We start from the raw sequence: 576,716 nt of genomic DNA, 5'->3' as shown, positions 1-576,716 counted from the left end.
GTGTCCTAGCCATTTGTACTTCCATAGTGTTATCTAAGGAGCTTCAAGCCCTTCCTCAAGTTTAACCATGCCTGCTTAGGAAGTTACATCCATGCTAACATTTGTCCTCTGCCTGCTTATGTAGGCTCAATAAATTAAAAGACATGGAGAGTTTTGGAGCGTTCGCAAGTAACAAGCTGTGAGTGAAGGAACAACAGCAAATGGAATCAACACATAAGGCTACTTTTTTCTTTAAGAAAACTCATTTAGGCCACATGAGCTAGTGAATGTGCTCACAAGCACTTCTGCAACTATGATGCCATGGAAAAATGCTGTTCCAAGAAAGCATCTGGCTAGATACAACAGACTCCGATTAAGCGATCCTACACTTTGTCAAACTGCAAAACATCTTTCAGAATGAAACAAAGAACATATTACAAAGCTGTCTTTCTCTAGTATGTCATCAAATCTACCCTGAAAGCGCAGTGAGGCAATGAACACAGTATCTGAATTTGTAACGGGATAGGTATCTGCCAAATGTATCGTCACCAGCCAACAATGCACTAGTCATATAGATTTATTTTTTTTTTCCATGCACCAGCCTTTATTAAAACTTTCTCAATTAATTCCGTGGTCTCCAGGACCTTCTGCCAAGGTCACCATTCATAGCTGAAAGGGCTGCTCACTGAGTAATGAACACTAACTTCTCTGGAGACTTTCTTGTAAGGCGTAATCAAACACAATCTTCTGTTAATTGCCTACACATACTTGGTACATTAACAAGAGGAGCTTTAAATACATGTGTGTATATATATATATATTTAACCAAACACAACTGCAGAAGGAAAAGCTAAGATATTAGCACCATACGAGGATCCTGTTGATGATTTTTCTATCAAAGCCAGATCTGATTACTGACATGGGGGAAATGTTTTATTTGGAATAAAGCCTTTGCTTCAGAAGACTGTGTCTCAAATGCAGTTCTGGATGGCTACTCCTGTACTAGTATAAAGTCTTGCCTGTGAGAAAAGGTCAACAATAGGCCCTTGCCTTAATTACTGCTTTAGATCTAGCTATCTGCTGAAAGTTCACTCCTAGACATCTGATTTTGAACCAGACTGGGTTGGTTACTCACAAAGGCTTTTCCTTTGATGTGCAGCTCTCTAGGGCACAGTCTGTCTTACCACACTCAAAAGAGTAAGAGGTCTAAGGAAGTGCTGCCAGGAGCAAGCAAGACTTCACCAGATCAAAGCAACCCACTCACATAACATCCCACTCACCCATAATGCCGGGTTATTCGAACTTGTGGAAATGGGGATCAGTTGGTTTGGCAATTATTAGGATAGCTCTCAGCCCTATCTCACTGTGGCTGAACAGAAGTTTATTGGTACTGCTGACCAGCCTGTCATCGAGCTAAGCTACAAGTGAGCTCTCCTGCCCAAAAACTTCCTCAGCTTGCCCTGTGATCCTAAGGAACTGATACCCTCTGCAGAAACACAGCTTATAGAAGTAGCTATCACTGAGAGCTCCAGGTGTTAGCAGAGCTCAGCAGGCACACAGGAGGGGTAAGGGGAACATCTGTCCTGGTCTCTTAAATGCCAGAGTTACATGAGGAAGTCTGCACAACTCTAAGCCTTCCTCTGCTGCTATCAGTCCTCTGCTCTTAAGGCCACACACAAAAGAAAAGCATCTGTAGACAGCATATTTTGCTATTCAATAGCCTCAGGTAAGGCTACAGGCCACTCTTCTTATACCAAGTAGACAAGACCAGGCATCTTTACATGTCTTAGAACCTTGCTTCTTATCAAGTGTGCAGCGGGACAACCTCTAGTCTCCAGGAGGAAAACCAGAGGGTGCAGTGATGGAGAACAAGCAGACTCTACCAAAGACTTGCACATTTCCCTCTTTTTTTACTTTTTCTCTTTTGAGAACTTTCCCCCTTGAGTCCTTTAGACTCTTGGACCGCCCAGAGAGTAATTTCAATGGATGCTAGAGCTTCGAAAGAAGACTGGATAGAGGTCCTGGAAAAGAATAAAAGAGGTCCCTAGGTCTCTTCCCCTTGCTTGGGTTTTATGGTCCTTCTGTAGGGTAAGTTAACAGGTTTTTCCAGGTATGCCACAATCCATATTACATTATTTTTCCATTGCTGGTTTCAAATTATACTGCTTCTCCCTCTAAGCTCATAAAGTTCTTTTTAAAAGCTCATAAAATTTCACCTGTGTACATTTATGGCTCTCAGGATATGAACTAAACTCAATTGATTTAGCTATATTTACCACTGCTGAACTTCACACTATATTTCACTGCACTGCCTTTTCAGGAGGAATAAGTCACTTCCTCCTCCTTTCCTCTTGCTGAATTCTTCTAGTGTAGCCACTGAATCCAGAAGACTAATCCAATTTTTCCCCCTTTTGTTTGTAGTCCACCAATATAATTCTGGCTTAAAATGTAAATAAATGTGTCTACACTGACAGATAAACAGCTAAGTTCCCTACCTCTCTCCAAGGCCCTAAGTCTGTGGTCATCCATACCACATATTCATAGACTCATAGAATAGTTTGGGTTGGAAGAGACCTTTTCAAGGTCCTTTAGTCCAACCCTCCTGTAACGAGCAGGAACATCTTCAACTAGATCAGATTGTTCAGAGCCTTGTCCAACAGCCCTGGATGTTTCCAGCAATGGGGCATCTGCCACCTTTCTTTGCAACCTTGTTCGCTCAAAGTACTTCCTCCCAGAAGGAAAAACAAGCACAGCCGATGGGACCATTTCCTGACATTTCCGAGGAGGCAGGCAGTGCAGGTGTGGAAGGCCTCAGTTTTGGTACCTCCTCCAAGACCCTCCACACTAACCTCTTCTGAATATTCACACATGACAACCCAGAGCATGCAACACATACCATCAGCACCACATAATGAAAGCACTGGCCTCTCTGGTTACAACACCCCCACAGACTTTTTTTTTCAAGCAGTGTTTGTTTTTTTTTTGGGGGGGGGGGGAAGGAAGAGAGGAAGAAAGAAAAAATGAAACACATAGAAAAGTATTAATGATGTGTCAAGGTCATAACTTGTGGCCCAAAAGAGACCTAAGCCAAGAGCTATGCAGCAGGGGTGCAGCCGAGTGCTCCAGAGGGACTCCACCTCCAGCAGGACTGACAACAGCGACTCCAAACCTAGGGAAGGTCTCTCTTGGTCTCTTCAAGGTTGGACAAAGAGGCCCACAGAGGACCAACAGCAACCATGCATCTAATACTGACAGAAATTAACACCTGTAAAGTAACATGGTAGCCAGGCATAAACCTACAACTAGAGGCAAAGTTTATCTATAAACATTCAGGTTGCCATGATTCCTTTTCCCATTTTAGACAAGATTGTAAAAACAGTTTTGCTCTCTAGCCCTTTATTTCCTTTATGGCTGGAACATGAAGTAAATCAACATTTCAGAAACTCCAAAATATTTTTATTTGGTTTTGATATTTGCTTATAAAACTGATTGGAGTTTGTCAGAGGGAGTGGAAGAGCTGCAGTATTTTCTGCTGCTTGAGGAAGGAATGAATTTGCAAGGGGTACAACAGGAATTGGCTCCAGCATTTGCAACTTTGTGGTTCATCCTCTTTTCTTGTTTTCATGGTAAATTGCTGCACTGGACTGGAAGAAAGCTTTAATTCCTCACAGATTTGTGACTGAAGCAAGGGTTCAGCCCTGGTAGCCCTAATACCCTGGCAGTGGTCATGTCTGCACAGTCCTGACCTCTACAGAAGGAGCACAACCCCTCTCCCACATGCACTTTGTACGGTGCACAGCTGCTGCAGGAGGAAGAGCAGTGGCAATGGCCATGCAGAGGCATCCTGCATGTTGGACAGGGACCGCCAGGCACCTGCTCCTGTGTGGGAGGCAGCAGGTCCTGATTGCCACGGAAAGTGGAAAGCTGATTTACTTCAGTTGTGTTATACAGAATAAAGTCTGATGCAGGGGAAAAAAAATCATGCCATTGTGGAAGTTACTGCTTTTTCTTCTCATAAGAGATAAAAAATTAAACACTTGTCCTGTCCAGAGAGATCTTAAACAAGGACTGGCCTGAAATAAAGAGCCCACCTATGAACACCTCTGAAGTTTAGGAGAGGACCTTCTCCCTTAAGATGGGCTATCTTAAAAACCTCCCTCTAATGGCCAAACTAAAGTCTTGGATCTCAAGCAGAAAATAATTTAAGAACATTCAGATGTAGATTTTTAATTTAACAGATTTTGGCTGTGGGAAATCACTGACGTGACACACCAGACCTCAGAACTCACTGTTTTTCTTCAGTATCGCATACACCGAGACACTGTGATATAGAGACTCTCACCCAGGATATTTTAAAGTGAGAAGAAATAAAATAAAACATGGAGATGTCATTTTGTTTGGTTTTATACAGCAGACACGGTGTGGTCAAAAAGCAGCACACCTCTCCTATTAGCAGTCTCACACTTCTGTTCATGCTCCCTGGAGGTACGTGGTTCACTGCTGTCTGCTCTGTCATTTTGCACTGTTGTTTTAAAGATCCTATAGTTTTTCTTAGGGAAGAGATTGCTTAGCTGTGATAAATGAACCAACAGCCTTTTCATAAGAGATCACACTGGCAGTTGTACCTGGGAGCACAAGGCCAGTCACACTCATCAGGTCACGGTGGAGTGCGGCCACCAGCAGTGTGGGCACAGGAAGGAAACATCCCCTACTGCTCTCCAAAGTCTTTCCCTGAGGTCATGGGGATGGAGGTGCCATCTGTACTGCAGCACTGAGATGGTGGGCGACAGTCTGGTCCAAGCTGGGGGCTGTGTACCTGCAGTGAAACAGTGGCTACTGCAAGTCTGCCTGCTCTTCACAACCTCCCCACGGGAGTATCTCACTGCCTCAGCTCTGCTCACTGAGCTACTTGTGGAGCACTGCCTAAGCCACTTGTCTCACAACACTTTCTGCTCACAAAAATACAAGTTTGTCTATTTACACTAATGTGGTTTCAAATCACTTTGCAGACAGCAATGTGCAGACACCACAAGTAGATCTAAAGGAATCAAACTATTTAGGATGAGGGGCAGCATCATCACTAGATGCAATAATTTCTTCAACAAGCAGAAGTGCAGCTTGAAACATGTAAGTGTGCACAGACCCAGCACCAATCCCCTCAGCCACTCCTCTCCACCATGAACTCCTTATACAGGCAACCTCCTCCTGCTTTGGGCAAACGTGAGTGTACTGAGTCACTGCTGCCACGGTGCTGTCACACGCACAGACCGCGCTCAGCCACATCGTCTGCTGCACGTGAGGACAACTTCAGCAGTGTGGGCAGCCATGTCTTACCAAGGCCACAAGATTAACTAGTGCTTGTCTATCAGAGCTACTTCCAGAGCCGGATGCGTTTTCCTAGAAGAACTATGGGTCCCATATTATACCTCTGTGCCACGGCGACAAGGTTTTATCTGCAGTCCTTGCCGACAGACACATGCTCTTTTGGTACACCAAGCCAGCTGGAGGGGAACCAAGCTGACTGTGGCTAAGTGGCTTTCAGTCTGAGCTGGCTCATATCCTCCCAGTGTGAGGCAAAGACAGTGCAAATGCATCTGCCTGCAAGCAACTGTGTAGGCAGAGAAGGCAAGAGACAGACGCCGAGTGGTGCAGGGGTGTTAGTCTGGTAGAAAGCCCCTAATGATCCCTGGGAAGAGAGTTTCTGTGGAAAGTTAGACTCTTCACCTTGTTCTCCCCATGGTCACAACCTGTGTCACGACAACCGCTAGCTGTTTTCAAGCTGGAGGCAGGTGAACAAATAAGCGTGTGTTCTTTGAAGCTTTGATAAGCAATGTTGCTTACATTAAAAAAAAAAAAAAAGAAATTTGTTGTTTGGTTTTGTTTGTTTTTTTCTCCATTTTTAAAACATCCCAAGTTAAAAATAAATAAATTTTCCTCTTTTCAGTGGAAACTTCCTTGACACATTTAGGTTAATAAATGCATTTTATAGATGACTTATCACTCACTCTCCCAATTCCTAATCACTTCCTTGTCTCACAGCCACCCTGACTGAAGACTGATGAGATGTTCTAATAGCAGTGCAGCTGCCTTGCTCCTGCCCTTGCCAGGCACAGCACTGGGTGCTGCAGTCACTGGGGAGGGGGCACTGTGTGCTCCCTCTGGGAGTCATCCACAGCTCAAAACCCAGCTGAAAGCAGCACTTGCTCCTGGCAACTGGACGGTGGACATTTTCACCCCAGTAATAGCCTCATGCTTTTAGAGCAGTGGAGGAAAGTCTACAGCAATGCTTTGCAAAGAGCAGTGGTTTTAGAGCAGCACCTCCTGCAGGGCGTGTCTCCGTGGGATGGGTGAAGAGCACCCCAGACCCATTGCTGGCCTTGGAGCTGGAAATCAACCAGCCCCATGGCTGTCTGGCTGTGTAGGGTGCAGGGGCAGCTTGGGAAGAGGAAAAAAAGGTCGTCCTCAGTTGCTCTGCCTTGGGTAAGGAGCACCCATGGCTGAAGTGCGTGTGGTCACAGAGCCTTTGTGGAGGGAGCACCAGAAAGCCATGACCCAACTTGCAGCCACGAGCTCGATGAGCAGCCAAAGCTGTGCTTGGTAAATACTCACACATCGTGGCTGCTGTGATGGATGATCCCTGTGAAGGCAGAGTGGGCTGTTGGTGCCTGGAAACTTCTGCAAGCACTCTGCTTGCTCCATCACCCTTCCTGTGGGTGCCTGTTAGGGCAACACAGTTCCTTGCCTGCCCTGCCTGGGGCCCTGGGCACAATTTCACACATGGTTCCCATCACATCATGCCCCTGTTATCAAAGGAAAGATGCCAGTATCACATGGAAAAATCTGGGTTCTGTGGAAATTGAGCTCTGTTTTGTTAGAGGCCATCCAGCAGTGCAACACCTGAGTGAGAAAGTGCAGGGAGGTGCAGCTGCTCGAGGGTAATGCCAGCTCTGAGCCACGCTTTTGTCACTCAAATATGCAAGCAAAGATGCAAAGCTGGACCAAGCTGCTGGCTCTGGTTATAACCTGAGATACCAGCATTTCCCAGGACAAAACAAGTCTGATTTCCACGAGCTTTTTTCTCAAGGTCTGTATGCAGAAACACTCTTTCACAGCAGCTTAAGAGTCAGAGCTGCTGGAGACAAATCTGCATCCTGCACATGTCTGATCCTTGCAGAATGTTTTTTCTTGCAGTGCTTATTACATCAGAGGCAAAGGCTTCTCATTTCAAGCAGCTCATTATTTAACCCAACCTCGTTAAATCTACTCTATCCTGGGAATGGCAGTCAGGGGATGCCCACTCCCAGAAGCAATGCTGATGACTATACTTGATTTCTTTTATTACACATTACACTTCCCCTTCCATGATTCCTTCCCAAACAGGTCACTGGGACTGCCCAAGAGCATACTGAGAGTAAGAAGAGGTCCCTCCTTCAGAGGCAGGGCCATCCTTCTGTAGACATTTGATAAGCAATGTTGTGAAAGGTAAACATTTGTTCAACTTTCCCATAAAAGAGGTTGACAGAATAAAGTAGAGACTATTCTTCAACCTTACTGCCAAAGAGAGCTGCCTAAAAGAGAATTCAGCATACCCAAACTCAAATATACACATAAAATTTAAACCCAAATCTGGATTATATTTTTTCTGAATGGTTTCTGTCTTTTTACTCAACTGAACCAAGCCCACCAGCCTCAAAACTCAGTTTCCAACCAATGCCTTGGACCCAGCTCCATGGAGGAGAGCAGCTCTCTGCTTAGGAGGAGGCACAGGACTGAGCAAAAGCCCAAGTGGAGACTGAGACTTCTGCAATGCGTGGCTACGCTTCAGTTCCTCTCCTGTACCAAAACATTTGGGCCTGTACCCCTTTCCATTTCAATTTTTCTATACCACTTCCCTTTCTCAAATGAGGACATCAAATACTCATGGGCTTCTCACTAAAAGCCGATATATATAAGTCTGGTGCTTTGGGCTGTCTCATTTTCAGCAGCCATAGTGAGGTTTCAAAGAGGGCTGAGTTGCCCTGATGCTGGGCCCGCTGATTCAAACCAGGCCATCTAATGTATTTGGAGCTGAGATTATGAAAAACCTCAAGCTCCTGGAAAAAAAAATAAATCATAAACATTCTCTGAAAATTGAGACAGGTTATACTACACATAAAAATATGACCCCAGATATTCAACCTGTTCCCACAGGTGAGAACAGAGTGGAAAACAAAGATCTACCCAACAACTTTCTGCAAGCAATTGTTGATTTTTTTTTTTTTTTAGGTTCACTTGGAGTGAAGAACAATGTTAAACGCTTACACCTCTACCACTTGCAGAAAAATATTTGCAGAAGTACCCAAATTGTTTATCTCAGTTCCCATCTCCTTTTCCCTCCCATTAAACAGTGAAGTTTTACCTGTCACACCTCAGAGACCGTGTGACAACGTGACAAACAGCAGAGCTGTGATGTGCTAAGACACCTATCACCAAGGAGCTGCACACGGACCTTTGCCCTCTTTGGTTTGGACAGCATTTACAACACTTTTGGTGAGTTCCATCTCCTAGTGAAACTTCAGTCTACTTCAATTGTCCTCCAGCAAGAACCCAGAGCACCACACCTAACAGGAAGCACAGTGCTAAGGTAGAAGGAAGCAGAACAGAAAAAGGTCGTGAAAATGGTACAGGCACTTTCAATGATACAGCTACAAACCAGAAATATGGCTCACTCTCTACTGCATTTTTTCCCGTATCACCTTTACTGGTAATTCCTAAATTATCATTAACTTTGCCATCTAAATGCAAATGCAACATTTTCCTTATTTTAGTCCATCTTCTGCCAGCCAGGAGCTGATGGCTGCAGGCTGGGGAAGAGGGCTGTGGGAGGGACTCCTGCAAGCAGCTGGTGGGAACAGTGGTCCACCTTGCTGCCGCCTGCTTCTCCAAGGTCATCCCATGCACCAGTGGAGCATCACCACGCTGCTGCTGTCCTGCTGCTCATATTTTGAGATCTGTTGCTATGGCACCAGGGGAAAAATCACTTCTTGACTCTGCCCTGCAAATCTCTCCCAGAAGAGATGGGCCTGGACCTGCAACCTTGTCTATTTTTAGCCACGTGCTGTATAGTGCAGAAGCTGATGACCATCTGCACATCTTCATTAGCCAGCCGTTTCCAGGTGCTCAGTGAAAGGAACAGATAGCCAGAGAGATGAGGAAGGCTGGGATCAAATGCTGAGCAAGGGAAGCTGCTTGCCATGCCTTTTGGTGGGGAACTCTGTCTCAGTTTCACCTGAAATCCATCATAACAGAACTTGATGGAAAGGGACCTTTGTTCCCTGCAAGCTGGAGGGACACAGACCCATCCTCCTTCCCTGAGGTGCCCACACCACCTGAGACACTCAGGCACCATGTCAGGATGCTAGCTTCTCCTCAGACAGGGACCACGAAGGATGTTCCCAGCCTCCCCAGTTTTCCCTCCCTACACTAACCCTAAGCTAGCAGCACACCCAGGGCACATCATGTTGAACCATCCAGCAATCAGGTGATAGCATAAACTCTACAGGTGTTCAAAGCTGCAGGGAAGGTCATAGGCTCCAAGTGCCACTAGAAAGATGTCATATGCCAAGTCCTGGGTGCTCCTGTCCAAACACAATGGGGTAAGTGGGCAGCCCACCAGAATGGATGCAGCCTGCATCCTAAATTCACTGGTTTAAATCAAGCTCAAGAACAGATTCTTTAGTGGCAGAGGCAGGCTCTGGGCTGGCAAGCCCATAAGACTTGTGGGTGCTCTGAATGAGAGGTGCAATGCAACGTGTCAGGAAACCACTGACCAAACTCCAGCTCCAGGCTCAGGTGTGCCCAGAGCAGAGGGTCTGAGGTCTCAGGTCTGGGGTTATTGCACAGATTTTGTCCCCATCACCTTGAAAAAGTGATCACATTGACTTTATATCCCCATCCGGCAAACAACTATCAGAGAGGAAAAAATGAGACAGCTGAGACAGCCTAATTCTTTCCAGTGCCTCCCAGCCATCGCCCAGCCGAAATACAGCGAAGTGGCACTTGGGCACAGACAGGTGTGCTGTTCCTGCTCATCCTGTTCCTGCCCTACTGGGGATGCCCAGCTTGCACAAAAACCAAAGCAGCAGCTGGGCACAGTGCTTGCAAAATTAAATATTGCTGTCTCGATCCGTTTGCAACATCTGACACTGAAACGGGTTTGAGAGGAACTCCTCACATGTGAGGGGTCCCGCCATCTCTGGTGTGTAAGGGTGCAGCTCCATAAAAACCCAAGGAGCTGAGTTGACTCACACCAGCTGCAGAACTGATTACTGAGAAGCATTGCTGCCTCACTCTACATTTTTCTTGTCTTGCATAATGTCAGGGGGCAAATCAAGGCCATGTGAGGCTCTGCACTAAATCACTCACTGAGATTTAGGAAACGTGTACAAATGCAGGCACGTGCAATTACATGAGGGACCAGCATCCCCTCTGAATGGAACCAAAGATGGCACAAAAAAAAAATGCACCATCAAGCCTGAAATGAGCTGTTACAGATCAACCTTCTGCTAAAAAGAGCAAAGATTTGTATCCTGGTGCCCAGACATCCATGCCACCTGCAATATGCTTTGGTTTGAGTTGGGTTTTTTGCAGCTTAATGAGTCCTGTGCTTCCTCCCTGTGCTAAGAAAGACCAAACTAGAGGTGACACTCTGCTGTGCAGAGTGACAGCCACGCTGGGAGGTGGGAAGAAACAGGTGGCTCAGTTTGAGCCAGGCAGGAATATCCCAGTTAGCATGGAAAGCAGGAGCTGTAGGCCCAGGCTGGGGTCAGCAAGAAAATTTCACATGAATAACCAGTCAGACCTTACTAATGGCACCGGTGGACTTCCAGATGCTGCAGAAGGATTACATCCAGAACAATGACACCCACAAGTGGACTGCCCATCCACAGCAAATTCCCAACATGCTGCACATGCCAGGGTCATAATGCATCATTTCCCCAGCCCTGACGACCCACAACTGAATCAGTGACATGGTGAGGAGAAATGTCATGGCCCAAGTACCCCAGTGTCTCCCTACATGCAGTATCCCAGCTCAGCATTCAACAGGAACATCCTCATCCAGCTTTCCTGTTCCTCTTGCTCAGAAAGGGAGCTGGAGAGGGGAAGCCTGATAACAAAGTAAGATCTAGGAGTCAGGTCCGGACAGTTGAAAAAAATTGGACCACAGCCTTCAACCTCACATGCTGGAATTGTTTGTTTATCTTCTTGCTTCCTCTATAAAACAACTCATCCCAGCTGGGTCATAAGGAAGGGAACAATAGCCATATATTTTTAGGATCTATCTGTGAATCACTGATGACCAGTTTTTCCATTTTGTCACACAGACCATTTTCTGTCAGAAAAAGACCCTGCAAAGCAGTACAAACCATGAGAGTGCAGGGAAGGGGTAGTCCTGGCAGACAGGGATTCCCTCCTGAGCACCTGACAGCCCCTGGTGGCATGGCATTTGTGCCACCTTCATGAAGTGAGGCACCAGAGGGACCTCCAAGTGACTTACAGCCATAGAAGTTACTTATAATCTGTCAAAAGGTTTGGGCGTAGGGGTGTCTAAGATCTACCTTTGACAAAAAAGATGGGGTTTTGTCCTTTTTTTCCCCCCTTTTTTTTTTATACATAGGATGACCCTCTAATATTTATTTACAAGTCAAGAATGTTTATTTTCTCTCCCTTATCGCAGCATCCTTGACCACACAACACAGAGACAGCTCCACATGAGAGTGCCACAGCCCCCAGGAGAGGCAAGTGCTGGGTGCCACAAGCAAGCGCCTGCTCATTAAGACACACAAGTTAACAATGCAAATCCACAGCCTAAATATAGCATGTGACAGAAAGTCCCAGTCCAAATACAGCAATACTGTACCTTGGGGGACTGACAGGGGCAGGAACAGCCCAGCCACAATATACAGGCATATGCTCGAAGGTACGGTGAGAGGAAACATAGCAGCTCTTGGCTCTGTTGGTCCCCTGGGAACCAGGGCTTGCATGCACCACCAGGTAACCCCAGTGCTACTAAGAAGCCTCTGGCAAGGCAGAAAGAAAGAAAAGATATCCCAAAAGCCAAACCTCCTTCTTCTCGTCCATCACCCTCAGCCAGTGGCAACATCAGGGAAAAAATTAGGGGTGTGTTTCAAAAGTCCTTTGTAAGTCAGGAGTTCAAGTTCTGCTGCCTGTGGAAGATTAAATACTGTATGGGAATAATTTCTCCTTAAGAAAGATATGAAAAAGGTTACTAGTTCACATATTCTTCTCTCCCCAGTCTGTTCCACTAAGCCTCCTCTGAAGCAGTAGCTCCCAGTAAGCTGCAGAGATAGCCCACAAAGCTCCTCTTTGGCAGCAGTTTCTTTTCTCATGTTCCTGGATGAGGTAGCGTAGGTGCAGAGAGGTGAAGAGATTTGTTTTTACTTGCATGGAGTATCAGAGGAAATTCTGCCTGCTGGCCCTGAATCATAATTCTATCAGCAATCATGAAGGCTTCTAATACGGCTTTCTCATTAGCTCTGGGGACTCTCCATCCTGTGGTTTTCCCAAGTCTACCTCACCCTCCCTCCTACTTCCTGACAAGGTCTTTAATAAAGGTGTTTTATCTTTTCCATGCTTCGGGGAAGGTCTCGGGTGCTCATCTTGCCCCAGCCCCCTCCCACTTTTCAAAGCACTGATTCATATGAAATACAGGCACATCCCATATTTCACATGAATCATTCCCTTTTCAGCTCATGTTCCCAACGATAATATTTTTGTGGAGCAGTTTTATTCTATTAGCCCACAAAAAGCTCCATTACTCAAGCCTTTCCCAGATTATCTAGCCTGTTTCTCTAAGGAAGTTTTTTCCACAGTGCTGCCTTATAATAAATCCCTTTCCTCTCTAAAATGCAGGGGTGGAAGGATGCAGGGGAAATGAGTCTACCAGCAAACAGATTGACTCGTGCAGCCATTTCCCAAAAGTTTACACTCAGTAATTAATACTTCTGAGGACATGCATGGATGAGAGGAAAGATAAAGCCTACAAAAGCATGTTTCTTTCTTCCTAGACACATGTGGGCGTGGTGCAGGGGAGAGCACTCATGTTCATGGTTCTGTATACATACAGATGGTATCTGCTGTGGCCCTGCCCAACCTCCCTGCTGCTCCCAAACTCGTCTGTTCCAGTGTGTGTACAGTCACAGTCAGAATTACACAGACTATCATCCCCTACAGGTTTCTGTCATAGCCCACAAGTTGGTGGGGGGGGGGGGGAACCAAGAAGAGTCACATCAGCTTGTATCTCCCAAAATAGTGGCATCCCGTTGCAGCAGCATAAGGAGTCAGAGGGAAAGGGCTGTCATCCTCCATAGCTTAGGAAACAAACAAACAAAAACCTACAAACAAAATATCCCTAGACACCACAAAATCAAACCTAACCCCTCCTCCCCCCACACCATGTTCAGAAATGTTTACTACTCTTAAATACTACTCTTAATTTTTCCATTCTGAACCTTGGCCAGGAGGTAAATTTCTTGTTTTGGAAAAACTGAACAAATTTCTGCAAGTGTAGGGGAAGTATTACACTTTCCCTCATTTCCAAAGCGCAAATTGTGAAAGAGCCACTCTTACACATCTTGAAACTTATTATGAGTTTAAAAGAAAATAAAGAAAGAAATAGCAAAAGGAAGATATACTGTTATGTCAGGAGTGAGTCCTTAAAGTTTAGGGACAACATCCTTTCATGGATCTAAAAGAGCAGCTCTGTAGAGCAGCAGGTATTGTTGCCATGGCTTGCAGGTCACCTCTCCCTGCTGCTGGCTGCAGAGGGACAGTTGCCTGTTCACCCAGAAGTCCTAGACACACATTAGACCTGTCCTTAGCCAATAAGAACAGAGAAGCAAATCCAAGCTCACATTACAACCCTATAGCAAAAGGGGTGAATGAGCTCCTAACGTGTTGGTGACTGGGTAAGGACGGACAATAGAGCTTGGTTTTACCCAGCCCATACTGCTTGCACTGGGTGCTGAGGTCTGGGATTTGAAAAGGACACTGAAACGGTGGGAATAGCCCAGAGAAAGCAAGGAAGAACCCTAAAGGGTGCAGGTGATCCCAGGAGGTGGTTTGATTATACCTCATCTGCTTTCGTGGAGACACCAACAGGACTCTGATCTAGCACAGAAATGTGGTAAACTAAACACAAGAATAACAGCCACACTTGGCTAAAGGGCAGAGGATGGGATTGATGTTCTTTGCTGCCTTTAATATGTCTGGAAGGACCCCTGAATTTACCTAGACAGTAGAAACCCACAGCTTTGGTGTTCAAGTTTGCTGGATTGTAGGCAGTCCAGCTATGTGGCCAAGGTGCACTCAGGAGATCAGATTCATCAAGAGTCTTTTGCAGAGTGAAGTCTGCTTCTCTCTAGCAGCACCAAAGTGGGAGGTACTCAGAGGCTGCTGAACTGGAACGTGTAAAAACCTCTCCCTAAGTACATCATAGTCTTTGGGGAAGATGAAGGGCAAAAGGAAAAAGAAAGAAGAAAACCCCAAAACCCTAAAAAAATAACCTCTCCTCCCTCACCTGTAAACTGACACTGCTGGATCCCATGTTTTAAGCATTTCCATGTTTTTTAGTATGTACTGCCTTGCCATTTGTAGCCTTCAGTGTCTACTGAAGAGAGACATCTCTGCCATGTGCAGGTGGTAGAGAGCCTGTGCCCACCTGGGAGAGGGCCTTTTGCTGGGCACCACTCAGCCTTTGACCTGCTGTAGCTGGAAAGGGTTCACAGGCTAAACATATTTTCTGAATCCCTGCAGAAATGTGGATCTCCGTACTCTTTGCATGTGCCTCCCCTCACCACTACAGCATCCTCCAGATCCACACCTCCTCTGAGCAAGTCACTCCCTCTCCTAGCTGGGCAATCCCTGGGATAAGGGACATGCCTGGGATAAGGATTTTGCCAGTGTCTCCCTCCTGCCTCCACTTTGCAGGGTGTCCCTGCACTGACAGCACTTCACCACCACTGCCAAGCCTCCTGACACACTAGCATTGAAAAGAGTCCAAGTAAAAGGTATCCCACAAAAACATCCTCTCCTGCTGAGATGGCCCAGCTTCTTCCATGGGAACTCTTGCCTTAGGAAACCTCCCTCCATGTTTTCAGTTGAGACTTGCCGGTGCCTCTTTTATACCTTTTTTTTTTTCCTTTTCCTCCCCCTCTCCAAACATTTGTTTTTATGAGCTTCTTGTTAAGATCATAAAATACTGGGTAGGAGGACTATAAATTCACAAGGAGGTATTCTTTGAAGGGAACTTTTTCCTTGCAATTAAAATAATAATAAAAAAAAAAAGGAGAGGGGAAAATAATCCTCATTCCTCCTTGTCTCGCAAACACCCTCCTATTTTGCAGCACAACACTTAAGTAAGGATTTGAACCCTTACATATCACCTTGCCTCTTAGATTTAACCAGAGCAGGCTTTTGCAGCCTGAGAATGACAGGTAGAGGTGACCTGCAGCCAGCCCCGGTGTCAGGTCTTGGGCCCAAGAAAAGCAATTTGTTTGGGAGTTTTGCAGAGATGAGAGTTGCCTGTTGATGTTGGGTCAAACTTCTTCCACAGTCACATTAGAAAGAACAGGGCAGTCAGCCAGAGCTGAGGATGCCTTCTTTCAGCTTTTCATCAGGAAGCCTAAAACACTTCACAGAGAGATCACCACCAGGTTGCCGGAGGATGCTCAAAAACCCAGCTCGTTGCCCCCCCCATACACAGTAATAACATGTCACATGTCCTCCCCAGAGACACACGTGTGACTTAACCCAGTGCTGCAACTACCCCACAGTCACTGCAGGACACCTGGGGTGCCCTACACCTTTCAGGAGCATCACTGTTTTTGCAGGTGGGGAAACTGAGGCACGGGAGCTATATCATGACTTACCTGATGGCCAAGAGGCCTGCACTGCTCCCCTCGCTGCTGTGCTCCACTCACACCAGCTCCCAGGCAACTCAAGGCTGCCACTTCCTCACTGGTGGGTTTGTGTGAATTGAATCCTGTCCTGCCCATGGCAGAGGAAGAGCCGAGGGGGCACAACTGACTCTCTGAGTAAAAAAACATTCTGCCAGAATTTGGGGCACTAATAGCTAAATCTTGCAGCCTTTATTCAATCAAGCCTCCAGCTGAGAGGCATTCCCATCGTGCAGCCTTAATTGGCTTATTTAAGATTTAACTAGGCCAGCTGCCCGGGCCAGCTGAGTCAGCGAGGGAGTGCAGGGGGCTTTCCCCCGTCACTGTTAAGGGAGTGAGTCCCCTCCACTCTCGGGGCCCTGTAAATCTTGATTTGGCTCCAGATTAACCCCAAACTCCATTGATTGCACGGGAGCCATAGCTGCTTCCATAAAATGCCTGGTGGCTGCTGTAGGCTTTGGCTTGCACAGGAGAGCAGGGCAAGAGGTGTCTGAGTGCCAGCCCCCTGCCCTTGGACATTTCTCCCAGCCTCCCCTTGTCCACAGATTAAAGAAGGGATTTGCAAGCAGCAGGGCAAGATTTCTACAAGGCAGATCCTCTGGTCCCCCCTTATCGCTGCTTCTTTTAAAAGCAACAATTGTGCACAAGGAGGAGGAGGAGGTCACATGAAGGATGCCTGAAATTCTTTCCAAACCACAGCCTTTTCTGACCCATCAGAAATTTCCCCACTTACTCTGGCCTGTGAACTCTGGAAAATGTAATTAAAAGAGAAAAAGCAGAGTCCTGAAACCTCTGATTTGGGCGGGCTCTGTGACATTCATTAATGAGGGCAGCCTTACACGATGCTGATTCAATAGGAGCGACTGTCTGCTTCCAGCATTGGTTCATCAAAAGTTCATCAGCCCTCCTTTCCAACAGAAACCTCCTTCTGCCTTCCCAGAAGTTAAGGGAGCATCCTTTTTAATGGTTTAATGTGACTGAAATTGCTATTTGCTGGATTGACCATGAAGATGAGCGGCCCCTTATATATACATACATACATATATATATGTACTTACATATACACTATAACTTCCCCCTTATATCATCTTCTTTCTATATCTGGGTGCAACATGCACCACCCAAAGCCTGGCTGCTTTGGCAAGGTGACAGCAGGCAACTGTTGCTCCCACCCCAGCAGAAGCCAGCCTTTCAGGAAGGGCACAGGACAAGCTGCCAGTGTCACCAGAGCCAAGCCAGCAATTTCTGGGCACGTTGTCTGTCTCCCCTCCACCCACGTGTCAGCATGCAGATCCTGACACCACCTCACTGATTTGTTACTTGATATTTGGTTCCCCCCACCCCTGCCCTGGACACACACAGCTGCAGACACATGGCCACCTCTGAACTGGTTGTTTTTAACTGTGGAGCTCATTTCCAGCAGTAGCAGTGGTGGGAGGCAGTGGCAAAAGGAGATGGAGGGGGATGAATGGCTCCTGCATGTTCAGAGATGGCCCTGGGCTGATGATGGGTCTGGGCAAGAGGAGATAGAGGAGGATAAATGGTTTTGGCATGTTTGGAGGTAGTCCCAAAATAATAATTAAGATATTACAAAATTAAATTAAGCCCTTGGGCTCAAACATAGGGGCCACACACCTGGGAATAAGTGAGTTTTATTGTAAGCAGGTGGACTTAACCAGCCCCCTTCCCCAGCAAATCTGTTCCTTATCTACTGGGTCCCTGTGACATCCCAGGCCTCTCCGTGGCATGAGAGGCTCCCAGTGCTGCCACAGGTCATGCTGTACAAAGCTCACCACTTGATCCCTGAGGTAACATTATCACTTTCTGTTTAATATCATTAAACAAAACTAAGTGGGGCCACCTGTGTAACCATAGAACCTCCCTTGGCCACATCTCCCAGGGTGTCTCCTTCCAGCCTGGACCCACCACCAGGGCAAGTCTCAGGAATGAATGCTCTGCTGCTCCAGGCTGTGGGTTACTCCAGCTACTGGCAAAGTGAGATGGAGTCCCATCTGCTTAGGATGCAAAGGGCGCTGACGATGCAGGGAGTAATGCATCTCTTCCTGAATCCATGGAGTGACATCCTGAGCTGCCTGCCACTGTGAAGATGGGTGGGACAGCTTTTCCAGAGCAGTCAGCTGGGCTTGATTTTTGGGGACAGAGTCCACATGGAAGAGCCAGTTGATTCCTCACCACGTGTCAACATGCAGGAGCGTGCCTGGCTGGCTGTGCCAGTGTGCTCCTGTGCACAGGGAGCTGCCTCTCACCACAGGGTTGGCATTTCCTGCTTGAGGAGCCCAAAATGTATTTCTTCAGATGAGAGGCATTTTATTGCTTTTCATAATAAAGATGACAAAGTACAGTATGGCTGGGATGAGACCCTATGTCTAAACCCTGATATTTGGGTTCCAAACCAGAGAAATGCTGAAGTCTGACAATTATAATCAACAACAATATTGCTTCCTTCAAGATTTAGTCCAGTGCAAGGCTAAAATCTTGTGGGAAGAATTTATTTTTAACTCTTCCACAATACAAAAATTACAGAGCTTTTTAAAACCACTCCCCCCCCCAAAAAAAAAACCCACCAAACTTGGACATTTCCATACTTTCCTGTATTTCAAAGCACAGAATTAAAACTGTTATGGATTTGAAAAATGGAAACTCACTCAACTTGGAGCCTGATGGCTGATTTCTACTCCAAGTTCTTGGAGCAGTTTTTAAAGGGGATTAAGCAACAACCTCTGTTTTACAGATGGGGAACCAAATCATATTTTGGATAAGCATCTAAAACTGTTCAAGCAAAGTCAGTAGCAACATTGGAAAAGCCATCCATGTCTCCTGATTTCTCCACTGGTTTGTCACCCAGGGGCTAAACAACCAAAATAGATCTCAAACCAGTCATGGGGGAACGCAGAAAACTCAGATGAGATACCAGTTAAAAAGCTACTGAATTGTACCTGCCTCAATGTGCAGTTAAAGTAATTAATTCCTTCCGTGGACAGAAAAAAATGGTTTTGAAGTCTGTGGCTTTGCAGGCAGATTCTTCCCCATGAGAAAAGGTGGCATGAAGGGCTTTTCCCCTGCCTGATAGGGTGGTCTGGGGAGCAGGAGGTGCCAGCCGTGCTATCCAGGGCTGTGTGGAGGAGGCTAAAACAGTATGCCAAGGGTAGGGCTGAAGTTGGGGGAACTTTTGTTCCTCATTTGCCTGGAGTTTTTTTGAGAGGTGTTGTGTTCAGACTCCAGTTGCAGCTTTTTAGCTGCAAGAAATTCTTTTCACCCCCAGCTCAACAGAGAGCACAGCACCTGTGGGGATGGGGAATTATAAAAACACAAGGAGAAAGATCACTGTGGCTATTTGGGACAGACATCCACCTGTAACCAGGGTTTTCAAACTCAGCTTGTGGCTTCCCCACCTCAAGGCATTTCTCTGCATAGCACAAGTGTCTTTAAAAAGAGTCCCCTGAATTGCAATGAACCTTAATGTGTATTTAAAAGTGATTTCTCGTTAGCCACTGGAGGGCTGTTGTGGCAGGAGTGGCTGGAAGGAAGGTTAAAGGCTCCTGGCTGTCATCTCCAGGAGCTCAGTTTTTTTCTTCTTCAGGTCCATTACTTGGAAAGTGACTTTCTAAAAATATTTCACTCTTTAAGTGTTTGGCCTTGGCTGACTGTCCAGTCCCCTAATTCGGGACAGGGGTAGTGTACTGTGGCTTCACAGGGCAGCAATGCCACAGGAAACATCACTCAACACTCATCCCGCAAGGGGTACAGTTTGTAGTTGGTAAGTAGTTGGGACTGTTAAAAACAAAGACCCCCCAACAATTCTACAGCACACGGTTATATTTTCATTTACACCAGCTTGGCTTTCTTTTTTTTTTTTTTTTCAAACACATCTCTGTCTACAGCCATAATTGGATTTGCTGGGCCTAGCAGCTGAGTGCCAACCATGTTTCCATGGAGAAAACAGTAGGTCCAGCTCATTCTCCTGTGTACTCTTATCTCCAGCTCCCTTGGAGGCACTGCCTTTGTCACTGCTCAAGAAGCACTCTTGCATAGAGGACAGGAGTCCCAGGGAAATAATCGGGAAGACAGAGAAATAGTCAGGAACATAGAGACAGGAACTGTGTGTTCACAGCATCCCAATGGCCTTGTAGGTGCATTTGAAGCATCTCCTTTGCCATGCCTCACCAGGAACAGACAGCACAGAGCTCCAATAAGGAGAGCATCCTACAGAGACCAAGTCTCCCCAGCTCTGCTTGAACCCCTCTTCAATACCAAAAGGTAGCCTATGCAATAGAAAATGCAAACCAGGTGTTTAAGGTCTTACAGGAGCTGATGTCAGGGAGTTTACACTCCTTTCTCCTTGGTCTGGATACCTAGCCTCTCCCTTCTGTAGGAATTAGTGGAAAATGCTTGCTGCAGCCTCCAAAAAAGTAACCACTTCAGGCCCTTCTTGGTGTGCAGCATGTACAGCATTGTAAGAGTGGAGCTGCTCTTCATCTTTGAGGTGGAGCTGCCAGAAAGCCATGGGCCAGGCCCACTCCCATCTTTCACACCTCATTGCTGATGAAACTGGGCTTTGAGAATCATGATGGGTCCAGGTGGCATCTCCAGCCTGGTTCTGCTCCACATCGCCTCAGAAAGCTGCCCTTCCCTGTCCTGTGCCACCCCGTGCTTCCAAGACCCCTTCCCTGACCTGTGCCACCTCATGCTTCCAAGACTGCATGGAGTGGGGCTGGCAAAAGCAACACAGTCTGTTTAGGGCTGCAGGTAGTTCCCAGCTAGGCAGTGGCTGCAGCCAGTGACCTCCCTCCATGTTAGACATCCCTCACACCCAGTTTCCTTAGGCTACCTTGGCAAAATTTCTTCAGGTGCACTGATCTTTAACCCATGGACAGCTTGGCTTCCTATCGAGAGCTGCTCATAACCCCATCGCTCCCCATGTTCAACAGAACCCAAGAAGCTCTTACAGCAAGCTTTAGTGACTGCAGTATGGCAGGAGGAAAAGGCACCTTCCTGCCCATGTGGCAGGGAGAGGATGGCACAGCAGTGGTCCCACAGTCTTGGGCATCCTGCACTCCCACAGCCTCTCCTTTTGCTGGCAGTCGCCTCCTCCCAAGCCACCTTTGCATCCTGGCTGTGCAGCCGCTGCCACCAGCACCAGGCAAAGGGTGTAATCAACAGTAAGCAGGCTGCATTTTAATTACCCTTTATATAATGCAAACGTGACTGCATTAATAATCCTTGCAAGCCATGCGACCGTCTTACACAACATTTAATTACTCAGGGAGCTCAGCATTTTCCATTGTCGTACAATTTGCTTTATCTTTTATTATCTCACCGAGCTGCCAGGCCCTGCAATACAAAGAGAAACACTTTCTGCAACTTCATCCGAGCCAGGCATCTCAAAGCTTTGTACCTGCTCCAAGACAATCATGTTTCCTTCCCTTTATTTTCTCAGAGCAGAAAGCCAGAACATCACCCAAACATATGTCATTATTAGTAAGTGCATATGCACAGGATGGCTTCCCCTCCAAAAATCCCCACCTTTGTGTTGAGAGGGTTATTCCCATGGAACTATCTGTATTAAAACAACAACAGATAAGACTAATGGGTGTTTGACACATTGCACAGGGCCAGACCCAGCAGAGTACTTAAGAATGTGAATAAAGCTCTTAAGCACATTTTCCCATTGACTGGAGCTTACCTTTTATTAAGCACTAAACATGAGCATATGGGTGTTCGCAGAAATGGGAATTAGGTTCTGACGTGACATCCTGGATCAACCAGATTTTTCCAGTGGCTTCAGCAGCAGCAGCAGGAAAAATAATTACTCATCAGCCTGTACCAGAAGTTGTCCTCCTTCATGGCAATTGGCATGCTAAAAAGCTTCTGTGGGACAAGAACCAGAGCTCCTGTGTCCTCTTGCACTTCATATCATCCACAGCACTCAGGTGCTCCACAAGTTTCTTTGTCCTCCAGGGGACAAAGTCCCTTGAGCATAAGACTTGCTCCATTTCATTCCCCTGTCCCAAACACAAAGTCACGATGAGTGACTTCATGTGATCCTTTGTGAGTTGAGTCAACACACCAAAGTTCCCTGGGGTCTGCTTTAAGCTTACAGATCTGCTGAGATATTGGACATAATAAAATAATAAAGAATATAAAGAATAATATAATAATAAAATAAGGAATAACACTTTTGCAAAGCATTCAAGTGGTCGTCTAAACCCAATAGATCATATTTATTTTGCAAAGTTTGTGTCAAGGAAAAAAACCCAGAAAAAATAATAAATAGATGTTCCTTTCTTGCAAGGGGGTTCCCTCAGTGCTGCCCAACCTATGGCTCAGCCTCCCACTGCTGTGCATGTGGACTGAGATCCATAGGGAGATCTCAAGCAGAGCTGCCTGGAAGAGTATCTAAACTCTCACACCCACCAATGAAGGGACTTCCTTGAACTTCTTCCCTCTTAGAAGTCTCCTGCGGCTGGTTTTCTGGTTTTTACATCTACCAATGCAATTAAGAAAAGGTCCCAGTTGGCAGAATGGTTATAGAACAATTAAAATACTACTTCTCTGGGCCTGATTCTGATACTGATTTGCACTGGCACCAGATTTCCTTAATATCACTGCTGATGTGTACCTGCAGAATTGCAACCAGAATCAAGGCTATAAATAAATAAATAATTATTCAGAGAAGCAAAATTCAGTATTTAAAGCATTTGTGGATGTTTCCCACCACCCCATTCCCAAAGCTTTTATGTACAATTAGCTCTTCTAAGGTCCCTACTGGGGATCATTTCATTAAATAATAGCTCAGTGTTGAGTTACAGAATTGAGTCTATAAAATATTATAAGGCATGTTAAATTATGCATGAAACTAAACTAGGCTGGATGGGGAATAGGGATTTCTGTTCTCTGAAAGGTCACACATCTCTCTTCAAGGGACATGATAACAAGCACAGATATGTAGGAGCTACTCCACTGGCTCAGGTCCTTTTCCTGCTCTACCTTGGTCTGGCAATCAGCACAGGCAGATGTTTTACTGCACAACCTCTCCTGAACAACCTTCCCAGGGAAGAACCTCTCTGAAGCCCCCACAAGTTAAGACTGCCAGAGGGTTTAAGAACATACAACTTTCTGAAAGGTCTCAAAAAAATAAGTGAAATATGCTTATTCCTGAAGATATCATTTGTTATTTGTGGACATTTTTCCCTGCTTGACCTCATTTTTGCTTTATGGCAGTGACTTCCATATCGATTGGGTAGAAAAAAAATTTTTTTCCTTAAATGAGTTATGAAATTATGCCTTTTCTGCTCCTTTTAGTGTTGCAGAGTTCAGTGTGATACAGGCAGGTGAGGAAAGCGGGGAAGGAGATACAGGGAAATTGCAGATGAACAGCAAGTGATGCTGTAGCACAAAGTATTAACCAGGTCCCAAAATATACATTCAGAAGATTTTGTAATGTGGAGCTAAAACACAGTATTTGTGTCCTGGTGCCCATTGTTGCAAAAAGACATGGTAAAAATTGAGAAGGGGGCAGAACCAGGCCACAAAAGCAGCTTCAGAGCTGGAGAAGATGCCAATAGGAAGGCATCCGGGGAGCCATCTGTCTTACTGAGACAGTGGATTCAATTACAGTGCACGAGCACATAACTCCAGGCACTAAAAGGCTCTGTCAGAAAAAGGGAGAACAAAAAGTAAAAGCTGTACATGGAAGCTGGACAAATTAAGTAAAAAATACATCAAGAGTGCAAGATTGAGAGTCAGAAACAAGCACCAAAAGAAACAGCAGAGTCTCCATCTTTAAAAGTGGTCAAAGCAAGCTTGGATATCTGCATGGAAGGCATGTTTTAACCAAAAAATAAGCTAACAGACTCAGAGTATGAGGGGTGAGTGTGGTTGCATGGCCTCAAACACAGGGAAGGTGGGATTGACCTTGCTCTATGACACCCTTTCACCTTGTGCTCTGTGGCAGTGTATGTGAGGCTGCAAGGGAGTTGGTTCATTACAAATCACTTCCCAAAAATGCTTCTTTTCCTAAAGACTACAGCACTGTAGAAGCCACCAAACTGCAGCTATCAAGAGGACTGATTTTCTGGATAATGGTGTTGAAAAGAAACAAAAACACCTCCAGAAATGCGTCATGGGATAAGAAGGTCATCCCTCCCACTCACAAAGAGACAAAGGCTGGGGACAGCAAAGTTAGATGGCTACATTTCATCCCTTCATACAGGAGAGGAAAGCAGAAGGTTTTCAAAAGGGTTCTTTGCTACAAAGTTTCAGCAGAGGCGGTGGTTAGTAAGAGATATGAAGGGCTAGGCTGGAGGGACTGCCCTGGTCAGTCACACCCATCCTGTGCCCTGGCACACTCACCTGCTCCCAAGGTACTGGGAATCTTCATTAACTTCATCCCAATCCCTTGCTTTAGGAAGGGATTGGCTAGACTGGTGCTCTGCAAACAACAGCATTGATTAACACCATTAATCACAAATTGTATTTAATACCTCTCTATGGTCAGAGCCCTGCTCATAGCTACATTTGCTGAAAAAAAACAGAGGGAGCCCTGTCCACCCTCCTGACAGAGGCTCACTCAGAATAAGTTTCCAGCATTGATGCCTCAGCAGCTCCCTTTGGTCCCAAGCCTCTAGAGTGGTCAGGGTTAGCTCTGTGCCACTGCTAGGATGGTGTGAGCACAGCCCTGAGCTGCTGGGCTCAAACTCTGCGGGAGCAGCACCCCACAGTCCTCATCTACAGCCCTTAGAAATCACACAGATGCATTTTCATTCATGGATGCAGAGAAGGAAACCCATCGAACAGCCCTCACCCCTTGCACGAGCAAGGAAGTCCAGATCTAGTGAGCTTTGCTTTCTCCTTGAATTAGTTTTAGGCATGAGAATGGTTTCCTGCTACCATCAGCTTTTCCTGATACAGTAGTTAATGTGCTTTCCTGCTGAAGGAATACCGATTGAGAGGTAAAGCCATTGCCTGGAGAGAGCTGGGCTTCCAAGGAAGTGCTAATTAGTCCTTATTTGAGAAACCTGGTTAAAGCAAGTGAGCAGGTGTTGCTAGAAACTGGAAATAATCTGTACAAACATGTCCTTTCCGATGTGACAGCAGAGCTAATTACACCTCCCTGGGTCACTGCGCCATTTTACCTAATATCTCTCTGTCAAAGCTGTATTACTGCCTGGACTGGCTGCCAGAATAAACACCTTAACACTTGGTGTCAGGGGTGAGTTAACCCCTTCTCCCATCACAGCTTGAGAGGAAGGACATTGCTACCAACCCCACTTGCTCCCAGGACAGGGAAAACCTCTCAGATCTCCTTTTGGGCAGGCAAGGCACTGTGCAGTGCTCCCTGCCTTGTGCCACGCTGTACCATTGCCAGCAAGCTTCAGTGTCAGCGTAGGAAGGACTTAGGGAGGGTTATGTGCTAGTCCCACTTCCATGGCGTGAGATCAAAGCTTTACAACCTCTTGGGAAACCGAAATGTTCCCTAGGGGAATGTGATGATTGACATGCCGAGAAGGGACGATGCCGTGGCAGCAACATAAGTAATCACGAAGCCCATTATTGTTTATGTAAGATGTTATGTGTACAGGCTGTCTCAGACACAATGGTCTCATTGCATCAACTTAATCTCAGGCTGGGGGGAGGTGTCCATGCACATCTGCAATGCTGGAATTGAGAAAAATGGGAAGCGATCACTCTGCACAAGCCAGCACAGGAGGAAAGCAGCCAGCTGTGGGTTGATTTCAACAAGAAGAATTTCCTAAGCACCCTCCCAAAACAGAGGTGTCTCTGCATTATTTAACAAGTATCACGCAATCTTAACTCCTTGTGTGCACCATATCCATAGGAAGAGACAGGGGCCCAGCACAGACTGCACGGACACAGAGACATCTGTGAGTCACTATGTAACCTGGGAGACCTTCATGGCCCCCTGGGCCTTGGTTTGCTGTTGCAAAGGGATGAATGGATGTGTTGGTAATGCCTGGGAAGTGAGAACTGTTGGAGGAAGGGAACACAAACACCATGACTACCTTTGTGAGGGAAAGCCTGTTTCTAGGGTGCCTGCTGAGGCAGTGAGGTGTGCTCTTCCTGCAGGCAGAGGATGTTGGTACCCCTGGCAGAGGCTCTGCTATGGCCACGTGCCTCCAGCCTTTTGTACTAGGACAAGGATGCACCTGCAGCCCAGGATTTGCTCTTGCCGTGGAGACACCCTGGCCCTTCCACCTGGTACGTATAGGATAATAAATGAGGACAGATGCAGTACTGATGTTGTGATAAATGAGATGAGTGCAGACAGAATATGCTCCTGCCAGGTGACTGTGGGACATTAGAGCCCAAAGGTGAAACACAAGCCCAGGTAGCCCTGGTACCCAACAGGTCCAAGGAACGGAGACAAATCGTCAATATGTTGCAGGATAATGTGAGTTTTGCCTCTTCCTTGCAGCTTCAGCTGCAGAGCTCTCAGTGAAACAGTGTACATGTTAGCCAGCCCAGGGAGCTTTCACAGAAGGTCCTTTTTCTATGGGCAGAAACTGTTCAGCATCCACTGCTGAGCCACCCTTTTAGCAGCAGCACTTTCTAAGCCATGGGCATGTATGGCCAGGTCTGCACCTGGTCTGAAGGAACGGGGAGCTGAGCCCAGAGACTGGGAGATGGCAGCACGGCCATCCTGGGGGATGGCAGCATGGCTGTGGGCCTGGCGGCGGGGTAGCCCAGCCAAAGCCAAGCAGAAGGGGTGTGCTCCTCAGCAGCGCAGCAGCTGCCCCTGCAGTTGTTCCCAGCACTCCTTGTCTCAGCAGCTGAGCACGGCCCGGGAGGCAGGGACAGACCCCCTTTTGTAAGCTGATTCCAGACATACTGCCCTGCACACACACCCTGCAAAGAGTGACCGTCAGGGCTTGGCTCATCAGAGCTGGGATCACACTGGGGATGAAGTGGCAAAAACATGATGGGAGCTGGTATTTAAGACACAGGAGTGAATTGTATTCCTATGGAAAAGTTTGTTTGGGTCCTATTTTCCTCCCCCGCCCTCCGTTAACTGCCTCAGAGGTCGAGGGGGAATGTGCATCATTGCCTGCAGAAGAAAACAGCCACAACCAATCAGGGTGGTGTCCTTCTCCACCCATGGGAGAGCCCACGTTCATGCTCAGTTTTTCGTAAAGCCACTGCTAACTCTTGACTCTGCATCCATTTGGAGCTATGAACTTGCTTATCGGAGGGACTGACATGGCCCTGAAATGATGACTTCTGATTACTTGGTCTTAACATGCATAAGGCAGAACAATGGTTATGTTCCTATTCCTGAGATGAGGAGAAGAGATACAGAAGAAGTAAAATATTTCCCCAGTGAAGTCTTTGACAGAGGAGGATCAGCTCCACTGCTGATGCATCATCTCCCTTTTTATCAGGGATGTCCTCATACTCAATTCCACAGAGGTGGGATGCAAGTGTCATCTTATTATGATAGCAGAAACATGCCTCCTTCTCTCAGATGGCTTGTTGTCCCCTGGAGATATGTCCTTCCCCAAGCTTTCTCTTCTTTCAGTCTCACTAGGTCTGGTTAGTTTGATCTTTTCTTGTGGAGCACATTTCCTAGTTCAGTGTTTGCCTTTCTCGTAGCACCGTTACGATGCTGAGTCATGTCAAATTAAAGTTCAAGTATTATGCAGGAGCCTTAAACATGTCCTCTCTGAGACATGGGAACTAGGTCCAGTCTGAAGAGGCCTGCAATTCAGGCCTCTTCCAGCCATGATGCTGCCTTTAAAAATAAATCCTGTTGGTTAAAATAAGAGTGCACCTTGGATACGCCTTCGGGCTTCTGAACCACCTAGGTCAAAGCTGGTAAGGCTGGATATGGGATCATTTTGTTTAAACGAAAGCTGAGATTCATCATTCAGCTGACATCTGGCAATGAGTTTTTAAGCAAGTACACACATTTCGTTGGGCTTCTAATAAGCCGCCTCCTCTGGCAGGGGTGCTTTAAAGTCCAGCACAAGGAGTAGTCAGCACATATGACTCACTCCAGCCCCAAAGCCCTACTTTATCCATAGGTGACGTACCAGCTCTTGCAGCGATGGAGAGATGCTGCTGCCCAGCATGACGCTCTGGGCGTCCTGCCTTTGTAACATGGGACGGGGATGGTGAATATAAAGCTGAATTAGCTCAGCTTAAGAGATGACAGGCGCAGTACGGACTCAGCAAAGCTTATGTGAAGAGTGGTTTTGTGCAAATCCATGGCTCTACCTGCTGTTGGTGTAGGTGTGCATGACACTGTGTGAATCTTCCTGCTTACCAGCTCCTCCTGCCCCTTAATCCTGCAGCATCTCCTGTTTGCTGTATGGCTGTGGGATTTGCTAGCCCCCAGAGAAGAGCTGAGGTCCAGACTGGACTGGATCTGGGATCAACAAAGGAGAAGATCAAGGAGCAAGTTCATTACCTCTTAAGGCTTCAGAGGCAGACAAAATAAAAGCACATCCTCCGTTATTCCAACAGCCTTCATCCGGCTAAGAAGTGTGTTTTTGTCCTGCAAACAAAACCTCTTTCCTCTGCCGTCTCTGATGCTGCTTCAGTTTGCAAAGAAAGGCTGCTAATGTGCTCAGTCGTTGACAGAGCAGACTAGAAGAATAGTTTATGGCACCTACTGTACTCTCAGCTCAGAGATGTAAAACAATATTCACTGTAGCTACTGTGCGGGGCTTGGCTAGTACAGCCATGTCCAGAAATATCCAGCAAGAAAAAAAATGAAGCTATTAAAACACTCACACACAAGCCAGGAAACATCTTATTATAGATCTTGGTTTGAAGAAGGGAAATTAAAAACCCATATCCACACTCAGCATATGCCCGGCTATATTTGTCTGATCCATTTATTATCTTAGCCAATGCAATTTCAGTGGTGCACTACTCCAGTCTTTCACGCTAAAAAAAACAACAACAGCCCAACACACAAGATGCCATCGCTGGTTTACAGCTGTGGCCTATCCCGTTTCTCTGAACATTTGCTGATTTGGCATCGGCACAACACGGAGGGAAGCGGAGGGTGGGGATTGAGATCTGACTGGAAGATGTGGATCACAGCAGAACAGGCCCTTCCTGTATTTATAGAAGCGCTCTGTCAGAAGCGCAGCAATTTGTTTGTGCGCTGATCTTTAAAATTGTGGCGGAGAAGGCATCACTTCAAATGGCATCCTTCACTAAAGATGTACCTCGTGCATGCATTTCGCAGGCCACAGAACAGAAAATACAAGCTCTGGCATGGACATGACATGCATACAGAGTTAAATATGCAATGGAAAACATTACAGCTCCGTTAGTTATTGCTCCCACAGTGCAAAGACTGAAAATCGATGCTGCAAGTACTTTATGAAGAAGTAGGAAGCTTGGCACTGGATTAAAGCAGTGTGCATGTTCATGGGTAAGCGTGGAAGAAACCCAACCATGTTGTAGGCTGAGGTTCTCCAAAGCCACCTGCGGGTGTAGCCATGCCAAAATCACTGCTGAGCCTTCTGCCTCCACTGGAGAAGTGCCATGGGGTGCTCACAGTGTTTCAGTGGAAGGGTGCTCTAGGCCATACCCCTAAGGCAGGTTTGCACCAGCTCCTCTTGCACAGAATGGACATCAAAATATGGCAACTTCAGTGTGAGCTGGAAGTGCTCTGTTGGCTGAATAGAGCCAAGATAGTTTGGGTAGTTACTTCTGTGTCCTTGATGCAGCAAACTTACATGGGGCTGTGCAACACTTGCTTTTATTAATAGCCTGGATGTCCTGAGCATTTTTCTTTTTCAGTTCTCACGAGTTATTTTCACTATGCAGCTTCCCATGATCACTCAATTTCGGGACCTGATTGCACCAACTCGTGAGACAAATCCCCACAGATGAAAAAAACCCAAACCAACCCACACCCAGAGAATCAACACTGTTTCTATAAAAAGTTAGGAACATGTGCATGGCATTGTGGGTACAAACAAGACTCGGCACGTATCCTCCTTTCCTCTCAGGAAAAGCTCCTTCGGTTATGTACAGCTTTATATAAAGAAGATGCTGGTTTCCATCACGTGCCGCTTATGATGGTACAGGTCCTTTGACTAGACTGCCTTGTGCAAGCACTCAAGGTATTACTCAACAAGGGTAAGGCAGTTATATTTCCATGCTAGTTCTCCTGTTTGTAATGAAGTGCTAGGGATCAAATCTGCCTGTGACTTGCTTTTGCATGAAAACCTAATCTTTCAGTACTTTGAACATCCTAGGAAAGACCATTGTGCAGGGACAGAAAGTTCTCTCAGACACAATGAGTGCTGGATGGGTGGGGAAAAGCCTTTGGGGCAAATGCTTCACTTAATTCCCACAGCCTGTCTAGGCAGAGATGTCAGGTTGCACAGCTACAGCAGTGATGTGAAACACCTCCAGCAACATCTTGGTCCTGTAAAAATCAATAGCAAAACCTTCTTGAATCCTGGACTGTAGCCAGGCCATGGATACAGTGAATTGTGCAGAAACCCCAACATTAGAGAAAAGCTACAGAATGTGGTGCTCTGTAGGAGTTCCCAAAAGCCTTTGGGGTTTGTTTCCTCCAGCAACGAGGTATCAAGGGAGCTTGCAGAATGGATTTAAGCAACTACAGTGGGACTTGGACAAATCAGGATCTCCATGAAGATCACAGACTACCAGGGGGTACAGGGACATGTGCTCTTGGGAAGTATTAACTCCTTAGCTCACTGTGTAGGTAGTACCACATAATTATGAACTACATGACTGCAGACTATTTCCCCCTCCCACATTCCGTTCCTGTTCTGGATCGTGATCACTCACTGAATGAGAATTTCGGATTTCATATTGCACCCCTTCATTTGCCTTTCTGTTGAACCATACTCAGGCTCTGCTCTGAAGACAGGTCTATTAATATTCTCAGGGGTTTTTGTTTGATCTTTGTCTGTGTATTAACAGGGTGAGTACCAACAGCACAGGAAGAAATTCTTCTTGCCTCCAACTCAGGTCTTTGGACACAGACCTGACAGCTGCCAAAATCTTACTCAGTCCCTGGCTTGGACTTGCTTAAAGCATATAAAATCTTCTGGGAATTTCTCTGCAGAATCCATATGAGCGTATGTAAATTACTCCTCTCCCCTCCAAGGTTTGAGGTGTAGGCATAACCTAGAGGTACTAGGCTGGCAAACAGACCAGGTCCCAACATATTTCATAATTCCCAGCAGTATGAGTAGTAGAGCTACTCTAGAGGAAGCTTGCCAGAATTTTAACTGGGGAAAAACACTGAATTTAGGTCCCTCTATTTTAGGAAATGTATGAACATCTCTAAATAAAAAAAAAAAAAAAAAAAATTAGCTGGAGTTAGAAACTGCCAAGGTGAGATATGTCAGGCTGGCTGAGGCCAAAGCAAATGGGAAGCACGTGATTGTACCTGGATATGTCATAGCTCAGCCTTGCTGTACCCCTTTGGTAAGGACCCTCTGACAGCACTTCCAAAGGAGCTATGGATCCTGTCATCACAGCACACCTGAGACACAGGGAAGGGCTCCCCTTGTTTTGGCATCAGAGCATTAAGTCTAAGTACACCTTAACAGTACTCAGTCTAACAGTACACCTGATCTGATGTATTGAGTAAAAGCAGTGTAGAAAGCAAATCTGTCTAGTGCCCAATCTGCTGCGCAGTGCTTTCTCCCCAACATGAATGCCCATCCTTATATGTGATGTGTGTATGTGCCTCTGTGGGAAAGACAGGAGTGACCTGACCTACAACAGCATCCAAAGCTGATGCTGTTGAAAAGACAGGGAACTGGAAGATATTCTCTTCACAGTCACTTACAATATGGATGTTTCAGCACCACCCTCCACATAGCTAAGACAAAAATAGCATTTCTATAAATGCACCACTGTATTCTGACGTCGAATAAGACTCCCAATAAAATCACTCCAAGGCATTCAGAAAACAATTTACTATTTCTCTCACTAAAGAAAGCTAGTCCCTAGTTTTTCCATGTCTCTTCTTGCTAGGGCCCTAAAGCCCCTGGAGGATAACTATTTAGATAAATTGCATAACAAATTATATTTCGGGGTTGTACATCTCCATTGCAGAGTCTGGAAGCAGCACAAGGCTGCCTGTTTACATGAGCTATTTTGAGACACGATGGACAGCCCTGGCTTTCTCAGAATCCATCAGCAGTCAATGTTTCTTCCTAAGCGTGCACACATACACCCACCACTGCACATCTCTCATTGACCTGATGGTTCCCACATATTCCCTCCAAACAGACATTTCCCTTCACACCAGAGGATAACCAAGAAGATTTTCCACTTGAGAAGGTCTGATAGCAAAAGGGAAGAATTCAATTCATCCCCCTGGTGGGCTTCCAGCTTTGATCTGCTGGATAACCACTGCATCTGGTGACCATCTGTGGTTAAAAATGGCTTCCCAGGAAAAAATGCTTGGGCTCAGCACAGGGAGGTCAGTTATTTTTAACTGAAACCCATTCCACCTTGGTGTCTCAGGAAAACAAGCACATTCAGCAGAACTGGTCCTTTAGAGTCAACGTGTGCTATCACAACGTAATGTTGCTTTTGGCAAACAAACCAGTATCACCTACTTGCCCAAGCTCATCCACTTACAGCATGGCTGCCAAGGGAAAACAGGATGAAGAAAGGATGACACATTACTAATCTCTAACCACGCACGTTCAAAGTGCAAATGGAAAGAATGAGCACCCTTGACACTACACTCCCCTGTTTATCACCGGAATAACTGAAGCCCTGGCTGTGACTGGGCAACTTTCCCTGTGGCATGAATATGCCTCTGTCCTAAGCAGAGGGTCAAGGAGTAAATTGTGACTCCAAAACTCTTCAGCTCCAGAGTTTCTAACTAGAAGCTCACTTCTGAGAAGTTAATCACAGCAGTGGCAGGGACACAGGGACACTGAAACTGGGCTGTGCCAGGCCAACAACTCCCACTGCAAGGCAACAGAGAGCAAGGGCTCGGTGTCTGGACTGCCAACTGTTCAAGAAGACCTAACAAAGTAAAACCATGAAAACCCTTCCCTCCTCCTTTCTTCATCCTCTCCAGTCATGGGCTAATGGGAAAGAACTGCCCCATCTGCATCTCTCTGCCCTGGTCAACACCCTGCCTCATCCTTGAGGCTGTGGAGCCAGAATGCTACTTCACATTTGCCATCACATGCCTTGTACAGAGCATCCTGTGTAAACACTCAGATCTTGACTTTGCATTGCTGAGATGTGCGTACGCGCTGAGTCACGGCTCCGATGTGACTGACAGCTCTCTGCTCCAGAAGCCTCCCGAGAGCTTAAGCAGGGGGAGTTTTGTAAGCAAGGGTGTTATGTAAGTGGATAGCTATTTTTGTTCAAAGTTTGGTTCTCTACTCTACAAGACTAAAAATACACATACACAAAGCCGAAGAACATGTTTCTAATGCTCATTAAACAGCCGTGCCCCTTCTCCCATGATCCTCTTCCCGGTGGTGGCATCTGCCAAAGGTTTTATGTGCACCGTGAGGAGCAAGGCTTCTCCCTTGTTGCCTTCCTCCTCCTGTGTCTTCATCATCCTCTGAGCCCACAGTCCAGCACTCAGGACTCCACAAGCACTTCCTGCAAAAAGACATGTGGCAGCAATGCTGGAGCAGAAAATAACATTACCTTAAGGCAGCCGCAGGTGACTGCTGCAGCTCTGAAACTGGCTGTGTTGGGCATCTGGGGCAGCCCTGGACTTTGCCAGCTGAAAGGTCCTTTTAGCAAAGCAATTGCATTGTGACTCCAGATTATGAGGAAGAAGGGTGTCCTGCCAGGCAGGTGAAGGCAGCACAAGAGGTTGTGAGCTACTGGGAGGGGAAAGGCAGCTACATGGCTCCCAGCTGCTTTAGTTTATCAGAAGTCAGCTTCAGAAGGGAACAAGTCCCCCACAGGCCCATACTCCAGTCTCAGAGCAGCACATAGAGATGACCTGGTAATGCAGCATCGTCACTCCTCTGCTCTGCCCAAAACTTTCTGAGTGACCTTTGGTCAGTGTTTTAGGCAAAAATCCAGAGAGGTCTACAGAGAGGCCTTTGGGAGATGGCCAAACAGCAAAAGTCAGCTTGCCTTGGTTCCTCCCTCTGTAAGATCAAGATGGCAGCATAGCTCAGTATCAGAATTACACTTATCTTGTTGGCTGGGAGGTGATCAAAGAGCTGGGAGCAGAAGCCAAAATGAATAAGATGTAGCTCAGACACAAGCTAAGCCTTTTATTCTGTCCCATGAAACTTTTTAAACTGAATAAATCAGACCTGTCATCATTTAGATGCTTTGAAAAAATCCCAGTGAACTTCTAGGAGATTGTCTACTGTTAGTAGAAGACTTCAGACAGTTAAATGATACTTGCTAATTCTGGTGCTATCCCTAGGCCCAGACATCTATCCCTGCTGGCAGGTCTAATGAGGACTTTGGTCTGCTCAAGAAACAGTTATCCATCATCAGATCTCCTTGCCCCTTATGTAAATGCTCTGCTTCATCTCAGAAGAACAGGAGGGGGAAAAAAGGCTATAAATAAAAAGTCAGCTGCTATTTTTGGAAAAGAATTTTCTTCCTGGTGTATGTGTCTGTGTGCGTGTATAAACAATTATCTTCTGCATTTCTGTCAGCTTATCTTATCTCTTAAACAAATACCAAAGGGCTTTTTTTTAATTTTTGTTTGTTTGGAGTTTTTTTAGTTTTATCTCCATTTTTATGGCTTGGTTGTCTTCATCAGAGGACTCCTTCAGGGGTCAGGTTCTCCAAGCACCACCACATGCCCCAGTGATGACCATTGGGGTAATTGAGTTGCAACTGATGCACAAGGCAAAGTCTGGCCCTTGGAGTGCCCTTGGCAAGGCTTGGACCTGCGCCTGTGAAGACATAATTGCCTACAGCTATCTACCTACATATTTATATCTGCTTATTGCAGGTATAATTTTACTCACCATCATGCTAAAGGGGTACACATGGGATTATTTTGGGCTGCAGGGAACTGCTCCCCACACCAGTCTTCCTGCTCATCAACATCCTCTGAAGCACATGCCTACCACTGCCTCTGAGAAGGCTCTTCCCAAAATGAATAGGTGGGAAAGGACATTGCTTAAGTGCCCCCAGAGCAATGTGGAATAACCTGCCCAAGACTTGCAGGAGCAGGCAATGCTAAAGGGATTTCAAAGAAAATGAAGTGGCTGCATTTAGAGACGGATGGATACTTTGGGGAGGGGAACAGGCAAGGTATATATAAAATGAAAAGCAACTTCAGGAGAAGAAACGAGTTGCTAATGGCAATGGAAAAGCTCTTCACAAGACACAGCAGCCTTGTGTATGCTCATAATAGGGTTAAATGAGTGGAACATCACATGCCTGGACCATTCATAGCTCTCCTTCCCACTAAAGCAACAAGCTCTGGAGGTTGATAACACAGGAATGTCAATGCAAAGCTAAAAAAAAAACCCTCCTGTGTGCTGCTTAAAATATTCCCAAGTACTTGGGGCTTGTTCTGAAAGCATCTGATTCAAAGCCTGGGGAGGGCTCTTCACTGGAGCTTGTGATAACGCTGCTCACCACACTGGAAGGAAGGCGGGCAGAGGCAAGGAGGCTTGAAACACTGTGCTGGCCTTTCTGCATATCAAATCATTTCACTAGAAACAAAGAGATAACCAAGACAGGACAGAAAAAACAGAATGACTCAAATGCTGGATTTGTCAAGACAATTGCAAGTGTGTTAGAGGAAAGGAAAAAAAAAGTGTCCTTGTCCCCAAACTCTCACTGCTGCCTGGCGTCAGAGACACAAGCTTGTATAGACCACAGGGTCAACAACAGATGTTACTTTCTATGAGGAATCATTGTAATTTTTAAACTATTTGGCTGAATTCCCATCCTGTTGAAGTCAGAGTTCTGTCTCTGCATTAAGAAGCGCCAGAAATTCAGTGACACGTCTGTGGTTATATGTGGCAGAGGGGACACTTCAGTGCAACCCAACCTCCCAATCAAACCTAGTACTTCATCAAAACCTGTCAGCTCATCCTTTTGCAGTGCAAGAACTCCGTATTTCCCTCATCCAATCACCCAAAGATCAATGACTTTTGCCAGCATGAAGAATATCTTCAACACTGGTCACCCAGAGGTCCAGACTCCCTTGTTCTCAGAGTTTCACAGAATCCTTCAAAGGCCCAGAAAACAACAGAGAACAGGAGTGAAAACAGTTTTCTTTTCTCCTTCCTTTAGTTTTATGCTTTGAACTATCATAGGAAGGTTTTCAGAGGGAGTTCTTTGATCTAGGAGCTGTGTGCCCTGATCTTGAGAGCGGCAAATGCCCATGCTACAAGTCAGACAGGGGCCACATGTGCTCTGCATCTCTGAAAAAAAATCAGGCCAACAAAATCTCAGTTTTATCAGGTATAAACTGTGATACTCAAAACCTCTTTCCCAGGAACCTGAATACAGTTCTTTGTCTGAATTCAGCTTTCCTTGATCAACACCACCTATTACACTGGGATGTGGAAAAAGAACCACAGCTTTTTGAACTATGTGGTGGCAGAATATGTTCCAGAGGGGCCACAGCCACTTGGCTCCTCTGGTTAATTCAGTATTGGCTGTGGCACAGGACAAAGAGGTTGCTCTGGGGCAAGCAGGCAAGACAAGAGCTGGTCTCAAAGCACTATGTGGCTCCTCTCACTCAGTCACCCTCTGGCAGAGCTTGGAGGCTGTCTTTGTCCTGCAGCTTCCAGCACACTGCTTTTGGCTGGGCTCCTTCACCACACCATGTAGAAAATTCGAGGCTGCTTCCAGCCAGAGCTGGCTCTGGAAATGAGTGTCTGTGCTCACTCTGCACTAGTGCACGCTGCAGGCACCGAGCTCCCCGCACACCAACTTGGTGGGAAAGTAGGTATCAGAAATCACACAAAAAACTTCTCCTCCCCCAGTTTCCAGGGCTGCATTGTGAGTGTACGTTCATACGGTGTGGCCAGACCCAGAACTGAGGTGTCTCAGCTCCTGCAGGGTTTAGGGCCAAAGGCTAGATTCAGCTCACACACTGAAGTCGGTGTGGTTTTGTGGGTGCAAGCTAGACTGGAACTTCAGCCTGGTGGTTTGATGAGGAAGGAATAACTTTGCTTTGATTTAAAAAAGGAAAGAGAAACAAAAAAAAAATTGTTCCATTCCCTTGCAAATCTCAAACTCTCTAGTAATCCCGATGCAATGAGTTGCTTTTCCCAGTTGACAGTGCACTGGAGATTGTTTCTACCAGTTAGCTGGCCTCCTTGGGACATGAGCACTTTCCTTCCTCTTGGGTGTTTTGGTTCATCCCCTTTTCCTATGGTTCCCTCTGCCTACAAACCCTACAAGAGTATTCCAGAAGGATGAAGTCAAAGCTTTAAACTTTGTGTGATATCACAGCAGCTTTCCTGTACTCACTCATCTTACAACCGTAGTTTGGATGTCTGCTCTTAGTTTTGTTTGGGTAGGGACTTTCTATCCCTGTTTATTCTCCTGAAGCATCTTCAGGCAGTCCCCAAGCATCTCACAGCCACCCACTCACCCCAACAGAACAAGCATATTGCATCCCAGTTTCAACAGTGTTTGTTGGATTTCCTCTGCTGTTAAAAACAAAACAAGTTCCATCTCACCCAAGCAGAATTACTACAACATGGAGAGGAAAACGAAGGGAGGCAGAGAAAACCTCCAAGTAGGAGGAAGGTTTCCAGCAAGAAAACATAGCAATGATCATGTAGAGCAGCATCCAGCCAAACACTGCCTACTCCTCTAGGCTGCCCCAGGACCCCTCTCTAGCTTCAGCCAGAGCCAACCCAAACTATCATGATGGTTTTACCCCACCATCATTTATCCAGACTCTGCCATCAGCTAAGATGACAGGTATCTCAACACCTTTATTTTCTCCTGTTCATTACCTGCGTCATTTCTTTTCAGTCACTGCCCACAGTCCTAGCTGGTTTTCAAGGGACTCCTGGGGAGGTAGGAGGGTCTGGCAGGTTGGGCAGACTCTACCCAATGCCTGGCTACTCACAGCACTGCCACCAGTGGTAGAAAATGTGAAACGTACTTTTGCCCTGATGCTTTCTCAGGCAGTGCAATCCCTTCTAATATTGGTTTTGTTGTTCTTTGTTCATACCTCTATAGGGATCTCACAACAGTGCCAGCATATCCATATGGAAATGTCACATTTTAGCCTGCCAATGACACCCACTTCATGCTGCTGAGTGGTCATTGACAAAAGACATTCTTACCACCCGTGGCCAGCAGCCAGTGTCACTCAGGAGCTACCCCATCACCAGCTGGGAGCATCCAGGTATTGAGACCACGAATCCATCAGCACCACCAATGAGACTGGGAATGCCAAGCCAAGGAATGACTGAACAACCATGTCCCACACACAGTGTGGAAATGATGCCACTAGCATTCCTGGAAGGGAACAACTCCAACCAGTTCTTTACCTGACTGACTCTACAGAGAGGGAGGAGGCTCGAATTCTCCCCAGTATCTTTTCAGGCAGCAACACCCTTACTAAAGTTGAATTTAAGGAGGCCAGTTAGACCATGGAGTCAGATGAGACCAAGTCTCCACCAGACATTTCCATACAGCAAAGTAGCCTTCCAATACTGTCATCGGATGTTTTGTGCCCAGGCCAGAAGGAAACCAGATGCCAATATCTTCAAATTCCACGATAAATTCCTTTCCTATCTGGCCTCCTCTTCTGAGGGCTTCAGAGAAGGACTGAAATAACTTGATGGTTTTCTGAGGTTTCTTGGTTACAGTTCTCCTGATAATGGTAATAGATCAGTGGCCTCATTCACACTGTCCAGGTGTATAAATATACCTTGAACAATTCTCCAGAGTAATTTCTTCAAGTAATTAATGTTGGTCTTTGTATCTTCTTCTGTTGCAGCTTCAGATGACATCTGATTTGGCAACTAAAAATTAGGAAGAATTAAAGAGGATTTCTAGTAACTGGGGTGCCACTTACACTAGGAACAAAACTGAGCTGGCTGACTGATAGGTGAATTATTGTAGAACTAATTTCAGTGTTCCATCTCTTTTCTGTGCTGTGATAGCAACCTTTCAGAAGGTGGAGTCAAGCTTCAACAGACAAAGTACATCTCCACTCAGAGAACCCTTCAAGGACAATGAAAGGCTTGATCCAAAAACATTCTTCATAAACTTTAAGAATAAGAGGAAAATAAGTTTTTCAAAGTTATTTTTTTTTGTAGCAAGGTGCAATACAGAAAAACAAGGGCATATTCCAGTGTCTCATTGGAGCCTCATTTCCTGTTACTCAGCTATTGTAAACTGTCTTAAGCACAAAGGGCTGAATATCCCCAAAAACTAAATGAAGAAAATAATTCTTCCATGATTCCATATTTATTCTATGTATTTTATATCTAGACCTACTCTCTTCTCAGACAGACCTGCACACAACAGCTTACCTTTCCACATCCACCTTGCAGCCTATCTAGTTACCATTTACCCCAACATATTTTACTTCCACCACGGCAGAAAACCAGACTGCAGAGAGGCATGATTTTCTCCAGATATGCTGACCTGACCAGGGTAGGGGTTGCAGGCAAATGTAACAGTCGAAATTGCTGTAGGCACCCCTGCAGTGCCAAGCCTGAGTACAACCCCAGCTTACCATCAGGGATTCCTAATCAGCCTGGTTCACAGCCAGAGGTGTCCTTTCACACTCCTCTTTGCAGATATTTCTGGGTAATGATTGTTGCCTATTGAGGGAGAGGTTTCCAATTAATTCCTTTAAGGCCACTCCCTTTCCTTACTTCCTCCCTGGTTTTCTTTCTTTCTTATTTCAGATCCCATCCCTGCTGCTGGGCCACAGTAAAAACCCTCAGGGGCCACAAAAGCATTAGGACATTTCCCCTTTCCAGCCACTCATGAACACTCAGAGTCAGAAAACACATGCTAGGCAGCCTGCAGCTCAGCAGAATCCGATCCATCTTCACACAGCGTCCCCAACCCCACAGCCATCCCCTGCCTGGAGAAGGCAGCCAGTTGAGCTGCCACTTCCCTCTCTCACAGTCCAAGTGACCTTAGTGTGAAGAAATGTTTTCCTGGTATTCAACCTACATTTCCCTTCGCCCAGTTTGTCCCATTGTTTCTGCTTAACCCTTTCCCAACAAGGCCGTCACCCTGAGAGGCTCTAGCTGTATTTAGCTGCCATACACAATTCTGATATGCTATAGAAGCAGGTAATTCAAGTTAGCAACTTACACGGCACCCCAACAGACAGGTGTGTGTTCCAACGCTTTCCAGATGTCCTTAATTTCATGTCCTGATTTACCCATTGACTTTCTGTTGGAAATCATCAACAGGAAATGTAACACCAGTGGAGCAAACCTATGGAGCAACCCCCTTGGGCACAAGGAATGAACTCAACTTCCACTCTGAGCCTTCTGCAGGAGCTGCTTTGTTTGTTTGCCCCATGCCTGCTCCTTCTCACATACAATATTTCCCATCACAGCATTGCTGGTGTACATGTAAGGAATCAAAACACCAGCACAGCTTCTGCTTCAGATACGGCAAGACCATAAGAACTGGGAAAGGGTCAGTGAGGAATAAGACTTGTCTTTGGAGCTTGCAGTTCCAACGTGGATCTCTGCATATCCTTCTTCCAGGAACAGAGGTATTACTGCTGCTGGTGTGGGGCAGTCCCTCTGAAGCCAGTTGGGACACCTAAGGCACAAAAAGCATGGTTGTAGCCCTTTCAAATCGGATGTTAAGATATAATTTTTCTGAAGGGTGTTAACAGGGAAGGTACTGGGATGTTAGAAAGTACCTGCATGCTGTGACTATGGGTGACTGACTACTGCTACCTGCAAAATCAAAACCTGTTATTAGGAAAATTCCTGGAAATCAGTTTGAGCTTTTTCATGTTTCCTGTGAATTCCCATTACTTCCTCCAAATATAAAACATTTCTTTAAAAATGCCTGAGATGTGGATTAACGGAGGAATATTGCAGCATATTGACTTCTGTGGGAACCACTTAACTACAGAGCATCATTTTGTAAAGGCCAGAACTCCTTCTGCCTTGTGATCTTTTTAAACCCTCTAATGCTTGTCATACTCTCCAGAGAGCACTTCATGTCCATACCCTTAACACGGGTATGTGAGACTTACTAGCTTTATACTGCCAGATCTCCCCCAGCCTTTCTTCCCAGTGATTTACCACCTTACCACACAATTTCTTCAGCAAAACATAGTCCAAATTGGGCCCTGTGCAAAATTTTCAACCTTATAGAAGCTGGTGGATTGATTAGCAGCTTTTCAGGGCTTGCAGATGCTCAAAGCACTCTTAAAGGGTTAATGCCAAGACTGTTTTCAGAGGCTGAAAGGAGGTCTGGGTATAACTTCCCTTTGTTTTCCTCCTCCTCCCTTCCCCACCTTTCCTCCTGCTGCTTCTTTTATGAGTATGTCTTTACTGTGCCTCAAAAAAAAATTGCCTCTCTGATGGCCTTGCTTTCCCCTGACTGGTTGGGGCCATCAGAGATCCAGTCAGAGGGTGGCTTTTGTAGTAAGGAAAGCTTCTTCCAGGCAGAGGAAGACACTGCCTGGGGCTTCTATATTCACAGCCTTTCTATTTCTGGCTCTCCCTTTTCACAGGGCTTTGTTTGCAAATCCCTGCTCTCCCCCCATGGGACATTAGTGAGCATACTTACCTCAGAAACAGAACAAACTGAAAAAAACCAAACCCAAAGACTGGCACAGCCCACCCCAGAGATGAGGGGCTTTGCATCTTACCTCTCTGCCTTTCCTACTTTCAGGAGACTAATTAATAGGAATGCCTTAACGGCTTAAATCCTGCTCTATGAATTTCAAATTGCCTCTTGAGGTAGAAAGTAAAAAGTAATCCTATTTTCAATATAGACAGGGGTAGACTGTGCAGATACTGAGCCCAAAGCAATTGGAGAAAGGTCACTGCAATAATGTGATGCATAGGCTCAGAAAGCCCCAAGGAGCTGTGGGAGCTGGCATCAGATGTTCAGGTAAACGAAAGGGCCCCAACCCTTCCCCTGATCCCTGACAGAAGGATTTCAGCCCAAGACATCAGCTCACAGCAGCCCTTCCCAACTCCAACATCAGAGATGTGACTGCCAACTGCACCCACACACTGGGTTGGGCGTCCCATCCCATCCCATCCCATCCCATCCCATCCCATCCCATCCCATCCCATCCCATCCCATCCCATCCCATCCCTTCCCTCCTGCCTTATGCTGTGCACCTGGGTATTGGCACTGCCAGCAGCAAACACACTCATGGAAGCCAGTGGTCAGCCATCTCCTTCCATCCTTCACCACTTCTGTGTGTTCCAGGCCCCTCATCCAGGTCTCACAGCATTGTCAGGGCGCCCTGCTTGGCCCGGCTGCAATCCTTTATCCCTTAACCCACACACCCCAATGGTGCTGTGAACCCCAGCTGCAGCCGTGCCTTGCATGGGTTTAATGCTTTGCTATCTTTTTATCTTCCCAATTCAGCAAGTTTCTGAATGTTATGTTTTCTCCATGCCTGTCTCACACCCAGTGCAAGCATTCTGAAGGCACTGCCCGTTTAATTTTACAGTATATTGTAGCATGGTAATCTATTCTACAAGGGGGGGAGTTTAGTTAGAACAGGATCACGCACCCAGTTTGACACAAGGTTTTGAGGCAATGTTAAAAGTTCCTTGTCACCACTTTGCCATGGTGCCTAAAACACATAGGAAGGGAAAAGCATTGCAGTCTCTCAGGATCTGCACAGGAAAATGTAGATCTGGATCCAACATGTCTTCTTCCTGAACCTCTTTCCTAAAAGTTTTCATCAGTCTTCCTGCAAAAGGTTTGTTTAGTCCAGTCCCATCAGAGAAGGACACAGTTAACTGCTCTCCCATCTTCTGAGGGCTACAAAGCTCCCTCCTGTAGATTTCCCATCAGTAGCCATTTTGAACATTTTTTTTCCTGATGTCTCTTGAAACAAGCCAGTGTTCAAGCATGACCTGTCTGACACCTATCCCGAGGTCAAGACTATTATTTCACTCCTTGCCCAGAGCTGCTGAGGCAGTCACAGTTTGCACCAACCTTTTAGCATTTTTGCCACCTCCAGCCGACTGCAGCCTTACCCAGGAAGGTTTGTGCCTTGTCACTGCTGATGCCTGCAAAGTCACCAAAAGCATATGCCACCTTCCCAGCCCTCCCCAGTGCTCTCCCAGATTTGCACTTTCTTTTTATAGCAAGTGCTTTTTATACTACTCCCTTCCTGAACTTGAAGCCAACTAACTGGTCCTTCAAGTAAAAAGTTCTCCATCTTGGGTGCAAATTTCTCCAGGGCCTGGCACAGCAACATTTTGATAAGTGTGTAGTGCTTTCCATCAACATGTGAAACCGTCCTTTTCCCAGGAAGTGACTGTCAGGTTGCAATCTTGGATGATTCTCCAGATTCCCAACTACTGCCGAGTGTGTTTGGTGTTGCCATGTGAATGCACACTCTCATTCACTTGCCAGCCAGTTACTGCTTTTTGATATCCAGCCCATCTCTTCAGTTCTTTTGACTTGAGCACACACATTTTCTCATCTGGCACCAAAGAGATAAGAAGATATTTGCATGCCAAAGTCACAAGTGTGCACCAGTATCAACTGTTTTAATTGGAGCCACGTGTCCTGATAATTTCCAATGGTGCAACAACAGTCTTACGAAAACCAGCTCTTGGTTCCCTAAACACTTGCTGCAGCAGGAACAGGGCTTGTCAGAGCAGAATCAAGTCCTTCTAATTTGACAGAAACCACTGAACATCTCTGCCAGAGCAACAATATTCCCCCACTGCTGGCCAGTGCCTGGATGAACACTGTGAACCCAGAGGTGAAGGACTTTCATAGCCCATTACCCAGCCTCCTGAGCCTTGCAGCTCCCAGCTGCCACACAGAACCTCAGTCACTGCTCTTTTTCTCCTTCAATCTCAGCTTGCAAACAGAGTGTGAAAACACATTTCCCTGTCTTCAAGTGCTTTTTTTCATTTCATTCTCAGCATATCTGCTTCTAGCCCATCACCTTGAGGTGCAGGGAAGAAGACACTTAGTATTTCTGGAGATGTCATGTTTAACATTGGGCATGATAAAAGCTGGAAATACACATTATCAGTAGCACTGGGGCATGAAGCTGAGAATAAGTAGTGTTATAACTTGGAAACTTCAGACACAGTCATGGAAGGTGGTGTGTTCTTTTATCTCAGCCTAACTCCCAGAGGGTTACTGTCATACGAACTGCTTGCTGAAAACCAGATACACCTTCAGTCTCACACAAGTAACAAGCTCAGCCCCTTCTCCTCCACTTAAAATAATGATCAGAGATGGTTATTGGAAACGTCAGGAAACCTTATTCCCATCTCAAAACTTTGCAAGCTTGCTGACCCTCCTGACAAATGCAAGGGAAGCCTGACAGACCATGAGTGCCAAGGCAGAAAATCATAGAATTGTGTAGGTTAGAAAAGACCTTTGAGATCATCCAGTCCAACCAGTAACCCAGCACTGCCAAGCTACCACTAAATCATGTCCCCATTTGCCACATCTACATGTCTTATAAATACCTCCAGGGATGATGACTCCAACACTTCCCTGGGCAGCCTGTTCCAGTGCATGGCAACCCTTTCGGTGGAGAAATTTTTCCTAATAGCCAAACTAGACCTCTCCTGGTGCAACTCGAGCCCATTTCCTCCTGTTCTGGGAGAAAGGACTGACCCACACCTCACTATAACCTTCTTTCAGGTAGTTGTAGAGAGCAATAAAGTCCCCCCTGAGCCTCCTTTTCTCCAGGCTGAACACCCCCAGCTCCCTCAGCTGCTCCTTATAAGACTTGTGTTCCAGACCTTCCCCAGCTCTATTGCCCATCTCTGGATACACTCCATCACCTCAATGCCTTTCTCGAGGTGAAGGGCCCAAAACTGAACACAGAATTTGAGGTGTGGCCTTACACCCTTCCCCTACCAGCAGTACAGTAGTATCTTATGGGTGTTTTCATCAATAGGTACCAGAGAGCTTTGCAGATGAAAGCAGCATGTTATCTTCACAACTGCACTTTTTGGAAAGCAGCCAGGAGGTGGCTAGGCTGAAGTTAAAGATTACCAATGGAAATGAGACAGAAGCACAGAGGACGGTCAGGGAAGTGAAGCAAAGTTATGTCTGCTGTAACCAACTCAGGTCAGGAAGTCCCCATTGCCAGCAAAAGCCCCTAGAAATGGATATTTAGAGGGCTGCCTGCAAGCATCCAAGAAGTTAGGCTGGGGATTACCAAACCTAATATTCTTCCTCCATGAGAATTTCCCCATTTTTACTTATATTTAGCTGCTCAGGGCTAACTCTAAGAAATACCAGATAAAACCATGTTAAACATGTCAATGGCATGAAGAGAGGAACATGTTTGCCTGTTCCCAGTTCTCTGAACTCTTCTCCTAACCTAGTAAAGCCTAAGGCAATATAGACACCGATGGAGAGACTCTAGTTTGGTAGAGCCAAGACCTGCCTTGCTGTCAGGGAGCCAGGTTGGCTACAACTCCATAGTCCATCCGCATGCCAAGAGCCCAGCTGTGCATCAGTCTTCAGGGAAACTTTGTGGTTTGATGGGTCCCTGAGCTAGGAAGTCAGCTTATGTCCTCCAGGAAAGCGTCATTGCATCCCTCTTCACCCAGAGGGGAAACTCATCCTCACACACTGGGACACCTTTCTTGCAATTATCTTTTGTGAGCATCTCTTTTGAGCTCCTTCTCAGTCTGGTTGACTTTCTAATAAAGTCAACACCAAAGATTTAGCTCTGGCCACAACATGTTTCCTGCCTTTATAGCAGAGGCCAGCGCTACAGGTAACACCTCACTTCTGGGATAAGGATACCTATTGCAGCTCAAAGACTGGGAGATGGTACCGATGGTTCCTGCTGCAAACAGCTCTGTCTAATGGGTAGAGACCCATTGTCCTCATTCATACAGAAAGCCACTCAAAGCCTGGAGGACAACAAGATTTTCCTGAAAAGGCTCTTGCTGTCCTCAATACCACATGTCATACATACCATGCTGCACCACCACATTTCTGCCCTGGCTCAGCACCACTGATCCTCACAGTATTGTCTCTGCACCACTGACCAGCATGTGCTCAGCACCAATTAATCTTCTGACATCCAAAATCCAGCACTGTCACATTACTCCTGGACTGGAAGATAATGAGCAGCAGGTTGCAGTAACTGAAGCTCCATTTAAATGCTGCATGCCCACTTGCAGGAACTGAAAACACACCAAGTATGAAGGACAAGCAAAGAGAGCAAGGGGATTACTTGGAGCACTCACAGCAGTTTAAAGGGAGCAGGCACGGAAGTTTTGCTTTGGTAGAGGTCCTGCAATCTGGATGACACATCTCCACATGGTGTGCATCCTCACTTGGATCAACACCCTTACAGGGTACTTCCTAATAGTCTATTGATTTCAACAGATGTCCCAGTAAATGTGTTACAGAGGGAACAACACCCCAGCAGCAATTGCAAGCTCATGTGTTAACACCTCACTGTTTGGTGCAAGAGAGAAAATGAGTTTTGAGAGGGTAAGCTATTGGCAGGTCAATGGGATGTTTGTAGTTCTGGCAACAAGCAGCCTACCTCAGAGCAGGGGTAACAGGAGCAGGGGCAGCACAGCCTCCCCTCTGTGATCTGTCCTTAAAACCAGGGTCACCTCCTGGTTCAGCTTCCCAAGGGTCCTGCCAGCCTTAAAGGAAACATCACTTGTCAGCCCCAACTCTCCCAGGGTAAGGCATGTCCGAAAATTCACCTGCCTGCCAGTCCCAGGTAAGAGACAACCATGGTCCAGTCAAAGCACCAGGCTTGGGAAACACAGTGAGGGGCAGAACGGCTCAGCCATGTGAGGAGGGGTCTGGCAGGCAGCATTCCTTGGGAGCACCTCTGCTGAGGAGCAGAGCAAGGACTGAATTACTATTCTGGGGCTGTTTGTGCTTCCTGTTTGGTGTGACAGCCTCAAAGGAGAGTTAGCATACAGGGTTCCAGACACGTCATCCCATTGTTCCTATGCAGTCAGGAGGCTGCTGGGGAGCGAGGAAGAGACAGCAAAGCATCCCAGCAGGATACCCCAGCCACAGCTCCCTGCCAGTGATGGCACTTTGAAGGGAGGCAAAGCAAACAGCATGGTGATGTTGGTGATTTTTCACCTCCTGCCACAGGAGCAGCACAGTGAGGGGCAGTCAGATGCTGGGAACACATCTTCTCCCTCCCTGGGGGGCCTTCTGACAGTGGAAAAGGCAAAAAGGACAGGGGAAGATTTTTTAAGGGACATCAGTAAATCTCTCTGATTATATTCTTCACCTGTGCTAGGAGAGACCTGCATCTCCTGGGGCTGCACAAGAATGAATGTGATAAAGATGATGAAGCACCAAGATGATAAAGTAATGGGGGTTGTTCAAATTCTCTCACAGGGAGAACTCTCTTTCAACTCAATCAGCAGTGGAAATTGTCTTGATGACCATGTTTTCCTAGGTTCTGAAGTCTCTCTCTGTTCTTGCGGGACTGTATTGACTTGATGCTGGTTGCATCTCAGTCACTGTTTTCTCACAGATTGGGACTCAGAATTTCCCATGAACAGCATGAAACAAACTATAAGTATTTTAGGCAAAATGCACACATACACAGCCTGGTCTGTGAGAAAAATCCAGCCTCCACATTTGGACGGTCAGCTTTAGAGGACCAAGAATTTCACCTGTGGTATTTGCTGACCTATTGAGCAGTCACGGATTGCTTCATTGAATGAGAACTTCTGCAGCTCTATAACTTTGGCATGGTTTTATACATGATGTTTTAATAATTTTTTGTTGTTGTTTCCTTTCCCCATTTCATTTCCTCTTTAAATTCCAAGACAACTGCCTGTGTGCAAGGATAGCAGCTGTTTTATTCCTGGAATTAGCTCTCGGTTACCGGACAGACAAACACTGGGCTTTCTGCAGGAAACTTGGCTTTCCTGATTTGTTGCTGTTTTCTTTAGGTTGAAGTTAGTACCTATTAGAGCCAAAACAGACTTTTGGGGTTTTGTCTATGGAAAGAAAGAGTTCACTCCTTGTCAGCAGCAATGTGGGACCTTTCAGAAACAGAAATATTTTCACTTCTTGGTTTCAGCAAGACATTTTGGCAACATTATGAATCCAAACCTTTGGCAGAATCATGCAGGCAGTGAGACAGAGACTTCATGGAAATATGAAGAGCAAAGGGGATCAGAGCTCAGTGCTGCACTGAGGGTGCAAGAGTCCTTTCTGCACAGCCAAGCTGTTGGCAGAGCTGCTGGCACAAAGGCACTGCAGGAAAGGGCTCAGACTGCAGTACCTGGTTTTCATGTCGAACACTTTCTCACATCACAATGGCTACATCTCCATAAGTGTCCTGCAGAACTGCAACACTTCATACTTCCACACACAAAAACTCCAAAATCCATTCTGGAAGTTTGGCATTTGTATTTTGAACCAACAGCAAAGCTATGGAGAGAGCGCTGTACATGCACCTCCTCTGTGATAGCTGAGAGCTTGCCAGGAAAAGATTAAAGCCACCAGGTTCCATGCATGAGGAAGCATCTTGGTTAGCCAGAGGGCTATTCCAGAGGGCTGGAGGAGATTGGCACTGTGCTTGCATTGCCATAGGCCTGTTGAAACCAGAACAAATGATGTGACAGAGCTCATTTTTTGCCTCCAGGAGCCCAGCTAAGTCCAAACACAATCAAAATAAGTGCTGAAACCTTTGGGTGCTGATCCAGTACTGAGTGAAGCTTCTAAAAACATTAAGTTTTCCCATCACTGACTATATTTACCTCCAGCCTTGCTCGGTGACCACTGTGAGGAATGAGAGGACAGACTTATAGTACTACTGAAAAGTGCTGTAAGGGCTTATGGCCTCTAACAAAAAAGCCCAGTGGCATTTTCTGGAGGGAAAGCTGCATCACTTGAAAGAGAAAAGATAGATAATCTTTTCACTTTCAGTTTGGGCATCCATCCCACCTCAGGTCTTTATAACAGCCCTCTCCACAAAGGTAGGTGATGTCCAGGTCAAGACAAACTCCTCTCCTGCCCTGCTGCTCAGCTGCCTTTCTCCTTCCCTTGCCTCCCCACCATGCCAGTGTACAGAATTTGGCTGGCTCTGGAGCCTACACTCCTTATGACTCACACCTGCCCTGCAAACACTTCTAGGGCTGACAAAGGCCTCAAGGGCTGGGAAACTGCAAGTTGCAAGCGAAATTAAGGAGAGAAGAAAGAAAAAGAGCAAGGGTGGAGCCTCAACATCTCCTCCTGTCCCATCCTGGAGCCACCAAAGGCTTTTCTAAGCTAAGACTGAAGGCTAGGACAAGTACAAGTGTCTGCAAATCAGGTGTCCAGATAAAAAGGGGGACAGGTTTGGTTTTGGCATTAAGTTTTTCCAAAACCACAAAAAACCCACTGCATAAGTATGGCGTTGATTATGCATCTTTGTGTTAGTTTTTCTGCTTGTTTTTGGTATGACCTGGGTTCTCTTTTCCTTCCATTTCTGAACCTACTTTACTATCTAAAGATTTTCTCGAGGGGTGTGCTGGTTTGAAAGTTAACCAGCAGAGGAAACCAAGCCAACTCAAAGAGAGATTACAAGTCAGAATAACAATTTAATAAAATAATACAATAAGTACGACCACACAGACAAGCAACAGGCAATAACCCACAAAACCCAAATGTACAACCCAGCACCCCGGGGCACAAACGAAGTGGTGCTACCTGGGCCCCCCCTTGAGTCCAAAACAAAGGGAGAGGGGAAAAACCTGCTGGTGGGAGAGCTGCTGCAGTCCAACCAAAAGTGGTAATTGTAGTCCGGCCAAGGGTGGTGAAGAGCTGTAGGTTGAGAGCGATGAGCTGCGGTCCTCCTCTGGATCCCACGAGTGGTCCCCAAAGGTTCCCAAACTCCAGGTTTATATACTCTCCAGTTCAGGTGGGAATGTTCAGTCCTCCCCTCAGAGCGGGGAATTCCATAAAAGGGTATGAGGGTGCTCATTCCATAAAAGGATATGAGGGTGCTCAGGAACATTCCCCTCCCCCACCCCCCCTCGCAGGCCTCTACTGACAACAGTTTCTGGGAAATGGCATGGAGGGCTATAGAATACACAGTTTGGGCTATACCCATTCAGTGATGAATCGGTCCCAGCTGTTCTAACCAGGACATTATCCACCCCTTATTCTATGCCGTCCATGTCATGCCCAAATTAAGCCCCTTAAAAACTATGTCTCCTTAAAACTATATACACTTACATATATATATATATATACAATGAAACATTACAGACCATTCTCACTCAAAATTAGGTCCCCTTGTGGTACACAACGTGTCTCCCCATCTTTTTGCATTACCCACCAGGTGGAACCAGGTCCTTGAGCAAAAACAATCCCTCGGATGGGTTTGCCTTTGCTTGAGGTGGGACTAATCCAAACAGTCTTCCCTAACATTCCTCTCATATGCACCACAGGGACTTTATCTCCATCTACAGTATGCAAAAGTTCTGATTGAGCAGGGCCAGCTCGATTGATGGAGCCTCGGGTGTTGACCAACCAGGTGGCCTTTGCTAAATGCAGCTCCCAGTGTTTGAAAGTCTTCCCACACAGTGCCTTCAGGGTGGTTTTCAGCAGTCCATTGCACCGCTCAACTTTTCCAGCCGCTGGTGCATGGTAGGGGATATGATACACCCACTCAATGCCGTGCTCTTTGGCCCAGGTGTCTACGAGGCCATTCTTGAAATGGGTCCCATTATCAGACTCAATTCTCTCCGGGGTGCCATGTCGCCACAGGACTTGTTTTTCAAGGCCCAGGATGGTATTCCGGGCAGTGGCATGAGGCACAGGGTATGTCTCCAGCCATCCAGTACTTCCTTCTACCATGGTCAGTACATAGTGCTTGCCTTGGCGGGTTTTGGGGAGCGTGATGTAGTCAACTTGCCAGGCTTCCCCATACCTGTACTTTGACCACCGTCCACCATACCATAGAGGCTTCACCCTCTTGGCCTGCTTGATGGCAGCACATGTCTCACAGTCATGGATGACCTGTGAGACAATGTCCTTGGTTAAGTCCACCCCTCGGTCACGAGCCCATCTGTATGTTGCATCTCTCCCCTGGTGACCGGAGGCATCATGGGCCCATCGAGCCAGAAATAATTCTCCTTTGTGCTGCCAATCCAGATCTACCTGAGAGACTTTAATCCTGGCAGCTCGGTCCGCCTGCTCATTGTTACGATGCTCCTCAGTAGCCCGTTTGTTGCCTACATGAGCGTCTACGTGACCGACCTTCACACTCAGCTTCTCTACCCGGCCAGCGATGTCCTGCCACATCTCTGCCGCCCAGATGGGTTTCCCTTGGCGCTGCCAGTTGGCCTTTTTCCATCGTTCCAGCCATCCCCACAGAGCATTGGCCACCATCCATGAGTCAGTGTAGAGATAGAGTCTTGGCCACTTCTCTCGTTCAGCTATATCCAAAGCCAACTGAACGGCTTTAAGCTCTGCAAACTGACTTGACCCACCTTGTCCTTCAGTCGCTTCTGCAACTCGCCGTGTGGGGCTCCATACGGCTGCCTTCCATTTTCGGTTTGTCCCTACCATGCGACAGGAGCCATCCGTGAAGAGCGCATATCGCCTTTCATCTGCTGGTAGCTTATCATATGGTGGGGCCTCCTCAGCCCGTGTCACCTGCTCTTCTTCTTCTTCAGAGGATAGTCCAAAACTCTCACCTTCGGGCCAATTGGTGATAATTTCCAGAATCCCAGGGCGATTAGGATTCCCTATCCGGGTTCGCTGCGTGATCAGAGCGATCCACTTACTCCATGTCGCATCGGTGGCGTGATGTGTAGAAGGAACTTTTCCCTTGAACATCCAGCCCAGCACTGGTAGTCGGGGTGCCAGGAGGAGCTGCACTTCGGTGCCGATCACTTCTGAGGCAGCTCGAACTCCTTCATAAGCAGCCAGGATCTCTTTCTCAGTTGGTGTATAGCTGGCTTCAGATCCTTTGTATCCCCGACTCCAGAATCCCAGCGGTCGTCCGCGGGTCTCCCCAGGCACCTTCTGCCAGAGGCTCCAGGAAGGGCCATTCTTCCCGGCTGCAGTGTAGAGCATGTTCTTCACATCCTGTCCTGTCCTTACTGGCCCAAGGGCTACCGCATGGGCAATCTCCTGTTTAATTTGTTCAAAGGCTTGTTGTTGTTCAGGGCCCCACTGGAAATCATTTTTCTTCCGTGTCACAAGGTAGAGAGGGCTTACAATCTGGCTATACTCGGGGATATGCATCCTCCAAAAGCCCACAGCGCCTAGGAAAGCCTGTGTTTCCTTCTTGCTGGTTGGTGGGGACATGGCTGCTATTTTGTTAATTACCTCCATTGGAATTAGGCGGCGTCCATCTTGCCACTTCACTCCTAGGAACTGAATTTCCTGAGCAGGTCCCTTGACCTTACTCTGTTTAATGGCAAAACCAGCTCTTAGGAGAATCTGGATTATCTTCTCTCCTTTCTCGAAGACTTCGCCCGCTGTGTTCCCCCATACAATGATGTCGTCAATGTACTGTAGATGTTCTGGAGCCTCGCCCTTTTCCAGTGCAGTCTGGATCAGTCCATGGCAAATGCTGGGACTGTGTTTCCACCCCTGAGGCAGTCGATTCCAAGTGTACTGCACACCTCTCCAAGTGAAAGCAAATTGTGGTCTGCACTCCGCTGCCAAAGGAATGGAGAAAAAGGCATTGGCAATGTCAATGGTGGCGTACCACTTGGCTGCCTTGGACTCCAGCTCGTACTGGAGCTCCAGCATGTCCGGCACAGCAGCACTCAGGGGTGGTGTGACTTCATTGAGTCCACGGTAATCCACTGTCAGCCTCCACTCTCCGCTGGACTTACGCACTGGCCATATAGGGCTATTAAAGGGTGAACGAGTCTTGCTGACCACCCCCTGGCTCTCCAAGTCACGGATCATCTTATGTATAGGGGTCACAGAGTCTCGGTCGGTGCGGTATTGCCGACGGTGCACTGTTGCTGTGGCTATCGGTACCAATTGTTCTTCAACCTTCAGCAGTCCCACAGCAGAGGGGTCCTCTGAGAGACCAGGCAAGGTGTTCAACTGTCTGATTTCCTCTGTCTCCACAGTAGCTATGCCAAAAGCCCAGCGAAGTCCTTTTGGGTCTTTGAAATACCCACTCCTCAGGTAATCTATGCCAAGGATGCACAGGGCCTCTGGGCCAGTCACGATGGGGTGTCTGTGCCATTCCTTTCCAGTCAGGCTCACTTCAGCTTCCAGTACAGTCAGCTGTTGGGATCCCCCTGTTACCCCAGAAATAGAGATGGATTCTGCCCCTACGTATCTTGATGGCATTAAAGTGCATTGTGCGCCGGTGTCCACTAAGGCTTTATATCTTTGTGGCTCTGGTGTGCCAGGCCACCGAATCCACACGGTCCAATAGACTCGATTGTCCCTCTCCTCTACCTGGCTAGAGGCAGGGCACCCCTAATCCCGGTCATGGTACTCGTTGTGCTCTTCTTGTGAGTATGACCTGGAGGTCCCTTCAAGAGGATCAGACGTGTCATCATTCCTGTACCGTCTGGAGTCTTGCCCACGAGAGACTGGAGCAACATTTACCCTTGAAGAGTTCCTTGTGGCACTTGTTCCTCTTTTCAGTTCACGTACCCGGGCTGCTAAGGAAGAGGTGGGTTTCCCATCCCACTTCCTCATATCTTCTCCGTGCTCACGGAGGTAAAACCATAGATTGCCACGTGGAGTGTGTTCTCTCTCCTTAGCTGGGGGACGCTGGCTCCTAATAGCAGAGACTCTTGTTTGTCCTGGCGCGATATGGAAGATCCCTTCCTTAATTTCTTCTCTTAGCTTCTGGTGTCCCTCTTCAATCTTCTCTTCCAGGCTTCGGACATGTTCGGCCAGTTTGGTTTCCACACATGAGACATGGGCTCGCAGTGGAGCGGTGACAGTGTCTTCATAAATCCTGAGTTTACTGACCAACGCGCCCACCTTGTCCTCTCCTTCCCTCCATTGCAGCGTTGCTAAGTAGCGGGAATACATTTCTGGCCCGAGTCGTGCAAACTTTAACCACATCTGGGATGTGCACTGTACAGCATCTGGACTTTTAGGGAATCTTTCATCCTCTGAAAAGATTATCTCCAGTACAGCTAATTCTCTTAAACACCGGATACCTTGTTCCATCGTGTTCCACTGTCCTTGCTGTACGTGGAGGTCCTCCTTACAAAGGTATCTCTCCCTCACACTGGACAACAGTCGCCGCCAGAGGCTGAGAGTTTCCTGCCTCCTTCCAATCCCCTGGTCAATGACGACATCTCGAGACAGGGATCCCAGCTGTCTGGCTTCACTCCCATCTAGGATTGTATCGTTAGCTGCGGCATCCCAGATTCGGAGCAGCCAGGTCAGAATGGACTCATTCGCCTGTCGTGTGAACTCTCTCCGGAGCTCACGTAGCTCACCCAGGGATAGGGACCGAGTGATTATTTCTGGCTCTGTCTCCTCCGGTGGATGTGAAGGTCCTGCCTCTTCATCATCATTTGCTATACGGACTGATTTAGTCTTTGATTTCCTTTTCTGGACAGGGGCGACTGCTATTGGTTTGGGTTGTTCTTCTGGCTCCTCGATGGTTTGTGTGGACACGGTGCCGGTTGATTCATTTCTTTCTCCCTCTGACTCAGCTGTGGTTTGGGTGGACGTGGTACCTGTGGATCTGCTCCTTCTCTCCTCCCCCTGACAGCGCTGCACCATGTCAAGTAGTGCCCGGTAGGCAGTGGCCAGGGCCCAGCAGGTTGCTGTGAGCTGACCATCTCTGGAGCTACCAGAGCATTTTCCCTTCACCAGTCTTATCATGCTAACAGGATCTTGCAGTTGTTCAGGGGTGAATTTCCAGATCATTGGAGGAGAAAACTTCTCCAAATACTGGCCGATGTCCTCCCACTTCCCGTGCCACTCAGCATTATCTGCTCCCAGGGTAGGTGTCCAAACAACCTCCCTAGAAGGCCTTGTTCTGACCCTAAACATGGTGTAGACAGTACAGAGCAGACAAAACAACACTAACAGTAACATTATGCTGTCCTTAACATCAAAAGGGAACTCAATATTTCCAAAAACTGTTGTAGCAGGTCTGAAGGGGAAGAAGGAGGTGAGAGGCTGGAAACAACCATTCCCCCCTGTTTCCCCAAAGGGCTGGGTGCGATTTTTAATGAGGCCCCAGAGGTAGCAACCCAAACCAGGACAGGCAAACAGGACTGAATACACATTTACAATGAAACTCATTGCTTCTGATGTTATGATGACATAAATATAGTAAACTAATAAAGCAATTTGGATCCCTCTCCCTGGTTTTAAAGAGAGCATCAAAACAGGTAAATAGTTCCCCATTTGTGGAAATATGAACATGCTCAGATACAACATCCACGTGAATGCATCAAACAACATGGTAATCAGGGAGTTTCTATATCCAAATAGACAAATGCTTAAAATGAAATTGTGATTCTGACTTCTCTCTCTCTGCCCCACGAGTGGGCGCCAAAAATTGTGCTGGTTTGAAAGTTAACCAGCAGAGGAAACCAAGCCAACTCAAAGAGAGATTACAAGTCAGAATAACAATTTAATAAAATAATACAATAAGTACGACCACACAGACAAGCAACAGGCAATAACCCACAAAACCCAAATGTACAACCCAGCACCCCGGGGCACAAACGAAGCGGTGCTACCTGGGCCCCCCCTTGAGTCCAAAACAAAGGGAGAGGGGAAAAACCTGCTGGTGGGAGAGCTGCTGCAGTCCAACCAAAAGTGGTAATTGTAGTCCGGCCAAGGGTGGTGAAGAGCTGTAGGTTGAGAGCGATGAGCTGCGGTCCTCCTCTGGATCCCACGAGTGGTCCCCAAAGGTTCCCAAACTCCAGGTTTATATACTCTCCAGTTCAGGTGGGAATGTTCAGTCCTCCCCTCAGAGCGGGGAATTCCATAAAAGGGTATGAGGGTGCTCATTCCATAAAAGGATATGAGGGTGCTCAGGAACATTCCCCTCCCCCACCCCCCCTCGCAGGCCTCTACTGACAACAGTTTCTGGGAAATGGCATGGAGGGCTATAGAATACACAGTTTGGGCTATACCCATTCAGTGATGAATCGGTCCCAGCTGTTCTAACCAGGACAAGGGGGGAAAGGGTGTGGGGGGGGAAGGGACTGGAAATGCTCTTTTTCATTTAAAAGGAAGCTGAGACTCCCTGACAATGCGACACTCCAGCAGCTGGGCTTTTAAGGACAGTCTGGAAATTACTAGACTCCTGATAAAATCATAGGAGTTGGCAAGGCTGTATTTCCCCTGCACAATTACAATTTCTTTGCCTGTGGGTATTGCTGTGTTGAAATGCCTCTAAAGTTCCTGCTATGTCATTGAATTTGCATGCATTTCTTTTCGGTTCTTCCCTCCTCCAGCCCCTGCTAGAGAGTAGACATTCCTGAAAATCAACTAACCACACTCCCATAACTTTACAGCCTGAAGACCTTGAAGCAAATGAGCCTTGAAGAGTAATTGTAGCATTACAGGCACCAAATGATGCTGAATTATGCAGCACTTAGTGGACGATCCTTAGTGGTTTGATTTGGGGAAAAACGTGTGATAACATGAGAAAAAAACTCCATTTCTGAAAACGATACAGCAATGCTAGTAAAACTCTCTCACTGTTTTGAACTCTATTAGCAAAATAACATGGGATTAAAGAGTTAAACAGTTTAAACAATTAAACTTCCACTGGGAAAGGATCTCTCCTGTACCCTGTCATCAAATCTAGACATCCCCCAAAGCATATCTGCGTTGCTGTATGAGGTGCTGAGAGTGACTACACACTAAATCTGAGTACTTCAGGTAACAAGCATCAGCCAGGATGTACCAGGTCTTGCAGGCAGATATGAACCAATGTTCCATTCTGGTGGCTCAGATGCTGTGGGATGCATGGACCTTAACCAAGATGCATCTTCCTAACAGGATAAATTAAATCCTATTGACTGTGAGAGGTAATTTTTTCTATTTACAAAACATCTCAATACTATTATCACTAACTAAGCCAAGGGAAAAGGAGCAGCAATAGAAATAATGAAGGAAACACAATGGACATGTGTTGTCTGGTGATGTATGTTCATTGCAGGGGGTTGGACTAGATGATCTTTAATGGTCCCTCCCAACCCAAACCATTCTACAATTTTATGTTTACTAATCATTGACCATCTCTGTGTGTTCACATGAAGGATATTTCTGTATGTTCTATGAATGACCTTGATTACTCTATTATTATTATTATTATTATTATTATTATTATTATTATTATTATTATTATTATTATTATTATTTCAGCTCTTCTCAGGTAGGAATCAAGATGAAATTAAGTGTTAATTAAGCAATTAATGTAGAAAATAAGGAGTTTGCTCAAGATCACATAGGAAATGGGTGAGAACTGAGGGACAGGAAGCAGACCTGCTCATGGCTTACTACGAACAGCTTAGCACGGCACAGGACCTGAAAAACACAAGGCTGCTGTAATGTTTGGAGGTCCTCTTCACCAAAACTTTGGTGTTTTTCATGAACAAGAGCTTGGTAACGAAGGTGGGAAGGGAATGGGGAAAGTCTGTTTAGGCCCTCCCCTCTACTTCATGGGGGCTTGTTAGCAGTGAGAGTGATGGACGGGGCAGTAGGAAGAGCAGAGGCTTTGATGGGTTGACCAAGAAATCTCCAACAGCAGCAGTACCTGAAGGGCCTGGCATTCCTGGCAGGTGAAGATAGGAAGCATGTGGCTCAGGTGTGCCAGCATGAGAAGCCATTTTGTGGCACCACGAGAACAAATAACCCTGTCAATCACAGATCATCAGTATAGACTCCATACTTCCTCAAACTGGGAAGTGCTTGCTCAGTTTCCCAGTGCTCACCTAGCACATTGTTCCATGTCCGCCAACTCCCTTCCTGAGCTTCCCACACAGGCTGGCTTGATTGGAAAATAGTGAGTGCCACAGCTTACCACTGCATGTGATGAAGTAAGAGCTTGAGGGAGGATGGGGAGGAGGGAGGGATAAGTAGGTGACAGTCTAATTAAGGAACGCATGATAATGCCTCACTCCAGCAGCCAGCCTGCAGGCATTTCCTGACCGAGGGATGCTGCCAGATTTGCCACCTCTGAGCTTGCCTTCATACGGTTTTAGACAGTGGCCACAGCTCCTCTGGGTTGATGGAGAGGTGTCCAAGTCCATTGTCCTGCTTGTGTACATGTGGGGAGGTAGAAGCAGAGGCTTTAGGTTACCTTTTGGCTTGCCACTGGTTATTGGGTGCTTAAGCACAGGTGTCTGCTGCTGTTGACACTGAGTGATAAGTGGAGACATTTTTTCCATTGGAAAGAATCTCAAGAATTTCCCTGTTCTCTTTTTATTCCTTTTTTTCCCTTCTGCATCATGGTAAGGAGGCTGTTACTGGGGGCAGGGGAAGCCAGGGTTCGGCTGGCACGAGGCAGAGGTGGGACGGCACTTATTTAAAAATTAGATCCCCCCTCCTCTCCCTTCTCCAAGTGCAGCCAGTCTGGCCCCAAGCTTAACATTCTTGTTCGAATTAAGTATTCCTCCCGTTCTGCACCCTCAGCTGCCTCTAATAGCTGGTCCTTAATGCTCTAGTTGCTGACTTGTAAACTGGTTCCCCAAAACAGCAGACAGCAGCCACCTCTGGGGACTAATTATCCCTCCAGTAGCAGGAGGAGCTGTGGCTCCTTCGGTATGGTCTGTGATGCTGAGGCAGAATCTCAGTTCAGCCCCCTTCTTGACCCCTTCAAAAAGAAGAGTAAACACTCAGAGATTGGGGTAGCAGCTGGGAGAAAAGTGTTTGGATGTAAAATATAAAAAAACCGCCTTTCCAAAAGGGAAAAAGCAGACATGAGCTGGGAGAGGGCCCCCCTTCTCCCCTCCCCTTGTCCATCTCATGACACTGACCTGCAACCATAAAGCACCTCAGGCTGCCATTATCAGAAAGCTCCTATTATATTTTTCATGCTTAACTGTGTCTCAGCTCTATGTTTCTGGTCATCTCTTGTGTCATTCAGCCTGGTTAGGGTTTGTCCCTGAAAGAAACCGAGCCTGATGCACCCTGGGGAGCAGGAGGAAGACTCAATGACCACACACACACGTGTTCACACACCCTCCCAGCCAGCACTGTGTACAACAGGGAAAACCTTGTCTCACAGTGAGCTGGCTGAACATCCACACGCACACATGTGCAGATACGTGTGCAAACACCAGAGGCTGAGATGCTCCAACACTCACGGGGCATGTCCCAGCACGTGCAATTGCTGCCTAACCCTGTCTTTTGCTCTCCTAGGACTTTGTTGAAAAGCAGACAAGTCACCTCCAGCCTTCCTGCTGGTACACATGCCAGAGGGCGTCTCTCCCTCTTGGGATAATGGTGACACTAATAATCAGGCACCATCCTCAGCATAGGATGGAAAATATAATAAATGCGCTAAAAAAACCACCCTGGTGCGGTGGAAAGCCAGGCCCAGGGAGACTAAACCAAGCACCTTGGGACACCAGCTTATCTAATGTGTTCAACGGGGCTTGGCCACAGCACAAGTAACTAATTGCCTGTATCTTCAGCTTCCTGCAGCAATTAGCTGGCTCTGGTCGTCAGCTTCCCCCTGCCCTGGGAGTGGGGAGGCACGGGGTCCCCACTGCAGTGTTTCCTGGGAACCCAGGCCAGCAGAAAGCCAGTCCATCCAACAGTTGTTATTTTCATGGGAGGTTACGCTATAAAAAAGACAAGCCCTCATTGCATTGGTGGTGTCTCTTGACACGTCTGCTCATGGGCTGGGGAACCGCTGGTGGCAGCGAAGCCAGATGGGTTGAGGTCCTTGCTGCAGATGCTTCCACCTCCTCTGGAGACGATAAAAACCTGGTGTCCAAGACTCATAAGTTGCCCTTTTTTCCCCTCATGGATACGTTCCCTGACCCCCAGTCCGCTGCGTGGTGCTGCACATCTACGCCCTCAGGGAGTCCAGGAGCTGCCCCACACATCTCTCCAATCTCGAGATAGGGGAGCAATGGAGGATGAGAAGGAAAAGGCAAACAGACTTGTTTTGAACAAAAGGATAAAGAGGCCAAACCGCATATGAAACATTACCACTTCAAAAGGGAAAAAAATAGATAACGACATTAGTCACCACCAGTTAACGACCTACAGCCTCCTCAGCCTGTGGGGGCTGAGAAGCCTTCCATCCTCCTCACCATCCTCCTTCCCGTCCTCCTGCCCCCGCTCCTGACTGTTTATGATATGGTTCATGACAAAACAACTTATTAAAGGAATTACGCAACTGAGCTCCTAACCCTTTCCATGCTGGATTTTTCCAAAGCCTTTACTTACCGGATAATTGTGCTGGAGACACCAACTACCTGTCACAAGCCCTGTTGTGTGGTTGGTTTTTTAATGAGGCCTTAGCTCCTTAATTGCTTGCATGCTTTGTTGGGAAATCATGGTCACATGGGTGCAAAGGTAATCCAGGAAAAGTAATATCAGTGTGCCCAATTATGGGGGCTGGCACTGCCTTTGGTGTGGAACTCTGCCCACAGCCCTGGGACCAGCATCCCAGGAGGACACTTGGTGAAGGGGTATCTTTACACCTCGCAGTACATACTAGTGTTGGCTCTCCAGCTCATGGTCCACGTGCCCGTAGGAAACTTGTCTCACAGCAGGGCCCGCATCCTTGTTGCCCTGGGATTACCCAGGAAGCCCACGTGATGGTCAAGGAAGTATGCTGTGCATAGATACCTTCTGCCTTCTGCAATGCCTTTGGGCACCTGAGGCACCTACCAAAGGTTGGCAGGTACACTCCTGGACCTACCAGAGCAGCATCCTATTGCCAAGGTGGATGTACCCCTAGCCTGCCCCACCCAGGACACCAGAGAGACCTCCCCAGGTCTGCTGCCCCTCACTGAAGGATCACCATCAGCAGGGACGAGCCATGCCCTGACCTGTGCAATCACCTCAGTTTGCACTGTGAAGTTTGGAACAGTGGTTGGTCTCCATGAGCCACTTTGGCTGCCAGCAAGGGGCTGGCACACACACACAGAGCCAACCTGTTATCTGCATTAGAGCAACTCCCACGGGATCAAGCACTGTGGCAGGATTTGAGCCAGGCACTGGGCAGACACAGGGTGAAAAGCACACTGTGTGTGAGTGTGTGCTTGCACAAAGTAACTGTATGGGTAAGGCATGCTCCTGCATGTGCAAGAGAATCATTACCTACTATTTCGGTATGCTGATTTCAGACTTTGCTCCAAATTTCTGTAAAACAAATAAAATCACCTACAAAAGAACCCAAAAAACAACACACACCCCTCCAAAAGAAACCAGCCCAACTCCCCCCCCCCCCCCCAAAAAAAAAAACAAACCAAAAAAAAACACCAGCAAAAAAACACCAACAAAAAAGACCCTCTAACTGCAGCCCACTGGGTCATCTCACCCAGCCTCAAATCTTCGGGTAAACAACATGCATAATGACAGACACGAGGCTGCTCCAAGCGTCTCCACACATTTGTAATATGTAACACAGCATATGAAAACTATATCTCTGTATAATTAAGAGTGCTCAGAGCAGTGACTCAGACATTCCAGTGCACTTTCTTCTTGTCGTCAGTGTGTGAAATATAACTTTACTCATTTTTTCCAATGACTTTGGACTTTAAAAACAGTAATTAGCTAAGTCAGCTTGTTATCAGCTCCCGTCAGTTACTCGATCTCCTGCCAGTCCTCCACTGTGCTTTGGTCACAGGCAAAGCTTTGGCAGTCATTTCCTAAGACTTGCTTTTGTCCAGAGGACCAAGGCAGCCAGGTGAGGAAAACAGGTGCTAAACCTGCAAGCCCTTCCACACATCTTTGTGTTAAGCATTTGATCATTGAAGTAGCTGTAGACTGGGTCTTTACCTTGTACATAGCAGAGAAGACTCAAAATAAAACTTTAGAGGCATCATTTTCTCACTTCTCATTCTAGTTACCTCTAGGCAGTGCTAACAGAGGAGGCTGAAAGACCAGCATCCCCTTCAGGTCTGTGGAAGACTCTAGTCCAGCCCACCTTCACAGGTGAGCCACCGCTGACAGTACACATGAAAATGTTCAAGAAATAAGTCCACAATATTTTAGTATGAAAAATTAGAGTGGAAATAACTTTTCCCGAATAATTGAGGTGATTCCTGGTGAGTAGATTGTGCTTGTCTGCCATGTGTTGCAGTGACTCTCCGATGCACGCAGAAATACAGGGTGCAAGACCCACGTACGACCAGAGGTTTTCGCTGTGGGAGCAAGGGAGGAAACAGGATCAGGCTGTACAGGGGGCTGGAGACAAAAACCAGGGAGTCTATTTAATCTTCTCAGTCTGTTTTCCTCAGCTGGGGCAGGATGAACCTCATCAAGTTCGAGGGTGGTCCCTGCCACCTCTCCCTCCACCACCATGGTCTTCATTGCAGTCTTACTGTGTTTTTCTCATTCTTTCCATTCCCCAGTGGGGTTTTTTTTCACCCTGTTGTGTCCCTTCATGTGACTGATGCCCTGCTTATTTGGTGTTATTTTTGTGGTGATTAAGAAATGTGAATTTTCCAGTGAATTCAGTCCACTGGGCGCACACAGAATGGCTGACCATGGGTGCATAGATCTCATTACACTACAGAAACAAGACATTGACATGTGAAGGGGCAAACACAACAAGGTGAAAGCACAAAAGAAACTAGGGGTGAGGTTTCTGTCAGCTCATCTGTCTTCAACTACTTGAAAGCTGGGCATGTCAACTCATAGAAACATAGAATGGTTTAAGTTGGAAAGGACATTAAAGATCATCTAGTTCCAACCCCCCTGCCATGGGCAAAGACACCTTCCATTAGACCAGATTGCTCAGAGCTCTACCCAAACTGGCTTTAAAACTTCTAGGGATAGGGCATTTGCAACTTCTCTGGGCAACTTGTGGCAGTGCCTCACCACTTTCACAGTAAATATTTCTTCCTAATATCTGATCTAAACCTACCCTCTTCCAGTTTGAATTCATTCTTCCTTGTTCTGTCACTGCACGCTCTTGTGAATGGTCTCTCTCCATCTTTCTTGTAGCCTTCCTTCAAGTACTGGAAGGATGCAATTAGGTCACCCCAAATCCTTCGCTTTTCCAGGCTCAACAATCTCAATTCTCGTAGCCTTTCCTTAGAGAAGAGGTGATCCACCCCTCTAATCAACTACATGGTTATCTCCATCCTCTTGCTAGCCAGAGGAGCTCCAAGAAGTCATTCTTTCCTGATAGGCTACTAAGATGATTCACCTTCTGGAGGAATTTACTTCCTTCCATGGAATATAGGAGGAGACCTAACCACTATCTCAGACTAAACACCCGAGTTTTAATTACAACAGAGGCAGCTCAGCATGACTAGCTCAGTGCCAGAGTGGGAGGTGGCATCACAAGGTCTGCAAATGGGAGCTTTTTGCTGGCTTCCTGGCTGAAACTCAGCCAAATGAACCATCTCTTCTGAGAGCTGTGGCTCTAGAGATTTCTTTTGATCAGGTTTACTCAAAACTGACTGCTATTGCATCACACCAGGAACCTTCCCTGCAGACAAACGGGTAAGGTTTGTTGGAAGAGGCAGATATGGAAAGTCACCCATGGCAGGTCCCTGTAAAGAACGAAATACTCACTTTAGTCAAATATTATACTTCATGCATTCTGTGGCCAATCATATTTTACAGAGGTCAGGAACAGTTACAGAGGTTCAGCTGCTCAGATCAAGCAAGGCAGAGGTAGGAGGAGGCCCTGGAGAAATCACTTGGGCTGCTACCAAGAAAAAGTAGAAAGGCTACTGGAGAGGAGCACGAGGACAGGATGTAGTCTGTGAAATATACTGCAGCAAGCACCTCTGAGCAGCTGAGAAAGGCTCTAGAATGGGCTAGGACAGCTCAAGTGTCCACCTGGGAGCACCAGTGAGGTGCACAGTAGTGTGCAGCACGGCTCTCTCCTGCCCCATACAAACACCCACAGGCTCTTCCCTCTACCACACATGGGCACCCACAGCAGATCCACATCCAAGCACTCTGGGTTTTGGCAAATCCCATTTCAACTCAGTTAAGCGACCCATGGATAGAGACAGGTCATGAGACTGCACACTACAAAGTCCCTTTGTCCTTGGGTGCAAGGGATAATACGCCAGCACAGATCAGCTGAGCCTGGCGGGGACTGAGGAGCCCCTGCAAAGCTGCCTCTCAGTCCCATTGTCAGAGCAAGTTTATGCACAAGACCCTGTTCTAAAGCTGTCTCTGTCTTCCCCTCTCGTGAAGGTATCCCAAATCCCATCAGCTGGAGCATTACTGGATTCAACCCACCAAATCAATGTTGTAATGTGCCAATTACTCAATAGGTAAAGCAAGCCATGAGCGCCAGAACAGGAGAAGGTAGGGAACTGAGAGGCAAATCCCACCTGCACACACACACACACACAAGCATGAACACAGAGCCCTCTCGGCACGCTGGAAAGGGCTTCCCCACCCGAGGGATCATGGCAGGGAGCTCCACCTCTGCAGCTTGCCAGACCACCCAATTTCAGCCATCTCACCTCCACCCTGTAGAGAGGAGGGTTGTTGTCACCCAGCCAGCAAAGAGATGCTGTTTTAACCAGGGGAAATGTGTTCTCAGCTCTCCTTGCAGCAGGGGCCAGTCCTCACCCGGCAGGCAGCATCCACAGCAGACCTGACAGCCGCAGTGCTGGCAACAACGGCAGCGGAAAAGAGTTGTCAAACACCGATCAGGAAAGCTTGTGCTTGACAAATATTTGTTGAGCTGATTGTAACCTGTCTGGCTCTTACTTCTGAATGCAGAGAACCCGCAGGGAAGAGTTCAAACCCCTTTTAATACAGCCACCTTTTTTCCAACCCTGGTGCAGCTGGAGAAAGCTGCAAACCTGAGCCATCTCCAACTACAGCTGAGCTGTCCCCAGCATGGAGAACAGCAGGAGCAGACTGTTATGTGGCAGTGACTGCTCTGGGATTTTTTTCCTCTGTTTTCCCTTGTATTCATCCTCACCTTTGGAGGCCAGAGTCAAAGGCACCAGCCAGTGTGACCCTGGAGGAGGTGAGGAGCTGCCCCGCTGTAGCTGGACGAGGCGTTGGCTGCTGCTCCACCCCTGCAGCTTACAGCAGAGCTGTAGGCTGCATGCATGTGGCTCCCTACATGTGTGGCAGGGGCACTGTGCACACCAGCATGGAACCACGAACACACCTGGGCCAGGAACTGTTTGGGAGAGAGGTGTTAGTGGCAGGACACACTCTGGGACAGATGGGGTAGGAAATACCTGGCTGAGGGCTGAATAAAGAAGGAAGCATTGAAAATGAAAGCAAAGCTGCTGTAACATTTTCATGCTTGGCTTCTGACATCCTCTCCCTCTCGTACACTTGACTTCCTTGCTTATTTTTATCAGATGAAGCTGATGGTCGCTGCTACGGTAACCCTGTGTGGTTACAGCTCTGGCAGGGAAGAAGTTCTCGGTGCATGCTTCCTTTGTGGCTTTCCTCCCTGCTCAGTCTTTCCACCCCTCAGGGCTCTCAAAATAGTGTGTTTCACTTTGTTATGCCTCAGCTGCCTGTTGTGATGGGCAGGGGCTCACCCCTCCAGGCTGTTTCCTTGGTCCCCCAGCCACTGCTGCCCTATCTTTGCTGCCGTTGGTAGGCAATGTACAGGTCTCTGACTCCAAGCACAGAGCTCAAATTTTTTGTTTTAATGTAGAAAAGGCACAAGACAACTCTCATGGAGTTATAACATGGTTTGGGAGAAAACGTTCTTCATTGACAGGAAAAAGCCCGATTTGAAACATCAACAATTACTTTTCTTGCCTTGAACCCACTCCTTCCCCTTTTAATCACTATAGGGAAGGTGGGACCAGGGGATAAAGGCTGGTGCTCTCTCCCACAATGTGGAGACCAATTTATCTCCCAGGCCTTCCCACTAGCCCCAGGAAGCAATGACCCACAACTTCTGGGATGTTCCAGAGCCTCATCAGTGTATTATCCATGCTCCAGCCCCACCAAAGTAGTTTCTGTTGATGCTGTTTCACTAGCAAGGGTTATGACTCGTTGTGCTTGAAGACATTTTCAGGCTCTGAAACTCTTCCCCAGCTGCTCTGTTTCCAGTTCTGGCAACCAAACTGCACCAGCCTGCTACCCCAGGCTTTCAGCTCATGCTGGGACCATCAGCACAGCATGACAAAGCCAAGCCCTGCTCATCCCTTCCTCGAAGTGAACTTGCACTGACCAAACGTTGGGCACTGATGAGGGCAATGGGCACCCCAGTGTATGTCCTGGTTGCACATCCACTCCTTCAGGCATGAAACCATGGAGCCTTAAAGGACCTTTGGCAGAGCAACTCCCCACTGTCACACCTTACAACCCCATCCCATCCTCCTCCCCTTCCTGCCCCAGGCCAGCAGCCACCCACAGTGTCCTTCCTTGCTTGGCAGCAGCCGCTTTTCTCTCCAGCCCTGCTCCTCACTGTGTCCACACACACACCACTACCACCAGTCCCAGACATTTCCTGGGTAAAGCAGGTTTCTGCACTCAGTTCCTCCGTAGGTGTTGGGCATGAAGCCTCTTCCCTCCCCCTGCTAAATAAACTGCTCATAAGCTTCCATTTTTGTTAGGACAGGTTTGAGCTTAGTTCAGCAAAGCTGGTCTCCATCCAGGCTTGCACAACCCTTTCTGCAGGTAGATGATCACTGTAGATGTAGAAAAGTGACACCTTTTTAACCCAAGTGGCTGAAAATCCGATGCCACTGTGCAACTGGCTCTCTGAGAGAGCCGTTGATGAGCCAAGGCTCAAGGGATGCCCCCACACTTTCGCATGCTGCCCTTCTGCTGCAGGGAGCCCCAGCATGTTCTACACCTGCCTGAGCATACCCAGGCGAAGAAACCTTAAACATGCCACAGTGCCACCCACTTGCCCCCACCTACCCTTTAATCCAGCTTTTCACCAGGGGACCCTGAAACACGCAGCAACAGCCTTGCAGCAGGACGTGTGGACACGCTCTCGAAATTGCTGCTGGAGGGAGAGAGGCATCGACATGGATCCACCAACCCTGGGGGCAGTGGGCAGGTGCATAATTAAACTGTGCTGTGCTTCTCCCGGGTCCAGACCCAGATCTTTGCCTTCATGTCCAAACATAAGTGAAAAGGCATCACTTGAACCATGAAGCACCCAGAGCTTTTCTTCTCAAGCAAGGATTTAGGGATAGTAATTCCTCTTGTTTACATGGAGATGCTTGGTGCCCAGGATTGCTTTTTGAGAGCTCAGAGCATGTGCATTATGTGTTGCTCTTTGCATCCCTTAGTTTGTTCCAGGTGAATAGATTTGAGAGATTTTGTTTTAGTTTTGATTGTGCTTCGAGGTATCTCAAAGCAGATCAACACCACAGGGATGAAACTCCATGTCCTCAGCTGCTGGGAACTTCCTACAGGGACTAAAATTGGAAGGAGACAGCTCACCTGGAAGACAATTCAGCTTCTCCCGTTGCTTGCAATGATAAAGAGTGTGCTTACACCAGAGCAGGACTTTGACCTGTACCAAGGGGAGCTGTATCCTAGGGGGGCTGCTCCCCACATGGAATGCTGATGGTGAATTATCTTTGCACTCCCACAGAGCAAAAATTTTTCATCTGCACCCAAACACAGGCAAAAATCAGATGCCAACAGTTCATCTGCACAGTGTGTTTCAAGTGACCGTGTGCTTTGATGAAGCCAAACAGAAGTGGGTACAGTGAACACTACAAGTGAAGTATTTGGGAGAGTGAATATAGGCTGAACTAAGCAGGACAGCAGTGCACAGCTTGCTGTGTCACAAGTTTCAACTACAGGGCAAAGCTTTGGGGAGGACAAACGCCTCAGGTTTAAACGAGAGCCAGAAGAAACATTGCTCCATGTGCAAAGAGAGGTCCTTATGCCACCCACCAATGTTTTGGGACAATTCAGGCTCACCCATTCAGCGGCAAGCTTCTTTTCATTTGATGATGAAAGTTGACCGCAACAGCTGGAGCCAAGGAGCAGGAAAGAGCCCCCTTCCCACCAGCACTGCTTCAGGCTGATACAAAGCAGACCCCCTGGCAGAGCAAGCCCAGATGAGAGGCCAAACCTTCTGGTCTGGCCCCAAAATAGCATGGTGCATCAGGAAACAAAGTGAGTGGCTCCTTTGTGACACAAGCCTGAAAAACCTGTTTGTGTGAAGCACCTGGAAGTAGCAGACAAGTTCAATACATTTGCAGTTTCCCTAACCAGTGCTGTATTTTAAACTGAAATGTTCTTGGGCAAGAGTGAACATCACGGATTTCAGACCAGGACTTCATCTTAGAAATGCTGCAGCAGCTTCTACAAGGCAAGTAACTCCATGCCCAAGGAAAAGAAGAAATCAAGGCACCTTAGCTAGACACTGACTGAAAAAAAGGAAAGGCAAGGCTCAATACTGCATTTGTTTCCATGGCGTAAATCATCCATGGGGGTTGAGCCCAATACAATTCATCTGTGAAGTATAGGGCTCACATTGACCATGCCCTCAGTTCAAGCATTAAATCTAATAGTCATTAGTGTATTTAAACCAGTTTCATGTAAACATAACACACTAGCCTCAAGCTGAGCTTGTTTGCATAGGTAAGATTAGAGTGTTACCTGCCAAATCACAGGAACTTCTATCCATGTATCTTAAATATATGGGTATTCCAGGGTGTTTGCTTCTTATCACATGGTTTTAGTGGAAAATTTAATCCCATTAAGTACACAATTTTAATTACTGAATCCTGGCGTGGTCAGATTTCTATACCCTGAGCACTGCCTTGGTGCCAAACAAGTTCAGAATCACATTCAAATGCCATTTCCTCCAGCAGCACCACAAACCATAGCACACAGCCATTAGTGTGCGACAAGATACAACCAAGTACTCAAGAAGAGTTGACCTCTAGACCTGCAATGGCCAAAGCAGACAGCCCTGGGCAGCTCAGCTGAGACCCCAACATCCCACAGCAAGGCAAGACTTACCTTTGTGCTTGTTGTTCAGGGCAGGGTAAGAGCATGCACAAGGAACATGACTAACAGCAGCTATGAATAGTTTCCACTCTCCATTACTTCATGCTCTGTAAGGTTAGGTAAGGGGGTAGATGTAGATTACAGATATAAATACAGATTTTTTTTTTTTTAAGGACCAAATAAGCTGGAGCAGCAGTTTGCTGCAGCCTTTCACACAGCAATAAGCAGTCACAGGAAGATGGAAGGCAAACATGCTGCCCCTCACTCTAAGTCGATCAGGTTTACAATGCCATAAGGCATGATCTGAGGGCAGCCACATGCATGAAACCAGCATCTCCAGGCTCACAGAAGAGCCTCAGCTGACAGACATGAGCCTCTTCAGATACTGGCATTAGCCTTGCAAGTCAACACACCTAAGCACATCTGAAACACAAGGACTGGCCATGACCTAGAATGTTAACCATCCCAACCCACTCTGGCAGTAAAAACAAAGCCAGTATGTTTGGAAAGCATTTTCAAACTTTATTTACAACTGTCACAGTGACAAAAATGTAGTTTGAAAAAAATGCTAGCTTCTCCCTGAGGCTCAAAAAAGAATTACAGAAATATAGAATGTATATCATACAACAGGAGGAGTTTTACTGGAGTGCTTTGTTCTTTAGATACGTTCAACAACAAATAGAAATATACACAATACTTCCAAAAAAAGGATGCAGACAGAAATATGCAAGTCTTTAGGGCAGACAGCAGGTCTGAAGTCCAAGGATTGCCATCTCACTGCTGCCCACATAGTAATAATATCTTTGATATACAGCTTTGACTTGGTGGTACAGATGGTAGAGACCAATAGAGAGTAACACTTAGAAATAAGACAACTGGCTGGTATGCAGGTGTACAAGCTCATTCCAGTAAGACAGCAAGACTAGAACAAGTGTTACAGATACAACAGCTGAATCCATCACTAGAGAAAATGGTATCACCACATCATGACCATTCAGTGATCAGCCATCCACCAAGATGGGCAGGGAGTGTGTATAACTGGGTCTGCGTGGCTGGACCAGAGACCAGCCACAGTGTAGGAACACTGAATTTCTCCTGCTTTGTGCTAACTCATCTCCAAACTCCGATCTGTCCAAAACAGTTACACAGAGCTGATAAATTATTGCCATTATGTTTAAACACAAGCAAGACAAGACTAAAACAATCCTGCCAATATGTTAAAAGCGGTTCCCAAACCCCACCAGCGTTTAACTACTCATGAGGTATTAAAAATACAAATACACACACGTCCAAATAGATTTTAAAAATGGAACGAGTTATAAGCAAAGGGGGGTGGCATTGGGATTATTATGGAAGTTTGGTTAAGGCCTTGACATTTTTTTCTCTTCCATGACCCCAGATTTGGTTTAGGTGGTAACTGTTCTTGTCCTATCCCAAGACCACTGGCTCCAGAGCTGGTCCCCAAAGATGCAAGATCATCCCTTTCCAGGAAAGCAGCAGGTTACCCTGTCTGGCAGCAGACTGGCCTTCTCCTCAAATGGAGGCAATGACTTCTCCTTGAGGCAGGATATGATGAAGAGGACACAACCACAGACTTCACAAGACAGTCTGCACTTCATTAAAAAACCATCAATGTTTCACCCTTGCTAAGAAGCAGAAACACATCTTGTCTCAGGACACCCAGACTAATCCTCTCCCAAGAGACCCCTCCTACAACCCCCACTGGTGATCCACACTAGATCTGGTGTTTTGTCTTTGGATGATCTCCGGGTCTGGCAGCCCCACAACACACCCCGCTACCAGCCTGTCCTGCACTGAGGAGGCCCTGCAGTGCAAAGTCAGAGGAGATCCCCCCAACCCCACCCCAACCCTCACAAGCCCATTGGCCAGCTAGTTAAGAGACATGAAACCCTACAACCTCAAGGACACCAAGGTAAGGAGGCATAAATCTCCACCTCCTTTGGGTGCCGTATGACATGAGACCAACCACAGCAGCCTCAGCAAACAGGAGAGAAAAATCTGAGGTGTTCAAACCTACATGAGCTCTTGCTGCAGACAGAAGCACCTTTAGCATCACCTCACACTAACCACCTGCAAGATAAACTAGGGCATCGCAGTAGAGATGACAAGCAGCAGCCTAACATTATCCTGCAAATACAGCTGTTCAGCATGTAAGAGTCTAAAGGCAAACAGGGGGAGTAAATAGCTTTGGGAAAAAAGTGGCTGGAAAACAGGCTCAACAGCGAGAGCAAGAAACCGAACTACTCTTATGGACGCTCATCTTACCCTAGGAGGTGCCAAACCGGGGAGAGCTACAGGCCCCTTGTCACTAGAGCATTTAGCCATGCTTCGCTATGGACACCCTTCCACCCCCAAAACACACAAAATGGAAGCTGTAAGAAAGGCAAATCTGAGATATTACGGCTCTGTTCTCATGCTTTTAGCCAGAGGCAGCTCCCAGCCAAACGCTGCCATCGCCAACTTTCCTCCCCCTCCCCGAGCTCCCCCCTCCAGCAGTCCTCGGGTGGTCACCCTCTGCCATGTGCTTGGAATTTCACTGCTGCCTCCGCCTCGGAAAAATACAGATAATGATCTTGAGAACAGCAAACATTTCTCTGTGTTACTTCCTTCCTTCCTCAGGAGGTCTGGTGACACCGAGGGCTTCAGTTCTCGATACAGAGAATACAAAAAAACTAAGATCTCGCAGGTGCAAAATTGAACTTGTCTTTTTAAAAAGACTTTCAAAAAAAGTGTGGCTCTTCCTTCAGAAGGGTGCAGTCCCTTGCCTTTCCTCAGATGCCATTTATTGCTCCTTGTTGTCCTTCTTTGCGTCTTCACAGTTTTCTTCCTCCTCTTCCTCGTCCTCCTCCTGCACGAGGAACTCTTCAGGCGGCCATCTCAGCTCACCGCTCTCCACATCGCCCTCCGTTGGCTCCACCACGATCGAGGGCAGACGGTCCTTCAGCTTACAGTAACGATCGAAGTCCGAGGGATCGGGGAAGATCTGAAAGAGCCAAGGAGCAGTCTGTGAGAGGGGCTGCATTCAAACAGTCTTAGCCAAAACCCAACTCAAGACACTCAGGTCCCCAGGGTAGACTAGTCTGGACACAGAGTCAACCATAGAGTGATGGGAATACTCTTGCACTTGTAAGTAACCTTTTCGAGTCGCCAGGTAATGGAAATGAGCACTGCCCAAGAGGCTTCCAAAGCACGCGCTTGCTTGGATAGTGCTCAGCAAATAGGTATCTGCCCTTTTGGATGTTTATCCAAACGCCCCACTCCCCCAGCCCTGCTTTTGCATTAATGCTCTCGAGTTTGCACACTGAGCTATCTTGATCAGAGAATCTGAGATCTCATTTCCTGCTGCTGGTCAAGCTGCACATGAGAACAGGCTTGTTCTCCAGGCTCTGCTGCTGGAAAGGAAGAGGCACACGGCAACCCACGGCCAGAGTGGTCCAGACCCTTGCAGCAAGGGTCTGTGTCTGGTATCGCTCCAGGGCCACAGTGCCAGCCTGAAACAGCAGCTCAGCTGCATTTTAGAGATAATTTTGGCAGCATTCTGCAGGCTACAGCTACCATACATCAGCAGTGAAACTCAGCAGGAAGACACACTCATTGTATGGAAGGGCTGGCTACTGGACCATATTTCTTCAGGAAAGAGGTACCTGTGACATAGCCAGCAGTTATGTATCGTATTTCTGATGCAAGGAATAGGAGGACTCCCTTCTCTCCAGCCTCTCAAGGTGCACAGACCACTACCTTATCCATCCCCTCCCATCCATAGCTTGCCATATGGATGCAAAAGCTCGTGCACTGCAGAAGCACCAAGGCCCATATTTGCTGGTAGTGCCACTGGGATGCACACTTTGATCCTACTAGGAATTGAGGTGAAATGTGGGTACAGGAAAGACTGCTGGTGAAGCGTTAGCAGAAGCTTTGCATGACTAGATTGCAATGTGAACAGAAAACGTGGTATTACTTATAGGTAACTTACTAGGGGAACAGCTACAAACTCCAGCTCTTCCAGAAGGGAACTGCTGGGTGACAAAAGCCACTTACCACATCAGATCTCCTCATAGGTAACCAGAGGATTAAACAATTACCACCTGTTATTTCAAACAATTTTATCAGAGTGCCCATTTCACATTACAGTTGCATTTAAACACCCCAAAGAAGATAATGACAAAATGCATTTTCCCCTTGAGGCTACAGACGGGGTGAGAACTCAGATGGCTGTACTTTTCTTTGAACACCGTCTGCATTCAAGAAAGTCACAAGAGCATCTTCGCAGGGAGCAACGCTGCCAGCCTCAGCCTCAGCTTGAGAGCGAGATCTGCTTTGATCTTTGTGGTTCCAGTTACAAAAGCAGGCTCCCCGTCCAGCAGCCCTGAGCATTAACCATGAAGCGTCATTCTCCTTGTGCCAATCACGTGGGTATCCACCACCTTGGGATGCCCTGGCCACAAAAAACTAAATAACATCCTATCAACTCGTTCTTTGACTTAGCAACTTCTAACTGCACCATTCTCTCCTTGGCAATATTCAGTCTTCTGCTATACAGCCTCATTTCTCCCTTGCACGCAAAGCTTTGTGGCAACCAGACTGCCAACCTGAGACAACCATAAGGCTGCTACTTAATGCAAAGTCAGGTGAGGTAACAGAAGGTAATGAACAAATCAGGGGCTGTTTGCACACATTCATCGGGTCCGGGGGACAGTGGTGCAAGAGTCCAGCTCCCACCTCAGCACCCACCACCCACATGCTCTTCAGGTGCACAAGAGCAGGTGAGGTCCTCGAACATGGTCACATCAGCCTGGGCACTGCAGTGTGAGCTACTTGCTATTAGTCACTCCTGGCACAAGTGAGACTAACTGTTCCTTGGAACTTTGTGGCTTCTGCTTAGGCAAACAAAGGCAGTTTCAGGCACACAGTGCATTACTGGAAGTACAGGCAGTGACTCCTAAGCATCAACTCATTATCTAAACTCAGGATAGGAAAAAAGTACCCTTGACATTACACGGTTTAGAAGGTTGCAATGGAAAAAAAAAGTGTGGTTCAGGAGGTTACATAAGCTGATAATATCATGAAAATAGCCTCCTATGTAAGAAAAATAGCAGTATAATAATTAAAGTAACCTTTGGCTGCTATTATTTTAAGCACATTAGGTCAAATTGGAGCAATTTCTTTGAAAATAGCCTGACAGATTTTTTTTCCAGAAACTAAGTAGTAGTCATTTCCTTACAAACAAATATCCGCAAAATGTGGTGTGCAGCTTTTTTAATAAAAAAACCTCCTAGCACAATCTTATCTCAAACAGCTGCAGGACAGGCCGAACCCAAGAAGGTCAGGATTTTTTCCACTAAGTCATGCTTTTTAATCGTTGAGGCAGCATGAAGGGAGATGTTGCAACTGCCCTTAGAAGGGGTGTGGACAGTCAATGGAAAAAGTACAGAAAGGCAGATTTCCTTCAATGTGACAGCCAGGGCAACAGCAGGCCAAGCACAGGGACCTGAGAAAAAAGGGCTGCAGATTAAGACTAATTGTACATCTGGGAAAGATAGGTGGAAAAGTTACTCCAACCGGCCTCCCCACTCACTCTTCATAAAAAAACATAGGGAAGCATCAGCTCTCTCCTGTCCCACTCCAGCAGTCTCATGCTACATTTGTTGGTTCCATATGCCTAATCTGGTCCCACTCCAGATTTAGACAATGGAAAGAAAAAAAACTCTCCAAATTTGCAGCAAGGTCCACGCTGGGAATACAGCAGCTCAGCTCTGACCTGGGAGCTCTGCACCCTCTGGCACAGGAGCCAGGACAGCAAAACCTGCCTTCAAGCCTTTCTAGTCACATTACTCAGCTCAGGTGCGTGGGAGGAAGACTCTGCACCTCCCCACCACCTAAAGAGCAAAACAGGCATGGGTTAGCTTCTCCCTCTCATTCATCACCTTGCACACAGCTGAGGCAGATGCCTTCCCTTGGCTGACCTGGTCACTTGGTGGGGGGGACAAGTGACAACCACCAACTGGTTGTGATGGCTGTCTAAAATCAAATTTAGCAGCAACTCAAAGGTATCTTCCTACCCTTCCCTTGCATGACACTGCATGAGGGGCTGCAACCACTTCTGCAGAGCCTCCCTCTGTAGCTGAGGCCCAACTCCTGGCCCATGGAGAGACCCATCCAACACCTCTAGAGCCCACAGAGGACATGTCTGTATCTTCTTACCCTACTCAACAAAGCTTCTCACTAACAGCAAGACTGGTTTTCACAGGCCCCTCCAGATTATGTTTGGGGAACTGCTCTCCTCAAGAACCAATCCAGATCACATACAAATTGACCAAACTCTTGCCTTGCAGCTAGAAAGGGCAGGAAAAAGCAGAACTTGAAACAAAACTTAAAATGATTTTAGGAAGATCATGTTTGCCTCTGTTTCAGATGATCTAGCTCTACTCTCCTTGAATGAAGTCTTGGCAACAAGAATGGAAAGTTTTCATTGCCCTGGGGAGGCTCAAACCCTTTCTCAGCATTCACAGGGATGGAGAAACACCAAAAGCAGGAGAGATGTCAGACAATTAAGAGGATTAGCTCAGCACTACCATAATCCAAGTGACACTTGTAAATTCAAAACAACTTCCACATGTGTACTCCATACCAACACCCATAGTTAAAATGCTTGTCTCCCCTCCCATGGGGCTGAAAACTATTTAAATTGTATTACAGGGAGACTAAGGCAATGAGATCTTTCCAAATTAAGTTACTGTTTTGGGGGAAAGCTTTGTTTCATTGCAGCAGAACTATACAAGACTGAGAAGTCTGTACTGGCAGACATACCACTTCAGGTACAGCATATACCCCGATGTACACATCACTCATCCTCCCAGTACTACAAAGCTGAATTTTGTGCCTCTTCAGCAGTGTCAAGCCAATATTCCAAATCCCAAACCATCATTTAAGCTTTTAAAACAAAACTTTACTGCCACTGAGAAGCATGACAAGCTCATTTCAGGAAATATTTAGGCCATCTTTCTGTGTCCTCTCTGGAGGACTTTTCCAGCTACAATACATACATTTACTCACACAGTAGTCATGACTCGAAACCGAGCTCCATCAAGTGTTCACACAGCAGCCCGTGACTCAGGTTGATGAACTATGATAATTCCTCAGCGACAGACATATTGCCCTATCTTGGGGGACGGTGTCAAGGAAACTTCATACATCTAATAATTTTCCAACAAAGTAACAAGGTATCAAAGGAGGGAGGAAAAAACACACACTGAGGTGTTCCGATTAGCTGCGGTCTTCAGGTTGGGTCTCAGTGGAACAGTTTTGTGCATAGCATAGCTGCAAACATGGTTAGTTTTGGATCTGTTTACCCCATATCCTGCTCCTGTCTTCATTCAAGGTCCCAGACCCTGGAATAAGACTGACTCAGCCTACCAGTCTTGTCTAGTAACCATGCTTGCTATGATCACCTTTTTGCAGCCCAGTCTCAAGACCTTCCCCAGCACCAAGCACCAGCTGTGATGCAGGACTTCCCCTGCACAAATCAAGGCTGCAGAGACATGAAGCACCTCACAAGAAAACAAGACAATTACAGAGGAAGTTCAATTTCCACTCAGCCATCAGCCCTAGGGTCAGCAATGCATTGGTCTCCCAGCTTAATTGGAGGGATCCAGCAGACAGCTCAAGCCCGTCAGCACTGACCACCACAGCTCCCTGGGAAAGTAAGTGCTTCCCCAGTGCTGGTGAAGAGGTGTTACACTCACCAAAAATGACTTCCATGACACCAAGCTTTTTCCATAGACCCTGGATGGAATGTTAAGCCTATTTACCCAGATTCAGCCACTCTGACGTGATTCACAGCTAGCTGTGGCTGTGATTAACCCAGACAGATCCCGGCATGATGCGATCATGACTTAAAGAGCTCAAGCTCCCCATGACAACCAAACCCCAGCTGATGGCATGCGGCAAGCTCAGCCTCCGCAGGCCAATTTCCTAAAAGGGAGCCTAAAGTCCCACAGGACCAGCGAGTCAGCCAGACAGACAGTCTGCAGTGAAGCAGCACACTCAACTCAGGACACTGAATTTGCTCAAAACACACACTTTGGGTATTAATGTATTTTCAGTTGTGCTCAGACCCCGCTCCACTTCCAAGAAGCAAGGCAGGATTCAGGTCAAGGCACTGTTTTGACAACAGCTCCACGAAATGATTAATTCAGCCTCAGTTTCAGTGGCATTGTTCGTGCTGCTGCGAGACGGCAGCAGAGGACAAGCTGGCAGAGTGCTGATGAGGCTCTTCAAAGAACGGGTATTTCTAGGGGCTGGAAAATAGCAAATGGTACATTAGCTCTGGCTAGCAGCAAAAAAGGCCTGGCTCGCTGGAGACTGCCAGGCAGGAAGTGCATGAAGCCCTCCATAGGCACATCTGTTTGTAGCAGGGGCATCTTGAGCCATCAGCTGCATTTCAACGAGTTTTTTGTTTAGTAAGTCCCTTGGGAATTATGGGACATCTATTAAAGATCCAGAAATAGCTCCTCACTGCAGGCACAAGACCCAGCATGACATCATCTCTTCAGTCACATCTTCTGTTTTGTCTATGCTGCCCTGTTCTGAGACTCATGCCCCAAATTCACCATTCACTTCTGCTCAGTCCCTTGCAATCTGTTGGCTCAACCATCTTCAGGGGGTTCAGAGAGCAGCTTTCTGTCACAAATACAGTTATGAGAGATGTCTTACAGAGAAAGATTTTGAAATTAGCACATAAGCTTACAAGCATTTTGTGTATTAACTGGAAAAAAGGCATTCCTACACTGAGAAAGCATGTTTTGCAAATGGAATTGTACAAGTTACTCAAGCCTGTGCAGGCAACTCAACACTGGTATTAGTTTTGCAGTCTGACTTTTCATACCATTGCTTAAAGAGCAGTAATGGCCAACCCAGCAAAGGCCAGAAAGCTTCACCAGTGAGGGGAGTGCACACCTTCAGCTGATGTCTAGGACTGACAGACAGTCCAGGGCATGAGCAGAGGCATGAGGGTGAAGCAAGCAGAAGGAAAAAAATCAACAACACAAGTTCACTTCATAACCAGCAAGACAGACAGGAGCCCTGAAGTTCAGTGAACCCCACAGGACAGAGGAATTGGATTGCTGAAGTTTATACTCAGGGTAGAGCTTGTTTACTCAGTTTACTTCCAAGTAAAGGCAAAAATACTATGAAACAGTACTCTTGGTAGGACAAGTCTGTCTGCAGCAGATATTGATGGGCTTTACAGTTCTAGCAAAGCTGCTGTACCACCTCCTCTGGTCCAGACAGTTTCATGTCTGCCTGTGGCAGAAGCAGCTCCCAGTCTCACAGCATCCTACAGACCAATTCCCAGGCAGTCCCTGCTCCACAGAGCCTGAAGGGGGCATTTTGAACCTCAGTTTGAGGTCATCTCTGTAGTAAAATAAATACAAGTTCTACTAAAGGAACAAGAGAAATTTTTGAAGCTAAAGCCTTGCCTCTCCCTAGTTCTGGTTACACTTTTCTATTTTCTGCCTCTTGTAGCCAGTCAAGGGCTGTTACACTGACACTGCAGATGAGTGGAGGAAGATGTTGCAGCTTAGAACAACAAGCCTCAGTGTAGGAGCAGTCATGCTCCATTAGCCCTGTCTGGTTTTAAGTTATTGCACTATAGTCCTCAGACTAGCATACAATTTTCCATGTACCAAACTCTCACCATCAGCAAGATGAAGCACAAAGCCTGAGGCAGAACAAAGAGTCCATGGTGCTATTGACATCAGATTTGCCCTTGCTGTTCTCACTTGAGTTTTCAACCCTTTAAGGATGCTTTCAACTTACCTTGACTTACACTGTGACATTCCCAGCCTAGCAGCCAGAGAAGGAAGGCTGGATCCTGCTCTCCAACCCTCTTTACACGAACCTGATTGGGAGGCAGACCTCATACACAGCCCACACACTCCTAGTGCCATAAAGATCTTCCATTTCAACACCTCAGCTCTTGGTGCCATCAGTGTGTTTCACAGCAAGGTGAAGTTCCCAGCTCTTGCTGGAATTTGATAAAAGTTATCTGTGACTAGACCACTAAAGAGAAGAGATCTAGGATGCAAGAACCCTGCATTGATATGAATAGTCAGCATTTATGACTCATCCACCTTCCAGTTCAGATGATCCACTCAAAACCAAACAGGCCTGTTCCCCAGTTGGCCCAAACAGACTTATCAAGGTCATTAGCACTTGGGGAAAAACCTTGCTGAAGCAATCATGAGAACAAGCAGGGCACCTAGATCTTGCCTCTCACTGGAAATTTGGATAGGTAAATAGAGGCCTTTGACATGACTGGGTTAAGCCTCTTCAAAAGGTGACCCATAAAGATGACCTAACATCCCACAGAGGTAAGTTTGGTTGCTTCAGGTTTACAACCTCTCTCATTCCTGTGCATTCCCACTGTAAAAGAGGAAAGAGGCTGCATGCTTCCCACTAACTCAAGCACTGAAGCACAGCACAGCTATAAACCAAACATCATGCACAATCCAGAGCCAGAATTCTGACTAAAAAAAGCAATGCATCCCCTTTTTCTTCATATATCTTTGCCTTCTGCTGGAGGCCTCAGCCATGGCCCAAAGTTCAGTTGATTTCATGCTTCAGTGAACTGCTGCTGCCTTGTAGCTCATTTTTCAGACATAAATATGCAAACATAGAGCAGCACACCTCATTTGGATGCACACTTAGAGCAACTGCCTCTGTGCAGGTTGTGTAACATCTGCAAAGGAGGAACCCTGCATCTGGATCTGCCGGTAAGAGTCACCCAATGCACAGACCAGGTGCAGGTCATCTGCAAGCATTCAGCATCTGTGTTAGATTTCATCAACAAGTCTCCTGGAAGTGTAGGAAACCACGGAACTAGTAGGCTAAGATGCATAACTTGCACTTTGATTAACTATAAGCTAGGAAATGAAAGGGATATTGAGGCTTGAGCTGGTTGAAGACCATCTCTTCACCCCAGCCATTGATCTAGAGGCTAACAGCTAACTACATTGTTCAGACCTTTCAGAATGAATGCAGCTCGTGCCCTCAGGTATTGATATCTCCAGTGACATTTCAAGGCTCGTTTAGGCTGTCTCTGGCCTTACTGTATCTTACAGAGGACTGTTAACCCTCTCAAATGGGCATGTCAGTCAGGAAAACCAAGAAACAGATCAAACAGATGTAGATGCCATATAAACAGCATCCTCCTGCTCTCAGCAGGTCAATTGTATGCTGTCTTACAAAGATCTCAAGAGTCCTCTCAGCCCAGTGAGTGGCATGAATCCTTCTTTAATCAATCTCCCTGTCTCCCAGAGACCCAGGAATGCTGAATGAGTGGGGGCTCAATCACTTCAAAAGCAACCAAGTCTTCTGCCAACCCGCTCTGATACCGAGTGATATTTTAGACAACCATCTCCTGCCAAGCAAACATTCCAGTCTGTTGACTAGTTCTCACTAGAGCAAGACCTACTATTAGGTCAGGCTATAGAAAGGTACATTAGACCAAATTTACAGTCCAGCCCAGGCAATTCCACACGGGATTAATGCCTCAGCAGTCAGCAAAGCACTTACCTGATACGACAGCCCATCCTTGCGGGGGCTTAGCCCGATCTCATCCATAGCTGGGGTGTTCATCATCACTTCAGTCATTTCAGCGGATCTCAGATAATCAGAGCTAGAAACAAAAGACAGCATTCCAGTGATCTGAGGGGCTCCGGGAGGACTGAGCAAGGTTCAAGCGGCATCGGGAAAGCGAAGCGAGCAGCAGAGGCTGTAGGCAGTCTATTTCTGGTCCCTTCCTTCCTGCCCCCCCTTGGAAGGCAGCGGAAAAAGCTCAGTACCTCGTAAGCCGGAGCTATATCCAATGCCCTGGGAGCACCTCCCTGACTCTCCCCACAGGAGCCCAGCTCAAGCACACCCGGGGAGGCTCCAGCGGCAGCGCTTCGCTTTTAACTCCGCTTCCTCCAGCTCTGCTCTCCGAGGGAGTGAAAGTAAAAAAACCGCAGTAAAGTGGAAGCGCTGGGGGTTTTGGTTTGGGGTTTTTTTTAATTAGTTTTTTTATATATAATTTTTTTTTTAATTGTTCGAGCCGGTGTGCTTTAGCTCCCGCTGACTTATTTTACAACCTCGGGGACTTCCACACCAGCGGAGAGAGCGGCGCCAATTCCAGCCCGGCTTTTACAGCCTTGATGGCGCTTCCAGTGCGAGAAAGTGAAGCGAACTCCCACAGTTCGCAGTTCCCCCTATTGCGGCTCATCCCGCTATCGGCCAGCTCGCACCGCCCGGCGTGTGCACCGCCGCCACCGGCCTTCTTCCCTCCGCTTTCCCTAAATCCCGCCCCAGGGCCCCACGTTGCATCGCCTCCTCCCGGGACAGGGGAGGCGGCCGAAGCCCCGGCAGACACGCAGCGGCTTCGCTTCAAGAGCCCCCCGGCCACAGCAGCAGAGCCGTCATCCCCCCGCCCGCCCCACGCGGGAGGTGCCCACTCACCAGGGCAGGGGGCACAGCACAGACATGAAGTCCCGGCGGAGGCAGCCCCGGGCGCGGGGTGGCGGGAGGGGCACCCAGGCACGGCACGGGCGCTGCAGGACAGTGCGGGATGAGGTGGGACGATGCGCGTCGCCGCCCGGCACTAACAGACCGCTGCCACAACTCCGCCGCCGCCGCTCTGAGCCCCACGCCCGCCGCCGCGACGCCTTAAATGGCCCCGGGGGGCGTGGCCCGGGCCCGGGCCCCGCCCACCCTCCTGACGTCAACTTTTTCATGAATGGCTTCGGCGCGCGCCGCCTGCGGGGGGAGGTGCGGGGGTGCGCGCGCCCTCCCGCGTCCCGCTGTCCCCGTGTCCTGGTGTCCCCGAGCCCCGAGTGGGTGACGGTGGAGACCCCGGCCCGGCCCGGTGAGGAGAGCAGAGGCGCGTTCCCGCTGTTTCAGCTCGGACCGAAGTGCGCTGCCGACCCCCCAGCACCGACACCACCCCGAGCATCACCCGCGCCGGGGCCAGGTCCTGGTCTAAGTCTCACCAAGGGGGTTCCAAATCCACCGCATTCATGGTGATGATGGCGAAGGGCCGGGGGCGCAGCCAGAGCTCTCCGGCACATGCCAGGGGAGCGGCAGCGGCCGCCCAGCCCCGGCCCTGCGCGCACCTTCCGTGCCCCACGCCTCCAGCTGGAGTAAAGGGAGCGAGCAGCTTCACGAGGCCGACCTATATTTAGGAAAACAGTGTGAATCAATGACTGCAAGGCACAGGAGGAGAGGGAGGCAAATCCGTTTGCTGCCAGGGAAGCGCAAAAGCACCGTGGGCAGCTGTAGGTGAAGCACATTTCCTGCCTTCCCCTCCCAACACAAAACTTCTGGAAGGCAAACCCCATCTTTGGGCCCCAGAACCCAAACCCAGCGTGTGCCCTGACTGTGTGCATCGATCTGCTGCTGGTGCTCATGCAGCCTCCTGAGAAACGGGCTGTACCCTGAGGCAGATACCTGCAGGACAGGGCACTTGGCCACAGGATGGGCCAGGCCCTGCAAGGCTGCTGAGAGATGCTCAGGGCTTTTGGGGACAGTTCTACCCTCTGTTTACTTTCCCACTGAGCAGTATCTTGCCACACACTGACAGGTGAAGTTTAGTGCAGGGACTATTTGCATTCCACCTGTTGCTCCATGCTGCTGCTCAGACTTTGCCAACAAAGTGGATAGCCAAGCACACAAACGCTTCTCTTGTTTCCTTCACATGCAGAACGTACAGCTGCTGCTGCGCTTCATACACGTGTCTGTACACAGACATACACACACTATTTGCCCCATTATTTAAGTGCTAAAAAGCACAAGTTCAGTGTTTCTGAAGGCAAAGCCCTGAGCTTCACTCAGCCACCCCCCAGACTGTGTATAGATGTGTACATACATACGTGCATGTGTTTCCTCAGACCGGATAATTTAATCTCCTTAAATTCATATTATATAATGTGAGTGTATGTGGGTGTTTCACATGAGGCTTCAGCCAAGCTGCTGCTTTGTGCCACATTAAAATGAATCACAAGGAGTTGATTGAGCCTCTGCAGATGAGTGGAAATTCAGGTGGGTGCAAGTGAGCTCCCTACAAAGGGTCACCAGCAACCTTCCACAAGGTTAAGGGGAGGGAGGCAGCAGGTTGGACTTGGTGCACGCAGTCCTTTTGCCTGCCTTGAGCCTCCTGATAATGGGGTTTGGAGCCAGAGAGGGGAGTAAGAAAATAGTCAAGTTTCCCAAGTTCTGGGGAAGCAGCTTCCCTGTGTTTTGCTGCCCTGTCCACAGGGACCCCGTCTCCCTGCCACATCCTCTGGGACACATAAACTCACATTTACTGTCTTTGCTGATTTCTGCACTAAGAGAACACAAAGACTTGACTTATAAAAGATGTTTTTGAAGCTGAACAGTCCAAGGCAGTGCCTGGTGGTACTGGGGCTGGGAGAAGGAGAGAGACAGGGCGCTGCTTCAGGCAGGTCTCTTAAAAATAGCTTTACAACCTGCCCCAAATGCCTTCAACTCCCACCATGTCCAGATGAAATGTGGGATGTGGATGGGGCCATAGCTCAATTCCCTTGGGTGTTTCATGAGAAGTAAGCCTGTGTGTCTCCCTCAGACATACACACACCTGCTGTGGATTTCCTGGTGTCGACTGTACAAAATAAAAGCCAATGAAAAACCCCCATGCCCCCAAGTCTCTCTTGCACCAGGCACACCAAGTTGTCTCTCCAAATGCCTTCCTACACTGAGCAGAGCCCGAGGTTCAAGGTTTTTCCCTCCTTGAAAAGCACATTCCTTTAAATACCTAATTTTTAGTACATCTGAATCCCTCAAGGAGACCAAGGAACGGGAGCAGGGCTCACTTTTCCATCCATCCATCCTCCATGGCTCCTGCAGCCACCACTGAGAAAAAGCAGCTCAGATCAACCCTTTGCCTGTGTCCTCTGGATGCCTGCCTTGCTATCCCAGCTGGCATGGGCAGATAGTTTCGAGTTTCTACCTAGATAACAGCCTTTTAGGGGGTGCTTGGGGGGATGACATCGAACAAAAATTCCTGGGTGTCTATGTGCTGAGTACACAGATTACTTCCCAGCAACTTGGTGAGAACATCGGCCCTGGCCCTGGCCAATTCCCATCGGGAGGCCTGGGGATCGGTGCTTTTATTGCTCACTTTGGCTCTAAGCCACTGGGAGATTTATTTGTGTGATTAACCATAAGCACGTTAATAGTCCTTTTGAAAGCAAAGGCACACCTCCTGTGATTTCCATCAACCGTGCTTGGCTGCTTCACTGGATCAGGGGTGGCTCAACCCCCCCCATCCCGACACGTGTAATGTTTAGTGGGTGAGGTGTGTACCAGGAACACTGCACCTTTGGCCATTCCTTGAGGCAAGTCTTGCTGGAGGTGTTCAGATATCCCAGGGATGGGAGGTGTTCTTCATGCAGGGGAGTTGTACTGTATACTGTGCCTCCTTCTGCTTTACTTGCCCCAGCCAAGTATGAAAAGCTGGGGCTACAGAGGCAGAGCAGGAGGGGCTGTTGTACCCACCTGCAGCTCCTACCTTGCTAAGAATGAGTTTTCCCTTGTAGATAAGCCTTTATATCAATGTATGGGCTTAAAGTGAGGCAGCCCCACTAACCTTTGAGCTGCTGAGCTGCCACCTTAGAAATCCACATGTCCAAGCAATCAGTTTTCATTACACCCCAGATCCTAAAATGCCAAATCCTCACTCCTCTCAGAGGGCAAGGCAAGAGGAGTTTCCTGCCATCTGTGACCCCACAACCATGGCACAGTACATGGGAGTAGAGAACAAAATGGGATCAGCTCAAAGTATTTTATTGCAAATGAGAATGAATCCCTGTGCTCTTTCTCTGCTTCCGTGATGGGAGCAAAATACAAGCACTTCAAGTTGGCATATTTTTTTTTCTTTTACTTTCAGTGAGTTCTAGTAAATGGAGCTCAGCCTGCCTTGATTTCCACTTCTTTTCTCATCTGAAGTGCTCGCCAGATCCCTGTTTCGGTGCTGTCTGTTTTTGCATTAAACACTTCAGACTAGCCAGTTACCTGCGGGCAGGAGCAGCAGCACTTGGGCTCTCAGCTGGGGTAAACTGCTTTCCAGGGCGCTGAGCTGATTGAAACCAGATGAGCCCTCATGCCTGTTTTATTGCCTTCAGTTAATTTTATAACTCTCTATAATATTTTGTTTTTCAGGACAGTATAAACTAACAGAGGACAAACAAGTGGTAACAGCCATTCACTCGCACGTTATGAATCAGCAGCAATCTAGCAGGAGCAGCATGATGGTGAAGGACAGAGCATCACTATCCCCACTGAAGACACTTGTGAATAAGCAGAGCCAAGGAGAAACAAAACTACTGGGCAGTCATTTCCCCTTGTTTTTCCCTAACCTGTAATGTAAGAGTTTTCATTGCATTTACCTCCAATATAAGTCACTACTCGTCTGGATTTAGATCCAGTGGCCACACGGGCTGACCACATGATAGCCAGCCATACTGGCATCCCAGCCCCTCTGCAGCTATGTGTGTTGCCACCTCCCTTATCCAAGGGGGTAAGTGAGGCTGCACGAGGCAAAGTGACCAGCAAAGGGTCACCCTTAGGGTCACCTCCATTTGGGAGCGGAGCTCGCTGGTTCTTGTCTCCTGGCCAGTGCTGTGAATCCTACGGGGAAAGTTTCCTGGTGAAAAAATAAACTCTTCCCACTTGGAATTTAGAAACAAAACCATGGAAACATTTCTCTCCATCATAACGTTTTGCAAAAAGTTATTTTAACAAATTTAAATTTGGGGCTTGACTTGACCGTCCAGTGCCCTTTGAAATAGTTGAATCCAGGCCATCGCCACAACCATATTAGAGCCAGGCCTCGAGCTCGGGCTCGCCTGACATCCCACCAGCACCTGAGACTTTAAAGCCCCCACTCCTCAGCTGAGAGGTGGTCAGCCTCTTCTGGGTACCTGCACACACTGGAGTGGCTGTGCAGCTTTCAGTAGCTTGGTTTCCTCTCCCATGTTTCACGGGCCCCTTGAAAATAGTTTGCATGCTCAGGGATGCTACAGACAAGTTGAAACCACTGCCATCTCCAGCCTGCCACCTTGGTGGCGCCGCCTGAGAATGTCCCATGTGCCTCTGCCCGGCAAAATCTTCCTAAAAGGCAGTGACTACAGCTCAAACAAACTCTGGGCTGTCCCTGTATGGCCCTACCTGTGCATGACCTGGCACAAACCCTCTCCTCTCCGTGCTTGTGGTGCATGATCTATTTATTTCCTTAGGAAAAAATAGGCTCTCACAGTGTCATTCTTTCCAGCCACTTTCCACATAGCATCACATTTCTCAGTGACTTTCAGATGGTGATTGAGAAGAAAAGACCAGTCAGTGTGCATGTGTTCATCTTGCTCTGTGTGCCTGGTTGTGAGGGGGATTGGGAATCAGAGAGAAAAAATGGGGTTTGTACCCTGTGTTGAAAAGCAAGAAGAATAGGTACAGCTGGCAGGGTAGAGGAGTTTGATCTTACAGACCTAGATGGGCTGTTAAGGGGCTAGGAATTGAATCTGCTTTTGCAAGGTTGCCTCTGGTTTTATTTTACACTGACCCCAGGAAGGAAGGGGCTGTGCTGGAGCCGAGTCTGCAGCCCTCTGGTGAAGCTGGCTTGGGGTGGCTCAGCAGGTTTCCATCCAGCTCTGCAGGCCCGATTCAGCAAAGCCCTTAAGCTTGTCCTGATAATTAAATTTGTGCTTAAGGACTTTTCTGAATAGGAGCCTTTCCTTTCATGGTGACAGGTGCTATAGGTAACAAACAGGAGAATGGAGGGGCCAGTGATAGAGAGGAGGAAAAGACGGAGGACATTTTACGTTTCTGTCTCAAGAAACCTAAAATATGATGACCCTCGTTTCTGCATTTTCTTCTCCGTTGCCAGACATAGCACACTCGTGAGCCCCATGTCCACCCTGGCCAGTGTTTCACCCAGTGCCTGGTCCTTGTTTCACCCAACCCTACCTGGGACATGTGCCCACATAGCCTGCAGGCTTTCCACGTATGTCTGTCACTCGGGGCTGTCTCCATGACTCTTCACTGGCCTACCCTCTCTTACCCACTGCTCCCACCAGAGGGGCAGAGTTTCAGAGCCATTTTGCAATAAGGTAAAGTCCACAAAGCAGCAGAGAATTGGCCTCAAAACCCCAGAGAAGGGGGTTTGATGGAATGCCCCTATGGCTTAGGTGTCTCACCAGCACCTCCTTCAGGTTCCTGCAAAAGGAGTTGTCCTCTCCATCAGTCTGCTGAATCCTGACAGCCCTCACAGGAGACCTACTCTGAAACAGCATGGATGAGCAGCAGAGCCCCATGTTCAGGGTAGGAGAATGTGTCCTTGCTGGACTGCTCTGGAGTTGTACCGATGACCCAGCATCCACAAGGAAGCCAGCAGGAGATGTGAGCTCTCAGTGTGGCTCCAGATCATGCCAATACAAAAGGACACATTAAGAACAAAGAGTGTCTGGGTTAATATTTATATTCTGTCAAAAGAACAGAAATGTCTTTTGGCTGAAGTCGGTGTAGGGAAGATATTTTCATTTAAAAAATTGAATCCTTTACTGAATCACTGCATTTCCCCTTTTCATTATGCTAGGGTTTTATTTATTAACAGGTTGTTTTGGTGGGTTTTTTTAAACAGGTATATTTTTTTTTTAAACATTGATATTTATTTCCCTTTTTTAATCTGTTCATCAGGTGAGTAGTTCCCTGAGAAGAGTTGACCCTAGAGGCAACACCAGCCCTTCCCAGTTTCTGGCACATCCCTTGCAAGCATCAAGGAGACAGTGGGAACCTGAGAAACACAGAGGAGAGTCTCCTGCCTAAGAGGGAATGAGGAAGCATGTAAATTCAAGCATGAAGAAGGCACCAAAACGCAGGAGCTGACTGGGGGAATGTATTGCTTTTGTAATATCTCATCTGCGCTGTTGTACTTCTTTGGCTCTGGTGTTGTAATTAAAGCTGTAACCACTGCTATCATAGCACAAAGCAGCTTTTACACCAGTAATACTATTTTTGCACAAAAAGAGGACTAACATTATCGATGTCAGGCACATCTGTCCAAACAGAACTGAGCCAATGCTCTAACTTTTTCTGCTCTAGTGCAGGTAAATCACTGTGTCCCCACCACAAAGCATGGGAGAGGCTGAACAGGTGGGTGCATGGCAGCCCCCAGGAGTTTCCCCAGCAGGGTTAGCTTTGTTAAGAAGTATTGAAAGGACCAAGGACAGAAAATCAATGCTGAAAGTTTAGTACTGAAGTTAGCAGGTTTGTTGCTCACCCAGCACTGAGCCCCAAGCTCCACTTCTTGTTGGAGAAAAGTCAGACTTAGGAAGAACTATGGCCACATAGCAGATGAGAGGCAGAGGGCAACTTGAACCAGGATGTGCTGGTTGATCTGGCTCCTCAAAGACATCCGGCTCCTCTGGGTTTGTGGTAGGTTCAGGCTCAGGGCACAAGAGAGAGAGGGATTCTGACCACACAGGTCTTGACAGTGCTTGTCTCCACACTCTCTCCTGCATGTGCACAGGTGTGCAAGAGCCAGCACAGTCCCATGTGGACATTCGCCTGTCCCATCCCCAACTAGACGAAAGTTTTTTCCTTGTACCTATTAAATAAAACCATGATGATCAGCATTGACCTTAACTCTGACCTAATAGGACCTACATCTGTCAAGGAGCAAGAAGTAATCCCATAGAATCCTCAGCTTCCTACTTAAGAGCAGAGGCTAGTTATCCTTTTGCCTTCTGCCCCAAGAGCTCGCTAAGATGAGGATCGATGCACTAATTGCTTCCTTGGGGACTCAAGGAATGAATACCTAAATTAGCTCAGCTCTGTAGTCCTGCACCTATTCAGCAGCAGCTTTTCCCTCCTTTTCCAAAGAGAGCAACCTGGCCCCAGCAGGGACTCATGTTCCCGCTCCCAGTGAGACATCTTGCTCCCTGCTTCATGACCCACTACCCAGAATAACCATGCAGCAGGATGGTTCCTCTTCCCCTCACCCACCACTACTGCCATGCCCAAAGCAGCAGGGAAAGGACCCTGGTCCCAGCTCATCACATCCCATAAAGTTACAGAAATGGAGGTGGGACACAGCCTTCACTACATAAGCCCTTCTCCCAGCAAGCCCCGCAGCAAGAGTCACTGCAGTTAATTTTGCATGACTCTGGGTTCTTCCCATGGTAGGAAGCAGCCCTATGACCACTGTCCTTTGGTAGCTTCATCATCTGGCCAACTCGAAGGGGAAGGGATGGACTTTATCTTAAATCTGTCGGTACTGTCGAAAAATTGTAGTCAGACAGCTCAGTCATGCCACTAAAGAAGAGATAAATTCTCTGCTCACCTACCTCTACCTCTATGGACTTCAGTGAAATTGTACCAGGGGAAAACCCACTCCCTTTGCCCCACCACTCCCAGTTGCTGAGGGTACCCAGTGTCCCCATTCCCACCCTGTGCCCATAAGTGGGAACGGCCCCCCCCCCCCACCTGCCACTGAAACCTGAGCACTGAAACTCCTGCAGAAAGCATATTAGGGGAAAATAGTCTCCAGAACTGCACTGAGGGCACGAGCTGATGCTCGTCCAGTTCTCCGAGTCATTCTGGACCGGCATCAAGAACGCTAGAGCTGCATCTGCAGCCCTGGGGATCAGGGAAAGCGGCTGGCTGCCGAGATCTGGGTACACGGCTCTCCGCCCCCTCCTCCTCCTCCTCCTCCTCCTCCTCCTCCTCCTCCGCGATGCCGCCTGCGCTCACGCCGTGTGCGGGACACGCTCTCTGCCGGGAGCGCACGGCCCTGCAGCATCCCCGCACCGCGGGCTCTGCGGGGAGCGGCCGCAGCCCGGCCCCGGTGGGTGCACGCCCCCGCCTGTGCTCGGTATGGGGCAGGCGGACGAATCACGCCGTATGCGGAGCTGCTCAGCATTTCGCAGCCGCGGAGCAAGCCTGCGTGCCGGATTTGTGGAGGGGACTCCCTTTTAGTAGGCAGAGGCACCAGAGGGTTTGTGGGTGGGAAGGTGTCTCCAAACACAGCCTCAGCCACCACCAGTTTAGTCTTGCAGTCGGGGTGTTTCTGCAATATGGAAAACTATCACCATGGCTCCCCCCTCTCCAAAAGAGCATTTGACAGCCAAGGAAGCAGTCGCTACTGATTCTGCAAGTGGCACTCATCCCACAAACAGCCTCTCAAAATGCTCTAGGGACCCTGCGCATGAGCATCGCCAACGCTTCCATGATGCAGCCATCCCTGCAGCCACCCTGGCCATGTCAGCCAGGCTCTGTAGCAGTTTGACAGACGTGGGGAAGGAAGAAGATGGCCTTCTCCACTTGAAATTAAAGGCTACAGGAGCAGGCAAGAGATCTAGCAGCCCCCTCTGCCAGGGCTGAACAAGGTGGCTAGAGCTGGCATCAGGTGGCCAATGTCCATGGAACTTCAGAGCATCTTGGTTTGTATGAAGGAGGAATCATCCTCACCTCACTGTGGACCACAGGGTCTCACCACCACAGGACACATGGAGGTCAACTCTGCTCGCAGATGGAGCCAGTAGATTCCCTGGAGTCTGTAGGACACAGTAAAAACCTGCAGCTCAGCTGCAGTGCTGGGGAGCAAGGGATGGGATAGAGGCCTGACCAGGGAAAGCAGTACCAGCTACTGCACCACACCAAAACCAGCACCTCACTTGAAACATGGTGTTCCCCAACTGGCCAAAACCATGCTGGGCTTGCAAGGTGGGTCTGGCTGGCTGCACACAGAGCTGCAGAGGAGTCAGGCCCCATGTTTGTGTCTGCAAGGAAGCTCATCTGCTTTATCAGTGCTGGTGTTGGCCCAGCCTCGCTAGTGCCTGGGTCTTGAGAGCTATCAGCCTCACCATCCTGAGCGTGTGCCTGATGCAGGTCCTTGCAGAGATAACCCGGCTCTGTGTCAGTGGGTGTTCCTGGAGCCAATGCTCCCAAGCCCCACAATATGCTTTGCTTCCTGGGGGCAGCCCTTGGACCAGCAGAGAGATCCATCCTTAGGGAGATGGGAAGGAGAATGGTACAGCAGTGGGGCTGGCCAAGTCTTGCTGTGAGCTGCTTCAATAGAAAATCAATCACTCATGCTCCACCTAAAGGTCTCTGATTTAATCCTGGGGGGACCAACAATGGGGGATCCAAGATAAACAACATCTGTGCATTCACAAATAGGAAATGGAGTTGCTTTCATGTCCTGAGCCTGTTGATTAACTGGGTTGTTGTTTGGCTTGGCGCTGGATGCTCAGTGACTCGGAAAGAAGGTAACTAAAAGGGATCGTTTGGTTACACTCCCTAAATTCGAGTATCTTTAAATAGTGTGTGGGTTTGCATTTTGCCTGCAGAAGACTGATGGGAAAAGGTAGCAGAAGAGTGCAGATGGCTATCAGAAAGGAACCTGTGTTTAGTCTGCTTGTGCCAGATGGGAATGGAAAGTTCGCTCCCCTGCCAAGTGTTTAAAAGAGGAAATAGGATGTGATATTCTGCCTCCCACTCCTTTCTCTCCCCTGAAACCAGCCCACTGCTCTACTTCCATTTGTTGTAAAAAGGGGAAAAAAAAAAGCAGAAAAGCAGCTTGGCCCATGTAAAGCCTTGGAGACAGTTAGAGACACACCTTGTTCCTTTTTAATGTGTTTATTATGTGGAGACGGATGGAACAGTATATTTTTATATGCAGCTGGGTCCAGCACTGCACAGCACCTGTCTTTCAGTCGCTCATATTCATCTGTGTCAGAGAAACAAGACTGCAAAGCCCCCAAACCACCCTCTGCTGTCATATCCTTACCTCTAGCAAGGAGGAGGTGAACCTCTACCACAGCTCAAGATTCATGTCAGACACCTTGGCTGACAAAGCTACCCGTGAGATGAACCAAAACTTCTTGCCTGAAAAACCCATGAGTTCCCCTGGTTAATAAATCCAGGTCTGCCCTGAAATGTGACTGCCAGGGAACTTGTGGAGGTGGGGGAGGCTGAAATCTTGTGGAGCTGGGGCTGGATTAAGGCATTGCTTTAGGGAGTCCCAGAGGTTGACCCAACATTGCCCTCTTGGCATGAGTGCTGTAGCAGCCTTGGTGATGTGGTGCATCAGTAGACCCTCAGGTTAATTGTGGAAGTATCTCACGGATGTGGATGATGTTGCTAACAGAATGACAAAGCAGCTTTGGACCAGGGCCTCTTGTCCAGCCCCTGCTTGGAGCCGAGCTGACCTGTAAAGTTGAGCAGGTAACTGAGAGCTGGTCCAGGTGAGGTATGAACAGAGATCATTTCCAGATCAGAGATCCCACCACCTCCCCAGGAACCAGATCCACAGCCTCACTATCCCCACTGTGAACATTTCTCTTTCTCTCTACCCAGAACTTCCCTCACTGCAACTTGCATCTGTTGCCTCCTGCTGTGTGTACCCAAGAAGAGTCTGGCCCCACCTTCTCCCCAATGCCCTGTATCTGCTGGATAACAGTAGCTAGATCCCTTGCTTTTTTTCTTCCTCTCCAGATGGGACCAACCCTCCTCCGAGTAACTTAAAACAGCCTCCTAATTTTTGCAATTTCCTAAATTGCAATAATATCCATCCAGCTGGTCTCAAGCACAGACATTTCAGCAGTGTCCTACAGCTGTAACTTCTGAAGGATTGCTTTGATCGCTTATTTCCCCAGATAATTGAAGAACATTTGTATGAATGTTTTCATAGAGGTGAATGGCCTCCTGTGCTCCAGCCCCTCTCTGTGTGCACCCAGAAACGAAGCTGTGACTGAGCAGAACAGCCCCGTGTGTTGCAGTGGAACCATCAGGAGAAAAGCAAGCATGACTTTTATCACATCATCCCATACAGTCTCCAGGCCACCCCACAAATACACCTGCCTTGTTCACAAAGCCGCGGGGCACTGGGTCTGGGCACCGTCCCCACCACTGGAAAAGCCCCTGAGGGGGAGAGGGAACAAAGTCCAGCGCCTGCTTGGCTGGAGAAGCTGTAGCCACTGGACACTGACCACAGGCATCTTCAGCCTGACAAGGACACAGGTCCTCAGAAGGGAGATAGGGCACCCTGCTGCAAGGTGGAGGGCTGAGCGTGGTGGCCTGCCCCTGCCTTGCGTGGGAAGCCTCCAGGCAGCTACTTCGCTCTAAAGAACCAGAGATTTAATGAGCAATTTCGGTAACACTCTCAGCTTTCCTGCAAAGCTCTTTGCTGTCTCCAACACTAATTACCAAATGTTTCCGAAGCCACTGTCTGTGTGAAACAAGGCCCTTTGTTGCTGCAACACTGTTGTGGGCAGCAGGGTGATACTCGAAGGGTGTCTGCTCTGCCAAGAGGGAGCGTGGACGCTATTCCTATCTTTTTCTTATGGAGAAAGAAAGAATAAGGCCTCTCTGTCACTCTCATGAGAGAGGTGCTGACACTTGCCTTGCCAGGCAACAGGGTGCCCTGCCTCCGCTCTGAGAGGGTACAAGGTTCCCCAGTGTGGGGTGCAAGGGAAGGTGGAAGAAATAGGCCTGCCCAGGACATGTGTGAGGACCTGCCTCTGAAAGGCAGGAAATCCAGATGGAAACTGGTGAGACCAGTTTAGTAGAGACAGGATCCCAGGAGAGGAAGGGAGAAGGAAAGACAGGGAGGGGGAGAAATAAATGCAAGCTGGCTGGGTGGCTGGGACCTGCCTGGCAAGAAATGAGAGCTGTGGAGTTAGGACATGGCTGGGTTCACATGGGGACAGCTGTGGGAGAGATGCTTGGTTAGTGCTGGCCTTTTCTGCAGAAGAGGCACCATGAGAAAGGCCACCCAAAGGTCAGCCCGACCCCTTACAAGTGTCTGCCCCCAGCAAAGGCACGGCACAGGCAGGCAGGAGGCAGGTTGTACCCACATCTGCCAAAGGGCCAGCCAGCTTCCCATCCCTTCTCCCTTTCCTTGCTTGTAAGAGTCAGGGAGAAGCACTTAAAGGCACCAGGGCAGTGTGAAGCCCTGCTGTGCAAGAGCTGGTTTTTCTCAGCAAGGCCTCCTAGATCATGGCCCTCTGGAAGCTGCTGGATGGTCACGACCTCCTGACAATGGGCAACCTGGCAGCGTCTCGTTCTCCAGCTGCACACAGCTCTCAGGTACAGAAAAGTAAAATCTTTTCAGTTGGTCTGGGCTCTTGGTTAAGGAGAGCTCACAAACAAGCAATTTGACAAGCTGTGTTGCAAACACAAAGCAGTGGCAGCCGAGCAATGTGCATCTGGGCAAGTGGGGGGCCGGGCGCATCCCTGCTGCAGGGCTGCAGCCAGCTCCACTTAGGCAGGGAGAGATTTAGCCCTAAGAGTCTTAGTGACGCATCTTGGGAGACTTAGGCTGAGCCTGGCTTGCAGAGACGTGACCCGTGCTGCATTTCCCGTGGTCACCTGCCAGTCTGCATTATGTGAGCTGTCACCCACTCCCAGACACCACACGTGAGCGCGGTGGCACAGGGGCTTGGAAGACAAGGAGGAGGGCAACCAGCCCAACTCCTTACCCTGCCCAGCCTTGCACCTGCACCAAGGCTGCTGAAACGGGACATAGGACCAGTCCCAAAGGACAAAATCCACTGCTTACAGCTGGTGGGGTACCAGCACCCAGTTTCCTGTTGCCTTAACTGGAAAGAGAGGATGCTCAGGGACCCTGCATCTCTCGGTCATCAACAGGAGAGTCCTTCCTGCTGCCTTGGGGGGGTCAGCATTTAGGATGAGGAAAAGCCAGGACTGTGGTTGCTGAATGCTGGCTCCTGTTTGACGAATACTTGCAAGAATTGTAGTATGAGTCACTGCAAACAAGTAGGAAAAACCAAGGCACAATTTAATGACATTGTTTATTATAATCCCATCCACGCACGTATTTTCATTGCTGGGGAAAATGAGAAAAGGAAAGTAAATGTCTTATTTAACTTGCAGAAAGTCAGCCCTAGGGCTGGCACCAGCACTGGGAGAAAGCAGCAACCTGGTGGTTTTCGCTACGAGGACTTGCACGTACAGAGTCCACCCACCCCTAGAGCTGACCTGACTTTCGTGATCACGTTCAGCTGAGTTGAAAGTTGACACAAGGCCAGCTGTAATCCCCAAGAAACCAGGCCGCTCTCAGGACTCAGGACAATCAGGTCCCATTAAAAAGCATCTGCCAGACTGATGTCCTGAGGGTTTCGTTACCTTGCTTAGCTAGAAGTCATCGGTGAGGACTGATCTGTGGCCTGCAGAAGGGGATCAAAAGCTGCCGTGTGGCAGTGTTGGCACAGGTCAGTTTCAGGTGCAGCAATGCTCGTTTTCTAAATTTCTTGCTTCCCAAATGCAATGGGACGGTGCCTTTGGCAGGTAGTGTACTCAGCTTCTCCCCTGAAAGACATGGAAATGAAGGAAAAGAAATCTGACAATCTTGGAAGTGACAGATGAAGTGCTTGAAGTACTCAGTGCATGACAGGGCACAGCTAATAAGCAGAAAAGAGGACACCATGGAAATGCCTGCTGTTGTTTGCTTCTTTCTTCAGCATCCATTTGTCTTTTGACTATTGCAAAGTCTCGGAGCCACAGTTAGGAATGAACTTGTTGCAGAGTTCCTAGATCTAATTGAGCTCTCTTGAAACGAAACCATTTATAACAACCTTTTGCAAGGATGAAACATGATGTACTCTGCTCTGGTACAGCCGAGAATATGCTGTCCTGGGGCCTGATGAGCCCTGCTTGCAGCACACGGTGACTAGGCAGCAACCCAGAGACCAGCTCCTTGCTCCAGCAGGTGAACTGTTAAGCAGCTCGAACCCAATCCCATTGAAATCAATAGGAATTTTAAGATCCCTTAAGCAGGAGTCCTGGGATGCAGAAGTTGGGTCTGGCTATGGGAAATACTATTAGTAGAGAGGAATCAGAGCAGGCTGTTAGGAAGAAAATGTTTTTCTTTCCAATATATGTGACTTTCCAAAAGTAGTGAGATCCCTGGCCCAGTCTCTAACTGGAACGCATCTAGTGGGACTTTTATTTTCTTTTTTTAATCAATGAGGCACATTATCTGCCCTGCCTCTTGGCAGGCAGGACAAAAATGCTCACATTACAGTGGTGGAAGCGTAGAAGTCCAGATCCAGACATTGGATCACGCTCTAGTCCTCTTGCTCGTCCCCTCTCCTGAACAGCTAGACCTGGGTGGCAGCTGAGGATTTCTTCATGTATTTTTGGAAGACAACTCTCCTAGCTGTTTAGAAATCATGCACTTGCCTTTCTTCCTGTCTGGGGCAAGAGCACATGATGCCAAAGTCACGAGGTGACCCTGTGTGACACTTGGGCATCTTTGGCTAATATAAGAATAGAGCTCGGGGGCATGGTAGGACCATTCCTTTACCCACTAAAAAAAGTTTGGTTAGGACTAAAAGAGAATGCTTGCAAGTCAGTAGACAGTCACAGCAGTGCTGCAGACACAGGGTTAAAACCAAGGACAAAGAAGTCCTGGCTGGCTTAAGTTTTCTTTCAGGGAAGTTTTTTCGTTTTGCTGAGAAAACCAAACTACCAGAAACGTTCACTTCAGACTGACCTAAAATGAATCCAGTTGACCTTTCTGATTTGATTAATAGGAGGAAGAATTTCTTATTTTTACAGTTTTACTAACAAGCCATCAAGGAAAAGCCTTGAACTGTGGGTGAGCCATGTCGGGAGCCTCCTGGAGAAGGGAAAAGTATCCCAGCCGGACCTGCAGTGGCTGCAGCAGCACGGGTTCAGTGGTGCCCCTCAAGATTCACTGAGGTGCTTGCTTATCCTGCCACCCAAGCCCTGCATGTTGCAGTTGGAAGGCACCCCTTCTGGCTTAGGGGTGCTGCCAAGAGTGGCTGCATTATCAAAAAAGTCCTCATTGCAGCAGGCTTTACAAGAAAGAGTCAGCCTGGGGCATTGGGAGTGGGGATGGAAAGAAGAAAGACTTGCAGCATTCTTTTATTAATAAAGTTATTTTAAAATGTTAAAAAGTTTCTAAAATAAAAAAGGCCACTGGGTAGGATTGGCCAAAACCAACATCATAATATAACAGGAACCCGTCTACCTTGTTTTATGGCCTCCTGCCCTCCACCCTGAGGAGACAAAGGCCAACAAACAGCCTCATGTCCAAAGAGGTCACGTTTTGCAGAGCAAAGGGATTTGGCAGAAAATGTGTTGCAGAGTAACTTTGTAGAACAGGAATTTTTTTATTTAGGGGATGGGGAGGAAAGGATGTTATAAAGTAATAACTTTCATTACTCTAATCTGTGTGCATCTAAATCCAAACCTGGCTTTACCCAAGGGCTGGAGGTGTCAGGCATTACCTGACACGAGCTGACGTTGCTGATGGTTGTACCTCTCCTCTGACACAGATATTTTTTATGTTTTAGCTGGACAAAGGAGCCCAGAGAGCTGGGGTGAGCGACCTGCTGGGGATGCTCTGGTCCTTCCCCGCGCAGGGAAGGGGCAGAGCCGGCGGCGGCGCTTGAGAGCCCGTGCCGCGGTGTTTGCTGACAGCAGAGGGGGGTATTGGGCCGCTTTTCCTCCGCATCCCGGGCGGAGCTCGGGCAGCCGCCGGCGGAGCCTGGACCCCGCATCGTCCCCCGGAGCTCCGCGGGGCTCCCGAGGCTCTGCTCCCCGGCCTCTTCCCGAACACACGGGATGGAGCGGAGACACTCCCCGGGCCCGTCAGTCCAGTCGGCTCGTATCGTGTGTCGGGAGGGATGCGGGGGTGAAACGGAGAGGTGGGCGCAGCAGCCCCGTGCCGGGAGGGAGGTCTGCAGAGTTTCCTTGCCCGCTCCTCGTCTCAAGGTTTCGGGTGGGAGAGGAAGGTCTCTCCTTGCCAGCTTCTGCGCCCCAGGGCTGCTCCCGTGCCATGTCAGAGTAAAGCCCCTCCGTGGGCAGCACACCTCACACCTGAAGGGTGTGCCCCGATGGGTCTTGGCGATGGGTGGAAGTTCACTTCCACTGCACAACTGGAAGTGCTGAGCTCTGTGGGGCCTTGGACTGAAGCCTCTGACACTCACTGGCCAGAGGTAAATCACAGAACCATAGAGTGGTTTGGGTTGGAAGGAATCTTAAAGATCTCCTAGTTCCAAATTCCTGCCATGGGCAGGGACACCTTCCACTAGACCATGGAACCTGGTCAAAGCCCCATCCAACCTGGCCTCGAACACTTCCAGCGATGGAGCATCCATAACTTATCTCGGTAACCTGTTCCAGTGCCTCACCACCCTCTGAGTAAAGAACTCCTTCCTAACACCTAATCTAAATCTCTCCTCTTTTAATTTAAAACTGTTTCCCCTTGTTCTGTTACTATCTGCCCATGTGAAAACTAGTTCTCCCTCTTTTATATAAGCCCCCTTTAATTACTGGAAGGTGCTCTAAGGTCTCCCCAGAGTCATCTCTTCCCCAGGTTGAACAACTCCAGCTCTCTCAGCCTGTCCTCGTAGAACAGGTGCTCCAGCCCTCTGATCACCTCTGTGGTGGCCCAGTTGTGTAGCTGGTCCCCATGAAATGGTGGATTTAATGGCAAAAGGAGACCCTGCAGGGTAAGAGTACACCTTTTATAATTTGGTTTGGCTCCTGGGGATGAAAGGTATTCTGTGAAGCTAAAATATTAAAGCTACCCTGGATTATTCATTAAGCATCAGTTATCATCATCACATTTACTGTCAGATGTTTCAACGTTGCTATTCTGCTTTAGGAAGGAACATATTTTTAGGCTGGTTTCCTAAGGAAAGGTGTTCTTGGGGTCAGTTGCACAGTCTGCTTCTCTGCCTGTCCTCACAGATTTGGTGAGGATATTTCAGCCAAAGTTTACAGCAGGCTGGAAGTCTCCAAAATATTACATTGTTGCAGATTAATTAGCAAAGGGGATGGTAGGGTTGTCCCCCAGACCCAGCTAGTGCTGTGGGTGCAGGAAAGGCAAGCTCCTGATGGGGTGGGCATGGATGGTCCTGGCTGCAGGAGAAGCTTCAGGCAGGGCAGCATTGCCACCAACACTGGGAAGCTCAGCCATAGGACACAACACCATGGGAGACTGGGCTTCCCTAACTCTGCTGCCCACTGAAATAATTTACATAAATACCTGTCAGGTATGAACTGGCTTCTTATTCCACGTTCTTTCTACTCCTTCTGCTTCCCCTTGTTTGTATTTTTATGGCATTACAAAGTTGGAACAAGCTTTGGTTTAACAATAAAGGCAGCCTCATCTGCAAAACAGGATGTTCCAAAATAAGATCTAATTTTCCTTTGTGAGAACCTAAGGCAAAAGTAAATTGATATCCACTTTAAAGGTAAACACAAACAAGGACTTATTATTTATCATTAAAACATCTTAAAAAGGCTCTAGAGCCCTAAAAGCAAAAGTTTGATGCTGTATAAAAGAATTATGTTTCTGAGATGTATCAGTTCAATAATTAAAACAGCATCTATGAAATATAAATGTAAGATATTAATAAATTAAATTAAATTAAAGCCACAGAAAGCCAATTATCTTGTAAAATATCTCTGATAGCTAAACTAATGAGATGTAGAAAGATTAATTTAGATCCCCATTTTAGGAGGTGATTATAAATTGCTGTAATGCCACATCCAGTTACTAGGTTGTTATTGAAACTTGTGAAATACATTTGGAAAGGTTTTTAAATATTCAGAATGAAGTAGAAATTAGAAAGGAGTTAGAAATAATTAAAAATTAGCTGTCTTGTCACATTGCAGCTTTAATCCTATTACCTCTTCTAGTTTACAAAGCTTCAGATGTCTTTCAAAGCATTGATCTGTGGGGACGGTGTGGTTTATGAGCAGGGATTTATGTGTTTTAATAACTGCAGGACTCCAAATATTTATCCTCAATTACCCTTATTTGAGGGATTCTTTCTATGTAGAATTATCACCCTTGCTGCCAGCTCTGCCTGATGGTTTTCTTTGGCCACAGGGTAGGTCAAGCCATCACCCATGGCCCCACAGAGCCCCCAAAGACCCACTGCTCTCCTTTCAGCTCCTGGTGAAAATGCTGAGGAGCATCAGTGGTGGTCTTTTTGGTCAGGGCAAAGCACAAGGCCTTCGCTCCTCAATTCCTATGGCTGTTGTAGCAAAGCACAGGGCTCTTGTGGAACACAGAAGGATGATGGTGCAAGGTATGCCTGGGGCCCACAAACTTTGGTCTTGCCATTGCCAGAGGTTGGCCACGAGGCTGGCCAAAAAACCAAAAGGCTGGGGTTTGGGAACCAAACCCCTGGGGTGCACAAGGTTGGCCAACCTTGTTTTGGTTGGGACTTGCCTCATTTTTTGCGAGATGTATCATTTTTGCGAGAGCTTTGTAGCTGTAACAGAAACTGTCGAACGACTCAGGGACCTCACCCATCTGCACTCAGGTTCTGCTTCACCTGGTCCACGGGGGGCTGAAGGACCTCCAGCAGCACAGCTTGGCTGTATGTTTGCAGTACAGGAGGAAAAACACAGGCAGGGGAGGGCGGTGGGGCCTTGAACCCCCTGGCACAGGGTGATATCGGCAGCCCCGGCGCTGTGAACTACTCCCCCAAGGGCGGCTGCTGCATCAACAGAGAAACACGGCCTTGGAGCTGGGAAACTCCACTCACGGGCAGCCAGGAGGGCGAGGAGCAGTTCTGGCAGCTCTGCCTGGAGGATCAGTGTGGATATAACCAGCTCTGGGGACTGAGGAGCACAGTGAGGGGAGCCTTAAAGACGGGGTACAGAGAGCCCCCAGGTGGGCTCTAGCAGAGGAAGAAGCAGAATCCCACCACCACCACCCTGGAGAGGCAGACAGAGGGGTTCCATCAGCAGTATCGGAGGGGTGAAGGACCGGGTCACAACGCCTGCAGCCATCCTCAGGCATCGAGGGGTGAGCATAAACCGGGGAAAGTTGTAGCAGCTAAGGGAGGGGTGGGCTTGATACTGATACGGGATTATTTTCCCCTTTTATCTTCTTTATCCTTAATAGTCTAGATAATATCATCCAGCATTGTAAGTGGATTGATTAGCACTCTTTGATCAGGCTGTTAAGACTCTGAAGTAGTCGAACAGCAGATTCTTCCATGTAAGGTGTGTTTCTCTGGCCCACATAAAGGCACAGGCTGTGGTGCACAGAACTAGTGGAGAAGGCAGCAGCCCTCCTGGGAGCCCTTATGGCATTTTTGTGAGCAGCACTTCTGGGACAGCCTTTTTTGGGTGCCATCCTGTGGCAGTCAGGGACAACCAGCAACAACACTACTCTGTGTTCACATACCCTCAAGTGTCTTGCTGAAAGCACAGCACCCAGTTTTGGGAGCAACACAGGTAGCCCTTTAAAGACTTGTTGAAAATACTGAAGTGGGAAATCCAGCAGGTTTGAAAGTCTTCTTCCTTTTGCCTAGGGAGAACAAATGCTCAAAGAATGCCTCTAAGCATCCATGGACAGAGGAATGAAAGCCCTCTGCCTTGCCTGGGAGAAGAGCTAAATTAGAAATCCCTGCTTGGGAGATTTCTTCATTGAGAAAACCTTCTGGAGGGAAGAATTACACTAGAAAAACAACAGAGGAGCAAGCCTAATTTTGGATGAGCCTCTGCTATCTTCTCTCAGCCTGCTTGAGTTGTAATTTGTAATCAGACCTTTCTGTAAAGTCAAAAATACCTTTAGAGGAGACAAAAAGATGTCAGAGCTGGCAAATTGGGTTGTTCAGTGGGGACCAAACCCCTGGGGTCCAAACTCTTGCAAAAGTATCCGGCAGGCTGACCTAGAGTTTGCCAAATTAAAAGAGATGGCCAAGACTAAGCTCTTCTCCCGAAAATCCTTAAAATGTGCGGGAGCGTGGGCTGTGTGGTTAGTTGCCAAAAGTTTAGCTGAAGAAAAACAGGCAGCCCAGGTAGAAATTCAGAAGCTAAGGGAGGAAAACAAGACACTGAAAGCAGAAGTAAAGGCTCAGAGACTTAAACTAGAGGAGGGTATAACTCGAGAAGGAGCTGTGGCTATGGAGCAAGTGCGAAGTGTTCTCCAGTATCAAGAGGTGTGTGAACAAAAAAAGGCCATTTTGAATGAAAATCAGGCATTGAAGGAAAAGCTAGCCATCAGTACAAAAGCTGTAGAGGAGGTACAAGGAACAATCCGATTGCTGGTGCAAAAAATACAGATCCTAAAAGAGAAGGGTACAGACCACCGGGCCTGCGAGGTCAAGATGGAAAAGTTAAAAGCAGCGTTAGAGGCAAAGCATGTCACAGTCATGGCCCTTAAAAAAACACCCTACCAAAGAGATGATGAGCTCTGGGATGGAAAAAGATGGGTTAATCCAGATGGCAGCCCCTCTGTAGAGGAGTGTAAGCCTGAGAGCCCACAGTCTCTAGTTTTTGAGATGCCAGAAAGGTTTAAAGCAAACCCTCTTTTGCTGAGCAGTGCTCCGGTGGCTGTGAAAAGGGAAAGGGGAAGCGAGGGAAATGTGCAGCCACGGGCAGAACAAGTTATTACAGAGGGAACAACCACCGCTGACCTGGCTCCTCGCCGGTTCAAACCCGGGAGCACCCAGGGAAGGAGACAGCAGTTGGCAAGGAGTGTCTGGGCAAGGGATGACAGAGGGATGTCTAGGGGAAGGGGCAGCAGAGGAAAGGAAAACTCCAGGGAGATGGGGGACCCAGAGGTGCTGCAGACCACCACCTCTGCTGATGCGACCTCCCAGATCCCCTTCTCGGGAAAAGGGAGGAAAGGAAGGTGGCAGGGCAGGAGACAGTGGCAGTGTGGTGCAGCTCCCCGATTTGTGGTACAAAATACCGTGGCCAGGAGGGAGTTAAGCACGATGCGAGTGGACATATGGAGGCAGCTTCGTAACCATGGGGAGGATATGGCCCGCTGGGATAACGCTCCCACCAGAGTTTTGTTGGATCGCCTGCTGGAGATCAGCGGGAGAAGAGAGGGAAGCGAGCCAGGAGCCCCGCCCTCCCCATCGTAGCCTAGGACAGACAGTCCCCCTCTTCCCCGGGCTCGTGGCCAGACCAACACCGGACCACTGGGGAAGGCTCCCATGCTGGGAGCAATGGGGGATCGGAAGCAGAGCCCTCGGGGTATCATCCCCATCACACACAAAGCTGGGGCACCAGCTGCAAGCTGCAGCTGATGCAAATTGAGAAGGCTCCTCTGATGGAGGAAACGCAGGGGGAGTGAAGCATTAAGGGGTTTTTGGTTTGCTTAGTTTTACAGAAGAAACACAGAGGGAGAAGTTGACTTTTCCAGCAAGAGCAGTCAGGGCTGCAGTGAGCAGAGGCTGCTTTAGTTCTGTCACAGCCATCCTGGCACCTGCTTCACTGCACAGAGTCCAGGCAGAGATACCAAATGCTGCTCAGGCCAAGTTAGCAGAAGCTGTTTTGGGAAAAAAAGAAGGCTTTAAGGACTGATAAAACACTGACATGAGTCCAGGCTGTGATACCACTTGGGCTGCAGCATTTGTGAGCAATGATGTCCAGCAGCAGGACTGAGAATGAACTCAAAGTATGAAGGGCTGTGCAAGGAAGGTTACAGGAGTCCCAAGCATGGTATAAACCCTGAGGGTGAAACAAGGAGAAAAGAATAATTTCTTCTTTCTGGGTCTTCTGTAGGCAATTCAGAAGGGTTTGGACTTACAAAAAGAAAAACTCCCCCCATTTCAAAAAATAATACCTGCCTGTTGTCAGAGGTAAAGAAATCAAGAGGTACAAGCAGAGCAAACTCAAGAGGTGCCAACACAAATGAAGCAGTTCATGTTTAGCATTAGTATTGTTAAATTCAGTAGTGTGTTTTCACATAGCATGTGGAAGTACATGCAGCAAAGTAATTTAGGAGTGGTATTAAAAAAAAAAAAGGAAAAAAGGATTGAAACAGAGGAATGCAAACTAAGCGCTACCAATACATAAAAGGTTAGAATCTGGAAAAATGGCAGATTTTGTATGTACCTATAAAGGTTTGAGGGGAGGGTAACTAATGATAAAATATTCTAATTGACTTGGGACAGAGTTCACTCTGCAAAGCAAAAAGTTAAGCCTCTGATGCGCAATTATAGTTAATATGTTAACACCACCTTTTTTTTTAGAGTGAAGACAAGATGAAATAAAGAAAAAGAATTTAAAAAGACATACATGGTATACACATTATTGTAATAGTTTTAAAATTAAAATATACAGTTCTTCTGTTACAGAAATGAGATGGAACCAACTGAAACAATTACAATGGAGAATTGGTGAGCAGCTGCTTAAGAACATAAGCTAGTAAATAGTATAAAAATATGTGAAGAGGTAGTTTATTAGATCCTTAATATCATCAAAAAGGTGTATGGGGGTAAAGGATCCACCTTGGTTAACTAAGATAACTATTCATAACAATCTCTGCTGTTTTGTCTTCCATAGGTAGAGCAGAAGAATAGGTAACAATTCCAAACTCTGGGTATTATTAATTGTATGTTGCTTAGTGCTTTCTTTCCTTAATTAGTGCTTGATTATCATATATGTGTGGAAAAATATCATCTCTTTTTTTTAGTACAGTTGCTGTTGCTGAAGTTCAAATAAGAGAAAAGAATTAACAAACTGTGGTGACAAGGAAAAAAATGGATCCAATTTAAAGGTGTCACCATCTCCAAATAAGAGAAACCCTGTTTCCTTTGATAATTATGGACATACTTCCTATTAGCAATAGTGATCTTAATTAGTAGAGCACAAGCATATGACACAATGTCTGTATACGTAGCACATAAACACATAGCATTGACTTCGTGTTAAAAACATAGTATTTTGACTACTATGAAAATAAAGATGAAGAAATTAAGTGTAGAAATTTCTAGTAGGTTAAGTTATATTTTAAAAATGTCTACTGTTAGTGTAGCTTTGCTAGGACAACTGCATGGCACGGTTTCGAGTTTAATTTCGGGCACCTACGTACAAATTAATCGATGGTTCTGGGATGGGTAGAAAACTAAAGGTCCTAAAGTGACGGGGATAACAAATCGCTGCACATGTGTGTGATACATAATCATGTGTTGGTCTGATGAAAAATTTTATTTTGCTGTGGACGAGATGATGAGGTGATTTTAGAAACTGACAGCAGGAGGGTTTCTGCGATGAGAGCTGTACAGCGGTAATGTCGAGCAGCCCAGCAGGTGGAGTGCTCCCAGATGCCTCTCTGGAAGGACACCAGCAAACAGGAGGCACTTACACGTGCAAATTGCATACAAAAAGACACCGGTTTTCAATCAGTTTAGAACAGAGCTTAGCCAGAGGTGAATATGAAATTTGTCCTTTGATTTCCAGTGGGTCTGTAATCACTTATATGGGATCCAGCTGTCTTTGTGTGTATATCCAGCATCCAAAAATCACCTCTGCATGTCTAAATTGTCTGATATTGCACAAGCATGTAATGTGACTTTAATTTAAATGCATGATTTTAATTACACAATGCTTTTAGAAGTGATGCTAAAATTACTATGAAGTTTTTAGCCGTGTACTGGACAAAGCCTAGTAACATTTGGGTTGTGTTTTGAGCAGTTGTTACAGATAATAGCATCCACCTGTAACTTTTGTAGTCTTGCAGGCAGCAAAACAAGCCACCAAAGCAAGGTTTGCAATATGTGGCAAGAGTGAGCAAGTTGCTCTTACTCCAACCACAATAAAAGATGCTGACCATCATATTTGGCATAAATCCCTCCTTGTTGGGACTACATCACCTGCTGAAATTTTTAACTAGGCTGCCGAGTCTAGAAGTGTAATCCTGGGAATTGCAAAAGTTTGCTTAATTGTGCAAATTATCCAGGCTGTAAAATAAAATATCCATAAATGGAGTAGCAGCTGTGCACCAAAGCCAAGAGCTACAGACCACCCTCAGACCCACACGAGGCAAGACCAGGTAGGAAAGAGCAAATGCCTCCAAGAAGATCGGTTGCTCGGTCCTGGTGAGGAGCCTTGAGCCATGGGAGGGTTTGCAATATCCTTGCTGGACTCATGTGTGACAGATCATTCCTGTGGACTGGCAGAAGGGGTCTGTATGCCTATAGCCTGTGAAATACACTCTGGCCACTGCCAGAAACAGGCCACAGGCTGTGTACTAATGCTGAAAAACCTGAGAGAGAGGTTTGTGAACCTTGCTTTGGTTGGGACATTCAGGGAACCCACAGCCCTGGCACTATGCCCCCACGGGCAGTCACTGCATCAACAGAAGAACACGACCTTGGGGCTGGGAAACATTGCTCGCAAGCAGCAGGGAAGGCAAGGAGCAGTTCTGCAAGGTGTGCACAGCTCTGCCTGGAGGGTCAGTCCAGATGCACCCACCTCTGGGGACTGAGGAGCACTGCGAGGGGAGCCTTAAAGATGGGGTGGAAGCAGCCCCAGGTGGACTCTAGCAGAAGAGAAGGCAGAATCCCACCATCCTGGAGAGGCAGGTGCCCCTGTCATCGTCACTGTGCTGCTGGAGCAAAGGACTTTTTGGGTTCATGACATCTGCAGCCCTCCCCCTTCTCCTGGGTGACAGACAGCACCTCTGAGTCTGGTGCCTGAACAGTGGAGGGGTGAGCATAGCCTGGGGAAAGCTGCAGCAGCTGAAGTGCTCTTTGTGTACTAGTTTTGACCCTGGTATAAGATTTTTCTTTTATTTTATTCCTTTTCTGTCTAATAGTTTAAATAATATCATTTATCATTGTTTGCACCATTGTAAGTAATGAGGACTCTCTGAGCACACTGGTAAACCTTTCAAGTAGACTAACAATAAATTAAGTGTCTTCTCATGCAAGCTGTGTTTCTCTAGCCAATATAAATGGCAAAAATAGTGGTGAAACAATCTTGGCTCCCATTAAAGTATTTTCTAAGATGGAATAATGATGCAGAGAAAGATGAGCATCCAAAGGTAACCTCAGAGAACTGGGTCTGGTCAAATGCCACTCTTCGTTGTCTTTCCAGGCTCCATCATCCAGTCCAGGCCTTCTCAGCCTTTCCCTGCAGTGCTGCCACTCCCACGATTAAATGATCTCTCTCCTCACAGTTCAGGTAATTCAGTGAAAAGCCAAATTTCCAAAGCGCAGCCTCACAGGTACTCAAAAACAATGATGTGCACAAGCCCCATCTCCAACAACAATGACCCATCTACAGAGCATCATATCTCAGGTGTATTTTAGGATGTACAAAACATTGTTGAAACACAGTGCAAGCTGCTGGCTCCTCCATCCCACTGGGGAATAACTGGAGTACAAATCTGGGTCAGGTCAGAAGAGCAGCCATTTATTCACGACAGCTACAGGAGAGAAACAGGTTCTGCTGCTGAGACCACTGTTTGCAGAGTGGATAGAAAGTTTATTTTCCCTTACAGATGCTATGCAAAAGACAGATAAGGGGTACGAGTTGTACACATCTGCTACATACACAGGGCTGGACTCTTTCTTCAGGCAGGAACTAGTTTATCATGAAGGTTACACAGTGATTACTGTTTCAGGACACAGAGTGAAGGTTCAGTTAGGAAGCCTACTTACACTCTAGGATTTCTGCTTCCACAGTCCTCCAAAAGTTGGTCATTGCAATGAACAGTGCAGGGAGACTGCCTGTTATGTGGGAACAGAGAGCTAGCTGCTGGCAGCATGATGGTGCAGGGGAGGTGGGCAGGGGGAGCTTCCACACTGGACTTATCTGTCAGGAAGATGGGTGATGCAGGCTTCACACTGAGGCACAGCTGCTGAATCACACATATCGTACTCATCTGAATAAATACTTTCTAACAAAATTCCTGACTTCCCACTGTAAGCCAGCTTAGTCCCTGCTGTTGTCACAAGCCCTCAGGAGAGTCACCCCGGGGCTGGAGCATTGCTTGGTGCAGCCAGTGCAGCACTGTGAACCACCCCCTCCCAGCCACACTCAGAGACTGTTCCTGGTTTTTTTGTCATTAAAGGGATTTGAAAAGATTTGCTTGACCTTGGCTATTGACAGTTACACACCTTCTCAAGCAGGGTCAACCACACAATTTTCATGAGTGAACTTTCATCATAGGTTAATGTCTCGGGGATGGATGGAGAGGTGACTCAGCAAAGGCCAGGTACTCCTTATGGAGACAGCAGACTACATTTTGGGGGAAGGGGAGGAGAAGGGGGTGGAGGAGATTTTAATGAAAGAAGTTACAAAAAGAAGAAGAAATTTCCTTTTCACAGGAGCATCTCCAAGCACTCCTGTACTAGGACAAGGCACCAAAACTGGCAAGGTCAGTATCTCCAAAAACAGCTAGTCTGAGAACAGCAAAACCTGATTTTCAGAGCTAGCAGGTACCCATACCTCTCACTTGTCTCTGTGACAGCAGACGATGCTCACTACAGCCCTGCAAACCTGTTCCCAGATTCTCCATGTCAAGCCCTGGGACAGCAGCACCTACTATGAGCAGTGTGTGGGCACCAGACATAACAAGCTCAGTAAGCACAGCACAGTCACAGCACTGGCATGTGTGTTTAGGAGCCACAGCCATTCCCCATCCTCCTTCAAGGTTCCACATAAACTTCTCCCCCTTCTTAAGTGTACTTTTCTTGTTAGTCCATCCCTCAGATTTCCTATCAACACTACAGAGCCTTTATTTCTCTTAAAGAGGCCTTAAGCTCCCCTTAATGCACACCCTAACTACAGCAGTCATCAATTTTTGTTGATGCTTTCTTTTATCACCGAAATTCCTCTGTGGCCTTGGGATTAGACTTTCTGGCATACCTTAAAAGCACCAGTTGTTTCACACACCCCTGCACACCTGCCCTTTAAAACATTAACTCTCCTCCAGTGTTCTTGATCATTATCTTACATGGCCTTTGACTAAAAAATCTGAAGTCATATTTTCTAGCCTAACAAATCAAAGTCAAAGTATCTGTTTAAAGAATGGTACAATTACAACATTTTCTGTTAGGTCTAAAATGTAAACCATTTCAGTACCTTCTGTCTAATTCCAGTGAAGCACAATATTGTCTGTTAGGTCTGACATATAAATAATTTCAGTACCTTCTGCCTAATTACAGTGAACTAGTGAAAGCACGTCTGAAAGAAAGTAAGGGGGAAAAAAGATTATTTACATGCAATGCTGTTTGTTTCCTTTCTTCTTTTATTTGGCAAAAATGATAGAGAAAAACATTTTGTGTAAGCCTCAGCCTTTGCCTTTGTCTTGTTTTTCTTCTCCTTTTGATGTCTGAACAAAAGGGAGCAAGAAAAGATTACTTTCATAGAAATAAATGCTGCAAGATTTAGAGAACAGCTCTACATCGATTGTTCCCCAGCAGCTCCTGAGCCCACTAAAGCACTCAGAGATAATCAAGTGAAAAACATTGTGGAAATGTGTTTCTTTATTAAAAATCCTTCATGCAGTTTACAGATCCAAGCAAGTGTGATGTGTCCATGGGTAGGCTGCCTTCATACAGGCAGACCCCAAACTGCCCTGTTTTGCTTGTTACATCACAAAGTCATGTCCAATATGTTCCCTACTACATCTCAAATCTCTCTCATAGAGAAGCAACTTTTTCCCCCTCCAGGACATGTGTTCGCATTTCTACAGGTAAAATATCATCTGGTTATCTTATTCTCTCATTTCCAGTCTCCAGATAGATGCATTCCTAGAACAAGGAGGAGTGCAGGGAGGATAGAAGTTAGCATAACACAGGATGAAGGCAAAATAAGAGCAGGTAACCATCTGGTTAAAATCCTCAGGTAAGACTCCTACAAATTCCCAGTCCCCACAGAAGTAAGCATTGGCATAACCTCACAGCTGCAGGTAATTCCTCTCAGGTACATTGTTATTATTAAGAATCTTAGCAACAAGAGTCTCAACAGTGGTTCCATTCACTGTATCATCATTCAACATATGCAGTAAACTCATCAGTCTGTCTGAAAAAGAATAACAACAATAAAAGCAGGGGAAACTTGAGGCATTTTGTAACTGTTGTTGCACTCTTTTGTTCCCCTCTCTCCCCCCCCCCTTATCTGATATTCCTCTTTTCCTCACCCTATTTTGGGATGTTTTTTGTGACTCCTTCAGTGTCCTTCAATTCTGTTAGGAAAGTCTACTTTTAGCCCTCACCACAGATGTTTCAAAGGCAGTAACTGACTCAAGTTAATCTTGTGATGGAAACTGTGTTGTAGCTTTATGTTGCCATGGCTTCTTTAGTTGACAAAATAATGCTTTTGACACATAACTTCTAGGGCTTTCTCAGCCCTGTTATTTCACACAGGATGGGGGTAACTTGAAGGACAAAAAGTGAAATGACCTGACAGGAAAAAGGGGTTGTAGGGGAAAGCTGGCAGCAGAAACAGGCATAGGTCTGAGGCCTCTTCCTTCCCAGGGCTGTGCCAGCTGCTGTCCTTCTGACTCCACTTGATGCAAGTAGGACTTTCAGTAACAAAATTTAGCCCAGTACTGGCAAATGCTGTTTCACTAAGTCTGTGAGGATGTCCTGGGTTCAATGAAGCTTGACTAATATGTTTTCTTGCAGTCCTCAGCAGAGTTTCTTGGTTGAGGTGATACTTAGAGCAGTTCTCTCTCCCCACAGTGCAGTGCTTACGGTCTGCAAAGATCACAGAATCATAAGATATACTGAGTTGGAAGTGACCCACAGGGATCATCGAGTCCAGCTCCTGACCCTGCACAGGACCACCTCTGTAATCACACCAGGGGCCTAAAAGCATTGTCCAAACACTTCTTGGGCATTGGCAGGCTTGGTGCTGGACATCAGAACCTGCCCACACATTTTGGGACAAGGACTTCAGTTCAGTGCTTCTGAATCTACAGTGGCCACCAGCTATTAATTTCTGCTTGTTCCTCCTCTCCTCCTTTGGGAAAGGAGAAGGGGGATCTGAAGAAGCACCAGTATTTAATACTGCAGTGCAGCCCTCCACAGAGAGGGTGGAAATGTCTAAATTGGTTCCTGTCATGTAGGCGTTATATTCACCCTCTGTGCAGGCTGTACATCCCAAATTCTCCATCCAGAAGCTGGCCTCTGATCTTTTTTTATTCTCCCCCATAAAATGTATTTAAAAAAAAAAAAAAAAAAGAGAGAGAGAGATGTCAGAAAAAGAAAAAAAAAATCAGTCAAAACATACCAGCTACTGCTTCCCTCTGCATTTGCATCTCAGCCTCATTATGTCACCTGAACAATAGGAATTCTCCTGATCTATTTTAAGGTGGCATCTGCCTTAGAAAACTCCAAATCTGACATTCTCAGTGCAGAACCGTGGGGAAATAAAGTTTCTTTAGATTTCCTGGAAATACTTCTTCAACCAACATGAGACTAACACCCTCTGCCCCAAAGTTCAATGTTACAATAAACAATGCTGAAGCATAGCTTTGGGAAGAATGTGACCCAAGTTTTATTTCAGAAGGAAACAAATATGAACTTGGGATCTGGTCTAAGAACTTGAAGTGACACAGATGTATTTTGCCCTGAAAATTATAGTCAGATATTATATATTCCTCAGATCAGTCACAAACAGAGATTCCCTCTCCAATCCCAAGAACCTTTAGTTCAGGATGAGCAGGAATTCTTTAATCACAAATTGCAACTGCAGCCTGCTTGGAAAGGTTGACTGAAGTTATTCTGTGTGGACAAATCAAAACATCTTTGTTAGCAGCTTTGACCAACCAGGAAAATAAAATGAGAATTTTCAGAGGAAATGCTTCAAGGACATATGTTTGTCTTGAGGCCCAGGTACACTCTTCAGAGAAAGGCTCTCCCCAGCAAGGGCATGAGGCTCAACCCTCTCAGATAAAAGCTAGACAGAGGAGATTTGTCAAAGGCTAAGAAAGCAGGCAGAACCACATCTCCAGGTTGCAGTGATTCAGTGAAAGTCCAGCCCACTCTTCTTTTGCTCCCAGATAATAAATAATTTGCCAGCTGCCAAATTCTGCTTCACGTTTCACTCCCCAAAATTCCTAGATATTGAAACTTCCACAGTCTCTCTTGTGCTGTCAGAAAATAGCTCTTCATTGAAATACAGAGTTGATAACGGCATGTGGTATATCCCCAGCCACTAACATTTCTCAAACACAAACACTGACTATTAGAATGGGCACATCTCACTGTAAAGCTGATGAGGGGGGAAGTGAGATGCAGATGTTCCCAGAAGGTGAGTTGGCACTGACCTGGATTCACACCATCCCATGAGGGTCAGCTCATGGATGCTGTTGAAAGGGAACACAACAGCATTTTCTTAAAAGAAGAATTTTTTGAAATAGAACTGATGTGTGGAACACTAGTGTTTTTCAGAGAAGCTGGATTTATTCACACACAAATGAAGTAACTCATGTAGCAGAGGTTTGACAGTGGCTGACATTCCTCCCTGAGATCTGGCCACATCAAGTATCACAGGAGCACAAAATACTCCTTTATAAAAAAAGTATCAAAAGCAGTATGCAAGGCAATCCACCATCTATGGATACACACTGCAGTGCCCAGCTGCAGCATTCTCTTTTGTTTTGTTTCTTAGGCTGAGAGAGGAAAATAATGGTATCTCTATGCAGGGGTCCCTGTCACTGCTTGCTTCCCCTCTGTGTAAATTAATTTTGTCACCTCTATCACACCCCACCAGCTGCAGCCAGGGCAGCCTGGGATTTTATTAAAGGTAAGCCATGAATGGTTAACAGATACAATCAAAGCATAGAGGCAGCAGCCTAGCCAGAAGTACTGCATTTGTTGAGGGAGCAATGGAAAGGATCCTTCATTAATCTTAAAGACTTCCAGGATCAGTTTCAATACAGAAAGGCAGAATGTCTGTTGAGGCCCCTTGTTTGAGTCTCTGGCACATTTTACACTAATCCTAGCTAGAAAAAAAAGGAGCCAGTAAGAGCTCTGAACACTACTTGATCTAATAAGAAACAATATATTTTTGGTGAAGTAGAAAGAGGATGCAGAGATCAGCCAAGGCCAAGAAAATAAAGTATATGATGGGGTTTTCGTGAAAGTCAAGAGTAGGTGGGAGAACAGTGAGCAAGAAGTCTTCAAGAAAAAGGGTGGTGGTTTGGAAAGATGTCACAATAAGAAGTGTTCAGTTCAGCTTGTCATGAACAGATGGAGACAAAAGACAGGAGCAAAGGTAGGGAAGAAATTAAGATGGCACACCACCAAATTTAAGGACTAAAAGGACTTAAAGTGAATCACTCTGAAAGGTGACTGAAAAATTACACCATTTCATTGCTTGCTGTCATTTTAATTCAGCACCAGTCTAAGCCTTGCCATGAAACACAACTGAGTTAATATTTGGAATAATACCATGAAGCACAACTGAGTTAATATTTGGAATAATATAACCTTACTGCTACCCTCAGGTTGTGCATCCTCAGCAAGCCTTCACCAACCAGCATTTCCTGCCACCACAGGCAGGATGGATAAAGATGTTAACCAATGCTGATGGATAAAGATGTTAACTCAGAGTCAGTGTAATCCCAGAATCTGTAAGACCTTAGAACTGTAGTGCAGATTCTGGGTTAATCATCTGAAGTCTCTGAGCATCCATACACAAATGTGAGTAGTTATTCTCAGCTTTTTCTTTTAAGGCAGCCTTGAAGTCTTCGGGTTAAAACCTTATATAAAAATGCTGGGCAATATAATTCTCTCTTGTCAAATATAAACATGTAGCACATGGTACCCAGTGTGGAAAACTGCAATGATTTGCTACAGTCATTCCAAAACTGATCACATCTGTCACTAAGCTGGATAGTAGGAAAGGACACTGCTTTCCATTTAATGCTACAGTATAAAGCCTAAGCTGTGAGTGGTTAGAGCATTTCATTTGAGTTGCCAGTTCTTGGACCTCAAACTAGGACCATATTTTGTACTGCCCACAAAAGGAAAAGAAGCATTTTAGTCTTTTTATAACAAGTACTTCAGTCTGATCTTCTACCTGATGCTGACAGGAAAATATATAAGCAACAGAAAAGTCACACAAAACTCTAAACAACATGTGCAGTTATAAAGAAGGTATTCTTTAGAGAAAAGGTTTTCACAAGGATGCTTCAGGAGACTGGGAATCTCAGCACATGTGCACAGTGTCAAGTAAAACAAAAACCTACCAGTTACTATGATTTCACTTCTATGCTATATAACTCCTCTCTATAGATACATACATATTCATATATACAGAACAATATGTATATTTTTTTTCTACCCATACCAAGCCTGTAGGGAATTAGTAGTGCCAATGAAGTCAGCTGACATCAAGAGAAAAAAACAACAGTGTAAAGGAGAGAAGAATCAGGTCCAGAGTCTTTCAAACACTGATTATTTGGCAGCTAATCAGGGCTTGAAAAGGTCACTGAACTAAGCCATTTCTAAGGCAATACTGTGAACACTTAATTTTACAGTGTTAAAAGACGGACAAAACCATGTGCCTCTGCTAGACTTTATACAACTACCCCTTCAAGACAAGAAAAACCAGATGTATGTATGCATCCTGAAGGGAGATATCAAAGTACAGCAAATGAAAGGCAAAAATGTGGTTTTCCATTCCCTTGTCCAAACTGATTCACTTGTTGGCAGCTGGGCTCTCTTTTCTGGTGAAGTGTCTGTAGAAAAAATTACTCCTAAATTAAGGCTGCTTGGCACTTGCCAACACACGGCTCTTTTCAGTTGGCTGTAATTTTGCTTACAAAGCATTAAAGAGTTGGCTCGAAGTTTTCCATGCTGGAGGTCTGCTTCAGGATAGGTTATTATGTTCTAATATAGTTCCTCTAGAAACAGGCACTTCTGAAAACAAGGCTTGGGGGATTTATATGATTCTGCCTGTTTAAAACAAAGTGACCAATTACTTTGTTTAAAAGTTGTGGCACAATACTTTGGAGCTGGGCCTTGAAATTTGGTAGGGTTGTCACACCAGTACATGACTTTTGCCCATCACTTGTGTGTCTGCAGAGGGATGTGTTAATGTTCCACCTCAGTTCCTGGTCCACACTGGGAGCCAGCCCCATGCAGAAGAGATGAGCAGAGCCTGTCTCTGCCGAGCATCAGTACCACCACAGCAGGAACTGAGAGCAGTAAGCTCACTTCATCTGTGTCTGTGTTCTTCATGCCTCCCTGGCAGCGCAGAGGGACAGGGATAAAAACCTGATTTCAGAGGTAGTGCCAGCGCAAGCAGGCCCTGTCTGCACTTTTCATCACCCCCAGCAATCTGCTGGCAAGGCTGCGTGTGCTGTTTGCGTGACAGCCCAGTGAATCAGACCGGCAACAGCCTCGCTGTGTCCCTGGTTCACCATCCGGCCACGCCACCAGCAGGGCTGTCACAGCCGGGGCGAGGAGGAGCCTGCAGCACAGAGCTGAGCCCCGCACCAGGGGACCGCAGCCTTTGATGCCGTGCTGGGAGGAACAAGGTCACCTGCTGAAAACCCAGAAGGGATGCGAGGAGCAGGGCAGGAAGGGGAGAGAGAGAAGCCATTGGTAGTGCGGGGAGATGACGAGCAGCAAAAGCAGAGACTTTGTGGGAGGAACAAAGCACAGTAGGGCTGCAGAGAACAGGGGAGTGAAAGAAAGGAGACAGCTAAAGGAGCCAGTGATGAGTATCACCTTCCCCAAGGCCTCTGGAGCCAATATCTAAGTATCAACACTGCCAGCAAACAACAGCAAAACCTCTGGCAGAGCATCCTCCTTTGCCTTTGCTTTCCCCTCACTTCCTGTGGCAAACATCCACCAACTTCTCGTTCAGTCTTTTGAGATAAAAATACCAAGGCTGCTGAAGTGAGTTTTATGGGTGAAATGGCTTTGTGTTTATTTTTAGTTTCCTACAAACACTGAATTTTTTGTCCTAAATTTGCACTGGACTTGAGTGTTAAAAGCTGTTGTTTTCTGTGCCTCAGGTTTGTTTTGACAGGCAGACAAAGCTTCCAGAAGTCCTGAGCCTACCTGCAGGGTGAGATAGAAAGTAAGCTATCTGCAGCTCCTCCTCCCTTTCCCAGAAATGTGGTACGTGAATTGTGGTGCAATTCTCTCCTTGACAGGGAACATGCATGGAGCAAGAACCTTCCCAAGCTCAGGAGGCTGGAAGTAAGAGAGTAGGTTAAGCAGTCTGGATAGGAAATACAACGTAATTTTCACCTTCCCATCTCTTCCTCCAATGTCCTACATGGAGCAGGAAAGTCATCAACTCCAGGTATCAGGAGGGGACAAATAACCCCAGCCAAAACCAAAAAACCCCAATCCCCTCAGCCCAACCAGAAGCAGCACACAAACTGAAAAAAAAAAAAAAAAGTTCCCTGTCCCATACTGAGACTTTACATGACATGAAAAGTTCTAAAGCCTTCATTTGACATCTGCTCAGCCTTCTTCACTGCAAAGCTTCCTCCAGCTGCTGGTTAAGTAGCAGTCAGCCCTTGAGTTTAAGTAGTAATGGCTACTGCACTAAATGGGCTTCCCAGTTCAAATCCCAGTCATGAAGAAGCCAGCAATTACAAATGCTTAATCTCAGTTTCTCTTACTGTTGCCACTTAAATGCACATCAGGAAGTTCATATCCAAATAACCTTTAGAAACAAAATTATTAAAAAGTCCAACAGTTCAGAGTTAGGAACGGTGGGATGGAAGCTGTAGCTACACTTTCAGTGCATACCTTATAGAAGGGTGATGATTGTGCCATCCTTGCTCTTGTGACCACAGGCCACTTTCACATCCCCAGGCAGTGTGCCTGCAGGGACAGGATAACCACGTGCTACCCAATCCACTGGAAATCTGGCATTTTCCAAGTGTTCTACTTCTGTGACCTAAATCATATCTCTAATGTACTTTTGGCTACAATAAGAAATCACACTGACAAACTCCATCCTAAGAATGCAGCCTCATTGAGTATATCACTAAGCTAATCCCTCCTCAGCAGGGAGACATGGAATAGGCAATACATCAATCCCTCTGAGCTGCAACGACTAATCCATTGTACTGGTATAGTGATACCAGAAGTGACCGTCTGATGTTGCCAAAAGCAGGCACTTCCCCAAATCCTTAAGCTGCACTAATTCTGTAGGGAAGGTGCAGCCATCACTAGAGATTCATGCAGTTATGGGGTTTTTTTGCATGCATTTCACCACATACCCCTGTGGGTGCTGACTGAGCTGAAGGAGGTTTTACTTTTCCCCTATCCCTAAAGCAGAAAGATTGCCCTAAGGAAGCCAAAGCAACTTCCTTTAGCTGACGGTAGGAGCATCTGCACCATGTTAACTAGACAACAGCTGCACGTGGATTTCTAGGCCAGACTAAAGACAATAAAAATAGGTAGGGTGGGGAGAAAGATCTGCTGGCCAAATACCTATAGCAGAATAGCCACAGAGGCTTTTTCTGCACTCTGTTCTCACCACCAAACTTAGAGCATCCCACCTTTTTGACACTGCACATGTGCAAAGATCTACCTCTGAAAAATAATAAATGTCCTCTTCTTCCGTCTGTACTCGCCATATAGTTGTGCTTGGAATATTAGTTCTCAATCTGTTCAAGAAGAGAGGATTGTTGTCCATAAGGACAGTTGAAAGCCACTGGGCAGTTTTTTGGCTAAGCACCCTTGTATGAGCCATTCTGCTTGTGTTCCCCCTCATAGAAAAGGGGTCCCCCTATTTCACTAACTACATCTGTTGCAACATCTGCCATTAGTCTGCAAACAACTACAGCATGCAGTCTGTTGTAATTCAATAAACTTACTGTTACAAACACCTGTAAATGTTTACAACTGTCAAATCCACTGCTTACAAAAGGACAAAGCAAAATTCCGTATCTAAACAGCCCCAAGTCCTAGAGGGAAACAGCACTGGATCTTGATGTCAGGCAAGCACACATCTCTCTCATGGGCAGAGCCAAAATGTAAGGTCTGAACACCCTTCTCTCTCCCACCTACCCCTTATTCTTAGGAAATGCAAATTATTGCCATAGTCTTTTGTTCTTTCTCCTGTTTTTACTTGTATAAGAAAAGCAAGTTTCTGATGGTATTAAATGCCTCAGATAATGAGAACAAAAACAGAGCCTACTTTGAAGGACAAATACTTTCCAGCTACCTTCATCCAAACACAACACAGAGTCTGTACCAAAGTTAGCTCTTGTTGTGCACTTCCCATTATCAGTGTTCTACAGCAAGGACATTCAATTAGGTTGCTCAAAAGAAACTGAAGTGCTTACATATAGTCTCTTCCTCTGTTTATCAGGGACCTCAGATCCTCTACAATGTCCAAGTGATTTCCACTTTCCCTGAACCCACACAAGGCATAAAGAAAAGGTGCAAACTTACCTCTAGAATTTCTCCCACCTCTGCTGCTTTGGAGTGACTTTGTCTGGTTTGGTTAAGACTTGAATTACACACACACACATATTTTCCTTCCTCATTTACCTGGATTTCTCCTCCACATCTTGAATTCCATTACAGAAAATTGACCATTTCTCAGACAAGCACCGAGCTTTACTTTTGTAGGAACAAGTCAAACAGGAACACAGTCACCTCTTCCAGCAGCACACAGAGCAGTCTGTGCCAAACTGTAGGTATTTCAGGTCCTTCAGAGAGAAATGCCATGTTTAAGAGGCACAGACTCAGTCACCTCCTTTCTAAAAGGAGGACCTGCGACACAAACTTAAGATCACACCTACAGTAGCATCAGATGGAAACAGGCACAGCACAGCAACAGAAGTGACCTGTGAACAGGGAGAAGGAGGTCTTCCTTCACATCACCTCTGCCCAGAGCAGGATGTTCAGTCAAGCATCATTCCCAAACAACCTCTGCCTAGACTCGAGCATGAGAGATGATAAAGTCACTAATACTCTGCCAGAAAGGCCCTTACCTAGTGAAAGGCTGGCATTAGACTACCAGCAGTTTCACTGGCATCACAGAAATCCATTCAGCTAAGAGCAACACTATCAGTAAACAAACAAAAGGCCAGGAGGGAAACGTGAGATTTCTCCCCTTATACTTTCCACAAATGTACCAGAAATCCTCATATCAGAGGAGGTGAAGGAAATAACTGTGAGACCAGGAATAGCTCCACACTGTAAAAACAAGGCTCAGCAGCAGCTCATCTTTGCCACGTAACACATAATGAGGCAGACAGGAGCCCATTTTCTTTGGCCATATTTCAGATTTCCTGCAAGAAGAAAAAGGCTTGCACAGGGACATACGTTATCAACTAGGTCCTACTTTTCCTCACAACTCAAAGCAATCTTTTGAAGTTATTGGGCAATTTTAACTCCAGTTAGTTCTTTAAAGGTCTGCATAAACAGGATTGGAGAGCGATTCTTATCAGTGCCCCAAGCAAACTAAAAAGACTGAAGCATTTCATCCCTGTCAGGCATGAGGGAGGCTGCAAAGCCCTCAAGATCCACAGGAAAGCAAACTTCACTGGATTTTCAAGAAATTTATTATTATTCTAAGTGAAGGCAGGCCGAAGAAGGAAACACAGCACACTATTTCTGGCTTTTGCAGAATGGTACTGCAGCATCACAGCTTATGTTTCCCTTCTAAAATGTGGTTTATCAACCAGCTAGCCTCTTCCCACATCAATGCCATAACTTTCCCAGTCACCTCTTCCTTATACCTGGAAATTGTGTCCTCAACTGCAGCTTCACCTGTTCATCCAGTGATGATCTGCTGACTGTATTTCCTATAGCTCTGACAGACATCTATTAGAGACTAACTTGCCCTGTAAGAATAAACCTGTGTGAGCTGACCACAGACAACCCCAGAGCCGCATGTAACACCACATTTTCCAAAAGAGCCATAAGACACAAATGTTGTTTCAAAAGTTCTTTTGAACGTCCCTGGAAAGTGTAAGTAAAATATTTTTTCACTCCACAAACACACCATCCAATGTTTTACTCTTCCCAAAGCTGTGCTTTGCTGAAGTGGCAGTGAGCTTTAATGAACTATTTCAGTTTTGGGTACACCTATAGGATGAGATCATGATGTGGGTGATGTAAACTCTAATCCAGCTAAAGACTTAAGCAAAAGCCATAGCACCACTGCTAACCCAAGTTGCAGCCTAAGAGCACAAATTCTGAGGTCTCTATGAACCACTGCACTCTGTTGTGCCCTGTACTGTCCTTGCTACCTTCTCTACCTTGGGCAGCACAGGCACACCATCCCATGCCAGGCACAAGATTGCTGCAGTGGCACATTTTGCTGTGCCAGCCCTTGTTTGAGAATCCCAAGCTACTGCACCACTACAAAACTGCAGTTAATGCCAAATAGTGATGTCTCCTCTGTTGCCAGATGTACTGTAACCAATTGCCTTGTTCCCCACAGATAAGTTATCTGTATTCACACACACAGGAGGAGCACTCAAAATATATGAGGCTAAATTCACCCAGAGACATTTAAGTGATACAGGAGGGAACAGCATTTAAGCTAAAACAGCAGTCCGAAGTCTAACTGTTTTAAAGGTTCCGTGGACTTGCTCATGGGCTTTTAATGAATTCACCTCAAATGTGTTTTTCAAATCAAAGACTATGTGAAAAGTAATCTTTAACATCTCACACTTTTACCAAAATGAAGGTATCTCAATATAAGTTAGAACAAGCTTCCCAGGCCCCATTACATCAATAGAATGATCCTCTCACCTTACTCTTCACCCGCACACTTAGAAGTTGATCAGCTGCTAGCAGGCTTCTGCCTAACATTTGAGCATAAAGGAAAAAGGTCACAGAACTCCAGATATACAATTCCCAATTCATCAATTCCCAAGTCATTTCAGAAGCCAAAATTTCAAGTTTCTTGCAGAAAGTGGATTTTTGCTTAGCTAGTCTTTTCTAAGACAGGGAAAGACATTTAGCAGCCAGAATTCCATTAAACGAGACATTTCCTGTTTTAATTTTCTCTTTAACAGCAGCAAAATGCTTTCAAGTGTCCAAGTGGCACAAAGCTCTACTTGGCACCTTCCAAAATAAACAGAACACTCTTTTGCCACCTATACAGAGAGAAATGCTCATCAACAGCTTGTCACTGTGCTGCGGAAACTCAACTCAGGGAAGGAAAGATGGGTTATGTCATTCGGCAGACAGACTATGAAAATAACTCTAAAAGAACAGCAAAGATCAGTTCAGGACAAAACATACTTTATTGTACTGTAATGTCAGAAGTACAAGAAAAGTACTGCGGAGAACCATGCTAATGGCGCTTTTAGGGTCTGTGAAGGACAGGAGTACAAGATAATGGGGTACTACTGTACTCAGTGCAAAAACTGATTCATTTGAGGCACAAGTACACTATTGTTTAAGCAGCTTGATTCAAGCACAGCTCTGGTATGTGATCTACTCTTTTCTTTCTATGTGACAATTCTATAATAAAGCTACTTTTACATGAAAGAGGCAGTAGATTCAAGTCAGGGGTGTCCAAATTGCCACTTGGCAACTAAAAAATTAAGAAAAATACTCTGCATAGTCACCCTCCCAGTTTTAGTTTCAGACATGGAGCAGTGGCTAGGGAAGAAAAGTTATTCTGAAATGTCAGAGCCCAGACCTGTTTGGTTGGGTGGGGCTCCCCCCCCTCCTTTTTCTACATCTGTGGGTAACTTATTTCACGTTGACCACAATTTATCCAACATGAAAAAAACCGACAACTAACTTGTATCTTGGATAAGAAATCATACATATCTAACATTCAAATAAATTTCAGCCCTTGAGATCTTAACTTATGGCTTAAGACACAAAGAAAGTGTTTGGGCACCCTTGAGTTAAGTTACTGAAGAGCATTTTTGCTAAAAAGGCAAGCAAGATCACTGTTTCAAACAGAGCTGACCTCTACAAGAACAAAGCAGGAATCCAAGTCACTAGTTACTACCAGGCTGACACCTACTGCTGCCCAGAAAGATAAAAATGTAACAACACAACGAAAAGGTTCAACAAAGTTGAAAGATAAAGGTTTCAACACCAGAAGCAGCATTTGAAAACAAGCTGTTTAAGTTAATCTTTTCAAGAGATGCGGACTGCATAACTCTAGGCATGAACAAACATGCTGGCAATCTTCTCCTTTTACACAGCAGCTGTGTTTAACATAGGAAGTTCTGGGTTTAAAGAAAGCTACTTGAAGAAGAATTAAGATTTGCAATTCCCTGTCTACTTAATAAGATTAGTAGAGAAAACGAAAAAAAAAAAAAATCACTACTGAAACAGTAGTTTCTCAGTGGATCCCTATCATTACAAACACAGCTGGATTCGTAAGCAACGCAAGACTAAACAGACAGCTATTATTTTATATTATTACTATGCTCATAAGTTACATCAGTTAAAGTTAAAAAAAGCCAAGCAGTTTTGCCCTATTTCAAGAATAGTTTCCAATCAACACCAGTTTACGTGGTGAATGGGACTTCACAAACAAACGAGGAATGGAGACATCTTTGGGTCAAGAATGACAAGAAATAATGGGCTCTGTGCTACCAATCAACCTCAACAAGAATATGGCACACGGGCCAGCCCAAGCCGTACCAACACTGAACCTTTAGCACTCAGCACAAATTCGGATCTCTTTACTTCAGCTAGCAAACCAGTTGAAAAGACTGGGTAAAAAACCCCAAAAAAACCTAACTAAAAACTTAAGCCAAAAATTGGAATATACTTTTTTAAAAAAATCTGAAGTTTTTAAAATAATTCGATGCTGACATCAGTTTGTGCAAACTAAAAAAAACAAACTCATTGAATTTCTCTCCAACAAAAGACAAATCCACCAAATATTTTCCTTTTAGCCCAGTGTATCTGTAGATACAATCTCAAATCTAACAGATGTAAATGAAAGAGAGAAAAAGTTACAGCATCTGCACAACATTCTTTCTACAAACAGCTGCTGGAGGGAAAGTAAAATATAAATGGAATAAAGAAAGGAAGGTTCCATCTGAAATACTCTCACAATCTTTTCCACTCTGTAGTCCATGAATCCGACTCTGATGCTAAGGTGACAGTGTATGTAAGCAGATTTTTTTGTTGATTTTATTATACTTGAGTTTCAATGGAAGAGAACCTGAGAAGAGACTCAGGTCTCTTCAGGAATTGTCAGATGGAACATGCTCCTCAAATCCTTCGCTCTCTCGGACTAATGCTCTTTCCAGGATGACACGGCCCTCCTTGTAGCGCTGGCTGTCTTCAGTGGCAAATTCATAGATCCAACCCAGTTTGCTGTTGCAGTTCTTGCAGCTCACGTCTCGAACCATGTGGCGGCCAGTGAGCATGACCCGATCCTGAACTTCACTGTACTGCAGATTTACCACCTGATACAAACACACAGGGGACAGGGAACAGAAAGGATTAGTCTGCCTAAGGCAAAGCTCGGTAAATGACAATCAACATTTTAAAAGCAGAGAGCCTGTGGCACTGCATGCGAACTGAAAACTGCAGTGATGTAAGTCAACAGCCCTTGAAAATGTCTTTCTTGAGAAGGTAACACTGTGAAGATATGCTTCACAGGGATGTATAACCCTCACTGTTTAACTGAGAGACGTGAAAGACATACAAAAAAGACATACAAAAGGGCAGAGGACTGTTCAAGTTTGCGTGAGAAACTCGTAGTGAATAGCTTGTAAACTAGTTTATATTAATCCAGTTGTAGCATATGTAACCCACTGCTAGCAGCTGATTATTCCCAGAACTCAGAACCAAATATTAAAAGAGGTACTTCTTTAAAAATCTTGGGGTGCTTTTGAAATAATTATCTAAGCAAAAGCAAGGCTCAGTGGCTGAAAACACAGGCATGAAACGGGCACCTTTTTTTTGTGCTATATCGGCAGTTTAAAACATTAGGCAGAAACACCAAAAAACCAGGATTTCTTGAAAAGCTGATGCCAGAACTATATCCAAACTTCTGATATGAGATACGATTCTAAAAGATGGGACTGCACTGCCTTCTCAGTTTTCCACCTGCCTGTGCTTCTTCTCTCTGCTTCAGATGTAAGGCTCTGATTGCAGAAATGCAAAAGTCAAACTTCTGTGATTAAACCCCAATATCTAACACCAGAAAAATTTGAACTCTTGGATGCAGTGCTTACTGGATGACAAAGAAAACAGATCCACAGCTCTTTTCTAGCTATGCAGCCTAACGCTTACGTGCAAGTGCTACTGACAGGATTCAGCACATCAGAAACCCCAGGGCCAAGCACAGTTAAGCAAAGACATTACTGACACCTCTCTCAACCCTGCCCATGGCTAAATGGCTTTCAAGAAAAAAACAAAACCAAAATACACCAATGATTATATGACCAGGAACTTTGCAAGAAAGCAAAGGACAATCACAATTTTTTCAGTGAGTCTGATGGACAAGTCTATATGGAAGGGCTAATAAATAAATATTACAATTTACTCAAAAGTTATGACTTGCGTATTTTAATGTGTTGAATCTGATCAATTAAAAGTGTATTAAACTAAAACACACTATTGCTGCCTGCAAAAGAGACTGTGGTTCACATTAGTTGTCAGAATACTGTTAGTTTAAATGCATTCTAGAAGTTAAATAGAATTTAGACAGTTTTTAGACTTTTTTTTTTAACTAAGTAAAAGTGCAAATGCCTTTGAAACTCTCTGATAGACACAAGATACTTTCAGAGTGGATTTGAGGTTCATATTAAAAAAGTCTCCAAAGTTAAAACTCCATACATTTTGGCATGATGCCTCTATATACACAGTCCTCTTTACAGTCTTTCAATATTGCAGATAAACTAATTTAGATAGTTTGTCATCAATAGTAAATGTCTACCTTGACTTCAAAGACAGCTGAACAGAACAAAATAAAAAATTTAAAAAATTAAAATAGTAATAACACGACAAGAAGCCAAGAAGTTTCTGGCTTCTCTGATGACATTGATATCCCACAAACTCATTTTTCAGAAGGGAATAGCAGCTCCTCCTCAGCTTCTTACCAACCTTGTTAAAAAGAAAGGCTCTTCCTGTGGCGCCGGTGAAACGAGTGGAGATGAGTTCGGAACGGTTGGTCAGAATCGTGTCGCAGTTTGCACAAGAGAACAGGCGAGTGCCACCAATATGATCCAGAAAAATTCTTCCCATTTTTAGAACTGATGTAAGTTTACACTCAAGACCTGAAAGCAAAAGGAAAGATCATGTACATGTAAAAAAAAGTATAGCAGGAAAAAAAAAAAATAACCCCCCCAACACCCTACATATGGCAGAATATTCTGCAAACCAATTCAGGTAATGATTGCAGGGGGTTCTTCTTTCACAGGTGAGTTACTAAACTCACAGCCAGCCTTCACCCTCTCTCAATTAAGACAAGTTCTTTCTCAAAGTGACCATCTTACAATAAGATGGCCCAGATACAAACTAATTACATTAATGGAGAAAAACATGAACCAGGAACGGAAACCTTTAAAATATAGTTCAGACATTTACAGACCCTCTACAGTTCTTCAGAAGCTTCTACTTCCTTTAGTATTGAAATTCCATTCCACTATATTCCCAACAACTTGCTCATCTTGGTGAGCACTGGGAAATGAAGCACTGAGAAGCACTGACATTGAGTCACCAATTATAGCTTAATTTTCCCATGTCACCCCCACGCCCTCCCCCCTTTTAAAAATATATATTTATTTTGTCACTTCCCCTAAGCTTTGCATAATTTATGACACACAATCACACAACACCACCACCCAGAATGCTGGTACAGCAGCCTGTCTGCTGCATTTTACTTGACACTGGTTTCATACGCATACCAACATAGGAAAGGCTTGGATGCTATTTCACATAATAAACAATCCACCCAGTCTTTACACCAGACAGCATCATATACAAATATTTAAAACTGTCTAATCTAAACACAAAATTCTGTGTCATCCAAGATACTTCCAAAGCTTCATCATTAAAATACCCAGGCAACTCCAATGAGCCAAAAAAAAAAAAAGAGCGCGCTTAGGAAGTTTAGAGCAGCAGATCTGCAGTACTTGACAATTCAGCCTCTTCACTGCTCGGGAAAATTAAAGTGCCTCACCAACTTTATACCAACTAACATAAACTACTCATAGTTAACTAGTGAGTAGGCACAGCACATATCAGCTGAAAACTTAAATCACGAAGGATGATGTAACATGACAAACGAATTAAATGACGATGTTATTTCCCTTTCAACTGCAGAAGTTTTATGACTAAACACCTATAGTTAAAGACGTTAAATGTAACTCCATTTATGCTTCAGATGTGGAATCAGAAAAGTGTATTGTCTCTGCTTTTGGCATGCACAGAAACGTAAAGTAAATCTGACACACTGCATTATTAAAGTTGTGTGGGCTTTACTTTTCAGAGCAGCAGATACTGTGCTGTTCATAGAGAAATTAATCAAATTTTGTGCTCATCAAGTTGAATATTCTAAGTCAAATGCCTTTAAGAAGTGCAAATACCTAAATTAAACTCACTTCAAGTCTTAAGGGATCAGTTTCTTAAAGCTTCCTCTGACACGCAAAAACCAAATGGACTAAAACATGCACCTAAACACACGAAATTTAACACACTGTTTTTACACATAAAAATCAGAAGTCACTGACATAATGATTTTTTTCCAATTGCTTTATTTCACCACTTTGTTTTCGTACAATGAGCAGCAGCAAAAAGGGTTCCTAAATTGAACAGAGTGATTTTAGCACAGGTTCCTTACAAGCATATTTTTCAAATCACTATTAATCTTCTGTATCCCATCTGAAGGATACATAAAAATTCAAAGCAATGGAATGATTCTTTCCTTTAAGGGTGAGATAATACCAATATCTCTTCTTCAAAAGATAAATAAAGCAGGTCTTGAGTCTGACAAAAATATTTCATAGACTTAGCTGACTGTTAGAGGTGTGACTCCCTGTGACTCGGCTCAAAATACAGAAAGCATTATACCTTTCTAATACTCCTTTATCTTTCCTAGCAAGCAAAGACAAAAGAAAAAATTAAAATGTGAATGGTGACAGAATGAAGGAAAATCAACAGACAATAAGTGTGAATAAACAAGTATCAGTCAAAGTCTCCAGCCAGAAGAAACCACAAATACAAGCAATAAAGGCAATTGTAACAGATATGCCCATAAGGCACTTGGCCTAGCTCCATGTGCCATCCTTACTAATTTTGGATAATGTCGTATTTGTGTTGATTGTATTGTGGATTAAAAACAATTAACTGATCATAAGTTACTGTAAATGTGGAATCAGCATCCAAAGGCATATTTCTTTCAGGGTAAACACAAAGCTTAGCCTGTCAGTATTTTTAGAAGCCAATGTAAAATAATTCCAAACCCATCCCTCTCATACCAAGAGCAACGCAAACACTAAGCTGGGTGACCAGAACTGATCCATTACACAGACTGCCCTTGCACAGCATGCCATTTTGAAAAATGCATCTAAACACTCAGAAATGCAAGTACATCACCTACCTAAAATCATACCTCATGTTACTGCACTCAGAAAAGCAGTAACCCAGAGGCACTAAAAATTAAATTTAAATACTTCAGAAGGGAGCACAAACGTAATTCTTGCAAGCAAGTTAGGAGTCAAAGCAACAAACAAATGTATTACCTCTGGATATGGCACTATGCATGGACTGAAGTGTTGAGTCCTGAAGATACTGAATATTTAAATAAAAGTAAAAATATAATCGAAGATTTAAGGCTGAAAAACCGGCCTAGTAACACGAGGCCTAAAATCTTCAATTATTTATGTTACCCCAAAGAGCTAAAAGTTACCTCGTCAAGTATCTAAATGAGAAATAAACTTGCAATAAGACATGGATCCCAACAGAAAGAAAAAGTTAGATGCATTTGATGGTAGCACAAGGCTGTGAGAATTCAGACTTGAAGTCACAGCAGAATCTAACAAACCAACTGGTACCAACATTCTTCAGAATGCAGTGCATAAGAAAATGTATATTCTTGAAAACAATATACATTTTAAAATTTAGAAAATTGCATTCTACAATCAGCATTATAACAGTCAAAACAATGTAGACTTTGCATATGTTTTCTTAAGAAACTGTTAAAATACTGTAATCTTACTAGAATGTCTAACTTTTAAAAAGTAACCTCTACACTTAACTACCACCTGGTAGACTTCAGTCAACACATATAGCACTCTACAACTATCTCAGTCCTTAGTTTTGATTGCCACAGGATTTCAATGAATCCATAAGGGTCCAGCTGGAGCGCTGTAAAACTAGTCACCTTAAGTCTTTATGGTACTGCTCACAGTAGTAAAAATGAGGAAAAAAATTACAAAATGACTGCTAGTCATTTGCAGCCTTCAAATGCCACACTTGATCACGAACTTTCTAAATAAGCTAGCAAGGAAACTTTGCCTTTTCCTCTCCTACAATATCAAAAAGTTAATTTCAACTTGGAATCATTTCATGCTCTCCCCTCCCGTTTCCACCCCCCCTGCCCCCAGCTAAAACCACAGCATTCACTTATCGGACGAAATCAGAAGGTACTTGCTGTGGATAAAGACTCTTCCCTCCTTATGTAAGGATCCTGAATCCTGTAGGGTATACTCACTGTGCACAGGAAAAAAACATAATAGCACAACAGAACAAGGGAAAGCAATTTTCCATTGCTCTCAGGCTCCTGTCCCTTACATACAGAAGTGGTGTGTATGAAGTCACCCAAGATAACTGTAATTTTTTTTCCTATAGTTTCACTACCCATGTAAAAGGTGCAGGCGTCTATTTATGTTCACACATACATAAATGATCTGAAAAAGCCACTTATAGGCAGTTTCTATAGGCAGTGGGAGGGCTCTCTTAAATGAAGAGAAGCCAAAGAAAGAATTGTGAAACATTAAAGCATTTCTAAAGCTTAAGATCCTCCAAATAGGGGGAGGAAAATGCATTAAGTGTATTTACCCATTCATCCACTCTCTACACTTAAAAACAGGGAAAATAACTTCCCTTGAATCAGAGAGCCAGTCAAGTCCTTTATTGCTATTTACAGCCCCGGAAAGTGACCCTACTGTATCACACCAATTCCATCATGCTACTAGCAGAATTTTCAGAAGCAGTGGACAGGAATCTTGGTTATTCACAAAACCAAATGTGGAGGAAAGAACAGATTTTTTTGGCCTATGATTTCGTTTTTAAAATCAGCTAAGCATTCTTCGTTGGGTGTGTATCAGTGATGAAGTTCTGCCTCCATGCAAATTACCAAACACAAGTCATAATATTAAACACAAATTGTAATAGTAAATTAATGGCTGCAATGTAAAAAAGGAAGACTTACTTTCACTAATGGGATATATATCTATCACTTCTCAAACGTCCACAGTTCCAAGACAAGCGTACTTTTATGAACTGAGAGATGATGACACTGTGTCAGTATTCAGCACCCAGACCACCACTATCAACCTGCATTCTTGAGAGGACCTTTAGGAGAACAATCAGTGATAGCTCACATTACCTATCTAGCCAAGCTTGTTGACAGTGCATTATACTGACAGTACATTATTCTGACAGTACAAGCCTTAACACTACTTGTTAATCATACTGTGAATCACTTCCTCCCTGCATGCCTCTCCCAGTGAGTGCATGGACAGACAGGGAACACAGGCACTGTGGCTGAGTGCTATAATATGTATTCCTAGAGCAGTAGCTCCCAAACTTCCACCTGTTTTTCAATGTTGATTTCGGCAACACTGAGCAACAGCTGTCAAAGAGCTGACATTCAACAGCTTAAATTTGGCTGCTGTCTGCACACAGACCTAAAACCACCTGAAGCACTACTTGGTTGGTATTTGTACTACCTAATCTACCTACCTCCATAAGCAATGATGAACCAAAAAGTAACATGAAGAATTATTTATTAACATTTTTAAAACTAACAGTCAGTGTTTTCTCGTCCCAGAATGCATCTCTTGAAGCCACAGGACCATCAACACTTGGGAGAGCCAGCAGGCACTTTCTATATACACACTGGAATGTGGATATTTCACAGGACGAGCATCAGTGTTGCTTCAGCACCATCTACTGCGTCTCAGATCTACAACAGAGAACAGCTTCTAGTTAAAGGACAAAAAACTATGACAGCCTGTCTTCCACCATTTCACCAACTAAAAACTTTTCCCTTTGTGATCAAATAAGCATTCTCTACCCCATGAAACAGGGTCGTGCACTTCCCTAGGCACAGTGAAACATTCTCAAGGTGTACTTACTCTGGAATCAGGCTTAAACTTCATCGTCGCATCTCAGGAACTGGGCTTAAGCTTCCTCTTCTCGTCTCGGAGATGGACAAAAGAGGAAAAAGAGTTCTTAGCAGAGCTACACAAGGCCACACGTTGAAGTATCACTGGGTAAGCAAAAAATAAAACTTGCTCCCTACCTTCCCAGGTTTCCGCTGCTCACAGGTGGGGGTGCATCTGAAAACACACACGCGGTCAGTCTCTTAGGAGGTCTGAGATCCAACTCTGCCACCAGCTTCTGAGGCTGTCAAAGTGAGCAGGGCCTGGCCTCTGCCTACATGCAGAATTGAAACCACCACATGTAGCCAAATTCGAAGAGAGAAAGTGAGCTGGAACAGTATGCTGTGCTCATTAGAACCATCCAGCTACTGTAGCAAACTGTAAAAGGAATGTAATACAGTCCAATGACTGAAGAGGCTTTGGCAAAGCAATGAACAAGCTGCCTTGCAGGATGAAACTGCATCTGTGCAAGTTGCAGTAGTGGCATTTTGTATTGCAAGTTGCAGTTGTGTAATTTTCTATTGCAAAGTGGCTTTTTTTCTGGGTAAGGTGAACGCTCTGTTGGGATACTGGCATTTAAATACATTAACATTATATTGGTGCATGCAAACACTAATAGAGGGCAGTTTGTTTCAATTTTACAAAGAGCAGAGCCACACAGATGGGTGCTTGTTTCTCATACAGACCCTGTATCTCAGCGTCTCCCACAGAGTAACTTACACCCTCACAAAACTCTTGCTAGATAACATAATAAAGTATTAGTTGACAAATGGCATCAGACTCAGATTAATTTTCTTTCCACTACACAGAGTCCAGATGCAGCAACTATTCCTGTTTCCATGTTTCTTTTCCCCCTTTCTTCTTCCCCTTCCCGTCTCCCTTTTCCTCTTCCAATTCTTCCACAGTTTTTAAGAAAGCTGTATTTCTTCATTTTGTAATAAATTTATTGTTATACTAATTAGGCAGCTGAGACAACTTCCTAATCCATTCTGCAACTTTCAGAAAAGCTGAACTAATTTCAATTTCCTGTTTTCACTGGTCTTAGCACTGAAATGATACAAAATTTCACCCAAAGATATTACTGGTTTCACGAGTCATTAAAAAAAAAACCCCAATAAACAACCTTTAAAGAAATAGTGTAAAGTCAACTATCATCCAGACTTTCAAACAAACTATGCACAAGTGGCAGAAAAGGTGCTAGTATGCTAAGTGCACCTCAATAAGAAATTTTTATATTAACAGAAAAAACTCCTAAACATAGGTAAAGCCTCCAAAACTAGAAAGAGCCTTGCTAACAAACAAACATCCACAATGCACAGGCATTTCACCTACCCATTTAACAAGGCATTTTTAAGTTAAATCTTGCTTAGGGGAATTAGCATTTCAGCAAGAGCTGGGCAACTCAAGATTTCAACACAGGTCAAATGACAAACACGAACCAGTGACCTAAGTTTGACAACACCACTTCAAGCTCGTGATGATTACCAGCAGAGGGAATGTTAAATACACATACATAAATACGTGTACACGTGTACAATTCTCAGTCTGAGACAAGTAACAAATCAGGCCTGTTCTTGTCATATTCTCTACTGGGCTTCGAGGTACAGTTTCTGTAGAACTCACACACTTCGCAGCCCCACCTGAAACTCACTCATCATCATTATTAAAATCTATATATAAACAACAAGGTCTGCACCTCTAAGTCAAACACTTCCACAACTACGGAAGTGAAAGTAACAGATGACAGAAGCCCCGGAATAGTATTTTTACAGACTAACATTAGAAAAAGAGAGCAGCACTTAAAAAACGAAAGTTTTGTTTGTCACAAACACGACTTGAACTCAGCTATCCAGAATGAGTCTATACATAAAAGCATTATATATATAGCAGCCATATATAGTCACGTGAGGGAATGTTTACAACTACGAGCAAGTTCCCTTCCTTTCTGCCATCAGTCACAAACATCAGTTATGTTAATGGTTAATCTACTGCCATTATTTGCTGACATCAACAGCTGCTCTGCGACACCTACCACTTTCGGAAGAGCCCTGCCCTGTGTTTCTCTCTCAGAAGACGTGTGTACTTGCTTCGTTGCTCCCTCAACCTAGCCCTGACACCAAGTTTATTGTTTAAAGAAACTAAAAGCAAATAATTCATTAAATTCTACGACTGTATCAGTCCAAAGGACGGCCTTTATTCTTAAATAAACATGCTGGATTAATCTAATCTGTATCTGCTTGCACAGTAGAGCTAAGGGCTGTGCACAGAGTAACAAATGAACTAGACAGACAACAGTCTTCGCCTTCCTTTTTGCTTGGACTTAGAACCTTTTTGAGAGGTTTTCCACGGCGGAAAAGCCCTTGTAGAATATTTCAGCTCCCTGGGAATCCATACTTTCACGGGGAAAAACCCAATCCAGCGCTGACAGGCGAAGCCGCCTCACTGCCAGGCGAGTCGCGAGCACCTCCATAAAGCAAACCACCACCACCACCGCTGGATTCCTGACAGCTTCCCGCGGGAATCCCCTGTCCGGCGGGGACACGGGGAGCGGCCGAGCCGGCAGCAGCTTCTCACGGGGAGGGGAGCGACGCGTGAGGCGGCGCCGCCACCCCCCGTGCGGCCGAGCGGGGCGGTTCAACCCCCGCGTAACCCTCCCCTACCCCCGGCCGGGGCCCGGGGCGGCGCTGTGCGGGGGGGGGGGGGGGTGTCGGTGCGGACCCCGATCCCGGTGCCGGTCTCGATCCCGGTGCGGGTCTCGATCCCGGTGCCGGTGCCGCGCACACACAAAGCCGCGCGGGGGCGGTCCCGGGCCCGGCCGTCACGGGGGCGCGCGCAGCCAACCGGGGCCGTCCCGGCCCGTCCCCCCCCCCGGCAGCGCAGGAGCCCTGACAACAAACAGCAGGAAACAGCTGACGGGGAGGCACCGCCGCCGCCTCCGCCGCGCCGAGGGGCCGTGCCCGGGCCCGCAGCCGCCCTCCCCCCCCCCGCACCGAGCCGCCCCACCGCCCCCTCTTCCCGCACCGGGCCCGGGCACGGTCCCTCGCCCACCCGCTCGGGGCTCCGCGCAAGAACTGGCCCGAAAAGTTGCCCGGCGCGGGGCCGGGGGAGGAAGTTGTGTCGGCGGCGGCGGGGAGGGGGTGTTCGGTGCCGGCCGCCGCCGGGAAGGCTGGGCGGCGCTGAGAGGCACTGACGGAGGAGGGGACGCGGTGGGGGAAGGCCGGTGCTTTGTGGCGGCGCCGGCGCGTAGCGGGGCCGGCAGGGCCGGCCGCTGCCCCTCTCCGCACCGCCGGACCGGACCACAGCGGCTCGCCCGGGGGCTCTGCCGCGGCCCGACAGACACAGCGCCGCGGCGCAGAGCGGCGACCGCCACCTCCCTCCCCAGCCGCCCCGGCCTCCCCGGGCGGCGCGGGGCGGGAGCGGCCTCCGCCGGGTTACCTGGCGCCGGAGAGCGGCGGCGGCGGCAGCAGCTCCGTGCCCGGTGTCTCCCCCGCCCTCCACGGCCCCGCCGCTCCGGATCGGCCGCGCGGCTCCGCCCCGCCGTGGCCCCGCCCCGCCGCTTGTCAATCAGCGCCGCCGAGGCCACGCCCCCGCGCCGTTGCCACGCCCCCGCGCCCGTCAATTAGCGCGGCGGAGGCTCCGCCCTCCCCGCCTCGCGCCCCGCCCCGGGTTCGCCTCAGGGCTGCGACCGGCGGGACGCGGCGGGTCGGGGGATCACGGAGTCGTGGAATCACAGAATCGTAGAATCACCAAGGTTGGAAGAGACCTGTTAAGATCATCCAGTCCAACCGTCCACCCAGCGCCGCCACTGTAAACCCCTGAACCACTAAACCACATCACACAGAGCCAGATCCAGACACCTCTTGAGCACCTCCAGGGATGGTGACTCCAACCACCCTGGGCAACCTATTCCAGTGCCTGACCACCCTGACAGTGGTTTTTTTTCCCTAAGAACTAATCTGAATCTCCCCTGCCTCAGCTTAAAGCCATTTCCTCTGGCCCTCTCACTGCAGGCACGGCAGAAGAGACCGGCCCCCACCTCACCACACCCTCCTTTCACGTGGTTGTAGAGAGCGATGAGGTCCCCCTTCAGCCTCCTCTTCTCCAGACTAAACAAACGCAGCTCCCTCAGCCATTCCTCATAAGACATGTTTTCTACACCCTTCACAAGCCTTGTTGCCCAGGGATTTGGCCTGCCCTGGCAATGAGCTTCCCCACGCTATGGGGCCCAGGAGGGGTTTGAGGTGGGGATGTCAGCCACATCCCCACCTCAGTGAAGCTGTGACTCATGCTGATTGCAGAGTTTCAGGATATTCAAGTTGAAGTCTTTTCTGGATGCCTCAAACACTGCCCACAGTGGAGATGAAAGATCAGAGAAGAATGAGGGAAAGGGTTTGTGGCCCTTTTTGGTCATTGATTGCTAGAGCTATCAGTTCCCTACCAGTTTTAATGGTTCAGTGCTTACACACAGATTGCCTCCTTGACAAACAAAGTGGTCTTGGCCAAAACAAAAGAAAAAAATCCTTTTCAGTTGTTAGTTATGAAAAAGAGGTGCGAAAAGCTGTTGTTTTCCTTCTATGAGGCAAGCCATGCTGTTTTAAGGATTTCTGTTCTAATACCATGTTAAAGAAAGTATTTTTCATGTAGGGCGATTCCTGGGTCCATCCATGTGGTATCACCAGAGGAGCTGCAGTAATGGCAGAAAGGAACAAGCTGGCAGGACTCTTCTGTCATTTCACACAGAGGCAAAGGGGCATTTCTGTGTATGTATAGCACGCAGGACATGCTTATATGCCCAGTTGCTGTTCTTCAGCTGGTGTCTTCTTGCATGGATTCTTTTACTGTTAGAAATAGCCAGGCAGAGGGGTACACAACTGCCTGCATGAGGATAGGCAGTCAGTGATGGGTCAACATCGACAAGTTAACAACTGCTGTTTGCTTTGAGCAGATCTCCAGAAAATCAGAACCCTTCAGTACTGTCAGCTGTGGATCCTGCGTAGAGCAGGAGCTCTGACGTTGCTCTCTGACCTGTCGTCAACCTCTCTTTAGATCATGCAAGGGGAGTGAAAGGCGTTTTAGCACTCTGCAATCACCACAGTTAATGGCACGGGGACAACAGATGTACTAAGGATATTAGAAGAAAGCCATAAAGACCATGCCTGGGGTCCCATTTACCACCAGCAAATGGAGGAAATAACTGGTCTAAGGTGCCCTGTTTGTTAATAGGTTGACCTCATCTGCTGCTGTGCCTCAGTGAGTAACTGTGAGCTGTGTTCCCACTGGATCTGCTCCGTCTCATCACAGGACCTATATGAAGGTTCACGACTTATTCATCTATGCAAAGCTTCTCTAGAGATCACCGTAAACAAAGCCAAAATAGAGCAAAAAGAGAGTCAAAGCATTGGTTCTTTAGTCAATGCTGGTGACTGGGTTTTATGTGAGGACTTGTGAGCTCACTGCTCAGCTCTGCTGCTGAGGCATCCGTACATCCCAGGGCAAGACAGTTCTTTCTGCCTCATTTTCCCTCTGTGAAATGGGAAGAGCGATGCTCCTCACCTTACTGGGAGATTGTGTGTATGCTTAAGTACTGTTCTCCAGTCTGGGCATATGGAGGGGATGTATGCCTGAACATTGCAATCGTCATAATAATATTACCATGAAAATAAAGCAAAGCCCAAACCTATGAATAGAATTAAATTCTCAGCAATAAGAAGGGTAGCTGTACCAATCAGAAAGAAACCAAATTGACCATGAGACAAGCAGAGAATGGATTAGCCTGTGCTTGACAGATGGTGCCAGGGACTGATGTTTTTATCTCCCTCACAGAGGAGCTTAGAGGAAGGGAGGCAGGGAAGGATGAGGTAGGGTATGTTTAATAGAACAAAGCATCAGGCTGTAGCAGCTCTGCTGAGAAACACCAAAAATACCAAAAGCAATTTCCAATTAGCTTGTATGGGGCATGCTACATGGTGAAAAACTACAGGGTGAAAAACAGGAACAGCAATATTGTACCACATAGCACTTTTAATTTTCAAAGCAGCCTGAAAACATTAATTAATCCTCCTCTGACATTGGGAAATGCAGTGCAGTCAGCAGTTTGTTCCTTTACTTCTCATGCCAGGTTTTGGGAAGACCCTGGGCCTTTTCCACAGCTGATTCATATCACAATAGCTCAGATTACTCTGGAGGAGCCAGTCCTCTGTGCAGCACTATTGAGCAGAAAAGGCTGTGTTAGATCTGGAACTTAATGAATCAGAGAAAGGGGACATGCCCAACAGCCTTAGTAAGACCCACCTTTAATATTTGTCCCATCTAAATCCACTTGTAATTGCTGTGAGCAACACTATAGCAAGCATTTCAGAGAAAATGGTGTGACTGAAGAATTAATCACAATCTCAGACAGAACTGTGCAGTGAAACTCAAGCATCAACATTTTGATCTAATTAAAACCTGTGACAAAACTTAGTGGAATTCAGAGGGAAAGGAGTACATCCCATTAAATTAGTGTCAGGGCTTGGGGGCTGCTTGTGCACCTTTTCTGTCTTTAAAAAGAAAATGTTACAGCTTAGTGCTTCATCTCCAGAACTAGTAATAATTTTTCAGTACACTTGTGGATTCCCGTGTGGTGAAGTTGAGCCTACCAAACCAGGCATGCCTGAGGTGGGACAGCGATGTAGTGGGATTTTCCATTGCTCTTTTGCCCTTGCACAAGATTTCTGGCAGCAGAGAGGAGGCAGCTGAAATACAGAGCCAGACTTACAGGCTGTGATCTCTCTGAGAGACAGCGTGACTCCTAGCTGCCCCCTCTGTGCCTTCTCAGCTTTGCCTTGCATCAAAGGCTGGGTTCATCCCATGAGTTGCTCTTTTTTGGCAGTGGCTACTGATAGCCTGTGTTTTACAGAGGAGATGGTACAGCATCATTCTCATACAGTAAGCCTACTGACACAAAAACAAAATGTAATTACCTTTCATTTGCCATCACAAGCTGACACCTATTGCTTTTGGCTCACCTGAAAGCCGACAGGGGCACAAGTGCCATTTACAGATACTTTGTCAGATGGCTGCATTTTTGTCAGGGGAAACTATTTGTACAGGTAATCTCAATATCAAAAAATGAAGATCAGCGATGAAGCAGTCCCTCCACACCCTCTCCGTACTGGCAGAGCTGGTCTCATTACTGTCACAATACCTAGTAGCTGTTGGCCAGATTTTAAAAGGTGTTTAAGTGTAAAACCCCAAAGCACTCAGGAGCCATATCAGAGAAAGTACTTAATGTCCAAAGAGGGACTTAGAATTTATGTGCCATTATTAAGACATCAGGAATGGAGCCAGTACGCAGGCCTGATGCCAGGGAATGCATAACGCTCTCCTGCAGAAACGAGGAGTCATCGTTGTGCACACAGCAGTTCAGGGAGGCTGGCAGACGGACATGGATCACCCTGAAGCCAGTCACTATTGCAGTGATCATGGCGGGGCTCACTGCCATTCCCTAGCAAGGAGAGCAAGGTTGCCAAGTAGGATGGGTGGTGATACAAACATATCACAGGTGGGGCGGTAATTTTGCAGGGTTTTTGCATTGCTAAGCCTTCTTTACTTGGTCTTCCATGGTGGAGAACAATTACTGAAATAAGGAGAACTTTCCGGTTGTAGACTACAAATCCTGTCTCACAAACCCTGTCCAGTGGCAGTGCTCTTCAAGATCACATGTGTTACCACTCTTTCATTTGGGGGAGGTTTTGCCAGGTGTCCAACTCTTGGATGACAGCCATCTGATTATGCCACTTCCTCCACACAAAGGCTTGGTCTGATGCACACATATGTGAGTGAAGATGCCACGGGGTGGTGCTCCATTGACCCAGTGATGCGGTGAGCCAGCTGCCAACTCCCCTGTATTTTACAGGAGGTGATTTCAAGTGAGCTTTTATCCCCAGCTGAGGAGGATAAAAGCTGGAACCATTCCCTTGCACACAAAAACATCACAACAGCTGTCTACCAGGAGATGAGATAAACATTTCAAGGGAGAGCAGCTACTCCAACACACGTGGACTTCATCAAACAGTCCAGGCTGTCGCTATTGTTTGTGAGCGCTGGATGAGAACAAAGACAGATTGGGCTAGAAAGGGCCCCAGGCAGAGACATTCAGAGCCCATACAGAACAGCACACTTTAATGGCTACACTGGATCACCGTTTTTTGTTGTAATCTGAGGAATCTACTAACCTGGGAATATATACAAATGTATAAACACCCGAGGCCAAGATGAATTCCCATCACTGTTTCTTTTTGGTTGCACTTAAGGAACTGGTCCATTACAATTGTCACTTCACAGACAGGAGACTGAGGAAAAATCTTTGTAGCATTTGTAACACTGTCAGTCTTTTCCATTTGCTGTTCCTAAGAGCTCTGGGTGGAGTTTCCTGGCAATAGTCAACATAGCCTTTCCTCGAAGGTCTTGAAGCTGATTCAGTATTGCTTTCAGTCTTTTAACAGTACCACCCCCTGCCCAGGAGGCACACTTGTTGTTGTCAAAGATGATCCTGTTTGAAGGAAAACAGCCAGCCCCACTCTAGACTCTCTTTTGTTCACAGATATCTACCCAAAGACATTTCTCAAAGATGCTAAATTCAGAGGGAGCAGAGAGCAAAAGGCAAGCAGAGCCTGGGGGAAGAAACAGGTGGCCCACATAAAAATGGGAGGCATGACATGGAAGTCTACCTGATAAATAGCTTCATCCATACCACTGAAAAGGCGGGGTAGAAACTTGTTTTGTGATCCTTTTGACACCTTAATAATCCTTGGTTGTTACCAAAACAGTGACAGTAGAGTGCCTGTAAGACCAGGAGGAGAGCTCAGCAGACGTGTGTCCATGTTTAACACCAGTCTCCAGGATGGAGACACCTTGAGAAGGCAGACTTCAAATCTGGTTTCTGTCCAGCGGCCATGACACGTGGGTGGCACCACATCCCATCACGCACAGTGTGTTTCAACAAGCAAAGCCTGTGAGAGAAGCCCACATCTGATGAAACAGAAAACACCCAGCTCCCCTTCTGCGAGTGCTGCAGAGGTCTGTGAGGGGGCTGTCAACTCAGAGACCAGCTGCACAGCTGAGTAAACAGTAATGTGCTTGCCTCTGGCACAGCCTAGGAGAGATGATGCATGGTTTATTCCAGGGTATATCTGAGACCACCACAGAAGTGAGAAAAGATTTCTTTCCTTCCCAGGCACAACAGTAACAAGAAGGTGGAAGCTATCTGCAGGTGTTACATCTGAACACACGGTATCATGCACACAAAAGATTTTCAAGTACTTTGCTAAGCTGAGTAAGCAATGCAATTTTGCTGCAGAGATAAAAATTAGGAATACAAGAGAGGCAAAGCAAATGATCCAAAGCCCCTTGTCCTGCCAGAAGGGGAATGGCAGGGTTAGGCCAGGAGCAGAAGGCAAAGAGTTTTCCATTTGTTTGCTTTCCAGGCTCCATTTTGGATGAGAGCCCAAAGAAAGGATGCTTAAGGGTTTTCATGTGGTCAGTTGCTTATATGGCAAGTAATGTAACATTCAGCATGCGTGACTGGTCTCACACAGGGCAGGCTCTGAGATACACTAGCAAGGGACTTGCTAGTAAAGGCAGCCTGAGTCACTCATAAGCCAGTGAAACAGGCGAGAACAAGGAGAGTAAGAATTACTAGAGGTTTAAACTCAGATGGGCTTACAAAACCCAGGTGGGCTCAGAGGTGCTCACAGCATGCATGTAAGAAAGCCACAATACGCCTGATTCAGTCTTCTTATTTCACTGGAACTACAAATGCAGATTGCTCACATTTAGCAGAGGTGAGCAAGCTTCCTAGATTTGCAGGACATCACAAGAGGGGGATATTGGCCATCACAGATGATTATGTATCAACAGCTGTAACACTGGCAGGCAACAGACCATCAACAGTACCTCTGCAGGGAGCTGAGCTGCAGCAATGATCACTTGATATGGGACCTGTATACCCATCAGAGCACAGGGTGAAGGGCCCAGCAGGCTAGGTCCTGGAAAAGGAAGGCTTTAAGGGAAGAGTTGGACACTCCATGTGTTTTAAGGGGGCACGAAGAAGGAACAAAGCAAACAAAACTAGTAACTTGCCAATAAATTCCAGTTTAAATGAGTATTCCATCATTACTGTTGTTGCATAATTATTAGTCAAGCTTCTAGACATCCACTAGTATGACAGATATTTATTATTATTACCCTGTTTAGACAGATTTCTAAAATCACTGTGTAGGTGCCTCACTCCCATTCATTTTAGAGACAGTTAGGCAATAGGGACTTAGCTCATAGTCCAGTCTCAGCATGGAATGTGGGAGGCTGGACGAAGTGATCATCCCTTTGTGAATCTCTAACCAGCAAAAAACAAATGTACTTTCACAAGTGCCCTGCTAAAATCTAGACCAATTTGAAGACTCGTTAGACTGAACTAAGCGACCAATCCAATGCTGCATCTTAGCCCTTGAAAGCCACGTTGTGAAAAACAGTCTCCAGAACATTTGTCAGGGCACAGCAATGTCCTGCTGTTCTCAAAGGGCAGGCAAGCCAGCAGCCAAAGGCAGTCCCAGCACAGGCAGTGCCCTCAGCGATGGTGCACAGTTCCACAGGACCTAAACACAGCAAGCAGGGACAGACAGATGCTGGGCTCAGGGTCCATCAACAGCCCCAGACACTGTAAGCAATGAGCCAGGTCCAGACTCCTCGCAGGAACAGAAGTAGACAGCGTCAGGACCAGAGACAAGCTGCAACATACCCCTGAGGGACCCATCCAGGAGGAAAACTATATCCAGCGGAGGTCCACAGTCCGTGCCAGAGGCAGGGCTGCAGACAGGCACACCTGCCACACAGCTCCTGCAGGAGCTGAACAAATAACCTCAGTCCCGAGCTTAACCAGAGCCCTGGACCCCACAGGCAAGGAGGAGAAGTCCCTGGTGAGGCCAGTCAGTGCAACTGAGGTCTTTTAGTGCCCTCAGGGCCACGACTATATTTTAGAGTTAAAATGGCACCACTAGCCAAGGATGTGGATGATAGGAATGATAGGACGATAGGTTAATTTGAACTTCTCAGAGTACAGCACTTATGTTAGCATTTCCTAATTCTTGTTTTTTAAAAACTCAGCTATTATAGTTTAGTATGACCTTTCTCCGTGAAAATGTACTCGGTCTGGTGGAATCTCAGGTTCAAATCTGATCAGTCAGCGAGAGAAACATGTCTGATCTCATTCCATTTCCTTTCAGATTTTTGCCCAAAAAATCAAGCGCACACTTGGCAACTTCTAATTCATTTTGGGGAGATCCAATTTTAGATAGCTGAGAAGAAACTAAGTCAAGAAGAAGCACATCACAAGGACTGGGATGCTTTTAAACTTGATACTCAATTGACCTGTGTTTTCTTCTTTTCCTGTCTCCCCAGAATCAATTCAGTAGTAATCTCACAGAGCTCTTCTCTACTTTTCCTCCCCTGACAGATAAGATCTGGTCGTCAAACCTGCTGGGGTTTGGGTTTTGTCTCTTTTGTTTTGTTTTGTTTTGTTTTTTTCTTACTACCTTAAGCTGAGAAGCGAAGTCAGAACTTCACAGCATGCAGACAGTGTAACTGCTTGTGGGTAAAAGGGTTTCTCCCAGGTTGTGTTAAGTTCTGAGCAAATGTGTTTCTGTTTGGAATACTTGTGGGTAGCTCCTAAAAGAACAGATTGATCCTTACCCCGAAATAGCAAGCAAACAAGATAAATCCAGTGACTCTTACACATGAAAAAATGGGAGCTGATGAAACACAAGGAACAGCTCAGAACTAGGGCCAAGAAAGTAAATGACAGAGACGGATTAAAAAATAAATAGGTTAAAATCAGTCTGAAACATCAGTATAAGATTTCTTTCCCTGGCAAATTGACTTCAGCACCTGATAAAGTAACTGAACAGAGAGTTTAACCATGTGTCAGGCAGGTGAGTTTTCTGTGGTTGTTACTTATCCTCTGTTTCTGAAAGCACCATTAGTGGCTATCGATGACATGTGAAGCATCACACTCCAGCCTACATCCCTAACTTCTAGGACAGTGATGCATACATGAGCCACGTGAAATTGCCACACAGCCGTCCACGGGCAGCCCACACTCTCGCCTCTGTGCTCGCTCACCGTCACTAATCGCTGTCATTAGCTGCTGAGAAATGAACACGATGGCTCTCGGGGCAGGGGGGTGGTGTTAGTGTGCTGTGACTCACTGCATACCCACCCCTTCATGGTGAGCAAACACGGGACGGAACAAGAGGTGGTTGTTAAATGATCAATTTAAGTTAATCAAGGCTTCATTATTCATGGGGTTTTATCCTAGGTAACCTGGGAGATTTTCTTTTGTGTGGCATAGCTCTGTCTGCATTGACTCATCACACTTGAGGGCAAATGATACTTAGCCCTGTCTTAGCTATTAAATTACTGCTCTGCAGCTTGTTTGTTTTATCTGTTCCTCAGTTCTTTGGCCCAAACCCACAGTCTGATCGTTCATTTGCATGTAGGCAGGAGCAAACTCCAGCTTGGAGTTAGCTGTTTAACACAGGAGTCCGGGTAATGCTGGGACAAAGCTGAGAAACATAAATTAAATTGGAACCCAGAGGTATTTATCTTGTCACCACTGTTTAAAGTAAGCAAACTGAGCAAACAGTGAGCTGAAATAACTGTATATAGAAACCATTTGAAAACAGCCTGAGGCACTTTGTTAAGGCAGGAGACCACCTTATGAATGAGACCTTTTATGCATATCCCACTGTAATATCATAACCCAATGGTTTTCTTAGCCTAAGCAAACCAGCTTTTGGGACTTTTCTTATAGGCTGTTCCTCCTTGCTGTGCACAGTGTGATTGATTCACCAGTGCTTTGCTTTTTGTGGAGTCATTTAAGCCTGGGCTAAGCTATGCCATTCCTTCTTTCTAGGAGAACACTGTAGAATTATAGATATTCAACATGGGACAGGGCAGTTCAGAAATCAATTTTTGACTTGTGACACCAGCTCTCAAACTGAGACCCACGGTATGGAGGAATTCTTTCCTCCTAGATGAGCAGGACTCTACAACTAACACTGGGGTTTTTTCCTCATTTGTAGAAACCAGCATATGTCAAGTGGAAAGGCAAATAAAGGAAATAATTTCCTGATGTTGCTCTCCTGGTAGTTTTACAGATAACTGTTGGAGCTGTAGCAAGAGTGAGCTGTGGCTGGGGAGGGAAAAGGAGGCCATCTGTGCAGTGCAATGGTGAACAGGAGAAGAGGTCTTCACACGGCACTCAAATGAGTCTATGACAAGAAAAAGGCTGGCAGAATACAAAGGCTTTGCTGTTGGTCCTACAAGAAAATCACCTTTGGTGTTCTATGTAATGGCAGAAACACCTCTCAACTGTTTTTTCCTATACAAACTCATATTTTAAAGCGGAAGGGAGGTGAAGGTATGTGTTACATCCTGGCAAAGAAGTCAGGAATAAACATCCCTTCAAAGTACAGAAGCAGCATACACAGAGATGTGATGAGTAGGTGCAGTTTATTTCTCCTGTCTCCTGTGCTTGCTGTGACTGCAGGCTCTTGGGACCTACACTGCATGCTGCCTTACACTTTGGCAGGCATCAAAGAAATCAATTCCAAGCTTCACTCACAAAAATTTTCAACATTTTAAGTCTTGACCCTGCCCTCTGGGGCCCTCACTGGGACACGGGAGCCGAAAGGGAAACATTTTGGATTGCAGTTGTGAATATACCTGAATATAGCCTTTAGAGCAGTTCAGATGCTTGAGAGAAAAGGGTTAATCTGTTCCCAGTTGGGAGTAGTCTGCAGCAGGGATTTGCAAGGCAGTAGGGGTTGTACCAGATGTGAGGGCAGTGATTAACTCACTGCCCAGACCACTGAGGAGCTGTGTGTAATTGGCACCTTATTTTAGCAGCTTGGGGTCTCTAATTAAGAGTTTAGATTAAATTCACTCTGATTTGAAAGAAAGAAGCTGAGAAAACAGGGATTGTCTGTTACCATAGTGGTCTGGGCTTTATCCTTTCTTGAAGTGGAGGGAAGAAAACCCTAAGAAAACCAGACATTTCTGTCACAGAGTTACCCTGATTTTGTTAGAGTCAAACAGAAGCTTTTCCTACCCCAAGACGGTGTGAATCCTGATAAGTACTAATTTTTAAAAGGAATGATTCATAGATATTTGTTTTTATTTAAAGATGAATTGTTTTCTGGGGGATTTAAATCCTCCTTGACAGTGTTTGTAAGTTGAAATGCCACAAAGCAGGGCTGTCACATAGCAATTGGAGGATAATACTGACAAGAAGAGAAAGAGAAACTGGCTGTTCTCATTGGGCTGTCTGGGTGGGAAGGAGCTGCAGACAGCGAGCAAACAGAGCCACGTGAAACGCTACTAGAAGCAACCTCAAGAGGTCACCTCTGTTGCTAGGCAGGATCCACTAACACAAGCAGGGAAAGGAAAATTAGCCTTGGAAAATAATTTCAGCTTTAATAATTCAGGCTGGCGCTGACACTGAGGCACGGATTTGATCTTTAGATGCAGATTTTTATAGTGGATGTATCCTTCCCCTTTATTTTTTTTCCCATCCCAGTTCACTTTGAGTGGGGAATGATTCTCAGCCCAAGCTCTCATGATTGATATTAGCTGGAGTCAGCATCTATGCTGGTGGCCCCCATTGTGATCCCACCAGTGGAACTAAACCACCTGGAAAATTTGAGCCAAAAGGCCTTGTGTGGACAGCACTCCAGGGAGACAGTGCTTTTTAATTAACTGGCAGAAAATGCTGGTGGGGAATGATTCCCAGTTCCACCTGAGGGGAGCAATCCCAACTGCATGTTGTAATTTCTGTTACCTGTACAGTGGAAAAACCTTGCAGCATTAGCCCTTTTTTCCTCTCAGAGGAGCTAAAAACATTCTCTTTGAAAAACAGACTGATATTGGTCTGAAATGGGAGAGGGAAGAAGCAAAGATATCTGGGACCTACGTGGAGGGCACGCTGACAAATTTGCGAAGTGTTTTCAATGACAGCAGTTCACAGGGAGTACTGGGTTCTGAAAAACATCATCATCTGTCCCAGAACTAATTATTTGAGTGGATTAGTCACTACTGGTTTGGCAGGGCTTTTACTGGCAAAAAAAAAAAAGGGTCTGTAAAGACAACATGGTGCTTGTCTTATAGGCAAGGGGTAAGAAGAATATTGAGTGGCATTTTGGGGGTCAAAAGGAGAGCTATATGTTCACATTAGCCTTGGACTGTTTGGTTTAGTTTTGCATTATTTTCTTCTGTACAATGAGAAGCTCCTGGGATCAAGTTAAAATGTGAAAACACAAACTTTCTTGGAAAAAAATGCAAAATATTTCCAGCTTCTTGGGTTATGGGGTCCTGATATCAAACCAAGATGGCTTGCATTGGACTAAGGAGGTGGATTCTACACTGCCAGCTCAAATCTTTGGGCTGTAGAGCAGGACTGGTGCCTGTCCACCGGGAAAACAGGAGGCTGCCGGCTTGAGCCAGCTCAAGAGCTGCACCAAGGCCCACTGAGCTGTCTCAACAGCCAGGCAGCTTGGGAAGTGGGGCTTGGTAACCTTGTCAGTCGCGCTGGTGAAAATCATCTCAACTCAGGACTCACTGCCCAGAGAGAAAATAAATGTCAGCTTGAAGAAACATCACCAGCAGCAATGCCTGAGGGAGAGGGCTTAAAGTCTGGGAGCACTGGATCATAAATCTTGGGAAACTCTGAAGAAGTCTTGTACTAAGATATGAATGTGGTGGCTCTCATTCACACTTCAGCAGATGTTTGTCCACATGCCATCAACTGCTGTTTGCAAAGGGATTAAAGGGTACAGGAGTCACTGAGGTATCTCTTACCTAGAGCTGGGTTTTAACCATTTCCAGTGTAATTGCAGTTTCCACCATACAGTAAACTGCTCTTGGTTACCTAGTTACCTTTTCATGCTTCCACTTTTCTGAAGGATGATCTGCAGATCCTCCAAATGCGATGAAATATACTGGCACATTTAATCAGCGTTGATTCCCTGAAGAAAGCACTGGGAAACAGGATTTAGAGACAAGAGCTAAGCATGCTGCATTTGCTGACCATATGCTGAGATATTTTCTTTCATACTAGGCTCCAACAGTAGCTTGTATTTGCAGGGGTAGAATTGGAAACAACACAAATTGGGAGTAAACAGCATTCAAAAATCATGTTGAGATCTAGCATCCTTTATTTCAGAGGAGGAAGCACAAGGAAGGAAAAAACAGAACACAAGATAAGTGCAGATCAGAGGCTGTGGGGTGAGCCACAGTTCTTGCTGGCATCCCAGCAAAGAGGAGTTAAAAGGCATGATTTGAAGGAGGATAATCTGCAGATGTTTATAGGGAAAATGAAATGATGGTGACTGTAAGAAGGAAACACTCCATGAAAGTGACTGGTTTCCAAATCCCACCATTAAGTGACTTCTGATGAATAAATAGGCCAGGGTTATGCCAGAGTTTGCATTGCTTCCACATGCACAGAAGAGAGAAAGAATGAACCAAGCTGCCTTATCCTTTCAGCTTCTCACAGGACTGTTCCTGTCCTGATGAGGATGAGCCACTTCCTGCTGTGCACCAGTTCCTCACCCGCTCTCAGCCCAACAAAACTTGTTCTGCCCAACACTAGAAGGCAGCTGTGATGGGGTCAGGGAGGACTATGGACACCCCAGACCAAGTACATGTATTAATCACTTCAGGGACCAGATAGCCAGGATACTGCTCACAGGGAACCAGAAAAGCAGTTATTTTGAAAGACCCTCTTAAAACCTGAATTCCTTGCTGTAAAACAAGTCGTGCAAAAATGTACAACTATTCAACCTAATTTATTTTTTTTTAAATGCAGGCCCATAAACTTGATCCAAAATGTGCTCCCTGCCCACTCTGGCTGATTCTCTCTTCCAGCATCTACTACTTGCAGATAGATCCCCCCGCTTTTACTCTCCTGCAGAGTTTGTAGAGTTCACTTCACTTTACAGGCTGCTGTGAACTGGGGACTTTCTCTATCCATAGCCCTTGTCTTACTGACCAACCTGCTCTGTTCTAGAAGCCAGATGCTGTTGGTGAATCTGCATGATTTAGGGACTGACAGGAGCCAACATGCAGAGGGAAGCCCAAGCTGCTTTGGGTCAATGAGATATTCCTTTAGGTTCTGGTCATTAAGATGTTTTGCAAGGATAATGTGATGAAAATTTACTGCATAATTAATTATTATATTACATACCTTATAAGTATTTATCAGTGAACAAATTCTGTTATGCTTGTTACATATCTGTAATGCTTGGCTACAACATAATCCACAGTTGTATTCCAGCTGAGTTATCAGTCTCTGTGATGGAGAAGCAGAGCAGCCACATCTTCAGGGCTGGAGTCAGAGCCAGTGAGGATGGTGAGGAAGGAGGAGACGAGAAGGTCCACCACACCACAAGATATGTCCTGGAGCAGAGTTCTGGACAATGCACCCAGAATTCATGAGGAGAGTAGTTCAATTGCCATAGCTAGGAGTGGCATATATGTCAATATTTCATAGGGCATCCATGGCTTTGAAGCCAGAAGAGACAAGAGGCTGTAGCAAGCAGTTGGTGTGCACATGTGAGTCTGTGTTTGCTATTCTAAACCAAGAAGGACAGTTTAGCCTGGTTTTCTAAGGAAACAAAGCTTTCGCTCTCACGCTGCTTGTCCATCTGTTTCCCCTTTGGTTGTTCCCCAGCAAATCTGGAACCCATTGGCCAGCCAAATTTGACAGTGGGACAGTGTGTACTTCCCTCTGCGGAGAGCCGGGTGCCTTGATGCAGGAGAAGGCAGGGATAACCCCATTCTTTAATCGAGAAAGGCCAGAGCCAGCTGGACCTGAGTGCTGCCTGGCCTGTCAGCCCACGCTTGGCTCTGGGTCCACCACAGCTTGTGCCCCACCACGGAGGCTGGGTAAGACCTCAGCTATCAGTGGGTACTAACTGTGCCTGGCAGGGAGAGTTTCCTTCCTAACCATTGCACTAATCAGCTTAACCCTGCAAGATGACATCTGATAAACTTGAGCTCTCTAAGAAAATATCTCACAGCTATTTTGTGTTCGGGTCATTCAAAGTATCCTGATATGAGATGATATGTTATTAAAATCCTGATTTTCTTAAGAATTTGTGTTTTGACCTGACAATATTTTTAAGAAACCCTTTGAGGGATGTCTTTTTTGCAGAGCAATCACAATTGTTATTATAAACACATGCCCCTATCATTCCCTCTGTCTGACCTCGCACCATCAGATAAGCAGGCTTAGCCTTCACATGTCCATAGGGATTACTTTATATCTGTCCATAGTGGTGACTGGGATAAAGTGATCTTTTCTGCAAATGCAGTTTAGCCTTTAGGAAATTACTGCTTACTCATGTGTTAACCTCATCTATGAGCAGGTGACCAAAGACAGGCAGCTTGCTCGTGCTGGGGAGCTATAAATAAAGAGGCACCTGCAGCTACAGTTGCCTGTGCTCTGCTGCAGGTAAATATTTGTCCACGTAAGCATCATGAGGGCAGCTTGCATTTGAATGGCCAACCACAAATCCCCACAGGAGGCTGCAATAAAAATGATTTGGTGGCATCAGCTGCCACAGGGTGTTAAGACCCCCAGGAAAAAAATAAAATAGTCCCATTCATTATCTCAGTGACATGTTGTTGACACAGAAAGTCAGTATTTGATACCAGAGACTCAGCTAATGAAGGGTCAAAAGGCAGCTCAGGTGATCACTGACCTCCACCTCCTAGGCTAAGGCAAGGAGCAAGTACTTCTGGGTCATCCTAAGCATATTTTATATATCTCAAATGGCAAAGATTCCACAGTCGCTCTAGTCAAGCCCAAAACTTGTAGTATATTTTCTTTCTAACAGGTATTCATTCCTGATTCCAGCTTTTTACAGATTTCTGACATGCTATTGAAAAGCTAAGGAGCAGAGAGCTACAGTGCAGGACAGACTCCTTGTAACACCCCTGGGTTTTTCTGTAGCCACAGCAGGTTGACCGATCTACCCTCTTCATCCTTACCAATCTCTTCTCCTTTCTGTTCCTGTATGTGGTAATGAAAACAAGTGCAGAGGGTGGGCATATAGTAGCAGTTGGATGTCTAATACCAGCTAATTCTCTTAAATCCTCCCCAAGCATGTGGGGGTTTTTGTTGGTTGGTTCGTTGGTTTGTGGTTTGTTTTTTTTTTTTTTTTTTGGGGGGGGGTTGCTTGTCAATTTGGTTTGGGGTTTTTTTGTTTTGGTTTGGTTTTTGTTTGGGGAATTTTTTTGCCACTGCTTGGGACAGGATAGTAGGCTGTACGTTTTGACATAGCACGGCAGTTCTTTTGTCCACTGAGTTTGTTTGTCTGACTTGGAATAAGGCAAAACCTCCATAGTTTGGGTAGAAGCATCAGATCCCATCTAAGAGGCTACTCAACAGAACAGTCTGCTGAGACATGAGTGGGGGTCACTTGGGTAAGATGCAGTGCTAAGGCAGAGGGCAGAGAGTAGAGTTAAAAGGGGTCACCATACCATCCCTGCACTATCATCACTCTCTGCCATTGCTTTGGAAACTCGTCTATCAGCAGCATCAAATTTCTTATCTTTGCCTTAGGGCTTTTTGTGGCTTCTTTTCATGCAATTCAAATGTCTCCATTTAGCAAAGGACAACAGTCTCGTTGACTAGGTGTTCTTTCCACTCTGAATCATGCAGCAAAGGAGCTCCCTGTTTAAACACCATGACATCACCTTCAAGGTCATCCTATAAATTCCTTCCTAAAATTCTTCTGTCACAAGCTCTATGGAAAATACTGTGAGAAGTAGACTGATGGCATGCACTAAACACACTGCCAAGCACGTAGCTCCACTCTGACCCACTCCTCTGACCATGGCTGACCTGTGAGCAGCATCTCTGTTTTGTCTTATATCTCACACTGGGCTGGGTTGCTGGCACATGGGCCACCTTTCTCTTTTATCTTTGTACAGTGGGCACCCCAGCACAAAACTGGAACTCTGAGCTACGACACAGATAATCAGCGAGCTGGTTACATCAAAATGGAGAATGGGTATCAGTCCTTTTTATGTCAGAACACTCCTGAAGCTTTGTTAATACAATTTCAGTATTATTCTTTATGAAAAAATCCCGCTTAACCAAGATGACCAGACTTTTCCCATCTCTAATTTTAATGTGGTTTTATAAAATGGATACGTTTGGCATGTCATCTGGAAACATTAACCAGGGAGGTTAAAGGGGTGAGGCTCTTGGGTTTAAAAGCATCCATTTAGTAGATAGATAAATGAATTGACTAAGTGCTAGCCCATTTGTCATAGGGCTATTATACCTGATTTTTTTTCTGGGCTGGTTATAAGCTATTGGTTAATGGAGTAGAATTAGATTTTTACAGAATTCTGTGCAGATAATTTTCTCAGAAAACATTTTGAAGAGCCTGCCTGTCCAGAATATGAGATGTGATGTTCCATTGCTGTCTGATTGATCGGTCCTCAAACAGCAGGACTGCAGCTGCAAGTGGTAGCCTGTGGCCCTCCATTAGAGTTTCTGTGCTAGCACAGGAGAGCTGTAATAAAGAGAAATGACATGATAATGTGGAAGTAGGTTCAAAGCCCTCAGAGCTGAGCATTATGGGACATTAAGGAAACATAACATTTGATCTAGAGCAGGGCTACTTGGCCTGGGGAACCTCAGGTCCAAAATTATCACGTCTTAAAATTCTGTGTGCAGACTGTTTAACTTAAGCTCATCCATTCTCATGAGATGAATCCAAATAAAGAATAATACCAAGGTAACTTGCTCACAACAGGACCTCAGAGCAATGTAGTGTGATCTCAGACTATATAAATGCTAGGTAATGTAAAACCTGGCTGGACAAAACACTGGCTATCAAATATAACAAATGTTATCCTGCACCAGTGGGGGCAGAAGCAACGGAAGATTTCCCATTTTCCCTGTATTTCCCATGAATGTTTTCCTCTGATAAACTCCCTGACTTTCCCACATTCTTACATCTCAGTCAGGCTGAGGAAGGTACATAGGGAAAGCTCTGGGACATTCCAGGGTTATGAAGTATTTAATCTCCAGGACACTATTATCTGAAGTTGGTTGAGACACTTCAGGCAGAAATAGGTCCCATCCCAACAGACAGTAAAGGAAACAGAGGATATCATCTAGTGGATAGCTGACAGGATTCCACAAAATCACCACCAAGGCATTACAGACAAGCTTCCTTTTAGCCCTACCAGTGAGACTGAAGGACGGATAAAACACAGAAATGCTCTACATAAGGCAAGGGGCAATTTCCTATACACTTATTTGTTCCAGCAAGAGGTCTAGAAGAGGGCAGTGATACTCTTTTTGTACATATCTCCTTTGATGATTGCTCTTTTTATCAAAGAAAAATCACCTCTTTCCACAGTATGTCTTTCACCTTACACATGTTCATTACTGAGCTCTTCATATAATGTTTTGCTCTTTCCCCCTCCCTTGTTACACTTTCCTGAGCAAACAGAGACTCATGATGCTCTCTGTGACTGGGAGGAACTCCGTCAGCACAACCCCAGATCTCACTTGCTGTTAAAATCCTTCTCAGGAAGCCCAAATGCTTAAACAGAAGTTGGCAGCATGTAGGCTGATATGTGCTGCTCTCATGGTGACTTTAAGCCCCCAGCCAGCCAGTGCTCAGGTTTTTCCTCTGCCTTGGAGACTCTTTGGGAGCATTATGGCCATTTTGCTGTGTCTCTGTGTCCAACCCAGCATGAGAGGACTCAGTACTCTGGTACCCCTGTGTTTTATGAACAAAATGTTAATATTGTAAATAGTGGGCTGTTTTAGAACCACAGCTTGACAAGTTCATTCATACAGAACTGAAAGAGGACTTCCAGTCGGGGTCCAAAATAGCCTGTGAATGCCTGACCAGGGCAGGCTGAGGTGACAGGCACCCAGCTTCCTAGTAGGTACTCATTTATTTCACACACAACTACTGTTGGAGGTCAGGGGCTATTTACTGGAACATGATGTGACTGCATCGCTTCTGTTACAATACAAAGAACAGTGTCATCCCAGTGACACTGAGAACAGGCCTTTTAATGAGGTGCATAAATAAGAGGCTGTCTCACTGGAGACCTGTAACGGTGTCAGTACAAATCAGGGGATAAGAACAAAGAGATGCCCCCAGCTATCATGTTAGATATATCGTCTCTCTCCAGATTTTGTCTCAGAAAGCCCCCGCCAACTTCTTTGGGGTCCTGCAAAATGCAAGTGTTCAGTTTTGGAGCAAATACTCATTGAATCAGGGAAATATTGGCTAAAAGTCCCCTCTGCAGGTCTCCTGGTATAGACAATGAAGAAATGAGGCTGCACACACCATGATTCAGTTTTTGGGATTCTCCACAGAGCTTTCTCTGCATTTCCCCTTTATTAGGGTTCTTTGGTAAACAGCACCTGGTGTTGTCATTCAGTTAACTAGAATTCCCAGGACTTTTTGCAAACTCGGCGTTTTGATTCACACACTCCTTCTCAGCTCCAAGGACGAAACACTCCCTTTTGATTCTAATTAACTGAATGCAGGTGCTGCTGGCTTAACTTGTTCCCACATCCTAGTGCAAATGTCTTCCCCAACCTGGGTCTCTGAAAGAGCAAACTGTGGCTACCACTTCTTGCCTGCTACTGCTGAAAAATATCTGCCTTCTCTGTTGGGTGGTTGTGGGCCACCTCACACTCACCTCTCAGACACCTCTTTCCAGCCTAAGCAAACGCAGCTCCTTCAGAGCTCAACTCCCTCCTGAGGGGGTACATCCTGCAGGCCCCTGAACACACAGGCAGCCCCACTGGGCCCTGCCAGTTTCCCCACATCCCCCTTGACCTGGGAAAAGGAGCAAAGGCCAGACTCAGCAACCCAGGCATGGTCTCACCATCACCAAGTGGCCCAGAACAAGCAGCTTCTCTCAGTGCTGCCTGCCTTCCTCCTACCCAGAAGTGTACAGGCTTTCTGAGGGAGGAGTTGCTGTCAAAGGCACTCATGGGTTCTTTACATCCATGAAGTTGTCCGGTTGCTTTTTGGTCCTCTGTAAAGGTTTGCATCTAAAATCTCCTCCAGCAAGGAGTTTTACAGATTTTTTGCACGGTGTGTGAAGAATCACTTCCTCCTGCTTGTGGAGAGCTTGCTAATTGCTAGTTTCATTTCTTGTTCTCATACAAGAGAGCACAATGAATCATGGTAAGTATTTATGGTCCCCCTGCCTTTCCTGATTTTATAGATCTCTATAGCAGTGATAACAAAGGAGAGGAAAAAAATATACAAGTAAGACAAATGCTATATTCTGCTTTTCTGTCCCTTGTTTCCTGCAGCATGTGATTCCTCATGCTTTGTTTGACTGTCACCTTTAGAGCGACTCTCCCATCTTCTGTTTCCTTCTCCTTCAGCTTTGTGGCACTCCACCAGGAAACAGCAACTAAACATAACTGAGGCTACAAACAACCATTTTCCTGCTCATTTACCTGTGTTATTCTGGCAATTGCTTAATGGTAAACATATGATTTACCAACACAGTCTAGACAACAATGTTGACAAGTTTAATTCCTTATCTTTGAAGGACAGGCTAATAAAATTTTCGTCTGCATTCCTCCAGGCCACAGAGTCAAGAACAGCCACAGGCAGAGGTGCTATCAAGACTCCCACCTGGATTATCATCTGAATTTCATCAGGGTTCTGAATAGCGCCGCTGATGAAGTTGACTGGCAAAAAAAGCAAGTTAATCTGTTAAAGAGCTGCAAAAAAAAGAGCTATAATTCTTTCTGAAAGGTTGTTTTGGCTTCTTACTCTGCTGTTCTGGTGTTTGTGTTTATGAGGACAGTCAGTACACATCCTCAAGCAACAGTTTTAATGTCTGCTGGACATATGCTGTTTACATGATTTAGAAGTCACTGATCTTGCAGGCAGTTTGACATTCAGCAAAGAACAAGGCTTGAAGGGAAGGAGATCTCCTGCAGGTTAGGAACAACCAGCTGAACCCTACAGAAACTAACCTCAGCCTCACGAAGAGCTTTGCTAGAGTAAGGGATTCAGGCAGGGGCTGAGTGAGGGGTAGACTTCTAAGCCACCTATCTGAATCTGACACAGGCCAAGAGACCTCCAAGTACTCAAAATCTGTTCATCCAAGACCTGCTAGAAAATAAGCTGGCCATATCCATGGAGTAGGAAAACTGATGTGGAGTATAGCTGGTGATATACTGCTGATTCCAAAACAAGGGTTTCCCACTCTTTACTCTGTTGTCTCAGTTATCCTGAGTCTATCAGTAATAGAGTGCAGTGTTTATCCTGTGAGCAAGAGATGATGATGAAGGAAGAACAAACAGCCTCAGTACGGGAACTGGAATTATCATGGGGGCTGACACTAACCCTTGCCAGGGACTTTCCTCATGTTTATTAGCCATCCAAAGCTGCCTATTTTGGGGCCATGAGGTTAAAGGCGGTCTCTATTTAATGCAGAGGCCTCTGCTGATAGGGAAGCAGCCTGGACTGTAAGGTTTATTATGCTGCTGAGACATCTCGTATGGAGGAAAGTCCCCAGGGCTGCACATGGAGATGGACACAACTCTGCAACAGGGAAGAGGCTGAAGGACACACGAGGCAGCAGCCAGAAATCCTTGGTATGATCCTTTGGACTGACTGAGTGTAGGTTGCTGTTGGGGTGATGTTTGACCTACGGTTTAGAATACCGACTCGCATGTGCAATAGCAATTCACAAGGGGAGCTGGATCTTGACTTCTCTCTAATGCCTTGGTGGCGTCTCGCCTCCTAAAATTATTGAATGGCACCACCTTGTGGGTATTTGGAGGCAATGAGACTTTTCCATCTTTATTCCATGTGCGGACTCTGCAGGGGTACATTTGAATAGCGAGGAATGCAAAAGGTGATTCATTTTCACGCTGCTTCTCAGAGACCAAGCAGTCACCAAGAATTGCTTTTCTGCTTGTTTTCTGTCAGCTGACAGAAACAGATTTTAGCCCTTAGCCATTGATTTTCAGAGCTTAACTGATTTTGCCTTTGCTAGAGGTCTCATTGGAAAACTATAAACAGATTAAATAATTAACACTTTTCAACTGTAGAGGAAATGCAAAGGAAAAACTCCGAAAAATCTGTATGCAATGTCTTCCCTCTTTCCAAGATGTGAAATCCATGTGTCAGTTAGTCCATGCACGACAAAATACACTAAACTCATGAAAGTAAGGTGTAATGGGAGTATTTACCATATGTACTACTGTGTTTGCCTTTAGGGATTACCCTGGCAGTGACAGCACATGTCCTTAAGTGCAGTTTCTGGGAAGCATCAGACATATGTTCATGAACAGAACAGCCTGCGTACAATGACTCCAAGACTTCCCAGAAAGCATTGGCTGCATGATATGTATTTCATACATTTAGGATGCATGTTATCATGGGTATGCAAGAACCCAGGATGCTAAATAGCAACTGATGAGTCAGTGTGACTGTACATGTATGGACTATTAGGTTTTTTGGTCAACTGGGATTATCATATACCTATAAATCCAAGCGGCTTCATGAAATCTACCCAGATAACATTTTGCAGAGGGAATAGGATGATGTCCTGAAAAAAAAGGACATATTTTAGCCCAGACTACATGAAGAAAATGGAACACAATCTTAAGATGCATACCAGGCAGGTGAGCAGAGAAATTCATACACTTCTATTGCCCATTGTGAGAAACTCAATAAAACCATAAATAGATGCAAATAGCTAAACTGACAAATTTCTCAAGCCTGCTTCTCAGACTCAGTTTCAGTTTTGGAAAGAGCATTTTCCTTTTACAGTGTTGTCCCCTCCAGGCTGTGTGCCCACCCAGGGTTTTTCCAGGCATAGTTACAAGGGCAGGTTGTGCTGGGTGCAAGGTTGTGCCATAGATGTGCTGAGAACCCATGGGCAGAACAACATTGTCAAAGCAACAACGAGGAGAGTGTCAGGAAGAAGGATGAGGAAACCTTGACAAGGGATTAGAGAGGTTTCTGAGAGCAGGCATCAGGGAAGGTACCAGGCTAGTCAAAGCAAGGCTCTGGGCTTTTGGTCATCCTCCCATCACTCACCTTCTGCCTGATGTCTGCTGGCTGGTTTTGCCCCTTGAGCCTGAGACACCTGCAAGCAGGGAGCACTTTGCTATGTGTTTCCAATAACCTCAGGCATCCACCAAGATAACACCATCTGCATGAGCACAGAATAAAAGATAGTCCTCTCCCCAGAGAGCCTGTGACACAACGATAGACCAAGATGTACCAAGAGGAAAGTGTGTGCTATGAGAACAGATGGGTGGTGTGAGAGGGAGTAATGCCAGTCCATCAGCAGCCTAACCTCTGTGGGTGCTTTTTTCCAGCCGTGACAGTGAAACACAGTTTAAAGCATAGATCTGGAAGAGGAAAATGATCCAGTCTTAGAGACAGTGATGGGGATTTCCTCTTCACCGTCCTGAACATGCCTGTGTGGGAGAAAAGATGAAGATATTTCCTTGGAAATTCAGAAAACTGATGACAGCAGTGGCCTCCTGGATCAATCAGAGACTGCCTTCAATATCCAGCTGTTGAACAGCAGCGGTGGGAAGGATGGGGATTTATAGGCTGAGGAGATGAGCAGTGAATGTTTGCAACGTGGATTAAAGGGAGTGAGGAAGTCCCTCTAGTGGGAGAATCCAAGAAAGGCAATTGCAGCCATCAGCTGGGAAAACGATCTCTGTGCAGCATCCAGGATAGTCACAAACATGAATTAAGATTGTCCCAGGAGATGCAGAGTGTGGCATGACTGACATTATGTAAGGAAAAAAAGCCCCAACCAAAACCAAAGAAAAAATCCAACCCTTTCTGCCAAGCTGATTGCAAGAAAATTTTTTCCTGACTTGGAAAATGCTCAGTGGAGCATGAGCATGTGAGCAGAACATGCCAGTCATGCACACAAAGACTTAAGGTTGGGTAGAAACAGCAGTGTATTTCACTGTTTTAGCCTAGACTCCAGAACTTGGTGTTCATTCCCCAGGTATTAGGGAAGGTCACAGAGACACTCAAAATATTGGTCCCACCTCTTGTGTGAGTCTGAGGTAGCTGGAAAGACTTGTATCATGTCAAAAAACATAATACCATGGGAAGGGAAGAAACATTGACTGCCTCCGTTATTCAGGGAAATCACTAACTCTGTGAAACTAACTAAAACTAACCTCAGTTTTCAGTTTGGAAAGCAGAGTGAATAGTAATTCTTCACTCTTTATAATAGTTGCATGACAAAAGTCATGAAGGTTTTAAATGCCAGCATACTTAAGACATGGAACCAGAGTAGAGTCCGGCCCTGATATACAGTTACACCAGGTTTTTTTACAGTTTGCAGATTCTGTTTTAGCACTGAGCTGCCAAATAGGACAGCAGACCAGCAGGGCTGTGCAGGGAGAGGACAGCTCCAACTGCAGAACAGGCTTGCTCATGCCAGTCCCCTTCTGCTGCAGGAGCCATGGCCGTCAGGAGGACAATGACTCTGCCTGACACGGAGGATGAGGAAGATAATGCATATTAGATACCTGTAATAGTTTAACACTTTCGATTTTATCATGCAGCAGCACATTCAATATTTCCACCTATTTATGTAGTGTTTCAGGGCTATATTTGACAGGCTTTAATGTAAACATGGCATTGCTGGCACACAGACAGCCTTTTTTTGGCATTGCTGTTACAGTGTTTTTACATAGAATAAGTTGATGTGTGACTCATATAAATTCAGATTTTTTTTGCTTTGAGCAGATGTGGCCCCTCAGTGTGAGCCTGAGAACAGCTGGGAGGTCCTGAGATTTATTTACAAACCTCCAAGACAGCAGTTTCAAATCTGGGTTAAAGTTAGATGCCTGTCTCCATGACAGATGGCCTCATTTTGAGAAGGAGTGAGTCTTGACAACTGGGGCTGGCTGGGAGAATGAATTCCTGTTGCACAAAGATGCTTCTATTTTCAGGGTATTTTCAGATCCCAGATCAAGATCCAAATCTCTGAATTCAAATATCATTTAGGCATGAACAACATTTCATCTTGCCAGCATCAAGGCTCTTGCTGATCTCCGGCTACTGCTGGTGTTTATCAAGGCTGGTAGAAGAACGATGAGATGTAGCTCTGTTGTCACCTGCCTGATGGAGCTGTGGGGTGTCAGGAGGGACAACTGTCTGGGAACCTTACTCAGGGGGTTGTGTGTTTTCCAAAGGCTCTTGTGCTCAGGGAACAAGCCAGTCTGCGAGCCCATGGGCTGCCCCTGGGACTTGGCATGGCAGGATTTTGGTAGGGGATCCCTGGCCTCCATAGCAGCCTTGAAAGTAAAAGGACCAAAGGGAGGCTGTTCTAGAAACTCTGATTGTTCTTTAGCCCTGCCAGGGTCAGACCTCACCAGAGGTTTTTCTGCAGCAATTCAGAGCAGAACTATTTCCATAAAAACCTTCCACTGAAGATTGCAGTAGCTTTGAACGAGCATTCACGGTCTTCAGTGCCCACAGCTGAGCTGGCCTTCAGGAGGTGAGGGGTGTGCACAGCACTGTGCCACCCACACATCCTCGAGCAACAGCTCTGAGATGAGGGAGGAATCCCCACTCACGCTGCACAGGGTGGCTACTGAAGCATGTGAAGCCACATAAGATGTCTAACATTAGTGCTAAGACAGGAGTTCCAAGTTATTTTCACTGGCCTCCAGCTGCTTTTGTGGAAAGGTAAGGAGCTTCAGTAGGTCTTTCTAGTGCTCTGTGTAGGTGTCTCATCCTTAGCTCATCTCAAATGTCACTAGATGTTGCATTTAAGGACAGCAGGTCCCTTTGAATAGTCTGTCATTGTCATCATCACTGCCAGGCAAAGCAAAAGGAGAGCACCTCAGCTACCTGGTGAGGTTTCACCACGGTCTGTGTTAGGGAGAGCAGCATCTCCCCAGTCTAACTCCTGGTGCCCCAGAGCCTGGATTTTTGATTCACTGACCACACCTTGGTGTAGAAATGCAAGAGACAAGGAGGAGGAGGGGAGAAACCACATTCATTGTGCAACACACAAGACAACTGCAGCATGTGCTGCTGAGCAAAGAGGAGCTTGCAGTCCCGGAACTTGAATATAGGCCATGGCCCTTCATTAACCTGCATTATTATTAGGGTGGCACCCAGAGGAATTTTTCTGCCAGTACATCTCTTCTTCTGCAAATTATCTCATATTCCATTAAGAAAAGAGGGCCACACTGATGTTTTGGGTTGATTTTAGAACTTTGCTCTTGAGATCTCAAACTAGTGTTTGGTGTTTGCAAAAGCAGTCTGGCCTGTGTCACCCTGAAAGGTGACTGTAAACATGAGCTTGTGCAGGCTCCATTTTAAGGAGGGAAAGAGCTTCTACTTCTTAAGTCTTTACCTAAAGAACACTAAACCAAAAGCACCCAAAAGACAACCAGCACCCAACTGACATGTATATTGAAAAATTAAGCCATCGTTCTAAATTCCAGCAAAGGTCTACCAATTGAGCTGATTTCTGCCTCTCACTGCAGTTACTTTGTAGTAAAATTTCTTTCCTTATTACAAGTTATCAACTTCATCAAAAGGAGACAGTTTGGCTCATGATGGGCAGAAGACTCTTTTTAAACAAAATATAGGAGTGATTAACTTAAATCCTGCAGTATGCTAAGGCAATTCAATATCCTTGGAACATTACTGATGAACATTTCATTCTGTTTAACAACGCACAAATAGAGTTTATTTTTCTGTCCTGAATCAACATGAGCCAGAGGCTTCAGTCAGAAAAAGGGTGACTTTGTGAAGATCTTTAAATTCTCCTTTAGTGTTCAATTCAACAGCTGTTGGCTGGGATGTCATTCAAGGCTGTTATGCAGCAACAACTGTTTCAGGGTTTCTGATATTTATAGTATTTGTATAGTCAGGCAGCTCAGAGGTGTCCAGGATTATATTTTCCTGAGTGCTGATGAAGGAGCACTGCAGCAGCCCTCCCACAGAAAGTTCACACTCCAAACATTGTACCTCAATGGACTTAATAGGAATCTACTGTGCTCAAAGCATTTGTGAGGCAACAAAATTCTTCTCCTTTAATCAGCCTTATGGAATTTCCTGTTTTCATTTTGCTAGTAATCCATCCGTTCTTGAGTGAACTCTCACTGGCCGACTTCACATATACATTAAGCCATAAAGATGGAGGAAACAGGTGACCAGCTGCTGGTTAGAAGGCTCTGAACTTATTATATGTAATAGTAGAAGCAATTTGTCACTGTCCAAGTCATCAAAAGTGCCACTATTCAAAGACAATTCTTTGAACAAAACGTTAGACACAATGAAGTCAAGAGGAAACTTACTAGGAGGAATACAATTTGCAGGTAGTTCTGAAGTGCTAATTGTTGATCAAACTGTGCACTTACCCAAGATTAAAACCCCACTATAGATAAACCCACTGGAAACATTGTGGTGAGGGGTTATCTTTGGCTCTGGATGAAGTATATTGTCTGTGAGACAACAAAATGAAGGCCCTGGCGCTCGTGATGACTGAATTAATTTTGAAGTCTCTCTCAGTCTCTGAGGCCTCGAAAGACATTGCAAAAACTTTCCTGACAAATAATTTTGTAATTATACTAAGCCTGAAGATTATTTTCAGTGATCTTCAGCAGTTAATTATGGGCTTACAACTTGCAGACTGTGGGGTTTAACAGAGCCACTCACAGCCTGGATTCTTCTTTTGTGGGGGATTCAATAAAAATAGTTTTAAAAATATGTTCATTCCTTTTCGGACCACGAGTTTTGTCAAAAGATGGAATTTTGCATAGCAGCTCAGCCTCGTGGCACTGGCAGTTCCCCCACAAAAATACTCAGATGTTAACTTCCTGACCAGCTCTTGTTTGCAAGCACCAAAATGATTAAGAAGGTTCAGACAAATTTGTCATCATTTTGTTAGGAATGGCACAGCTTTAGTTTTTTATGTACTTGCCCACCTACATGGTGGTAGAGCCTTGGATTTGCCATTTTGGTGTAGTGTCAGCTCCTGCATATGCACAGAACAAAGACCTTAATTTACAGAAAAAATAAAATCTTACTTTGGAAACTGCAAAGCATTTAGCCTCGCTGATACCGTGGAGCACTGAATTCCATGAGTTAATTATGGGTTGTGTAAAAAAGCACCGCTTTTCATCAGTGTTGGAAGACAAATGTATTCATGCCTTCCAGAATGCTTTCTCAGCAGTTGTCAGCCTTGACACTTACACAGAGGTATGGTGAAACAGGGCACTGATACCTGTAATCATCCCAAGGAAGGAAAATGTCCAACAATATAAAACTGTTTCACAGTCTCAGGCATTCCCTGGAAAAAGAGTATCTGGTTCAATGTATCTGTGGGCACAGACTGTCTGCAAGGGCTTTTTTGTTCTTTAAACAGAGCTCAGCTGACAGGTTAGTTTCTGGAAGAGGCATGATAATCTGTCTATTTATGCGCTGTCTTTGAGAGATGTTGCCTCAAATTAGGACAAGATTGGGAACTGAAACAAATGGGCTCACAGAAATGGAAGAAACCAGGATTCTTGGTGTGCAGGCTCTGTGCAATCTCAAAAGCATTTTCAAAGAATGGAATAAAATGAGCCTTGTTGTTTTTATAGCTGATTAAACTAAACTGACATCTCATCCTCCAGATATGAACATATTGCTTGATCTAACCTACATTTGAAGATATGTATGACATTCAGTGAGAGTTAGAAACATCATTATCCTTTCTTTGGAGTTATCCCAATGTTTTCTGAGTGCCTGCCTTTAGAAATGGAAAAGGAGCTGACAGACAAAAAGCATTTCATACTTGGTGGTTAGGATTCTGCCCTGACCATCGTGCCGCACCTGACGCACCTGACAGTTCTCAGGCTCTGGCAATCCCACCATCTGTTCACAAGCAGTTTCCCTGAAAACGGAGGGTTCAATAAGCTTAATAGCTTATTTTGGCCCTGGATCTCATATCCATGAGAGCCCTGTACAGAACACAGGAGTATACTAGTTGCACCTCATTGCTCAGTGTCTTCTCCAGCGCTCTGAGGAAGTTCACTCCTCAGTTCTGCCACCTCCCTTGGCTCCTGCTCCTGACCCATCTCCTGTCCCAGCTCACTCTTCACTCTAAAACCAGTCCAGCTTCAGACCTCAGCACCCATCCTTCTTGCTCAGGCTTGTTCAGACCCTTACAACTGCCTCCTGCAGCATTCCTCATGGAAGCAGGAGGAAAACTGCTTTGGGAGACACTAAATATTCCCTCATCCCTCATCTGAAGGTAAGGGAGGTTGTACCTCAGCGTCAGCGGCCAGAGCTGTTATTAGGCCATAGGTCTCTCTGCCCCTCAGGTCACACAGTGACAATCAGACAGTTTCAGCTTGCCCTTGCAGTTGGCCAGTGCCTGCAGTGAGAGTTAGAACTGGGGGTGCATATGCCAGCAGAGATGAGAATGGCTCTGAAAAAAAGCATTCAGCTTTCACCTAGGGTAGAGACAGGCACCTACCACGTGTTTTATAGCTTCTGTTCCTTGAAACAAGAAGATGGATTAAAGGAACAAATATTCATCATAACTTTAGAAATGCTGTTAAAAATTTTGGATAGTTGCTGTGAGGGGCCAGAGTTTAGAAGTTCACTAACCCCATGACACTTCATGCTTTGCTATCTGCATCTCTCTCAGACAGTCCTTCACAGACATGGAGGATGTAGCACAATGTGTTAGCACTAGGTGACCACAGTGTTACAATGCCGGAGATTTTGCTTAGGTATCCTGTAGGAGACAGAACAAAATTTTGCAGGTTGACCTAAGCAGTCGGTATAAATTAGCCTGTGAAACTGGAGATACAGGAGATTCTGTGTCAAGACCCATCTTCAGCCTTACACTTCCCTTCTTTCCCAGTTGTGGAGATGCTATCACATTTGCAGCAGGCTCTGCTTTGCCGTAAGCAAGGAAGCTCATCGTCTGGCATCGGTCTCACCGTGCTCGTATTGCACTGACCTGTGCTCTCGGTGGCCAACACACTGTCTTGCTGCTTCTAGAATGCTTGCTCCCTGTCAACACCCAGTTGTGCTGGAAACATTTCCTACATCAAGGACACTGTCTATACCCTGAGTTTACAAGTGGACAAAGGAACAGGTGGAGGCATGCTCAGACTCTTGATATGTGCATGTTCTGCGCACACTGTGACTCGCTGCAACAGAGCTTCAGACTAATCGCACTTGGTAAGCGAAGCGCTGGGTGAAACTGGGACACAACAAGCCAAGCCCTTTACAGGCTGGATAAACAAGAACCTGCAGGAAAACACCGTGTTGCCCCAGCTTCCCTAACTCTTGTAAGTGCTCCAGGTCTTGGTACAATGTACAGGTGAGCATCTGGATGTAGCACTGTGAGCAGGACACGTCTGCATTACAGCAGTGCTCAACTGGCAACATGGACATCTTCTGAAAGTCCTTCACTTGTCTCTAGATGACTCACTCTTACATATCTTTCAGATGACTGGTGCATTTCAGGTAGTTATCTTTCACTTCCAAACTTCTGCAGGTAAATAACCATTTGGGGATTGATTTGTTCTGCATGCAGCACATCAGCTGGTCCCATTACAAGTAATTAAAATGCTTTCCAAACTGGTAAATCTCTGCTTATTTTCATTTCTTCCCTCTAGCAATGTAGTCAGAGGTTGTCTCATTCACTGTTTGAATCCTGCAAGCAGAAGTGAAATATTCTGTGATTCAGGACAGGTCAGACTGCAGATTTTTCCACCATCCCAAAGCCTTGTTTAGCCAGCTGGATGAATTAGAGCTGGTAAGCATGTAGTAGGGCATAAAAGAAACCCTTCATGCTCTGTAAAACCAGCCTTGTGGAGCACAAGGGTGTTAATTTGTCACATGGCATGTCCACAGGCTGCACTGCAAAGCCTGGGCTGGATGTGGAAATCTGGACACAGCAAGCATTTGCTAGAGGCTCACCATGGCTGAAGGGTTATCATCCATCACCTACAGATCAGTTTTTCTTTCCCAAGGAAAGGAAGAAGACCAGCAGACAGGATCCTGAAAACCAGCCTGCCTCTAAATCAAGAGATCAGGTTTCTGTAATTCTCTTCCTTTGTGTTCAGGCACCTGATACCTGGCAATTGCTTTGCTTCTTTGTATGTCCTGGCTGGATCGTCCCGTGCTCCTTCTGTACAAAGGGCACAGAGGAATTGAAATCAGTTTTGCCTGCAAACGGATGCCAACAAAAAACATCGGAGAAAGGCAGAAAGGGAGCAAGAAACATCTCATTGGAGTTGTTGACAAATGTAGAATGCTGGAGATAGTCCCAATCTTCCCCAAAGCCTTTTGTTCTTCTCCTTCAGAAACAGCTTCTTCCTTTAAGTTTTTCCTGTGTATGCCCAGGCAAAAACATGGTGGAAGGAGCTGAGCTGAGCTCATATTGGCCCCTAAACTACTGGAGCCTATGGCATGCCTGGTGTTCCCTTAAAGGAGAGAGTTCCCATTAGGCAGTGAAATAACAAATGTGAAAGCCCCATTCCCAGACAAACAAGTGATTTATCCTCAGTCCCAGTAACTAAAATGTGCTGTTGTTTTTGTCTGTTTCCAGAAGGTATCTTCATTCACTCTTATCCCCAAGGTGTTCCTCATTGCTTCCTGGGTCTTTGTACAGAGTGGCAGGAGGAAGAAACGACAGGGAAAGGATGACACACCTTAGCCTAAGCATGCAGTACACAAAGCCCTTCTGCTTCGGTTTATTCCAGAAACAGGATCCATTGGAACCCTCTATCCCTGCAGCACAGTATGGCCATTGCTGGCAGCAGGCTGCAGGCTCTGTACTGGGTTTGCAAAAGCTCAGGACTGAGGCCTGGCCAACTTACTTTGCTGGGACTATTGTTGAACTTCTGCTGCTTCATTTCGATTTGGTTTAGCTGTAGGAGCACTTTTTTCCTTCTAACCAGGCAGCTGTGGCTGATTTGATTTACTTTGACCAACACTGTATGGTAGAACCATAGTTTTATACAGATGGCAGTAAAAAGTAACTCTTCTGTGCACCATGAGGTGTTCACAACTCCAGCTTAACAGAGTTAACAGAGTTAATCATGGGCCTGGTATGACTACAGAGGTCTTGAGAAGAGGAAGCACAGGATGCGGTGCAGACAAGTACAGGACCAGTGGGGTGGTAGGATATGGGGCACAGTTGGCTCTGGAGAGGTCACAGTTACAAACAACTCACCTACGGACAGAAATGCAGATACAGAGCTAGATAAAAATGGTTTTAGGAGTAGCAAAAAGGACAAAGAAATAGTATCTTACATGTATATAATCAACATCTGTAGTAAATTTGGGTGTAAAATGGAGTTTCAGTCCATTGAAGAAAAAACAAGACGTAAAGGCACGTTAACAATCATAAAATTGACTGCCAGGAGATTCTAGGTTGAGGAAAAAGAAACCATCAACTTCACATTCCTCCCACTGAACAACTCTGGATTTTGGTGATTCCCTGTAACACCACCACCAACCTCAGGATCCAGATGACCACAGGCAGGGGGAGTATAACATCAGGAATAGGGATAGAATATAAGAAGAGTATGCTTAAGAGTTTCAAATTATTTTATTACTACTACTACTACTGAAACTTTTTCTGCATAGGAGTATTATTTACTTTTCTGTAATAATTTGACCTGGGCTAATAATTATATTTTATTAAAGTTATAAGATTTCAGTTATACTAACACTCAATTCTTGTCTTTGTATATAAGGTAATTTTTCCTTTTGCCCCAAACCAATATTTTCAGCCTACCACTCAGTAAGAAGATTCCTGAATAGCTCACAAACATGCTATATTTCTCACAGGTTCAAAATAACCGTATCACTTTATGAGCTGAAATCACCATCAAAATGTGAAAAATGCATCTGCCCAGGAGAGGTCTAAAGAGCCTCTTGGCCTCAACTGAAAAGGTAAATGCTGTCTTGGGTAAAATCAGCTTTTGTTTTTCAGTTTTTACCTTCAAAACTCTTCCTGCTCTCTTGAATGCTCTCTCTATTAGTCAAAACTGATTCTATTAATCTTTTAGACTGCACTTTGTCCAAGAGGAAAGCCACAACAAAGGCCTTATGAATTAGGAAACAATATTTTTAGCCACAAATCAAAATTCAAAGAAATAAATAGAAACTTCCAAACTCCTAATCTTCTTCCAGTTCCTCAGTAAAAGTTTCCACATTAATGTCTTCCATTTCTAATGTATCTATGGTGTTTTACAGATGCATTATGCTTGTAATAAAATTCAGAAGCCATGTATTGCCATCAAGCAGGTCCCCTCCGCTCCAGCTTTTCTAAACTCCTGGAAAAACCAAAACAGGCCAAGGACAGGAGCCAGAACAGCAGGGAGATCTGTGCCATTTGAAACCATGCAGAGGTGAGCAAAACTTAAGAAGGACTCTGTAGTTTTGTACTGGGCTTCCTGGGAAGAATTACAGTGTAACCTGTAATTACAAGGACACCTGCAATTACAGATTTTTTCACACCCTGGACATCCTGGACCTGTGGTGTAGAGGTGATTACCATAAGCCCAGTGGCCATTCCTGATTCAGGGATTTTTAGCTTCACTGTTTGTTGGAGATACTTGCAGAACATTTTTCTCTTGAATTTTATGTGTCTCTGCACAAAGTTCAACTCCCTGCTCCTCACAGGACTACCTAAAACTAATCCATATGACTAAGAGCATCATCTAGATGAATCATCCAGATGCTCTTTAAGCTCTAACAGGATGGGTGAACAGTTCCCTGGGGATCCTTACCTTAATATCTGCAGCATGTGAGGGTTGCTTAATGACTATAACCCCTGTGCAAAGATACAGCAATTCCTGGTTCGGTGCCCATCCTGATCCATGAGCTGTTCTTTAAGACTGGGCTATGTAAAACGTGTGTTTTCCCATACCTGCAACATGGAAATAATGAAATCCATGTAATTCCTATGGTATAGTCATGATTTACTACTAGGAAAAGCCCTGTGAGAGCTTTAGATGAAAGACTGTAGCCACTTAAATACTAATTCACCTCTCTTCTGAGAACCTAAGTCCAAATTTCAAATGCTTTGGAAGACGTATGAGTTCTAGACCCAGCTTTGTGAGTGGCTTTGGGTTTCTTGCACAAGATCTGGTCCCAGTTCTGTGAGTGGCTTTGGTTTTCTATTTGGATGACCCAAACACCATTTGGAGATGTTCAGACCTGATACTTGAATTCTGTCTAGTTTGAATATACTGAATATATGTTTGTCTTCTTGCTACAAGAAGAATGAACTCTTGATTTGCTGCATTTTCTCTGTTTTTCTAAAAATGGTGAGATACTATCTTACTGCAGCAATCTGTTGATTTATAAGATGCATGGAAACCCTCCTTCCTTAAACACAGCTTGCCATAAAGGACGTTTGGTTTAGTTCATTTCTTTTCAGTTAATTTAATTTTGGTCAGGTCCTTCTGCCTCAGCCAACAGGGAATACCCCCTCAAACCTGTAGGCCTTGGTCCTCTGTGTCTTGCCAGGGTGTTGCACAAGTCTGGTTGCTTAATCCCAATTCCCCCCACTGCTGCTTGCTCTGACCCCAGTCCTAGAGCACTGACATCTGAGAAATGCTTAGATCAAAGCTCCTCACCCACCAGTGGGGTCTGGCCATTAACCTTTTGTTTATGCACTTGCTGGGCGGCACAGAGGCCCTTCAGGTATTTCCCTGCTGAACAAAGGCAGGCGTTTAAACCCAGCAATGTGCTTTATGACTCCAGGCATCGTTACTGCACACGCAGTTTGACTCTTCCCTCTGCAGAGATTAATGCCGGGACCTCAAACATCGCTAATGCCTTATAGACAATCCATTAACATCAGTGTCTCCTGAGTGGCCAGCCATACCATTATTCACAAAATAGGGATCCCTTCCTCATGCTACTGCTACCAACCCCTTGCTTTCCTGAGCATGTAATCATGCATGTTATCAGCCGTGGAGTATTTTACACTGCTACATATTTTTTACTATATAACGAGATGTGTGTGTGTGTGTGTGTGTGTGTGTGTGTGAGTGACATACATAAAAAAAAAGGAAAAAGGAATATTGCTATTCCACTTACTGCAGTGTATGAGCTGATCTGGTTAGACACGAAATGCAGACAGAAATCCGCCTCACCTCTCAAGCTAATTTTAGTCTCTCCCTCTGTTCTCGCTGGCTGTGTGTGCATAAAATCACTCTCAGTCTGACAGCGTCTCAGTAACCTGTGCCACGCACAGAGCGGGATGTACTTACTAACCATCTGCTTGCATGGCACGGGTTAACTGAGCCTGTGGGATTGTGCTTACCTAAACAAAACCACTGCAGTGAGGGGAAAAACAATGAATGGGTGGAGATGATCAGCCCATGCATTCCAGCTAGTGCAGTCCAGGCAGCAATGACAGCCTGAAGGTTGCAGCAGCATCGGGATCGGCATTCCAAGTGCACTGATCTTACAGTCTGGAGTGATTTTGTGTGGAGCTGCTCTTTATTTGCTGAGCCATGGCCAGTAACCAGGCCAGCCTGCAGGATGATCAGAGCAGGCACTGCAAGTTCTTATCCTATATGTTCTACCAGGCTGTGAGAGATCACAAGCCTGTGTGGATGCTGGAAGACATGAGAACTATGGAATATTTTTACTGGGAGGAAAATGCCAGCCTACGAACCTACTCACCTTCAGAAGCCCTTCTCTATGCAGTGGTGCATAATCACCTGCCTTATGCTCAGTATCTGCTGTCTCATTTTCCAGAGGAGGCTCTCAAGGTGCCTGGGGAACACTTCTGCTATTGCCCATCCTCTGCTCCTCATTTGGCCATGGCGGTCACATATGACAGGAGAGATATCTTGGGACTGATCATCAAAATTGCACACAAGCTCCCCAGCTTGAACTCCTACATCAATAGGGCTGGCTGCTTTCATCTGGAAGATGGGAAAACCCCCCTGCACCTTGCCTGTGAACTGCTGAGGTCAGAGACGGTCCTCATCCTCCTTGGGAATGGAGCCTCTCCCAGGATAGAGGACAGTAAAGGGCTTACCCCTCTGGACGTCATCCTGGAGCAGATGTGGGACTCCAAAGTCAATGTTGCATCAAAGAAGCTCTGCCTCGACTACCTCTTGCTCTTCATGCCCAACCCACAGTTTAAGATGCGGAAAGTTCTGCAGGAGCATCCAGACCACTGGACAGCTTTGCTGGGAGAAGACAAATTCAACAGCCTGGTGGGGAACACACCTGCTTCTTTATATCTGCAAGCTATGCAAACTATTCTCCAGACTCTTCCCCCTTCTCACTTCCCTAAAAGCATCCAGGAACTACCTATACCTCAGGCACTAAAGCCCTTACCATCCTATGGCAAAAAGCTACCGACAAAAAATGTGGTAAATGTTTTTCCTTGACTTTATTTGCTGGGTCTTGGATTTTCAAAGGCAACTTAGGGGAGCTGGTCATCCACCACCCTCTGCATTTTAGTGTGATTTTAGTACTTAACCTATTAGGCTATGCTGGAAAATCCAATATTTTGTGACAAGATTTTAAATGTCTTTTCTAACTGATTGCAGGCACGGCACTTTTAAAGGCAAAAGCCTTCCTTGTTCTCTGTTTCGTTGTGCATGTGAAGGGTTAACTGTAGTCGAGACTGTGTTATGTTTGGTTTCTTAGCTGTCATCTGGTATCAGTGTATCTGAATTCCCAATATGATAACTCTATCCTGTGTAATGTACCTGGGTAAAAAGGAACACACTGGGCATGTGAGATTTACCCACACACCCAATGGGATTTTCAAATGGTGTAACTATGGGACTGTGTTCTGCTAGAGCTGGGAGAAACATCATTCTCTACCAACAGGGTTCACACGTCAGGTTTCCTTTCTAACAATGATCTAGCATCATCTAGTAATAACCACAAAGTCCATGGCTGATGCTGCAGGGAAGCAGAGGCAATCCTGCAGGGTACCTGATTTTACCAAGATACTTTTACAGCAGGTCATGTGGAGGGCATGAGTTCAGAGAGGGGCAGTGAGTGTATATTCCTGGGGGATTGGGGTATAGAAACCCACAGAACAGCTGACAGAAAGCATCCTGTCTCACCTGGGAATGAGAGGGTTAAAGACAATCCCAGCCCTGATGCCTCTACAGACCTGTGCAGTGGGGAAGGAACCATTTTCCTTGTTGCCCAGTAAACAAATGGCAGTAAACAAACTGGAGCAGGGCCAGTGGAAGCCCTGTCCTTATAAGTGACACTGTTTCTCCCTGACTTGTGTTTTAGAACATATCTCTACAGGAGATGTAGCTCACTAACTTGGTGTCCCAGTGGGTCTCAGAGCCACCAGCACTTGTTAGGTATCCTAAACTGGGGTGTGATGTTCTGCTGTCAAAAGTTGTTCCTTGCTGTCAATTAGAGTATTTTTGCTACCCGGGTCCAGACAGAGGGCCTGACCCTGGAAATGACAAAAAGTTCCTACTGACTGGGCACTGCAGGCAGGGTGTGTTTGCAGAAAGTGGGTTTGGGGCTTCCCCGCTTTCTGGGTAGCTCTGAACCTCACTGCTCAGGCAGAGCCATCTCTGTTCAAGGCACTGGTCCTGCTCTCCTGGCTGTTCTCAGCACCAACAGAGCAGCAGTGGTAGAGCCCCCATTCCCTTTGGGGGACATCCCTTATTTTGGACCCCAGTGTTCTCCTCTCTTTGTAAACCCAACCCTCTGTTCTGCTGGAGTAGTGTAACTCAATTCCCAGATCCGCACTGAGCAGCAGTGAAGAACTCACTCCGCTCTTCAACTGAACTTGGAGCCAAAGTCTGTAAGGCACAAAACCCTTTTAGCAAGATTCTGGCTAAGAAAGGATGTTTAGTCACATCTCAATTGCTTTGTGCAAAAATGGCTCATGTCTCATCTGGCTAATTCCCTGCCTGTGCCATGGAGGCCGTACTGGACCCTTTTTTTCCATCAGTACAGGGAGCACTTCCACTCAGTTTCCCTCTGCATGGGGTACCTCCCGTATGCCAGGGTACTGGTGATGCCAGGCATGGCCAGGTGGAGATTTCCTGTGGGAATGCGCAACACGTCAATCACAGCAAACTGGAACATGCTTTCTGAGACCCTGGGGTGCTCCTCCCAGTCTTTCTTTCCCACATGCCATAGGAGGACCTCAGTGCCAGTGCCACCTGAGCTAGGCAGGTGAATATGCAGGATTGCTTGTGAGGCGGAGAAAATGTCAGCCCGGCCCTAAAAGTGGCAAGCAGGCCATGAAGGGGTTAACCCTTCTCCTGAAATCCCACATCTCTGGTTCTGCAGTGTCCTTCTGCCCCTGCCCCTGAGGACTTGCATGTCTTTCTCCATCTGTGTCTATTCCTCCTTGTTCAGTGGGAGAGGCTGTGAACGGGGAAATTCAGGGTCAATCTTGGGTGAGGGTTTTGCAGGGAGGCTGCTCCCTCAGCAGGCTTTGCTGCAGACAGAGACTGTCACAGCTTGGGACGCAAAGCAGGGCCCAAGGCAGATTTGCATCATAAGTGGTGGCTCAGCTGCTTCTGCCAAGCCCTGCAGGCTCCCAAGCCCTGGAACATACACCCCACCCCTCCCCACAAAAACCTGGAGCTCAAGACAGAGGACAGTGCAGGTGCTCATGACTGACCAGAGCAACTGTGCAGAGCACGGCCCCTGTGGTACCCCTGGAGTCCAGAGGAGTAGGATTGGGTTTGTTCCCAGTAGCACTGCGGTATCTCATCCGGATGTCGGTGGGCGAGAGGCAGAGGAGGCTGGTGATGGATATTATTAGAATAGTAATTAGGCCCCGGGAGCAGAGATCCCAGGAAAGGAGGGAATGGAAATCATCCACTGTTTTTGCGCTGGCTTGAAACCATGAGAGTTTTGTGCTATAAGGAATTGCAGAAAAGACAGGAAGGAGGGGAAGGTTGTTAGACTTACAAATCCAAGGGGACAGGTAGGGATTCTTGGCATTAATGGAGAGCACTTTCTAATAAGGCAGGAGGCTGTACTCAGAGAGCCAGAGCAAACCACTGGGAGCAACTGAGTCTAAAATGGTGCAGGGATTTCTTATTGGCCGTAATAATTGTGGATCATTGCAAAGGTCAGGGATCAGGCCCTTCAGGCTTATGGGTGGATTTGTAGCTGACAGCGGGATGCTTGTATGCATGCATTTGTCCATGTGGGAGGCTCCCCTCTATCCACTTACCCAGAGAGAGGATAGAAGATGGATTGTCTTGAGCAGTTTCTTTCTGGGACATATTTGTGACTGGTACCACGGCCTGGTCAACTGTTGGCCAACATGCAAAAATCCTGTTGTGTTCACCCCAATGTGTAACAGGCAGCTACCTACACAGAAAAGATCACTCCACAGCCCCCTCATTTCTCCTTCTCCTGACCGTTTCAACAAGAGATCAAGTACTAGCTGGCCCTCAGTCATGGAGCTACTATTGGACCTCCCATGTGCAGTCCCATTGGGCCAAAGTTTAGGGCCATAACTGTTGTGGTGGCAACTCTTTCCATTGCCTGTAGTGATATGACAGCAGAATGGGCCCTCCTTCTGATGGAATGGGACAATCTTCTCCCTAAACCCAGTTTGCTTATCTTGTGGTGACCCATCTGTTAAAGTTTGAGATCCTATCTGTTTTCTTGCTCAGTACAGTGACATTACATCAGATATGGCCAAATCTACCTCAGCCCTATCTGCATTGGGTTTTTTCTCCATTCTTTCCAAGCCAGGTCATTAGCAAAAGTAAACTCAAAATATTTTGCAGACTCCCTGCAACCTGACAGTCTTGAAAAATCCCTCTGCTTGCATGAGAAATATGTTGGTGACTTTGTAAATCAAAAAGGGTGCTAGGTGCTGTGTGGTGATGTTTACATTTTGCATATATGCATACTGAGTAAGTGTTGCTAAAATCTGTATTTCTGAACTTGGGGAAAAGAATAAAAACAACAGCGAAAAGGGGAGAGGGTAAAGTCTTTTCTAATTTTTGGATTACAGGTTGGCTCTGCAGGTTACATCTTTTTAATTTCAATTTTGAGGAGTAGCATTGTAAGGATCTGAGTTGTCTGGGTATGTGTGTGACTAAAGTTTTGGTGAGAGCCACTTCAGCGAGCACAGTGAGTGACTTGAGAGGGGGTGTGTGTGGCGAGGGAGGGGTTGTGTGGGGGTGTGTGAGTGAAAACGTGTGGGTGCATGTGCGCACACGGATGTCTGTGTCTGGCTGCCCTCTCCTGGTAAAACCCGTAACTGACTGACAGTACTTACTGCACTGCTCGTACCCAGCGATCGATGCCTTAAGGAAGCAGCCTTTGCACGAGTTCATTGTGTGTCCCAGGCTCTGTGCTGCTGACAGGTAAGGACATTTCTTCTTCTCTTGTAAAGAGGCAGCAGCTTTGCTCTTGAAATGGGTGTTTCACCCCTGAATACCAAGCACAAGTGCTTCTGCTTGCCAGCAACTCCAATCATCCAGCAAAGGGTTTGTGATGCTGGCCGCATTTTATTCTAGAATCCATTTTTTAAAAAATAAAATCTATTAAACATACATCTTTGTTTTCTTTTCTCTGGGCTGCCAGCAAAATTCAGCTGCCTATGACTTCCTAACCATATGCTTCTGTCTATTTTTGCAGCACCATTAGCAGGAAGAACAGGCCAGATTCTGACCTCTGACCTCTTTACACCTGAAGTAACACTTTTTAAGTCAATTGTATCACTCCTGATGTTTGTTGGTCTAACGGAAGACAGAAATCGTTTGTGTATTTATGTTCTTCAAGACTCCGTAACTCTGATTTCAGCATACAAATAAAAGTGATACTTAATCCCAAAAATAATTTTTTACATTTTTCGTACTTTGAATGTATATAGATATATATTTTCCATCTCTCTAACACTGATGGGCATTTCCCTGTTCCCAGTTCCCTTGGCTTTTTTGGAATCAGCATGGCAGTGACAGATGCTGTTGTTCACTGATTAATACTGAATGTTGCCATGCCCAGAAACAAATGAATGTTCACTGTATGCTGCAACTTTCTTATAAAGCCATACTTTTGTAATGTTTAGGGGAAAAAAATCTGCCCTATAATTGTGTTTGTACGTTACTTGCTGCATGATTAAAGATAAAAAGATTGTAATGTGCTGGAATAAAGCATATATACATAGCCTAATAATTAGGTATATTAGCTGTGAAAATCATTTAATCTGACTGTATTACTATAATAAACTTGCAATATAAAATTGATGTGTCTTTCCTTAGCCAGTTGGTCAAAACTACCCACTAGTATCTTTTGCTTTTGCTTTGGCTCATCTTGTTGTTTGATGATGATTTTTGACTGCTGAGCCATTACCTCCAAAAAATGTGACTTGAAGAAGAAAATATTTTCCTTCACAGGCTTGCAGTATCTTGCTGTGCTGTCAGAAGACAACCCCAAGTGATGAGGTGAACTCATACTGATGAGTCAGAAGAAGGGGCTCAACAGGGGTGAATGGTAATTGGGTTTGGAGATTTCCAGTTTCAGGTTTGAGTTCAGCTCACGTAGCTGTTTCCAGTGAACATAACAGTGCTGGTAGCCTCCTCTCCTTGTCTGGTTTGTATTCCATCAGCAAGATCCCTTCCTTTCTAGGGTTCTTCTCTGTACAGTAAGATGCCCCAGCAAGGCTTCCAGCACCAACTTCTCCTGTAAGCACAGCTGCTGCTGAAGGCCCTCAGGCAGACGTGCACTTCCCACCCTCTGTGCTCTCTGTGGGGTAATGATCTACCAGGTTCTGTGCACAAGCTCTGTCACAAACAGCTACCCAAAGCATTTCAGGTGATGAGTAGCTGGTTTGGATGATGATGATGATAATCACACGAGTAGACCTCCACCACCACCTGTACCTACACATCTCGGTGCGCCCTAGTACACACAAGCTATAACCCAAGGATAACTACTCTGAGCCTGTGCTTGCATTGTAAGTTATTGATTTCATGGAAGAAAGGGGAATTGTTTCTCTGGTATCTCTTAAAGAAGATTAAGACTATCTCCTTGCCTTCATAACGGGAGACTTAGCCCTGACTATTTCACCACAAGAATGTGGTCCCCAAAAATATAAGTTTTCTTGCTTATTTGCTTCCACCTTTCCTGCATTTGAGAATGAGAATCTGACTGAATTTCTCTCATGCCCTGGCAGCTCTGCTGAGGCTGACAACCAACGAGCTGCTCTGGCAGCTGAGGGAGTCCCGGGCTGACACATCCCTCAGAGCCAGTCTCATTTAGGTATTCGGTTTTTTACAACTGTAGTTAGTTGGAGCCCATGCGCCAGCAGGCAGCAAGACAGGTATTTAAATAGAGCGAGAAATTTAAAGGGTATATTCCCTTGTGTGGGGGGAAGCACTGTCACAAGCAGATGATGCATTGATCGAAATCCTGCCCACGCCTCAGTTACTCCAGTGCACCTCCCCGAGTGAGTCACCCCAAATGGAGCTGATAGGCTTGGCATGTCCCATACTATCCTGTGTCTGTCTGGCCAGCACAGCAGCAGTGCCTTCTGGGAGCATACACTGCGTCTTGCTGCACCAACTCACTCAGCTGATGATACAGATGACTGTGCACAGCCATCGGGCTCCAGCTCCCAAGATGCCTGCACTTGCCTCTAGCACTATGGAAGCTGCTCTGGAGCCAAGAAGCCAGATTTCTCTGGGGGTGACTCCTAAGGGATGCTTGATTTGGAAAATCAGTCATAATTTTCCAGTCCCAGTTCCAGCTCTAGTAAAGCGTGTTTCCATTTTGCTATGGATCTCCTGTGAAGGGGAATTTTATTGCTAGTGGGAAGGCTTTTGGCAAATTTAGTGAGTACATACAGAGAGAAGATAGCTGTGCTCTGTACACCAGCTATGCCCACCCACGCAGATTCCCATGAAGAGCTGTGAGGGGGAGGAATGATTATCACAGAGTTGTCAGACTCTCACAAGAAAACCTGGGAGAAAGGAAGAAAAGGACTGGAACAAGCAGTATGGCAAGATGCCTTGTGGGAAGCAGATCCTACAGTTGAACAGAAATAGGGAAAATAGTCTGGAGAATCCCAAACGACAGTATAAGCTATGAGAAGCACAGCAACGCAGAAACCACCCCCTGCCACTTTCTCCTAGAGATTAGGATCATAGAGAATGTCAGGAACCAGTCTCAAAACCGAGGCAATGTAATGCCCTCACTGTCCACATTCTGGAGATATTGTCACGAAGTCTTCAAGCTGGTGTAAGCAGGCACTGGCATAAGCAGTTCAGAGACACAAGTCCAGCCTGCTGCTGCCTCCCTGCTCCCTATTCTTGCGCTCAAGCCCCAGGAAAGCTGGCTCATGATGCTGTCACACCAGTGCTGGTGCCACCCCAGGGGACAGGGGGCGTGGTAATGGGAATGAGCAACCAGGTAGGTGGTATTGCTCCTTTCTAAGGTTGCTTTTAACTTCAGCAGTAGAACACCTTGTTCTTTGATGCAGAATTAAACAGGAGAGATCTCCACTAATGCTGAACAAAGCCCCTCTCTATCATGCTGTACGTTGTGTGCACATAAAAAATACCTTAGCTGTCTCCTGAGTTAGAGCAGACTTGGTATGTTTAAAACAGTGAAGGCTTCTGAAATGGGTGAAGAAGAGGCTGACAAGCATTAGAAAAGGAAATAGTCATTAAAGATGACTGGAAATTGATGTTTCTATGCCACCAAAAATGACAATATTGCAAAATACGCTTCGGTTCTGATTTGGAATGAAAATTCAAAATATCAAAATTTATACGAACACAGTTTTACAAGGAAGAAAACTGACCCAGATCTATCATGTGTATGTGGCATCCAACATAATTAGGTCCAGATAATGAAAGACGTACTTACAGGGTCTCTATCAATGAGGTAATGCCTGTCCCTCTGGAGCAACTCCCAGCACTGGGCTGTGGAGATGGTGAAGAGCCTTGAGGGGGAGCCACACAAGGAATGGCTGAGGTCATTTGGTCTGTTCAGCCTGGAGAATGGGAGACTGAGGGGAGACCACACTGTGGTCTATAGCTTCTTCATAAAGGGAAACAGAGAGGCAGGCACTGATCTCTTCTCTTTGGTGACCATTGACATGAGGGAATGACATGAAGCTGTGTCAGAGGAAGTTTACGCTGGATATTAGAAAAAGGTTCTTCACCCAGAGGGTGGTTGGGCACTGGAACAGGTTCTCCAGGGAAGTAGTCACAGCACCAAGTCTGCCGGAGTTCAAGAAGCATTTGGACTATCCTCTCTGGCACATGGTGTGACTCTTGAGGATGTCTTGTGCAGGGCCATGAGCTGGATCCTTGTGGGTCCCTTCCCACTCAGAATATTCTTTTGTTCCGTGGTTCTGTAAAACACGTTGTCTTGAGATCGCAAGGGAAATCCAGACAGTATTTTTTAAAAGTCGCTTCTGATTTTGAGGCTTTGACTGAAGCTGAAAATGAGCTACTACTACAGAACAAAAATCTCTGTTCTTCTGCCTGGAAGGTGTCAGGCAGTGACACTGTAAGCAGTCTCTTTTTCTGAGTTTACAGATCTTAGGGAGATGCTATTTTCAGCTGTGATACATATATTTTCAGACACTAAACTTCTCACCGATAGAGTTGACTGCTTGATCAAATGGGGGTTTTTATGGGACTCCTTCTGTGAGTAGAACTGAGCTTTGGTGATAGCTACAGCCTTTGGCTCACTTCTCTACCAGCATGGTGACAGACAGAGATAAAATTACATTCCATGCATAATTTGGAATTTAATGAAAGGAAAGCCAAGATGATAGGAAGAAAGAGCTCTGCCTAAATTAAGTTTGTGCTTAAAGGTGTCTTCCCTAAGCACTCAGAAATTAATGTTTACTTAGACAGGCTCACTCGGATCTGGTGAGCCTCAGGAAGGCGTAAGGTATGGTAAGTTACCCAAATTTGGAATCAGGGAGGCTGAGGATATCTTTCCCACAAAATTACCCAGCTCTCCCAAACTGCAGAATTAACAGATTCTAGAAGCAGATTGGTGCTTTGTGTTCTCTTGAAAACATGAACCAGGTTTCCAAAGGTCTCAATTCTACCCCAACACATATCATCATCATCCCCTCAAGTAAAAAACCCATCACTTAAATAACAAAGTCCAAACCTAGACCTGTCCATGGCCACTCTTATCCCCCTTTCGCAGATGTTTAGACCTGAGGAACCCCTTCCATCCTGGCCTGAGCTTTTGTCCCCACTGCCTTGGAGGGGATGAACACTCAAATTTAAAGCTCTGAAATTACTGCACGATACACAGCATGCAACATGAACGCACATGCAGGCACCATGGCTGATGTGAAAGAAGACCTCCTGCGTGAGTCTTACTTATTTTTAGAGTAAAAAGACTCTGCCTCAGCCATGCAGGACTCCATGACTAACATCCCTGGTGCCAGCCTGTCAGGATTTTCTAAGCCTCCCTGCTGGACCTGTCAGTGCAACTGCTCTAAGATTCAGGCAGGCAAGTCCTTGACTTTAAGACCAGGCCAGACTTTAAATAGGCAACTGCAGCTTTAGTTTGTAGTAGTTACTGCTTCTATTGTCCCTGTGGATCTTTATACCATCCTCAATAACATCTAGAAACTGCTGAACCTGGGAGAGCTGCTAATGAATATGCTCTGACCAGTTAAAAGAAAAAAAAAAAAGGAATTTATTTTAAAATGAAAACGCCGTGTTTAAGTTTTACATTTCAAATATTTTTAAGTGTTTTTTCTTCTTCTTTCATTCCTGCAGCGCTGCCTGAAAGGCCAGTCTTGCCTGGCTATTGTCTGCTTCCCTGCATGGCTCCCTGTGCTTTGGCAGTCGGTCCTCAAATCGCCACAGCTTAGAAGCGGATCCGTCTCCCAAAGAGAGACCTTTTCTTCCGCCTCCCCTCATCATCAGTCGCACATGAGCCCCGTGGGGCTTTTGAACTGGAATACCACCGCTTATTAGAAGCGAAAATAAAGATTGCAACTCATAAAACGAAGGACACTCAGCTGAGCGAGGCAGAACGTGAATAAAAAGCGATTACCAACAGCCCGCCCTTCGCCCAGGCATGGCCTGGCTTGTCGGCTGCCAGAGCTGCGGCACAGGGGGGAGTGAAAAACAGCTTCTCACACCTGTGCCGCTGCTACCGGCGATCATTTCCACGCACCGCCTTTGTCTTGTTTGGGGGTTGTTGGTTTGTTTGTTTTTGTTTTTTATTTTTATTTTTATTATTTACGACTCTGTTCACACTTCCCAGAGCGAAGGGCACCCCCCGGGCTACCCAGGGCCGGGCCGGGGCCGCGGGGCCGCCGCCGGCCGCGAGATGGCGCCGCCGCCCTTCGGCCGCCGTGAGGGCCCGAGGGCCGGGAGGGCGTCGCAAAACGTGGAACGTGTGAAAATTCTCCTAAGAAAGGTGTGTTCTCTGCACACTTTCAAGCCTAATGAACAAGAACAACAACAACAACGAAAGATATTTAACCTTTGAAACAGAGAGCTGCTGGGAAGTAAGCTCTGAGTGATGTCTGGGTGTTAGAAAGACAAATTACTTTTTGGTGGAATTGCCTTCTTAAGGTTTAGGGCCTCGACATGTTTCAGTGATCTCAGACGGAGGGGAGGTTAACTGAGCCTGGGGAGAAGGGTGTACCAGTGATAGTGGGCACGAAGAATGCAGAGTTTACAAGCCACCAGGTCATTTGGCAGAACTTCGCAGGCAAGGAAGAAAACTGATAAAGACAACTCAGCAACTGTGCTGAATCAGCTCCGACTGGGTAAAAGGTGATTCTGGCAGGGGGAGATCGCGACCACTGACTCATGGACCACCAACCCAAGAAAGCCACCAACCCAAAAGAAGAGGCAGACTGAGCATACGGACTAATTAGCATGAGAAGCAAGAGAACCATTAACCAGTAGAAGATAGAATGCTGATTAATAAAAGAACTATGTAACTTGTAGCCAATGAACATTAATGCCTTTGACTGCTAAAATGTATAAATAATAAAAAGTTTTAATAGTTGGCTTGCTTGATTTGTGGAATACCACTGAGCACTCAGGCTTGTGCAACTCTGAAATAATCAGTGTCTCTCTCGAATGTGTAATTACTGGCTTGTGGAACACTGGGTAAAAATTTTTCATGGATAACAAGGTGACCCTGGAGCTGTGAGGGGACCCCACCCCCGTGGGGAGACCCTGGGATGGTGAGGGAACCCACTGCCACCAGCTGCCCCTCACCGTGTCTGGCTGGTTATGACAGCACAGCCTTTGGATGCAGTGTCCAAACCAAACCCAAATAAGCAAACCCAGCTGCAGGAAGGTGGAGCAGGTGCCTTTACTGTCAGCCTCCAAAGGTTTGGGGGTCATTCAGTGACAGAAGGGCCTCACGTGCCCTGGAAGTTGACCCTGGAGCTGGGCTCTAAACAAAGAGTTACAGAAAGAAGCAAGTTGTTTTGCAGAGGGCTTGTAGGGTCACAGAGCAGAGATGAATCTCAGCCCTGCGGAGCAGGCAGACATTTCCTATCCTCTCTGCTGCCTCCAAGGAACAGGAGAAGCTGTGGTGGCTGAAGCTGTGTGGGGGTGGCTGAGAGGCTCCATATTTGTGTTCAGCAAAGTACGTAGAATCCAGGGATTTGATGCAGCCCTGCTGGTGCACTGCTCCTGCGCAAAAAAGCTCATTAAATGGAGGAGTTGGCAGTGGTGGAGCTGCAAGAGCCACCATTTCCCCCTTTCCCAGGAGGAGGCTGGCTGTGGCAGGAAGTAGAGGAAGGCATTTCCACCGCAGCTGGGCAAGGAGCCTGTGTGTGCAGTTATCATCTCCTGCAGAAAGCAGAGGATTGTTGAGAGGCTTGATACCTATCAGGAAACACGGGAAGGTACTGCCAAAGCTGTGTTTCTGGCACATTTGATTAAATCTCACATAGCTCCCTAGACATTCCTGGCAGGCCCAATAGCCTGAAGTCTCAGCTAAAAAAAAAAATCAATCTACCTTTCTGGAGTTATCTCCCTCTGATCTAGGGGTCTGTCCCTTTATTTTCACTCATCTCTGCCTGAAGGCTAATCAGCAGCGCTTGAAAACCAATAACAAATTGGTTAAAAATCAGCTTTATATGCAAAGCCTAAAATAAAACATCTGTATATATCCCAGAAGCCTTCACAACCTCCTGTTTTATTAGTATCTCCAAAATAACTTTTCTTTCCTGACTCTTAATTCCAGCCAGAAGCACTCGGATAATCCTCATAGGACTGTTATGTGTATTTCCAATTAAGCAATTTATAAGCACTGGCTGCGAAGAGCTTTTTGTTCTTAAGGAAATTATTTCTTCATTAAGAGTAAAACAAGTCTTTTTTTATCCCTGCTTTATATAAAAGCCCTTGTGCCCCCTTCACATATGGTTTAAGTACTGAACTATGTAGAAGGAGATTAATCATTTTGTATCCCAGCAAGCAGGCAAGACACAGCAGCTGGGTCAGCCGCACAGGGAATAGGCATTTCAGTGTTTGTTTTCAGAGAGAAGTAAAAGTCAGACAGACAGACACTTTCAAGCTACTTGCCTTTGCCAGAGGCAACCCACACAATCACGAGCCCTTCTGGAGTCTGAGTCATGAAGAACTGCCACAGACAAAATGAAGATAGTCAAGAGGGAAAAAAAAATCCCATTCATGCCCAGCTAATGAGGAGAAGTTCCAAATTGCCTCTTGTTTTCCAGGCTGTGTACCTTAATTAGATGAATCACAGAACACTGAGGGTGGAAAACACAGACCAGAAAGCTCATAAGAGTCCACTTCATTCTTTCACACTAGCAGCATTATCTACCTCCCCTCCAGGGAATAATGTCCCTCCATTTTCTCGGACAGCAAAATCTCCTGGCATGAGGCATGGACAAGTATGGAAAATGAAGAGCAGAACTGATGTGTGACTGACTTGAGCTAGTAGCACAAGCATTCTATTCCTGTTCTTCTCCCCAGATCCATCTATTTACACTCTCTGTAAGGGCGCTTACCAGCCTGTCTTCTGGTCAAGGTCAGACCTATGACCAAATAGTATGAGCAGCACTGAGCAGCAACATGGGGGACCAACTTCAAAATGAGGGCACACTTGCAAGCATTAGGAATTGACTCATCAGAAAACCGTCTGATGTGGTAACAGGAAGGCATTGTGAGCCTTGGGCGTTCCTGGGACTCTGGAAAGAAACTCCATGTTAGTGACATAAGTAAACTACCTTTCCTTCATCTTTCTCCAAGCCTGATTAGAAGGGGACAGCCTAACAACAGGATAGCTCCAGAATGTTTAAGATTTATATCTAGTATCTGCTTACAGTAACAAGTGTAGAGACACGGAGGAACTGACAATGAAATGCAATTAGTACAGTTAGAAAACAGCTAACCTATATAATGGGTAAGAGATCAATAATTGCAGCATGTAAGCCTATGCCAATGCTTAGCTTGCACAGGGTCACTGGAAAATGTGTCATGTATTCCAGCAGAACCAGCAGCCCCGTGTCTTTTTCTCAGGAATGGATGTGTAAAATGACTGATGAATGAAGCTAGAAGTGGTGAGTTCAACTGTACAGTTCAGTGTAAACATCATATAATTCAGTGAAGAAATGATGAGTTCAGAATGATTTTGAAAGCTTGAGGTTTCTTTCTCAGTCTCTGCATATGGCGCCATGCTCAGTAAAACCATTTATGATGTCCCTTTCTGTTACTAGGTGAGGGTTTTTTCAGAAGCACAAGGAAGAAATGCCTGGCTGTAGGTCCCTCAGCAAGCCCAGTGATACTGTGGTTTTTGGTTATTCTGGTAATATGATGTTGCTCTCTGTCTTACAGGGAAATAGGTTTTGATGAGGTATTTGAAGGACAATGGGGTAATATGTGACACTGTGCATTGGCTCCTGGGACAGAGACAGCTCTACTGGCAGATGGAGAGTCACTGGTCTGGTAGGTCAAAAAAAATAGTCACTTAGGGCAGCATGAGAGAAAGGAAGAGGACAGAGTGACAAACAAATCATACTTGGTGCTCAGAGTCAGCACTGCTGTCAAAATGGAGGGGAGAACAGCAAAGTAAATGTCAGAAACAGATAAGTAGGTTAATAAAGGGAAGCAGAAATGTGCAGGAAGGACCATTGGTGTTTAAGTATAGCCTAATGTACAAAAGAGTATAGAGAGCAACCTGTTTGGCTACTCACATGAAGTAAAAGGGATATGGCAGTTATAAAAACTAAGACAAGAGAACAAGAGGAGGCAGTCAAAGAGAAAGATCAGGATTTAATTTGCTTGGTGTTCAGTCAGCAAGAGACATGGGGGTGGAAATATTGCCAAAGCAAAGCTGAGTTGAGGGAAATAGATTAGAAGTGGTGAGTCAGATGTGTGATCTCATGATTGCACAGCTGATATCTGAAGCTGCAGGAAGTTTGAGGATCACAGGAACCTTCAAGGGGGCATTTCTTCCTGGGTTTTACAGCTCAGATCCCATCGAAACACACTGTTCAACAACACTTAGTCACCACAAACCTGCAAGAGCATGTCAGAGCCAGAGAAGTGAAAGGCACAGCAGTGGCCAGATATGGAACTGCAGGAATATTCCTTGGATAGGGGTAGGAGTTAGAGAGAAAATCCCTCCCAAATTTAGATCCTCACTGAAGACCTCACCCCTCAGGGAAATCTTTAGTGAGTAAAGGTTTAGGACATGTGTGTCAGTTGCTGTAAAGTCTCTTTTGTGGCCAATCCAGGCAGTACCAAACTGGATGATGCATAACAACACACAGACCATGGAGGCACAAGTCCTATTTCTGTCTGTGATTGTGTGCATTAAAACAATTATGTTTAAACATCTTATCTTTGTCTGCTTTCAATGATACCATTGCAGTCTCTTGTGGTATCCAAATGCATTTTTCTCCCCTCACTAGAGCTTTTGTGGAAAGGGAACCACTTTGTGATATCTCCTTGATTTTTACGTACCTACCTTAGTGACTGTGATAGCAACATTCTCCTCTATTGCTCTGGAAACTAGCTTTACATGCACTGTTTCATCTACTCCTTAATTCTTCCACTGGGGCACTAAATCTGGACTAAGCTGAAATACTAGGACAATAATTCTTAATCCACTGTGGAACATTAACTGAGTGTTAAGACAGCGATTTGCTGTATATTACGAACGTGGCTCCATTTCGTTTCCTCTCTGGAGATGCTGATTCACTGATGGAGTGATGTTCTTCCAGGCAAGAAAAGATTAAATAGAGACAACAGACTCAGAAGTAATAAATAAGGCTGTAGAACAAAACTGCCTGATATTATATTATTTTAGAAGCTGTATATAATCATGTCATCAGAGATGTGCTGTGATGCACACATGCAAGGGAGCAGAGTTAAGGTGGTGCCTCTAACACAGTGCTAGTTCATGAGGTTACAGAGTTTACAACTGTATATTTTACATTATATCAATCCAGCACTGGGAAGGAGGTTTGCATCCATTTAGCTACTGCAATGTTTCCTTTTGGTTTTCTCTTAATCCCATCACAGTCCAAGTGTTTCTCAAAGGAAGTGAGCACTACTTCCCCTGCTTCTCAGATATGAAACTGAAGAGCTGGAGAAACAGCACATCCTTTACTCTCTGAGATCAACAGAACATGCAGTAGAAAGGAACCAAGTTTCCAGGTCCCTGCTTCTGTACACAGTTATGTGGTCATACTCTCCTTACTAGTGCAATACTGCAGGGAGGCTGCATGGCTGAAATTCTGAAGACAAGTTTGGATTGTGCGTCTCTAATACAGACAGAGCACAGGCAGCCTGCCAGAATTGCCACATCACCCTGTCTGAAGGGACCATCTTCAAAAACAGACAGCAGAGATTGATCAAAGACAAGGTTGTTGCTCTTTTCATTTGATTCAGTGATTCTCTTGTCCCGAAAGGCACCTGGGCTGGTATTGCTGTCCTGGCTGCTCTTCATAGTGGTTCTTGAAGCTTACCAGACCACCCTTCTGCAAGGTTAGGACAGGCAGCACATTGGGATTATTGAGCATAGGCAGAAGGAAGGGGTTCACTGGACTCCATTCCTGTTTTTTCAGGGTAATGGCCAGATGGCAGACATTTCAGCAGTCTGTTGAGCAGAGCCAAAATGTATTTCAGGGCCAAAAATGTAAATTATTAAAATTAGGCATTGTTGAAGTTGTAATTCCCCTCCGAGTGGATGAAGGTGCAGAAAAGAACCTGAGATTGCTTGTTCCTTACAAGAAGCCTCATTGCTGTAGGACTTAACAAAGCAGCATGCTTCCTTTATCCTCATCAAACAAATGTCAGAAAGCTGATTGGTGACTGCACACAGATTATGAGAGGGTTTGGGTCTCAGAGTTTTCTGTATGTGCAGAACTCCCAAAAACCCTCTACCTGTACCTGGGAATCCATTTCACCTAATCCAGACTTGCTGAAGATGCCTGAAGAGAGGTCTTGATCTTTATTCCTAAACAAAATCAGGTGTGCAGAATCTTTTTGATGGTATGTTGTGTAGCTTTGAGAGTTTGAAACTCCAAGACATGCTCGAAAGTGACTCTGATCTCTCTTGGAGTTGAGGATGTTCTCTCAGACCTGTAGCATGTATCTCTAATGCCCAGCCCTTCTCTGTTGCTGTAGGAAGGTATGGGTGCCTGTGCTGGTGGCTTACAGTGCTCTGTTAGCTTTCACTTAGTGCTTTGGGGAACTTACAGCAGTCATAGATGACATTCTTAGTGCTTTGGGGAACTTACAGCAGTCATAGATAACATTCTTAGCACATTCCTTTCTTTTCTTTCCCCTGGCATAGCAATTACTATTCTACACAGTGCTGCCTCATGCTGTTCTTTACAATTTATTTTTAAGGTTTCCCCAAAAAACTTGCCTGGTAAGAATTTTTGTGTAATTGCTCCTCAAGATTTGCATTTCAACATTTTGAACACAATTATTAGCTCTTGGAGCTGGCTGCAGGCTCATGGCACCTCCCTGCAAGGTTAATCCACACAGCTCTTAATTGAATGATCTAAACACAGGAATATGCTTTTGCTTCTATTCTCAGAACATCATCGTTCTTTCCCAACCTTTTTTTTTTTTTTTATTTTTTCTTATTTGATTGTTTCTGCAATAGGCCTTAAAACTCTCCTTACTGAGGGGGCTGCAGTATCTGTCAGAAGAATCTTTTGGTGTATTTTTCTAAGCTTGTTGGATTGCCCAAATTTTGCAGCCTTTAGTTAGACTTGGCTGATTTGTGACTGATGGCACCAGGGAGGTAGTTCTCTTTTTCTGTAATAGTCCTCTGTAATAATATGCTTTAAATTGTTAAATTGTTAAAATTGTCATCAGTGATAGGTTTATTTATCTTCCTCCTTTCAGAAGCACCTATGTAGTTGCATTCAAAGGGAAAGCATGACAGACTTTTGCTTTCCAAAATCTAGCTTTAAAGTTTCCTTCTGGACTGGAACTCACTGATTTTAATTCATTTCTAGATGGCACTGATTTAACTGTTTTCTTTACTCTTCTCCCCAGATAAATGATTCTCTATCTATTTGCCAAGGTTCCTGTTATGTTCTACCTACACTTTCCCTTTGCTTTGGATCATTATAGAATTCTCCTGTTTCAAACTTCTTGCTCCCCTTATGATACTGACTCTCAATTTAAAAACATCTTCTGTCATTTTTACCTTTGCAGTTCTTACTTTGCCATGCTAGGTTTTTTTGATCTGTCATCACTAGCTCCAAAAGTTCTTTTTTTTTTTTTAAATCTGGCAGATAATATTCCCCAAGTGCAAGCTCTTGTGATCCTATCTGCTCCTATCTGCCAGCATCTGTAACCTTCTCCTTAGAAATAGTTCTTAGCACTTTGCCAAGGTGTCATGATAAGAACAAAGTGGGAAAAAGTGCTGTTTCTAATGACATTTATTGAATCCTCCAAGTAATGATCCTTGGCTTTGTCTCCTGACAAAATGTGCTTGATAGGCTGTCTTTTTGGTCTCCTGTTACAGGTATAAAAATTACCTTCCTCCTTATTCTTTTGATGTAATTTTAAACACTCTTGTTCCAAACAGGGAGTTTCACTGCCTTACTTGGCAAATTTAACAAGCTGAGCATCAGTGGCCTATTTCTTTGATGATAAATGGAAGGGGAAGTAAGTGTGGAGTAAGCTACAGGTGCACCATCTCCCTGGGTGATCACAGTCCTTCTTTGGAGTTACAAGCCTGTTTGAATCTCTCTCTATGAGTAAACAAACTGGCAAGGTAGCAAACAAACTACTAGTAAACAAGTTAGTAAACAAACTAGTAAACTCCTGTCAAGACACAGCTAAACTCACGCAGGCTCCAAAACAAGGTGTCTGCATCCAAACTGCCTATTGGGAACAATCTGTAGCTTTTGTCAACCCCTAAACCATGCACAGGCATTATCCCAAGGGGCATTACCTGTCCCTGACCAGACCTGTGCCAGGGCTGTGCTAGCAGTTTCACAGCATAGAGACTCCCTGTTCCACACCTGTGTCCAACCCCAGATTTTGTGTCCTTTGGGTAAGGTGTACACTGGGCTTTGTTCCTTATTTTTTGTCTGGTGTTGACTGTTGCAGTCAAGAGAGAGGTTCAAGATGCCTCTCCCGTGCTTCCTGCTCTGGGAATGAGGGTGATGGGAGTGTTTCCATTACTGCAATGAGATGTGATTAGGCTTTATGGTACTGTGATAGAAGGCTGACATTGCAGAGGTATCTAAAATGTTTTATAACACTATCTTTCTCTTTTCCTGCAGCTCATGTCAGCAAGACTTTGAAAATTTTATCTAAAATTGTTCAGTCAATAAAAATAAAAATGAGAGTATGGCAAATATGTTAGTTAAAAATCTTACAACACTTTGACTTAGAACTCTTACTTTTTCCAGGCTTTATAGGAAAAGGGATTTTCAGTATCAAGTAAGCCTCTTTTGCTGTTCCAGGAAAACATGTATTGGCCGAATCCTAAACTCTAACTAATTTTAATTTGGACACCCTCAGCAGAAGCTTGTTAGCTTGGCAGCTAAATTCTGGCTGGTGACATCTGCAGTGAGAATCCTCCAGCGTCTCCCTGCCAGCTCATCTGCCCGTGTGCAGCTTCATGCTGCAACCCAGAGCTGGCAGATTCTCCTGTGGAGAGCAGAGCACTGCAGGGTAGGAGTGAGGAGCAGGGCCAGCAGGCAGGTGAAGCAGATAAAACCATCAGAAGTTGGGGACTTTACTAGGACTTGATATTATAGGAAGAAAGAAACTGGGAGAAGAGAAAGGAGAAAGGAAAGAAGCAGGGAGAAGGCAGAACCAGCATTTATACAGCCCCTTATGTCTGTTCTTTCTCATCCAGCATTGAAACAATCCAAGGCTCATCTTGCATCTTTGTTTGTTGGCAAATTATCTGTGTTATCTGGTGATGAAGGATGTATCCTACATCCCTCGAATTTGTTGATTGAGTTTCTCCCCCGTGCAACTGATCCCTATGGGTGATAACAGGCATCTACTGCTACCAGTTACTTATCAGCACATGTGGTAAGGTCTGTACTGGGGACCTAATAGGTTTCAGTTCTCTTTGGAGGTCACTAGGGTTTCATATAATATAATTTATTTTTTACTAACATGGGAAGTGACTTGATAATTCCAGTAAATGACTAGGTACTTAAAGTAAACCCATCTGGAAATACAAATTTCTGTCCAGCTGAAAAGTTTAGCAATTGCCATTTCACTTGAGACAAAATAGAAAAAAAAAAGTTATGTCCTCAAAGGGTTAACAGACATGAAGAAAATGAGGTGATCAAAGATTTTATTGAAGGATGACTTTGATCTCATAGATGGTGTAAGGCAAGGACTTAATCCAAAATTAACATACTATGTGGATTAATTAAAGGAAACAAATGTGAGGAAGCTTGTTGTAATCTTGAACAGCTCATTTAGCTTATCTTTAATGCAAATTGTCAGTGCGATTCCTGTCATGAAAATAAATCTCATTAAAAATACATCACTTGTTCACACACATGTAAACCAAGGAAAGAGTGTGCTCCTACCAGATGAATTTGATGCTGCTCAGCTGTAGAGCAAAGATAATGTGCGTTTCAAAATTCAGTCGCTCTTGCTTTCTTCTGTGTTTACATTTTCTGAAAAATCTTTCTGTAGGGGTGATATCAGTGGGGAGGGGGGCTATCAGAGTCCTTAATGAATATGGAATAACAGGGGGCTGCAAATTGATGACTAAAGGGCTCCTAACTGGTGTCTAAAAGGCAGACTTGGAACAACAAGAGCTCAAAACTCACATGCCCTCTTTACCAGTGGACTCATATTGCCAAAGGTTATATGTCCTCAGGCTGACAATCTCCTTGAGATTTTCTATGACTTTCTATTGAATAGAAGTACATATAAAAGGAAACTGAAAGCAAATACTATTTGAAACTGTATAAAAATGTAAAAAACTATATTGTGCTTATAAATCATGACATCATATTATTATTATTCTCTTGGAGCAGTTTATGGAGCAGTAAAGCTAGAATTCTGTACAGAGATGGAAGTCAATATCTATCTCCATCCCTACACCAACATTAGTAAGAAATATAGCTAGACATTGCAAGCTAGGAAGGAAAGAAGAAGAATATTAACTAGAGGGTTTTTTCCATATTATAGTCCCATATTACAAAACAAACCAGTATGTAGTCCTTTTTTGTATACTTACAGAACTTTGTCCCCACAGAGCAATAAAGAGGCAGAGATTCCCGAATGTTTGGGAGGATGAAACGTGACAATTACGACATGAGAGATACCATGAGAGGCAGTGATCTCCCTCGCCTTTAAGGTGAGAAACTCTAATAAAACACACTTGTATGGGAAGCAGGCATAGAAAGAATTCTAATGTTTTCATTGTATTTTCAAATGTATGTGTGGAGCACATTGTAAGGTCACAGCAAAGCTCTTCTTTCATATTTATGGTCCCAAAGGCATTATCTATGTCTCCATTCATTCTGCATATACTTTCCAGGCCCAGGCTGAAGCTTGGTCACCTCAGTGAACCTTACATCAGGCCCCTGACCCGAAAGAGAGTAAGATATGAAGTAGGCTGTTTAGTATTCTGCTCGGTGTCTGGTACAGCCAGGAGGTGGCAGAGCAAGTCTAGTTTACCACGTTTGAATCACAGGCTCTGGGTATTTTCCAGTCTTGATGCTGTGCAAAGATGGTGAGTTCCTGCAGTTTTCCCATTTGCACCGTTTAGTGGCAACTCCCTGCACACCACTGACATTTTGCAAGGCTATTAAGAGGGTTCCAGCAAGCTTGCAGAGCTCTCTAGGAAATGATGGCTGGTATTTTTTCTTTTTTTTTTTTTTCTTTATTTTAATTATAATTTTGTACTGCTGACTCAACTCTGCTTTTTCTCTGGCAGTTTGACCAACACATCCTTTCAGCAGCAAGAATGAGTCTTCCTTATATGCATGTCCTTGCAAGCAAATGACACTGGCTTCTGTCCACAACAGCAAGTGAACAAAAGCACGTTGTTCCAGCAAGTGCTTCACAAGTAGTAATGTATCAATATATATAATTCTGCATAACTGTTAATACAGTTAATACATAATTATACATAATTATGCATTCTGCATAACTGTTAATACAGGTGCCCTCTCCTTTCTCTTCTTGTTTACTCCTTAGCATGGTAAGTGACCCAAGTGGAAGGCAGAGAGAAACCATGTGAGAGGGCAGAACAGATGAACAAATAGAGAGAAAAAGCAAATAGTGAATGACAAACTGGCCAATATTAGCTGGGGTACTTTTTGTATCAACTTTAGCTGCAGCCTATATCTTTTAAACTAAACAGCTCTGGATTGGGTCAGCACATGATGGTGGTTGCTGGGGTAAAAAACCAGATGTTGCACAGAAGTGTTGCCAATAATTTGGTAATCTAAACTGTATCTGCTTGTGAAATAATTAAATAAGCAATAGGCTTCAGTAAAATCTATTTATCAAGAGCTACTGCTGCTGGTTAGTAATAAAACCCCCAATGTTTATTAACAGAAAGAAACTCCAAAATCTATGTGTGTTTAGTGGGCTGCAGCAACCCCAGGGTAGATATTACTGCCTTCACAAAACAAGACATTTACTGTCTTCTGCCTCTCATACAGGTTTTTTGTATGTCTTTTTCCCTGGGGCAGCTGTAAAAGGGGAGGTAAAGAAGGCCAAGAGGAGAAGGTAGTAAGCATTGTCTTAAGGTTTGATCACCTTTAAGAAAAGACAGGACCACTTTGGACCTTGCCATTTTAAAGGGCTCAAAAACCTGATAGATGACAATGGAAATAGAAAGAAGAAGCTCCTTTAGTTAAGACTGCAAGAAAAAAAGATGATGCAGAGGTTTTTGAGCACAGGGTCAGATACAAAGTCAAGAGAAGCATGCACGAAGTAGACAGGCAGTGAGGAGAGGTGAAGCAGAGGATTCCTTGCACAGAAAGTACTGAAGTTATTATATTCCAAATTCTGCATTTATTGTCTGCTGGCTTCAGAGCAGCAGTGTACGGTAGAATCTGACCCAAAATGGATGTAGTTGTCAGAGTCAACAATAGGAAGCAGAGATAGAAAGAGATTTGATACCTTCTCTGCCATCCTGCCTCTGGTGATAGTGTTAGAACTCCTTCCTCTGAGGCATGGAAATTGTATTTCTTCCAATCCTTCTCCTAACAGCTCTGTTGTTTTTTAAATTTTAAGAAAGGACCAACTATATGGCTGGGGAGAAATCACAAGAAAACCTGAAACACTGCTATTCTCCAGGGTTTTTCTGCAACCTCATAACGTTTTAGCCAACTACAGATAAGATCTACACCCTGAACACTAATGCAGACAGTGTGCCCCAGACAGACAGATTCAGGTCAGAACTGCTTGGGTGAGAGAAAAGGTCACCTACTGTGGCCTGTGTGGGCTCTGACTGCTCTGCTAACACCAGATGTAGAGATGGCATCTGGAACATCAACTTATGGCCACAGGCAATTGAAATGAGAGCAATTAGCACAAAGAGCCAGACGGACTGTGGAGATCCTTGTAACTTCCAATTGCTCCTGGCCAGGCTGGAGTTAAACAGGCACCTACTACTGAAAGCCTGTGTATCTTGTGATTCCTTCTCTGGGTTTTGTAAACAGTTCTGTGCATGTTACTGCAAGTCCTTTCACATCAAACTGAGGGCTGCGGCTGCTAGCAGGTGGTGCATTGCTCTAAGCATCCAGGTCCAAATCTCTCATCTAAAACAATGGTGTTTGGATTGGAAATGCTATTTTGATCCCCCTCTTTTTTTAGTTGCCCCAGCCTTGAGGATGATGGCTTAGAATAGCTGGAATATTTAAAAACTCCGCCAAGTGCTGTGCTGACAAAACAGCGATTTGTATGTGCTCGGTACTTCTGGCTAATCTCAGCACAGAGTTCACATGCTGAATGAATCTTTTTTTCTTTCATCATTCAATGTATTAACTCGAGGTCGTGCTCCACTGACACTTGCAAACAGCACCCGTCTCTGTCAGTCACAGCCATGCACAGAAGGAGCCTGAAAGGAATTAACTCTGCCTAATAAACATACCCGGCTTGCACACAGCTCCTCAGGATGGGAGTGATAGCTTGAGGAACTGGTGTGAAACTGTGGGAGGAGGGAATAGGGGTTGGCCTACAGAAATGGAAATGCTCGTTGTTTGAAATGGTATCACAAATGCATAATGCCACAGATATTTCACTTATAGCTTGTTTTCAGTCATCTACGAAATCCAGTAGTCATGGCAAAACTAGATACATTTGTTGTGTATAGTTACAGTTTAAAAAGACCGATTGACACTTCGCAGCCCTGTGATCCAAAGCACAGTGCTCTGTATCACTTCAGGAGAAAGAAGTGCTGATGAGATTTAGTTTAAAGCTGTAAGAAAATGGAGAGAGAAGACCAATAATACCAGCAGTAACAAAACTTTATTTCTTAAAGGAAAATGAATTCAGCAGCAATAAATAAAGCTGCTGTTCACAAGAAGACACTCATATTGCTGATGTGCAACATCACATAAATGTGAGGTTAGGAGATGTGAGAATTATGGTCATCTGTGCAACTGATATCTAAGGGCAGATCAATCCTTTCTTCTCCTTTTTTTTTTCTCTTTCCCCTTTCATGCCAAAAGCTTCAGGAGACTTCTCCCTCTGGTGCAAAACTAATGATTTTGGGAGTGGGGGCAATTCCACATCTGATTAGTGGGAACATCTATAAATTAGCAACATCTAATTCCGCATTTATATTTTCATCCCAGAATCACCAAGTACTTCACTGAAAGTTTGATAAGGCTCGACTGTGTGTGTGCTGTAGGTAAATGGTTATTTGTATTTCGTGGTCCAGCAGATTGAGGCTGTGGGTGGAGCCGGGGAAGATCACCACAGGCAATATTCCAACCTAGAATAGGAACTTGGTACTTTATTCTTTTGTACTCTACTCCCTGAATAATACTCCCTCTCACTAATGAGAAAGTCTGTCCAAGGCAAAAAGGTTAGGAATATTGCATTCCAAACAAGACAATCTGGATGCTCTGATTCTTGTTTTGCCTCCCTTTATACCCAGAATAACCTACTTCAGAATAACCTATACTAGGCTGGTTGGCAAGAACTGACCAACTCTTCTGTGTTATTAACGTTACTTATTTGTCCAATGGATTATCAAGAACTGTCTTAGAAAAATATTTAAGCTGAGTCATATACCAATAAAACCAGACAAATTCACTCTGACAGCTACAATAGTGAATTTAACTTACTCTTACTGTGCCTAGGCAGAGCATGGCATATGGTTCTGTGGTGATTTCATTTCATTTCAGAGTTTCTTTTTGACATAAGATGAAGTCTAATAAGATCCCAAATGACATTACAGGAAGAGCAAAGGCAGCTCTTTTTACTACAAACAAGGAACTCTGTGCATCTTCCTGCCACATGTAAAGCTACCTACGATTGTCGCTAGAGAAGTGAACAGTTGTTCTAAACATCTAAATTCGATCTGTGTAAAGACCTTTGCATCTCTAATGTGCACACACAAGCAAGCAGTGGTTGAAGCAGAGGTTGTGTGTGGATTTCTTCCTGATTCTGTCTTGATCAAATGTTCAGAGTATGAAAAGCACAGGTGCTGCCTCATTCCCCTATACATTCATCAAGATACAGCCTATCTTTGAGGATAACTAAGAGATGTCAAAAGTGAAAAATTACATGTTAAACAGGAGATAGGATTGTTATACTGATTAAAATCAGAAGTTAAAAGATTATCTTTTTCTTTTGAGAAAGTATGCCATTTTTTAAAGCTATAGACAGAAAAAAGAATGGTCATTTTTGCGGGCTGGAATGCAAATTATTGAATGGCACAGTATTACAATGGATCCTGGAAAATGGAGTTGTTAGTTGTTTAGTATGAGCACAGTACTGACTCTCTGACCATGATTAAGTGGATGTTGCTCAGATGGTGTGTTGTTCACAGTAATCTGGGTCTTGCTCATGCTGACTCACGTTTCCTGCATTCTCATCAGGGATCTGTGTTTCTTACCACTCTGGCCTCTGAGTACTGAGCCTCCTGTATCTTGATGTGTGTGGGAGGCTTGGGATCAAACACCAGGGAGCAGGAGCAGCCACTGCCAGAGTTTCTTAATGTGAAGATGTCAGACAGTGCTCAGCTTTTGTGATCCAATCTGGATTTTTCCTCTTAAGGGGAGGGCAAGGGGAGGAAGCCAGAATGTGAATCAGAAAGGTACAAAACTGTAGTTAGACGAGAATAGGCCTTTCAGTTTATCTTGTTGCTTTGTTTAACAGCCCTGTGTCCTGTTTTATGTAATCACAGGGAAACATCCAGACTTTATGCATCAAGGATGACAGAAAGTGGACACCTGTGGAAGTGAAGTAAGCAGGTTTTCACACGATAACATGCTTAACTGATATTAAGGGGAATCTTAACATTAAGATAATTCTGCTGACATTCCCAGACCCATTTCTGGAGATGATATTCATAGAATCATTAAAGTTGAAAAGGACCTCCAAGATCATTGAGTCCAACCTTGGACCGATCACAGGGATGGTGACTCCACCACCTTCCTGGGCACACTATTGTGCTTATCACCCTTTCAGTGAAAAAGTTCTTCCTGATGTCCAGCCTGAACCTCCCCTGGTGCAGCTTGAGGTCATTTCCTCTTGTCCTGTTGCTGGTTGCCTGGTAGAAGAGGCCAACCCCCACCTGGCTACAACCTCCTTTCAGGTAGTTTTAGAGAGCAGTAAGGTCACCCCTGAGCCTTCTTTTCTCCAGGATAAACACCCCCAGCTCCCTCAGCCACTCCTCATATAACTTACTTTCCAGACCCTTCACCAGCTCCGTTACCCTTCTCTGAACTCACTCCAGCACCTCAATGTCTTTCTATGCCCAGAACTGGATGCAGCACTCGAGGTGTGGCCTCACCAGTGCCAAGAACAGGGGGACAATCACAACCCCAGTCCTGCTGGCCACACTGTTGCTGATATGAGCCAGGATACCACTGACCTTCTTGGCCACCTGGGCACACTGTTGGCTCATGTTCAGAAGCTGTGAACCAGCATCCCCAGGTCCTTTCCTGCTGGGCCACATTCCAGCCACTCTTCCCCCAGACTGTAGCACTGCACGAGGTTGTTGTGACTGAAGTATTGAAGTATGACAAGTGGAGCCAGACAAAGAGGGCTCAATTTTCAGGAGGTGAAGGAAAAAAATGTGACAGCAGAGCACAGTGGGTTAGGCAAGTCATTCAGTATGTAACAGCGACTACCAGGCATGTGGTGATGGTCTCCTCTACCACTCTGCATGCCTGTTGCTGCAGTTGAACAACACTGGCCCTGAGTTACAAATTTTCATAGGATGTGTAAAATCCGAACCCTGAGTCCTCCGGATTCATTATGTTCTGTGTTATAAGGGGCACGTCTGCACCTCATCAAAGTCCTCATAAATTTCTGGATAGGTTTGAAACAGATGACTAGATTATTGCTCTAATTTCTCCAAGTATACTATCAGTAGTTACCTACTTGTTCTTTTAATTAGGCCAAAATTTGCTAAAGCATATGAAAAATTGCTTATCCCCCTGAAAATAGAATTATATGCTGGGAGCTCACAGCTCAGTCTTCAACTCTCGAATAAATATTTTTGTTGTGTATTTCTATGTTCTGCATTAAAAGTGTGTCAGTGGGAACGTGTGCTGGTCATGAACACCGTACTTTCTGCCAGCACCTGCTTTTTGAGGAGGCTAAATGTGGAAACATATTTTAATGGCTAATAGCTGAGCTGTGCAGACAGTTTATTCTCTGTAGTGCAGCAGCAGCATGGGTAAAGCAGGAAAATTTGTATCTGACTCAGTTGACCCAGAGGGAAAACTGACCAAGAAGCTTTAGCTTTGAGCTTCAGTTGTGTGCTGCAGGGAGACTCATTTGTTTTAACTTTTGAAAAGTAAGTGTGACTCAATTTGGCCTTGAAAGATCCCATTGGGGTGAAAAGTAAAAGTGTTTATATTAGAAAATGTCGAAATAAAAGGTAGCAATTTGCCCCTCACTTTTTTCTTTTTTCCTTTTTGCCAGGGGTAAATTACTGTCCCAAATGCATTCAGATTTCACTGATGGCCTAGGTTATGTCACGGCATTGCGTTCTTCCGCAGATCAGCTCTTCATCCCAGGTTTGTGGCTTGGCTATTGATCATGGTACTAGAACAGTACACCACTGACTGGAAGGAGGGGAGCTGTGGAGATCCTGTACCAGCAGCAGTGTCCCTTCCTATGTGGCACTATGACCCTGCAGGCAAAGGAGAAAAAAGGCAAGCCCTGGTAGCAGTGGGATAAAACTGCTTAGAAACCCTCAGCTACAGGTTGCCTTGTTGTCCAGCTTTTTTTAACACAAGCAGATTTGTCTAATTAATTAGGGGAAAAAGGGTGAATTAGTTTGTTTTCAGTCCTCAGATGATAAAAATCGACCTGAGCTTCCAAATGTCTGTGCAACATCTCTCCTTTCTGCACATGACATGCAAAGAAATGCTGTATTCTCCCACTTTGAAACGCCTTGCAGAATTTCAGTTGTGTTTATCCTGACAGAGCCCATGTTCTTAGCATGCCTAGGTTTTTGCTGTCCTTAATTCTTTCAAGCCCAGCAAAAAGGCATTGCATATTTAAAGTTCCATCTCTCTTGAGAGCTGCCTCAGCTGGGAGGCTGCATGTGTTTGCCAGCAGGGCCATAGGCCGATCGAAGATCCACCGAGGCAGTCATCGATTTATCCAGCATCTCCCCTCCTCAGGAAGATCTCAGTGAAGAACCTTGCCTGTGAGGGACAAGGTTTGAATAAGCCTTGCTATAATGAGTGCAAGAGGAGGCCAAATTCTTTTCACCACACACGTACTTATTACATCTCTTCACTTTGCATTTTACTGAAGTTATCCTATCAAACACTGGCACAACCCAGAATATGATGGAGGGAAGCAGCTCCACTGGTAATAGGTTGATTTCCATCTGGAATCTTTCAGAGGTGGTCTCTTTTCCTCACTTCTTTTGAACTGATTGATGAAACAGACATACTGGACTGACCACTCGTGCCACAGATTTTTATTACACTTACTGATTTTAGAAGGAATTTGTTTGTAAACAAAGCTAAAGCAAGATTTTTGTAAATTGGAGGAGGTCCCATTTGCAAAATCAATGTTGTAAAGAATACAGGAAGAGCAATATCTTTATGTAAAATAATATCTGATGATTATTTTGGTGAATTATGGAGACATGAATCGATACTGGAGCCTGTGGTGAAACTCTGCTCTAGGCCAGATGTCACAGTTAGTATCACATGCCCAGCAGGGCCCTTGAGAGACTCTGTGGAGACTGATAACTCTTTCTCCACAGAGATGGTATGAGATAGCCTCATACTACCTCTCATAGCAAAATTCCTCCTAGAAGGGAGAAAGATAGTTCATTCTCAGTGATCTGGGGATTGTGAGCAAATTTTATTTGTGATAATCTGGACAAACTATACCTCGAACAGGTTGAAAACCACCATTTCACATATTGCTCAATTTATCACAACTGCAAGACTATAACAAAAACATTAGATCATGACCCACGTAGCTCTGTGTTCATTACCCACATAGCTATGGGGCAAATTCTTTCATATGTCAGATTTGACACCTTTCATTGTCAGACTGGGCTTTTTTTGCGAGGGAGGCCAGAGTTGCTTCAGTTCTGGTGTTGTGTGCCTGCTGAAAAAATGTATGTTGAATTCTGAAAGAAAAAAGGAAAAAAAAAAGAAAAGAAAAAAAGCCTGCGTACTTTAATGGCCCCATCACACTCCCAGAACAGCAACAAATATCACCAAACTACAGCATATTAGGACTGGGCTTCTTATCAGAAGGAAAATTGACCAATTAAGACCAAGAACACTTGTTTTGAAAGGGCCATGTCGTCCCACCAATCGAGAGCTGCCCATCTGAGCTCACTGCATGTGACAGTCCCTCTGTGACATTTGGGTACGGCTTTGGCAATAACCTCTAGAAAAAATTATAATGCATGGGCACCTCAGAGAACAGCACCATACAGAGGGCACTCTGGTGGAACAGAAACATTTGGGAAATGCTCCCATCACTACCCATGGTTTCGTGTCTCTGCAGAATCCTTTGTCTCTAGTACGTGAGCTGCAAACATACTCCAACATACATCAGCACCTTCCCATTCATTAAGGTATTTATGTAGAAGTAGGATCTGCACTTGAGTCTACCTTGAGGGTGTAATTGTGTGTTGCTAATGTAATGGCTAGAGCTGGTGATCCAAACGGCAGCATATGAAAGGTCAATGTGCGGAATGCAAGGTTGTGCAGAGCTATTGGAGGAAAAATGGAGTCTGATTTAACAGTGTAAAAAGGAAGAGGGAGGGCAAGGGCAGTGAATGAGAGAGTGACAAGATGACTTCTAAAAATGGGCCCTGCAGAGGGGAAAACAAAAGCATTAACTCCATCAATTATATCCAATGGATGTCTTGAAAGGAAAGATCATAGATAAAGGAAGACAGGGACAAAACCCAGAATCAGAGCTGACTATTTAAGTGATGTGCGTGCAGATTTCACAGGCACCGTTTCCACGTATCGTCATATACATTATGTGTAAATCCCCATGGATGCCCTCACAACATCACAGGCAATGGCATTCCTTAAAAGGCAAGTCATATACCCTAGTGAACGTCCAAGAGTGGTTTCTACTGAGAGTCTGCGTGGCACAAATGAAAGCAGGACTTAGCTCCTACCTTCATGTCCTGTTTGCCACCATGCTTTGCATTTTCTCATGTGCCATCAGGCGAATCCATGTGACTCTAAATTCTACTGACAATAAGAAAATGCCAGAATTCAGTGCAGCATTGTTACAGGGATTTATTTATTTCCCACATAAATTTAAAATAATATCATACTTAAAAAAAAAAATTAATCAGGCTAATTGTGTGGACCCATGAGAACCTAATGAGATTCAGCAGGTTCAAGTGCAAGGTGCTGCACCTGGGTCAGAGCAATCCAAGGCATGAGTACAGACTGGGAGAAGAACTCGAGAACAGACCTGCAGAGAAGGACTTGGGGGTTCTTGTAGATTGAAAGCTGGACATCAGCCAGCAGTGTGTGCTCACAACCAAAAAAACTAACACATCCTGGGTTGCATCAAAAGGACAGCTGACAGGTTAAGGGAGGTGATTCTACCTTTCTATTCTGCTCATGAGACACCCAGCCTGGAGCGCCGCGCACACAACAGATGTGAACCTGCTGGATTGGGTCCAGAGGAGGGCCAGGAAGATGATCAGAGGGCTGGAGCACCTCTCTTATGAAGACAGGCTGAGAGAGCTGGGGTTGTTCACCCCGGAGAAGAACAGTCTCCAGGGAGGCCTCATGGATCAAGATTGTCTGTATGGATCAGAGGAAGCATGAAAAGGATTTTTCAAAACAAACAAACTAAACAAAATCTGACTGGTCTCTTTATCTGGAAACCATTTTTTCTAAGGGAATCTCATCCAACAAAAGAGTAATCATAGCTGTGGCACTGAGAGCAAAACAACAAGCAATTTCCTGTACTTTTGTCTTTCCCATTTTCCACAAGTGCAAATAGCTTCAATTACTTCCTCAAAGTTTGATGAGTTCCACAGCGGGGCCAGTGATTAACTGCAAGGGAAATTTTTACTTCCCCCCTTGAACTTCTGCTTTTTTGGTAAACGTTCAGCCATTCCACAGCAGCATTGAATGTCAGTCCTAACTAATCACCTGCATGGAAAGACAAGTGGAATGGAAGAGGTGGTGGCAGGAACAGCTCGGCCAAAATGATATGGATGAAAGACTTTCCGTGTGGTCTCCAAGTGCTGTGCATTGTGAACAAGTTGAGTCATGCTGTGAACACCAGAGCATGAGTAAGAAAGCTCAGCCTCCTCCAAAGCTTGGTTTTACTGAGGAGCTGACATCAGCTCTTGTTGCCAGCCGAACTCCCCTGAGTCGCTCTCTGCACGACTTCCTCTGCACTAGTCCTCTCTGCCCAAAGAGGTAGTCTCATCCACCTACAGCCAGGGCCAACAGGAGCCATCATGACTCAACAGAGCAAGGAAAGAAGCCTGCAGTTCTGCCTCACCTTCTTATGCAGCATTGCCAGAATATATGAATAAATTACTTCATGAGCAGCGGGGGAAGAGGACCCAGTTTTCATGCTGAACTCCTACTGCTGATTGAGGGCCTATATTTGAGAGGCCCAGTGCTGACTGGCAAATAGGTTCAGGTAACTTGTGAATGACCATGATATAAAATACCTTCAGAGATGGAGTTTTCAAAGGAGGTAGATTCCTGATGAAGTACAGAGCTTATTGAGCAGTGGCTGCCCTGACATTCAGAGCAGGTTGCAGGTTGGCTGGAGGGAGGAGACAGACACTGATCCCAAAGTAGGCTTTTTTTTTGCTGCTCAAAATTCACCTGAACAAGGTGAATCTGCCATTCTGAAAAGCACTAAGAGCAGCCTACTTGTGGAAACCACATCTTCTAAGCACACCGGAGGAAGCAAGCTTTGGCTCATCTGCTAATGTTTCCATTAAGAAGGTGACTTTTTTTCATCAGAGAGTTAGCATTTCTTCAGACAGTGTAGGAAGAAGACCTCTCTAGTCTGTGCTGATTTACACTGCTCTCAACATGACATCTTTGTCATCAAACTCCACTGGGAAAGGATAACAAATGGAGTGTGTTCAGTCAGTAGTTGGGAATAACAGTGAGAAGAGACCGTAAGATTCACAAACCAAAAAGAGGGCAGTATTTCTTGAATAGCTTATTCACTTGGGTTTATTTGCTCAGTGAGCTGAGAGCAAATGTGAAGTGAGGGAAAGGTGACGAGGCCAAATAGACAGGGGTCTATTGAGTGCCAGGGGGCTGGCAACAGGGGCTGCTGGCACTCTTCCAGCTTGCTTGACAGATCTGGGGCTTTAACAAGGGGATCCTGGAGTGAAAATACCATTGTCACAGACCATGAAAACTTCATCCATACCACCAGCATATGGAAGAGTACCTCCTTGTACCAGCATACGAAAGAGTACCTCAACAGCTCACCTAGCCACTGACCTTTCTGCTGGCACTCTTGGGCAGCAATTGCTAGACTGGATGACAGGAGTTTGGGCAAGGCTCTCTTTTCCACTCTGTCCCCTTTTGCCAACCCCCTAAGTTAAAAAGTTTCTCTAAATGGGAAACTGAGGAGCACACAAAGACAGTGCTAACTCTAAACCTCTCCACCTCATTTTCCTCTGTAAGGGCTTACTTGAGAGCAACAAGGCTGGTGAAGGAACTTAAACACAAATCCTATGAGGAGAGGCTGAGGGATCTGGGGTTGTTTAGCCTGGAAAAGAAGAGGCTCAGGGGAGACCTCATCACTCTCTACAATTCCCTGAAAGGAGGTTGTAGCCAGGTGGGGGTTGGTCTCTTCTCCCAGGCAGCTATCGGTAAGACAAGAGGGCATGGTCTTAAGCTCTGCCAGGGGATGTTTAGGTTAGATATTAGGAAGAAATTCTTCACAGAAAGGGTAATCAGGCATTGGAATGGGCTGCCCAGGGAGGTGGTGGATTCTCCGTCCCTGGAGGTTTTTAAGATGAGACTGGATGTGGCACTTAGCGCCATGGTCTAGTAACCACAGTGGTGTTGGATCAAGGGTTGGACTTGATGATCTCAGAAGTCTTTTCCAACCCAGCTGATTCCATGATTCTATGATTCTAATGGGTGAAGAAAATTTTTTAAATACACTGGCAATTTTCCTTGACCTAATGACCCTCTGGGAACTGTCACAAGCCTTCAGCTGTATGGAATACAAGGGCAACAGAAAAATGGTACATGATCTCACCCACAGCTTTCCCCCTCTGACGCTTTCATTACTTCCATGGAACTCCTATGTGCCAAGACCTGGGCTAGAACATCCACCCTTTAGAAATGCATCGGCACATGATGCAGATTTCTTCAAAAGAGATTTTGTTGTCTGGCACAGAGAGAAAATTAGGTGAATATTCACCTGCCCTGGAACATTGCTTATTTAAATGCAGTTTCAACTGAATACAAAGTTCTTCACTTCTTGGCCAAATTATTCTGCAGAGTCACTTGCTTTGCAGCTGCTGCATCCTCCTGCTCCTACCTGGCAGCATTTCAGCAGTATTTGGAAGGGAAGCATCTGCCTGTCCTAGCATTACACCAAGCTTTGGGACTCTCCCAAGTGGCACTCATTATATCAGTGTACAGTGATATTATTAGCGTATTTTCATCCAGCAACAGTCAATGTCAGATTGCTTCACGATGTGTTCAACAGGCATCAATGTTTCAAAAAGCACCAGACAAATGTCTTTTTACTCGACCTCTTTAATGCAATGTCATAGATCATTTGCGTGTTTAACAGCTCTCAAAACCTCGATGCATGTGTGCTTACAAAATAGATATCTTCTCACTCCTTATTTTCCTCCTTCAAGTGCCATGAGAAATTATTTAAGGAAGTTTTAATGAAATGCATCTGTCACTTATGAAGATAAATAGCCATAGTATGGCTTTCCATTACTGGAAATGGCAGAATTAAATTAGAAAATTACAATCCTCAGCATCTTCCCTGACTTGTTTCTGCATAATGTGTTAGAAAATATGCCCACATAGGCAGAATGCTGCAATACCAATGGAGCATGTCATAAAACAAGACCTCTTTTTATGATTGTTTTGTTAGTTTGCATTGAAGAATTTTCTCCCATGGATGATTTTTGGTCCTGTTTCTGGGCAAGGAAGCCAAATCAGTAAAGGGAACCTAACTAGAGTGGCAAATATGTAAAACCCTCGCTCCCTTCCAAAATCTGAGTTCTAGACTTTGTTCTGTATTGGCTCCCACATCAAATGGGAAGACCATAGTAGAGCATATGATCCAGACTGTATAATTCCTCATATCCCATCTAGAGGGCATCTCCATTTCCATTACATGAAATAAAATCAGTGTAACCATTAAAATCCTTGGGGCCACACTTTGGACAATAGGAATAGATATTGTATTCTGATTCTTAATAGACAAAAAGATGGCTAATAAAAGAGACATTTAAATGAAGAGGAGGATGGTGGGAAATTGTTTTTTAGGATGAAGTGGCCATGTCTTAGTCCCTCACTAGCAAGTTGGTCTTTTTGTCCTCAGAAGTAGGTTGTTGGTAATTGTTTTTGTCTTTTTAAGTGAAGAGTTAGGCTTCTTAGAGTCTGGCCAGTTAGAGGAAGCTGGAATGTGATTTGCAGCCTTTAGCCCTGCCAGTCCTGGAAGCAAAGAGGTAGGAATTGAAATAAGCACATAATAGGAAACCTGTTGTGTTTCTCAGCTGTTCTCCCAGCTGTAATGGAGGATGCATGCAGAATATCTGTGTCCCTCAGCCCTCGCACCCACTCCACACCAGCAGCTTATGCTCCTGCTTCCCTGCTCCATCAACCTCTAACTCACTCACCACTCTTCCACTCATTCTCCTGGTGTTTCTCTCTGTTTTTATGGCAGGTGAATTTTGCATTTTTTGTGGCACCAGAGATGGCTTCAGCAGAGGCAGGAGTGCTTTATGTGTGCCCGCTACCCAAACTCAAGTTTCTTTCTAGTCACGTTCCTAATGAATCCTCATCCCTCGCTCCCTGAATAAATGCTGTAAGTACTGTGCTTTTATTCAGAGCTGGTCACCAGTGCTGTAATGCCCTCACCAGCTGGCATGTGGCTGTTACACTGCCATTCCTGCTGAGTCCAGCTCTGCCTGTGCATGTCAGGAGCGTTCAACCAGGAGTCCTGCAGAAACGAGGCATCAGGTCTTGTGGGTTGTCAAACACAGATGCAAAGGTGTGAGCAGAGAATGTTCTTGTAATTAATGAGTCATATCACATCACATCATAGAATGGCTTGGATATAACAGGTTAAAAAGGGAGAGAAGCAATTTCCCTATCTTCTCCTAAAAATTGTGCTTATTTACAAATGAAATTAACAGAATTTTTGTTGTTCCTGTTTATTCCAAGCTCCTAAATTCCTGAAACTTCCCTAAGATCCCTGTGAAGAAAGCCTGTTGTGTGTGTGTATGTGTGTGTGTCTGTGCACTAACTGAAGGTCCCAATATATTGAATACATTTTGGGGAATCCCAGGGCTCTCTGAGAACAGGAGGCAAACAGATAAAACATATTGGGCGCGAAGATGGGCTTGTTGAGAGATGAGAGCTTCTAAAGCCCCAGCTGCTTTCCTTTCAGCCTCATCTTAATTGAACTGCTCAGATAACAGCAAACTCTGCATGAAGTAAGTGCTGGTTATCCCAGCTTTGACCTTCAGTAATCCTCCAGGAGTGCGGATAGGGATGCACAACACTTCACTTTTTCCCTGACTTTACAAAGGAATACTCAGATTTGAATACCCAGGTGAACAGGAGCAGCATAGTTGATAAACACAAATAGCACCAAGGTCACAGGGAAACAACATAAGCAGTGGACAGTGTGGCAAGTGTCTGTTCTCCAGGAGGGATCAGTATTGGTTTCTTGCAGACCCTATAATGCTCCCAGTTAGTGGTGGGATTTTGTTTGAGCATTTACATGCCAAGATTAACATGTCTTGCTGACCCTGGCAGGGGGTGGCTTATCCCAGGAAGCTTTGAAATTTGATTACCTTTCAGTTACCTGGCACTGCTCTACGTGTTACTATTAATCACACAATGATCACACTCTTATAAAAATCCAGCCTTAGTATTTAACTCTATGGCTTTCTCTGTAGCATATTCATTTTATCCTGTGCAGAGAAGCCTTTTTTTTTTTTTGTCACTACATATAATGCCATTTAATTTCATTGAGTTTTGCTTATTCGCTGTCCTTCCATGCAATCAGACCAGAAGTGGGAAGAGCAACTTCTCTGGGAAGAGCAACTTCTCCTCTATGCCTCCTGCCATCTAGAACAGGCTTGTCTGTATTTCTCTGCTCCAGTGGCTTTCCATCTCATTTCAAATCTCAGCTGAAAACTCTTCCCTTCCCCTTACTTCTGTCTTCTTGCTTTTATTTATCTCTGAAGCTATATTACTGGTTTCTGTAAAGCATCTGAGAGATGGAGTTTGCATGACAGACAGAATTCAAAGACAGTCCTTTAACCTTTACTTACTAAGATATGTGTCTGTACTGGAGAAAATGGGCTGCTTCAGGATCATGTATATCTGCAGACCAAGTGGACTTTCTTCTTGGATACATAAAGGAAAGTGTAAAAAATTTATTTAGACAATTTCTAATTGCAAACGCTACATCAGCTCTCATGGGCTTCATGGGCTACAGGGATGCTGTAATAGAGTATGCTGCCTCAGCATGGACCAGAGACCTGGGAGCCAGCTGGCCCTCTATAATTAGCAGATCAAGAAGATAAATGACCAATGAGTGATCTGTGGGAAGCCACAGACAGGTTGTAGGATGGAAATGGTCTTTCATGTCAGATTATGGTGCAGGTCAGGTTAGAGGGAAGGAGAGGCTGGCAATAGTATCCAGAATGGGCAGAAGGGCTAGGATTTTTTTTCAGAGGGAAAGGCAGGACTGAGTTCTGCCTAAGCTTATTTTAAAACTCTGCCTTGTAAGAAGCTTCAGCCTGATGGTACTAGGTTGGAAAATGAGGCTGACAGCCTTATAAAAATGCTGGCAAGTAAGGAAAATAAAATGCCATGGAAAACTGACCCTAAGGATGTGGGCTTCCTTTGCACTTCATACATAACAGCTTGGAGAGCTGATCATGGAGAGGAAATGACTAGTGATGATGTAGAATGATTACTGCCTTGACAAAATATCTTTCCATGTCTCACCATACTGAAAATCTTCAGGATTTTGATTCAGTTTTGGATGCAAGGGACAGGAAACAGCACCACACATGTTGCTCTTTAGCCATAAGACAAAGAGGATGAATGCTGGGCAAGAGGCACTCTTATAGCAACAGCAAAATCACTTTATCGTCCTTTGTGTTTCAAAGTGTCAAGACCCAGCTTGGAGGTGACATGTCACCTTGTGTACTGTGCACTGTGGAATAGCTGCTTGGTCTTACTCCACCAGCTTTTGCCCAACAAAGAACACTTTTCGTACCCTATCAGGAGTTTCAGACTGTCATCAAAGCTTTTCAGCTGCAGCCATCATCTAGGACAGAAAGGAAGCAAGAAATTGACTTTGTCAATAAGATTTTGGATATAATAATATTTAGGATATGTTAGATTAAATTTTCAGGTGGTCTTAGTTGGTGCACAAGCCTATGCCCTTCAGTAAAAAGCCAAACTAGGAGTAAATTACCTACTCACATCAGATCTGGCAATCAGTAGAAACCCAGATATATGGACAATAACATCATCAAAGCCACCTGGAAGCTTTTAATATGTTGAGGAATGCCTGTGCATCTATCTCTGCTTCCTCCTGATACTTCAGGGCAGGGAAGCAAAATCGTGTATGAAGTGTAAAAAATTCTTTCTGTCCCGGGCAGGTAATCAGTAGAAGCTCCAGAGCATGGAATAAATTTTATGTAAACATATATTGTAGCAACACACTTTATTACAAACCCAAGGACTCATATCACAAATTTAAATTGAAGTTCTTTGCCCGTCACTACTCTATTTGAAAGGCTACTTCAGAATATCATTCTTCTGATGGTTGGAAACCTTCCCCAATTTCCAGTTTAAATTTATTCATGACCAATTTACATCCATTTGATCTTGTTCCAGCGTTATCCTTTAGGTTATATAATTCTCCTCCCTCCCCAATATTTACTCTTCGATATATCTATAAAGAGTAATTTTCTCCCATCTCCAGTCTTGTTTCACTAGGCCAAACAAAACAAGTTCTTTTTTTCTTTTTTTTTTGTGAGGTAGAATTTCTGTTCCTGAACTCATCTTAGAAACCCTTCTCTTCACCCCCTCTAATTTCTGTTTCTCTGTTTTGAACAGAGGTGGCCTAGAATCAGACTGGCTTTTCATCACTGTGTCTCACTGACAGCTCTCAGTCATCTGGCACTGGGATACAAACACAGCTTTTCCACAGGGGCAGCACGTTATTTCTGTGTGATTTGCTTGGATGCCAAAGGATATGTGTATAAGGAAGATGGAAGTTACAGTTTCTTCTATGGCAAATTTGTTATTTTAAGCAGAACAGTTCCCAACAGAAACATTCTAAGGAAAATTCTCAGGTGGAAATTTCCATTCTCCCTTCAGATGAATACAACATGCTTTTAAATTGGAGGCCTAACTCCTAAGAGGACCTAGTAAATAAACACAAAGAGACAAAGCTATTTTGGACCTTGCTTTGCTGAAATATGGGATTTTCTGACTTGTTTTGTTTTAATTAAAATAACTTTAGAGAAAGATGAAAAACAAAGACTTGCAAGTCTGAAGTCAATGGAAATAAAGCAGTCTCAGAAGTCCTTATCTCCAAGGGCCTTGTCTCGACTTCAGGAGGGGACTGAGCTTGCTCTGCACCTCACTGGATTAGGGTCTGAGGAAAGCAAGTGTAAAATGCAACAGAAGCTTAAATTACTTTTAAACAAGCAAATATGTAACAGAAGTGTGTGATCATTTATTGGGGATAGTAAGATAAATAACTATGTTGGGGAGCAGGTTTCCTTCTGGTTTTTTTTTTTTTTTTTGTTGTTGTTGTTGCTGTTGTTGTTTGGGCGTTTTTGGGTTTGTTTTTGTTTTGGCTTGGGTGGGTTTTTTTGTTAATATTATAAAGCAATAAGGAAAGGATGCACTGAAATGGTGAAATTCAACATCTAATTAAAATAGAGTTATTTCTTGTTTCATTTGGATTTTCTTGTTTTCTTGCTTGGATGTCTATCCAAGCGTTTAGTAGAGTTAAACCAAATACTGAAGGTGGTTAAGAAATGTTCAAGAAACTCCCAACACTTCTAATAAACTATGTGAGCATTGTGCATAGCCAAAGTCTGCACTGACTTGGGAAAATAAACTGCTTCACACTGGTTGTACTCAAGTTTGATGCACGTAACAATGACATAGAATTTCTCCCCTCTTTTATGCTAAATGTTTGGAAAAGAGAGAAGAGATCTCGTTCTTCATGAGGTTGTACACAGGTGCTGCCAGTTCAGGGTTGGATGCTTTTCTGTTTGAATATTGCACTTGTTGAAAAATGCAGATTTAGGTCAGTCAAAATCTGATTATGAACTGACTTTGATATGTAATTTGTTAGCAACAGACATTTCTGACCAAAGGCTAAAATTATTTGTTTGCTGTTTCCCAAAGGAGGATATTTCACTAAAACATTTACCCTTAAGTTTTGAAATAGAAGGACAAACAAAACCAACCTAAAAACAACCTGACATTTTATTTGGTTGAAAGTGATTGATGGGGGGAAATGGAGGAGGGGAATAAGGGAGTATTTCATACTGGAAAACTATTCTCCTTTGTTTGCCTGTTTGTTTCAGGTCTGAATAAATCAAACCACTTTTGGATGTTTTGGGTTGGCTCATGCCCTTCATCCTCAGAGCTGCCAGTCAGTCTCAGAGGACTTGCAAAACAGACTGTTAGTTGTCCCAAAAGCTGATATTTAAGGTTTTTTTAGAGAAGCCACAATTTTCTTTTTAATAGACCTCGATGCTTTTTTCTGACGTTAGTTTCATCGCCCTTTGAATCCAGTTAAGCCTTTTGGTGTACAGAAAACACTCTGGATCAATTGCTACCTGCATTCAAAAAGCCACAAATTCGTGAAGGCGAACCCAAAGCTCCACCCTCGCATGTTGCCTCAGTGGACTCCGTGTCGCTGAGAACCAAGCCCAGTGTCCCTCCCAATGTCAGCCTCACATGACCTCTCACATCTCTGCAAAGTATGATATAAATTATTACTTGCAATAGTCTCTCAGCTATATACCATGTATACAAGAGTGATCCCAGTTCATTTTCAAGACAGATAATTAACATTCAGTAAGATTAGATGACTGACCTATTCTTACTTAACAAATTTGTGAAGTGTAAATGATTAATTGGAAGCTCTTGTCTTCCTTTCACCTGGCCAGAATGTTTCTATCACAATGTAGGGAATAGACCATAAACAAATCTCTTCATCAGAAACCTGTAATCTTCTCCTGATGGCTTGCTTGGCAGGCTCTATGGGTACTCTGGGACATCTTCCAAGAAGGGCCAAAGAAATTAATTGTGTCCTAACGTGTTTTGAAATATAGGTCAGCGTTTCATGGGTTTGCTAAAGAAAAGACAACCTTAATCATCTAAGACAGCCAGTAAAATCTGGAAAACGTGGAGATTTTCAGGCTCTCCCATCGAGGATCTTCCAGGGCAAAATAATTCTGACTGCCCTGGAGGCAGCTTTAACCTAAAAAAAAAAAAAAAGTAGAGCAAGGAATGGAAAACAAGTGTCCTAAAGCCTGGGACCTCTTTTCTACTCTCAATCTATTTGTTCCTATCTGCCTTTCAATTCCGAGGGTATGCAGCCAGTTTTTAAAACTGTAAACTAAAGCAGAAATGTTAAGTGACTCAATCAGAGAAAAAGTAACATAGAGTTCAGAAACTCTACACTCCCAGCATTTGAATCACCAAATCACCCCCCTCTGGAATGATAAAGTCATCATGTGGGATGATGCAGCCAACTCCACTGGGAGGCTATTGATGTGGTTCTGATGAAGCTCTTTAGCCTGTTATGAGACTATCGATTCTTCTGGCCACAATCTGTTGATTGTGTCTTGCAGGGGAAGCAAAGCCACCCAGTCGGGGCACAATATTCCTCTGCTGAGTCCATACAGAGCTGGTTGGCAATATTCCAAAGATACTGTCTAGTACTGGCTTTCCCACCTAGACCAGTCATATGTATGAACATGAATTTATTTCTGCTTGGATTATTTGCAGAGCATTTCGTAGTGACTTTGCTTCTTAGAACACATTCTTCACCATATTGGGGAAACAACGAGTTAATTTTTAACCTTGCCCCACTGAGAGATTTAGCAAGTCTTTATCTCCTTGATGCAAATTCACAGTACCAGTGTCAGAAAAGATGATCATCAGCACTTATTTCCTGGATGACTTCAGAAATATCAAGACAAACTGCACTTATTTAAGGCTACATTTCTCAGTGCTCTCAGGCTTTCCTGCTGTCTTAACATCAGCAACCATTTACCACTCTATGAGCTTTCAGTGTTTTTCCTAACTTGGTGTAAGCAAATATTGATCGTGACTAAGATAGTAATTGAGTTCATTCATGATAATAGATGGTCCATTGGCTGCACCCATTAAAGCTTCTTTAAAAGCAAGAAACAACTCTAATTGCCTGGAGAGACATGAGATGATATTGCAGCAGATTGAAACCTATTAATAACAGTAAATTCAAGGTTTACCCTAGCTTGCTTATGCTTGTTAGTATTAAAGCTTTACATGGAATAGAAAGATGACTAAAAGGGTCATTTTGGACAGAATACTAGCCTGATTATGCAGCTGTTATAAAACACCCTCTTTAATCACTAAGAGTATCACCATACAAAGCTGCAGTACTTCCTTGAAAAGACTTGGTTCTCTATTAAATGTTTTTTTCTCCATTACCTGAAAGATCTATAAATTTAGCCTTTCTTTTATGCCCTATCATTTTGTTTGCTGTAGGAACAGAGGACCAGGGGGCATCACTGAATTCCTGTGAGTTACTGCAGGGGAAGTATGCACACAATTTATAAACTTCTAGCATCTGTGTCTATTTGAAAACCAAAAGCAATTACAAATATGTCTGCATATCTCCGTGAATGATTTGAGAGGCTTTTGTAAGCCAAGGCCTTCAAGATATTAACAAAAAGCTGCTTTAGGCCAATAATAATGCTTGCAGATGTATCTCAGGACCTCTCAAATTTCAGTAAACCTTGGTACACATGGTACGCAGGCAGTGAGTTTCATTTTTGTAGATATCCAAGCAGAAGAAACTTGCCAAGAAGAGAGGACTGGTAATCTAACAAGAAGGGCAGGGTTCCTTTATCATATATTATTCCAGAACCACATGGTCTTCCTTCAGTGCTCAGCATCACCAGTGCTTCAAGGACAAGAACTGCTGAGCTTCCTGAGCTTTGTCTTGGAGATCTGTGACCCTGAAAGCACAGCTCCGCTCTTATATATCCCAAAGCACCTGTGAAACAATACCAAATTAGGATGGTGGGGGTTCATAGCCATGCTGCACCGAGAGAAACAGTGAAACAGTTCTCTGGTTTCTTCAACCTACTATCTATACTGGGTATTATCTGAAACCAACTGCTTCATTAAAATTGGCAGGCTTGTGAAGAGGACTCCCGAGGACAGTTTTCATTACACTCTGCAATATACAGAACTTCAGGTTTTTTCTGAATTTACAATGAAATGAAATATTATATTTATTATGAGGTCATTCATAATTTTTTTTTTTATTTAAAAACCCCTCCTGTGTTTGGCAACATGTCTAAAGCTGACATCAGCAACATCTGGGAGCACAGAATAACACCTCACAGATGCTGAGCAACAATCTCACTGAAGCTAAGGGGAAAGACATTTGTTCCTTGCATACAAAAATTAGGCCCTCAGCCAACATTTTCCCATTTAAAGTTGGGCACTGCAGTCGCTGCTGAGTACCACAAACATATTCCAAATGTGCCTGCAACAGCATTACATTTTTCAGAAATGAAAGAAAATCTTCTGCAGTAAAGTATTATTGTCCTTTTTATCCGAACTGAAAAGTTTAGAGCAAAGGCAAATAGATTTGTCACACAGAAAGGCAAAATCCCTACAAATCTCTTCAAGAATTCTTAACACTACCACTCCCTGCTCCCTGCCAACAGCTGAGGGAGACCTTACAGCCACCCACTCTTGGGCAGTTATTGACTTTTGGGGAAGTATTAAGTTTGAAAATTAATGAGAAAAAGCAACCCCTAAAGTGCAGTGGGTTCATCTTAGTTTTTTAAGCACTAAGCTAATTCTGCTGTCAGCACTAAATACCAGCTTCTCAATGGACTGAGAAGTCCACTCCCTAAAGTTTCTTGCACATGCTTTTACTGTTCATTATTTCTCTTGCAATGCTCAACTCAGCATTAAATTAACATCACAGACAGAAGGTAAATAGCTGGGACTATTTTTTTTTTTTTTGCATTGGAATGGAAAAAATTATACTTCTGTGATAACACAACAAACATTAAAGAACATGATCAGTCCTGTAAACTTGCTGAATTTAAGGTCACAGTGCACCTGCCAGAAAAGGCAATTTTTACTCCATTTACAATCAGGTAAGATATGACCTGTGATCCTCAGCGAACTTGTTCCGTTTTCAGAGAATGCGATACAAAAGTGTTGTTGCCTATAAGGAATTCAGAAACTGCTTCAAACCCCACTGATGTGCCAAGCCACGAGCCTGGAAAGCAGACCTGAAATACTGTATTCACAGCAATTTTGAGGGGAGCATGTCTGCGTACTAAGAAGGTAATCTGGCTGATGCTCTGAAACAGCGCAACCACAAATGCCTGAGGTTTATGTGCAATGCATTCCAGTGTAGCATGGCTACAGAGTCAGAGGTTCAAAGTCCCAGACAGGTCATTCAAAACGACCAGCTTTTGTCAGTAGGAGCCTTGAAGGCCACAAAGCACAATGACTTGGATAAAAATTCAGAAGGATTTCAGGCATATGAACTCTGGACAGGAAAGAGGAAGGCAGTATGCCTCCCTGAAGAGGGGGACTAGCTAAGGGAAAAGGGATATAGCTACACGGGAGGAAGGTTCTGTGTTTCAGCAGAAAAGCCATGACTTCAAGAGGACTCCTGAGCACATTAAACACCTAAGAACCTAAGAGAGCAGTAAGGGAAGACAGAGAAATGTCCACAGTATTTTAGGATTTCCTTGCACTGCAAGTAAAAAGAGATAGTACTTCTAAATCTTTTCATAAGCATGTCTGTATGTTTTAGCCATGTGTTCAACTGAAACCCTGAAGAAGTGAATTATAAATCCAGAGCACCTACAGGGAAAATCCTTTAAGCTCTAAAGCGATTAATACTAGATCTGGAAACTCAGAGAAGCTGAGCTACAGGTTGCTCTTCTTCTGCAAGGTCCAGAGACAGGGAACCTATGTCCAAAACTTCAGTGGTTCTGCAGTCTATTCAGATAAACCTCTTTGGAAGAAGGCAAGTCCCAAATGGGAGCTGCCTAATGACTTCCTGGGCAGCAAGAGCTCTTGCCAGTGGGAAAGCAAATCACACCAACAGCTTTTCAGTGAGGCCTTGTTTCTGCGAACTGTGGTTCGTGTCAGTGCAGGACCAGGCTTCACACTGGGACATTACATGATGCTGAAACGCTTTTGATTTCACAATATAGCTCTTCTGAATTAATGTGATCAGCTGAGTCCTCTTGCAGAAACTGCTTCCCATTTACAGAGTTCCTCTACAGGGTCCTTTGGCATCTGTGAAACAGGAATGTTGTAACTAGCTTGACTGCTTTTTGAAATTTCAACCATCACTTTGAATGCCATAAAATTGGCCTTTTCCCTCTTGTGAGCACAATTCACTTGAGGGCACTGAAACAAGATGAGATCATATTTATTCCTGTATATTGCTCATTCAGGTGATCGGGGAAAAAAAATCACACTCCTTTGGTGATGTGTTTGATCCTATATGGTATGAAAATCACAACACACAGTGCACAAACATGCCACTTACCAGCTTCCACCCTGCTCTATTCTTACACACATGCTTTATAACCTCTCTTGTGCATACCAGCATCCAAAGGGACATAACCTCTGGTGCAGATTTAGAAGCAGACCCTTGCATTCATGCAAGGTGAGGCAAGCAGAATTACAGGAAAGGTAATGCTGCTTCACATAGTGCTAAAAGTGAGATCAGATATATCTTTTTTTTTAATGGCAGTGGCATTTTCCCCCTATTATAAACACAGTAATTCATCTTACTCCATTTTTGTCCCCAGATTTGTTTTATAGGATGGTTTTCCCCATTTTATAGCCTGACACTCAGCATTGATTTGTTTGTTTTTCTTAATGGGCAAAACAGTTGTACTGATGCACCCTGGTGCTGCGTGATATTAACAATCAGTGGTTCACGGCTGACACTTGAAAGTGCGAGCTTTAAGTGATGGATTAAGCTTGTCATTGAAAAGCTCCATTCTGCTTTTATCTGTGGCATGCTCTGTCCTTGATAAAGATTCTCACCAAATAAAAAAAAAATGCCTAGAGTATTCAATAACAAGAGAGGAGAGATGAATCTGGATGAAAGTGAGAAAATATTTCATACAGGTGGTGACTCATCTATTTTTATTTTCCATATATAATTCCAGGGATCCTTAGATAGCTGTGGCTAGGGGATACCCTATGAAAGAGAAGCAGCTTGGCTGGAATGAAGCACCAAATTTGCAATCAGGCTCTTAATTAGAACACAAACACTGTCAAATAGTAACATTATCACCTATAATTGGTCCAACAGAAAGAAACACTAATTGTGACATTAGAGGATAGAATGCTTTCAGGCAGGATCTCTGTTAAAATGCAAACACGCTAATTGACATGATGAGGAAGAGGAAAAAAACGAAGGTAATAAAAGAGGCTATTATGCTTTATCTTGGCAAATGGAAGGCTACTTCAGAAACACTCAATAGCTAAAGAAAGGGCAGGTAGCTTAAGCAAAGCAGTAAATGAAATAATGAGTATTGTTGATTCACTGCCTTTGTCTCAGGGAGTCAGAGTGATTACAAAGTGATGAGCAAGAGCCAGAATCTACTCTCTGCCTCATTAGTGTAAATTCAAAGTAGCTACATTGAAGTCAGTACAGTGGAGATTTACAGGCTTTCAGATCTGGCCCCTCAATTACAAGCTCTGGATCAAAGTCTTGCACTTTCTGGGACTCTGAGCAGCAAGGCAGTGAGTAAGGAAATCAGCCACGCTTTTCATAAATCAGGTGCTAATTGATCAGCAATTGTTCAGCCTAACCCTTGTGAGGGAACATCTACCAAAGGAAAGGTTGGGCCGTCAACTGGATCCCGTTGGTCTAACATGCCTATCAGGCACTTTAGCTCAGCAGGCTTAGGGAGCAAGATCACACTGCACGGAGGGACTGTGGCTGCTTCTCCATGAAGTCTGCTCTCTTTCTACACAGTCCCAAACAATGTGTGCATTTCCAATCCCATTGCCTGTTCCTTCAGTATTCTTCCTTCCAAGTTGGTATGACTAGAGACACAAAATTTTATCTAGGAATGGTCCCCATCCTCAGCTCTCTCTTTTATATTGTTGTGTACAGACACTTTGCCTTGAGGCCTTGCCACTCCTAGAGTGCAGATAACAGATGATTTGTATTGGGAACTCAGTGGGAGGGGGAAAACATAAATGGCATCTCTCCCTGTAAACCACTAGGAGTGCTGATACTCAGTAGTCACTATTTCTTCCCAAAGTCTAGCAGAAAAACACTGTTCTTAAACATGATCTCCTTGCATATAGCTTGGCTTTGTTCCTCAACAATATTTTTCTACTTTTGCTTTGTTGACATTCTTACACACTTGACCAAATTAGGATCTCCACATTTGACTGTGGTGAAGCCTTCCCAAAGCAGTGTTGCCTAAGGAGCTGACTCTGTTTACCTTCTCAGTTAACTACAAGCAGAAGTGTTAAAGCAAAGCAATTTCGCTTGCTCAATATATTATAAACCCATCCTCCTCACACAGTACCCCATTTCCAACACTCTTCTGATTGATTTTGAGGCCGCGTGATATTGCTCAGCTCTATTACCCCAGTAATATTTCCCAGGACGTTCTGGCAAAGGTTTGCTAGAATGCGGATGTGTGAAACTTACAGTGTCTTTTCCAACCTCTACACTGTTGCACTTAGAGCCCCAACAGGTGAAACACTTTTCCTGGCACAAATATTTTAATGTTTGAGGACTGTGAGTCTTTTGTCAGTAGAATTTGTCTTCCATGGGTGTCACACACTCAGCTCTCGCACCTTCCACTGAAGTCCCCTGTCTGGCTTGTTCTCTTTCACTTTTTTGCTGATGCAGAAATGTTGACCTGCCAATGCGACTTTTTTCCTTCACAGTAAAGGTTAGTACTGTATTTAATCCCCCCAACCTCTGCCTTTGAGACTCCCTTGGTTTTCCTCCGCTTTTCAAAATTAATTGCCAGCGACAGAATCAATTCATTAGCTAAATTAAAAACCTGGGAAGCATATTGTCCAGATCTGCTGATCCCAACCTATCACTCAGGTGAACAAAGTTTTTCCTTACCTGGCCTTCATTAGCAGCTGTATTGGCCAGGCTTCTATTCCTTCCCAATTGTCCATACCACTCTCCCTGTCAAAGACCGATTAAAAAAAGGAGATAAAATAGCAGACCAGCAACTCAACCACTGGAGATCCCTCATTGATTTCTTTGCCTCTCTTCAGGCATTAATGGGTCCATTTTCACTTTTTCTCTTCCGATGTATTAACAGCTGTTCCTGTTTCATTTAAAGCCTATTAATAAAGACACCTCTTCATTTCAGTTTTCAGCTCTAACCTTTTTGTGTTTTGTGGGAATGAAACCAGGTAATACGGTGGGAAAAGTACACATCTACCTGCTTTGATGCACTACCTAATTTCCTTGGGACTGTTAAATAACAGCCTGTTAGCTGCAACTAGTCTCAGAACCCTACATTTTGGCTTTTTTCCTCAAGCATATACAGACTGTTCCATTGAATGCAATGTGTGCTTTAGGAATGCAAGGCTGCATCACCACACAAATGCAGTCAAAGATCACCCTCTTTTTGTCTTGTCCCTAGGCATCTCAGGGCTTTTTCCATATTGTCCCCAAGGCCACTTGGGTCTCTGTATGTCACCTGCACTGGTGACACTGACCAGAAACAAATTCCCATACACCCAGGTGAGGCACAACCTAAACCCTTTTCATGATCAACAGTTTTTTAAATTTTTTTTTTCAAAATGTAGTAGAGAAGGCAGAGGCTAAAAAGATGAGTACCTGATTCCACTCTAGGTAACAGCACCCACAAATATGAAAGGGGAGTGTGGAGGAAGGCTGCAGTGTGCCACCACCAATTTTTTATCTCATCCTGAGGAGAGATCAGAGAGTAAATTCTCTAGTCATGCCAGCCTTACTTATCATTGGGGCCAACTTTAACTTCCCAGTTAAGAGAGAGGTCAGTGAGGTGCCCCTATAATTTCCAAGACAAAGAGTGTATTTGAGAAGACATGGTCTATCTTAGCAAGATGTTGAGCATAAAGGAATCAATTAAATGGTTCTGTAACATTATCTGTAGCAAATTATTCTGTACATGACTTGAAAATCTGAAGTGTGCCCTGGGTCTACCCAGTTACAGTCAATAGGAGACTTACTAATCACCAAAATGAGCCCAGCATTAGGCTTAAATTGATTGAATCCCAGAGGAAAATACTGAGAACTGAAAACTGTAAAAGTCCCCCAGCAGCGACGTCATTTGATGGAAATCTGATTGATCTGTGGAAGGAGGAAAAACACCCTTAATAAACTGTTTGTAGAGATTTTTAGAACATTTCATGTGCTCAGCATACCATATTCTGCAAAATTAGTCATTCTCACTAGCACGTGACACTGAGGCAGAGTTCCACAGGTTTACATGACTATCCACTGGAGTAAAAGAAGAAGCTGAATGAAAAGACTGGTGGCCTCGGATTTAATTCAGTTCATTTAGCACTTATTCCAGTAAGTAATCTGACCTCAAAGGAATAGAAGCAAACGGATTGATTTGAAATTTTTCTGTGTCAGATATTATGTTACAGAACACTCCTCTGTATTTCAGTTTGTTTCCAGTTGTCTTCCTCTTCTAAGAGAAGGAAGACCTCTGGAGGACCAGGCATAGCAAAACATCGTGACTGTTGCAGCAGGAAAGTTGAGATTAGAGGCCCTACCCATGGGTCGTTATACGTGTCCCTCCCTCCCTCCACCTCCTTCCTTACTTAAGCCAAGGAAATCAAGAAAAACTAGATGTCCTGGTTCTGGCCAGGACAGGTTTTTTTGGCAAGATTAATTGTTTGCAGGAGCTGTGAGAGGACTAGGGCATGGAGGTTATTCTCTACCACCTCACATCCTCACTGGAGGCAGGGGAAAGGGGCTCTCTTGCAGGCAGAAGGGGTTCCTTCCAGTCAAGAAAACGTGGTGGAGGGAGAGCTCTGGTATTGTCTATTATCAGGACTTTTTCCCTGTGGATCATTTCTTTTCTTCTACTGTCTGGCATTAGTATTGTTGCTGTTCCTGTTCCTTTTCTTCTCTCATTGCTGTTTCCAGTAATTGTTCTTCTCTAAGCCCATGATCTTTGCCTTTTGTGCCTCCAATTCTCCTCTCTGATCTGCTGCAGTGGGGAGGGGCAAGGGAAAAGGGGGGGAGTGAACAAGTGAGCTGCACGTGGTTTGGAGTTTCAGTGGGAACACTAAATTGGGGAGTACCATTCCTAAAGCACTCCTTTCAACAAGAAATTATTTGTTGTGCAGCTTGGTTCCCTGTGCTATGGGAGGTTTTCCTCCCTTTCAAACACTCCCTGGTGCCTTTTCCCCAGGAAACATCTTGCCTTGGAGAAACCTTCCTGTTCCGGGACAAGGGTTATTAAGAGAAATGAATGCACATGGCACAGTCTATTCCAGGATAGCCACAGCTGTTCAAAGCTTTCTGTGTCCTGGATGGGTGATTTCCAGGACCAACTCCTAGGCCCACTGGCACTGAGGTTCCTGACAGCTGTATTTCTGGGAGGTGATCCAGGCTGATTCCTGTGTGCCCCAACTCCCCCCCACAGGCCCAGCAACACAGACAGTCCCGCTGGGCTGTGTTTGAGCAGCTGCTCCCCTGGGCTGGGGACAAAGGCTGTGCCTGCATCCCTGCCCTTCTCTTCTCCCTTTAGGGGTCTGCTCAAGGATCACAAGCTGTTTGCCCTGGATGTGATCATGGGGACTGCAGACAGAGTCCTCTTGGTGCACACCAGCCAAGCTGTGGGAGTATCTCTGGCTTGCCGGCTGTGCCAGCTTTCAATCCCCAAGGTGCTGGAATTAAGGCAAGTCCTAGAGGACAAAGAGCTTTTGATGTTGTGTGTCTGCTTTAATTGCTGATCCTGAGCAACGCTGTGACTAAAGGAGAAGTGGTAAAGAGTTCAAAATCTGCCCATTTTAGGAAAAAGGCAGGAAACCAGAGACCTCCACAAAAGTCTCCTTTGGCTCTTTTACACTCCAGCAAGAAAGAGGGTGGGTCTTGTTGCTGATGCTCTCAAGGAAATTCAGTGCCTTGGGAAAAGGGCTGTGAAGCCCATCTTGGGCACTGTCTCACCCCCTGGGCCAGACTGGGATTAGAGAGTGTGGGAGGCCCTCTGGGGTTTCAGCTTTCCTCCAGTGCCAACTGTTGTGGCTGTGGCCTGGAGTGTCCTGCTGTGCCGACAGCACCCACCTGCTGGGGCTGTCCTTGGCAAGGGCTCCGGAGCTGAGCAAGGTCCTGGCAGAGAAGAGGGGAGAAGCTCTTCTCCAGCCATGGACCAGGGGCTCTCCACAGCATCTTTCCCAGCCCTAAGACAAGGGAAGGTGCCCGTTGGTCTGATGGATAAGGCCCCGCAGGGATCCTACCAGGCTCCTTTCACCTGCCCATCCTGCAGCTGCCACTCCAGGGGCTGGGGGTCTCCTGTCAGTCCCATGACACAGCTCTCTGGCCCAGGCAAGGTCTCGTGCCTCAGTGTGTGCTTGCAGGGCATGTTTCTTTCCAGCTGTCCAGGGCTAAACTTCAATCAAAGGCCCTGCTTCTTCCTTGGGCTTCTCCAGCCTTATGATCTCCACCACCAAATTCTACTTGTCCTGTGGTCTCTAGTGTCTCTCTCATGCCTCTTACTACAGTGATGTGGCACTAAAGAAACCACCCAAATTCAGATCTCTCCTAAAGAGGAAGGATGGAGGAAAAGAAAGGTCCTATTTGGAAAGAAATCTCTTTTTGGACTCCCAGAGCTACCAGAGCATGAACTGTCCTTGGCAACTTGTTCTAGACGAGCCTGCTCAAGAAAGGCAGTGTGAGAAGAGCACCTCCCCATAGGATTCATCCCCAAACAATATCTCTCCAGTCCATAACATCATATGTCAGACATAGTGAGAACAAACAAAAGCTAACTGTACTACAAGCACAACTTCAGGGGTAGGAGGGGAGTCAGGCCCACGAGTCCCAGGGCTTCAGCTGGCAAGAAGAAAGTGGCATCTGCAATGGCAGAGTCAGAGGGTGAGAAAATGAACCCACAAAGGCAGGAATTGGCGTGGCTTAGTTCCCCTGTCTTTGGGGAATGCAGCTGACAAGGAGCTGTTTGTGGCCCAGTAGAGAGAGCTCTTGCTGGCAATGGTGATGGGCTGGTTCTGGGGCCTTTACCCCACGGGGGATGGATGCCCTTAGAGCCCTGGGTGCGTGCAGAAGTGCCCAGTGCCCCTGTGGCACACAGTAGGGCTGGATGGAGAGCCCCTGGGGAGCTGCCATGGAGCTCTTGCCAAGCCCTGCTCAGCACCAGCCCTTGCCAGCCCTTGCCAGGAAGTTGGGCTGACTTAGGGCAGTGTTGAGAACTGGGAAAGATGGACAGCAGAGCCTGGGACACACTTGGGCTTCTTGAGCTGCTGGACCTTCTTACGCTTCTCTTGTTGCCTTCTTCCTGTCTTCCCCTTCTTCCTTTCCTCTTGGCCTTCCATCTCTCTGGCCAGGCCTCCTCTCTTCGTCTTTTCCATCTATTTTCCTTTTCCTAGGAGCAGCCTGCAAACCTTTACCCTGAAAATTAAATTAGATAGGCAAAGCCACAATCTCCAGGAGTCAGTTGTTGTTTGAGCCAATGCCAGCTCACTTTACCTTCTGGATGCTGAAAGGCTCGTCAGTGTTTCTGTGGGTACCAGGGATTCTGTTGCACTCTGGGGGATGTTTGGAGGCAAAGCTGGAGGTGCCTAAACCAGAAATCTGGGAGATAAGAGGTGGCAAGAGACAGCCTGGAGTAGGAAGTGACTGATTGCCAAACGGCCACCTGAGCTCCCCAGAGAAGATGCTGTTTTGCATCATCCCCATCTCACACAGTACACCTGCCCTAAAATAGACTGGAGGAAGCTGGAATGAAGTAGGATGTGAGCAAAAGCCCTCTCAAGTTGGCAGCTGCTCCCCTCTAGCTTGAATTTGTAGGTCTTTTATATTTTGATGAAGCACGTACCTAAGGTGTTGGAGAAACCACCTGTCCACTTTTCATTTGGAGATGTCATTGTGGGAGGAAGAAGGAAGCCCAAGGGCTCAAGGGATGGGCCGTGAGGAGGAGGCACAGAAGCTACTGGGCCTTATCAGAAACTTTCTGCCTCTCTGGGACACGATGTCCCAGTGTTTGTGCAGCTGACCTACCTCTGCCCCCTCAGCCTCCACCACTGGGTCTGCCCCATCTTCTGTGGACATGTCTGGCAGGGTGCAGGAGGCATCCAGGAAGGTCTTTGCCTGATGATCCTCGTCTGCTCCACCTGTGGGGCCACTTTGCTCCTCCAAACACACATCTGGAAAGCGAAAGACGTAAAGGAGAATCCAGCCAAGCCCTACACCAGTTGTCCTCTTGATGGTGAGATTTCTGGGATCCCAAGTGCCAGGCTGTGACAACCTCCCAGAGGTTCCTGCTCATACCTGTGCATCTGTCGGTGGGTGCTGGTGACTCCCCCAGGCCAGCCATCTCCTCCCCAAAGGTGGCATCAAAGTTGTCCATCATGAACTCCACCAGCACCTTCACCTGCACACATCCCAGCCGTGCTCTCAGCCCAGGGGCCTGAACGTGCATCAAGCAGCCTTTCCCATCCCTCCTGAGCCCCTGCACTGAAGGCAGTGGCTGTGGGGCAGCTATTCCAGGCATCTGCCCCACCAGCATTTGTTGGAGACAGGGGGCTGCCAGGGCCCTCTGGGCAGCCCAGCTGGCACGGGCTGGGGAGCTGCAGCGGCCACTCCAGACAACTGGTGTGCTCAGAGCCAGTGCAGCCGCTGGCAGGAGCAGCTCCTCCTGGGGTGGGCACAGCAAGTTTGGTCCCAGGCAGACGGCCAGGCTGCTGGAGGTCATTCTGCTGGTGGAGATGTGCTGCCCGATATGCTGGAGCAGGGACAGCGGCTGCTTGAGCAGGAGGACATTTGCTGCCGGCAACTTCTTGGCCACCCTGAGGCTCCTCAAGCACATGCTGCCCAGAGCCACCCAAAGCTGGCACGGGGCAGGGGCAGCCAGTAGCTCTGTTGTGCAGCTTTGCAGGTGGTCTCAGCCAGCGCTCAAGGCTCTGCACTTGAGGAGGGAAGCACATGTTTGCTTCCCAGCTTGTGATTTCACCCAAGGCCATGCCAGGGAAGGCTCTCTGTCCATTCTCCCGCAACCTGACTCCAACCCAGCAACAGCAAGTTGCCAGAAAAAACTGTGTTTTAAGGAGACTGTCACCTTTCAGGCAAGTCCCAGCCTTTTCCCAGTCCCTGCTCAGAAGGCAGGCTGCTGCCCATGCTTATCCTTTCAGCTGGCAGATCTTTTCCTCCCTGCTGGCCATCTGCATCGCTGCCATCCAGTCTTCATAGATCTCCATGATGAGGAGCTTGGAGGGGATGCTTTGGAGGAAGTCCTTCAATGCCAAGGGCTCCCGGTGAGCCTTTGAAGATTCCAGCCTAGCCAGGAGCTCTTGCAGCTGCAGGTCAGAAGCGCTCACCTTCAGGAGGATGGCCAGCAGCAGTGCAGGCTGGATTCCCAATGGTGACCTCTGCGCCGTGTTCCAGGGCCTCCTGCAGCTCCTGAAAGGCTCTCACCCTGGAACATCTCCTGAATATACTCTCTGTGGTTGGTCCTTGCTGGTGCAGGGCCATCAGCAGCTCCTGCAGGAGAGGGAGGAGGGCATGGACTTGTTTAAGGAGCTGCCTCCCAACAGCAGTGGCTGGGGCCAGAGCTCTGCCCCACACTGGTTCCCTTCTCCCGCCAAGTGTCTGGGCCTAGATGCCTGAGCCATGGAGGAAGAGTACAATCTCCCATGCCCAGAGTGCCTGGGGATACTGGCTCTTGAGCAGCTGGAGGGAGGGAGGGAAGGATGGGGACCCCTGTCCAGGCTGCCTTACCTGGATGCCAGGGGCTGCCCAAAGAGTGTCCTGCTGCAGCCAGAGCCCACCTGCCCTGGTGCCTGGGCAGCAGCAGAAGGGTTCCTCTGCAGAGCAAGGCACCAGGGCAGCCATCTCCTCCTCCTGCTGCTGCTGCTTTTGCTGGTCCCCCCTGCTGCAAAGGAAAAGAGAGCAAAAGCCCATCAGTGGAGACCCCAGGCCAGCGCTCCCACAGCCTGCCCTGCCCTGCTCCGTGCTGAGGGATGCAGCAGGACAGGCAAGGAGCCGGCAGCTGCAACTGTGGCTCCAGCTTGCAGCCTCCTGAGAGCCGGCGTGTCACCAGCACAGCCTGTCCCAAACCTTGCCCTGCCCTTCTCCAAGCTGTGGGCAGCAGCACAGGCTCTCTGTCCCTGCAGAGCTGTGTCCAGTGGCTGCTGCCCAGTGGGTGTCCTTGCTCGTCCAGGTGACGTCCTCCCTCCAGGTGCCACACCTGGATGGTGACACTCAGGGGACAAGTGAGCACAGTTCAGCCCGAGCACAGGGTTACCTTTCCTTCCCAAACTCACCTGGTGAGCGACCAGGTCTTCCTCCATTGCCAGACAGGGCCATGGCAGGCCCTTGCTTGGGATCAGCCTGCAAGAAGCAGGCCATGCCTGCAGAGCAGCCCTGCAGCACAAAGGGCCACCGGCAGCTGCCCCCCAGCCCCAGCAGCCTGAGCGTGGCACAGCTGGGACCCTCTGCCCTGCTGGCTCTCTACCCCGTGCACATCCTTATTCCCCAGGATGGGGAGTCCTCTGCCAGAAAGGACGTGGCAACATTCCTGGGGGCTCCCCAGTCCCTCTTCTTGCCAAGTGGCACCACACACCCTCCCTCCTGCACAAGTTCCCTCCACTAACTGCACATCTCTGGTACCCCAGAACAGCCAGAGGTGGGGGGAAAGGCAGATCCTCAACCAGCCTCTCCAGACTCCTGGCACTCAGTGTCCTCCCATGGGCAAAAGAGGAGTGGCAGAAGGTGAGCACTGATGCCTCTGCTGCTCAGCTCAGGGAGCAGTGCTCAGGGACAGAGCCCAGAGCAGAGAGACACTCACGGCACAGCAGTGGCTCAGCCACATCCCTGAATAGGAACGGGACCCGCAGAGGACAGCAGAGCAGGGACGGACATGCACTTTGATACCTGGGAATCTCTCCCAAAAGGGTCAGAAAGTCAGGGGGAAAACCCACCTCGTTTTTGGGATTACAGATACAGTGTTTCCCCTTGTTCTTCCTGCAAACTATTAAAAGGTGGTCAAACAGTCCCATTTTTTCATCTGGATGTCACAGCTCTTCAGAGTGCTGATGGGATGTGTCCATCAGATGGGGTTGTACTCTCACCTAGTTTGATAGAGAGCATGTAGCCTACTTTGTTAGATAGCAGATTCTCTGCATTCCTGTGCTGCCACCAGTAGCAGGAGGTTACGCCTAGATCTTGAGTCTTGCAAGCAAGACCCTTGCAAAGCAAGCGTGGCTGTTGATCAGAAGGTGATTCCATGATGCTCAAAAAAGAAAAAGGTACACTAGAAAGGCATGGAATCCTAGAACAGTTTAGGTTGGAAAGGGCCTTTAAAGTCCACCTAGTCCAGCCTCCTTCAATGAGCAGGGTTATCTTCAACTAGATCAAGTTACTGCAACCTGATTTTGCAGGGATGGGGCATCTGCCACCTCTCTGGCCAACCTGTTCCAGTGGTTCAGCATCTTCATTGTCCAAAATTTCTCCCTTCTATCTGGTATGGAACTTGTACTTTTTTCAGCTGAAAAACACTAAGCCTTGTCCTATTGCAAGAGGCCCTGCTAAAATGTCTGTCCATAACCTTCTTTTAAGACCCCTTGAAGTGTTGAAATGCCACAAGAAGGTCTCCCCAGAGCTTTCATTTCTCCAGGCTCAACAAGCCTGGGACCCTCTGCCCTTCCTCAGAGGAGAGGTGCTCCAGCACTCAGATCATTTCTTTGTTCTTCCTCTGGTACCAGTCCAGCAGGTCCCTGTCTTTCTTGTGCTGAGGGCTCCAGAGCCAGATGCAGAACTCCAGCTGGGGTCTCATCAGAGCAAAACAGGGGGGCAGAAGCACCTTCCTCAATCTACTTCTTTGGATGCAGCCCAGGAGATGGTTGGCGTTCTGGGCTGCGAGTGCACACTCACACACTCATGTCCAGCTTAAGCTGCAGTTGTTCCATCAGAGAAGTCCACTGGGTTGGTCAGGCAGGACTTGCCCTTGGTGCAGCCATGCTGGAGGTCGCCAATCACCTTCCTGTCCTCCAGGAGTCTTAGTAGAGCTTCAAGCAGGATCTGTTCCATGATCTTCCCAGGCACAGAGGTGAGGCTCACAGGTGGCAGTTCCCAGGGTCCTCCTTTCTATTCTTTCATAAAACTGGGCGCAAGGTTTCCCTTTTTCTAATCACCAGGGACTTCACCTGACTGCCATGAGTTTCCAAATATCGTGGAGAGTGGCTTGGCAACTCCATCAGCCAAGTCCCTCAGGGCTCTGCGATGCACCTCCTTATGTTCCATAGATTTAGGCCTGGTCAAGTTAAACAGATGGCATATTCTACTTTGTGTGCTGCAACGCATGTTTTAGGAATTCGGGAGATAAATCATCCACTCTGTGAAGGACCAGGCATAAGCATGATTTTACTCTGTACTCCATACTACAGTTTTTTGTGGGAGTGGAGGAGGTGTCTTGTGAGCCAGCACCTTTGAGTCTTGGTGTGTTGTGGCTTGTGAGCCGGCACCTTGGAGATGTTTCTTGTGAGGAGCTGAAAGCTTATGGAGGGGTCCTGTACAAAATGAAGGGCTTGTCAGTCACCACTTGTGGAAGTCTATTGTACAAATTTCAGGTCTTGTCAGCCACCACCTTTGGAGTCTCACTAGTGGGCTAGTTGCTGGAGTTACGGTGACTCCACAGTAAAGCCCAAGAGTTCCCTGCCCCGTGGCCTGGTGTCTTTGCTCAGCCTCAGGAGAATTTGAAACGAACCTCATAGCCCTAAGCAAGTGTCATGACAAGACTGAGACCCAAAGTCAGTAAAACTGAAAAGTGAAGGATTAGGGTTCATGTGCTGGGGAAGTGAATATAATGGACTGTGGAATAAGAAGAGCTGGGGGAAAACAAGGGCATGTCCAAAGCACATTATCTTCATTTGGGGAAATGCCGCTGTATTAAAAATGGGCTTTGAATTAGCTCACCTGTAAGAGGCAGAATACAGCACACAAGTGGTTTTTTTTTCCTATTAACTCTATTATTTAACTAATCCCTCGGTAATTGTCCTGAAGTTCCTTCCTCAGTGTTTCTGTACAGGAAAGATCATGGTTCCCTTTTCTAGCATCATGTCTGCAATTGCACTCTCTGGCATTACAATTATGGAGGCATTACACTGTGGTTCTGCTCCACAATATCTGTATATTAACATTAACTTGATATAAGCAGAAGAATAACCGCATGACAGAATAATTGCACTCTAATGATTATATAGTTAAAGTACCTGGATTACAAAAATATACATGCATTAAGTATCAAACTAAAGAGATAATAATAAGTCATTAATTCATACAGGCAACTTCCAGAAATATGAATGAGTTATGATTAGCTATCCTAAGGCACAGCACTAATGTAATTACAGTAATTATATTGTATTTATTATAGGTAAAAAAGGGGAAATTGTTGCATGAACCTTTCTAAGGCTGTTTTCATTCTGAAATGGAAGAATTTTGATCAGTTTTTCAGAATGACTTATGCTCTAAGATTTTTAGACTTCCCCTCCCTACTTCTCACCTTTTTCTTTCTTCGTTTTTTTTTCCCCTACAGAGGAAAGACGTTCAGGGTTGTTTTGTGGACGTCAGCCTTTAGACAGGTAAGGAAGGAAGCCAGGAAGGGAAAGAAGGGAAGAAAGGGAAGGCTGGTAAGGAAGGGAAGACAGAGGGAAGGAAAGGAAGAAAAGAGAACAGCTCTGTCCATCATTGCCTGCACAAAGAGAAGACGCGAGGGACGCGGGACCCCAGAGCCCCTTACCACACGGGGCTCGGCGCCCGGTGCCCGCCCCCAGCCCCTCTGGGCCATGTGGAGATGCGGCTCCAGCCCTGCCTTTCCCGGAGCGCCGGGCCTGCCCCTGCAAAGGGCCGCTCTCCTAGCTCCGTGTCAGGGGCCGTGCCTGCCCCATCCCCATCCCCGTCCCCGTCCCCGGGGACCGCTGTTCCCCCGCCCCGGGACGGCGCATCCCCCGCCCGCTCCCGGGGCGCCCGGAGGCCGCCGGGCCATTTTTTTCTCAATGAACGCTCCGCCCGCCCCGCCCCCGGACATTTGCATAACGAGGGCTGCCGGGCACGCCATTGGCTGCTGCCGGGCCCGCTCGGGCGTGACGTCAGCGCTCGCTGGGTAATGCCTGCGTTGTGGCGGGTAGTTGGAGCCGGCAAAGCCCGCGCAGCGGCGGCGGCTCCGGGCTCCCCGAGCGGACCTGCCCGGCAGCCCCGAGCTCCCCGGGCGGACCGGCCTCTACCGCGAACCTGCACCGGCATCGCGCTCCGCGGGCGCAGGACGGGGCGCTGCCGACCCTCCGCGGGTCATGGCCGGGCGCAGGCTGCCCGCCCGCCTCCTGGCCGCCGCCTGCCTCGCCCTGAGCTTGGCCCCGGGGGCGGCGGGGCCGCGGGAGAGCCCCGGCCTGTCGCGGTTGCAGAGGAGGAGCCTGGCGGTGGACTTCGTCGTGCCCTCGCTGTTTCGCACCTACGTGCGGGAGCTGGTGCTGGGCTCGCCGGGGCGCGGCGCGGCGCGGTGCCGCCTGCGCCTGGACTGCGCGCCCCTGCTCCGCGCCGCCCGCGGGGCGCTGCCGCGGGACGCGCCGCCCGGGCCCCCCGGCGGGCCCTCCGCGGCGGGCGGGCGGCGGCTGCGGCGCGCCAAGCAGCTGGTGCTGGAGGTGGGCGAGGGCAGCGTGCGGGACGGCTGCGCCGGAGAGCCGCCGCCACCGGGCTCCGGCGGGGCGCACCTGGAGTTCAACCTCACCGAGCTCTTCGCCTGGTGGCTCCGCGCCGGCGACGGGCGGCTGCGGGTGCGGCTGATGCCCGAGCGCCGCGGCGTCCTCCCGGGCAGCGAGCGCGGGCTGTCGGCGGCCATCCGCGCCGCCCGGCCCCGCATCCTGTTCCACGTCTCGACGGCAGGTGAGCCGTGCGTTGCATGCCGGGCAGCGCCCCCCGCCCAGCCTCCGCCACGTCCCGGCGGTGCGGTGTGTCCTCTCCGCCGGGACACGCGTCCAGCCGGTCCGCACCGTCCCGGTCACTGACAGCCCCGGAGGATGCGGGAAGCGCAGCTCCCCCGACCAGCCGCGGCTTCCCCGAACGGCTTGTCCTTAAAGGCTGCGCTTTACCGGTGCGAAACGTACCGAGAGGCTTCGGTGGGGCCAGGAGGACTATTTTGAAAGTGCTGAAACGTTGGCGTTTTGAAACGCCAAGAATCTGTATGGTAGCCGCAAGCAAGACCCAAAGGTTAAAGTGTTGTTAGCCGAAGGACATCAAGATCAGGTTCTTTGAAACTTAATCTTAAAAAAGGATGCTTCCTCAAAGTGCTGCAAGTATTTTCAAGGTTATGTGCAGGCAGACTAGGGAACAGCATAAACGCGTTCAAAGCTGGAGCTGACCCCCAGTTTTTTACATTAATGCTACTGGTATCAATATTATTGGCTATTGGTGTTATTGGTATTAACATTATTCCTCTTTCTTAAACAGAAAAGGTGATGGCTGATAGACAAACCTTCAAAAAGGTTTTCCTCTCAATTTTATGTATCTGCAACTGAGTTAATTTCTATCTCTTTTAAAACCACAGAGAATCCTTAGTGAACTGCACTGTATCAGCTACAGTGTGACAAGAAGTTGTACATCGGAGGAGGCTCATGTGGCATTGGTACTTCTGTGAAGAGAGAACCTGGCTTAGGATTTTGGTTCTGGTTGGCAGTGATTGCAGTCAGGGTATAGGGCAGCTCCTTTACCTCAAATCAGGGCTCTGCTTTGGGCCAGTGATCAAGAGAAATTTCCATTCTGTGTGTACATTGTACCTTTAACACAAGCTGTGATCCAGCCTCTCCTACTAAAAGAATATAATACCTAGAGGACCGCAGGGCTAAATAATTTGTCACAGTGAGTTAAGTTAGGTAGCTTTTATGAAGCTGTGTAGAAGTCAATGGTGTGTCCCTGAGTAGCCACCTACTTAATGGGTGACGGAGTATACTTCAGTAAATTCACAAGAGACAAGAGAAGTCAGTGCTGGGCTCTGAAGACAGAGTTGGAGCAACTGATTTTTTTAAGCTCATCTGAAAAGACGGGATAGCCACCTGAAGAACTACAAATGGAACCCATCTCATTCCTTGCTGCCTGAAACAAAAATCAAAGCAGACTGTCGGAGCAGGCTGGGTGTGAGTCACTCCTACAGCTGTGGCTGAAGTGAGGTACCCAGGTTTGCTCTTCCTGTGTGCGATCTGACAGGGATAACACAGAGGTGCTACTCTCTACCACAAGGTGGCTAGGTGAGGCCAACACACCCTACCTTTTAGCAGGTCTTGCCTTGCTCCATTGCCGTAAAATAAGAATAATTAAAAATTAAAGACATCAAAACCTACTGTCTCCTTTTTTTTTCTGTTTGGGGAATTTATTGTGATTAGCACTTGTTTCGATTTACGGATCTCCTTCTTCGGCCTTAGTTTTGAATGCCATCTTGACTCAGGTACTTGTAGCAATGAGGGAGCTGGAGGACATGCATTTGTCTTAAAGTATGAAGGTGTGTTTTTAACCTGAGTGAAGGGTATACATGTGAACTAACAGTTGCTCTGATATTGTGAATACAGTGCAGATGGAGCTTTAACCAAAGCTAGTAAAACTCACAGGCTTTTACTGTGTCTGTTGAGAAGAAATGCATGTTTTTCCAGATCAGTAGGAAGCTATGCTCCTGTAAAATCATGTTGGAGACAAAGCTCTGCTGTTCTTACTGCAATACAGTCATGCAAAATCAATCACAGGGGATGCAGGGAAAGGAGGAGCAGAGGGAAGGAATATGGACCTCATTTATCGATATCAAAGTGATAACTTCTCCTGGCAGCTGTTCCTAATCTGTAAAAATCCTGGTCTCTTCCTGAATTCAACACCAAGGTTGCTAACGTGCTTAAATTGCGTCGCTATAAAATTGCGACTCTGCTTTTTCAGCAGTAACACCTTAGTGTAGTCACACTGTTACGTGGCTTTGCGCTGCTTTTGTAACGTGGGTTTGTTTAACAACATTAGAAATCCATTCTTACTGCTTGGCTAAGGTGCTGCCTGTGTGAACACCATGTGTCACTGCTGGGCTTAAATTTGTGCTGTGTAGCTCTGCCAACAGCAGGATGTGCTGACACAGTGGTAACAGCATGAACAGCATCCACCAGCCCCTAAGTGCAGATTCCAGCAATTATTGACACCATTGCAGCTAATGTGTACAGGGCTTAACTAAAGCCCTTCCTAAGGCAACCTAGCCTTTCCTTCATTGGTTAAGCTAATTGGAAATGGATTTCAAACAACACAATCCTTCCATCAACAATGTAAAGCTGCTTCACTTATGTTGGCATACTTGGCTTTTTTTTTTTCCATCTCCTCTGCTGGAGGTGCCAACGATTGCAGTACTTCCCAGGAAAATGTATAATTACCTTGCTAAATTATTTTTACCAAATTATCCTCCACATGAGTGGCAAATGAATTATATTTTAGGATAAGAAAAAAATTGCAAGGGGATGAATTCCCATTGACCTTAGGGTTGACAACAGTGTCCTGTAAATAATGCTTTATTGCCTTTAACTGTTATACTCTCAGATGCTGCCTTAAAGGTAAATTTAACTGGAGTGAACCTTTTCCCTTTTTAGCAACATGTTTGCACAAAGCATAAAGCACTTTATCTCAGTCTGTTACTGAACAACTAGTAAAGAATCTACTTAGAGGCTGCTGCTGTTTTACAGACAAACCATAAAGTTCACAGGAATTTCTATAGGGCTTTCCTGCAAATACTCTTGATGCCAGATTTCTCTCACACTCATCCTTGTGCGAACATATCCTCCTGCAAGAAAATGCTTCCATTTAGACAAACTGTGGTCCTCAGCCCATCTACCATTTCTGTGTCAGCTTGGTCTTCTCAAAATTTGGTACGAGAGAGTTTTCCCCTCTTGGAAAGGCTTTTGGAATGAATATTGTCTTCTTATCTTTCCCCCAGTGCTTCTCTGGGACAAAAAAAAAAAAAAAAATTTCATTAATTTCTGTGAAAAACACACAACAAAAAATGCAGAGGAAGGGAGAGGTGAGCTTGGACAGGAACATAGTGTTGCAGATCTCTCATAGTTTAGGTGAAGCTCAACTAGTAGGTTGTTGTTGGATCTGTTCTCATTGGCTTTGGTTTTGACTGGAAATTCCACCCTACCTCCAAGGAAACTGTTCTCAAAAGAATTTAATCAAAACCAGTACATTGCCATGGGGAATTTAGCAGATAGTGTGAACATTACTGTCAGGGGATTCCAGACCAGATTTAATTCTGGTATTACAGGATTTGCTATATGGTGTTGAACTACAGTGGGTCTCTGTAGCAGGTACTCTGGACAGGTTATTGAGCTTCCTTGGGGGAAAAATCCTAACATTTGTACAGAATACCAGCAACTAAAGAAGTGACTGAGCACTAGCACTGACCACCCCTTGCACAAGTAATCCTCTGCTGCTGGGCTAAAATTACACAATCAGATAGGATACATGTCTTGTGCAGAAGTGTTGTGGGGGCCTTGTTGGTAAATCCATCCTGCAGATAATACAGTGTGGGTAGGCTGGGGTTTAGGTTAGTCCAGAGTGAGTGTTCTGCACTCACGTGGGCTCCACAGTGATCCAGAGCCCTTCCACCCAAATCCTGCATTGACGTTTGGGGATTTTTTCATGTTAATGCTAAAGGTAACCAGTTCACTCACTATAGGGCACCTGACCCACAGATGTTGCTTAATAGGTTTCTTGGGTTTCCTGTGAGTTTACCTAGGAAGTTTAATAAGCTGAAATGGCCATAAAATAACTTCCCGTGAGAACTAATTGCTACTTACATATGCAAAGGTGGGAAGCATATGTTAAGAAGGGGCATACAGGGATGAAAATGAGTCATTCCTCCCTCTAAAGGTCAATGTACTTTCATTCATGAAATAGATTTAACATTCCAATTATATTTTTTAAATAGCAATGCATAACTTTTCATCCTCTGGCTAGGCGAAATATTACTCCTGCACTGTAGCCTTCATCTAAAATTTTATTAACTTGCCACATGTATTCTCCCTGAAACTCTGCATTCACTATGTACCAATGCTATTATAATGCTGAGGCAATTAGGCTTTACATCTGTAGGGTACTGCTACTACGCACCTCAACTCATTTGCAGAAGGAACCCTTTGCCTAAAGATTAGAAAGAACTTCAGACTAGATAAAAATGTTTTGAAAGTAGACATTTTGTAAATGAAAATCAGAGCTCCAAGCTGAAATCTGACTGCGGTAAAGTCCACAGAATTATTTCTGCATATTTTAGAGGTACCAGCAGCATTTAATCAAGGCCTCTTAGTTACATTTTTCTTTTATTATTTTTCGGTTTTGTTTTTCTGCCTTCAAAGGACAGTGTTTGGAGTTGTGCCATACTGAGCAGAAAACTGGTAAAAGACATCAGTCACTTTGCATTTACTCTCTGTTTTCTTCTCATCCTCAACTGTATGCCACATCTGAGATCTGATCTTGCTCTTCTGATAAAGCAGAGGCAAAACTTGGTGGATAAGGCTGAGACGTTGCCATAGGGCTTCTAAAAGGTTTCAGGTGTAGTGCAAGTGGCTTTGCTCTTTTCTGCTGGGGTTTTGTTCTTTGCCTCAATCAACAGGCCAGCTTTTCCACTCCAAAGCTTCAGGAGAGCACGAGTTGCCCCTGAGTTTACTGTAGACATGGACTAGTGCAAATCAAGGTTTTCCTTTTCTACCCTTGGATTGTCAGGGGTGCCGGTGTGCTGCATGCTGATTACCAGTTGCTAAACTACAGTGAATCACGAGTGTGCTTAGGAGCACCTTTCCTCGTCCTTCCTGCTCTATTAGGTCTGTAGCACCTCTGTCTAGACCTCCAATCACTGGTGCTCTCCAGAAGTGTGGATTTAGTCAACCCACAGTGCCTATTCTTGAACTCTAAATGCCTCTTGTAGAGGAAACCAACTGCCTAGTGATGAGCTTGCCTGACTTCATGGGCAGCATGATGCTTGATCCTACTGTCCTACCTGTTCCTGTCCAAGTCACTTCACTACTCCATCAGCACTAAGAAAACTCAGGAAAACTCGTAGCCTATGACTCTCGACTCATGGTGTCTTGAACACTGTTTCTGTGCTGATCACAAAAATTTGGCTTGCAAAGCCACCAGGCTTTCACAATAAAGCCACCAGACTTTGTTAATTTTTTGCTAGTTATTTGGCAGATAACGTTAGAAATTATGCTCAATCTTTGAGTGGTTCACGGAAAGTGTGCTGTGATCACATGTATTTTGTTTTCCCAGAATTAGGCAGTGTTGCTGATCCTAGGTGGGTGTCGGGATTATGCACAATGTGTTTATGATTTCTAGGTCTGTTCTCTGCAAATTTTGTTTGCTTTTAGGCTCATTGTTCTTATGAATGTTCTTATTCATAAGCGTGTTCAGTAAAATAGCCATAAACAAACACCAAAAGGGACACAAGTAACAGTTTATTATGTTTGAATGAACATTTATGGCACCTTTTAAAAATGTTTTCTCTAAACTTGCTGTGCTTTATTTCCACATCCTTAAAAACAGGGAATAAATACCTACAGCAAAGAAGTGCACTGGGACACTTAAGTGCTTTATTATACAAAAGCAGAGACACTCTTCAAAAGCAAAGGCAGTTTTGTAGGGTCTGATTGAATTAGATCCTGAAGTAATCTGGTCATTTGGTTCACTGCACATTTCATGTGAACACTACATGATAGGAAATAAAATCTGTGTTTGTGACAATGTTTGTGAATTAGCCAAAAAAAGTAGAAAAGGTGAGGGGAGATTGGCAGTATTTAGCACTTACTCACAAAATTTCCAACTAAAGGAACCTCATCTTAGTAAAGAAGGTATCACCTTTTCAGTACATCAGTGCTAACTCATTTGAAGTGATGGTGTTTTGAGTCCAAGTTGCTTCCCAAATGACAGAAAATTCCACACTGTGCCTGGACATTTGCAACTGATTCTCACACCAGAGCATCCACTTGGACTACCCAGAACTAGAGTACTCAAACTAGGCAATCTACTTTTTTGGCACTAGTGATTTGCCTAACATCAAGCAGAGATTCAGGTTGCTTGCTTTCCAAATCTCTTTTTACCCACTGAGACACAGAATCTATTTCCTCAGAAGCCCTTCTGAGCTCAACAGGGCTGCTGAGACTGCAGTGCTGAGCTGACAAAGGTCCGTTATGAAATGTGCCACATTTGTCTTGCTTCTCTAATTCAGAAAGATTTGGTTGGAGAAAAATGTCATGGAAGCATAAATGCAGATTTGATAAGTCTGACCTTTCTTTTCTTGCGAACAATAAATGTCAGAAAGCTTAAAATGACAAGCTGGAATGGCTGGAGGTTATTTATGTGTTTAAATATTTAGGCAAGAAACACATTTTGAGACTAAAGTCCAATTTACATGAGTATTTTGATTTATGACTGAGGCGGCCGAGTAGCATCATGTTTGTCACTATCCTGCTTAGCATGGCTGCTCAGAAATTCCCTGTAACAGCACAGATAGGACTTAGATATCTCTACTTTAAGAAGCTATAAACTATGTCAGTTGTAGTGAGGGAGAATCACCTTCACTTGCTAGTTAAGTAGGATGTATAACATGGTTGAAGTGTTCTGAATGTATCCGATAGAAAGAGCTGGTGGCTGGCTCCAAACTGACTTCAGACAAGTTTCTAAAAACAAGCATTTCTTTTCCCAAAGGACTTCAGAAGGTCGCTGCAAGAATGGAGTTCTGCTTTGACTTCCAGCTTAATTATCTTGCAGTATTGAGTCTGTCGTCAGTAACTCTGGCACAGAGTGAGCAGGGAGGAGAAGAGAATCACAGGAGGAACGAGGGGCTCAGAAGAGGAGTTGTGTATACACAGCTCTGCCATTGACATGTCCTGTGAAACGAAATACTTCCCTTTGTGGCAGATACTTTCCTTTGCAAAGTAAGGGTAGTTTTAACTGCTTTTGAGCTCTGTTGGTAGAAGGTGCTTTTTTTTATGGATTACTAGTACTTTTGCTTTCTAAGAACTAGATGCAGTCTGAACTCTGAGATTTCTAAGGGAAAAGCTAAAACAGCTTACCATACTGTTTTATCCCCATCTCTGCAGTTAATAATCACATGACTGCTATTTCCTTCACTTCCAGTGATAGCAAACTTACAGTTTTGTATGATGCTACAACAGACTCAAGTTTCTCTTTTATTTTGAAAAATGATGAGCCCTGACTTCGACTATTTAAAACAGCACACATCTTGAAATCGAATTGTCAAATTTAGATTTGTAATTTGAATACTTTGTGCAGCTTTGACCAGAGTTACTTTGTAGTCCCACGAAACGGGAAGGTAGGACGGGCTGTGACCCCTTTGCCCATGACCAGCTGCCCATGGTGCTTTTTGGCAGCTGCAGGTGGGAACCATCTCCATTTGCAGTGAGGAGCTGCAGGTGTTGGCTGGTGAGTGCTGTCAAGCTAACTGAGCACTGCCTGTCCTGGGAATGGAAAACACACTGCAGTGGAGGAAGGTTTATCGTTTATGCTTTCCTACTTGAAGTATCAGAAATTTGCACAGAATGGGGGATTTGAGATTGTTTAAAAACTTCAGTGGCCTGCTTGTTTCTTCCTGGATTACACGTGGCAAAGTGGAGGTATTAGGCACGAACCTTGTAACTAGATGGTTCTAGAAGTGTGGGGCAGCCCTTTACAACTTGTCCCTAGCAACTCTTCAGTTCAGTTTGGGAATATCAAGAGTCTTTCAGTGGTAGTCCAGTGTTTACATCAAGGCAGAAGAACTACTTTTCCTGCTCAAACAAAGACGCATGCTGAATCCATTTCAGACTGGGATTTCCCTTGTAGTAATGTACTGCAGAAAGAAAGTGGTGCAGTTTCTTTCTGCAAGCTTCTCCCCATTTCCTTACTGATAAGCAACTCTTTCTGGTTTCATATCTTACAAAGCCTTGTGATTATTCAGAAAATCCAGGTACTGGATAGCCAGGAGACAGAGCAGCTATCTAAAAAAATACACTTTTATTCGAATAAAAGAGGGAGGTCACAGAACAAACCTCAGTAAGGTCTCTCAGCTCAATGGAAGTTGCAGCCTCTTTCATCCCATTTGCCCGTATCCCTGGTCCCTCCCCATTCCTCCATTGGCTGGGATACTCCAGGGTTACAAGCTTCCCGACACACCTGCTATATATCCCCCATTATGTGCTTGTTAGGTGGCTCTGAAAGTCAATGATGTTTTTCAAGAGGGAGGCCACAGCACACTTCAAAATGGGGGACATGGGCACATGATACATTCTCTGCTGCTGGTTGGTCTCCCCCGCCTCTGGGCAAACTGCACCTCTCTGTGACTGACAGCTGAACAACCCCTAACATGCAACTTCTTACTGCCAACTGTGGCTACACTACAAACTCTGCAAGAACACCTACTTATTCCCAATATGATGAAAGAAAACCATGACTCTATCTTCAAGTTGCGGGCTGGGAAGAGGGGGAGCAGAAGGCTCTCTGTAAGGCAAAGAGCAGAGAGCACCTGGTGGTGAGTGCAAGGGGGGGAAAAGCAGGGGCAGTGGGGAAGGTGGGAGTGCAGTGTGAGATGGCCCTATGGGGATTCTTGTGCTGTGTATTTCCTGATGCCTGCGAGGAAGAGGTAATACTGGTCTGAGCAGACATATTGGAGAGGGTGTTTCTCCATATGTCATACTCTTTTAAAAAAGTTTTCCTTCCAGCTCGGTTTTATCGGCTTGCATGGTTCCTCTGAATGCAGATGCTGTAGTGCTGGTGAAATGCAGCTAAATATCCGTGACTTCACCTATTAGAAATCTGTGGTGATCCTTCAGAGCTCTGCAAGTTGCAGCAAATCTCTAATCACAACTTGTGCATTGGCATTCACCTGCTGTTTCTACTGGCCCATTAAGTAATGGGCCATCTCAGATGCATCACAGCGTCTGGGCTTTTTATAGCCTCTTTCATGTTGGATTCTCAAAGTACTTTAAGCCTTATCATCCTGGTGACAATGCTAGGCATTATTATATCTATTTTACAGAGAGATCATAGAAGCCAGGGATGGAAAAAGCATTATTTGATTATGTTAGACTGCAAGTGCTGAATAGAATTTTCTCATGTAGAATATACTCCACAGTGATGTCTCTCTCTCTGCGCTTCAGCCAAAAGGCCAAGAAAGAACAAGAAATTAGAGTTGAGAGGCTTGATAACTTGCTGGAAATGCTGCAGCCGTTATTGGCAAAACTGCCTCCAAGTCTTCTCTGCTCCACACTGTGTTTGTGACACTCGTCTTTAAATAATCCTGGTTTTGTCACATTCCACAGTTTTTGCAATATTGTTTACTTCTTAGTTTTGGGAGCATCTGTGATCTGCCGAGCCTCATCTTCAGACATCACCCTGTGGCCTTTCCCTTTCTAGGGCAGTGTAGGTGAGCATTAGAGAGCGTGATGCAGTGGTTATTTCTGAGGGACATTTCATTATTGATGCTAATTAAACTTGAAACTAATGAGAAAGGATTACTTTTCAAGGCTGGAGAGGAGGCTGGAATAGTTATTATGGGTTAATTATTCTTCTAAAAGACATGTTTTAAGTAACAATTCATTTTGTTAACTTTTTTCTTACGTTGTACAAGAGCCTTGTTTGAAAAGGATTCAAAATATAATTGCTGCACTGACCTCATCCAGCTCTCAATCAGTAATCTCCTTCCATCAGCAAAAGGTTAATAAAATCTTTAAGGAAAGGAATTCTGTGCCTTATCTATGTGTAGACAATTTAGAATAGGTCTCCCTGCAAGTATTTCTTATTACCCTTCTGCATGATGTCTTTGGCATACTTTTTAGATTTGAAAAATGTTGCATTCCATAAAGCTTCCAAATTTAATGGTTGCTTTGCAAAACAGATGCATCACAGAGGCAGAGAATGAATCTAGTCAGAGCTGGCTGAGAGTTGGCACATAAGTCAGAACCTGTTTCTTTCTTTTGAAAACTAGACCCTGTGGTGAACTTAAAAAATCTTTCCTCACTTTACAGGACAGCCCATGTCATAATTAGTATTTGCTAAGTAACCAAGGAAGGGAGGAGATGAGACTTATTTCAAATAGGAGCCAAGGTTTCTTTTTGTCTGGAAAGAATTATGGTTTTTGGTGGAGAGGACACACGCTGGTCCACTTTGCTCCTTCCCACCTTATGTTGTCCATGTCTTTTTCTTGACTCTTTGTAGAGATGACTAATGGCTTCAAATTGTTGCAGTATTGTACTACGAAAATGGAAGGGAGAGCTGGGTTGATATTGTGAGTGCAGAAAGCTGAATAAAATCATAGAGTTGTGTAGGTTGGAAAAGACCTCTAAGATCATCAGTTCAAAGTGGTGGACTGCCAAGTCCACCACTAAACCATGTCCCTACATGTTCGTTTGAACACTTTCAGGGATGGTGACTCCACCACTTCCCTGGGTAGCCTATTCCAGTACTTTATAATCCTTTTGGTGAAAAAAATTTTACTAATATCATATCTAAACTTTCTTGGTGCTACTCGAGGCCATTTCCTCTTGTCCTCTCCTGTTACCTGGGAGAAGAGACTGAGCCCCACCTGGCTACAACCACCTGTCAGGTAGAGAGCGATAAAGTCCCACCTGAGCCTCCTTTGCTCCAGGCCAAACACCCCTGGCTCCCCCAGCTGCTTCTCATAAGACTTGTGCTCCAGATCCTTCCTCAGCTCCATTGCCCTTCTCTGGACACACTCTAGCACCTCAATGTCTTTCCTGTAGTGAGGGGCCCAGAATTAGACACAGCGTTCAAGGTGCAACCTCACGAGTGCTTAGTTCAGGGGGATGATCACTTCCCCAGTTGTGCTGGCCACGCTATTGCTGATACAGACCAGGATGCCACTGGCCTTCTTGGCCACCTGGGCACACTGCTGGCTCATGTTCAGCTGCTGTCAGACAGGTCCTTTTCCTCTGGGCACTTTTCCAGCCACTCTTCCCCAAGCCTGTAGTGCTGTGTGGAGTTGTTGTGACCCAAGTATTGTGAACCAGCACTTCACCTTGTTGAACCTCACACAACTGGCCTTAACCCATCAATCCAGCCTATCCAAATCCCTCTGTTTCTCTGGACAGGAAGGATATCAGTCTTTATTAGCTGTAGGACAGCTTATGTGCTCCATTAGCCATTTGTCTGATACCTTCTCTTCGGGCTCCTGCTTTGCATCTTGTATTAATGTGAGGGCTGTGAAAGCAAACGCCCATTTTTGAAGATGGTGCTGTGAGCAGCAAGGCCTCAAATGGAAGGTGGGAAGTTGCAGCTTAGGAGAGCCCTTGGTACTGGGGCAATTTACCTAGTGAGAGCACATTTCAATCTGTCTTGAAAGGGCAGCATTCACCAGTCCTGAGTTCAAGAACATCCTCCATCTGGGTGCAGGTATCAAGTTCAAAGATAAAATATCCTCTGAGTAATCACTCTTGCCACAGGACTCAGCCTGGCCAGTTTGTGGGATTTGGGGTAATATTTGAAGTGCTGAGTCCCTTTTGCGGTTAAGGTTTTAAATCACACAAAGATTGATCAAAAGCCCAATGTTTCCTTCTCTGCCTTGCCAGCCTACTGTCCTTTATCTCTTGGAACAAAGCAGCATTAACTTTTAAGATCTGATTCAATAACATTTTATGGATAATAATTATGACTGATACTAAGCCTTCAGCAACTAGCCTGTATGGAGATTTAATGTATCAAGGTTTATTACCAGTGTAACCTGTCTTTACGTTGGTTGTAAAGCAGGATCAACTGTACTGATAAGAGGAAAGAGAAATATCAATGAACTGTTTGCCTCTGCTTCTCTGCAGGGTGTTCATGTTCCTGCCACTTAATATTGGTAGCACGGTGGGAGTTTGCTGGTGAAGAGTTTTTGTTTACAGAGTCTGTTTGCGCAACTGCAGCGTGAATGAATGAATGAATGAATGAATGAGTGCATGAATGAGCTAGAGCAATCCTGTGCTGGAAAAGGAATCCATTAGTGGATAGACCCTGGAGACCAATTGATCATACTTTCCCTTTTAATACTAAATGTGTGAATGCAAAGTTTTCAGAGATGCTATTTAGAGCTGAGCTTTACAACCCTCTCTGAGACTTATCCCAGTAATGGAAGTTATTAAATATATGAAACTTCTTTAAACACCTCATATTAGTGATTTTTTTTCCCCAGAAGTTTTCCAGTTTCCCTGATCTCATCAGGACATAATTGTATGTACACATGTCATAACTGTCTATGGAGATGGTCCCTAAACCAAACTGAAGACCAGGCTGAGCAAAAGAAAGCTCTGGTTTCTAGGTCCTTAAGTGCTGTGCACAGTGGTCTAATATAAATTACAATATGAGAAAGGAAACTTGTCTTCATTTCCATAGAGGGTTTTCAAGGAAAATTCTCCTGGTGTATTGGTGCTGAAAAAGTCACCTGAAGAACCCAGGACTGGGTCCTTGCTCAGCTGAACTTTGTGATGTTCATGCGTCATTAACTGTAACTGTATTATATAGTTGCCTTTTTTGCCTTGCTTCTCCTCATAACTTTCTGTATAAGGAAATCCACATCCCTGGTACATTCAAATAAGATGCTGTCTGCTTGTGTCCTTTTTGCCTTTTTGATGGGAAAGCAGAAGGGAATTCTAAAGTGCTCTGGGAGCTACATGGAGGCCTTGCTTTGACATCTCTAAATATGTGAGTAATGGGGTGCTTAGAACTGATTTTACTTGTGACGGATGATCAACAATAAGGAATCACAAATTGTGGGCAGCAGAGCTTGGAGAGGAGAGCTGCTCCACAAGATTAATGGGAAGGGAGACCTTTAGTGTAATGAAAGACACAGTTCCAGCTTGAAAACAGACAATGACACACTAGATCGAGTCTTGAGGATTTGGACAGTCAGGTTCCCTCTCCAGGCAGCAGTGCTGTGCATTTGTAGAGCCCCTCCCTAGGTAGGGAACACTGAACAACTGCAAGACAAATGCACTGTAGTTCTCACTTCACCTGCAAGTGAGTACACTGGGACACTGAGGTATTGGCTTGCCAAAGGGCTATGTAAGCTGGGAATGGGGATGTTGAAGGAAAACTAGAAATTTCTATTTGTGCTAAGAGAAACAGAATGCAGTAGAATGTAGCTGGGTCTGATCACTGCAGGGTTTATTTTATAATCAAACATTTTCCTGTGGAGAAATTACCTCAGTCAAATCATGCAAGTGAAATATAATTGGGGAAAAAAAACCACCAAGAAACCCCAAACCACAACCTTGTGTCCACTTTTAATTAGATAGTAATTATCTTATTATCAGGAGAAATATCAAGTTTAAAAGAGAATAAATATCTCTACTGAAATAATAAAAAAACCTCAATAGGTGAAAGTGCAGCTTATCCTTCCCTTCTACTGTAAGTTGCAAGCTGGTATTAATCTGAATGTCATAACTACAAGACTATGAGCAGGATGCAGAATTAGCAAAATGTTAGTGGGGCCAGCTACAGGATCATTGTTATGATTGCAACTGTTATTCTCTGTCTCTGACAAGGATAATAGTGTGTGGAAATGAAGCCAGCAAACATGTAAAATTCATCTAAATATAGAGGACCAAACAGCAAATAATAACTGGACCAGTAATCAGATGCAGAAGGCCTTATCTGTAAGTACACTGGCTTGAAAGATGGCAGTGCTGGTAGATAAACATTAAGAGGACTATGAAGCTGAGGATAAATAGAGCAATATCCTCTAAACAGTAAAGAGCTGGAGCATAAGACCCTGGAAAGACATTCAGGACTTATTGCTTGAGAAAGATCCCTAAAGCTGTCAAGCAGATGTGCAGCTGGTAAGTAGATGACTCGCTGAGATGTTGACTGCAATGGTAGAAGAAATAAATCAGAGGGGATTGCATTAGTGTAACTGAAGGCAGTACATTACTTTGGTTTGAAGTATAGTGTCCTGTGGAGAAAGCAATGACTGTCATCCCATAAGAATGATCAAACTGAGTGGAGACAAGTCCCAGATCTAGGCTGTAGCAAAGGCAGGGGTTTCTCCTCTGAGCAGTCATAATTTTCAGGTTTTCATGAAGGCCTTGGACTAGAGTTTGATGAGAGGCCTAAGGGGCTAATCCTAAGCCTACTGAAGCCAATGGCATCTTCCCATTGTACATCTGCTCCACTCTCCCGCTCTCAGGTACAGCCAGGCTGGGCAAAAACTACCTTTCCTGCTCTTTGCTATCAGGCCATCTGCTGTGAGTGCACAGGGAGACACAGCACACCTCATTCTTTGTATCAGAAGATAAGAAATAGAACTTCTTTTCATCTTTTTTTTTTTTTTTTTTTTTTTACCAGACCTTAGTCTAGATGGTAAGCAAAAGAAGACATTGGTGCTAAGTTTAGTGACCAAACCAGTATTGTCTGTGCTGTCCATACCCAGGCCAAATGAGCACGAGATGTTACAAGCCCTTGTTCTTGAATTCTTACTGTTTTGTGGAAGGGGCTTTTGGTCCTAACTGTTGCACTGTAGCATGTGTGTTAGCCATTAAACATCTCTTGCTGTAGTGAACTCCTAGGCCTTTGGCATCCATACTATGTCTGGGTTTTGGGTTGAATGAGAACAAGGGAAACATCAGCCCAATAATGGGAATGAAGGAGCAAGAGCATCCTAGTGCAAGCAAAGGGGAAAACAAGAGCTCTCCAGAGTCCAGTAACAGGAGGAAAGAGCTTGTTAGAAAAGAAAAAGCCGACTAACTTGAGATGTTCATCTGAATGGAGAATACAACTTTTCATCAAGAAGGGACAGAAAATGCCTTGTTCCTACCTCTAAAATCAGTTCCAAAGTAGCTGTGATAGTCAAACCCATCTGCAAAGATAAAACCCATCTGCAAAGATCTGAAGTATGATCTTGTCTCTTAACATGATTTTTATCATAACTCTCATCCCTTTCCCCAGAAGCACCTGGGGATGGCAGACTGGGGTTCAGATTAAAATGCTCAAGGGAAGGAAAATAATAGGAACATCAGACTAGATTTTATTAAAGTCACATCAAGAGAATTATCAGAAGGAAGAGCAGGCAAAGTACCTAAATGAAAACTCTTATCCAAACTAGTTTACAGCTAACACAGAAATGCCTTTTAATCTCCTGTGTTAGTTCAAGCTAATAATTCAGAATTTTTTTTCCTAGTCTCTAAACTGGTGCATTTATTGTTCCTGTGGGGTAACATCCTGTGACACATCTGTTTTATTCATAGTTTTGATTTCATGGCAAGACCAAGGCTTATTTCTCATGGTGCACTGTGAGCCATCTTTGTATAAACTTAGATTCTGCCTCAGGACTTTTGTGCTCATGCTGTAAGAAGATAAAGTGAAAAAGGGCAATTTTTGAGCTGCTGCAGGCATGTCTCTAGGCCTTGAAATGAAAGCCTGGTTTTCAAGGTAGCTTTGAGAACATGTTTCTCCATCTAAAGCCTTATCACTGACCTTCCAACCCTGGTCACTTCTTCGCTAAAGCCCATCTCCAGAACCTCACGGGCACTTCCATTGTCCTGAAATGATCATTGTGTCTGTTGAGAACAGAGCCCTGCAAGGTCCAGAAGCAGTTCTGTCTGGGTAAAACACAGGCATCTGTAGCATCTATTGTTGGTACAGATTGCTGGGGTCACACACAGTGGTTTTCAGATGTTCCTTTCAATTGTATGCCCAAGGACACGGAGGGTGCTTGAGTTCTGGAGCTACAGTTTCGTGACGGCTCAAAAGTCACAGGTAAAAGCCTGCTGGATTAGAGATAAAGCTGGAGCTGGGCACAGGGCAAGCACAGGGGCAAGTTCAGCTCTAGTGACCCGAATCTCACCTGCCTTAAATGCAGAGACCAGCTGAGTTTTATTTTCCAGGAAAATCCATTGTTTGTTGTCCCTTGAAGATTCTCTGTTAAAGCCTTTTTTTTTTTCTCTCTGAGCAATATAGGTTCTGTGTTCTGTGTTACAATTCTGTATTACAGCAAGCAGGAATCCTTTCCCAAAACAGCCTATTTCTCCCAAGAAGCTGATTGTGTTGGAAGTTGTGCCTTGCTGTGACTGACGTCATTACTTGATCCTACACAGATCTTCCTTGATGTGACTTCCTCCACAGGGTCCTTCCCAAGTCCTATTTTTCATATTGCATTCTGAACCAGTAACTCTTCTCTCAAAGGCACTCCACAAAAGCAGTGTGCTGCAGCTCCTCCAAGTAGCACTAAATCTGTGACAAACCTAAGGGAGGTTCCACAGCAAGGTGATAAACTACTGACTTGTCAACTATTTTGCTGGTGAAATGGGAAATGAGGCAGGCAGCTTTACCCTTTAAAGTTGAGAGAGATAAGAGCAGTTTCAGTGTTTCATAGTCAGCCATCAGTGTTTCACAGTCATCCATAAAATAAAAAGTTACTTGTTTTTTAAACTGATGCCTCAGTAGTGAGGGACTTCATTTTTCAATAGTATTCATGCTTATTCAATAGCAGAAGATATTTACTAGTGAATTAAACAACTGAGATTTCACCTGTTAATCATATTCCTTGAAATACAGTTTTTAAAATGTTCATATTTGTAGCTCGTGAGGAGGTCAACACCAGTAAAACGACACCCAAGAAAATGACAAATTGCTAGAGTTGAGAGGTGCAGAAGGTGAAGTTTTGTAGCAGTTCCATAGTCTTTCATGATCCTGTTTTTTCAATAGAATAATAACATCAATAAACCTTGTGATGTTGCTGAAGGAAGTAGAGAATAGAAGTGAATTTGGCTTTCTCCTGAGGCGTTGTGCTAAATAGGTTGTGCTGTAATCTGAGTCACTGGGAAACATCTCTGATACAGCAGGGAAGATGAGAGACTCTGACCTCCTGTTGTTTGATGTTGGAACACTTCATGGAGTTCACTTTGTTATTTTCTTCTCTCTTTTTGGTGTCTCATATGATTTACCTGTTAGTGCTGATGAATGCATGCTGCTGCACCAGTGAAGGCCATTAGTGCATCTGCCAGGTTGGTGCTTGGCGGTGGGTGATGATGGGTGGCATTTCCAGCGGTACCACCGTAGGCCTGCACTCTGGAAAATGAGCTTCCCTAGGTCACTACAGCCCTTGTGCCCCCACTGGAACTGTGTGTCTGCAATAACATGTCAGCTGAGTGGTACCTGAAGGTCATGGCTTTCCTCTCCACCTGGATGAGACATGTGAAGTGCAAACACCTGTACCACTGCAGTTTGATTAGGAGCTGCAGAGCACTTCCCTGACACACCAAAAACTTAAAGAAGTTTTGTCTTCACAATTCCTAAACAGGTCCAGAAGCCCTTTCCACCCTTAACCAATCTGTGATTCTGTGACTGTAAACATCATCAAATAGGATTAGGCCTGGCTTTTTTAGGGCAGCTTGAACTGTGCTGTGTTACCCTGTGCTATGTGCTCTTAACTGTATTATTCTGTCTTTTTGTGAATGCCAGCAATCTAAGTATATTTGCTTGGAATATTGTGCTCAGATTTATGGTTTCCTGCATACGTGATTGCTCACCATGCACACCAGCAGAATAAAGCAGTGCCTCTCATTAGGGAACTGACAGATTTTTGACAAGATTGTCGAATCCCAAGTCATGCATGAGTTCCCTAACTGCTTTAGGGCACAGCTTGGGTGTCTGGTTGTTACATAGGACTTGTATTTGGCTCGCTCAACAGACAGCAGGTCATCCCATTGACACCTGCCCGCTCTGTTAATAGACCAGTGAGCCTACTGCTGTCTAATATTTGTATGATAATGCAACACAGTTGAGAATTGATTTATAACATGCAGGTCACTCAGTAGATGCAGCAGCCAGTGAGGGAGCACAAGGTGACAATGAAACAATTCAGATTAGCAAGTGGGGGCTTTGCAGCTGCTTGTGCTTTAATTGCATTTCTCCAGATGTTCCTGTGATGGGTGGGAGAAGCCAAGCAGTCTCAAGGCATAACTATATTTCACTGTTCAGCTTTCCAAACACTCTTCTGTGGTCTGTAGAGAAGAGAGGATTTAAGGACCCCAAGCCTTTTCATCTTCTGTGCTGTCAAATAAACTCTGTCATTCTGAAGTAATATTTCCTGGGCATTTTTTTTTCCCCCATAGATTTCTTTTCACATTAAGATCAGCAAAAGCTCTTTCTGGGAAGCCTGATTAAAAATGCAGTTCCTCCCAGGAAAGAAAAGAAAATAACATTTTCAGCATCAAAAGAGATCACAAAAATATCATGAAAAAATAAAAGGAATTTTGAAGATTATGTGTTGCAGGAAAGTAGGTAAAAGTGACCTAGGGCGTTCTGTTGTTTGTAGAATAGTTTGTGGTTTTTTGAATAGACATCTGCTAAGAGTATAGGTGATGAAGATTCTCAGAGACAAGAAATGTGCTATATTTGGATTAGCTTCAAGAAAGTTATGAAGATAGATAATTTCTTTGTGAAATTTACTCTTTTCTGTGTATTAAAAACAAACAAACAAAAACCACAAGAAAGCCCAAACAAAGTCCTACCAACAACAGGCCTATGAAACTGCTGTTTCTTCTCAGCTACATGCTCTTAGCATTGCTAGGAATGCAAACACAAATGGTTTCCAGCTCTGTTTGCAGACCTTTGCCTCAGGATCAGATTGGGGTGTTGGCAAGTGAGGCTGTGTAAGTGCAAAAGGTGCTTTCCTGTTTTGATCTTTTGAGCTGAGTTGTGTTCTCTGTGGTTGTGTAATTAACCATGTAACTGCCTGCATTCTACTTGGGCCTTAACTTTATTAAGAAAAGAGAGAAAATCTCAGGAAAAGAAGTAATTTTTGCTTTGGTCTTTTTGACATTGTACAAAGGGTGTAGAAGAGAGGATTCCAGTGGCTTCAGATGTTACCTTCTATATTACATATGTCCAAAATATTTTATATATATATGTTTCCAGTCCAGAACAAGTAAGATGGAGAGACACTATTTACAAGAGCATGTATAGAACAAGGAGGAATGGTTTAAGACTGAGAGAGAGTAAGTCTGGATTAGATATTAGGAAGAATTCCAGTGTTGAGGCGCTGGAGCAGGTTGCCTAGAGAAGTTAAGGGTGCCCCATCCCTGGAAGTGTTCACGGACTGGTTGGATAGAGTTCTGAGCAACCTGGTCTAGTGAAAGGTGTTCCTGCCAGTGGCAGGGGTTTTGGAACTAGATGATCTTCCAACCCAAACTATTCTGTTATTTGATGATCTTTAAAGAATAATAAAATCTAGCGAGATCGATACCATTTTGTTTTGACAGCTTGAATTCTTTGCAACACCGTTGCATTGAACACTTCTCCAATTCCAGTGTAACCTTCATCTGTAACCAACCCCTCTTCTGTTTCCTCCTCAAACATCCTTTCAGATACACATACATTTCAGAGGAAGAGAATAGGTTTAATGTTATTAGCAAAAAATAATGAGGCTTGCCCACGGCCCGTGTTTTATCAATAACTTTTATGAAGTGTATTTTGCATCTCGAGATGAGTCTCGCATTTCAGCTTGGAGCAATGCATTGCATACTTGGAAGACAATGGAGACAGTCTTTCCAGTGTCTTTCATCAATCATTTAAGATGAGTTGTGTAAAATCCAACTGACCCTTCTATAATAACTAGGGGCAAATAGCTTTGAATTGTCATTTTGATAAATTTTGGAGTATTGGCAGTGTTATGGGCTAAGGAGCCAGGCATCCAAGCCTTTCATCTGTCAGTGTCATTATGAAATATCTTAAAAGAACATGGGGAATGTGTCCTAGTGATTCAATAAATCTTATCTCCATGAATGAGTGGATTTTGCGTGGTTTTATAATCTACTGAACTCTAATAGCCTATATCCTTTGCTTCAAAAATAGCTGTTAGAACAAGGTGTTTGATGAGTCTGTGTACTGTTTTTCTGCAACCCCTTAGATTTGTTTATGTCAATGAATGACTTTCAGTGGTGAATGCCATAGCAATTACTGACCTATGTGGTACATGCATGGTTTTAACAATTTATTGTGCGATTAAAAACTAACCCTTTACTCTTCCCCATGTTTCTCTGTAAATACCAAAGGCAGGTACAACACTTTTCACAGCAACGTTGCAAGAAAAAATTCAAAACTAGGTGAAATGATTTTTTGACATGTGCCACAAAATGAAATGTTGGTTTTAGTATCCTATCTAATGTCAATGACATGGTTGGGGCCTGTAATGATAATTTAGTGCAATCTGAGGACCTCTTGTGTTTTATTGTATTCAACATTGACTATGTGTCAGTTTTAGCATAAATTAAAAGTTGAGTTCATAGCTTCACAACCACAGTTTAAATGAAACACAAATAATGATATTTGAAATTAAAATAAGCTTCCATGATAAGAAGGGACAAAAGTCGTGTTTTTTTCAGCTGTTACCATTTCTTTTCATTTTTGGGGAGAAAGGAGGAGAGGAGAGGAAGAGTGGAAAGAGGAGGAGAGAAGGTAGTGATGGTACCTGGCTGTTAGTGAGTATGAGGCTGTCACAAGCTGATTTCCCAAACATGGGGTATTTCTAGGAAAATAGCATGGATAATGATGCAAATTACAAAAAACAAGTCCACATATAGGAATTCCACGTGAAAAGACCCTGGCTTCTAGCGAAAGGATTTGTAGGGTATCCCTTTAGGAAATAGACAATTATTTGAATTATCTTAGGTGTACCTGACACTTCTAGATTATTAACCATTCTTCACATTTTCTTGTTGAGTCATCATGACCACTCTTCATACTGAGGCCAGGAGAGCAAAGTCCTTATGAGATATTTTGCCCCAGAGAAGTTGCAGGTGTCAGGCAGGACGCAATGAACAAGGCAGACATCCCCATAAAGAAACTGTGAGTAGATGTGGTAGCGCAGGAGTGAAGTGCTGGGCTACCAGGTGGGAATGAGAGTGTCTTCTCTCTGTTTTTGTTTTTTTTATTGTTCAGTGGAGATAGCAGAGCCAGGGATTATTAGAAAGCTTCATATTTACCGTGCTTGTATTTTATGGCTGTGGTATGTGTCCTTGTGCTGTGGATGGCAGAGTTTTCCAGGTGCTGCCTTGCATTCAGGAAAGATCCTGATTTTCCTGAGCATCTCTACGTAGCACTGCTGAAACTGAGTTATTATTTTCTACCAAAGATAAGGTTCTCCATGCTCTGAAAGCCTGGACAAATATAGCATTTCATCAATATGTATCTGAACAAAGCATCTGGGACAAAAATTAGAATCTTTTCCAGGAAGGAAAAAAAAAGAGTGCAGGAGTGCCATTTGAGAGCAGATTCAAGCTGAATTTTAATGTATAATTATTTATTTTATTTTATTTTATTAATGTAAACAAAACTGTGATTATTTTTTCACTAATTGAACTTGTTTTTAACCGCCAGCTTAGATTTTTGTGACTCTGTGTTTTCAAAAAATTAGGCAGCTTAGTTTGATAGTGAATGAGAAGTTCATAGAGTAACTTAGAAGAAAAGAGCAAATTGACCTGGTGTTTTGAACAAACTGGCAAAAAAGGCTCGACATGAGAGAAATATGAAGAGGCACCAGCAGTATTCTGACAGCGCTGATGAATGGCAGGTGGTCACAAGCCTGACTGCTTCTCTTTGGTTGCTGCTTGTGATTCTCAGGCAGGTGGGTGAGAATGTTAAAGGCCTGACACATGGAGTGACAGATACCCTTAGTGCTTGTGTGCGCAGTGCAATGGCTTAAAATAGAGCCAGCTGCATGCATAATTAAGGAGAAATAATTGCAAGGCACTTATGTAAATTATCTTGTGCTTCTTCTCCCCCCCTCTCCCTCCTATCCTCACTCAGTGTTTCCACCGGGAAGGTCCCATGGTCAAAGATTCACCCAATCAGTGAGAAAAAACTAAAATATTATGTTTGGAGCAAGAAAAAAAATAGTTGTTTTCTGTAAGAGAATAAGAACACCATATGAGAGAAGTTATGTGGCTCCAAAGTATATAGAGTCACTGTTGGCAATCTGGCAGCTCGTTATACAAACAAAATTAATTTTAGAAACCTGCGTGTGAATTTAGTGGTTCTGTCATTCTTTCTGTCTTGTAACTCAGATAAATATCTTATATTTCTGCTAGCTGAAATTCTGCCTACATAAGCTTTTTCATTCAGCCTGTTAGAATCATTCTGGCAATATATGACTGTGAATTTAACCTCGTTTTTGTTTGTACTAATTACAAGTTATATTGTATTTTTACTTTCTTTGGAAGAAACACAAAACCTCTATTCCATATGTAATGGTTTTATATATCTCCCGGATGACTGTTCTGGATGAATCTGGAGCATTGTTTCCAATAAAATATTCTTTCACTCTTCTTTGCTCATATTCCCCTTTCTTTGTCAATTGAATAAAACTCTGCATATAGCTCTAACAAATTACTGTATTTCCAGGTCACTGTTGACTGCGTGCATTCAGATTCAAAAACAGTAGTCCAGAAACTGGGGGATATATTTCATTTCCTAGGAAGTTTATCAAATGTTCGTATTGGCCATTCAGTCTTCTTGGTGTATGATCGATCACATAGCACAGAATATGATTTTCAAAAGCTCTGATGCACTCCAAGTTCCTAAATCCTGGGCTTGATTTGCGGAGCTGTAACACAAATGGTAGTCTGACCAGCTCCTGTCTCTGAGACCTTGTTCTTGCTTTTATAGGACTATTTTTAGGAGCGACAAGGAATTGAATCACCCTTAGCTCACACAGTCATTGAACTGTGCTGAGAGAGTGCAAGCTGTGGTGGTGATGGTCTTGGGGAGTGAACAATTGCCCGTTACACTTTTCACTCAGCCTGTGTTAAATATTGAATGTGCCATTTGGCCACCGTCAGAAATCGATTGGTTGTTAAGTATCCCTGATCTAGTCTGGACTTAAGCTCGTACCACGCAGTTTGTTTCCTGACCTTAAGTATTTTTCTGGAACACAAAAACTGTGCACACTGTGCTGCTGTCCAGCAAAAGAGAAACATGGCGACTGCACCATCTTCCTGCAGAAATTCATCCCCTAGGATGTAGTGCAAGAGGTCAAGAAACAGGGAAGGCAGCAAAGCAGAAAAAATGGCATAAAGCAGGAGATGCACATCTGCTCATCCTGTGCTACATTTTAGAATAAAAGCCCTGAAAAAAGTAAAACATCAAGTAATATATGAGGCATGACCATTGATTTCTATTTCATAGTCTCTACCTTTTTCATACTTTGGGACAGCTGAATTAAAAATATTTATGGTTGGCTGTACAGCCAATGCTGGAATAAGCCTTTCCCTGCTCCTTTTGTGTTGCAGTGTCCTAAAATGCAGAGCTTGTGGAACTTTGTAGTGTATTTCAGAAAGATATAAGATGTGGTGCAATCATGTGAAATTCCGAGGTGGGAAGAGTTCCTCTCATGCAGCAATTATCAAGTAAATCTATTCAGTGGTTCAACCTCACTTTAAAGTTGATTGTCTCTCCTTGGAGCTGTTGTTGGTCTTTACATGCAGCTGGTTTTGAATAGTGGGTCCATTTTCCCTTGAAAGCTGGCAGTATATTGAAATAATTGAGGCAGTGTATAAATGTCCAGTGCCATATCCATATTGTGGCTATGCAGTAGTTAGTCCTGAATTAATACAGAGCATGGAACCACTAATATCACATTTCAGTACATGATACGGTGTAAAATGTGTCACATACTAAAAGACATGGTGTAAAAGCTACTGAAAAGATTAATTTAGATGCAGTGTTTTGAAGAGGCATCTTATAGCGCTCTAATATTATTGGAGCCCAGATCACAGTGCCTATAGGAAATGTTGCCCAAAACTTTCCATTTATAATGTTCTTTGATTGCTTATAATTTTCAGCCTTAAAAGCTTAAGAAAAGAGAATTCTCCATGCTGATCATCTGCCAAAGACTCTTTTCGAGTAGTGTTTCAGCTAGGACATCTTATCCTCTCTCTCCCTCAAAAAAAAAAAAAGCATATTAAGGTATTTTATTATGGGAAAACTTGAATTCTAAAGAAATTGATAACCAACTGCCTGTACTCTTTCTAAGCTGGGAAAGATGGATCTTCTGTTGCAATGGAAGGACTGATGAGCAGTGTCAGCAATAGCAAAATCTCACTACTTACAAGATATAAATAAAACACTAGGAAAAGTTTTGCCTAGCTGTCCTTTGGACTTCCAAGAGGTTGTCAGCAATTTTAAATCAATGTATTGATTAAAAGGTACTGCATTTTCAACAAGTAAAATCTGAAAATCTCTCTATAAACTATATGCCAATTTTCCCCATCTCATGGCAATTGTTAAATCTTCAAGTGTAGTTGATCTGTATCTATCTTAGGAAAATATAATTGAGATGGAGCCAAAGAATTTGACAGCATCAATTTAATCAATCTCTAACGTTTGCCTTGTTTTGCGTGTGTGTGTGTTTTAAATGAATGAAGTGAAAGTGCAAAAACATCTCTTTTCAGGACATCTGCAGATAATAATGAGATTAAAATCAATCTGGTTTAGAAAAAGAAGTGGGGCTTTCATCTTACAGAATTCTCTGAGAATTGCAGCCTTGAACTGGAGTGACAGAAACAGTTTCTTCAGCATAGGTTTTTGGTGTGAATGCCTACATTCCAGTGTGTCCTTCATGTAACTCTTACACCAAGCAATGCTTTTCCCCCTGCATTTTTATTGAGTTAGATCTGACACTGCATTGCCAGAGTACAAGAATATGGACAGCTTCTGTTGTGTCTAAGAGCAGAGATCTAAAAGGTCACTGCAGCCACGGATGTTGCTTCTTCCTATTTCACATAATATTAATCTATTTTGGGAAGTCAAAGCTTCATGAATTGCTTTTCAGGATCTTTTAGGTTTTAGTTCTTAGTTCACCATTTGAAGTATGAATTCTACTGTAGTCTCCATTTTATACAGATAATCTATTAAACAGCTCTAATAAGTGAAACATCTGAAAGTTTATGTCCTCACAGTCCAATTGCCTGTTCATGTACTGAATTTGTCTTTAAGAAAATTGGTGCCCCAAGCTAGATACTAGTAAATTAACCCAGTTTCTAATCTTCCTACGTACTTTTAAATAATATATTAGTCCAGAAATTATTGGGGCCCAAGTATTAGGCGTTAATGTATAAATTCACTGTATAATTCATTCATCAGATGAATAATTTCTGAAGTATCAGCAGAAGTGAAGAAGGTCTTAAGGGATGTATGTTTATATGCATATGGACATTATTATGTATAAAATTATCATTCTAATATCCTATTGTGACTTGATACAAACACTGCTCAGAATGCAACTGAACGTTCGTCTCTGCTCTCTGCTGCCTTTTTTTTTTCTCTATTGAAGCACATACACATGGCCCAAAATAGGTTGAAGTGTCTAGAGATTGGGATAATCAGACATTTTAAGATAAACTTTTACAGATCTTCTTGAAGTCAAGGCTAAGTCTGTCTCCCAGTAGGAGACAGTTCCTTTTGGTTGTCCTTGTTTTATTTTATTTATTTATTTAGCCGGGCTTGCATAACTATGGCCATGTTTTGATTTTTTTTCTGAATTCTCTGAAATGTTCTTTATTCATGAACAAGGGATACATCTTTCTCATTTGGACATTCTGAAAGTTCTATGACCTTCCAAGTGAAGATGAATCTTCCTGAATAATTTATTTTTCTTTTTCTCCTTCTTTGGTGAAATAACCTCTTCCAAACTCCACCTTTATCTCTGGAAAAAGGTGAACAAATGCAACACCTAGAACAGGTAGACTTCCTTCTTTATTACTAAAACAGATTCTGAATGAGGCCCCTCATTCTACCTGGGAAAGAGACCTAATTGTACTGGTAAGTAGTTACATTCTTGAGTCATCTACTGAGATCTTGATGCTCTTGTGGCAACTTAGTGATCATTTTTGAAAGTCAGGCTAAGAAACAAATATCTGGTCAGGTGTTGTGTTACTGTCTTAAAGAAAGGCCTGTGAGTCTGCAGCTGCCCCATGGTATGCTCCTAAGTAAGCCATCAAAAGGTCTTGTGTCCCATCATCCCCGGTGGCTATAAAATTGTAATTTTTTTGAAGTGTTGTGACATTTTTGTCAAGTTAAACAGAGTTATGGAAAATATTGACTCTATACAGTACACAGTGGAAGGTATTAAGGATTTTATATGGCTAGCCAGAGGATGGCTGAGAAAATTCCCCCAGATGAAGGAAAATCACACAGCAATATCTGTGTAACATTTCAACGTGGATATAAATCCCCTAAGTAGCTGGACTGAAAACTAGCTTCTCCCACTCTCCTCTACAGATCCTGTATCCTTCTTCCTACTTTTACATCTACACTGTGGTCCCAGGCTAAACCAAAGGGACATGAAGAATTTGATTCTGTATGCATTTATTACAAAAATGACAAATGAAATTGTGTCATCACAAGGTGTAGGTGCAGCCCAGGGTACCTTTGCACACAAAGATAAGTAGCATATGCTGGTGCTTGAATGTGTGCTCCAGTGGGAGTATTTCAGACTCTGCTTTTTGCAAGCCCCTCAGAATGCATTCTTTCCTTCCAGTCTACTGTTTTAGGAAGCTGAACTGTCATGTGAGGAACTTAGGCTTTTTCTGAACAGCTAAATTTCTTTTGATTTGCACTATTTGCATATGATTCAGAATTTAGATTAGAAGCTTACCAGAAAAAAAGGATGTACTGAAGTTCTGTTTGATATATAGGGGGAACTGAACACATAATTTTCTTAAATGCTTTTACAACTTTATAACAAAAACTACTTATGAAAAGCAGTACATAAAATCCATGATTTGAGTAAGATGGGACTAAATGTTCAAATATCAGGAGCTCATTTGCCATGCTCAGAGTGACAAAGATTTTGGTAAAAGCAAATTATTAGGACTCCCAAAACCCTTAAAGGGGAAGAATTAAAAGTCTGGTCTGTGTCACAAAACCATGCCGGATAATAAACTGTGTAGAAATTATCTTCAATCAATTTTTAGTTCAAAAAGACTTGCTCTTTTCTGTTGAACCAATGCCAGGCCATGGGTAACAAATGGGATTTTAATACGTCATAATCTGTCAGACTGGTGACATCATACCTTTCAAATAAGCAGTGAGATCTTGGTTGTCTTCCACCTTTCTATTCTGAGCAGGAAATAGCCTTCTGAGGGGTACTTTCCTTAAATACATCCAAGCAGTAACCCTGGAGAATAGTATGGTCTTTCAGAAAATAGTCTTAAATGGCTTCTTCTAGTCTAAAGTATTTAACATCAACAGATGTTATAAAATTTACTACAAGTGGCCTAGAATGGGAATGGAACATGTAATTTTTTTCTCTCATTTCAGATTGTATAAAGTATGGCTGAAATCCAGCTCTTCCCCCGGTTAAATTGATGCATTCTCCTGAGATCTGAATACTTACTGGACTTTTTTATTTGTTCCTGTCCTATGTTTGCTCACTTTTGAGCCAGTCTGGAATGAATAGGGTTAAAGTATTGCAAGGAACAGTACCTGCTTTAATTCAAGGCTCTCAAAACATTTGAAAAATTAATGAATCCTCATTACAGTTCTATTAGGAAGATTATATAAATGTGTAGACTACAGCTAAGTGACTTGCCTAGAATTACTGAATGTGGCTTTGTAAAGACGATTTTCTTGTCACAACTCTTAATTGCACCACCATGTTGTTGTCTGATCTCATGGGATCTCTGGTTCTGCCAGAATTTGGCCAGGGAGGTGATGACAAAATTCACCAGTGAGGTTCTGCTGCACCTTGTGCTGAGGGATGACTGTGGAGGAGTCTGGCTGAGACTTTCTTGGAGCTGGCCTGAAGTGCCAAGCCAACTGCAGTTCAGAAAATAGCATTTTGATTATTTATTAAGAATTCAAAAGGCACAGAACACCTTGGATGTTAAGAAGGATATGTTGATGAAATTAGAACCAGTACTTTTACATCTGATTTTCTTTCTTTTGTTTTTATTTTTCATGAAATGGGGATTATACCTTGTTATCTCTTCAGAAAAATGCTTTTTCTCCCTTCGTGCACTCTTGTCTTGTCTGATTCTGAAATGCACTAACTAATTGCTTGGATCTCTTACACTAATTCTCCTGAAAGTTCAAGGATGTTGTGCTTAGATGTCTGCTAATTAATCAAAGGTTATGAGTTGGCTCTTAATCAAGGATTTCTTCTGAAATTCAGAGCCCCAAATACTTCAAATGTATAATGTTCATGGTTGAAATGGGAAGGTAATGACACTATTAGCACATTAAAATGGATCTCCATGGACCTCTCACTCTATGAGTGAAATCTAGTACAACAGTGTCCAAAATTGGTTATCAGTGTGTAAATCAAAGCTTTGCCACATGGCCCACACCTGGATACTGTATTGCTTTGTGGGAGTGTTCACACAGTCAAAGAGCGTGGCATCAGGAGATTAGTGGGGATGATTTTGGACATTGCTGCTCTGGCACACGGCTGTGGCAACCCAAACACTGGAGCAGACAGTGTTATGCATGTGTCAGACATACAATATGTCATGTGGAGCTTATGTTCTCTCCTGAACCAGAGTAAGCTACATCCACATGAGTATGTTTGTGCCAGCAAAGTGGCCGGTACTGGGAAAGCATTGGTTGTGCAGTGCTGATATACTCAGAGAATTAAAAACTCTTTATTGCAAATAATATCTCAGATGTCATAAATTAGACCCAGACCTGTATGCTGAAGACTGTAGCAGATCTTTAGGCAGGCATCACTAAGGAGCAGGGCAGGCACCAAGTAAGGCACATGCCCCGAGAACAGGGAGAGTGTGGGGTTGTGGAACAACAAACAACATTTAGTCCTCTGACAGATCAAGGCCTGGACCCACCTAAATAAATAGTTTGGAAGCAGTCTGGACATGAGACCTATATTTATTTCTATTGTCTATGTATTTCCCCCCCCCCCCCCATTATTTTAGGTACTGAGTTTAAATCACACCTTAGCTGAATATCCTGTTCCCTCAGTCCTAGTTGTTTTTTATTAAAATAAAAGCAATTATTTTCAGGTATTATTTATTGCTGCCTCCTCTGAGCACTATATTTTCCTAGTAGTCTAATGCTCGCTTTTTTTCCCCTTTCTTTTCTCTGATTTTAACATAGGAAATGAATGGGTAGAAATTTGCAAAGGAGCACAGAAGAAAAGTGAAGGGGGCAAATTGTGCCCTCTTCTTTCCCATGAGCTGCCCACTCACCTTGAACATAAGGTTTTCTTCAGCACTGTCTCCTCATTCCCCTGATGCCTCTCTTGACAGTTGAACTGTTCAGTCTGTTACTGAAGTCTGAGTCAGTGGAAACTGGCACAGAGGATGTTTTTCTATTTACATGCCTATTTTTGTCTAGGTGCAGATTATGAAGGGGCTTTTCTCAGTTATACTCACTAGTAGGTAAATTATTTAAATGAAGAAATACTATAAGAGGAGGCATCTAGTATTATCTTTAAGCAGAAGTTCAGCCCTCGAGATTGCCACCACTAAACCAATTCTGCTTTCTCCTGAGCAGAAATGCCCAGCAGGCAGAGTTTCAGAACATAGAGCACAGGTTAATCCATTTATGTGGCAGATTTCCTCCAGGGAATCAAAACCAAGATCAGGCTGGAGATCTATTTCCATAGGATGGTATTTCTAATCCAAAGGAAATTAGAACCAGGTTGGAGGAACTCTCCAGTGAATTGAGAGGCTTTACAGGAGTGGAGTAAACCTTTGTTTATACAGGTATCAGACAGCTACAAAGATTTATTTGGCAATTAGGCATTAGTCAGTCATGATCACTGTTTTCATCCCTACTTCATTATTCCTCAGAAAGGTAAAGTACTTGTTCTCTCCCCCTTTGAGGACTACGAAAAATGTTAGGCCAACCTTTAAAATTGCTTGGTCAGTGGTTCTCAATATCTCATATTTCATCCAGCTGCTGAGACTCTATAATTAGGATATTAAGACATGCTCTTGATTAGATAGATGCATCTAATTGTAATTCAGATCATACTTTCTAGAAATCTGAATGTACTCTAGTACCTGCTCTTCTTGTGTGCTCAAAGAGAATCAAAGTTCTCCATAACTAAGCCATAAAACCTCAGGTGTCAACCAACTACACGTCTGAATATATGGCTAAACAGTGGTACATTCTCTTAAAAGTTAATACTGGCTGAAACTGATCTCAACTTTGAACCATAACTGTCTTTTATCATATAGAGAACCAGCTTAATCATGGTATTGCTGCCTTTGTTTCATAAGAAAGCATTGCACTCTTGAAATTCTGAGTAGATTGCACACAAAAAATAAAAGCTCCTGAGAGTCTTACTGTGTTAAATCACAAATATCATTTATGTGAATGATACTGGTACTTTCTTCCAGCTGCAACTTTTAAGTTAATACATCCAGAATCTTCCCCGCTCTTGTGATCCATACAGCTAAAACTCGGTGTGTCCTGGGCTGTTGCAGCACCGGCAATCGTGAGCAAAGCTGTACCAACATCATGTCAGTGCTGGAGATGGTGCCTTGGCATCAGGCATCTGAATTGCATGCACTGATGCTGCCAGCAAGGCTGGTGTGCTGTCAGCGCTGCCTGGCCCTGCTCCAGCGAGGGTCTGGGTGCTGGGGCATCTGGTCTGTTGCCTTCTAGCTGAGGGTCGCCACCCATATATAAATATTCTGCAACTTCACAGAAAATAATAGCCCTTTGTCATTACAGCTGCACTTCTGCCAGCTCCTGCAATTTTACTGCAAGCCTTAAAGTATTTGATATCTTTTCTTGGTAAAAATAAAAGCAAACCCACAAAACAACCCTCCACTCGTCTAATCGACAGAACTGTTAAGTTTTTGTGAAAAGCTTCCTCTTCTTCATGTGGCAAGGGACAAGGGGGGCAGGTAAAATAGAGCAAACCCATCCTCCCATATTTGGGTTTAAAATCACAAGCTTTCAAAAATATATGTACTTGAATGCTTGCCTGTGAATATTTGGAGAAGTGGGCTCCCCCACGGGGTTGGCATCAACTCAGCTATGCTGTTCCATGGTGCATCTCAGCCAGGGACATCAACAATCCATGAGTTTGCCTGACCCAGGAGGTTTAGTGCACTGCAGGGGCTGGACTGCAGCAATGAGCAGCAGATTGACTTGATTCAGCTGTTGTGGCTGTGAGCTGCTGTAGCAGTGTTTCCAATTTGGAATCATACCTGGTTTAGCCAGATCTTTTAAAAACAATTTTCATTTCCAGTTTTACGTGAGAGAGTAGAGAATTTTCCCTATTTCCTAACTCTACCTTTCTTCAGCCAGCTCCTGTCAAAGGGCAGGGAAATAGTAGGAAGAGGAGTTGGCCCCTACTCAGAATATTTTGCTAAACATTTGAGGAAATAAATACCATTTGAAGAAAATACTTTATTTGTGTACGCACGTGTGTATTGTGTTCTCATGCTGCCTGAAAATGTTCCAGTATATCCTCTGTAACTTCCTCATATGTCATTAACAGGTTTCAGCATCTGCAACGAGCTGCATATAGTTTTATATTGCAGTTGCTCTATTTTTGTGCCAGTTGTGCTAGCAGCTTAGAGCTTAGCTAATGTACCATTGACAAATGGCCCTCTTTGAAAGGAGGCTGTATATGTTACATAAATTCATTTACATTGTATATATTCATTTAGAAATGAAACACACAAGAGAAAAATCAGTGCTTTTCAAATCAAATATGACAAATTCACCAGTGGAAGATATTTGATTTTCTAGCTTTTAAAAAGCAGACAAGATATTTACCATTCTGATGTATTTTGTTTTAAACTCAAAAAGACTAAAATAGAGCTGAATTTGTTTGATTGGGCAAACTGTTCTTGTGGACTTTTTTCTTTTTCTTTCCCTTTCTCTCTGATTTTCAGGATGAGTTTGAATTTACAAGGCTGTATTTTGAACACCTTGATTGAAATGGTGCAACTTTGATATCCTTTGGGCAGTTATAATGAGACAGAAAGGAAGGAAGCACCTGAATGGGGAATTACTCTCCACCCCAGAAATGTTAACTCTCATATATTATTATTAATTTATGTTGATACAATTTAAAATTTTCTGGGCTCGGATCCACAAAGGTTCCCAGGAACCTACATTCCATATAAATGCCACTGAGGCAATTCAGTTGAGGACTTAGAACCCAAAAACTGCTTTCTGGTACGTGAGGGACCATCTGTGCAGCACCATGCCACATCCTCTCAAGCTATTTGAGGCGTCTCCAGATGAGATAGTTCAGCACAAGTGGGTGCAGGGCAGGAGAGATGCTCACAGAGGTCCCAGCTGCAGAGGCTGGCACACATCCATGAGTTGTGGTCACAGCACTTCACGGGGTCTCTGGGGCTGTCAGAGCACCAGTCCATGTTGAAATTACTTCCTAGTGCATTGACTGGGAGTTTTATCTGATAATGCTCTAATGTCTGAGTGTAAACTGATAAAATAAACATTTGTTAATTCTTTTCATGAGGGTTTTCCCTGAACACAATATAAGATCCTGACTCTAGTGTTGTTCAGCACTGGGTAAAGGGAATAGTTCATTCTCATCCTTGCCATGGAGCAGTCACAGTCTAAATGATGTCTCACTGTTCTTCTTGGTTTCACCTCTGCTGGATAACTTGTTTGATGAAGAAAGAAATCTATTCTTTCTTGGAACTATTTACACATGCTGGATATATTAACTCAATAGTTGCAGCTGGAACAAAGTATCAGGACTTAGGTTTATAAAAATGGCCAGTGACTTGTGTATTTAATCAATTGGTTAGAGGGGTCACCCAGAGTGAAGAAATTCCAGGTTTAATTTCTTCCTCTGCCTGCAGGAGTTTGGATTTGCAGCTCCCTCATTGCAGAAGAGAACCTATACCATCAAGGAGTGCTGCATTCAGTGGGGGAGGCAGGACTGTTTGCATCCCTGTCAGATGCTGCTCCCTTCTGTGCAGAGGTCTTGAATATTGGTTTCAGTAAGAGCTGGAGCTCCAGTGCCCCACCTGCCAGGTGAGGTGCATCTCCAGAAGGTCACTGCATCATCTTCTCTCCATTGGACTAGCCACAAAGTTTCAAGTATTTGTACAAAAAGGGACGACTCCCTCAGGGGAAATGGAAGGTGACTCACCTCACTGTAACTCACTGTTTATAGGGCACTTTCCCGGGAAGGAGGTCTCAGGTGTATTGTAGTCTTGGATAAGATCAAAGATCCATAAAGATGGTACCCACAGTGACTTCCCCTCCCTGCCATACACGTAGTCTCTCAGTTCTTCAGCATAACTGAGAATTCAATTTCTTGCATAACATTAATCTGAACAGAGAAGAGATGAGCAAGTTAGGGTAGGGAGAAACAGAAAAAAGAAAAGAGAAGGCAGCAAATCTTTCTGGAGGGAGCAGTTCCGTGTTTTGTGTTGAGGGGGTTTTTAAGAGCAAACAGATGAGGTGATAATAGAACTTGTGTATTTAGACTGATTTTTAACTGTCTGTGATGTTAAATGAGCCAATACTATGCCTAGAAATGAGGGGGGAAGCACTGGTGGATATTTATAGGCGTTGGTTTTCTACAGCTCTTTTATTAAACTGAGTGAATGCTGCATAGAGTCTTGTCAAGCCTTTCATTTTCTCCTCTTTTGTGAAGCCTAGTGCCTTCAAACTCTTTCAGAGAAGAATCACTTTTGAGAAGCTCTGAAAGTAAACAAGTTTAAAAGGATCAATAATTTTGGCTGGTTGATACATGGAACTCGTCACTGGATCAAACAACCAGTGCTAATGCTGTGTATTGCTGGGAAGTGTCCAACTGGGTTAAAATGAGCAACTGGAGGCTGTGCTTATCTGTGAAGTGTGAAAACCTCAGACTGTTCTTGAGGTGATGGCCTGGCTCAGGGCAGGCAGCACAGGGCTGGGTACACAGCAGCAGACATGCTATGGGGTGGGCTTCAGAGGCTGTGTTTGAATCTGTTATTTGTAACAAGCACAGCATTAGGGGGTTTGCAGACTCATGCCTTCCAAACTGTTACTAAAGGATGCAAACACTGCTGTTCTAAAGAATTAAAACCTTTAAAGGTAATTTAAAAAATAATTTTAAAAAAGCAATTGAGGTCTCCTTGTGATTATTGTGGATGACTGCAGCATGGGATTAAACAGTCTTCTGTGTCCTTGTTAAAGTGCCATTTTGAGCATTGCTGCTCAACCCAGGGTTGCCTGCAGGGCATTTGCTAGTGCATAGGCAGCTCACCTAGCTCATCAGAGGGCTCTCATTCAAGCATTTCAGCAGCTGTGTGAGGGATGATCAAATGTAATGCAGAGCATGAATTTTTTAGCTTGGCTTTATCTAAGTTCTAAATCTTTAATGGACAACACATAGTAAGATGTTTAACTTTACACTTAATGAGGAAATGTCATAAAAATGCTGATGGAAATGAAGGTAAAGAATTTCTTGGTTATTATTCAGACTGGTATCAGGATTTAGCTTCACCATGTAGACAGAGTAGTTGCAGATGGTACTCAGTGGTGTGCAGTGCTGAGCAGATGAGATCATGCAGTCCCTTGTGTACATAACCCAAACCTATGACTAAGCTTGACTTCTTTACTCTGGCAAAACTCTAGCTAACTGTGAGAGTCAGCTGTGAGCTGGCAACTGAGGCTTGAGCTTTGCACACAGTGTAAATGGAGCATTTCTTCAGTAGAGAGAACCGGATAAGCAACGTACTGATGAAAACTTCATGGGATGAAGGTCTGCTGCTTCCGAGTTGTGGTTCAAGACTTCAAGCAGCTGTGTGAGGAGAACAGACACTGTCACGAAGCCTCCAGAGAGCACAAGTTTACCACTCTTCCGTAGAGCTCTGCTTATCCCATGTTCTCTTGTTTCAGCCCTCTGCGAGTCTGAAAGAGTCCCATTCCAGCTGTGTATCTGAGGAAGCTGGTCCTCAACATCAGAGTCCCTTCAGACAAAGCAAAACTTTATTCTACCTTTTTTATCTCTTTCTTTCTCTTTTTATTTTTTCCTTTTTACTCTACTCATGATAGTTTGCTGTGAAGCAATTCATGCTGCTAAGTCAAGGTACAATGAAACAGAGGTCTTCTCCAGATCCTCCTATGAACTTTGCTGCTTATAACACTTACATTTCACTAAGCACCAAGTGGTTCTGTAAATTGCCACGTAGATCAAGGTGTTTTTTACGTATCCTAATCTTTGTTTCGTGATCTATAACTTGAATGCTTTATTTGTAGGGACAAAATTATTCTGAAGAGACAATTTCTTGAAATAAAAGCATGTTCTTCAGCTTACTGATGCATCTGAGCACAGAAAGAAGTTAGAAAACAGATGCCAAGAGAGGAAGTGGTGGAGTGCAAATGGCACTAATTGAGGCAAAAATTACTGTTTTGATTAATCATAAGGTGGCTCAGAGATCATTGTTTGATTGGAGTAGGGTTTTCTCCTGAGATGTGGAACTTATTTTTTCTTGTTCTCTGCACACTCAGAACTTGTTGTTGCTGCTTAGAGCACAGAAAGGGGTTGCATAAACATTTTAATATTGCATGAGGCTTCTGTAAGCCTGAATGATCTTATGAATGCTAAAACTATGACATACAAGCACAAATGAAAGCAAGCAGCAAAGATTGTGTAGTCTTATCATCTGGATGAACTGATAAATAAGCCAACACACTTTGGTGTCTTGTCATATTTTGTTTTCCCTCATGCAGTAATTCAGCCGCAAGCCTAAAAATACTTTACCTCCCATTATTATTATTTTCAGGATTCCCTTAATATTTAACTTCACCTAGCAGAATAACAGTTACACAGCTACGTACTGTGACTTTAAAAAAACATCATGTATGAATGGGGTCTTTCATTTGGATAAATCTCATTGCACTTTCTGATCTTATTAACTGTACGAATAATACTGGAGACTTCTTCAGTTGTTCTTGCTGACACAAGATCTATGGCTGTAGTAAAATAGCTGAATAAGTGAGTAATACCAATTCAGAAATGAGATAAGATAAAGACTCTTAATGGTAACCAGCTAGGACAACAATGCACAAAGTAGTTGGTGACTCATATCATTTGCAGTCTTGTAACAACATCCTCCATGTAGTAGCTGTGCTACAAATCTGAGACTGAGGCAGAGGTTTGGTGGTGTAGCTCTACAATATTCATTGGTTTGGTGGAATAAGTGAGTGTAATCATCCCTGCTAGCTTCCAGGAATAGATAACATCATCCAAACATTGAATGATTATACCAGATCAAACCAGGAACCTGTGATTCTGCCGATGGCTGTAGATTTAAAAAAAAAAAAAATTAGAAAAAGAGTGTAAAAAGAGAACATCTATAAAGTGGTACAGTCTTGGTATTATTATGTCCCAATTTTCAGCAACATGTAACAAAGGAACTTCTTGAGATGGAAGTCCCATTAGCATCATCTTGTTTAATAGCTTTTAATGGACCTTTCTTCTAAGTTGTTTTTTCTCATTTTTTTTTTGAACCCTTTGTTCTTCTATAGAAGTTTGTGGACCTGAGTGTCACAATTTAATAAGTGCATCATCTGAGAAACACGTGTTGTTTAAAAGTTGTCAGATGACATTACTGTAAACTTCTAGGTCTTTACTAATGAAAAATAATTACCATTTTTTCTCTGCAAGTCATACTTTCATATTTGCTTCTTATAAACCACTTCAGTCACCTTTTTTCCAGGATGAAAAATTCTAGCCTATTTAAGTTCTCCACATCTGCCATTTGGCTCATCATTTTCGTTGGCTTTTGTTACTTGAAACTTTCCTAGTTCTTTCATGTCTGTGTTGAGAATGAGGGGAAGAAGTAGACATCTCAGAGCAGAAAATGGGACCAGTATTGTAACGTCATGACATTTCCTTCATTTTTTAAAAATATTTTCTGAAGTTGCCTTTTGGACTTCTATTGGGTGTTGAGTTGATATTTTCAGGGAACCATGAACATGAAGTTTAAAATCTCTGTTCAGAGAAGCACTGGCTAATTTAGTAATTGTTGGATAAATGTACTAGTGCTGTGGATCAAAATCTAATTAAATTTTGCAGGAAGAAGTACTAACTCTTAAGCTGTCCTACTCAGTCTAATAAAACCTAGCATTCGATGTTCTTTGTTGAAGAGGTTAATAGATACCCTCTGCTTCTTGTCGGTATTTCTCCTCATTCCTCAGTCTGTTTTTCATTGCAGCTGTGAGGGAATACAAGTAGGGACTGTCTGGTTGAGATCTTGTTTATTTCCTGCAATGATAACTGCTTGAGCAAGCACGAGTTGGTTGTGGGAGGATGGAAGGTACTAAAAAGAAATATGGATAATTAGGGAAGATTAGTGTGCTTCGATTATCTCAAAAGATTTACCTTTTTCATCTTGCTTTTCACAGAAATGAATGGGGCCTAGTCTAGATCCTTCAGTTATCTACCATTACCAAGCACATGTTAAAAAGGATGACCAGCTTCTGTCACTCTAAGTTATTAATATCATAGCATCTGGGTCCCTCACAATTTTTTCAGGTAACAACAATTTTTTTGCAGTAACCATGTAAAGGAGATAAGGAACTAATGGTTGGTATTCCCATCTTCAAAACCTAAAATAGTGATTAGGAAACTTCAGCCCATACCGTGAGGATGTCTAGACTCACAGAGTCCAGAGGCACATCAGATTCATAACAAGTCCTATAACAAGGCAGAGAATTAAACCTTTGTCCTCAAGGATAATATGATATTTCCCCTTTTCTCAGCAAACAGCATGTGCTTTCTGTGGCCAATTTTTAAACCACAGCACAAAAATCATGTTTGTCTGGCACTCCAGGGCTACTGCTATCCACAGATCTGTGCATCAGCTTTGTCAGAGAGACTCACATGTCCTTCTGGTGACAGCAGGAACTTAACCAGTGCTGTACCTCCCTCTGTGAATGGTTTTTCCCTGTGCCATCCTGTCCCTTGGACTGTGGCTCAGGTAGAGACAAGCAGTGTCTCTCCCTACTGCTCGGTGTTTTCTGATACATACTCTGAATTTGCCTTTTTGCAGCAACTTGCCTAGGAGATTTCCTTTGTTCATTAAATGCCTGAACAAATCTTGAGTGGCAACAATTTTCAGCTGCTGCTGAAAAGTGGCTCTCAGTGAAGATGGGACTTACCTTTACAGCAGCAGAAGTGCTCGGTTTCTGGTTTGCAGTTCTCTTACCAAGGAACTAATGAACTGCTAATAGCCATAGGCTTTTTGGCTGTGCAGACAATTTTCTTTAGCCTGTGCTTGCTAGGACATTAGTCTCTGTGCCATATAAAAATATTTTCTCCCAATTCATATCTGGCTAAAAAATAATAGTTGTTTGTTCATGCTTTGTGATGGTTTCAATACAGACTGTGCTGGTTTTGGCTGGGGTAGAGTTAATTTTCTTTACAGTGGCTAGGATGGGGCTGTGTTTTGGATTTGTGCTGAACACGGGGTTGATAATAGAGATGTTTTTGTTATTGCTGAGCAGTGCTGACACAGAGCCAAGGCCTTCTCTGCTTTTTGTATTGCCACTTTGGCAGGGAGACTGGGCATGCGTGGGAACTTGGGGGGAGACGCAGCTGGGACAGGTGACTCCAACTAACCAAAGGGATATTCTATACCATATGACATCATGCTCAGTAATATAAAGCTAGGGGTAAAAGGAAGAGGGGGTGGATGTTTGTAGTGATGACATTTGTCTTCCCAAGTAACCATTATGTGTGATGGGGCCCTGTTCTCCTGGGGATGGCTTAACACCTGCCTGCCCACGGGAAGCAGTGAACTAATTCCTTGTTTTGCTTTGCTTGTGTGTGTGTCTTTTGCTTTTCCTATTGAACTGTCTTCATCTCAACTCATGAGTTTTCTAGCTTTTACCCTTCCAGTTCTCTCCCCGATCCTGCTGGTGAGGGAGTGAGTAAGTGGCTGTGTGGGGCTTGGTTGCTGGCTGGGGTTAAATCACGACACATGTCCAGACTTACCCTCATGTAATGATAAGACTAGCATGTTTGACTGCATTTTACCCAGCTTCTCCTCCTTCCCTTTCACAACCTAGTAGAAAACTCAAAAGACACTGCCACTTGGTTCACGTGAGGCAAGAATGACAGCACTTGAACAGTACCATCTTCCTTTTGCTTAGTTTTCTCTTTGGTTGCTTGTGCTGTTCTGTGCAGGTCCAGGTGTATTTACAGCAATACCAGCTGCTTTATAAAAGAGTAAAAATAAGGAAAAGACATGCAGAGTGCCTGTTAGAGCTGAATAGTTTTCAGGTGTGTGCTACAAACATGGTGTTTCTCCAGAAGATGTATTTGAAAGGAAGCCTCTTAGTTGAAGTCCCTTGCATCAATGACTCTAGACACTATTGATTTTCATGGGAATTAGAGGGCTTCAGAAGCATCCAGGATCAGATTGGATTTGATAGGATTACAGTTAACCATTTCAGAGGCCAAAAGGAACATTGCTAACACAGGACTCTAACAATCCTCTTGTCTTTCATGACAAAGAAAAGATACTCTGTACAAGGAAAAGGAAATATTGACTGGTTTGCAGAACTACAACAAAACTAATGTAGGAGGAATTACATACACTGGGTCATCATGTTTGCTTCCCCATAGTCTCAGTTATAATCCCATTTAAGTTTTGAAAAAACCCTTTCAAAAGTAGCTGAGATTCCCTTCCTGCTTCCTATTACTACTGCAGAAAGGTTATTGCTGAACCTTGTTCCTCTGCTGTTCAGAAGCTTTGTTTTCATTTCCAGATGTCCTTTCTTAACATCGATTTGTATTTGTTTGCTCATATGCCAATAACACTGTTTGGCTTTAATGACTGTTTTTCCCTGCTATTTATCTCCAGACATATTAAAGACAGCACTCCTCTACCTTTTCACACTCTATTTCTATATAATATTTGGTCCCCTTCCATTTTTCTGTTCACACTAATAGCCATGCACGTGACCCAATTCAAACTCATCCTGCTGGAACGCACTGGAGCAGACCTGAACTCAGACTAATATCTCAGACGTGTCTTATACCTCATTTTGGCTGATAATTCCTGTTAATTACTAAATGTATGTAAATATGGGTACTTTCTCCATAGTCTGGTACTTCTATCCAGGCATCCAATTTTTCATTTAAGGTTTTATGTTCCTCCTCCTCTTCCCAGAAGGGTGAGCTACTGTCATTGTGAATAACACAGAAGTAGTCCATTTCTGTGTGCTGGTAACTTCCCCAACACTCCTTACAGCTTCATAATACACAGTTATTTCAGTTTACTCTGGAAGTCAGCTACAGAATTTGTATTCAGCAATATTTGTGGGAAGGTCTGAAGACCTCTTCTTATAAGTTCCCCTCCCATGACAGCTGCTTATCACTACTTTGCTTTTAGCTCCTCCCTTGTTTCTCTCTTAGCTTCCTCACTGACCTTCAGCTTTCCCAGTCTCATAGATTCCCTCCATGGCACTGTCTCAAATATTTTGTCTGTGCAGGTGGAATACAAGGCACCACTGTTGTTTAGAAAACCAATTACCTTAGCAAATATCTGTATTAGATCCGCCAACTTTTGCTAAACTCAAGACACCTTTCAATGCTTTTTCCATTTTCCCCCTCCTCCAAAATCTTTTACCCTTCAAAACCTGTTCACCCTTGAATTGTGGCAGAGTCAGGCTAATGGGTCTGTATGTCTGGATCACCCATCTCTTTACTTAAATAGGTGCTATGTCTCTGATCACACAGTTCCACCACTGACTTGATAGATTTATTTAAAAAAAAAAAAATCTTTGCTTCTGACTTGCAATTACATATGCCTTATGGCAGAAAACAAATAGGAACAGGCTGTAATGAATATAGAGGAGACTCTCAGCATAGAGATTGCTGGACAGAAACAAAATTCTGTGTTCTGTTTCCAGTTCTAGGCTGAAACAGCCTCTACAGTATGTAGTGGCATAATTTAGAGGTATCAGGAAATTGTTTTCTGTTTTTCACAGAAAATCTTAGTGAAAAAACCAGTTCACTTTCATTAGCAAAATAGTACTGAAAATTTTGACTCCATGAAAACCTTGTCTTTTCAGAGGAAAACCAGAATATTTTCATTGTTCTAACCAGAAGCTTGCAATAAATGATGGTATAGACTTAGAAAGGGCTGATGAAAAGGCTTAGGAAGGAATGATGGGAAGACTGCACCACAGTTTTATGCCTTGGTGCTTCTGATTTCATTTTAAAAGGTTTGTGGTTTTTCTTTGTTTATTCTGCCTAATTCACAAAGCAGGCAGTACCAATAATCTGGGGTTTTGAGAGAAGCTAGATTACACTGAAGAAACAAGGCAAAGCAGGAGAGAAAAATTTCATTCAAGATGATCCTAAATTGTATGAGACCTCTGCACTCTGTCACAAAGTCTGTAATTTGCAGGCTGATAGACATGTACCAGTTTGCTTAACCCCTCTGCCTGTAAACTGGGACAGCGGTAAAACCTACTTTTATCTAAAGTAATTTGAAATCGTTTAATGAAAAGTAGTAAATTTAAAAATACTTAAGTCATCAATTCAAGTTTGATGACTTTTCTCACTCCAGGGATTATGCATTTCCTATATCTAGCACTTGAAGGTGCAGTGAGAAGTGTGGGAAAATACATGGGCTCAGGGTGGGAGAGGGGCAGGAGTGTATCCCTGGCTATTTTCTGAGCTATTTTCTTGTTGTGACCTTAATCCTACAGCACTGGGTCTGTGCTTCTGTACATGACGTGTTATGGTACCTTCAAATCCTGGGCATGGAAGCTCTCTCAGAGCTCAGAAGATGTGTAAAAATGAAGTTTTCAGCATAGCATCCACATGCTGCATATAATATGCTGTTTTGTATTCTGTCTATTGCTGTTTGGTGTAAATTCATTGAGCTTTTATTCTCTAAGAAGGAAATCTTATCTTCTTTCTTTATGGAAGGCGTGAAGAAGATTCAGTGTTTGGGCCACCAGCAAATTCTCAAATTTTGAGGTTGGAAGTGTTTGATTTTTTTTTTTTTTTTGACTGTTTCCCCAGGTATTGTCTGCCTGTTAGTGACTGTTTAGCTCACACAGTACCCCAGTTTTGTTCCATGTGGACGGAAGACAGAAAGGATAAGGTGACAAGCAGCTGATCATTTCAGTGACTCCTGGTTGAAGTGGATTGACATTTGGGATAGCTTAACTGTTTAGGCAGTATTCCCTTCTTAATGTCCAGGTCACTGGGGATATAACTTTGGTCTTTAAAACGTAGCTCTTCTGACATTGCTTTCCAAATTCTACCTGAGGATTCTTTGTGTTTTGAGCAGATGAAGGATAAACACCAACATGTTCTTTTCTTTCATGAGGAGTACACGGATTGCCAGGACAATAGGACAAAAAAATGCCTCAGATAAGACTCGGATGATATTTTTATTCGCGCATGCATGCGTGTGCCTAAATACTGAGGCAGATGGGCACATCAGAGTCTTATTTCTTTAAGGACATTGCCAGGGAGCTACCTTCTGAATGATGACATTTATATATTTTAATACAATTCATTGTGTTCAGAGGAATGTCCAATACAGTAATTTGGTACTCTATATCAGTTCTCAGCGAGGGACTAATCCATCAAATTTGTTCAGCACACTACAAGTCAGAACAAGATTTTTTTTCTAACTGCCAGTGTGGCTAGCTCACACAGCTTTTAGAAAAATCAAGTTGTGGGTTTTTTCCGTCCTATATATCATCATCTCTGTCCACAGTAAAGAATTTAGAATCAGAGCTTGACTGACTGGCTGTTTTTCTCAGAGTCGCATGAGGCAAAGCAGCGTACAGCTTACTCATCCAAACCTATTCAGAGTTTGAAGGTACTCTGTGATACAAATTTACTGAGCAGATAAGAAAACTTGGAAGGCACAAATGGGGCAGATAAGGACGACTGCAAAATCCCATGGATCCTTTCAGAACTGGTTTGAGAGTTTTTGGTGTTTTGCTTTGTTGTCTTTTTCTGGCATTGGTGCAGTGCATTTTTGACAAGCCTCAGCAGTTTTAGAAAAGCATTCAGAAGTTTTTGATGCTCATCTGAACCAATTCCATCTAATCAGAACAAGAGCTGAATGTTACTATTCTCAGGAAGCAATTGTATTCATAGAATTTCATCTTTTCTGATGTCCTCAATTTGTCCTCTGACAGAAGCAACTTTTATTAATCTGTCCTTTCACTATTATTGATTGGCCTTTTATTATGCCGATGCATCCAGCTTATGTTTACACATAAGCTGTTCAGTGAATCCAGTTGACAGACATAATTTGAAACTCTCATAGATTGAATGAAAGCATTGTCATATTCCCATCACTTGCCATATTCTATCTTTCAGGGGTGATGGTACAGACTTGTGATTTCAAATGTTAGACTTGTTTGAGTTGTCAGAGTACTCCCCTCATATTACTGCTTTGAGAAGTGCCTGTGTTAGTACCTTGTACCTGACCCTTCAGGTGGGCTTTGCAGCATGTGGTGGTTGGATGCTGAGAGCTCCTTTGAAGCCAGCACAGCGTGTATGTGCATTAGCCTGCAGCTGTTCCCCCAACCGCAGATTCCACACACTGTGACTGCGACTTGACTAATGAATGCTGAAGGACTGAAATATTTACTCAAAGCTCATTAAGGTTGTTCGTTCATGCCAATCTGGGCTAAAATTGTCGAAGTAGCTGGCTTCTTCCTTTCAGCTTGTAGCTGGGGCAGATGTGTAAGACCAGCTTGCACAGAGGTACTTGTATAACGTGTGTGTAAATGGCAAAAGGCAACAAACAGCCAGACATTCCTTCAGCTCATTATTTTTATTTTGGATCAGCAGCATGAGGAAGCATGGAATTCAGCAGCGCTTCACTAGGAACAGACACTGCATATGGCCTTTCCTGCAGGTCCTCTTTTTCTTCATGTGAAATGTTATTGTGTGCTCTCAGAGCAGAATAGTGACTGCCTAACTAATACCCACAGTAGTAGTCCCTCAAATCACCAGACTTTAAATAAATGCACTCCCAAGCTAATGAATATAGCTTATCAATATCACTGAGAATGCAGTTCTGCTGTTTAAATAGTGCTGCAGTTTTCCCTGCACATTGCATTTCATTGATCTTTGTTGTAGCTTCTCCCCTCTTTACTAAGCTGTTGGCTGGCTCTGCCTTGCTTGAATTGGTTGCAGTTGGTTTGCTTTTCTCTGCATGGCTTTGCACCACTGCTGGAGGTGCCTGCTTGTCCCTCCAGAAGTTCATTTATACTTGTTTCCCTCCTGTGAAGGAGTACAGAGGGCAATGCCAGGCACTTGTTCATAAATGCCATGTGGAAATTGTAATCTGGAGGTGGTTTCATTGGACCTGCTACCAGCAAGCTCTGGCTGTCCCTCGGGGAGCTCTCTGATGACTGTGTTGCCTGGTGTAGATAACACAAGGTATCAAGTCCTGCTGCAGATCACATATGATTGGAAAGACCCCAGGATTTGTCCGTGGGCTTATGAAGGGAAAATGGCAGTTTAACAGAGAATCAAACAGATGTAGATTTGAAACTGATGAAGTGCCGTGACTGGGGAACCCACTGATACCATTTGTCCAAGCACAGTTTTGTTAGGTTAGAATTCACGATTTATATGGCTTTAACAAGTGCATCTGAGGTTTTCAAAAAAACAGTTTTATTATTTTTGAGTGAACATTTTCCCCTCTGGTTGTATATTCGCTTTACTGTTACAGTGTGAAGGTAAAGTTGTTTGATTTCACAGTGGGGTTATCATTTTCCTGTTGATCTCTAGTTTCTTGAGTACCTCCTCATAATATGAAATCCAGCTTTATCTCTGTGTGGTTCCATAACATTTCCCTTTAAGTCATCTCTTAGCTATTTTGAGGTGGGCTGGCAGAAGGACGCAGTGGTATGCAGAAGATACGAGCCCTCATTGCAAAACCTAATAGCTGAAAGAAGGTAAAGGTACAGCTCGGGCCCTGATGTGTTGGTTGTGTTTGGCTGTCAGATGTTTTCTTCTTGGGGACTTTGTGCTTACGAGGTTGCCTGCTGAAAGGTTACCTGCTGAAAGGTTACCTGCAGGGCCTGCTGGCAGCTCTGTCGAGGGTGATAAATTAATACATTGCACACTAATCTCAGAACAGCTACTTGCAAAGTAAAGCTCTAATCAACAAGGGAGAAGTTGGCTGAACTGTGCTGCTTAGTTAGTCGAGGAAGAAAATAAGACATGCAAGATATTTTCTCCTGTAGCCTCAGGAGTAAGTATCTTTGTTTTTGTGGACTAGCTTTATTAGCTTGGGGTGGTCCTGCAAGGAAGTGCTAAGTCCTGAAGTTGGCTCATTAATGCTGCTCCGAAGACTGCGTTTGAGGGAGGGAGGATGTAACATTCCTCTTGATAAAGTCCTGAGGTGAGGCACAAGCCCTGGAAGAACACAAAGCTGAGGAGATAGTTTGAGCCAAACTTTCTTTATTCTCGTTTTAGTTAGCTTAGTGTTTGTTGGGTTTTATTAATGAAATCAAATTTTGGGAAAGCTGAAGAGAGGACAGCGTGGAAGAAAGAAGGTATAAGAGGAGGTTAGAGTCATTATATGCAACAGATTTGGAAAATTTGGAAAGCCATGAGACTGCATCATATTTGGGCATTTCTAGGATGTGACAGTGGTTGTAAATAGCCTTACTGTGGCATCATCTGTTGGCCTTTATTATCCTTATTTGCTGATGGCATTCCTGTTAGTCCTTGAAACATGCTGGGCATTTCTCCATTTCCTTTTGGTTAGCTCCCCAACGTGCTTTGTTTAAACCCTAGTATTACAGCCAGAGCCAGGAGATATGCAGTTACTATTCTGCTTCAAAATACATTTTGAATAATGCTGCATATATTTTACAGATTTTATATCCATTTTGTAATATTCTAACTGCCTCCTTCGCTGATATAGAGCCTCTAGATTTGGTCCTATAGTAATGGGAAAAAATACTATATTACTTCCTGTCTCTACTCATTCTCCAATTCTCCTTTTCCATGAAATAGGATCTATTTTGTTCTTTCTATTTCTGTTCCAAACATACATTATGCATCCAGATCCCCATATACACTTGCTATTACTGCTTACTACTTAACTCGGGATTATTTGACTTTACTGAAGCTAGCTAGCTTAGCCCTCTTTCTGTCCCCCTTCTTTCCCCCTGCTTCCCCATCTCTCTCTCCCCATCTCTCTCTTCCTACCTCTTTTCTCACTTTCTATTCATAGAATAACAGAATCATAGAATGGTTTGGGTTGGAAGGGACCTTAAAGATTATCTACTTCCAACCCCCCTGCAATGGAGAGGGACATGTTCCACTATACCAGGTTGCTCAGGGTCCCATCCCATTCATCTGCCTTTCTTTGCCTATCTATTTTGTTTGCATGGAATGCTCTCAAGATAAAAATAATATATCTGTGAGAGAAGCATTCTTGCAGATTCACTAGAACAACATTGCAAAATATGTTTTACAAGTGTTTTGAAAATATGGTTTCTGGTTTTTAGACAGAAAAAAGTTGCTGAAAGCACTGTGCTATGTAAGTATAATTACTTTTAACCATCTATTTTGTGTATTACTTCATCATTTATTTCCCCATTGAAGTAAGACAAGTGAGTTTTGCTTTTCTTTTTTCCTGTCAGTCGTGGTTTGCATGCTGGCACCTTGGTTAGATGCTGAGTTTACAAGTACTGCAGAGAATATTTGATCGCTGCGTTCCTTGTTTTGGAAAGAAATTAAAGGTAAAATGCTAAAAAGGTGAAATTTCAGTGTCTGTTCTTCTGTGTAGCTCCTCCTCTGTCACTAGAAAAGGATTTTTTTTAACAGATATTGGATGGCTCATGTTTCCATTTCAAAGCAAGATATAGAAGAATCAATGTGGGAAATAATTTCTGGAGAGAGAGATCTGTATCATTCCTCCACCCTGAGGAGAGGAATGGATAGGACATTTCCCACATTTTTTTTCTTTTCTTTTTTTTTATGGGTGGTATTTTTGAGCTTTTTTGTTGTTATTGTTGAGTTTGTTGTTGTTGTTTTGGGGGGGGGGGTGTTTGTTTCTTTTGGGGTTTGGTGGGAGGGTTTGTTAGGTTTGGTTTTGGCTTTGGTTTTTTAATTTGTTGGGAAGCGGAAGGCAACAGAGACAGCATCCAGCCCCTTTGCCTGGCAAGAACCAAGGGCTTGTCTTGTTAGCACAGTGCTGGTCATCTAAAAGGAATTCATCTTGTCAACCTGTGCCTGGAGGTGGGCCTTAAAGAGGGATCAGAGGGATCTACTCACCTTGCAAATAGCTTTCTTTTTTTTTTTGGTATCGGTCTGGCTGCTCTTAGAGATGATACTCTTTAGGTTCTGCAGACACTGACTTTTATGTAGATGTAAATGGATGCTTTCCCAAACAGCTCTTTTAAATCAGTGGGCATTTTGCGAAGTCCCACCAGCATTGTTTCAACCACCCAGAAATTCGACAGTTGGGCTTTGAGATTTGGTTCTCCTGCAGCACTTCAGCTTACACCTCCCATGTCCCTTTTCCAGAAAGTCTCTCCTGCCCTTCTTAAGCCTGGAATTCTTCCCCTCTGTGTAACTGCAAAACCTACAAGCATCTTTTACAGGAGATCTGAGTGCCTGCAGATAGACATCTTGCATCTCAGACAAATACTGCCTGCAAGAGGTCTTTGATATGCTTTTTAAAGGCAATATCCCTTTCCTTCAAAAAGGCTAATCTGTCCCATTTGTGATGTACTTTCACTTCCGTATAACTTGCTGAAGCAATAATCAGCCTCCTTAAAATTCTACTCTCTGCTCGCTTGTAAACCACTTGAATATTTTACTCTATCCAGGATCCGAGTAGCTGCTCCTCTGCTTGCTTTCATTTTTCAAAGTAACTGAGAGGTTTTTGTGAACAATGAGCTCAGTGAAGTGATGAGCAAACAGAATTATTTAGCCAAAATTTTTATCTTTCTATGGATTGACAGCAGTACAGATTATCTTCTGAGCTATCTGACTGTAATTCAGAGAAATGCGTGACTTCTCTGGCTTTGCTATTGCATCTTGTGTGGGTGAGCCAGTCCTACTTCCCTGCATTTTACAGGTGTTGCTGGTACCCTCGTGTTGACTAACATTTTGTATTGCCAACATGGTGCTTTGGTTTGGGTGTTTCTGATGTCTTAAATAGTGGCTGGAACAAGAATTGCGCATTTCTGGTTCAGAACTTTGGGAATAACCCTGTGTGGACTAGTTTGTACCCATTTGAGAAGTACTTGTGTACATCTCTGACCTGCTGCTACAGATAAGAGGAGAATATAGGCCCAATCTGCTGGGTTGTTCTCTAAGAGATTTTCTTTTAATAGCCAGTCTAGGATGGCCAAGACTAAGACATGCTTACAGGATGTCATCCCATGAACTCTAAGGAGAATGCACTACCCTGACAAGGGTTTTCCATTTATTCTCTTGTCTGCTACTGCTCTGAGCCTTCTTATCAACTGGACCTTGTCTTTTTCTTCCACATGCAAATAGCGACAACGACTTGCTGCTTATCTCATGTTGAGATTCACTAATGCATGATGCTGTAGGAGCTAAATAGGAAAATAGAGAGGATTTACATGGAAGGAAAGGCTTGTATTGCTATTTCTTGCAAGTTTCCTTCTGTTGAAGTTTGGTGTTTATTTCTAGAGAGATCAATCTTGCTTTATTAATCTGAAACAGAAATTAAGATGCAATTTGTCAAACCTATCAAGAAAATTGCATAATGCAAGAGGAACTTTAGATTTACTCAATGGCATGCAGTGGGCCTGATTTTACTGTGCACCTGCACAGCACTGAGCACACCTAAGCACGGCACAAGAGTGGTTTTAACTTTGAGCAGTGACTGGTGCAACTGTTCCCTGACACTGATCAGCAGACAGAGACACTTGAAAAGGTTGTGAGCAGTGTTGTGGGTCTCCAAATCCAACTGGCTCCTCTGGGAAGCATTTTACTAGTGTTCTGATTCTGCCTCATCTTTCAATCTGGTCCAACAGAGTTTCCTCTGAGCTGCCATGTCTGAATTGCCATGTCTGATGGATTATGGAGGCTGTGATCCAATATCCTGGCTTTATTTGCAATTTGATAGCAGCACGATAAGTTCCTCCAAGTAACTGCATAGAGTGGATGAAAATAAAGCAATCCAAAATGCTGGATAAATATGAACAGTAGAATCCAAAACAGGAAAGTGCATAGAGGGAGATTAAGGAAGATGGATGGCTCACGCTTTTGCTCTGTGTGACTGCTGCAGGATTCCGCCACAGCTCAGTCATGCAAAGAGTCATCACCACTGCTTTCAGCAGCCTGTGTGTAGCTGCTACTCCACAGGTACCAGATACTGCCTTCTTGGTTGTGATAGAAAAATCCTGGTATGACTAAATTGCCCCAGACTGTGAGTCCTGTAAAACGTAATCAAGTAGTTCCATGGACCTTCATACACCTACCAGGTAAGGAGGGGCTATAATTTCATAAAAGTAGTTACATCTCCACAATCTCAGCCAAAATCACAGCCTTCTTGGACATTAGAACTACTTCCCTTCTACAATACCTTGTAATATTACTGTTAATAGATGATCTTACTTCTTGCTTTTTGGTACATCCTGACCAAACAGTAGAAAAACCGAACTGGCTACAGAGAAAGAAAATAAAGATTTATTACATAGTCTTTAGTGTTGTATCAATGTATGAGCAAAGTATATATCCTAATACTTCATTCTGAGGGCAGAGAAAGGATTCTGTATAGTTAAAATGAAAATGGCATTGAATTAACATGTTATTTTGTTAGAGGCCATTGTAAAAGCCAGTGCTTGCAGAGGGGAGACAAAACCAATTTATCCTTATTATAATTGCAAGGCTATGATCTTGTTTGCTCAGATGCTATGGTGATAGACTAAAAATTGGCTCTTGGTAAATACGGCATACTTTTTGCATAATATTGGTTAAGCCGTTCCAGGAATTTTTCACCTCCGGGTGAAATTGCCTGCTAAAGCAATGTTGAAATTGGCCTTGGTTGTGTGGAAGCTTTGCCTGATCATTGTGTAATAGATCATGGTAAATTTGTTTCATGATCCTATTGAGAAGGAACTGAGGAGACTGAGCATTCATCATTGCAAAAACGGCCAGTTTGTCTGAAGGTTCATTCACAAGTGCAAATCCGCCTTGTTAATTTTCTATTTCCTTTACCCCTATTGGTACTATTGCTCAAATTTTGTGCTAAGTGCAGATACACAATTTAGCAAGTGTAGAAAATGAAAGCCCTGAAACAATGAGGTGTCACTAAAAAGCCACTTCTGATCTTCTAAGAACCCTGAAGGCTTTACTCTGTGGTCGGTAGTGGCAAAGGCAGTTTGGCTTTCACCATATCCACTCATTCCTGCTTACACCCTTCTGGCTCCCACCACAGCTCTACCAGCACACTTATTTGAGGGACTTAACTGGAAGATAAAGCAATGAAGTGAGCAGGGCTTAAAAAAAAAAAAATCCTCAGACTACTTAAGACACTGCACTGTTCTCTGGGTATGATCCAGTGTAGGGCTCATCCCCATGCACCTATGCATCAGTACAGGGTGAGGAAGATGAACAGGGAAGATGGGGAAAACATAAATGGAAGGAATGAGGTGTCCTTGAAGTAAAAAAGGAGAAAATGGCATCTGGACTAAAGGCAGCATGGTGTTGCATGCTGACTTGCCTCCAGGGAGACTAGACCCTGTGAAAAAATCAGTAATCTGGCTTAAGCAAGGCCATTGCTGCAGGAGTGTGTGCGCTCTGCTTCATTTTGACTGAAGAGAATGGCTGCTTAGCCAAGGAATGGGATTTCAACTAGTAAAATTGTTGGGGGGGGGGATGTTTGTAAACAGTTTAATAAAAATGAAAAATGGAAAATGCAAACCTGTTGCATCTTTCTGTTTAAATTCACAAGATGTAGAAACCAAGGACCTTTGCTTTTCTCTAGTATTAGCTGAGGCATTCATCTAGTAGACCCATGTTCAGATCTCTGCTTGATTTGGGACAGTTTTGCCTCTGAGACACCCTTCCTGCCAGGCTGCAGGGCGTACTTCAGCATTCTCTCCCTCCCTCCCCCTAAAGCAGCTGAATTTAACATAAAATAATTGTGTATTGATTGAGATGAAAAGAAAATGTAAAGCTGCCCCAGTAGCTGTGACATGCCCCTGGGCCTTCCCATCTTTGAGCCAGGCCCCAGTTCATCTTCACACCACATCTGAGAGCCCTCACCAGCAGGCTATAAATCACACAGAGAGATCTTACTTACTGGGGTACTCTTTCTCATGGTAATTTCTCACTATTTGACCCCAAATAGATTTTTTTCCCCTTTGCCCACCTTTTTCCTTTTTTTTTTTCTTGCCAGACTAAGAAAATACAGATTGAACAGATTCAAATGACGTTGTTCTTGACTCAGTATAAGTTTTAGTCATAGATTCTATAATGTCACAAAGATGCTGTATTGATCCAGCATAGTTTAAGATGTGTTTGAGGTATTTTATTTTATCCAATATGATAAGTACGATAAAGCACTACATGATATTGGCCATATTGAGTAAATTAAGCGGTAACAAGTTATCATACAAAAGGAATGTTTTTACACAGGATTTCCCAGAAACTTCTTGTTACCTAACACTGTTGTATCAGAGATCTGGAGAAATTGTAAAACAATTGCAATTTTGCAAATGAGACAAACAGCAAGATAAGGTAAACAGTGAGCTTAATGCTCCTGATGCACGAACTAGATTCAAGCAGTAATCAGATGAGTTCTGCTAAGCAATGTGCATTGTAACACAGCCAGGCATAAACTCTGCTAAAGAAACGGGGCCGTGTCTCATTATCCCAGGTAGGATGAGGATGCTGTATTTCACAAAGCCATGGCATCGAAAAGGAAATTTCACCTTCGGTGTCCTATCCCTCAGAGCGTTTCTGCTTTTTCCTATTGGTGGGTGCTCAGCACAGCTAAGCCTCAGAGCATGTGTGAAGGCCTCAGTGTGAATCGAGTTGTCTCGCTTTTCAGTCCTTGACTTTGAACGTTGCGTTCGAGTTTCTGCTCCGGCGAGGTTGCTGTGATGAGCCAAATGGAAGCAAGGCATATTGCTGACACTGCATCTGTGAACTGTAGGAGCTGGGCAAAACATAGCGTGCGTATTTATTTTGCTCATTTAACATTCAACAAATAATTTAAATAAATTAAAATGCTAACGCCTTAATGGGAAATCAATGAATCACTTAATGACAACAGATTCCCTTGTACCTTTTGTGTCTGCATTAATGCTGCATTAGATCAAATTACTTTCATCATGATGGATACAGACTGAACTCGTTTAGCAACAGGACAACCAGCACTTTCTTACCATGAGAATCTCCCTGTTTCTGTTGGAGACCTTGGTTCAGGGAAACATGACAGTTCAAGCTAGCTATGAGCTTCTGTACTTCAAGCTTCTGCAGAAATACCTTTTACAGGGACAGCTAAGGTTGAGTATGTGCCCAGTGTGCAGTGGGCTACACGAAACCAAGAAAAACAAATTGCTGAAATCTCACACAAATTCTTCTTTCCTTAGTATTTTTGCAATCTGGAAAAAAGGCATGGATGATTTTTGGGTTGGCCTGTCATTTCTTCTCCCTTCCCCATTTTGCAATTCAATAATTGCAAAATTAGCAACTTCAGAATAAAAAAAACTTGACAGCTGATTTTACTTGGTTCTCCTTACAGAAAAATGAAATGGTTTATGTGCAAAACTGGACTGATCTTAATCAGGGATATTTAATCCCTGTTTTAAGATTCTGGGTCATGATTGATACCTATCCTAAAGAAACTAAGGTCCCCACAACTTTTGTTGCTTACAATAATCTTGAACAAAATTCCTGGGAATTTCCTCAATCAGAAAAAAGACAGTTCAGCTTAATTATATGTTTCCCAGCCTATCCAATTTTTCTGCTACAAAGATTATGCTACCATCATACATTTTATTAGGAGTGATCTTTTGTTTATAACGTACTGCGTGCCATGAACATGAGATACAGTTTCATCCAAGAGGCTTGAACCAGGGACAACAGGATCATTTCAAGCCAGGCATTTACATTAGCTACAGATATAATTCTGTCATGGAGAAGTAGCAGGTTCTTCAAGTTCCTCTGACCAGTTTCTAGAGAGGCATAATAAGGTTCACTAGATCCTATATCCTGCGTCTGAATTTGATATTTAGGGCATATCTACGCGGATGGGTTTAGGTGTCCACTTATCTGCCTGTATTTGGCATCATTCTAGTGCATCAGTGTGGGAAACCTGTTGTGCCCTGAGGACAAAGCACCCTCAGAAGCAGTAGACTGTTGCCTATTGTACTGCTGGATAAGACGTGCACGGGTATCGTGGAAGGGCTGATGCATTGTAAATCCACACGCTAGTTTATCTTCCCTTAATACGTCTGTCCAGCCAGAGCCTTAAATTTATTAAGTGAATTTTGGGCAAGAGCTGTTGCGGGACGTATGAGGACATTTGACTGTGTTAAAAAAATCCTGAATGACATACAGGGTGTAGTACCTAACCTAAATTTACAATGTGGGACTTCAATGTAGCTTTTTAATTGCATCTGAAAATCCTTACAGAGAGGTGAATTTCTGCGGCTGAGATGGGCTGATATTTACTGAACTTGCTTTCCATGTCTCTGGCACATTGCAAGCCATTTTAAAGACATCCTTTTTGCATTTCTGAGCACAGGAGCGAGTGCTGCAGCTTCATGCATTATTGAAAGGTCTGGTCTCAGCTCATACAATATAGCAGGGATCCAAATGACTCTCACACACGAGCTTTTTATGCACATATAGGAGGGTCAAAAATGAGGTTCCAGGGAGATAGAAGAGTGAAAGGACTAAAAGCAGATGCAGAACATAAATAAAAACTTGTGCTTATGCAAAAAATGACCAAATTTTTACTGGGGAGGCAACAGATGAAAATACTGGGCTTTAGAAGTTCAAGTGACCTCTAAAGCCATTTTTGTGATAATCCCAGCTGGCCAAGCTCTTTCTCTCTCTCAACTTCTTCTCTAGAAGTTATTTTGCTCTGTATATAACTTGAATATTCTTTGAAGCAGAACGTCAGTAACCCATTTCCTGGTTGAATGCTCTCACCTGAAGGTCATATTTAGTCATCCATTTCCTTCACCTGGACCTGTATCATAATGAAGAAAACCCTGGAAAGTTACTTAATTGCCAAAGGAAATGCTTTAGTGTGAGAGAATTGAAGTGCTTGGCCTCTTTAGGAAAAGATCAAGGCATCACTTTGGGAGACTTTATGTCCTGTTTTTCTCCTTCTGGCACTAGTTATGGATGTTAATCCATCAAAGAGAGGTCGGAAAAGGACCTGTGTGTGCAAAGTGACAAATCCCAACGTGGAACACGCATTTCGGTCAAGGGGAGAGGGGATACTGAAGTGTTTAAACGAAGTGTAACAGCAGGTCCTCCCCTTCAGGTCACAACTGGATGCATTTTCTGGAAATTCTGTTTTAAACAGAAGAGATGGGGCTTAATAAAGGGAGAACTGGGTGAAATGTAAGGGCATTACTATGGAAGAGCTCAGATTAGATCTAAAGCTATGTCACTGAATTCATGTGGGGGTTTGCTTCCAGGTGATGGCAGGAATTATTTCATGTTAGGCAAGTGTGTGCATTTGAGACTTTTGGAAGTCTTCTATTTCCCTGGGGAGGACAGCCTGAGGATTTTTGAAATTCTATTTTTATTTTTCTCTTCCCATTAAGAACAAACAAACAAGCAAACAAAACCACTTAAACCCAGGAGAACTAACTGTGGTCTGTCTCAGCAGTTAGGCCAAGTTCTTTCCCTCTCAAAAATCTTCTAAATACAAGTTCCTTCATGAGCTTCCCCCTTGTTGTGCATCAGCTTTAGCACCTGTACAGCCACATCCTTTACTGTTCACTCATTTGCTGGCATACAATATTCCCTGGGTTTGTGGTAGCACGAGTGTCATTGCAAATTCTCTTCATGTCTCTGTCTATTTGTCTTTGCATATGTTAATGCTAATTGGGCCTGGAAAAATACCATCTACACGCATTCTCTATACCTATAAAATATTCATACTAAGATTGGCAAGTCAGTGTAACTGGGACCTAAGTTAAGCCACTAATACGATTTTAAGTGTCTGGTAAATATACCAGTGGCTTTTGTTATCTGCTTTGTTTTTTCAAGTGTTAGTTCTACATATATATGAGATGGGTAAGCCAGACTTTTTGTTTAAGAGGTGCTAAATTATTTCTATAAATCTTACATTGTTGGCTGTTTAAATTATTATGAGCCAAGGTCCCTGGCACTAGAGGCTACACACTACAATGAAACGTGTTCATATTTTCTGCGTTTATGAATTTAAATTATGACAGGGCACTTTCTTTCTCTTCTGTCTCATGCTTTTTCTCCTCAGAGCACTCCACCGTGGGTATTCACAGATGGGCTAATAACAATCGCAATGGTTGCCTATTTGTCACCCTGTCTGGGTTGCCGGGGATTCTTTATTTGTGCTATTAAAAACACACAAATAAAAAACACCTTTTAAATGTCTGATGGTCCTCTTGAAGGCCTATTTAGTTTCCAGAGAGGAAATGGAAGATCAAGTTTTTAATCCTTAAAACGAATAAAGAATGGGACAGAGACTTTTTTCCTACTTAACTGTAGCTGATCCAGATCCGCTTTCTGCAGACCTGCCAACACACAATACTTAGGCAGTGTTTTTCCTTTCTTTATCCAAAGATAGCGTGTGAGGGAAATTCAGATCGTAGCCAAGCAATGAAGAACAATGTGCTCACCAGTTTGACAATAGCTTAATCTACACACCTGTGTGTTACAGAATCTTCTCGTTTTGAGCTTTTTTAAGGAAAAACTTTTTCCTACTTTGATCAACCAGCTTTTTGGTTTGCTTTTCTTTCTTGCACATTTCCAGCAATTCTTTTCCCACTTTTACCGTTGAAACAACCACTTTCAGGTCCTAATATAACACCTAGTTCCTGGTATAAGGAAACGTTGCACCCAGCCGTTGCAAGACAAGCTGTAATGTAGCATATGAAATCATGGGGAAAACCTGATTATGTAGCCCCAGGCAATCCTCCCATGCAGGACTTGCTTGGCAGCCTGTACTTCACATTCTAGTTTTCTGAAAAACATCCTGAGAGGTTTTCATGCAATAGAAGTTACAAAAACTTTGCTGTCATACCTCTGGTGCTGATACACCACGCTCATACCTGTATGCTGTGCTGAGGTATTAGCTTAGCAAGTGTCTTCAAAAGTACCTGTGTAGCAGTACCCAATCCCCTCCCTGCCAACACACATCTTCTGTGGCTTTGTTCAGAGCACAGAGAAAGTTTTTGGGCCAGGGAATATATTTCTCTTTGTGTGCAGACCACATACAGAAAAATGGAGCTGATCTTGGCTGGAGATGATAGGTCAGATTATGACAGAGACAGGGAATGCCTGTAGTGGCAACCAGTGTAATTCTCCTCCCCTGTGGCTGGACTTTCTAGAAAGCTTCAAAGTTTTTCCACAGCACTGTCTTGTAGGATTCTAGTAAATTATGCACACTTGCTGGAGTTGGCTATCTGATACTGTCCCTTCTGGTGCTCTCTGTTACAAAATTACTTCCTCTGGGAACTTCTTGTAATAGCCAAGATGAAGTGGAAGCTGGCTAATTGGTAGACGTAGGCTGCTGAAGCATTAAGTAAAGTAATCTTGCTTTATACTGTTTTTCTCAGACCTCGTTTTTATCTAAACTTGCTGCTATGTCTCCAGCTGGAAAACAGAGCTTGTCTTAAAGAAGATGCACTTTTCCCCCATTTTACAATCGATCACTCATTATAATAAATACGTGCAGCACACTTACAGAGTTCTGTCTCTGTTACAGTCTGCTGTTCACACTTATGCTAAAGTGGTCATTTCGCTTTGGGTTTGCTGCGCATGAGTAATAAAAGCCATTAATGTTTCCCAGGAGTAGATAATGGGCTCTTTCATAATTTGCATGTCCCCTATTGGCATTGACCGGCTTGTGGTCCAGGATGGGTACTTCTTCAGCTTCTGCAAGAGGCATAATATCATTTACTCTGAACACTGGACAATTTTGCAAATATAATGTCACCAAGGGGGCTGAGTTTCTTGGAGCTGAGATTCCATAGAACTGTAAAATCTGATCACCAGTTAGGGATCTCAGTCCTGACATGCAAAGAAAGTCAAAAGACAGGTCAGCACCCTCAGCCTTGCACATGAAAGAACAAGGTAAATGTGGACAATAGTCTTGCAGACTCAATCCTTTACTGTTTTCACACTGCTGAAAACCACCCCAGCTAACAAGCAGCTGTACTGGCCCTGCTGAGTTCTGCCTCCATACCAGGGACACCCTGGAGGCCTTGGCTTGTGCTGAAATGCTAGGCCCTTATGTACACCAGAGAGACCTAAAACTGAGGTGGCTGGCCCTTTGAGGATCAAAAAACTATGTGGGTTTTTTTTTATAGCCATTAGTCATAGTTGTTTTGTTGTACATGGTTAGTAAGTTCAGTAATAACAAACAAATGGCTGATGTGTCCTGTGCTGGTTGTTCTTGGTATATATTTACTTTTGGCATTCAGGATAATCATAAGCATATTTTAAATGTCAGAAGAAGAGGTACCATGAAACATCAAGGCAGTTCATCTCTAACTTAACTGTTTATTAATTTCAAATGCTTTCATCCTACTATAATTATCTTTTCTTCATTTCATCCTACTTTTCCCTCCATTAGGAACCGCCTTTTTTTATTTTTATATACTTGAAATTTCAGGTCTTGGCATTATTTGTGAGCTGCTCTGTGAGGGCACAGTACTGAGTGTGTGTGCATGAGTGTCTGTGTGCACATGTGAGCTGCTCTATCTCATGGAGACCCTCAAATGTGAATAGCTCACAGTTAGTCTTGTAGTACAGGTTGCAGCAGTTTCTGCGGGCTGATACGAGGCTACTTGTAAGGCTTCCCTAAACCTCAGTTGGGCTGAGGAATCACTGAAGAGCTATAAATCATGGTGCAGGACTTACCACCCCATTAAGTATCAGTGTAATGTGCTTTACTGCTTCTTAGCCTGCTGTTCTTCTCCAGCCTCCTTCTCCATGCTTTCTTGTCTGTCTTTTCAAGAAAACTGGGGGCTTATTCTTCCTTGCTTCTCTCCACCTCCCAGCTCTATTTTCTTCCACAAGAGGCCTGAACAAAGGCTACATTTTATATTTCTAGGGATTTTATATTTCTAGGGAGCCTTGTTTATGAAAGGCTGTGCTGTAAAGATGCATAGTCTCTGCTGAAGCAATGTGTGTGCTAGGGATAGGGTGAACAAGATTGGGAAAGCAAGATTGAGCACAGCTGAGATTTACTTTGCTAGCAATAAACTAATATTTCCATAGTTTTAGTCTTGTATAGTCTGTGATATAAGAAGTTATATCACCCTTTCGCCCTTCAGAGGTTTCACTGCAGAAGACTTTGCTGAAAAGAAACCCCTCACTGTTGTAGATTTAATGGTAAATAGCACTTTTGGCTTTCAATCAGCACTGGGGAAGGGTGGTGTAATAAAGTCTTCACAGCATTGCAATTGTAAATGACCAGGGCAGCAAACAATGGGAGAATCTCAGGCATCAGCAATGTTCCAGTATCCACAATATTTATCTGACCACATGCATGTCTCCTGGGGGAAAGCAGTAGTGCTGTCCTGGGGGGTCTCCATGGCTTACCCAGGCAGAGTGACGGAAGGGAGCTCATGTCCTTATGGCTGAATGGGGAGTGTGGGAGTCACAGTGCTATGTAGGGAAGGGCAGACTGTGCTTTGGAAGCCAGAGGAAGGGAAGTGTGGTCTCAACCATATTGCAAGCCTCTACCAGCAGCAGGTCCCATGGCCCCAGTGGGATCAGATTGATTGCAAGGAGAAGAATGAGAGAGAGAAAGAGAACGGCATCTTCCTGCAGCACACCGGAATCTGTGTCCTACAGACTAGGAGGAGTTGTGGTATTTAGTAGAGGCACAGTCCAGTACTGTGTGTGGTTCTGATGGTTTCACCAAGCATTGTTTCAACCCATTAGGTATTTTTCATTGTGGTTCTCATTGTGTGTTCAGAGATGTTCACAAGGAGAATAGTTTCCGTATGTATCATTGCTTTTTAGCTACACTTCAGTAGGACTGAGACAGAATTCCTCGACTTATTCTACAGCAGTGTGTTTGTGGCATAAGTAGGGAAGAAATGCCCAGGAGACACTATTATACTTACCTTCCAGATGATGGATAGGTTATTCCAGCCACAAGGCCCATTGAAGGGAGATCAGAAGATAATTGACTGTCAGGCTGTTGAGCAATGTTAAGGTCAATTGCTGCAGAGGTCGGTTTATTTGAACAGTGGATCCGTTTGCAAAGGGTTACAGAATGCTAATAATAATTTTTGTTTTAATGGAATTTCTCAACATTGTCAAGAGACAATTGACTTATTTTTAAATGTTGAGCTTAAGTATCTTTTTGAAATCTGAAGGCTCTTGGTCAAAGAACCCAGCTTCATATTTTTTATTGCAATGAATGTGAAAGATTTGAAAAAAATATTCTCTAGAAACACCAAAAGTCAATGCTTTGATTACATGCCAAAAATAATTTATTTTTACCTCCAGTCAGTTAGCTGAATTGCAAATGTGTGTGTGTATATTATGTGCATATATGTTTTTGTTTTTTTCAAATTTCTCAAGGCTTGAGAAAATAGCTTGTTGGGAGTATGTAGAAACATGACTGAGGGAAGTAGCACGACTGGGTTAATACTGGAGGGGGAAAAAAAATCTTGTATTGCTAGCAAGCAGGAAAGAAGTTAAACTACTCAAATTCCTGAGGCTTCTGTCCTTAATAGCCATCAAATCTGAGGCTCAGGACACTGCTGGTCAGGCTTGGGAACAGACTGGAGCAGGTGTGCCCAGAATAAAACCTTTTTTTTTTTCTGTAGGGCTCACTGTAGCTTAAAAAAAAAAAAAAAAAAAAGGAAAAAAAAAAAAGAAAGAAAAAAAAGGAAGAGAGAATTTCTGAAGTGATTTGTACCCATTTCATGTATGTATAATTAACAGGAAAGCTGTAAGACCACTGAGAACCAAACTGTTGGCTACTACATGTATTAGATCATGTACATATTACTTTTCTGTTTCCAAATAAAGTAAAAATCAGCAAGATTTCTACGTCGATTCATTGAGTTCACAGAGGGTGTTCTTTCTACCACTGAAATCACTAGAAAAAGCTCCAAGTCCTGCTTCCAGCAAAATGTTGGAAAGCACTGATTTTGACACCTACAATTACTGAGCCTCCCTACTTCTCTTGCTAATGGGAGCCTTTGAAAGAGGGAAGAAACCCCCTTCACACACACACACACAAATTAGTCTTGGTTTTTAAAATCTCTTTATTTTTTTTGTGTGTGTGTAATGACACGGTGAAGCAGCATTGGTGGGAGTTCCCATGTCTCTCAGCCCTCCTGTTCTGCGAGAACTCTTTCTTCTTTGTCAGTTGTTAATACATTTTGTCAGAGGGCTCACTTGACCTGACATGGTTTTCAGGGAGAGCTGTCACCAGGACACCCCTTGGCTGCAGGAGAGCATCATTAGCTCAGTTCTAAGGATACCAGTTTCTTTTGTTACTGTGGCAATAGCCTTGAGTAGTCTTCTGGGGCATCAGGGAGTGTTGAGCCTGCGTGCTACCATATCTACTGTAGCCAAAACTGGACCTGTATGAAAGGAAGATAGAGGCTGAAGTAAACTGAGGAAAATTGGCAGGTCAATTAGGAGAAGACCAAACCAGTTCTTGTTTCTTTGATGACCAGAGCTGGAAGTCCAGCAGAGCTTTGAACAACTCTCAGAGAAGTGACTGTGTGACTGTGTCTGGTGGTAGGAAGTACAAGGTTCCTTCAAGCAGGTTTGTGTGATGTTTTGCAGGCAGATGGGGGGCTATGTGCTGGTGTTCTTAACCTGCTGGTGGTTACAGGACCACAGGGAAGTTCATGTGGAACTGGTGTGCCCTGTTGAAAGGGGGAATATATTCACCTGGCTTGGCACTGGTGAATAAGGCTCTGTGTTATTACTTTCTCACCTGATATGAGTCATGCAAGGCAAGGCAAAGCAAGTTCACATCTGTCTGCAAAACACCAGAATGGATCTTTTCAGTTTAAGAGAGATATGAAAACCTCCCAGGCTCCTAGCCCTTTTCCACTGTAAGTGGAAAGAGGTGGTAAAACATGGGAAAATCCCTTTCTAATTAATCACTATACTGTGGGGAATTAGGAGACTGAATTAGTTCCCTCATATCCCTGAGCAAAGGGAACAATCTATAAACCTTTGATTTTTACATTTGTCTTCATTCTTTTCCTGTCCTACACACTTCAGGTGAAGCATTTGGTCCTACACACTGCAGTTTTATTGCTTTTCCTTCTTTATGGTATTTGTGCAAGCTAAAACAACTTCAGGAAGGCAAACAGAGCCTCCATATAACTGTTTTGCTTTCTGGTTCACATGTGTTAACATACCCCTGAATGTCTGTGTTGTGTGTCCCTTAAAGGAAAGCTTACTGCTTGGCTCCCAGTTCAAACAAGTGAGATGCTAAGAAATTTGGAGATTTCCAGAAGAGCTTTGCTGCAAAATGTAATTGCAAGACTGAAGCAAACATTCAAGTGCTACCCCTATGCCATATTTGTATGAGGAATCCTATATAACTGCTTGTGGAAATCTGGTGAACAGCTGGCTGTGACCCTTTTTGTATGAGTACCAACCAAATAATGTCAGTGAGGAGAGGAATATGCCAATGGATGTAAAGCAAACAAGGGCTAACTCCATGTTAGTCCCATGCTGAAACAAAAATACTGTACTGTTTGCTGCTTCAAGTGAATCTCTGTGGGATGTACAAAGCTAACTCTGTTTCGATTCCTCTGAAAATCCACACCTCAGCTGGAAGAAAATGTCGCGACGGGAAACTCCGGACACCTTAATGTAAGAATCCAGGGACTTCGTTTATTGAAAATTGACAGTAGCTTAATATACACTCTATAATAGGCTCATGAATATTACAAGATTAGGCTCCTTATTGGTACACAGTTAGGTGGTGATATCATCTCAATTGCCTTTCATTGTTTACACAGGTGGCTCGTTAAGGGTCTTTGTTTTGTTAATGCCAAGCTCCTGTTTTTCAGCCCAATTTAGAATGCCCAAGGACATTGCTGCTTTCTCATGGCCCTGCTATCTCAGAGTTCTCACGGGCCTAGCTGGACTGCGTTTTGTACTTTAGCAGCTCGTCCATGGCCCTAGCCATGTTCATATGTCCTCGCATTTCTAACCAATTTTCCACAAGAAAAAGCATGGCTTGTCCAGATCTATGCAAGATTCCTGGGTAACCTGGAGTCCATGCAATGTTTGTGTTTTCATGTGCAGTGAGAGGTGTTCTAGAAAAGGGGGGAGGAAGAAACACCAAGAATATGCTGTAATGCAAATAATGCTGTGAGTTTAGTTAGAAGCAGTATCAGCATATTGCTGTATGTTGCTATATCTGCTCCAGATCATCCATTTCTACTTAATACTCTTTGTCTTGTGTCTGTTAATAGAGTTATAAAATATTACTTATCTGGGGATAGTAAATAACTGGTTATTCTCTGTATTCTCAGATATTTTCAAATTTTTGGCTATATTCTAGGTTTCTAAATTAAGACGTTATGAGCATGTGCATACTACGTAGTGTAAGAAACATATAAAGTTTTAGCATATCCTCTTTAGTTTTTGTAAGCTTAAATGATGACAAAAATATATGCCAAAAGAGAAACCAGACTTAAATGGTTACATGATTTGTGGAAGGTCACCACAGTCAGAAGCAGAAGTGAAAGACAAAACCTGGAATACAGTAAGCACAGGAGTCTTGTTCCCAAGTGCTATTAAGGTTTGTCTAGGAAGGGATGTGTTTACCTTGCCTGTGTTCTAGGTACCCATTGCAAGAGACGGTAAATTTCTATCACATTTGTTATGGTTTGGGTAGGTTTTTTAATTAAATTTTTCAGATGTGGTTGCTAACTGTTGCTTTATTGTGTCTTTCAGTTTGGTAAACTTTTTGTTCATACCTATAGGATTAATAGTTATCTTGTGTACAGGGATGAGCAAGTGATTGTAGCAGTGGCTCCTTAGTTCCAAGGCAGTAAAACATTATGAAACTCATTTGCAGTACAAATATACAAGCCTGTTCATCACATTGCCCAGCACTAATGCATTTACATGGCTACAAATTCCATTACTTTATGCAACTGAAAGGACAGAGGACTTTGCCAGATAAGGGAGAAATCCCAGAGCGCTCTTATTAAGAACCTGATGTCAGTCCAGAACGGGATGGTATAGCTTGTTTTAAATATTCAACAAACAAGAGCTGAAAAAAAATCAAACTCAAGATGGTTTAAGTTCTTCTTGAGGGCATAGGCAGACTGCCATAAAAAGGTGGAGGAAGGAAGTCTGCTAAGCAGACTTCATCTCTGAAACAGGCATAGCTTCTTCAAAAAATAATGATATGGAACTCAGACTATTCTTCTACTCTCAGAAGAATAAGAAGTCTTATATACTGCAAGAGGTTGTTCTAGAGGTAGTTTTATTGAACATAAGCTTTCAAAATACTACCATAAACTGTTTTTTAAGGCAGTCAAGTGGAGCCTGGAATTTTCCACAGCAGTAGTCATTTTAAAACACTACTAAAATCAGAGGGCATAGATGGGCCAGTTGCACAGTGCTCTGGTGGCAGATACCTACCTGTGTTCAGCGTTTAGAGGAAAGGCTTTCCTAGAAGCCTTCTGTTCCAGAGGCTGATCAGATCTGAGTACATGAGGGTGTGACTTCTGTGGACAGGAGTGAGGGTGACTCCTGTGGATGTGAAGGAGGCAGCTGTTTCACCTACCTGGAAGACCTCAGGTAGGGTAATATTGAGTCTCAAGGCAACTAGATCTGAGCAGGATCAGTGAGTAAGAAGGGCTGGAATAGAGGTTAGGAGCTCTGCAAAGGCAGTTTTAGGGATCTTTGTGCAGACAGATTGCTATAAGCAAAGCTGATGCCTCCAACATGGTTACGGTGTGCAGCTCTCACTATGCCAGCTGGAGGTCTGAGTTCCCCAGCTCACCTTTTTCCAAGCTCTGTTGGGCACAAGCAGGGCCTGCAGAATATGCATGCAGGTAGAGTCTTTTGCAATTCCTCCAAATGTCTCATGAGCCAGAGATGGGATAACATAGAGGGGAAAGGAGAAAGAGGGAAACAAGTAATAAAGGTAGTTTAGAACCGAGAGAGATTTGTATAACCAAGAACAGGAGTCATGTTCTTTCTTTCTTATTTCTCAACTAGAACACAGTCACGACCCAACAGAGCCAAAGCTGTCAAAGCCCCTTTGAAAATGCCTCTGGGTGCCCACTGCATCACTAGGTAGTTAGTGACACCCGGTGACACTTTGGCACTTCTGCCTTGCTGCAGACATGGAGTTACTTTTGAAAATCCCTTCTTTGTGAAGATAAATACTAGGAGAGTGTTTTAAATTTGTGTCTTTATTTTTCTGGTTGGTAAAGAGAAGCCTTGAAAGAGATTTGAGAGCGAAATAGAATAATCAGGCAACTCATTGATCTAAAGTTAATCTGCTGCAACTGCCTCAGCAAATGCTAAAAATGGTCTCCTTTCCTCCTTTCTATAACTGAGGAAATGGCTTCTGCCAATATCCCTCTAACACCATCAGCCCTTGGCACTTTTGTCAAACACACTCCGTGTTTGAACAGATCAAATGAAACTCATTTGTTATTATTGTTTAAGATTAAGCTGTACTTATAGAATTACTGTGGAATTATTAGGCCATTCTCCTAGAACACGAAGAGAATGAAAAACAGAAATAAAAAAAAAGATGAAATTCTGTTTAGTTTTTGTTTTAAGGCTTAGTACTGAGCTTTGAGTTCTCAGTAGTGAATTATACAGCATTGTATTCTGCAAAGAAGCACCAAGAAGCTGTCTTAAAAACATTATAATTGTTATACAAAGGTTCTGTGTACAATACAAAGCATTCAAAATGCTTCCCAAATGCTTAGAAGGTGTGTTTCTGGTGCAGAATAAGAGCAAATCATGCCTTCTAGCTTTGATCTCTGACATGGAATCTGTAGAAACATGAGCAGGTCACTTAAATTGACTATCTACTGCTCCATCTGCAAAATGAAGCTATTGAGTGCCTCAAACTACCTAGGGAAGCCAGAAAATACATCTGTAGACAAAATGTTTGGTGCTGACCTGCTGGGATTCATGCAAGCTGAATTTTGCTGTTGTGTTTTCACTGATGGAAAGCATTTCTACCAAGCCATCAGAAGCCATAATTTTCTTAAATGAAAACTCATCAGTCCTCTAAGTCATCTTGAAAATGTGCTGTGGCTCACAACTTGTATTTTCAGAGAATCTTAGACCAATTTAGGTTGGAAGGGAACATGGGAGGTCTCTAGTCCAGCCTCCTGCTCAAACCATGGCCAACAATGAATTCAGATCAGGTTGCTCAGGGCTTTGCCCAGTCAGAGACTGAAAACATGCACATCCTCTCTTGACCCCTGTCCCACTGTGTCATTTTTAGAGGGTCTTCGCACCACCATCCCCTGCTATGTGCAGTCAGAGCCTCACCAGCTCTAATTTATGCCCATGTCTGTTGTTCTCCCACTACACATTTCTGCAACAAGCTTGGCTCCACCTTTCAGTTACTTTCCCCAAGGTACTGGGGGCTGTTGTTAGGTTCCCCGAAGCCATCCCTTCCCAGGGCTGAAGAAGCCCCAGTCCCTCAGCCTCTCCTTACAGGGCAAGTGCTTGCTGACCTCCCCTAAACTCCCTCCAGTCAACTGATGTTTTTCTTGTACCGTGTGTCCCAAACTGAATCCAGTGGCCAAACAACTGCTGAGTAAAGGAGACTAATCACTTCTCTCCACCTGCTGTCTGTGATCACCTTGATCCAGCCTGGGATGCTGTCTGTGGTCTCTGCAGCCCTGCTGGCCTGCGCCCAGCCTGCTGAGTTCCTCAGGGCAGAGGTGCTCCCCAGCCAGGCAGTGCCCAGCCTGTGCTGCTCCAGAGAGTTCCTACTTCATAGGTGTGGGGCTTCACTTTTGTCCCTGTTGGATTTCACGAGGTTCCCACTGGCCTGCTTTCCCTGGCCTGATCTTGTCCCTCTGGGTGGCAGCCCTGCCCTCTGGCATACCAGCTGCACCTCTTGGTTCATTGTCATCTATATACTTGATTCTAAAACAAAACTTAGGTTAAATTGAAAAATAAATCTAAGCACTAGTGACTTCTATTCATCCTCCATGTAATTCCACTGATTTTGCTGAATTTAGCAAGACTTCATGAACGTTTTACAAGGATAGTTTTCTGTGTTTAAGGAAACTCACTGGTCTGCAAATCTCTCCTGTTTTTGTTTTCAGCAGTGGGTAAACTCACCCCTCTAGCTCCATTAGATCATGTGTACCTGCCAGATCATAATTTTCTTCAGGAAAAAACAGAAAAGCAAACAAAAAGTAGATTCTTCCCTACCCGCTGCCATTTCAGGATGAAGTTAAGTTTCTAAAGAATATTTTTTCTAAAAGAAATGATCCAAGTGTGGAAAAATCAATACATTGACAGAAGAAGCTTCGTTTCTCTGACTCTTCCAAAATATGAAGCCATTAGGTTGTATCCCCCTTGGTTTTAGGTTTTCACTAGTTCTGTATTGCCTGGAGCTCAGCCACTAGTAAGATACTGGTAGAGGTAATTCTTAAACTGCGTAGAGGATTTTCTTGTATTTCTTCAGTAAAGGATATCCCTGGTGCCTAGCCAGTGCATGGGAGCTTTACATATTAGCACAATATTTGGCTTTTGAGCCCACAATAGCTGAATTTTGCTTCCACTTCAAACCAACCTTGCAGGCAGGTATGGTAGAATATTTAGCTCTTACTGCAGGACTGGAGTATGTTAAAATTGTGAATGCCACAGCATCCTGATGAACTCCCCAAACGACTGTAATTCACTACTAATCTTAAAATGCTATTCCACTCTAGAGAAGGACTATTCAAAAAAGGTCTTTATTTAATCAATAGAGTAACTCCCTGTGTACATCGAGACACATATAAAATCTATTAGTGACAACATGATGGGTTTTATTGCTTTTTACTTCTATTAGCATTGCAGAACCAACTGAGCTTTGAGCAAGCTCGAATCTCCACCTTTCCATACTACATCCACTGAAAATAATAGCTGGCACAGCACAGAGGCTTTCAGGCAACTGAGTGCTATCAATAACGGTGCTGTTAACCAAGCTTCTGACAAATAACCTACCCTGACCACTGAAAGCACTGGGACTGCACTGGTTTTACTGAGACCATTAGTTCAGTTTACAGGGGCTTTCTACTGTGTACACTGTACAAGGACAGAGGAAACCCAGCTGAACTCTGACCCTATGATGTCTTTGAAGGTTAGGAAATGATTGCATTTTTCATTGTCCATCTGAGTAGTGTTCCTGCATTAATATAAAGTCCCATTATAATATTTTTACACAGCTGATTCCTGTGCAGTAGAGTTATATTAAAAGCTGGGGAGTCTCATTCAAGTTAGTTAAGGCAGCAATCATTTGAATACTGACCTCCAAAACCTGCAAAACGGGGTGGAAAAAGAGAGGAGAACGTATGTGCCTGCAGCATTCTGATCTGTTTCTATGGCTGGTAAAAATACAGATTGAATCTATATTACTGGAAAAGTGGTATTGCCTAGAAGAGAGAGGAACTAAGTTACGGGAAAAAAAGGCAAAAAAAAAAAAAAGGCAGATTATCTTAAAAAGTTTAGATGAAATTCTGGGCAATCATTCCATATCAGTTCCGATTGTCCAGTGTCAAGGTTTCACAAAAATAGATTCTAAAGTCTATTTGAAGTTTGAATTTTGATTACAGCACTGTGATTCACCTGTCGATGGTGATAAGTCTCCAATAAAACCTTTTTTAGAATACAACAGAATTGGCATTGTACTCTGCAGTTACTGAATATGAGATGATACAGACCCCTCCAAGCCAGGGTTCCAGTCTGGATTTTGATATTGCACTCCTCAACATTCGGGAGAGTTTGACTCTCAGTGGATGTGGTGTAGGAAGCTTCCAGCTCTAGCTGGTCATCATGGAATGGCAGGTTAGGTGCAGCTGGAGACACAGAGGCCAGTGCCCTGAGAAGCAGGACAGGCTCCATTTCATAATAGGGAACAATGAGGAAGGAGGGTAAGTTCTTGATGTTCCCACATGCAGCCCAGGATGTAATGGTCAGAAAGCAGAAGAACTACTGTCAGATTAAAACTTAGAGCTGGGGAAGTGAATTTGCAGCTCAGGCAGTCTGTGCAAGGAGATAATGATGTTAATTCCTGTGAGTAGTGAGCTGGATTCTGATCAACCTTGTGTAAGCAGGTGTACTCCGGAGATAGCAAGGAGCAGAAAAACAGGTTAATTACTATTTTTAGAAATGTAATAAGGACAAACTGGGCAAGCTAGCACTATTTCCCTGATAAATGTTAGATTGTGGGTGCTCAAGGAGCACGAGCATCTGAGATGGGGGCTACTGATAGAAAGCTCTGCATGTGCTGGACAGAGGCAGGTTTCACCCACAGAAGAACATATTCAGCCTCTCACTGAGTATAGGAGCAGAGAATCAATCTGCTCCTATACCCTGCCATCCCTTCTGTGTCCTTCAGGTAATACAGAGCAATCTTTGCCCTGGTGAGAGGTACCTGGCTGTAAAATGCCAGGGAAGACCTCGCCTCAGAGCCAGTGCTGCCTCTGGTAGCAGCTCCCAGAACCAAGAAAGTGGTTCCCTTTCGATGACAGGAGAATCCTATACCTCCTGTGCTCAGTCATGGGTCAGCAGCAGGGATATAAAAAAAGTGGGCAAGGAGAGAGCCTCTCCCTCCTACTTTCCTGGAATAGAGGAAGGGAGAGGAAGAAATAAGGCAAAACTGAAGCAGATATACCCAATTTTAGAAGAGTGCTTCTAGCAGCATAGAAGAATGGCTGTAGGACATCAATGAGCAGGAAGACATAATGGCTCAGGGACATCTAAAGGGAGACAGATAAGTACTGAGAATGACCTGGCTGGGGGTCTTCAGTATTAAAATATGTGGGACGAGCATCCCCAAGAAAACAGGACACTGATAACCAACTTTGAGTTGTGTTGATGGCCAGGTAGTGAAGTTAGTGATCTGGTGGTAAAAATCCCCTTACCTGTTCTTTTGCATCTTCTGGTCATCTCAGTATAATTCAGAAACTTTATCACATTATTCATACCTTCACCTTACAAGTTGCAATGTGTCTGTAGGATGCTGATCTCTTTCTCTATTACCTGCTGCAGTTGTCTTTACAGACTAAAGACACTCTGCTGAACCAGAGTCTTTCCTGAGACGAAGTTATCATGGAAATAAAGCATGCTCCCTGTTTTTCTTTTTGCCTGGATTTCTTTTAGTAAATGAGATGGAAAGAAGGCTGCTTATCTTCACAAAGTGCTATTTGCTTGGAGAGAAATACAGATATGTGACTCAAAGATCCACAACGTGATCTGAGTGGGTAGAATCTGGGATGCCTTTTGTCATGTGCAGTGCAGGGCAGTTTCGTTTGATGTCTATAGCCCATATAGTCATCTCCAGTTCATGTGGATTACAGAGGGGAGGATGCTCTGAGACAGCACTCTGGCATGCAGCAAATCTTTTAATGCAAGATAACTTGCTACAACAGTTTTGAATAACGAGTTACTTAAAAAAAAGTACTTTATTCTTAAGGTAATTTTATAGTTTCCCATAATGTAACAAACTGTAGTCCTGGATAATGCCTAATCAGTTCATTAATGAGTTCTAGAGGGCTGGCTCCTAAGGTGATACTCACTGGTGTATATTTCTACATTGCTAAGCCATATGACAAGAATTTTTAAAATACCACAAATCCTCACTGTATACTTTCTGTCCTTGGTAATACTTTCATTGACAGAGGGATGGGCAGACCTCTGAAGTAGTTTGTAAAACTGATATTTTTCAGAAGACTTCTTCCAATTCGAAACGAGAAATTATGAAAAGTCTGAATGCTCTTGCCTCCCAGATGGGATTGAAACATAGAGTGGCTCCCTGCAGCTCCACACATGCCAGTTCAGCTTAATGCCTCCAGTGATGGATCAGCTGCTGGCACTGTAAGACCACTACAGGTGCAACTAGGACTACAGGCATGAGTAGCTTGTAAACAGAAAGGCCAGTATTTTTTTTTTGCAAAGGAATGAACAATGTTTGTTTTCCATTCTGAAACTGCCTGACAGTGTTATCAAAGAAAGGTATGGATATAAGGAGCAGTGCATCGTTCTGGTGGGGATTCAGCCTGTTGTCATGATTCCCATAGTGTGTTGCACTGTCTCTGTCATGCAGCTCCCTCTCTGTCAATAAAAATAAATATCTGTCTGAAGTTTGTTGTCAAACTTGAATTTGAATTTTTTATGAGCTTACCATAGCTGTACTCATTCTGTTTTGCTCTTTACTAAATTTTCTAAAAGACCTTGTTGACTCTCCATGAGTGTTTTTCTGAGCGGCTTCTCCAGTTCAAGGTCCCTGTCAGGGGACTCTCAGAGACATGCTCTGGCAGCAGTATAGCAAACTCATATCGTGCCAGATGCATAAGAATTAGAATTACTTAAGTTGTTTTCTAAAGGCAGATTTTCCATCGAGAAATATCAATTTGAAAACTAGACTTCCTTTGGGAATATCAATTTACACAAAATGCCAGGGTCTTTTTCAGTCAGGGAGAAAATCAAAATGAAATATTTTGACCTTACTACGATGAAGGATTTTGTTAATTTACTTCATTTGCAACTACACTGTAATATACTTTACTGTGAAATTGGCATGAAACACTTTAATTTTAATTTCTTTACACATAAGCATTTGCTCCCCAGCTGTTTTCCTATGTAAGATTTTATTTCCAGGAAACTTCAGATTTATTCTTGTTTATTCCAAGATGTGGAATGAAAAGAAAGAGAAATCATGGAGTTTCCTGCAAAGCAGAAATTCATATTGCTGCTTGTATCCAGCACCTATTGTGTTCCACGGGCATTTGAAAGACCAACTGGTGCATAACTGGAGTACCACACAAAGCAAACAAACAAAAAACCCCAAGGGCTGAAATCTGTTCCCAGTAAATATTTGAGTAATTTCAAAGTATTCATCAACTGCATTCTGCCCATGAACAATTTGCAACCACCCAACAAGTGCCAAATTTCAGGAGCAAACTGTTAATTGCAAATAGTTTGCCTCTTCACTGTGACAGAGAAGTATGTTATTAGGAAACCAACTGTTCTTCTTAAACAAGTTTTTTACCGTTGCCATAGTAAAAACTCTATGTGTGAGGAGCAGGACAGTTTAAGGGAAATTACATTTTGAAACCCTGCTTAGACATTTGGTCATAAAAAGATTTACTGCTTTTTATTAAAGGATTCCCAAGCCCGGTGAGCGTCATTACTTCCATTTAAGTACCAGAATAGAAAGGCAAAAGGAGAAACTACACAAGTTATCTCAGATTCCATTGCAGATAAGAAGAAGTGGGAATGGAATTAGATCTCAAGATCCAGTTCACAAAACAGTGTCTATGGTCTTCATTTAGAATGGTTGTTAGAATGAATGTTAGTTCATTACAGAACGTGCTGTATAACTCAAAAAAATTCAACTTAGCAGTTTCCATAGCAGATGTACAATAGAGTATATACTCTTCCTTTTCTAGATGTGGAAAATGAGGCATAGATTAGAAATTGTTTTACAGCATTTGTGGCTGGGAGTAGAAAAGTAGCGTAAGGCTAGCAGTGCTATCTCAGCCTTTTCAGGCCTCCTCTCTCTCAATTTTTCTCTCTTATCATCATCTCTAAATTCACCTTTAGAGCAGCTGCCGAAAGTACTTTGATTTCAAGATGTGCACACAGAGAAAAAATTCCACACTCGGGGACGAACGGTAAAACTGAAAAAAAAACCCCAAAACTCAACAAACCCTATCACTGAAGCAGCTTATGAAGGCAGCTGGTGATGATTCCTCCTTGATTATTGCTTAAGGACCACTATTTGCAAGTACCTTATCCCAGGAGAATTTCTTGGGGAAAAGCCATGGGAGGAAGTCTCCTTAAAGAGGTGTCATCTGTCATGACAAGTTGCCTGTCCTGATGAGGCTTGTGCTGAGATCGCATTATGATGACTGATGAGGCCATCCATAGCAGTTAACTCAGCCATTTGTAATCATTTCTCTTACAGGCCTTTTGGTAATCACTTTGGGAAATTCTTATTTAAACAGTGCAGATTTTGGGAGGAAGAAAAGCAAAGATATTTCTCTGTTGCAGGAAGGCATTTAGGTAGACATAAACTTGGGGAAAACCAAAAATTGTCGTAAGGTATCTTACTGTCCTTCTAGATATTTCTGCAAGGTTTTTCTTTTATTTTTGTGTAGATTACAATCCCATCCTCACACTGGCTTTTTTCCAAATGCTCTGAATTTCACTTTCACGAGATAGAATAAAGCAGTTTGGCAGAGGCAGGGCTGGACTACTAGAAGTGGAGACCTCTGTGAAGAAGGAAACAGTAAAGGTTGTTTTCTTTTCTAAACTTTGCTACCATTTTGCAATGTGTAATTTGAGCAGGTTGTTTAATCCCGTGGTTCATTAGTGACCTTACACATAAGAGATGTATAATTCTTTTGTCCATTTTTTCCATTGAAAATTTGGATGATTGTCTTTATATCAGAAGCCAACTACAAGTCCGAGTAGGACTTCGCAGCAGCACAGTTTCAATTACCAGAGAGAATCTGATCCATCCTGCCCCCCAAACAAGGTCTTACCTTGAGCTGTAGAACCACCCTTTTTATCACATAATTGAACTGCTCTGGTGCCATCCAGAAGAGGACAGAGGTGGCTGGTGGTATGGGCTGCTTTCCAACATCGCTCACCTCTCATATGTGAATGCTGTGGACTAGCTAACAGTTAAGATCTTTGGAAAGCAGCTACACAGAGCAAAATTGTGCCAAGAACCCAAAACATCCCAAAGAACTTGGGATGTCTCCAGAGATACTGCTTATTTTAATTTTGCACCTGAAAAACAGAATGACAAGCAACTTCCCTCTTACAGTCTACTCATAGTTAACTCAGAGGTGTCTATCTGAGTTGAGACAGGGGTTTCTCATGCCTTGCTCAGGTGCTTTACGGCCTTAATTTTGGCAGCACTTGCAGAACTTCCTTGAGAAGTACTTTCACATCTAAATACCCCACAGTTGTAGTCAGAGATGCTGTCCTTTACCTTAAGTGAAATTAAATGTTGCAGTGAAAATAGACAATATAACCATATTGGCATCTTTCCCAGTAAAGGGAATATGAAGTAGTTTTTATTGTTCCTGCCAAGACAGCTGTGCTTTAGATTGAAATAGTCATCACACCCTTTTGCTATTTTTAGAAATAATGCAGCTTGCCTACCACTAACAAATGTCTTGTATTTTCGCTGGTACCAAAACACCCTGCACTTTTTGTTGCTATTCTGCAACACAGTACCTTAACAGAAATGCCTAATGCAGCAAATAAATGGGTTTAGCCATAAAAATGGTGGGAAATTCGTAACTGTCACTTCTTCACAGTTTGTGTCTATTGTACATATTGTAGGGCTTCATCTGATTCCTCTGAGCATTCATTTTATGTTTTGATACGGTAGGCATATTTAAAAAGTTTCTTCTTCTAAAATGCCATCTTTGTATTACAAGATTTCAGAATTATTCTGTCAATTAAAGGTGGACAAAGCCTGTGCAGCTGCAGTGACCTTTCTGAAAGTGTTCCTGTGTCTGCGTGATACAGTTGAGGCACAATTTCTATGGGAGACATCACTTCAGAATTTCTGCCTCTTTTGTGCAGGACATATCCAGTTTTTACCTGAAGTTCCTGTATTTTATTTCCTTTGCTTGGGGACTATTTTAAATGTGAATGGGTAGGGATGTCTGATTCAAAAAAAAAAAAAAGCCCCTGGATTTGTATTTCTATATATGGAGCCAATTGTTGAGCCTTCTGCCAACATGATCTTTCACCTGCATTTATGCAGTAAGCAATAGAATTTCCCTCCTTTCACAGATGCAATAATAGTAATAATGATAATAACAAGGAAAAAAATAAGTCTGACTTATGCCACTGCTGTTGCTTTCTCCCAAATAACCAGTATTTACTGGCTACCATTTGCAGCTGGCAGTGATGAATAGTTCCAGGAAGCAAAACAAGGCCGGCTTGTACCTAAGGTGGGCTTATGCCAGATGGTGGATGAGAGTGTTCTGGACATGGTCTTTGAGGAGGAAGGATGGTGCACATGTCCAAAAAAGATTTTTTCACAAAGAAAGAGATATATGTAGCAGTATTATGGGATACAGGGAATGAGGGTTCCTGGGTAAACCTGCATAAATCAGCTGAAGCAAAGTAAAGACGCTTCTCAGATTAACTCAGGCTGAACTGGGACCTTTAAGTCGTCACGTGTCTGTATTAGGAACCATAGGAAAAAAGTTTGTTCTTCCCTCTGATATGCAATAGGTGTGTGAAAATGGACTGTGTTTCCTCTTCACCTCTCATTCAAGCTCAATGTTGCAGTGCAGTGGAAGAAAGGGTTTTAAATGCTCAGGTCATGTGTGACTGTAGATGGCTTTGAGTGGGAAGGAAGGCATTTAGTTACTGGATATGAAAGAAAAAAAATATTTCCTAAATAAGTGTCTCCAGAGACAGAGGTACTGACATGGCATGAAAGTGTGGGAGGTGATCAGGCTGCCTGCTCTGAGGGTGAAAAGACTCCTGCAGGCCACAAAGGTTCAGTTCTTCACTGAAACCTTCAAAATATTAATTCCCCCATCATTTAAGTGTTCGAGAATTGAACATAAAAAATGTGGTTTTTTCCTCCGACAAGAAATATAGAGACAAAAATAAGTGAGCATTGAATGCCACACCTTAAAGCACAAGACAGATCAAAACGCAGATGTTGAGAAAAAAACGAGCTTGTATTAAAATTTGCAGGGACTGCAGGCCACTGAGTATCTAAATATCTGTAGCTGTGTTAAAGTGAGAACTGCTTAGTAGTGTGAGTTTGTGTATGCATTGTGGTTTAGTGCACAGTCAGTATTGCACAAAAGAGGATTTTAATTGCATAAAGAGTAGGAGGTTGTTTCTGAGTTTGTTTCTTTTTATTTGTTTAATCCCACTACTTAAAATTGTATAGGAAGTATGCAGATCTTATGAGAGAGTCCAACCGAGTGTATGTGTACCTATGCAGAATTCCAAGATAAAGGCACTACATGTTTTGAAGTCAGTATGTTTAATGAATTATTGAAACACTGTCAAAACAAGTATTTCTCTTCCTTGAAAGTCTGGCCACTATGGTTCTAGAGGTTATGTTACTGGGTACAGACTGGAGGAAAGTACATGCAGAGAAGAAACCTGAGACATGCAAATAGGTGGACATTGGAAATACGTGGCATCAGGACCCCAGTTCTAAAGATGAGAATCATACTGGTATAGCATATTTACTGGTGGAGTGATCACACTGGTGTAGTATATTGTGTGTACATATATATATACATATATATAGTGTATATATACCCGTGTAGTGATCATACTGCTGTAGTATGTTGTGTGTATATATATACATATATGTATATATATATAGTATATATACTTGTGTAGCAATCATACTGGTAAGCACCTGCTCTGAAGTCCTTTGAACTAATGGACCCTTCTGAGGTCAGTGCAGCAGGCACTGGAAGGGCTCTCAATGACTGTGAATGAACAGATACCAAACATTAATACTGTCTCTTGGTTGTTTTGTTGGAAGCTTTTCTGAGCTACGGTAGACGAATACCACAGACAGCAGTGGAAGGGTCACTTTATTTTCACATGTACAGAAAAAATTCAGAACATCTGCAACCTGAAGTACTTTATTGTGCCTTAGTAGAAAGGTTACCAATTCCACAGACTTCTGTCTGGTACTTTCTTACTGTCTGCAGTGTCTGAAGGTCTGCCTGTGCTGCAGGAAACAGCTAAACATAATGGCTCCTGGTTTTCACTGTATATCTGGTCAGTAATTCAGATGCATTTATCAGTCTAAAGACAAGGACAAGTATTGCCGTGTGTTGAAATACCTCAGCCCCACAAAATCAACACCCCAACACTCCTTTTCCAGTTCTGACCCTAAAATGTCTAAAAGCTGATACAAAGCATAAGCATCCAAAATGTGTTTGTACATGGAGCTTTGCCACTGAAGGGCTTTTCCCCTCTGTTTAGCAAAGCTGCAGGCTCGGCAAGCAGGAGAAACACATCCCTTGACACCGTACTGCTGGCAGCCTCCGCTTTTGAGGAGATGAACCAGAGTTGAGAGCAGTTCAATTACTAACACCCAGTCCTTTGTTTTCTCTGTGTTGCCCACAGAGGTGCTTAATTGTGCTGTAAAAGATTATTGCAGCCAAAATCAGTTTGTTGTTGGATTTTTTTAAGGGTTTCTTGTGCGCACACAGATGAGTAACAACGTTCAGCCATTCCTGGTCTGGTCTGTAACTGAGGCCCTGAGCTCTTCATGAGTGATTCATTGCCATTTTGTGGTGCCTTACTGAGCAAGTCTTCAGCAGCTGCACAGCACCTGAGATGGGGTAGTATACTCTTGATGGCAGTATATTTAATATTCATTTCTATATTAGTTATTATAAGCGTGGTCATTTAAATTGTTTTTTTTTAATGCTCTTTGTACGGAAAATGTGGATTATTTATTTTCCTGTAATGAGCAGCAACATGTCATACTTTGTTAACATTTCCCTATTGCAGTGCCTTCATCAAATTGCAATTTGGGTGTTCCATGCACCTCTTCCTCCAGAGCCAAGGTCCACTGATCAGACCATATCTCCCAGACTTAGCACAGTCTCCTTGCATCAATTAATGTTCACGGGATGTGCCTAGTCAGTAGAAGGCAAGGTACAACAGCAGTTTGTACTCCCAGTCAGGGCTGTGTAGTACCTATTTGCTGATTGAACTAATCAGTTTTGAGACATTTGAGTTTTTTCAATGTTCCCTGTGAAAAGGAGATGGGAAAAAATACATGACTAACAGAAAGAAGTTGAAAGAAAATTTTAAATAAGCCTTATGAAGGGGGGGGGGAAGTAATAGTTAGGGCCAGAAGGATAACTCAGTTGATGAGTTAAATACAGTTTTATTAGTGACACATGCTTCATGTACAGGAAGTGTATGCTATTCCCAAATTTGCTCATCAAGCATCTGCCAGTCAGCGTTGTTGATCACTTCTATGCCTCATGTAGTATGTCTGACTGAATTCACTATCCACAGGTCTGCTACAGCCCACTGAATGCAAATTTCTTCTCTGCAGCAATCCAACACAGTTTCTGTGACAAACACATACTATCATTTATTTGCACTCATCAGGCTTTCAATATGACATAAAATCATTGTAACATAATGCATTATTAAATATATTTTTTAACTGAAAAAGATAAACTTGACAGACTGTCAGTGGACATTTTTGTACTGTAGAAAAGTTCTGTGAAAAGAAACCCTGGAGTACATCCACCCATTAGTGTAAGTAAAGCTCACCAGCTATTCAGAGCAAGAAACTGCATGGAACGAGCTTGCCCTTTGCCTTGTTCTCCAGCTACACCGTAAACAGAATTTGAATTTTGCTTCTGAATGTCATATAGACAATAAGCATATGTATGAGCATAGTTAAGTCTATGGATTATTCACAAAGCTTTTACTTGGGCTATTTGTTGTTTTTGATGCTGCTTGTTCACCTTGATATAATGTGTATTTTGCACTTTCATGGATGAGTGAATATGTTTGAAGATGGGAAGAGGGGAAAAATGAAAGCTTCTTAGAGGTGGTGCGAGTACTGCTAGTGTGATTGTGAGGATCAGTTGTGAATTTGAGAGGGAATTCTCAGGCAATCTTTTTCCCTTAGTTTGCATACCTTTGCCTTCCCAAAAAAGTGAAACTAAGAACTTCTGTGGAGCTAGGAGATCGGCAATCCTTTATCAAGGACCTCTGGACTTCTCACTTTCAGCTAGACAGAAGCAAGCCCAAACACCTTCCTGGTCATAGCCAGACAGGTCTTCTTAAATGCCACGGTCTTGAGACCTCTTTTGCAAAATAAAGTTGTTCAGCTTCAGGGTCCTGCAGTGTTGCATCTACCTCTTCCTTAGGATGTCCTTGGCCTGTCTCTGGTTCTTAGAAGAAGTCTACAGAGGTTTCCTTACCTGGGGCAGTCAGCTCTCTGTAAGACTTTTTGTTTCAGTGAAATAAAGTTGCCTTGGTTCTGAGTAGTTTAGTCCTTCCTTTTCTTAATAGAGGAAAGATAACTGTGTAATATTCTTTCTGTGGAAAATTGCTACCTTTTACTTAGAACTGGAATAACCTTTTCTGAAATGTCAGGCTTTCCCAGAGACTGGAAAATCCAGATCTTTATGGCGTAATATCCTTCTGTGGGAAATTGCACCTTTTACTTAGAACTGGAGTAACCTTTTCTGAAATGTCAGGCTTTTCCAGAGATTGGAAAATCCAGATCTTAATGGCGGCTGTTTCTAAGCACATTATTGTAATAATTGCTAATAACTACTCTGTTGATTGCTGTTATAAATCAGAGCTACAAATACTACTAAAGCTGACTTATGATTTCCACACAAACAAACATTTTGAGGTATTTTTTTAGATGTAGATGTAACTGAAAGTAGGTAGTGATCTCAGTAATTATTATTCACATCTGTTGCAACTCTGAAATCTAGAGGACAGGTACATGCTGGTTTGTCACCTCAGATTTGCCACTAAAAAATGGTGAATAATACAGCTCAACAAAGTAAGAAAGCTGAGTAAAGAAGCAATATCCAAAGGTAGTAATAAGTGATATTCAGTTACATGCAGGTGCGTTTTTTTGGTTAAAGAAAGCTTGAGTGTTTTGGTAAAAATTCATTTACATTTCTACACTGCATGGAACTTTAGAAAACCATGTTAATTGCTGGGGATGTTTCTTCCTTCTTCCGGAAAAGACAAAACAGGGAGTAAATCCTGTTTGTTTAAAAATTACCCAAGGAGAAAGCTTTTTTTTCTTGTTCCACTTTTATGTGAACACGTTGTTCTACTAAAGAGGTATTTTTCATTAAAATAATACATAAATATTTTATTTAATGAATTTGTAGCCTTGAGGCTTGACTTCAGTACACATGAGCCATTTTCTATTTTCTTTTACTGGAACTCTTGGTGAGCTGAATGAATTTCACATCCCCTAAGGAGATTCCTTTGCACAAGTTTAAAAAACAGAAATGTCATATGTTCTCTTCAGGTGCATGTTTCTTGCTGTGATGGAGTACCTTGGGTCAGGATTTGGCCCTGCATATGTCTTTAGGCAGGAATATAAAAGAAACCTCTGTTGTACCTTGCCATACTTCTGTCTACCAAAAATGGAGTTGTCAGCTTTCAGTTGCTAATCCATTAATTTCTTTTAAAGGTTAGGGTTACTTTTGACAAGTGACAGAGTACCGTGGTACAAACAACTGGAATGGGAGGTTAATATATCTAAAAAGAAGGACACAAATTTTCTCAGTGCCTTCTGGCTTAAATTGTTTTGAAGAGGGGAAACCCTCTTTATTTTGTAAAATAGCTAGAGTGTGGTCTGCATTTGCATTATCCTTGTTGCACAAGAAGCATTTATTTAGCTGAAAAAAATCTTCTGTTATTGCCTTTCTGGACATAAAATGCCCTGGAGGGGGAAGAGGAAAGGTCTCTCCTTTTCCTAACCTATAGCTCACTCTGAAATCAAATCATTCCTCACTGTGAAGAGTAGCCTCTTGGCTATACAAAAACCTTTTACCCAGCATCTTTCTCTGAAGATAACTTAATTGGGAAAGATTCATAACTCCTGATACAATCTTCTTGTCTTCGAGTTCAGACCAATAGCCCAAGCAAATCATCTGAGATGAAGTTCCAAAATTAATCCTAAAGAATATGAAAAAAAGTTATTAGGTTAAAGTGAATTGAACTGAATCCATACTGTTCTTTAAAAATAGAGAAAAACTTTCAATTTTTTATGTTATCTCTTATTCACCTCTTGCTGCTGATAGAGTGGAGGTTCATGTGCCTGGACTGCCTTGTTTGTTTAAAAAACAAACATCTGCTCAGATGTCCAACTTTATTTTTCATCTCAATTTACTGCACACATTGGCACCAGAGGGAACATTTCCACTTGGGAACATTTCCTCCTTCCATGGGGCTGAAGGTGGGCACAATTTCTGAAGAATGCGCTATGGAGAAGCATTTTTGGAAATGTGAGAGGTTCCAGGGAATTTGGAGTACTGATCTCTGTGGTACTGCTAAATGAATGACATCTGCATGCATTTGGGTCTGTTTGGGGTAAAGAGGCTTTATCAGGGGCTGCTGAAAGACGTGTCAACCATGTTTTGATGTTAGGAAGGAGAAGCCAGTATACAGATTATTCCATAGTTGCTTCTCAGTGACAGCTGAAGGCAGGACATTAGGTTTGCTACCTACACTCATAACTCACTGTCCTGATTGTCTGTGTCCCTGTATTCCAGACAACAATTAATGAGTGTTTAGTTATTGCACCATAACCTAACATAGAGACCAGGTTTAATTGAGCCATTAGGGATATTAGTTTTTTTCCACTCAAAAATGTTTTACAACACAGTGTGGAGTTCATTTTTATCATGAAGATTACTGCTCTAAGCAATGAGCAAGAGTTACAGCTCTTACATAAGAATGGTTATTTTTCTCTTGATTTTGCTATAGTTATTCAGTTACAAGAGTGTGCTAAAAATTAGATTGCATTGAGAACAAGATAGGGCACAACTAACACTTGGTATTTAAGCTTCTGACAAGTCCCTCTGAAATTTTCAAGTTTTTCTTTGGTGGAAGTAGAAAGCAGGGCTAAGCAGAGCTTTTACAATCAAAGCAGGGTTTCCCTGAAGTCTTCAGCCGTTTACCTCGCTTACTATTATCCTCTTGAATATGTCTTTTATTATCAGTTACTATTTATTCATCTAACAGGACAGTTCATCAGCACTCTGAATCAATTATTAAGTTGGTGAATGCCTATTTTTACAGAAAGTTTTTTCCAAACTTTTTACTAAGTTTTACAAATCTAGAGACTTGTTTTTTCCATCCATCAAAGCTCCCAAACGCAAGTTTTGGCTTCCTGTATTTTTAGAAATCTAAATCCTACCTTTCCCCAGAGAACCTCAAAAAATGAGATCAGCATGCTCAAGATATCTTTCTGATATCTTCAGAAAACCCGACTTGAACATTCACAGACAAAATTTGTACTCTCAAAGCTTGCAGAATTCTACTTTGCTCGTTGGTCTCATATGTTATTTCACATACTGTTTCTGATCAGCTCTAATATTATCATGGTCCTGCAGAGTTAGTGCGGGTTTGTACAAAACCTCACCTGTTCTGGGCCACTGTAGTATTTGAATCACCAAAAGCATCTTTGAGATGCATTGGGTTGTTGAACAGAAGATGGGTACATGTGTGCATGTTCCGTGTGCAAGATCTCCTCATGCCAGCAAAACTTATGAAAAACCCAAACAAACCGGGGGACTGAAAGGTCAAAGAGCACTTCTAATAAGTGGGAGATGAAACTTGACAGTTTTTCTAGGTGATGATAATTTTGCAATGTAAGACAATTAGTCTCCTGTCTCCCTGTGCATTCCTGTATCAGGAAGGAAGAACCAAGTAGTTGAATATCAGTGCTTGCTGCCTACGATCTGTAAAGTTGTTTAAGATCTTTGCACTTGATGTGTTGCATGCAAACAGGTACATCATATATAATGGGGTTGTCTGTCTTGTGTTTTTTTTATGAAAGGTCTGAGCACCTCATATCACCCATCAAGGAGCTCTTCTTTCCCTCCTGGTTACTCTGCTTGGAACTTGACCTGGGTCATGAGAGACACATCCCCTTTCTTCTCCCATAGAGGACGACACAGTGAGTAACATGAATATGTTATCCTCGAGAGGCTGTAACTGACTGCCTAAGGTTATTGATATAATACTGGAGTAAAACAACACAAGTCAAACAATCCGTGGTAAAATATCTGTACTGTCAGCATCTGGAGGCACTAATAAGCCTTACCAGCTGCCCCTGGAGCCTTCTCCCACCATTCCCATGGGCCCAGGAGTCCCATTTCAACCCAGCCTGGCCTGAGGTGACCTTGGCCATCTCTATGGAGGTTCCTGGTGACCTGGTCTGCCCCAGCCTGCCCTGCTCACTCAAAAACAAGGTCCCAGTCTGTGACATTTGAGTGGTATGTTGGAATCCAGTGATATCATAAAGAGAGGAGCTGTGTACTGAACTTTTTTCTTTTCATCTCCTTTTGTAACACCCACCCATTCCAAAATCTGGGAATCTGTTTTCCTCTGTTCTCTGGTATGACCTGTTTACAGGTTATCCATAGCCATTCCACTGTGAAGTACAGTGGTCCTAGTTAGGACTGGACTACATAAGGCAATATCTAACATGCAATCCAGAAAGTGACTGAAGTAGAATATATCTACTATATATCTACTACCAGTCTCCATGAGGGGAGGTAAGGTGCTGAGAGGCTAATAAGATTTACTCACCCCAAGCCTGTAATTATCTGCTTGAGGGAAAAGTTTGACCTACCTATATGAAGGAGTCCCATATTTCTTCAAATTTATGTTGCAGCCTTTTATGTGTGCAATATATATTCTTTCCACTGGCATACAATATCTGCTCCTAGCTGTTGTATCTGCCTGAATGATGAGGACACACCAATTTCATTTTGGAAGCTACAGTAGTACAATCTTTTTTCCCTTACTTGGTTTTCTCAGAAGTTGCAGGAATGATTTTTAATTTACCCTTTATTACTTCTTCCTAAACTCTTTCAGTTTCTCAGTAATACTTTTCTAAGGGAAGGCTTTGTTCTTAAAACTTAAATGCATTGATTCCATCTGACAGCATCACATGGAGATAAATGTGCTGCATCTAAGCAGAAATGATTTATGATGATTTTAGCTGGTTGCACAAGACCAAATTCTACCATATTCCAACCACCTGTTTTGCAAGGAAAGGCAAGAATCTGATGAGGTGTTACACAAAATACAATCTTCAGTCAGGACAAGTCTAAACTGTTTTCTCCCTCAGTAGATGTAATTCAGGACACGCACCTTGAAACTACTGGAGAATCTTGAAGATAAGCAGGGGTAATTTGAGGTTTTTTTAGCCTTGCAATTTAATGTTTACAAAAGTTGGCAGAACCTCCTTTAAATTAAGGGGGTAGCAGTAGCCCTCAAAGTCACTCATTTCAGGCTGGAACACTCCTGCCACTTCAGATTTGCAACACGCAGAGGACTGATGTGGATATGTGGAGCAGAGCCTGTAAACATAGCTCAAGACTGAGAGGGCACTTCTTAAAACCTCTTTTCCTCCGCATACCACCTTCAGCTTATACCCACCTGAATGTCTATTAGTAAATTTCCCAGGGATATGGATTTCTGTCCAGAACTATGTGCATGACAGGGGTGGACGGTGCCTTTCAGTAGCTGATTATTGGCCCTGGATGTATGAGGCTCTGTGAAGGTCATGGGACTCAGCAGAGCAAGGAAGAAGACAAAGTTAGGCCATCCAAGCTCTAAGTGAGTACTCTTGTCCCAGGACACACCCCTGCCTTCTGATTAAATGGTTAATCCAAAATCACACAATAAATCATGAGCAGAAATAAAACCCAGCAGTCCTTTACTACTAGAGTGATTTCTTCTTCTGTCAGAAGCTTTCCTCACTTCTCCCGGCATGACTGATGACAGAGTGCTCAATAAAACTTCTATCAAAACTTTGTTTGCCTAATCATCTGATGGGACCCATCTAATTAGCTGGCTGACATTGCTAGAGTGGGGCAATATTACTTGTCTTAATTACCTTTTCCCTGTGTTCTGCTATTGGAAAATTCTCTGACTGAAAGAGTGAGTAAACTGACATGTAATGTCCCTCTTCCTCTGCCAAAATAAGTTCTCTTTTCTTTTGCCCAGAATTAAAAATTCTAACAGACTGCCTCTGGTAGTTCTGGCAGGGACAGCGCCTGATGATATCTTTGAAACCATATGCAGCAATCCCAAAAGATAATCAGTGGCACAACAGGATACTTGAGTGATGAATTCACAAGACTTTTTTTCTATTTTGTCTAGAGATTTCTAGATTTGTCTCCATCTAAGCACTGACTAATCATCAGTCATCTCAAAGATGCAAAAACCATCCACCTTTCAGAAAATAAAAGCTAAAAAATGGATGTGAAGTCAAAATGACTTGGGAATTCAACCTGAGGCACAGGAAGAGACTTTAAATCTTCAAATTTTTATGTATTTTTTTTGTTCTCATGAGGTACACTCAGACTGTTTCCTGTGGCTAGAACAAACTTTTAATGCATTCTGCATATGTGGACTTGTGGTAATGTATTAATCTCCCATTTTCAGATCTGATGGATCTCTGTCTTGAGGCTTACATGATTAACTGCACTCAGCCACATATTACATTTCTTGTCCTGGTTGGTTGAACGTTACTTTTCTCTTCTGTACAGGTATTGTATAAGAAATCAGTTGTCCACCGCATAAAATCTGTTAAGCTTCTGTAACAGGGTTTCCAGACGACAGGTGCCCCTTTAGGCCTGTAAACCTTCATGCAGTTAACACACCTCTCTCTTCCCCATCCTCTACATCCCCCTGAGCCAGCCCAACAACAGTGAACCTGGAGCATGATCCTGGCAGGGTACAGTGGCAACTGTGGAAAATGCTACTGATTGGAGAAAAAAATCAAATTCAATTCAACCCACTTAAACTCTGTTTTGAAAGAAGAACACATTTCTTGAGAATAACAGGCATAAGTGTTGCCATGTTGGATCATTTAGGAAACAGGAGATGCCTTTTGCAATTTAACTCTTCTTATATCACTGTACTGTTTGCATCTCTCTTTGCCAGATTGTCTGTCCAGTAGCAGCCAAACTCTTTGGCTGTTCTGAACCAGCTTTGTGCAAAAGTACCTCTCTTAGGCTTCTGCAATATAGGTTACAGATTTTTTTTTTCCCCCCTCTGAAGTTTAGGAAATAGTGGTGTTTTGTATTCCAAAGTTAACTGGCATTAAAAGTCAGGGTAATTTGGCTACCAAATGACTAGTGTGCTTAAAAATGTCTAGAAAATGTGAGTTTAGCAGGGGAGGAGCACATACCTACAAGAATGTATAATCGTTCAGAGCTTTGATTTAATAGGTACTAAAAGCCCAATCCAAAGGATGGCCTCTATTAACAACTTATTAATAATTTCACTCAGCTCTCTGTCTTCAGAAAACTAATTTGACAGGGTTGTTGGGGGTTTTCTTTACACTTTCTAATGGAATATCGTCTGTAATGAGTTCCTAATTTCCTGAATTGGGTTTGCTAACTAAAAAATAAAAATTCATTGGACTTACGTTACTGTGGAATAATTTGGGGCCATTCTCGCTGCGTATTTCATGCTCAGTGGCACAGCAGCTGCTCAGCAAGGTGTCAGGTTATTAAATTTTTTTCTCTGGTGGGTCATGTGCAACTTGCTGAATTCAAGTACTCATGCACGTATTCGAGATACCGTTTCATTCATGTGGGTTGGATACCAGATAGATACTGCTGACACAAAACTCCAAGAGTCTGAGCATCAAACGAAAGGGAGGATGGAGAGAAAGAGGGCACCATCCAGATGAATTCATGTTATGGTTAGGTTCCCATGACTACTTGTTTGATAATTCTGCAGCAAATCAGACTAATACTGACATCTTCAAAATGATAAAGCTATCATTATTCTTGGCTCAGCATGGCATAGTGAGATGCATGGATATGAACTGATTGTTACAGCAAGTTCTGTTCAGAAAGTGAGATAAAGTTAGGAGAGGAATAAGGAGAATGCTACTTTGTCCCAGAGGAAAAATCAATCAATGCTTTCTTAGTAAAGATATTGGAAAAGTGATGTACCACCTTAACTCAAACACATCCTTTTTGCAATTCTAGAAATACTCTAATATGGTTTTGGAAATAACATTATGAATAGAATAGGGCAAGATTTCGATTAACAGCAGTTATTCACACCACAGTAATAGAATTGCTCCATATAAAGAAGCAAATCCTGTGACTCCATATACATATGCTAGGATTCTTGTTCAACAATTATATGGTATTTTTGCCGTGTGCAATGTTGCTGAAATCCAAAGGGAGGAAAATCAGGAAAAGCAGCATCTGTCTAGCTAAACTGAAGGCTGTGCTAAGCAAGAAAGAAGAAAAAATCTTATTCGGGAGAAATTTTTACTTTCTTTCAAGTTATTGTTTTCCTTATATCGTTTTTCATCTGCAGATAATATGCCTATGACAGCTCAACATTTTTTCAATAATAAAATAACATACAGTTAGAAAACAAATGTCTTTTCTCCCTGTCTCTCAAGTATTCATTTTCTCTAGAGATCTCTCAAAATTCATGCAAGAGGTCTCTTGTATGAATTGTCAAAATATGACAGTTCATCCAACCACTATTTTGTGCCAACTGGAGCATGTTTTCTAACAATCGCTGTTAGTCAGTACTTCATTTTTTTTGGCCAGAACTGGCATTAGAAGTGCACTGTCATGTATTGTTTTTGCTGCATGCATGGGAGACTTGGTGGGCAAATATTTCTTGTGTGGAGAATGAGCTCTGTCACTTCTTGGAGCAGGAGGAATGGAAAGGAGAGCTATTGCTAGTTGTTCTCCCAGCGCCCCTTCCTCACACCTCTCTCTGTAGCTGTCTTGAAAGACTGTGCTTATAATTGATTGATGAAGGAGTCCTGGCCCTCTTCTTTGTAGTTTGATTTCCACCGAACAAAGCAGCTGTCAGAGATTTTGGTGATTCAGTCCCTGGTGCACGCTGAGGAGCTGGGTATATATAAAGTAGATGCTGTCATTTTTAAGGTTCTCTTAACAAATAGATGAATAGTTGTGTTGCTGTTTTCTCTAAGCAGTGGCCCATCCAGCAGTGGCTCACTCCCCAGAGGATTAATTTAAGTGCATCTGGCATGAGGAGAGCTCCACAGGGAGGCAGGCAGCTCGCCCTGCACTGGGCACCCAGGCCCCCGCACTCTTCCCAAGGGTTATTCCCTTTTCTACTGAACATGTGAAATTCTGCCTCCGGTGGGGCTCCTCCAAAACTCTTTTCTTCAGAATGCAATCTAACCTTAATAGCCCCTCCCAGGGGAAACCTGAGTGTTTTTCCTCCAAGGTGGGCATTGCAGGAATGAACCACGCTTGACCCTGCCCAACAGGTACCACCCCTGCGATCTTGCCCTGGGTACTGGGGAGAAATTAGCCACATTGAAGACTTCCTTGCTGGTAGCAAGCTCTGAGGAGCCCTTGGAGCCCTGAGACTGAATGTTGTCGCTGTGAGGGAACAGCAGCCTTCCTGTCAGTAAATTCAAGGTCGGGGGGGTGTACACCAAGGAGACCTGCTGGTGCGGAGGAAGGACACAGAGAGATAAACTAACTTGCACTAAGTAGCTTGAAATTAAAAGGAGGTCCCTGATGAACACAGGCTGCGTCTCAGGGCAGGGAGAGGAGCTGGCATGCTGCCCAGCTGTTCTCCTCACTGCTTCACTTGCAGGTGACTGAGATGGGATGGACCCCAAAGCCCTGCGGTACGGAGTGATGCCGTGAGGCTACTTGAGTGCATCCCCAGTTCCCCAACACCCCTGTCAGGCCATGCTGCTGCTCTCACATTTGTCAGCTCCTCGAGTGGCAGCCCCAAGACCAGGCAGTTGTTGTCTGGCACAGGCATTTGCTAAGGGTAGATCCAGGGTGCCTGACAGGGATACATGTGGCATACTGTCCCTTAAAATGTGCAATTTGCCCTTTCTTGTTCCTGAGCAATGGAAGGAAATAGGTGAAAACGTCTCTTGAGGCTTGCTTGCTCAGCAGGAACAAGGCAGTTAAACCCTGCAATTGTTTTTCCTCTTGAATTTGTGTGACCGCCAACACCTTTTCCCTTGTGCTTTTTTCCTGTGCCCTTCCTTCCTATTATGGATTCACTCATTTTAAATTGCTGCTGTATCTCCAGTTGCACAGGGAAAAGATAACGCCAGGAATCCATTTGCAAGGACTTTCACCCCTTCTTTGTGCCAGCAGGGCAACGCTAACTTCCAAGGACCTGGCCTTGATCCTCCTGGGTGTTCAGCAGGCTGGTGAGCTGACAGCCAGAGAGCAGAGTCCCCTACTTATGTTCTATTCTTGGGGAGAAATACTTATTGCTGCAGGCTTCTTTGTGTCACCCCGCATGTGCACCCTGTATTGGGGAATAGAAATGCAGAAAGTCCTGATGAGGCAATTGAAACCCTTAGACTGAATGGCCTGTGCCCTTTTGTACTCAAAGGGAATGGGAAGGCTTTAGGAACTGGCTCTGTCACTAGGATTAATAACTGGAAAATCAATTTGTCATTTCCCTGTCATAAATTAAAAGCTTATAGGCCTTATAACATGAGTAAAATAGAGGTTAGTGGGTATTGATGGAGGTCTCAAAGCTCACTCAGCAGAGCAGATCTCTACTATACAATTTAAATTATGTCTCCTCCACAAGGAATATCTGTCAATATTTGTATTGAAAAAAGACATCCTGTGCAAGAATATTTTATCTGTTTCTACACCGCTGCTGTGACTGTTGCTGCTGAAAGAGGTATGTTCTTGAGGGAGGTTGTGGTCCTGATTTGACAGGTGTAAATGACCTTTACATTGTGCATTTGTCTGTGGATGTAGTGTGAATTAGTCATGTTTAAGCTGATGAGGTGCCGGTGAGGATGTGCATCTCTAAGCTGATCTTGCTGAGAACAGAGAACCTCTGCCTGCTCCCTTGTCTGTGGCAGTGAGGTGAGAAGGCAACCACACCTTTCCAAAGGGGTGCCCAGCTGAGAGTAATGGAGAAGGAGTGATTTGTAAGGGAGGGAAAAGGACCTTTTAAAGTCAGACACACATAGAACTAGAAAGGAGCAGTCTAAGAGGAAATTACCTGCTGGTAAGATTTTTGTTGTTGAAAGAAGATGTGGTTTAGACCAAATAAACCCAGCCTTTTTTTGGGCAGCTGAAGAAAGGATAATCAGAATAGTTTCTCAACAAGAATCGTTTTTTTTATATATCCCTTTAAACTAGTTTATTTTTGTTCTAAATAAGGCATGTTTCAGTGATGGGTGATTACACAAATAATCTAAAATGACCCAAAGAGCGAATGATCCATAATCTGACCTGCAGCAAGGTAAAAGGATATTTCCTGCAGATTACTGTGTTTTGGTTTATTATTCATATTACTATTTTAAGTCATTTGTTTATTAGAAAGCTCTAATCAGTTTAATTGAAACAGATATGGTTGCCAGATATTTTAGTTATTTGTGCATAAATTATTGCTGTTAGGTATGTTGGTTAAAAATAAATAAATTGAAGCAGTCACAAGACTCAAGCATCATCAGACACACACAGATTCCAGTGTCTTTTCAATTGAATAGTAACTTAATTTGCTTTTCATTCTGTGGTTAGTATCCTGTATCTTTTTATGTACCAGAAGCTAAACTGATTGATGTCTAAGCCTTTCTTAAACACCTTTTTACCTTAATTTGATTATAAGCATCACTTTTGTTTCTTCTTTAAAAGTGTAATGGTGAAATAGACCTCTAATAAATTATCTGTTCTGTCTCTCTCACGTCCAGCAGTTGCAGATGAAAGAGATTGTTGGACAACAAGTTGTTTATTTGGTTGTTTGTTGTTTTTTTAATTTGAAAAGAGCTTTTGCTATTTTTTTGCTATATGGAACTTAAATTCATATAGAACCTTTAGGATCTGTAGTGTTAATACAGCTCTGGCATAAATGCATTTACTGGGTGTAAATCTCTGTGACATCACTTTTAGAAAAACATCAGAAATCACAAAAAAAGAAAAACATCTCACTTTACTGATTAGGCACACTGTTCAAGTCCCAAAGCTCTGTATCTAGTCAATTTATATTGCTAGTAAGTTTAAAAAATAATCACTAAAAGTTGTGTTAGATTTAATCGCCTTCCTGCGGTATTTGGTTTTTCAGTAAAAGGCAGAATGGCTTTTATTCAGCTTCCAAAGACACATGGCTTCTGCTTTCTGTGCTTAACTGGGCAAGACAGGAATAAACTTGGTCTTGCATTTATATGTTAAGACAAAAGTAAAGAAGGAAGGAAAAGCACTTTATTTTTTTATGCAGAGATGTAAAATTTGACAGGTGATTTGTGGCAGCAATTCGAATGTTATGAAGGTTCTGCATTTGCAAGTGTGGCTTATGTGGTCTTGTAGCAGCTAACACATCAAAACTAGCTTATCAGTGAAAAAAAAGTATTGTATACAATTCTTTTTTTATAAAGTATATTGCATTGTCAATAGTGAAGGACATTGTGAAAGAAGGAAAGCCTAAGGGTAGGAAGTTAATGTTAGGCTTAGAAGATTGGATGCTGTTTGCTGTATTGCATCAGATGGCATTTCTTTGTCATCATTTCTTTGTACTGAATAGGATAATAGCACTGAAATTTGTGTCTTACACAGGACTAATTTAAATAAGAGCCTAAGAAAAGTACGGATATTCTGGTGATGTGAGGGGACTATTGAGTTCTGTAGAAGATGCAAGTATGTTTCCATTAAATCACAGACACTGTCAGATGTAGGAGCCAAATCATCTTCCCCTCTTCCAAGAAAAAACCTGTTGTAAAGGACATTCAGCTTGACCACAGCAGGCATGTTAGACCATGCCTACTTCTCTATAAGCTATTCATTGCAAGGGAAGGAGGTGGTATTGCTACTTGCCTTTTTTTTCTTTACTTTCCCCTCTTCAGGCAGAGCCTTTAGTTGTCTGCAGGGATCATAAGACTGAATGTGATGACTGTTATTTAGTCACATACCCCGATTAAGTTGCACCAGTTGTAGGTCAGAGGCCTACTGTGTTAAGGGCTCCATAACTGATTGCTAGCTCTCTTCTGAGAATGGAATTCTGGAAAGTCAAATGGGGCAGCAGAACTGGCTATTGAGTATTGACAATCAGACTGTCATGGGGGACTGGAGGAGGAAAATGAGGAGTGCCTTGTGGATATCCATGGGCTTCTCTGCTTGGGTCAGGAGGGTAAGAGAGCACACAGGCTTCTGTTTCGAGCAGCTGGGCAGGAGAGGAGGGGAAGCAAGCAGCAACTTCTAGAAAGCTGAAGAAAGTATGAGGGAATCAGGATCAGGAAGAGAAGGACACAAAGAATGAAGTAGTTGATTTGAAATAATTATTCTTGCCACGTGTCGTCCTTGGCTTAGGCTTTCCATTTTGCCCTCCAGTGGGTTCCATCAACAAAGTTCTTGCATGAGCTGAGATTCTACCCTCCAAATTTTTTTCACAGTGCCCTAAAACACATACTCCTCAGGTAACTTCTCTGTAACAAAACTGTACAGTAATGACAATACATCTTCTTTAACATGTAGTTGAGCATTTTGTTGCTCTTTTGTCCATCTGGTCTTTGATACAAAGTTTAATAGACTCCTAATACTTTATAGGGTTAAAAAAAATTTAGGTTTTTTTTGTTTTTTTTTTTTTAATTGGTAAAGACCATCTAAGGGACTTCAAGAAATAAGTGGTCTGAGGTTTGGGTATGATATTGCAATAGTAAACTGTATAGCATTAACATATCCACAGTTCCCTGCTGCCCAAATTGAAGTGTTCTTCATGTGTCATGAAATTTGTATTGATAACATAGAGACCTGAAGAGAGTAGGGGCTTGTGCATTTGAATTTAAGGAAATGTGTGTAATCCTTGTTTCTGCTGCTTGTAGTGTATATGGATTTCTTACATTGTATGGTTTCCATGGCATTGTGAAGTATTCAAAATGCTGAGTGAATGTTAAAGCACCTGGTTAAGAATATCAAATATAAACTGGAAAAAGACTGTTCCTTCCAGCTTGCTGTTAAAACAGCAAATTAGCTGGAAAAGTGTAGCGGGAGGGCAACGGTATTAACCTTCAGATTAGAAAATATTATATCACCAGGAGAATAGGCTGAACTACATAAATCTGTGCCCACTAAAGGAATTAGATGTTTAATAGAGAATGTAATTGAAGTTTTAAAAAAACCAGTTAATTTCACTAATGTCAATTCAGATTTTTTGTTTCACTTGCATAGCTATGGCAGGACAGTAGACAGTATAGAAAACTTGAAAGACCAGCTGGATTTTTTTGAGGAGCTTTTTCAAATAGATCTAGCCTGTTCAGAACCAGTGAGTTAGTTCAGAAATAGTTTCTTTTTCTTACTGAATATCATGTTGAGTGCTGACTGTGGAGATAAAAACAAATGTATACAGGGCATTCCAGAAAATTTTATGTTCTTGACAATTAAAAGTAAAATCCTTTCAGGTTATCATTGCATGTTGTGTTAAACAACTTGAATTATGGTGTGATAGTAAATTGGACCCTGGGAAGTGAATCATAGTTGCACCAGCAGAGTAGTGGGTTTCTGAAAGAGAAACATCTCAAAAGGAAATGTCTGTGTTGGAGGCAGATGCTGGCTATACTACATGGAGGTTGAAGTTTTGCAGCAGCAAGTCAGGTTTCTGCTGCTTCTGCTGCCTCACTAAAGTGCTTCAAATCCAGAGAGTCAGAATGCTGCCTATTGGGTACAGTCCCTATGGCTGCCAGCACATCCCATATGCCCAGGATATATGACTTGCTTTGTAGAGACCTTTGTTCACTGAGATGAAACATCAATGTGAAGTGTTAGTAGTCTTTGCACTACACTGGTCCTAGTTGAATTTGAACCACCACCCCAGAAGACATTGGCTTTATGTCCCATTTTATCCATTGACTAACGGATATCCCTTCAGTCCGGATGATGTCTTTCCCTGTTTTAGCCTGTGCTGCCCTTTTAGCTGTCCTGAAGGGGAATAACTGGCTCTTGGACCTTCCTTTTCAGGCTGCTGCCTCCATAATGAACCTCTCTGTGCAGCACATTCAGGCACATATTTGCCTTTCTGTTTATTGAATTCTTCTATTTCTTTCTACCTCATTATGGAAAAAACCAAGCCCTAACTTACTAAACTATAAAATTAGTGTGTATACACATCTTCTAGCACAGAGGAAGCTGAATTTAATTAACCTGGTATGTTTTATGTCTATTTTCTTTTTCCAGTATTTGACTGCAATTTTGAATCTCCTTGTGAGCTGGAATATTCCTTTACCTCAAAAGATCAGGAAACCCCCAACAACGCCTGGGTCAGACTAAGTGCGGAGGAGATCTCACAGCTAAACATCCCAGATGGGCCAGAGAGAGATCACTCTGAGGGTACACCTAAAGGTAAGACAAATACAACTATAATGCCTTCAGTGTAGTGGTTAGTTTTAAAAACAGAGCACCCATGTTCCCACCCCCAAAAATAACCCTCACAAAAAAACCCAAAACCCCACCCAAACAAACACATCCTCCTGAAATGCTAAAGACAGCTAGAATCCTTTTACTGCAGAAGATGATGAATGCAAATGATGTGACAAACAAAAGGGGGTCATTCTGCACAAGAGATCTGTTTTCATCTAAAGGCAACCTTCATCATCTATATAGGAATCAAAGCATCAAATATAATATTGTGTAAAATCCTAATTGGGCTGACCCATGCCATGGATGGTATTTGGGTGAGAACTATCCTGTGGTGCCTATGTTTAAGGTCATTCAGTGTTTGGAAGAGTTTAGCCTTACCTTTGCTCAACGTCCTGTGTACTGCTTGTGTATTTGCAGACCATTTTAGGCAATATCCTTGTGTCCAGGGCTTAGGTTCTCTGTTTGGTAAGAAAGCAAAAGATGGGGTTTGTCCTTAATATAAGGAAAAAAGATCCTGTCTTTAAAGAGAACTAGGAAGCCTGAAAAGAAGAGAGTGCAATAGATTTTTCTCCTTTCTTGGAAGAAAATTTGTTTTGTTGGAATTACTTTTCCTGCTCGTGATCATATCTGTGAACAGCAGCATATTTCATTAAGATTACAAGTTCTGAAAGATTTTTAGATATATTTGTGCTCTTCTAACCTCGGGAAAGCAGCAAAATCCTTAACATCCTTTTGACTGTCAGTGACATCTGCTTGAAACCTCTCCCTGTAAGGGTCAGGTGGTGTTGATGAGAACAAAACTACAAAAATGGAAATGGGGAAGTTAGGGCTGTAGGCTTTATCCAGAAAAACAAAGAGATGTCAGGAAGGACAACAAAAATTATGAGGGATAAGGAACAGTTTCCATACTAGGAAAAACTAAACAGACAAAAATTCTTTATTTTGTCTGCAATGGTAGGACTTAAAAGTCATTAAAATGCACATTGAAGAGCAGTGGAAAGCAGCTGTGAAGTTAGTGAGTTCCAGGTATAGAACAAGTGAGCGGAGATATTTTTCATGTAGTACCTGAATAAACTGTGCGAATAAGATACATGAATTAATGTTATGGGGGCCAGAAGTATGTATGAATTTAAAGAAAGATCAGATTAATTCTTGCAGAATACATTCATCACTGCTTGTTTAATTCAAATTTAAGGCCTCTTATATAGAAAGCTGCAAGTGAAAGGATCCTTTTCTTAGCAGCCAGCATCAGAGATGGCATTTGACTTTGCAGAGCTGCAGTCTGATTGCTCGTAGCAGTTGTTATGTTCAGGTGAATACTGAGGAAATTTTCAGTGCTGCTTTTCGTTGATATTCTGTTTTCTCATCCATATCAATAGTATAGCACTTTTCCCCAGATAGCCATTATAAATTAACTTTTAGGGCCCATTGATTCATCAGCAGACCAAGTCATTTTGGCGTGCTCTGTGTCGTGTGTAAAGCAGATGGACCACATTTGTGCTGCAGGCAAATATCTTCTAATTTCCACACCAGCGAACATACATACGCATACTGAATTTCTTGCTATAAAGATACAGTTCAGGGAAAGTTTGAGGTAAATCAGAAGTTCTGCTCTTGTTCTTTTTCTAAAATTCTAGTGCAAGCTGGCTGCCACTGAGATTTAGGAATCAAAACCTTGTTTTGAGTTGGGAAGAGTAGCTGTCACTTTCCTGAAGTGGGGAAAAACGGGAAAAGCCACAAGGAAGTAAATGTATTGTTCCAGGTAAAGAGCCTGGCCAGGTCAATGTGGTGCTCCATTTTGTATGATTCTTTTGGATTCTTTTCGGTAGAGTTATACCTTTGTCTGTACTCAGTTTTCTGTATCTGCCAAAGCACAAGAAAGAGAGATTGCTGACTGGCCCTGTAGCCCAAAACCAAACGTGTTAGTGGTTGATGATTTCCAATTGCCTATTTGGATAAAATTCCATTTCTAAGACCAAAGTATGGGTTTTTTTCCATCTGGAATATAAGCAATTTAGGCTGAAGCTTGTGCTCTGCCGTTTTCTGCTGTTCTGAGGGGCAGGTAACCAGTGTCATATTGATTGAGTGGATTTAGATTGGTGGGCCATCAGAGTGGATTATTTGAGGTGATGTATTTGCTTGTATGTGCGTGTGTGTTTGGTTTTTTAATTTATCAGGCATGCTGGACATGGTGGTAATTTAATCTTAAACCCCTCAGTAGAGCTGTAGGTCTGCAACTCATAGACGACTGTAACTCTTGCTTGTGTAAAGACTCATTTGAAAAGCACCACTTGGAGCTAGCATCTAGATATTTTAAATCACTTTAATTATGGCTGTTTGGCATAGATAGTTGTGTGGTCTGTTTCAATCTGAAATAATTAAGCACAGTAGTTCCAACCCCCACTGTTTCCTGCAAATTGTACTTGCAATTATCTCAATCTCATTTCATCTCCTTTGCAGAGAGTAATGCACAGAGATAAACAGATAGCTTAACTAGATTTTGGGATAGTTTAGCTCATACTTGTCACTTGGTTATCAGGTCATGTCAAGACATTGATAGAGACAAATGCCTCTGGTATGATTCATTGTGCTGTGTGTAAGTTTCTCTAAAAGGTTCAGTAGAAAATCACTGGTAGATCTCCCAATGACAGGCATTAGAAGAACTTCTGTGGTTTTGCCCCTGTCCCAGCAGCATGGTACAGCTCAGTGTCAAGAAATTGGAACAAATCATGGATTAAGCTGCCTAGAGTAAGAACTAGTTTCAGGTGTCTCAGCATTTGGTTACAGTCACATCTGAGCACTCCATTCACTTGGCATGTTCAGCATGTACTGTCACACAAATCATTGATCTTCTGAATAGGAATAAATGGTGAGGTGGAAGAGTTTGATATTCAATTATTCAGGGTAAAAGATTGAAGGTCTAGTTTTCACGGAATTGAAAAAGGATGCTTAACCAGGTAATAGTGACAGGTGAAATTTAGTGTAGATTATTTGAATTGAGGTGGTGTGAGAGACAATCGGAGTTTGGCATATATGCAGACAGATTGTAAGCTGGTTATGGTCACTTAAGCTGATTAGGGGGTAAGAATAGAGCTGTGAAAACATCAACTCAGAAGCAGTCACAAAGTAAAGGTGATTTGGGGGCTTACTGGGAAGAGAGAAGGAAATAGGAACAGTATGCTATAGTATAAATGTGAGAGGTAGCTGTTATCTAAAACATGGTGTTCTGTTCTAGATCCCATGCATCAAAAATCTTTTAGTACAGCTGGGTAAGTTTTTAAAAGAAAGAAAACAAGGTTGATCTAAAGTATGTAATGGCTGTCTTTTATGAACTCTTAAATTAACCAGGGCTACACTACCTGCAAGAGACATCTAAAGGAATACATGGCAAGGTTGTATAGAAATCAAAGCATTTTATAAAATCTTTATTAAATATGTATAAAGGTTTATAAACTCCGAAGACTTTGTAAAGCACTGAGAGGATGAGTACAGAAAAAATATTCAGTATTTCTTCCAATACAGAATTGGAGAGGTGAAATTAGTAGATGTCAGGTAAAACGAAAGGAGATCCTTTAATATGTAACAAATAGGGAAACTGTGGAGCTTTTTCCCTGAGATATTGTTGGTGCTGAAACACTCTGTGAGTGTGCAAATTGACAGAATATGAGCAGAGAAGAAAAACAGTTACAGCTTCTGGATTCTCAAGACAACCTTTCCTGGCTCAGAAAGTACATGCATGAAAGGCCCTGAAGGCCGGGGGTGATGAGTTACAACTGTTTGCTCTTCTTGTTCATATATTCTTTCCTCTATATCTCCACCTGTCTGTTTTCAGAGCCAGATATCTAAAATTAGTGGATCTTTGGTCTGTGCTGGTAGGGTTGATGTGGTGGTGTGTCCCTACCTCACCTCCCAGCCCAGGTTTTTCTTCCCTTTCAGAACGGAGAAAAATGCACTAAAGAGTTTTGGACCACTTCGGAGAATCAGAGAAAAGTTGCTTTTTAAACACTTAATATTATTTGCTATTCTGTTAAAGCCTTGGGAATGCCTTCAAACCATGCAAAAATATTGAGTGTTTATCAGAAAAAACTTCAGGACTGTCTGCCTGTAGAGATCTAGAGAATAATGATTATCAAGGTACTTTGGGGTTGGGGTTTTGTTTTGAAAATTTGTGCTAAAACGTTTCACTCTTCTCCATTCCACACCATCTTGTAAGTGGAGCAGTGGGTGATAGAATCAGTGGTGTATCTTCCAGCTATGCCTCTGAAGATCTGCTGGAGTTACAAACATTTCCAAGTCTAACTTCTGTAAATTTCTGCAGGGTCAGAGATTTAAGGTTAAAGTTCCACCGATGTGCTAAGGATTGACAGCAAAACCTCTACTTCTGGGATCTGAATGGGGATTGTATGTGCTTTAATGAATAGGCAATCCATTGTGGATTACTAGACTTCTTTTAATTCATGAATAAGTAAAAAGATGCTATAAAAAATTCAAGCATTTTGCATCACTGACTGCCTTTATTTATTTTGACAAGTGTGATTAATTCTTAATTATTCATGATCCTTCATAATATATTATACCAGCAAACGTACTGCAGTCTATTGTAATGAAATATGAGGAATTGCAGTTCTTGCTACTGTGGCAATATTTCCTAAGGAGGCAGGTCAGACAAGCCAGTTTGTGATCGGAATGAAGGGGTTTGCAGGAAGTTGCAGCTGTGGGGATGTATGTGTTTGTCATGCTCAAGCTGGAGAGTTGTTTGCCTCTCTAATAAACCTGAGATGGGTCAAACAAGCCATAAGTTCTGTGCCTTTCAGCTCCCGAGTCGAACCCAGGGCTTTCTGTACTATGAGGGCCTCTAGAACACAGCTCTAAGTAGCAGGTGGTTTAACATACATCAGAAAGTGTGCCTTTTCAGAATTCATCTCTTGGGCTACCTCGTTCCACTGCTTGTATTTTCCTTCCTCCAGGGGCTGCTGGCTCAGGTTCCTGTCAGCAACCTTGCATTGCTGTGCTGCCCAGGGACTTTGGAGGACAGTAATCATTGCCCTTGATCTGAGAGCAGAGTTGTGGCTTCCTTCTGAGTCGAATTTTACAAGGAAGAGATGACCACTAGTACAAAATTAATCCTGTGTATTTAAGGGGGAAGGACCAGTAGCAGCTGCACCCAAAACAATTACTCACAAATCTAGGTCTGATCAAATGTCAGAGTGGTCTGTTTCTAATCAAAAATGCAATTTTAAACTTGAATGTTTTGAGTCTTGACCACTCTTGACCATGGTGATGCAGGCAGGTTGCCTGCTCCTCTTTTAAATCTTGTGATTCTTGGTAAAGTAAGTGAATTTCTGCTTCTGTGATTTGAAGATTTCAGGACCAGGAAAATATGCAGCTACTTGATAAAAAGCTCAGATTAAGAGATAAGTTAGGGAGGTATGATCACTATTTCAAATAAAAATCAAAGCCACCCTGCAAATGGGAACTCCAATTGAGACAACTTCTTAATGGAAAATGTAGATTAAACTTTCAAGAAGGATGGCAGGGGAAGTGGGAGATGAATGAGGACAGTTCCCTAACCAGCTACTGATTAGTTGAAAAGCTCTTATGTAAGTTCTAAAACAAGAAGTATCTGCATATTGTGTTAATGTGGTTTTGATTTTTGTAATTATTACTAAAGAAATGGAGCAAGGCTAAGGCACTGAGCATATTAACAAATGGGAGATAATGAACTGCAGGATTATAAAATGGCTGTTGACTTTAATTTATGATTCCTCAGACAAAGAAGAACGAGGCAGATAATGAAAGATAATAAATAATATTTTGTTTCAGATTATCACTTTATTAACAAAACAGTAGAGTATAAATCAATGTGGGCTTGCAAGAACTAAGTAGGTGAGAAGTTATTTTTCATGTATGACTCAAGAAGAAAAGAGACTTTTAACACTTGCAAGTCCACTAAAAATTGGGAAAAAAATTCTCTCTGAAAAAGATAGCTATTTTCCAGGGGAAAGAATAAGGGGTAAAAAGAGTAGCTGGGCTCACAGTAGACAGCCAAAAGTTTTCCTTTTACATTAATTCTTATGACTGGTTTGAGGATATGCCTTGATCTCATAGAACCGATCTAGCTTATGTGCTTTTTAAACAAGCTATCAGAGGTATTTCTTCTTTAGTAAATCATTGAGATCTTGACACAGTAGGCCTGGAAAAAGAAACAACAAGCCAAGAATTGTTTTCTCAGGGGAATTTCTATTTTGAGAAGAAAAATGTTTTTGAACCTACTGCAAATTTTGACAAAAAACTTGCAGACCTGAATGTTTATTGCATCCCCCTCTCTAATGCTGAAGAAGAACGTGGATCATCCTGGTCTGCAAAGATTCAATTGACATGGTTGAATAGTCCTTAAAAAGATAGCTTTGTGATATGATGCCACCCTAGTTTTATTATTTATAAACATTCAGATAAACGACCGGTATCCCATGAAGATTTGTAAACTTTTGTGGTTTTGTTTATTCCAAGTGGGATTCAGTTTCTTATTAGTTATTTTCCTCTTTAAGATTTTGCCAACGACTCAGTGGAAATAATTGTTGTGTGTGAGTTGAAAGATCAGCTACATACTGCAAGTGAAATAGCAGAAGAATTAAGTGAGATCTGGAAGTCACACATGGACCGAAAATTATCAATCGATCTTACTGCAAATGAGAATTTTATAGATTTGTAGGGATGACTGTCAGGTTCTTTGTAAACAAAGAGAGGGTTTAAAATCAAAAATATTATTTACAATGACTAGTTCTGGCTGCTCTGGAAGAGATTTAGATTTTGATACTCAACTTGCCAACATATACGTATCAAGTGTTACAACACAGCCCCACAACACAGGAATTTATGCAACGTTGAGACACTAAATGCAAACCTAACTTGCTTCCAGAGTCCATTGGGCTGTGGAGAAGGAAAAATACAGCCTTTTTATGATGATCAGATTCCAGCTCATGCTCTGTCAGTACAAGAAATGGACCAGGTGTTCTTAGCATTTTGCAGCTTGCTCTTCTCATTAGTACTGCACTTGTGCTTTGTTGTTGCAAAATTATTTCCCTTTAATGAGCCTGCTCTAAAGAGGCAAATTATTATCTCGCTCTAGGACACTGTGTTTGTTTATAGAGTAGGTATGTATTTATATAGACTATGGATAATCACGTGGGTTTGTTGATTTTAGAAATCTTGTTTGTTCATTCCTTAATTCAGTGAAGACTTGCATGCAACTCAACGTGAAGCATTCTGTTCCCCAAGCTGAAGAAGAAAAATTAATTTTAGTGTGCATCAGATGTTAGTATGCTCTAATGGCTTGCTGCATACCTGTGACTAATGTACTCCAACAAGTATATCCAGAAAAGGCATAGACAATGAAGAATAAATGGGTTGTAAAATGGTCTCTTTCTCACTCCTAATGACAGTTTGTCCTTGGCAAGATGAGAGATATATTAAAAGGACAGCTGGAGGGAAGAGTGTCCTGCTCTTGGCTGTGTTTGACCTTTTTATAGTAAAAGACTACTGGATTAACACACATTTATAATTTTTTTTCCCTCCATGGTGTTTGTCCTTTATCACCAAATACAATGTGTACATCCAAGCATATGTTGTGTTCAGAGGGTTTTTTAATTGAACTTTTTAAGTATAGAAAACTCACATTTGTGCAAAAAATATTCAGTGAATTAATTAGTTGTTATTTGGTAGTTTTAACTTCTTTCTAGCCTGCCTGCTGCCTCTATTTTCCATGTGTTTATTTTTTTTACCATTCCAATGACAGCTCATGCATATGGCTCTGTACATAAAAATATAATGTATGATTAAGGAGTATCAGCAAGACACTGCAAGCCTTGCAGCCACTGCACATTGCCAATCCTTACCAACCATAGTCTTACTGTATCCATTGCCAAATAGTACAATAACTTGTACTTCTTTAGCACTTTACCTATGAGGCTCTGAGAAGGGTCTACTATATAAGGCACTTCATATGGTTTTAAAGAGTTGAGAGACGTGTTTCTCCCTGTTGTCAAAGAGAATCTAAAGCACAGTGTGATTAAATCAATAGCCCAAGGTGAGTTGTGTTTCTAGGTGTGCCAAACTTGTTGCACCTCTCGCATCTTAACCAGTACTAACAATTGTTGCAGCCCATGGCTCCGCAGTATTTTTGTCGTGAAGTTGGCTTGGTCTGCTTTTAATGAATAGATATAATCACGTGGGATTTTCTACTGAACTATTCTGTGAGATTGTATTAAAAGCATGAGCAAATTGACAAGAACTGGAATATTTTTGCTTTTATTCTTCACATCAAAGATGATGTGTCTGTTCTGTTGCAGTAGGTATCTTACACACCTATGCTTGGATGAATACATTAAAAGAGACTCACAGAACTGTAAAAGCTAAGACATTTTACTGCTGTGACTCTTGCTAAGAGCAAACTCCAGCTAATTAATCAGAGGTAAAAAATTGTTAATTTGGGATTGTGATAGAGAAAATATCCCTATTTAGTCAGGATCTTAGGGCAGGCTAAGCTAAACCCAAGTACAGTTTAACCATTTTGCCAGGTGAATTTGGGTAAAGAAAGAGAAGAATGATTTTTAGTATTTCTGTCCTTGGTTTTCTGATGAAATTCGAGTTGTTTAGGTGCAAGTCTGTAAAGGATATGTTGGTACCAATGCTTGTGTAATATCTCTTTTTTGGGAAGACAGAACTGCATGTACTACTTCAGAGGTGTTACTATAAGTATTCCCCTAGACATGCCTTCAGAGGTTAAGTTTTACGAGGATTGTTAATGTTAAAGCTGACCAAAATAGTTTTATTTTTCTTTCTCTTGAAGGGGCGGGGAACCTGCTTAGTTGTTTTTTCTTTTAGTAGCTTAAACTGAGCATGCTTATTTTATCTCACTCAAAATAACCAAAAAGGTTGCAGCATTAAAGATAAGGTACTGAGTGAGAATTCTGTTTTCTATCTTTAAAAAAATAAATTTTGTAATACCATGCAGTGCCTGCTTAGGTGGCCCCAAGCAACTTGCCTAGATTCTAATGAATAATCATCCATTCAATTATGAGTTAGAAGCTATCCCTGAAGTTTCATCTGTTTTCTTTCTTTGCTTGTTTTGAAAACACAGTGATTAAGCAGATGGTATAATGTACAAAGACGAGAATGGCCATACTGGGAGAGCAGGAGAGGGAAGAAAGCTGGTGGCCAGACTTCCCCAAATATCCTCTCACTCTTTAGACATGCTGTGTCAGAGACTGTGCACTTAGGGGAGCAGTAAAAAATAGCCCTCCATGTTATGTTGTAAGTCTGTTGGGGTACATACTGCAGTATCTTCTTATTGATTTGGGATCTCCAACCCTAGACCGTATTTCTTTGTTGAGCAACACTTCCTTTCTGTGCAGTGAAAGACACTGTGCATTGTGCTTTTGGTGAAGGAATCGCTTCCTCGAAGTCCCTTTGTGTCCCTTTAGTCTCAACAGCTTACTTTTCTTGCCTGTCAAATGCAAGCAATTTAGAAATACTTGACCTTCATCTCTTACCTTCCCTAACTAAACAGAGTTTTAAAAAAGAGTTAGTGACAATCTTTTGTTAAAATGAAAATACTCTGTTTTTAGAAAATCATTTGTAGTTCACATGAATGGTTCATATCACTTGTAAAGCCAGATGAAAGTCACTTTGTTAGCTGAATGCTCCAGTGTCACAACACAGATGAGAGAAGCAAGCACCACTTTATTCTAAATGGCATTTCCTTAGGAATTCAAGAAATATAATAGCAGACTTTTAGCCATTGTTCTTCATTTTTCCTTCTTTCTTTTCTGTGTCTGTGAGCAGATCCTACCACTCTACTGTGAGAGGCTATCTTTCTAAATTATCTGGTGTAAACACGAGCAAACAAGATGATGAGTAGACTTCTCCGGATTGGCAGAGGTGTTCATACAGCAGAACCAGAAGATTTGTTACTTGTCATTGCCTGTGTTAAGAGGATAAACCTGATAAAGGATGGAACTACAATAATTTGCTTTGTGTGTTGCTTTTAGTGGGGTTCATGTTGCTGCTTTCGTGTGCTTCCAGTGGAGAAGTGGAAAGGTCAGGCAGTAAAGGGAAGCATTTTGCTGTGTACCACAGATAGTCATCTCTGGCAGTCATTTAGAGGCTTGCAAGGCACACAAACAGCATAATAAAGGTTAGATCACAACTCCTTTTCACCTGTCACAGTAATTTTGTTTATCAGAGAAAAACCCAAGCTGCAGAACTCTGGTATTGATTTTGAGCAGAAGGTTCAAGGATGTTCTGGTTTAAAGATGTTTATTCAGAGAATGGAAGAAACAAAAAGCCCATGTTAAAGCAACATTATGATGCAGGTTTAATTCCACTCTCTGGGTTTTTCCTGAAGGTGTGAAAGTATTTGAGGAAGAGGCAGAGGATGGTTTATGTTTGACTTCTCTAAAAAATTACAGCTTTTCAAACTGCCTGCTATGGATAGGGCAGGCTCTGCCCACCTGCCTGAATTGATCCTGCATTTCACCAAGGGCCCTTCATTAGAGGTGAAAGTTTACTGTGACATAAAGAGCTTGGAATTTTACACATGGAACTTCCTTAGATTGGGGGAGAAAGAAAAGATCATTCTGGTAGCATCGTTGCCTAATTACACAGTACTGAAAGCCATTTTCATTCTGTAGTTCTTGGTTTATCGAGCTGTCTAAGTGCAATATATTCAGTGTTATCCTGTCAGTAACAAATCAAGATTTCTGAGGAATGAACAGCTTAGTTAATCTTTGTTTTATCATTAATTAAGGGCAAAAAGTAAGAATACTAGAAGAAGATGCTACAAAACTTTATATAACTTAATTCAGGAAATATTTTTTATATAGCTCAAAGTAATGACCGTTCAATGACTAACCAAGACAAAAGAGTATCTGTTAAGCAAAAGTAGATTCTAAAATCAACTACTTAGTAAAGATGCCAAGCCATTTGCAATCGATGGCAACAGTGAACAGCAACAGTTAACATTTTTAATAGCAAGTTTCTTTAAGGACATTTATGTAAGTATGACTACAAGTGTAGGATATGTAGCTGTTAGTCTTATCCCTCAATGGAGAAAGGTGAGTTAAGTACAGGAGTTTTATCTTTGAAGGCTTTGATCTCCTAATTAGAGAACAGAAAATCTGAATCCCAGTTACTTGTAAACTTCCTAAAAAAAACCCCAAACCCTGTGATAATTGTAATGGCTTTGAAGCAAGGGATGACTCAAATGTACTCCAGCCCTTTTCAAGGTTGGTGTTTGACTTGCTGCAGACAGCTCTCTCTCTGGTCATCTTACAAAATGGATGGTTAATGGTAGGTGTTTGCTGTCCAGCGGACTTGAGTGATTTTTGTTACACATAAAGCCGAATTGAATATGGAATATTTGGGATGCTTAGATTCAGCAGTATTGCTCCTGATTGCCTAAAAATCAAGGAATACTCAAGAAATAAAAGGTAAAATTTTGACTCTTTAGAAACTGAGGTAAGACTTCCATTAACACTTAACCTCCTACTCTGTCATACAATGGGCTTTCGCCAAGAGTCTGTGACAGGACCGAGGGATGTTTCACTGCAGATGAAACTTTGGGAATCAGTGTTCAGGTTTTCCTTGCAGTGAGGAGAAATCCCCTTGCAAAGTCATTCGAGAGCCAATATGCTTCCGATAATGTTGGTGTTGTGCATTTGTTTATGTGCTTAGCTGAGATGTTTGTGTCATAGATGAGTGCTGTGTGAAGCTGAGCACTTCCATTTCTTTCCACTGATTTACAGTGAGAAGGCATCTGTCTGGACAGGTAAAAATATGCTGGAGTAGGATCAGTCAGTGATTGGGTGATCGTTGACTTGTACTTTCATTACAGAGTGAGTGACAAAGTGTTAATTGAAATAACTGAGCTCCAGCCAGCTCAGGTACCTCACTTGGGTGTAAAGCACTGCTTAACTTGAGGGAAGAGCTGATATCCCTGAATTAAGAGGTAGGAATTAGCACTATGGAAAACAGGCACATTAGAGACAATGCCTTTAACTCTCTACTATGTTTTGAGGTTTTTTTTATTTTCATCTGTATGAAATTATACATTTCAGAGTGCTTTGTGGGCAGGCAGGTGAAATGTACTGCATCACAGCTAAAAATTGATTGCTCTGTGCCTTAGTTAATGTTACATCCATTAACTCTTTTTGAGGGTGGAGCACCAAAACTGACCCTGAGTGCAAAGCTGGTAATGGGCATTGCAGTAAGAATGACCTAAACGACTCACAAAAATTAACGGACTTGTCGGTTACTTGTTTGGTTGCTTGGTATTCTACTTTTATCAGCAAGCTGAACTTTTAAAATGCAACTTAGTCGCTGAACTATTCTTTGTTGCTAAAACAACTACTCGTAATACAAACTGCAGAAACTCAGTAAACTACAGGTTAGCTTCTTTGCTCCTGAATGTAATCAAAGCCCTGTTTCTTTATGTGGAGGTTGTTTTGGGGAGTGTGTGTGGGGGGGTCCTGTTTTCTGAAAAGCCCCTTCCTTTTCCCTTCTCCTCCTCTGATCTGTTCTCCCTTGAAAATATCTTTGGTGTAGCTGGATGAAGAGATACCGATCCCAGGAAGTGGCATTTTGGTAGTCCAGATGTATTGTAATGTATCGTGAAGGAGCTCCCAGTTTCTCAGCGTCTGGCTAAAGTAAGATGTAAAGTCTGGGATGTTTCTTAAAGCCTGACACTGTCACAAGGTGGTACAGATGTACATTGTGTCACTGGAAACCTTGCTGCATGAGAGCTGTTTTGGACTTGCTTTGGTTTGGGATTTTTTTGGTGGTGGGTTTTGTTTGGGTTTTGTTGGGGGTTGGGTTTTGGTTGGTTTTGTTGTTGTTGTTTTGGTTTGAGTTGGGGGGTTTTTTGTGTTTGGTTTGGTTTTTATGCTTTTATTTTTGGGGTTTTTTGTACTTTTCTGGGGGGAGGTGTTGTTTGGTTTTTTTGTTTGTTTGTTTCTGTTAGTTTGGTTTGGTGTGGGTTTGGGCGGATTTTTTTCGGTTAGTTGGTCGTTGGGCTGGGGTGTTAGTGTAAGGAAGTAACATTGTGCCAATTTTTCTCACCTCTGCATCATTTGTATACTTGAGGAAAATTTGTGTTTGTTAGGTGTGTGGATGTTCTGCACTTGCTGCATAGGGTGGAGGACAGCAGAAAGGCCAGGATGAGGTTTGCCTCTGCACAGAGCATTTCTAGAGTGATCCAGATAATCCACTTTGATCCCTTGCAGAGTTCCTATTCGACCAGATACTTAGGTCAATAGCATCTTGACAACCTGTACTTCAAGCTTGTAAAACAAGTTCAGGAGGGAAGAAAGATATTTTATGAATTCTTTTGCAATTTGGAAAACTATGTTAAGGGGGAGCGGGACTCACAATTTTATTTCTCTTCTGAATTAAAACCTAAGCTAATAACATGTAGCTCAGGAAGACTAAGAGAGCAGCAAAGGGGATATGTCTTGTAGAAACAGTATATCTGGTTACTGGAAAAACTCTACTGTGGGTCTGGGTCTTGCTAAGAATCAGTATCTGTTGTGTGACAAGAAAATATGCAAAGAACTTCTCTATTTCTTAGGACTACTCCAATACTTAGAGTTTGTGCTTAAAGACTTTGTTAGATTGAAATGCAAGACTTGCCTCTGCAGGATTCGGTCTATGTGGCCCCACACAGTGGTGTTCCTACTTCTTTTCAGGTGGAGATAAAGTGATAAGGATTTCGCTACTTCGCTATCTTTGGTCTACAAAGTACTAGCACTGGGAACAGGAGAGAATTTATCACTTTTTCCATATTACCAGATGTCTCTTTAATTGATGGGAATCTTTTTACAATCACTTTAAAGAAAAAAAATTGCTTTTGAGGAATTTTTCCTTCAATTGACAGCAACTTAATGAGGGGTTGTGACTTCGTAATCAATTTTAATTATTGTGTAGTTAAAACTGCTAAAAATAACAACTTCAGCTTTGATACTGGATGATTGATTTGTGAAGCAACTTGTAAATAATTGATCTTTTGTTCCCTAATGGTTTTTCTTTTGAAGTAAAAAAGAAAAAAAATCAGGCAAACATTTCAGTAGCTAAGGCACTAATAATGTAATGTGTCATAGTAACCACTGCTACCATAACCGGGGTTCTATATGCTATGAGCTGTGTGTTTTAACAGTTAAACCAGGAAACAGAAAAAGAGTATTTCTAAGTGTTTTTCCCATTTGATCACTGTCTCTGTAGGAGTAGTATGATCTCATACAGCAGCCATTTTGTCCTTCAGTTTGCCAATAAACAAGACTTTTTAAAATAGTGAGCAGATTCTGTCATATGCTAATTAGGATCAGTTGTGGTAAGAGTATTTTACAAAGAGAGAGTTAAAAGCTGCATCATCCTGTTATTTTCAGAATACATGTGCTCAGTTTACAGATGACAAGATGGTTCTTTTTCTGCACTGGTAACTGTCAGTCCAAAAGACCAGTTTCTTCTGGATTTTTCCATGCTGTCAATACTAGAGGGTCTCTGACTAGACCTTTTTGCAGCCATCTCTTCTGCTGTTGCAGAATCATAACTGAGAATTTTACTTTTAAAATTTGATGTAAAGGAGCACCCCTCTTCATTCCCAGAAGTTGTCAGCCTAGTGGCATCAGAGATTTAAATGACCTGTTAGAACAAGCCTGTTTGCTTGCACATGTATTAAATGAGGCGAGAAAGACCAACCCTATTTGACTATTGTTGTTTAGAGTAGGATCCCATTCTGTGTGTTTGCAAAGTACTTTGAGTTCCTTCAGAGGGAAGGTGCTATCAGTGAATATTACTGTTCTGTGTGCAAGTGATTGTGGGTCGTGTGCAGTAATGGGACAGTGAAAGTGGATTATCATTAATGTCAGAAAATACAGTTTTAACCATGTTAAACCCATATCTTTGTGAAACTAAATGAGATTTCTCATAACACAGCTACTTATTTGAATTCACCATGCATTGCACAGACTACCTCACTATTCTTGAAGCAACTACCAATCACTACAAGGAGTCAAGCAGACGCTGCATTCTCCATAATTACAAGCAATTTTCCAATTGAATTATCCCATGATTTAATTCCTTACCTTGCATCTGGAGAGCATCAGCAATGTGCAGCTGTTTCGGCTTTGAGAATTAATTGTTGCTAAATGCATTAAGAGTGGTCTTGCTGCAATGATTTCAGAAAAGAGTTAAATCCCAGCTCATTTCTGGATTAAACTTTTACTTCTTATTTCCTGTTCTCTTGACTCAAGATAATGATAAAGACCATGGGTTTACTAGCATTTGTCTTAGCTAGTTGTGAATCTTAATTCCAAATAAATATGTTTAGTCACTGAATTGAAATCATATTACTATGAAACACAAAGTTTAATAGAACCATGCCAGAGTCAGTAAAGACTGGAGGGCTGGAGATTAATGATAAATTATGTTAGTTTATGCTGCTGGTACAACTGCATAGTTATGGTTTGCAAAAGAAAGAGATGGTAACTTCGCAAGTACCCACTGAAATTTTTCACATCACAGGGTTTTTTAGTCAGGCCAAGTACTTCAAATATAGGAAGAGTGTCTTAGTCATTTGCCTGGATGGACAGGTATTTAGACTGGGAGTAGCATGTGTTTTATTTTTGAAAGTAGAAAAAGACATAGAAGGAATATGAAGAGTTTTGTGAGGTTGAGATTATCATCAGTGTTTTCCAGAGTCTGTTAGATTCCAGTGAGAACAGATTTATTTTTAATCTGAAGTCCTGAAGTTTCAAATTCTTTTCCCTTTTTTTTTTTTTTAATTCATTAAGTACAAAGAATGTAGCTAAGGGTCTTAGGAATCTTAAAATTCAGAGGTGTATTTTAATAACTCTTGTGGGTTAATGAAAACACTCTTGAACAGTACTTAGTTAAATAACAATGTGAAGAAGATGTGAAACTTGTAAAGCATGCATTAAGTTTCTGGCTTTGACTTGTGTGACCTTTAGATTGGTTATTTAATGTCTATGCCCATGTTGTAAACAGGGCATAGACACAGAGAAGTGTTGTGTATGTAAATTAAGGTTGATATAAGGTACTCACTTTATTAACTGGTTTTGTTGCATTAATTCAGACAGCAAAAAATTTTCTAGATTTTTGGCAAGAAAAAATAACTGTTGAATGAATATGATTTAAAATACATGCATCCCTGATCTCTTCCAGAAAAATCTTTACCAGTCTTGCTGCAGCAGTTAACAGAAACTCTCAACTCTCTCTTACTGTTTCCACTTACAGCCAATAGTCCCTGCTTGAAACAGAAATTTTTACCCAGTAGAGGTTATTTATCCAAGGCTGTGGAACTTGATTCTGTGGCTAAATATGAAAAAACCTGTCTGGTTTAAGAGTTCTGAGATCTTGCAAGTCCTGTTCATGTGTGATGTGTTTGGTTAACTTGTGTAAAAGCTTGGCTGTTTTCATCCAGGTACTTGGATCATCCCTTACCCTAAGAAAAATTAGCTTCTGGGTGGCTTCCTAAACTACCTTAAGGTAAAGTGTCATAGCCCCATTGAAATTCAGTGTTTTGTCTGTTCATCAAGAGGCAGATCCGGCATTAGTATAGCTGCTTATCAGGAAAATTAATTTAAGGAAATTATTTACTTAATACCTGCAGGATATTTGATCTTAAACTATGGTATAAAGTGTCTGATTCTATTAATGACTGTGAATTTATGGGAGTATTATTTATAGATCATTATACATAGAAAGTCAGTTCTATTTATGTGTTGTTTATGTTTTCAATACATTTTAAAGACACAGGTCTGTAGAAAGTGTTACTGTTTCAGAGTGTCTACACAGTTTATCACAATTCTGGATTTGAATTGCTTTCTCAAAGGCAATTTGTCTTTGCCCAATGATGAATGTTCTGCGCATTTACTTCTGAGGTTTCTTCGACTGTAGCAACGTATGTTATGCTGAATCGAGTCTACAAACAAATGGAGAGTCCAATGTTTTATCTTTTGTATCCTTACAGTAGAAGAAGAGGGGAGGCAAGCCCCACACTATAAACATTGCTTCTCAAACACCTTACGATGATAAGGACAAGTAGGTTCTGATTATATCTGAATAATATAAACATGATTGAGTTTGCCTAATAATTATGTCTGGCTTATGATTTCTCCTTCCAATGAAAATCATGCTGTGCAGGTTTAATGTAACCAGGACATTAAGGCAACAAGCAATTGAATTAGCTGCTTCTTGCAAAAGTTTCCTTTATTCTCACCCAGCAAACAGCTTTCTTAAGGGGCTTGTCTGCTGAAGAATTTCACGCAGTTATTTTTATTCTTTAAAGAAAGTTGTTAATTTGGGGCATTTGTTACTTGTCCATGTTCCTAAATTAAACCTTTCTTCTCTTAGAAACCAAACAATTTTTATCAGTTCTGTTCTATGGCTGGAGATGTCTAATTTTGTTCCTATACGAAAAAAGCATTGTAGTTGCTTTTGTAAAGCCTGTGTGGGCAACTGCAGATTTTTCACAAGCTGAAGAGAGAAACTCCTGAAGGAGGAGCAGTGAGAAAGGCGTGGGATTGTTGGACCAACTGATACAGGAATTTATGAGTCATTGCCTCTGCACAGTATAGGGAACGCAGAAGCAGTGGAATAAATGTGGCCACATAGGATTGAAAGGCATTGCTAATCTAATAGTGGAATAAAGTAAGGAAGAATGTGATGCCTTTAGGACTGGAGCCCTGGAGGCAATAACTGTACAGAAAATGAAAAATCTTGTACGTGGAGCAGGGTAAAAATTTCTGTTTCAAGCGGGGACTATGGGCTGTAAGTGGAAACAGCAAGAGAGAGTTGAGAGTTTCTGTTAATTGCCGCAGCAGTCAGCTGCAAGACTGGTAAAGATTTTTCTGGAAAAGAAAAGAATATGCTGTTGCCATTGCACAAAACAGTAGCAGTGTCTAAGGCAGAGTGCTGCGTACTAGTCTGGTCTGCTGTGTTTGAGAAAGGAAATCTAAAATGGGAATACGCGTAGAAAAGGGCTCCTAGAAGGGTGCTTGGGGAGCAGAGATCTTGCCACAGCAGGTGAGATTACAAAATAGCCCTTTTTAGTCTACTGACATGAGGAGTAGGTGCTGATGTTTATAAATATGTTTGAAGAAAAAAAGGCAAGTGTTGAAAGGCTAGCTGAAGGAGAAGGAAGTGCTGACCAAGGAACATGTGAACAAATAAATACAGGCCATAAATGCATTTAGCATGGAAATGAGGTAAAGGTTATGAAGTATCAGAGCTGTGAATTAGCCTTTCAATGAAGGGAGCTGATAATCTAGCTAGTTTTAATGTAGCATTTCATACTGTCCATTAGCAGATGAAAGAACTACCTTTCCTGGTATTATTGTTATGTGTAATTCTTGCTCTGAAGTACCCATTGTGGTACTGATTTGTCTGTAACACAGTTATTAAAGCAGGGTTGCTCTTCCCAGCTGTTTATACTACAGTATGCTGAAACCATCTGTAGCTCATACCATACAGATCCTGTAATAAGTTCCCAGCCTGCAAAAGCACCCCGTGCCACACCACAGTGTTGTCACTTTTGGCTGTGATACTGTTTCATACCAAGGTATTGGCTCTGGCTTGCTGTTGTTGTCAGGATGCTGGATTTCCTCTGCCTTTCAAAAATCCTGGGTTTGTGGTTTTATTTTCCAGTGGATTTGGGTGTTGTGAAATACGGTTTATTTGCTGAATTTCTTTTTACCTCACAGAATGAAAGGGCTTTCACCACCCCACGGGAGAACAGGGTGGCAGTAGGCCACCTGTGCTCTTTGCTTAGCTGCGCTGTGAAGAAGTAAAAGTTGGCACTTGGCAGCTGCGTTGGTTCCCCCAAATGCTCCACCAGTCAAGCACTGCATGCTGCACCGTTTACATTTGGTAACTGAGCAATTAAGGATTTTGTATTCTAATTACCTGGCCAATTATGTGCAGTGCAAAATTCGCTGCTAGTGCTGCTGTGATAGCCTGAACTGCAGACAGTCCTGTGATTAAACTGTCCCTTGATGATGAAGTCGATAATTAACAAGAAGGCGTTTTGCTGAGTAGTGAACAAAGTCAAAGAAAGAACAGAATTGAGTTTTCAATGCTGTAATACGGTTTTAATGGTGCTCTTCTCAGGGACAAGAACTTCTCCGACCTCCCCTGAAATTAAAAATGCATACTCATGTGCAAAAATGTAGACCTGATTTCTTTACATAGGGCATAATTTTGATGATCAAAGGGCTGGAGAACCTACAGTGTGAGGGAAGACTGAGGAGTTAGATCTTTTCTCCCTGGAGAAGAGAGGGCTTGCGGGAGGCCTCGTTGCAGTATTCCAGTATTTAAAGGTCAGCTACGAAGAGGACAGACTCTCTTGACAAGGAACCACCTGGAGAAAGCAAGGGGAAACAAGTACAAGTTGCACTGGAAGAAGTTTCATCTTGATGTAAGAAAACCAATTTCTTTTTACAGTGCTGGATGTTTTCAAGGTGGGCTGGCACAGGATGGTAGATAATCTCCTCTAAGTTCCCTTTCCCATGAAAGGTTGGACCAGATGATCTTTTGAGATCACTTCCAACCTTAGCTGTTCTATGATTCAAGTTTTAACTAGGTAAAGCACCTTAACAATGTGCTTTTTCTGTGATTACTTTATCACAATAAAAGCCCAGGCAGCCCATACCAGCCCTCTTGAAGGGTGTTCATAGCTTTGTGTCCTTTGTGCCAACATGTGGAGTTGTGTGCTTTCAGCCCTGAAAATCTGAGTGTCACTGTCAAGTGACAACTAATGATGGAGGTTTTATGTTCATTTGTCCTACAGTCCCTAAAGTAATAATTAAATATTTACTCCTCACAGTGTTAAGTATTGTATGGACATGCAGTAAACAGGACAGAAAACCACACAGGTCATCCATTTCAACCTGGCATGAGCTAGGAGTCAGGCAGACAGAAAAAATCTATGCTACATTACAGCATTTTACTTGTACTGGTTTTTTTTCTGAATGTCTGCCTGAGCAGAAATTCATCCAAATTCTCTTTGGAATTTATTAGCTTTTATTGAGGGCTATCCACTTAAAAAATTTAATCCTAGTGAAGATGTCAGCTGAGAAAAATTAAAATCCTCTAGAAACTGCATATATCTCCCTTAGAAAATTCAAAGTATTGACAGAAGTAATTATCCTGAGTGAGCAAATCTTACAATTACAAGTTATCCTTAACATTGTGAACGTAATTAAATTATGGTAACTGATTTATATGAACTAAACCTTTTTTTTTTATTCTTGCTAAAAGTTGTAGCAAGACAAAAATATGCATGAACTTGTATGCCCTGCTAAAAGTTACTTTTGCACATGGAACAAGCCATTTTCCTTAAAGAAAAAAAAAATGAAACTTCTAGAAAAGATCTTTTGAAGACAAGAACAAGTTAAATCAAGGGCTCTATGTTTCAGCTAATGAAGTTCATAAAACCAGCAATCATCATTTGGTAAATTAGTGCCTGAAAATGGGTTGACAAACATAATAACCTGGCACCCACAGACCTCATGCAATTATTGCATTACTTTCTATGTCATTGCGATTTTCAGCTAAATCAAATCTGAGTAATTTTATATGTTTGGCGTTTTTGTTTTTGTTTTTGTTTTTTTTTTATTTTGTGCTTAGTATCTGAAAATGCACCTCATCACTGAACATGGTACCATCTTCTATAAAAGAGGAATGCATCCTTCTCTGTGTTTTGAGCAATACTTGTCCTTAGAACAAGTACTTTATAAGTTCTCATGTGTAGCAGCTTCTACTTTAATAGTTTTTAATGATGTTAAAGGCACAGAAACTTGCATGTGATGTCTCCAAGGCCCTAATGAAATTAGTGGAAATAGCAAAAGCTATAGAGAACTTCATCTGTTACAGCAGATACACTGGCAAGCTCAACTTTCCTTTAACCAAAAGAAAATAGCAGTACCTTCCCTTAACATCTTTGATGTTTGTGTGTGTCATCGAACCATATCATATCATATGTGACATCAAAACAGAGCTTGACATTTTTGAAAAATAAAAGAATACTTATCATATAATTTGCACTATCAAATCTGGCTGCAAGTCCTGAAATGTGATAATATGTTCTTGCTCAATTTCATTTTCCCACTCTGTCTTAACACAAATATGGGATATATTAGGTCAATTTGATAGCAATTCATGCTTTTCTCTAGAAGTGTGTTAAAATGTAGGGAAGAAATTAGCATTTCTTAATTTGTAAGCAACTTCTCTCATTATCCTATATTTCATTTCATTGAATTTCATCAAATTCAATGAAATGAAATTCATCAAATGTTTTTATGTTTTCATTGTTGTAAGCGTATATGCTTAGATATATTTTAGAGAAGCTTCATAAAATGACTTACCTGCCCCTGTAAATTGTAAGGAATGAAACCAGAATCCCCTACAGATGCTAGTTTTGAAGAAGCTGCCAGTTACTGATGACCTCCAGTGAGGTAACCCGTGGGGAGGACCTAATTTGGGAATGACAATGATAACATTTCTAATTTTGCTGGAGACTGAAGATGCAGGCTCTCATGCTATGAAACTGGCATTTCAGCATGTCTAATATACTGTTGAAAGTGTTGGCACTGTATCACCCCCTTTGAGGGACTGGTGCAAGGAGCACCAGTGTAGGTATGTGTAGGTATGGAATAAGCACCTAAAACCAACTTCCAGCCATGTCCAACAGGGATGGCTTACATTGTCATAACCAACCATTACTATCTCCCTAGAACTGTATTTTTATCTCTATAAAAAGCTCAGGCTTTCCTTTTTCTCTTTTTTTCCCTTATGCTCTTGCCTTCAATACTTTATTGCAATGAGTACCAGAAGCTAACAGTGTGTTCTGTAAATGGTTTTTCTTTTAACAGTTTTCAAACTGCTACATTTCAAAGACTAGTTAGTTAGTTAGTAATTAGTAGCTAATGGATCTATTTAATATACAGAAAATTATCTTCTTGATTGAAAAAAAAAGAAAAAAGAAAGAAAGAAAAAAAATAAGACTAGATTTATTGAATGAGTTTTTAAAAAGCTTTCAGAACCTGACTCTCCTTTATCTGCATGGGATTGAGATACCTGGGCACTGTTAGGTACTTAACAGCCTGTAAAAGAATCTGTCTATAACAGATGTGTGCTATTTATGAATGCATTTTCTTTAAACCTTACCAGACTATAAATACTATATTTTATAGAAATGTTTCTTTATCTGGAAAAAGCATTTAACTGATTTGGTGGACTTCTTCCATATTTTGCAAATGATCTGTGCTTCCTTTTTGAGCGAGATCTAGCAAGTCTCCTAAAAAGCATCATTGTAATAGTTTAATGTGTACAAATACTTCAGATCTGTGATACTTCAGAAGCTTGGTACTGAGGGAGTGTGGCTTAATTCACTTCTAGGGTAAAATAACATATTACTCTTAGATCACTCTTTATTAACCAGATTTCAAAAAATACAGATAAACACTATTAATTGCTTTTTATCAACAGTGTGAGATTAACTGGTCACATCATTTTATTATTGAAAGTATTTTTCTAACTGCTACACAAAACTCAGTTGTAATTGATAAAAATCAGAGGCAAGTGTAAGGAGTTTGCAAGTTAGAGAAGTGCCTTGGGGAGCTGAAGCTCCTAGAAAGTTCATCAAGTGTCTTCCCATTATTCTAAATGAAATGCACTTGGAAGTCATCAGTGGGAGGGACAAGGAACTATATTACAAGGCTGCTGTTACATAGCTGTAAATAAACTCCCACTTGTGCAGTAATTCTGGCTTCACAACTTAAGGGTTTCTTCATGGTTTTACAAGATGAGGAGATGGGAGGAGGACTGAGAAGGTAAGTAATTTTTAGTTTGATCTTACTTTGAGCTAAATAATTGAAAAGATATGCAAAAATTTTCAGGGGTGCTCCTAAAACAGAAACTTAGAGCTCTGGTGACATCAAGGTAAAACCAAGTCCTGTGGCCAGCACTTAAGTAGTTCTGATATTCTTCTCAGAATATCAGAACTCACAAAACTTGGCATTCAGTTGCTGTAATTTTATCTGGTGGTTAGGAGTAGACTCATTACGCTGGGGCCACAGAGAGGAATGAATCAACAATGAGCCTTGTAAGAGACAAGTAACTAAGTTGCTGGGGAAACTGGGAATTGTTCTTAGTAATCTTGTTTACTAGTAAATGCTGTAGTCTGTAAAAGCAGAAACATTTTCCTCTGCCAATACAAATTCATTAGTTTGCAATTTACAGCGTAAGTTGATACAAAGCCAAATTCTAAAAGAGCAAAGTTTTATCTGCAAAGAGAATGTCATTGGTATAGCAGCTAGCTGACTGGAAAGAGTATTATCTCTTTCTCCAAATTTTTGTTTAAAAATATAAATGCACTTGGATTTGGTCCTAGATAATGAGTTTCATTAATGATACAACACAGAGAAGGTGGCACCAGATTTCCTCACTCTAATGCGAGACCAAACTATTTTGAAGAGCTGCTCAAGGAAAGGAGGGAGCCTGGAGAGCTAGAGGAGAGAAAGGTTGGTTGGAATCACAGACTGTGGACTGTTGTATCTGCTGCCACAGCGGGGAGCAACATTGTCGGGGGCCTGAGCAGCTGTTGTGGCAGGGAGATTTATTGCAGTGGAAATGCCCTTTAGCACAAGAGCTGTGGATTTGCAAAGGCTAGGGCAGTGCAAATGGCAAAAAGGGGCAAGCCCTCTCCCTTCAGTGGAATAAAATGAGGGTAGTGACTGCAAATTAACTCTTATAACAACTCTTTCCTGGAAACTTTCACTGTCATGCTTTAGCATATATACAAAGGTGCACACATTTAGACACACAGCCTCGGACAACTGTCCTTTCTGTATATAAAATGTCTTAGGAAGTATGATAGTTTTTTAATGACACAACATGCCAAGGCTTGGAGTTAGGGTGAAGAGACCCAGAAAACTTTGGATTCTAAAATCCAAAGTAAAATTAGCTATTTTTGAAGCACTGTCTTTTCAGGGAATCAATATAAAAAACAATTGGCATGAGTGATTGAAAGTGCTTAGAGTCTATACTTAGAAAAGAAATGTTTAAAATCTCTGCTTGTGACTATTCTTAGCTTTCATGTCCACGGTATCTCTTAAAAAAACCTCCAAACAACCAAAACAAAAAACACCAGATAACTTCTGTGTACGATGTATCATCTTAGGTGCTACAGAACAGAAGGTTTCTAAATTACTTTATATGAAATCAATATAAAATGGCAGAAGCTTAACAAATTCTTTGTTGGAGATACAAGAGGAGTAGTCAGTCACATTGATTTATTTTTGATGGAGGTGAAGCATGTTGAGGCAGTGCAATCTACATCTGCTACTGTATTGTTGGGTGTTTTGTTTGTTTGTTTAATTCCACAGAGCATTCCTCTATTTTCCTTGCAGAAATATCCCTCAGAGTCTCACAGAAAGGTGCTCTTTTCTCTGCGTTGAGTTTCATAGCAGTCACTGGTAGAAATACCGTTCGCTGGTACCTTTCACAGGGCTTGGACTGGCTTGTAGTCTTTCTTCACTAAAGAGATGTGTGTGATTGAACTAGCCCAAAGGCAGAGGGGGGAAAAAACCCCATTTCTCCCCTTCTGTGTTTGATTAGCAATCCTGTCCCCGGTAGAGAGGCCTTCTCAGTGAAACATTTGTCAAATAATCATAGGAAGCATCCTGGCTTCAAAAAGATTGCGTGTTTCAGTGGGCTTGAATTGTTTCATTGAAGGAGTGTGGATCAGTCCTACTGCCCTGGGGCATTGTGGGCTCTTCCAAGCAGTCTCCTGCTCAGTCTCCACAGCTGGTTCTCTTTTGTCAGTAATGCATTCAGCATTGTTCCTTTTTTTATGCTTATAATGGCAATTACCTGTTCTTGAGTAGAACTGTATTTGCAGCTTCATAAAAATTTACAATGGTCTTCGATACTTTAGATAACTGGATAGTTTTCTGAGAGAAATGACATTAAAATACTTAAAAATTATATCCTTTTTATGAAAGAGAAGTGACCTTTACTTAAAGGATTCTGTATACTTTGCTGTACAGAGAAAGGGCTATTAAAGGGAATGATTGGACATGTTTTTATTAATAATTCAGAAGGATACAATCCCACTACTCTTTGTAGTCCTGCCTAGCAAATAACAGTGTCGACATTTGTAATTCCATACTTCAGCTCACTGTCCTCAAAATAAGAATGTATGTACTGGCATGGTAGGGATATTACAAGGCTAAACTTGGAAAAACTGCAGAAATCTTTTCATCAACATTGCTTTAAGCAGCTGGGAGCTCATGTAATATTAATTTTTTCCTGTAAATAACTTTCTGCATATTTTCTAAAGATTTCTTTTCAGCCTGAAAGTACACTTGCGTGGACATTGCATATTTTGCTTCAAAATTATCTTTTCCCAGGTGTGGGGATTCACTCCCCAGATGTTGCCAGTCAGCACCCAGCCCTGCTTCACAGGGTTGGTGGTACTGTATAGCATTTTAAATAAGACTGAGTCTTGATTGAGATCCCAGACTTTTCTCCCATACTGTGCTGCTACCGATATGATCATATAATGAAATAAAGCCAACACTGTGGTTTAAAATCTTTTGGGATGATTGTTAGGGTTTTCTTAATGAGTAGGACAGTCTTCAAAGTTCCTTTTAGGGGAGACTGCTTTTTATGGGGGTTTTGGGTGGTGCTGATTTTTTGGTTTTTGTTTTTATTTTCTTTCCTTGAATGTAGGTTTAGCAGTCACTTGCCTTTGCAGTCTACCAATCTGTCTTCTTATGCTGGGAGGTACATATAGCCTGAGAGCTGTAGTAGGAGCCTTACCCATTGCTTGGAGGAGTACTTGCAGTATGTTCAAGTCAGCCTCTAGAGAGAGATTGCATTTGCAGGCTGCTCTTATAAGCTTGGGAAAAGCTTTTGTATGACATGATTGTCTTGACATTTGTTTTAATGTATGAGGTTCTTTAAAATGTTACAAGTAGTTAAAGATGATAGATAGAATAAAACTAAATTAATACCATCCTGTACAGCAGCAGGAGGATAGCATTTCCCTACCAAGTGGCTTCCCCTGCCCTTTCCTTGTCTAGGGCAGTAGACTGTGAAGACTGTTTTTCTTGGAGCTGTGTTTGATCATTTGTGGAAAACAAATCAGTTAATAGATTTTAAGGCCAAAGGAGACAATTAGATCATCTGACCTCCTGTGTACGTAGTGGATAGAATTTGATCTAGTAATCTTTGCATTGATTCCAGCAAGTTATTTGTTAAAAATACACCTTGGTGAGAGGTGGCTACCATTGGCTTTGCTTTCTGTGTTGAGTGGCAGTGTGCAAAGCACGCTAAACTTTGCCAAAGTTTTTCATTGTCTCAGTTGTTTGAAGAGAGAGGATGAAAATACCAAGTTTCTGATAAAGGCAGTAGATTGTCCTTTAATTTATGTGGGGGTTCAACAGACTGAAAGACAGGGAAAGGGTTTTGAGGGTGGAAGGATCATGTTCGGTTTATCTTTTATACATTAGTTATCCTGAAAATAATTCATTACTTGGCTAAAAATGAATAACTTTTTACCTTATAAAAGAACAGTTTTAAAAATGCCAAGGTCAGGACTCTGTATAAGGGATATCTAGCTGTAGTCAAATTTCTTCCAAGGTCTTCTTTCACTGCCTGACCCAAAACCATGTCACTGACACTGAGAGCTGTAGTCTCAGGTACCAGGTCCCTGAAACTTCTGCTTGATCGTGCTTGAATTCCAGTTCAGTTGTGAAGTCAGGGCAACACAGGTTGGGCCTCTCACTACAGTTGATGTCAGTGCCTGACTGCAACCACCAGTTAACCATCTGATGTTACATCTGTATTCTTTTCAGGTGACACTGACAGAGCAAGGATCTTCATACAGTCACTATTGCCATGTTTTTCTTCCTGCATGTCATTTGGCATGAACTTTATTAAAAAATAGGTTACTTGTACTAATTTTTTTGTCAATTATTTACTTTTTATTTATGGTTACCCTACCTTTATGCCAGTTGCAGACTTTGTCGCCTTTTGTATTCTTCTCAATGTATATTATATAGCAAAACTCATTTTCCTCTCCCTTGTGAAAATGTTTATTTAGTACTCATCTCCTGTCTATCATGTTGTAAGACTCATTTCTCAGTTCTGAAGCCATTTAACTTGTCCTGTGTTGATTCTCTGGTGTTCAGAATGCCAGGATCACCTCTTCAATCATTTTAAAAATGCTGGTGTAATGCTGAATTTCTCTTGGAAATTCTCTGTTATTCTACAGGTTATTGAACATAAAGCTTCTAACGTTTTAGATAAGTTCTTTAGCCATGTCTTTCACCATATGTCAGTGTCACCCCAGAGTAAAATGAACTGTGTTTGAAAAAAAACCAAAATGGCAAAAAAAGCAAGAGTTGAACAGTGATTAGCTCAAAAATGTGCAAAGTCACAAGTGTTGTCTGAAAGTATGAATAAAATATCTATGAGTAATAAGAAGCCACTGGTGAAATGCTAAAACAGTTGCAAACAACTAGCAAGCACTCTATTCATACACCTTATACCTATTTTGGCGCCTTAAAAAACTCCTATGATTGCTGTTGCTAAAGTTGTCTTCGGAATCAATACTGATACTGAATATGTTGGTTTAAGTGGACAAGTGCTCAGAAGGATGGAGTGTGTCTGAACAGAGGTTTTTGGCTCACCACTGCATCAGTCAGCTGAACACTATCTTGGCAAGAGGCTTCCATTTTGAAAGTAGTCAAGACTATGATCAAGCAGTTCAGCTGCAAACATGTAAAATGTGATCTGGATGTCTGACTGCTCTTCTGGACCAGAAATAGCTCAACTGCTCATTTGAGTTGAATTTATTTTAATAATGTATTGTGCTTTTAAAATGCATGAGTGCTGTTGGTCAGTCTAAACAGGAAAGGTGTTTATAGAGTGCTCATCAGAACCTTATTTGCACACATGCTGATGCATCTCTTCTGACAGCAGAAACTCATGGGTTTAAGTGATTGCATAATGCTTGGATAAACATCAAGTGAGTCTTCTCTTGAATTTCAATTTGAGGGTATTAGTGATTTATATGCAATTGCAGAGTGAATGGTGAGTGTCAAGTTTGGTTGGTTTGGGTTTTTTCTTTTTTAACATATTGTGATTATGTTCATATGAGGTTTTCATGTATGTCCCTAAAAGTAAATTACATTCATTTATATGTCATTGAAGCATATGAGCAGAATTTTAATATTTTCACATATTTCATACTATTTCTAGCTTTAAGAAAACATCTGCCTCATAAAATTTTAGTATTAAATTCTTGTGGTGTTTGTCTAGGGGTTTCACACACCATCCTTTAAAAGTATGTTACTGAGCCAACAAACATTGTTGTATTTATTATGATACAGTTCTTCCTTTTTTCCATTCCTTCTTGCATTATGCTACTCCTTCCAGATCCATGGTGAAGGGTAGGATACTTCACTATTTCATTTGATGGAGCGAAATGAATGCTTTCTGAAAGCTTTCAGCATTTTAATTAAACATGCAGATAGCTGAGGAGCAGTATATATTAAATTTTTTATTAAAAACATGGGTAAGGTACAACGTTAATCAGTGAAAAAGATCTTGCCCTTGCTTTTCTTAATGGATTATATTAGTCATTAGATCATTAGAATGAGTTCAAAGCGCTCCCTCTTCGTCTCATACTGTCACTTTGTTAATATCACTCTCTTATGAGTCACCTTCCCTTTTAGGCAGTAATAAATTTTACCTCTCCTCCTCTCTTCTTTTCTTCCCAGCACCCACTTATTTGATTTGTTGTGTAACTTTCAAGGAAAGGCCATGTTACCTGGCTGAGGAGATTGAGAAAGATGCAACTGAAATGAAACAGCTAGGCAGTGAATTAGCTTTACTGGTTCATATTCTGCTTTGATTTATATTCTTTCAAATGCTTTGGAAGCACAAGAGATGTGCTGGTCTCTGGAAACGAACACTTACTCTCCTCCCTCCCCTCCCCCCAAGGCTGACATTACCTACTTAAGCGAAATCTGATTTATGCAATTGGCCAAGGCTTCTGTTCGATGCCTCTATCACTTCCCGAGTGGAGAACTCAAAACAAAACGAAGTGCTTGGAGAAGTGCTCTTTGCTCCCTTTCCAGTACAGGTGTGTGCTAGAGAATGGCAGGCTGGTAGGAACACCTCTCTGTCTTCACAGCAATAAAAAATACCAGTGAGACAGGAGACTGGTAATGGGTTTGGGGCCTTTTCAGGCTTGGGTCACTGGTTCAAATTCAGCCAGTCAGCAGGTGCTGGGAGTCATTGCTGTCTGCAGGGCGTTTGATAGTCAGCGGGAGATGTGTTGAAGAACTCTTTGTCTTTTCCATCAAAGCACTGTCCACAGGAGCTGGTACTAATTGGCCACCCCTGTTGATAGTTTCAGCAGTGAAGCCAAAGATTCTGAGCTACCCTGTCAGTCCTTAGAGTGGATTCGCATCACGTTAGCAAGGTAATATGTGGGGACACTTTCTTAAATTTTGACCTATATACTTTTTCTAAGAAAATCAATGATTTTTATACTTTGAGCTGGGAGATTTGCTGTGAACACTGCGTTTACTTCAGTCTCTTCCCAAAATATACAGTTTTCAAAAACTTTGTCTTTTCCTTTGATGCAACAGAAAAATGCAACACTACCATGCCCAAGGAATTGTGAGACTTACAAAAACTTGTATAGCTGACTAGTGAGACTAAATACTTCATAGATCATGGAGTGCTTCATAGGATAGGATCCTGGTGAGGAGAAGTTTTAAGGAAAGCCTGTTATGCAGGTTCAGATGAGTATTTTGCACCCTGATTGGTCTCCAGTAATAAGATGGCCATGCTGTAGTGAGCAGTCTCTTACCTAAAGAATGTAGAATGAAGAATGCTGTTACAAACACTACCTTAAGTGTGCTGCTGGCTCATCTAAATAAGTCTATTTGAAATAGCATATTTGTATTATGGTTTAATCATCTCCTTCTGTTTAGTGACTTAGGAGTGAACTGCATCTTTTATATTTTCTTGCCTGCATAGAAGTGTTGCAGTCAGTCAGTCCTAGAAAGGAGTGTTGCCTCCTAAGAGTGAATGCTCATCCAGTCAGGGGGTGCATTTGCATTACAGTGCAAACATAAAAGTTCAGACAGTGAATTAAGAATAATGAATTCTCTAAAACACATACTTCCTAAGTGGTTGACGAGCAATCTATGTTGCACACAAAGCACTCATTTAATAATTTCCAGTAAAAAACATTTGGAAGGCTTCTCATCTGTTTGCAGATTATTCATGGCTAAATTAATAGAATATTCCTGTGTTATTCAGTTATGGCAATGTGCACCTTAGAAATACCTTGATAAGATATGTACACAGACCAGCTGTATTTAAAACAAAACAGTACAAGACTCACCTGATCTAGTGATACATCAGAGGAACGTTTCATGACTCATATTATTTGTAGTATAGTGGTTTCCAGGATCTGCATTCCTGGTGAAGGGAAGGCAATGTAATTTAAAAAACCACTCTCTTGTAGAAGATTAAATGAAAAAGGTTATCTTAAAGCTTCCTGAAGCTGATGAGAAGACTGCAAACCACAGGTGTTTAAATGGAAAATTTCAGCGCTTTGGATGAGGCCAAGTATTTATTTTTCTATTACAGGATTGCATTTATTTATTAGGAAGTACTTTTGATTGCCTTTCAGTGTTTTCTTGTCTTACAAAGTTTTTAAAGGAAAGCCTAGTTCTGATTTTTACAAATTAAGCATGGGGGCAAAAAGATGCCTTTTGAACACTCATGCTTTTGCAACTATTGCTGTGATCCCAGCACCTTCCTGAGCAGATTCTGTTGCAAAGACACCTGCTTGTTTTGGCATGCCAGCAGATTTGCACATGATTACAATTTGTCCACCAAGTTGCAAGGATCAAATGTAGCTGGGAATAAGTTCTCCCTTCTGCTGGGGGAAGAAGCAAGACTGAGGCAATATTGTGGGATCCAAAGTATATAGCAAAACTTACAAAAGAAACTGTTCTTCTCAAGGTCTTGGGGCACATGAGTGACCCGCTGGCATTAGCAGCCTAATGAAGCTTTACACATCATCTTTCACTTGCTCACTCTATTACTGTCAAGTTTCTCCCTGCCTTCTTTAGGGCTCCTGCCATCGTCGCTTTTAAAGCAAACAGAAAGGTCTCACCGAAGACCACAAAGTGTTCTGAGACCTGAACTGTGTGGTACTTGTATCTCCTCCTTGCTGCTGGGTCTGCTGTGCTGGTAGCCACATCTCTTTTGAGTTATAGCCTTGGCTTTTACACACAACACTTTATTATGCATTTATGAGGCTTCTAGCATAGCGTGGTCCCAGAGATAAATTTGGGCAGTTGTCTGATATTTCATGGTATTTTCTCTCTCTTTTTTTCCCCTTCAGTTTCCCTCCTAACAGGCAATGTAACACGCAGCTGTTATAAATTTAATCTGATGATAATGTGTATGTCTGGTATCTGATTCATCTTTGATTTTATGGCTGAATATCAAGGAAGGGAGAGAGGGAGGAAATTAGAGGATCACAGTGGCAAGCAGGATTTAGGCACTGGTAGAGATGAAGTATCATCAAGACTAGCTCTAGCAGAGAAGTGACCAGCTAAAGGGAAAACCAGTGTGCACAGGTGGAAAAATACCAAAACTGGGTATTTGAAAAATGCAAAATGAATATCAGTGATTTAAGACTGAGTGTGTGAAACCAGCAAGAAAGCTGCTGTGTGCGTGTAGGTAGAACAGGGAGAGGGATACATACAGGAACTGACACCGATTGCAGGAATTCACGCTGTGCAACCCATCCAGTTGCATCAGCAAAGTTCTTGCAGTTGCCCCCTTTACCTCTCCTAGACCACTCCACAGAATACAAATACCTTTGCTGCTGCCATCGCTGAATGCTAAACAAATAAGTTAATCCTCTAATAAAATTTAGACGTGAAATAAATAGGTCAATCCATTTATTCTCTAACTGGAGTTCAGAAGGATAATGAGGTTTGGCTGGAGGCGGTGTGGTACCCTGGAAGCATATTGCTGTTTAGCTTGTTAATGATTGTGGTATGCTTAATGCTAATTCATTTTAAGGCATTCTTTTGTTTAGGCTTTTAAAAATTTGGCCTAAGAAAAAATACTGAAAAATATGTTGAGGGACAAGCCCACCAGCAGATAAAACTTCAATGTCTTGTGCTTCTGCTTAGAATAAATATAAATTTCTGTGATCTTGGTCCTGTCTTGTTCTGTAGGTACTTGCCTTGCATCCTACGTCTGTAGTTTAGCTGTGGATAGCCCTCAGACAGATTACATGCTCATGTCTGCATGCCATGGCAGTTACATGCCTGTTTAGCCACTCCACTGATTTTGTAGGTGTCACATTTTGGAAGAACATCTCTGAGTAGTGCTTTCTGAATGATCAATCACAGTAACATTTTGTTTTGTTTCCATCTTTCTTCCCAGGGCAGACTGTGTCAGTCTGTAAGCCAGTGTATTAAGTAGGTAGTGTAGTGAGGACATGAGTCAAGGAGGTGGCCTGCCTTTAGCAGCAAAATGGCAGAGTGTAAAGGTATTCCTCCTTTTTGAGGACTTGTGATCTAACTTTTATGAGATTGTAAGAAAGTCGTGTTGCTTTTGCCTAAGCAGACAGCTGTATTTTGGTAAAACATGGTTGCAGACAATAGATGAAGTCTTGACATGGTGGTACATTCCTCTCTGACTAGATGTGACTTGGTTGGATAAGAGCTTCTTCATTTGTTATCCTATTCTGTGGTGTTACTTAACATCATGAAAAGCTTGCTGGCCTTTTCTTAAAATGTGATGCTTTTCTGTGTGAGTAAATTAAATCCCTATGTGACATTTGCTTATGTGAGAATTAATCTGTTATGACTCACATTTTAAATCTCAGATGAAAAGTGCTACAGAAATGCAAAATATTTATTATGGTTTTTATGAACAATTCTCTTGTCATGTATGCATATTCAGTGCAAATTCATATTGGCATGTATTATCCAAAAATGTTCAGCCTTTTTACTGTTAGTGTTGTAGGATTGATTTCAGTACAGTCTAGTTTTTGAAAGGCTTTTTTTTTTTGAATTGTAATATGCAAATCACAGTAGTAGTAGAATCTTCAACTTCTTTTTCCTTTAATTGAATTTAGCAATTACAATGCCATGGCACCTATGTGAACTACCATGTGTTATTCATCTTTCTTATTGTTCTCAATTAGGATGTTGTCTGGTATGGGATTTTTTTGTCTGGTTCTTCAGCAGTGATTAATATAATAGAGTTATAATCTCACTTATAATCAAACTTTCAGGAAAGGTTATTGGATTTGAGGTGACTTGTATGCAAGCAATTTCCCAACAGCCAAACTAGATGCTTGCAATTTATGAGTTGTCAAACCTTTATAATTTCATGGCTAGATTACTAGTACATCTAATAGTCAGGTGCCTGGATTGTTGGGTTTTCGTATTTTGGTTTTCTTTCCGTTTGGGGGGCAGTATCTGTGCTTCATGAGCTACAGTATAATTTTATAGGAGGCCATGTTTTTCAGATACCTTGTAATTGGCTTGTTATCAAGGCAGCACAAAGAAATCACCTGTCACCATGAGTGTTCCAGGCACGGTGAGGTAAGGAGAGCTGACTGGAAAAAATTATTTGCTTTAATGAAAAAACACGGATAGATTTCTTCTTTCAAACTATACACTCTGTGTATTAACAATATTAAATTTATAGATATATATATATTTAGAAGCTACCTTTGCATGGAACAGGAAAAGCAGTACTAAGTTAGTGTTTGACACAGTACACAAGTGTCTTTATTTCAGCTTTTTAAACTAATCCAGGAGACAGATTAAAATGTTCCCAGATAGTGGGACATCAGAATTCTGTCTTTTAACTATTTTACCCCATCAACAAGTAACAGCCTGGTGCTGGAAATTCTTCCTTTTGTCCAGTTAGACACTGTCACAGTTTAAACCTGGTGGGCGGTTGAGCACTACACAGCCACTCACCTCCCACCCCACCCTCCATAGTGGGATGGAGAAAGAGTCAAAAGTGTAAAGTGAGAAAACATGTGGGTTACTTCATCCACCCCCAGGACAGCAGGGCTCCATCATGGGTAACAGTGACTTGGGAAGACAAATGCCATCACTCCGAGTGACACCCACCTTCCTCCTTTTTCTGCCAGCTTCTGTTGCTGTGCATGATTGCCATATGGTATGGAATGTCCCTTTGGTCAGTGGGGGTCATCTGTCCTGGCTGTGTCCCCTCCCAACTCCTTGTGCACCCCCAGCCCACTCATTGGTGGGGTGGGGTGAGCAACAGAAAAGGCCTTACTCTGTGTAAGCACTGATCAGCAATAACCAAAACATGCCTCTGTTTTGGAGACTGCTTTCGTCACAAATCCAAAACATAGCCCCTACAAGATACCATGAAGAAATTTAACTTCATGCCAGTCAAAACCAGCACACACACATCCTCTAAATGGGATTTTCATCCTTGTTCTCTCCTTTGCAGTAAGTGCTACGTGCACATGAGGAGGGATGTAGTTGCTAGGCTTGGTACTTCGTGAATGAAGGTCCATGCTCAAAGAGGGAGAGGGAAAGTGTGGAATAGATCCTTTGCTTGTAGAAGATAAAGATTGATTTTGTTAATGAAAGAAGTAGGGTAATTTGCTAGCTGTAGAAGAATAAAGGTTGGGCTAAATGTGTCTGTTTTCTGACTATATAAAGGGTTTAGTTTCAACTGGACCCTGATGCTAAAGAATTATGACAGAACATTAGAGCTTTTTCCTACAAAAATGACAGTTCTCTTATAATTGAGATTCACTTAAGTCTCACTTGATGTGCTTAGGGCTAAGGCAGGGGAGATCTTCCTAATCTATCTAAAATAATAATTACAAGATTGAAGACAGTTCCAGCACCCATGAGAGGGTGCATCATTGACAAAATGGAAAGGCAGATATGATTTGATTTTTTTGAAGCAGCTGGCTAGGGAGGAAAGGTACTACATTAAAAGTATCTGAATTATAAAGGCCAAAATTTACCAGCTCTAAAGGTTTTAGGATGATCTTCATGAAATAAATAGCAGCTGCAACTCTGTTTCTGACTCTGTAGGTATCCACATGACAGAAAGCCTCCATCATAAGTTGATAGCCCTGCTGGAAGTCTAGAGGCCAAGGAACAAATTGCCACTGTTATTTCTGTAAAGCCAAGATTATTCTGTATGCTATAGTGTAGGTGGTGCTAGCTTTACCCAGTACTTAAGTTCCCTGGAAAATATGAAATATTTTGATTCTCCTGAGTGCTGTTATATTTCAGAATGGTTTATGTTTCAATTGTTTATGAGCTGTGATCCTTGATCAGCCTTCATCTTCACCACACAAGGTATTAAAATCTGCAAATAACAGACTGATATCAAACCCTTGAACGCACTTTAATATTTCAAGCAATAGTATCAAGTTGAGTTTCCTGTATATTGCTCCGTTTTTGAAGATTGTAGACTGAGCTGTATAGGATTATGGAGGTTGTCTTTTATGGCTTTATATATCATTCCTCACCATCCTTTTTGGTTTGGTTTGGGTCTTGTATGCTTCATTTACTACAGAGTAGATGCTTTTACTTTAATACAAGGTGTCATCTGATTTCCACCTAGCTGTACCAGGTTAGTATTTTCTCAGCTGTACCAGGTTAGTATTTTCTCAAAAGAGCATTTTATTGGCTTTGTGGGCTCTGCAGTGATGTAAAATGACTACCAAGTTTTAGTTGTCCGCTGTTTCGAAATGAAGACAATCTTCCATATCAAGGCATTCTGCAATTTGTATTTGCAACCTTCAGAAGCGGTACAGCTAATATCATATTTTAAAGGAGAAAAGAATATATACAACATTATACATGATTAGGCTCTGGGGAGACCTTACAGTAGCCTTACAATACCTAAAGGGGGCCTACAGAAAAGATGGGGAGGGGCTCTTCATCAGTTAGGGTAGTGATAGGATGAGGGGTAATGGTTTTAAAATGATAGAGGGTAGATTGAGATAGTTTATTAGGAATAAATTCTTTACTGTGAAGGTGGTGAGGCACTTACATATGTTGCCCATAGAAGCTGTGGCTGTCCCATTCAAGGCCAGGTTGGATGGGGCTTTGAGCAACCTGGTCTAGGGGAGGGTGTCCCTGCCCATGGCAGGGGAGCTGGAACCAGGTGATCCTTAAGGTCCCTTCCAACCCAAACCATTCTGCGATTCTGTGATAATTAGTTTGAAAATTGCCCTGAAAGCATTTGTGGATTTGCATTAGTTTCTTTGCAAAATTAGTCAAATGTACCATGTTGATATTTTTACAAATAATGCCTCTCCCATTCAGAAGACAAGTGTCATACATGAAGCAGTAGTGAAAACTTTATTTGCCATTGTGCTTCAAACTTGACTTCAGAAACTGTCCTTAGAGTATCTACAGCATGTGAATACCTTTATTTTAGAGTGCTAGAAAGGGATACCAGGTAAGGGCCACTGCAAAAAGAACTGTTGGAATCAGCTGATCTTATTTAAACTTCCTAAGTATGAGATCCAGTGCTCATACTGGCTTTAGTACTATTTTCTATGGAAACTTAAAAATTAAATGAAGTCTCACTGACACATTTATTAGGGTTCAATTTGGTTGCAGTCTGGAAGGGGCTGGTGTCTATAGGATAGCAAGAGATGGTCACTGTAAACCAGGCCTGTCATTTTTTGGCTTTTAATGTAGGGGTACTTAGCTTCTGTCAGAGGCCTTGAAAGTCAGGTATTTCGAATCACAAAGGTCCTAAGATTCCAGATCTCATTTCTCTGTGCTTGAATGATGGATTATAGCCTTGAAGAGAGGATGCTGGTGTCGTGCATCTCACCAACATTCTTTTTGTCTCTATTGTCCTGTGTTCAGAGTTCCCATTCAGTTGATTTTCCTACAAGAATACCAAAAGCTGGAAGAGACTGCTGTACCTTTCCTCCTGATGCAAGAGTCATGTTGGGTAGTAGTTTTTTCAGTGTTGAAGACCACCAAAAGAAGGCAGCTTTTCTGTTTCAGTAGTTCTGTTTGCTTCCTTTTACATATTTCTCCTAAAAGAAAAAAATCTATCAACAGTATCTAGAACAAGGATTACAGCCATACTGAGACTTAACGAAATTAAGTACCCTGATAGCTCATCTTCAAAGATGAAAATGGTTTGAAAGCATCCTCAGCCTGCAAGTCTCTGCAACATTTCCTTCAGGATCAGTTCTGTGTTTGTAATGAACAGAAAAACCCTGTTATTCCCTTTTTTAAAAAAAAAAAAACCAAACCCAAACAGTTTCATAGAAAAACCATTAAAACCTTGCCAGTTAGGCTGAAAAATACTGCCTGCAGGAGCTGTTAAAGTGCATGCTGTCAAATATGACATATATGCACAAATACCTATGGGCTTATTAGAGCCTCCATAGTGATGTGCTGTCAGCAGTGCATTTTTGCTGCATATGACCTTGCAATATTTACTTTTATCTAAAAGGAAAAGAGGGAGAGAGCATTATTCAGTGAAGCTTGGATAGCTCCTGTAACCTTTATGGAGCCTGTGCCAACCACTTCATAGCAGCCTATAGCACATTCACTGTGTGCAGGGCTCAGGTTATTGGAAAGCCACAGCAGTAAATCCTATTTGCCTGGATGTTGCAAGAAAAGGAGAGCTCTCTGTTTGCTCTTCACTGCTGTATTACAGCGTACATGTCTGCTACATCTACCAGCTTATTCCTAGGGGATTTTATTTTCCATCCTTAAAAGAAGGCTGCCAGACTGATTTAAGGCCAAAAGTGATGCTTTCAAAAAAATGTGGGTCTGTTGAGCCTTGGATCATTTGACAGGTGGCCATAAGGTTTTGTTTGAAGTCAAAGAAAGCAGAATCTTGTCTGGGTTTAAATAACATCCCTTGCCACAGGTTTTGGCAGCCTTGTGCTAATGCCTCCAATTAGGAAAGGAAGGCACTGTAGCCATGAAAAGAAAAGTGACCTGCAGGTGAAATGCAAAATGTAGGCAAATTATGTGAATGGTGTAAAAGTGAAATAACAGGCAAGATCTTTCCTCTCTTAATAATGTAGTGTTTTACAGTATGGGCTTTTAGAAGCAGCCTTATTAAAACTAAGTCCTAAGCATCTTTCTTTGTCATTCTGTAGAACACCAGTGACCTTTGTGAATTTAAAGACAACATGGGTGGTTTACCAGAAGTACCTTAAATTTTTCAACTTTCATCTGTACTATGTTGCATAAAATACTGCACCAGTTACCATAATGCATCAGTTTGTGAAATTAGGTGTTTCCACTAGTGCTTTGCTAGCAAGGAAGTCATCTGTCACCAGAGGGAAAAGCTGAGGGAAAGAATAGCTAGAGAATCACAGAATATGATGAGTTGGAAGGGACATCCAGAAAGATCTTGGAGCCCAACCCTTATCCCTGCACGGTGTTAAGGTAAGCTGTCCCCACTCACATGCCAGATCTCTTTGGGCTCCTGAATCGCTTCTGCACCTCTTACACATTCTATCTGATGTACCTGTTCATCTCAGAAGTAACATTTACTGTGGTTTTGCTCCATAGGGATAAGCACTGGGAGACACTTAGGGCTAAGTGCAGATAGAATGAGACAGTACTGAGGTCAAAATCCCCTGTGTGTCTGCAGTACAGGAACCACACAAGTTTCATTTCCACCAGCTTACCACCAAAATATCTCACTATGGTCCTGATAATGGTAATGGCTTTGTGATGGGGACTCACAGAAATCATCAACTGGAATCACTCTGTCAGAGCCAGCTTCTAAACTCTTGAGTGTCATTCTGGGCTGTGTAAAATCCATATTATGAGCCACAATCCATTTCCAATTCACCCTACCATGCATCCCTTGTTCTGTTATCTCCAGGCTAAAACTAGAGTAGGGAGATAGTCTTTTATTAAGACAGTAGTTCTTTCAGTCTATAGCTAACAAAAAAAATCAAATAAAATGGGATTTCTCATTTATGCTATATCTTAGGGAAGTGAAAAGAGGATGGAATAATTGTAACCAAGATAAATACACAAGTCATAACCCTTTTAGCATAACTATGCCTGTTTCTAGAAAATTGGAATGTCAGTGAGCTAAAGGTAATTTGTTCAGGATGCCAGCAGAATGATAAGTCTGACTACTTGATTTTTTTTCTCTCATTAGATAGTTTCAGTAAGACTGAAAAGTGAATGTAGTTGGTCAGAAGAGCCTTGTACATCCTTGCAGATACACCTCCACCCATCGCTCCCCTGACAATAATGTATGTGGCTTCCTCAGTTTGATTTTTGGGGCAGAAATCCTTGGTTAGGGCTGTGGTGACATTTCAGAGACATTCTTGGAAGAAGAAAACTCCTATGACATATAATGGTTAGTCCTGTTTAATTGAATTCATGTAACATTTCTCCATTATAGTTAGGCTTTGTGCTGTCCAAATTTGTTATTTTTTAAGATAAACATGTATCTCTTGAGAAATAGAATTGATTTAAAAGGTGTGCTGAAGGTAGGATTACAACATATGAGAAGATTGGCATGCCCTGTTCAGTGGGCAGATCCCCTGTGGCTGTACTTTTTGTTTTTAGAGCAAAAGATCTGTACAGTCTTTCATCCATAATGTTCATCGAAAGCTTGAACTTCTACAATTTGTATTCATGTGAAACCCACACTGAAGCCCCAGAGGTATTTGCTTGCATGAAGAGTGGAGTCTTTTTCCAGCTTTTTCACTGCTGGAAAAAGCAATGTCCTTATTATTTCAGTTAGTTCACACTATTCAGAGCCCAAAAGTGTGATAGGCAGTTTGTAAAATAAGTAAGGAAAAAATGGCTCTTTCTGAGCAAAAATATAATTTCTAAGTGAATCGCAGTGCAATCACAGTAAGAAAAGCAAACTCAAGAGAAGAGAGAAGACACAGAAATTAGAGTTTGGTAGTGTAGCAAAAATATTTTGAGATAGATGTGATTTAGTGGTCACTGTTGACATGACTGAAGCTCCTCTTTGTTTCTCTGTGTACCATTGTCAGTGTCTGTCTATCTGTAGCTACCAGGTATCTTTTTCCTCATTCTCTTGGACTGTGGTGCAGTGACTTCCTAAGGTATTCTCTGTAAAGAGGTCTGGCCTTCAATGAGCCTCCCAGGCTCCGTGGAAAAAAAAGAGCGTTTAAAAGGATCCATTAGCCTTCCTTGGTACATGTTAAAGCAATTTTATTGACAGATGATACTGAGAAGGTAGAAGTACTCAGTGACTTTCTTTGCATTTACAGGTCAAGGCAGCCTGCAGACCTTGGCATATAACAACATGGGTTCAAGGAAAGGGCAGCAAAGATTGTGAGAGCACAAAGTTAGGGACTACTTAGAGAATCCGGATGCTTTAAAGTCCCTGGAACTGGGTACAACCAGATGCTGTATCTAACATCAATGAGAAATCATTGCAATTGAAGGAAGTCCTTGACAACCAGAAAAGATTTAGTAGTGTGTTCATTTCTAAGGAGGGCAAGATGTAGGACTTGGAGAACAGCAGGCTGGTCTCCCTCATATCAGTCCTTAGAAAGAATATAAAGCCTGTCCTCCTGGACTCCATTCCCGAACAGGTAGAGGACAAAAAAATAATTGGGAGCTCTTAGCATGGATTTTCCAAGGGCAAATCATTGTTCACCAGCCTCATGTCCTTTAGTGTCAAATGACCGAGTGTGTGAGGGAACAAGAAACCACGGGTGTACTTCATCCTGACTTTACGAAGGCTTTAAGCATCATCATCCCCAGCATTCTCATGTGGGAGCTGAGGAGGTCCCTGTTAGGCAGGCTGAAAACTGGACAGAGGGCTCAGAGGCCAATAAAATTTGGTGGCTTCACACCCAGTGACAGCCAGCACTGAGCAGAGTTGACCCCAGGAGCCAGAATTGGGGCTGATGGTGCTCAGCGTTATCATTCGTGACCTGGACAATGAGGCACTGGTCAAATCTGTAGATGATCCAGATGAACTGAAAGGAGAGGGGACTTGGCTGATGCAGCCAATGGCAAAACTTTTCTCCAAGGGCACCTTGGTAAACTTGAGGATTGGGCTAAAAGGAGCCTTGCGGAGCCACCAGAAGTGACAAGCTCTGCTCTTGGACCAGGATCTGCTGGTGCAGCATCCTCCCAGTTTGGGAACTGGTAGCCTTGAGCAGTCCTGCTGAAGAGGACCTGCAAATTATGGAGGACCCAACTCACAACAAATAGGGTAGGCAGCCATGCAAAATAAGGTAGGAGGAAGGCAGCCAGCACTGAAAGAAGTTACTTGTTCTAGACCACTTGGTGGTGGTGGTGGTGGCGAAGCCACACCTGAGTTTCTATGTCCGGCCTTGGCTCCTCTTTCCAGGTCAAGGGGGATGTAGGTAAATTGGCAGGGCCCAGTGGGGCTGCCTGTGTGTTCAGGGGCCCACAGGATGTATTTCCCTTGGAGAGGTAGGGGGAGCTGGGCTTGCTTAGGCTGGAAAGAGGTATCTGAGAGGTGAGCTGAAGATGACTCACAACCACCCAATGGAGAGGTGCAAAGGCAGCAGAGCCGAATACTTCTCAGCCAAAGCAGACAATACAAGAAGCAGTGGTAACATCTTGCTGTCTGGGAGGTCCAGGTTGGACTTCATGGAAAATGTGCCACCAGGATGTGATGCAGTGCTGGAACAGGTTACTCAGAGAAGATGTCGCATCTCCAAACCTGGAGGCTTTTGAGACTTAGCTGAACAAAATTGCAGCTGTCCTCATCTAGTGTTGGTGATGGTCCTGCTCAGAGCAGGACACTGAACAGAGACCTGGGAATGACCTTCCAGTTCCTGTGGTTCAGTGATCCCATTTTAAAACAGTGACAGCAGTGGACAGGCTTTTTTTTTTTGCTTCCTTGTGCTGTAGGGCCCTTGAGAGGCCAGAACCAAAACCAGACAGCTGGAGTTCAGTCTACTGAGATCTGATCTCCCCAGGACATGTAGCCTTCATCTAACCGTAGTCCTTCCTTCACCTGTACCACTATCTCTAGAATAGAAGGGAGAATCTGTTTTATTTCACAGTAAAGGCTGATTAGGTGGAGTTTTAATAAAAAAGCTAACTACAAGAAGCAGATGAAATCAGCTCTTTCAAATAAATGTTGCCATCATAAATAAGATTGCTGGCACTTGAGCAGTTCAAACTACTAATTCTCTGTGATACCTGATTTTCCTGCATTAATGAGGCAAGCCCCTCACATTTGTACTGTCTTTTCCAGTTTGAAAAACAGATTTTTAGCATCCTGAGGTTTAATCATTTAATGTTTCTGCAATGGTTTTGAATTTATAAAATGCTATCTTAAGTGTGAACTTTAACTGCATTGTTGGAGAACATATTTTATAAGTGATTCGAAGGCCCAGGAACAGTCACTATGTGTAAGCTCATGGAATCCTGTTCTTTCAGTGATTGCTTTGGCACTTTTTAGCACGTCTATCAACATTCATAGAAGCTCTAACCCACTGTCAGACCTAGGGGAAAGGGTCATTGTCCCCTTTCTTGTCTGCTCATATAACAACTGGTGTGTGGGTGAAGCTTGCTATTTTCTTATACATTAATATTAAGTGGGTTTTTTAATTAGCAGAAGGAGAACCAGCAGTCAGTGCAGTTTTCATAGTAGAGCAGAGGGTCCTCCCAAGGTTTCTGCCATCTGCGTTTCTTTCCATCCTCTACCTGGTGTGCCAAGGCACTCTCCTCCCTTTTTATCCCAGAGACAATGAGTTATGAAAGCACAGAAAATATGAGGAAGCTCTAGAGCTAAAAGATAAGTGGAAAGAGGTCTACCAAACAAAACTGGCATGCAGAACTGATACCCGATTTATGGAAAGGCAGATATGGGATGGAAGTGGCATAGAGACTAGAGATGGAAGAAGGAAGGCTGAGCCTGATAATGGGCAGGGATTTGGTGCTTTATGCTATCAGGCATTCAACAAGATATGGATAGGATCATCACATTTCCCACTACATATGGGGACAGTTAGCCAACTAATAGTCTCCTGGTACTGGATGCATGGATGTATATGTATGTGTGTAGAGGAGAGACTGACAAAACAGATTAAAATGTGTGGGACGTTAAAATACACCATCTCCTCAAGATTTATCTTATTTATGTTATCTGCAGACCAATTTCGTGATTCTCCGATGGTCTGAGTTATGACCCTTGTGCACTTAAAGCTGACATAGTGGCAGCCTCAATGTAATGAGTTTAATCCTAGCTCGGAGTGAAAAAGGAGGAGGGCTACACCAAATTGATTTAATTATGCACCTTCTCTTGTGGCTTTCCTGGTTCTTCAGGGGAATAACTTGCAGTACTTACTAGTTGTTTAACATGGTCTCTGACGTTACTGAACTGTGAGTTGCTGCAATTCTGTTCCAGGCGCGTTTCTATTCAGGTACTTGTGCGTCAGAATATTGCTGAACTTCTTAATTTTTAGGCTTCTAGCCTCCCAAGTGTAACCGAATAAGCACACTCGAGGGCAAAACAGCAACTAGAGGCACAGCATTAGGCTTCGTTTCACATCCTCCCCTCAACTACTGCACACACTGTGAGCTACTGAACAGGCATTCTGCCTCTCTATTTTTACTGTCAGAACCAGCTTCCTCTTAGCTTTCCCTTTAGGTCTGCCTTGTTCATGGTGACAGAAAATTCTTCCATCTTCTAGTCTCAGAACAGACAGCTCAGAAGTAACTTACCATTCGCCTCTGTCAGCAGCAAAAGAGAAGATGCATATTGGTTAATCAGCTGTGCAAGGCTGAATTATTTAAAGACTCTTCTGTCATTCTCTAGGAAAGATTTTAATTTCAGCATTGAATTCTAAGTTTTTAATTAACTATCTACTTTTTTCAGTTCAGTGCTTTTTAGCTGGGAGCAAACGCTGCTGAGTCATTTAGGAATTGGGCTGTAACAGCATCTGGCTCTAGCTCCCGTTACAGAAGGCAATACCTGGAGCTTTTAATTGTTTCCTTTTTCTTCCATATGACTTTTCCTTTTTGAAAAACCTTGACTTACACTGCTTTGTGAGAAAATCATCTTTTATTGTTGTCTGTCTAAAGAGTACTGTGATGAGATATGCTAGGGATTGTTGGAATTTAAACTGATAAATAGTAATAAAGTGTTATAATAGTGTTCATTTGGACTTCAGCTCACGGACTACACCTGATTTTAGGGAAGTGACAGGGGAAATCTGTGAAAGAGCTGTGTGAAGGTCACTGCTAGGAGACTCCTCTCTGTGTGTTGGGCTTCAAGGTTGCCTCCAAGAGAATAGGTAAAATAATAAAGAAAATTTCTGGAACTGGAGTGTGAGAAAACGAAGGACTCCTGTCTTTCCTAAATTTAACTTACATTTCTATAACACTGCTGCAGTTCCCAAGGATCACAGTGAATACTGGTTGTTTGTGGGACAAGGTTTTGTATGAGTGAAGCCTTTGAATTTAAGACAAATCATGTAGGGCAAATCAAATTTGTTTGATGACTTAGTAAGAGGACAACATTTTACTTTATTTTGCTTTGATGTATTATAGGCCTGTCCCTTTATACTTTGGAAATGAAAAATACTTGAATAGGAGGTAATTTTAAAGAGCTTTGACTTGCAGATCTCTGCTCTGATACAAATCTTGGCCACACGCTGTTTGCAGTTGTTTAATGTCTGCCTTAACTTGTCCATTTGTAAAATGTATTACACCGCCCACAAGAGTTAGTATGAATTCATTAGCACTTCTGAATTGCTCTTGCATCATCTAGAGAAACATGCTCACATTCCTGCTAGGTATTAGAAGTGAAATCTTGGTTCTATTTAAGCTAATAGCAAGAACTCTGATCGACTTCCAAAGAGGTGAGATATCATTCAATTAGCATAATTAGATTGTTAAGAATTGTTCAGCTCCAAATTTTGTAATAATTCAAAGGCTGTTACCTTCATGAATTTTAAGTCAGATGCAAGTCTAGCATGTTGCAAATCTTTTGGTGCTTATGCAGTCACATTGCATTCAGCACTGGAGACTATTCACATTCTTCACATTCAGCACATTTTGGAGCCTTGATGAGGCAATTAGAAAATCCATATAAATAAACCTAGAAAAAGTATTACAGTATCTTTTCTTAATGTTGTCACTCAGGTAGTGCCCAGTTTTTTCATGGCTTTTACCAACTACTGAGCTCCTGCTTTGAGAGTTTTACTTGAATAGTTAATTTGAAAGTTAAGTGTAAAATGAAGAATCCAAAGGGTAGCTCTGTGGGATGTTTTGTGATACTAGTAGAAATGTTCTCTCTAGTCAGCATCTCTAAAGACTATAAAACTTGATTTAAATAATTTTTTTCTACTGTACAGTCCCCAGCAGACGTTGACTGTTAATAGTTTTTACAGCCCTAATTTAATCTGGTAGAGTATTGAACTTGTGTGTGAAAGGTAGTAAAATCCTTTTAGTAGGAAGATGGAGTTTATGTTCAGAATAACAATCTATCAGTTTTGCAAAGGATTGTTAAATTGCTGCTTTATAACTGTGATCAGATTAAGTCAGCCTAGCTGTGTTTTGAGCCTTCCTTTTCACAGAACCACAGAATTGTTTAGTCTTGGAAGGGGCCTCTGGAGATCATCCAGACTAACCCCCCTGCCAAGGCAGGGTCACCTGGAACAGGTGACATGGGAATGCATCCAGGTGGGTTCTGAATGTCTCCAGAGAGGGAGACTCCACAGCCTCCCTGGGCAGCCTGTCCCAGTGCTCTGCCACCCTAAACGTAAAGCAGTTCTTCCTCATGTTGAGGTGGAACCTCTTGTGTTTTAGTTTATGGTCATTGCTCCTCCACCTGTCACTGGGGACCACCACAAAAAAGTCTGGCACCGTCCTCTTAACCACCCCCTTTGAGATATTTATATGCATTAATGAGTTCCCCTCTTAGTCGTCTCTTCTCCAAACTAAACAGGCTCAGCTCCCACAGTCTCTCCTTATAACAGAGATGCTTCAGAACCTCAGTCATCTTTGTGGCCCTCCACTGGATCCTCTCCAGTAGCTCCTTGTCTTTTTTGTACTGAGTGGTGCAGAACTGGACACAGCACTCCAGATGTGGCCTCATTAGGGCCAGGTAGATGGGGAGGATCATCTCCCTCAGCCTGCTGGTCACACTGTTGCTGATGCACCCCAGGATGCCATTGACTCTCCTGGGTGCAAGGGCAGCCTGCTGGCTCATAGTCAACTTGGTATCCACCAGACACCCAGCAGAGCTGCTCTCTAGTAGGTCAGCCCCCAACCTGTACAGGTACTTGGGGCTATTCCTCCCCAGGTGCAGGACCCTACACTTGCCTTTGTTGAACCCCATTAGGTTTCTCTCCACCCAACTCTCCAGCCTATCTAGGGCCCACTGAATGGCAGCACAGCCTTCAGGTGTATCAGCCACTCCCGCTGATTTCATATCATCAACAACCTTTCTGAGGTTACATTCTATGCCTTTGTCCAGGTCCTTGCTAAACAAGTTGAATAAGACTGGACCCAGTATTGATCCCTGAGGAATGCCACTGACGACAGGCCTCCAACTGGATTCTACTCCACTGATCCTGAGCTCTGCCAGTCAGCCAGTTCTTGATCCACCTCACTGTCCACTCATCTTACCCACATTTCCTGAGCCTATCTATGAGGATGTTATGGGAGACAGTGTCAAAAGAAGACTTTTCAAGAAAGTTAAAATAACAAAACTGTGGTCTTTAGTTATTAGGGAAGAAATCTGCTTGAACTGGCATGGGGACACTTTGTGTGAAGTACCCAGATGTCTGCTCTGTGTGTATTATTGGCTTGGGTGTGTTACTAAATACTGTTTTTAAATGATGTGAAGTTCCCTCTTCATAAATTCAAATGCATGTCAATTTTGTAACTGATTTTTTATGTCCCATTGGCCTGCTTGATATCACATCTTTAGGACCTTATTTGGTTATGTGCTATCAGGTATCCAGGAACATCACACGCTGGAAATCCTAGACCTCAGCTGCAAGTTGAGGAGTTGCCTCCGTGTATTTGTCCCAGAAGAGCTTGTTGCTGTTTTCTGCAGTGAACCCTATTTCCCAATGTAACTTCTCAAGCTGCTACCTTTTTGGGCTGCAGCCGTCTTTCCTAGACTGCTGCCTTGGAAAGGTCAGAGGGTTCAATAGGGTTGCACTGACCTTGCTGAGCATCATGAGGTTATTGAGCAGTTGAACCTGACCTGGCTCTGTCCGTGGTTTTACCCTGAGACTGACTGGGAAGGATTTAGGATATGAGCGGTTAGCAGGGTGCATTCAAAGCTATTAGGTAGCTGTCAGATGACCCGATTTAAAAGGGGCATGCAATAGGATTCTAAGTTTACCCAGTTCTTAGGGCCAAGGGATGGCTCTGTCTTTTGAACCCCATAATCTCAGGCTTTCCTTAGCAGTCACTGGCATGAGTTTCAGGTGTTTTGTGCCTCCATATCAGATAAGGATGTTGGGCCAGATATTGTGGGAATGGGCTCCATCGCTCATGTGGTTTGAAGTTGTAGATTTACCAGTTTGTACTCCTTAATTTGAAAACTGTTTTGGACAGGTGCTTTGTTCACAGTGTATCTGTACATGCATAGTACATTAGCATCAGTTTTCTTGTTTACAAATAATATGTTACCTCATTAGTCCTGAACAGCACAGCTTGAAGCTGTCTTCATCACCTCAAAAACATCTTGCTACTAAGTTGATAAACCATCCTTCCCTTTGTGTGACATGAATGGTAAAATGTTGTAAACAAGTATCCAAAGGATCAACAACAATTTTTCATGCCGGATATATTTATTTGTCTTGGAATATTCCTTTTATGTCAACTGCAATAATTCGCTGTGCTTAAAGCATAAATATTTTTTCATGTGCATTTGCCTGAAGTGACAGCAAGTTGCCAGAGATGTTATCAGACACAACATATGAGGATGAGTAATACCATTGCATTATGACTGCAGCTATCAAAAAGGCAGGGAAAAAATATTATTAGAAGCTGAGTGTTATTGGTAGGTTTCTCACACAGTGTGAGTGTTTAGGGGGAATGTGGAAAATAAAGTATTTTGCATTTAGACCAGCAGTGTCTGGAACACCACAGAGCAGTATCAGCTGGTAGGGTTTCTGTCATATAGCGCAAACATGAGTGTATTTGGTGCAAAATACTGAATGCTGTTCCCTCTGCAAACCCATGGTTCTGCATGATGATGATGAATGAGCTCAAGACCCCAGAAGTGTGAAGTGTCTGGATCTCTGGCTGAATATCTAGTTACAATGTGATTATTTTAACTGCATCTCTTTAATATCAGCAATGCACTGTGCAGCCAGAGTCCAATTTAAAACCTATAGCAAAAGACTGCTGGAATGACTCACTGGTAAAGATCTTTGTGATAAGTAAGTAGACCCTTCAGAGTCCTGAGCAGTAGCATGTGACACTGGCAGCATGTACCATGAAGGGGACCTTTCATCTCAGCTTATGTCCCTTGGTATATAAATAGCAGAAGGAGTTTGGTGGAAGCTACAGTGCTTCTTCTAGCTATTCACCTGGGAGGATCCCAGGAGTCTTATTAGAGCTGCAAGCCAACAGGAGAAAATAATGCAAGGAAATTATCTCTGGAACCTTAGAGCCTTATGGGTCTACAAATGGTCTCGAAGCATGCCACATGGATCCCCACTGGAGGGAAACACAAGTGAACATGTCGCTTCTGATTTTGCTCAGAAAGTCCATTGGTGTGAAATAGAATGTTCTTGTATCCCTTAGCATGGATGTGGAATCGATCTCCACGTGATATTTTAACTCTTTCTAAGTAGCAGTGTCTCATCTGATCCTGGAAGTGGTCATATTGATCCTGTGGGAGGCCATTACATGAAACAGTGGCAAGCAGTGGCTGAGAGGTTGTGCTTTTGAGGGAAATGAGAAGCACAGGGATTTGTGTTCAAAATGTATAATTTTTCACATTAGGTACATTAATTATTCCTTCGTGGGTGCCATAGTTTAATCTCAGAATCTTCAAATTCTGCTGTATAAGAAAGTCTGTGTGGTTTCATAGCAAGTACCCCCCATTGCAACTTTGGAAACCGTTCCCATAACACAAGAGCTAAAGGCAGATCTGATAGTTTTTTGCTTGACGCTTAAGAACAGCAGTAACAGCAAAAAGAGAACACTGCAAAAGACAGGAAGGTCACCCATAAGATAGTTGAGCTTTCAAAAACAAGAACAAAGTTTTGTTTATTCTCTCCTTTTTAAAAATAAAGTAAATCTGTATATTAAAAATATAATCTGTCATAACTCTAGTAGGTGATCTCCCCAGAAGTATGCACTAGAGGACATTTCTGACAAGACTGTGTGCTGGTGGTGAGGCCAGCAGAGTGTAAGAGCCACGTCCTTCATAATGAATTCCTAGGCACTGCTTCACACCCCCACAGTGTGGGGCTGTTCCTCCCAGTATCCTGGGACAGTGTGCAGGGATAACCCCACCATGGCAAAATTAGTAATATAAATTAGTAGGTAGAACCAGCCATGTGATGAGTAATAAGCTACAGTTGCAAAGTGTGAGCCCTGTAAATAGAGAGTAGAAATAGAAAAGTCAAAACAAAGGAGGTTCATGACTATCTCTTCAATTTGCTGTAGCAGCTACCCTAGTCTACCACTGGATTTCACAGATGTTTCGAACCTGACCTTAAGTCAGAGCATAAGAGGAACTACCTTTGGCAGCTCTCTTGATTTAGAACCACTGCAAGAAAAGAAGGAATGAGAGCTGCCTTTGTTTGTTATTTTTAAAATCTGACTCCCTGTTGCAAGGCAGTAAGATGAGCAAATGTTTCTTGCACCTGGCAAGTTACCATCAGCAATTATTGCAATGCTTAGTGTATTTCTGCCACCAGTAGAAATCTCTGCTCCCTTTCATGTCAGAGATTTCATTGTTCTTATGGGGATGCTACAATTAAAGTCACAAGATTTACTGCTCTAATTCTCTTTTGTTTGCAACAGAAGGGAGAGTCAGGGAAGGATGATACATGTGGCTGAGTTTTGATTTTTTTATTATTATTTATTTATTTTATTTTACTGCCCAACAAATATATTGTGTATATATAACTGACAAAAAGTCATCAAACCATTCTGTTAGTAACTGGATTAACAACTGTTATTTTACTTAAAGGAATCTAGTTAGTAAAAAAAAAAAAAAGCTGTGACTGCATTTCACTTCTCTCTGTTTACAAACCTTGGAATCTAAGCAGGTTGTACCTTATGTATTTCTTCATGTTTCTTTCAGTATAGATATTTTCTAGTTTTAGATATGTCATTAATGTGGTGCCAATGTCAAGAACACTGTTTTTGACAAATATGTCAAAAATACTGCTTATGAGAAATGTGTTTATGGGAGGCAAACACAGTGGTTGACAGGAGTCCAGGCTTCATTTTTAGCCCTTCCATTATTGCCCTGTGTGTGACCTGAGAGGAATTGCCAAATCAGACTTTTTCAAAGGGGCCATCTGTGAACACAAGTGCAGTTCCCCTGTTCTGAAATGGCATCTGACAGTGAGCCATTCAAATCTGAGCTCTTGACCCTCAGTTCAGTAGAGAGGAAGAAGAACAACTAAATAAGGACAATTCACCAGATCCATCGTAGGAGGTGAACTGGTGCAGGTGCTCAGAGTGGCTGGTTTGCACCTGATGATCCACAGCTTAGATACTGAGGTGAAGGCAAGCCAGACTCATTTCTGGCTCAATCTCTCAATAGGATTTTTTAGACACCTTGCATATCACCTGAGCCACGCTTAGTGATGTGGAAGATCATTCCTCTGAAACTTCAACCTTAGCATTTTCAAAACCAGGTTGCTGCTCTGGCTAAAATTAATGCACATTTAGAAATAGGTTTAAACTACAACACTGTTGGGCCTTAATTTCTCTCTCAATGAAATTAAACTCTTTGTCAGACCCACATGTTTTAAGTATTAACAGACAAGCTTTATTAATGGATGTTCCAGGTAATGAGACAATAAGATTTCATTATCTGACCCGTCTTGCTAGAATTTGTGGAATATCATGCTCTTCTTTGCTTCAAGGGTTGGTCCATTTCATTTACCAGCTACAGACCTCAGTGTGTTTCCTCTGTGGACAAATTGGTAAATTAGTCAGCCTCCAAAAGGGAGTAATTTGACTTACCTGAAATGAGCAGCAGTGGGATGAAAACACATTACCTCTGTCCCACTGGATAAGCCTCAGATTGTATTGAAATAGAATTAGGCCAAGGGAGTCAATGTACTGGATAATAATGAAATGTTTAATGTGAATTAGCTGCATATAAAATTAATACATTAGAATGAATTGCTGAAGAAAGGAAACTATGTCAGGCCTTTATCCTGAATCTATAATATTAGACTTTAAAATGGTGCACTCTTCTATTTATAGAAGAGCAAAAGTAAAGGTATTGAATTTGTGTTCTTTATTTAGAGGAGAGAAATAGATGTAAATAATTATCTATCTATCTATCAGAGCAGTCAAATCAGGATGCCACTGAACCAAGGCTAATATGTTTGGGTCTGGACCAGACCTGAGAGGTTACAGACAAAAATCTAAACCTAAAACTCATTCATTATCTACCTGGGCTTTTTTTTCTGGGCGTTAAATGTAAAAGTAATATTTGTTCTGGGCCATTCAAAGGTGAGTTGAAATGTTGTCTCAGTCTTAAAAGGCTTAATATAAAATGGGCAAACTTTCCAAACTAATTGGCAAATATCATCTTTGCCTGTGAGGTATGGAAGAGGTGCAGAATGAGCTGTGGCATGAAAATTACAACTATCCATCTGCACCCTGGATGGGTTTTGCTTTTGGTTTATTCTTTATTTATTTGTTTTCAAAGCTTTCTTGTTGCCTTCTCTGTTCTAGGTTCATTTCTTTTTCTCAACGCATCGGAGAGGCCGAGCCCCATCATCCTGAGCCCTTGGCTGAGAAGCAGCAGTGATCAATGTGTAGTTCAAGTGGCTGTGTATAAGTTTTACCAGGAGAGTGGAGAATATATTGCTCGTGTCCATCCCATTGATGAAAACAGCAGTGAAATCTTATCAGTGAAGAGTCCAGAGAAACATGGGTAAGTCTCATCCTCTCATTTGACTCACAGCTGGAATTGAGAAAAATCACTCTACTGTGCAGTATAGTCACAAAATGCATGTTGCACATCTAAGGGGAGCAGGACACCACAGACAGTAGATGTTTGTCTTCCATGGGTCTAAAATATCATAGAAGCTGGAGATTGATGCTTATTTTATTACACAAAGCATCAGCAAACTTCTGGATCCATGCAACTGAGTCTCTAAGTGGACATCACATTTATTCTCTGTGCTTGGAGGTGCAGATATAGTTTGGATACTCATCCTAAATTTAAAGCTTTTCTGTCTAATTCACTCTGTCTGATTTCTTTTTACTAATTCTTTACCCATGTAAACTGTTTGGCTTAGAATATATACTGAGTCTTTGCAGTTTCACGTGTCTGCATACGTTTTCAGTTTTGCTTTGCATTTGTGTTTTTTGTCAATAAAGCAGTTCAGAACTACTGGCAGAGGAGCAAAGCTTTTGATCTTTCAAGGGTGCAACTGTTTGAAATGTTTTATCCTTTTTGTGCAATTAATCTTGATGATGTTTTAATTTGTCAGACTTCCTGTGTATTCTTTTAAATTTTTGCTAGCAGCAGAACAGCGGGAGCTGAACACAGTAAATATTTCAAGATGCCGTGGTAGTAGAGTAACTGAGAATTTAATTTGGATATATGTGAGGCTAATGCCCTACCTGCTCTAAATACTGATTTATTTTTATTTTTATTTTTTACCTTTGTTGTGAAATGTGTTAAGAAGCATAATTTTTAGCAAACATCTCAAATTTTCTTTGTTCTGATCTGATAGATTAGAGAGTCTCGAATAGCAAGTCTTGCTGGCTTGTGCTCGTAACAAGATGTGATTATCTGATTACTGTCTACAGCAAATTCTGTATTTTCCAGTAGCAAAAGGAGAATGTGCAATAAAAAACCTTGCAGGAGATAACCTAACTCATAGAAACAGTTTGAATAGTTGTAATTCTCATATAACACATGGCCTATAAAAGTGAGGAGGAGAGCTTGTGTGTGGATCTAGATCATACTTAGTTCCAGCAACATCATCCAAATTGTAAATTGCTGTTGATGTCTGGGGAGAGGCAATTAGAGGAGCTGCAGCAGCTGTCTTCTTCCTTAGCTCTTTGCAAATGCTGTGCTCTATGTCACAGCTAATAAACATGCTTTGTGCAAAGTGCCTCCTGTGTTGGCACTGCCACTGTTCCTTGGCACTCGCGGGGAATATTGCTGTGTGCCAAATGCTTTGGTCTGCTATGTGGAGGAGCTCCAGCTCGGATCCGTGGGTGGGCAGAACTCACCAGGAGCACAGGCAAGTGTCAAATATAAGGAGCCTTGAAAGGAAGGGAAAGATCACTCTAAGTACAATAACAAATTCCTACCTTTGCCATCTGCTGGAGATGACACGGACTCCTCAGCTGGGTGTTGCAGATGGAGATTGTCACTACAGGAAAGAGCGTTGGTACTTTTACAGAAGGTGGTTTTGGTTATAGCTTGGCTGTCCCATATGCTTGCCAGAAGTGCAGCTTGCTCCCCAGCAGCATCACTGAGGTGTATAGGGTGGTAAGGATGTGCCTGTGGCTTTCGTGGTTTTGCATGTCTGGCTCCTTTGTATTCCCTTGCTGTAAAACTTTGCAGTTGGAGCAACTGGCTGGTCCATTTTTTTCCCCCTCCTCAGGGCCTATCCCTTCATTGTGAGAGGCAGTAGTTCTTCCCCCCGTTCACAAGGCAGAAAAACTCTGATGCTATGCCCATGTAAATACCATATGGGGATAGTTAATTAACTACCCACAGACTACAGACACAGATGATAGGGTGGCAATTTGTCACCATTTGCCCTGAATCTTCGTTCTAGAATTTGAGTGCTCTTCTGCCCTTTGTTTGAAGGGATAATATTCATTATTCCAGCTTTGATAACACAACACATCAGTCTCGCTTTTGTAAAAATCTTCTTTTCTTTAAATAGGAATTCAGAATAGCTGATCAAAAGTCAAGAATAATTCTATAAAGTTCTTAAAAGAACTAGCAGTCCTACAGTGGAAATCCGTTCTGTTTGATATTTTACTTTGTCTTGGAAATTGCAAACAATTGTATTTTTTTATAATGAATTCTTTGACCATGCTATAACCAGATAGTTTCTAAAATTTTATAAGGATTTTAGCTCTAGGCACAAGGTAATTGAATTCCTCAATGAGCCTGCACTAGAAATAAAAGCACTTTAAAGTTTCACAGGTGACACTTTTTTGATTCCATATGCTTCATATATTGTTTTGCAAACAAGAGGTGTAAAGTGTGTGTAGTTCCCAGCAACTGGCATCTGCAGTAGTGAGTCCATGATATGACTTAAAGTCGTAGAAGGAGGATATGTTTTATTGAAACAAATGCACCTGAAGGATGATAAAGCAATAAGTTAATTCCAGGGTGGATTTTGTCATATCTTGAGCTATGCACAGCGTCAATATCTTCTTTACACTTTTTTTTCCCTCTTTTTCATTCTTTTTAATCTCCATAGCCTGAATTACATATATTAAGATCTTACAAGGTCTTCACAGTTCACCTACATTTACAAGAGAAAAAAGTAGATGCTGTCAGGTGTTACTGTTTCATTCAGGGTGAAACCAGGCAAGCAAATGTTTTGGTTGACAGCACTTGAAGCTGATTTTAAGTAGAATATATGTAAAGCTGTGAAATTGTACTAGGTAGAGACAGCATAGCACCCAGTATTTATTTGTTACCAGAGTTCATCGGTGTTATCTTTGTGTATAAATTATCAGGTGTGATTATGCATAAAGACTCAAAGCAAAACTAGTGGGGTTTTGTTTGTTCCTCTCTGTCTCATTTTCTAAAGAAAAATAGCACGAGCCTGTGGACTAGAGTTGTACCAGTTCCTTAATGAGCCAGAGTCATTACAGAAATTGATGTGTGGAAGACACTTATTTGTTTTACTTTCTTACTTGATATATTTCAATGCAGCTGATCTATTGCATGCAGGAAGAAAGCTGCCTAATTGAAGATGCATCACATTGCAGTAGGGTGGGGCAGATAGGACAGACCCCAGGAAGAGTATGGCAGAAGTGATGGCTGCAAATGGTTCCTGAGTGATGAAAAACGCCAGAGGCTGGCAAAGGGATACTTGTTTTGTGTTATACAAAAAGTTTGCCAAATACAATCATAACTGTTACACATAATATATTTGCACTATCCTTATCACTCAGAAGGTAACTATGTCCTTGTTTTTTTTTAACAAGCAGGTAGATCTTATTCCACATTTATGTGTGGGTCTGGAACACCTTTGGTTAAACCTTCTTTAAATTAGTTCCTAAGCAATCAGTAGCACTCCTCTATGGGGAACAACACATTGCTGTGTTCTGTTAGAATGAGATTTGTTGCATGATAGTGTTTCTAGATTATCTGACTCTGTGGATGTGTTTTTGATATGGTTAGTTTTTCTGACATCTTTTGCAATTCTATTGGGTTTTGCAAGCACCTGCAGATGATACAGGGAGAGAACCAGTGCAGTGCTATTGATCCTTTGTAATGGCAAGAGTTGTTATAATTCCTGCCATGGAGCACAGCACTCTCTGATTTATCTCAAATACCTCTAGATGTGGGTACTGTTTTTTGCTGTTTTTCTGCTCCCATGGTGCTGTATACAATCCTTTCTTGTTGCTATTTAATGGATTTCCTATTGTCTGTTTCTGGAGGTGAGGAGGCAGCAAGTATGTTTATGTAGCATATTGGTTATTTGGCAAAGCAGAGTTGCTTCCACAATTTGAATTTTCACTTCTGGGTGCTTGTCAGACTGTCACTGTGGCCACTGATTTCATTTCACCTCTCATTTGCTTTCCCATGTGTTAAATTTATAATTATAAAGCAAGTAAGATTGTAAATGTGCTTAGTAGAGTGGAGAAAACACAAAGGAAAACTTGCCAACAAGGTCAGAGTTTGTAATAAAGGATTGATTTTTATTTCTTTTGATTATTGTATTTTGGAGAAAGAAGAGTTGGGCAAGGACAAAAATATCATGGTTCATTTTAATTACCACTATTATTTTACATCTTTACTTGCACTGTTAATGGTGAGTTGCAGTATTATATACTATATTTCAAACCAAACTTTATTTAAGAACATAGCTAATGACACCATATCTCCAATTTGGTCTTTTAACGTAGACCTCCCTCATCAGTAATCCCATAATGGTGTTCTTGCCCCAAAAAGTAATGTAGCGAGTGGATGTTGATACTGTTCAAATGACTGAAGGACTCTGAGGCCTCCCTGAACATGGGAAGTGGGGAAGATCCTTGGATTAGCTACTTCAGAGGGAATATCAGAATATCAGCCTTTTTAGGTGTAGATTCAAAAGGTAAGAGTTGAACTACTGGATTAAGTTCACTTCTAACATCTGTCCCACGTTCCCTGCATCAGCTGGGCACACTGCATCTTTGTTGTGCTGATGCATTTTCTCTATAGGACAGAGCAGGGTAGTTTCTCTGAGGTATTTTTCTGTATGTTCTTAGATTGTAATTGCCATATGTCAGTGGGACTTTGTCTCTTCCTACAAATCCTTGCAACACTTCAGAGGTAAAGGGAGGTTGAGGCTGTGGCACTAACACATCAACATGATCTGTTCTGTCACCCCACACTTAGGGGATGTGGATTGTAGAATCCCTGCAGAGAATTGATGATACTGAACATCTTTTGACTTCAGCGAATGACATAAATTGACTTTGCAAGCCATATGTGATTTTTGAACTGTGAGTAGGACCTTTAGACTTATTCTAGAGCTTTAACCAAACTTGAGATTCATCTGAAGACTTTTGTGTAAATATGTGAAGTTTAAGGTGTTTCTAAAATAAAACTTGAAATCTGAACATGTGTGACTGAACAAGGAAGCCATAAAATACTATTACTTCATATAGCCAGTACTTTAGTAGGTGCATGTGTGTTTGTGCACAGAGCACTTCCAACAGAGAAAGTTTGCCTGGTTTTAAAGGTTACTACAAATCATGATAGGCTATTCCCCTTCTGGCATCTGCAGCTTCACTTGAGATTGATTGCATTGATAGATGTCAAGAAAAATACATGAAGGAATCACTAGCAACTGTCACATTTGACCTTGGGGCTTGAAATCTGAAGGTTATTTCTGGTTCTAGTGTTGTTCCATTTCTGGTTTGGGTTGTGTTTTTTTTTTCTTTCTTTCTGTCCAATAGTTTCAGTAACCTGGCTCAGATACCATGGCCTTAGTAGAAGGAATTTACTTTCCTGGAACCCTTTAACCTTAAAAATACCATTCTCAGATTAGTGGTAGTATGAATTTGCCTGACTTTTATTGCGAGGAGAGTGGGTTGTGGGTTTTATTCCTTCTCCTTGAAAAACTTTACTAAATTCAAGTCTTTGTTGTGCAAATGCCTGAACTAAGACTTAAAAAGAATGAGAATAAATCGTGTGTATTTGGAGTGTTTATAGTAATTTTTACACATCAAAATATGTCTCAAAATTTACAGTGCAGTTTTTTTGCAGAGAACTCTGCATCAGGAGCTGAAGTGATTCAGCCTAAATTATGTGTTTGAGAAATTTAGGTAATCCAGGAAAATAATTTGGATTTATGGATTCGTTAAAAACTAAGCTCTCTGACCTTGGTGGCCAGGTACCACTAATCCTTAATTTTAGAGAGGAAACTTCAGTTGTTCTAGACAGAAAGTTAGCACTTAAACTTTTCCTGTGCTACTATCCACTAGCCAACTTTTAGTCCCTTGCAGTCAGGGCAATTAAGTGCAAAGAAAGAAAAAAGAGGGGAAGGAAAAGCAAAGCAAAAATTGGTGTCTCTTTTCACCCTTCTCTTTTCAAATGATACTGTACTCGATACCCATGAAGACTCAGTCCCTTTCATAGCACATGCTTGTACTAGAAAAAATTTTTTCAGCTCCACCTAACAAACCCTTGGTCCTTTCAGTATCTCAAGTCTAGACCGGAAGAAAGCTTTGACTCTCTTGATCATGGCACCTTGAGGAGCTCATTGCTATTTTGTTTTCAGTTCACACTAGAATCACAGGATCAATTAGGTTGGAAAAGATCGAGTCCAACCAATGACCAACCACCTTGTCAACTAGATTATAGCACTAAGTGCCATGTCCAGTCTTTTCTCAAACACCTCTGAGAAGTGACTCCACCACCTCTCTGGGCAGTCCATTCAAACGCCTAATCACACTTTCTGTGAAGAAATTCCTCCTAATGTCCAACCTAAACCTCACTTGGTGCAGCTTGAGGCCGTGTCCTCTCATCCTGTCACTAGTTATCCAGGAGAAGAGGCGGATCCCCACCTGGCTACAACCTCCTTTAAGGTAGACATAGGGAGTGATAAGAACCCCCCTGAGCCTCCCCTTCTCAAGGCTAAACACCCCCAGCTCCCTCAGCTGCTCCTCATAGACTTACTCTCCAGACCCTTCATCAGCTCTGTTGGCCATCCCTGGCCTCGCTCCAGCACCTCAATATCTTTCCTGTAGTGAGGGGTCCAGAACTGGACACAGCACTGGAGGTGTGGCCTCACCAGTGCCAAGTACAAGGGGACAATCACTTCCCTAATCCTGCTGGCCACACTATTGCTGATATGAGCCAGGATGCCATTGGCCTTCTTGGCCACCTGGACACACTGCTGGCTCGTGTTCAGCCACTGTTGATCAGCACCCCCAGGTCCTTTCCTGCTGGGCCACATTCCAGCCACTCTTCCCCCAGCCTGTGGCGCTGCCTGGGGTTGTTGTGGCCAAAGTGTAGGACCCAACACTTGGTCTTGTAGAATCTCATACTGTTTGGGAGATTTAAATTAAAACCATTCAGAATGTATAAGGTGAAATGGAGCACTTCAAAGCTTTATGAAACAGTATGAACCTGATATACAAATGTCTGCAGATGTGGAAAGACTGTTTTCCCATTCCACTTGAGCACTAGAGTGAAGTAAATGTCTGTGCACTTCTGTTTTAAATGTCTTAGTGGTTTTGCTGCTGGTGAAGTGCTATATTATTACTTGAGATAAACATGGGTCCTTTCTGTAGATTTTTTTTGCAGTATTGGTTTGCTTTAAAGCATACCTTAGATTTCCATTGTAAACTCAAGTAGAACAAAGCAGTAGCTTCAGACTGCTCCAGGAAAGTTTACTGTGTTGTCAGTTGAGATTGAACTGTAGCAGCTTATTTCTTCTTACAGACATTTATATGGAAGCAAAGTTTTTATGACAAAAATTATATATTAATATTACCAGAAACTGAATTTTGAGTGCCATTCACTACTGTGGTGGATCATATTGGGAAGGAACAATATTGTATGATCTCTTGGACCAACTAAAGCCAACTGACTTCAGTAATGAGTAATTGCAACTACTTTTTTTTTTTCTTAAGCAGTTGATTACAATCCCAATCGAACTGATTGAAAATCATTTTGGGCATTGTGGGGAAAAATTGCTCTTTCTTTTCTTGTAATATATATTATCAGACAGTTATTAGGTGGCAGTGCTGCATTTTAGTGATGTCTGCCAGAATCAAATGCAAACAGGAAGGACAAAGTTGTGTAGTCTTCTTCCAGTTACAACAATAAAAAAGGGCACAGGGGGAAAAGTCTTTTCAAGTTGAAATAAAATTTGCAAATGAGGAAAGTTTTTGCCAAATATGAAAATTTTCCTTACTACAGAAGCCAATTACTTGGTGTCCAGAGAATGGAAAACAACAAAAAAAAATTAAAAGTTATTTTGCAGGCTAAGAGTTCAGTTTTTACTTACTGGAGTAGCCTTTTCTACTGCTTTTAACATGGTGCTGAACATAGTATAGTGGAGGAGGGCTGTGGGTGGTGAGGTGGATGCCCAGTGTGCCTTGGCACAAGGATCCTTGTGGCTTCCCAAATAATCATAGCACCTCTTGGTGACCTCCTTGGGCTCTGGGAGCTACTTCTGTTTCTGGAACACCAGAGACTGGTGCATCTGACTCTGTAGAAATAATGCCAAACTGACCACAATAACAGAGTTGAGGCACTCTTAATCCACCTGCTTTGGATATTTGTTCTGTTGAAACTAAAGTTTCCTTAATAAAAATGTATTTATTACAGGGTTGAAACAATTTCTTCAGGCCACTCTGAGAAACGTAATCTGACTTTTATACTGTCCAAATCCTGGGTACAAAAGTCTTTCATCTTAAGCTTTTATACCTTGTGTCCTCCAGAATTATTTGCAGGCTCTTCTTCTCTAGTTATTATTCTGTTCTCACTTTCCAGAGTATGGGTTGGCTTTTTTGCCCCCATTCTCTCCTTACTTTAACTTGTTTCCCTTGTTTCATAGATCATGTGTTTTCTTCTCTACACGAAGGCTTCTACTTCAATTTTTAAAAGTCATCCCAAACTAATCTTCACAGCCCCATCTTGATGCTGGTACACGTTGCACTTCTATCAGCACGGGCGTGCCAGGATGAATTCAGTTCAGAACCTGAACAAGCAAATCACCTGCCACACATATACACACCACCTAACTTTGTCATTCCAAGCATGTGCAAACACTTCATTTTGTCATCTTTCTTTTCTTCGTTTAGGTGTCCTTTCTGCTATATGGAATTGCAACAGTCTCTTTAGAATGCTTTCCTACCTCCAAGTATGCCTTTCTACAGCCAAATGCTTGCAACATTTGTTTCCAGAGACTAGGCAATTAATATTGCCAGCCTTGTTTCTAGTTATTTTTCCACTCCCCTCAAGCTAAGCTCTCTGTCATTCTGCTGTTGGCAAAGTTTTATAACAAGCCTGCGGTATAATTGCTTTCTGTATCTCCTATTTATTTTTGACCTTAAAATCCTTCTGAGTTTTGTGCAACCTCCTCTGCGGCTGTCCCATTTTGGAGCATGGTTTTGTCACAGCGTGCAATTTCCTTGGGGCTTTCCTTGCTAATGCTTAAGAATATCCTTCTTATCCAAGGCAAATCTACCCTGCTGTAGGAAGTACTGCAGAAGATTTACAAGGTAATATTCCTCTCTTCAATTTCAGAAAGAAATTATTACTAGGTGCTGATAACTTCGCAAGACCTAAAAAAAAATGTCCTTGACCCATCCAGCTGCTAAAAGTGTTAGTGCAGTGGCAATACAGTTGATTCTGCATTCTAAGTAAGGTTCTTGGCTATCATGCCTAAATTCCCTCAGTTCTGTTCCATGACTTACACCACAGGGTTCAAGTCCAGTAGGGCATTTTTGCACCCTCACTTTAAGGAACACTGTCTGTATTGCTGCCTCACAAAAATGGTGCCTGTTGTCCTCAAGTGCTGGTAAATCAGATGTTTTCCACTCAAGAAAGAAGAAAGAGAACTCTGATAAATTTATCTCTAACTTAGAATTTGCTTTTCCATATTAAAAAGAAATCAAAGACTTATTCAACAGAAATTTGGAAGTTAATTATCAATAAATTCCCACGTGGGAAATTGATTGAAGGCTTAGAAATTATTTAGATTCGGATGCTTGCCGCAGTGGCAGAGGTGGCAGCTTGGAATTCTCTTTAGTGATTAAGGAAAGCACTGAACAACTTTCCACAGGGATACACTGTGGACTGTGCTGTATGACACCAGTGTGAAGCACTTTGCAGAGCTTTTAATTTAAAACTCAGGAACCATATTTGTTAAATAGTGCTGCTCCTGCCTGAAAGCATTTTTCTGTCAAATAGCTACCTTTGTTTTCTTTTGAATTTTATTGTGTTCTGTGACACACATCTGGTACAGCAGAAATTATATTCCTTTAATAAAATACTTTCTCTTTTGTACTGGCAGGGGGAAACCATTACTGTTAGCGACTAGTCTGGCAAAAACATGGGGTTTGGGTTGACACCAACAGCAAAGGCACAGGTTTCAGACAGCCTTGTCAGATCTACTTTATACACTGCTTGAATCAGATTGTTCCTTGACGGGTGCACTGCTGCAGAAGGCTTTTCCCCACACTGCACTGCTTGTTTTTAAAACACGTCAATATACTGGAAACCATGAACATTCATGGCTTGCACAGTAGCATACTGGTATCTAGTCTAGAGAAATGAGTAGTCCTCCCCATCTGGAAGTACTGGCCTTTTCCTTCTGTTTTTTTTTGCAAGGTCTGTGTTCATTAGTTTTTCTTTATAGACATTTGAGTTCTCTGGGTCACCAAGAACAGTTGTCAGCTTTTTATAAACATCAGTCCATAACCTTATGATGTTTGCTGTGTCCTATATCAGGCTGACTAAATAGATTTTCCATTGGGAATAGCAGCAGTGAAGCTTGTTTGCTGAGTGTAATTGGAGCTTTTCCTGATCATCCCTGACTTGGTGTGCCATTCATGCTGATGGATTGAGGGTACAAAGGCACATAATAAAGTTCCTTTTGACAAGGCAAAGTTATTCTAAGCTGGGACTTGAATCAGCGGCATGTCTGCCATTCTTGGTGAGCTTCACATCAGGATAAGACTGCAGAAGATCAGCACAAGTCTAAATCTTTCACGAGGCAATGAACATTTTATGACTCTGCTTTATCTAGCAAGGAATACATGCAGTAGAATAAATGAGACAAACTCAACTTCTCTCATATTCGGATCAATGGCCAGTTATTATGATGCCCTTATAACAGAATGAAATTACACTAAGGGGAAGATTTTGTCAAAATATTTGCATTGAAATACTTTTTAATAAAGCCAAATAATCTGATTTCCTTCAGCAGAAGAATATTCCAAAGTGTAGAAAGTTTCCCTGTGCAGTGTGGTTGCTCAGAGATGTTAAGATAATTGCAGTTAGAAGATTGCTGTCACTTCATTAAGTGCAATGGATGACCTGATTATTTTTAGGATGCTAAGCATCCTAAGAGTGCCTAGCTAAATGTACAGCCACACCAGGAAATAAAACATGAGATGATCCATCTGGATATTGTCTTAGTTTAAATGTGTTCTCAAATCTAGCAACTGGTTTTTTGCATCTCTGCCCCTTTTCTTTCTAAATGCCTGTCTTTCAGGAGGCTGTGGTTAGGGAAGTGTGGGCTAATGCTTCTGACAATTCAGATCCATATCAAAACCATGATGATTGTAATTTGTTATTATTTTATGCCAGAAGAGCTATTCAGAGGCTTATTTCTTAGAGGTCTCTAGATAACATCTGACACAAGTTGATTTCCCTTTTTTCTGTTGTCAGGGAACCTGGGCTCCTTTCATTCCTTTAGGCAATTTCTCCAGGTCAAGGCTGAGGCATGTATCTGGACTGTTTGAAAGGGCATTATCTGCTCTTACTATTTCTGTTTTAGATACGGCATTTTGATTGCCAGTATCAAGGCAGTTACAGTTGACAGTGTCTAGTAAAACAGCCCCTCTCAAGCAATGAAAGATACTGTCAACTTCAATGTTTACTCACAATCAGACCACTATCAATATTTTTTTTTCCAAGAACATCTTGCTTTCTTTTCACTTATTACTTGCCACCACTATTCTATTATGGAAGGGGTAAAAAAATTCTATATAATTTTACTGACTTCTTTTCTTAATAAGTCAAAAACTGAGAGATTGGTGTTGTCTTGGATAAGAGAATTTCTATCTTCGCCTCAGCTCTTTTATCTCTTCTCGCTTATTCCCAGGGCTCACTTTCCCCCTGTTCCCTCTATCTCAATGTATTCTTCCCTTCTAGTTTTGTATTCCAGGCTTTTCTTCTAAAACAGGCTTTCCAGTCCCTTTAAATAGGTCTCATTATCTCTCTCCTTTCATCTCTTGCTCCTGTCCTGCTTGCCTTTGACTTGGGTATGTTTCTTCATCGTGTGTTCTGGATCCAGGTCTGGTACTGCCTAATGCAGCCCCAGGTGAGCACTGGACTCCCTCCCTTGTGCAGTTCTGTAGGAAAGTCTCTGCCAAGGGGACAAAAACATCAGCTTAGAGGCTTGCAAACTGGCCTCATTGAGATGAATTTTCACAGAAAGGGACATATAAATGAAGCAAGTGATTCTATAGAACTCTGGCAACACTTTCATCAAGTGATCTGAAGGACTTCTACAAACATTAAGACCCTGCTGAAGTAGGTGCTACAATACAGGTGGACACAGACAACTATTAAAGAGATATTCTAGCAGATCATAAGTGAGGTTGGTACTCAAGAGATATGTGGCTGAGTGGGCCTGCATTTATGGCATTTTTTTACTAGAAGAGTGGAGTTTTAATGGAGAGAGATAACCTTGATGTCTGGGTTTTAAGAGTCAAAGGAATTGATCTCGGTGGAGATGTTAATGTGTATCTCTTCCACCTCAGGTGAGTGGCCTAACACTGGGGAACAGGCATTAACTCACTACATTTCAGCATACACACAAAATCTAGATTCTCCATTTGTTGCAGTGCAGAAACACCTGTAGGGGCAAAGATAAGAGGAAAAAAAATATTGTTTAGAGGTTAGGACTATTGTAGCTCCGTATCCTGAGTCTTCATCATGAGCAGCACTTGGCATGTATTCTTCCCTTCTAGTTTTGTATTCCAGGCTTTTCTTCTAAAACAGGCTTTCCAGTCCCTTTAAATAGGTCTCATTATCTCTCTCCTTTCATCTCTTGCTCCTGTCCTGCTTGCCTTTGACTTGGGTATGTTTCTATCCTTCAGGGGACAGGCATTGCACGTACTCTTTCCATCTTCTCTTCCCCATGTCCCTCCCAACTCTTCTCATTGCATTAATACTCCATATTCCTGAGACATGGACATCTGATTTGTGTCCGTCTAACTGAATTGTAAACATTTTTTTTCTCAAATTAATCACTACCCAATCCCAATTTCGTGTGCCTTTGATGCCTGGTTTTAATTGCCTTAAAGTAGAAAGCTTCAATGAGCAGAGAAATTAAAGTTGCAAAATCCTGATGGCTTTTTTTATTTTTGTTTGCCTCCACAGTCAACTTAAAGAGTATATTTTTGGTTGGGTTTTTTCTTTCTCTCTTTTTTTTTTTTCCCCTTAAGCAAGTGAATGTCTTATTAGTTTTCCATCCCTGATAGAGCTGCAGGCTTAGCTGCAATGGATAGACTACATTTTAGCTCCAGAACACAAAATGTGTTCCGAGTTGCCTATGCTCTGAAAGAGATCTTGCAAGTCAATGAAATGAGCTCTCCCTTTCTTTTGAAGCAGAGCTTCACTCAGGGAGAAAACTGCTATTTGGACAGATTGAAACCCCTAATATATAATGGCGTCTCAGGGATATCATGAAAAGGACAAAAGTGGGAATGAAGCACATTGTATCCAACTAAAAAGCCAGAAGTAATTTAGGATAATTGCCTTTTTTCTTTTATCCAGAAAATGTATCTTCCATGAAATCAGAACTTTTTGTGGGAAAAGTTCAATTTTGACTGTGTTTTCCCTTAGGGTGAGGCAGACGAAATACTGGTTTCTTGGACTAACCCCAAATGCCTTCTTAGCTCTCTGTTCAGGATTGCAGTGGGTGTCATTTTGCTGCCTGAGTTCATGCGCAGCAAAGTTTGTCATTTTTCATGGGGATTGTTTTTCATCCCTCTGATGAGACAGCACGTCTGCTCCAGCCACTCTGTGGCATGCCATGGAAGTGACATGACTTGAGAAGCCTCATCACGGTGCTGTTGGGAAAACTCTACACAAGGAATAATAGCATTTGATTGTCTGTCTGTGAGAGAACCATACAGCAGTATGCACCTGAATCATGAATCGACTCAGACAGGTACTACAGGTCACCTATATAAAGCAAAGTAAAGCATGGTGATAAGTGAATATCCTTTTTTTTTTTCTTAAAAAATTAAAAAAAAAAAGTGCTGCTTTACAAATTGTTTGAGGTTTAGAACTTAATGAAGTGTAATAGCAAAGTCAAAGGGTCCCATGTTTTCTCAGACTGAAGAGTGAGAGAAAAATCCCCTTGGTGTAGGAAAAGTTAATTAATTATTGAGTGAAAAAGAAGCTGTCTGTCAAATTGCTAGATTTCAAATCTGAAATTTGTTGCCTTTTACCCACTTGGGCTTTTTTTCTAGAACCAATATAACTGCTTTTTCCCAGTATTGACTTTTTCTTAATGACTTCTGCTTGTAGTCTTCTGTAATAATTTATGCCATGATCATGCTCAGTTATTATCTGCTGACTGATAATAGAGTTTGTTTTACAAACAGCATTCATTGTAATGTAACTGTTCAGTACTGGCACAGCAAGCCACTGTAATAAATTCTGCAGGTTAATGCCATTCTTTACTCAGCTGTTGCTCAATTATCCATCAGAAAGTGTTTTGTTTTCTGTTCGTTGCCTGTGACAGCCCTAGGGAGAGTTGTTTGGTGTTGTGGGGTTTTTTCAGCATTTAGGTGTAAAAGGGATTTTGATGCCTTTTTACTTCTGAAATGTATTTTAAACATCCTATTGGAAAGTTCAGGATGTTCTTGAGGGGCAAAGACATAGCCTTTATTGACTGTCTTTTTATACAGTTACCCTTTTTGACCAGAATAGTTATTCAGAACTGAAGATCCACAGGTTGCCTTTGTAAGGAAGAAAAGTTGGCAATGAGGCCAATGTTTTTGGTCACTGTGTTGATTTGAAAACCAGGGACATCAAACACCATGAAAATCTGTTGTTCACAGATCGTGTTGCCCAGAAGCCTCTCTAATCTTTTTTCTGGGCCACTGTCAGTACTTGGTGTTTGATATTTACTCTTTCCTGAATATGATGTTCCTGGTTTTCTTCCTCATTGTGTCAGTCCCTCGTATGTGCATTATAATATATACAGCAACTGGGCTTTTCTCTCATTCCTTAAAAAAATTACTGTTTTTTCTCTCTTTCTTTTTGCCTGACTTTATACGGAATGAGGGGATTTTTGTTTTTGTGCTAGTCATTGCTCGTGCATGTAATTTGCGTGTGAGAGAGAGAGAGGTACACACTTACACATGTTCAAATGCTCCCAATTCTTGCTGGCCGTTTCAACAGTGTGATACCATATCTTGGTACATCCTTCATCCTGGAATGACTGCTAAAGGGTAGTTTTGTGGATACTTATTCCCTTTTGGAAAGGCCATCACTGGTATGCCAGTCCCATCCATCTTTTAGGGAATGCAGATATAAAATTATTTTTTAATGGTGTAGAAGAGGCGTAAGTTCAATATGTTTTCAACCACAGAAGGGGAAGGAAGGGAGGGAGTGTTCCTCCAGCTCATTAATCAGAATGAGAATGAGAAATTGAAGCAGCTTCCTAGTCATTTACTATTTGTTCCAAAGTAAATCTATCTAAATATTAGTGTACTGATGATAGAGAAAAACGAGGGTTAGGGGGGAGGCAGGAAAAGAGCCTTGTCATTAGCTTGTCACGTGCTGTACATGGGAGACCAAAGATATATGTACTATGGCATCTCTGTAATGAAAACTTGAGCAATAAAAATAGTTTATTCCATGTTCTGGAAAAGGAACTCTCAGAGGAAACACATTAACAGTATTTCATATTACAAATTATTACTGCATATTCAGCTATTGTTTCAAATGAGAATTGTGCGTATTACAGGACAAGGGAAGGAAGATACAGTTGGTATTTCTTCTCTAAGCACAATTAAGATTTTATGCATCTGGCTATATCAGTTCTACCCTATAAATTTAGGTTAATACTTTAACAGAATGATGAGTCCATTGTCCATAGGATACTTGATGAACTTACACTTCATTCAGGTTACACTGTTAGTGGCTGAATATGAGTCTCCTCATTTCACTGTTCCTAAACAGAAGAAGGTATTTTACAGTGTGGCAATGAGACTTGTTGAATATATCTAGTAAGGGGTCATCTCCCACACTGAATTTACAGACTTCATTTTGCAGAAGTTAGATACTATCAAATAACAGTATTTGTGCTGAGTGCGAATAGTGTTTTTCCCACCATGCCTATAAATTTGGAATTAATTAAATGCTTTTTTTCATCCAGTTCCCTCTCTCTACCCAGCAGGATGGTGTGTGTTTGGAAAGCTGGTTATTTTCATTACCTTCTTACCCTATAACGAATGTTATGACCTTGCATAGGAAGTCATAGTTGTCTTCACAACAATTTGGGAGAAAGTTTAAAATACGACTCAGAGTTTCTATATTAACAAATTGCCAGCAGAAAGCTATTTCTGTGTTGTTAGAACGTGGATTTTTCTCCTTCCTCCTCTAGCCTCCATTCTAGAGGAAGACTTATTCCTACTTCATCTTCTTCTACCATTTATACTCCCCAAAAACAGCCTCCATTTCTGTGTGTAGTTGGCTGTGACTGAGTACCTCAGTTTCCAGTTTCTGAATTCTGAATGAAGTGACTGATATGTACTTGCACTTTGGAATTTGGCTTCAAATATGTGTGAAACTGAGAGAAAGAAAAATTATTTTTCTTAGTTTTTGTTTCTGGATATATAAATTGAAAAGTCTTAGAGACAACAGTTGTTCCAGAAGGGGTGTGCCACCAAAGTTCCTAGTTCTTTGCCCCATTAAGCAGCAGAAAACTGAGTCTAGGGGAAACTGGCTACTATTTCCAATTTCTGCATTAGCTTACATAAAAGATGGAAGAAAGAAATGGCATTTATTTTCAGGTCCTTCAGTCTGGCAGACTGTCAGGCTGGCCTGAGATTAGACCAGGTGAAAGCACACTTTGACAAATCACTCTGAACTTAGAGAAGACCTAGGCTGATATTTGCAGAAACCAAGAGAAGCAGTTAACATAGGTTTAATTCAACTGTTATAATTACTGCTTTCTGGAAACACAACAGTGTCTTATCCTGTTCACCTTTGTTGTGGCCTGGCTGGATGGGATGCTGAACACAACTGCCTTGGAGAAGGCTCTGAAGAAGCACTGCATAAAGCTTGCATTTTTAATCTCATGTACTGCTCACATTTGTACTTAATGCTGTTGCATCAAGACAGTAGGATGTCTAATCCATATCATCAATGCTGTTTCTTCATTTATATTTACATTAAAATCATGTTAACAGTATCATTAACTTCTTAGTGATATTATAGTATAGCCTTATGAGTGTATTTTCAAAATGCTTCTTGTTGAAAGAGATTTCCAAAGTACTTTATTGCTAGCCAGAAATTGTTCTAGCAAACCAGTGAAATGCTCTCTAATTAAATGAAAGTAGTTCATTTTCCCTTTTCTTCCCCTGAGTTTGCAAGTCACAGTGGCACCCACAGATATCCTGCCTCTGTACTCAAAATGACAGTGAGTTTTTTTCCTCTTCACAATTGCCTGGCAGAGGATCTGAGCCACTCAATTTACTTGCAGTCCCACATGCTGTCAAAGATACAAACCTGAAACGTTCTGGAGGGTGAGAGTGAACACTGTTGCAGAATGAGTAATGGAAGTGTTGAGTTACCGTGGAGTTGCCCATCTGAGGTAGGTTATCTTGCAGCTCAGGCGTGAATGCGGACACTGCACTGAAGACATACTGTGACAAAACTATGTAATTTTGTAGAGGAAACTGTCCAATCTATGATGCAAGTACAGTAGGTTACACAGATGCTTATCAGTGTTCAGCTGACTAGAAATAAAGCAACTTGGCTCAGAAAATTATATTAAAGTTTTTTGTATTTCCCCCTTTATTTCCTTCAATAGTTCTGGTGTTTTGAAATGAGATTTCTCCTGTGGTGTTCGTGATTCCTAAGAAACACAGGAGACCAAAGTGGGCTTATTATGAATATTCTGCTGTTTCTTTTAGCATTCCTCTTCCATGATAATTTATAGTAGTAAATGTGTTTATAACATTATTTTCAGGAAACCCACGTGGAGCAGGTACAATCTGAATCAAAACAAACTGATTTAAAAAGATCAAATGGCTGCTGAAAACCTGTTAAGTAAGGGTGCTTGCTGTAAGGCTGGATACAGCAATGTGTGTAAAACAAAGAGCTGGCAACTGGAGGAATGTCATCAGGTGTGCATAGCATCAACTAAGTGGAGCATGAGGTTTTTAATGTTTAGGTGAATGGGTATCTTCTGGTGTGTGTCTTCAGCAAGGTAGCATCTGGTCTTTGCAGTGCCCATTTCAAACCCTCTTGATTAAGAATCTGTCCACAGAGTTCAGTAGTCTTTCAGTCAAGTCTTAAATCATCATCTACAAGTGCAACCATGTTTTAGATGGATTTTGCTTTCCTAGTGTGCTTTGAAATAGGTAGAATCAGGGACTGCATCTGTGGAGTTTTTTAAATCTTTCTGTTTCAGCAAAGGCAACGTGTGGCACATAAGTTTGGTGAAAGAAATATGTGGAAATATCTCACCAACTAAATGTCACCCCCTCATTTTTTTTTTTTAATCAAAATCGGAAATTGTGCCCAGATCTCCCTTGCAATTTTTATCTTCTGACTGAAATTTCAGGAAGTAAATTTCAATACATCAACTTCAAGCAACAACAGTCAGACAAATAAATGTCAATTTTATACTCTGAATGCTGACTGTTAGCAGATTTTATCATGGAGATGGGGGTAGATAGCGGGAGCAGATTCCTAAGGCAGAAAGACAGTCCACCAGAGGGACAAAGAAGTTATGCTAATATATGACATGGTTTAGCCATATATAATTTAATGCTTTGCCCTTCAGCAACATTTTACAGGTAAAAATCTGCAAGACTTTATCAAATAATAAGGTTTTTTAATGACATCTTTCTGCTATCCTACATATAGCTGATTAGAAGAAATGTTAAGGGACTGTTCACAAATGTATTCAGAGCCCTGCAGTCCTGTGTCACAGTTGTGTATGGTGTTGTTAGACTTCCTAATTTTTGAGCCGTTGTCCTGCTGAATTCTCCTCTGCCCCTTGAAGAATTTTTGTCACCACATCATTTAAACTGATATTTTTGGGGGAGGCGTTGGTTTTTTGTTGTCCTCTGTGAGCACTGTTTCTTCATCATGCAGCCATAATTGGAATCCCAACCTCCAGCTCTCTAAGTGCTAAAGGCAAATTTGTAATTGAGAGATTTTCATGGCTTTAGTCTGATAAAATAGAGCAACAGATGGAATCACTTCAGTGTTTAGGTTAAACTGTGGCCCAGAGCAGGTATGATATCTTAAATATCATCCCAGAGTTCCTTGGGAAACAGTAACAGAGACATTTGTCTGTGTGAAGTGAAACCTGCTCTAATTCGGAATGTTGGGCAAAGCATGATATTTAGAGAGATTCCATAATGTTTGATTCCAAGAGAGAGAGTGTAGTATTCTACACCACCAGCACCACTGAGACTGGAGGGGCTTTGTGCCTTCATACAGACTAGAAGAGGCTGGAAGACACACCTGTGACAACTTCATATTTTGTTATTATTGTCATTTGTCTATCTTGCTATAGTGAGTATAATCCTGTCAACAAACTCTCAGTGGTGGTGGTAGTGGACTCTTGCCGAGTCTGAATACAGGTTGCCAGCACGAGTCAGCGTGTAACATGGATAGAATATTTTCCTATTTTGAAAACATTCACTTGACCTGCTGGGATGTGCCCTGCCCAGCACTGCTCATAACCTCTGCTGCTGCCTTGCAGTTTTACAGCATAGGGAGGGTTCGGCCAGACTGGAGACTGCTGACTAGCCCTGTGTCCCTGTTGTTCCCTTTTGTACTATTTCTCCTGGCACAGGGAGGCTTTTTCTTCCCTTTTGGAATAAGAAAAAAAAATTAGTAACTAAAATTAAGGACCTAATCCTAAACATTCTGAGAGTAATGTCTGCTGCTATAAAGATTGTAAGATTAACCTGAATTTCCACTCATTATAACAGCTATCAGTGCTCATCTCTCTCAGAAGTTGTTAATATAATTGCAAGATCAAACCAGGTTTCACTGAGAAGGACAAATGTCAGGAAAGGCCTGTTCTGGAAAGATACCTGTGGTGCAGATGTAAAGTTGTAAAGAACTAAAGCCCTCCTTTTATTCTTTAGCTCTTCACTCACCATTATCCTCTATCTAGTTCAGTGTGTTACTTAAGCGTAAGTTGAATCTTCACAGCGCTGAGTGCTGGTGTTGAAAACTTTCATGTCCTTAAATTACACTCAGTTTCTTCAAATCTCAAGTGGTGTTTGAAAATTCATTCATTCCTTGCTCCTGACTGAATCAGGGGAGATGTGCTGAATTAGGTATCCCTCCTTTCCAGTGATGGGACTTGAGGAAACAGCATGAAGCTGAATTGGGGGAGGTTTAGGCTGGATATCAGGGAAAGGTCTCTCACCTAGAGAGCAGTTGAGCACTGGAACAGGCTCCCTAGGGAAGTGATCACAGCTCCAAGATGTCTGAGCTCAAGAAGCATTCGAACACTCTTGGGCACATGGGGCGATTCTTGGGGTGTCCTGTGCAGGGCCAGGAGTTGGACTCAATGATTCTGATATGTCCCTTCCAACTCAGCATATTGTATGATTTTGGCATTTCCTTTCTCATTTCTAGAACATAGTATACAGATCTCCCACATGGCATCCCATCAGAAACGCATACAGCAATTTGCAGGGCATTTAGCCTTCTGTATTACGTTCTGTAGGCTGTAAACATCTTGTGATGGATCCAACCACGCAGGTGGTGGGATTGTGTTGATGTGCAATTGACCCAAATGTGAAAGCTGACATTTGGCTTTGAGAACTATTGAGAGCACAGGTTAGATCAGACCTTTCTTGGGCTAATGCTCTGTTTCCAGGAGTGGAATAGGCTTTTCAAAAACTTTACATTAAGCAGATGCTGGATTATCTCCTTTTCTACATCTTAGATTTTATCCTACCTTTTTATCTTGCTATTTTCTATAGCTAGAAACTGCTTTAGGCTTTGACAGAACTAGCTTAATAAAAAAAACATAAAAAAAACCAAAAAAGTTTTTTGTCATTAGTTCTTTTTTTACCTTTAAGTGTTTTACTTTGTAAGAAAGCTAATGCTTTTCCAAGCACTGGATGTGTGTCTTTGTCAGGCCCTTTTATCCTGCAGAACAGTCTGGAATATATCCTAGTGCATATAGTACACCCACAGCCTAGACCACTCACTAGCCCATGAGTACCAGCATTGTTCTGTCTGGCTTGTAGCTGGTATTTGTCTATTGTAGTGGTGTTTGGGGTGAGGTGAGTATTGATCCCTCTTCCTGCTAACAGAAATTCCACCATGAAATGAAAACTTCAAGATAGAAGTATAATTGATGTTGGTATATTTCTATCAAAATTTTGTTTCCATTACATTTTCATTTTTAGACAGAAACATCTTTAGCCAGAAATTGTCAAAGAATCATAGAATCATAGCATGTTTGTGTTGGAAGGGACCTTAAAGACCATGTAGTTCCAGCCCCCCCTGCCATGGACAGGGACACCTTCCACTAGACCAGGTTGCTTAAAGCCCAGTCCAACCTGCCCTTAAACACTTCCAGGGATGGGACATCCACAACTTCTCTGGGCGACCTCTTTCAGCATCTCACCTCCCTCACAGTAAAGAATTTCTTCCTAATATCTAGTCTTAAGCTACCCTCTATCAGTTTAAAGTCATTTCTCCTTGTCCTGTAACTCCATACCTTTGTAAAAAGTCCTTCTCCAGCTTTCTTGTAGTCCTCTTTAGGTACTGGCAGGCACTATAAGGTCTCCCTGGAGCCTTCTCCTCCAGGCTGAACAATCCCAGTTCTCTCAGCCCGTCCTCATAGGAGAGGTGCTCCAGCCCTTTGATCTTCTCTGTGGCCCCCTCAGGACTCGCTCCAACAGGTCTGTATCTTTCTTGTGTTGGGGAATCCAGAGCTGGGCACAGCACTCTAGATGGGGTCTGATGAGAGCAGGAGGGGGAGAATCCCCTTCCTCAACCTGCTGGCTGTACTGCTTCTGATGCAGCCCAGGATGCAGTTGACTTTCTGGGCTGCGAGCGCACATTGCCTGGTCATGTCAAATGCTTGCAAGATTCCCAACAGTGTCTTGTTAACAAATCCTTCTTAATAATTTTAACATTAGATGCTATTACAGAGATCTAATACTTTTCTGACCGGATAGTTTTAATGCCATGTATTACAACTGACAGCTTGTTCATTAGCATTACTTGCCTTCAGCTTGTGATGTTTGCAAGTATGAATAATCATCGATATTGTGGAAGAACACTTTGACAACTATTTGTGACAACTATTATAGCTGTGTGCTGGTTTTATGAGGAGTAAGTGTCTGCAAGTGAGTTAACAGCTTAATCTGCTCCCTTTCTCCCAGCATGACTCACTAGAGCATTTCTGTATGTACTGCTGCCACCTCTCTCCCCAGTTGCTGCTTGATTGACATTAATCTGATCTTTTCATATATGTGTTACCCTCTCTGTGCCATACAGCTTTTGTCACAGTGCTGATGCCACCTACTTTCAGATTCTCATGTGAGATTTCCCTACAAAAGGATGTGACTCATAGGCCCCTCCTGAGATCCATTTAACACACTGAATTAAATTCAAATAGCTCTTGGTGCTTGTTAGCATGTTCTGACTGACTGACTGGGACCCTTACTCCTTAATCTTGAGGTTGTTTGTAATATTAGGTGTGTACATGCTGTATCACAGATTTATGTCCCTCCAGGGTCCCAATTGCTTTTTATTTTGGCATGGTTTTTTGCTGACGGTGTCTCCATGAAGAGCTACGAATACGTGGTCTCACTTTACAGCAAGTCCTTCGTGTGCAGATATTTCTCCACTTGCTTTCTTAGCAATTCCTCTTTTTGTAATAATATATTGTGCCCTCTGTTGTGCATACAAACAGTGCATTCCAGTTTCATTGACTGAGCAGGGAAGAGAACGAAGGTCTGTGTCCAGCTCAGCTGTTGAGCCACTGGATTATTCTGAGCAAGGCTTTGTCTTGATTTCCTCAGCCTTGAGATCCATCAGGACCTTGTTAAAGACCATGTGGTGTTGGACCACCCAAAGTACACACATTTGACTGCTATGTCTTTTGGAAATGCTCGAGTCCTCACATGTAGTTTTGAAATAAGGCATTAGTTAGGGCTTACTTTCTTTTTTTCACAGAAAAAATACTCTTGGGGTGCTTTAAACCATGCCTTTGTATCTTCAAGGTCTACCTGAATTTTTGTTTGGCCAGCTAGCAATGCTATTAAAGATTTTCACACCATTTCCATGTGCTCCAACCTCACTATCTCAAGTGTTTCAAAGGCTTAAGTTCCTCATGTAGGTCCTCCAAGTTAAGTTATATTCTAAGCTTGTGTCAGTTCTTGCCTGCAAGTCAAATTACAAATCCAAAATAGTGGGCATTTGTGAAAATGCTGACCTAAGTAATTCTTCCAAAATCCTATCAAAGCCCAGCTGGAGATGAATGAATCGCAAACATGAAAGCTAACGAGAAGGTACTCTAGTAGTACAAGGAAATTCAGCAAAAGTGTTTGTCTGTTATTAAAAGGAAAAGGCAAAAGTAGTGGATATTCTTTGTAACTCAAACCTTCTCAAGTAAAGCCTGATCCAAGACCTATTTGTGTATTGTTATAGCTTGGAAAGGAGAAATCCAGCCAACATGAGGGGAGCAACAAGTCAAGGACTCCTTATAGAAGATGAATGTGATAAAATCCATGTTGCTGGATGGGCCCAAGGGTCCTGAAAAATTAGCTTGATGTCTTTGTGGAGTTGGTATACAATGTCTATGACAAATTGTAGTGATTAGGCAGGAGGCCTGCAAATTCCTGGTGATTGAAAATAGCAATTGTTAAACCGATTTTTTGGAAAAGCAAGGAAGTGAAGGTCCTTTGGAACTCATCAATCCCATTCCCATCACTGGAAACGGCATGGTGCACATCATCTTAGAGTCAGTTGGACTAAATGACTTCCAACCAACATTTTTTATGATTCTGTTGTCTGAAAATGGAACTTCCTGATTTTTTTCTCTTTATTTCAGCTAAAGCTGTATTTCACATCCCCAGCTGTGTTCTACTAAACATTGTATACTCGTGATGGGCCTCAAATTGATGTTTTTCAGAGTAAGAATTCCTATGATCTTTCAGAAAAGTTAGGATCAGATGTGGAGCTACACATTGAAGTTTAGGTAGCTTGTATTTGGTCTTTATTATCCTTAGTAAATCAGTATTCAAGGGTGAATTTCTCCCTTTCTGTGGGATCTTTGAATTTGGGTTCATCTAATACCTGGGGAGAGAATAAATGCAAGGAATTTAATATCTTGAAGAGGTCAGAAAAGATTGATCTCTTTTCAGTTTATCATGCTGTAACAACTATTTACTGTTTACAGCATTGCTGGTTTTTCTGTCTTTCCCAAGTATTGTGCAGTGGCTGCATGCTAGAGGCAGGCTGCAAAGCTGGTGAGATCAATAGTTTGGCACAGCTAATTTTCAGGTGACATGCAAGTAGAAAAACATGCAGTTCCACATATGTGCATATATTGCAGCACAATGCAATCTTATGTAGGCTTGTTTAATACTACTTTAGCTATAAAAATATTACATTTAATTTTTCCAATTACATGTTATGGTTTTACATTGTTAAAATATTTCAAAGTATACTTAGATATTAGCAACTCTGAATTGAGGAGAGACTTCTCAGTTCAATGAGAAGGACATTTGTATTGCTGTTTGTATACTTTGATTAATAGAAGATATAGAAATTTGTCTGACGATTATATTTTCAGGATAACATAATTAACAATAATTTGGTCTTTTCCTAATCCAGTGAAGGCATTTGAGAGATAACATTTGTGAAATGTCAGTGTTCTCAGTGAAATGAAGACAGCGTAATCGTGCCAAAAAGTAAATTTCACATTCCAGGACTGTTTGTGTTGGCACTAAACTACTGCCCCAGCAATCTCGTGCTGTACTTCCTGAGCCTCTGTCTCTTGCACACACCTTTTACTGCGGTATGGAACATCAGGGGACACTGCAAGGTCGGGGCTCCTGCCATCAGTGTCAGAGCTAACCAGTCTTGGATAAATCAACCTGCATGTGAAATGAAAGTAATTAGTACTGTAATGTAGAAATTCGCTGGAAAAGTCGGTGCCCACACTGATTTTCATTCTTACACTTCACCCCTCCTATGACCTTTCAGGTGCCATCCTGGTGCTGTGCTTTGATGCAGACCTTGGTGTGCAGGGAGCAGACAGACAGCACAGGCTCCCGCACAGGTGGTATCTGCAGCCCTGTGCCAGGGCTGCCACTGCTCTGGGCCCACGGTCCCAGTCTGGGGATGAATGCCATGTAGCTCTGTGGCACAGGACTAGTGTCACTAGCAAGCCCAACTGAGGGGACAGGACTCTGCTCAAGGGCCTGTAAAGGCGTGCAGGTGGCACCAAGTAGGAGTTTGCATGTGCCGTGGAAGGGGATGAAGCCACATGTCATGTGACAGTCAATGTCTGAACTGTAGGTGTGCTTGTTCTCTGAGACCACAACTCAGACAGGAGTCCCACAGGAGTTATTGCACTAGATTTTTGCCACCTATTCGCTGGGAATCACGCAGACTGCCCAATTCCAGAAACAAACCTGCTGCAGGAGAGTAAAGATATTGTTTCCCTGCCTTCTGTGCAACTTCAGTGAGAGAGTGGCTTTATTTTTTGAAAAGAAAAAAAAACAAGAAAACAAAACTAAAATGCCAGAAGCTCTGTGCTCTTATTGATCAGCCTCAGTGTGATACCATTGCTGCTGACTCTGTATTTATGTTCCCTCCTACCCCATATATTGCAATTCTATCAACAAGAGTGATCTGTGAGAATGGAGACATGGGAGAAAATACCCATAGGGTCAGCATGTCATTGTGAAGGAGAAGGAATCATTGTTATGTTTTATCAAATCCTCGGCAGCTTGGTCTGCTGGGGATAAATGTTTTTCCCTTACTGCTTTCTGGAATCTTGGTATTCTTCATCCAGCACGATCCCATAGTGCAATTGAATTGAGATTCATACGATGCGGATCACCATCACGAAAGCATATTTGAGGAGAATTGCCTGAAAAACTTGTCATCTGATGGGAGATGTTCACAGGATAAATGCTTTCTCCAGCCTCAATTACCTTCAAAACTTAGTCAAAGGTTTCCATATCAAATATACCAAACTCTGTTGGGTAACTGCCAGCATACCAGCGATCTTGATGTCCCTGCAGGCAGGACTCTGGTCTCACCAATCGTGATTCAGGGAGGGTCAGGCTTGATTTAGTCATGCTTTTTCCTAAGCAGCCTTGGGGAAATGCTTTAACTACAGGTGCTCTAGGGCTGTAAATCAGTGCCCTTAGCACTGAGTTCTGCTAAAAACATCTCAGGAGTGGTGGTAGAATTTTGTTTTTCTTTCTCACATTGTTACTGAAGTGATTAGATTTGGGACATTAAATGAAAGCAAAGTTAATTCTCACACTGTTAATTTTGAAGACATATATTATTTTTCACTTGCTTCACTAGCACATCTCAATTTGTGCCCATCTAGAATAAGGATGGGCAGGAGCTACCCAAGCATCTGTAACTAATACCTGCTTGCGTTGGAGGTTAATTGTCAGATTACCTTAAAATATCTGTAATTTATAATGATTATTAATGGAGAGTTAAGGCTCTGGTTTGGGTTCTTGTATGTGATTATCTGTTCAAATTCTTTATTTTGTATACCTACTACCTTTAATTAGACCATAAGCTTTATAAAGCATACCATTTTGTACTAAATTTTCTTTTTATTAGTCATATTTCCACTCCCCAGTATTCATAAATCCCACATCTGGCTTGAAATGAATACTGTTGGAAAGTTCTGTTAATTTGCCTCAAGCTTTTATGGCCTTACCTCACATTTTTAAACCATTTTTCCCCAAAGCTATGATGACCGGAAACTTTTAGAGATAACTAGTTATTTGACATTGACAAAGACATCAAATATTGCAAGACTTGTAATGAATTCATGGTGAGGCAGAGCATTTTGGAGATGCAGATGACTAAACACCTATTACATCCACTTTTCTAAATTATTAGTAAGTAGCTGTGTACAGAAAGTGTCACTCAGTACTTGCTCATTTTCACATTCAAGCATCTGTCTTTCTCCGAGCCCAGGGGGCCTGTTTTGGGTACAAATGAGGCTTCCACATTTGAAAGCCTGGCGGACACGGATCATGCGATCAAGCACAATATTTTCTCCATATCATAACAGAAAGCATTTGTACTTAATGCCAACTCTGTTGCTTATACTGTTCTGATGGAAGACCAAACACATTAAATGACCAGCAAAGCGATGTTCTTATCCCCTCCCTGCTAGGCTGGCTGCTCCTCATGGAGTGCACACACCGTGGTGTTCACGCCTTGTGTTGGATGCCACTGCCACAGCACAGCCCAGCATTTTGTCCCTGCTGCTGTCAACAACACATGAGACATCTGGAAAGACCTAAAGTGATGTTTCAACAAAGCATGCTTCGTTTCTGTGCCAGCACATAGTGTGAATACATGCATATAAACTTAGTGGAAGTGTTGAGCCTCCTGGATCTCAGTCTCAGAGGTCTGGGATAATGTGGGAGGAGGAGGAGTGCCTTAATAACAGTGTTGTTTCTTTAGGGTGCTATGGTAATACAAATACGACTAATTCAACTGTTTCAGTGATAGGGCTGAGGTTTACAGTTGTTTCGTGTGGTGTGTAAGGACTTAGGAATTAAAGGACAACTTGCATTTCGTTTTGCAGCTCTGTTCATTTACATGGTTTCAAGTTCAAGAAAAAGTCGGAAAGCAATTAGCCTGTAATTATGAGATGCAGCCATTTGTGGTCCTGGGAAGGTTTTTATTTTTGGGTTTTGTTGGGTTTTTTTAACAAAGATATGATAAATGCCATTATTCTTTGATCAAGACTGAGTTAAGCTTGTTTTCTATTAGCAGAAAAGAAAAGCAAAGTTAGGCTCAGTCTCTTATACTTTGCCCTTTGCAGCACGTGGTGTTTATAGTTTCCAACAGTGTTTTACGCTTCCTATACTTAATTGTCACTTTCAAAAATACCCCTGACTTCCAGGAGAAAGAAAATTCAATGTAAATATCTGTCATTAAGGAGATGTATCATTAAATGTGATACATGAAATACATCATTTTGATACAAAAAGCATTCTTTGCTTCCTGGCTTTAATATGGTATTAGGCTACAGCATCAGCAGAACCTTTGCTTTTTCATTCAGTGCAGTATGTCCTGTCTCACAGTGCAGCCTGGTTCAAGCTGTAGTGACTGAGCACTCTATCTAAAAATCTGCTGACTGGTTAGAAACACAAATGGTGTGTGATTTAAAACTAACAGTAAGTGTTTGACCTCCCATCCCTCCAAATAACCATTTATATGGTAAGCTTTTTGTCTAGCTACCACAACAGTATAAGGCTTATAACCATTTTAGCCACCTTCTGCAGATACCAGAAACCAAGGCACAAAGAGCAGAGGCAATTTCCTAAGGCCCTGAATGACAACACCAGATTTGACTGTATTTTTCTTTAGACTGGTTCTCCTTTCATAGATCTCTGCTTATCTTTATCTATGTTTCACTTCGTTTTCAATAATTTATTTTTTTTTATTTTTCAGAAATTGCTGTAGGCACTGATTGGGTCTCAAAATCTTGGATCCAACCATTTGAACACATTAGTATCAGGATATTGAATGCCTCTGAATTCCCTTTTAATGGGCCAAATCTTGCACAATCAATATGAACATCACACTCTTGGATTGTATTTTAGTTTGTATTCATATCAGATGGCTGGCCTTTTCAATCCATCTACAGTTAAAGCTGATTTGAAAGAAACATCAAGTACACATGTCCAATTAAACTGAAGGTATCGTGCAGCATATAAATTGCAATCCATCATTCTTTTCAGCCTTCCTAAAATTCACTGACTGTCTTTAATTCAGAGCATCTGTCTTTGTGATTTAGGAATGTAGGGCAGAGGAGAACGAGCACGGCTCTCTGTGGTGCTTAACCTTGATGGTCTCAAAATAGGTCTCAACATATTTGTGGTCAACTTAGCAGAGGAATAGGCAGCATATCACTTCTTTCCCTGTGTCACCATGTCCTGTCAGCCTGGGGCCGCTTCCATGGGCTCTGATGGACAGGTCTGTCCTTACCTGCATTGCATTCTGCTACCTTTATAGATCACATTTGTTTATACATCCCAGGAGATAAAGTGAAATCAGTACCTAATTTGAAATGTCATTTCAACAGCCTCTTTGCGCCACTTGCTTGTGGTCATGAGTCCCAAGTGGCTTCTCAGATAAGCATTCCAAGAATAGACTTTCTTTCTGGTTTTTTATAAAATGTTTTCTGTGAAAAGAGGATGAAGAGGAAATGATGTGAATCAAGTCATGCTGAGGTGAGCAGAGTCCCAAGCTCAGCAGGAAGGGCTATGAACTGCTGTGATCCGCGCTCCCCTGTGGGGATGATGGAGAAAGCTGATTCCACCACACTTTCATGTTCCTTGTTCGTATGCATACCCCAGATGTCTTTACCTTCCTGTTTCACTTAATATTACTGTATCCTATTAATAATTCAGAAACACACAGATTTCAAAAAAGATCCATCAAATCCAAATTGCTGGGCTGCATGGTCACTATAGAGTTCACACTGTCACCTTTTAAGAGAGGGAGCTTAGTCAGAACAAAAGGCTAAACGTTTTTCTCCTGGCCTGTCACTAGTTTCCCTGGTGTGCAATGACTGAATATTAAGTGTATAGCAAACTTCTCTAAGCCACAAGGATTATAGAGCTTGCTTTGAAGAGAAGTGTAAGTAGAAAATACTCCACACTCTGTAAGTGAAAGGTTCTGGCTCCAGTGGCCTGTTTCGTTGTAATACTTATAAACAGTATTTTAAACAAAGTGAAAAACGGAAGGAAGAATTTTAGCCATCCTTATATTTTCACCAACATGTTTAAGACAACTGGGGCTGAGAAATATGTAACTGCTTTCTAATTAAAGTACTTCAATATACAAAGGCTTCCTGGTGCTGTAACTTTAAGGTACAATATGCATTTAATTATCCCCAAGGCAAAAATGATTTTCAGAGCGGTGTAGTTCTTCCCATACAAAGAATAATATGGTTTACAGAACTGGACCAAGGATTAACAAGGCCTGCAACAGCAATGATTTTAGTGGCTCCTTGGAGATTACAGAATAAACATTTTTAAATCTCATTTATAAGAACTGCATTATTATTATTTTGGTCAAGCCTAATTTATTGTTAATAGGATTATTAAAGTGATATAAACTGAGAATCATTCCTGCTTTGTATTACGCACCCTCTGCTCCCAGTAAGTTTGACCAAAATTCAGCATTGTCATTTACTACCTCATGCAGATGTATAATACTGTCATGATAATATTTAATTCTTTAAGTCTTCCAAAAATAAAATACTTTATCCCAAAGTAGCCCATCTCTTGTTTGTTAGAAGTTCTTTTGCCTTGAAATTAGAACTAGACAAGGCATGGAACATGTAGAACTGTCTAATAGCAGTCATTGTTTGACTTAAAAATTAATTGGATTTTTTTTCTCCATCTAGCATTTAATAATCAAACGTCTTATGATTTTTCAGGAACATAGTCTAAGTTTCTTCATAAACTTCAGAGCAAATTTTAGCTTTATCTTTTAGTTTAACAGTCAAAAATCCAGGCATAATATTTGTTCTTTCAAACTGTGTTTGTACTGTTGAATTTGAATCTGGTTAAAAGTTGGACTTCTACTATATATTTCTGGGTTTTCCCCTTCTTTAAAATGACCTACAGAGTCATATTGACTGAAGATGTGCAGAGCCCAGAGCAAAGACCTTATTTTAAAGCATCTTAGTACTGTCTTAAAATGACCAGTAGATTCATTGAGGGACATCAAAATGTTCCATGTACTATATTTCTCATTTACTCTTTTCAATTTAATTAAGGAAGGGGGAAGAAGCAGGGTGAGAGAGTGAAGCTGCAACTCCCCAAAGCTATGGGAAGTGGGGATCGATAGTGGTTGTTGCAGTCACTAACTGAATGAAAATGTTTGAATCCTGCCTCTTCAACAGTCCTTTATGCCCAGTTGCTCCTGAATCCTATCAGTATTGTATTTGTTCTTGCCAGCTGATCATGGGAGACGTAACTTACCTGATTACTTCTATGAGGGTACCATTTATGTCTAGTAACATACTTCGTGGTACATTAATAGGAACTGTGACCTATCATGACTGAAGAAGGCCAGGCAGGGTCAGGTCAGATGTGCCTGAGTAGAAAACTTGAGTGCAAGCTCAACCCTATATTTTTCAGAAGTTCAGGGTTTGCAGCTGGCCTTGTTTTAGAGAAAGCAAAGTTTTATTTTTGTGTTTCTGGTTCCTTCTGTGACCAGGAATAGAAGAACTCTAAGGCAGGCTTTGAAAGAGTTTCTTCAGAAATTTCCATCTCCATTTCGCAAGCAGAAATACTTCCAAAGGTTTACACACTTCTCAGAAGTCTTTGCTTTAAGCCTTGGAACTGTGATGTATTTTAAGCTACTGATGTTGTGGTAAATGTTTTGGAGGTCAAGCCAACCTGTAGAAAGTTCTGACTTGTGTGAAATCTGGTATCAAAGATATTTTCTCAAAATGTTGAGCAGTTTGACCATGAGGTTATCTCTGACCAGCCTTTGGAAATGATCAGTAAAGAATAGGTCACGTTGGGTAGTGGTTGTCTCTCTTCTGTCTTGGCTTCCTTTTGGAGGTTTGTGTGGCTATTTGAACACTATATGTTGTTTAAAAGGAAAAAATAGTAGGAACTGAGGTTAATCAAGCTATTTTCTACTTCTGTGTTCATTTGCACAAGTTATTCATTACTGTTCCGCATCAGTAGAGTTATCTCAGTTGAAGGAATTGGGAGTTTGTTTGTTATGCTTTAGAATAGAGCTAGCAGAAGTGCTTCAAAATGAGAATTTCTTTCTTCAGGATTTGTCACTTGAATTTGTATTGGATGTTCCAGTAAACAACCCCCAGAGGTCACACCTGAGAGCTATTCCCCCCTGCCTCCATTTCCACACTGTTATTAATAGGGAACATACTCAGGAGTCAAACTTCGATGTCTTGAATTCTAGTCAGCTGTGATATGTACAAAGATGTCTTTTTTTCCCTGGTAGAAGGAAAGGAAAACAGCAACAAAATGCACTTGTGCTTATCCTGGCATTAAATAGATTATAAAATCTTGGTACTAAACTGATGATTATTTCCAAATCTGTAGAACAGCTTAGTAAAGTACTTGCTCATGTTTATGTTCATATTATAAATTTGAAAAATATTAATTTTCCAACTCACTGTCTCTTAAATCAACTAATCATCAACTACAGAAAATTGTGCAGAGCTTTTTGACTGTGCCATTGATGTTGGTTTTATATTTTGTGTGGAAAGTTTCATCACCCTTTCCTTTTGCATCAGGAAGAACACACGTGCACCCAAATTACATACAAGCAAAAGTAAGAAGTGATTGTGACTTTTTTGTTTCTGTGAAATGTTCAGAATTACGTGGAGTGTAAGTATATTAAGAAGAAAAAAAGCATACGACATCTTTTGTTCCCAAGTACTGTGGGTACAAATGTACAAATAATGTATGCAATTAACTAAAATCTCCCTGGGTTTACATTGATGAGCCCAAGCCTGCACTTCTCTGATTGATTCCTTTGCTTTATGCAGAGGTTATTAGAGCCTCAATGCTGTTGGTGATGTTGCTGGCCTAATGAAAATGGATAAATGTGAACCTCGAGAATGCATCAAATGAACTGGTCAGACAAAAAACGAGTCTCCGGTTTTTCGTTTCATTTATGCAGTGACATTTAATTTGAGGCATGTCTTGCACATTTCATTCTTTGTCTGTACCAGGTATTTACCCCTCTCTGAACATGTCTCTTCTTTAATTAACTGCAGATATATCTGAAGTTCTGTCTTTTGAATGCTCCTCAGGCTCTTATAAAGGAATGCAAAAGCATCTACTATGCAGGTCATTGCATCTGATGCTCTCCTAAATCAAGGGGTTTCTGTGGCCAAATGCCCAACCTTTGAACCAAATGCCGTCTCTTCAAATCTCTCAAAGAATGGGTGTAATCCACAGCACACCACTGATGGTTTGGTCACTTCTGGTTCAACCACTTCTTCTAAAGAAAGCAATAGGGAGCACATAATGCACACAGAAATAGCCTGTGAGCAGGATTTCTGAATGCAACTAGCCTTTAAGAAGTAAAGTAGGCCCTTGCCAGGGTAGAAAGAAGACTTTGAACCTGATGGACCTTGGTCCACCAGCCTGGGAGTCGCACCTCTGCCAGGCGGGGTGCTGGTCTTACCACTGCAAGCTTCAGCAGGATTTCCCACAGCTACCATTCAGAAAAATGAGGGCAGAGATATGAATGTTTTGTCTTCCAGTGGCTCAAGGCCCTCCTTATGTGAGACTGGCCTGCCCTCGTGAGTTATGTCATGTTTCAGCTGTATCCTACTGATGGGTCAGTCCTGTTTTGCAGGAGACAGACTTTGGTTCACAAGATCTGAAGGCAACCCCTGCCTTATACTGCTAAGTGCCTGAAGGATCAGAGGAACATGAAATCCTCTTAAACTTTGTCCTCTGAAAGAAGGGGATCACTGTGGAGGTTTCATCTTAGTGCACAGTTTCTGGAGGAAGACACAAGCATATTCTACAGAGCTAAAAATTGTCGTTTTTATTAGACCTGCTCAGAAACTTTGATACTCCAAGGTTTTGTGAAATACTGGATTCTGACAGAAAAAGAACGGAGTTTGTGGACGCTCTCAAAAAACCTCCATACTATTTTTTGACTACCTGTAGTTTGTGTTTAAAGTAATACAGTGCATCTTCATTAACTTTGGGGCCACTTTTTGTAGCCCAAAGCATTTGAAGGCAATAAAAGTCAAAATTTTGAAAAGCATATCTAGCAGAAAGGTATGCTTTTTGTATTTCAAATCTGGTTTGAACAGAACTAGGAAAGTAATGAAGTGTGGCTGTATGAGACCTGTTCCAAACAACAAACCAGAGCAAATAATTAACCTGTGAATTTTTTTGTGTGTGTGCTTGGCCCGAGGCAACTAATTATAATGGAAAATCTCAGACTGGATGAGAATCTACCCCCAAAATTAAAAAAAATTGAAATTTAGGAGATTTGTTGGAAACTAGTATCTCTACTCATAGTCATTGTAAACTTTATATTAACAGATTCTGGTGAATATAGGCATTACAGAAGTGCAGTGTATCATTCTTTTCCTGATCTCGGATCCATGTAATTTGACAATTTTTTATTTTATTGGGGTTTTGGGATTTTTTTGGTTTGGTTTTTTTGGGAGGAAAGGGGAAGAAAGGGAATTTTTCTTCAGAGAAGATTCTGCTGGAATCTAAATTTCTCAGCTGAACAGTACATCCGAATGAAAAGCTCTCACTTAAACAGAAGAGCATTTCTTTGAAAAGGAATTATTTCTTCTAAAGATCTTGGCTGGCTGTATTGTAGATTTCATTTGAACAGCAGTTCAGTAGACAGGGCTTGAGGAAGCACCAAGGACACCTCTTATACCTCTATCTTTTTCCTTTTATTTTTTTAATTGACTGATTAAGATCGCAACTGTAAGCTGTTCCAGTATAATTTTGGCATTGTAACTCATGGGTTGACTTCTTGAAAATGGTTACTTACCTTTTCCTTCACATAAAATCGACTGCTGGCATGGTGAGTAGGTAATTCTTTGTCCTTGTGAAAAAATGCTTTGGCCTGATTGTGATCATTTAATTTTAAATATAAGTATGAAAGTCATTAAATATCTCGAAAGAGAGGATATTCAGAACTACATTAGACTTTTCTCTGCAGTGATTCCTGCTTTTCTTAGAGCTATGTGGAAGAAATTTCTGTTTACGGGCTAAATGCTGTAGTTTCTTCATATGCAAAACACCCACCTAAACTGCCTGGCATGAAACAGGTTTTGTTTTGTAAGATCTTGTCTTAGCTTTCTCAAATGAGGAAAAACAAATCTCTTTTTAAATGACAGGGAGAAAAAGTCCTGTTAAATTTTTTAATTCTGTTTATATAGTGTGATTTTTCAACTCAGGCGTGCTACATTTTTAAGTACAGCCATCCTGTCACTGCTCTGTATGTTGTTAAACAGCTCTAAACCCAGACTGAATCTGTTATGCTGTTAGCCTTTTTTTTGTATGTTAGCATGATTGAAAGCAGAATCTGTCGTGTTTAATGCATAGTAAGGCCAAACTAGAAGCCTGTATTCAATGTTTAAGATTTCAACAATAGAAACAGAAGATATGTTAGATTTTGAGTTAGATTAGATTAAATTAGATTTGATTAGATTAGAGTTTAGATTAGATTAAATCTCTCCCTATGCATTTGGTACTGCAAAATTGAGTAATTTGGAGGTGTCTGTAATTTTTCTGAAGTCAGGACAGGACACTTTTCAAATTCTGTGCTGCTGTCATCCACTTGTACCCTTCCAAAGCAGAGCTTTCCAGCATTTTGGCACTAAGATCCCAAGCCATGGTTTGTCCAAGGACTGTCAAGGAAATTTGCACATCCTTTTTACCCCAGGTGCATACTTGCTGGCCCTTTGTTACTGCGAGCTAATTTGTACTGTTTTAAGTTCTGCCTTTTCCACAGTCCCTCATCTAGAATTTTTCTAAACTAACAAAGAAACAGATAGCTTTAAAAAGTTTGAAACAGACCCACATTAACAAATCCTGCCATGGTTTGCAAAAAAAAGAGTGATCGTTCTGACCACTTAAAACTGATCTGTCTTATCCTGTGGCCTGTATGTCCTGATCTTTTCAGAACTCTTGGTGGTGGTGAACAACTCTCAGTGACTTTCCAGAATTCTGGTGCTCTCAGCAAGATCAAACAATTTCTGTAAATAGGAAAAGGCCAGTATCAGAGACAGTGCAGTCCACATCAGTAGAGTCCCTCCATATGTAGAACTGGGTATGAATTTGTTGTGTGTGTGCAAAGAAGCAGAATTTATGAAAGTGTAACCTGTGGCAGAGGACAGATTCCTCTGACATATAAATATAGCAATACCCTATCCTATATTCCTTGTGTTCTTCTGCTTTTTGTCATACTTCTATTATCCATTGGTAATGTTTGCTTCACTGAAAACAGTGATACCAAAGAATCCTAGGGTGTTAAGGTAGAACACTTCACGTGGCAGAATCTAGCAATTTAGACTTTGCTAACACGTTCAAGGAGAAGGTCAAGTGATGGTATAAATTGCACTGGTTTTGACAAGCTCTGGACTTGCTTTGTGTTTAGATCAGTTTCTGAATTTCCCTGTGCTGCCCTTGGAAACTCTTCTTTCTTAGTACTCAAGTTCATCATGCAAAAGGATCTTAACTTTAATGATATCCTAAGTAAGACTCATCCCTACCTTCTGTCAGCCCCTGTCTCCTAGACAACATGGTACTGTGATCAAAGCAGATGAGACATTTCACTTCTGTTTAGCATAGATGCAGAATCATTTTCTCAGGAGTTGGAAAGTTCAGAAGGAGAACAAAATAAGATCATTTTCCCACTATACTTTACAAAATCCTACAAAGTAGGCTAGACCTCCTTGCTCTCACATCATTATGTGCAGAGAAAGGTTAGGGCTTTCATTGCAGACTTGCTCAAGGCACATTATGTGAACTCCAGAAGAATGTATGCTTGAAATTGTCCAGCACAATTTTCAGGAAAGAATGGTAAGAACAACAAGTAATATAAACTTGCGCAATTGCTGAAATAATGAGTGTTGCTCTGTGTTTTAAAAGCTCAGAAGCAGATTGAAGTCATAATTCTCTGCTTCACAGCCCCCATTCTTAGTGTCTCCTCATTTTCCCTGCATCTGCACAGTGATCTGTGGTACTTGAAGAAAGGCCATGAGCAGAGAACAAATGACCCTTACAAAATACATGGGGTATACTCTTGGGCTGATCCTCTTCAGAGCTACAGGACTTGAACTGGATCCAAAAAAGAGAGGAGAGCGAGCATTAGGTATGATCTCTGCACCCACAGATTTGGAAACACTACAGGGACAAGTGGTGCAAAGAGAATCTGAGGCTCTCTTGAGATCTCCTCTTCCTGTGCTTGCCTACAGCTCATGTTGCTGCTGGAGTCTCCCCTCTGATGAACAGTTTCACACCAGGTCTTCTTGTCACTGCTGTGCTGGCAGCAGTTCCCTCCTGATCTCTTCAGGCTGCTCTGCCTTCATTACATCACCTCAGTAGCACCCGCGGATCATGGTGGGCATTGAATTAGCTCGGTGTTTTAAAGGTAGTGAGTGCAGAAAACGTGTTGCCAATGTTCACTACTTTTAAAGGGAATTCCAGTTTTCCACCCTTCCCCTCCTGAAACTTTCTAAAGGGAGAGACAGGATTGTATTTCTCAAGCAAGTGAAAAGCAAAACTAAATTTTTCTTTATCTTCTGGTCTGGAGGAACCTTCTTATCGTAGTTGCCACAGCTGCAGATTCTTCAGCCTTCAGATGAATGGCAAGACAGCTTTTGCAGTGTTTTTTCCTAAAGCTTGTTTCTCAGGATTTGAAAATAAACCCTGTGTCTTGCTGACTTAATATTCCCTCAGGGCTGCTTGTACAGCTTTTGTGGAGTGATAACCTACCACCTAATGAGCCTTCTGACTCAAGGAAAGGCTTGATCTTCTTCTAATGAAAGACAGGCCTGAAAGAAGAAAGAAACAAAAGAAAACTCCCGAATAAAAGCTTATATTTTCTCTGTTCCTCACAGAGAAATGAGTCAGTGACCAAGCTTTTCTTTTGCTTTCAACCTTTTGGCTGTTGGAAAAAGAGCATAACAAAGGCAAAGCCATAATTATATTTTAATAAAAAAATAACAAAGTTGGAAGACAATTTTATTGCCTAATTGTACTGGAGTGCTGATCCACTTCTTTGTTGCACCATCGGCACTGGGGAAAGAGAAGAGGAGGAAGAGAAGGAAAATTCTGAAGAAATAAAAGACAAAAATAAAAGAAAACTGCTTCTGACAACCAGTAGCATTTTCATGAGTTACAATCTGTGCGGTTTGATGGGGCAAAACTCAACCTGCATTTTAGAGCTCTTGCAGCCAATGCCAGTGTGTGTTGGAACCAGAGCTGTGATTTCTCCTGGCAACAGTATCAGGCTGAGGAACCAATATTGAATGCTAGCTGAACCAGGGATTAGTGACTTCCAGATGAATATCCCAATCAACAAAGCCTTTCTCACTTGCTTGCTTGCTTTATCCTTGTGTGTATTTAGTACGTTGTACAGAAGCAGGTATCACAGAGGAGTGCATTCTGGAATCACCTCATGCTCACGATCCAAGGTTGGATTTTGATTTGACCTTATAAACTGAAAAAGGAGCTTTTTCATTAAGGTGCTCATCTTTTTAGACAGACTACCCTTAGCCAGCAGAGTTTTTCATAACTTTGGGCAGTAAAATTTTTTATTATCAGCATCTTTGGGACCTCAAGCAGCCTGGGTGTAGTTGCATAGAACAGACGCATTGTGGACCACAAATTAGAGTAGCTTAGTTCAATATCTGTGTTGAAAGAGACACAGACAAAAGAGTTCCCACATTCTTCCTCCTCCTCAGTAAAAGCACTGACTCATGTTCGAAGTCACTCAAATAGTGAAATGATGACTTAGAGCTATCTGCAATTGTTGTTAATTTTGTTTTTCTTTTTATTTCCTGTTTTGCCTAAGACTGAGCTATTACATACACAAACAATAAGTAGAAATGCATCTGTTAACATTATTAATTTAAGGATTCACTTGTAAATTAAGATCTTTTCTTCTCAGGTAACCTCCCTTAGGTATTTAATTTGTACAGCATGTTTTTCCAGCCTTTCCTTTGCAGAACATAAAATACCAATTGAGCATTTGGCTTTATGGCTGCTGGCAGAATTGGGAAAAGATGGTAAGCGTTCAGTCCTATCCTCTTGCTCTGAAAATCTAAAAATCCAGTAACAACCACTTTTATTTTGCTGGTTTATGTTCTTGCTGTACTGTGGGAGATTTTGCCCTTAAAACCACAGCATGCAATCTACATTGAATTTCTCAGTATTTTCTTTTTCCCATTTTACAATGAAGCTGAAGGTAATGATACATTTTTACTAGAGGGAAAACTTTTTCCCTTGAGGGAAAAATTATTTTTAAGAATTCTTCAACATATGCTGTTTATTCTGAGGGAAGAAAAGATGTAAAAATTTCATGAAGTAATCAAAACTTGAGAAGAGCAGGGAGGCACTGCCCGATTGATGGCATTGAGAGCTCTGTTTGCCAGGACATTCACTCACTAACCAAGTTTGACACTGACAGCGCCACATTTCTGTTTTTTGGACACTGCCCTGAGGTTTTAAGCAAGATGTGTTACAGAAAGACATGTTCTAATGCTTTGTAAAGTGACAAAATTTGCTTTCATTCTGTCAAATTATAGTACTGTGAGCATTAACTAACTGTCGTGGTACTGGAGTGGATCCACGTGGATCAGAAAACAGGATTATGGTCATGCCCTCTATTGAAACTTTGTATGACTCCCAGAGCTGTGGTTTGCAGCATGATACACCAATTACCGCCAGAGAGATTGGTAATCAGTGCTGATTAACAACAGAAGGCTTTCTGAACACAGAACTGTATGGAGGGAAACATGCCCAGCAGGTGCTAGTATTTAATTATAAGAGAATCTGATGGAAAAAGGTGTTTACAGGACTGGCTCTGGATTACCTAAAGAGAGTTTCTCACTGAAAAGGTTTAAAGGAAAGCTCACACTGGTGTCAACAAAGGTTGGGAGACCAGCTCAGTTAGAGCTAATTAATGTCCTGTGAGCGCTTCAGGTTTGCAGCCGCACTGCAGAACATAAAGTGTGTTGCTTCACTGCACAAGAACTTTTTGCTGTGGCTGGAAAAGTCTGGTTCTTAAGTGTCTTAAATCCAGGAGCTTCAAGATGCTGCTACTGTAAGTCATAGTTTGCAAATGATCTTTGAGGGATTTAGAAGGTGTCAAGGCTGTGACTTATATTGGTTTTCTGGTGTGTGGGTGAACGCTTAAGCACCATATAGATAGATGTATGAGGTTCTGCAGTTTTTGGATTGATTTGGCTGATCGAGGGTGGTTTGGTGAAGCTCAGGATCAGGTGGTGTGCTGTTGCATGAAGAACTAGGTTAGAGTAAGTGGAAGTTAAATAGAAAATTGAATTACTGTATTCTTTGTGTGAAGAAAATTGAAATATTTTGAACGCTTGGTCATTTGTTGCACAGATCGAAAATTCTTTTTCTCCAAAGAGTCTTCAGTTTGTTTTGAAATGAGTCAGTGAACTTGGCATTACTCTTAATGAACCCAGGTGGGATTTTCAGAAGTATGAACATTTGTTTGACTGTTGTTCCAGTGAAGCAGGTGTGCTCATCTCTGACTTCGCCTGGGGTAAAGTTCAGTCACTTCTCAGTGCCTGCTCTTGAGAAGCCTTCGTTTGGTGCCCAGATCACAGCGGTCTCCCTCACACTTGACATGACTCGGCTTTCTTGTTTGCAGAGCAAATGGGTAGGCCAAGGAAAAAAGAGATGCTGGATACCAGTCTTGCCTTCTGCTTCTTAATAAAAATTTGCTGTTAAGGTCATAGCTGGGTCAAGCTGGTGGACAACGGCGAAATACTTGCAGTGCTGCCTCTAGTCCATAATTGCTATGAAGATAAGGCATGTCAGTCTAACAACAACAAAGATAAAAATGACGGAGATAGGCTGAGAAGGGCTTGTAGCTTTACTGGCTACCTTCATTGAACCTAATCTGTTAAAGGTAGAAGTGTACTTGTTTTGAGAAAGATATAATTTGGTTTTTTCTAATGCTCTCTTAAGCAAAACAGAATGAGATTTACCACTGAGAAATCTTAGCAACAGTGGGGAAACTCTGAAGCACCTTGAACACCAGGAACAGCGAGAAACATGTGAGGAGAGACGGGATGGACCAGAGACAACCTAGGGAGTGAGGCTTTTAGCAGCTGCACCTACCTCAGGGCTGTTTGAGTAGCCTGTGGTGCCAAAAGTGTAATAGCTCCTGCTGAGCCCATGCTGAGGGTAGTTCACCCTTCCAGACACCTGCTCGATGCATAAAGTCCGACAGCCTGTTGTTTTGACTGCGTGGGGTCAGGTATATGAAGGTGGGAGGTTGCCCACTGGAGTGTATGAAAGGTGGAGCTTTTTCCCAACCCGGGAGCACGCTCACACCCAATGCCCACTTGGAATGAGCCTTTGTAGCTCTGGATGGAAAGCACCAAACAAATGCTGCAAATGAGTGTCTTGGCAAGGTAGCAAATTGTACTGAGGCTTTCTACATTAGTTTTTTTTGTTAAAGGAGAAGTTGGTGATGTAAAGCCTGAATTTGTGCTCAGAGAATTGCTTTTCATCCTACAGCACGGGTTCTTGAGCAGAGGCAGGCTCAAACAATATTTTGAAAATTATGTTTTCACAGAATTTTGATCAAAGTACAAGTGTCCTCGCCTCAGGAAACAGTTTTTTTTTTTTCTCTGAGAAGTGATGCTGGAAAAAATCAAAGAGAGCAAAGTGTGCTTGCTGGCCAAAATTCACCTATGAATAAATTGCATCACAAAGCTACCAAAGACATAACATTTTCAAAGACCATATGCTTTTGTTATAAGAAAAGTGATGTGTAAAACTCAGCATTGTATGGGCACTCTTGCCATAACAATGTGATTAGAAACTATTATTGTATATAATGCAATAGAGTATAGACATCTAATAATATTTTTCCAATTTAGTGGAATTCAGACCTGAACCAAATTTTGCCAGTTTCACGATTTGCTTGTTTGGAAGTTTTTTTTTGTGAAATTGTATTGAATCTTTTTGTAGGAACATACCTATATTACTCATCTGTCATTTTGAATATAAAAAAAAAAAAATAAATTGTAACTACTAGATCTCATTTGAATCCTGAAGGATCCAAAGGAACTATACAAGTAATGCTAAATGCCCACTGATGTATCATTTTGCTTATTTTAATTTTGCTTGTTTGTTACAAAGCTGAGCTTCAAGACTTCTTTCTAGCTCTTCAATACAAATTTTTGGAACCCAGGAATCCTCAAATGTCAGGAGCCTCTGAATAATTTTTTGTGACAGGCAATTTTTCTTTTCTTTTGGAATTTCCCTTTTTACTGAAAATACACGCTTCTCATTCTCTTACATGGAGTGACACAGTTCTAAATAGAGTATTTCTGGTGAAAAATTATTCTGATTGTTTATTACATCTCTTTTTGTATCCCAACATTGTTTTCACGTGTTTTCACATGCTTTGGAAGATGAGAATTCCTTCTCCCATCCAGACTTTCTCTGTAAAGAGACATCTGCACTGCCAGAAGATTTTCAGCTCAGCTTTCTTTTGTCATAACCTGAAAAAAGGGATGCATCTGCAACTAAGACTTTTAATGTGATTGACTGAATGACAAAATTCTGTTGGTAATGATTTCATCTCTAATTTCACTCGAGACTGTAACACTGAGTAATACTGCTGGAGTCCTTTTCCCAGTAATTGGTCAGTGGGATCCCTAGTGGGCCAGGAGTCGGCTTGTTAAAGAAAAACTTCTCACATGTGTGTTAAATTTTGTTGCTGGCAGTTTTTGTTTCAAGCTGTAGTGTGTAGCACAGGCTGGACACAGCTGCTGTACATTGTCAGCTTGTACACACTTTTTTAGCAGGCTTAGCTGAAAGAACATCTCAAAGTGCCATTCAGGCCACCTGTTGCTTTCTTAGATTATTCCCACAGAAACCCACCTCTGTGGAATATAAATGATTCAGCTCTAGTTCTCTGTTCTGTGCAAGTGAAGAAAGATGAAGAAAATATGCATAAGAAAAACAAGAGAAAACTCTGTTACAGCACTCAAAGGCCCCCATCAAGAAAATTTCTTTGGATCAGAGCTAAGGGTAGGTAAATCTATTGAGATAGGAAAGAATAATTTAGATAGGAATCTGAACCTTTATGGGAACCTTGTACAAATACTTGCTGAGTTTCTCATTACCCTGCTCATGGTGGCTAGTGCAATAGAGCATAGCTGGTGGTAATCCTAGATCTGATCAGAAGCATAGTCCTGCCCAGTGTCATTACTCTTCAGGCATGATTCTAAAGACTGCGGACATTTAGGATCTTTCTGGTATTTTTTAGCTGGTTTTAAAGCAATAAGTGGAACTAGCCTCTTTGGATATTAAGTGTTCAATTTATTGCGAGATGTCTTCCTGCAATACCAGTGTGTTTCAGCCCTATGCTACAGCAATAATATTTAGTAGCAAGAAAAGAATACCAGCAGAATTTTCAAGAGAACCTCACCCTGAAATAGGGAAGGAATAGCTATAGGGTGAGAATATGGATCATCATCTTTTGTACTTCTTCAGACATCATATAATTATGAATACAACATCCTCGTCTATTGTGATTAGGTCTGTGTCTGTCTCCTGTTCCTGCCTCTAGAAGTTTTCCTTTTCTCTGTGCCTCAGCTGACTTTTCACTGTCACTTCAGCTCCCCCCTATGTACCTTTCTCTCGAAACCTTGACTTTGTTGCTGACGCATAATCCACATATTATCATTATCTTTTCTTCAGGATAAGTTTATAAATGAGTGATTAATCAATTCCAGTGAATTTTGTAGTTCCCTTTTGCATAAAAATTGTATTTTCTTTTTTATATTTATTATTTTATATTTATTATTTTATATTTATATTTATTATTTTTCAGTAGAATTTAGAGACACTTCTGAAACAGTAGTCCAACATTAAATTCCATTTTGTCCTCAAAGGGTGAAAACCTCTGAGGTATCAGGGTTGGTAATCTAGAGACCTGACTGTTTAAAAGAAAAAGGAAAAAAAAAAAGGAAGAGAGGGGAAAAAAAAGGAAGAGAGGAAAAAAAAAAAAGGAAGAAAGGAAAAAAAAAGAAATAAAGAAAAAGAAAGAAAAAAAGAGGAGAGGAGGCAAGGGGGACAAGCCTTTGACCCAGCTGAACTCTTTGAATGTAAAAAGCTGTTTACTTCAAACAATTTTTGATCACCATCAGCTTTTGCCTGAGTAACACATATTACTTAAGCTAGGAACATAAGACTGGGAACAATCACTAGGGCTGCAAGAGCTGAGACATTAGTCTGTGCCTTTCTGGTCTCCCTGCTGTAATGGAATTTTTTTTTCATCTCTGCAAATGTACTGAAGTTCACTAGTCTCGCCCATTTCTACAGAGATTGCTTATTTCAGGAGGCTGTGTCCTGTCTTTAATCTGCTGTCCTCACCTTGTCCCCATTGTTTCTTCTTTTCCTTTCTTCTGTGTCCCCATCTCCATCCCCTCATTTCCCAGTAAATTATGTTGAAAGTGACTATTAAAACTCCTTTTGGTATGGCATTTTTTTCCTCAGGCATTTTTAGATAGCATTTCTGATTCACACCTTTAAGTTTCAGTTATATGCTCTTTCTGATATTAACAGATATTTCTGTGACGTTTGTAAGTACACGATTATTCATAAAGATTATATTGGCAAAAGAACAACAACTGAGATCTCCTCTGAACTGTAATTTGTGCAGCTCAGTTTTCCACCCTAGAAAGATCACTCAGTTTTTTTCAGGGGCTTTCTTCCTGAAGTGTTTCATGGATTGCCTGGTGTCCTTTAAAGAATGTTAAATAGCGCATAGAGTGTTTCTTTGCTTTTGGTCCATGTCTGTACCCTGACATCCCAAAGGCTGAGGGAAAGAGAAACCAATACAAGGCTGTGGCAGAAGTTTACACAGAGAAAGAGTCAGTCCATGCTGGCATTCAAGTATTTAAATGCACTGTTTGTTTGCGTCGCTCTAGGCCCTTTTTTTTGAACAGTTGTACAGAAGAGCTGAAAGAACACCTGTTTTCCCATCTTATGTAAATCACAAAGTACAACTGCAGTGAGAATGTGGTCACAGTCTTGGCTGCCTCTGGGGCATTGTGTCTGAGGCAGCCAGTCCTGTTGCACATATTTTGGCTGTCTTGCTCTAATCCACATGCTGTCTGTACTCTGCCTCTTTTCTTGCTTGCTAGTGCTGTGGTTCTCCATCTCCCGCTCTGTCCTTCTCCCTGGCTCCTGCTCTTTGACTCACCTGCCAATAGATGACATTTCTGGCCTGGTTATGATCTGCCCATATTCTCCAATGTCCTGTTTACAAAGACATGTGTACATTTCAGGGTTTTGAATGTTGCCCTTTGCTAGCACAAAATAACAAGAAGAAAATTCCTGCCCCCTCTGTTCATAGAGAATAGTGACCAGGAAAAAAGCCAACAAAGTACAAGATAAATCAAGCACAGATCAGGTCTTCTAATAGGGTCTGAAGGGCTTCCCTACAGGGAGCAGCTGCATGAGACTTACTAACTTTTGCACACTTTATAGGAAAATGATTCTTTCACTCTGAAATTCATTTCAGAGGGATAAAAGGTTTGGAACATTTGACATAGGCTTCATTAATAACTCTTCATGTTCTTCTAGCTCTTTGCATTTTCAAGGCCTCCATCAACAGGAGGAAAGCAGAGATTATTTTAATAAGCTGATAATAATATGCATTTTCTTATTCATGTACCCTGTTGCAGTGCATGTTAGGTTCATTCAAGTGAAGCTCTGAGTCTATAGCTGAAAAAGAAAAGTTGAAGATGTGGCTATTATTGAGTTTCCAATATCATTTATCTGGCAACACCAGTAATTCAGCATGCTTTGTTAAAGGAATCAGCAGTGAAGGCAGAGATCTTGAGCCAGTGAGGCATCTTCTGCCTGATCTGCAGGATCACAGAATGAAGTTGAAGAGCATTGCTGGAGATCATTTAGTCCAGCCCCTTTGCTTTAGGCAGAGCCAAACCAGGGTATTAGTACATATTGGTAACATGCTACCTGAGCCTTCTCCTGGCTAAACAATCCCAGCACTTTCGGGCTCTTCTTGTATGTCAGCTGCTCCAGTCCATACTGTGCATTATCACCATTATCTGTTCATCTAACATCTACTAGCAAAGTAGCTGGAGGTAATTCCTCCTCCTGGGGCAGTAGGGTTGAGAAATCTCTCTTCTACTGGCAGAGCTCATGTCTGAGTTAACTGAAGTTAACTGTAAACTCTGCTTACAGAGACAGAGTTCAGGGCTTCTAGCAAGGAAGGGCCTGCCCCATCCAGCCATCCTAGAAAGAGTGGTGCTGTTCAGAGAGGTTGCCACATTCGCCACTTTGGCCTCAGGCTGCAGTTTCTTTAGCAGAGTGAACCTTTAGCAGAGTCTTGTGGTGTATTCCTGTGTATTGCATCTCTGCCTCCCCACTTTCCTAAGTGGATATCTTGAAGCTTTATTTATTGGTGTATTGAGGACTTCAGAGTGCCTTTCCCTGGCATCTGATGTTCAAGTTCAGGGCGTTACCTTGTGCAATAGTGCTCTGTTAAAACACTGGCAGGTCTTGTTCCAGAAGTAACTACATTGTGCTCGTGGATCAATATGGTCAAAGGAATACAACTTATTTTTTTGTTTAGTTAGAGTTTAGTAAAATTGAATTTGGTTTGTTTGTCCACTCGATGGTGTGTGGTTGAACAGAAATTCCCTCAAGGGAGGAATCTCTGTGTGTGCTTTTGAGCCAATTTCATTATTTTCTGTATGATCATTGCTGTCTGAGAACTTAGATGTCTAACTAACAAAAGTTATCAGGCAAATTCTTGAATTTACATGGTTTGCATCAGCAGACGTGAAATATAATACATAGATTCACCATTTCTTTTATTGCAATGGAACAATGATTTACATGGGACATTACCTGCTGAGAAATGAACATTTTGCAGCCAATAAGAGCCTCAGGATATAAACTTGTCCCTGTGAAAGTAGAAGGGGGGAGGAGAAGATGCCCAAATCCTTTTTTTTTCTTTTCCTTTTATTTCCATGAAGAAGGAATTGAAAAACATAAACAGCAGGATGAGATTGTTGGAGTTGCTTGTACTTGGCATACTCTGAAAGAGGTTTTGCAAAGCAAAAACAAAAATCTGGAAGGCTGAAAGAGAAAATGACCAACTGCAACCAAAGCATTTGTTGCCCGTTTGCTCTGAATGTGCAATTGGCCTTGGTCTTTTAATTATAATCCATAGAGATGGCTCTGTTCCCTACCCACCCTTGGGCTTCCAGGAGCACTGAGTGCTTAGGGTTTGGGCTGCTAATGCTATAATTGAAACAGCTGCTCTGCTCTCTAAGTACTTTATTCATTCACCTTCAAAAGTGTTGATGGATCTGTGACATGTTCTGGGCCTTTTCTGTAGATGTGAATCTCAAACACAGCCACTTGCTAGATAGAACTAGTGAAGATATTTGCCATGGCTTTTAGTGTGCTGTCTCAGTTTTCAAAGAGAGAAGAAAAAGGGAGGGGATGATGGGAAGGCTGCTCTGAGGCCATAATGCTCTTTGGACTAAATTCACTTCACCTACAAGATTAGATGTCCTAATTCTCTATTATTCTCAGTAACTTAAACTGCAAGTGAATGAAAAATATTACTAGGCCAAAAGGTCATTATTTTTACATTCTGAACTGGTTTTTAAATTAGCTCATACAGGGAAGCGCCTCTTGGAATTGTGCTGTAAATGAGCAGAGCATCGGGATGGCTCCGTGCTAATACAGGAAGGCCCCAGGCCAGTGGTTGCTCTGCATTCCTTCCTTTCTCTCTTGCCCTGGGACAGCAGTGAACAGTCTAAATTGCTGTTGAAGTCCTTGATGAAGTTTGAAAACTTCATGCAGCCAACAGAAGCTCGAGTATACCCATAGCCTTTCTCTATACACTTTTTTTTACCCATTGTTTTTCCTTATCCTTGTATTCATCCCATTTCTGAATTACTGTCAGGAAAAGAGGAGTTTTGCTGTCGTGTCAGATAAATGCACTTAATCAGTGGAGTCATCCTGGTGTGGGCTAATGGCAGAGCTGCTTTGAGGCTCACAGTGGCTAACATGGATATATATTTAGTAAGGCTGTGGCAGGGATGGAGTTAGAGACTAAAGCACAATCACTTGACAGCTCTGATGGAGCTTTAACATAATAGCATCTTCCTTCCAGCCCCACTGCTTATCACATCCTATGGACCCAGGAAGCTTTAACCTCCCTGTGACCAGAGTTAAGTTTATCCTGGGGCAATTTACCCATGCAAAAAGGGTTGCATGGGAACATTTGGATATGAACCTTTAATTCCTCAGGAGCTGGTTCACCCAAGAACAAGCTGAAACTGCATAAAACCTTTGAGCTAGGCAGAGGCAAGGGCTGCTGTGGTCCATGACTGGTTTTTATTCAACAGTATTGATTGTTCTTGTCAGATATGGAGCCTGAGAGCTTTGTGGTTATGTTTGTTAGGGAAAATTAGAGGTCATTGTGAGACTTTGAGAGTCAATAAATCTAAATTTTGATGAAAAAGGCAAAATCCTACTTGAAGTACTCAGGCAACCCATGTAGGAAAGCAGTGAGGCAAGAAAGAAAGGGCTGGAAATTTTACTGTCTTTCCTATCAGCCTGCAGCACTTGGATTATGGTTGTATTCTGCTCAGGAAAGGAGGAACAGCAAGGAAATGGTTATGGAAAATAGTACATTGAAAAATCCCCTTGATGTGACATTGAAACAGATGATTAATGTCAGGAAATGCAGTCTTGGTGTTGCTACCCAGTTTATGCTGCCTCTAGGTGACCTGACAATATGTACCTTTGCGTATGGATTTTTTGCCTGCCGCCTTTGCTGTCTCAACTGCTCCAAGGTTGTTGCAGGTTCATATAGGAAAACTCATCTTTGTTCAGAGTTTGATTTACATATTATATTCAAAATAGTGTTTAAGTCAGACCATAGAAATAGTGCCTGGATTTATTTGGCCTTTTTCACGTTGTTGACTTAATCAAGCCTTACAATATCCTCAGGTACCAACTATACCTTTTTATACTGAAGATCATAGAAATGTCGCAATGTTTCTAAAGTCACACTGAAATATCATAGCAATGACCTTTTCCCCCATTTTTGCCCTGTGAGGGAATTGTGGAATAGTTTTCTTGGCCCAATACAAGTGAGCTTGCAAGTGAGGCTGAATTCATGTTTCCGAGCTTTCCAGGATGCTGCAGTGCGTGATCTGCTTCTCAGAAGGGTGTCTAAAGGCAGAAGGCTATCCCAGAAAATGTTATTGAATTGCAATTACTGATGTAGGTGGTTTTTTGGTTTTCAAATTCAAAAATTACTGTGATTCTGAGATAAGAGCATTGGCAGGACTGCGATTTTGGGAATGCACAAAAAGGCTTAGGTATTCTCTTTACCAGTAAACACTAAAGACAGTCATCATGTTTTCATGCTGTTTTAAAATCACTGTTCCAAAACACCTTCAATTTCATTGGTATTATTAAACCAAGGAAATGATCTTCTTGGTTTAGGACCCCTTTTATTTGATTTTGAGGAGCCAGTATATTATACTAGAACATCTTGTGGAGTCTGTCTTCTATGCATGTTTCTTGTCAAGGCTTTTCTTATTTATGCTCAAAGGAGGTGTGTGTGCCAAATATTGAGACTAACAGGCAAATGTATGCTGAGCTAAATAAAACATCTCTTTACTCCAGATTCTGGGAAGCTGAGAAACCAGAGAGTGGCTAAAACTTTTATCTCCGGGCAGTGGTGGCAGATGCAGTCAATTACTCTTGACTTCCCTCCTGGATGTTCAGCAATTCTCTCTCAGAAATATCCTATACTAAATGAGGGGGATTTAGATCAGTAGGAAAGAAACAGTCTCAACATGTGTGGAAAAACTAGATTTGACTGTAGGTAGCATTTCTTCTGTTTGGACCTACATAGCAGATGTTACTCTTTCATATATTCCAAATGTGGTAAGATAGCATGGACATTGTTATCAGCTCTGATGTCACTGCTGTGACTGCTGTCATGCTGAAAGCTGTGCAAACCTCACTTTCATGGCATTCCTCTTTCTTTAAAGTTGACATTTCAGTTGCTAAGTGGTATGATCTGTCTGCCTTCTGATAAGTCTTTTGCTCTGAAGAGTGGACACTGACCTCCCAGGTTCCTTTTCTTTGAGCATACCAAGTAAGTGATTGTTTTAGTCACTCTCCTTTTTATTTTAACTTCCTTCTCCATTCAAAATACAATTCAAAGGCCCCTTCTGCAATAGGTTAACTCCTACAATACCTGCTATATAAGCAGTATTGGACAAAACCTTTCTGCATTCCAAGCCTCATCTTTCCCCATTCACATCCTTCTTAATGAATCACTTCTTTCAAAGCTCTTTTTGAAGGAAGCAAATTAAATTGAAAGAGGAAGTTGTTCATCAGTAAATACATCTTTCATCTTCACCCCTGAAGTTTCCATTCATGTTACCTCTCGCATTGTTTGTGCATAGATACCCCCTGTACTGTACAGTTTTATGAGAAGCATTTCACTTATATTTATTTTGCACCATGTCTTATTTTTATTTACTTACCTATTTTGCATCTCATATGGCATACCCTATGCATAGTGCAATCATACACCTACCTCTGTATTGCAGGTAAAGACTGCAAACAGCTTAAGTTATGGGAAAGGTGGCCTTTGCTGAGGATTATCTGCCAACCTTTTTTATTTCTGTGAATCTCTGATACCCAGTCATGCCTTTTTTTTTTTTTCCCTAACCAGACAGCTTTTTACAGGATTTGACGTGATGAAATGGGTTTTCGGAGCCTCTTGGAAGAGGGTAGGGACTGTCTTGTAGTGGGCTGGAATGCCTGGAGTAGATGTTCACTAAATCCTTCTGAGCCTAATGATTCAAACAGTCCTTCATCTAGTCTTTAATCTTTCTTTGGATAGATTGATATCTTATTTGGAAATCTAGGTTATTAAAGCTCCTAGATAACTGCAACATATTCCTAAAGGATACAGAGTTAAGCACAGCTGTTCTCTTAAGTGAAATCTTCCCTCTCATCCACTCTTTGAACCTAAAATCTTTCATGGCTTTAATTCTGCCGTGTATGTGGTGAGCAGACACAATGTTTGTACTTCCCTTTAGCTGTGCCATGAAGACCCATCACTGAGTGCAGAGGTAAAAATCCTGGTTTAATTGGTATTCCAGACACAGCTGCTGAGAACTTAGTTATTTCAGAATATGTTGCCACTACCCTTCCCTTTGAAAAGTCTGTCTGAAGCCTTGACTGTATTTGGCTGCAAATAGGATTAGATTATGTTTTACTTTCGATATTTAAATAAGAAATGAAAACTACTCTTTGGCACACCTAAGCAGTGTTGTACATTGGGTTGAAAGGATGGAATTTCCTTCTGATCCTCAAAGACAATTAAGTTACTCCCTGAAGCATTAAATTTAATTACCCTCATCAGAAGCAGCATGATTCAGTGGATTAGGACATAGGGATAAGAATCAGAAATTTTTATCTCTAATCCTAGTTCTGCCATCTAGCTACTGACTAAATGAGTCATATAACCTTGCTGTGCGTCCTTTTCACCCACCCAAAAAATGAGGTGTTTGATTTCTCTGCTAAGGTGCTGGGAGGTCTCTATAATCATCTAAAGATATAATGGTTTGCATGAATGCTCAGTGTTCCTGGGATTGCCTTGGTTTACATGCTGCCAACAGTTATTGCAACTTGGTTTCATACAGTGAAATCTCATTTTTTGGCAGTGTTAGTTTCATTAAAGTAAGTGTAATCAAGTTCATATGCAAATAGGGAGAAGACTACGAGAGAGGTGACACTAAAGAGCCATTGTGCATCAGAAAAGTATGCTGAGCTGTTCTTTTCACATCAGTTTTTATGCTACATCTTGGATATGATTGCTAATTATAGCATCCCAGGAGTGCCTCCAACGATGTACTTCTCAAGAGGCAGAAGAAAGTTCCACTGTGCATGGTTTAGCTGGAGAACAGAAAGGAAAGTTCAGTGCCAGATGAACATATTCCTCTGGGCAAGTTGTTGAGCTCTACTGTATTTGCAATTGCAGTAGCCTCTTACTGGAGTGATTAGTCATGTCATGTCCGCAGGGAACTTCCACCAAAAAAAAATCAGACCTGTTTATTGGATATGATGAAGTGGCTAATTAAAGTAATTTGTTCTGTCATTCAAAAAACCAACAACGCTTTCTCATGTCTCAACCACTCTTGGCCAACAGTTTTTGATTAGACGATTTTCTTAGCATGTATGTAGCATTAAGTTTACATTTTGGAACTGTCAGTAATAAAAATCGTCCTGTAAGTAGCTGAATTACTCATTCCACAGACTTTTTAAGAAGCAAAACTGAAATAAAATAACCATGCCATTTATTTAGTGGGTTACGTTCCAGTGGAGAGATGCCAGATTACTCTGTTGGAAAGATGTTTGCCCTCCACCACACAGCATAAATTTATTGTCTGACTTTGAATCCCGCTGCAGTTCCTGTGCTCTTTGTTCCAGGGCTGAATCTGTGTTAAACTCCATTCAAAGTTTCTCATCTGTAATCACAAGAATTAGATTTAACTGTGAGGGTGTGGTTCTTCGGTTCCCTCTTTCATTTCTTTACAGTGCTCAAATGTAAGTCTTCAAATTTTCAGAGCAGGGAATTTTCTTTAAACAAGTTAGTAAGGCAAAATCTTTGTAACAGTGATTTTTTTAGGGAACCTCAGGAAAGCGATTTAAAAAAAAATTTTAACTTTGTGGAAGTTAACAGGGAAAGATTTTTTTTCTCTGTAGGTTTCATCTTCCGCCATTTTAATAATTTTTCCTGCATAGAGTAGTTGTGTTGTGGTTGTATAGCATGCTCTAAATATAGGAGAAGAGTTTATTACCAAGAAAACTGTAGTGGCTTAATTGCAAACTCGTATTGTTATCCAGGAATAAGTGTAACATAAAAATATCCTTTATGGGCTACTTGTGTTCACTGTACTGAAACTAAAGCAGTTCCTGCTATATTGCCATATCTCCCCAGTTGTACAGTTCTCAGTAGAGTAGCTATACAAAGGAACCCAGCATTACAATCCTAGGAGGAAAACAGATTTAGCTTTCTTTCCAGCACGTGTGAGGGGGTATCATTGCAGCTTGGAGTCAAAATCTTGTTGATCTCCTGTTCTAGTGCCTGACTCATCAGTCAAACCTAGCACAATCAGAGCATTTTCATGGGAGGAGGTGGCAGCGTTATTAGTTTTATCTTAAAAGCATGGGAAGAGTAACAGGAGAGAAAATCATTACAGCTTTTTTTTTTAATGGCAAAACTTTTGTGAACGCATCTTCTAAAGGCATTTTGGGGAAAGGGCGGGGAAGCATTCTTGGAACCACTCACAGGGATGTTAAAGGTCTGATCCAATGACACTAATAAAGGTCTTAACTATGTTTAACCTGTCACTAACTGTTACGTCTTGCTTATGCAAAAGGCCATTGAAAAGGGTAGAAAGACAACTGGCATTAAATCAATGGAGGAAAAGGTATACCATTTCTCTTTCTCTTATAAGGTAGAATTATCCGTGAGCAGAAGAATTAACGTTGCAAACTTTGTGTTGCGCATCAAGAATTTTCTCCTATAATACTAATTCATCTCTTGCATTATTGTACAGTAACTTCATTTGTTGCCATTTTTCAAGACCATATTATCATGCTTCAAATTCAGGTCCTGATGTCATTTAAGTAATTTTAAGTTCAGTAAACTGAAATTGATTTAAAGTTGATAATTAAAGGGAATTACAGGGCAACATATTGTATTGTCTGAGCTAAAAAGAAAAGTGTTTACACGGACTCCTATAGGTGATTTTATTTTTAATCCTTCTATCTCTTAAAATTTTATTGACATCTTCTTGAAAACTATTTTAATTTTACGTTGGCTGCATCTTGAAAAGCTCTAGTCTGGCTGTGCCTTTGTACAGTGTTCATTAATTGCTGAAGCAAAGAAAAGTCTGGAGCAGTATGGAGGCAAGATTAAAACCCATTATAAACTCCTGCACAATTATGCAAAGGCATGCAGGATGGACAATGTTATGTTCTTTCAGCAATTCATCTAGTAAAGGGGAAAAATTCTCTTTTGGACTTCTATTGTTAATTTTTAATTCTGCTCTTAAAAAGGTTTCATTCTCAAAATTAGTTTTTTCACTGCCACAGGCGGATTTTGATGTGAAATACTCTGATGCAGCTGCTATTATTACTATTTAATTTTGTAATTCCCAAAAGTTTGCTGAACATTTTACCAAAGAGGTAAAATTAAGTCCTGGCCAAGATACATTCATTTTCCTCATAGGCATACCATGGTAAGTCTTATTAGCAATAGGAGTATTTTAGATGAGAACCTGGACCAGAAGAAATAAAATCACACTGTTGCTCAACTTAGCTATGAGGAGTCTGTTAGATTCCATCATTTTGTTTCTGTGGAGTGGAGAGGAGAGAGAAAAATACAGCTTGAATTCAGAGAGCTTTCTTCTTAAGGAGAGGAGATAGTTCGAAGTTCTTCTCTTCCCTCAACCCACTATTAATAGTTGCTGGGAGCACACAAGCTGAATCATGACCTAGGAGGGACCATGCAGCTCTTCATTTCCCACACCACTGCTTAAGTGCATTTAGCCCTCATTTACTATACATAAGGCAATAGGATTTAAGGGTTTGTTCTTTGGTTTAGTGTTTTGGGTTTTGGGGTTTTTTTTTACTAATTCTTTCCATATTTTTCTTTGTGTGATGAAGACTTTTGCTTTCAAATTTTCTCTAAATGTGAAAAAGCAGTGGCTCTGGCAGAGCTGGGACAGTGTTCTGGGTGAAACTTAACTTATGCCTTGGGGTGAAGGCATAGTACACTGTACTAAAGACATAGGTGGTGACACAGGTGGCAACACAGGTGTCAGGCTGGCTGGTTGCACAGAAATTAATTCTACCTTCCAGAATTAGTTGGATGTCTGGGGAATGGTCATAAAGATGGTTGCTGTACACGGGATGTCAAAACCAAAGTCCCAAAGCTTGCTGCAATGAAGCGTTTTGAAACCTCTCTTTAGCAGGATGAAAGAGTATGTGTGTGTTAATTGGATTCAAAATCATTTATCCATGAAGACAGACAAATGCAGTATGCAAGTGTTCTGACTTGAGACTTTACTTGAGAGTTCCAGCACTTTTTTTTTAATTCACTGCCTCTAAGAGATCATCCTGACTTGCACTTGCAATTAATCAGTGCTGGTATTAGCCAGACGAGCATGCAAAATGGCATCTAAAGCATTAGTGTATTGATTAGAATTAATCAGGAAAATGTTCCTGCTGAAGCTACATGCTGCATGAACAACTGAAGAGTGTCTAAACTGTAACTATATCTCAGAAATTGAGTTTCCGTGAAAACTGGATTATGGCTTCTGAAACCTGGTACCTGGCATCTGGTAAACTGAGTCATGGATGGGAGGCTTAAGAAAATTTAGGTTACAGAGTAGATCTTTGGCTTGTTTGGGATCTAACACCTCCCCATTGCAGGGCTGAGTGAGGCCAAAGGTGGTTTCTAGCATACCCTTAGGTTAAGGAGTGTGAATGAGTATACAGAAGGTCATTTGAAAATTCAGCCCCTGTACTCCTGTGTAAATCTGTGTTCAGGTTCTGTCAGCAGCATTTCCTGTTTCGGAGAAGAGCCTTTTAAGAGGAACACCGGGTGTTGCCCAGGCTTTCCTTAAGCAACAAATTCTTTCTAGATAATACATCTTCTTTGAAGTCTGCAAATATTTGGATCTAGGATTTTTGGTTACTCTGTCATTTAAGACCACAGTGTTGTTAGTTTCTGTCTAAATTGATGTATATTGCAGATTCTAGATATTTTAGCCAGCTTCTTTCTTACTGTAGCTTCAGTGAAAGACCTGTTGGGTGGATCTGGTTCGCTATATCAAGACGCTGGGCAGTGCCTAAACAAAATAATACAGTGCATTGCTTTACAGTATGAAGTTTAAAATGTTAAACTGCAGTATTTTTTATTGCTTGAGGCAGTATCCAGAGAGATCATCATGGCTATTATGGCCAATGTTGTGGTAAAAATAGGCTGTGGTGTTGAAGGCTGTGCAGAGATGACAGTGATGTGTCCTTTGTCTTTGCAGTTGTCAGCTTACTGGTCTGATTCATCCCCCTCTAGAGTTCTTGGAGGTTATGCAGAGGATAACAGGAGCAATCTGTTATCTGCTGTAATTTGCTTTTGGGACCTAAGTTTCACAAATTGCAGAATGGTTGAGGTTGGAAGGTTTACCTGCTCTGAGATTGAGCAGGCCAACTTCCCTGCTCAGTGCAGGGTGAGCTAGAGCAGGTGACCCAGAGCCATAGCCAGTCACATTTTGAATGTCTGGAGATAGAGTCTCCATAAGATTTCTGGGCAACCTGTTCCAGTGTGCAGTCACTCTTAGAGTAAGCAAGTATTCCCTTGTGTTTAAATGTAATTTCTTGGTTTTCTAGTCAAGCAAATGTGCCTTGTGCTTGCTTTTGTTGGATACTGCTGCCGATTCTGTCTTCTTCCCATGCTCCCAGAACATATAAACGTTGACAAGGTCCTTCCTGAGCCTTCTCTTCTCCAGGCTAAGCAATCCCAATTTTCTCAGCCTCCTCTTGGGTCAGATGCTCTGGTCCCTTGATCATCTCTGTGGCTGTTTTCTGGACTCACTTCAGTAAGTCATGTCTGTGTTGTGCTGGGAAGTCCAGCAGTGGATCCAGTGCTCCAGATGTCTCTCCAGTGCTGAACAGAGGAGGAGAATCACCCCTTTGATCTGCAGTTCCCAGTGCAGCTCAGGAAGCTATTGGCCTTTCTTGTTACTGGGGGACACATTGCTAGCTTATGCTCAACATTTTGTACACCAGGATCCACTTCTGCAAAGCCACTTTCCAGCCTGTGCTGGTGCATGAGGTTGTTCCCTCCCCAGAGACAGCACTTTGCATTTCCTTTTGTTGAACTTCATGAGGTTCCTGTTGGCCCAAATTTCCAGCCTGTCAAGGCCCCTCTCAGTGGCACCCCAACTGTCCCGTGTATTAATCGTCTCTCCCAGTCTTTCTGGAGGCTCGTTGACGGTGCAGTCGGTCTGATTTTCCAGGTTATTAATGAAGACAAAAAACATTATAGGCCTAGAGGTGTACCCCTAGTGACTGGCCTCCAGCTGGACTTTGTACCACTGATGATAATCCTCTGAGCCTGGCAGTTCAGCCAGTTTTCTCTGGACAGTTCACCTCACTGTCCACTTAGAGTCTGTACTTGCATCAGTTTGTCATCAATTAAGTATGATTTTAGTATGAAGAGGTTCCAGACATGGTGTTCCCCCATCTATCCCTAAAAATGACTGACTTTTCTGTTACCTTGCTCAAATGCTTTCTAAAATTAGATTCTTAACATGTAGGCCACTGATAGAAATTTAATAAAGCTACTACTAATTAACATTTGATACATATTGGTTATGCTGAAGTGGATCTTGCTGCTGCCAGGCAGCCCGTAGTACAGAATCTGCAAATGAGTATGGGTCTGTGAAATACAGTGTGTTGTATAGAAAGGTCTGGAGATCAGTCCCTATTCTGCCACAGAATGATGGCAGAATCAATTCCCATCTGAATTTGCCACAGGTGCCTCTGCTGACCCAGTAGATATTTTTAGTATTCCTGATAAATCCACCAGTTAATGTCATCTTTAGCTCATTTATTTTCATGTCTCTGAAGAAAGAGGCTGATACTTGGTATTTCTTTTCACATGAATCTTTGAATCTCAGGCAACCTATTGTAGGAATTTGTACCACAGTGTATGAATATATTTTGTAATGAATCTGGGCTTGAGTGAGTCTACCTTTTTCAGTCTTGCATTGCGGTGATATAAAATACCTGCTTGGCAACAGCTCTGGGAGTTAATAAAGTTTCTGTGGTAAACTATGAGAGGCCTGAGAATCTCAAACTAAAGTTATTGCACCAGTAACTCAGAAAAGCAATTCCTAAAACTCCTGGCACATTTATCCAGAGGGTTAGTGGTAGCACAGAAATGGAAATCATTGTTGAGAGCCACTGCGTTCTTGGAATTAAAATCCATCAGTCTTCTGAAGCTGAGAAAAACAATTTTCATGACATAGAGATACTTTTGTGTTTCATAATCAAAATTAATCTAGGGTGGGTTTTGATTCTATTTGTAGGGAAATTTGTATCCTCTAATCCTTATAATATACCTAACTTGAGATGACATCAAAAGAAGTAACACACAGAGAAGCTAGGCATTTAAAATACTCTCAATGCTTTATTCTATTTAATTTCAGCAAAAGCAGATTTATCTCTTGGGGGAGTAGGATAGAAAAAGAGTGAGGATGCCAACATCCTCTTCTCAAGTGAGAGCCTCTAGCACAGAAGTTGGAAGATGAGATGTGAAAATGAAAATAACTGTAAACAAAAAAGGAAATTTAGCACTCTATTTCCACTCTTGCTGGATAAGGAGGGACAAAGACATCTAGTAAGTCATTAAAAAGCAGCATTTGCTTTTCTGAGTTGCAAGTTGAACTGCTGTAGCTGTCAGCAGGGTCCTGATGCAGCCCTTGCTCAGGAGTTTTCTCTGGGTCCTTAACATACCTGTTGGCAGCTTCCTTGCCTGCTGGGAATTTTGTCCAGTTCATTGGAGCATAATGAATGACACCGTTGTGTCCCTGACAAGATAAACAGTGTGTCTGCCTCTGGAACAAAGAAAAGTTTCCTAACTGGTCACAGTGTAGGGCCTGTGTTGGGACTGATCCATGCTTGTAGCAGGCACAAGGATGGTTGGTCGGTGCAAACCTCATACACACATTGTTTGATTTCCTTTCAGAAGTGCCTCTTAAGTTTGTAACATCCAAATTTTGGCGTACTTCTGGAGAAGGAGATTCTTGTTGTGGATGCCAGATAAACTGTGTAGTTTCTTTTGCTCAGAACATCAGTTCCAGTGGGTTCCCTTCCCCAAGAAAAACTTGTTCGTGTTCACAGGCCACGGACAAGCATAAACACATACACTGAGGGGTGATGGGACTTCTTGATGAGAAATATTTTTGTAAGAGTAACAAAAAATGTGGGAGTTCGTGTAAAAGCAATGAAAATTTTCTGACAACCAGAAATAGTTACAGTCTTCTTCAAAAATGCTTAATAATGGTGTTTATAAACAACTTAAGGAAACATAATAAGTTTTCGTTCTCATCTTTTGAAAGTTGCAGCTGGAGCTGTAAAGAGTGTTTCCTAATGGGCTTACTTAGACACCTGTTGGCTTGTTTGACTCCGACTGACCACTTAGAGTATGCTACAGGGAGATCCTTTTTTCCTTGCTGCTGTGTCTTTCCTGTAACAGAATAGAAATGTGAAAAAGTGGATTAGTAGTGACTGAGTGACTTTACAGAATCTCTTGTCTGTGTTCATGTTTATGGTCAGTGAGCAGGCGCTGAATAAACTGGAGTGAAACAGGTGATGGGATCCATATTGCTGCTGAAGTAATATGTCTCTTGGAAAGCAGCCCTTCACAAATGGCGTCAAGTGGTTTTACTGGCAGCCTTGTGCCTAAGGATGAAAGGGAAAATGGACTAGACTATGTTATGAGTATTTAATTTCTAAAAGTTTTCCTTGCAGATCAGAATTCCAATATACTTGGGGAAAAAATAGATACTTTTATTTTTACTGTCTACCTTTGGACTTGTCTTGCTGGATACAGAAGTGGAATCAGAAGGGTGGTGTGAGGGTCTAGGAATAGTTTTTGTGCTGTCTGGCACAAGTTATTTCAGGCAAAGCAGCAGACCCAGCTGATCAGAGGGGAGAAGGTGAACATGAAAGACAACCAGCCCTTGATGGCTTCTAACATCTCAGAGAATAAATTGAGTTCAAACAGGCTTTTTGTTCTCATTTACTCTTGGCAACAAGCAGACTAAGTGGAAACACTCTCTGAGTGTGGATGTTAGTCTCCAGAGCTGCTAATCCAGTTTCTTGATTTACTTGCTGGGACTTTCTGTTGTTTGGGAGGGAGGGAAGAAGGAAAACGGAGGCAGGAAGTAAGAGGAGGAGAAATGGCGTGTTTTAGTTGTAGTGCTTCATGCATGACTTTCCAGCCACCTGACTTAGAAGCAAAGCATGTTACCTCAGCCACTGCTACACAGCTGGGAATTACAGCTATTGTACACCCCTGGAGACTGTCTTACTGCCTGAGTGACTAAGAGACTTTGCCAGGAGTGATATTTAGAGGGGATGTGCACGTGTGCTACAGATTTCACAGCTTGCTTTGCAGAGAAAGTTTGGTTTCTTCTAAACAACAGGCAGGCATCTGTGAGAAATCTGGGTGCACAGAAGTGTGACAGAACAGATCAATAAGCTACTGTTTAGCTGAGTTTCCGCATCTTAACTGGCTGGAAACCTTGGTACTTAGAAGCTTGCTTTTGCAAAATCCATGGGAGGGAAAGGCCCTGACCATGGGGCGCTGTGAGGGAAGTGAGGACTGGGGTAGGAAGCACAGTGTGAGTAGCCATATGTGGAGCTACTCCTTTGGGGGTTTGGTCCTTGTAAAGTAGCCTTTCTTATGGCTCTTATCCTTTGTTCTTTCCTCTCTCTGTATGATGAGACCAGATGGGTGTTACTTCAAAGGAGAGTTGGACACCTAGAGAAGCCGTTTCGGATCTCACTGGAGTATATTGCTGCTGGGAACAAGAGCGTAGCAGCTGTGGATTCCTTTGCGATGAAGAACTGCAGTTCAGGTAACAGTGTATTTGATTGCTTCTGGCTCATAATCTTTTGATGCCTTTTTGGAGAGGAGCATTAAAAAATAAAGTAGGGTCCCTTCCAAGGTAGTTTTGGGGGTTTTTTTGTGTTTTTTTTGTTGTTTTTTTTTTAGAAAGCCTTAGAAGTTTCCTTTGAGAAGTTAAGAACAAGTTTGGCAGGGCTGGGGGTGTAGGGGGGATATGTTTCCATTTGGACAGAATTTCTATGAAAATTTAATTTCAGGAGAAACGGAGTATTCATTCTGGCTTGCCTATCCTGACAACTTCGCTTTTCTGCAGCAGAAAGTGGAACAGATCAGGGGTTTTCCTAGACAGACATCTTGCGAGCCATTGGTTTTATTTTCATGGTTACAAATTTCAGGATTGTTTTTTAAACAACTGTGAAAAACTTGATTCTAAAAAGTATGGCTTGCTTTGGCAATATTCCAAAGCAGTTATTGCTGAGTAACCCCTCATAGCTGAATGTAATGTGTGGAGTTTTAATAACGGACAGCCTTAATGGGGGTTACTTTTTTAAATACAAGCTCTGTTATCAATCCAAGTATGTAAATTTAGTGCACCATGCCAGAAGCAGCTGCATATTAGTTCTACCAGTTTTATGGACCCTGTGAATCATACTGAAATCTTTAGGTGGCATGTCAGTGAAGAATATTACTACTTACAGCTCTTAACACATTACTTTTTGTCCATTTTATTTATTTGGAGTACTGCTGACTTGGACTGCCTGTCCTTCTTCTCAGCCTTTCTAGGACAGGGAAATGTGCTGGAGAACATACATTATTTTGGTCATTTATGTTGCTCTCCACAAAAGCCAGTTGTATTAAGGGATTTATTGCACTGTTTGTACGTAAAGGTGCTCTCGAGGCTCTGGAAAGGAACAGCCTGACATTGTGCTGAAAGCACAGGGCATGTTCAGACCGAACACACCTGCTCTGCTGCTGGTGTACGGACAGAACTCGTCCACATCTGCAGTGCTTTGGGAATGCATTGCAACAGACTATGGGCACATGAACCCTTCTCTTGGGAGCACTTGAAGGGGAACCGCAGGTGACAGACTGCGAGCTCATATCCACACCAAGCACTGCTCTGCCGATGACGGATGTCAGGTGCTGAGGCCATTAAGACACATTGTGAGGAAAAGCAGGAACAAATCTCCCATTTTGTCTACAGATTTGTAGCAAATGGCTACTCCTCTGCTCTGTTTAGAGGACATGGTGTATGAGTAATACCACTGGAAAATAAAACCACTTGTCCTTTTTTTTTCAGTTAGTTTAGACCACTAAGCCTTTTGCACACGGCTGAAGATGTGGTACTGTGTCCTTTTACGAGAAAAAATGGTGGTGACGAGCAGCCGAGGGTGGCACCCCAGGCTTGGAGAAAATAGAGAAAGTAATAAGAAAAGATTAATCTAAATCTAATTTTTCTGCAGCTGTTAGAAGCCTTTGGGCAGCTTAGCTACTTGGATACCTTAACGTCACTGAAGCACATAAAACATGGGTGAATTTGGGAAAGAAACATCTGAGAAACAGTAACATGCCTTCAGTCTCGTTTTTCTAAGCCTTTTGAAGACCACACATGCAATTTAAAAATAAATTAAGGTGTACAGACAATCATAGGAAATTAGGCTCTCATTTCCGTAGGCGTATGTGGGTTAGATATAGAATCATGGAATCATAGAAAATGCTGGGTTGGAAGGGAGTCCTCAGGATCATTGAGTCCAACTCCTATCCCTGCACAGGACACCTGAAGAGTCACACCATGTACCTGAGAGTGTTGTCCAAATGCTTCTTGATCTCTGCCAGGCTTGGTGCTGAGAGCACTTCTCTGGCGAGCCTATTCCAGTGTCCAACCACCCTCAGGGTGAAGAACAACAAGGACTTGAAAAAGGTAGAAGCTTGAGGTTGAACTCTGCTTTTGCCCATTGGTAATTCCATTTTTTTTTGAGTTCTTTGATCATAGAAAAGATTTTGCATAGAAAAAAATTATTACATTTGAACCGAAAAAATAACAGTCTATATGGGATTGAATGGGGAATTAAAATTAAAAACTTAAATAGATTCAGATGCTGATCAAATTCTGAATTTTTAAAAATTCTAGATTTAAAAATTCTAGATTCATATCCCATCTAATTAAAAATAGTTGAGTGGAAACTTAAGTCTGTCATTGCAGTGTCTTAATTGTGCCCCACATTTCCCTTTCTTCAGTCAACATTGCAGCAGATTAGAAAATCAGTGACTTGTCGCTTGAATATCTTCACATTTCCCAATTTCCATTAGAAAGGGAGAGCTCTTACAGTTTTTCTCAACCATAAGGTTAGAATCCGATCAGAAAGCCCCAACAGTCAATAGAAAGACTGCCTGTACTTCTATAGGTTTTGGCTCAGGAGAACTAACAGGTAGCATTGCCCATCATCCTACAGCCAATTGAGTTTCAATTACTGACTTAAATGTGAAGCAAATTGTGTTTGTCAGTGTGTGAAACCTAAGCTATTGATTACCTAATTTTGTTTCTTACAACTTACTATTTAAATAAGTGCAGCAGCCAAAGCACAAAAAAAAATAAATTTACAAATTGCAGAGAAGTAATATATTAATTTAATAACATCAGTTAAGAACTTGTTCCTTCTACATGTAAAGTAATTGGTACAGTGGCATTTTATAGTTGATGGTAATTTCTAGTAATAAAAATAGAGTTCATTTCCTAAGTAATGTATTGACTTATTTATGATATTTAATGGGTTTCTTACTGATTTTTTATTGCAGTTGTAAATTAATTAATTTGCTAATTTATTTCCAAAAGTCTTAATTAAAGTACTTAATAGTAAGCACAAGTAAATGACAAGACATTGTTTTACTTAGCAATGTTTGATTTACCAATTCTAAGTAAATTTTTACGTAAGGGGCGTGGAGACCAAATGCTTCTGAAACGTGTTAAAGGTTTAATGATGCTCCAAGGCTGTTAAAAGCAGTTATTTCAGACACTCAGCCTGTCCAAGAGGAAGCACTTAGCTTTCAAGTTTTCAAGCTCAGTAAGCAACATAAAAACCATTTATTTTGGAGAGGGGAGAGACTGTGTGTTGTTGATTAAGTTAATGCTTCTGTCCACTCAGCAATAGCTTTTTTCAATAGATACTGAAAGTACGTAGAAATACGCTCATTACCTTCAGAGCTGTAGGCAGTTAGTTTTGTAATGATCTCATGGTTGTAATAATGCAAATTTCTGAAAACTGAAGTTAAAGTTGTACTAAAGGCAAAATCCTTGATGTAAAGCAGAGAACCTCTCAAGAAAGGAAAAATTTTGAAGACCAGATGATTTTACTGAAAGAAGGGATAGCAAGGAAAGAGTAAGGATATGGACTTGCAACGTGTGTGAAGAAATACGACCGACTGCCAGACAGAATTTTTCATGATTCCCTTTTATAAATAGTCTAGCAACAGATTTATGAATCAACTGCAGGAGATCAATAAGGGCTTTCTCCAAACACGATTGCTTCTGTATCTGAATCATTACTAAAATGATGGTTTTGTGTATTCAGACAAAACCTGAATATGTATCATTTCAGTTTTCCCACGTATGCTCCCTTTTTGCAGTTTGTCTTATAAATTAATTTCATGACAGGATGTTGTGGTTAACTGAACTTAATGAAATACCAGTGAGCCCCTTTTCAAAATGAGTTCTTGATGCTTCCTACTGGAAAATTGCCTGGAAGAGTTAACCTCTTCCAAACAGAAGACTGAGATTACATCAGTGTGTGTGATAGAATCACAGAACAGCCCAGGTTGAAGGAACCTCCAAAGAGAATCTGGTCCAAATTTTTGTGTGAAAGGAAGTCTAGGTGAGGTTATTTAGAACCCTGACCAGCTGCATCTTAAAAACCTCTGGTGATGGGGACTCTACCACATCCCTGGGGAGGTTGGTCCGGCAGCTGCTTCTTCTCATGGTAAAAAAAATTTAATGTGTTTCAAACTGAAGTGCCACGTGACACACAGCTAATTTAGATGTTAATAGTTATTTAACTTAAAAATTTTTTGTATAACATTTAAGTAATTTTCACTTGAGTAAAACTGCAAGATATTTACAGAAATTTGTGAAACAACTAGCTAAATTGTGACAATATTTTATTATTTGTTTGTTGCAATTATGGGATGGAGGAAAGAAGATATGCACCTTCAGTGGAATCAACCATGTCATCTTATATGGTCTTGAGATCCACCCCGTACAGAAATTCAGATGAACAGAACAACGAGCACAGTCAGTAATGTGTTGTTGTTATAAAACTGAAAAATAGACAGGATTAAAAAAAGAAAAGTAGTCATAGTTTCAAAAGTAGTTGTCTCTACTTGAGGTTTAGGACCAACATTTACCATAATACTTAATTGGCCTATCCAGGTAACTTCTGTGTAAAGGAAGCTGGAGAATTTCCTTTGGCATTAATGCCACGGTTAAAGAGTTTACCAAGCCAGAGGAAAGGTTCAGAGTTAATTGAAATCAATGGGAATTATTAAGTATGTTTGGATTAAGTTTCTTCATTTAAAAAAAAAAAAATCAGGCAGATTGGATGCATTTTCCATGGAGTGGCCTGTGCTATTTATACAGTTCAACTGAGCTGGTTTTCCTGAGGGTCTAATTTCACTAAGTAGGCATTTGGAAAAGCCTTACTATTTTAAGAATATTTGCTTCCAAGTGCTTTGGCAACCACCTTCCTACCCATTCACCTCTGCTCCCCCATGAGGTATGACTGATTATTCTGACTTCAGCCTGTGTGCCAAAAACTATCTCTAACCTGCTAGTGTTTTAATCCTGTAGGGATCTTGTCTGGGAGAAAAAACTGCTTTACAGATGAGTGTGGTGGCTGCAGTAAAGTTAAATCATTTTAAAGTCATTCCAAAGAGAAAGTTATTTCACTTGTGGTTTGTGCCAATTTAAGTAAAATAAATTTAATGAACTTGTTATGGGGCTTATCTTTGTTTTCACTTTCATCTATTTTAAATTAAGTTATAGTAATGCTAGGAATAAAAAAAATTAAGCAAATTTAGTTTTAATATTGCTTCTAGAAAAGGCACAGTAACTCAATTAGTGGTAGAGCAGCTTCTTGCAGTAATGAATTAATGATTGTGCATTTCTGTTGCTGACTGTGAACACCTACTTCTTGCAGAGCCAGATTTAGACAGTGAGGGTTATGTTAAATAATTTAATCTATTTAGAACATTAGTGTGTTCAACAAATAGACAGCAGGGGGGGAAACAAACCTGAATATCTAAAGCATTTGGTTTTCACAGGTCTGCCATGCCAGTTTGTTTGTGAATGGGACCTAGTGTTCTTTTGTTTTGTTTAGTAATCAACTGACCATATATTTGGGTTTTTATGATACGGAGGAGGGAGCTATAAAGAAATGTTTTAGATGGTATAATAATGCACTTAAAACTAGTCTTTAAAATAGATGCTTCCATAGAGAAGGTGGAACAGCTGGAATCTGCTAGAGCAGCTCCAAATGAGTGTGTTTCTTAGGCAAAGTTACTGTATTACCTGAGTAAGCAGGTTCATCTACTCTAATTCATAAAAGGTTAGGTGACTTGGGTTAAGAAACAGAGTTGAGAAATCTTAGCCTTTAAAATCCAAAGATTTAATAATCCAAAGGGAAGGACCTGCTCATAAGAGGTACTAGGAACTGCTTGAGAGACAGTGCAAATGTTGGCACTTGTGAGTCTTAAGTACTTTTTAACACCTTGAAGAATTGGCCAATACATTATCTTTTAATGCTGTATATGATTTTTATCCTGACCTTCTCCCTTAATTAAGGCTTATTTCAACAGGGGAGCCATTGATTCAGTGAAAGAAAATGAACTCTGTAATCTGCTTTCTCCAAATTGAACTTATTTTTATTGCTATTAATTGCTGCCACTTAGTTCTTGTGATGTTTTAACTGCTTGGATTTATTAAAACAATCATAAGATTCACTATTATCACTTCAGAAATGGGAAGGACAATGATGATTTACAGATGACCCAATGATTTTAAACGAGTATTACTCCAGATTCAAAGATTTATGCAATCTGACTCCACTGTGTAAGCGAATGACAATCCCACTCTCCCTTTACTCTCCATAATAAACCCATACTTTTTCAAAAGACTGCTGGCCTGTAACAGAGGGAATGCAGATCCTTAATTTTTGCAAAAACAAAGTTGGGGTAGTTTTGCTCTGAATTTTGTTTTATATCCAGGAAGTTCCTTATTAGCTGTAGGAAAAGGTTTTCTGATTTAAATAGTACGGAGGTTTGTGAAGGAATACCATGGTAATCCTTTATGAAGAAGTGAGAGACAGTGGGGAAGCTTAGAAAGTCAGAACAGAAAAGGGAGATGATCAAGCAAAAAGGATAGAGTCAGACTGTGTGAGCAGAAGAATAGAATCATAAAATCACTGAATTACTTGAGTTGGAAGGGACCTTAAAGATCATCTAGTTCCAACCCCCCTGCCATGGGCAGGGACATCTTCCACTAGGTCAGGTTGCTCAGAGCTCCATCCACCCTGACCTTGAAAAATTCCAGGGATGGGACATTCACAGCTTCTCTGGGCAACCTGTTCCAGTGTCTCAGCATCCTCACAGTAAAGAATTTCTTCCTAATATCTAATCTGAACCTATTCTCTTTCAATCTGAAGCCATTCCCCCTTATCCTGTCACTACATGCTCTTGTGAATAGTCTCTGTCCATCGTTCTTGTAGGCTCCCTTCAGGTAACAGAGAGAGGAAGAGATGAGGAAAGAAGAGATGGTGATAAACCAGTAATGCTGAAAATAAATGACAGGATGTCAAGCAGGACTAATTGGTTTAGATAGTGGAAATGATTTAAAAGTTTGACCAGTTAGAAAGTGATGGGAATAAACATTTACAATCCAATTCATTAACTAGAGCAATCAAACTTAATCAGACAGCCACTCAATCAACCGGACTGAACTAACTAGATGGATAATCCGTTGAACTGGCAAAGAAACCAAGTAAAGGAAATTCAGTGAATTGTCAAAATTGAATTAAATGCACAAGGATTAATCAATTAACATTTAAAATTTTCAAAAGCAAAGATAAATATATGGGATGTTCAGGTGGAAATTAGCCCCTTTTTGTGGCACATCTCACCAGAGCTATTGATGAGCAAAATAGGTTTTGAAAGATAAGGAACAAGAATGAGGAGAAGATGGCACAATAAGGAAAGAAGATATTCTGTGTTTGCTTGAAAATGAAATAATGTCCACAGCAAGAACCTTAGTTTTTTTAAAGCCTGCCTAAGTGTCGTGCATACCAACACTGAATTCTGAGGTACCACTGCTCTGTAGCAGTGCACTGTATGTAAGACTGATAAAAAGGTATAATTCCTTCTCCTTCTTTACCACAGAGAAGAGTTCTTTACATTTTGGCTCAGGGCATTTCTGTAGCTCAGGGCTTATCTTAAGCGCTCAAGTTCAGCTTGGTTTCTGTGTCCAAGGTTTCATTGCAAATCTGCCCCAGTTGTGCCCTAAGATCCTGTTCAGCTCTTCTCACTTCTTGTCCAAAACCTCACACTTTCTGCCTCAGGGAACCCAGCTTGCTTTGTCCTGCTGTACTGTTTCTGCAGGTCTACTGCAGCCAGCTTGCTTAGCAAAACAATTGCTACATGAAACCAGGGACATTGTTTAACAATTCTGCGCTGTATCCAGTATGGGAGAGGTGTGGCACATTGGTGATGGATACCGTGAGGTAGATACACTTAAACAGAACAATTGAAACCAAAATGCCTCGACCTCGTAATTCCAAATCAAATCCATAATCCAGAAACAGAAATGACAACTGACTAAACCTAACATCCAGATTTTCCCCTAAAAAATTTAAAAATCTGTAAAGGGGGAACAAAGTTTTTTGAAAAGCAGTTTCAACAAATTAAAGTCCTTTATGTTGTATTTGGAAACTCACAACCAGCGGCTGCACATCAGAATGTCAGTCAAGATCATTAAAACCGTGCGTTGCAATTCTTTTACTTTGAAGATGTGAAAAATATGGGGAAAAGAGGAACTTTCAAAAGCTGCCAAGTGACTTAAGAGCACAAATTAATGGGAACCACACTCCTTAGTCCCCTAGGAGTTTTCAAAAATGCCATCATTAATGGACTGCACTGAGGCATGCCTTCCACCTGTGAGGATGAGAAAGGACAGACTGTGCACGATGCCTCCATGGAGGCAGCTTTACAGAGTACCTCCATAAATGAGGCATACAGGGCTTTTAGGAATCGAGCCTTTGAAGGCCCTGCTAGTATGGCTTATTGATCCAGAAGTCACACGTGGATGGCAAGATCTTAGATTACAGTCAGGTTTTATAACATGAAAGAAGTTTTAAGAATACCTTTTCCCCTCCTTTCTTTAACTGACTGCCTGCTGAACTGATGAAGTTTTTTATAACTGGGAGGTTGCAAGCATTAAGTGAGTCAAGTGGATCCTGAGTCCAATTCCAGACTGAAGTGTATTGTTCATGGGACATGATTGATGGAGTATCAGCAAATTTGTAAGCAAAATAAGAGGTTTGGAAATGTTTTTTCAGATCTACAAGGAAACATAATTTAGTCAGCTCTGTAAGAGACATTTATCATGTTCCAAAAATATCATCCGTGGTGGATCTTTCATTAGATTTGAATAGAGATGAACAGAGCAGCTATTTTGATACCTGACACCTTTGAGGATTGAGAGGCAATCTGTCTGGTTCTGTGAGATGATGGGTTGTGGCATACTGGGATCTAAGCTCTTTTGGTTGAATCGTCAGTCACAACCTAGAGTAAATTATTTTCTGTAGACTACAGCAGTGAATATTCCATGCACTTAAGCCTAAATTATGTACTAGATTTTTGAAACATCATTTAGAGCTGTAGGTAACAGCTGCGTAAATCCAGCATCAGGTTATACAGTACCAAAAAAAAAAGAAAAAAGGAAGATATATATGAAAAAGATGAAATTACAGCACTGCTATTGAGTTATAGAAAGTCACCAGTGTGTTCATGAACATATATTAATGCAACCATTACAAAGGGAAAGTAATGGCTGTGAGATCAGAAATATTAAGCATAAAGTTTTGGCAACAGTGTTCACTCATCAGGCTCTTGTTGTGCACATCAGTAACAAAACAGTAGCAAAATGACTCACCTGTCTACAAAAATTGCCAAGTTGTTTAGACAGCAAAGTAAAGGAAGTATTTATTGCATACAAGCTATTTCCCAAAGTAAAGGAAGTGAGTAACTATGCAATTACGTGTAAGGAGTTTATGCCAGTGAAATTTGTAAAGGACTTTGTGCATCATCCCAATAATTGTTACAGCTTCAACTGTTTGCATCAGCTGAAGATCTGTCCCTAGACATATTTATCAAAGCTTTTGTAAAAGGAGGAGCCTAACGAGGTTTGATAGGAACATTGCTGATTTGGATTTCAGTTTCTTCATCATTGCTCGGCTCTTCACAGCCAACAGAAGAGTTAGATTTAAGTTATAGCTGTTCTTTCATTGTAGGTAAAGGAGGCTGAAGCTGACGCTGTTTGCCATTAGATGTATAACTATAAAGTTATATAAATTTTTTTTTTATTTGGATTGCAATAGAAAGTCTATTTGCTAAAAATATAACTTACAACTGAGAAATGCAAATAACCTTTTCTGTCCTATGTTGGAAAAGAGATGTTTGACCTGCTCATGTTTGCACAGAGTGTTTTGCAGTGCTCTTCCATGCTTACAGTGTTTATCTTTTGTTTTCTTCTAATTTCACCTTTGGAGCACCTCCAACTTCATCTGCTCCCAAGTGAAATCAGGCAATTTCTCTCATTTGGACAAGCCTATTTGTCCTCTTTCCCTTTAGTCACAAAACATTCCTGCCTGTCTAATCTCATCACAAAACCTTTAGGGCAATTATTACTCCATTATAAGTTTATATTGTAGCAAGTAGTCTTCATCTTAATTGTTGATTTGTAGAATGTGGACTTCATGTAGCTCTCCTCAAATTATAATAAATGTGCTTCTACTTGCTGCTTCTGTTACTAGCAGTACCAGTCATCAGCAGTGTCTGTACTGCATTAGAATTGTCTTTCTCAAGTGTAACAGCATTCTCTGGTTCATATTATTTTTTGGCCTTTCAAGTAAACAGCGTATTCCTTTCCTGGACAATTAGGGTAATAGCTGAAATGAAACCCAAGTGTCATGACCAGGCAGGATGCCACCAAATGGAAATCATGCAAAATTATGTTGCAAGCCCACCATGATACTGTTCTGTAAAGACTCCAGAGAAGTTTATTACCATTTCCATTTATTCATACTGCTGTGCCATCTTGGAGCAGTACTCTCAGATGAGTCTGTGCTGTGCACTGAGTACAAGTAAAGGACAAAGAAATTACTTTGTGAATTCCTTAGCATAAATACAAAGGCTAGTGGCAACAGATGAATAAAGATGACCAAAGCCCTTTGGCCGGGCCACAGTGAGTGAGCATTAGATTAGTTGACACCTGGGATGGAATTAGTTGGAAGGAAATGGAAACAGTTTTATATAGTCCTTTCATCCATCTTAGAAGTGAAAGAGGTGTGAACAGAATCAGGCCAGTTGTGGCATAAACAATAACCAGCAGTTTACAGGTGCATCTCTAACAACAGGAAGGAGTAGACTGGCTGTCAGCTTGAGTTTTTAGTTAATGCTAGGCATTGCCTAAGATGCAGCCACGTTGGTATAATTGAGCTCTGTCTCTGGGGACTCCTCTGTAGCAAATTGCACAAATTCCAAACGTTACTGAGGTGGAGCTTGGACATGGCAGAGCTTCACTGAGGAATCTTGCTGTACCTGTGTGGGTTTTATTAAGTGTCAAGTCTTCATATAGAGTGCATAGGTAAGGCACTAATGAAATGGCAGTTTCTTTTCCAGTTTACAGAGCCAAACAATGGACTTGTCCCTTTCTCCATATTTCTTTGTCTTAGTAGTGTATAAGAGAGCTCTTTTTTAGCACATGTACATTCCACTGATGCTGCCTGCTTTTTTTTAATATTTGAACAAAGGCCAGAAAACATTTTCAGTGGATAAGAGACCAAAAAAAAATATCTTCCCCTAAACTCTAGTTGCAAAGCTAATTCAGTTTGCAGTTCAGCAAAATTCTCAGTCTAGACGTCAGCTGAACTGTCAGAGAATAAAATCTGTATAATAAACCAGTCATCTAATTCACAACATCATGAGATTCAATCTCCCTAGGCAAGATTTAGTTCAGACATTCAGGTGCTTTGTTGTATGAAGTTAGACAAGATGGTATTCATCTTTTGTGACTTCAGCTATCTGAAAGTTAGGCATCATGTCGAAGCCAGTCTCTAGGGTCCCTCTATAGTCAACAGAGAGAAAAAGAGGCACTTCAGAGGGCAATTCATTCCACCTTTAACATCATAGCATCATCAGGGTGTCAGAAAGGGGACAATGCTTTGGTTGAAGAATTGCTGTCTGGGATTTCTAACACCACTATCCTTTTAAAGCCAGTGTGTGCTTTAATACCTGTAATCTATAAAGTCTGCCCACGAATTCCTCACTTGTGAATGAATAGTGTGAGGCAAGGAATCTTTAACAAACAGATTCTCTATTGAACATTCTCGACACTCACTGGTTACCATGCCAGATAAATCATTTTATAGTAATTATTTTGCAGGAGTTCGTATTCAGAGTCTGTTAGGATAAACCCTGAAAAAAGTTTGATTGTTGAGTGCAAGATTAATTGTGCTATCCAGGCATACTTTACAATACCAGCATTACCAAAACAAGCTTCATTCGTGCAGCTTTGACAGGATGCTTCCAGTCAGACCTCAAAGCCTCTCTGTAGTTGGAAACCTGTATAAATTATAAACCAGAAATCAGCCCTGTGGTTGTCCCCTGTCTATATATTTTATTAATGGGTCTAGAAAAGAAAGTATTTTTCTAAAAACCAACAAACCCAGTTCTTTCACACAGAAGAACATTCAGATACAGAATGTTTGTGAAAGGTAAAGTGGTTGTTGTTAGAAGCAGAGCTACAACCCAGAGCCTTCTAATGGAATCCTGTAGATAATATTTGCTTCTCTGCATCCTTGCAAAATCACTCTTATGTAAAAGCTTTGATTTTTTTGTCGATCAACTTTCTTTATAGCCCTCAATGAAGGGTTTTTAGCCTTCAATTTTTAAATTGAGTTGCATTTGGAGATTGGATCCCATGCCGCTTTCCAAAAATTGGTAATAGAAGATCCACATTAATTTTTCATTTACTTCCTTACCAGTAGGTGCAATTCTTTCTATTGCATTATCTTGTTTATTTTTATTACCCTTGTGAATGACTCTGTCACTTCTGTTTAAGCAGAAGCGGTAACTCAATCCCTTAATACAGCCTTAAACAACATTGCTTCCAAATGAGGTTAAGATCTGTATTATATTCAGCATTTGTCTTGAACCTTAATTCATCCTACTTCTGAAGGAGATCTCATTACATTCAGGAGTAAGTAATTTCAAATCCAGTTCCTGGAGATCATTGAGTTCTAGACTAAATTTCAGCTGACAGGACTTCTTAAGCATGATACGCTATTAAGAGTCATGTCAGGGAATTTCTGTTCCATTAGGTTAGTATAATCAATGTTTTCTTTATCAGGAAAATTTAAACCAAAGTTTCTTTTCCAAAGAGAAAATTGTACCACGAGTGGTGTTGTTTGAGGCTTTTTTTTTGTTTGTTCATTGTGTTTTAATAATTTTAAATACTATTCTGAAAAAGAAAAAAAGCTGTAATAATTTCCTGTACATAAACCCATCCTTTTATCTCCATCTTTGATTTAAAGAGAGATCCCTCTTGTATAGTTATAAATAAGGACAGAATTTCCTCTGAGCTTAAGCACACTTGCAGTTATTTTTTCCATTCCCCTTGGTTTAGGAGCAGACTTGAGCTGAATATCTCAGAAAAAGACCAAGCTGTGTTTATGACTTTTCCCAAAGCTGCAAACACCATGGGAGTTAGCAGTCTGATGTTCCTCAGTATGCCCTCTTTAAAAAAGGGAAGGGAAATACTGCCTCTTCCACAAGTTGCTTTGCATGGACTAGTAAGAACATTATCACGTATCAGAATTATCTCATGTTTTAGAATGATGTTTTTTAAAAGTGACTAGAGCACAGCCACTGAGTTGCTCCTCTATCTTGTAGCGCTGCTGCATTGTGGCTCTGCTGCTTTTAACAGGTCACAAGAGTCTGTAAGATGTTTTCATGCAGCCCAAAGAGCAGCTGTCATTTGGAAATGAGAGAGTTTCACATAAAATCCTTGAGTAGGTAAGAACTGTTGTTCTGGTGTCACCTGTCTGACTTTGCCTGAAATAAATTAGGGAGTACTTGCACATGCTGCTTCATCAGCGGATCAGGAGGGAAAGCGGTCGTGAACAGATGGAGGCAATAACCTCTCCTGCCAATGCAGCTGGGGAAGGATGTCTACCTGCAACCAAAGGGACTTACCTGTACCACAGCTACAAATAACTCCAGGATCTCATCACGGTCGAGTTTAACTCATTAGTGTTGACAACTGTGAGCTGAAGTGTTGTTGCTAAGGCTGGAGCCATGCACTGCCTGGGATATGTGGAGGGGAATATCTTCACCTTGTGAATTTGTGACTCTCTAGCTGAAAGTACTTGGAGTCTGTTGACTCGTGGAAAGTAATATCCATAGAAAAGCACAGAAGAAGGACTCTGCCTTGTTTGCAGTACTTGGGCCAAATGCTTAAATCTCAGGGCCCTTCTGAGGCATTTCTTGCTGCAGTTTCTTCAAGCAAGAGATCTGAATTTTATTGAGGATCAACAAAACTCAGAGATGGGTGTTTCATAAAAGCATCATTTTGGAGAAATAAATCATGATTCTAAAGCATCTCTCCAGCTTCAAATATGTGTCCAGTAAAAAGAAGTTTGGGTCCAGACTGGGTGCTGTTAGGTTTCTTTTCTTATTTTCCACTACAGTGAAAAGCAATTTCCACTTGAATTTAGGAAATCTGAGCAGTTATAATAGTATCAAGTAACTTTGGTCAGAAATTGAAAGTCTCAGTTCATAGTCTCATCCTAAAACTGTAACAGATACTCAGTGCTTCATCTATAGAAAATTTAATAACTTACACAGCACCAAAAATTGACACCACATATGCATTGCTGAGTGAAGGTAGCGATTTATAATGTTGCATGTGAGATGTTAGTATCTAATTTACTACATCAATCAGTGAATGCCAAATAAGTTTGCAGATTGCATGTAGATCAGTTTAATCTGTCATCTTAATTGTCAATGAAATTTTTAATGTTGAGTTTACATTAACTGTTTTCCGTGCTGCTTCTCACTGAGAAGGCAATAGCAGCATGATACCTCCGTAGTGCTCACGTGAGACTGTGCAGGCTTTGTGGCTGGCTGGTTTTCAGTGCTCTCCAAATCTGAGGTTCCCTCAGCTAAACCTGCATTTTGCTAATATTTGCATGTCTTAATGCATGCCAAATGGAGAGGATGTCGTCAGTCCTGTCAATATTGGCATTGTAAAAACTTGTCTCTTTGGTACATTGAGAAGATTTCTGGGGACAGGACCACGCTGAAATGATCCAGAGCTTCCTTAGACAGATACTGCATTAGCATGTGGCAATGACTCGAGGGATTTTGTCACCCTCCATGCTATTCAAAGTGCAAACTTAGTAAGTGTTTTGACAAAACAAAATCAAAAAAATAATGGAAGAAACTAAGTTTTCACACCTTTTCCCTTGACTTTAGGCTTTTCTTATTGGAAATTTTGTTTAAAGGCATAAAGTAAGGATGAAATATATGAACTGAAAAAAACTTTGAACAATAGCAAGTTTCCTGGAGCTAACCAATGTTTTATTTCAGGTCAAATAAAATCTTTTGAAGTACTGCTGAGCAAACATTTTCTTCTACAGGGGACATTTTTATTTTAGAAGCTCTTAAAAATGAGGGGGGTTTTTTTCTGTGAAAAAAAATTATGCTATTCTAAAAAATAGCAAGGCCATATATTCCCCACAAAGTGGCACTTTTTTTCTGTCATGGTAAAAAGAGACTTATCCAAGGTCTTTGTCAAGCAAAGAGACTTATCCAAGGTCACAACATAAGTACCATTTTTGAAATCCTGACCATCAGATTCCTTATTTGATAGGAAGCATTCTTGGAGGAGATTTGAAAGCAGTGCAGGGCCCCCGCACACACAAATGGAGTCTGATTTGAAGTACCTCAAGAAATTACACTGGGCTGCTGTGTCTGGACTCAGTCCTTGATTATTTATTTTTTTTTTCATTTTGTTTTCTATTGAGGAAAGGATGCCAGGCTTTTTATTGACAAGAATAACCTGGATGACTGATAACTTGAATTTGCCACCCTGCCTTTGCCAGGTCACAGATTGCTTGGCTGCCTCGCTGTTCTGCTGAACACCCCTCAGAAAATGCAGTGGCTGTTGCCCACAAAGACCTGGCTGATACAGGCCCAGAGGCCTCTGGGCTTCCTGTGTGTTATCACCTGTGGGACGTTGGATCACTGACGTCCCCATGAGATGCTAGGGCAAGGCACTTTTATCATCTTTGTGATACCTCATTGACAGACTGTTTAAAATTATATTGCTCACTAAAAAGCAGCAGTAATGACCTATGGGATGGGAAGGAAGGGCATGATCCAAGTAAAGTAGGGAGCCTTTACTGTAACTACTGCTGCATAGGAATCCTACTGCCGTTTCTCAAGAAATCCTGGAAAAGAAGGCAAGGCATTTTTCCTGGTACAAGTACAAATCCAGGGCAGCTGATTTTGTTGCTGGTATTTCACTAAACTTTCTGCATGTAGATTCCCCATGCACTTTGTGTTGCATTCCAGGCTTTGAGATACTGCAGCGATATAAGGAGTTGGCCAGTGACATTCTTTATGGCTGGTGAACTGCACCCACATCCCATTAAGTTAAAGCCCTGAGAGGGCTGAAAGTCAGGTATTTTAACTGTTCTCTTTGTAAAAAATATATAGTGGATATATAACACCTTTGCACTCGGTATAACTTTGCTATACCACAGAGAGGACAATGGGCAGCTTAAGGTGAATGGAAGTACAAATACAGAATGGCCAGTGGATCACAGTAAGAAAGAGGAAGGGTTTCTGTTCCCTAAGATGGCTGTCCTCATCAAGGTGGCCACTGTCAGAGAGAATACTTGAAAAATTAGTGAAAATTAATGTTAATCATTATTTGGTCTTTTAAATTGATACTTCAAGATCAAGTGTAGACACCTGTAAAGTAGCTTTTAGATCTCCCCTAGTCCATTTAATGGCCAAGAGAAAGTTTAGTGGTCCTTTTTGCATTATTCAGTGTGTTTGTGCACTTTGTGCTCTCAAGTGAGTCCTGTCCACTACACCTTGTTAACTGTAACCCTATCCTAAACTGATGGGGTTTTTGCCAATACCTTCTTTGAAACGGCACCATAATCCAGGAGATGTTTGGTGAAGAGTATACAGAATTTCACTACTTCCTGTAACAGGTAAATTGGTTTATATTTCTATTTTCTCAGTTCTTCATAAAGCTAATAATTTTTTGATTGCAAGACAATCAGAATAGTATGCAAGTATGGCTGGGTTGGGTTCTGGATGTCATTTCTACATGATCTGCTCCTCCTTCTGAACCTGCCCATAATTATTTGTGGATACTGTACTACCTTGGTTTGCCACAAGACCAGACAAATCCCATTTAGTGGGGATTTGTGGGGCAGTGGGGCTTACCATTTCATATTTTCTTTTTATTTTTTGTTTTGTCCCAAAATGTTTGTGTTTGCTAGGACTTCATGAAGAATGATCTGTAAGCTGTGTGGTCCTCCTAATTCTCTATTTTGTATAATGAATTGTTGTGCAGTTGTAAAGGATTTACCTACCGGGAAGAGGTACATTTGCATTTTATAAATAGATTTATCAAGACTCAACAAGGTGTTAAACCTACCCAACTGGGAGGAGCATTTTACATAATAACAGCAGTAGCAAATTTGTAAGAATTTAATACTGTTGCTGATGGTAGTTTAATGATTAATTAATGGCCAACTGAAAAATCTTGAAGGGGAGCTTGCACTCAACAAAAAGGTTATTGACAAAGAGGATATAAAGGGATTTTTTGGGTTGGCATACATTTTATGGTGCCAAATTTGAACACGAGACTGTCCATTCTGAGTAATTTTATAAAACATTCTGAGAGTCGATTGCACAGTCTACGCATTGAAGGGTAAAGATCATAAAGAAAACCTAGAATCAGAGAGAGGCGGATAGGACACATTCTGTCTCCTTGATTTATCTTTACTTATAGCAACCGTTTGTTAAGATTCCTATTACTATATTGAAAATTATTTTAAAAACCATTTTAATATTATTTAACTGTTCTCCTGTGAGTGGCAACCCACAGGCATTTCAACCTCAGGGCATGCTAATTCTCTGTGTTGATATTGGTCAACTCTTCCAATTTTCTCTGCACCTCAGTATACATTCTAGAAAGAGATCTTGCATGGAAAGCATTAACCAAAATGTCTCTCAGCATGCCACAAGTCAGTAGAGAGGCTGCCTAAAACCTGGATGGTCATCTTGGAATTGTAATGTTATCCCTCCCGGCATTTTTTCCCTAATATCTTCAGTAAATACCTTGGCTTACACAGAGTTAATCACTGTGTTATTCACTGACATAGGGTGGGGTTTTTTTTCAATAAGCATTTGCAATTTGTAAGTTTTCAGCATGTTCAAGGGTTAGCAGAGGTCCTTCAGCAGAGACATGGACTCCAGGAAGTAGTCCTTCTCCAGGCTTTTTTTGATGTTGAGGACTATTGACCTTCAGCAGCTTTGCTCCTGGGATAACATCATTCAAGTGTAGCAAGGCCGTGAAGCACAGCCTGATACCCAAGAGCAAAGAACTGCTACTTCTCCATCCCGCTGGACTGGCTTCAGAGCACTGAGATGTAGGCAGTTCTCGGTGCATTCAGCTGGAAGAGTCACCCGTGAGTCACAGGATTCACCAACATACTGATGTTCAGCGATGTGTGGAGGTAGGGTAAAATAGCAGTTCCCTTTTGTTTCCCCAGAACTAAAAGCTGGATAGCCTCCATCCACACTAAGTCCTTCCCAGTGGCAAACCTGTTATGTGTAACTATTGCTCTCCCTCACAGCAAGTGTTCATGTGCAATTTAATTTTGCTTACTCTTCGAGATTTTGAGATATTGTTCCTGAGTTTTCAAGCGAAGTGGAGATTAGTTCCTTGATGACAACTTGTTGCACTTTCACAACTGCAGAGGCTGGCCCAGTGGAAAGGGGCGCAACAGGAAACTTTTCTTCCCCAGGCAAGTTTCTGCTGCTACCTGGAACAGCTGTTGCTCTTCCACTGTGGGACCGTAGTAAAGCATTGGCTGTGATGTGAGGATGCATCACTGCATCCTACTGAAAGGGACCGTATATGAATGCTCAGGACTGTGCTGATTTGTGATATTCCACCCACCGCCCCCAGCAACTGATCTGTAGTAAGGCCATAAACCTCAGTATTGCTGACAGCCAAAGGAGAGAGAGTGCTTTAAACAGACATAGAAACCGAATTGTGTTTTAGAAATGAAAAATCTGATTCCTATCTAAAATGATGTTTGAATACAGTTAAGTGTCGTGCCTCATACCATTTGTGTTTTTCACAACAAGTCATACAAATATATCTCTCTTGTTGACTGGATTGGCAATGCTAAAAGTGCATGACAGAGGGATTGCTGAGATGCTGCTACTGCAGGGTTCACAGAGTGGTTATATCTGACCTGTGTGGAATCAGCTCTTGAAGAGCCAAGCAGTCTTGTCCAGACTGACAAGACATAAGACATTTCTTGTCCTGACAAGAAATAAGCTCCTTTCTGCAGCTTATTTCTTGGATCTAGGCAACTTCAGTCCAACTGGGAGAGTTTGCAGCAGGAGTCAGTTAGTCTGATTTGGGCAATTTACAGTCTTATTTACATAATTGAAATTGGTTGATGTGTACCTCAGTTGCCTCATCTTTGAAATGTTATTGATGTTTGGGATTTTCTGTTGTGGTATTTTTGAGAACCAAGAAATGAAAAAAGTCTGCTGTGTATAGTGGCAGTGTTGGTTGTGTTTGGAACTGAGAAACTTGAACAGGCAAAAGTAACAGTTACTTTAATAATTGAAAATGGATTTGAACTAAGCTTCCTAAGAAGCAAAATGTGGAAAATTACATGTACTTCCTATATAATCAGCTCTTACAGTTTACCCAAGAGGCACACATGAGGTTTGGAAGCACTATTTTCATGTCCTTTCTCCAGTGGCCTTATTTTATTTCATATTCAGTTCTGTGTCTGATGCTGAGATTGGACCTTCTCCTGTTGACTGTAAATAAGCTTAGAGGTCTTAACCACCTCATGATTTTGTCAGTGCCCACTGCATGTGGCAAGCAGCATTCATCTTCCAGTGAACTGGCAATCAATCTGGCCCATGTTTCCCATGGGAGAGGTTGCTGGCTGATAAGAGCTGGTCTCCAAGCCTATTCAGACCTGAGAGGTCTGATGGGAATAGCAGAGTTAGTAATAGAAGTTGGACCTTTCTATTTTCCCCTCTACAAGGTATGTATTTTGAAAAATTCACAAAAAATGGGGGCTTGGCCTTTTTGTTTCTAACCTGTTCCTTACTGTTACAAATATAGTATTCACTGCTTTTAGAAGTATGAAAGCTGGGTGGGAGGTTTTTTTGTTGTGTTTTTTTTAATCTCACAAAGATGTAATGGTAGCTACAAAGATGCAGCTCTGGAGAAAAGGGTATCAAACATCAAGTGCAGTTTGATATTGAAATAAGGACAAGAAAAAGCAAGCAATGAAATGAAATTTGACATTTTAATAAAATTCCTCTATGCCATTATATTGTTCTAAGTCAGAATGTTCACATTTAGGGATGAAAACCTGAAAGACCTACTGTGTTAGATTACATTAAAAAAAGTTCCAATGACTATGAAATACACAGTATTTCAAAGATATTTGAGAATAAGTATTTTCCATCTCTTTTGGCCCTTTTCAATTTAGTAAATACCACAGAATATGGAGGTATCACTGCATGCTGGAAAATCACACTTTCTTTCTAAGTTCACTGCTGCTGTTGACTTATTTACTGTTAATTTCTGGATGTGCTGTCGGAGCTGTTTATTCATTGGTAAGCAAATCACAGGAAAAATTCCTGTTACCTAACAAAGCCAAAAAAGCAGCTAGATTTTGTGCAAGATTAATAGGGAAAACAATATCATGTCATTTATTGCACTCAACAGTTTTTTGCTGTCTCGGGAGCTATGAAGACCCTCAGCCAACTTCCCTAATTGAAAACTGAGAAAGTGTGAAATCCACCTAACTTTCTGTTTCCTCATTCTTATTTCATTATAGTTCTAAGAAAGCTAGTTTTTGCTGTAAGTTCGGGGAAGCTACATCACACCAACATTAATGTTGGCAAGTCATTCAATCAAAAGGTAGGAAAAGTAACTACATCTGGTCAAAGACACTTCTGAGATAACACAGAGGGCCTGGCTAGTCTGAATGCTGCACAACTCCGGAGAGAGTTCATGCTACTGAAATGTGGCAGTGAGCAAGTGCTGGCTCCTCAGGTGTGCTGAGGGGCTTTCTTCTGTGTAAGCAATCATGCTGGGATTAGGCAATGCAGAAGGAGCAGGTGTTTTAAAATTTGTACACTAAGCAGAACATCCCTACTTTGAAGTAGCGGAGAGGGAAGGCATGTTAGAACTGAGTTGGCTGAATTACTGGCATGAGTGTGTTCCAAACCAGTAAGTTCCCACTTGAGTTTCCTGCCCAACATTTTATTTTTGTTTAAATTCAAGTTTTTCAAATTGCTTGGGTTTATGACAGTATTACTCACGTATTGAAACCTCTAAAGTCAGTATTTCTAACCCAGAATTGATTTGAATCTTTTGTTCTGTGAGAACTTTGAGGATTTTTATTTTATGGTTAGATACATTTTGAAATGTTGACATTTTCTGTGAGATGAAAATTCTGTTTCTATGTAGCTCTAATGAGCAAGTTTTCCCACCTTGTAGCAGCTCTGTGGGAATGCTGTACCCTTAGCATGCAGGGCAGGGGATGCTCCCTCAATGGGAAGTTATTTGCTACCCTCCGTCCTGCCTTCATCACATGTATGGCCCTGTTCATTTTATACTGAAAATTATTCAAACTGCACTGTGAAGACAGAGTAAATTATTTCCTTACAGTTTTTTCATGACTTATCATAGCATCTTAGTTCCTTACAAATGTTAATGAAATGAACATCACAGAGCTCTTGTGATGAGTTTATTTGCATTTTATGTATAGGAAGTGAAATAAGAAGATTAAAGGCAATTTATGTAGCTGGAAAAATGGGCAAGCTTTCAGGCATAAACTAACACGGGCTATTTTATCTGCCTGTATCAGGCAGCCTAAGGAAAAAGAGAACACTTCCTCCTACAAATGTAGCTTCACTTACGTCTTTATGCAATGACAGTAACAGTAGTAATGCTGTTACAAATATTAAAGTCAGAAATTATGAAGTATTGACCAACTTTTGCTGCCTGATGTGAGAAACCTGGAATCCTTTTTTTTAAATCAAAGCATTTTTTTAAGGACAAGGTGTTTTCCAAGTGTCTCTCTCACTGGTCTCATTTGCAGCTGCAACTACTTGGCTTCCTTGCTGATGTGAATACAGGTGTCCTGGGGTATGTGTCTGGAAAATGAGAGCAATGTAGCTGGCTGGGAAAGTTCTGATTTATGTGATCTGCCCTATATCACGTTGGAGTTCAATGGCCATTTGCCATAAATGGCTTCAGTTCTCTCAAACATGAACTTGTCTTTTGCTTCTCTCGCTTTCTTACCTCCTTTATTTCATACCTTCCAACTTCTCTAGTGGTGAAAGCAGGGGTATTAATGACTTGGATCAATAGAAAATTTACTTTGTCCTGGAATGTGGCTATCCCCAGCACCAAGTGAGCCACCAGCCTTCAAATGTCTGTGCTGCTATAAGGCTGGAGGATTGAAGATGAAGAGTGAGGAAATGATGTACCCATCAGAAATGGCAAGTCATAGAAAAATCAACGATCAGAAACTCCCCAGAATTTTCACTAACCTTTTCTACTAGACAGCAGCTTTTTTTTTCTTTTTTTCACAAAACCTTTAAGTCCCCCAAGTGCTCTTTTTTTAAATATCTCTGTCAAGTCAAAGCCCTTGAAGTCAAACCAAAGGAGGAGCAGGTGAAATTGAGAAGTTAGTGACAGATAGACATTGTCAGGGAGATTGCATAATCCCAGATTTTTAGGGGCATTTAGTGGAAGTACATTAGACTGCAGCATTAGCCCATTAAAAAAACATTTTTCAAGAGGTGTAATTAGATAGTAGGAAAGTTTCTCCTTTTTTGAGAGGTAGCATATATGGTTAGATAAATATGGTGGACTTCCATGGTAGGTATTTCTTACTACATACATGCAATTAAAAATGGAAGTTTTGCACCTTGTGGGCATACAGGGTTTTGCCTTGAGAACCACTGGAGTCAACTCAACTGTGTCCAACTGGGCTTCTCAAGGATAGACCAGAGAGAAGCTGCTTGTTGGTAAAACGTGCACAAGACTGTACATTCATCCCAGGTCTTTGCAATTTTTGCAGAGTACAATAGACACAGTTTTTGTACAGCAACCAAGTACTGTCTTACTAAGCTCTCTTGTTTTAATGTGTGCTGAGCGAGAGTGCTTCACCTGACTGTGTTCATCCAAAAATCTTTTGGTAGCATTAAAAATTATGGCCTAAGAAGTTGAATGTAGCATGTGAATGTATAATTATGTTCAGCTTGATTAATCCTGCATGATAATTAGCAGCGTAGCCAGTTTGCAAGATAAGAGATATTTTTGTGGATGCCTGCAAGAATTTCAGTCTTCCATCCCGCCTGGCCAAGTGTGGTGGCAGTAAGTTAAAGTTTTCCATTTTGCTGTGATCAAACATCACGATCTTTCTGGCTGTGTTCCTCAGAGACAGACTCACCAGCACACTGCATTTACTCTGCTAATCAAGAGACAGGGAAAGAGAGAAGAGGCAGCCCAACTCAGAGAAAATCTGCTGAGGACTGAAATACATCCCACAGTCTGAGCAGTAAGTTGCTGATCCTATATTAGGCTAAGCCACATGATTTTCCTCTTTCCATCCTGATATATTGAAACTAAGTCCAAAAGCATGGGCAGTAAAGATCCCAGACTGTCATTTGTGTCCAGGGTCTGGTACTGGATTTGAACACTGCCAGGTCTAGACTATGTTCAGAAGCAGGACCTGTGAGGTAAAAAGTCAGTACTTGTTCCCCAAGGAGTTGTTTGTTTCTCCTTTCAATTTAGAGCCTGAAATGCCATTTGTTTAATGCTGCTGTTTAAATAATGATTTATAAGCCTCCAAGCCAGCCATGGCACAGTTTAATTACTGCTGTAATTTATGGATGCCACTGGCTACATAAACACTGCTGTAAATATAAAGGATGTCTCACACAAATTTTACTCTGATACTTACTTGATACCATTCATTTTCTTTTCCTTATATATCTCCTGTGTGTGAGTTGACGCCACTTCACTCAGCAATCCAGGTCATTCTGGTTTACTTTGCCAGGAGTGCTTTGGGCTGAGAAATGAAAAGATCAAACGTCTATTTTTCTTACAAAGTATTTTAATTAAAAATTGAGTTTCCTTGAGCTTGGATGCAAACATCTGCATCAACTGGCCCATTAAAAGGGTTATTTGTATTTGGGCTTTTTTTGGTTATCTATTTGTTTTACTAGTTAATCATCTCCTTTATCCAATTCATTTTGCCTTTGTGCACACAGTAAGCAAGCAAACAAGAGACAGGAATAAATCATGCACTGTCACAGAGCCCAGCCATTCCCCGGGCTACAGCTTTGCTATTTGTGTTCTCTAACCTATACAAGGAGCATGTATATATGCATCTAATGCAAATCTGAGCTAATTCAAGCCCCATCTCCACAGAGATGAGTGAGCATGCAAATCTGCTGCTTTGTTCTGGAGGAATAGCTCCTGGAATTGCTTGATTTCTAGTTGCAACTGTCATCTTTTAAATACTACTGTCAGTTGACTTCAGGAGATTTGTGCTCCTGGGCTGCAACAAAGACACCTGGGAAGACATTAAGTTCTCTTGAATGCCTTGGTTTCATTATAATTAGTGTTAATGCAGTCATGTGCTTGGAAAACCGAGTGCCTTTAAAAAGTTATAATGAATTGATTGAACAGAACAACTCCATTGCTTACAACAGCCACTCCTCCGAATCTCTGTGTAACTCTGCAGCTGCCGGGATAAAACATGGACATTGCTGAAAAGATTGCAGATAAACTGAGTGAGACATGAGAGCTAGTAATAAACATGGGGTTCAAAACCATCTGTGGGATAATTCAGAGAGACAAGAGTACTTCTGAATTTGAGTAGAACTGAACAGATTTTTAGGAGTGTCATGATGTTGCTAACCTCATGGAAATGCTCTGGGACGTCTCTTAACTTTTCTTTAAGTGGTGCTTCCAACAACACAGTGCTGTACAGGTTCATTGCACACCCCTAGGAGAAGGGGTCACCTACTGAGTTACCAGAGTCACTTCTTACAGGTTTCTAGAGTCCATTTGCACACTGACCTGAGCCCACTCTGTGGGACTTGTGGCATGTGAAGAGCTTTGTACCTCACATAGGGGAGGCTCTCAGACCTGTTTCTGAGAGTGAGTTTTTGTAAGAAGCAGAGCAAAACCAAAGAAGATACCATCTCATTGCCTTAAACCCTTACCAAGGAGCCCACAGAAATTGCCAGCAGCCAGCTCCAAGTTACTTGGTCTATTTGTTCTGCAAAGCTCTCCTCTGTAGTCATGCCTTGACCCTGACTGAAATACAAGGGCATTGTGCAGCCAGTATGTGGCAAGCCAGAATTGCTCAAAGGCAGGCAAAAAATTTGAGCTGACAATAACACAGAGCACCCTTTTCAGGAGCTGTGGTCCTTTATTAAAAAGGTTTGGCATGTATTCCCCCCATTCCTGAATTGATTTGCACCATAAAATAAGCTTGAAGAGAAATAGTGGTTGTTTTCATTCACGCTTCATTAATTTCTAGTTTTGGCAGGTAATAATAAATAAAAGTATCAAGTGCACATCTAATTGAATCGCCAGTGATTCCCAACTCCCTGTAGTACGAGAGAACATGATGTAGTTTCACTGTTTAGTGAGCATGGATGAGTTAGGCAAACAATGGCTCACTTTGCCCAGAGGCTTTGGTTTAATCTTGTGCATTTACCCATTTAAGATGAGACAGTGCAGTTGTTGCTGCAGTGGGGAATTGACAGCACAGATCTCTTCGTATTTCTGGGCTTACCCTCTAGTAGTGACTGGAAACACATCTTTGCAGAGTGAGGAAGGTGTCAGGAAATTGCGTCTAGACCAGATTTTTGGGGAAGGAACTCTGGCATTTCTCAAGCTTGGCCTCCTCCATGCATACTGTCTGCAGGATGTTGCTGAACTAATTCCTGTCTCCTTCAGGTGCCTAATCTAGACCATGTGCCTCTTAAAAAAAAATTTAAATTGAAAAAAAAAGGCCTTGTCCTAAGTATCTCATTTGACCACAAAGAAAGAACTTGGGATGAGAGAATTCCTATGGTAAGGAAGATGACACCTATTGGGCTACATGATCTCTGACTTCTCAGCTGTCAAGGGAATCAAGAGCCTCCAGAAAAGAATAGTGTTACAGAACAATTACTCAGGATCATTTCTGAATGGATGATACTGACCTCTGATTGCAATGGTCAGTGACCTCATTTCATGAGAGATGGCTCCTTTGCACATTGCTGGCTGTCTTTTGCTGCTTAGCACAGGTAAGATGAACTGGTAATTTTTGTATTTTGGTAGATGTAGTCTGTTGTGTCTCCCTGACACACAGGGAATGCAGGATGCAGGAGCAGGAGTAGGTATAGAAGAGAAATAAAACTACAAGTAGAGATCAGACTGTTTTCTTTCCTGCAGAGAGAATATGACAACATGATACATCCGAAGGAAAGGTAATGCATGTTGCCAGGAGAGCACGATGAAAGCTTGTGTTCTTTTCAAACCCTGTAGCCATATTATTCCTGAGATAGGCAGAGAGGATATCAGTCTTCAGGACTGCCAGTGTAGCAGTAGACAACACACACATAATTAAAAACCTATCATGTGTTTTGTTGTTCTTGAGAAGTACCACAGAGCAGGCTGCAGGATTTCAACCCTTTAGAGGTCAGAGATGTCTTCCATGTTATAGCGCCAGAAAAGCCTGGGGAACTGAAATGCTCTGTTAGGTGGACCATTAGACAATTGACAAGATTAAGCAGGTCAAACAAAATAATTGTCAAGTAATTATTGTATTGAGGGGATTTTACAAGGTGTTCTTCCCTTCAGTGCTATGCAGGATCCTGCGACCTGTTGGTTGAGAGGAAGGCAATTTGATAATCTGAAGTAGTTGTGGGTTTATTTTTTTTCTTTGTTTGTTTTTCTCTAGGATCATCTTCTCTCTCAAAAATGGCTCTGGAGGGCTCCTTCAGCTGCTGGAATGGAACAGAGATCAGGCTGGGGCAGGCGTGTGACTTCAACAGGGACTGCGCCGAGGGAGAAGATGAGGGAGATACATGCAGTGAGTAAATCCAAACACCCAGGTTCTATCATCCTTTTCCAAAAGCACTGATTGCTTTGAATTTTAATGCCTGAGACTTTAGCACTAACAGATTCATTTGGTACTATCAAAAGACCCATTTCCTCCATAACACATGCAGTTTCTCTGGATATCTGCCTGGAGTGGACCATTTGATATGTTTCTGTACTTGCCTACATTAGTTCTGCAGCAGGTTCTTAACATGCTCTCGGTGCTTCGTCTCTTCCAAGGTCCTGATCAAAAATGCAAAGGAAGTATAGCCTGAATAGCTAGATGCCTTACAGAATTATGAAATGTGTTGTTGGTTAGAGCCTTTAATCAAAATGTAGCACAGCATGTGGCAGAAGGGAGAGGAAGGAGAAAACTTCTAAGATGAAAAATGAGTAGAGCCAGTAGCTTGTCTTTGACCAACTCCTGTGTCTTTGTATTCTTTTGGTTTTCTGCCCTCTCTTCAACAGTAAGTAGTCTAATAAAATACAGCAGAAGACAGATAGCAGCCTGAGTTTTCTGAAAACTTGCTGTGCCTGAGTACTTTCTAAAATCTGCTGTGGAACTTTAGGACCTTCCTTTTACTATCCTGAAGATGCCCTATCTCTTTTTTCTATAAATTCTACCTCTCCAGCATCTTCCCCTTTGCCAGCCTACAAATAGGAGTGGTGGATTGTCAGTTGTATGGTTGTCTAAAGGGCACTCATAACAAGAAAAATAAATGTTGGGAGCTCATCATTTAAAGTGTATGTGTCACAGCTGATCTAGCCTATGGGCTGTTGACAATAGAACTCCATTGATTTGGTATGCAAAAAAATGTGTTCCCTGATGAAAATACCAGTACCAGTAAAAGCCTTTGGAATAGAAGAAACAGTTGTTCTCAGTTTAGCTTTCATACATGGCAACTAGAACAGGGGAGAGTCTGTGTAAGGTAATTCAAACAATCTGAGTTGATATAGGTGATTGTCTAGACTAACGCACCTTTGCTATTTCTAGCAAAAACTTAAGGTCAGAGTGACACACAGAAATCTTCTAGCAGATTTCACTTCTCTGCTGCTAATAAAGAAATAAAGTAACAGACTTTATTGGTCTGGAGAACATTGGTTTGCCCTAGGATCATCTAGTAAACTAGTTAAAAGCTTGACATTATATGCTTCTCCATCATATTAGGCATTGTTACAATTTGAAATTATGTTCATTAATGACACACTCAGTGAACATTAAATTCACAGGAACAGTGTCAGCACTGTGGACTTGCAGCTCCTTAGAACCAATAATGCTTCATATTAGTGATATTGAAACCTTATTTTCACCTAAGACCTTTAAAACAGAGCTCTAAAACCTCATAATGGTATTTCTATTGTGTTCCACTCAATAATTTAAAAAAAAAAGTTAGTAGGTTATTATAACCAGTAGGTTGAATGCATTTTCATTTAATTGGAAATAGGGAAACATTATCATCAACTCAATGTTCAGATACACTGTTGTGTCTGTGTGTGGTAAATGGTTCTACCTTGTGAAGGTAATCCTGTCTATACCAGTGGGAAGAGCAGAGCTCACAAGGTGGAGTTGTGCCAATCAGGGGTGTAAACTAAATACCAACACGGGATGGGGGAGGCCTGGAGGAACACGCTTCTGGAGGAACACGCTTCCCTGTTACTTTCAAACACTGACTGCGCCTGTCGCTGGTGTGTTGCCCATATTCAGGCCACATTCAGGTATCAGGAGGCTGGCTCTGCTTTTGCCCCTTAGCCCTGTACCCCATGGTGAGTCCAATTGGTAAAGTGGCCAACCCTTGCCTGGTATGTGTTATCCACAAGGTTTGCCTTCGTTGCCTTTCTTCCCTCCATGCAGTATTCATCTATGGTTTCATTCATCTAGTGCTTCACTCCCATGAAGCACTACAGCACTTACAGTTGTGTCGGCAAAAGAATGTACAGAGAATGTCAATGAGAAAATATAAAAAGCAGAAGATATTTAGCCGGCTGTTTAGCAGAGTATCACCCCCTGGCTTGAGGAGAAGTCCTCATGTCTTGTATTCAGCCACAGTTATTGGGAATGAGAGTTTCTACTCCCAGCCAAAAGGTCCTAAAACCACCATCTTCCATTCAGGCAACAAAAAAGAGTGGCTGGCCTGAGCAAGTGCCTGAGTTGGGGATATGTCTGTTCATTCCCTTACAAGCGTGCTCAGTTCTATGGCTGCTTTCTCTGCTTTACTATATTGAATATTGTTGGCATAAGGCTTCTTACACAAAACAGAGAAGTGATTTAATATTTTAGTTGTCAGTTATATCTGCATGGCAGCCTAACACAAAACATATGCCATCTTTCAACATTTTAGTTGTCATTTTGCTCCTGAGCAACACAGATGTTTTCATCAGCTTTTTACAAGTGTGGTAAAAAGTGATTCAGATTTTTCAAGCAGAGAAGGGGGTTTCCCAAGTGGTTCTGCTTACACAAAAGAGCTGTCAGAAATAGATGTAGTTATGCTCAAAACTGAGGGGAGAGCTTTTAAAATTACCATTAACCAAAGGCTTCTTTCTTTGAGCTTCAGGGAGATGTTTGGGTTTTTTGCCTTTCACAGTCTTTTAGCTGTGCAGGTACTGATTGATTTTATTATTATTTTAATTTTTTTTCCTATTCATTTGATTTTTGTTCCTTTCTTAGCTGAATAAAAAAATCTCCCTGAAGCCTGCTGTTTGTTAACATCTCTTTACTTATTAATGGCCAATGAAATGTCATGGTGCTTGTTCTGCATTGCAACCAATTAGTCTGTGTAGAGAGTGTAAAATCAGAGAGGGATGACCCCTAGAGAAAAGCATGTTGCTGTTTGAGTCATAATCAGACATTCTTGCAGGAGTAAAAGACAGCTTCAAAGAGGGAGTTGTGGAATTAGATGCCAAACTGTGTGTGTGTGTGTTGACTTGGGATCAGACGTACAGGGTTAACAGACTGATGGAAGTGCCACACTAGAAATTACTTTGTAGAGCATACTTTGCAGACACACATTAAGTCTTTAGATAGCAGTAGTCTTATGTCTTTGCTGGTAAATTCATGCTTTTATGTGTTACAGCAATTACACATGCACCATAACAGACTTCGACTCTAGGTTTCCTCTGAATTGATAAGCTGATAGATTCTTCCATAAAAGTACTTTTTTTTAATAGTGCAATAACTTGAGTTAGGTGTCTCCAAAGGAGAACATTGAACAAAGAAATTATACCCTTACAATCTGAATTTCTCACCTCTCATATGACTGTTCAGACCAGTAGTTCCCCATATGAGGGTTGGGGAGGTCTTCCCATTCTTCACTGTGTCTCTTCATTGCCTCAAGGTGGGATGTTTCTTATTTCTAATGTTGCATCTTCTCTAATGAACATAGCTTCCTTATCTTCTGTCTTGAACTGGCTCTGGGGTCTTCTCTTACTTGACTAGGTGGAGAGGTCAGCATACCCAGTGAAAGTTCACAGCTTGTGCCTAACACTTCAACAAACGTAGCGTGCTATTAATGCTAAACAAGAAGTTCTATATAAGTAGGATACCAAATCACTCAACATATGGATATGGCTTACTGCAAAAAAAACCTAAAAAAACCCCTGCTTCCTCTTATTGTATTAATGATGTTATATACCTGGTATGGTACAAGACAGAGATGAAAACCCAAATTATTTACTAATACAGATTGGCAGAGCGTTACAGAAAGTGTGAATTTGTTTTAGTAGTTTTATACTTCTCTTTTTGGTTCAATAATCTTTTGTTGCAGTGCAGCAAGTCTGGGCAAAAATTAAAATATTACTGGAAAAAAAAGGTGCATATAATTTTGACTAGACCAAAATTGTTTTACTTTCTGTCACAAATTCATGAAAAAATTTCATCTTGGGAAAATATTGGTTAATCAGTCCGAGCATGTTAGGAAAGTATTGGATATATTTAAAAAAAATACAATAAAATTAAAAAGAATGGAGGTGCCCATAGTATATTTATTATCTAGAGACCCAGAACTTAGAGGATTGACTCAGAATACAACTAACCCAGGACTGATTCTTTCTTCTGCTTAAGTGAATTTGAATCCATAGTTCCTATTTCTGTGAGAGTTTCCAAGATTGGTCTGGAGTTCTGGTCTAGCTCAGAAGTAAATGGTTATTCAAGTCTCTCCTGGGATTGCTCTTTTACAAATTTTACATAGAATAGAGAGTGAAAGTAATGTCCTCCATCTTTCAAATAAATCTCATAATCACTGGGTTATAGGATAATTTTCACTCTTTGCCTCATTAAATATTTAAGGATGTTAAACACCATATCAGGTGAGATAAGGAAGACTAGTGTCTGATTCCTGAAAGAGGTGGCTCAGGCTGTGCTATGTGGTTGGAGGAGTACATGCACATATGTGCCAAAAAAACAGATGGCAGCTACAATAGGAACTTATAAAGCTTGAATTTGTGGTAACACGGACAAGTGACCAAAAAAAGTGCAGATAATCAATTCTGCAGGGGCCAGTTTACTTTCCAGGTAAAAATGCATGAAGAAACCACTGGATTCATTTATATCCAGATACAGCCCAGCAAAGTCTCTCTGCAAGCAAAATGATGAAGTGGCAACCTGTTGCCATGCTACACTCTCTTAAGGTTCCTGTCTTGCATACACTAATCCTTCTGCTTCCTTCTTGATCAAAAACTTTACTTATAGCAACAAATTATAACCTCTGGAAGTTCTGAATTCAGCAAAGCCATCTGGCATTTAAGGATAACTCTTTGTCAACTGTTGAAAAATATTTCTTCTTTATGCTTCATTTCTGGTAAAATTTGGCTGGCCAGCTTTGCTAGCATAGAAGCAATCACTGAAACAAAATCACGTTTAAGATTCATGCAGTTCTTTAAATTGTTTGAGTAGCTGATCTATTTGGCTTCTGAGATTTCCTCCTTAGTAAAGGTCCATATGTACAGAGTACTCCGTTATGCATTTCCTCTTTATCACATCAGTCTGGAATTTCACCCAAAAGTTTAAACTGTAGTATCTGGTTGATTTACACCTAGTTTTGAATCAGGAGCCTGCTCCATCTGCTTAATAAGTTATTCCAGTTGCTAATTTTTCTGGCTATTAATGGATGAAAAATCTGAGTTAAACAAAAAGAACTTGATTAGATTTTGCTTGAAAAGTATTTCATTCTGAAGACTTGAAAATATTTGGTTAGGAACAAGTTTAACACTTGACAGCTTTTTTCTCCTTCATCACTCAAACAGAAGCAGAGACTCTTATATTCTCCAGTACTTCAATTTCACTGGGCTGCTCTGTTCTCCATCCCATACCTACAAGCTGCATTTTAATCTTACTAAGGTCTAAATCTGAGGTTTCTGTCACTAATGATGATATCCAATATGGCAAGTGTCAATAGGAGTAACTCCTGCTCCCTCCTTTACTTGAATTTCCAATAAAGTCAGATTAGCTTCCCCTCATCAGTGTGGTGTCTGTGCTAATGTGAGCTTCAATCACAAACATTCCTAAAATTGAGAAGTACAGGTCAACAGAGAAAGAGGTCTTTTCTTTGTGGAGTAGCAACACATGGAATCATAGGTGTTGTCTGTGCATTCAGAGTAAGAAAGAGCAGCAGAGAAAATTCATCCAGGGCACAGGACATCTGAAAACTCATAAAAAATTAATTTGTGGAAGGGGAGTGAAATATTCTGTGAAAGTAATAGCTTCTTATTTATACCCTTACTCATCGGCAGTGAGTTTTTCCTGGCCTCCAGGCAGGAATCACTACTCAGATGACTCCTCCTGCTGCTCTGACTTGTTTACATCATCCTAGATAGCAAATGGCCATGACATGAATTCAGTTGGACACTGAGCCAAGCTGTTTCAGTAGGAATTCAGGGCACATTACAATTTGTCATTTTCTCTGTATCCCAGCCTCAGGCTGCACAGTGAAATATAGTCAAGTTCTATAGAGGGGTAAAACACTAGGAAGTAACTCTCTGCTTAAGAGCTTTACATTTAAAGACAAGACTGAATGAATCTGGAGATTTTTAAAAGGAAAAAGTCGAAAAAGCCTGAACTTCAGTGCAGATTCTAAAACTTTTCATAACAGATTTTAATGCTTGCAGATAATAACACTAAAATATGGGTCTTGCCTCCGTGTTGCATTCCAGGTTCAAAATCGGCCCTCCTAAAAAGCTACAGATAGAGGATTTGTTTCAGTTTCCTCTACCAAGTGAATTGTTTCTCAGGCTCCTAGAAAAACAAATATTTCTGGTCTAGATGCTGCAGCTGTGGTGTTCCCCAGTTGTTTTCTCTGGGTACACCAAGGAGCACATACATGTGCCACTGGCAGTGGCTTTTGAGGTGTGTGTCAAAGCTGAGGCCCTGAGAGCAGGTATTTAATTGACCTGAAATCTCAACCGCAGGGATCTGCTGATACTTAAACATTTTGAACAATCCAGAGCTTGAATACTGGTGCCTCAGTGACTGACAGACACTTTATAGATATAAAATTTCAGGGGGAAAAAGAATTTAATAATCATAACAAAATATGTGTTCAGGAGACTCCACTTCTCACAGAGGGGCTAATGAAGTTACCAGTATCCCCTGACTAGCAGATTCTCTTAGATTAGGAGTTTGGATCTGGGAACTTGAAGCCAATGACAGAATGAGTGGGCTTCGAAGCCTGAAAGTATGGCTTAAAATAAACTATCCTCTTTTCAGCCATTCATCTGGCAAAAGAGTTTCACAGGTGAAAAAACTGAGACGGAAAAGGATTCAGTGCTTTACCTGAGGCCACATCAGTGCTCACAGAGAGGAGAGGTCATGTTACTGAGCTGGAATGAGTAGAAATCTAGACTGTAAGGGAGGGAATCTTTTTAGGAATGTATCCCTCTGCACGATTTCCCACTGTGGAGCTGCAGAAGCAGGGAAGTCATCTCCAAGATGTAACCTTGAGTGGGCTTATACCTGCCGAGCTGAGAGGCCAGATATGTAGGAGACCCCATAGTGTAATACTGACATGTGTCCTCTTGCTCGGGTTATTCAGAGTGTGGGAGGACTCAGTCACAGCCTGGGGGTTGTTTCCCCCTGCACCACCCTCCCCATGGCCAGGCATGTGCATGACTCCACACAGAAGGACTGAATAGCTGTGGGGTGCCCACATTCCCTGGGCAAACCAGGCCAGAATAGTCACTGCAGCTTCTCTTCGTGCCCAGGAGACTCCTCCTCAGCTCACCTGGGTTCTTTTGTGTGTGTCTGTGCGTCTCTTTCCCTCTTGCAGGAAAGCTTCCCTCTGGCTTTTACTGTTCATTTGAAGAAGGGGACTGTGGCTGGATGCCAGGCTCCTCTGCATCCCATCCTTCTCCATGGCGGATTGGAAGCCCGGAACACAACCGTTTTCCTTCAATAGAAGGTATGTGATAAGTAAATAGTAAGTGTAGAGGATAAAGAGCAGAGAGAAAAAAAGATGCACAAATGGTGAGGAGAGGGAATAAAACACAAGGCAGATTTTCCTGTGTACTTATATATTCAACCTCCAGTGAAACAAAAACAAACCCCGTCTTTCTACTCTGAGTGCTTTGAGTAAAAGACTATCCTGCTCCCTTTTTGTCTTGAGGGTATAGAGTAGTACCTCAGTTTCCACCCTTGACACCAGATACAGATCTTGCCCCTTTCTAAACAACTTCATACTAAATGTTCATCTACATGACCCTCCTCCATACTGATCTGTTTTTTCCTTTCTGATTTTCCTTTTTACTTTCTCCGTTTCTCTCTACTGCTCCTATTTTCCCCTGCTCACATTCTAATTTTTCTTCTCTTTGCTTCATGATCCCCTGAGTTGCACTTTTATGGATAATTGATTCTCCTACCTAAATGCCAGTCATTTCTAATCCTTCTCATGCAAACCATTGAAGGTTTATACTTTGGGCACTGAACTACTGCTGGCTGAGTTTTGGCAAACACACTCCCTGCCAGGATAAGTTTTTTTCTAATGCAATAACATAAATCATTACAGACATTTATTGCTGAGGTACGGAGCATCTAAAGGGATGCAATAATAACAGGAAATGAATGATATATATAATCCCAACATCGTTTTGAAAAGTTAGACCCAGAGTTAAACATGAAGAGTAAGATTCTCTACTTTTGTGTGAACTGTGCAGCTGTTCTGATTTATGTCATACAATGGTTTAGCCCTTGGTAATAACAGACCACAGAGTGACGGAAACACAAGTAAACAAGGCCAAGAGCCAGAATGAGGGTGCTGATGGGGAGCTGGCAAATGCTGTTGCTTCTGTGGTATTTCTGTGCTGCAGAATGAAAGACCAAATAACTGGACTCTAAGTAATGCTACCGTCCTGAGCTAGAGGGCAGAGCTGAAATAGGGCAAAACCACACCCTTTCATGCAAAGCTGCCAGTGGAAAACCCTAGTGTTGCTACTGGCCTTGTTCTCCTTGTTTACAGCAAATTATTAAAGTAGCAAAGAGGTGTCCCTCTGCATTAATCTTAGTCTGATGGTGTTTTGCCATAGCTGTATTGTTGTTTGGTTTTGGTCAAGATAAATACTTCTGTTCTAAGTTACTTTTTGTTCATAGAAGATATACTCTATTATTCACCCTTGCAAGGAGGATGAATCTGAGGGCAGGGAGCAACAGAAGAGAGCTGTAGGGGAAAAGTAGACGTACTCCTTAAATGTGGTTCCTGAATATGGTATTCAGGTAGGTGAAGCTGCATCCCTAAGAAATTGAAAAAGCCTTCTGCTCCCTAGCGTTCTGTTGTAGTAGGAGCCAGCTAACATAGGTTTTGGGGAGGTTTCACAAACCCTGAAACCTCAGAAGCTGAGTGCTGCAGTTTGACCTTCTTCCTTCTCTTTTATCAGGTTGTGCACTCCTCCTCAACACCAGCAAAGCACCAGCAGTAGCAAAGACTGTCATGACCAGCACTGCATTTCCAGCTCCTTTGAGGAACTCCCCCTGTGAGGTAAATCATAATGTTTTCTTTTCTTTTTCAATTTACAGAGCTTTTTTGCGTGTTTGACTCAGGTTTTCAAACATAGGTACTAGGTCAGTAGCACAGCAGCCACTTTCTCTGACGGCTTTTCTATACAATATACTTACTTATGTCCTCTGTGCAGGAGAAGGATATGGTTATCTGCTTGAATGGCACAAAATGTGCTCTTATTACTTGCTGTCCTCATTGTATGGCCTCACATGATGTATTGCAATCTTCATAATTAGGTGTATATGCTGTAAGAGTACGGCAGACAGCATTACATAAACACAGAGAGGAAGAAGTGCATGAACAAGCATTATATTTGCAAAATCCAAGAAAGAATAGGCTTCAGGACTGCCCCTGAGCCATCCAGAAAATGCAGTGCATGCTTTCTCTAGGTCAGCTGGGATTTGAGCTGGCAGGTCTTCATCTTTCTGCACTTCAAAGCTACTGATGCTCGTGTAGGCCTTGTTCATAAGGAGTGTTGAAGTTAGCAGCAGCAGAGATAAATTCGTGGAGAATGTAACCATGCTCGTATTCAAGCAGAAAAGCTATTGACAGTCATAAGACATCAACTTAAGCAAGTATATCAAGGCTTGCCAGACAACCTTGCACATGGTTGTAATTTCTGAGTCCGTTGTACTTAACCCCTAAACTGCAGTTTACAGAAAGATGACCTGTCTGCATCTTTTTACTCTACCTGTAGCTTCACAGATTATATTATCACTGATAGGATTTATTTATGAGTTATGACCCATGGCTAGTGACTTGGAACATTTCACATCTTGCATAGTCACCCTGAAATGTCAGATAAGCTCCTGGATCCTGAAGCAGAGGGATTTGAGAAAATTAATCCTAACAAAGCACAGTTTGTTGTTTGTTAGTTGAACACTGAACAGACAAGAGAATTAGATTTCCCCCTTTCCAGTGGTGTTAAAATGCACAAAGGACAAGAGGGGATGCATTAGAAAGTCCTCTGGAATACACAGAAGAAGCTGTTTCTTTGTCTTAAGGTTTGGTTTAGTTCACTTCCGTTGGATATCTCAGTTCATATAGCAAAGCACCTCTTTTTTTGCTCTCTTGATATATTCACATTCTCCTTCTTTGAAATATATTCTACCTTGTTATTCCTCCTGTCTGTGACAAAAGCATATGCAGGTTCTGAATATTTTAAGACCTTGCTCTGCCACGGACCAGCAAGAGCAAGTGTTTTTCATAATGCACCTGACACAGGAATCACAGTGAATGATTTCCCAATATCTGTGTATTTTTTTCTTGTGTATACAACACTGCAAATAATTAAACTTGCTGTCAGGGGAGAAGCTGCCATGTATTTCATCTGCTCACATGCCATCCCACCTCCGTCACTCCCCTTGGCTCTTAAAAGGCATCCGGACGCATCCAGCGTTGCAGCTGTCGGTAATAAAGAGTGAAGGAGTTTTGGCAAGGGTTTTGTTTCTTGCCTTTTCATATAGTGTAAAAGCTTCTCTTCCCAGTGGGTCCCTGGTGGCTTCAGATTCTGTTTTACTGGAACAATCTGTCGGTGCACAGAATAATTTAATTCCACTTTTCAGCACAAAGCAGGAGGAGAAAGGAGATATGCCCCCCTGCGTACTTATTCCTCCAGTAGGTGCCAACAAACTTCCTAATAGTGAAATTATACTCAGAAAGGAGGTTGTGAAAATACTGTAATGCTGCCGTGTATTTATTCACCCTCAATCACTTTCCAATTGAACTGGCTCGAGTTCAGACACTAAAAGATGAGTTTTCTTTTACCTGTCACTGCTGACAGCTCCACCTGGAGTGTCACAACCAGGACAGATTCTCTGACAATTGAAATCCCACAGACAAAACTCACTCAGAATTCATGCTGCAAAGGGATCTCAGCAAGTGTGTGTGAATTAGACCCATTTATTCTTCCATCATCAGATCAAGCCACAAACCTGCCCTTCCTCTTGTATTTGATCCAGCTCTTGTGACCCTTCAGATATCTGCTTGCTCCCCTTGTGTGTTCACTTCCATAGTGGCTTGTTCTGACAGATGCATCCACTACCCCAGAGAGGTTAGTCTCAGATACGCATAATGTTAATGATGGAGGCTGTCCTTAAGCCTGACACTTAACATCTCCTCCTTGTGTGCAGTGTCTACCCCAATATAAACATACCCAGCTCAGCTGAAGTCCTGAGGGTGAGACTGAGTGTGTTTCCCTACCTGCTCAGGTCTCTTGCCTCTCTGGGTATGAGGAGCTTCCCCCTGCTCTGTGCATGGGACTTTATCAAATGCCATGTGCTGCACAGCCTGAGAGCAACAAGGAGGCCAGCAGACGTCCCCACTTTGTTAATCCTGACTCCCCTCTGTTCTCTCCCTGCTACATGGAAGCTATGGCACACTACTAGGCCTGCTGTTAAGTGAAGCTACTATTTTTTCCCCTTATCCCCTAATTTTCTTTTCTTTTATCCAGTCAAGTTAGACCAATTACGTCCAAAACAGCAGATGCTGACACCCTGCTTTTTATCCTGAGATGTTCATAGGAAAATTATTTCAGCCTCAGCATGAGGAGCTCTACTTGTCACAGTGCTGTTTACCAGGCTGGAGGAATCTGGCCAGAATGCCCATGCTACCAGGACTCAATGCTGATAAGGAAACAGTCAAGCAGTCCACACTGGGTTCCAGCCACAAAGAGTTTGCTAATGCTTCAGGCTTGTTTTTTTTTCCCTCAGCCTGGCTGTTTAATCTTCCACTGTTATAGACTGGCAAAGAAAATGACTGACAAAATAACTGGGGTGCCATGGTCTAAACACCTTCCCTGCTGAGGTTCTGGGCAGCTGCTTGCAGTGGCGTGGATGCCAGCACTTGGAGACACCAGAGCCTGGATGCTCTTTGGCATGTGTATTGCCACTGAGTGCAGGACTAGCGTGATCCTCCATCTTTGTGTTCTCTCCAGCTTGAGATCGGTCACCAGGAGCATGCTGGGCTGCCTGTCCTTTCCATGCCCTGCAGGAGGCTCCTTGTTAACTCAGGAAGGGAAAAGTCAGCCTGACCTACTCTGTACTGCCCCACATGCATCAAAAGATGGGAAAAGGATAAAAATGCCTGCAGGAGATACCATAATAAACACAGCCTGCACTTTCCCACACATGTTTGGGATTGGCCCGAATGTGCCTTGCACTTTGTGTACAGCTTTGTGTACAGCCTTGCACTTTGCTCCTGTTTGTTTTGAGCAGCCTTATGTTTTCATTTTCTTTGTTCTTCAGTGCTTTTGGCAGGTCAAAGCGGTTAGTTTGTGATGCTGCCCTTTGTTCTTGGTTCGGTTAGTTTTTCTCTTTCTCTTTGTTGTTTTATTAAATCTTGGCTGGAGTATCCTGGTTTCAAAGAATCTCTTCTTGTTTGCAGTCCAAACAGCTTTTGTTATCTTTTTCGTGTTGCACATTCAGTAGAGTCCTTTGCCTGTTGACCCCTTTAACTGTGTTTTAAAACCGAATTTATATGGAAGAGGGAAACTGTGGCACTTCCACTGACTCTTGGGTGAATGCAGGAAGTGGTATGCATAATCCGTGAAGAGATGCTCCATTACCCTGAAGTAGCCAGAAAAGGGAGAGGCAACAAAAAGCTCAGGAAATGCTTCTGGAACCAAACTGAGTCACAGTAATCAAGAGTGAAAATCTTTTAACCCACATATAAAAGCTCATTGGAAGCTAAGCACATGTAATTGAGCATAGGAATGCACATAAAGTGCAAAGAATTAAGCGAAACAGTGGCCTGATTTAAAGGCAGAGTTTATAGAGCTCAAGCAATAAAGCACAGCATTATTTGCCCCTTCTGTTCACACTGTGAATGCCCTCCTCTGAGTGGGAATTAGTTGGCCTGTACAAGGCCGACAGGGCAAAGAGGATCATGGAGTAGTTACACATCTCCTCATTTTGAAGAAGAAATCCATATGCATATCATTAGTAGCAGTACTGGTCTCTGGGAATCTCAGAAACCACTTTGCAATTAAATCCAAGGGAAGTGTTGTCATCTCAGACACCACCATGGCAAAGCTAAATTGCTTTGCCATGGTTGACAGCCCCTAGGTGTGCACAGTTTCCAGACTGTAATGGCCACCTACTTCTCAGCACTTTGCAAAGATTCAGAGAGCTGACAAAACTGTTGCAGGTGTCCAGGGAGCACTCACCTTTGTGTGGAAGCTGGAGGCTCAATTTTGGCTCCGCACGTCTAGACAATAAGGCAGTCCCACCTCCCTCACTCCCAGTATTATTGCTGTACAGGTGCAGTCACATATGCTGACTTGCTTTTCATTCCATTTTTTAGAGATGTTCGCCATCTGCATCCTCATCCTTGAAGGATGTTGTGGTACCTGTAGATCCTAAGAGTCATACCTGTGTCTTCCCAAAGTGTTTGTGTTTCTGTCATAAAAAGATGCAAGACCAGCTACACAACTACTGCATTCTGTGAGGCTTGGTACAGGGTGTCTTGCATCTGTGCTGCAAGATTTCATTTTTTGATGGGTTGTTACTACTCCTGTTTGAAAGTCAGTGCAGGAGCATGAGCAGTCTGGAGACTGATTTTTAGAAAGTCTGTGCTTTGCGCAGCACAAGGGAGTCTGTGGCAGAATCTTAGTGCCAGTGCCATACCTGAGAAGTAAAAGCCATGCATGCAGCTTAATGTGGGCTATCGTAGAGGACAGTAACAGCAGAGGTGGTGTTGCCTGCATGGTGATGAATTTGAAATTAGCCTTGAATGTTATCACATCCATCTCCACAGAATAAGGTGACTCTTTGCAGGAGAGACTACACTGTGATTCGGAACTAGATTATTTCATTTTTCTGTTAGGTCCTGGGTCAAATATTTTAAAGGGTATAGTTGTGCTGGAAAACAATGAAAAACAGGTTACTGTGATAGTAAATGTGCTTTGTGTTTTGGCTATGTTTAAAATAATGGAAATATTTTTCTGATGCTATTTTGACATTTCAACTAGCTGTTTCTTGAAAGCCTGTTTCTTTCATCATATTATGTAAGTTAGTACAAAACTGAGACAGATTTCTTTAAACCCTGAAATTACTTTTTGCATGTAAACATACTCTCTCTAGAAAATAAATATAACATGTTGATGTAAAGGGTAAAGTTTGCCCTCTCATTCAGGTTTACAGATATAAGAATGTTTTCATCCTCTGTGGTTATTAGTTCGGTTCTCTTTTCTATGCAGAAGTGTTGTATTTTTTTAAAGCATGTAAATCAATGATATAAATCATTCCTTGAGTGCATTCTGAGCCCCATGCTGACACCTGCAGAGTGTGTCTCCTTTTCTCCTCTATTCCTTGAGCTTTAAATAACTAAGAAGGGTACATGATTATAACATTGACTCTGACCATTTACGAGCATGAAAAATGCAATATAGATATGCCTCTAGCACAGCCTTTCATGTGTTTTATTTGGCAGAATGTTGTTAGCATCCTTTTTTATTTTACAGTGTTGTTTTTAAAATCTGTACAGCTTATTCACTGTTATCTGTCTTCTCTTGCTTCCTTTGCCACTTGTCTTCTGTGTCATTGGTTCAGAGGATCTATACCAACTAAAATTTCTTGAAGGCCTGGTCACTCCACAGTACTCTGACAGGAAAATTCTGAGCACTTTCTCTTTCTTTCTCTATTGTTGTTTTTATTTTTCTGTTGTCTGTTTTCTGAAATCAAGTAAGAAATAATGTGAGAATAAATATCTGGAGAATCTGTTCGTATAAAATACAAGCTTCTCTTGCCTGCCTAAATATTTTAAAACTACAGATCAGATCAGTTAATTATAATTTTATCCTTTACAGGAGGTTTTTGCTTGCATACCCGAGTCCTAAGCTAAAGCAGAAGTATCAGCAGACTGCAGAAGAATCTGATTATGCATAGTTGTAGATCTGGCCAAACCCTGGAACAAGACCTTTTGGTCCTCTTTATTATTCATTAGAGTCCAAATCTGAATTGCTGAACAGTACTAATAGATGTCTTGCTTGTACTATTGTGTGTAACCATTTCTCATTTCTAGTAAGAAAAGAAATATCGTCAGTGTGATAAACTTCACATGTCAAACACGGCTCATATTCATGTACAAAGCTTACTGAGACTTGGCAAAGTTGTTTGCAGCTATTGTCTAATTCTGTGTAAATCGTATTCCAACTCGCAGCTTCAGTTTCTCTTCAACAATGAGATGTTTTCCAAGCTTCTTTAATGCCTTACATTTACTGGGTCAGTGCATTCACATCTGAAAACAATTTCTGCTCTTTCCCATCCCATGAAGAAGACGCAAGACAAGAGTAACAATTTTCAGGAGAATAAATGTCTGCATTTCAAGAACCTACAGTCCCTTGTCTGGCAAATTTTGAGCAATTCCTTTGAGAAAGTGTCATGGAGGGGGAGCAAGGACTGAGGGCAAGAGAACTAAGTAATGTGCAGTCTCACAAGATGAAAGACCGTGTTGTGGAGTTGAGGTGTGGGTAGCCAGATAGCCACAGTGAGATCCAACTACTGTAGTTCCTTGGGAGAAGACTGCCTGTGGACTCTTCTCTGTCTTCTTAAAAATACCTTCCTCCAAGCCCTGTTTGAAGTATGTTCTTCTTTTCCCCTTTCTTTGTTTACTAACTTTTCGTGCCAGGTAGGACTGTAATACTAATAGTCAGGGTCATTGCCACTCAGAAAGGTCGGAAAAAGAAACAACTCTCCAGGGTGTCACTGCAGAATGTTTTATTTATGCTGCTCTGAGTGCGTGTCATTGGTCCTCAGTCAGACATCCCAGAGTTAGTTTATGCTGGAATGTTTCTAGCCATTAAAGTAGACTCACAGGTGTCAGCAGGCCCGAACTTCACCCAGAAGGTTCTTAGTATTTTATTTCTTTTTTTTGCATGAGGAAGTAAAATGCAAGTCTCAGTTCTCAAGTGGTCTTGAAATTATGGAGCTTGTGCTAGAAAATCTACGTTCCTTGTTTTTCTTCACCTGCCAAGCCCTGTTGATATTGATAAGGATTAGGTTTTTTGTTTTTTCTTTCTGGGATGAGTTGAGTCTCCTGTTTGTCAGTTCAGAAATTCCACCAACTCAGAGGCTAAGGGGATTCTCAGAAGGCAGCTTTCCAGATGGTGTTTGCAGTACAATGCATGTAGCCATCTGACCCGAGTTTTGCCTCAATATGCTGTGTATTTGCCATGGGCTTTCTCTGCCTTTAATTTTCCCCAGATCAGTTTAGAGCATTTCATTTACTGAGTCAGTGGGTTTGCATATGAACAGCTGATCAATGGCTCTGGTGGGTTCTAAAGCCAGAAAGCAAGGTGCCATTGAGCCACTGTCTACCTTCCATGCTTAATTAATTTCTCAGTGATGTTTCTAGTTTCTCAATATTTTGCTGCTAGTTTAACACAGAGGGAGATGTTTGATGCATAATGTTAGGGGTATTCCACCAACAGCCCAGATTTAGATTTTTCCAAATGTACCACTGCTCTACTTGCAGGATGCACTGTGTGTGTAGTACCATCTGCCATCATTGATGCTGTATTCTGTAAAATGAATGCCAGCCCAATTCGGAAGTCTTTACTGTGGTATCCAGCTCATCATCTGCTCTGGTTCACTTCAGCAGGTGTGAAAAGACCTGGACTGCCCTGCTGTGGAGCTTAGAAACCATGGAAATCACAGCCAAAAATGCCCATTTGGACACAGTGCCAGTCGATTCACTCAGAGCCAGTTCATTAGAGTTTGCATATTGCACTTTGCCAATGAGCTGAACTCCCACATCTATTGCCAGCTACTTCTTTCCTTCAAACAGCTGACATGTGTGCAAAGGCATTCATTCCAATTCATCAATTGCTTCAGCTTTTGCTCTAGTGTTACATTTACAGCTATCAAATGCTCGCTCTTTCCTCACTTCTGACCGTGTAGATGCTGCCTGTTACTGTCTGGCAGGCCTCCAGAAGAGACAGAGGTCTGAAAGCTGCTGCCTAGTAGGAGCTTCAGGGCTTTACCTCTCAAATTTTGAACTATCAAAATGGCACAGTGAAGTTGCTCCAACTCACCTGTATTAAAAATTTCACATACTGTGTTACACAGTGGAGTTAGGATTAGAGTCCTAAAAGTACTTCACATGTGGACTCTCAGTAAGAGGAGTTGCCTTCCCTGGTATAGTTTGAGGTTTTTAAATTTCCACTGGCATTCCAAAGTTATTCAAACAAAAAGTTTAGTCCTGATCAGTTTTCTTGAAGGAAATTACTTTAGCGGATCTGAAAGGTATTTCAGTAATACCTAAGGGAGAGCAATTTTCAATTTCTTTTCAGTAGCCTCATTTCATAGGCACTCAAAAATATAGAATGCTCAAAGAGTTCTTTCATCTTGATTGTCACCTGTTAGGAGCAGCCATGTAGGTACCAAGTTTGAAGGCATCAGCCTCCTATACCATGAACATTTGTCAGCAGCCTCTTCTACCAGCGTTGTTTCCAGTGAACCAGTTAGTGGGTATGAACTCAGCCCTCCTCAGCTACCTCCTTGGCCATCACTTTGTGTTGTATCAGAAAGGGTTCCTGGCCATCCTGCTGGACTCTGCTTTTTCTGTCTGGTGTCTGCAAGGTGAAAATCCTCACATTTAGTGCTATATTTTCCACTGTCTAACATCATGGGTATAGACATGGGACTCTGTGAGTCCTTTCCCAGACTTGAGGTGAGAGTGAGCTGGTAGTCAGACTTGACCAGTGTCCAGACTTGACTAGCTTGTCCCCTGAAGTACTGTGGTCTGGAAGGTGCCTGTGATGGTTTGCCAGTCAAAATCTTACTCATCAATTTTGAATGAATGGTCAAAATAATGTAACAAAATGAATTCACAGACCCAAAGTGACATATCTGTTTGTACATTTATCAGTGCTTGGGTCACACATTACAACAGACCCAGGAGTGATTCTAGGCAAGTGCAGTAATTTTTGGACTGGAGAGAGAGAGAGAAGAACCACATCTAGATTTTTTCAGTCTCTGTCATATTTTTGCAGTGTAAAGTCAGTGCTTTCTTTGTAGCTTTGGAGACAGGCAGATGAACTGAAGTGTTTCCCTAAATTCAGTACTAACAATTAATATAATGGATATCCAGAATTTTGTTCACTCATCCCAATATTGTGAGCATAAATTAGGAATAATAGCAACACTTCTGCCCTTTTGACCCCTAAATCTTATTTGGCTGCCACGACAAACTTACACCATGAGATAGGAACAGCAAACAAAATTTAGTAGTTGCATTTTATGCTGAGAAGTGGATATGAATGTTCTGTACTATAAACCAAGGAAGTCGGTAATTTTATCAGGTGTTCCTGTGTAAAAACCTAATTCCTAACCTCCTGACTTTGGTGTTGGCTTTGAAGTGCTTGAAAATAGAGGGCTATTTTTTAATATGCATGGATCCTAGATACTGTGCTAAACACTTTCTTGTGTCCAAAACATCCGTCGTTAATGTAGATTTAATAAACTCGTTCTTTCAGCATTCTCACCTCTACTGGTTATTGAGATGAGACTCGGCTCTTGTATGTAATATATATATATATTTTACATACAGTCTTTATCAACAAAGGGCTATTTCCTCCTCTTCTTCACAAGAAATTTAGAAGATTTATTAGTATATATTAATATACTATGGATTGTGGAACTAGTCTGATGTAGAAGGAATTGTTTTTCTCTTTATATAATGAGGGAAAGAAAGTCATAAAATGAGAAAACTACGTGAAATAATTTTACATACAGGGATAAATGCATAAAAATGGATTCAATTACATTATCATAACAGAAATGTTAGAAAAATAGTTCCCCAAAGTATTTTAATTAATAAGAAAAAACCCAAATTATTGCTGAACTTTAATTGGAAAGTCAGTAGAAACTTCTATAGAAAGTAAAAACTGATTTTTTATAAGGGTGTCTGGGGGATGAGGACGTGATTATTAGTGATGCCTGCTTATTGCAGCTCTTCTCCCCGCGTTTTTTGTTGTTGCTGTTGCAATATAAGGGTTTATTGCTGAAAATTTCATTAGTTTTAACTTGAATCTCTTAGGTGGCATCTTAGGGGAGTGTAGTCTTCGTATTGCAGACAATAGAGGTATGAGCTTATCCCTTTAAAATTAGACACATGTGAAAGCTCAACTTCACAAAAAAAGAGGCCAGTAGTTCCAATGTTAAATAGCATATACTGAGTATTACAGGCTTCCACATCTGTGGAGTTTTCTAAAAGGGTTACATGAAAATGAGTGAGGGAGAAGCGAATGAAAGAAGAATTGAGAATTTTGTTAACTTTCAGATAATGTTTGTGATGATTAATCTCAAGTGTTCTGTTTCTTCTAGCTACGAATGTCATGGCTCATCCATGGTGTCTTGCTGGGAAATATATCCCTGGTGCTGGTCGAGAACAAGACAGGAAAGGAACAGAGCTGGACGTTCTGGCATTCCGATAACAGCGAAGGTTTGGGAATATGGCAGCAGACGATCTTACCTCTCCCAGATATACCGGATAGGTATGGATCTTCTCTCATTCTCCTTGGTGACCAGTCATTTCATGACTAGCTACCTGGCAATGAAAATGGCCAGCATAGCTCCTGGAAGCTGTTCCCTCCCAAAGAGAGAATCGCTTTGTCCCCATGAGGTATCTTCTGTTAGATGCAGAGAATGAGAATACTGAGTATTTTGAGCAAAGCACACAATTTTACAGCTCCTGACTTGAAGTCTTGGTTCACAATGGGTCAATGGGTAACCTACAGCTACTTAAACTCCTGTGTCTGCATTTCAGTGACTGGAAACCATTCACTTTGCTTACTGTTCTGTGTTGCATGTTTGATCCACTTACGTGGTTTGGTAGAGTTGGATGTGAGCTCCACAGCTGATTTTTTTTTTCTGGGTATCAAACCCTCAGCGTTCAATGGTCTAGATCTGAGGATGAAAGAGTGGGAGGAGAACCTGCTGCAAAGTCTAACAAGGATCCATCTAAACACCTTTATGTTAGCTATAGCTATCACCTTAATAAGGAGCTGTCTCAGTTACAGCTATATTCTGTCTTTAAGCATAAAGTTTATCTGATAGCACATGCTTAATCTGGTAGCATATGCTGATTTAGAGTGTTGGTTTAGCTGTTTCTTACAAGTCAGCTTTAAGGGAATATTCTTGTTAATTGTTTGCTTTCTGTGTGTGCTCTGGCTTATACTGTTTCTAGAGAAGACAGACATACTTCACCTCCAGCTGCCCTGGCCCTTAGGCTGCAAGATGCCTCTACAGTCTGTGTCATGAGCACTGGTGTCCTTTGTCTTTTTGGGAATCTGTGCCCTAGAAATAATGGATTTCATTAAGGCATAGTTTGCCTCATAAGAACTTTGAACAAACATGGTATGAATATGTCTTTTATCTTACTGGCTCTTGGGTATGCACGTAGGCTGCAAATACAACAAGGACACTGCCAATGCTTCAGTCCTGAATGTATAATTAATACGTGTGCGTCAAAGATTTAAAAAATACCAGCATTAGGTTTATTGTGCAGTCACTGCTGAAGCACCATTTGTAAAAATACCTGGTTGCTTCATTCCCTTCAGCTGTGTTTCCTTTGAAGAATGGTATATTTTGCCATTATTATTTATGTGATTTATTTTCTAATGTTGCCAGGGGAATGTTTTGTATCTGAATTATTCTGTACCCTTGTACTATTGCTTTCCTTTAAATTCTCTCTGGTTGCACAGTCGGGCAGAGAATACTTTGATCTTAGGAGCCAGGCTAGCAGTGGTTCATGTGGAATCACAGATTCAGCTGATATGTATAAGATGATGCTGACACCCTTACTTCCCTGTTACTTACAGAGAAAGACAAATGAGTTCCCTGAAGGAAGGGAGTTTGTTGGAGGTTAAGACATGAGCAAGGAAAACTTTGAAGTTTTGATGCCTCTTGAAAAGTTTTTGTCCCTATTTATTCACAGAAAGTGCACTATTTTAATGAATTTTTCTTCTAAGATTGATATAGTTGAAATCAATCCTTCCTGGGAAGAAACAAATCTCCTGTGAGACTTGGAAATACTGCAGGTATCTTTCTCACCATCTCAAAACCTGTTTCTTAGGAAATCTGGACTGATGTACAAATTAGGAAGGAATTCTATGGAAGTATACACCAAAATGGTGCCAGTGAGACTCCAGAGTATAAATGAAGATAAATGACAGTTCTATTGAACAGTAAGAAGTACTTAATTGATGTGAACGCAATGCTGGTGCTGCTGAAGGCTTGCTGTGTCTGTCTTTTTCTAATTGGTTCCTGTCTCAGAAGCTGTGAGGGTCTGTGTTAGAAGAACCACAATATTGCAGATATTCCTACAGGAGGAGCTGAAAGTTTAAATCACCTTACAGAAGTAAAGCTCTTGAATAAGGCACACCAGTGCACCAGTTTCACACGAAATTAAAGCACATTCCATTGTGTTTGGGAAGCTGAATGGAAAGTGTTATTAATAACAAGATAATATGCTCTAAAACTGCTTAAAAGCATGCTTGTTTAAAAGCTGCTTAGACGTAATGTCCATGTTTGGCTTATAGCACTTCAAAGAATCATTAGGAAGACTTCCAAGAAATTAGATCAGCTCTATCTTTAGAAACAGACGTTTCTTAAATGTTTGATATCCCTCAGGCTGTTGGGAGAAATTATATTTTGGCAGAAAATCACAGCTAAAACATTTCAGGTGAATTGGCAGTACCAGAAAGGAGGGAGGAGTAAGACAAAGTAGCTAAATTGGGACTGAGGGATATTAGATTTCTAGCACTGAATTCACCTGGGCAACCCTGGACTTAATTTCCAAGAGTATGATTAGGAGAGGACTGTCTTCTTTCCTTACATTTGATCCTCACAAAAGCATCCAGTTGCAAATTCACCCTATGTGGACTTGCAAGAAGCTGAAGTGCTTCTTGTAAGCTTGGCACTTCACATCTTCCTGAAGTTAACCTCTCCTTCCTTGTTCTGGAAGATGTTGGCAGAACAGTCTTGAGAGTCGGCTCATGTGGTGTGTGGATTAACAGAGCTGTAGCCCAGTTCCAAATTCTCAGTATCTTCTGTGCACGGAGGAGGAAGGGCAAAGGGCCTGGTGAAGGACAGGTCATCAAAGCAGCTACAATTAAGGAAGCCAGTTGTGTGCAAGAGCTCCTTAAACTGTTGGATAAACAGGTTGTGCCTACCAGAGGCAAAAGTCAACATCCCCAGAGGTGCTGTATTTTAACTTGCCACTTAGATAGGCTCAGCTTGAACTAACAATCCTTCCTGTGATTCATTTAGCCCCTGTAGAGCCACCTACCCCTCTCTGAAGGACATATTATCTGCAAATCAAATAATCTTCACAGATTAGTGAAAGATAGAGAATTGGTCATTTTTAATTACTGGAATTCACACATTAGTGCAGTATGACAACATTTGGGTTGAGAGTAGTGTAGAGAACCTCGTTATTGTAAGCTTGTTTTGTTTGATGGAAAATTACTACTTGTTTTCCAGTGAAAAGTGATGAGTCTGTTGAGGATTGTTCTTTGTTAACTTTACAGAAAGGCAAGTAGGAAACAGGCTTGGAAGCTCTGCTGTAGCTGGCAGTTTGGGCTTGCTTTTTTTATATATTTGCTTTTAGTTAGTACATGTGAGCCTAAATTTTAGTAATGATATAGTTTTGGGAGTGTGAGAGCAAGAGAAAAGAGAAGCCTGATGTAATGGAAGATGAGTGATTCATGTAGCTAATAATTAGCCATTCTGTTAGTTAAACAGTATGGTTAAGGTATATCACAAAGATAAAGTACAAGCACCTACAACTCAGTGTTTCTCTGGAGCTTACTGTAGGCAGATGCTCATTATCACCAACCCGCTTAGCAACTGTTTTTCTACACAGTGTGAAAGGTGGAAAAGGATTAACTCTAATAGGCTGAAGCCTGGCTGGAAAATTAATGCTTTAAGAAACAAATTCCAAATCTCTTGATTTTTGCTCCCTTGATGAATCTGAGGCCAGTTGTGTGGAGCAGCATGTCGACTAAATATTCTATGGGTACCTCTATACCACCTGGCTGAACTTGCCTGAGAGTGGACTCCACATGAGCCAGCCCAGCCCAGCTCAGGTCTTTTAAGACCTATATTCTCTACTAAACCTGTCCTGTCCTTTAAAGATTTCCTTGTAACCTCTGTGAGAGAAACCTGCTAAGAATGGCTAGTATTAATAGCAACCTGTCCAACCTCAGCAAAGTCTTATGACAAAAGAAGATTGTATAGAAATATAAAGGGAATTTAAATGTGTTTACCGGTTAGAAAGGTTTCCTTGGTCTCCTTTCTTCTTAAATTTATTTTTTTTTTGGCATTACAAAGTCTAAATTTGTAGGCAGTCTTAAGCAGAAGTGGCCAGGTGGGGGAAGGAGGAGTGAGAAGAGTTTACTTGAGGGCCTAAAAACTAAATTTTCAGTCATAAATAGCATCACCATTTGCCTTGTCACTGAAAGCAAGGCTAGGTCCTGTGTCCTTCAAACAGGGCAACATGTTCAGAAAGTAAAAAGCAATTTTCTCTTGGTCCCATTGTGCTCAGAGAGCTTCAAAATTATTTTCTTGCTGATGACCTTCTCCTGAACACAGACTGAGGAGTTTTATTATGTTGGAAGGGAAAAATATGACTTACCTGGAAGGCTAGGTAAGGAAGAGACCTTCCTGAAGAAGAAAGCAAAAAGGTCTACAGACTTCAGAATATCACCTCAGAAGGCGATATTCTGTTGCAACAAGTCAGAATTCATGTCCAAATTATTGTACTTTCTGTTTCTTTAAACTGACCTCGTTATCTATTCCGGTCTTTCTGACTTGCTGGATTTTTACGAGCTGCACTGGTTCTCATTAGGTTTTTTGTCTATATATCAATGAGGGATTCCCTTTCAGTCCATAGGAGTGAGATCCTTTGTTCAATCTGGCTTCTTCAGCAGCTCTGGTCCCAAAGGCAGCCAAAGCAGCTGGGGACATTCTCACTCATTTCTGCAGTAAAAAGACAAGTAAAAAGAAACTGTCTCATATCATACCACTCTGCTGTTATCTCTGTCAGCTGTGGCTAAGCACTCTTTTTGTCCAATAGTTTTTCTTGCATTGCCCTGTCTGTCACACTCCTTTCACATTTTCTGTATAATAACTTTCTGGGTATCAGGTTTCCCATCAAGGAAGAAAAAGGAAAGGAAGGTTCTTGGCAGCATTTTTGATCCAGAGGCCTGTTTATATCATGCTATTCCTAAACTTTCTTCCCATTCTTCTATGAAGAAACAGGGACCCTCCATACAAGCTAGACATATGTCTCCCTACACATTAGTACCACATATACATTATTTGGTCACATCTACACCCAGATGTCTTTAGCCTCTCTTCTTACATCCATCCCACAAGCCTAGCCTGTGTTGCCTTGAGGTGGTCACACATTACTTTGTTAAAAATAGCGAGACTTTTAACACCCATATCACTGCTCTTCTGCTCTCTAGGATTAACTCTGTCTGTCTGCTACCATCCTCCTCCTGAAATGGAGTTATTCTTCCAGTGACTGTTCTGTGCATCTGAAGAGGCGGTTTTGGTGACAGTGTGTGCAGAGTATCTGTGACAGATTTTGTGCGTGCGTGTATTCTGCATGATTGCCTTAAATAACATGTTTGAATCTCAACCTTTATTACTAGCTATTAAGTAACTTCCTGCATGGCAATTCTATCACTGTAACTGAGTTGGTGAACATGCTTGTATTTCTCCAAATAATCTTGTTCCGTCTAAATGTGTCTTTTATCCCAAATAGTAAGTATTCCTTTGTAAAGTGAGCTAACAATGCATCATTTGTAACAGAGAAGTTAATGGGAACCTGAATGTAATAAGGGTTAGTGACCTGAAACTTCTGCATTCTGTACGTACCTTGGTCTCAAGCAGGTTCAGCCGTAATTATTTTAGCTAGGTAGAGAGAGAAATCAGTTCCATCAGAGATAAACCATTACAAGTTATGAAATGAGATCTGTACGTACAGACACGCTGTGTTCGTGTCACTGCATGGGGGATTGAGTACAGAGGAGATTAACGTTCAATCTTGGTTAATAATCCACGTCTTTATAATAAAAAGAAAAGAAATAATGATTATGAGCCTTTCTAAAATAATGGCATGAAGACAGCTGCCTGAGTCTGGCTAATAGAAACCTGAACTCTCTGTATGAGCCAGGGACAGTATTTAGGTGGCATTCAGAATAGTTGCTGAAGGGAGGGAGCTGCAAAATTTGCATAAAATCAGCTTCTGAGGTCTTCAATTCAAGAAGAATGTTTTTCACTTCCATCCCAACAGAAGAGGATAGAATATATGCAAAAGTATTTTGAATACATGAACAAAAACACTTCTGTGCAATGAAGTCTTAAGGATAGGTGACATAGGCAAAAGAGTTTGTCCTCATGGAAACTATACCAATGTAGCTATAGATCTATCCTCGTAATTTTAGTTCTGCATTTCCCTCTGTAAATAAGCCTCAGATATTTTGGCGGAACCAGTCTTCTGTTAGGATCAAGCCCAGAAGCTTTGATGTTATCCTGTTTCTGTCATGTTTAACTAAATAATATTAACCAAATAACTCAATATATTTAACCAAATGCCAGGTCCTACCTTTCAGCTGTTCATCTAGATTCAAATTTCATGTATTGGGCCAAAGAAGCAAACCAAAAAAAGCTCATTTGGTGCCATTTCTTGTCTGTGACTGAAATATTTGATCAGCAGTCACCCTTGAGTGGTTTTTAAATTTATGTAAAACTTGTATCCTTCAAACAGCTGAGCCGATGTTCCCCAAAGAGGAGATTTGTATTATGGGGGTTTTGTCCACTTGGTACGGCATTTTCTATTTGCCTCAAACAGAATTTTTTTTAAAAAATAGACCTTTGTATGCATTTGCTTTCACAGCTCAGCTAACACTCAACTCTACAGGATGTAACTTGTGCTTTCCATATATATGTGTGGAACCTTTTCTCTAGCTGTGCTCCAGGTCAATTAGGGTAAAAGAAGAAACAGTTGAGAATTCGTTTCCACGGTCCACAAGTAATGATTTTTCTGATAACCAAGTTATTAAAGTGGTTTTTTAGCAGCAATATTTTCATTCCGATGAAACATCTTACAAACGCAGACATATTTGATGAGGATTTGGATTCCATGTGAGGAAGTTGCTGGGGTATATTAAGCAACAGTCATGACAAACTTGCCAGCGCTAATTTTGCTGGTCCTGTATAATTGCCTTCAGGAATATTCTTTCATGGCTATTCCCTACAGCATCTGTGTTTGCAGTGAGTATGTCTGTGCAGTGCTGTGGACCGGTGTCCATGCTGTACAGGTGCCAGTTGAAGTACTGGGAGTGCAGTCAGCTCCCACTTTGATCTGTTCAAAAATACCAGTGAGGCGTTGCCACCTCCAGTGTGGTAATGAGTCACTGCAATAACATGTGCTTCTGGTGTTTCAGTATCAGCTTCCACCAAAGTCAAAGGGAGTTGTTTCATTGATTTCAGGGATCAAACGGAAAGAAAAAAAAAAAAGGAGGGGGCAAGGGAACGAGATTGTCTGTGGGGTTTTTTCCATATCACTGATGTGTGACATTTCCATCTTCAGTTTTGATTAAATTTCCCTTAATTAGCCCATTAAGCTAAAATCACCAAAGCTAGTGATTGAAATGTTGGTTAACTGATGATCTTGTTTCAATGGAATTTGAAAGACATCATATTTCTAAATTAATAGTGGCATTAAACTGGAGAAGATAAAATGATGAACTATTTGTTGCAGAAATGCTGGTCTCAAGAGAAGGTTTGTACTGAACTGCATTTCTGTTAGGAAAAAATAAGATTAATAGACAAGCAAAGCAGCACTGATGGTCCTAACAATGTTTAGCATTCACACGATTTTTGTATTTTGGAAGGATTTCTGTCTTTTTTTTCATCCCTGGTGAACTTCTGGAAATTTCTTGAGTATTTTGGTCCCAGTGCTCCTGCAGGTGAAATCAGCAAGGCTCACTCTTAACTTGAATGAACTGTAAATAGAAGTAAAATGCAACCTATTGCGTTCTGATATGGGTATGTTAGATGGCAACTGGGAAATACTGGTTTGTATCATGCCTTCAACTTCTTAGGAGCTAAACATTTGGTAGTTCTCGTAAGAACAACCCTTTATTGTCTGAAGAGGCATGGCATGAGAAGTGCATCAAAGCATAACATCTTGGGGCACGAACCTTAGGTTCTACCAAGGAAATTGCCTGAAGCTATTTTTAGAAGTGCTTCATTGCCTGGAGGTACAAGGAGGGTGCATAGTAGTCTTTGCAGAAGTATGTCTTCTTTTATGTTCCTTGAGCTAAAGTCTGCAGAAGTGGAGGGAAAAGCTGACAGATACAAACTGCTTATTTGTCTTGATAATTAATTTCCCAGCCTCAGTTTAACACCTTACAGTCATAAATTCACATCAAAGTGTCCCTGTCTCCAAGTGGCATTTAGTGTGCACCCTCAGGAAAGAGGCTGAGGATCAAATGCAGCACAGATTTGGTTTCAGCAGTCCCTTCGATGTAGCACCAAGGTTCACTGTGGGCAGGGCAGGGCATTGATTTTCAGACACAGCCAGCTGAAAGATGTGCAGCTGAATCAGTTTCCACCTTACCTTTTCCTGGACATTTCAGCAGCATAGAAGGGGAAACAAGAAGCTTCTACTGAGCTACAGCCTGTACTTAACAGCCCAAGTTGCTGGTTCTCCATAACATAACAGACTGTGAGCAGTGGTGGTTCGGGACCTGTTTCAGCCATCTCTGCTGCTGGCACAGTAACTTGCAGGGAAAAAAGTAAATCAGAGCCCACTGTGTCTATCCAACAGCTTTTGTTTAAGTCTCGTATGGCAAGTCTCAAACTGAACAGCTTATGTTTATGCTAGAGCTTGTAATTTCATTTGAAGTGTTGTGGGATGTCAGCTGTAGAGCAAATGAGGGAAAGAGGCAGGGGGAGGGCAGCCAATTCAGTTGGAAGCCAATTTAATATCCAAGGATTTTATGTTCCTTCCAGTTCTCCTCTTAGACATACCCACAAGGGGTTTTAGGTATCCCAGCTAAGAACTGTGAGACTGCTGACAGTATCAGACTGCAGTTGCACTTTGTATGGATTGGAAAGGCAAAAAATACACTTTTGTGATCTTCAGATTTATATGGATGGAGCTGCCACCTTTTGAGCTGGTAAAGATGGATCATTTAGCAAGGAAAATTACATCTTGCTATTCCTCTGATGTTAGGGGTACTCTTCCTTCACCATATCCACTATTATTTGTGTCAATCACCTGCTCTTTCATGGTAGCTGCTCATGTCTTTAGAACTTAAAAAGCTGGTTTTAGAGAAGTCTCTCCATGTGTCCAATGCATATCTCCAGAGTGAGAAATTTCATTATTGAAGCATCATTGTTTTTCCTTACCAGAAATAAAGGAGGAACATTGCAACTATATCAGATCTTTTCTGTTGTGAATGGACTGTATTCTGTTCTAAACCCCTTACACCATTCAGAAGCTGACAGGAGTTTTTTCTGTTTCAAGTCTTCGCTGTAATCGGGTCAGCTTTTCTGGCCATGTCGCCACCTGTAGCTTAGCAAGAACACCAATTGCAGGAGATGATGCCACTTCAATCTAGATATGCTCAAAGGAATGTGCATCCCTGGGGTCTGTTTTGGCTTTTGCCAAACCTCACTGTCATCTCTGGTGATGAAAGCTGCACTGTTTGAGAACAACATGGAAGTTGGTTATGTTTGTTGACTGAGTCAGGAGGCTCAGTCAAAATCCATGTTCAAAACACAGGAACATGCTGTCCCAGAGTAAATATGCATATGACCAGGGAAACTACAGTTGAATTTTGAGGTTTTGAGGTTGGTTTGCTGGTAAAGGAGTGGTAGTATTTAAAAACAACAGGAGTCAACAAGACCAATGTAAGCATACTGATAGCATACTGAGAGAAAATATTTTAGACCCAGTACTATGCATAAAGGACCAGAGTCTGTGAGAAGGAAATAAGTTCTGCTGGGTGTTTAGATTCTTGCTGCAAGGAAGAGACAGAATTTCTAAAGCCTTTCTAAATACATAGGGCTGCTCCTCAAAATACCATGTTCTGTATAGTATTTGGTTTTCTTGTCTAAACCAAAACACCTGCAAGAATTCACCTTCTGACTGAATACTTACATCTAAGAGATGGAGCAGGACCCATCAGCAATAGATCTACATTAAAGAGACCCACGAATGACTTAACTTCTGCTGGCATAAAACATCAAGATACACCAGATAATTAGGTTTAAATAATATTTTGTATTCATTTGCAGCTTGTTCTACAGCTCATGTATTTATAGGCTTGATGCAACCTCTCAGCATTGTATCTGACTTCTGGGCCATGGCCGGCTGCTTTTAGAAATTGTTCTCCTTCCTAAGCAGAATATTATGATTTTATGTGGCAGATATGCATTGGGAGAATGTGAACTTACTAAGCCAAGAGAAAACCTAAGTCTCTGAGTGCACAGAATTAATGCATGGTCAATATACTGTCGGATTTGAAGTATTTGGTTATGGGTTATTTTTTGCTCTTCCTGTTGACTTGTGATATCACTGAGGGTGAATTTACAGTGATCTTGCTGCTGGTAATGTAGGAGTGGCAGAACTTCCTGGCAATAGCCAGCTGAGAGGGTGGAAGTGATTTAAGGCAAACCTGCTCAGCTTCTATAAGGAGATAATGAGTTCTGCTCTTCCTGTGGACTACCCAGTGTCAGTTCCTCTCTTTTGTGACTGCCAGGGCTGTTAGATATCCTTCGCTCCCTACAGGGTGGATCAACACCAAATACTTTCTAAATTGGTTTCAGCCTTTGATTGCCAGTTCCTTTTAGAAACTCCAAATTACTTCAGAAGCCCTGCCTACCTATTTTTCTTAACACTTCAGGGTGTAAATCACTTGTGAGAATAAAATCACTTAGGGGTCTGTTTGGTTGGTTGTTTTTTTTTAATCTGTGCCAGAAGCCAGGGGACTTTGTGTATGTGTGGTCAGAAAACACACTTCTACCTCCTTCAGATTGTATGTCTCTGGAGGGAAGAGGGGCTGTATTCTTTTATTCTGTCTACCTATATTAATGTATAGCTCTCCTCCTCAAATCATCTTTACTTGTTAGGAGTGAAGATACTTTCTCTGTCAATTTAATATTTTTATATGTGAAAAGTTTTTCTCCCCCATTCAAAAACTGCTTTAATTGTGAAGAGCTCTGAATTTCATCTCTTTAGCAAAATTTAATCCCATTTTTTCCAATACGTGCAGGTTTTGGTTTCAGATCATCGCTTCATGGGATGAAGGATCAGATGCCATTATTGCTTTTGACAATGTCTCCCTTAGTCTGGACTGCTATTTAACAAGTAAGTTTTCATTTTATCTCCAAGTGACTTGTCCTTTATTTGCCGAGTAATTGAAATTTGGAAACTGCGGGGAAGGGATTCAGTATCTTCAAAAGACTCTTGAAAGGTAAAAGTATGTTTCAGAAATAGCTGTGCTTAGGCAGAGCAGCCTGTTCACGTACGTACCTTATTAGTGGAGCCTACCAGTGAATGGGTTCCGAGTTTGGCAGTAGGTAGGCAGTGAGACATATGGTGTGGGAGAGCCAGCTTCCAGCTGAGGCAGTGGCATCACCTCTCCATCCAGGCTGATGCAGCAGCCAGTCTGTGATTATAGATTTCCAGATGACCTGGTTTGCAGTGTGACAGTTATCAAAATGAATGACAGTTGGACTGTGGCTAGGAAAAGATGGGCATCCAGTGATTGACACTAACTTTGCAATAACATTGGCCACAATACTCCAGTTAAATTAGAATGAGGTTATTTTATTTGGACTGACACACGTTTAAGTCTGAATCAGACTAGGATCTTCACACTCTACTGCTCTGAGGAAAAATTTGGATTCTGATCCAGGCTTTGGGATTGACTGGCCTCTAGAATGTGCCCAGTCTATATCTCTGATGCCAGATTTCACCACGTTTAGATTGTTATTAAATGTTTGTGTCTGGCTCATCTTTCATATTCTCATGCATAGTGAATTGCTTTAATTTGTAAATGTGTTTAATGGTCTGTCATTCTGTACCTCAGACCAAAAACTTACATGAGGATTGGAGGATTTGCTGCTCTGAACAAATGAAACTTCTACCTTGGGTTGAGCAGTAGAACTTAAGTACATTCTTTTGTCTCCTAGGCTTGAAGCTACAACTTCTGTAGCCCTGTTCAGACCGAAAATATCTAAGCCACTTCCTCATCCAATAGCAGTCAGAATGTTTCATCTGCTTTGTATTGTGTTGATTTGCGTTGGCTGGAGCATGAGTCTTTCCATTTATGCAGTAATACCTCTTGCTTTCTGTGCATAAGTGCAGTATACCTCAGGTTCAAGTATTCTAAAGAGATCTTAAAATCAGGTTAGAATTAAAAAAGATTGTACATACTTTCACTGGCTAAAGAGAAAATTTATAACAGTTGCTAAAGATTATATTCTGGTTTTCTGCTTTGTGTTTTCATTCACTTGCTGTTTTGCCTACCACTCATTCCTGTTTGTTTTTCTTTCATCTCAATTGTGTAACAGCAATGGAAAGTCAATCTGCCTATTCCTTTTAATAGCGTTACATTCTGTGAGTGCAGGATCTTATTCTCAGCACAGAAGTCTGTAGCCTTTAATTTAACTTCAGTTTTGGATTACATACTGGCTTAGTCACCCTCAGACATAAACCAATCTGTCACTTCTGGTTTTCTAGTCAGTGGAGAGAAGACACTTCGAGGTATCACTCCAGACTCAAGCAATTTGCTCACCAGTAGAGGCAGCCAGAAGAAGTTTGGATGGGAACAAAAGCTTCTGGGAAATCTCCAACTCAACAGTGCCCCCACTTCTGGTCCAGCAGGTAACTGTCTGCTCTGAGAAGCGTCATTAGATAGGAGAGACTTCCAGCTAGTACACACCTCAGTTAGATGTGGCTAAATGCAATATGATTTTTTTGTTCCACAGCCTCTGTTTAGAGCTTTTCCCAAGTCCCTCACAAAGAAAACAAAACAAGCTCTAGAAAGCAAATTACCTGTAGCTGCTAACTGTAACTTGGATTCTGATTGCAAGCTGGTGAAAGAACCAGAGGGAACCTCTCTTGAAGTAAAACGTGCTTTTAAACTGTAAGACAGTTTGTTTGGTGTCATGGTCATATAAAAATTGTCAGGAATCAAAGCGAACTGTCCAGATTGACTGAGCTCAGCATTTGGTAACATGAACACCTAACTCTAGTTAATATAGGCTTGGTTTAAAATAACATAGCCTTGCTTTTTCAGTAGTATTTTCATTGTCCATTTGAAGCAGTATAGCACTGGACTCTGTTTTAAAAATACGATTTTTATGTAGTTAGAAAAGTCTTGTATGTTAATGTTATTTCATTCTCCCCTACCCCTCAGCTCCTCTTTCCAGCTTAACTGTGGTGGTGTGGGCCAAACAGATGCAAGAGTTCCCTTCTCTTCCCTCACCCTCCCATCACTGTCTCCCAAATGGTTCTCTCTTACCTCTCCTAGGCTTGCCCACATATTCATAATATCTGTTTTGGGCTCTACATCTGCATTTCCATTTGAATCTGCTTCCTTCCCTCAGCTTCTCTTTCTGATTTGATTTGGGTAGCCACGACCTCCTAGCTGGGGGAGCAGGGCTGACCATGGAAGTGAGGGGTAGCTACTGGAGAGAGAAGCACTTGTTGTAACTGCAACCCTCAGCACTGTGTGCAGCTCCTCTCTTAGGACTAGCTGGTTACCTGCCAATTTGAAATACCACCCCCTTAAGTTAGAAAACAGATGGTTGACACATGGCTCCTTTGTCAGTAAGCCTAGGGATTTGGTCCTGCTGCCTCCTTTTCTCTCCACATCTTAGAGAGACTTCTTTACATCTGTTCTATCCGTTCTATCTCACTTTCCTACCTGCAGTGTACTGTTGAATTGCACAGACTAGTTGTGTTAACTCTGATCCCAACAGTGGGCTGATAAGTGTGTCCCAAAGCTCCACACAGCCTTCAAAGCCTGCCTGAAAAGCTGGATGCATTAGCCCACTCCGTGCTGCTGCAGCAGGGCAGCTGCTGCTGTCTGAGCTCTCTTGGTCAGAAGCGAGCTCTGGCAGTGGAGGCTGATGGTACAGTCTGTGGGGCAGGCTGAGCTGCCTCAGGTGGAGCTGATGGATACTTTATGTACTGAGCATCATACAGCTAGAAAAGTGCAGGAGCACTGACCGGAGTCTCGAGGGAATGAGTCAGAGGGGATGAGCCCACATGAGATAATGCTGGCTGGGTGGAGCTGTGCTTTAGCTTTAATGGTTGTGTCTGGGTCTGTTACAGATGTCATGTGTGAGCTTGGGCTAGTCAAAAAAGTATAATTTTCAAAAATATCTTTATGTCCTGTTTGAAGATCCTTTGATGTCTTCCCTTCACTATCTGCATATCTGTTTCCTGCCTGTAGGTGAAGTCGTCTTTTAAGTGCTCTCAGTATTGCCCTTAGGATCTTGTGGTAGGATCTGTACACAGGTATAGGTTATGGAATTCTGGCTGACTTTCCTTGGGAATGTCAGTGCTCAGGTGGTGATGTAGTTTCCTAAGGCACATGCACAATTCCTTCCAGTGTATCTGCTGTTTTAGTAACAGCAAAAACATTAGATATTGGATTCAAAGTTAATCTAAAGTGGGTGTGTGGGCTAGAAATCTTGTGGCCATAGATTTCTTTGAGAGTTTTGTTACTCTCTACTTCTCACTAGACCTGACATCATCTAGCTCTTCTGCTCCCTGTCCTATGTGAGGAATGCAATTTAAAGAAATGCCTGGATAGTAGAAATAATGGGAGTCAGATTGAATGAGGGTAGAAGAGAAGGTCACTGAGGTACTTTGAGCAATTAAAATAATTTTTTATCACCTTGGGGTGAAAATTAAAGGCAATTCCTATGGTATGTAAGCCAGCTTGCCTATTTTCTGGGCTTTATCTTCTGTGCTGTTCATATTCTGTCTAAAATTGTCTCTAGTCCTTGAGGTTTGAAATCACTCCTGTAGCAATTTTCTCCCTTTGTGCCCTCAGAGTAGATAGGGCAGAAATCAGAGAAGCTAAGCAGCAGCAAGCCATTGCATTTCTGAGGGTCTTTGCAGCTCTGAACCACCTTTTTCCTTTGTGTTGCCGAGTCCCTGCCTGTTCCCAGTAAACACTGCAGATGCTTGTTTGGTCCCTGGGCTATGCATTTTACCCAGCTTTAATCTTGTTTCTTTCTGCATCCTGTAATGCATTTAAGAAACCTCAGGCTGAGTCTGTCAAGGCTTTTCCTTTGATGGCCACATATTCACTGTTGTGCAAGAGAACCAACAGCATCAGCACCACCCTGAAGTCCCAAAGACTGCATTGACCAATATGAGCTCTGCCAAAAGTAATTACAGCTAATATGATCTTTGACTTGTGTGATGGATCACACGCTATAGTATTTCCTTCTTAAGAAATCATATTAAAACAAAGAACTGTGTTCCCGAAGCTAAGGAGACAACAGGATAATAAAACGCCCTCCCTAAGTCCCCAGGCCCGCTCAGCCTAAGCAGCAGGAACTACAATCTGAAAGACAGGTACCAGTTTGTTTACCTGACAGTAAATCCAAAGAAGCTCCATTGCTTTCAAGGATATGGGACCCCCATTTGCTGCTTTGTATCTGAGAACAATCTCTTACATACACCTGCTGCTTTTGCCTGTGCTTGGAAATCCATTTTCAGCAGAAGTGATAGTCAGCACCGCCAGCCTCCCCATCCTCTCTGCTGTCAGGCCCTGTACCTACTGAATTACTTCTTTATCCTTGCCCTTGCTTTTTGTGGCTTGGCTTGCCTCCAGGAGGTGTACACTGGAGGTTCAAAACACAACACAGCCACAATGTGAAAGATTCTAAAGCTTCCAGAAATCTGTTAACCCCTGTCCTGTGTCACACATGGGATAATGAATGCACTGTGTAGAATAAGACCTGAAGTTGCTACAACCAATGTGGTGGTGTTACTTTCTCAAGTTTCTAGATGCCCAGGACCAACACAGAATTCCTGTGGTTTTCAAGTTACTTGCAGTACAAGGTGGCCATTATTAGATAGATGTTCACAGAGCAATGCAAATGCTTTCTGTTTCAATTAACTAATGATGTTTTATTTGCTGAAATACCAGCTTCTTGCTGAAATGTTGCAGGTGAAACTTAATTCTAGAAGCAGCCTGCAAAAAAGTTGTAACAAGGCCTGCATATACCTGAAGATTCAAGCAGCTTTAATGGAACCAGGATTTTTGATTGAAATTGAAATTTTGATTGATCTGTACAAAAGGCTGGGTGCTCTTTATTTTGTTGTAAACTAGGCTTACTTTGGCTTTGTTTTTACATTGATTAGGTATTAGTTTAAGTAAAACTCAAAGCTGCTTAAACTATAACATTGTTCAACTACCAATTAAAAAGCCAATTTATATCAAACCAATGCAGTTTCCTTTTGTACACAAGGCTAGAATATGGGAAATACAGGCATATAAAGATACAGTGAGCAGTAATGAGGAACTCGAGGTAAACAAATTACTATCAAGGAAACTGGAGGAGACAAAATGGGATTCTCAGTAGGTGAAAGGAGATAACAAGACACAGAGCAATCAAGCTTTAATTAAAGATTTCTGGTGTTTCTGAATAGGCTGTAAATACCATGAGAATAGCCTCTCTTTTGATGTCACAGCTTCTCATGTGTCCCACAACAACTTATTTGTGTTAGGGCACACAGCACAAAAATGGCATGTTGTGAAATGTGCAGAAAGGTTGACCTTTTTTCCCCTCAAATCTAGCATTATTTTGTCCCTTCTGTCTGCGTGTCCACCAGCTGCTGTACAACTGTGGTTTCTTGCATGGAAACTGTCATCAAATCATTTTCTCATCCATCCTGGCCTACGGTTTTCCTCTGGTCTCTTCCCCACAGCAGGTAGTAGTTGCACAAATTTTGTCTTTTCCATCAGGGAGAGTCCTGTTATGAGTACTTCCTTGGCTGTTTCTCGGAAGAACTCTGAGTCACACTAGTTAATCAGATGAAGGAGCTGAAAGGAACAGCGGAGCAAGTATTAAGTAAACGAAAATTACATTTGGTTGCTCTTTGTGTGCAATTATACTAACTGAACTGTTGGTATAATGCAATAAAGGTATCTGCAGAATTGTGTTTTTGTATTAAGCACCAATTAACACAGTGAATAACAGCTCAGTGCCCTCCCCCCAACAAAAGTAACATCCTGAACAGTGATGGAAAATGTTCAGAGACAATGGTGGGATCTCAGAATATGTAGGTATGAATTTCTTTATTGCAGTGTTTACACTTGCTTTCCCTGTAGGATTGAAAATAGCAAAGGTGCAATACAGCAAATCAGCATGCAACCAGATACCAACATAGTGATATGGTTTGAAGCTGGCTCCCTGCCAAGTCTCCAAACCTTACCACCAGAAGCCCCCCCCCCCCCCCCCCCCCCCAAAAACCTCAGGGAGAAGAGGGAGAGAAAAAAAAAACCAACCAACTAAGAAAACCCGAAACGAGAGAGAGACAGCTAAAGTGATATATATAAATATATTTACACTTATGTTACAATTGAAATATATACACAATTTAAAAATATATAGAATTTCACAAGGGAAGGGGAAGGGGGAAGGGAAAGGGAACAAAACCAAAATAATATATATATATATATATATATATATATATATATATATATATCCCAATCAGTAGCCCGAGATCTAGTAACTAAGAGTTAGCAAAGAAAATATCCCACCACTCTCCTTGGGACAACCGAGAGTCGCTCCGGTACGATCGCCGGCAACCTCCGCCTCCCAAGGTCGACAAGGCCCTACCAGGCCTCGCTCCCCAACACGGCAGACTCAACAGCAGGGAACCTGCACCTCCAAGCCGCCGGAAGGAAAGAGAGCGAAGGCCTCTCCTCCTTTCTTCTTATAATCTGGCTTACGTAAAAATCGTAGGGAATACTGGGTAAATCTGGACCCTTCCTTGGTTACAAACTGGTCACCAAGGAAGGCCTAGCCCAAACCACCACACATAGCAAAGTCGAATTGGCATAATTGCTCTCTAGAGTTAATCATGCAAATGAAATAAACAGGGCAATTCACACATTTCAGAGTTAAATTTTAAAGCTGCTCACAGCAGTTTAAACTGTGCAGAAACTGCTGTAGATGTCAAAAGATTTTGAAATAATTTTGCCACCTCCACCCATTTTGGTCTTTGTTATCTAACATGAATTTCTGCCATCCTTTGTAATTGTGAGCAAAAAAATTCCAAAAACTTAGTAGCATGTCTCACTTAACACCCTTTATGGAAGGCTCTTTAGGTGAAACATAACAAAGAAAAGAAATTAGTTGTCTTCTACTGTCTGGTTTCAGAAGGTGGCAAGAAACAAGGCGTTCAAAGTCAGCAATACCCTTACCCTGTTATACTGACCACAGATAATTACTTACAAGGATGCCTGTTTTATATAGACACTTAAGAAAAATCAAGCTTTAGATTATTTCTTTGAAACAATACTTATCATCAGTCTGGCATACGTGTCATCACTGCAGATCTTGTTGAACTGAAAAACATGTCCAAGTCTTCCATTGCTGCCCTCATTTAGAAAACAGAGACAGAAATAGTAACTCCATAAGTAGTGGAAAAGCTGACCTACTTTTAGTCTAGCCATACCTCTGTAACTGGTTCTGGTATTGCTGGCAAGACTCACTAATTTCTATGATCATTTTATATCCCCCTAATATTTTGTAGACACATTTATGAGGTCAGGGACTTCAACTGTGAACACAACCTAGTTCTGTAATTTACCATCGTCTTTCAACCCCCTGCCCTATTAATCTCTGGCAAACTTAATCCTGGAAAAGGTAATAATCTCAAATTACTGCTCACAGGACATTGTTAAATGGCAGAATCCAAAGCAAAATTGAGAGGTTTGTCCTTCGTTACCTCACTGAGCATGTTTGTTATGTAGTATATTTTGCCTACAGACTTTCAGCACAGACCAACCTTGGAATTACTGGTAATGTATAACTGAGATTGCTCGTGCACTGAGTAAAAGGTACAGCTCTCCACACAGACCATGGTGCCAGTGGCAGCCAAATGCTAGTGAGATTAGGATGGGCAGTTTCCTGTAAGCCTCTGATTTCCCACATTGGCCAAATATTGTAAGGGAAGCTTTTGAATGTTTTTACAAATAGATGAAGCAAACGTTCTGCTTGCTCATGGCATCAAGTTTGATGACATCTGCATTAGAGGAAGAAGTAAAATGAACTCTCTGAGGAACAGCTAAGAGAATTAATTGCCTCCAGAAGTTTGGCCGCGGGGGTTCTTATGCCCCTGAAGCATGAGACTTTATAGCCCTTATTAATGTGGATTTTTACTCTATTGAAAGTAGGAATAGCCTTTTGTCCTGAAGAGAGGTTGTGGCAGCAAGTTCCACAAACTGCCTAATTGTTGTTCGAAAGCACTGATGCATTTCACTAACATGTTATTCTAGGTTCCAAAATAAACCAAGTATCATGATGCTTGGTTGGCAATTTTCTCAAATCCCTGAAGTTTTGGTTTGGAATGAGTTTAACCTTGGTTCAAACCAGCTTGATTTAACAAATGCCAGTTAATACACTTAGGCCCTTGAGGTATAACTAAAATGCCTGTGTCTGTATTGTGGTGCGGAGTTTATGTGCTGTATATTTGCCATTGAAATTGCTTTCTATGTTAGAAGCATAAACATGGTTTAGGCTTTGCTCCACTCTTCAATGTTGCTGGTTATTATTTGCAGCAGTGCCTGCAGTAGTGCTGCCTCAGGCTGCAAGTGGCATCAAACAAGAGGTTCAAACAAATTAGTCATTTGAAGTCCTGTGGGGTTTTGTTCATTTTGTTTTCCAAGAGTAGGACATCACTCCCCTTTACTGTTGCTGAAATCCAACACCTTGATTGCTGTGCATTTTATGTATCTAGCTAAACTGTGTGAAACCTAGAATGTCTGCTGTACTCTGTTCTGCCTGAGTGACTGTGTATGTAAATACATCAATCAGTAAATCTAATCTGGAAAGAAAATTTGGGAAGGAAGAATTCTTTTTAAAATTGTTTTAATAGAACCAAAATTACATTTCTTGCAAAATGTTATTTCTGGGACCTTACCAATGAGCTTGTTAGGGAGCTTGAGGAGGGCAGGTGAGTGGGTGAACAGGCAGAAACTAAATGTTTCCTCAGTCATGTTTCTTGTGAAAGTGGGGATTCTGTCAAATGAACTGATGTATAAATTATTCACTGAAATGTAGTACCCTAATTCGGAATCTCACTGTAATCTTCTTTTTTTCCCCCACCTCAAAAAGGCATTGTTATTAAAACAGTTAGCATCTTGCAGCTTCCAGTGATGAAATATGTGGGGACCCTACATTTAACTACTTGTTTGGTTTTGTCGTGGGAATGCTCAGCTGTTTCTGGAAACTAGACATCTGTAACTTGTGTGAAATTGGGCAAATTTCCATAATTTGCAAGTTTTTGGGGGGAAGGTTTAGACTGGAGAGTCCTGCTATTTTTCCCATGGTGTGAGTGTGAGGTGCCAGCAGTTTTAGCCTGTCGCACGCAGCAGAAGGAAGGAGAGATGTGCTGTGCCGTATGCGACAGACCACAGTTGTGCACAGATGGAAAAAATCTGTGCTTCTCACCAAGCTGCTTAAGGATTTTCGATTCAGTGCTGCTGCTTTAGTCTTTGGAGATCAAAATAATGCTTCAAACTGAATTACTGTAAACTGCTGTGGCATGCAGCAACCTGTAGAAGTGCTCTCTCTGAGCTCATAAGACGTGCTGCAGTCATTTCTAGAATCAAGAGAAAATCAATACTTTACAGGGAGTGAAATCTTACTTTTAAAAAGGAATGGTGGGTTATCTAAGGCAGTCAGTACCCTGTTTTCTTACTGGGTTAGCTCTTTCAGATCTTGGGCTACTGTTATATATGCACGCTGAGGGCTGGCTCTGTGAAATGTGTAAGAGAGCGGAGGGGGGGAAGTGCAGGAGTTTTAGTCTGGATCCAGAATTGTAACTAAGACCCATCTGTCCTAACTATCTTGAAATGAGGGGCAGCTTCTTCCTGTGCCATATCCTGTCCCATTTAATTCAGTGACAAAGCTGTTACATGTTGGACTGGCTTCCAGTATATATAAACGGGAGGAGGACTGTTTGCAAGTTAATGCAGCAATGACAGATGAGGAGATCGTGCAACACCTGGCTGTAGGTTTTAGCAAAATCCCTGCTGGTTATATTAGGTGCAGTCTCCCCGTGGACTTCACTTGGGCCAGACTTCCTCTTGCAGTGTTTTGGGCAAAGGTCACTACCCAGCTCTGCCAGTTCTGAAACACATCTTTTCCCATTCTTGTCTACCATCGGTACCATAGAGCAAGTAAATATGCATGCCTGCACTGACTGAAGCAGCTGCTTTACAGACAATCTTGTATACATGACTGTATCAAAAACAACAGGACCACTTTTGAAATATAAGATAGCACCTCCTCTGCTCAGTCATCTCCAGGTTCCTTATATAATACTCCCTGGCATAACATACCTGTGTTTTTTCATTCCCCATTCTCTCAAGCTCTTGAAAGCCAGATTCTAAGAGCTTAGTGCAGATTCACTAACCTTAAATTACCAGCACTGTTTGCTCTTACCCTGATTCTGCCTCTGCACTGGAAGTGAGCCCCCTCTCTCGTCTGTCCTAGAGCCAGGAAACACAAAAGCTGCTCTAGTTGCCTCAGGTCGAAGTCCGAAGGCATAATGTTTGCAGCAGAAGGACATTCTCCTTCTGCAAGACCAGGGCTTTTAAGGAACCAGAGGGACATTAAAGAGCATTTTGGAATAAGATCTCCAGTCCCTGGAACCCAGTGGGAACCAAGAGCTGCCAGTTTCAGGTCCAGCTGTGCTGTGTGTTACATGTGTAATAGTCTAGAGAGAAGTTTGCCAAGGTCAGGTAAGCAAATACATGTGGAACAAGATTTATTTCAAAGGACTAAGTCAGAAATGTAAAGCTTAACCAGAGCAGCACTATGCACACGCTATACCTGTCCTAGGGTCTTATCACTTCTAGTTTTCCTTTTTGATTCTCTCATGTTTGGGGCTTATTGTCCCCTTGAAGGTCACCTGCATCTACCTTTGGGAACATGTTTGGTATTTCACTGGAGACATCCAAATGGCTTCTTATTGTTCCAAACGAAGACACTTACCTGCCTGCTTTACTAAACATATGTTTCAGTGCAGGTGGCTAAGCCCACTGGGGTATTGCAATGTTAAATCACTGCGATAGCTGACAGAATGAGTCTCTCATCTTCCATTTAGTGTAAGATTTTGCTTTGGGTTTGGGGTGTTTTTTTGCAAGGATAAGTATCTTCTGGTGCGAGACTGTTGATATCAGAGCTACTGAAACATTTTGCTTTAGTAACTTCTAGACCTTGTTTCCTTAGGTACCCTCTTACCTGTTGTTTTGGGGTTTTTTTGGGGGGTTCATTTGAGGCAAAGGAGGAGAGGGAAATTCTTCCGTTTGCTATCTAAGAATTTTAAGACTTTATACTGCCACCCACTGCAGAAGGATTGGAAAAGTAAGTGAAATAAGTATGTAAATACCCATATAAAACAAGTAACAGTGGCAAAAACTGTAGAGGACCCTTGCACAGGAGTTTTGAGGAGGGGTGGTTCTTGCCTTGGTCCAGCAAGCAAAGTGAATAAAGAGCAGAACAGCTCCTTAACGTTTGGATGTTGGGATCATGCTTTGTATGTGTCCTCATTTCAGAACACTGGTTATTTACAACATGTGGTGCCAGTGGTCCCTATGGCCCCACACAAAGCCAATGCAATGATGCCTACAGGAACTCCAAGCTCAGTGTGACTGTAGGAGCTGAAGGGATTCTCCAAGGCATTCAGATCTGGAGAGTACCAGCTACCAACACATACAGGTAAGGAAACCCTCTCTGATTGTCGTGGTGTATCTTTGTGTTTGAAACTTACCCAAGCTGCAGATACATACTGGATATTTATGAAGTGTTGCCTTCAGAGGTTTGGCCAGAAGTACTGGGGGTTTTACTTCTCCTTGATCCTGTGTTTTCCAATGTCTCCAGTCTCAGATTTGTTCTCTGGAAGATGCAACTTTTTTGATGAAAGAGAGAAGAAAAGAAAGAGACGCAACTATCTGAGGCAGGCACATCTTTAGCCTAAATGGTTACAGGTTGTGAGAGCTGTATCAGTAGCTGAAAATGAAGCATTTTGACCTCCACAGACAAAGAGGAATATGTATCCTATATGTCATTCATTGAACTCTGGGATCAAAATGAGTTTTTCCCACTCTTCACCTGGCATAGGAGGCACAATCATATGTCAGTGTTTCATAAGGAACAGCTTGCATCAACCTCTGCTCAGCATCTTCACTTTTTTGAATCTAGACATGGCAAGTTGAGCCTGTAAGCCTGGCTTACCACTGTAAAATTGATTTTGGAAGCCAGCCACCTAAAAGGTAGGCTGTGTGATACTGAGGGTTCTAATGCTTAAATCCCTCAGTGGAGTTATTTTCCAAGAGAGATGATCAGATACGGTTCAATGCTACTTAATCAGATTTTCACCAATCATTTTTTTCTCTTTGCTCTTGCTGGGGAAAGAAGTACAATCGAATTGTAGTTTACTCTATCTGAATGGTAACATGAAGCCATTACATGCATCAGTTTGTAAAGCAGAACTCTCATTTTGAATCAGTGACTGTCTAGTGGTAGGTTTTTATGCAACATTCCATATTGAAAGCAATGATGGTATTATGGATTTCAAAGCAGAACATTCCACTGAAGGCTTTGAACAAATTTCAATTAAAATTTACTGGTCCCATCTTTTTCTTTTTGTTGAAAAAGAATGTTAATATTGAGGCTAGATGTCAGTCTCTAACAGAGGTCTAGTGCAAAGCAGTTTTGAGAAACTTGCTAGGCTAGGCATAAGTTCTGCCTGAGTGCCTATTACCACAAGGATTGATGGTAATGAAAAAAGCATTAATGATATTTTACCCAGCTATCAACAATGAGATGCCTGAGGTGAACAGAATTTTTCAGGACCAGCATTCAGTAAATACGATTTTAAAGTACAGCCCAAAAGAGAACAGGCAATAAACTTACAGCATTGTCATTTCTTTAATATCAGAGTCCAAGAAGAGCCAGAATTGCCATGCAACTGTAGACTGATTTTTGCTACACAATACAAACCAGGGGCCCTGCAGGGAGGATCTGTCTATTTAAGTCCTATAAATGACCTAACAGACTTTGAGGTTCTGTATAGATAATAGATGTATAATGTCATGTGTAACATATATATATAAATGGCTGACATTTCTCTTCTGCACCTCTTAAGGCTATAGTAGAAAATTCACAGCCTGGGGAAAGAAAGAGGCAATTGTGGGCTTAAATTAACTTGACATCTTCCTGATTCTGGTCTGCTGAAGGGGCAGCAGAGTCCCCCAGTATAGCATAGCCCTAGGAAAATGTCAAGTTGCAATATCAATTTTAGGACTTCCCAGAGTCTGGACTCACTGCCTGTATTTAGCTCTCCCCTGCAGGCCTGCTGCAGTGTGGGTCCTGTAAGTCAGCCTGATAGTGTTGCTGATATACCTGACCTGGAGATAAATCCTCCAGCTGGCTGCTGGGCTCTTAAGAAAGCTGCTGTTATGCCATATCAGTGTGTTTTACACTGTGTAATGTACACTCCTGATAATTCCATTAAAAAATTGCATAAAAAGGATATTGATTTTGTGAGCATGAGGCAGAATACGTGTTATTAAAATACAGGCAGCTCACCTGTGCGTAAAACTCTACTAGCACAAGCCAACCACACCCAGAAAACCCCACCATCTATGAGGGTCTGGATAGACTGCCACACACTGTAGTACCCACATTTGAAAACTGGAGTCTTACGTGCTCTGGTTTGCTCACATGGGACTGCACATTATGTAACAATAAAGGTAGACACTCTATAAGAGTATTTTTCCTTTCAGATTTCCTTCTAAAGTCTTCAGAAGGAATTCTAAGGATTCAGAACGTCTTGTCATCTAGGCCTATGATCAAGTATGAGAGACGCGAACTGTAATAAATTACTTGTTATCATCCATTATCCGACTTCTTTCCATTTTTAAAGGAAGAGTCTCTGGCTCATTTTGCTCAGTGACCTATTTGTTGTCACTTCCACTGTCCTCTCTTTTCTATGGTCCCTTCTTGTAAAGTGGCACAAGAACACAGCCCAGTGGAGTGCAAAAAGTTGTCCTTCTAAGTCAGCCAGCCTAGGCACTGCATGTTCTCATACTCTGAAAACTAGCTCCAGTGTTTCCATAACCTAGATGTTATGGTGGATGTTTTTCTCTAGCCCTGGTTTGCACAGCCAGTGCACTCTGCTCATCCTGATCCCTAAGGGTGTGATTTTCTTTTTCAGTTCCTACAAGTGTTATAGTAAAAGAAAAGGAGGAAGACAGTGGGAGGTGTTCTTAGTGTATCTACTCAGGGTGCTCCAAGTCTTTCTTCAGGGCCAATATGGTTAAATGGATTCCTCCTGTAAATGAAAGTTGTGCCTAATGAAAGGGGTCGTGTTAAAGTTTGAAGATAACCTGTCTCTTTAAATAGTGACACCCATTTTGAATAGTGAATGACAGTCACCTCAATCTACTGTTTTTTATTTGTCTGCAGACTTTGAATGAGGCCAAACTGGGTTCTCCTGAACTTCCTGACATCATTGCTTGTGTGTAAAATCTGTTCTTACACAGAAAAATATGGCCCCTACTTGCAGCCAATTAGCCCTGCCAGCTTGCTGTGCCTGGTAGTGCACATCATTAGCCATTACAAAATTCTACAGCAAATCAGCTCGGTCTTCAGATTCATGCAGCATCTGTTCAGGGTGGCCCAGTGCTGTGTCCATCACTTTTTTTGCTGGCTCCAGTACAGCCTTACTAAGGACTGATTGCTCTGGTTATCAGCAGTGGCATGAACATAATCATATCACATTGCAAGGATCTAATATGCTTTATGAGACACTTGTTGCTCCACAGTTTTTCAACATCAGGACTGCTCCATGCTGGCTACCTCAGAGCAGTGTCACAAGGTGAGCTCCTCCTGCTAATCATCAAGACAAGTTGCTGGCTGGAAGTGAGCTGGCTGCCCAACCTGTTCAGGGTCCTCACTCACAATGGGCACTGCTGGTTCGCTCTGCTTGTGGCCTGTTTGCACAGAGGACTGTGCTGGGCAAAGACCAGCCAGGTGCTAAAGGAGAGGATGTGCTAAAGCAGAGCACCTAAACTGTGACTGGTAGGAAGCCAAGAAGAAGTTTTGTGTTCTCAGTCCTGCAGTCACTGGTTTCATGCTCCAGGTGGACTTTTGCTCTCACAGAAATAGCTGCAAACCTACTAATGCCAGTGGAGAATCACCTACTTATTTCAGATCTAAAATGAGTTTGCTGCGCCATCACTCACTTGCTCAGAAAGCTGAATAACTGTATTTCGTTTCAGCAGAGATGTGTGTTTTATCATGACTGTTATAAAGTGCTTTGAAATCCTCTGTTAAAAGCCACTTCAAGTATGTAAATTGCTAGAAAGGAAGAAGGAGGAGCTGAGCAATATTGCGGTACAGCCAAATCTTTGGGTACCTCAACAACAGCAAGCACCTCCGAATCCTGACTGCTTGAAATAAAAATCCCAGAGCAGCCTGTACGCAACCTGTCCACTCCTGGCTGGAGACAGTAAGACATTCCTGGTGACCGTGAGTTTAGCCAGGGGACTTTTGCCTTCTTTGTTTTCTGCAGGTAGTGTCATCTCCATCTACTCTTCTGTATTCCTCTGGTCCTGGGAAAAAGAGAGCTGTTTTCCACATGGTCCATGCTACCAGGACCAGTTATACTGTCTGCTTTCTCAAATCTCCCTTTGTCAATCTCATGCCTAATGTTCTCTTTAGCCATATGTCCTGTTTTCAGTAGTTCTCCTGCTTCTGTTCTTTCTGTTTCTTGCTGCAAACCTCTCAAGGATGTGCCTTCTGGGAAACAAGATGTGTTTCATATATTAAAGTCGGAAACATAAGGACTTGCTCCCTCTGTCCTGAGCAGTGTTTGCCCAAGAATCATGTGAAAGAATCTGTTTTGTAGCTACCCAAGTTCACCGATCCACGTAGAGCAGAAAACCTCGGTCTTCAAGCTTTGGGTTTAGATCTATTTAGAATGTCAGGTCTTCAGGGCATGGCTCTGTGACACTGTGTTCAGGTGTGCAAAACTCTCAGTGCCCAGAATTGGTTTGTGCTCCCTTCCACCTGTCTGGAACAACTCAGGCACCAGGCTCTTGTTTTGTTTTTTTCCTGCAGCATCTCAGGCTATGGAGCTGCTGGTGGGAAAGGAGGGAAGAACACCATGATGCGGTCCCACGGTGTGTCTGTGTTGGGAATTTTTGACCTCCAGAAGGATGATACTTTGTATATCTTGGTGGGACAGCAAGGAGAAGATGCTTGTCCTAGTGTAAGTGATTGGCCTTTGTGTTTTGCCTTAGTCTCTTCTACCAGTCCATGGAGTTTTGTCTGTTCACATAGAATAATGTTGTCCTCAAGGGGCTTGGGTTATATGGTTCAAGGAATAGGTACAGTTTTACTGGGAAAACATGAGTGTGAAAAGATGAAGTACCGTGCCACTGTGTTCACTTCCTCTTCAACATTTGGGCCCTATTGATAATACACTACAGGTTCCTGACTGATCTGCATATCTCAAACCATCTGTGTGGTTTTTTGGAGAGAAAAGACAACCCTGCCTTCCTTTTCTCTGGAGATCAGTCTTCAAGGTTGCCTTCACAGGGCTTTGCCCTTGTTCTGCTGTTGAGGCCAGCCCTGCCATTGTCATAGTCCTCTGCAACTCTGGAGACACCCACTTCACAGGGCCTGTTTGCTTATTCTCTGTGTGGGAATAGGAGAGACAAATCAGTCACTGCTGGGTCAGTCCTGATTTTTGTGTTACTAACCAATCCTTGCTGCAAATGTCTTGACAGAAAGGTGCAACTTCCACTGTTCACATGCACAATAATCTGTTAATTGTTTAGTATTCTTTGGAGGAAGAGGGAATAGGAGATTCTTGTAGAGGAAACTAAGCATGATCTGATGAAATTTCACCTGCAGGCTTGAATTTACATGCTGTGAGTTTCTCAGCTGTTAATGGCTGACATCCAAGAGATGAAAGCTTAGCAGTCTGTTACAGCAGAGAAAGGTTGAAGGATGTAGACAAGAAAGAGGGGTTCTCAAGGCCAGCTGCTGAAGTAAATAATGTTAAAACTAGAATTACACATATCTGCAAACAAACCATTAATAGAAAGCCTTTTTGAAATGAGAAATTCCCTAACTCAAACTTCCATCTAACGTCTATAAGTAGGACATTCCAGCTGAGTGTAATATATGGACTCATTAAATTGCAGGCCACTGTAATCTTAGTGAGAATTTATTGAGTGCTAATGTAATTCTTTCATTGAAGCAAAGAGATTGCATTGACTTGTAGAGGGGACTTTTACTAGATTGGATTGTAATCAGTTATGTCTTTGCCATGAAGGATTATTTTTTTTGTAATCTAGTGGTTCCTTTGGGTCATTGACTTTGTCGTTTTATTAATCATTCCCACCCAACACCAAATCAATTAAGGAGAAGGAAAAATAGGGAAAGGAGGACTGTTTAGTTCCATAGGCAAGTCTGCATGCACAAAATGGATGCTATTCATTCTCTGGCACAACCTAGGACACATTTTGTGGTCAGCAGAATAATTTGTAATTTGAGGATGCTTTTATCAGGTTCCTCTTCCAAAAGGAACCACATGCATGAAAATAGAAGGAAACAGAAGGTCAATTCTACTCTAACAACTGTTTATGCATTTTTCCCTAAAAGTGTTTTTGGTTAATAAGTTCTGTGTGCAATATAACAAGATAGTGCTACTGACATAAAACCTGTAAGGTAAAATAAGCTTAGAAGCAAAGTTTGCAACTTGAAAATGCTTACAGCAGAGTCCTACTCGTCATGCACTTTGGTGTTCCAGTTTAAAACCAAAACAATAGTTAGATCATAATCCTGAAGTACTTATAAATTATGGTTTAATGTTGTGTTTGAAATCAATTAGTGAATCCAGTGATTTGCCTAATATAGAAAGTTCATTGTTTGGTGATAATTGATGGAGGAGGAAAAAGTGCTAGTAAGAAATATGAAGCCTTTTTAGAGAGGTATTTTCATTAACATGAGGTGAACATTGCAATCAAACGTGGGATTGCTGCTGTTTTGGTTGGCTTTGAACTGGTAATTACAGTAAAATTGCTGCTGCAGCATAAGCATCAGATCAACATCAAAACTTGCTTGGAAGTCCAGATAAATATTGGGTGGCTGTTCTATTTTGAGCTCATTGCTAGTGTCCATCCTATGACTGCCTAGGTAAAAGTTAGCTCTGGTATGTGAGCCACCAACAAATCTTAGTTCTGGATAAATACACATTGGTTGCTTGGCCCACTGGAAATGAAATGAAGAAACTCTATGTTCTCTCTATGTCTCTGCCATTTGGCTGTTGTGTGACATGGAACAAGTCACAGCATTGCTGTTACTCTGTTCCCCCCACTTGTGAAATGCAAACAGGTAATGCTAGGAAATATTAGCAGCAAATTCTGCTCTATTTTATACATTAAAAGTTTGTGGAGCTGTTGTACATGGTATTAGATGTCAGCACCGAGCTTGATTCAAAATAATTCTATTAAAAATGGCAACAAATTCTTCTGACGGAGGTCGAAGCCCAAAGCGAGATTCTTCTAGGAGAGCATTCAGTTGGTTCTGCTTACGTAGTTTCACTGGAGGACAATTTCTTGCTTTGGGAGGGTGAAGCATCCCTGAGGCTCCAGAATGTACAAGGACATGGAGATTTCATTCAGACCTGGTCTTCTATTTGCAGACTAATGATGTTATACAGAAAGTCTGCATTGGAGAGAACAATGTGATCGAAGAAGAGATACGTGTGAACAGAAGTGTCAATGAATGGGCAGGAGGAGGTGGAGGCGGGGGTGGTGCCACTTACATATTTAAGGTATGGAAACATAGTCCACCATACACCTTCAGCATGAACACATCCTGCCACTGGCCTCAAGTATTGCGGCCTGAAACATCTGAAAATCCTTTGTACGCGTCAGGGAAGGGGGACACAAAGTGACCTCTGAGTATTCTTAATTTCCAGCTGATAGCTGTAGTGATCTGAGCTGGCCCTTCACACTCCTTCAAACTGATGTGCAGTATGGCCACACTTGCTTCAGTGGCTTGGAATTTCCTTTGCAAACATGGGGTTTGAGCGGGATGTTTTTCAACAGAAACTGAGATGCTGAAGCATAATTCTACAGCAAAGGGCAAATTCTCCAGGACTTTATTCAACTGTGTCATAGTAGAACATAAGGCTTCAGCTATACATTTGGACTCTACAGTGCAATGACAAGAAAAGTAGAGGATAGCCTGTGTGTTTTCTGTTGGCAACCCTATAGCTAAGGATCACTGATCTTTTTTGTCATGTGCTAGCTGAGACAGTACTCATTCCAGACACTGGTTTCAGGCAGTCCTTTGCCAGAGGAGACATTATACTGCACTGTATAGAGCAGTGATTCATTTGATGAGAGTCATCACACAGTAACATTACAGGGTTTCTAAGAGCCATCAGCTGAGCAGGTACAATCCATAGAGCTGCTGATGCCACTGTTCCCTGTTGCAGAACTTGGGAGGACTAGTGCTATGCATTAATCTTCTGGATATGGGTGCATAAAAAATGCAATGATAATTTGTAGTGCTGAGCAGTCCTAGATGCCTGCTTGGTGCAACGTGCAGTAACTACTGTGTGGCTGAACTTTTATGTACATACCTGACTCAGCTTGAACACTGCCTTTATTTCTGAATTTGTTAAGATGGAGAATGGAGAACCAGTCCCCTTAATAATTGCAGCAGGAGGTGGTGGCAGGGCCTACAGGGCCAAAAAGGACACATTTCATCCAGAAAGGCTGGAGAATGATTCCTCTATTCCAGGGCTGAATGGAAATTCAGGAGCTGCAGGTAAGGAAAGTTTTTTCTTTTTAAGAAAACCTTTGAGAATATATGGCACTCCCAGATTCCTCCTCACAAGGAGGTGAGGCAAAACTCATAGAAACACAGTTCAGGGGAACATAGAATCATAAGAGATGCAAATAGGAAGTACCCACAGTGCTGGATACTTGGCATAAATAAGGGTATAAGAGATTGTATAGCCATAGCAATTCTCCCAAAATACCTCTCATAAACAAAGTTGTTTGAATTTTTGATGTGGGAGTTTGCAGCACCAATGTGGCCATCCTGCTCCCTGCACTGTTTTGTGCTGCGTAGACATACTCACAGTTTCCCTGGCTTATGCAGAAAGAGCATAATTGCACCCTGGCTAGAAGTCTCTGTGAAGAGACCTTGGACTGAACAACCAGCAGAGCTGAAAGTGAGTCACTGGTGAGTATGTTGTATGGAGAGCGGGCTGGGACATGTTTTCACACCCCTTTCACTAAATTCCTTTTGTTCCACTTCAGAACTGACACAGGTTTTTTTTCAAAAGTATTTTTTTCGAAGAGAAGGGGAAGGCTCTTTAAACCAGAAATAAGTGGTTGGAGACTAGGCAAGAATATCTTTTTATATTTTCTGTAGAAAATATTTGTCATTGTATGGTAGGTGAAAAGAGGCACAGATGGTTAACATGGCAAAAGCCCTACAGAAAGGTCACCGTAGCACTGTGTAGCAAGCACATCCCCTCTTCTAACCAAGGCATGAGATTCTCACTTTCAGCTGAAGTGCTTTGAGTAGGTGCTTGTTCTGCAGATCCTTGCAGTGTTTTTTACACAAAAAATAACCCCTACCTGTGCCATTTCTCTTCTCTCAACTGCAGGTGGTGGAGGTGGCTGGAATGATAACACTTCCTTCCTGTGGTCAGGAAAATCCTTGCTGGAAGGTGCTACTGGAGGAAGATCCTGCCCCCAGGCCATGAAGAAGTGGGGGTGGGAGACAAGAGGGGGTTTCGGAGGGGGTGGAGGGGGGTGCTCCTCAGGTGGAGGAGGCGGAGGATATATAGGTAAAGTGGCTTCGTGTTCAAGGTGTCCCTTCCCCTCCTTTAGTGCTAATGATCAGCAAAATGCTGATAGATAATTCTCCTGTAGCTAGCATATTTAACTGTTATGTAATAGTATGTCTGTGTGTTGCCTTTTTAGCACTAGGTGAACGTATGGCATTTAGTCTTTGAGCAAACAGCCAGATGTCAGTCCTTCAGCTGTAATCCTGGCTTTGCACTCTGCAATATGTAATGTTAAGACCCTGCTGTGATTCTTGAGCCTTTCATGTTGGGGTGACAGTGCTGAAGAAGGAGGAGCCGTAGGCTACGTGCTCCCATTGCCAGCACCTGTGTTTGGAGGACTTTGGTCCCGGAGACTGGCAGCCAGACTTTATGCCAGGGGAAAGATGCAGCTTCTACCCTGCCCTGCTGTGGGTGGGCCTTGGTCCTGCACAGGTGTCTCTGGGGGCAGAGGTTCAGGCTGCCAGCCAGGACCCCTCTTAATAACAACAGTGGTGTTGACTTCAGTCAACAAGGAGCTAATTTCATGTGCTGCGGGTCTCAGGACAGCTGTCAGATGGCATTATGTTGATTACAACTGGTGTGGGCCAGATTCAAGATCTCTACTAACCCAAAGTCTCCTGGGCCACATAGTTTCTTCAGCCATCTGCACTGTGGTGGACTCTTTAACCCCTGGTTCTCCACAGCTTAAATTAAGTATTTGGTAGGCTAGAAATCCTCAGAGGAAGTAGTGAGTTTAAATGATTAAGTGCATGTTTTGTACCAATGTTACTGTGTAATGCTTCTTTTTCCAACAGAATGCCTTACATGACACTTTTAATTTTGCTGAAGACAATTAAAGAGGAAAACTTTTTTTTTTGGGTGGGGTGGGGGAATCTTTGCATGCTTGTAATACAGAGTATATGGCTTGTACTGTGCTTCTAATATTTTTTATGCATTGCCCATACTTTTCTTCAGATATGTTCTATATGCTCAAGCACAAATGAGCAACAAAAATTCCTTCAGTCCCCACTCCTGGTGGGCTGCCCTGCATTCAGGGTGCAAAGGAGAGGAGGGATAGCAAGTTATTCATTCCCTCTGCTGATGTACTAAATACCTCAGTCAGCAAGGGTACTGAATTTAGCCCTTGAATACTGGTGTTTTCCAGTTTCTTGGCTGCATAAATTTTAAGAAGGGCTTATATGTTTCACAGCATCCAAATGGTTAAAGATGAAGTTTACACCTTAGTTTGCAACAGTCTGCCCAAAACAGAGCTAATAAATTGATTGTCGAAACTACTGTTATTAAATTGAAGTTCTAAAAATAAATCCAGTGGTTCATGCAACAACTCGCTAAATATTCCCTATATATTACATACCTTAATGTTTCTCTTTTCTCATTTGGATGCATCCCTAAATATGCTGAAATCATGCATGTTGCAATGTTTATTTGTATTTCATTGCCATTGAGCCTCAGACTGTTAAGGTAACTTCTGGTTTGACATAGGTGGCAATGCTGCAGTGGACAATGACCCAGAGATGGATGGGGAGGATGGTGTGTCCTTTATTAATCCAATTGGTACTTTATATACTCCAGCACTTAAAGGTATTCATATTGTTCAGAAGTTTTCTAGTGGGCTTATTTCATTTTAGAAATAGTTTGCTTCTGTAGGACAGTTTACAGTCCTTTGGGTGCAGTTTAGTGTCATGGACGTGAGGAGGCAGAAAGATAGCAAAGTACAATGGAGAATAGACAGAAGTAGGAAGAAAGCAGGTAGAGAGAACATCAAGGCTATTAGGAAACACCCCCAACAGTATAGTCTACCAGCCTGTAGAATAATTTTGGGCAAGGAAAGTGGTAACAGAACCTCATAATTCAGATACGTTAGGAAAGAAACAGGCAAAACACCTGACGATTCACTAACAAGCAAGGTCCTTAGAGCATCCCTCAGCAAAGTATCCAAGTTAGGCCAGGTTGTTTCTAGAGAAAACATTGCGTTGCTGCTCAGCAGTCCATGGGAGTGATGAATACTGCCACTCCAACTTGTGTTTGCCCAGAAGTCAATGTCATTAATATGTTTGTGATGTGTTCGTGAAACACACAAAAAAATATCTACTTGTTAAAAAAAATATGTTTGCTTTAGAATAACCGGAAGTATTTTCAAATACAAATGCACTCTGGCCTGGTAGATTCAGCCAGAAAGTTTTGAAAACATTGCAGTGCTTGATCTTGAAACGAGTAAAGGCCAGGAAAGAAAATGGTGAGCCCCAAGGACCGCTGCCAGGGCAGGTCCGCTTAGCCTTGGCAGCAACTTCGTTGCTAACCTGGTAGGACTGTCTGCTCAAAGAGAGCCAGGGAAACCTCAACTGCAATGAGGCTTTTAGCTGTCACATGTTATTTTGTTAGTGAGGAAAGGTGAGGAGAAACTGGTTTCTTAGATGGGGCCCACCCTGCCACATCATGCAACAGCAACCACCATGTCCCCTGTTTCTGTCAAGGCCCAAGGGAATTGTAAGAATGGTCTTTACAGTAATTAACTCAGCTTCTTCATCCACTCCCTAGTGACAGAGGGGCATGGAGAGGTGGATATTAGGCTGCATCTTAACTGCAGTCACTGTGAGATGGACGAATGCCATGTTGATCATGAGAGTCAAAAAGTCATTTGCTTTTGTGAGCCAGGCACAGAGTTGGCTGAGGATGGTGTGTCTTGCATAGGTAAGTAGGTGTGTGGCGTACTGCTAGCATGTGAAACAGAAAGCGCATGGCCAAATGCTGTAGTTTGAACTGTAAGACATCCTGAAAGTGTTTAATCTAGTCTTTCTTAAACCTGACTTCTGTTGAATGTTTCCTTCTTTCCTGCTGCAGTGTTATTTTGCTAGGATATAGCAGCATGATTGCTGAGGACTGGTACACTGAGCAGCATTACTGTTTTGCTCTACAGTATGTTTGACATACTGGGCAGATCTGTGGAGAGACGAATTTTTTGCTTGGTTGCGCTGGTGCTCACATTCTGCTCTGAAATCATGAAAGTGAAGGAATTTTCCAGCTAAAGTTAGATTCCAGGCCAGTTCTCTTAAGAACAAAAACAATGTGCAAGGTGAAGGAAAATATAATTCCTGTGGATTTGGGCATTTAAGGTGCAGGCGCAGAATCCGTAAGAAATTCTGTGTGAGATCTCTCTAAGGAAAACTAAAGACGTGCCTGTACTTGCCTGTCTTGACAAACTAAATGGTCAGAGCTCCATTACTAGGTTTGCCCCATATTCTTGCACAGCAGTTAGAGCAGTGACTCCAGGCTTTTGGGATCCTGATTTCAGATTTGTCACTGGCATGGGAAAATTGTTCTGTGTTTTTACCATTTCTATCTGTAAGACGGGTAAAACGCATGGCCATTTTGTCAAGGTGAAATAAACCTTGATAGTGTGATCCCAAATGAGGATGCAGCTATGGAATACCTTGCACTGCACTAACTGTTATCAGTTTTTTCTGCCTGGATTAGATGCATTTAGGAGATGATATATTGCAGTCCTCCTTCTGCTTTCTCTGTGATTTGGCATTGACAGGAGCACTTTAACCCTGGCAATGTAATGTTCTTTCCACCTCCCCAACCTCCTGCCCCTGGTTTTTATGGTCTTGTTTTGATACCCAGGGAGTTCACATGTTAATTCATTGATAGCAAACCATCTGTTTTAATGGGTTTATATTAATTGAGGAATGTGAAACAATGAGGTATGAGAAGTCATAGATCCTGTGAACTGATCATGCCAGAGGTTGCTTCTACACTATAGGAGCAGCAGATGAGTAAATGGAAGGAATAGCAAAAAAAAAAAAAAAAAAGGCAAAAAAGTGGCTCCTGGAAGATCATTTCAAATATGTAATTCCTTCTTCTCCTTCCTCTGTTACAGCTGAGCCAGTGGTTCATCTCCCTCTCTCCTTGGTCTTGTCTGTACTGACTTCAGCACTGGTGGCTGTTTTAATGTTGGCTTTTTCGGGAATCATGATAGGTGAGTGTTTCTCTGCAAAAGATATTTTCATATGAGGGCTGGATCTGAGCCATGGATAATTGGGTCCTGGGAGGCAAAAGGATTCAGGTTTTTAGCTACTGCTGTATTTAATAACACCTTCCCACACACACGCCTTAGCTTCAGATTTCAGTTGTTGTTTCTAACCACAATGACCGATTTGAGGAGGCTTCAGTTACTGACTGCATCTCGAAAGAGACATTATTGTTTCTGTTGTACTGTAAAGCTGCCAGAACACAGCTGCTTCTGATTTTGTGAGATCTGCTGCTGTTCGATGCCTAAAAGCTTCTTTATTTGTGTGCCTACATACACATTTTGCCTCTTAATGTACAACTCTCACATAAGTTCCCCTTTTACAAACTGCTACTTAGTAGGATGCGGGTATTCTTGGCATTTTTATTTGAAATTCTGAAAGGTATTTTTCACCCTTTCATGTTCTTATTTTGAACAATCGCTCACCTGCATTCGGTGCAAGCAGAATGGGTTTGAATCAATGCAAAGCAGCCAGGGATACAAACCTCAGCTTTGCCACCTTTCTTTGTCCACACAGTGTATATAGTCTGGGGGAGGAGAGGGATGTACCTAGAGCAGCAAATGGCAACTATTAAATTAGATTTGCGCAGCTGTTTCAGTTTTAAGGATTTCAGGAGTTATCAGTTGCACACACATGGTCCTACATGTATGATTTCTGGCCTGACAGTACTTTTTACAATTACTAAATACTTCTCAGGAGCGGAACAGTAATCCTCTTTCCATCCAACTAGTCTATCATTTCCATCTCAGGAAAGAGCAGCGATTTAAAAAATCAAAGCAAAGGCAATGAGGAGGAAAATGGAGGACAGGAAGGGTTTGTGGATAGGTCATTACATCCATCTGCCTTTGCGAGTGCATGTTTACCCCTTAAATTCTTCCCCTGAGCAATATCTCCTGGAGAAGATGCAGTAGCCATTACCGTCACAGTCTCTGGGCTCAGTCCAGCTCCCACAGAAATCAATAGTGATTTAACCTGCTCATGATTGTCATCTTGCTTTGGAAAAAGTCCTGTAATATCAATTACTATTTCAAGGAATATCCACAGGATATTGTCTTTCAAGATGTGGATCCTAATGACACAGCAGAAGTATCAGTGAAGTGATGCAAGGAATATAACACCAGCATAAACTGATTTCAAATGCAGTCCAATTCTGTTGTTTAGAAACAGAAGAAGTTTTGAAGAATGAGCTATTTTTTGTGTACAATGTGTTATTCTGAGCAAACAGCTTGGTCTATCCATTTTGAAGAATATGACGCAATAATTCATTTCAGACTTTAGTCACTTCTGCGTGATTTAGGAAAGTTGGTTATACCCCAGCTCCCTCAAGTTTGGAACTGGACTCGTGTTTGGAATGTCCAGTTAAACTAAATAGAGAAGAACAAAATCCACAGAACTGCGAAATCTAAGGTCTCTGCAAGTGAAATTAAATTTACTTCTTCAAAACGGTTCACTAGCAAGCCTGTTTCTTCATAGGATGTGTAAATCAGAGGTTCCTTTGGTATCTTCAGATTCCATTTTCTGTCTGTAATTATTTGATGTACAGAAATGTGACAGTGTCCCTGTCTGGTTTCATTCCCTGAAATCTGGCCATACAACAACCAGTTCTAGCGAGATGTGCTGGCTGCACGGCTGCTGTCCTGTTCCAAAGTCAGTCTGTGTCTCTGGTTGACTGTGTTCTCCATGTTTAGTGTACCGTCGGAAGCACCAGGAGCTGCAAGCCATGCAGATGGAGTTACAGAGCCCAGAATATAAACTGAGCAAGCTGCGCACCTCCACTATAATGACAGACTACAACCCCAACTACTGCTTTGCAGGAAAGACCACATCCATTAGTGACCTTAAAGAGGTGCCTCGAAAAAACATCTCCCTCATCCGGTAAATTCATTGTTGCCTTCCCCATCCTTCACTCTACACACTCACGTGGACTGACTCTCTCAGAGAGGTGCGAACGCACGTCTCTGTGCAGGCGCATACAAATCCTTAAGCACTTTTAGTCACGTACCCCTTTTCAGTAGTTGCAGTAGTTGGGCTCGTGTGGAAGGGCCTAGATTTTGGCAGCTGAACTTTTAGAGGTGTAGTGTTAATCTCCTGGGACTATGAGGAGAACTGAATAGTCATCACCAGCAGTTCAGATATGTCTTTTACAGACAGTGCAGTGAATGGCGCATTTCCAGAATGAACTGATGAAATGCTGGGAAGGCTGAGGCTTGCAGGAGACTCCTTTATAAAGTCTTTAATGGGATCTTTGGTGTAGACAATGACATCCTTAAGTACAGTATCAGGGAAAACAATGGGTTGAAAACGCTAGACAGTATTAAAAAGGCAGGAATATAAAACCAGGAGGATAGTAGTGTCTAGATAGGAACTTCTGGAAAGCTCAAAAAGGTCTCCTAAGAAAAACTTGAAAATTTGGAGTTCTTACACACTTTGTTCTACTGCAGGGCACTTGTGAATGTGACATGACCCTGATACCGTGCAGTTTTATAGAAAAAGCCAAGTGGAAGCAGGAGAACTTGGAAAACTAGGGAGCTTAAGGTGCTAAAAAAGTTGATGCTCAGAGCAGTCTTTGCAGTCCGAAGTTTTGCTGTCTCTTATCTTATTTCCCCTTACCTGCACGTCTTTCTAGACTGCAACTGGAAGTTTCCAGTGTGCCTTGTGCTGCTGCTTCCTTTGTCACTTAGTCTTTGAAAGGATTTTTGAGCTGTGGTGAGCTGCAGATAGCAGAGGATACAGCCAGGAATTGATAAGGGAAGGGAAGGTAGACTTTTTGGAAGGAGGGTGAGTTATGAACTGTAGACATCTGTTTTCTACCCTTAATTGGTAATAAGTTGTCAGGAAGAGCCAAGAATAGTGTCTCAATCTGATATCTACAAAATTTTATTAAATGAAGTGGCTGAGTCACAGGCAACACAAGCCCTCACTGTGGTTTCACTGCCTAGACTGGTCTTTATCCTGGCAAAATTATTAGACAGAGCTTAGGCAACAGCAGAGCAGATTGTTCTAGTCTGTTCAGATGGACAGGAGGGCAACAGCCCATGGAAAAACAGTCCACCTATACTTCAGAGGACGTAATCAATGCAGCTCCCAGGCCAGACCTGGCTCTAACAGGAGAGTGTGTGCTGTAGGAGAGAGCTTTATTGAGAGCCTTTCACCTGGACTGAGATGCAGGAATGTCTCTCAGAGGCTCGAAATACTACTGTCCAATGTGCAGTCCATGCAGGGTTAAGAGGGACTCGGGATCTGGGATGAAGCCTCATTCTCTACCATGGTTTCCTGGGTTGTTATGTCACACCACCAATGTGGAATAACTACCAGTTGACTTAACATTAAGAGAGTGAAGACTGAATAGACAGGTTTGCAAAATCTGTATCACAAGGACCCGGAACAGGACCTATTGTTTGATTGCTTTCATTCCCTTCTCTTTCTCTTGTAATCTTATTCAAAATAGAACTGTAAATTTTGTAATGTGATCAGTGCTAGAAACAATTTCAGCATGAATTCCTAGAGCTGAGTGCTTTACAAAGCACTATCATCACCATTTATTGGCTAAGGTACTTGCCCAGAATCACACAATAAATCAGGAAAAGACATTTGGTTTAGAATTCAGGACTTTTGAGAATCATTGTTACCTCCTAGTTTCTTGTTCAATGTTTTGTTTAATGGTGATGCAGAAACATTATGGGAACTGTTAATGTATTTAGGGTTTGTAAACACCTAGACTTAAGTCCTATCTTTATTGACCTGTTTTGGAGCACCCACCGCTAGAGCACTGACACCAAAGCCATAGAAGAGTGCTCTCCATTACATGCTGCAGTGCCAGCAGCTCGATTTCACTGGGGACTGTTCGCTTCCAAGGATTGCTTTCCCTACCAATTAAATACATTGTAGGTCCAGGAAAGATCACATCAAGGTCTGGTCCCCTGCATAGTGTCAATATCCAGTTCTCCCTGTTTCACTGCCATGAAAATTGTGAGCCCGTTCTGTGAGCTGTGTCCACAGTGTTATGATGTCTGTTCTCTGTAGTAAAACCTTCTTGTCTTCTCTGGTCTGTCCAGGGGTTTGGGCCACGGAGCCTTTGGTGAGGTATATGAAGGTCAGGTGACAGGGATCCCCAGCGACCCCACTCCCTTGCAGGTGGCTGTGAAAGTAAGTGACAGTGTATGAGTTATCATGATGGTTTCATGCACCTTTCACCCAAGAGTCCCAATGCATTATAAAATTGAAGATGAATGAAGCTTTGCTCTAAGTACTGAAGGATGTGGCTAGAAAGGTTGCTGCTCTGTTGCAACACTTAATCCATCACAGCAATGGTACAGCTTGTAGCATATGGGCATGTGAAACTATTAAAAGAGGTCTGTAAGTAGTAAACAGGCAAAGATTTCCCACTGAGCTACAGCAGATTGCAGTTATGAGAACTAAATCCACTCTGTCCATCCTCCCCATTCTACACCTGGTGTGGTAATCTGTCCAGAGCCTTGTGAGTCAGAGGCCAAAAGTCTTTATAGGGCCAAAAGCAGCTGGCACATACATCAAAGACTCTGCAAGTAGGAGATGACTGGTTTTCCTGGGATCTCAGCACTCCCTTACAGGATGGATATGCATTGGATGTGAAGCTAAATCCTAAGAGATCCTGATAGGGTTCTCTGGGCCTTCTACAACTTAACTGGCTTGTTTTCTCCTAGAGGTTACATAGCAGCACAGTCCTGCTGGTTAGAGTTCACAATCTTGCTGGAAGGTAGGAGCATTGAACTGCAGGGAGCTCAGGAACTGTGGTCTCATTCCTCATTCTCTATACAGCAGAATCCCATATACAGAACACTTCCCTGTGCACTCTGGGCTATTTCCTTTGCTGGGAGGAGGATGACAGTGGTGTTGATGGGCTGTGTGTTCTGATATTTACCTTTCAAAAGCTTCACAGTCTAGTTTAGCAATGGTCTAGCTGTTATGTTAGAGTAAGGTTGCTTTTATAGAAACAAGGATTGCTGCAGACAATGTTAGTGCCAGGTGTTCTACATCTGTAAGCTTAAGTATCTTCTGCTTGTCAACCTGTTCTTTCTTTTACAGACATTGCCAGAAGTGTGTTCAGAGCAAGATGAGCTTGACTTTCTCATGGAAGCTCTCATTATTAGGTGTGTATGAATAACATGAACTTGTGTATGCTTGCAAAGCCCAGCACTGTAAAGAAAAAAAGTTCTTTAGAGGTGATGTACATGCAGCACATCTATACAGTAATTTTAGGAGAAAGAGGATAGGCATTACCATCCTTTTCTATTCTTCTTACAAATGAATAGGCACTAAATGATTGAAGGCTAAATTTTGAAAAGGGTCCACACTCGTTTTCATTATCCAAAATGAAAAAATTAAGGCCCTGTTTTCAGAATTGATAATAGGATCTTTTGATTTCTCTTAGAGATGAAAACATGAGGTAAAAACAAACCTGAGGAATTTAGATTTGACTAGTCAAAACTTAACAGCTTGACTTCACATTGACTTTATGCTGCTGTCATGTCAAGTGTCAGTGTCTGAGTCCTGGAATCCATAGGAATGGTTTCCCATCACATTTGAGGTCTGGAGAAATAAGGAAGTATTACAGACTAGACCTCGAGGAACATTCCCTACACAAGCAGATCCCTGTGTCAGTATATTACTTGGAACAACACTGCCCTAGCCCAGCTTCTGCCCCTTGGATGGGGAAAATTAAGAGCAGACTCTGTTATTAGACATGTTCTGCTTCCTATGCCCCTCAAGCCTTGCTGTAGCCCAGAAAGAGTGCAGGGAAGAGGAAAAGTAGCCAAAAGCCACTGCTTCCCCACCTCTGTCCCTGCTCTATGCAGGCAGATACAGAGTGCAGGGGTAGTGCTTTAGCTTTATCCAGTTAGCCTACCTTTGAGATTTGTTACTTTCTAGGAAAAAAAAAACAACAAACCCCCAACATTCCCCGCAGCAAAACATTTTGAATTTTTCCTATTGTGCTTTTTGGGTTAAAATTGCTCCATAACTGAGCCTCCCTGTCTCCACAGCAAGTTCAACCACCAGAACATCGTGCGCTGTATTGGGGTGAGCCTGCAGGCGCTGCCCCGTTTCATCCTGCTGGAGCTCATGGCTGGAGGGGACCTGAAATCGTTCCTGAGAGAGACACGACCCAGACCGGTAAGAAAAGAGAAAACTTTATTTTATCTAGTAAGTTGCTGCCATGAGGCAAATACTTAACTGCAAAAGAGCTGATCCATGCAGATACTATTTCCCAGAATTTTCGATGGTCGGAAAATTTCTGTTGCTACTAGACCACCCAGGTGTATAGGGAACAGATGCTGCCGGGATTATGCAGAGATGCCTCATTCCCAGGCTTTGCTAGATAGCATTGCAGATACTGCCTAAAGAAAGACCAAAATCAAAGTTTAAAAAAACCAGAAGTTAAACTCAACTCTTACCTCCCTCACACCAGCTGAGGGCAGGCTGGGGGAAGTGTTGAGCTACTAATGGTAAATTCGTTATTTAAACTGCTGATCAAGTGCATTTCTGTGGATATCTGTCAGTTCAAATTTGACATAGGCAAGGAGAGAATCTGGCCTGGAGCTGTTGACTTAATATCAAATATCTTTAGTCATGAGTTTTTAAGATTTTCCCTGTTGAAATCAGCATCAATAGGAAAAGACAGTCAGCTAGAAATGTGTGAGAAAAAAATTACAACTTCTATAGAGGAATCAATATTTCAGAAGAATAAAGTTTGCTCTGAGTCCCTGGACCAGAAAGGCACACAGATGTTGCTGAAGTTTAGGACCAGAGCCCAGCTTCATACTTTGTCTCTGTATTTTTTCAACATAGGACAAAGTGATGGATTTTGTCAGTACAAGAGAGACAAAGATTGACTCTAACAGATATAAATAAGATTCTTCCTTAAGGCATCTGGAAACAGGTTAACTTTGTACTTTTTCCATGCAGTGTGGTTTTCAGCCATATGAAATGGTCTGTGAGACTCAAAACTCTTGAATAGGTTGCAATTTAGTGGCTCCTGCCTGGATAAGAGGGCTAAACACCCAGAAAGGAATGTCTGGAATCTGAACAAGCAGTCTTTGTAAACTTGTTTGGTTTTCTGAAGAACCCAGAGATGCTCATACAAATGGGCTGAACTTGGTAGTAGGTAAATGGGTAAAATCATGTTCTGCAATGTGGGCTCTGGTCTCACCCCATGCAGAGCAAAATGGCATGGGCAAGATATACTGCCTGGTAGATGCTCTTTTCAAAACTGCCAGGCCAGGCTGTGCTAGATGTGTGAAGGGGCAGGTGAAACATGATGGGGTTTAGCTCATTAAATTAGAGAAGCCAGCTCAGTAATGATAAAGATCTTGTGAGGAAACACCAAGAACACTAGTCTTGCACAGCAGGAATTCTGATCTACTTGGAGTAAAATGAGCCAGCTGCTTTTGTAGATGAAAAGTGTTTAATCTTTACAGGATACTGTCATGGGAGCCTTCTGATGTTTCTGTTTACTCCAGTCATGAGTTCTTCCTTGCCAGGACTTCTGTTCCTGTTAGCAGTAGCTCTGTGGAACCTCTGTAAAGCCAATGTCAGAAGAGGCAGATGGTTCACTCCATTTCTTCCTTAGTATTTCTCTTTCTACCTTCTCAGCAGCTCCTTCTGTTCATCTTCTTTCCTTGTGTTTCCTGACCTGTTTGAGGTTATCTGAGACTGACCATAATAACTACGACACACAGGGGCTGTTCCCAGCACCTTGAAGATTCTCCCTTATTCCTGCATTTAACTTGCTCCCAGGAGCGAAGCAGACCTGAGATTGATGCCTCTGTTTTCTGCTCAGTCACATTTCTGTGGCACTTTGGGAAGCTGAGTTTCAAATGCAGGTGGGCAGTTGCAAGCTGGAACTGATTCAGAAAAAGTTTCCATTCCCTCTTTAAGAACTGGATGAATGTGGATAGCCTGACTGCGTGCAGACACAGATCCACGTGATTTTGCTCCACATCTAACACCTTCTTCCCCTTGCCTTGCCCTGCTTCTGCAACCATCCCATATGGCGGCTGCCTGGCAAGAATGACAGAGTAATTCATTGTCTGGCTGCTGGGGCAGCTTCTGAGGGGCCAATGGCACCTGTGAGTGCTGAGAAATCAGCCCCTGGTTGCACGTTTGACTGCCGGCTCAGAAACTGTGAGGCGAGGACACTGACTGATGAGAAGTGAGATGTGTGCAGGGCGTTGTGCTCTGTGAAATATGGGATTCAACTGTGGAAGTGGATTTACCCTCTGCATGTACTTGAGGTGTGACTGAGTCTCCGTACATAAGGCCTGTGGCTCAGTGCTGCTGGATGTATCTTTGCACTGCTCTTAATGAACCCTGAGCTGCTTTCTTCCTCCTGTTGCTCATTCAAAGACAGGCAGGAGGCAGGCACAGCAGACTGGATGTGCAGCTTTTCAGGCCCATTGAAGAAAAGGAAAGACAAGGAAGAGTGCAGAGTAAACAGGCTTTGATGAGCTTTGCTTCCAAAAGGAATTAATTGAACACACAAGACCTGGCTGACTGACTCAGTAGCAGAGGTCCACTGCCTACTCTGCTGTAAGCATCACATGAATTACTGCCTTTCCCCTTATTTTTTTCCAGTTTTGTATTTTCCAGCTGATTTATTTTACTACCTTGTCTTTCCCACCTATTTCGGCTATAAGCCTAATAATAAAAAAGAGATTTACATGTTCATTCTCTACTTTCATCTCCCAGTTGCTCTCTCCACTCCTCTGCCAGTAACTTCAAATTTGTTTGCCAGTTATGGAAAAAATAATAGAGGTGTGAAAGGCATTAACTTGGCATTAATTCCAAGGCTTCAGGAAAAAGAAAGCACCATGCTAAAGAGATCAACAGTTGCATTGTTTGGTTTGCCACTGGTCAGCAACAACCTGTGTGACTTGGAGCAAGACACATGCAGCATTCTGCCATGCACTCAGCCACTAAAAAGCAGGAAAGCAAGCAGAGGGAATGGTGAAGGAGAAGATGAACCAAGGGAAGTGGGACTTAAGACATTGTGTGGGACATTAAATGGGAAGCTAGAGCAACTGCAGAAGAAATCAGAACATGGGATCCAATTTAATGAGAGATCAAGATGCTGCCACCACTACTGCATGTTGTTTGTCTGTGTTCTTCATGTAAATAACGAAAGCAGTGTTCAGCCAACACGTAATGATTTTTCTGGACTCTAAGTAAGAATTATCATACGTTCATCCAACATCACTGATACAATACCAGTGCCTCTTGTGGAGTATGTCGACTTACACCAGCTAGGTCCACTCCATAAACTTCATCTTCATACTTCCCCACGGGTCCAGGGTTTGCAACCCTGAAGGGTTTCTCTGTTCCATTTCTAATGAAGTTGCACATCTATTACAGGAATGCCCTTTCCCCCTCACCTGCAGTAAGGCAGTCTGGTAGACTCGGTGACACCTGGAATCGGAGCCTTTGCTCATTATGAGCATTGTAGAATTGTCCATTCTGGGAAGTTCAGCGCTGATCTTTCTCACACGCAGCACAACAATCAAAGAAGAGCTCTGGGAGACAAATCTTATATGGATAAATGATTCCCTTCCTTTGTGCTGCGCAGCCTGTTGCACAGAGCAGTGATTACACTGAACAATACACAGAATTTCATTCACCTTTGGCAAGATTCAGCCTCACCTGGGGAGGTGTCACACTAGTGCTTCCAGCATGCCCACTGCCCTGAGCAGCGGTGCATTGCAGCTGGCATCGTCCATTCATCTGAGGAGCAAAAGCTGTAAAGCGAATCCTTTGGTGCGTCTCAAGGCTGCCCCCCTTGCAAAATGAATCCCAAACCTCCATTTTTCAAACAAATTACATGGCTAAATTGTCCTTGGCTGGGCAGTCACATCTGTTTTAGAATTGTATTTAGCCAAATAAAAGGTGGAAGGAATTCATCCAAGGAGGGGAAGGAAGGGAGTTTAAAAAAAGGGGAAAAAAGAAAAAAAACTATGTCGTTCAAATCAGCTTCAGCCCACTGACTGCCGTGCAGTACAGCTCAGGTCTGGAATCGATTGCAGAGTAAAGAATTGGGCTTTTTGCTTAGTTTTCACTTCAGGCTTCTGACCCTTGCTCAGAAGAGGAGGGAATGGGTAGATTGAGATATTAAATTCCCTTTGGTTATACCCTGAAAGGAAAGAAGAGGGCATGTGCATCCTTTCTTACTGTAGCCATCTTGTGTAGCTGGTGAGTCACTTCCCCCACAAAATGGGGGAAGAGGTGCTTTATGTTTTCAGGAAATAGATGCTCTATAAAAAGGAAGGTTTAAGGGGAGATGCAGTCCAGTGTTCTAAAGAATCAGTTAAGTATATATATGTAATGAACTATACTTTGTAGATAATAAAATATAGGCAGGTAGTATGAGGTCACAAACAATTTTGTTTTATGGCCCTGCACTCAAAAAAAACAGGCTTTGTTCACACAGATATGTAGCATTTTTCAATTATTTCATTAATCAAGTATTGAGGCCAGTTATTTTCTAATCTCTTCAAAAGACATTAAGACTTTTCTGAGTTTTACCAGCCAATGACCACTGTCTAACTACTGGCTGCTGGCTGCTGCAGAGCCTGAACTGATTTCCAGTCCCAGTTAGCAGTGGTTTAGATCAGGTGGGACAGCCAGCACAGCATCACATCAGCCTGGAGTTATGTTTCTTCGCAACAGAAGCAGTCCCTGTCATCTGTCACACTGGAGAAGCTGTGCTGGGTTTTGCATTGGCGGGAGAGTCCCATGGGCAGGTGTGACTTTGGGAACTGGGCAGAATGGTTGGTGTCATAAGAGAGAGCTAAAGAGTGGGATAATCTTGTTTGGTCCAATACCTAAGGCCAATAAACACTTAGCTGGCAAATGGCTGCTGTGGAATAAGCAGTCCCTGACACCCAGTTGTTTGTCATCACTCTGCTGGCAGCAGCGATTTCCTCCTCCCCCACAGGACTGGCCTCAGGGATCACTGATTCACACCTCGGTGCAGCAGCTGATGGTTTGGCTTCAGAGGCTGACAAATGCGAGCCAGTGCAAATGCTGCCCTTTTTGCTAAAGCATCTGGCTCCTACTGGCAAGGGCTGTGGACTTCATCAGAGGGGCAGGAAGGAGTTGGCAGCCTTAGTCTTCCATAGCTGTTGGCTACACAAACCTGTGTCAGTGCTCCAAGGGGCAAGATAAAACCTACACAGATGTGGAGGAGGGAAAGAGCAAATGTGACTCATGCCATTATACAAAATGTCATTTTTGTTGTTCAAGGTGACTTTAGAGAGGAGCTAGCAGTAATACAAAGAAACTTGGTGAGGAATGGTTCAGGCTACAGATCCCAAAAATCGTGCTGAAAATTCAGAAGCATCTCCCATGAGAACTGGGCTAAATTCTTACAGGGGCATCGCAATAGAGCTGGAAAGTCAGATCCAGCTGTTCTAATTCTGTCTCTGGGGTCTGTATGACATTGTGTCTGCACATCCTTTCCATAGTTCATGGATATGAACTCTCTCTTGTGCATTTTTGTAATCTCTTTGTGTATTAACATCGAAGGCTGTCACTTGTTGAAGAATTCCCAGTGTTGTATCAGTGACAAATCACACCATGTTCTTGCTTTTAACTCACATTTATCCCTTGTCTTTTGGTAGAATCAGCCCTCCTCCCTTTCCATGCTGGACTTGCTCCATGTGGCCCGTGACATTGCTTGTGGATGTCAATACCTGGAGGAGAACCACTTCATTCACAGGTAGGTGAACACAACATGGGCGGGACTTGCATACAGGCCAACACAGACTCTTAATGCCCTGCTCCATATGTTTATGTCCTGCTGCACTCTAGTGGCTGGATACCTTTAAACAATGTGGACAAGATCAGAATAATAGAAGCAGTTAACAGAAAAGCTGCTATAAATCAGGTTGGAAAAGGCCTGTATATTTACCAAAAATCCTGAGCCCTGTCTCAGTGCCTGAACTTGTGCAGTCCATTTGGTTAGTCTGCAAAGGGATACAATCTCGTGACAGAAGTCTTTAAAGTTCTCCCTATCATGAATTTTGTTTAGTGCCTATCTACTCATTCTGGAACCTTTTTCTTCTCCCTCTGAGAGAACAGCAATACAAGTACAGCCAGAAATTCAACACCTTGTGACTATTGTTATCTGCTCCTGAAGAAAAGGGTGTTTGGCAAGCATCTAAAATTCTGCCTGTTGGGTAGAGATGAGTAGAGATGTGGTAATTCATGGTTCTGAAAGAGTCACCCAAAAGGTGTACCACTGTGCTGTTCAGATCTCAAGGTTTACTTCAGCCCAGCAGAGGTGGAGCTTGGAGCTTTACCTGCATACACAGGCCCATAGCTTCAGCATTCAGAGCAACACCTGCACATTGTTGTTGTACCTGTCTCTGACAGTGCAACAACCATTTAACAACATTTGAACAAGCACACTAGGAACAGATCAGTGGATCATTCCCCAGACTAGTACATTGCTGAAATCAGCTCCACTTCTTGCACTCCTTAGAGACTTAAAAACAGCTCCTGGGGTGAAGGAGGGCTCTCAGGAGGCCCATCCTTTCAACTGGAAGGTGTTATGTGAAGTTTATAGAGGAAATGTTAAAGAACAGGACTGTTCCTGCTGGGGGGGGGGTAGATTGGAATTTGAGACATCGCAGTTATCCATAAACACTGACATTTCTGTTGTGGGCTCTCTGAAGTTCAGGGAAGTAGGTACTATTCTTTGCTTTCTTTTTGACTTGCAAAATTGTCAAATGATTAAGTCGTTCTTCTCTTTCTGTTGCTTTTCTTCTCTTTCCCTGTAGGGATATTGCTGCCAGGAACTGCCTCCTTACCTGTCGAGGGCCTGGGAGAGTGGCTAAGATCGGAGACTTTGGAATGGCCCGGGATATATACAGGTAGCAGAGCTAAGCCCAGGGTATCTGCAATTGGAAGCTCACTAAAACGAGGGAGGAGCAGTGTTTGTGCAGGAGAGCAGGCTCTTGTGCTGCTCTGCATAACCCTAGCAAGAGTGGAGACATCCCACCCTGGTGAATCCCAGCTAATATATTTCTGGTGTTTGCCTTTATTTGTAGTTTAACTGTGCTCTGGAGACTTTTTCCACTCCTGACAGCTTTCTCCTGGGCAATGAAGTCCAATGGTCATGGAAGGTGTTATTCCTCCCTCTTTTATTCTGTCCTCAGTTTCTTTTCTTTACTTTCTCCACACCAATGGCATTGATGTGCCCTTTTGTTTTGTGGTCCCAAATCATTCTGAGTTTAATCTCTCTCCTTGACGCTACCCCTGCACCTTTGGTTTAGTGTCATCAGTAAATCTTCTCAATTTACTGCAGCTAAAGGAGGAAGGTGCAGAGGAAGGTCAGGAAAATGTAATCACCCAAACTGGAATTCAGCCAAGATACAGGGTTAACTACTCTGCTCTTGCAAGAAGTACCAGAAAATCTTTAATGACCATAAGCAGTCAGGGCTGCAGTTTGATATCTCATCTTCCATATAGCACCTCTAGAAGTGCAGCACCATATCCTGCTGTGCTGAGGAATTGATTTGCCCCTGACTCGGAAGAAGGAATGCCTTGTGCTCAGTCACCCGCACTGTTTGTTCCAGTGCCTTGCCTACTTTTTTTCCTGCTTGGGGATTCTTCTGGCTCTGCTTAGCTTGAGATCTGACAGTATCACAGCCTGAGGTGATGCAAACAGAGTGCTACTTTCAAAAACGCAAGAGTATCAGCTCTGATCAGCTTGGGGGTTTTCCCTCCTCTCCCTTGGCAAAGAGCCCCCACGCTGCCCCACTGTCAGATGGGGGCTCTGCTGGGACAAGGTAGCATCTGTCTCTCTCACACAATCAATAGAACCAACTGCCAAGATGAACACTTTGGTGCTGAGCTTTCAAAGGTGCCTTTGAAGTCTGCACATGTTTCTTTGTCCAGGAATATCCTTTGGATGCTCAGGCTGTGTAGTTACAATCAGTGATACCAGCTTGCACGAGCATCCTTCCGCAGCTACCAGCACAGGATTTGGGGCTTGTAGGTTTTGTTTAAAATGACAGCGACAATAAAGGACTGTCTCAGAAGCACAGGAGGTGGTTTTAGTGCCCCAGCTCTAATGGCCAACCATCCTTCTCATCAAGCTCCTTGTTCTTACAAAGGCTTTAGGATTTTACTTGCAGTGCTTTAGGCTGGGTACATATTGGATAGGTTTTGGTTATTTTTGGTGGGGATGCTCAAGGTGACCATGTGGGAAATGAGGTCAAGATCTTGCTGTGGTTGAAAAGGGCAGGGGGATGGCTCTGCCAGCAGCAGTTACTGTTTGAGTAATTCACCAGGAATATGGACACAGATGAGGATAACTGATTCACCAGATCAGGCCTGAAGTGAGGTAGATAAAACAGTCCTTCCATGGGTTGCCCATTTCTACTACTTCTGTGAGAAGGAGCCAGTCTCTTCAGCATTTTCTCTGCCATACTGTTCTGCCTAAATTAGTGTGTCCTCTGGCTCATAATTTTAATGTTTTTAATTATAAAAATCCCAAATCGATGCCATTTTCTGAATTCTTGGCTGACTCTTTTGTTCTGTTTGTTCTCTGCAGAGCCAGCTACTACCGGAAGGGTGGGTGTGCAATGTTGCCTGTCAAATGGATGCCTCCTGAGGCTTTCATGGAAGGGATATTTACATCAAAAACAGATACATGGTGTGTTTCCTTTCCTTCTCTGTCCGGTCCCTCTGTGTTGTAAAGAGTGAATATTTGTAAAAAACACATGTTCAGGTTCATTTCTCATGTACTAAAAGCTGGGGTTTTCAGTGTCACTAGTCTTGGAGGGTAAAGCAACCATATTTACCTACCTATATCCTATACTTTACTTACTTAACAGTCAACTACTAGTATTTATTAAATGTTTCAAAATTCACTGTTACAACTGTACTGCTTATTTGTGTCTGAATCCTGCAGCAGGGATTTACACCAGCTGCCTGACCAAAGGCTGCAAAGAGCAATGCTGATGGTACTGAACCTAAGGGCATTGCCCACTGGTGATGGTCATTCCTGTATCCTTCACTTTATTTTCCTTTGCTTCTGTATTCAGGTCTTTTGGTGTATTGCTGTGGGAGATATTCTCTTTGGGATACATGCCCTACCCTAGCAAAAGTAACCAGGAGGTTCTGGAGTTTGTCACCAATGGAGGAAGGATGGATCCACCTAAAAACTGCCCTGGCCCTGTGTATGAGATGTTAACTTTAATATATTCATGCAAATAAGTTTCTGCTTCAAATGCTCTTCTCTAGTCAAAAGTTAATTATTTGTAAGATTGATCTTATTGTGGCTGATCTGTTTTATTGAACTTGAGTGCCAGTGATTTCTCTAATATTTAATTTTTCTGTCTGTTTTGGAGAATAATTGAGGGCCCTTTTGAGAATTACTGGCCACTGCTTGTTTGGTCAAAGATGGTGCAGTATTTCTGTGTCTTAGGTTAGCTGTGAAACTTCAATGCATAAGACTGTTCACAGATAGGGAGAACTGGGCTCCTTTTCCTGTAGCCCTGCCTACCTTTAGTGAATTGTCCAAGGGATTTTGGGTGGCTGAGTTATTTCTCTGATGGGCTGTGGATTTTACTCCAGTGGTGGTCACATTTCAGTGGCTACCAGTACATCAGTTGTCTGACTCTGGAGAAGGCAGAGAACTCTTATTTGCTGGAAGTCAGAGTGGTGATGCATGCTTATGATTTCTAAGCTGTTATGTACCACAGGATCTGCTGTTCATAAGCATCTCCTGTTCTACCCTTTCAGTTACCGCATTATGACCCAGTGTTGGCAGCACCAGCCTGAAGACCGACCAAATTTTGCCATAATCCTGGAGAGGATTGAGTACTGCACTCAGGTATGGGTGTTCATTCATCTCAGAGGAGGTGGGTGGAGAGGGTTTTTCTTGAGGAGAGGTCTAGACAAGCCAGAATAGGAGACAAGAAGGCAGCACTGCAATAATGCAGTCAGCAGTCCAGGGAGTGATGCCACCCTGGGAACAGTGGCTGGGATATTCACCTCATTGGATGCTGGATCCATCTTATCTTTCACTGCTGAAAGGCATGGGCTTAAAGAAGCTTACACAGCTATAGAAACAGCACACCAGCAGCTCTTCTGCTGCTTGTAAAGGCACAGATTTCAATGAGCAAAAGAGCTAAGACAGGCCAGCACCTGCATGAGTTCCACATGCCTCGTCCCAGCCACTCCATCCCAGTGTTTACCCTTAAGACATAGTCAGCACTGAACAGGAATGGTCCCAGCTCAGAGCACCCTTTGCAGGTGGTTTCAGCAGCTGTTAGCAATTTTCTGAATCTGACAGTGCTGGAGAAGGCAGGTGGAAACCGCCAGGCTCAAGGAGTGGGGATTCTAAGGCTAGGCAAGGAGGGGGAAGGATGCGGCTGGATTTCCAGGCCGAAATCGGATTTACTTAGTTTTTACCACCAATTTAGCTTACAAGAAGTAGAGTAGTTTAGAAAATGTTTTGCTGCCTTATCAGCACAGGCTCCTTGTATGGCCTCACTGTTATTTGCCTTAGTCAGTTTGCTTTCCCTCGCTACTTGGGAAGGTTGATCTGTTTTTCATGTGTGTTTGGATCCTTCAATTGGGAGGCATTTTTTTTCTGCTCTCTGTAGCTTGCCATGGCATCTAGCAATAATTAAAGGCTGCCCAGCTCACCACATTTTCTCTCAGTTTAATTCTCAAAACTGCATAAATGGCTCATAACCACAATCCCTATGGATTTGGGCTTCAAGGGGTCTGCCAGTATTGCCTTCTCTCTGCATTTCCATTCCTCCCTCGTTTTAGGGAGGCAATACTTACATGGCTGAAACTTTCTCAATATTATCTGAGAATGTTATGAACTCTGAGATGATAGATTCCAAAACAACATTCCCACAGGAAATTTGTCTGGACATAAAAAATATTTCTCATTGGTTTTGTGCCTCCACTATTCTGTGGTGAGTTTTAGGGTTGGGGGTTTTTTTAAGAGTTGGATTTTTAAGGATATCCCATTATATCTCACAGTTAACTGCATTTTGTCTGCATCCCCTACACGTGGAATATGGGCACTAGGTAGTGGGAATGATGCACTGTGGTCATAGCATGACAGCTGTCAAATGTGTCAGGTTTTTATTCAATGCACGATGCCTACAGACTTTGAGGAAATCTCACTGTTCTCTCTGGCAGGATCCAGATGTCATCAACACCGCCTTGCCAGTAGAATATGGCCCATCAGCTGAGGAGGAGGAGAAGGTGCGCCCTGACGATCCAGAAGGAATTTCTCCTCTATTGGTCTCCACACACCAAGACAGAAAGGATGACAAGCAAACCCTGCCATCTCCACCACCCCTGCCATCAGCCATCACTGCTGGAAAATCTCTAGGGAAAGCGCGAGCCTTGGAACAGCCAGCGCCGGGGAAGGTGCCATCAGCCTCAGCAGGGGGACATATCAACATGGCCTATGCCCAGTCCAATCCCCCTTCTGAGCTGCACAAAAGCCGGGGCTCCAGAAACAAGCCCACCAACCTCTGGAATCCAACCTATGGTTCCTGGTTTGCGGAGAAGCAGGCCAGCAAAAACAGTTCTGTGCTGGAGAAGGAGAGGCACGAGAGGGAGAATTTGGGACAGGAGGGAAACTGTACTGTGGGGCCCAACATTATGACTGGCAGGCTGCCAGGCTCCTCCTTGCTATTAGAGCCATCTTCCCTAACTGCAAGTGTTAAAGAAGTGCCTCTCTTTAGGCTTCGCCACTTCCCCTGTGGGAATGTCAACTATGGATACCAACAGCAGGGCTTACCCTTGGAAGCCTCCACGCCACCTTGCGCTAGCACTTATGAGGACCCCGTCCTTAGAAACAAGAGCCACATAACCCAGCAGGGGCCCTGAGAGCCCTCGGCCCTCTTGACTTTTCCCCCTGTGGCCCCTGAGCCTTGAAGAGATGTCCTGTTACCCAACACACCACGAGCAAGGGATCTGACAGCATCACCTTCTCTTTTGTGCAAACTTGCTCCGAAAGTGCCACCCTTGCCATTGTAATTTCAACCAACCCGAGAGGCTTCAATCCACCGGAGCCCCAGTAGAGTGAAAGAACCAAGGGGGAGGGAGGATGCAGATGTTATCTGCAAGGCCCAGCTGCTGTTGCATCAACTCATTCGCATGGTTGTCGTCATGCCCTTCCCGTGAGCTTTTCTCAGTTGTGCGTTCTCTGCTTGCGTGTCAAAGCCGCGGCTCACTGCCATGAGTGTTCCATGTCCAAGGTTTTCCATGCCAAACCTGTCGTTGCTGTGGAAGACCTAGAGATCTCCTGCAGCTGGCAGATGTTGTAGTGGGTTTGGGAAGAGCATCCTCTATCCAAACCGAAAAAGGATACAACCTGCTCTGAATGGTGACGCGATGGCACATTCTCAAGTTGTGTTCCAGCTACAGTCCAGTCTTCAAAAGTCCTTGAATGCACAGCGGTTATGGGGGTGCTGACAGGGCAATAGAAAGACACTGGTCACACTGCATCCCTTGAAAGAGAGAGGAGAGGAAGCAGAGCATGGGTGCAGATGCTATGAGGCATTTGGGGGTTGGGAGAGGCATTGTTTGCCTGGGGATTTTTGTTTTGTTTTTGTTTTCCTATGCTTAAGCACTAAAACTAAGTAAAGCCCTTTAAAATTCCTTCTGTCCTACAGAAGTAGGAATGCCCTTATCAGGAACTTGTGCGTGTCAAGTGGAACCAAGGTGAAACTTTAAAGGACCATGGTCATGACAGAGACTTTCACCATGCCCTGGAAATGGACAGCCACCTGCATACCTCAGAGGTTTACTATAGCCTTTGACATACCCTGTACAAATAACACCAGAAAGGCAGAAGACTACATCGTGCCACAGTCCAGATGCCAGATACTGTCTGTATTTGAAGGGTTTAGAGCCCTTGTCCCTTTAACAAAATACATGTATGATAGTGGTTTAAGGACAAACACTCCATTGACTCACTTTGTACACCTTGTGCATGAAAAATATTCCAGTTAAGTGTATTGTCAAAACATAGATGTAGGAAATAATTCATGTGTAAAGATGTGCATTAGTAACTTCAGCTTAGGGTTGCAAGGAGCTGTTTTAGCATGAACGCTATCCAAAAAAGGGGTGCTTATTTCCATAGAAATGGATGTACTGGAGCATCAGCAAAGGAGCGTGAAGGTGTTCTTCAGTCCAAGACTCTTCGTTTCAGTGAGATGAATCTGAATCTGGCCCTGGATCCAAATGCTGAGGTAAGCTTCCTGTCTTCATAAGGGAACAAACCAGAATCCACATAAACATACTCCTAAACTTTGAGGGCTTGGTTTGGGCCACCCCCCTTGTGAAAAAACACATTGAGGGGAGGGAAAGAGATGCTGTGCTCTCCTAATCTGTCTTTCTGACATCTCTGATACACGAAACTAAATCCTTTTCTAAGACAAATGCCAAATGCCGTAAGCATGGGTGGTGGTGGGTTAACAGGCTGTGCTTGAGTCAGGGGCTGCTGTTCATGTGCTGTGTGGGTCTGGTGGGAATAAGGAGGGTTGCTCTTACAGGCTTCTTTAGGTTGAACTCAGAGAGTATTTGTCATCTCCAAGGTTATTAGGCTCACAGCTCTTGCCATGAAATAGCCACTGGGGAGGGATTCTGTCTAGCTTAGGACTGTGTTAGTGTCACACCAGCGTCTCTCTCTAGCTCAGTAAACAAAAGAGGGTAGTTTTTAGCATCTCAGAAAAGCTGATTAATTCAGGAGGCAAGCACTGCCAGAAAAATTTCTTACACTAATATATTATTCACATATAATAGCAATTTTCATTTAAATATTCCAGCTTTTTCATTTTCAGAAGAGCTGAAGCTCCTCATTGTTTTCTTTAACGTTTCTTTGCCTAGGAGCACACTGAGTTTTTGCTGCCTTACCATGTTACTGAGGGCAGAAGCTGACCTGTATACTCATGAGTGTTTTTAAAGAATACACAGGAACATAAAGTTGCTAAGTTAATGATCTTTGACTAACTGAAAGTATTAATTCTTGGGTCTGAGGCAGCAGCTTTGATGCTGCACAAATACAGATAAGCTGCCAGGTTACAATGTTAAAAAGGTGGCATTTCTAAAGAAGCTTTAAAAGCACAAGCAGTAAGAGATGATTATAAGTTTGTAAGGGTGAAAGGGAAGCTTTCCCAGCGTGGTGAGAGTGTGGTTACTGCTCTCTGAGCTTGTACTGTGCAGTTATTTTATAATAGAATTTCAACTGAAATACTCTTACAGAATGGGAGTTGTAAAAAAAAATGAAGGAGCTAAACACCTTCCTGCTTCTTACCTATGGAATATGTCAGGAGATAATTCTGTTTGAGGAAATGGTGAATTACTACTGAAATTCTCCACTCTGCTGAGTACAGTGCATTGAGATAAATACTGTTCAGCACTGGCAGTTGATTTTAAGTGAGCTTCCTTCCAGTGTCTCCTGTGTAAAATGCTTTGTTGTGGGGTTTTCTTAGGGTTTGTTGGGTTTTGTTTTTTCTTTCCTTGGGCTTTTTTTGTTTGTTTTTGGGGTTTTTTTTGGTGTCAGCTTTTGTTTGTGGTGTGGTTTTTTTTTTTTTTTTTTAAATCCCCTTTTCTTAACTCAGAGGAATTCAGAAATTCAGTTTGGGCTTATTTTTAATATTAAAGACACAACATATCAGAGCTACTCCACACCAAGCATTTAGTTTGTTACCCCTCTTTGCTGTCCAAGCATAGTACCCCAGGTTGCAAAAATTTTTTTTTAACTATTGATACTAATCAAATCTTGTCACTCAGGAACAAGGGCTGTAGCATTTGCCTGCCCTCCTTCTTAGAAAACAAATTAATTGCCTGGACCAAAGGGTGCGCTGCTGCTTGTGTGCAGGCTGCATCAAAGAGTTTCCTAGTCATTCTGCAATTCCATTGCTTAAATTTAAGCATCTGTCCTGTTGCCAAAAGCATGGCCAGGATTTCAGTGACAGTGCAAGATCTTATTTGCACCACTGGGATGATCTGAAGAATGCTTTTCTTAATGATCCCCGTTTCGTCTGTCCCTCTGTGCACACTCAGGCACTATCAGTTACTGTATGATCTCCAATTAGCTGAAGGGCTGACAGGACATGTAACATTTAGCCATGTGAGAGCTGCAGCTGCAGTGCCAGTTTGCCCTGAGCATTTTGTCCAGTCGTGAACCAGAAACTTTTAATTTCTGTGTCTAGAAATATTCACCTGTTCAGTACTCAGTGCTGCAGGGAATGAAGGGGCTTAAGTCACCATGGGCTCACCAGACCAAAGCACTCTGGATAAGTAAATCCCAAATTCCTTTATCAAACTCCTCCATGCTAGGCTTACAGTGCTGCAGAAAAACAAATTCAAGTTATTTTAACCTTCTTACTCATTTTTGTCTGTAACTTATTTTTTAAATTACAGTTTATTGACACACTGTATATTTTTTAAGGAACTTGTTTTTAAGACTGTTAATCTTTTTCATTGGTAATACTGATGTTCTGATTTATATCTTCCTCATTTTACAGTGGAAAAGTGGGAAGCAGGATGACCTACAAGATGTAAAGCATGACTGGGAAAAACCCTGTACTACCACTCTTATACTTGGAAAATGGCTTATTTCAGGACATTACCTGTTTCCTATAGGTTTCTGATTCTGTAAGCTGCTGGAGGTAAACTAGGTTGGGATGCCTGTTTCCATCCAGTTGTCCCATCATCTTCCCTTTTTGCTACTGAACCTTTTTTCTCCATCATGTGCCTGGAAATGAAGCAAGGGAAGAAGTTTGGTTGTTTCTGCTTCCTCGAGGCACAGCAAAGGAGTGGTGGTGGGAGAGGGGCTTTGCTGTAGCAAGGGGAGGTGCAGGTACCACAGGTTGGAAGCACAAGGGCTGCGTTAATTTGGCCGAGTCAGCCTTGCACAGCAGTGTCAAACTGCTTTGGCTTCCCCCTGCAGAGGCTCCAAGAGCAGCCACAGCACCTCCGGGTGCAGTCGCTGCACAACACAAAGGGTCTGAACTAGGGTGTGATGGGTGTAACTTTGCATGTCTGCTCCTGTTACTGCGCCTGTCTTCTGGGTGACGAGAACCTTGACATAGGAATAGCATAAAACAGCCTTCCACAGCAGCAAAGACATGGCCATTTGTCTGTCCCAGAGTTAAACCCACCACAGGAAAATGTCCGAATTGTCTGCATCTGGCTTTTTTAGTAACAAGCTTCATTATAGGAGTGTCTGTCTCATGTACAGCCATTTACGCAACATTGTTTATAAAGGAAGGGCCTGTGCACTTCAGGGATACTATGAAGAAGAATACTAATATATGGTCATTGAGTATTTTGTATTGAATAGTGTATTTGTATTGTAAACAAGTGTAGTGAAACACAAGGCATGAAGACAAATAAAATGACAGTAGCTGGCTTTCTCTGTGTTGGGCTGTGCAATGATTGGATCAAGGTCAGAGGGAGGTGTCTGAACATCCCTTTTTCTTGGTGAAGCTGCAGAAGTATTAAGGTGACAGACACCCAAAGGAGTTGGTGTTGTGCTACACTGACCCAACCACCTTTTGGGAGAGCAGCAGCTGTTTCAGACTTCTCTGCATTGCAAACATCATATGCCAAGTGTCTTACAAAGGTGCCGTTCCTTCTGTCACAAAGCACCAAGGCTGGCTACTACCCACAGAAAACTGGCCAGTATAAAAGGAGAACAACGGGAAGGGTTGAAGAGAGCATTGGGGTGTTTTCATTCCTAAATGTGTATATCCTACTAAGACAGCCTTTCTCCCTGCATCTGGACATAGACTGGGAGTAGATCTAACTATAAGCTGTATTTTAATACAGTGGAGTGCCAGTATTGAATCCTGTGACATGAATCCTGTGACAATTCTAGGAAGAGGTAGTTCCTTCCCTGAAACACTTTTTTCCCTTCCCCCATCACTCCCATGCCCCACACAGCTGCATTCTCAAGAAATGGTCCTTGAAATTAGGACTGACTTATCTACAAACTTTCTCCTTCACATGCTCATTCTATTGCAGGATAGTGCTGTGGTTTGGTAAACAAGACTTTTTTCCTGAGCAGGTATCTTGTAGGCACTTCTCCTCTCCGTTTCCCTGCCACTTTGGTTCCTCTCCATCTTAACTGAAAAGGGAGCTCTCCTGTGCTCTTCTAGGAAGAGACCTGGTCACCAGTCAGCCACATAGACTGTTTTGGATCTGGCATTGGTTGGCAATCTTTGCTCTGATTCCCATTTCTTCCAGAGTTGTCTGTCTGTGACGAGGCAGTGAAAAGGATGCAGGTGGGTGCTCCACTGTGTGGCTTTCACGGACACAGTTTGTTTCCACCTGGTGTATGTCAAGGCTTCTGCAGAAAACTGTAAAAGCACTTACATAAATGCTGGACTTGCCACCTAAGGAAAACCCTTGCAGGTAACAGAGCTAACTTGTCAGCGGAACCAGGTTATGTCTTGCAAATCTGCAGTGCCAGTCTTGGATCCTTGTGCCTCAGACCTTGCTGGCTAGCAGCCCTCTGAAAGCACAGGCTCCCTGCCCAGAAAGCCATTACTGTCAGCATCTGCAAAGCAATCACTGAATCTAATTGAGCTGAACTCACTAGAAATGAATCCCACATCCTGGGATACCTCAAAAAAGTTCTCTTTCTCCTGTCACACACACCTGTGGCCTTTCCAGTGTCCAAAAAAACTTGAACAATTTCATGGATAAGAGCACTGAAGGATATTTTCTCTAACTAGACCCCAGGGACATGCTGTGGGACAAGGACTAGCGTCAAAGTCCATAGAGGCAGCACAGAATTGCTGGGGACCATCTGTTTATTTATTTATAAATAACAGATAATATTTATGTAGTTTATAGGGACTTTGAGGATTATTTGGCTCTTTTTCTACCAGTCTGGGGCTGTGATAGTCAGTCCTCTGCACAGCACCAAATTCCAAACTTCACTGCCAGTTATTTTCAGAATTTTTTTAATGACACAGTGCCATCCTGCAAGAATTGGAGGAAAGGATTATGGCAACTTACCTTGGATTTAGGGAAGCACAAATCCCTTCACCTCACCACCTTGAGGAGAGTAATCCTTTCTGGAATGGACTGATTTATTTTTGTTGCAGGCTGCACAAATTTACAGGGCTTCTTGCTTCCTTGCAGAAGATTCTCAGTGCTACCAAAACATCTCCGCCCTGATAACAGTCCTGCTCCTCTAACCCACAATGCTCAAGCTGATTATGGCCAGAGCTTTCAGGAGAAATGTGCAGCTGGCTGAAGCTGGAATGGAAGGGAAAGTGCACCACACCAACACTCAGTATCTGTGCCCTCTTCTGTACCCATCAGACAGGTCCACTGAAGTCCTGCAGCACTCACTAGCCCAGGCCACTGAGAACCCGCTTCCAGCTAAACTGGGTGTAGCTACAGAGCTGTGGAAGGGGCAGCCTGACACCCTTGGAGAAAAAAATAAAAAGCTACCAATGAATCACAAAACTATTGTAAAGATGTTGTTCTTATATATTACTTCATCTGTGCAAGACAGACCACACAGAAATGGTGGGACTATAACAAACTGCCTGAGCTTGCTGTTCACCCACACACTCATTCCCATACCTCCCTCCTGAAGAACTCCAGCTACCCCTCAGATAAAGCAGTTACACCCATTCCATCTGCTCAGGCAGGAAAAACAGCATTCCTGATGATGAGTGTCTCATCACAGGAACTCAACTGCTCACCCAGGAGCACCAGGCTGTGACAAAACGTGCTGTGCAAAGGCTTTGCTTGAAACTGGCAGTTCTGTGCCGAACAGCCAGAAGACACAAAAGCTTCTGGTTTACATGTGACAGTTGCTGTTCCACATGAATCCCGTGTGCTTAATTTGTACATAAGAAGAGACGTGAGAGATGCACATTCTGTAATGACCCAGTGAAAATTCTTTTTGCTTTTTGCTGTACACTAATCAACAGCTTTTCATTTTATTAATACCGGCAAGAAACAGATATCAGACAAAGTCAAGTTCAGTACATCACTGAATATCTGCACCTGCAAATATAAAGCATTGCTTTTTCTTTTTTTAACGTTCAAAATTTACAGCTTTTATATTCAATTAAAAATTTCCTTAAGTTAGAATACAATGTGCATTATTTTAAATACGGCTCAGGAAAAATAGCTACAGCAATATTTAAAAGAAGGTAACAGCAGCAGGATTCTGTCTAAAAATAGGCTATTATGATTTAAAGTGTCACTTCTTCAAGTAGGCAAGAGCAAGCAAATCATTTAAGAGTAAAATGACTGTTCTGGAACACAAAACCATCCTAATCAGATAATGTTTACATATGCTGAGCAATTAAAATACATTATATGTTTAAAATATGGACAAAATATTAGCTGTTTTAAAAGGTTGATATGCAAATAATGTCACATCAAGGCGCATTACAGTGCTGTACCTAAAACTATGCTTAATTTATCATAAGACTTATAAGAAATTTATACTGAAAACTGTTCTAAAGGAAACAAGAAGAAACATGTATCACAAACAATCAAGTAATGGCAACAGCTTGCTTGAAAACCCTGTATATGTTCCATACCACCGGCAGGAATTACTGTGCTGTATTTATACAGACTTAATATTTATGAAGAGGCTATTATGTGTAATTCCACTCTGGGTTTATTTGCATTTCAAAACTGTGATACTCATTGCCTGCAGCACCCCAAACAAAAAGAAAGTCTCTAAAAATGAGAGAAAGCTCTCCAGGACAGTGCAAAGTGCATTATTTTAAAGAGTGCTTCTTATATGTAGCTTCTTCTACAAATGCACAACAAAAAGTGCTCTTTAGTATACAGATTGACATGCAGCATATTTGTGTTTTTTAAAGGCTTTTTATTTAATTGCTGCTGTTCACTAGGATAGCAGCAAATCCTTGTATTTATCAGCCCTTTTGCATTCTGGAGAAGAGGAGGGGGTAAGAGGAGGGATCCAAATGATAAAATGCAAAAATACTCCACAACTGCTTGAAAAAGAGGTCTTTTTTTCCTTTTTTTTGCTTCCTTATTGCTAGCAGCTGGTATTGGAATTGACAAAGTGCCCGGGAACCAGGCTAATGTCACTCATCAACCACCTCCGCTGTCAAAAGCGGGCAATGCACAAAGCATTACCAGTTCATTACTACATGGAGGAAAACTGTTTAAATACTGCATGAATCACACAGGAACTTTAGAGAACGCTGGAGATCCTCGTGTTCTCTAACTGGAACATTAGTCAAATGATGCAGCACCTTAAACACAAGATGCTTCTGTAAAAAACCTTCCAGGCAAGGGCCGTTTAACTAAAACAGAAGAGTGGTTTTACTTCCTTACACGACTGAACTCTTTTTTTATCTATTTTATATATATATATATTTATATAAAATATATATATCATATATATTATATACACACACATACATATATATACTCATATATGTAAAATGCAAACGCAGATTTAATAATTTCAAAACAAGTTCGGATTCTAGATGGGGTTGGTTTGTGCTTTAAAATACTTATTCCCTACCCTCTGAGCCCATTTCGGCTCAGCAAATATCATCCACAAGCTTTGCCCCATTAATCCCACGGTAGGTTACTCTGCTAGGTCGAACTAAGACCCCGTGGTTCAGCTTACAGGTGAAGTAGCGCTTCTCCCCCACGGAGCCGTCGTTCTTTCCCTTGGCACTTCGGAGTTCCAGCCCGATCCATATCCCCGGTGCAAAGTCTGTCGGACCAATGTACCTGATGGTCCCCATTTCATTGGAGCTGGTCAGGAGAACCTGAGAGCCCTCGTGCAGCTTCACGGGCCCCTCGGAGTGAGCTGCAGTGGTGCTGCTCCAGCTGCGCCGTAACACGGAGCTCTTCGATCTAGTTACAAAAGAAAAGAAAAAAACCCTTTTCTTCTTTTTTTTTTTTTTCCTACAAAATATCCAGGGCAAATCTGTAATTCTGTGAAGCACATGGGAGAAAAACCTCAAATCCCTTTTTTTAAAAAAACGGGTTTAATCTCAAGTCACTAACAAACCATGAAATAAAGAGTAACAGGCGGGTACGCTTGGCAGTCTGAAATACTGGAAAAGCAATTTCCTTTCACCCAATGCTGGGATCTACGATATTTACAGGAGGTGATAGTATTGCTAAATTAGGGCAAATGAAACATTTTATTTGGGGCTTGAAACAACTTTTAACGTGCAAGTGTCAGTCAGGATCACCAAGACGAAGTCAAGTCCTTTAACAAGACCCTCTGAACTTCACCCAGCTGTGTAAAAATACAACAATTTGGAGAATATGCTGTGATGAATGACTGGAAAACAGTTTTAATGCCAACTTGAATTCAAGGACTATACTCCTGGATACCTATGGAAAAATAGTCTAATACTGGTCTGTTTTGGAAGAAAAAAAATGAACATATAAAGGTCGAGATATTCTACGTGCATAAAGATTTTCTTTTGAGCAAGAAACACTAAAGGTAACAGCCTGCTCATCGAAGCACTTGAAACTCATTACACTCACCTAACAAAGGAGTTTCTTCTGTTTATCTCCTTCTGTGAAGATGCAGAAGTGGTGCTGAGACTGCGTCTAAAACCTAAGTGGAAAGATTAATAAGCTGTGTAGGACTTCTTTAGAAAAAAAAAACCTTTGTGAACTCACATTCTTTGTTTTCTTTGTGTTTGCTTTTATACTGCTTCCACTACATTTGCTACACATTCTCCCCTCTAATTTGGAAATACAGTGATCAAACTTCTCATGAAATACATGTCCATAACATGTTCAGATTCTTAGAGGGGACAGAAATTAAATGAAACAAACCAAACAACAGTAATTTGAAGCAGCCTTTTCACAAAAAGCTTAGGTAAGGAAAAAGAAAAATACTTCAAATATCTTACACAAGTTTTAGTAATTCCATACGGACCTCACCCTACACTGATCCCTTCATCCACCTCAGTTTAGATTAAGGAGCAGGTTCAATTTCTGATTATCTCTGATTAGAATGCAATACAGTAATAAGGGAAGACTGCCAACAATCTTAACTCTGACATAATTATTTCTGCCAGTAGAGTGCTAATAACAACACAGTACTCCACAGTTCCTTCTGCAGGCTACATTTTTGGGAAGGATGAAGCCAGACTATTGCCTGGCATTTGGGTTCCTTGAAAATTTACTGTGCTTCTAAGGAAGTTGGCTTTGTGCAATAGGTTCTGGCTGTAGAGCAGGGCCTGTGGTAGGCTGCCTAAGCCAAATCACAGTGTCTTTGGTCCTACCTGGAAAAGTGTGATTCATTTTATTCCACGAAGTTTCTGTGAGAGAGTCCAGAGAACCTGTTAGTCTGAAAAGCAATAACACAACAAAGAAGTAATTTCAACTCAACTCTGTGAACAAACCTACTGACTTCTTGTCAAATATTGATGAAATTTTGGGTTCTTCCCTTTCTCCATCTGCCCCCTCAAGAGATACCAACATTTCTGCTGCACTCAGGCTGGTATGTAAGAAGTGCCTGGAGCAAATTGGTTTATTTGAGTTACTTGGTTTTTATTCATCAAGACAGTGCAGATACTTTTGAGGCAAGTTCTTAACAGTTTGCCTGAGCTGGGATATTCAGGGAAAGAAAAGTAAGAACATGTCTGGCAAAGTAACTACATTACAAATGTAGGAGGAAAGAGTAGTGAACTCCTGGGATGCTCTTCTTGAGAATAGTATTTCCAGGCATGTCTAAGGGCAACTTCCTTTTATAACTGAATTTAGCTGAGTGCATCAGGATTGGGTCATGAAAGTGAAGTGTCACGAACACAGACTGTCAGAGACCCTGGAATAAAAATACCTCAAGTAGCTGCAAGAGAAATGGTGTAGCTGCATATCCAATTTATACTCTGATTTCAAAAAGCTGATCTAAAACCCACCAGGTTTTTCAGGGAGGTTATAAACTTCCATTAGCAGAAGAAAACATCTGTATCTTCCGTATCTGCTCAAAATTTTGTTTCCCACTGGAAATGTAAGAAAGCATCTGACAACCCCAACATTAAAACAGCTCCAGTGCTTACCTCTGTACACGAGATGGTGGTGCAAATATACCATATCTGGGAAGACAACTGAAGTACTGCACACCGCCCACCGAACCATCATTCTTCCCATGAGGCTTGTCCAATTCAATTCCACACCAGAATCCTACATTTCAAGACAGTAAAATCATGGCATTTTGAACAAAACACTACAGGCTTTTCTTCATCTAGAGAGCTGGCACAGTTGGCATTCACCAACATCAAGGAAAACAGTTTCTAGCTGAAAAATGTCTAGATAATAAAAGTAGATATGTGTATTATAAAATAGCTATCTATGCAATTATGTAAAAATTACACCCTATTGAATCTAAATATAATTATCTCAGCATTTTATATGCTTTCAAGAAAATCACTGACATTTTAATTACTATAAAAAAGGTAAAACCTTTGAGATATATATATCTCCATATATATATATACACATCAAAGATTTAGTGTATGTATACATATATATATGTACACTAAAGCCAAATGGAATGTTATTGAATGTAACAGTGGCTATTTGACAACAAGGAGACAGGAAAGAAGAGCAGCACTGGTTCAGGTTTCCCTCTTTAGTCCTCTGACCACATGGTTTATGCCTCATCTGAGATCATCAACAGTAAAATTAAAGTTTTTATATTAATTCATTCCTTCTCTCCATCTAGCAAGTTATAATTAATACAAATTGCAAGGTTGGTTGTAAGATACTGAGAGAAGGGTGTAGGAATCGGAACTGGCCATCAATTAATCTCATACAGAACACTGAATAGACATCAAGATGTTAATGAGCTTGATCGTTCATAACCTGTGATAAATGTGAGCTAATTACATAAAGGTGCTAAATTTCATACTCCATTAGTAGTCCTTATGCTATCCATCCCCAAAAGATTCAAAATTTTAATTCAAGTCACTTGGTACTAAGGCACTGGATAAAACAGTAATTCTAATTATCAGCTCAAGAAACTCAGGAATGACAGCTCATGAGTTAGAAGAGCTCAGTATATCAGTTCTCCCCTTCCTGTTTTTAGAATTAAATACAGATCTGCATTGCAGCAAAAGGGAACAAGTTTGGATAACCTCCAGAGCTCTGATACACATTAAAATTGTTAAACATGCATCCGTTACATTTTCTATAAATTGCTAGGTTAGCAAATGGGGAAGATCAGTCATCTTTCCATCCTCACTTCTTACAGTGCCATGTTTTCCTCCAAACATTTCGTTCCTGATTTGAAGCAGAGAGGGAGGAGACTTACACTGTCAAACAGCTTTCTGATTTTACAGTTGTTATAGTGTATTTGGGAAACATGAGTCATCACATCATTGTGATGACTTACAGTGTTGCTCAGTTAACTGCAGTAGCTTAAGCCAGGACCTCCTACTGAAACTGGGGAGAGGAGTGAGAATGAAAACAGTACCACAGTCTTGCATTCTAACTTTTTTTTTTAATACTGATGCCACCAAGTGTCACAACAGAGTATTTTCCATCACCTATCAATCAAAAGGACCTCACCCAAACAGGGTTCTCACACCAACACTTACCAACTGGTTTTGCGTTACTCTTGCAATAAGATTATAGATAGGGCCATAAGGAATATAAAGCTGGCTACAAAAAAATAGTATTCAGAAATTAATTTCCAGAATGTAAAACAACTGGCTGCTGTTAAAAACACTTGGCCTCACTGCAAAGTGTTTTTTAGCTGGGGAAGGGAGAAGCTGAAAGGGAGAAGGATGAGAAAATGGTGGTTGGGGCTGAGGTTTTCTGAGATGTTTTTAACTTTATTGGTCCTGTGACCAAAAGGTTTTCTCGTTAAGATTTAATTGCTCATAATGACCCTCTTAAAGACGCCAATAAGTTAAGAATGAGATAGGTACATGGCACAGGAGTGCCAGTATTGCAAGAGACAAGCTGTGTCAAAAAGCTTTACTACAAAAAGTAAGGAGATACGCATGTGATTTCAATAAACTATATACCCCCTTGGAGACTAAACTGAGGATTTTCAGAAAGCTTTGTTAAGAGTTGGACTCAATGATCCCTGAGGGTCCTTTCCAACTCAGCGTATTCTATGATTCTGTACTACCTACAACTTCAACATTAAAGTATTTCTCCTAATTAAGCCATGATAGTGGACAAGTAAAAGTCACATTTTAAACCATTATTTTTTCCTGATAGGTGCATTTTTCCTGGCAGGTGCACTGAAAGTAAAAAATAATCATTGAAACATAGGAGAGAGAAAGCACATGGAAATATATCAGCAAATTTAGAATTTTTTTGGAAGGAGTGAGAAAAAAGATGGAGTTCTCTTAATGTTCATGTGCTCACATGTAAGCTATTCCATATTGATTCTACAACAGAGTATTGCAAATACCTGGTGCAAATTTTGTTGTCCCACAAAATCTAACAGTGCCTGTTCTCTGTCCCACCACCAGTACTCTGTCTCCAACCTGAATTTCTCCATCAAGAGCATTTTTTCTCGTAGTCGGAGTACTATACAATCCTGGTCAACAGAAGAACAAGACTGGAATTAGTGACATTATATCTTTAAAGCTTAAGAAAGTCTTCAATAGCGAGCCAACTGATTGGTAAACAGAGCATTTATCTCTAACACAGCGTACCTTTAGCACATGACAACACATCACAAATTTTGCTTAGACAAAGACTTGCTTTGTGCCAGCATGAAAATTTTCTCTGCTCTGAAAAGGCTCTTGGAGATGTTAAAAAAAAAAAAAAATCTTTCTAAAAGTTGCCAAACTTAGGTTCACGGTTAAACTAGTTCACGAGTCTCTTTGTTGAACTGTCTCAGATTCTGAAACAGCACAAGTAGTTCTACATGAGTACTCAATGCAGCAGTACACTCCCACCTGTGAAAATACACCTCAATAAAACAGACTGTACCAGCACTAATTTTGGATGAGGCAGAAGACACTCTAGTCAGTGCCTTTTTATTGCTGCCAGTTGAGTTCCGCTTCTTGGAGTAATTCCGTTTGCCTTCCAAGGACGTAGTAGAAGAGGAAGAGCTGCTGTACCCAGGAAAACCTAAAGACAGAAATGAAAGTACTCCTTCAGGGATAGTATTTGGAAAAGGACGGATTAAGTAGAAGGGAAAGCTTCTGTAATATGGAAGTTATCTGTTCTCCATACTGGGAAGAATACACAGAGCCAAAATCAGAAGTTTTTAAGCAGCATTTACACAAACAGCTGTCAGAACTGACATGGGTGCATGTGTGACCCTGCCTTGGGAATAAGGTCATAGCTGAGCGCTAGAAGAGGTCTCCAGAAGCCCCATCTTTATTACTCCATGAAAGTTCATCTAAACAGTCTCAAGCATATTCATTAAAATATGCGAGCCTTGACAATAAGAGATCATACCACCACCCTTTCAGGATCCGGCCTGTTAAAGATTTGATGAGAAGTGGAAAGAAGGCGATACTATGTGAGTGAATTATTACCTGGATTAAAGCCTACTATATTCCATTACATACTGTGTTAATATTAAAACCTGTACTATAAAACAAGAATGGGAAATAAATCACTTTTATCTCCATTTGCAAGTCCTAATGTCTAAGCTGTCCGGTAAGACTTATGTTCAGCTTTCCTCTCCCACTTCTTCCCTCTCCTATCCCCTTCTGCTCAAACTGAGGCAGGGTACAGCAAGACACATCTATGCCTCAGCTTATCAATGTGAAAAATTAAGACAATATTGCTTATTAAACTTTCTAGAATTCTGAGAGGCTTAATTCATTAGTTTTCCGAAAGCACCTTGATATCAACACTGGGTTAGTGTGGTCAATATAATTTAATCCTCCAGTTTGGCAAAACAGTAAAGAACTGCAGAAAGGCAAATGCAGTGGGTCAAAGCAAAAGCTGGGGTATCTGGGACAGAAATCTAAAGACTCTGAGATAGCAACTGCAGTTATGCTACAATGAAGAAAATGCAAATAACTAAATGACTAAACAGGGAAACTTCCAGGTATAAATGGAGGTCAGACTACCTAGCATTTTTACAGGGATGCAACAAAAACTGCTCAAACTAAACCAGTCATCAAGGTATGTCATTTTGTGGGAAATCACAGGGGCAGAGAAGGAAGAGCAGAAAGGACTTCAACAGGTCCTGTAATAGATTTCTCCCCTATGAGGCAAGAAACTATTTGTTATAACACTCCTGGGAAGCGAGTGTTTGGTTTGTTTTTAAAAACCTCCCATCAGGGAGATCTCAAGATTTCTTCAGCAATATATTTCACCACATAATTATCTGTAATGTTACAGGATTATTTTTCCCCCAACATAAAACCTAAATTAACACAGTTTTAGTTCAAGGTTTTTTACTCCTGTTAACACATGCAGAGTGAGTTATACTGTTCCTTGTATTTGAAAGCTTCCAGTTTTACGCCTTTCATCTTCTGTCTTTTTAATCACACAACCACAAATTCCAAGTCTTTTCCCCTAAGTCATGTTTTATACCTGCAGTTATTGTTGCATCTTTTCTGAATTCTCTCTGAATTCACATCTTTCTGAAATGCAGCATCTAAAACTAGATGTTTTAGCTGAGGCTTTGCCTGTGCCATGCAAAGCACCCAGGTTTCTTCCTGTACCTCATGGGTGACCCTCCTTTTTGTACATTCCAGTTACATTTCCCCTTTTGCAACAGCACGACATAGATGATTCCTGTCATGATTTACCTTATCAGACTCAACATTCTCAGGGCCTTTTCTTGCAAACTATCACTGGGCATATCGTTCTGAGGTGTATTCATACAGCTGGCTGTTTCAGCCTTGCAACAGAACTTTGCAGCTGTCCTTACTCCTCTCCATGTTTTTTCCCCTAGGTAATTTTTCCAATCTGTCAAGGATTTTGGGTGTGTTTGGGATTAAAATAAAACAAACAAACAAACAAAAAAGAAAAAACAACACCACAACAAAACCACCCAAACAAAACAGACTCGGCACAAACCCTAAGCTGAAATAGCCTTATTTGACAAAGAACCACTGGCAGCTACTTTCTGAGTTGGATGTCGGATTTTCCTAAAGGTTCTGCACCTGCCTTAAAGCAGTATCATCTGAACAGCTAAATCCGAAAATGGGCCTTTATTCCACATCACTCACAGCCTACAAAACCTCTGGAGTCCTAATTGCAGATTTCATACTGTATCCATCAAACTGAGACACTGTACTGCCAATTAAGTTTCACTGCAGACCAAGCCATTAAGTGCCCTCCATAAACAAAACGTTGGAAACCTCTGCCTACATGCATTTTTTAAGTCATCTCTGAAAAAGTATCACATATGGCAGTGATGAAATACTTTATACCAGGCTCTTCCTCTGTTCACTGACAGAGGATACAAATGCTTTTTTTGATAGAACTGCTGGAGTGAGTCCAAAGGAGGTCACAAAGATGTTTAGAGGGACAGAGCAGTTCTCCTGTGCAGAAACGCTCCTTTGAGCAACCTGGTCTAGCAGACGTGTGCCTGCCCATGGCAGGGGGACTGGAACTAGGTGATCTTTATGGTCCCTTCCAACCCAAACCATTCTGTGATTCTATGATTCAAAGAAGGTATATTCAAACTTACACTTCAAATAATTTCAAAGAAATACTGTTTTTACCATCTACAGTATGATTTTATAAACAAAACCTCAGAGGAGACACTACTTTTACAGTTTGCTCAAGACACAGCTGAAAGTGAGGTCCCTTCATGTTTAAAGTTCAGCAAACAAAGCACTGATGTAGTAGAAGTCACTATCCAATTCAGAAACTAGATTACTGCAGAGAATGAGTCACATGTAAAAGGAACTCTTTAAAAAGCTAGTTTCATTTTTCATATTTGAAGCCTGTTATTACGAGTCTGCCATGACACAATGCCAAGACTGTTAGGCTCTGTTAGATGGCAACACTTTATTACAGAAGATTGAACACACAGATGGAGAAGAGAATAAAAATGCCAACAGACTATTAAAATCTAGGCAGTAACGACAGAGGGCAAAAGTTCTCCCTCAGACACTCACATAGGTAATTCTGCAGATCCTCTCTAAGATCATTTACTAAGAGACAGCTCTCAGCTTTAGGGGCTTGTCCATGTTCTTGTCCATGTATTTAGACAGAAATGGTTACCAAACCAACACAGAACACCACATCCACACAAACTACTCTTGCTCCTAGAAAACTAAATGCGTACAGTCTGCTTGGGATGTGAAAATAAACAAGCAAGGCAATTTTTTTTCTCCAGTGTAGATACAGGGGTTTTTTACAGCAGTAGAGCAGCAATAATACTGCCTCTGCCATACAGAATTTTTCTTAAGATGTTAAAAAAATTTTAAAAATTAGTTACCATCTTTTGCAGGTACGGTTTTTCCCCTGTTAGCAGTCATAAAGTTGGTTTCAGAAGCACTGTCTCTTTTTGCCATATTTAGGCCTATAAAAAGAATTTATACAATTAGATAGATATATATATGTACTAACAAATAATTTTACAGGAAAGCCATGTATAAAAACAATTAGAGAGATTTGAAGATTACTAGATGGAAGGAAAATATGGATAAAACTGTACAATTCCTTAGATTCTTGATAAATAGGTAAAACAAGACTGCAGAATTGCTTTGATGGATAAGCACAGATATTAAACCCCTTAATGCAATAAACCAGTCCAAACAATCTTGCCAAAAAACAAACAAATTGTCTGTAAAATATTAATTTTTTTATGGAAGGAGTTTTACTAACATCTTTCAAACATTCACATCTATAACATTCACTTTTATAGTACTTAAGGTCTACGATTCACCAGTATTAATTTTACAATTTCTGCGTTAAAGATTACACATAAAAGTTTTGAGAGAGATTTGAGACCAAATCTTCATTCAGACTTGCAAATAATGATGTAAGCATGTCAGTATGATTTTTAAGAGCCTAAATCTTAGAGGAGCAATGTTGTGATAAGCGTAGGAACTCGTACTGTCACCCAAGTTATAATTTGTGAACAGTCATTTTGCATTTCTGACAGTTTCCTACCTTAACTCAATGAAGAACAAGCTTATCTGTGATTTATTCCCTCCCTGTCATGAACAAAAAAACACATCTTTTTTATTTAACTACATCTCTCAGCTTAATTCGGCCATAAGGACTGAGCTAGTTTGACAATGTACTGTATTTTCCAAAATTTTATGGTTCAGCCATTTAAGGCATCAGATCAAAAAACTAGTGTTTGTGACTGATAACACATCTCTCAATTTCATCTCAGTAATCCTTTTCCTAAAAACTTGAAAAAGACCTTTTCTCATCAATCTGATGGATTATTCAAATCCAGTAGAACCAAATAAAATTTTTAAATCCCTACACAATATTATATTTTACTTTGCAGCTTATAACCTTATCTACAAAAAGCATATTAATTTTTCTTGGATCATTACAAACCAGTGTATTGCAGGGATGAAGTTTCAAGGGAAGAGATGTGACCTGGTGATGCACATAAACACTGCAAACCAAAGTTCTGCCTCTGCAGCTTTGTCCTTCCCCCACTCCAGCCAGGGAATCAGCCGGGCACGATAATTCTAATGGACCTTTCTATGCAAGAACTCCCTGCAAACAGCAGCTTCCAGATTACTTACATCCACTGGATGCAAGCTCTCCTGGGCAGATGATGCATAACTCTGTTTTCTACTTAGAGCAAGGAACCAAATGCTTAAATTTTACAAAGACACAAATGCACCTTTGTGACAGAAAAGGTGGTTTACAACTAAACTGTCCAGAACACACCGTCTGTAACAAAGGAAACAGCCCTTTCCATTACAGTTTAGTGGGTTACAGTTCAGAACAAACTGAATCAACTGGAAAATATTTAACGGAAAAAGTCAGCTTAGATCCACTCCTGAGCAGTACTCCCAACAAACTGATTGTTCCAAGATGCTTTTTATGCAAGATGCCCATAGTAGCTTAGATCTTGTGCTAATTGTAAATATACACACTTAAAGCTTACTCCCCCCCTCAATCTATTTGGAGAAGAGTTACATAAGTCATCCAAAATGCTGCCAAAATGCATCTCTTCCACCAGCCTGGTGCATTGTTTCTATATCCTGTGTATTACTGATAAAGTGTGTAGTGCTTTAGGGTGCTTGAGTATGAGAATGTGTATTATCTTCCATTCCTCAAGCCGTGCTGCCTTAGTACGAGTCACCTAAACAGGGCTCAAAAGGCAAAAGAAGTGCTAATGTAATATTTAATGACACTGTTAGGTAGCCAGCCAGACACAGGGGCCATATTATGCATGGTCAGCACTGCACTCAGCAGGGAAGAGCCTGTACTCCAAACAACTTGGAACCTGAACAGTCAGGAAACATGCATCATCCACTCCACAGGGAGGGAACTTACACAGAAGGATTAAGTAATTTGAGCAAATTACTAAGAAACTAAACCAGAGCCAGGGACTGAGCCCATAACTCCAATCAGTAAACCAAAGCCTTATTACAAGGACAACCTTTCTCTTCTAATTTGGCCTTGATTTTACTCAGATAATTTAATTAGCAGATAAAACACAATCAGCTAAATAGTTCCTTAATCCTGTTGCCAGAAAATAAAACTCTTCAATTTCTAGACATAAAGGTGTATAGATTATTTTCTAAATTTTTATTTGTTTCAAATTACCCAGGAACATCTTAGTAAATGGAACCACATTAAGCTGAGACACTTAACTGGTATCACAGCCAATTAGAAATCACTTTAATGGCTCAAGAATAAATATTGTGGCGAGCTTTTTTTTTTAATAGAGCATGTAAAGACTAGAACCTGCCATAGTACATCAGATCACTAAAATGACTCAACAGTTACACACAACATCCTTCCAGTACCAGTTTATAGTGCAGAGAATTTCTAATAACAAGAACACGGAGTCAATAAATACCTTGTCACCTTCTCATCCCAAGCTACGAACTACTTCCAAACAAGTATTTTCATACCAAGATTTACTAATTCTTGAAGGTTAGTATCTATCTATCCTGTCTCAACACACACAAGAAAACACTCACCAGAATTCACTTTGGAAGTTATGTGTGTCACATCTATTTTCTTGGATTTAACCAAAGGCGAAGACCTCACAGAAGAACTTCGTACAGAGCCTTTTTTGTGATCAGAAGCCTTGCTTATTTTGGAAAGAGGTGCAAAGATACCTGGAGAGAAAATGTATGTGCCAACAAAGAACCATGGGTAATATTAATGTAACAAAACTTTCCAGCTACTATCTCTCACACCAATTATTTTAGGGGTTTTTGTCAGCCACCATCATAACTTGCTGTGTTGCCAGAGCACTTGAAGGGTAGGAAGGACAAGCTCAAATGCACAGTAAAACCAAAATCCTTATCAAGCAACTTGAACAGAGTCATTCAGGAAGTCAGTAAGACTGTTATTTACAATCTCCTTTTTGTCCTAAGAGTAACATTGAGTCTCCATTGTTACAAAACACGAGACTTTGTATGTCCTGAGTGTCCATGAAATATCAATTAAAATACCTCAAGCTGAAAGTTAGAAAACAACTATAAGCATGAATGTCTTACCAAGGAAGACAAAGCAGATAACAAAACATGGCTTTTATCATTACAACACAACAACTTTCAACAATATAGATGGGAAACCAGGAAATACTATTATCTTGCAGTTTCAAGGAAATAACAGAAATTGTGACTGGTTGGTTGTTTCAGTGGTTTTGTAAATAGTTGCAGTCAAAACAATAAAACAGTTAAAAGAATCCTTAATACAAACAAACAATGCACTACAAAGAAAAGGAACAGGATCTATTATCTATTTTTATTCTCCCAAAAGGTTCGTATCTTCCAACACTTATTTAAAATTTGGCTTTTTTAAGAATTTAAGAAAAAAATTAAGGTTATACCGCGTTTTGGTGCACACTTGAAGTACTGGACTTTTCCAACACTTCCATTGTTCTTTCCTTCTGGTTCATCTAGCTCTACACCAGCCCACTGGCCACTGGCAAATTCCGTTGTGCCACAAAATCTTAAGGTACCAACCTAAGACAAAAAGAAGCAACACAGAATGGTTTTTTTAAACATGTATTGTTCATGAGAATACGGTACAGGTCATGAAGGAGACAGCAAGTCATCTCCAAGCTTTTGATCTGAACAGAAATACAAACACAAACTCTCTCAGCTGTTGACATTCCTACCTTTCAACACCAGTCAATGCGTTTTCCAGGATGTCTTAGTCCTATTCTTCTATTTTGTATCAAACAACTTGGTTACAGACAGATCTCACAACAGACATTGAGACAGAAAGCTCTACTGTACAATACAACTCCAAGTCAGCAAGGTACAGGAGCACATGCCCAATGACTTTCACTGTCTTCCACAACAACAATTCCAGAATTATAGCTAGATACATAACAGTTTATATATTTATATATCTATTGCAAAGATTCAAGGGTAAACTTGAGAGCATAATTAATTTTTTCCCTTGGAAAAGATTCCTAAGTCTTTTACTCTTTCCTTATGATTAAAGAAACTCTGAAAAGCCAGCAAATGTTTTAAACATTTGTTGTTGCTTCAGTCTGTATTATAAACTGAGCAGATATGAAGAATATCAAGACAGACCAGTCTTGCTGGTGGACCTCAGTCTCTGAAAATACACATTTTATGTTCACACACTTCAACCAAACGGGGGAGGAATAACTAAAAGAGATGCATTTAACACTGATTTAAATTCATTTTTATATTAGATTTTTAAATTAGTTTTAGTAATAAAAACCTTTGATCCTTCAGGTTCTCAGTTTTCCTTATCTCATGTGAACTTAATATTATTAGTTCAATTTTGACTGTGACTTCACTGTTTAATCCATACCTCAGAGAGTAAATAGACAGAAACAATTTTTTTTTTTACCATAAAACCTTCCAGCTACTCTTTCTTACTGTTTGTAAAGAAATAAACATGACCCAGAGTCTGTTCTCTTATGATGAAGATCTCCTTTAAACTTAAGCATTATAGGCAGGTACATCACACTAATCTAGACAGACTTTTAAGCTCCCAACACAAGGATCAAATTCAGTCAGAGGAAGTTTGGCCAAGCTGTCTCACAGATTCCTCCAATTCCTCCACTTTCCAGGCACCAGCCAAAGGGCACTTACTGAGCAGAGAGAAGAGATCAGCCAGTATCTTAAACCGGAGGTGGAGATGGCAAAACTAAGCTCTAATTTTGCCCTAGGACTTGCACAAGCAAGGAGCAGAAGACATCTCTCACATGAGAAACAGAGCAGGAACAGGATGATAGAGTTTTCTCCCAGCTGCTAGTCTCCCTGCACTCGCATTTCATTGAGTGTCCATTCAGATCACATGTAATCTAGCACAGTAGGAGCTGCTGGAGCTGGGGGACCCCAAATCACATACACAAACACCTGTTTACACAGCTTCCTACCCTGAAAGACAATTTGAATGACAGGCACAGTAGGAATCAAGAGAGGAATCCATTTTCCCTCTGGCATCTACTGTGTTTGGCTTTCAAGCTTCATTAAAGCTGACATATTATGAGACTGCAGAAGCAAGAAAGAGAACGGGAACCCATAAACATTGCTCGTAAAAATGGTGCTGTTCCAAACCCCCTTGTCCCAGCTTCCAAATTCCAGGCAAGAAAAATGATCCAGGAGAAGGTTAAGAATGGGGAACCATTTTCATCATCCTGTTTTCACTTTTGCTCCACCCTGCACACATTTAGGAGTATCGAGGGGGAGGGGAAGGCAGGGCTGAGAACAACTTCTCCATTTAGACAAACGGAAAGAAAAGGAGTGGGAAGCAATGTGGGAGTACTGCACAACAGCTCCTTGCACAAAAGAAGGAAGGGAGGAAAGCTGACGTGGAAAAGGAAGACCAAAAGGCACAATTACATTCTTTCTTCCCACCTGCTGTAGGACAGCTTTGGCTCCCTTGAAGAAAAAAAAATCTAGCTGGAAAGCCCTGCTGGCCTTTGGCAGCGGCAAAGCAGCTTCCCACACTTGTAACGCTGTGTTGTACACAACACTGTAACAGCATAATCAATTAGAAAAAATAAAAGTAACCAAACCCAGGAAGTTCTATTCATACCCATAGTTTGTACATTACAGTACAAACAGCTCTGTGGGCCTTACTTGGAGGAAAGATACACAAGAGCACTAATTTCATCACTTTCTTGCTCTAAACCCTCCACTAACTTGCAGTTACATTATCTCCCCTGGCTTTCACTATGATTTCTGTTAAAGAAACTTCTTACTGCCTTGAAAGAATAAGATGCTTCCTGTAGGTACTTCAGTTAAAATGCCTTCTGCATAGCTAGTGACTCCTTCACCTTTCCTGACCTAATTTCAACACTACATCAAATGAAAATACAGAATGGAAACTGCTTCCCACCCTCAGTGGAGATCACTTCAGAACACTTCAGTCATGACAGTTACAAATCTGAAGTTATACTAGAAAAATTATTAAAGCTAAAGCTACTCAAAAATAAAATTTTGCTCACAAATGCCTTCAATATTTACCAGAAAAAAAAACCCTGAAATTCTTATAAGAGTTCTAGCACTCTTAAATTATTTCAGATCCCTTGCTATCAGAGGAAATAAAAGGTATGAATACTGACTGCAGTATTAATGTTATGATTTTCAAATTCATTTTTTAAAATGTGACTATCACAGTAGCTTCTAAAAAGCTATTCACATTTGAGATGGACTGCTATTAGCTACATTCTTATACTTCCACAGAACCATGTAACAACCCTGTTGGCACAGCACTGCTTCAAAGATTTTAGCTGCATTGCACCAGTGAAATTGGGTTACTATAGGCTAAGCAGAACTGAAGTTTTTTTCACTGCCTTCTAGAAACTATCAGGGGTACTTCATGAAAGCACACTCATAACAAAGCTGGGCAACTCAGAAAATAATCTGTGGCTTTTACCATCATTTTGATGTGACACCAAAAATGTTAATAAAAGCTGAGCCTGTCAAAAATCATTTAGAGATACAAAATGCAGCCCATGCCTGTCAAAACTGCTTTTCATAGTAATGACTTTATCAAACAACTGCTCAGTTTATTACTTTCTGTACCCAGTTCCTTGCTGCCATCCAGAGTTCAGACCTTCCACAAAGTATTTTAGACCCTCAAATTCGAGGTTTATCTCCAAAGGAGTAAATAAATTGACTCTCAGAAATTATGAGGGTAGTAGAAGGTTGGTCACCATACCTTCTGTCCTGCAATAACAACACGATCTCCCAGTTTCAGGCCAAGTGATAAAAGCATGGCCTTTCCTGTGACATGATCATAGTTTGGAATCATGGCTTTTGAGATGTCACATGAGAGAGGCACTGCATCCAGCAATATCTGCTTGATTTCTTTTGCACTGGCCGCTGCATCCGCCATTTCCAGTGGCATATCCACCGGATCAGGAACCACATCTGCTGGAATTTGCCCTTTGTCATTCTGTAGAAACATAACATAGCATAAAATTTAATGCTGTGACAAGATAAATCTGATTAAGCAAAACCATAGCATTTTATGAAGTGTTTAATCCTCTTTAATAGATATTTTTCCTAGAACATAACTATAAAAACAATCACATTTTCAAATAAGGATGCCAAAACATCCTTAGATAGATAAGCTAACATGTACAGTATCTTATTTTCAAAACTGACAAGCAACCAACATTTTTAATCTTAAGAACATTATTAGGACTTAGAACACATGAAAACAAAACACCTGTATGTAACTGTGTACCTAAACACAGACTTAAGAAAGCAAGTAAGAGTTCTGGTCTGTAATGCCAATACTGTAAAGCTACCTCCTCCCAAAGAATTTATCTTTATCCAGTGTATAGCTTATTCCTTGGTGAGGCTTATTCCAAATGTAAGACAGATTTTAATTAATATATGTTGCATGCACACAATACACAAATGTGATGGCTCACATAAATACTTGAATAAATCTGTTTGGGTTTATTTCTATACAGACTACCCTATGAGAGACGAACTAAGGACAGAGTCCTTTCCAAACACTTCCCATTCCCAGAAAGTAGTGATTGTGACTCCTCACGTGTCCTACACAACAGGACAAGTTGTTGGAGCAGCAGCTCCCCCGGAGTTAACCTCAACTCAAGGTCAGTTGCCCAGACAGCAAGTACTGTCAGGCTGTCAGCAAGTTCTACCTACGCTTTCTTCAACAAAGGCATTAGTGTGGATCTGCATCTATCTGCCAATTTTCACAAAGTTTGCAGAAACATAATTATCTCAGTCTTCCAAATTTGCCTCAACTGAGCCACTAGACTCAGACATTACCAGAAGCTCAAAGAGGGGATGATGCAGGACAAGATTTTATTTGGTTTGATTCCTTAAAAAACAGACTAGAAGTTCAACGTTCCCTGAGCCCCCTATCAATTTATCTCAGTGCTAGAAAATTATAATCCTTACTCAGCATTTACACTCTGCTGTTCTCATATAATCAAACTCTACACTGCCTCTGGCCAAAACTTTATTGTGGGATTGAAGAATCAAACACCTACCACTCCTGAAAAATCTACAGTCATTCTGAAGCAAAAGGTGAGCCCCATTCAACTCACATGACCTTAAAAACAGGATATTGCTGGGTTACAGTTGAGGAGGGAGTTTGTTTTGAGTTTTTAGTCATCACATTAGGATCGTTTTAGTCGCGTCGGTCGCACAATTCAGCCCACCAGGTGCCCTTCAAACCTCTGTGCCAACACAAGGCAGGGGCAGAGCAGAGGCAAGAAGGCAAAGTGGGCACAGTGGAAGCCCAAGGGTTGCTCTTCTCAAGGGCAGAGCCACCTTTGCCAGCTCAGAATGCTTGTGCAACTATAAAGCGGCGTTCCCTGTGATCAACAGACTCCTAAACACACAGCTGCCAAGGAATTTGAAACAGATGCATGCACACTAAATAAGGAGACAAAGAAAACCAGCATTTTTAAAGAGATCTAGATTGACTATCATGAAGAATTGTATGAACAATAATGTTCCAGAAGATTTCACACCATAAAACAATTACTTTTGAGTACTCTTAAAACAACTATAATTTCTCATTAAAAAACCCCAACCTGCATTTAAAAACAGGGAACTGAGATACTGTCTCTGCCAAAACAGAAAACACTCCAAGCCCTCCCTCCCCAAAAAACCAAACACAAAAAACAATCAAACCCCAAGACTTGTAGCTACACACATATAGCAACACTTTACACTATAACTTAGGCCTATTATTTGGTTACTAAGCAGAGCAGTTGATGTTTATGTGTTATCAGTTACTCATGCTAAGACCAGGCTTACTGCTAAGCAGTACACTGAATTTCTGGAGGGTACAGATTGCATTCCTCTATTTCTGAAAAGATCCACCACTGCCATGACAACTGTTGCAAGACACAAAGGAGTATTAATAAATGAAAGCTCAAACAACAAAGAGAAGAACATCCTGAAAGCTATTTGAACTAATGAACTAGACTGTGACAGAAAAATACAAACTTCAACACACAAGTATGACAAAGCAACAAAATCATCCACTATGAGCTATAAATATTTTTTTCTGAGGCACTCTCACTCCACATAACATATTTTAACTAATCAAAATCCTGGACAGACTGTTCAGTTTTTCCAGGTATTTTTTTCACCTTTTGGTGAATCTACAACCTAACTCCTTACCCTAAAGGCAGGATTTGCTCCATGTTCCAGTAAACACTTGACAGCTCCTGTACATAGGTTAAATGCAGCAATATGCAAAGCTGTTCCAAAATCAAAATCACTACAGGTGGCATCCACATCTGCAATTAAACATCACATGTGAGGTGTGCAAATCTGTTACGTGAACATTTCACCCTACAGATGCCTTGAGAGGGCATTCAGGTTTTACAGTCTATGTTAACATTTATACAGAGACACCATGATTTACGTACCAAATGCATACGAGAAGCAATTCTACACAGAATATCAACCTTATCTGCATCTATCTACTCATATCATGAAACAACCTGGAAGACGAATATTTACTTTCACTCATTTTCTAATACTGATGCAACTGCAAAATTGCTGGTGTTCAGGATGCTCCATCTACTGTGCCAAGATTAACGAGTGACTTTAGGTTTGCACATAATTTAATGTTTCGGAAACATTTTATTACTTCTAGGTGTCAAATGTTAAAATAAGATGCATCTTCAACCAGTTGTTTTCCTCTGTGAGCAGGCAGCAGGGCAAGGGAAAACTGATTACACCTCTGCTTTACACTGATTTAATTACTAATGGCCAAAAACAAAGTAAGAGCTGGTGATTTTTATAATTTCATTGTTTTTAAAGAATTGCACTCAGAAGGGTCTCGCACTGATAATTTGGAAAATGGAGCACTGCATTTGATTAGAAGAGATTTAGCATAATATATATTTCCATCAGTTGTTCCCGATATATCTTTCACTCTGCTATGAAGTTATTACTGTTCTACAAGATTGGAGTTTTAATGCCTGTTTAGTCTGAGGCTCCTCTCCTAAATTACACAAGAGAGATGTCATTTTGAGTCAATTATGTATATGGCTGTTAATTAAAAATTCCAGCTGATTTAGTACACAAACCAAAGGACAACAAATATTAGCAATAATGTTCCAACTTGAAATCCTGGTGAGGAATATAAAATTTTCCACCCCAAGGCTGTACAGTTTCCTAGTATTTTCCAGTATCAGTCTCTGTTCCAAGAGACACTAGCCCTTCTCAAATATAAGCAAAGTATATCCCATCTGTATCAACATCCTTATATAGTTATACTAACTGAACATTTTCAGGGTAAATAAAACATCAGCACATAGAGAAGATATATAAATACATATGTCTGTATAGATACGTTAAGTTCACACATACTAATAAGGATCGACTCTGAATTTTATAAAGATCGAAGGTAAAAAATTTGGGATCGAAATTTAACAGTTTTACAACTCTGCTAATTGAACACAAACTTGGCATGAAAAATGACTGCATTCACATGCCTCAGTCATAATGACAGCTACGCATGTAGATGTACACCAAATGTCAGAAGACATTACCAGTTTAAAACCAAGTAGAAGCTGTGCAGCTGTATACAAGCATTGAAACTTCCACGTTCAATGCGACTGTCAAGTATTTTCTGCACACATAGGAATCAATTTGCAGAAATACTGATCAGTAACATCAGCTACTGAGCCAGCAACCGTTGCATGTACTCCTACTTTACAAAATAACTGATGCGTAATTTGGGGGTTTTTAATTAGACTGTGTGACTTCCTCAGACCTGACAGCTTCATGCTTAAGAGTTTTTGAACAGTTCTCTTACAATTGTGATCTAAGTGGGCACAGTACAGGTGACAAAAAGTAACACATAAGTATCAAATGTTATCGAGTGTGATAAACAAAGTCTCGAGTTTCTATAAGTTTTTGAATAATAGTTTATTATATGGAAAAAGCAAGCAGCTGGCTGGGTGACAGAAATGGGGACCAGTTTCCCAAATCTGCACGCCTGCTACAAGGTACATTTAGTATTTATCTTAGCTACTTCATGCATATTAATTATATCATATACATATACATTCTACAGGTTTTTGCTAAGTATTTAATATATGGGTTTTCTTACAGCTAAAGCTAAAAGGGTTATCTCTACAACCGGTCATAATTAATGCATTCGTGGACGAACAGGCGCCTAAAGATTTAAAGTTCTACTATATTTTATTCTTAGGATAGTAAGGAAGTTTTAGGCCTCTTGACCTTGTGTCTGTTTTATTTCTTTATGTAACTGTAATATTTCTTTATTTAACTGTAATTAAGTTTTACAATCCATTTGTTTTATTTTGATGTAATCACCCATTTGTTTCACGAATCACAATTATTTATTTATCACACCAGTAACTACCCCCAAACTATCTAGAGGAACTTAATATGCAGCAATGGTCTGTCATTAGCAACCCCTGCAGGTTACAGTCACTGTCTAACAGCACCCTACAACGTTTCTAATTCTTAGACCTTTAACAATCTTTGTATTTAAAACCTCTAAAAATCCAAGATGAAACTATCGCTCTATTGTAACAACTGAGGAGTAAATCTGCATAAAGAATTTAATTGCAGAGCGTCACAAAGAAAATAAGTTTAGCAGCAAATCAAAGGGAAACACCTGTCCTCCACAATGGTGTCTGAGCTTCAATACACCACTGTCTTGAAAAGTTATTTATACACTAACAACCATTTTTTCTCCAGTTCAGTATATGGATCCAGTCAAAGCATATTTGCCTTCTACATACGTTCTCCCTTCTCTGCAAACTGCCTGATGAAGTACAGAGCTAAAATTATTCTTTTTATTAATTCAGACCATCCGCTGTTTTCATGCCACAGCGCAAATAATTTTGTACGTTTCCTGAGATAAAAAACATCAGCTGCTTATCCAAGAGCTGTCAACTTCTGAGAGGTTTAACCAGAGTGGTTTCCTTGGAAATGTAAGCAAAGTCCCACCCACCCCTTCTCCAGGCACTGCACAGGAGGAGATGAGAACACCAAATGCAAATGAGGTCTGAAAGAAGACCTAAACTGCCGATGCAAATTACGGACACCGGGCTATTGAAACGTGATGTGGACTTAACTACTGTGCAGTCTCATTCTGTCTTTTGTTACCAACCTACGTTTGTCACTTCTTAAGCACCGTCATACCAGTAACAGCGCTGTTTAACAATTACCTCCATGGTGATTCATGCCTTGTGTACTCCAAAAACCTACCAGCTTTTCAGAATTTTGAGACAGAGCCTCTAGGTACGACTAACTAAAACAGGGCATTAATCATTTTGCAAAATGGGAAAATCAAAAGGATATTCAGTAGAACAAATTAACATTTGTACCATTTTAGTATTAAAGTTCCTTGCTGGTTTTGATGTCCTGACCAAATTAGGAACAAACTGTTCTGGTTTAGAACCATTTCAATATTTCCATTTGCATTAGTATAAATAGGGCTCCAATTACTAATCCTTCACAGTATCTTTCCAAAAGGTATTATCTCTTTATGCCCAACACTAAAGTCAACTATTCCTTACGTATGACCACCTACATAGCCCAGAAACAGGAAAAATGGGCATGTCAAAATTTCCTCACTCCCTGTTTTTCCACATGCCATTGCCAAATCCCCACTTCTCCCTTACTCTTCTCCAAGCATGTCAAACATACTTCTCAATGTTTAAGCAATCTTAAAAATCGTAAGAATTTACCAGAATAGTCACATCTTCCATTTTCTGCAAACAGTCTCTTAGTCCTCAACAATTTAGAATTAATTACTTAAATTGATAACTTAGAATTAGTTTGCTTTCCATTCCATTTGAAACTTCTCTACCATCTTATACAAAGCTCACATTTAAAAACCAGCAACAGAAACACTGCAGTAAACCCCTAAAAAACAGGTAAAGGGAAAAAGGAACCAATGAGGTTGACTAAAAGAATATGAAATTATTTATGTATAATGGATAAACAAACCCCACGCTTAAAAGGGCACTATGCACCAGCTTAAGGTCTACAAAACATGGACAAGTGCATGAAATAAAGGTAACAATGCCTACCTTTTGGCTTTGCATTTTTCAAAATAACACTGATCAGTTCTGGAACATCAAAGTAGGCAGCATAGTGCAAGGCATTCATATTTGTCCAGCGGCTCCGTAAGCTGCTATCAGCACCCAAATCAATAAGCTGAGTGGCAAATTTTACAGCAGTTTCAACATCACCTGCAAGATAAATTGTGGAAAATATGCAATAGTGATTGATTTAGTTGACCTCAAAAAACATACACATGTTTATGTGTAGCACAAAAGATACATTAAACCCTTCAAGCTCACAGCAGAACAATTACTATGCCTTTGGTTTTAGGATTAGGATGCAGAAATCTTTGGGTTTTATCATAAAGGGCTGAAATCTCTACTATAGTGTACAATAGCACTACTTGTTTTTCTCTAATGTAAATAATGTGTCAGTCATCAAACCCAGGAATTTTAGTATCTGATAGAAGAAAAAAAAATTACACATCACAATGCTGAAGTTTACGTTAAAAGATCTGCCAACAGCAGAAAAGACAACCTATGCCAGACCTCACCCAAATTTACTTCAAACTCAGAGGAGAAGTGGGTTCAGGTCAACCAAAAAGTAACACAACATAGAAAAGCTAATAGGAGTACTCAATACAGGAGTTAAATATGCTCTCATTTCCAGTATTTATGATCATAATAATGCAAAGTTTACTGTTCTCTTCTGATATGAACAGACTGAAAGAAAGCCAGTCACCTAAATGTTCTAGTGTTCTAGCTTCACTGCTGTAGGAAAACCATAGCTTAGCTTGGAGTTTGTACCTTGGTCTGAAACTGCCTTTGCTACATGAAATATATGTTCAATCTGGTACTATTGTTTGCAATACCTATAATACCTATACTCAACCTATACAGCCACAGCTGTAACTGTGCTGCAGTTCTGTACCTTTCCTTCTGATGGCCACTAGAAGAGACAAAACCAAGCACTAAAAAAAAAAAAAAAAAATCTACTGCAAGTCAGTGGGATTACTTTTTGTGAATTAATTAGCTTTTTACATCTATAATGACATTTCTTTACTCACCAATACCATGAGCTCCTGATTTGCAAGTGTAATGCAAGAGAGTCATATCAGTCAGTCCATCTCTGTCATTCACATTGCAACCCCTTTTAATGATCTGACAAGCAAATGGAAAACAAGCACATTTTAGCTCTGGCATATCTCTGACATCAGTAGCTATTCATATGTTATTTCAGATATATTGACTCTTGGATTCATTCCAGTGGCTAATTACAAAGAAGCCTGCCAGAATAGACTCTTAACTGCAGAACTGACCAACATACACAAACGTAATAAATAATATTTATATCATTATATATGCATATCATTAACCTTCATTATTTGCAGATTTGAAAGACTCTTTAAATTATTCCTTCTAACATATACTTCACATGCTAAGAAGTTAACTGCTTAACTGAACAACAGGAAAATTACTTACAAAGCTCTCCCCTTGTTCTTTGATCTCTCAACAATACCCCCTCGTCCCCCCCAAAAAAGCCCTCAGTTATACTACAGTAGGAAGAATCTTAATTCTACTTCCACACCTGTCCAGAAAAGCCCATAATCCAGAAGAAGAAGAAAAAGAAAGTAGGATGGAATTACTAGAAACAAGATGTCTTCTGAAAGCAGCTTATTGTATGGTGCAAAAAGATTTCAGTTCCTATCTCATTTTTGCCTTGGAAACACCGCACTTAAGGTCATGCTTTACCCCAACTTCATATATTGGAGTGTGGGATTACTGCTAAGCAGGAAACTGAAACACCAAGGTGAAGAGTCTCCACACAACTGTCTTGAGGAGAAACACTGTTTGTATCATCTATGCAAACATACTGAATTTTCATCCATCATCTTTCTCTTTCCAAATAAAAGCTGACAACGTGAAATACAAGGCATGATCAGTCAGTACTTGTTAAAAGGCAGAAAGTGTATCTGCCTTTATGATTAGTTCTGCTTCTCAATGAACTCGTTTTATTCGTTGTAAACACATACTTAACACTGAAAGCATTCAAGGATCTTCATTTATACCTCACCTCATTCCCAATAATATCAATATTCTGCTGGACCTGTGGAACCCACTGCCTTAAGATAGCAAACAATTCAGAAACTGATGTTTTGGGGTCAAAAAGTATTTCTTGGCATGCTGCATCATTGGGATCGAAGAAGGAAAACTCTGTTAAAAAATAAAAAAGGAATCATTACGTGCAATCCTGAGTTTTAACATGCATCTAGTTTTTCAAACTCAGAGGCAAAGAATAGCAGAGAGAGTCACTTCACTACACATCACACTGTAGGAGTCAGAATGCTGAATTAATTTAGAAATTTTTTTTAACATGTGGTCTAATCCTTTAATATAAGATCTTGACTATACTTCTGAAAAAGCTTTGAATCAGCAACCAATGCAATGATACTGCAAGAGTGATTTTAAGTTTAGGCAAGAAGTAACAGTGATGCACAGTGATTGTGCTAATAAGGGTTTAACTGTTGTCCAAGTCAGCCAAAAGCTGCAGACCTAAGCTGTTCCCAAGCACAGACAAGCCTATGGATCTCTCAGTGATCAAATGCATACATGATCTCTCCATATGCTACAAAACGTGTTTTCCTTCTTCTTCTGCCATCACAGCTTACATAAAACACACCAAAATATAAACCCATGTTCAAATCAGGAAGGCCTTCTATGGCCTCCACTATTTTCAGATATATCTTGAATGCATCAATCCCAGCTGGTGGCAGCTGCAGGTAACAAACAGCTTCAAAAATTAAGGTACCAAACCAAGATTAGAAAAAAAAATACATTTTGGAAGATTTTAAGCCTCATGTTCTTTAAGGTAACCCAAAGTATAAGTGTATGAAACACCTCGTTATAAAAGTATCATACATCATGTTACTTAGAGGTGTACGTGTGTGCATGCATATACACACAGCCTACTTTAAATTTGTGGAATTTCTTCCAGCTCTGGAAAATTATATGAAAGAATCTGGACAGCAATGGCTATGAGGAGAGGGAATGGAAGCAGAACCTACTGCCATCAGCAAATGACTGAATCATGGCAAACACTGAACTTTTACCCCTGCTGCAGCTATCAGGGAGTTGCCTTTTAGAAAGGTTTGAGATAAATGTACAATGTCAGCTCACATCAACTGCAGACACACAGCTCTTAGACCAGACATACAGGTTAAGCAAAACAGGGCATCAGCCATCTGGGTATGACATGGTATAAACAACCTCTGGATGAATCATCCCACCTTTCCCCAAAAACAGCATACCTGACTTCTAGATTGGATTAACAGATAAAAGCACCTCCAGAGCTCACTTCCTGGCTATTTAGAGTTTCTCTAACTGCACAGCCTTGGTTCAACAAGAATGGAAAAGGAGGACAACACTGATATTTAACATAAATCTTTATTTGCACCTAGCATATAAAAAAGCAAACCCCTCATCTCCCAGCACTACACCAAGTGTGCTTCTTCCCTATATCCCATGCACTGACACACAGCTACTGATTTATCTACTAATATTTACCTTCCACATAAACCACAGCTGATCTACTCCTGAAAGCCATGAAGTAAACAGACAACTAGACAGCAAGTTTAATGATCTTGCATGATATTCACAACTCTTAACTCAACCAGGAAGATTTCTAGCTACAAACCTGAACCAAATTATATATCAGAAATCAACTCTAGCAGACTGTTAGAATCAGCATGCTAGGGTAAAAACCTGACCACTATATCAAGTTCTAATAACAGCCATCCTAAGAGCTTAACAGGTGATCAGCTGGAGTCTTTGCAAACCAAAAATCGTTACAGAAAACCTGTTTAAACAAAGAGTTTCATGAAAGGATGACAATGACATCTAAGTATTTTAAAACACTACTTCCTCCCCCTCTGTCTTTCCCATGTATTGATTACAGTGTTCAACTGTACAGGAGATATAAATGCACTGAATGTAATGACCAAGAATCTCTCCCTGTCACAGTTTAACCTCCTTTACCCAGATTCAGTAATATTACTGTTACACAGGTGACAGCAACCTCCTATAAAATGAATTTTTTTATTCAGTGAGTAGGCACAGATTGAGTAGAACAGATAGTAGTGATATTGTGGTGTTATTGGAAGATATCACAACACAACAATGTTTGAAAAAGGCGAAAGGAAATTTTTTCTAAGGGATAAGAAAGCAGAATGGAATAAGTCATGGCAGTACTTCCAGTAGACTAGGACAGACAAGTTATGAGAACACAGCTAAACCCTGTAAAGACACATGTTCATATACTAAAATATATCATATGGAACAGTTAAATTCCCAACCTGTGCTAACTTATAAAATGGGTCTCTAGAGTGCCGAGTCTGTCAAAGACAGAACATTACATGTATTTATTTTTTCTGAATACAGCTGATTACTCTAATCAAGGCATGGGAAAAACAGATGTGGAGGCAGTAATTTTTAAGGTATACAGATGCTATTAACACCTTCTGCAACATTCAAAGGCATTCTAATTGTAGCTATCAATGAAGGTTCTTACCTACAGTGATATTTTAATATATTACATATCCTGTTTAAAATTTTATTACGATTTACACATGTGAAGACAAACAAACATTATTCTGATCACTGATCTTGCTAGAATTTTCTACCATTCATTTTAGTCCTTACCACCACAGACGTGTATGCTTCCACAAGAAATATCCCCTTACAGCCCATACTGAAAGCACAACAAAGAGTGTAACTCTAGAGGTTTTAAATGTGATGTAGATTAACTTCACTTACTTATTGCAATTTTACATCTTAACACAATATCTAATTCTACATTGGGATCTTAAAAATTCTACCAATACCTGACCACATACAGAGAAAAGGAAAATATATTATTTAATATGTATGCAATAAGAAAAAAGGAAAAAGCGTGGGTCTTCATCTTTCATCTCCTTTAACCAAGAATCCATTTCACAAGCAGAAAACTTTTCTGAAATGAAGAAATAAGTTGAGTTGATAGTTTTTCTTAAAACTTATTATTCTAATTTATTTTCTGCCCATCACAAATTTATTTTCTGTTACAAGTACATACCACAGTCTGAAGGCATTGGTGCTGCAGCAACAGAAAAAGTAACAGATGTTTCAGAGTTTGGGAATAAGAACCGTTCTCTTTCAATGAGGGAATCTCCTTCTAAGGAAGGTTCTGGGAGATCCTCTATGGTCATCTTCTAGAAAGACACTTTAGGAGGGGAAAAAATTAATAAATAACCTCATTAGAAGGTTCTATTGTAGTAAGATATAATGTGTAATCAGACTAAAATCTTTCCTTTCTCCAAACACAAACTATTCCTACCATTACATTCTTACAAACTAATAAAGTCAATTAGTAAATCCAGTAGAGTATGGTGTCAAGGTTAGCCAACTTTTGGTTTTCACTTCCATCCCTCACTTTGCACATTGTTAATGGAAAACATCACATTTCTCCCCAGTCTTCCAACTGAGGAGTAAAGAAAATAATAATGCTACAATATAATCAGCAAACACACAGTGATGATAAATGGATGAGTGTATTTCACAGCTTCATGAAAACATGGACATTAAGTACCTGTCCTCACACTCTGCATGCATATTCCCTTCCTTCACCATGAGCAAGAACATGCTACCATCTACTGTTTTCTCCTCTTTTAAAATTCTCAGCTCTTTAATCTTCCCACACACAGCTGGAGACAATTCATCACCACGTGATTCACTCCTGGACTCACGATTCCATATCAGCTCCTTTCCCAGCTTCTCCCCTTGATGTTTTAAAATAGCACACTTACCACAGTGTTGTAACCTCCACCCTGGTGTTGTTTCCAGTCAACTTTTCAGGCCTTACAGCAATCTAGGAGAGAGAATAAATACTAAAGGGCCATACAAAGTTATAGCGACACAATTTAACAACCAGCCCAAGTTACATTCTAGTTATGGTTCACAGGCTAAGATCAGAGGAGAGCTGGCATTTGTAAGACATTTTATCAGGCAAATTCATTAAGAAATAAGAAAACATTATTCTTAATAAAACCAGGCATTACTGCACTATTGGAGACTACATCTCACAGTCGAAAAACTGCAATTCTGCATCTTGAATTATCATTATTAAACACTCAGGGTAAAAGCAATGCTTCTACTAAACAAACTACATTTTTATTCTGGAGATTGCTATACAGTGGTCTTTTTTCAGTTAATTTGCTTAGAAAAGCAAAGAACTCGTGGAGCTTCAAGGAATGTTTGTTTTTACTACATTTAATCTACACACAAGTAAATAGGAAAAATTAGAAAGAAAAGAAGTAGTCTCTCTTTGAGACTTATTTTGGGTTTTGCATCTAACACACAACAAGCTAGATAACACATTTACTCTAATATTTCCCCAGATTAATATGTCACTATTTGGGAACCTCACATAATCTGCACGCTAATACAAAAGGCATTGTAGCAGTGGTTTACAGATGCTGATCTTGAAGTAAATAACTTAAAACCTCCTTTTCTTGCACACTATACACAGCTCACCCTTTCCTCAAGTTGAAAAAAGAGATCCACATTAAAACAGTTCATTTTTCTCCAACTAGTTTATTTCCTTAGTCTTATGCAACTGTAGAAACCACATGCTGGCACAAAGGGAAGATCAAGGAGGAGGCCACTGGGAAGGACAGGACTATTTTTTCCCACAGCATTATCAAATTGCATTGGCTTATGTGTTCTTTCATGTAACAAAGCCCAAAATATCACTAATTATTTCAATTAAAAATATCACTACTTATTTCAATTATTATTTTCTTACAGTAAGGGAAAGTTTAGAGTTTATATTTCAAAGGCTTTATAGCCATCATAAACATGACAGCAACAGCTTTCTTGTATGAGGGACTAGAAAGTCTTTTAAGCTGCAAGTCACTAATTAAATTTCTTTTGAAGGGCAACAATGAAATTAATCTGCTACCATCTGATATTTGTTCTGAGGCTATGGAAAAACAAAACAAAGCTTTGTAAAACACATGAATCCACAAGAGTTTTTCACAGGTAGCACATCAGACGCTCTCACAAAACGCACAAAGGAACAAGTAAAATGCATGAGTATAGAAGAGGTATTAGTTGAACCTGTTAAGCTGGAAAAAGACACAAAAGAAATTATAAGCCTTTTGCACAGTGCTACCAGCACAACACTGAGGAAACAAAAGAAACATAATGAAAAGTAGCCAGACCCAGTTGAGCAGATGGTGACAGGAAGAAGTGAGGTTTGTCAAGTACGATGACATAAGTTGCTGGAACTAGAAATCAACAAACATTTGAAAATTAATACAGAAAAGACTGTTCACTGCACACAGGAAAGCAGACCAAACAGAACAGAACCTGTTCAAGTATCCAGGGAATCTTCTACTCTCAGGGGCCATAGGCGAGAACACGATCTGTCACACGAGTGAAAGGAACTGAGCACTCAAACTGCCAAAGCAAAGCAGGCAGGGAAACAACCTGTGTTGTCAGGTAGGTGACACAGAGACCCAAGTGCTACAATGCATATGCTGACCCAACTCCACACAGAACAGCTTCACGTTTCCACAGTAGTGCCAACAACCCCCACCCAAATGTGCACATCCTCACACCCCATGGGATTTGAATTTGGCTCTAGAAACGTATTATCATGTCATGACACACTACTGAACCAACAATGTCAAGGCAACACCCAATGTTCTGCACCCATGACCACTCCAGAGGCTGCTACCTCAGGTGTAAGAACATCACAACTAGTTAACACCACACATGCACACCTGCAAAAGCAAAGGGAAAGCAAAAGGTTGAAAACTATTTCAAAGCAATGGAAAAGGCAAACAGACACTGTCCTCATAATGACTTTTGCTGTCAGCAAAAACACAACTGCGTGAGGTATTAACAAAACCGAAGACATACAGATTCAGGTGAGAAGTCCTGGTGAAGTGGAATGGAAGGTATTCCAAAAAGAGCAACGATTTTCCTATATTAGTAAGGAGAGTTTAGAGAGACAGAAACTATCAGAAAGATCCAATAAAAGACAGAATTATTCTGTTCACAGAATTGACAAACTACCACGAAGCACAGTTTAGCATAGCAGAGAAAGTATCATACTTACTACTTGCCAGCCATACGTTCTTCCAACTGAATTATATCTGAAAATGAAAAAATAGAAATATCATTAAAAAAAAAACTTGAAGGAGCCATCAGACGCACATGCACTTCAGTAGACAAAACTGAAGAACAACTACAAGTTTCCTGATATCCACACATTACACAGGAGTGCATTGTAGCATATAGAAAAAAAAAGTTGCATAATACAGGGTCCAACTTTTTCATGTACTCTAGAGCTTGTAATTTGAGATTTGTGTTAAAGCACAAAGCCTTCCTGCAAGCATTATAAAGACCTGCAAACACTAGAGCACTTGAAGTGATAACACACGGTTGTGCTAGGCTTTGATAGCTGAACCTGTCACAAATGTGATGCTATTTTTGACAACAACCACATATAATGGACTCCTTACCATGTACTTAGATGTTCTCAAGAAAAAATATTAAGTCCAGAGAACAAGTCTCTTGCACGTACACAACCTGTCCACTTCATAACATTTACAGCACGAGTGGCAGACACGTTACATGTGTGCAGGTACACTCAGGACTGGTTTTTCAAGAGGTGTGTGGGGCCCTCTTGCAACATAGCAGTGTTTTCACAGAATCACAGAATTGTTACGGTTGGAAGGCGGCCCTGGAGATCATCTAATCCAAGCCCCTGCCAAGGCAGGGGCATCCAGGAATGTCTCCAGAGAGGGAGACTCGACGACCTCCCTGGGCAGCCTGTCCCAGTGCTCTGCCACCCTCCACGTAAAGCAGTTCTTCCTCATGCTGCGGCGGAACTTCTCGTGTTTTAGTTTATGGCCATTGCTCCTCCACCTGTCACTGGGGACCACCAAAAACAAGTCTGGCACCATCCTCTCGGCACCTGCCTTTGAGGTATTTATATGCATTAATGAGTTCCCCCCTCAGTCTTCTCCAAACTAAGCAGGCCCAGTTCCCGCAGTCTCTCCTCACGAGAGAGATGCTCCAGTCCCCTAACCATCTTTGTGGCCCTCCGCTGCACCAGCGTTTTGACAAGCTGGAGGATTCAGGGCGCTCAGCTTCTGCGGCTCTCCGGGCCGGCTCTGCTCGCTCGGAGCCCTCCCCGTCACCTCCCCCAGCGGACGGGCACGCACCGCTCACAACACTGCGGTGTTCTCACAGCGAACCCTTGGCGGCCGGGGGATGCTCCCAGTGAAAACTCCCGGGGCCGCAGCCCCCCCCGGCCCGTGCTCCGCAGCCGGGCGGGCGGGGCGGGGGGGGCCAGGCCGGCCGCGGCCCGCCCGCTGCGGGGGCCCCTGTGCCGCCACCCCGCCCCCACTGCGCGCCGAGGGAGGGCGGGAAGCACCGGGAAAGCACCGGTGGAGCCCCGAGAGGCGCCGGCCCCGTCCCTTCTCCCAGCCCTACCTGCTCTCGGCCGAGCGCGGCGGGCGCTGCCGGGGCCTCCCCCGCCCGCAGCCCAGGGAGCCGAGCGCGGCCGCGGGCCCGCCCACCGCCAGGGGGACACGCCCCTTTTCCACCACCTCGGCCAATCGGCGGCCAGCACCGCCCGCATCGCCCCACCCCTTCCCTCTCGGCCACGCCCCCGCGCGGGCGGCGGGGCGGGAGCGGCAGCGCGGGGCAAGTGCGGGACGGGCGGCATTGGAGTGGGATGCGCATCCCTGCCCTGCCCAGGGGAAACAGGGATGCGGCAGCGAGGAGAGACGGCGGCACGGCGCTTCCCGCCGCGCGGTGTCAGCGCACTGCCCGCCGCGCCAAGGCACGAGGGCCCCAGTGGCACATTTCAGCACCACAGCTCAGGAATTTGGACTCCCCAGTTATTCCATTAACCAGCTGGAGGGACGAAAGGAGCAGCTCCCCGAGAAAGCTTTTCAAAGCGTGCTTATCCCGTGCTGTAAAACCTAATAAGGATCTAAATCCAAAGATCGGTAATCTCCGGGAAACCCGTGCAGTGGTAAACCCATCTTCATACGACTTGAGCCCAGGCTGCTTGAGGGGAGTTTGACCTGAATAAAAGCTCAGCCGAGTCCTGCTGTATTTTTATGCTCAACGTGGGTTACTATTAAGTAAATATAACTGGTGTTTACAATCTGGTTTTTGTTGTTGTTTTCCCAATGATAAAGGGAGGGGGAGAGGACAAATAATAGTAATGACAAGTGGAAATTACCTCAAGTGAACTACTCAAAAGGTCAAGAGTTGCAAGCTCTCTCAGATCCCAGACACTAGAAGGTGGTGAGCATGAAATCGCATTTGTGAGAGTAAACGTGACACCAGATGGCTAGAAAAAAAAAGCTAAGACAATTCTTCCACTTCTTAGAAATGTTCCATGCTTCGGAAAAGGCAAAGAAAAAATTGTATTCCAGGAAAATGGAGGCCTGCTATTTTCACCTCAAAGGTACTTAGGTTATACTTCAAACTCTTTTTCTAAAGACAAGGATGTAAACAAGATCAAATGTGAGCTTAGTAGTGGCAGTTGATGTTTGCGTTTTTTGAGATGCATGATGCTCTGGGCAAAGGAAATGTTTTACTGCTGATTCTGAATAATGGAATTTAGTGAAGTGCCTGAAATGGAAATTATTAGCAATTCTGGAGAAGGCTAGAATTTAGGACAACTTGAGTGGAGGTAAAGCACAAGCACAGGGGAAACAGTGCTAGGTAGAGCTGAATGCAAAGTCCTGAGCTGAGGAAGGTTACTGATGAGATCCTGGAATATTATTCTTGGAACTAATCTTTGTTTCATATTTTCCTTTAATGACTTTGGCAGGAAAAAACAGCAAACTGATGAGACAAAAAACCAAAAAAAGGAAAGAATTGCTGTTAAGAAGGAATGAACTGATAAGACTGATATATGGGATCATTGTATGGAAGTGAAAGATGCGGTTGTAGTCGACAGCTACACAATGAG

At 42.4% G+C, this 576,716-nt stretch overlaps 5 protein-coding genes across 21 annotated transcripts; 2 read left to right on the top strand and 3 right to left on the bottom strand.

Moving 5' to 3' along the window:
* Positions 1–69,555: 69,555 nt before the first annotated feature.
* On the bottom strand, positions 69,556–81,750 carry LBH (LBH regulator of WNT signaling pathway). The gene is made up of 3 exons (XM_032683169.1): positions 81,570–81,750; positions 80,652–80,754; positions 69,556–72,060 (listed from the first exon to the last, which is right to left on the bottom strand). Exons 1-3 carry the CDS (start codon positions 81,593–81,595, stop codon positions 71,860–71,862), a joined length of 330 nt encoding a protein of 109 aa, XP_032539060.1. The 5' UTR covers positions 81,596–81,750; the 3' UTR covers positions 69,556–71,859.
* A 39,304-nt stretch (positions 81,751–121,054) lies between these two features.
* On the bottom strand, positions 121,055–133,709 carry YPEL5 (yippee like 5). 14 transcript variants are annotated; one of them, XR_004356052.1, is made up of 7 exons: positions 133,585–133,685; positions 130,290–130,423; positions 130,123–130,187; positions 129,728–129,950; positions 129,195–129,337; positions 124,865–125,037; positions 121,055–123,219 (listed from the first exon to the last, which is right to left on the bottom strand). XR_004356052.1 is itself a non-coding variant. In XM_032682979.1 (6 exons), exons 5-6 carry the CDS (start codon positions 125,003–125,005, stop codon positions 122,995–122,997), a joined length of 366 nt encoding a protein of 121 aa, XP_032538870.1. In that variant the 5' UTR covers positions 125,006–125,037; positions 129,728–129,950; positions 130,123–130,187; positions 130,290–130,423; positions 133,585–133,674; the 3' UTR covers positions 121,055–122,994. The 14 variants fall into 14 exon arrangements, 8 of the variants coding, with proteins under 8 accessions (XP_032538870.1, XP_032538871.1, XP_032538874.1 ...); XR_004356051.1 differs by having other exon boundaries at positions 130,290–130,527; positions 133,585–133,677; XR_004356054.1 differs by having other exon boundaries at positions 130,123–130,182; positions 130,290–130,527; positions 133,585–133,677.
* A 34,698-nt stretch (positions 133,710–168,407) lies between these two features.
* On the top strand, positions 168,408–180,665 carry LOC116784987 (ankyrin repeat domain-containing protein 9-like). Of its 4 annotated transcripts, XR_004356334.1 has the most exons (3): positions 175,034–175,176; positions 178,395–178,562; positions 178,979–179,079. XR_004356334.1 is itself a non-coding variant. In XM_032684088.1 (2 exons), exons 1-2 carry the CDS (start codon positions 168,755–168,757, stop codon positions 179,177–179,179), a joined length of 1,074 nt encoding a protein of 357 aa, XP_032539979.1. In that variant the 5' UTR covers positions 168,408–168,754; the 3' UTR covers positions 179,180–180,665. The 4 variants fall into 4 exon arrangements, 2 of the variants coding, with proteins under 2 accessions (XP_032539979.1, XP_032539980.1); XM_032684088.1 differs by lacking the exons at positions 175,034–175,176; positions 178,395–178,562 and adding an exon at positions 168,408–169,627 and having other exon boundaries at positions 178,979–180,665; XM_032684089.1 differs by lacking the exons at positions 175,034–175,176; positions 178,395–178,562; positions 178,979–179,079 and adding exons at positions 168,408–169,627; positions 173,859–174,444.
* A 48,150-nt stretch (positions 180,666–228,815) lies between these two features.
* On the top strand, positions 228,816–539,521 carry ALK (ALK receptor tyrosine kinase). Its single transcript, XM_032684037.1, has 30 exons — positions 228,816–228,922; positions 310,954–311,073; positions 322,301–322,465; positions 374,509–374,710; positions 435,052–435,179; positions 461,761–461,892; positions 469,157–469,288; positions 470,757–470,857; positions 481,204–481,373; positions 492,177–492,271; positions 493,649–493,792; positions 503,727–503,889; positions 508,297–508,447; positions 510,890–511,021; positions 511,881–512,025; positions 512,876–512,938; positions 514,541–514,639; positions 515,597–515,749; positions 516,939–517,037; positions 518,778–518,964; positions 521,145–521,235; positions 522,154–522,218; positions 523,110–523,239; positions 528,738–528,835; positions 529,899–529,991; positions 531,677–531,778; positions 532,170–532,304; positions 532,870–532,960; positions 534,289–536,354; positions 538,635–539,521. Exons 1-29 carry the CDS (start codon positions 228,823–228,825, stop codon positions 534,985–534,987), a joined length of 4,185 nt encoding a protein of 1,394 aa, XP_032539928.1. The 5' UTR covers positions 228,816–228,822; the 3' UTR covers positions 534,988–536,354; positions 538,635–539,521.
* Positions 539,522–542,032: 2,511 nt separating this feature from the next.
* Positions 542,033–575,294, bottom strand: CLIP4 (CAP-Gly domain containing linker protein family member 4). The gene is made up of 18 exons (XM_032683198.1): positions 575,219–575,294; positions 573,837–573,873; positions 571,519–571,580; positions 570,789–570,935; positions 567,753–567,892; positions 566,746–566,839; positions 565,706–565,867; positions 561,804–561,922; positions 559,348–559,584; positions 556,025–556,160; positions 555,165–555,305; positions 552,479–552,562; positions 549,052–549,192; positions 548,525–548,653; positions 546,159–546,282; positions 545,382–545,446; positions 544,633–544,705; positions 542,033–543,987 (listed from the first exon to the last, which is right to left on the bottom strand). The coding sequence occupies exons 4-18, from the start codon at positions 570,919–570,921 to the stop codon at positions 543,666–543,668; spliced, it is 2,100 nt and encodes a 699-aa protein (XP_032539089.1). The 5' UTR covers positions 570,922–570,935; positions 571,519–571,580; positions 573,837–573,873; positions 575,219–575,294; the 3' UTR covers positions 542,033–543,665.
* Between the last annotated feature and the right edge of the window lie 1,422 nt (positions 575,295–576,716).

This window comes from Chiroxiphia lanceolata, chromosome 3, assembly GCF_009829145.1.
Source record: "Chiroxiphia lanceolata isolate bChiLan1 chromosome 3, bChiLan1.pri, whole genome shotgun sequence".
In the NCBI taxonomy this organism is placed as follows: Eukaryota; Metazoa; Chordata; class Aves; order Passeriformes; family Pipridae; genus Chiroxiphia; species Chiroxiphia lanceolata.
The sequence above is the reverse complement of the archived record's forward strand: the minus strand, read 5'-3'. Positions and strand labels throughout refer to the sequence as shown.

Bases quoted from the DNA above. Each gene is read 5' to 3' on its own strand.
- LBH (XM_032683169.1), bottom strand. From the start codon at position 81,595: ATGTCTGTGCTGTGCCCCCTGCCCTG. The intron at 80,755-81,569 runs GTGAGTGGGCAC...TTTTGTTTCTAG, and splicing joins GTGCTGTGCCCCCTGCCCTG to CTCTGATTATCTGAGATCCG. The intron at 72,061-80,651 runs GTAAGTGCTTTG...TGGCTCTTTCAG, and splicing joins AGGATGGGCTGTCGTATCAG to ATCTTCCCCGATCCCTCGGA.
- ALK (XM_032684037.1), top strand. From the start codon at position 228,823: ATGCCCGAGCGCCGCGGCGTCCTCCCGGGCAGCGAGCGCGGGCTGTCG. The intron at 481,374-492,176 runs GTATGGATCTTC...CAATACGTGCAG, and splicing joins CTCCCAGATATACCGGATAG to GTTTTGGTTTCAGATCATCG. The intron at 531,779-532,169 runs GTGTGTTTCCTT...TTCTGTATTCAG, and splicing joins ACATCAAAAACAGATACATG to GTCTTTTGGTGTATTGCTGT.
- YPEL5 (XM_032682984.1), bottom strand. From the start codon at position 125,005: ATGGGAAGAATTTTTCTGGATCATATTGGTGGCACTCGCCTGTTCTCT. The intron at 123,220-124,864 runs GTTGGTAAGAAG...TGTTTGTATCAG, and splicing joins GAGCCTTTCTTTTTAACAAG to GTGGTAAATCTGCAGTACAG.
- CLIP4 (XM_032683198.1), bottom strand. From the start codon at position 570,921: ATGACCATAGAGGATCTCCCAGAACCTTCCTTAGAAGGAGATTCCCTC. The intron at 561,923-565,705 runs GTAGGCATTGTT...GTTTAATTGCAG, and splicing joins GAAAAATGCAAAGCCAAAAG to ATGTGGATGCCACCTGTAGT. The intron at 559,585-561,803 runs GTAAGGAGTTAG...ATGTTTCTACAG, and splicing joins GAGCAAATCCTGCCTTTAGG to AATGACAAAGGGCAAATTCC.
- LOC116784987 (XM_032684088.1), top strand. From the start codon at position 168,755: ATGGCCAGTAACCAGGCCAGCCTGCAGGATGATCAGAGCAGGCACTGC. The intron at 169,628-178,978 runs GTAAATGTTTTT...TCATTCCTGCAG, and splicing joins AGCTACCGACAAAAAATGTG to CGCTGCCTGAAAGGCCAGTC.